The sequence below is a fragment of the Hemiscyllium ocellatum genome, chromosome 18 (genome assembly GCF_020745735.1).
Source record: "Hemiscyllium ocellatum isolate sHemOce1 chromosome 18, sHemOce1.pat.X.cur, whole genome shotgun sequence".
Lineage (NCBI taxonomy): Eukaryota > Metazoa > Chordata > Chondrichthyes > Orectolobiformes > Hemiscylliidae > Hemiscyllium > Hemiscyllium ocellatum.
This window is the reverse complement of record NC_083418.1, coordinates 45,529,570-46,106,285: the sequence shown is the minus strand read 5'-3', so window position 1 is coordinate 46,106,285 and position 576,716 is coordinate 45,529,570. Positions and strand designations below refer to the sequence as shown.

The 576,716-nt window shown below is 40.4% G+C and overlaps 6 protein-coding genes across 12 annotated transcripts; 4 read left to right on the top strand and 2 right to left on the bottom strand.

The window, feature by feature from the left end:
* Positions 1-21,477: 21,477 nt before the first annotated feature.
* calca (calcitonin/calcitonin-related polypeptide, alpha) lies at positions 21,478-28,398 on the bottom strand. 2 transcript variants are annotated; one of them, XM_060838514.1, is made up of 5 exons: positions 28,210-28,398; positions 27,025-27,114; positions 25,513-25,647; positions 22,881-23,056; positions 21,478-21,970 (listed from the first exon to the last, which is right to left on the bottom strand). In XM_060838514.1, the coding sequence occupies exons 2-4, from the start codon at positions 27,108-27,110 to the stop codon at positions 22,897-22,899; spliced, it is 381 nt and encodes a 126-aa protein (XP_060694497.1). In that variant the 5' UTR covers positions 27,111-27,114; positions 28,210-28,398; the 3' UTR covers positions 21,478-21,970; positions 22,881-22,896. The 2 variants fall into 2 exon arrangements, with proteins under 2 accessions (XP_060694497.1, XP_060694496.1); XM_060838513.1 differs by lacking the exons at positions 21,478-21,970; positions 22,881-23,056 and adding an exon at positions 24,280-24,755 and having other exon boundaries at positions 28,210-28,374.
* A 57,567-nt stretch (positions 28,399-85,965) lies between these two features.
* On the top strand, positions 85,966-111,389 carry LOC132824209 (vitamin D 25-hydroxylase). The gene is made up of 5 exons (XM_060838512.1): positions 85,966-86,318; positions 93,523-93,664; positions 105,634-106,266; positions 106,955-107,284; positions 111,214-111,389. Exons 1-5 carry the CDS (start codon positions 86,079-86,081, stop codon positions 111,387-111,389), a joined length of 1,521 nt encoding a protein of 506 aa, XP_060694495.1. The 5' UTR covers positions 85,966-86,078.
* A 16,440-nt stretch (positions 111,390-127,829) lies between these two features.
* Positions 127,830-365,705, bottom strand: pde3b (phosphodiesterase 3B). Of its 6 annotated transcripts, none has more exons than XM_060838936.1 (16): positions 364,549-365,705; positions 224,945-224,998; positions 188,524-188,781; positions 172,561-172,718; positions 164,981-165,099; positions 154,085-154,292; positions 149,642-149,736; positions 148,595-148,737; positions 146,015-146,149; positions 144,269-144,380; positions 138,647-138,760; positions 137,650-137,849; positions 132,571-132,774; positions 130,815-130,979; positions 130,240-130,495; positions 127,830-129,126 (listed from the first exon to the last, which is right to left on the bottom strand). In XM_060838936.1, exons 1-16 carry the CDS (start codon positions 365,425-365,427, stop codon positions 128,882-128,884), a joined length of 3,345 nt encoding a protein of 1,114 aa, XP_060694919.1. In that variant the 5' UTR covers positions 365,428-365,705; the 3' UTR covers positions 127,830-128,881. The 6 variants fall into 6 exon arrangements, with proteins under 6 accessions (XP_060694919.1, XP_060694920.1, XP_060694921.1 ...); XM_060838937.1 differs by having other exon boundaries at positions 130,815-130,976; XM_060838938.1 differs by having other exon boundaries at positions 172,570-172,718.
* A 222-nt stretch (positions 365,706-365,927) lies between these two features.
* On the top strand, positions 365,928-390,285 carry psma1 (proteasome 20S subunit alpha 1). Its single transcript, XM_060838935.1, has 11 exons — positions 365,928-365,986; positions 370,667-370,838; positions 375,097-375,141; positions 381,227-381,328; positions 386,105-386,208; positions 386,881-386,969; positions 387,199-387,269; positions 387,466-387,595; positions 387,714-387,793; positions 389,181-389,285; positions 390,047-390,285. Exons 2-11 carry the CDS (start codon positions 370,836-370,838, stop codon positions 390,104-390,106), a joined length of 789 nt encoding a protein of 262 aa, XP_060694918.1. The 5' UTR covers positions 365,928-365,986; positions 370,667-370,835; the 3' UTR covers positions 390,107-390,285.
* A 19,571-nt stretch (positions 390,286-409,856) lies between these two features.
* Positions 409,857-456,051, top strand: copb1 (COPI coat complex subunit beta 1). Its single transcript, XM_060838933.1, has 22 exons — positions 409,857-410,046; positions 414,897-415,049; positions 417,217-417,446; positions 419,040-419,209; positions 422,795-422,909; positions 423,726-423,818; positions 424,207-424,344; positions 429,134-429,253; positions 430,237-430,344; positions 430,443-430,589; positions 431,208-431,353; positions 432,014-432,110; positions 433,018-433,175; positions 434,444-434,564; positions 441,195-441,422; positions 444,335-444,514; positions 446,810-446,954; positions 449,558-449,677; positions 449,981-450,126; positions 450,232-450,321; positions 455,394-455,549; positions 455,729-456,051. Exons 2-22 carry the CDS (start codon positions 414,959-414,961, stop codon positions 455,786-455,788), a joined length of 2,859 nt encoding a protein of 952 aa, XP_060694916.1. The 5' UTR covers positions 409,857-410,046; positions 414,897-414,958; the 3' UTR covers positions 455,789-456,051.
* A 22,468-nt stretch (positions 456,052-478,519) lies between these two features.
* rras2 (RAS related 2) lies at positions 478,520-576,311 on the top strand. Its single transcript, XM_060838934.1, has 6 exons — positions 478,520-479,023; positions 557,680-557,767; positions 560,344-560,446; positions 561,159-561,267; positions 568,012-568,130; positions 574,765-576,311. Exons 1-6 carry the CDS (start codon positions 478,922-478,924, stop codon positions 574,850-574,852), a joined length of 609 nt encoding a protein of 202 aa, XP_060694917.1. The 5' UTR covers positions 478,520-478,921; the 3' UTR covers positions 574,853-576,311.
* Positions 576,312-576,716: the final 405 nt, after the last annotated feature.

Sequence of the window (576,716 nt, the reverse complement as noted above, 5' to 3'; positions counted from 1 at the left end):
CCAGCAATCCCCACAATTATGTTGCCCAGCCTCCCTCCTACAGCACTAACCCTTCCTAATAACCCTCTGTCCCCATGACATTTAGTGGAGAAACCCCTAGGATTGACCATGGCATAACACCTTCAGTGATTTAGCCAGCAACCGGACCCCTGACTGATACCTGTACATTTCCCAGTTGCCCTCTATGACTTCCGGGGCTGATTGCATTGGATCCACAGGGCTGACTATGACCCACTCCCGAACAGTGCATTGGTGTGAGCTTATTGATCCTGACTGCCATGGATGCATGTGTGCAAGACATTGAATTGATATTGTATCATACGACCACAAATTTTAATCCCAAATTCAGAATCTACTGAAGACCATGAAATCATTGTTGATGGTCAGTAAAACCCATCTGGTTCTCTAATGTCCTTCAGGGCAGGCCATCTAACATCCTCACCTGGTCTAGCATGCATGTGATTCCAGAACTACAGAAATGTGATTAACTCTCAATTGCTCTCTGAAGTGACTTAACAAGCCATTCAGTTGTGCTAATCACTACAAAATGTCTAATAAGTGAAACTGGATGGGATCAGCTGGCATTAACCTGGGCACCGGAAAAGACAACGGTAGAAGTAGCCCTGTCAACGCTGCAAAGTCCTCCTGACTAACAGCTGGGGCTAAAGGTGGGAGAGCTGTATCTCAGTCTAGTCAAGCAACGCCTGATATCGTCATATTCATGGAATCATACCCGACAGACAATGTCTTAGACGCTCCTGTCACCACCCCATCGGCAGGACAGACCTGGCAGAGGTGGCAGTACAGTGGTATACAGCTGGGAGGACACTTCCCTGGGTGTTTTCAACACTGACTCCAGACCCCATGAAGTCTCGTGGCTTTGGTTTAAACGTAGGCAAAGTGATGCAGCTGAGTAGCATGTACCGTGCTCTCCCAGCTGCTGAATCGGTACTCCTTCACGTTGTAGAACATTTGGAGGAAGCACTGAGGATAGCAAGGGCACAAAATGATGCCCAGTTGGGCTTTGCCAGGGCCACTCAGCTCCTGACCTCATGACAGCCTTGGTTCAAATATGGACCAAAGAGCTGAATTCCAGAGAGGAGGTAAGAGTGACAGCCCTTGACATCAAGGCTGCATTCGATCGAATACGACATCAAGGAGCACTTGCAAAATTGGAATCAATATATCATTGCAAACTCTCTGCTGGTTGCAGTCATACCTGATACAGAGGAAGTTGGTTCTGGTTGTTAGAGGTCAGTCATCTCAGCTCCAGGACATGTCTGCAGGAGTTCCGCAGGGTAGTATCCTTGGCCCAACCATCTTCAGCTGCTTCATCAATTACCTTCCTGCCATCATAAGGTCAGAGGTGGGGATGTTCATGATGATTACACAATGTTCAGCACCATTCACAAGTCATCAGACACTGAAGCAGCCAATGCTCAAATGCATAAAGATCTGGTCAGTATCCAGGTTTAGGCTGACAAGTGGCAAATAACATTCATGTCCCAGAAATGCTAGGCTATGACCATCACCAATAAGAGACCATCTAACCACCTCCCCTTGACCTTCAATGGTGTTACCATCAATATATTCCCCAATTATCAACATAATATACCAGAAATTCAACTGGACTTATCACACAAACACAATGGTTACAAGACCAGGTCAGAGGCTAAGAATGCTGCACCTCCTAACTCCCCAAAGCCTGTCCACCATCTACAAGGCACAAGTCAGGAGGGGGATGGAATACTTCCTGGATGAGTGCAGCTCCAGCAACACTCAAAGCAGGCCATTTCATTGGAATTGCATCCACAAGCATCCACTCCCACATCATCGACACTCTGTAGCAGCAGATGTACTATCTACAAGATGTACCTCAGAAATTCACCCAAGATCCTCAAACAGCACTTTCCAAACTCATAACCACTTCCAAATAGAAGGACAGGGTAGCAAATTTATGGGTACACCACTACCTTCAAGTTCCCCACCGAGCCACTCACCATCCTGACTTGGAAATATATTGCCATTCCTTCACTGTCACTGGGTCAAAATCCTGAAATTGCCTCCCTAAAGGTATTGTGGGTCAACTCACAGCAGTTGGATTGCAGCGATTCAAGAAGGCAGCTAACCACTACCTTCTCAAGGACAACTAGGTACAGGCAACAAATATTGACCAGCCACTGATGCCCACATCCCACATATGAGTAAAAAGTTTTAGGAGCAGAATTAGGCGACTCAGCCATTCCATCATGGCTGATATGCTTCTCAGCACCTTTCTACTATTTTCTCCCTGAAAGCTTTGATCCCCTGACGAATCAAGAACCTATCTATCTCCCTCTTCTAGACAGTCAAGGATTTGGCTTCCACAGCCTTCTGCAACCATGAGTTCCATAGATTTTTGCAGATATTGTTAATCAACTTATCAGCACATGCTATGTCACACTTCCAGACCACTGGAACTCAAACATGAGCCTTTTAGCCCAGAGGCTGGGATGTTATCACTGCATTTGTTGTAACTTCCTGTAATGTAACTATCACAAAGAAATAGTCTATCAGCTCCAACTCTGGCTTTCCTTTCAAATAGTTTCATAGAATTGAGTTCCTTCATTGGCCATTTCATGGTGCAACCCGAAACCAAAGATTCCAGAATTAGATGAGACCAGGAGGCAGATTGAGTTCCCTCAAGGACATGAATAAAATGAAATCCAACAATCCAATTGCTTTCTGGACAATTTTATGTGAATGTTCCTAAATCCTTGTTTGCAACCTAAGAAATAGGAGTTGAGGGTACATCATTTAGTTTCTCAAGCCTGCAGTACCATTCAATAAAATAATAGTTGCGATTGTGGCGTCAAATCTATTTTCCTGCTTCAACACCCACATCCTTGATTCCCTTATCAATCAAAAATCTAACTTTGTCTTGAATACTTTCAATGTCCCAGTTCCCTTATTCACTGAGGATCGAATTCTTCAGACTAAATGACTCTCTGAGAGAAGAAATTCTTCCTCATTGCCGTCATAAATATGAGACCTCCTTATTTTGGAATTGTGTTGCGTTAGAGTAAATGGATATGCTCAATAGTCATGGTTTTTCAACTTATGCTTTAAATTTCTGAATTCATATGCTGAATTCAAATTCTCAAATTACTTCCCTGGGCCAATATCACAGCAATTTAATGGCCTGCTTGCAATTCTATGAAAGGTCATCAACTTGCAACAGCACCTGGGTTTCTCTCTCCACACAGTGCTGCCAGACCTCGTGAGTATTTGCATCACTTTCTGTCCCTTACTTAAGTTTTCCATCTGCCACAGAATTTTATTCTGAATATTGTTATTTCATTCCATCATCTATCCTGAAATGTAAGGATAGCATGTATTCCAGTCTGTTTATTCTCATCAAGCTCCTCTCTGCTAAATTTCTATAACAGTTTAATGGATGTGTGTTGGCAGAGCAACACCAAAAGGGCATTTTTATGTGCTATAAAACACTCCTACATACCTGAAGGTTAAAGAAATGCATGCACTGTTTTTCTTGCTTAAGTATTGAAATCCTAGCCTTATAGTGCAATTTGGGGTCAGAGTGACAGGCCTATTCTGTCACACAGATGCATTGAAAATGTTATAGCAGCTTGTAAAATGCTGTGGCGAAATGCACACACTGAAACAGTAATTTATAAAACGACCTGAAACAAAGATGGATACAAATAACACGCATTTATAAAGCACTTTGCATGTGCTCAGAATGCCTCAGAGAGACTCATAGCCAATTATTATTATTGTGAAGTCTTGTCATTAGAAATACTCAAGAAGATTCATGAGATAAATAACTGACCAAACCTAGCTTCCTTTAGACGATGAAAGCTTGTCACGACATCAAGAGTTCTCTCTACGTTTCTTCCCAAATGTACCATGATTTGTTTTTCTGTCAACCTCAAGTGATGTCAATTTAAGATCTCCCCTCACAAATTTCATTTGAAGACTTACTACAGTGACTTAAAGAATGTGCTGACAGTGTAAAGAAACGCTAACATAAAGTATTCTTACAGTAGGGAAGTTATTTGTGCAACTTTCAATATCCACGAAGAAAAACTTGACTTAAAAAATGTGCAGCTAACTCTTTCCAATGACATCTGAGGATTCATAAAATAACCACTTTTTAACAGAAATTCTGAAGTTTCAAGCGAGGTGTGGGTGTGGGGGAGCAGCCAATTACAGGTAGGCATTTATTTTGGTGTTGATTCACAAAGATGACAAAAAACATAAGAACAGTGAGTGAAATATTTTTAGCAGCTAAAGTGGCACGTTAAGAGCTTCTCAGAGTCTGACATCACTTTGCTCATTTAACATTTAGGCTATACTTCAAAGCAGCAAGATGGGTAAACGCCTCTAATGAGATTATACCAGAGGAGAATTATTTCTGAATTATTTACATTGTAAGTAAAGTATCAGTACAAATGGAGTGCTTATCCATAATACCATAGAAGCTCCGGCACACGCATAGATTTTGCACGTGGCATCAGCTGCTCATGACAAAAAATTGTCTCTGTGCACATGTCACTGGCCTGGAGCTGGCAAGTGGGTCGCAGAGGCCGAGGAGGCAGGGCTGAGGGGAGGCAGAAGCTGAAGCTGTCTAAGCAAAGCTCTGTGTGAAAGACGAAGTTTTGTATAAGAGGGTGTATGTGTGTGAGAGTGAATGAATGTGTGTATAAGACAGTGAGTGAGTTCGTGTAAGAGAGTAAATGAGTCTGTGAGAACGTGAGAGCGAGAGAGCAAACATGTGTAAGGGAACGAGTGTTTGAGAAAGAATGTGTGTGCACGTGAGTGCTTGTGTAAAAGAGAGTGAGTGTGATGCACGAGAGAGAGGAAATGTTTATGGGAAAGCACGTTCATGTGAGGTAATGATGATGTTTGTGAGAGACTGTCTACATGGGAATGAGTGCCTGTATGTTTGTGTAAGTGTGTAAGACAGTGACTGAATATGTTTGAATATGTTAGTGTGTGTGAGAGAGTTAATGTGTGTGACAATTTGCATTTGTGTATGTGTGAGAGAGAATTTGTGTGCAAGAAAGTCTGTCCATGCACATGAGAGTGAGTAAATTTGTCTATGAGTGCAAAAGAAATAGTATGTATGTATATGAGGATGATATATATTTGTAAGAGTGTGTGTGTGTAGAGAGAGAATGTATATGTGTGTGCAAGAGAATAAGCGAATGAGAATGTTTGTGTGAGAGAGTGATTTTGGAAGTGTATGCATTTGCAAGAAAATGAATGTGTGTGAGACAGTATGTATTTGTGAGAATGCGTGTATGAAAGTGTAAGAGAGTGTCTGTGAGAGGGAGAGTTTGCATGCATTAGTTAGAGTGTGTGTGAGAAAGTGAGTGTGTAAGAGAATGAATGAGTATGTGTGAGAGTTTGGGGAGAGAGAGGGATTGTATATGTTTGTGAGAGAGATTGTGTGTTTGTGAGAGAGTGAATATGTGTATGTGAAAGAGAGAGAAAAAGAAGTGAGTGTTAGTGTATGGGTGTCGGTGTGATTGTCGATGTGTGTATGTGAGTGTTGGAATGTGTGTATGTGAGTGACAAGGTGTGTGAGTGTCAGTGTGAGTGTCAGGGTTGTGAGTGTTGGGATATGTGAGTGATGGGGTATGTGAGTGTTGGTGTATGTGTGAGAGAGTGTCGGTGTATGTGTGAGTGTCAGTGTGTGAGAGTGTCGGTGTGTGTGTGTGTTGGTGCATGTGCGAGAGAGTGTGGGTGTGTGTGCGTGTTGGGGTGTATGAGTATCGGGGTGTGTGAGTGTCGGTGTTTGGGCAAGTGTTGGGGTGTGTGAGTGTCAGTGTGTGTGAGAGTGTCGGGGTGTGCGAGTGTTGGTGTGTGTGCGAGTGTCAGTGTGTGTTTGTGAGTGTCGGTGTGTGTGCGACCGTTGCTGTGTGCGAGTGTTGGTGTATGTGTATGAGTGTTGGTGTGTGAGTGTCGGTGTGTGTGTGTGAGTGTCATGGTGTGTGGGTGTCAGTGTGTGTGCAAGTGTCAGTGTGTGTTTGTGAGTGTCGGTGTGTGTGCGACCGTCGGTGTGTGCGAGTGTCGGTGTATGTGTATGAGTGTTGGTGTGTGAGTGTCAGTGTGTGTACGCGAGAGTGGGGGGGGTGTGAGTGTCGTTGTGCGCGAGTATCGGGGTGTGTGGGTGTCGGCATGTGTGAGTGTTGGTGTATGTATGAGTGTCGGTGCATGTGTGTGAGTGTCGGTATGTGTGTGAGTGTCGGTGTGTGTGCGAGTGTCAGTATGTGTGTGAGTGTCGGAGTGTGCAAGTGTTGGTGTGTGTGAGAGTGTCAGTGTATGTGTGAGTGTCAGTATGTGCGAGTGTCAGTGTGTACGAGTGTCGGTGTGTACGAGTGCGAGTGTCGGTGTGTGTGAGAGTGTCAGTGTATGTGAGAGTGTCAGTGCGTGTGTGAGTGTCAGTATGTGCGAGTGTCGGTGTGTGCGAGTGTCGGTGTGTGCGTGTGAGTGTCAGTTTGTGTGAGAGTGCCAGTGAGTGAGTGTGAGAATGTCAGTGTGTGTGAGAGTGTTAGTGTGTGCGAGTGTTGATGTATGTGTGTGAGTGTCGGTGTGAGAGTGTCAGTGTGTGTGCAAGTGTCGGTGTGTGTGTGAGTGTCAGTGTGTGTGTGAGAGAGTGTCGATGTGTCGGTGTGGGTGTCAGTGTGTGTGAATGTTGGTATGTGTGCACGAGTGTCGGTATGTGTGAGTGTCGGTGTATGTGTATGGGTGTGGGTGTATGTGTGTGAGTGTCAGTGTGAGAGTGTCAGTGTGTGTGAGTGTTGGTGTGTATGGGTGTGGGTGTATGTGTGTGAGTGTCAGTGTGAGAGTGTCAGTGTGTGTGAGTGTTGGTGTGTGTGGGTGTCGGTGTATGTGTATGAGTGTTGGTGTGTGGGTGTCGGTGCGTGTGCGAGTGTCGTGGTGTGTGGGTGTCGGTGTGTGTGCAAGTGTCGGGGTGTATGGGTGTCGGTGTGTGAGTGTCAGTGCATGTGTGTGAGTGTCAGTGTGAGAGTGTCAATGTGTGTGAGTGTTGGTGTGTGTGGGTGTCGGTGTATGTGTATGAGTGTTGGTGTGTGAGTGTCGGTGCGTGTGTGTGAGTGTCGATGCATGTGTGTGAGTGTCAGTGTGTGCGCACGAGTGTCGGTGTGTGTGTGTGAGAGAGTGTCGATGCGTGGGTGTGAGTGTCAGTGTGTGTGAGTGTCGGTATGTGTGCACGAGTGTCGGTATGTGTGAGTGTCGGTGTATGTGTATGGGTGTCGGTGTATGTGTGTGAGTGTCAGTGTGAGAGTGTCAGTGTGTGAGTTTTGGTGTGTGGGTGTCGGTGCGTGTGCGAGTGTCATGGTGTGTGGGTGTCGGTGTGTGTGTGAGTGTCGGTGTGTGTGAGTGTTGGTGTATATGTGTGAGTGTCGGTGTGTGCAAGTGTCGGTGTGTGTGCGAGTGTCGGTGTGTGTGTGAGTGTCGGTGTGTGTGTGAGTGTCAGTTTGTGTGAGAGTGCCAGTGTGTGAGTGCGAGAATGTCAGTGTGTGTGTGAGTGTCAGTTTGTGTGAGAGTGTCAGTGTGTGTGTGAGTGTCAGTGTGTGTGTGAGAATGTCAGTTTGTGTGAGAATGTCAGTGTGTGTGTGAGTGTCAGTTTGTGTGAGAGTGTCAGTGTGTGTGTGAGTGTCAGTGTGTGTGTGAGTGTCGGAATGTGCGAATGTCAGTGTGTGTGCGAGTGTTGGTGTGTGTGTGTGTCGATGTGTGCGAGTGTCAGTGTGTATGTGAGTGTCAGTTTGTGTGAGAGTGTCAGTGTGTGTGTGAGTGTTGGTGTGTGCGAGTGTCAGTGTGTGTGTGTCGGTGTGTGTGTGTGTCGGTGTGAGAGTGCCAGTGTGTGTGTATGAGTGTCGTTGTCTGTGAGTCTCAGTGTGTGTGCGCGCGGGAGTGTCGGTGTGTGTGGGTGTCGGTGTGTGTGAGTGTCGGTGTATGTGTATGAGTGTCGGTGTATGTGTGTGAAGGTCGGGGTGTGCGAGTGTCAGTGTGTGTGAGAGCGTCAGTATGTGTGTGCGAGTGTCGATGTGTGTGTGCGAGTGTCGGTGTGTGTGTGTGTCAGTTTGGGTGAGAGTGCCAGTGTGTGAGTGTGAGATTGTCAGTGTGTGTGTGAGTGTCAGTTTGTGTGAGAGTGTCAGTGTGTGTGTGAGTGTCAGTGTGAGCGTGAGTGTCGGAATGTGCGAATGTCAGTGTGTGCGCGAGTGTCGGTGTGTTTTTGAGTGTGTGTCAGAGTGTGTGTGTGTGTCAGTTTGGGTGAGAGTGCCAGTGTGTGAGTGCGAGAATGTCAGTGTGTGTGTGAGTGTCAGTTTGTGTGAGAGTGTCAGTGTGTGTGTGAGTGTCGGAATGTGCGAATGTCAGTGTGTGTGCGAGTGTTGGTGTGTGTTTGAGTGTGAGTGTCGGTGTGTGTGAATGTCGGTATGTGCGAGTGTCGATGTGTGTGCGAGTGTCGGTGTGTATGTGAGTGTCAGTTTGTGTGAGAGTGTCAGTGTGTGTGTGAGAGTGTCAGTGTGTGTGTGAGTGTCGGTGTGTGTGTGAGAGAGTGTCGATGTGTCGGTGTGAGTGTCAGTGTGTGTGAGTGTCGGTATGTGTGCACGAGTGTCGGTATGTGTGAGTGTTGGTGTATGTGTATGGGTGTCGGTGTATGTGTGTGAGTGTCGGTGTATGTGTGTGTGGGTGTTGGTGTGTGTGGGTGTTGGTGTGTGTGGGTGTCGGTGTATGTGTATGGGTGTCGGTGTATGTGTGTGAGTGTCGGTGTATGTGTGTGTGGGTGTTGGTGTGTGTGGGTGTGTTGGTGTGTGTGGGTGTCTGTGTATATGTATGAGTGTTGTTGTGTGAGTGTTGGTGCGTGTGCGAGTGTCGTGGTGTGTGGGTGTCGGTGTGTGAGTGTCGGTGCATGTGTGTGAGTGTCGGTGTGTGCGCGCGGGTGTCGGCATGTGTGAGTGTCGGGGTGTGTGGGTGTCGGTGAGTGTGAGTGTCGGTGTATTGTGTGGGTGTGGGTGTATGTGTGTGCAAGTGTCAGTGTGTGTGAGAGTGTCAGTGTGTGTGTGCGAGTGTCGGTGTGTGTGTGAGTGTCAGAGTGTGTGTGAGAGAGTGTCATGTGTGGGTGTGAGTGTCAGTGTGTGTGAGTGTCGGTGTATGTGTATGGGTGTCAGTGTATGTGTGTGAGTGTCGGTGTATGTGTGTGAGTGTCAGTGTGAGAGTGTCAGTGTGTGTGAGTGTTGGTGTGTGTGGCTGTCGGTGTATGTGTATGAGTGTTGGTGTGTGAGTGTCGGTGCGTGTGCGAGTGTCGTGGTGTGTGGGTGTCGGTGTGTGTGAGTGTCGGTGTATGTGTGTGAGTGTTGATGCATGTGTGTGAGTGTCGGTGTGTGCGCGCGAGTGTCGAGGTGTGTGAGTGTCGGGGTGTGTGGGTGTCGGTGTGTGCGAGTGTCGATGTGTGTGCGAGTGTCGGTATGTGTGTGAGTGTCGGAGTGTGAGAGTGTCAGTGTGTGTATGAGTGTCAGTTTGTATGAGAGTGTCAGTGTGTGTGAGTGTCGGTATGTGCGAGTGTCAGTGTGTGCAAGTGTCGGTGTGTATGAGTGAGTGTCGGTGTGTATGTGAGTGTGAGAATGTCAGTGTGTGTGTGAGTATCAGCGTGTGCGAGTGAGGGTGTATGTGTCTGAGTGTCGGTGAGAGAGTGTCAGTGTGTGTGCAAGTGTCGGTGTGTGAGAGAGTGTCGATGTGTGGGTGTGAGTATCAGTGTGTGTGAATGTCGGTATGGGTGCATGAGTGTCAGGGTGTGTGAGTGTCGGTATGTGTGAGGGTCAGTGTATGTGTACGGGTGTTGGTGTATGTGTGTGAGTATCAGTGTGAGAGTGTCAGTGTGTGTGAGTGTTGGTGTGTGTGGGTGTCAGTGTATGTGTATGAGTGTTAGTGTGTGAGTGTCGGTGCGTGTGCGAGTGTCGTGGTGTGTGGGTGTCGGTGTGTATGCAAGTGTCGGGTTGTGTGGGTGTCGGTGTGTGTGAGTGTCGGTGCATGTGTGTGAGTGTCGATGCATGTGTGTGAGTGTCGGTGTGTGCGCGCGAGTGTCGGTGTGTGTGAGTGTCAGGGTGTGTGGGTGTCGGTGTGTGTGTGTCGGTGTATGTGAATGAGTGTCGATGTGCTGTGTGGGTGTCGGTGTGTGCAAGTGTCAGTGTGTGTGAGAGTGTCAGTTGTGTGTGTGCGAGTGTCGGTGTGTGTGTGCGAGTGTCGGTGTGTGTGTGAGTGTTGGTATGTGCGAGTGTCGGTGTGCACGAGTGTCGGTGTGTGTGTGAGTGTCAGTGTGTGTGAGAGTGCCAGTGTGTGAGTGTGAGAATGTCAGTGTGTGTGTGAGTGTCAGTTTGTGTGAGAGTGTCAGTGTGTGTGTGTGAGTGTCGTTGTTTGTGAGTGTCGGGGTGTGTGCGCGAGTGTCGGGTGTGTGAGTGTCGGGGTGTGTGGGTGTCGGGGTATGTGGGTGTCGGTGTGTGTGAGTGTCAGTGTATGTGTAAGAGTGTCGGTGTATGTGTGTGAAGGTCGGGTGTGCGAGTGTCGGTGTGTGCATGAGTGTCAGTTTGTGTGAGAGCGCCAGTGTGTGAGAGTGAGATTGTCAGTGTGTGTGTGAGTGTCAGTGTGTGTGCGAGTGTCGGTGTGTGTTTGAGTGTGTGTGTCGGAGTGTGTGTGAGTGTCAGTTTGTGTGAGAGTGTCAGCGTGTGTGTGACAGTGTCAGCGTGTGTGCGAGTGTCGGTGTGTGTGAGTGTGAGTGTCGGTGTGTGTATGAATGTTGCTACGTGCGAGTGTCGGTGTGTGTGCGAGTATCGGTGTGTATGTGAGTGTCAGTTTGTGTGAGAGTGTCAGCGTGTGTGTGACAGTGTCAGCGTGTGCGAGTGTCGGTATGTGTATGAGTGTCGATATATGTGTGTGAGTGTCGTTCTGTGTGTGAGTGTCAGTTTGTGCGGAGTGTCAATGTGTGTGCGAGTGTCGGTGTGTGTGAATGTGAGTGTCGGTGTGTGTGTGAGTGTGGGTGTGTGTGAGTGTCGGTGTGTGCGAGTGTCGGTGTGTGCGAGTGTTGTGTGTGTGCGTCGGTGTGTGTGCAAGTGTCAGGTGTGTAGGTGTCGGCGTGTTTGAGTGTCGGTGCATGTGTTTGAATGTCGGTGTGTGTGTGTGAGTGTCGGTGTGTATACGCGAGTGTTGGGGTGTGTGAGTGTTGGATTGTGTGGGTGTCGGTGTGTGTGTATGAGTGTCAGTGTATGAGTGTGAGTGTCGGTGTGTGCGAGTGTCGGTGTGTGTGTGAGAGAGTGTCAGTGTGTGTGTGTGCAAGTGTCGGTGTGTGTGTGTGTGAGTGTTGGTATGTGTGTGAGTGTCGGAGTGTTCGGGTGTCGATGTGTGTATAAGTGTCAGTTAGTGTGAAAGTGTCAGTGTGTGTGAGAGAGTGTCAGTATGTGTGTGAGTATGGGAATGTGCGAGTATCAGTGTGTGCGAGTGTCGATGTGTGTGTGAGTGTGAGTGTCAGTGTGTGTGTGGGTGTCGGTGTGTGTGAGTGTCGGTGTGTGTGAGTGCCAGTGTGTGCAAATGTCGATGTGTATGTGAGTGTCAGTTTGTGTGAGTGTCAGTGTGTGTGTGAGAGTGTCAGTGTGCATGTGAGAATGTCGGTGTGTGTGTGAGTGTCAGTGTGTATGTGTGAGTGTTGGTGTGTGCGTGTCGGTGTGTGTGCATGTGTCGGGGTGTGTGTGTGAGTGTCAGTGTGTGTGAGAGTGTCAATGTGTGTGATAATGTCGGGGTGTGTGGGTGTCAGCGTGTGCGAGTGTCAGTGTATGTGTGTGAGTGTCGGTGTGAGAGTGTCAGTGTGTATGAGTGTCAATGTGTGTGAGTGTCGGTGTGAGTGCACGTGTGTCGGGGTGTGTGAGTGTCGGTGTATGTGTGAGTGTCAGTTTGTGTGAGAATGCCAGTGTGTGTGTGTGTGTGAGAATGTCAGTGTGTGTGTGTGTGTGAGAATGTCAGTGTGTGTGTGTGTGTCAGTGTGTGCGAGTGTCGGTGAATGTGTGTGAGTGTCGGTGTGAGAGTTTCAGTCTGTATGTGATTGTAGGTGTGAGTGAGTGTCGGTGTATGTGTATGAGTGTCAGTGTGTGAGTATCGGTGTGTGCAGGTGTTGTGGTGTGCGGGTGTCGGTGTGTGTGCAAGTGTCGGAGTGTGTGGGTGTCAGCGTGTGTGAATGTCAGTGTATGTGTATGAGTGTCGGAGTGTGCGAGTGTCGGTGTGTGTGTGAGAGTCAGTTTGAGTGAGAGTGTCAGTGTGTGTGTGTGAGAATGTCAGTGTGTGTGTGAGTGTCGGAGTGTGTGAGTGTCGGTGGGTGTATGAGTGCCAGTGTGTGTGAGAGAGAGTGTCGGTGTATGTGAGAGTGTCAGTGCATGTGAGTGTCAGTGTGTGTGCGCGAGTGTCGGGTTGTGTGAGTGTCGGGGTTTGTGAGTGTCAGTGTATTGTATGAGTGTCGTATGTGTGTGTGTCGGTGTGAGAGTGTCAGTGTGTGTGTGAGTGTGAGTGTGTGTGAGTGTCAGTGTATGTGTATGCGTGTTGGTGTGCGAGTGTCGTTGTGAGTGCGAGTGTTGGTGTGTGTGAGTGTCAGTATGTGTGAGAGAGTGTCAGTGTGTGTGAGTGTGGGAAAGTGCAAATATCAGTGTGTGTGCGAGTGTCGGTGTGTGTGTGAGTGTTAGTGTCAGTGTGTGTGTGAGTGTCGGTGTGTGTGAGTGTCGGTGTGTGTGCGGGTGTCGGTGTGTATGTGAGTGTCAGTTTGTGTGAGATTGTCAGTGTGTGTGTGAGAATGTCAGTGTGTGTGTGAGTGTCAGTGTGTGCAGGTGTCGGTGTGTGTGTGAGTGTCATTGTCTGTGTGTGAGTGTCTGTGTGAGTGTGTTGGTGTGTGTGTGAGTGTCGGAGTGAGAGTGTCAGTGTGTGTGAGGGTCAGTGTGTGTGAGTGTCAGTGTGTGTGCACGTGTGTCGGGGTGTGCGAGTGTCGGTGTGTGTGCGAGTGTCAGGGTGTGTGTGTGAGTGTCAGTTTGTGTGAGTGTGCCAGTGTGTGTGCGAGTGTCGGTGTGTGTGTGAGTGTCGGTGTGTGTGTGAGTGTCAGTTTGTGTGAGTGTGCCAGTGTGTGTGTGTGAGAATGTCAGTGTGTGTGTGTGTGTCAGTGTGTGCAAGTGTCGCTGGATGTGTGTGAGTGTCGGTGTGAGAGTTTCAGTCTGTATGTGATTGTAGGTGTGAGTGAGTGTCAGTGTATGTGTATGAGTGTCAGTGTGTGAGTATCGGTGTGTGCGGGTGTTGTGGTGTGCAGGTGTCGGTGTGTGTGCAAGTGTCGGAGTGTGTGGGTGTCAACGTGTGCGAATGTCAGTGTATGTGTATGAGTGTCGGAGTGTGCGAGTGTCAGTTTGTGTATGAGTGTCAGTGTGGGTGAGTGTCGTTATGTGCAAGTGTCAGTGTGTGTGTGAGTATCGTTATGTGCGAGTGTCAGTGTGTGCAAGTGTCAGTGTGTGTGTGAGTGTCGGTGTGTGTGTGAGTGTCGGTGTGCGCGAGTGTCGATATGTGTGTGAGTGTCAGTTTGTGTGAGTGTGCCAGTGTGTGTGTGTGAGAATGTCAGTGTGTGTGTGTGTCAGTGTGTGCGAGTGTCGCTGGATGTGTGTGAGTGTCGGTGTGAGAGTTTCAGTCTGTATGTGATTGTAGGTGTGAGTGAGTGTCGGTGTATGTGTATGAGTGTCAGTGTGTGAGTATCGGTGTGTGCGGGTGTTGTGGTGTGCGGGTGTCGGTGTGTGTGCAAGTGTCGGAGTGTGTGGGTGTCAACGTGTGCGAATGTCAGTGCATGTGTATGAGTGTCGGAGTGTGCGAGTATCAGTTTGTGTATGAGTGTCAGTGTGTGCGAGTGTCAGTGTGTGTGTGAGTGTCGGTGTGTGTGTGAGTGTCGGTGTGTGCGAGTGTCGATGTGTGTGTGAGTGTCAGTTTGAGTGAGAGTGTCAGTGTGTGTGTGTGAGAATGTCAGTGTGTGTGTGAGTGTCGGAGTGTGTGAGTGTCGGTGGGTGTATGAATGCCGGTGTGTGTGAGAGAGAGTGTCGGTGTATGTGTGAATGTCAGTGTGTGTGCGCGAGTGTCGGGTTGAGTGAGTGTCGGGGTTTGTGAGTGTCGGTGTATTGTATGAGTGTGGTTGTATGTGTGTGTGTGTCGGTGTGAGAGTGTAAGTGTGTGTGTGAGAATGTCAGTGTGTGTGTGAGTGTCAGTGTGTGCAGGTGTCGGTGTGTGTGTGAGTGTCATTGTCTGTGTGTGAGTGTCTGTGTGTGTGTTGGTGTGTGTGTGAGTGTCGGAGTGAGAGTGTCAGTGTGTGAGTGTCAGTGTGTGTGAGTGTCGGTGTGTGTGCACGTGTGTCGGTGTGTGTGTGAGTGTCAGTTTGTGTGAGAGTGCCAGTGTGTGTGTGTGAGAATGTCAGTGTGTGTGTGTGTGTGTCAGTGTGTGCGAGTGTCGGTGGATGTGTGTGAGTGTCGGTGTGAGAGTTTCAGTCTGTATGTGATTGTAGGTGTGAGTGAATGTCGGTGTATGTGTATGAGTGTCAGTGTGTGAGTATCGGTGTGTGCGGGTGTTGTGGTGTGCGGGTGTCGGTGTGTGTGCAAGTGTCGGAGTGTGTGGGTGTCAGCGTGTGCGAATGTCAGTGTATGTGTATGAGTGTCAGAGTGTGCGAGTGTCGGTTTGTGTATGAGTGTCAGTTTGTGTATGAGTGTCAGTGTGTGTGAGAGAGTGTCAGTATGTGTGTGAGTGTGGGAATGTGCGAGTATCAGTGTGTGCGAGTGTCGATGTGTGTGTGAGTGTGAGTGTCAGTGTGTGTGTGAGTGTCGGTGTGTGTGAGTGTCAGTGTGTGTGCAAATGTCGGTGTGTATGTGAGTGTCAGTTTGTGTGAGTGTCAGTGTGTGTGTGAGAGTGTCAGTGTGCATGTGAGAATGTCGGTGTGTGTGTGAGTGTCAGTGTGTATGTGTGAGTGTTGGTGTGTGCGTGTCGGTGTGTGTGCATGTGTCGGGGTGTGTGTGTGAGTGTCAGTGTGTGTGAGAGTGTCAGTGTGTGTGATAATGTCGGGGTGTGTGGGTGTCAGCGTGTGCGAGTGTCGGTGTATGTGTGTGAGTGTCGGTGTGAGAGTGTCAGTGTGTATGAGTGTCAATGTGTGTGAGTGTCGGTGTGAGTGCACGTGTGTCGGGCTGTGTGAGTGTCGGTCTGTGCGAGTGTCGAGGTGTGTGTGAGTGTCAGTGTGTGTGAGTGTCAGTGCGTATGTGTGAGTGTTGGTGTGTGCGTGTCGGTGTGTGTGCATGTGTCGGGGTGTGTGTGTGAGTGTCGGTGTGTGTGAGAGTGTCAGTGTGTGTGATAATGTCGGGGTGTGTGAGTGTCAGCGTGTGCGAGTGTCGGTGTATGTGTGTGAGTGTCGGTGTGAGAGTGTCAGTGTGTATGAGTGTCAATGTGTGTGAGTGTCGGTGTGAGTGCACATGTGTCGGGCTGTGTGAGTGTCGGTGTGTGCCAGTGTCGGTGTGTGTGAGTGTCGGTGTATGCGAGTGTCGGTGTTTGTGCAAGTATCGGTGTGTTTGCGACTGTCGGTGTGTGCGAGTGTCTGTGTGTTGAGTGCCGTTGCGTGCCAGTGCTGAGGTGCACAAGTGTCGGTGTGTGTGTACGAGTGTCAGTGTGAGTGTGCAAGTGTCGGTGTGTGTGAGCGCGTTGGTGTGGGCGAGTGTCGGTGTGTGTGTGCGAGTGTCGGTGTGGGTGAGTGTCGGTGTGGGTGAGTGTCGGTGTGTGTGTGTGTCAATGCGTGTGCGGGTTTCGGTGTGGGCAAGTGTCGTTGTGTGCTACTGTCGGTGTGTGTGAGTGTTGGTGTGTGTGCAACTGTCGGGGTATGTGAGTATCGGTGTGCGCGTGTGTCAGTGTGTGCGAGTGTTGGTGTTTGTGTGAGTGGCGGTGTGTGTGCGAGTCTCGGTGTGTGCGAATGTCTGTGTGCGCGAGTGTCATTGTGGGCGACTGTCGGTGTGTGTGCGAGTCTCGGTGTGGGCGAGTGTCGTTGTGTGCGAGTGTCAGTGTGCGCAAATGTCGGTGTGTATGAGTGTCAGTGTGCGTGCAAGTCTCGGTGTGGGCAAGTGTCGTTGTGTGCGAGTGTCGGTGTGCGCGAGTGTCGTTGTGTGCGAGTGTCGGTGTGCACGAGTGTCAGTGTGTGTGAGTGTCGGTGTGTGTGCAACTGTCGGGGTGTGTGAGTATCGGTGTGCACGAGTATCGATGTGCGCGAGTGTCGGTGTGTGAGTATCAGTGTGTGCGAGTGTTGGTGTGTGCGAGTATCGGTGTTGGTGTGAGTGTCAGTGTGTGCGAGTGTCAGGGTGTGCAAGTGTCGTTGTGTGTGCGGGTGTCGGTGTGAGTGTGTGAGTGTCAATGTGTGTGCGAGGGTTGGTGTGTGAAAGTGTCAGGGTTTGTGTGAGCGTGTCTGTGTGTGCGAGTGTCGGTGTGTGTGAGCATCAGGGTGTGCGAGTGGCAGTGTGTGTGTGAGCATGTCTGTGTGTGTGAGTGTCGGTGTGTGCGAATGTTGGTATGTGTGAGTGTCAGTGTGTGTGAGTGTCAGTGTGTGTGTCGGTGTGTGCGAATGTTGGTATGTGTGAGTGTCGGTGTGTGCGAGTGTCGGTGTATGTGTAAGAGTGTCGGTGCATGTGCAAATTATGGTATGTGCGAGTGTCGCGTATGTGTGTGTGTCGGTGTGTATGCGAGTGTCGGTGTATATGCGAGTGTCAGTGTGTGTGTCAGTGTCGGTGTATGTGTGAGCGTGTCGGTGTGTGTGTGTCTGTGTGTGTATGAGCGTGTCGGTGTGTGTGTGAATGTCGGTGTGTGTGTGAGTTCGGTGTGTGTGTGTGTCGGTGTGTGTGCGAGTGTCGGTATGAGCGAATGTTGGTGTATGTGTGAGTGTTGGTGTATGTGTGAATGTTGGTGTGTGTGCGACTGTCAGTGTGTACGGCTGTCAGTGTGTGTGCGATTGTCAGTGTGTGGGAGTGTTGGTGTGTGTGCGACTGTCAGTGTGTGGGAGTGTTGGTGTGTGCGAGTGTTGGTGTGTGCGACTGTTGGTGTGTGCGACTGACGTTGTGTGCAACTGTCAGTATGTGCGAGTGTCGGTGTGCACGACTGTCGGTGTGTGCGAGTGTTGGTGTGTGTGCAAGTGTCATTGTGTGCTAGTGTCATTGTGTGCAAGTGTCAGTGTGTGCGAGTGTCGGTATGTGCGAGTGTCGGTCTGTATGTGCGAGTGTCGGTGTGCGCGAATGTCAGCTTGTGTATGAGCGTGTCGGTGTGTGCCAGTGTCGATGTTTGTGTGAGTGTCGGTGTGTGCAACTGTCAGTGTGTGCGAGTGTCAGTGTGTGCGAGTGCCGTATGCGAGTGTCGGTATGCGCGAGTGTCGGTGTGTGTGTGTGAGTGTTGGTGTATATGTGTGAGTGTCTGTGTGTGAGTGTGAGAGTGTGTGTGTGTGTCAGTGTTTGTGTGAGTGTCAGTGTGTGTGTCGGTGTGTGAGTGTCTGTGTTGGTATGTGTGTGAGTGTGTCGGTGTGTGGGTGTGTGTGTGTGTGTGTGTGTGTCAGTGTGTGTGAGAAGTTATGGGTGTGTGGGTGTGTGTGTGTGCGTCGGTGTGTATGTGTGTCAGTATGTGTTTGAGAGGTTGTGTGTGTGTGAGTGTTGGTATGTATGTGAGAAGTTGTGTGTGTCGGTATGTGTGTGCATCAGTGTGTGTGAATGTCGGTATGTGTGTCAGAAGTTGTCTGCGTGTCGGTATGTGTTTGTCTGAGTGTCGGTGTGTGTGTGAGTGTCGGTGGGTGTGAGAGGTTGTGTGAGTGTCAGGGTGTGTGTGTGTGAGTGTCTGTGTCTGTGAGAGATTGTGTGAGTGTTGGTGTGTGTGGGTGTGTGTGTGTGAGATGTTGTATGAGTGTCAGGGTGTGTGTGTCGGGGTGTATGAGTATCAGTGTGTGTGAGAAGTTGTGTGTCAGACATTGTGTGTGTGTTTGTGACTGTGTGTTTGTATGTCTCTGTGTGAGTGAGAGAGAAGTTGTGTGTGAGAGAAATTATGAGTGCATGTTGCCCTTCTAACTGAACTCCAACTGCATCAATCTTTAAGTCATGCATTTAACTCCTTGTATTTATTTTCCCTATGCAGTGGGTCAGGCAGTATTTCAGAGATTATTGACATAGACGTTCCAATTTTTAATTTAGCTCTTAACTCTTCAAATCCTTCAAGCAGAACCTATTTCCTAGTCTTAGTGAGGTTGTTAGGATCACTGTGGATGGTGGCAAATGGGTCTCTCACCTTCCACTCCAATTTCCTCATCAAGCTAAGGAGATGTCCTTAACCTTGGCACTGGGCAGGCAACTGTTTTCAGGACTCACGTTCACAGCTGCAGAAAACAGTATCCAACCCTTAATTATATTGCCCTCTAACATGATTACATTCCTATTTCCTGTCACTGGAATAGTGCTGTTGTCAGTTCAGTCATCCTCCCTGCAGTTCCTGCTCTCATCTGCAATTTGCCTATTATATACTTGCTATTGTATTATTATTATTATAATATATTGTTATATAGTTGCAGGATCCTTTAGGCACAACTCACAGATCTCGATATCTGCCTTGCCTACAGTTACAGTCCCCTGTCCCTGAACAAAGATAAAATTTGAATGACCTGATGACAGAAAATGAAATGATACTGTAGACAGCATTGATGGGTAGCATAAAATAGCAAGGGGACATTGATAGACTAGGTGAACAGGCAAAACTGTGGCAGATGGAGTTCAATGCAAGCAAATATGAGGTTATCCATTTTGGACTGAAAGGGAACAGCCTGGGGTACTTTCTGGAGGGTATGAAGATAAATACAGTGGATCTGAAATTCTTCAACCTGAAAACACTTCTTACAAATGTGTTTGTTCTTGATCTCTTTAGTTTCCACATGCTGTGGCAACAACACATCAACTCTCCTACCATCACTTCGTGATTGTTTTATTAATTAATCATTTTAGATTCCTTGCTCTTTAAACTCTTTTTCAATATTAAAACACACCAGTGTCAATCTTGTACTCAATTAGCAGTTTTTGAAGGAAACAGAGTCCTGACTACAAACTGAAGACCTTTGTTTATACAGTGTAAGTATTCAGTAATCGTATTCGCTGATCAGTTTCTTTCCCTGCACTCATGTCGCACTATCACAGCTTACTCCATTCCTGCTCCCGCTGTGAATCAGTCTCTTGATCCACACCTTTTATTCTCTCCCACTCACCCTTCAATCTAGAAAGTTTTCTTTTTGCAGTAAAAGCACCTCTGTCCACTTTGCAACAAATTCCTGAGCACGGTGGCTCAGTGGTTAGCACTTGCTGCCTCACAGCACCAGGGTCCCAGATTTGATTCCAGCCTCGGGCGACTGTGTGGAGTTTGCACATTCTCCCTGTGTCTGCATGGGTTTCCTCCGGGTGCTCCGGTTTCCTCCCACAGTCTAAAGATGTGCAGGTCAGGTGAATTGGCCATGCTAAATTGCCCATAGTGTTGGGTGCATTAGCCAGAGGGAAATGGGACTGGGTGGGTTACTCTTCGGAGGGTCAGTGAGGACTTGTTGGGCCAAAGGGCCTGTTTCCACACTGTAGGGAATCTAATCTAATCTTCACTCACTTGACCTTTATTTCATGCAGACCAAGTGTCCACTCACACTGACCATGCTCTATGCTGATCATACAGGTGAAAGTATGTTAGTGTGTATATATGTGTTTGTTACAAGAGAGTATGTGAAGGAGTGCATAGCAGAGAGTCAGTGTTTGTGTGTGTGTGAATCCTGATATTGAGAGACAGATGCATACCCACCCTTCCCTCTCTTCTCTTTCCCAAAAAACTATCCAGAAAACAGGCTGAGAGAGGAGAAACAGACAGTCTGAAAGGCAACCCACTTCCAACACCACTTTTGTCTGGTCAGATTAGAGTGTATCTCATCAGAAATGAACACAAAGTCACTTAAGTTAAGCCTATCTTAGCTCAGCCCTCCTTATCCTCTACCCTGTTGATCAAGGCTTGAAGTCGATTCTGTCTCTCTCTTTCTTAATCAATCCCAAGAAAGCCCCTCCCAATCCCACCAAAAAAAACTTTATAACCATTGTAGTACTTTTGAAAAGAGGAATTGGACTGCAGATTGTCATGACCAGCAATGTAGTGTGATGAGATAACCACTTCTCTTAAGAGTTGTGCCACGGGAGTGTCAGCCTAGATTAGCCATGGCTATCACCGGCTTAATAAATATAAACTATCAAGCACCAATGTCCATTTGTGGGATACTGTGAAACATTTCAAACCGAGGTAATCAAACTAATTTCACTGGATCGAGGTGAATGGTATTGAGTGCAGTGCTGGAAAAGGGCAGGCAGCATCTGAGGTGTGGTTCTGGGAAAGCACAGCAGGTCAGGCAGCACACCTCGGACACTACCGGACCTGCTGCGCTTCTCCAGCACCTGCAGGCCTCACTTTCTACAAGGCGGATGGTGTCCTCCACAGTTGTCAAATCCAGGCTGATTTTAGTCTGGCATTTTAAAGGGATAGTTCTGGTCACCCTGCTTTGATAAAGATGTTGTTTAACTATGCACATAAGATTTACAGGGATTTTGCCAGATCTAGAGGATTTGGGTTATAGAAAGGGGTTGAATAGACTGGGGATTTTTTTTATTCCCTGGAGCATTGGAGGCTGAAGAGTGACCTTACAGAGGTTTATAAAATTATGAGGGCCATGGATAAGATGAGTAGCCAAGATTTTTTCCCTAAAGTGAGGAGGGGCGAGCAGAGATTCAAAACTTGAGGGCATAACTTTGAGGTGAGAGGGGAATGATTTAAAAGGGACCTAAGGGGCAACTTTTACATGCAAAAGGGTGATGAGTGTATGGGACCAGCTGCCAGAGGAAGTGGTGGAGGCTGGTACAATTACAACACTTAAAAGGCAGCTGGATGGGTATAGGAATAGGAAGGGGTCAGAGGAATATGGGCCAAGTGCTGGCACATTGGGACAAGGTCAGCTTGGGATATCTGGTTGGCGGGGACGAGTTGGATCCAAGGGTCTGTTTCAGTACTGCACAACCCCATGGCTTTATTAGACTGGACTCATTAACTGCAACTATTTTTGATTATTAGTAAGGCCGTCCTTTGACCTTGTGAATGCATGAACTGGAAGTAAATATTGCCTCGAGGAGAGGAAGGCAAATATTGCTGTTTCTTGCAGAATTGTCCTTTAATGTTTTTTTTTGGGGGGGGGGATTGAATGAGGGGACGCTGCTCGTCATTGCAGGTTAACTCCAAATACAGCTCCTTTCCCTCCAAATAGCTTGGTCCAATAAAAGTATCGCGACGTCAATGTATCGAAAATATTTTTTATCTTGCGGATTTCACAATTGATACAATATTTAAGATGTCATTAATATACTGTACAATCATGTAATTCATAGCGTTTAACATCAAGGCACAACACAAAGTATATTACATACATGCCTTGAGAGGCCACGTTTCCTATATCCCCGAGATACTGAAGAGTGCTGTCGAGACGAAGTTCTAACAGCACAGAGCTGGAAGTCACATTGCACATTGTGCCCAAGCGTCATTAGAATATATATACCATCACTTTATTTCAAATAGAACTGGGTATAAAACTTGATGACATGTAAAAGTTAAGTCTTGCCGCACATTACATTTCGGAAGAGCTTTACATAAATAATAAGGAAGATGTGAAAATGAGGAGAAGACCAGGCGAGTTTGGACTGTAACGTTCAGACGATGTGAAGTAAACATTTCCAATCGGTATTGTTCTCCGTGCTTCTGCTATGAGGGAAGCGTGCCAAGCAACATCTAATCAGGAGAGAACTTTGCCTCGTCAGTTACTGCCGTCTGCCTGCAAACAACAAAAAGTACAGGAGACTCAGGACGTGCAGGATTTGATCAGTCTTTTCTGAACACAACACCCAGTCTCGAGGGTTTTTTTTCGATCTGTACCGCTTTGTTCCCCACCCAACACACACACAAATACAATTAAAGCATAACAATACATAGTCCATTTTCCCACCTCCCTTCTGGTTGGACGCTGTTATTTTCAGGCAGGACTTGTGACTGTAACTCATGTATCCGGTGTCTGAAGGTAACAGTGTGTTATAGTACTTTATCGTCGACATGTCTTTAAATGGGTAGCTAAGGTACTCCGACAGAGTCAACGTGGGGTGGAGATTATTTTACGGGAAAGGAACATATTATCTGTATTCAGTCATTTTTACATATACCAAAAATGCTCCGTTCAGCGAAGTCAAAATGCTATTTCATTTACTCGATTTAAACCTCCGACTGAGAATCACTATCCCAACGATAGGTCATGAATATTTGACCTAAAGTAATGGTCACCTGACAAGGAACATTCTGTTGTGGAAATGCAGCGGGAAAGGATTTGGACTAAATGTGGAATTTCCTGTGTAATCGGTCGAAAACTGATGTGTTAGTCTGAATAAACACTAATAAATGTTAGCACCGCCCTCAAAACATACACTGCAATGGACTTATCATTGGAGTCAATAAATATACTGAATGAACTTTGAAATTAATATAGTTAAACAAAATAGTCCTTGCGCCATGTCTGTAAATGAGTTGATGCATTTAACTAAAGCATCGAACGGGCAAAGTACCACCAACTGCAAGTTTGACTTAAAGATGTGGACTGCTTTTTGTGCGAGGGAATTGTGGCCATGAATGTCGGCTGTTCGCACAGGAAATATGCTCAAAGCACGTTGACTAACAGGTGAGAAGCAGTTCATTACCAGATCCCTGAATATTCTACATCTGAGCGTTTCTTCTTCGCCTTCCGAAGGCATTGGCTCCCACGTCGGTTGGCACGAAGTCACTGTTCCCCATTCCCCCGGTCCGGCTGAGGAAGTCAGCCAGGCGGTGAGTCGCACAAGTGGCTGTCTTGCAGGCTCGCTTCTCCAAAGGAATACTGCTTCACAAGACGGAAACAAAAACACTTCAGGTTAAAACCACACCGCGTAGGCCAAAGCATGAGCCTTTCCCTTCAATCATTCGTCCCTGAAAGACCTGGTGTCTGCATAACGTGTAAAAGATCACGTTACCTCAGTTATAAAGCCCAGGAACAGGCCACTGATCAGCCCATTCTTCCAATCCTTCTGCACCTAGCCCTCTTAGAATATCCTTCTATACTTATCTACGCATGTGCATTTGAGCTTTCCTTAAAAGCCCCCTCTTGACTGGCCTAGATTTATGCACGAATGCATATGTCCAGAAATCACACAACTCCTGGGCTTTGATGCCAGGAATGTTACTCTGGGCTGACGTGATTAGAATGCTTATTGCAGTCTAAGCAGCAAAAAAAAATGCTATTTCCATTTTTGCTAAAGTTGCCAGCTACATTGAATGTGCATCAGACATTGGCTACTGGCCATAGACCTGGGACTTGAAATGAGACCGCAAATGCCACAGAATAGCTATCAGAGTCAAAGGGACACCAGATTGTAGAAACAAATAAGATAATAACAGTGCCCTGGGAAAGAAACAGAAATATCTACCGAGGGAAAATAATGACTACATTGAGTTACAAAATGTAATCTATTCTAATTGAAATGGATGCGCTGCAGCTAATCAAAATGCTTGAAATTGCAAGTTCCATTTCTGTGGTCAAGTATGTCTGGAATCTAATCCATTTGCCAAATTACGGGAAGAACGTACTGGGGCTTGTACCGTTCTGAGAGCTTTCAGATTTTTAATCCCCCCACGCTGGGGTAACTAATTCCGCAGGAGCCTAATGTGTTGCCACAGAGCAGGGTCAACGTGGGATGTCCCAACCTTACAAAGAAAGAATACGGAAGAAAATGGAAGGTATCAAAAATTTAGGGAACCCTGATTTTAAATGTAGATTCATTTAACGTTTTAAAATGCTTAGTGAATCAAGTTGAAGAGAATACTTTTGAAGGTGAAACCCTGCAAAGCATATTGGATCATTTACCTTTTGTTTAAATTACCACCGATACCATTATGTTTAAACATCTAAATGCAATTAAGCATCAAAATGACCCTTGACTAAAAAGAAATGTCAAATCCACCAAAGACACAGGTAGGATTGGATATTTATAATGTTTCTGCATCATTTAAGTCATTGCATCTTGAATCCTTCAGTCTAATACATATAATAGGAAAAAAAAGGTGTTCCAGGTAGAAAAATAAGTTTATTGAAAAAAGACCCATGTAGTGCACGCAGAAGCATTGATTTAATGACACACTCTATAGCCACAGAAGGCAGAAAAAACTCTAGAATGAAAGAATCAGTTTTAAAGCTAAAGTAATTGCTTATTACGGTTAATATACTAAATTTATGTCCATGTCTAGTATTCTTCGTCAAAAAAATAAGACGGAAAAGAAACATAGCACTTAATCAGGCTGTTTATCGTTCAAGCATTGAAGATGCATGCTTCACAACAAACGATTAGTTGTTTTCAAGTGGCTCTCCGTAGTTAGAATAGCGTTCGTTTTCCAGCTCAGTGAGAATGTTCCTTTTCTTGCCAGGGGTTGTCGCTCCTACGTCAGTGCGCTGGATGGTTTGTAATTTGTGCAACTCCTGGGACAACTTTCCCACCACACAAGTGCTCAGACCCGTGCACCGTTTGACAATGGATCTATCCAAGCTGCAGAAAAAGAACATGCAAAAACAATCTCATAATAACGCATGCGGGGTCATGCATGAAGAGCATGTTTCATGTACCAAACAAGCAATTGTTACATGCAAAATTATCCACACTGAGAAATGATTATTCACAGTAGAATGCTAGAAACTCGTTATTATATCAAGGTGTCTTGCAAAAAAGGGTGGCCATGCACTTTTCGTCTGTTCGAAAAATAGAATAACAGCTTTTTTTTTCCAAACGTTTATTCATGCATTTTGAACCAAGTGCTGAAACAAAACCGGCTTTTTTTTTCCCAAATGAACATGCATAACGTTTGCATCCTATCAAGCATGGTTTCATACTGGTTTCTGTGATTTGCATCATTCTTTTCCCATGCAAGGTCAAGACAGAACTATCTTTTATTTAGTAGAGTATGTCGCTTATTAAAACATACCTTTTGATCACAATCTTCCTTTTAAAATAATCTATTGATTTTCCTCAAAATTTCAAAACCATTTTGACGTTTTATATCAGATAATTCTGGGTGATTCACGGGAAAACAAATAAATTGAATATTATTTGCCAAAACTGTTAGATTAGAAAATAATATCTCTGCACTTTTCCAATCAACATCTGTTGATAGAAGACTCTACTCTTAAGCAAATCTCAAAACATGTTCTTTGTATTACATAACAAGTACGGTGTCTCATACAATATCATTGAACCATACCCAAGACCTTTCACTGCAATCCGAATACCTGTGTATTCGTTCCCTTACCTGTTGGCGTCGGGGACTTCTTGTTCCAGCTCCTCTGCCATCATTTGGATGAATTCCTTAACGAGCGCATTCAGTAGTCGTCGAACTTCGTAATCATTGAGCGCCACCCTGTCTGAAGCGGACTCCAGCACAGATCTAAAATCAGAACCTCACAATGAGTAAGGACTGTTTTTCTGCTCAGACCAATAAATGGTCATTAGCCATTCTATTGTCACTAGTGTATAAAAGCCTGGACTTTTGTGCAGTCCTAACTGATGGATGTAGGGCTCAGAGCAAACATCATTACCACCCTGAGCGTTAAATCACTGCAAGACCAGATTGGTTTCTGTTGCATCAGTCATGCTACCAGCAGTGTTTGATTTATTACCACTTGGCTCAATGGGACAGTGTCACGCTGACTCAGCGTTCAAGCTTCATTCCAGAAATTTGAAAGCATACTGGCGGTCACTCCAGTGCAGGAGTCCGCGCTATCTTTACAGTCAAACCAGCAAGTGCTGGAGACACACCGCAGAACTGACGGAAGGGACACTGAATTGGAAGTATTTAATGTTTCTCTTTCTTTCTGCACAGATACTGCCAAATCTGCTGTGTTTCTCCAGAAGTTCCTTTTTTTGGCTTCAGAATCCGCAGTTCTTTGTTTTTATTCCCTTTAGTGAATTTAAGAATCGCTTCGCAATTAACATCCCGAAAATCAAGCTTATCTTTTTTTAAGTCTTATTGCTGCGTCTGAGTTATTACTGCTCCCGAGTTGGTTGCTGTTCTCCCTAAATGATAGTGGTTAGTCTTTAAAAGTACTCACTGGAAGTGAAACTTTGTAAGACACCTCGCCATGGTGCGAAATTTAATCTCCATGCATTTTTTTTATTGCTGCCATAAATCCAAGATAAGTATGCACCATCTATGAAAGTAATCCTAATTATAGGCGAATTATCGGAATTAAGTTCCCTGTCAAAACCAAATGCCATAAACTTCCGTTCCCAAATCGACTGTTTTCTTAACTGGTTTTCGAAATTTCACCTCATATGTGGTCTTCATCAACAAGAACGGAAATTGCTGGAGAAACACAACAGGTCTAACAGCATCTGTGCAAAGAAGACAGTTCACATTTCGAGTCCAGTGAGCCGCCTTCAGAACTGCGAAGCCCCGATTCTGCATTCTCTACACAGATACTGCCAGACCTGCGGAGTTTCTCCAGTAATTTGTTTTTTTATCCCCCCTTCTTTCAGATCTTTGCTTTATTTTAGTGGTTTTCTTCCTTGCGGCTTTGCAAATTGATAAACCATCAATAAAGCAGTGCAATGTTATATACACATTGCGAGCATAAACCCGAACAAACGAACAACTTTAAATTTGATCTCGCTTGTTTCGGATCATGTTGACTGCATTTGAGTCAATACTCCGTGGACAAAGTTATTAAGGATATAATATTGACTGTATGATAAGCCACTGCCCATTGGCAGCCGATTAACACTACGAGAAAAAAATGCAGAATATTGTACTTGTCATGCCTACCTGAGAGGAACTGCATGGGAGCGGTTTATCTGACATACAAAAACAGCACAAACCACAAAGAAAGCGGAGATCTTCAGCAGAACCATGTTTCTGAAGGCAAGACAAAAGCACGATTACCCAAACCGTAGAACCATTGTACAGCAGCTCTCAAAATATCACTCCAGAGCGCCACCCCAAGGCACTTGGGCAAATGACTTTGATTGGTTTCCTCCCCCCTCTGCAGGGAGTGAGAGCTAACATAAACCGTGAATAAGAAAAAAAAGAAAAAATGTACTGGACAGAAAAGATAACGGTTAAAAAAAAACTTAACTTGCTGTTACCCAAACTGGATAAACCAACATTTGGGCAGAAATATGCAAAAATTATTGCTCAATCGATGAAACTTGACAGCACTCGAACTGCCCAGTTAAGTAATGGATTGTGTAGAGTTATCATTCCCGCCGATAGCATTACAGCTCAGTCTCAAGCATCTAAAAGTTCAACCAAATGACACCGCGTCAACTTGGCTTATTAGACTAATGATTTACTCAAAATCGACCACGGCCACCACTTAGCCATGACTGGTCTACTAGGCTCCTCAGCTACTATATTTAGAAGATACAAGAGCAACATGCTCGATATTCCTCTTAGAGGAAAATACCAATTGGCTTTACATGTATCGGCGGGGAAATTAGTACAAAAGATTCTTTCCAAAAGTGTTTTTCAAATCTATACTTAATTAAAGCAATACATTATCTATTAATGCGGTGTTTTGCTAAATCTGACAACACAGATACATAGAGATTTTTAGGCTGGTCTTACATCAAATAAACTCAAGTTATTTCCAAACGACTACTGATAACAAAGCAAATCTTATGCTATATAAAAAGGAAGTAAATATCAAACGTTCCAATCAGTTGCAATCGTAATTCTTGGCAGCATCATCATCTTTGCACAAGAATATATTGGTGAACAAAAGCTAATGTAACTGGCAGTCTGAGGTTTCTCTGGTTATAAGCAGAGATAAATGTGAAGACATTGATTTCCAATCTACCCGTTATTAATTAAAACAGACCAACTTTCAGTGGAATTACAGAGTCAATGAACATGTAGCAAACTAAAGGAGAGCAGACTAAATAACGAGCGTCGTTGACATAGCTTTTTCCGAAACCAATAGAAACATCTAGCCCAGTTGCATCCTCTTACCTTTATGATTCACTTTCGCGAAGAAATCACAAAGCAAGTTTCTTCTTTAACTTGGCTTTTTTAACTGTGCTACTGTTGGCTGCTGAACGCCCATCCTTTTTATATCCAACGTTGCCGGCTCTTTGTTGTTCAGTGAGTGGGTGTACGGTCGTCAACAAGCTGCCAATCACCAATCCAAACTGCAGCAAAGTGCCAATCCGCGGGGGCCTGCCGCCTCGCCCCGCTCATGACGCGGTCATTCCCCGCCGCTTCATTCACAAAGTTACCAATCACGTGGACCAGTCAGGCCAGGTTTTACTTGCATTGAGGTCATTTAACGTAAAGCAAATCAGACGATTAATGGACAGCCTCGAAAATCATCTCGATCAATTAGTGTTTTATGGTTACTAAAAATGTCCCATTACGTGACTCCTAAATGCCAGGAGTCTGCTTGGTCGGCAAAGAAGGCAAAGGCTGCTCACTTTGTACAGAGCGACCCCTGCTGCTGAATGCATCCAGTGCAGCGGCGTCAACCTGCCGCATCGCCTCGCTGTACAGCAAAATCTCATCAGGATTTGACCAAGAAATATTAAACTTTAAGTAAATACTTTTCTCTTTATGGTGTAAATTGTATGCTGAAAATGGTAACTAATGCTGCAGCCCCGGCCAACAGCAACTTATTTTATGGTTGCATTTTGTTCAACCTGCGAAAAAAAAGTGAAGAACGATATAATTCTGATATCACGGCATTTTGATATCCATTCCAAAATTCTTATTTTTTTTGCATCAGTTCAGAAACATAACGACGAGGAAAGCCTGGACGGTGCAATATGGTGTGTACGGTGTGGTTCAGCTCGGTAAAACTAGCCCCCATTGCAGGGAATGGGTTATCAGATTGCCATTTCTAACGTGCACTAACGATCGAAACAGAGCAACACTTCAGCATTCAAAATGCTTTGATATCTTTGGGAGAATTTGAACCTGATTTCGTATTTGGAAGTGTTAGGTCATGTTCATCCTTATTGAACAACTTTAATAACTCACTTCAGTCGTGTGCCTTGGGTACTCTGTTCTCAGTTTTGTCAGAACATCCGTTCAATTGGTCAAAGTATTGCTGTTTGAACGATGCAGTCTACCATTCCTGTCCAACCAAAGTTGCCTAAAACTATTTGCCAGAGTTGCAGAATCAAAAATAAAAGCATTAGGTAAGGCGATGAATCATTAGGTAAAGGGGCTAGACTGATACAAATTGATTACTCCGGAAACACTCACAATTAAATCAAGAAAAAACTTATTTTGCTAGAGCTTACAGTTTTTTTTCATGAATAACAACCATGTCATAATGCGTTTCACAACCAAGTGCGCCTTACGTCATGTTCGTGATCCATTAGGAGGAGCTGAGCTCCCTCGCAGCTGAGCTAAGTCAGACAGAAATAACTGTGCTCGTAAATTACAGCCAGGGAAGGCTAGACTCCAAGCTCTGAGCCTTGTAGGTTCGAACTGAGAGGAGAGGCTGCTGTTAGAGTGGAGTGGCTTCGCGCGATGAGCTCTCTGTGGTGCTGAAAGGTCGAGTTCCATTTCCAGTCTTTCTGAAAACAATAATGATTGCACGAATCAAACCGCTTCCTGGGACAGGGGCTCGGGTTTATAATGAACAAAGGCAGTGTTTATTCATCTGTCCATTAAGTTAATGCGCGGGATTATTTCTGTTTGTTGTTCTTCTTGACCGATGGAAGCGGTACTTAAGATCCGTGCAGCGACAGGATGCAGATGACATTATTTGGGGAACATGTGAGTGGGACATTGAGAAGGAAATAGGATTGATGAGGTAAAGCGGCGGGTAAACTACTTTTAACAGACATCAATCTGTTGGGAAAGCAGGGGCCCATTCATTGAGCGTTGTTAGTCTAAGTGTAGTTAAACATAGAGTGGAAATAGGATTCGGATCATTAAGGCAGCCAAGAGCAGTGTTGTTTTTGGAAACAATATTTCTCTCCACGTGACTATGAATATGTTGCACATCCCTCCGAAGCCGGGCCCAGGTAGGTGCTCATTTGGGGGGAAGGCTCTGTCCAGGTTTTGGGTGCAGCTGGGCAGGATGTCCAGCCCACCAGCGTTTGGAAAGAAGTGTGTTACAGTGGTACAGCCCGTCCGAGAGTTGACTAACTCAGTGCAATCCTTCGCTCGCCCCTTTCCTAAAATCCCAACTAGAAATGGAAGGGAATACAGTTGGACATTAATGTCAATGAGTGAAAGAGGAATTGGTTTCATGGCCGTCTGGGATAGCATTGATTTCATTGTCAGCCCGTGAAATGTTCACATATTGACTTTTGGCAATTTATTAAAAAGCACGAAACTTACATTTTGACCAACGAGAGGGTAAACAGAGAATATTGAAATACTTAAAATAGAACTGCGTAAAGAGCAGTTGCTGGTAAAGTAATTTTGGACGGTTAGATGGAGCCAGAGAGTCAGGCAGCTGGTAAACAAACCCTTCGGCCCAGCGAGTCCAAGCCAACCACGTTCTCAGCTAGACTAGTCAAACTTGCTTGCGTCTGGCCCATATCCCTCCAAATCTTTCCTATTTATGTACTTATCCCGGTCTTTTAAACGTCCGAACAGTACCTCCATTCACCACTTCCTCTGGCGGTTCATTCCTCAAACGAAACACGGTGTAAGAAAGTTGCCCCTCATATCTTTTTGAAAGTCTTCACCTCTCACCTTAAAGATATGTCCCCGAGTTTTGAACTCCACCCCCCTGGAGAACAGACCCTTATCCGTGACCCTCATGTTTTTATAAACCTTTGTAAGGTTACTCCCCACCCCCACCTCCTACGCTCCAGTGACAAATGTCTCAGCCTAAATAATACCGGGAATGTTTTATTACACTTATCTACTGGAGTAGAATCTATAAAAGAAGGGTTTATGTTGGTTGAGTTTGAACAATATTTCGAAGTGGTGCAGTGCTAGACAAACCACTGCTGAGGAGGGAGCTAACCAGGAGGGCATTTGGGGAAACTCATTTCGGTGCTACTGGAACATTGCGACAGGGTTCAGTGTTTAAGGCTTTCACTCAGGGACCAAACGTGTTGTATGATATTTGCTGCACAATAAAATGTTTGTTACAAACTACCTGTGTGGGTAATTCCATGGTAAGTGCGTGTCGTATCTATTCGATGGCCTCTTTCCGTCAAGGCATTTATTATTTCTTGCCTATTCACGGAGACAGTTGATGCCGACACCCCATTTCTGTAAACTTCCTCCGATTTAAGTGTGTAAACGAGATGAGGTGGGGGGTCCCTGGAACAGAATGAGCCCAATGTCTACATTCACCCTGGACGGTGCCTGACCGGGAACATTATAATGTTCTGGATTAGTGGTCCTGGAAAAGCACAGCAGTTCAGGCAGCCTCCGAGGAGCCGGAAACTGGATGTTTCGGGCAAAAGCCCTTCATCAGTAACATTGTAATGTTGGCATTCTGTTCGTTTGATTTGGGATTAGGTTTGGTACCTTTCGGAAGGCAAATCCAGTGCAAGAAAACAACAGTCTTTCATTAGGAATCTGATTACTAATGCTGGAGATCTTTGGGAAATCAAACACTAGTCATTCAGTGAACGAGTCAGATATACTGAGCTGTTGCCGCTCTCTACAAAGGGCGGGTTGTGATTCTCAGGGTCGGATTCCAACGCTTCCCCATCCCCTCCCCCTTAAAAAAAAACAGCTTCAGCATTGAGCTGGCGTTCATCGAGTCCTCTCGTATTCTGGCCCCGGTTCAAGTTACTTATCTCCCCGACTTAAATATTCCATTAGACAAGTCCTTCCTGAGGAAAAGGAAGTAGACGGGAAGGAGAATGGGACCCCAAATAAAACTGTATCAGTCACCTTGTAATATAGTGGAGGAGGTTCAGTCCCGTGCAAAGTGCTGGGGTCTGCACGATTTATCAATAACGTTCCTGCCTCCTGATTAAAACATGTTCATGGCAATTGAGGTCGTTTGGATTTCTCATGCTGCAGTACACTCCTCTTCCAGCAAGCATTAAAACATCAGCAGAACGCGCTCAGTTTCCTTCTCCAACGCCTGGACTTACTGTCCCATTTTCCTGGGTATAGTACATTCACGTCCCCAGACCTCAACCTTCCACCTTGGAAACCTTGCAATGTTCGATCCAGCTCCCATTCCTTTCCCTGAACAATGCAGAGAGCCAGAGATTTACTGACCCTCTCTCCGTCTGTTGACAAATATTCCCTTACGACGTTTGAAGACCACCCTCCAAAACCCAAAGCCAGTGTATGGTCCAGAGCCTCGTCAAAAGTGGACACATTCTCAGCCTCGCATCATCAAGAGAAAGCTCTCCAGAGAGGGACAGCAGAGAAATCGCTCGCCATTATGAGAATTTGCTCACGGGAGTTATCCTGGACCACAACTCCAGATAAAATTAAGCCCTTCATGTTGGGATATTTTGCCATATTTGCTGGAATGCTTTAACTAGAATTAAATTCTTTTTTTCCCAATATCAAGGAAAACGTCAGTTTACCGAGTTTCACAACAGTAACTTTCCTTTAGGATGGAATAAGGCTAGTGCGAGGAACATCAGCATGGAATACCCTCAGTTAGTATGGGATACAGAGTTAAATTATGTCATACCCCGAGCAGACCTTACACATCACACCCGGGCTCGGAAGTGCATGTAACTAAACCCTTCAGTGTTTTCAGTAATACCTTGCTTACTCATAGGTCGTTTCGGGTCCTCAGATGAATGGAGAAGATTGAGGGCACATATGGAAATGGCGGAGTCGCCGTGGCTAAGCTATTGCTCCTGGGGCGTTCTGGGCAGGCTCCCCTTGGAGACGGGATTTCAGCTTCAGGAAGACATGTGGGACTCGGTGAAAGCACAGAATGGAGACCGGAATACCGCACGGACTCCAAAAGATGTTCCTGCACCTGAGCTGAGGAGGGTCAGAAATGTTCCTCCAACAGACCTCCTTATGAGAACCGATCAAACAGATTCACTTTCTCATCGCAAATTGTAGGCTTCCAATTCCACTTGTGGTTACGCCTTGCCATTTCGGTGAAGACCACTCCTTATATATTGGAAACTCTCCAGTTATTCCACAGTTAAGAATGCCTCCCTATCCGATAAAAGCTGGAAAGAGGGACGTACCACACAGTATTTTTTTTAACAAAAGGCCTCCGGTCTATGTACAACCATCAGCAATGTGTATCTAATGTGCATCTTTTGGAATACTAGGTGCTAAGTAAGACCTTTCGCTAATCTTTAAAATACTAACTGAGGACACACGGACAATTACCATTTCTTCCCTGAACCTTCACTGGACAGTCAGTTGATGTGAACTATTATTCTATCAGACCAAAGTAAGGTTTAAAAAAAGTAATCTCATCCTAATGTGATAAATAAAGCAAATCATCAATCTTTCAATAAGAATTTCTTCAATAGCTCATATGAAACCTTGTGAGTATCAAATAGGTGGTGCATTTTATTGCATGTTTCCGATATTGCCAACTGCCACATTACACTTTAAAGTACTTAAATGTTGTAAAACACAACTCAGGCATCCCGAGATCATGAAAAGTGCAAGTTTTTCTTTTATTTTCAAGATTTCAAACAAAAAGCTAGCACACATTCACCAATAGAGATCTACCCCCCATGCAAGCCACTTCAGTGTTCGGCAAACTAAAGGTGCTGTGAACAATGATCAGGCTGAGAAGGTGGCAGCAGCAGAATCTACAGAAATAGTGTAACCTTTAAAATGTTATGACATTCCTTTAAACTCACCCACAATTCTTTTCAAATACAAATGTGCCTTTCTGCTTAATAGAACAATCTCTTCTTCATTTCATGGCAAATAGGATGTCATGACTGAAGACATCGTCTAGGGTGATGACTCCTCTACAACTTTATGAGTCATTGCTTTGCTCCAATCGCATCTCCAGCTTCTGCAGCACCAACTCTGTAAAAGCATCTTAACTGTGAAAGGGCCAAACAAACAACTGCATTGGAGGGACTGGTTAATGTGTGTTATCGACCAGACCAGACCCCCTCAAAATACATTGAAAAGATCATCTAGACCCACCTTTTTCTGATTTGAAAGTAAGTGTAAGGTGTTGCATTCAGATGCAATTCGCTTGGTCAAACAACCAGATTTGAAGCAAAACACACTTTATTTGTAAACTCTAATTAAAATACAACAAAAAGAAAGAACAAAAGAAAGAAAGCTTAGCTGTAACTCTTTTGGAAAACTTAACAGACTAATAGATTAGTTAGCTATTAAATGTTATCTGTTCCAATGTATTAACATCCCATAAACACACCCTTCACAAAAAACAAATCTTAAAAAAACAGATTGTTTCACATACAACTCCAGCAGCCCAGGAGGAAAAACATCAAGAGAACTCTGAGAGAGTGTAGCAGGAGGAGATGTACTGCAGCAACAGGCCCATAAAAAAATTGCTTCCACGAAACTAAGAAAACTAAAATTTCTGATTCTGTGAGAGCTTGGCTATGCCCGTTCAGGCTGCTTCTATTGTTGCAACTTTTTTTAAAAATCCAAGCCCTTACAAGCTGTTTCCTTTCTTTAAGACTGCTTTTCAGCTCCCATTCAATCTCTCTCTTAAAATAAACCAGGACAACATACATCTCTTAACCCCACAGTATCGTCACATGTGGTATTTTACTAGTTTTACAAATTAAAGCACGAGCCATGATTAAGTGAGAAATCTGGGAGTACCATTCCTCTACAAGGGTTGGAGAAACAATCATTCAGATCCAGAAATCAGACCAATCTTTAAAAGGGTTATGATTAGTGTATATCAGTGGTACATGAAATATGCAATTCCATGCATGTAGTAGAAATGGTAGGCAACGGGATAAGCCTACTATCTACACCCAGAACAAATTGCAGAATATTTCCCAAACCATGCAGAACACAAGGAAGTGTGTGGCATCCCAGAGTTTTTGGTAACAATAGATGCCAGGGCAAAGTATGAGGGACAGTTATGACAGTATAAAAGAAGTCAATGGAAATAGAAATTTGGAAATGCAACACAACTCATCCATTTTACATAATCACAAAAAGTCAAGATCGACTAAGCTCATGCTTATGGCTTGTGTTGATGAATTTCCGAAGGACGATATTTGATCAACTTGTGAACTACCTCAACACATTTGGTACAGCTAAGGCCATTATACCAAAGCACTGCCTTCTGAATAATTATGCCCCTCAAACTTTATCAGAGGCAGGATGTACAGTCGGTCTACTGAAATGCTTGAATTCTTAAATTGTCTGAGACTACTTCCAGAAATCTGTTTCTTAGAATTCATTGGTAAATAGCTTAAAAGTTTGATTTTCCTCCACAGATTAAAAAAAAATTAAAAGCAAGTGAAGGCTATATTTACCATCGGGGTAACCATTTCTACACATCTACCAGAGCGAACCTTTGTGTGTTTCTTTTTTTTAACCTGTACTCAACAGGTATGAAATTATAAGCTTGAAGAATACCACATGTTAATAATGCAATTGGCACTATTGGTAAGATTGACATGACAACGTAATGTAGCTGGTCTTCCTTTAATGATGGTATGAGTTGATTGACCCCTTCATTTTCAAATCACTTGTAGTTGCTGGCTTGTAAGTTCAACTGGCAAATATAGCTATCAATATCTCTAAAGTTGGTTATAGATTTATTTTAACAAATGATGGGCCAGAGTTCAGCCACCCCAATTATCAAACCAACTACTCATGCAGTTTCTTTGCCAGTTTGAGAGCATAGTGATACTTGCTCCTTCTTTTCATGCTGACACTAATTTTTGCTCTTATTGGCCTCTGTGCTGCTCTTACTCTTTCTGCAAGTAAGGCTGTTCCTCCCTCAAGTGAACCTTTTGCCATTTAACCTGAAATTCTTTCTCTCTTTCTTTTGCCACTTGTTTTCTATTTCAATTTCTGCCTCCTTTGATCTGGTCAAAGTTGTTGCATACCTCTCCATTTATGTTCAGTTCACTTGAAAAGTTTAAATGTTCTGATTTTCAATCACAATCAAGATAAGTTGGAATTTAATTGATGTCATCAGTTGTTTCAGCAATTCTATCAGAGCATCAAGAGGGTTGGTTAGTTCAGTTGGTCAGATGACTACCTTGCAATGCAAATTAATGCCAACAGCATTGGCTAAGTTCTTTTTTTGGCTGAGGTCACCATTAAGGAGTGTCCTTCTCAACACCTCCCCTCACCTGAGGTTTGGTGACCTTAGGGCTGAACTACCACCAGTCATCTTGCTCTAATGAGAGAACAGAACTATAGCCAGAATGATTATGGCACCTTTACAGGTATAACAATTTTGCTAAAGACCTTCCCCTGGGTACAGCAATTCCAGTCAATTCATTGATTGTATCATGTTTAGATATCTGCCTAAACTAATCAATATCAAACTATACGATAGCAGAACCTAGAAGTGAAACAATAGTACTTATTGACCTAACGTAAATGTTTATTTTTTTTACAGATGTGCTTTTACAATCTTGGACCAAGAAACATTTGTTAAGATTGTTAATGTATATTGACGTATAAGGAAGTGGATAAATAATGAACTTATGAAGTTATGAGTTGATTGACCCCCGTCATCTTCATACCACTTGTAGGTGCTAGCTCATAAGTTCAACTGGCAAAGGCTGATACTAATTTCTGAGTGGGAGATGTCTGTAATTCTCACCATATCACCCATCTATTGTCTCCATGCTCCAGTGGTCTCGCTGTGAAAGAAACGAATGGTGACAGCTTTGGTTAGATGGCCTCATCCCCACCTGATAGTTTGCTGTGTACAGGGCAGAGGTGATCAGAATGGTTCCCACTTTCTCAGCTCTCAACTGACTAAAGACAGTGTATTTTGTAAATGTTACAATGTGTTACAACTCCTCTGTGCTGTGATTGTCAGGAACAAGTAAATAACAGATCTTCTCGTAAGTTTTAAAATAAAGATAACTGCTTATTATTGAATACTTAAACATGTACCCAGCCATACACATTCACTTGTACCAACTCACACACTCAAGAAAAGATTATGTAAAATATAAAAGATAGCATACATTTAGGTCTTTACAGTTTGAGAGTTCTTTGTCGCATTTGCTTTAACCTTGTGTGAAGTGTTGAAAAGATGTCTGCCTATATAGCTTATTTTGTCAACTGAAGAAAAGGTTTTAGGATTATGAATGTATTGATGTTTGTTGTTTGCAGAAGGAGATTCCTCTTGTTTCACTTTAGTCACAGTGCACCATCACAATGCTATGTTAAAACCCGAGTTTGATTCATCAGATGGCAAGGTTTGAATCCAATCAAAACCTTTGCCGATTGATGTTCCTGAGGCAAAGTCTTGCTCTTTTGCTTGTCTAGATGTCTCTCCCCTCTGCCTCAAAAATTTTTCCTTTATTAAATCCCCTTAACAGATATTTTGGGGTTAAATTTCACCAGAAATCAGGTAAATGTCAATTTGACAAGTTTGACAAGGATTTCACTCCTTGACCCTGTTGAGATTTCTCATGTCAGTCTACAAAATTCATCTCATTACCTATTAACAACCAAGGTGGCACATACATCCTATCATCCCCCTCCCAGAGGTAGAAGCACTTGCCACTGCCAGGGACCATTTGGGATTCCCAGCACCAGGAAGCCAGGAACTATCCTTCACTGTGCATGTAGTACCCGGAGAACCAAAAGGAAATACATTTCAGGGCATATAGGTGGCATTCCAAATGTAACTGCACATTCATTATGTGGCTCTGGGCACTGTTGACCCCTTTCCTGCAGTAACTTATGCCCTCCAATGTCATACAGCAACATATCCAACCCCTCCATTGACTGATAACTGATGGCTATTGGCAACCACAACAAGCTGCCTGGTTTTGTGTGCTTTAAACAGCAAGGCAAGACAGAAGCATTGTGTGCCTTCAGTCTCTGACTGAGAAGGCATGTGCAAAAAGGCCAGGCAGCAATTCGAGTAAGTGCAAAGTGAGTGAGCAAGCAAAGAACCCACATCCTTGTCCAATGCATGAGATGGGTGCCTATCCCTGTGGACAACCTGTCATGACTGCAGCATTACAATGATAGGTGCTAGTGCACTCCAAAGTTCAGCATTGTCATGCAGCACCGATTTATAAGTAGGTTGGAAATGTTCAATGAGTTTGTAGAGATGCTTGTACCTATGCAATGGCAATTTCCATGGATGGGGATGTAGGTCATAAGACCATAAGACCATAAGACATAGGAGTGGAAGTAAGGCCATTCGGCCCATCGAGTCCACTCCGCCATTCAATCATGGCTGATGGGCATTTCAACTCCACTTACCCGCATTCTCCCCGTAGTCCTTAATTCCTTGTGACATCAAGAATTTATCAATCTCTGCCTTGAAGACATTTAGCGTCCCGGCCTCCACTGCACTCTGCAGCAATGAATTCCACAGGCCCACCACTCTCTGGCTGAAGAAATGTCTCCGCATTTCTGTTCTGAATTGACCCCCTCTAATTCTAAGGCTGTGTCCACGGGTCCCAGTCTCCTCACCTAACGGAAACAATTTCCTAGCGTCCACCCTTTCCAAGCCATGTATTATCTTGTAAGTTTCTATTAGATCTCCCCTTAATCTTCTAAACTCCAATGAATACAATCCCAGGATCCTCAGCCATTCCTCATATGTTAGACCCACCATTCCAGGGATCATCCGTGTGATCATGACTGTTCATGGACCATACCTGAGATATTGATGCCTGTAGTCCAAGATGGGCAACCAGAGGAGCAAGCAGGGAACAGAAGTCACCACATACTGCACTGACTTGCATATGAGGAATTCTCACTGTTCAGTTTCTATGTAGCAGATAAGAGAATAGAAATTGCACACAAATCTGGTGAGATTACAGATTATTGGCATGCTAATGCTTTAACTGGATTGTGTGTGTGTGTGTGTGTGTGTGTATGTGTATGTATACATGTATGTGTATACAGGCTATCCACTGGAGTGGAGCTAATTTGCAGAACCTGCAGGAAATTATTCAACTTCCACAAACTATAAGCAAAAACAAAAGTCACCATAACCAGTGTCACTGAGTTGCTGTACGCAGATGATGCTCATGTATATGCAATCTCAGAGGATGTACTCCAGACCATCGCCAGCACCTTTACAGAGACATATGAGAGCATGGGTCTCACCCTGAACATCTGCAAAACAAAAGTCTTACATCAACTTGGTTCAGCATTGTGGAATGAACCCCCGATCATCAAGGTCCAAAGGAAGGCCTTAAAGAACGTTGATCATTTCCAATACCACAGAAGTGTCCTGTCAACTAGAGCAATTGTAGATGAAGGAATTTAGCGTCACCTTCGGCTGCCTGCCGAAAACGCTGCTCAAGGACAACAACACTAGATCCCACACCATGATTCATTGCTTACAAAGCTGCTGTGGTTCCCACCTTTCTCTGTGGCTCTGAGACATGGACTGTCTATAGCAGGCACCTCAAGGCACTACCTGATTTCTCAACTCCAATTTGTTTTAATGTGTCCAATTTTTGCTTACGTTTCATCAACCTATATTGCATACATGTGATAAGTTACATCTGATCTTACGAAAGAAGGTAGAAAAGGGGCATATGTTAGCTCAATATGAGAGAAATTGTGTGACACACAAATGTCTCATCAACAGCCACACATTATGTGATTATGTGAGCATAGGGCAAACAGGTTACTGTTACCATCGACTTGCAATATTTCATGGTACACAGGACCAACACATAAAAATGACAAGAACACAGAAATTTCTCTTAAAACATGGGTATTTGGAAATTATAAATGACATGCAGAGTGATTTTATTTTTTTCTGTGATGCTGTAATGTACAATGAGTAAGGGAACATTGTTAAATTAACCCAAATGTGAACACACTCACAAAGTGTGAACACAATTTCACAGAACCCAAGTGATTGATTCCTCAACTGCTTCCAACAAAAAAACATGAAAAGACATAACACCTGATCATTCAGGAAACTCCATCCAAGTTGCTCTTGTGGTATTCTGGATGAACAGGTACCTTTTCCATTACAAAAAGACTTCCTTTGGTTTTGTTGTTGCAAATTCTGCAGAAACGCCTTCAAAGCAGAATTCTGAAATAATGTTATTCGGTCTCTGAATCCTGATCCCAACTTTTAAAAAATGTAGCCATTTCTTTTTCAGAAGAGAACAGATGTCCATTAAAAGCTAATGCTGCTGGATGTTGAGCATAACACATGGTGCACAATATATACTTCAATGAATGGACCTCACACAGCACAAGGTCTGCTCGGGGCAGAGTAGGTGTTTGCAGCAACACAGGAGGATGGCCACTGTATATTTGCATTGGAGCATTGAGTGTGACTTTGAACAAAGTCTTAGTGGTTGTGAGTAACTTAATTGCTCTAAAAATTTAATTCTGTTTGCATTACACATTTTGCATTAACTGAAATCTACTCTTAAAATTGTAAATTTCATCCAGGCTTAAGTATGAGATCCAGGCTGGACAGCAGCTGAAATTAGTAGATTAAGAAAACTATCTTAATTTTTTTTCTTTCTCTCAACCTGGCACTGAGCTAGCCAAGAACATATCAGTACAGGCATCTCATTGTGATGTAGCACTGAGTGCTGTTATGAAGTTGAGATCCCCTTTAACTTTATTATAGGACCTACGTCAATTACAGTTATTGAGCTGAGAAATCCAACTGAAATTTTGATAGTTGTTACAAGTTCTTTTCAGGTACACACGTTTACACAGAATTGATATAATTTATTAATTTAATACTAAAGAGTGCAATGAAACAATAGTTAATCAAAGCAATCATTTTTCAGTCTATTCGCTGTGTGATACCAATTGCAATACTAGTTGACTGGGCACAAAAAAGTCTCCTTTTGACTGAAGCTCTCCTTTCTTCTGCATCAAATCACTAAGAAGTGTTGCTTTTCACACCCTGCTCACCAATATCTCCTGTAAATAAGCAGATACATTCCGAATTCTGATTTGTCTATCAGTGTACAAATAGATTACAGTTAAATTGTGGAACGTCAATTTAAAACAGAAACAAATACAAAAACAAAATATTATCGATGCCGGAAATCTGAAATTAAAACAAAATAAACATCAAGACAGACAAGATCAGTGGAGCAAAGCAAAGTTTCTTTTCTGGGTCTCTTGAAATATTTACTTTTTCTCCACAGATGTTGCCTAGCTGAGTTATCCAGCATTTTTGTTTTGAATATTACAGTGGTGCTACTTAATATTCAAACATAACTGTTTAATTACGAAGTTTTAGAAAAAAAATCAAGGAATTAGAGAAAAAAGAAATGAGTTAACATGGTTAACTAACAAAGTTAAAGATAGTGTTAAACTTAAAGAGAACACATATAATTTTGTAAGAATAATTCTGTAAAGATTGATAAAACAGAAAATTTGACTGAATATAAAAATAAACACGGTATACGAAAACACTAGCTAGAAATGTAGAAAGAGATTGTAAGAGTTTGTATAGATGTTAATGCTTTGATAGATATCAAAACCAGCACAAGATCAGGGAGACTTAAACAATGTAAGAACAGAGGAGCATGCAAAATCTTTCCTTCAAATATCAATATTGGGTTTTGGAAGACATCGGAAATCAGAAGTGTGGCATCCCTGGAAAACAACTTCAAGGAGACCCAGAGTCGAACAGGATGATAAATTTCAAAATAGTCTGGCCCAACATCACAGAGAAAACATCAAGCACGACTGGAAGCCAGTGGGGAATGAGTGGCATCTTCACTAAATAATCGTAGGTGAGTATTTCCATGTCCAGTGTTATAAGTAAAAATGGGTCTTTTGTTGAGGTCAACAGTGTTTAAAGTAGTGTTTAAACAAGGTAAGGTCATTGACACATGCTTATTATTTCTCATACCAGAGGAAATGAACAGAAAGGGAGGAATTTAATGTTATGTCACAGCAAAGCAGCTTGGCCTGGTGGAAGGCTTATGCTGTATGATGTGGGATGACAGGGACATCTTCAGTCCTCATGACTTGTCCTAACTGCCAATCTCCATTCCTACCTATCCACTCCACCCTCCTCTCTGACCTATCACCTCCATCCCCACCCCCATTCACCTATTGTACTCTTTGCTACATTCTCCCCAGCCACTCCCCCCCCCCCCCCCACCCCCTCCCATTTACCTCTCCACTCTGGAGACTTCCTGCCTCTATTCCTGATGAAGAGCTTTTGCCCGAAACGTCGATTTTACTGTTTCTCAGATGCTGCCTGACCTCCTGTGCTTTTCTAGCACCACTCTGATCTAAACTCGGGATGCCTTCAGTGTCAAAAGTGACCATGTCTGCAGGAAGTGTATGCAGCCATAGCTAGCAGAAATCTGCATTTCTAACCTGGAGCAGCAGCTGGAATCACTGCAAAGTATCTTCAAGACTGACATCTTCCTGGATAGGGCCGAGAAGGAGGTGGTCACACCACAAGCATAAAGTGACTGACAGACAGCGCAAATACAATAGATAAGTGCTGCAAGTGTCTCCCTCTCTAACAGTTCATCTGTTTAGGGTGTAACTGGGAGAGATGGTTTAGCAAGGAAATGCAGAAAAATATCCATGTCAGACGCACCAGGAAAGATACAGATAAAGAGTGAGAGTGCACTATCAATAGGATATTATATCATAGGAGAAATAGATAGACGCTTTTGCAGCTCAGATGTGACACCAGAGTGGAATGGCCTCCTTGCTGACAAGGTCAAGAATGTCACTGCTCAGCTACAAGACATTCTAAGGATAGAGGAAGGGCAACAAGAGGTCTTGGTCCAATCAACAATGCAAGATAGTTCGGATTGGTATGACATTACAATCACACAGGTCGCAGGTCAAAAAGGCTGGGAACTGAACATCCAAAGGTATTCATTTTTAAGAGACGATCAGGCAAACTGGAAAAGTAGATGGTGGCATTGTTAGTGAATAATGAAATTAATACAATACTGAGAAAGGATATTGGTGCTGGAAATCTGGCGGAATCAGTTTGGATAGAGCTAAGAAGCAACAAGGGGTAGAAAGCATTAGTGAGAGCTGTCCATAGGCCACAGCATGGTAGGAGATGGCAATAAGCAGGAAATTAGGCCAATGTATTGAGGAACTAAGTCAGGAACTGGCTATCCTAGATATTGGTTTGTGCAATGTGAAGGGATTAATTAAAAAGCTTGCTGTGAGAGCTCTAATCGGGAATTGTGACCATAAAATGATAGAATTCTTCAGCGGGATAGAAAGTGAACTTGTTCAATCTGGCCCTAAATTTAGACCAAAGGAATTACAATGGGATGAGGGGTGAGTTGACTACAATAGACCAAGAGTTGAGAATGCGGTGCTGGAAAAGCACAGCAGGTCAGGTACCATCCGAGTGGCAGGAGAATCGAAGTTTCGGGCAAAAGCCCATCATCAGGAACCAGCAATAGACTAAGTAAAGCCATTAATGGTCACGACAGTGGAAAGGTAATGGTTAATATTTAAGAAATAAAAACATCCATTGCAGCAGTTATGCATTCCTTTCAGATGAAAAAACACAACAGGAAACATGGTTAGCAAAAGAAATTTAGAATATATTAGATTCAACAAGGAGTTATACCTCCCCTATCAGCGTTCCGCAAGGACCACTCCCTTCGTGACTCCCTCGTCAGATCCACACCCCCACCAACCCAACCTCCACCCCCGGCACCTTCCCCTGCAACCGCAGGAAATGTAAAACTTGCGCCCACACCTCCACACTCACTTCCCTCCAAGGCCCCAAGGGATCCTTCCATATCCGCCACAAGTTCACCTGTACCTCCACACACATCATCTATTGCATCCGCTGCACCCGATGTGGCCTCCTCTATATTGGGGAGACAGGCCGCTTACTTGCAGAACGCTTCAGAGAACACCTCAGGGACGCCCGGACCAACCAACCCAACCACCCCGTGGCTCAACACTTTAACTCTCCCTCCCACTCCACCGAGGACATGCAGGTCCTTGGACTCCTCCACCGGCAGAACATAACAACACGACAACTGGAGGAGGAGCGCCTCATCTTCCGCCTGGGAACCCTCCAACCACAAGGTATGAATTCAGATTTCTCCAGTTTCCTCATTTCCCCTCCCCCCACCTTGTCTCAGTCGGTTCCCTCAACTCAGCACCGCCCTCCTAACCTGCAATCTCCTTACTGACCTCTCCGCCCCCACCCCACTCCGGCCTATCACCCTCACCTTGACCTCCTTCCACCTATCCCACCTCCATCGCCCCTCCCCCAAGTCCATCCTCCCTACCTTTTATCTTAGCCTGTTTGGCTACTCTCTCTCATTCCTGATGAAGGGCTTATGCTCGAAACGTCGAATTCCCTATTCCTGAGATGCTGCCTAACCTGCTGTGCTTTAACCAGCAACACATTTTCAGCTGTGATCTCCAGCATCTGCAGACCTCATTTTTTACTAGAAAAAGTAGCAAGCCTGGAGAGTGGGAATAATTTAGAATTCAGCAAAAAGAAGATCAAATGTTTGTAGTGATTGTAACAAGGTCAGCCAGGTGGACCTCACTGAATATAAGTTCCTTGACTGGGGCTGTTACTCTGTTCCAATCAGGGAGCCCTGGCTGACAGATAAAATAGGAGTGTCTTTCACTGTGTCCGATACCTGCACAGATACAACATGGATGCGGGGGTGGGGGGGGTGGAAATAAGCACTACCACTGTCGGGCAGTAGTGTGGGGAAGGAAAGAAAAGAAAACAAGGAGAAAAAGAAAAAAAAGGAGTGTCAGACATCCGGTTCACTCTGAGAGCTGGCTCTGATGGAATTGGATCAGCATCAAGAACCATCCAAGTGTAAAAAAAGGGTGACTTGGTGATGGACTACTAATGTCTGTGGAGTTATTTCAAGGTTAATTAAGAAGGGAAAAATAGATTGAGAGTAAACATGCAATGCAAAGAAGGGTGGGCTGTAAGTGCTTCTGAAAGTCTGTATGAGGAAAACAATTTGTAAACATAACTGTAGATTCATTACAGTCTGACACAAGAGAATTATTAATGGAGAACAAGGAAATAGTTGTGCAATTAAACAGTTGCTTTAGTCTATCTTCACAGCAGAAGTCAAGGGTATTTTAGGAAGGAGGAATTGAAGGAAATTAATATTTGTATTGAAGAAGTGAATTAGTAACTGGAAATGAATGTAACTGATACCCCAAGGAATTGATAATCTATATCCCAGGGTACTAATGGAGATAGCCAAGAAAATAATGGATGGGATGGTTTTCATCTTCCAAAAGTTTAGAGATTCTGGAACAGACTCAGCAGATTTGGGGGTGGGGTGGATAGGGGTGGTGGCAAATATAATCCCATTATTTAAAAAAGGAAGAAGGGAGAAAATCAGGAATTACCAATTTGATGACCAAGCATTATTAATAATAGAGATGGGCATATTACGAAAGATGTGAAAACAGGACACTTAAAAATACCCGTGAGACTACACAAAGTTATGAAAGGGAAATCGTGTTTGACAACTTACTGAAAGTTGTTTGAGGATGGATCTAGTAGAAAAGTTCAGGGAGATCCTGTGAATGTGGCATATTTGGATTTTCAGGAAATGTTTGATACAGTAAAAGCATCAAGGTTATTGTGCAAAAGCAAAGCCCATGTGATAGGTGCCCTGATTAGGTGAGTTAGAAATGATCTAACAAATGGAATGTAATATATAAAACTGTGAAATTTTCCATTTTGGCTGGAAGAATTAGGAAGTAGATTATCTATGTTGTGAGAAATTGCAAAGCTTTGTGAAGCTGAGTGATTTGGGTCTCCTCGTGAAAGAAATGCAAAAGATTAGCATGTAGTCGCAGCAAGTATTTCAGAAAACCAATAGAATATTATTGTAAACTGCAAGTGGAATTGAATACAAAGTAGGGAGATTATCCTTCAGATATTCAGAGCACTGGCACAACCACAACTGCTTATAGTATTGGGCTTTTTAATAAAGAAAGGATGTAAATGCATCAGTTGCAGTTCAGGGACGATTTATCCGATTAATGTCTGGAATGGCTAGTTGTATTATGAGAAAAGGTTGAACAGGGTAGGCCTTTGTATGGTGAATTTGGAAGAGCGAGAGACAACGTGATTGAAATATATTAAATCCTGAGGGATTTTGATAGAATGCATGTAGGAAGGATGTTTCATCATGTGGAAGATTCTAGAGCTAGGGGTAACTGTTTAGAAAAAAGAAATTGACTATTTAAAACAAAGGTAAGGATTTTTTTTATCTTAGATCATTGCAAATCTTTGGAATGCCCTAAAAAGGTGGTGGAAGCAGAAAATTTCAACATTTTTAAGGCAGGGGCACATAGATTCTTCATAAAAAAAGAAGTGAAAGCCTATCAGAGATCATCAAGAATATGACTTTGAGTTCACAATGAAATCAGCCACATTCATATTGAATTGCAAGGCAGGCTCCTGGGTTTGAAGGGCCTACTCTTGCTCCCAAATCAAATATTCATACCTATGCACATATATTGCTTATTCTGTGTTACATGTCAAAGAGTCCTGTCATGATGAAACAATATATCATTCAACTCACCATAAGCAACAGTCTCATAAATCAACTAATGTATTTGCTAAGTTAAGCATATTGACACTTTGTATGTTATTACTGCACTGTGTAATTTCACCCCATTAGTGACTTATGATAGATGATTTTATTTTTATTAAATATTGGCATTAGGAAGGATTTTCAATTCACGATAAAAGATTGTAAATTTAATTTATTAGTATATTCATTACATAACTGGCCTGCTGAGAGATGATTAAGCATAACATTATATTTAGGTAATACATTTTTCAAGGTACATACTTAACCTAAAACACTGAATGAATCAATTGCCCTGCAGTCAGCTTTTCTACAAAGTGTATTTCACATTCATAACACATTCCATTTTCTGCTTTTACTTTTCTTTGCGTCTACCTAAGTTTCTCCATCTTTAGCTTTCAGATTTTGAGCTCCAACAAGTAATTTGAGAACTCTGCAAAAATGAACGTTAAGAACCTTTTCAGTTGGCAAATAGTACAATGGATGGTTGAGTTAATTTATTTATATAATGCCTTTATATTATATGATTACAGCCAATGAGAAGTGCATGAGTCTTCTTCCATTTCACTCTTTAAGCTGAAGCAACTAATTGAAAAGTACATGGATAAATTTATCATGTACTCAGGAAGCCAGTTTCACAAAAAATAATCAAGATGATCTGTTACAGCAGCTAATACTTTACGTTTAGCAATGAGGCCAAGAATCACAAGTAATCAGAAGTCAATGTGAAAATCCACAGCAATCAATGCACCTACCCTGCAAGAAATATTGCAACAAGGCAGAATCGTGCAAAAGCAAGAAAATGCTGCTAAATATTTATTTATCATTGAGTCATACAAATATACAGCATGGAAACAAACTGTTCAGTCCAACTTGTCCACATTGACCAGATATCCCAAATTAACCTTGTCCCATTTGCCAGCATTTGGCCCATATTCCTCTAAACCCTTCCTCTTCATATAACCACCTAGATGCCTTTTAAACAGTGTAATTGTACCAGTCACCACCACTTTCTCTTGCATTCTATACAGGCACTCCCTTAAAACATTGCCCCTTAGGTCCTTTTCAAATATTTCCCCGCTCACCTTAAACCTATGCCCTCTAATTCTGGACTCCCCTACTCCATGGAAAAGATATTGGCTGGTCACCTATCCATGCTCCTCAAGACTTTATAAACTTCTATAAGGTCACCCCTCGATCTCTGCTGCTCCAGGGAAAAATAGTCGTAGTCTGTTCTGCCTCTCCCTGAAGCTCAAACCCTTGAACACTGGCAACATCCTTCGAAATCTTTCTGCTCCCTCTCAAGTTTCACAACATCTTTTCTATAGCAGGGAGATCAGAATTGATTGCAGTAATCCAAAAGTGGCCTAACCAATGTCCTGTACAGCTTCAACATAAACTCCTAAGTCCTATATACAATGCACTGACCATTAAAGGCATCTTAAAATGCATGAAGGTGGTTAAATCCCTGGGACATGATCAGGTGTACCCCAGCACATTATTGGAAGCGAGGGAAGCAACTGTTAGCCCCCTTGCTGAGATATTTGCATCATCGATAGCCACCGGTGAAGTTCCAGAAGACTGGTGGTTGGCTAATGTGGTGCCACTATTTAAGAAAGATGATAAGGAAAAGCCAGGGAACTATAAACCGGTGAGCCTTACATCAGTGGTGGGCAAATTGTTGGAGGGGATTCTGAGGGACAGGATTTACATATATTTGAAAAGACAAGGATTGATTATGGAGAGTCAACCTGGCTTTGTGCGTGGGAAATTGGGTCTCATGACTGCCATAGTGTTAAGGGTTTAGACGGAGAGGAATTTGTTAAGTGTGTACAAAAAAATTTATGATTCAGTATGTGGATGTACCTACTACAGAAGGTGCAAAACTTGACCTACTCTTCGGAAATAAGGCAGGGCAAGTGACTGAGGGGTCCGTAGGGGAGTACTTTGGGGCCAGCGACCGTAATTCTATTAGTTTTAAAACAGTGATGGAAAAGGATAGACCAGATGTAAACTTTGAAGTTCTAAATTGGAGGAAGGCCAATCTTGACAGTATTAGGCAAGAACTTTCAAAAGCTGATTGAATGCAAATGTTCGCAGGTAAAGAGATGGCTGGACAATGGGAAGCCTTCAGAAATGAGACAGAGTCCAGAGGAGGTATATTCCTGTTAGGGTGAAAGGAAAAGCTGGTAGGTGTAGGGAATGCTGGATGACTAAAGAAATTGAAGATTTGGTGAAGAAAAAGAAGGAAGCATATGTCTGGTATAGACAGGATGGATCGAATGAATCTTTCGAAGAGTATAAAGGCAGTAGGAGCATACTTAAGAGGGAAATCAGAAGGGCAAAAAGGGGACATGAGATAACTTTGGCAAATAAAGTTAAGGAGAATCCACAGGGTTTTTATAAATACATTAAGGACAAAAGGATAACTAGGGAGAGAATAGGGCCCCTCAAAGATCAGCAAAGCAGCCTTTGTGTGGAGCCGCAGGAGATGTGGGAGATACTGAACGAGTATTTTGCATCAGTATTTACTGTGGAAAAGGACATGGAAGATATAGAATGTTGGAAAATAGATTGTGGCATCTTGAAAAATGTCCATATTACTGAGGAAGAAGTGCTGGATGTCTTGAAATGCATAAAAGTGGATAAATCCCCAGGATCTGATTAGGTGTAACCTAGAACTCTGTGGGAATCTAGGGAAATGATCATGATCAGATAAGCCAATGGGCTGAGGAGTGGCAGATGGAGTTGAATTCAGATAAATGTGAGGTGCAGCATTTTAGGAAAACAAATCTTTGCAAGACTTATACACTTAATGGTAAGGTCCTTGGGAGTGTTGCTGAACAAAGAGACCTTGAAGTGCAGGTTCATAGCTCCTTGAAAGTGGAGTCGCAGGCAGATAGGTTCGTGAAGAAGGCATTTGGTATGCTTTCCTTTATTGATCAGAGTATTAAGTACAGGAGTTGGGAGGTCATGTTGCAGCTAACATTGGTTAGGCCACTGTTGGAATATTGTGTGCAATTCTGGTCTCCTTCCTATTGGAAAGATGTTGTGAAACTTGAAAGGGTTCAGAAAAGATTTCCAAGGGTGTTGCCAGGGTTGGAGGATTTGAGCTATAGGGAGAGGTTGAATAGGCTAGGGCTGTTTTCCCTGGAACGTTGAAGGCTGAGGGTGAGCCTCAGCCTTATAGAGGTTTACAAAATTATGAGGGGCATGGATAGGATAAATAAACAAAGTCTTTTCCCTGGGGTGGGAGAGTCCAGAACTAGAGGGCATAGGTTTAAGGCGAGAGAGGAAAGATATAAAAGAGAGCGAAGGGGCAACATTTTCAGGCAAAGGGTGGTACGTGTATGGAATGAGCTGCCAGAGGAAGTGATGGAGGCTAATACAGTTGCAAAATTTAAAAGGCATCTGGATGGGTATATGAATAGGAAAGGTTTGGAGGGATATGGGCCGGGTGCTGACAGGTGTGACAAGATTGGGTTGGGATATCTGTCAGCATGGACGATTTGGACCGAAGACCGATGTGGCTGTACATCTCTATGACTCTATGATTGAATTCCTTGAGGAAGTTACAAGGAGGATTGATGAAGACAAATGGTGGACATGGTCTATATGGACTTCAGTAAGGCATTTGACAAGATTGCACATGGCTGACTGATCAACAAGGTTAGATCACATGGAATACAGGGAGAACTAGCTACTTGCATACAGAACTGGCTTGAAGGTAGGAGACAAAGGGTAATAGTGGTGGGTTGCTTTTTGGACTGCAGGCATGTGACCAGCTAGGATCAGTTCTGGGTCCACTGCCTTTTGTTATTTATATAAATGGTTTGGGCGTGAATATAGGAAGTATAGTTAGCAAGTTTGCAAATGACACCAGAATTGTTAGTGTAGTGGACAGCGAAGATGGTTTTCTCAAAGTACAACGGGACCTTGGTTGGATGGGCCAATGGAACAGGCAGTGGCAGATGGAGGTTAATTTAGATAAATGTTTGGTGTTGCATTTTGAAAAGGCAAATCAAGACAGGATGTATACACTTAATGGTAAGGTCCTGGGGAGTGTTGCCAAACAAAGAGACGTTAGAATACACATTCATAGTTCCTTGAAAGTGGAGTCGCAGGCAGACAGGATAGTGAAGAAAGCATTTGGTATGCTTGCTTTTATTGCTCAGTACACTAACTATTGGTTAGGTCTCAATAACTGGGGACAAAACTTTACGAAGGACATCAAAGCTTTGGCAAGGAAACATTAGAATCTTGCGAAAAATGAGATATGTGACTGAAGCTTTCATTAAGACAGATACAAGAATATCAAACTGTAAAGAAAACAACAATTTTTGCTGTTGGAAAACAGGATGTTATTTTGGTGTTAAGGTGGAATTTGGTTAATTGAGGGATTGTCACAGAAATACACAAGGAAGCAGTTAACCCCAAGGCATTTGTTTAAATTTAAAAGAGGCAATTGACTTTGATGAATTCAAGAGACCCAATTCCTTGACAAATTCTTTATGCTGCAGAGGACCAGGCCCTGTGTATGAATATACATAGATTGTAACAGGTGTAAGTAAGCCGCATTCCGAGTCTGACTGATTCCTTTAAATTTGTTATTAGTGTCATTCTTGTCATAACTCCATTTGCACAATTCACAACATTAATTAAAATATTAGATACAAATCTGCATTTAAGCCATACACATTCGAACAATCCTGAGCATACCAAGAATTGCATATATTCATATGCAGGGCTTGGTCACCTTGTTGCAAATTAATTTGTCAGGCAATACCCCTATTCAATTCATGCTTGGGAAAACACTGCTCTGTGGCGCATTATGTAAGTCATATCTCAACAACCAGGATTGAGTTTTCTAATTTAAATAAACGTTATTGAGTATCTGTTCCTTGGGTGAATTTTTTTAATATATTAACTCATGGGTTTCACTGGCTGGCCAGCATTTTATTGGCCATCACTCACTGCCCTGGAGAAGATGGTAGTGAGCTGCCTTCTTGAACTGCTGCAGATTTTGTGCTGGAGGTGGACTTACAATGTCATTAGGAAACAAATACAAGGATTTTGATGCAGTGACAATGAAGGAATGGCCATATATTTCCAGAAGTCAGGATGGTGAGTGACTAGGAGGTGAACGTGCAGGTGGTAGTGTTCACATGTATCTTCTGCCCTTTCCCTTCTAGATAGAAGTTTTTATGAGTTTAGAAAGTGCAGTCTAAGGATCTCTGGGAATTTCTGCTGTCAGAACATGTGGCGCTGGAAAAGCACAGCCGGTCAGGCAGCATCCGAGGAGCAGGACAGTTGACGTTTCAAGTATAAGCTCTTCATCAGGAATGTGAGGTGGGGTGCCCAAAGGGGCTGAGAGATAAATGGAAGGGAAGTGGACTGGGAGGAAGGTAGCTGGGAATGTGATAAACAGAGAAAGATGATTGGTCAGAGAGAGGTGCGAAGGAAGATGGACAGGTAGAACAATTCAAGAAGATGGTGCCGAGTTGGAGGGTTGGATCTGAGATAAGGTGGGGGGGAGAGGTGATCATGAGACTGGTGAAATTGTCATTGGCCCTGTGTAGTTGGAGGTTCCCAAGGTAGAAGATGAGATGTTCTTCCTCCAGTTGTCGGTGGAAGAGGCCCAGGACCTGCATGTCTTTGGTGCAACGGCAGAGGGAGTTGAAGTGTTCGGCCACCAGTTGGTGGGGTTGATTTGTTAGCTTACCTGTCTCCCCATTGTAAAGGAGACCACATCAAGAGCAGCAGACACAGTAGACAAGGTGTTTGGAGGTGCAGGAAAATCTAAACCTGATGTGGAAGGATCCTTTGGGGCCTTGGGTGGAGGTGGAGAGGGGGGTGGGGGAAATGTGGGCACAGGTTTTACACCCCTTGCGGTGGCAAGGAAAGTTCCAGGAGTGGAGGGTGGGTTGGTGGGGACATGGACCTAACGAGGGAGCCTCAGAAGGAATGGTCTCTATGTAATTCTGAAAGGGGTGGGGAGGGAAATATATCTCTGGTGGTAGGCTCTGACTGTAGGTAGCAGCGGAGGATGATGTATTGTATCCAGAGGTTGATGGAGTCAAAGGTGAGGACCAGGGGATTCTGTTCTTGTTGCAGTTGGAAGGGTGGGGTTCAAGGGTGGAGGTGCAGGAATTAGAGGAGATGCACTGGAGGGCCTTGTTGATCATGTGGGAGGGGAAGTTGCATTCCTTAAATTTGGAGGCCTTCTGGGATGTTCTGGAGTGGAATTGGTCCTCCTTGAAGCAGATGCGGTGGAGGCAGAGGAATTGGGAGAAAAAGGATAGTGTTTTTACAGGGGGGGGTGGGAGGGGGGCTAGGAGGAGGTGTTGTCCAGGTAGCTCTGGGAGCCGGTAACTTTGAAGATGTTTATATTGAGTAGGTTGCCTGGAAATGGAGATGGAAATGTCCAGGAAGGAGAGGGAGGTGTCCAGGTGAACTTAAGGTCAAGGTTGAAGGCCACTTGTTGATAGCACACATTCTGATTCAGGGAGTGGATATTTGTGGTGTCAATATAACAGGCCTCTTTTAGTCTTAGCTATTTTTACATATTCCTAGATATTCTTGAAGAAGTGAAAGTACCCCAAGTTGGATCCTTTTAGATTTGGTCTGACATTTTTTGGCTAGGGAAGAAGAATGAGAGGTGACTTGATAGAGGCGTAAAGATTATGCGAGGCTGAGATAGAGTGGATGGCCGGATAGCCAGAGACTTTTCCCCGGGGCAGAAATGGCTATCATGAGGAGGCATAATTTTAAGGATTGGAGGAAGGTTTTGGGGAGATATCAGAGAGTGGTGATTGCGTGGAATGCACTGCCAGCAGTGGTGGTAAAGTCAGATATGTTAGGGACATTTAAGCAACTCTTGGATGATAGTACAATGAAAGGTATGTGGGTTAGTCTGATCTTTGGGTAGGATAAAAGGTAGCTACAACATCAAGGGCCGAATGGCATGTGCTGTACTGTACTGTTCTATGTTCTAACAGCCTGGAATGTACTGCCAGAAGAGGTGGTGGAAATGGATACAATAACAATGTTTAAGATGTATCTTGACAGATACATGAATAGCTGCAAATGTGTTGCTGGTCAAAGCACAGCAGGCCAGGCACATCCAGTCCCTGTACACCTCCATCCCCCATCACGAAGGACTCAAAGCCCTCCGCTTCTTCCTTTCCCGCCGCACCAACCAGTACCCTTCCACTGACACCCTCCTTCGACTGACTGAACTGGTCCTCACCCTGAATAACTTCTCTTTTCAATCCTCCCACTTCCTCCAAACTAAAGGAGTTGCCATGGGCACCCGCATGGGCCCCAGCTATGCCTGCCTCTTCGTAGGATATGTGGAACAGTCCATCTTCCGCAACTACACTGGCACCACCCCCCACCTTTTCCTCCGCTACATCGATGACTGTATCGGCGCTGCCTCGTGCTCCCACGAGGAGGTTGAACAGTTCATCAACTTTACTAACACCTTCCATCCCGACCTGAAATTCACCTGGACTGTCTCAGACTCCTCCCTCCCCTTCCTAGACCTTTCCATCTCTATCTTGGGCGACCGACTCAACACAGACATCTATTATAAACCGACTGACTCCCACGACTACCTGGACTACACCTCCTCCCACCCTGCCCCCTGTAAAAACGCCATTCCACATTCCCAATTCCTTCGTCTCCGCCGCATCTGCTCCCAGGAGGACCAGTTCCAACACCGCACAGCCCAGATGGCCTCCTTCTTCAAGGACCACAGATTCCCCCCAGACGTGATCGACGATGCCCTCCACCGCATCTCCTCCACTTCCCGCTCCTCCGCCCTTGAGCCCCGCTCCTCCAACCGCCACCAAGACAGAACCCCACTGGTTCTCACCTACCACCCCACCAACCTCCGCATACAACGTATCATCCGCCGCCATTTCCGCCACCTCCAAACGGACCCCACCACCAAGGATATATTTCCCTCCCCTCCCCTATCAGCGTTCCGCAAGGACCACTCCCTTCGTGACTCCCTCGTCAGATCCACACCCCCCACCAACCCAACCTCCACCCCCGGCACCTTCCCCTGCAACCGCAGGAAATGTAAAACTTGCGCCCACACCTCCACACTCACTTCCCTCCTAGGCCCCAAGGGATCCTTCATTATCCGCCACAAGTTCACCTGTACCTCCACACACATCATCTATTGCATCCGCTGCACCCGATGTGGCCTCCTCTATATTGGTGAGACAGGCCGCTTACTTGCGGAACGCTTCAGAGAACACCTCCGGGCCGCCCGGACCAACCAACCCAATCACCCCGTGGCTCAACACTTTAACTCTCCCTCCCACTCCACTGAGGACATGCAGGTCCTTGGACTCCTCCACCGGCAGAACATAACAACACGACGGCTGGAGGAGGAGCGCCTCATCTTCCGCCTGGGAACCCTCCAACCACAAGGTATGAATTCAGATTTCTCCAGTTTCCTCATTTCCCCTCCCCCCACCTTGTCTCAGTCGGTTCCCTCAACTCAGCACCGCCCTCCTAACCTGCAATCCTCTTCCTGACCTCTCCGCCCCCACCCCACTCCGGCCCATCACCCTCACCTTGACCTCCTTCCACCTATCCCACCTCCATCGCCCCTTCCCCAAGTCCCTCCTCCCTACCTTTTATCTTAGCCTGCTTGGCTACTCTCTCTCATTCCTGATGAAGGGCTTATGCTCGAAACGTCGAATTCCCTATTCCTGAGATGCTGCCTGGCCTGCTGTGCTTTGACCAGCAACACATTTGCAGCTGTGATCTCCAGCATCTGCAGACCTCATTTTTTACTCGAAGATACATGAATAGGCTGGGAATAGAGGGTTATGGACCATGTAGAAGCAAAAGGTCTTTAGTTTAGAAAGGTGTCATTCGTCAATGCAGTTTTGATGAGCTGAAGGGCCTATTCCTATGCTGTATTGTTCATTACTGTTCTTATTTGTTGTTCTTTTATCTGGAACATCTGGAACATTGTTAAGGCTCATTAAAATCAAACAAGCTTTTTGGAGTTAAGTAACATTATTGGAAAGCTCCTGTGGGACAGTTATTTAAATTCTGCAAATCTATAACTAAGCATTTGTGAAATTGACTATCATGAACTCAACAGTCAGATGTTATTCAGAAAATATTCCTGATCTAAATTAGTGATAAATGGAAGTGAAAAGCTCTAAATCATTTCACGCATTCTCCATGGTAATCCACAAACAATTAGAGTTTCCATTCTGTGTCTAATGTAAGATGTTGTTCCCTTTGAGATTTGCTACTTTTAAATCTGTCCGATTTATCCAAATTTAAAAGCTTCATATCTTTTTTTCAGTCATCAAGAGTGTGGTACTGGAAAAGCACAGCAGGTCAGGCAACATCTGAGGAGCAAGTGAATCGACGGTTTGGGCAAAGCCCTTCATCAGGATCTTAATGAAGGGCTTATGCCCAAAATGTCAATTCTCTTGCTCCTCTGATGCTGCCTGGCCTGCTGTGCTTTTCCAGCACCACTCTAATCTTGACTCTGATCTCCAGCATCTGCAGTCCTCACTTTCTACTACATCTCTTTTTCAGTCATTCTCACATTCTATGCAACTAAGTTGTGACGGTGCTGTTTCTTTAACAAGGTTAAGGTGTCTTTGGCTTTTTTTTCAGAGACGTTATACAGGCACAGACTCCGGACAGTCTAAGTTGAAAGGTTTTAGGGCCAATATGATTATAGCTAACAGATACTGCCTCAGGAAAAAGGTTTTCAAATTTTAAAAATCTTGTAGAATGAAAGGGGAGTGGCCGGTTCTCCCAGCTCAACATTTCTCTGGTTTGGTTTGATCTGGCTATTCACTGAAAGCAGTCAAGCAATTGTCAGAGCTGCTACACCCAAAGAAGGAAGTCCATGCTGATCTCTCTCTGAACGCTTCTGTAAGACCCTGTGTTCAATTTTACATTTTGTGCCAAGGGGTATTCATGAGGATTGTTGCAAGTATTTGGAACAGCATCATTAAGTTCAGATGATTTGTTGGGTTTTCGGAGAGGTTAATTTATTCACTATCCTGTGCTCTTCTGTTAGTGTTTCATTCAATAAACTCAGAAATAAATTCTGTTTTCTTTAAAATACATGGTATTACCAACTGTGTCACTCCTGGGATATGCACTTTACACCTGTTTAAATAACTAGCAAAGTTAGGGTCTGGGCTACTTTCTTGAAATGTTTTGAGGGGGTCTGATCTGGTCCATAGTAGACTGGGGGTTCCTTAGCAGGATTTGTTCTATAGTTACAAATAGGGATTAGGGTTGTTGGACCTGAAGGCCATGAGTAGTAGTTCCAGGTGTTGACTTTAGTTGGTTTGAATAGTGCTTGGGATAGCAATGGCTCTTTCAGTCATTAAGAGTTGTCTGGGGATGGAAGAAGTGACTTTGGGGGTTTTGTAAAAGGTGGTTAAGGCCAAGGTGCTCGAATTAGCAGACAAGCTTGAGTTGGAGCTGTATCCTTCTGTGAGGAAAGGAGAGATAATTACAACAATACCTCAGCATTTAAATTTGCTGGAAACACCATCAGAATCTTTAGAGTTAGCTAAAATTCCACTGAAAATGAAGCAGATTGAGTTCAAGGCAAAAGACAAGAAAAGGGCAACAGAAATGAAACAGTTTGAATTACAAGAAAAGGAGAAAGGGAGGGAGTTTGACCTTCAGAAATTGGTACTTAGGTGTTCAAAAAATTTATTTTCTGAAGTAGTGAGAACTTGTGTGGAAAAGTAGAGAGTTAAAACAGCGAGATTAGCAGCTGAAATGGCTGATGAATGTAAGTTGGTCCAGAAATCAAAGTTTGGCTTCCATAATCAATTTCAATCCATGAGGGATGGAAACTGGGGAAAAGAGAAATCCTCGCGTGGAAAGGGAATGGTAGATCTTGGTGAAGATCATAAGGATAACTTACCACAGGGCAAAAAGGAAATCCTTGAAGGGAAAGAGAAGTTAAAAAGCTCCAGTATTTTCACTGCAATAAGGTAGGCCACATGAAATCACAGTGTTGGTGAGTTTAGGAAAAGCACTGGGAAGCCAGATGTAGGAAAACAGGATAAGCCAATGAATTTTGTTGGAGTGGTAATAGAAAGCACAGTGGAGGCTAGAAAGCTGCACCAGAATGTACAAGCTGGTTAGAGCTTGGTTAAGGAGGAAGAGTCAGATCTTCTTAAACCATATACCCGTGAAGGTAAAGTTTACTCACACGGGCCAGGAGCAGCAGGTAAAGAGGTTCCAATATTTAGAGATATAGGATCCTCTCAATCTGTAATGTTGAAAGATAAGGAGATCTGTACTTCTGATGGACTATTACCAAAAAAGTTGCTAGTAAAGGGAATTCATGGTGAGACAAGAATTGCTCAACTCTGTAAAGTGAGGTTAGAATGTCCAGTGAAGAGTGAAGAAGTTATGGTAGGAGTACTGGACAAACTCAGCTCCAGGAATACAATTTGTCCTTGCGAATAAAATAGCTGGTTCACAGGTAGGAGTGCTGCCTACTGTGGTTGAAAAGCCAGTGGAAACTCAAGCAACAGAACTTTTGCAGGATACATATCCTGGGCTTTTTCCTGATTGTGTGTAATGAGGTGACAAAGTCACCATTTAGATTACTTAGATTAGATTACTTACAGTGTGGAAACAGGCCCTTCAGCCCAACAAGTCCACACCGACCCATCGAAGCTCAACCCACCCATACCCCTACATTTACCCCTTTACCTAACACTATGGGCAATTTAGCATGGTCAATTCACCTGACCTGCACATTTTTGGACTGTGGGAGGAAACCGGAGCACCCAGAGGAAACCCACGCAGACACGGGAAGAATGTGCAAACTCCACACAGTCAGTCACCTGAGTCGGGAATTGAACCCGGGTCTCTGGCGCTTGTGAGGCAGCAGTGCTAACCACTTTGCCACCGTGCCGCCCACAATTTGAAACAGGAGAGATCAAAGAGTCCAGATAAGAAAGATGAAGTGGAATTAGCAGAGACCCTGTTCAATCAGATGGTTGGCACAAACCAGGAGCAGATCAATGACAGTGCAGACATCTTTAGCTCAGATAAATTAACGGAGTTACAGCAGAAAGATGAAAATTTAAAGCAATTGTATAAAAAGGCATACATAGAAAAAGAATCTGAATGTTTTCCTGAATGTTATTATCTTAAAAATGATGGTTTAATGAGGAAATGGAGACCATCACATAGTTCACCAGATGAGAAACGGGCAGAAGTTCATCAAATTGTATTGCCAGTGGATTATAGAAAGGAAGTGTTGTGAGTGGTGCATGAGCTACCTCTAGGGCAGTCATTTAGAAGTGAGAAAAACTCAAGATAAAATACAAAAACAATTTTACTGGCCTGGACTGTACAAGGATGTAATTGAATTTTGCCAGATGTGTCATACATGCCAAGTAATTGGACAACCACAGGGAATCATAAAAACCGTACCTTTAATACCTATTCCTGCATTTGAGGAACCTTTTTACAGGAGTCTTAACTGATTGCGTAGGACCCCTACTTAAAACACAATGTGGGAAGTAGTATTGATTAACAATAATGGATGTATCATCAGATTGCCAGAGGCTCTTCCATTATGCAATATCACAGCTAAAAGGATTGTAGAGGAATTGTTCAAATTTTTCATGAGATACTGACTACCTACAGAGAAAAAAATCAGATCAAGGGTCAAACTTTACTTCAAAACTATTGAAGAAAGTTATGAACAACTTAGAAATAAAACAATTCAAATCTACTGTGTACAACCAGAGTTGCAGAGAGCACTAGAAACGTGGCATCAGACATTAAAGACCATGTGGAGGGCATTTGAATTAGTTTTTGAGCAAGGAGTGAGAGGACCATTAAAATTGGTTAAGGAGAAATTGGTAAGTCAGAATTCAGAGACCACATATTTGGACTATGTGTCAAATTTTCAGGAATGATTAAATAGAGTGGGGGAGTTGGATAGACAGCATTTAAAAGTATTACAGCATACAATGAAACTGGAAGCAGCCAAGAAATCAAAAATTTGCAATTTTTGCTATTGGGGATAAGGTATTAGTGTTACTTCCAGCATTACGTGAGCCTTTAAAAGCAAGGTTTAGTGTACCTTATCAAGTCAAAAGGAAGTTGAGTAAGGCAATCTATTTGACAAGGATTCCAGACAGAAGGAAATCTCGCAGAGTGTGTCATGTGACTATGCTCAAATATATTTTGACAGGGAAGGAAAGCAAAAGGAGAAGATGCTATTGGTTACAACACAGAGAGCCGAACCGAGTTCAGAGGACATTCCTTAAATCAAATTGAACAATGTTGACAAAAGTTGGGATAAATTACTGAGTTTCCTTCCAGAAGAAAATCGAAATGACTTGGAAGAGTTATTACAATCACATCAGGAGGTATGTGGAAATAAGCTACAAAGTACTGACCTAATTATGCATGATGTAGATACAGGAGATGCCGTTCTGATTAAGCAACATCCTTATAGGCATAACCCTTAGAAGTTGACACAGCTTCAAAAGTAGTTTAAACACATGTTCCAAGATGACATAATCCAAGTGAGTTACAGTGACTGGAGCTCATCCATAGTAATGATGCCAAAACCAGATAGTACCCAATGGTTATGTGTGGACTATCGCAAAGTCAATGCAGTTACAAAGACTGATGCATATCCAATCCATTAAACTATATCAGTTTAAAGTCATGCCATTTGGTTTTAAAAATGTGTCAGCAACATTTCACAGATTGACCAATTAAGTCATTGCTGAATTAACCATCTGTGTAGTATATATAGATGACCTGGTAATTTTTAGTCACATGGAAGGAACATTTACAACATTTATTAGAATTGTTCGATCAACTTCGGAAGACAGGCTGGGTGAGAAACCTGGCTAAAAGTGAATTTGCCAAAGCCCAAGTCACCTTCCTGGGCCATGTTATTGCACACGGACAAATGGCCCCATGGAGTGCAAAAACAAAGGTGATTCTGGAGTTTCCCATACCATCGACAAAAAAGAGCAATCCTACAGTTCTCAGGATTCGGTGGATTTTATTAAAAATCCATACTGGATTTTAGAGAGTGGCTGCTCCACTCACTGAATTGCTAACAAAAGACAAGATGTTTCAGTGGACAGTAAAATGTCAGAAGGCATTTGACAGCCTGAAAGCTGTGTTAACCACTGGCCTGGTATTAGCCACACCTAATTACACAAAGCCATTCAAAATGGCTGTCGATGCAAGTGATATGGGTGTCAGTGCTGTGCTCTTATAGGAAGACGATGAGAAGATAGAAAGACCTATCGGGTATTTCTCTAGGAAATTGAACATGCATCAACAGAAATATTCCACAGTTGAGAAGGACACTTTTGAGCTTAGTGATGGCGTTACATTGTCAGTAATGTGTCTGAGACAATTATATACACTGACCATAACCCATTGAAGTTTGTAGAGATATTTAAGGACAAAAATGTCAGACTATTTAGATGGAGCTTGTTGTTACAGCCATTCAATTTGAAAATTGTACATGTGGCAGGACGTGAAAACGTGATTGCTAACGCATTGACGAGACTTGAAGGAGAAACAGAGGCATTCAGTATCAGGAGTAAAGCAGACTGAAATAGACTGTAGTTGTGCATGTTCACATATTTATAGTCAATGTAATGTATGTGTGTGTTATATGGTACTAACAGTTTAAAATCAAGGGGTTTTAAAACGAAGCCATCTTTTGGCATTGATGTTTTCTCTAAAGGGGGAGGTGTGATGATGCTGATCCTTTAACAAGATTATGTTGTCCTTGGCAGGTTTTTTTCAGGGAAGTTGTAAAAGACACGGACTCTGAAAAGTCTAAGTTTGAAGGGTTTTAGGGCCAATTTGATTATAGCTAACAGATGCTGCCTCTGGCAAAAGGCTTTCCGGTTTAAAATAAAATGCTTGCTGAATGAAAGAGGAGTGGCCAATTCTCCCAGCTCAGCTTTTCTCTGGTTAGATTTGGCCTGGCTATTCAGTGAAAGCAGTCAGGCAGCTGTAAAAACTGCTGCACCCAAAGAAGCAGGTCCATGTTAATCCTTCTCTCTTTCTGACATCTCGCCTGTAAGACCCTGCGTTTGATTTTACCTTTTGTGCCAAGGGGTGTCTACAGGGATTGTTGTAAGTATTTGTAATAGCATCATTAAGTTGGGATGATCTGTTGGATTTTTGGATAGATTGAGTTATTCGATATCCTGTTCTCTTTTGACTTGGATGTGCTGTTGTTGGACTGAAATAGACAAAGTTGAAAATCACCAGGTTATAATTGGAAGCACTAGCTTTTGGAACGCCACTTGTGCATTAAGTGGCTGTGGAGAATAAGATCATGATCACCAATTCTGTGAGTGTTTCCAAATAAACCCGTTGGACTATAACCTGGTGTTGTGTGATTTTTAACTCTGTTCTCTTTTGTTTGTGTTTCATTCGGTAATCTTGTAAACAAATTCTGTTTTGTTTAAAACTATGTGGTTTGTCCAGCTGCACCCTTCTGGAATATCCGCATTACAATCTGCTTAAAACAACTAGCAAAGTTAGGTTTGGGCTACATTCTTGAAATGTTTTGAGGGGGCCTGTTCTGGTCCATAACAAAGTGATTTGATTTGCTATAAGGAATCACGAGATGAGGGATTTCAGTAACATGGCAAGACGGGAGAAGTTATGATTGATCTGCTCAGGGCTTGTAAAGTTAAGGGAGGTCAAATAGAGATATTCAAAGTTATAAGGGCTGATGATAGAATAGAATGGTCAAAACTGTTTTTATGTTGGCAACAAGAGGACAAGTATTTAGGAAAATTAAGAAAATAAAACAAACAGGTGACAAGAAGATTTTTTTAACATTGTAATGTGGAATGCACTGTTTTAAACAGGGAATTAAATATATAATTTGAAAATAACAATGTTGCCGCACATGCAAAAACAGCAAGGAAGTGTGGAATTAATTAGGTAGTCTTTGAAAGATGCAACACAGACATAAAGGGTTGATAGGTCACCTATGTTTATGATTTCTGCCACTACTTGTTCTTCCGCAAGTATAATTTTTAATGTCTTAGAGAGAAATGTGGTTGATTCTGAATTGCCCTCTGGGTTAGAGTGCTGGGCAATTAGGGATGGGCAAAAAATGCTGGCCTAGCCAGCAACTCCCGCATCCCATGAATGAATAAACAAAAAGAGTTTTTCTTAGATGAAAATTAGACATATCACAATTTTTTTCACATTGAATTGTCTCACGTGTTTTTAATCCTTCTATTTAATGCTTTCGCTTGAAAGACTCAGCATCCCCACAAAATATGGGCTTTACAGAGAGACTGTTAGCTGTAATCCGAACATGTGCAGTGCACACCACCTACCAGGAAGTCATGGGAAATCACTTTGCTTAATTATTTCAGTTATGAATACCTCAAGTTGGAATAAAGCAGACATTTAATTCTACACTGTGCCATTTAGAATGAGCTACTAGCAGTGATAGCTTCTATCCATTGTTTTAAATAGGTCTAACATATCTGAAAATAGTGCTCAATTACTGCAAACATGGGTTTTTGTTATAATAGTTGGGCACATGAACAAAAAGTGGACAATGCAATTGAAAGACATTAAAGTAAAACTTAAAGGGCTAGACATTGCTGGTGGTTAAATTAGCAGGAAAATTTAGCAGGAAAAATGGAATCAATCTTATATCCCTGCATTGAATGTCAAGGATCAAGGGTCAGAGAGGAGAATGTTACATCATCAAACTTGAAAAACCTGAACCAAAACCTTTGCAAAGACACCTATTTCATTTTGACGAGAACATCCACCTAGTAATCCACTGAGAGAGGCAGACTCTTCATCTGAGTGTTCAAATATATATTCTTTCATGACACATTGACATCAATTTAAAATTAGCACCCAAATATTATAAACAGGTGGGCTTAAAATAATTTAAATTTCCAAATATTGACTGGGTTTGAGTACTTTAGATGGATTAGTGTTTGTCCAATGTGTGCAGGCAGGTTTCCCAACACAGTATGTAGACAGGCCAACAAGAGGCAGGGCTACATTGGATTTGATACTGGGTACTGAACCAGGCCAGGTGTTAGATTTGGAGGTAGGTGAGCACTTTGGTGATAGTGATCACAATTCAGTTATGTTTACTTTAGCAATGGGAAAAGATACATATGTACCACAGAGCGGGAGTTATAGCTGAGGGAAATGCAATAATGATGCAATTAGGCAAGCTTTAGACAAGATGGGGAAGGAAACTGAGGGGAATGGGCACAATTGAAATGTAGAGCTTGTTCAAGGAACAGCTACTGTGTGATCTTGATAATTATGTATCTGTCAGGCAAGGACAAGGTCGTTGAACGAGGGAGCCATGGTTTACAAAAGAAGTTGAATCTCTTGTCAAGAGAAAGAAGGAGGCTTATGGAAGGATGAGATGTGAAGGCTCAGATAGGGCAGTTGAGAGTTACGTGTTAGCCATGAAGGACCTAAAGAAAGAGTTAAGAAGAGCTAGGAGAGGACATGAGACGTTTTTGGCTGATGGGATCAAGGAGAATCACAAAGCTTTCTATAGGCATGTCAAGAATAAAAGAATGACTGAGTATGATTAGGCCCATACAAGGACAGTAGCGGGAAGTTGTACATGTAGCCCAAGGAGATAAGAGAGGCACTAAATGAATGCTTTTTTGTCAGTATTCACAATGGAAAAAGACAATGCTGTCAAGGAGAATACTGAGGTACAGGCTATTAGATTAGAATCATAGAATCATAGAAATGTACAGCATGGAAACAGACCCTTCAGTCCAACCCATCCATGCCGACCAGATATCCCAACCCAATCTAGTCCCACCTGCCAGCACCCGGCCCATATCCCTCAAAACCCTTCCTATTCACATACCCATCCAAAGGCCTCTTAAATGTTGCAATTTTACCAGCCTCCATCACTTCCTCTGGCAGCTCATTCCATACATGTATCACCCTCTACGTGAAAACGTTGCCCCGTAGGTCTCTTTTATATCTATCCAGTCTCCAGTTCTGGACTCCCCTACCCCCAGGGAAAAGACTTTGTCCATTTATCCTATCCATGCCCCGCATAATTTTGTAAACCTCTATAAGGTCACCCCTCAGCCTCCGATGCTCCAGGGAAAACAGCCCCAGCCAGTTCAGCCTGCCCCGATAGCTCAAATCCTCCAACCCTGGCAACATCCTTATAAATCTTTTCTGAATCCTTTCAAGTTTCGCAACATCTTTCTGATAGGAAGGAGACCAGAATTGCTCGCAATATTCCAACAGTGGCCTAACCAATGTCCTGTACAGCCGGAACATGACCTCCCAACTCCTGTACTCAGTACTCTGACCAATAAAAGAAAGCATACCAAACACCTTCTTCATTATCCTATCTACCTGCGACTCCACTTTCAAGGAGCTATGAACCTGCATTTCAAAGTTTCTTTGTTCAGCAACATTCCCTAGGACCTGACCATTAAGTGTATATGTCCTGCTAAAATTTGTTTTTCCAAAATGCAGCACCTCGCATTTATCTGAATTAAACTCCATCTGCCACTTCTCAGCCCATTGGCCCATGTGGTCAAGATCCTGTTGTAACGTGAGGTAACCCTCTTTGCTGTCCACTACACCTCCAATTTTGGTGTCATCTGCAAACTTACTAACTGAACCTCTTATGCTCGCATCCAAATCATTTATGTAAATGATAAAAAGTAGAGGACACAGCACCAATCCTTGTGGCACTCCACTGGTCACAGGCCTCCAATCTGAAAAACAACCCTCCACTACCACCTTCTGTCTTCTACCTTTGAGCAAGTTCTGTATCTAAATGGCTAGTTCTCCCTGTATTCCATGAGAACTAACCTTGCTAATCAGTCTCCCATGGGGAACCTTGTCGCATGCCTTACTGGTCCATATAGATCACATCTACTGCTCTGCCCTCATCAATTCTCTTTGTTACTTCTTCAAAAAACTGCATCAAGTTTGTGAGACATGATTTCCCACGCATGTTGACTATCCCTAATCAGTCCTTGCCTTTCCAAATACATGTACATCCTTTCCCTCAGGATTCCCTCCAACAACTTGCCCACCACTGAGGTCAGGCTCCCTGGTCTATTGTTCCCTGGCTTGTCCTTACAACCCTTCTTAAACAGTGGCAACACGTTTGCGAATCTCCAGTCTTCCGGCACCTCACCTGTGACTATCTATGATACAAATGTCTCAGCAAGAGGCCCAGCAATCACTTCCATAACTTTCCACAGAGTTCTAGGGTACACCTAATCAGGTCCTTGGGATTTATTCACCTTTATGCATTTCAAGACATCCAGCACTTCCTCTTCTGTAACATGGACAGATTAGACAGGATTGAGATTCATTAGGAGGAAATGTTAGCAATTCTGGAGAGAATGAAAATAGAAAAGTCCCTTTGGCCAGATGGGATTTATCCTATGATTCTCTGGAAAGCTAGGGAGGAGATTGCAGAACCTTTGGCTTTGATCTTTATTAGCAAGTTTTGAGAAGATTTGCAGCTCAGGTTGAAGTTCTGGATGTAGGTTAGTTTTTAGATGTTTCGTCACCATACTCGGTAACATCATCAGTCAGCCTCCGAATGAAGCACTGGAGGTATTGCCTACTTTCTATTTCAGTATTTAGATTTCTTTAGGTTGGTGATGCCATCTCCTGTGGTGACATCATTTCCTGTGTGGTGTCATTTCCTGTTCTTTTTCTCCGAGAATGGTAAATGGAATCCAAGTCAGTGTGTTTGTTGATAGAGTTCCAGTTGAAATACCATGCATCTAGGAATTCTCCTGATTGTCTCTGTTTGGCTTGTCCTAGGATGGATGTGTTGGCCCCGTCGAAGTGGTGTCCTTCCTTATCTGTATGTAAGGATATTAGCGAGAGTGGGTCATGTCTTTTTGTGGCTAGTTGATGTTCATGTTTTCTGGTGGCTAGTTTTCTGCCTGTTTGACCACTGTAGTGTTTGTTACAACTCTTGCACGGTATTTTGTAAATGACATTAGTTTTGCTTGTTGTCGGTATTGGGTCTTCCAAGTTCATTAGCTGCTGTTTTAGTGCTTTGGTGGGTTTGTGGGCTACCATGATGCCAAGGGGTCTGAGTAGTCTGGCAGTCATTTCTGAGATGTCTTTGATGTAGGGGAGAGTGGCTTAGGTTTCTGGATATATTTTGTCTGCTTGTTTGGGTTTGTTGCTTAGAAACCGGCAGACTGCATTCATTGGGTACCTGTTCTTTTTGTATACACTCTGTAGGTGATTTTCCTCATCTCTTTGTAGCTCCTCTGTGCTGCATTGTGTGGTGGCTCATTAAAATAATGTTCATTATTAAATTTCATTGTCAATTTGCCACAAAAAGACATGACCCACTCTCACTAGTATCCTAACATACAGATGAGGAAGGACACCACTTCGACTGGGACAACACATCTGTCCTAGCACAAGTCAGAGACATGCATGAGAATGCCAACCTGAATGCTATCAACCAACACATTGACTTGGATCCCATTTACCATACCCTGAGAAAAAGAACAGGAAATGACATCACCAACTCAAAGAAACCTAAACACATAAATAGAAAGCAGCCCATATATCTAGTGCTTCATCTGGAGGCTCACTGATGATGTTGTCGGGTATGGTGATGAAACGTTTGGTCTTTAGGTCGTCATTGTCTACAAGAATAGTGCCAGAAGACTGGAGGATAGCAAATGTTGTCTCCTTGTTCAAGAAGGCAATAAGGGACAAACCTGGTAATTATAGACCTGTGAGCCTTAATTCGATTGTTGGTAAAGTGTTGAAAAGGATTACAAGAGATAGGAATTATAATCATCTAGAAAAGAATGATCTGATTAGAGATCGTCAACCGGTTTTGTGAAGGGTACGCGTGCCTCACAAACCTTACTGAGTTCTTCGAGAAGGTGACCAAAAAAGGTGGATGAGGATAAAGCGGTTAATGTGGTAAATATGGATTTCAGTAAAGCAATTGATAAGGCTCCCCACGGTAGGCTATTGCAGAAAATACGGAGGTATGGGATTTAGGGTGGTTTGGATCAGCAATTGGTTAGCTGAAAGAAGACAGAGGCTGGTGTTTGATGGGAAATGTTCATCCTGGAGTTCATTTACTAGTAGTGTATCACAGGGATCTATTTTAGGTCTACTGCTGTTTGTCATTTTTTTGAATTACCTGGATGAGGGCATAGAAGGATGGGTTAGTAAATTTGCGGATGACACTAAGGTCAGTGGAATTGTGGACAGAGTGGAAAGACATTGCAGGTTACAGAGTGACATAGATAAGCTGAAAAGCTGGGCTGAGAGGTGGCAAATGGAGTTTAATGTGGAAAAGTGTGAGATGATTTACTTTGGAAGGAGTAACACGAGTAAAAGTACTGGGCCAATGGTAAGACTCTCTTGACAGTGTGAATGAGCAGAGAGATCTCCGTGTCCATGAACATAGATCCCTGAATGTCGACACCCAGGCTGATAGGGTTGTTCAGAGTGCATATCGTGTGTTAGCTTTTGTTGGTAGAAGGATTGAGTTTCGGAGCCATGAGGTTTTGTTGCAGCTGCACAAAATTCTGTTGCGTCTGCACTTGGAGTATTGTGTCCAGTTCTGATCGTAACAGGAAGGATGTAGAAGGATTGGAAAGGATGCAGAGGAGATTTACTAGGATGTTGCCTGGGATGGAGGGAAAGTTTTATAAGGAAAGGCTGAGAGACTTTAGGCTGTTTTCATTAGAAAGAAGAAGATGAGAGGTGACTCAATAGAGACATATAAGATGATCAGAGGATTAGATAGAATGCACAGTGAGAGGCTTTTTCCTTGGATGGTGATGGCTAGCATGAGGGGACATAGCTTTAAATTGAGAGGTGATAGATATAGGACAGATGTCAAAGGTTATTTCTTTACTCAGAGAGTAATAGGGGCATGGAACGCCTTTCCTGCAACAGTAGTAGACTTGCCAACTTTAAGGGCATTTAAGTGGTTGTTGGATAAACATATGGATAAAAATGGAATAGTGTAGGATAGATGGGCTTCAGATTGGTTTCACAGGTTGGTGTAACATTGAGGACTGACGGGACTGTATTGTGCTGCTATATTCTATGTTTTACTCTATGGGGCTGGTAAGATCAGGAGTATCCACAAATAATGGATCAGGTGCACAGCGCTGCCTTCAGTTTTGTCTGGCAGACAGATTGATGAGATTACTACAACAGACACTTGCTTGTCCAGTTTGGAAATGTATACACAAAGAATGTAGCACCATGAGTGTTATTGATCAGATTTTAAACCTAAAAGACAATCAACAACCAAAGCAGTAAGTGTGTACTGTGCAAGGAGCTGCAGTTGTACAACAGATTGGGGAGAGACACAGATGGGTTGAGTTTGCAGCAGGCAGGAGGGAATAATAATAGAGGCTCAACTTCCTTGACTTCTCAGTAGGAGAGTTTATGGAAGCTAAGGTTCTGACTGAAGTGGTTGCAGAAAACTCAGTCTCCAAGATCAATATTTGGTGGCTCTTACCAAGAGCTGGGAAAGTCCTAGGATCTGCAAATCCCAACAGGAACATTCATTGTCATGCAATAGTTAAGCATGAATAGTATATGTTTAACTCAGCTTTTGAGAGTTATGAGATGAGTTACTCAGTAAAGAGTTGCTACTCTGTGCCTAGTTAAAAATCACACAACACCAGATTATAGTCCAATAGGTTTAATTGGAAGCACTAGCTTTCAGAGCGCTGCACCTTCATCGTGAAGGAGCGATGCTCCGAAAGCTAGTGCTTCCAATTAAACCTATTGGACTATAACCTGGCGTTGTGCGATTTTTAACTTTGTACACCCCAGTCCAACACCGGCATCTCCAAATCATGACTACTCTGTGCCTGTACTTGTAGCTACATATTTGCATGTCTACTCATTAAGATATTGGTAGTGGGAATTCAGTGATGGTAATTCAATTGAATGACAAGGGAAGAAAGTTAGATCCTCTTTGTTGGAGAAGGTTATTGCTTGACATTTGTGTAAATGTCACTTGCCTCTTCATCTCCCAAGCCTGAATGTTGTTCAGCTCTTCTTACATGTGGGTGCAAACTGTGCAAATGGTACAGAATACCAATCATCCCCACTTCTGAACTGATAACAGAGAGAAAGTGGTTTTTCAACAGCTGAAAATGGTTTCACCTCAGACACTATCCCGAGCAACTCTTACAGCTGTGCCCTGGAGCTGGAATGCTGGACCTCAAATAACCACAACCATCTTTTGTGTTCGGTATGACTCCAGCCAATGGTGAGTTTCCTCATTTGTTCCCATTGATTCCAGTTTTGCTAGGTGTTCTTGAGCCACAGTCACTCATATAGTGCCTTGCTGTCAAGGACAATCTCTCTCTTTCAGCTCAAGAATCCAACGCTTTTGTTCATGCTTCAACAAAGGCAGTAAGGATGTCAGGAGCTGAGTGCCCGTAACAGAAGCTGAAGTGAATATTGCTGAGCAGCATGTTCCTGAGTGACCGCCACTTGATAGCACTGTTACTGATACCTTCAATAAATTGGTAGTAATTTACCAAATTGGACAGCACAAATAATATCCTTCAGGTAGATGCCAGTCCCGTAGTTCTGATCCAGTGTGACAGCAGTAACACTAATTCAAGAGCAGAATCTTTAGTACAACTGCTGGAATATTGTGGGGGCCCCTAACCTTTGCAATATTCAATGCCTTCAACTGTTTCTTGATGTTGAGGGAATCAACCCTCTGTCATAGGCTGATTAATTGTCTAGTACATTCACAACTGAATGTGGCAGGGCTGCAGTTTTAGTTTGACCTTTGATTGGATTAAATTAGATTACTTACAGTGTGGAAACAGGCCCTTCGGCCCAACAAGTCCACACCTACCCACAGAAGCGCAACCCACCCATACCCCTACATTTACCCCTTACCTAACACTAGGGACAATTTAGCATGGCCAATTCACCTGACCCGCACATCTTTGTGACTGTGGGAGGAAACCGGAGCACCCGGAGGAAACCCATGCAATCACGGGAAGAATGTGCAAACTCCACACAGTCAGTCGCCTGAGGTGGGAATTGAACCTAGGTCTCTGGCACTGTGAGGCAGCAGTGTAATCACTGTGCCACCGTGCTGCCCAGCTGTCAGCAGTGGGAACATTTAGCTCTGTTTCGAACATGCAATTTCTGTTGTGCAGCATGCAAGTAGCCTTCTGTTGTGGTCCCACCAGGTTGGCATCTCATTTTTAAGTTTAGCCATTGCTGCTCCTGGCATGAACTCCAACATTGCTAATTGAATGTGTATTTGTTCCTTGGTTTGATAGCAATACTATAGTGAGGGATATGCCCAGCTATAGGGTTACTGATCATAGTTGAACATAATTCTGTTCCTGCAGATAGCCTATAGCACCTCATCAATGTTGAGCCTTGAGCTGCGAACTCTATTCTAAATCAATCTCACCTTGAACAATGATGGTGCCAGACACCATGATGGAGGACATCCTCAGTTTCTACTTTCATCTCTACATTCACCATCATCCCACTACTCATTCCAAATAATTTCTATCTTTCTGCAAGGGACAGCTTGAAACAGATCAATAATATATGGCTAATGACTACAGCTGTCTGTCTAAGAAAAAAGAAATGTTTATATTCACTGTTGTCAGGGCTTGTAGGACCTTACTGGGCGCTGTGAGTCAAGAGGGGTCCACTTTTTTGTGGAAGCCATCCTCGTAACAGCCTTTGATATCAATTCATAAATGCTTGAATTATAGTCCTCCATCTTGTTTGACAATGTACAAAGCTTTGATACACTGAATTCAAGTATCTCACACTTTATTTAAACCCTCTATTATTAAAATCTCTGTACAGCTGACCAAAGCATGGAGGGGTCGGTCTTCAATGCAGACTCTCCACTAATCTTCTTGTCATCTGTCTGTTCATACTCACTTGTAATGCACATCTACCTATGTAAGCAGAGTCCCTAGAGTGTTTATATCTACACACGAGAGGTCAGACTACATCCTGTGATAGTGCACCCACAGAAGGAATCCGTTTCCTCTGAGGAAACACACTCTGCAGAGGGCATACGCCACTGACTTTCCTGTGGTTGTCCTGGAAGAAATAATAGACAGATATGACCCAAATAGAAAAGCTTTAAAGTTCTTATGATAAGTTATAATATTTATTTTGATAGCAGATTTGCAAGGGAGAGTGTTACCAACAGCTGGAGATGTGGTGACCCTCAGGTTAACCAAACACCAGTCATCCCTCCCTAATGAAAGAGCAACCCTCTGGTAGGATTATGACAACTTTGCCATACCTTTTTATGACAAAAATACAATGAACTGGAGTTTTTTTGGGTGCAACCTGGAAATTACAACTGAAATTGCCTAATCCTTTTCCCATTTTGCCATTGTCCAATTACACTTGGATGTCCTTGTAATCTCATTAGAACATACCAGAATTTAAAATGGATCTAAATGGGCAAAATAGCCTGAATCATTAAAGTACAGGGAAACATCAAACCCACACTGGTTAGGTGTATGTTTTGAGTCGAATTCCTCATATTTTACCATCATTCATGCATGTCAGGCATGTTTAAGAACCAAACATCAGGGTAGCTTTTCAATCTCAAAAGAAACAGAAATATAATGAAGACATTTTTCAATAAATGCTCATAAGCAAATAAAAATGAAAAGTTCCTACTGAGCCATAAAATTGGGCTGCAATGTTGAGACTCAAAAATAGGTGCAATTGGGTGATGCTCACGTTTGAGAGTTTGGGACATAGCTGGTTTCTATGCAAGGATTGATTCACATCCAAATTTGATGAACAAATTAATCAAGTTTTTAAAGTTGTGACTGTATAATATTATAAACTTAACTTATTTTTACCAAATTCTGTAATCTTAGAGACCACATAATTGTTTACAATCAAGTTATACTTGTATCTGAACACAAGAATGGAGATGATGTCAATTTTGCATTAGACACTTCACCTGATGCAGCAATGCTTATTATCCATCCCAACATAAGGAGGTAGGCACAAATAATGTGGTATTGAATGTATCAGACATTCATTATAGCTTACTTATACACAAATATTACAGACCCAGACCTAGCAGTATTTGGGCTCATGTTAAGCTATTAAGATACAATGAGTCGCCTGTTTCCATTAGTATATCATGCTTCAAGGGATCCAACTTATGGAGTCTGAGACCTTTATGCCATCAGGTGACACATTATAATAGTGATGATATCATGAGCATGTGTCTTAAAGGCATACTGACATATTATATTTCTGTAGGGAATATGAATGCACTGACCATGAGACATAAAATATATCTCTTTTTCCACAGATAAAAAAGTTATCCCAAGCAGATACATAGGGACATATTGCTAAATCTAGTAATTATTCAAACAATAATCGGATTGTCCTAACTCACTGGAGAGGTACATGATGTTCTCTGTTGCTCTGGGTTGTCTTGCTGCTGATTGCAGTCACTCAAGACCACAGTATGATCAACATCATCAGAGTTTTCTTATTCATTTTCTTCATGTGTGATTGGTGTGAAATATTGGTCTGAGCTGGTGTCTGTTCTGTTGCAATGTAACAGGATCAGTAATGACTTTATATGACATTGGCTGGTTGTATATTTAGATATTTGTGCTGGCATCCAGGTATTTTTATTTCTAGTTCATATACTCTGCCCAGTTTTAATAACTCTTTACCCATTCACTTGTTATGCTCTTCTGTGTCCCAGATGATGAGGCAGTTCTGGACGAGGTCATTCACATTAGCATTCCATGAAAATCCTGCACTGGAGATGGTCATTCACTCTCCCTTAGTGCTGAAAATGGAAATGTGCAATGGAATGTGAAAATGTGGTTTTGCTGCTTGACACTTGATGGTAATTGATATGACAGAGTCTATCTTACATTCTGGTGAACCATATGATCATTTTTCTTATGGAATGAATATATGATGTGTGTCACTCCCCATTTAATAAGCATGCCTTGCAATGGTTTGTATTCTGTTGTCAGACACTATCCATTCTGAGGTATTGACCAAGTTGAAAATAATTCCCATTGTGTTCATGCCAGTTGTGTTTGCTATGCTGCTAAGTCATCGATCAATGAGAAACTGGGAGACCTAATCCATCACAAGGATGTCATCTTCCCTTTAATGTGAATATGTCTGTTACTGCTTTCATTCAGAGAGTGAATGGAAGATCATGTGGTTGTCCCTCTGCAGCTGGGGTTCATACATTTGATAAGCTTCACGTGTATTTATGGATCATTGACATCCGAATTCATCCCTGGACAGTACATTCATACACGCTCACTCTCTTTTACATTCAATACCTGACGTAATATGGGCATGATATCTTGGTGTAATGCTTTTGGCTTGGAACTTGTTTGCCCTTGAAAAAGGCTTGTTATGATCTATAAAGTTCATCGCCATCTGGCAAAAATGAATGAACACTCTCAGGTATCTCCAGTACTGTCAGACCATCCCTTCATAATGGTGTTTTGCAACCTTTATAGTTGCTTATCTTCAGCCATATTCAATTGCAACTGGTCACACTGGCTCTGGCCAAAAGCATAAAAGATTAACTTTCAGAACTTATTCAACTTCAACTGATTTGATTGTGTCACGTGTGGTTTGTTCCACCATTGTGGATGTGGTCTGGCTCTCATGAATTGTGACTACACTGATTTGTGCTAGTCCTGTCACTGCTGGAAATGTTGTCAAATATTTGAATTAATGGGAATCGGAGAAAAAGGATATTCAAAGGAGCAGAAAGTGCAAGAGGAGTAGTGGATCGGCAAAAGAAATGACAACATGAGCCTGTAGAAATCCTTCAGCAACCAACCTTAAATTAGTGGATGATCCTTTATGTCAGGCTGTTAGAAGTGTCCTTCTTGCTGCTGTACATTTGTTTAAATTATATGTTTAATAGATAGTGTTACATGGGATGGTTCGAAAATGCTAGAACTGGAGTTAGATCAACATTGATAATCACGGTGTGTCTATTCTGCCTATTTCCAGCAACTGCTCTCTGTTCTCACCTGTGCTCTCATAAAGTGACATCTGGTATTGCAGCTCGCACCAGAAATTTGTGTCCCTAATAACATTTTGGAGACGAAATGATACTCACAATGTAGAACTACTCAGGCAATTTTAATGCCCTAGGTTCTGCATTTTTCAAAGTATTCAGTAAGAACTGTTTTCTGAAAAAGTATCTGCATCCTTGTCACCACCCCCCAACTCTCCCATACACACAATAAAAGTCTCTAGATATCCAGACTTCAGCTTTCTGATTGGTTCCCATACACAGGGAGTCACTTGGGAAGGTATCGCATACACATGCAAGCTGAAATATGACGGAACTAGAACCTCAGAAGAATACAGTAGGAACTGTTTGGGGTTTAGCACACTTCCCAGCATCACAACCCCCAACATCTTACCCCTCCAAGATCCTACCCCTCCAACACTCAATGTTCTGATCAGCCCAGCACTACCTCATTACATTTCTTTTTAAAATTATGTCATTTGGAAGCTGGTTGAATAATTTTCTGCCAAGTCACTAAACAGGGTCCTGCACAACTGCTGTGTTCAGCTCACAAGAAAACAATTACTTTTTACTGCATCGTTCAAAGTTTTATTGCCTGTACTGCGAAAGAACCTGAATATATTCATTAAGATTGTAAACTGGAAAGCATGATCTTCAGAGGCAGTTAATACCATAATCACTTCTAACGTCCGGGTTAATTGTTGGTAGTTTAAGAAATCATGAGACTGACTAAATTAATCCTGTGTATCTGCAATTGTATAACAGTCTGAAAAGATAGTTTGTACTTCAGAGTTTAAACCACAAGCTGACAACGTATTCAAATTTGTAATGAAAAGTGGCTTCAGCCAGCAAACTGGCCCATGAGAAAGGAAACTCTCTCACAGTCAGAAAGGGGTCCGTCAGTAGGCTGAGCTCTTTTTCTGCTACTTAGAGCCCATCTCCAGGAGCTGAACTGAACTGTTCCTCACCAGGAGCAGAAACCTGGAAACTGACTGGAAAGTCCAAGTCAGCCATGATTAACGTTTTAATCAGCAGGTCCCCACATTTCATCCCACCTCAGGGAAAATGGCCAAACAGCAAGCTAAAGCGAGGAAACCTGCACCCAATCTGACAGATGAAATTCTCAGTCCACCTACCTCCATTCCCATTCCTGCCAGGAGATAAAAATACAGCCCCATGACTCACTCCACTGGCTTTATTCAAATTGAAGAAATATAATGCAGAGAGTGTGCTTTATTTTAGCTGTGTTATGAATTCTTGAAAATAAAGCTGAGCTTTGCACTTCTTGCCTTAACAGGAGACTGATGCATTGCTATCAGCAAAAAGACATTAAAAGCTATTGTCAAGCTCCTCCTCCCACTGCCACGTGGACTGAATATCTATAGAATTGTCTAGTCAGAGTGAGTAATGTCTGACCTCTTTGTAAGTTTGGAAAGATATATCGTAGGTTGGCCCTGTTCCTGGGATAGTACAGGAAGAAACCCCTCACAAACTCACAAAACATTCCACAGGTGAATGCAAATGTAAATGTACAACAGAAAAAGTTTGAAAATTTAGACACTTTGAGATGAACAACCCAGCCCCAATATCATTCATACACAAAGTAGAGAAGCTCTTTTATCCTACAAACTAGCTACTACCTCTCTCCAGGAAATGGAAATTGTTTCTGAATTATATGTAGGACTATTCATTTAAATAGATGACCAAGTAAAGGGAAGTTCTACAATTATGTGATCCAATGGAAACTTACAAGAAAAATACAAATCAGCTCCCTTGTTCCATATGTGTAGGTCACAATTTTTGGAAAACTGTACTGTTTTCATTAATGTTCACTTCCACAGCTCTGGAAAGTATATATCACATCCATTTCTTATCACTTAATATCAATCCTTACAGTTCCATCAATTTCTGGGCTGTTGCAAGTCACAGGATTATAAAAAACGAACATTTGTTCTTGTTAAGATTTTAGATATGTTTTCTGTGAATATCTGATTCAAAGGTTTACCAAAATCAATTTCCTCAAACCACATTATCAGGTTCTCAAACCTATTCCTCTGACAGAGCAATGAAGAGAGCTCTGATGTTTTTCAGTTGGGTTTCAACCTCAACTCCACATTAGAAACTGGAAAGTGGCTGTGGAGAGATAACGTAATTTTCCTGAGGAGAGCAATTAAGAAGACTCTTCCAGTTCCATTAAGGATGACATACAGACTGTGGAAGCGATAGAGACAATGGAAGCGTCTAGAGTACATACTGGTCTGCAATCAGATCAAGAGAGCTGGACACTAGTGAGATAAGCAGGGGACTGAGGACATCTCAAAATGCAAGGGCTTCCCCCAGCAGAGGGAAAATTCAATTGTCCAGTATAATTGTAAAGGTGAATCCTATCCAAATTGGCTAATAGTGGTAGCTATGGTCATCCCATCTATTGGCCTACATTGGGGCGATTTAGTGGAGGCATTAGTGACTCCCTCAAGATGCTGCACCGTGTCTTGCAAAGCTCCAGCTTCAACAGGGCACTTGGCTGCTGTCAAGAAGATTCAAGATTTGTTATCAATATTTCCCCAATTAGGCTAGGCCTCATTAAATGCATCTAATTCCCTATCTACTGTTGCTATGTGGATAGCCCCAGCCAGCTGGACCCCACCTTCAGCAAGATTACTCGATGACACAAATGTCTCAGATGTCAACAGGTTAGCAAGTTAGCACTGACAAGATAACAAGGTGCTTTTATTTCACCAGTTCATTAGTCACTTACTTATCTATTTCATTAAAAGCTTAACACATGAATGAAAAATATCACACAACCTTGGTAAATATTAAGATTATGATATGATCAAATTTCATTGGGAGAGCCTCCACTTTGCCCTTCTAATTGGAGAAATAATGTGAACAGTACTTACAACATTGTCCCAGGATCTACATGATTCCTCAGCTGGAATTAGAGTGAATGGGTAAGAGTGTCCTCTTAGAGACATCTCTGATAAAGTGGGTGGTGTACAACAGTATTAAAGATCGGAGATGTAAAGGTGAGAACATCCTGATAAAGTGGGGGAGTTTTCCGCGTTATCTTTGGGCATTACCAATAAGACTAGGAAGTATTTATACAGAACTTTACATTAAAATAATTAATGGATGGTCTTTCATCCTGGACTAGGGTAGTGGCAGGCTTAACATATGTACACTTTTCTTGTTGTATGATTCTGATGTTAATTTCTGCACTAGAGATATTCAAAAAATAGGAATTTTTAAGTGAATATTTCTGTGGTTTACAGTTAGAGGAAGATATTGCATAACCAATATTAATATAAATGAACAAAACAAAATACCCCTCAATATTGGCATTTGTATATAGTTGCAAGGGATTGAAATCCAAATATTAAGGTCTTCTTGCCCAGTTGTCTCTCTGTTTCAAATTAAATGAGCATTCAATAAGAAATCAATTTGTTTGCATTTCGTTATTAAATGAGTGGGTGGCACAGTGGTTAGGACTGCTGCATCACAGAGTCAGGGACCTGAGTTCGATTCCAGCTTTGGGTGACTGTTTATGTAGAGTTTGCACATTGTCTGCATGGGTTTCCTCCCATAGTCTGAAGATGTGCAGTTTAGGTGAATTGCCTGTGCTAAATTTCCCCTAGTGCCTAGGAATGTGTAAATTAGGTGCCTAGTGCCTAGGAATGTGTAGGTTAGGTGGATTGGCCATGGGAAATGCAGGCTTACAGAGAGAGGGTGATCTTGGTGGGATGCTCTTCAGAGGGCCAGTATGGACTTGATGGGCCAAATGGCCTACTCCCACACTGTAGATTTTCTACTAATATACAATAAAAATCTATATTATAGTTTAGTTTTGGATTCTTCAGTTATTTCTACTCATATAAAGTCTGACTGAGGAAGTGATTTTATACTGGCAGTTCACTGTGAACTTAACTCCATTTCTTTTGAGCCCATTTTACTGAGGGTATTGAATATCATGTCCATATCATTTGTCAACAATTGGCGTCCCTGCTCTTTGTACATAACTTTGTGAATATTCCAACACAACAGCTATTAACTGATAATAAGTACAAGGGTTTTTTTTTGCACAATTACATAACTATAGTTTTGCAATAGTTTGCCAAAGAACAACTATTTGCAACTGGAGAGATGTTGTAATAGTTCATGTTTTTTAAAGTTCCAAAACAAATCTGAACACCCCTTGATGTGCTAATGATTCCTTGGAATCAGGAAGGGCTCAGGTTCAGAATATTGCAATATTAGTAGGGCCACAGTGAGATACTTAACATCAGAATCCCCTCCATATTATTGGAAGTGGCAAAGTGCACAATTTTCTCTCTCCCTCACAATCTGATGTCTATTGGAAACTACATGTTTTACTGTTCAGTGAGGACAGCATCATTTCCAAATTAGCTGATGTCCAAACGTTAACTGCAGTTTTTATTCTTTTATGGTATATGGACAACACTGGCTTGACCAGCATTTGATAACCATTCTTAATTGTCCTTGAGAAGGTAGTGATGAACTACCCTCTTAAACCAAGGTACACGCATAGTTCTGTTAAAAGGATGTTGCATGATTTTGAACCAGTGACCGTGAAGAAATGACAATATACTTCCAAGTTATGAAAGCTCGTGACTTGGTGGGGAACATGCAGATGATGATGCTTCCATGCATCTGCTGCCCTCGTTCTTCTAACTGGTAAAGGCTTCAAGAAGTGCTATTGATGGAATTGATTATAGTATATCTTGTGGATGGTCATTGTTCCTCTATGTTAAAGGTAGATATGAATGTTGAAGATGCAACTAGGTGGGCTGATTAGTTCTGAATGATGTCAAGATTCTTGAGTGTTGTTGGAACTGCACTCATCCAGGTAAGTGGGGAGCAATCCATCACACTCCTGATGACTGGTGGACAGACTTTGAGAACTCAAGAGATGAGTTACTATAACCAAATTTCCTAGCCTCTAATCGGCTCTTGTACCACAGCATATACATAGTTGATCCAGTTCTGTTCAATAGTATTCATTATTTAGAGTAGTGATTGAGTCAGGAATAAAATTGAGGGTGTACAGATCCAAAGCTATTTACATTTTCAAGAAGAGAGAAGAAATCCTGAAGATGCGAAGGAAACCTTCAAATTTGTAACTTCCTTTCTAATAATCTCACTTAAATCTAAAGAAGCTGCCATTGCTGACTACTAGAATAATATTTTATCAGCAGTAAACTCATTAAAAATGGACTTAGGTCTTTGTTCAGTTCCATAATATGGCTACTTTAACATGGATATTTATTTTCTTCACTCCATGCTCTGTTTGAGCATTAAGTTCATATACCACCATTACAAGTTCATCTGGTGTAATGTGATACACCAACCCTAAGGGATACGTACCATTATAGTATTCAATGTTAAACTCTCCTTTAAGTATGCAGGAATGCAGTATAACATAAAATGATAAGAAACAGGTTATCTCACATAATGAGAGCTGTGTGGAACATGTAGGAATGATCTTAGTACAATGCTTTCTCAAGGACAAGAAACTGCAAACTCAAATGGTAATTTATGCTATTCCTATGCATTTTGTAAACAGTACTGCAGAGCAGGTCTGGCATAAGATAGCAGAAGTCACCTGCCATTCAGTCAGAAATCCATGTGCAGCACCAATAGTTTAACTTCCACACGTTAATTTTGTCACAGAATCCCTACAGTGTGGAAACAGGTCAGTTGGCCCAACACACCGACTCTTCGAAGAGTAACCCACCAAGACCCATTCCCTTCCTCTACTTCTCTACATTTCCACTGACTTCTGTTCCTAACCTATACATCCCTGTACATTATGGGCAATTTAGCATGACCAATTCACCTAATCTGCACATATTTGGACTGTGGGAGGAGCACCCAGAGGAAACCCACAGAGACACAGGGAGAATATGCAAACTCCACACAGTCACACAAAGCTGGAATTGAACCCAAGTCCCTGGCACTGTGAGGCAGCAGTGCTAACCATTGAGCCACCGTGCTGTAAATATTGTGTTAGCAATTCTTTGCTGTAATATTTATTTTTTTAACTGTTAAATAGAATTAGTTAATAATATCACAAATTATATCTGTCTATAGTTAAATACAGGGAATCTGTTAATTAGACAGTTATTTATTTAAATTAGAATTAGCTCAAACTAACTGATGTGGATAGCACAACAATTTGCTTTTTTTTCCCCAAAAGGAACAAACGAATAACATAAATTATTTTAATTGTGCTATAAATATGCAAGCGGTATTGATTAACATACTTTACCCTGTAGGCAAGGAACTTAAGACAAATTTCTTTATCCAGCTCTTTTTACAGCCACCTTTTGAATCCTCTGGTCTTGCTTGTTATTATCATTCTGGATCTTTAAAGCCATTTTTCTCTGGTTCATACCCCCCTGTATAACTATTTGGGATTATGCAGTTGGAAAAGGCTGGGGGCATGTAACAACTGTTCTTAACCCCATAGCCCTTCTAGATGCAAACTTCCAGCAAGATCTCTAACATGGACAGATAGAATCACATTCGAAACAAGGTTTGAGGTTTAAATTACAAGCAAAATGGAAGGAAATCCTCCTTCTGTGTCATTTTTCACCTTTATGTTTGCAAATTACTTGCTAATACTAGCTATTCAGACCATGAGTACTCAGTTATTTTTCGCAATTGAGAGTCAAAGTTTTTTTCTCAAATGGATTAGCATCTTGACTCATTTGTATCATGAATCACAAAACTTTGCAACAGTTGAAGAGTTAATACGATAATGTTTCATCGCAGCTACTTGTACTGCATCAAGGCACTTTAATGAGCAACTCAGAAACGAGAGTATTCTGTAGCTATCACTTTCCTTAGCCCTATTTCAAAAGCTATTACATATTTGATACTTAGAGCAAGAGAAAGAAGATGAAAAAACAATTGATTGTTTAGGACCTGCGTCATCTTTGTTGTAGAAGAGTCACAACCTGCTGTCACACTTAAATGGTCTGAGGAGCAATCCCTTCAGAAATTAATGTATTATGGATGCGATGATAGAGCTGTACGCAAAAAGAAACCTGCAGCTGATCTCTTGGGCAAGATGGCACGAGCACTTACTGATGGTGACAATCAGCTTAAACATTTTCTTGTTCATTTTGGTTCAGCTTCTTTCCAGAACCGTTGGGAGTATCGATAACAAAAACAGAAGTTGCTGGAAAAGCTCAGCAGGTCTGGCAGCATCTGCACAGAGAAATCAGAGTTAATGTTTCAGGTCTAGTCACCCTTCCTCAGAACCGGACCCGAAATGTTCACTCTGATTTCTCTTCACAAATACTGCCAGAGCTGCTGAGCTTTTCCAGCAAACTTCTGTTTTTTGTTTCTGATTTACAGCATCCGCAGTTCTATCAGGGAATATCAATAATTCCAGTTTGCAATCAGAAACAGATGAATTGGTGGATTGTTTGAGCAAGCAAGCGGCTATATCACAGATCCCATGGGAAACACAAAATTAAATAAAAGAGCTACCAAAGATTCTTTCAAATGGCAAATTCCCATAAGTACAAGGTGTCATCGATGACATGCTTGTACACAGGAATGTCAAAAAAGGGATTTGGTTCATCACGACTAAGAATATTTTCTCCTAAACACACCACATCATACACTCTTTTCTCCCCCAGTCACATAAATGAAATTCCTTGTGCATTATGGCTACAACTTTGCTTACATTGTTTAGTTATCAAAAGGCAAACTGTCTTTTCGGTCACAGGCTCATTTGAGACCTTAGAATCTGGTCATCCCTGCTCTAATTGCATTACCTGAGATAAGGGTCCTTTATTTGGGTTTGGGGACCATATTAGAGCCAGTGTTTTTTTCTTGGTGGAGATAATGGGAGGGAATAAAAACTCAAGAGACAGCAACTGCATTCAGCAGAGGATCTGCAAGAAAATGACCTGTCTTTCCTTTCAGCACACATGAGGAGATTAATGTATTCTTTTCCCCAATCAAATTGTTAAAATTCATTGAAAATAGGAGGGTCTAACAATTGCTGCTTATCTCAAAGGAATCGTATTGGACCGACGATGTTAATTCATTCTCCACAGATTCAGGCAGACCTGTTGAGCTTCTCTAGCACTTCCTGATTTTATTTCAAATATCCAGCATTCACAGTATTTTGCTTTCATTACTATAGGTTTTGGTTTTTTTTCTCATTTTCTGCCCATCTGTTCTCAATAACTTGTCAGAATCACAAATTCCATTTCCTTTCCCCTCACCTTTCATCTCAGTAGCCTCAACATTCAATGGATCACCTCTTATTGTTTCTGTACCTCCAAAATAATGTCACCACCAAACAAATCTTCCATCCCCCGTCCCTGTGACAATAGTTTCCACTGATCAGACAGCCTCACATTTTTTCCCTTTCCCATGGAATCTCCCCAAACACACAGGATGCACCACCTTTTACCTTCTCATTTAGAACAGTCCTTCCAGAAATGGTAATTTAGTAATGCTTCTGTCAATTCTATGAGGTGTAAAACCTGTGCCCACACCTCCTCCCCCTCACCTCTGAGTAAGGTCCTAAAGGATCATTTCACATCCAGCAGAGATGTTCCTGCAAATCTACCCATCTCATCTACTGTGTCCGTTACTCTCGATGTGGTCTCCTCGACATCGGGGAGACAATACGCCAACTGACAGAGCGGTTCAGGGAACATGTTTGGGACAGATGCACAAACAACTCCACTGCCCTGTGGCCGACCACTTCAATTCTCCCCCCCACTCCACCAAGGACATGCAAATCCTGGGCTTCCTCAGCGCCAAATCCAAGCCACCCAACAACTCAAGGAAGAACGCCTCATCTTTGCCTTGGGACCCTAAACCATACAACATCAACATTGACTTCATCAGTTTCCAAATCTCCCCTTCCTCTGCCTCATTCCAAATCCAACCCTAAAACTCAGCAATACCTTCTTCAACTGACCTACCTGTTCATCTTCCTTTCCAACTATATACTCCACCCTCCCCTCCGATCTTTCACAATTACCCCCAACTGGCATCCACCTATTGTCTTCCCACCTACCTTCCCCCTGCCCCACCCTAATCCCCACCTCCACTGCCCTAATTATCTCTCAGCCCCTTTCACCTTCCACTTTCCTGATGAAGGACTTATGCCCAAAATGCCAACTCTCTAGCTTTACAGCTTGTGCCTTTCTAGCACCACACTTTTCAACCCTGACTCTCCAGTATCTGCAGTCCTCACTTTCCCCTATTTGATGGTCACAATGCAATCTCCCAATGTTGCTAGAGCAATTCTCATTGCAGACCAGCTTGTCTACATTATTGCTCATCATGAGGTAAGTTTGCTACCACAAGGGTAGAGGCCTCCAGGTCTGGTATGGTAGGCCAAGAGGAAGTTCACTTGTCAGTCTAACTAAGACGCTCTTGCATGTAGTAACCATCTACACATTGTGCCAGACAATGTTTCAGAGATTATGAGGAGAGGCTTGACGTGAGGTTTTACTTCTGAAATCCTGCTATGCTCCCATCAAGTCCATATGACATGAACATTTTAGACCCTTACACAACAAGCCACATTGGGTAAAACAAAGAGTCTGTAACTCATTTGTAGAACAGCCCGTACTCTGCAAGCATGACCCTGATCTGGAAGGTTACCTCTGTGTAGTACATGAGCTACTTTTTACAATATGTGCCTGTTGATGTGGAACAGCCTTTCACTTTAGACATATTAGTGCTGGTAAAATTTTTAAAATGGCAATAATTAGCGGGGTGTTTTAGTCTTCCTTCTGGACCCTTTCCATAGCCACCATAATGAAATGGTCAATGAAAGTTTACTCCCATTCCAAATAGCCTTTTACACTTTTCAATCCACAAAGGAATCATGTCTTTTGAAAGGCATCCTCCTGAACTAAACCACTTACAGAATCAGGGCAAGTGTTTGATTCAAAAATCACACAATCTATTTTATGGGGTGAAGTTGTATTTGCAGAATTATATTTACAGATACATTCTATTTTGCACAAGAATCTATAGGCAGTCAATCCATGTGACATTTTATAAATTCCTATTTTGGGAACAGAACCAGTCTGACTCACGGTTGGAATATATACAGACCCTAATCTCCCACCTTTAACCCATTGTCTGAGCTGAGATGTCACCTTTTTTTTTATAAAACTTAAGTTTTCTCGGGAATGCGACTTGGAAGAAGGTTTGGGATCAAAACCTGCAACCATTCTGAAAGATGGAAGACTTAACAGCAATCTAAGTTTGTTCAATATACGGCATCAGTTGTACAACACCATGATCATATGCTGTAAACTTTGTGTCCTGTGATCCTACTGCTCTAGCTACGAGACCAAGGAACACTGCTCCGAAAGCTAGTACTTCTAAATAAACCTAATTTGGAGATGCCAGTGTCGGACTGGGGTGGACAAATTTAAAAATCACACATCAGGTTACACTCCAACAGGTTTATTTGGAAGCACAAGCTTTTTGTGCGCTGCTCCTTTAGTTGGCTGTGGAGAATAAGATTGTAGGACAGAATTTATAGCAAAAGTTTACAGTTTATAACAAAAATTATAGTTTATAGCAAAAGATTACATCACACTGTAAACTTTTGCTATAAATTCTCTGTCTTACGATCTCCACAAACACCTGATGAAAGAGCAGCGCTCCGAAAACTAGTGCCTCCAAATAAACCTGTTGTGTGATTTTTAACTGTAATTTAAACGGGATAATGGTGTTGAACAAGTTAAACCAGAGAAAGAGGGAGCGTGTAACTCTCTGGATGACATTTTTTTTTAATTAAAAAAAATGTTCAAACTTCAAGACGCTCTTCCACTTTGAGATGTGCCCCCGGAATGAGTCGATGCCCTGCCTGGGTTCCTGGACTGATGATGGGACAACAACACGTCCTGAGCACGCCGTCCCCATGAGAGCTGCTGCTGCTGCTGCTGGAATCCGCCTGGCCAGGAGCACAGGGACCGCCACAGAGTCCGGACACACCACTCACAACCGGAGTGACATCGCCGTCAGCCAGTCACTGCCCTGGATCAATCCAATCACCGGGTGGGACTGGCGACAGGCCGGACACATGGAGCTCATTCCAGTGAGCGGCAAGGACCGAGAGTGTGTGAGCAATGTCGGCGCACGCAGCGCGGCCACTCGTTGGGTTGACCTCCTTTTCGAAACTGTGCGCGGCCCTGGGCACTTTGTTGTTTTTTCTGTTGAGTCTCCTGTTGGTCCGGCAGCTCCTGAAACAGAGGAGACCTCGAGGGTTCCCACCGGGTCCCACCGCTCTCCCTCTCATAGGCAACCTCCTGTCACTCATCAATGAGCCACACGTCCTCTTGAAGAAACAGAGTGAAATTCATGGACAGGTACTGACTTAAAACTTATTTATTAAAACAAATCGATATTCGATTACAATCAGGGCCGTATCATCAAAATTAGTTGCAAACACCTGTAATCTTGGATTTGAGTTAATGCTGGTTCTTTAGTGGATCTATCATGGATTTTAGCTGTTGTTGTGAATGGTAAAGTATGGAAAAAGAACACATGGACTTTGTACTGTGTGTGTTCGGCTGGTATTGTGATCACCAAGTGCAGAGCATCTGGATATTTCATTACTGTTCAAGGAAGAGAGAAACTTCGTCAGTTAGTTATAACCTGCATTTCTCTCGTACCTTTCCGAAAAAGGTCAAAATTTGAGCAAAGGAAGAGATATTAGGAAGTTGACCAAGAATTTGAATAAAATTGTAAGTGTTAAGGAGGTTCTAAAAAGAAAGTAAAAGGATGTGGAAAGCAAAGAGGTTGGGACAGGTACTCTGCAGCACAGCGTCTGAAGGCAAAGCTAAAGGAAGAAGATAAAGAGGACTCCAGAACCCAGGAACAGAGTTCCCAGTTTGATCGAAAGGATAATCGGAACTGGAGGGTGAGCACTGGAAATGAGGTGCAATGTAGAATAGAATTCTCTGTGAGCCACTGAACACAAGGATAATGGATGAACCAAAGTTTATGGAGGATTGGCAGTGATCCAGGAGGGAGTTGTAATGAGTTGACAGAGGCCATTGGAAGCCTGACAGTGATGGGAGGGAAGCAGGAAATGACTGTAGCTGAAAACTTCATGCAGCTTAAAGACTTTTACTGGTCCCATTCACGAACTATAAGTTACCTACTGTGGGAGTATTGATTGGTCCCATAATCCATTTAAAATGTCAATTTATATTTTCTCCCATGTTGTGCGTTGCTGAGCTCATCAGACCAAACAGAGCCATTCCGAGCATCTAGTGTTGCTTCGGCATTCATGATGGAGAGTGGAGTGTGACACCATGATTACGATCTCACTTGAAAACATTCCATTTTAAAATCCTTTTGTACAATGTGGGCATCACTGGCAATTGTTTTGCCCATCACTAATTGCCCTTGAACTGAACGGCCTGCCAAACCATTTCAAAGGGTAATAAAGAGACAGGCATATTGTTGTTTGATCTTTATGGGTAGCTTCAGAGTCCAGAATTGTACAAACCCTTCACTCCAACTCGTCCATACTGACCAGACATCCTAAACTAATCTAGTTCCACTTGCCAGCACTTGACCCATATCCCTCTAAACACTTGCTATTCATATACCTATCCAGATGCACTTTAAATGTTGCAATTGTATCAGCCTCTACCACTTCCTCTCTAGCACCTCATTCCATACACGTACCATGCTCTGTTGTGAAAAAGTGCTGTTTAGGTCCCTTTTAATTCTTTCCTGTCTCAGCTTAAACCTATGCCCTCTAGTTTTTGGACTTGTCCTAGCCGGGAAAAGACCTTGCTATTTACCGTTTCCAGGCCCCTTGTGATTTTATAAATCTCAACAAGGTTACCCCTTAGCCTCTGATTGCTCCAGGACAAACAGCCCCAGCCTCTTCAGCCTCTCCCTGTAGCTCAAATCCTCCAACCCTGGCAACACTCTTGTACATCTTTTCTGAACTCTTTCAATGTTCATAACATCCTTCCTACAGGAGGGAGACCACAATATTCCAAAAGTGGCCTAACCAATGTCCTATAACCTCAAGAAATTTCACTCCCTCAATTTCCACCTAGTTTGGGACCACCAGAAGTTGCATATCTGTGCTAGTTATCTAGGGAGATGCCAAGCCTCATTCATTCAGTGACAATCATGTGTCCTGCAGCTGTTTTCTCGTCCATTCAGACTCATACGTCTGGAAGAAGAAGGATAGTCACTGAAGACTGAGCTGCTGATTCCTTTGAAGAAAAATATCGATGAGCTAGTGGAGGGATACAAAAGGTGCCACACAACCACCAGATCATTGAAGAAGTCTTCTGTGTTTGCTCAAGATGCAGTTTAAGGACTTGGACAAATTTGGAGGCATTCTTCACTGTCATTAATCTGCTCGATCTTTCACAATATCACAGTGCAGAGAGGAATGGAGCTACAACAAGAGGGAGCTGCACATAAACTGGCATCCTCCTCATCTGAAGAGAGACCAGATTTCACATGACTTCACATGAATATACATCTAGTACCCAAAGAAGCCCACAACAGGCTCAACCAGGCACACCATTTAATACATGTGTCTGGATCTATCTGAGAGTGCCATGGGAAATGAATGTGCCCAGATTACCTACTAAACTTTGAAATGGATCTGAGCTGTAGAGTCGCTGAACACCTGAACACCTAGGACTGAATCATACAGCTTCTAATGAACAAGTGTGACTGCATTGCCAGAGGCTAAAAGCTCCTCATCTCCCTCTCTTTTATCCTTACAGGAGAAACAGATCTGTAATGTCCATGAGTGGCCCAATGCAAGAAGATAAGTTCCAAAACTGTGTGTCAGCACCAACAAGATGAGAGGAAGCCATGGACCTTGCTAGCATTGCTAACCACGAGGAATATCCATGGTGACATGGAGAGTATGAGCTGGAAGCATACATTACATGGTGCAGTGTGCTCCAAACTGTCCAATAGCACCTTGTCTGATGGTGTGCCAAACAAAATTATATGAGGAAGCCTCAGTTCTGCAGAGCATTCTGCCCTCCAAGGCTAGTTCTCATGTTCTCTTCTTATGTCTTCCACGGTCTCAGCATCCAAGTACGGTGATCAATCCCAGCACCGTTATTGGCCCAAGCACATCCAGAGCAGACATCAGCAGAGGCACCATCACATCTAACATGTGCATCCCATACCAGGGCAGATATAGTCACCTCAGTGTGGTTAGCTAAAATGGCATTTGGTGAAGAGCACAGGAGATCCCTGTAACTGAGGCAGAACCTTTTGAAGATGAAGTATAGACATGACTGTGCTCAGCTGAGTGAAGACAGAGGGTCTCAAGAGTGATGGGAAAGGGGACTCCACTTAGACTAACAACAGCAGATTTACTCTCACATGTGGAATTGCTCTGAGACAGTGCAATTGGAGACATGTTTGGAGAATGGAGGAGATATCCAGCTCATGAGTGTGACCATGCCTCAGGTCATGTTGTTACCAACATGCTAGCTTTTTAATTGCACTATCTGCTGAATTCAAATTTCACCATCTGCCACGGCAGGATTCAAACCTTTATCCCTCGAACACTGGCCTGGTTTCTGGATTACTAGCTGAGTGACAATACCACTATGTTACTACCTCCCAATTGCATGTTACACTTTTTGACATGAACTGGTGGAGGGATGTCTGCAGGGATACCACTTAATCTCCAGCTGGTATACCTTTCTAGCTGTCTTGCGATGCCATCATCAGCAGCAGCTTCCTTAGCCCCTCTGACAAAGGAGCATCTATGGAGCAGGGTATAGTGAAAGAGGCTACCTGCTATGGGCACTTACCAGATGCATTTCAGCATCAGACAGAGACGAGTGAATAGGCTGCCTCCATCCTGAGCAAAGCCACTGGAGGGGCACCATGTAAAAGTGGCCAGCCACAGAGGCCACTGCATTGTAAAGTACCATTGGGATGTCTTCTACTTGTAACTGTGCATTGTTTTGTTTATGAAAACCATGTCAATATTGATGAATGAAGCCAGATCTGTGAATATTGTTTCATCGTGGTGGGGAAACATTGCTGCAAACATTAGTGGTGAGAGCTTCCAATGCAACCCAAAGTGAGTTTCAGATTGTTGTTTCTTCTCCTGCGTCAGACGATCTCACTGAAAAACAGCCTGAATCAGAGGCTCCCTGGCATTAATGACAACCAGACAAGACCCTCAAACTCCATTCTGCGCCCAGCCACCACCTCCTCCACGCACCCCATTCTCCATTTCTTGCTGTGCAGCTGAGGCACCTCCAGAGTCAATATGTGTCCTGAAAAATTTATGAAGCAATGCACTTACTGTAGCTTTTATTTTGACATAAATTCCTGTACAGTACAATATTTAGGAATGCATGTAGATTGCAAACCTCAAATAGTGACAGCAGGGTTACCTGCTGTCATAAAATATTGTTCTATTGCAGGAGGTATTGATCTCAAAGATACCTAGCCCAGTGGACTCCAGACAACTATTGACTCTGTCCCCTTTTATAAGATGCCAAAGAGAGTTAGTATCGTAATTACTCACCCAGAGTGAAGTATATTCTCAGGTCTGTGCCAAGGTGGCTTGGAATCAATACCTCAGCTACCTTGAATGAAAAGAAGTAGATGTTGGATCTTTCATAATTAGATTATACCAAACAGCCATTCATCAATATGTTGGTGATATTAGTAATGACAAAGATACTTTAATTCAATAAATTTATTCATATTGATAAGATACAGCATAAAATTATACTGCACAGAGGGAGATCATTCTGCCCAGGGTTTCTATGTCAGCTGCTACTCCACAGCTCTTTCCCTGCATTCCTTTAAACATTTCCCTTCAAGTATTTATCTCATTCTCTTTTGGATGTAACCATTGGATCTACATCCAACACTCTTTCAGGTAGACATCCCAAATCACAATAACTCGGTCTTAAAATAAATGTCCTCTTGTCACCTCTGGTTCTTTTGCCAGTCATCTTAAGCTTGTATCCTTTGGCTAACAACCTGTCAGCTGCTGGAAATGGTATTTTACTTCTCCTTATTCATTTTCTCAAAACTAGGCATTTTTCGGACTATTTCTATCAAGTCTATTCTTAGCTTTGTTTGTGTTAAGAACAACAAGTCCAGTGTCTTCAGTTTTTCCAAATAACTGACGTTTCTCATCCCCTGGTCAGTGTAATAAATCGCATGTACCTAAGGACTTGGCACCCTTCTTAAAATTTAATGCCCAAAAGCAAACTCATTACTGCTGATAAGATCTAATCTGTTTTATAAAGACTTAGCATAGCCTGTTTGCTTTTGCATTCTATTTCTCTGCTAATGAACTCTAGGATCCTATATGGATTCTTCCAGCAGCCTATAGATATGTTCTGTCACCTAAAAAGATAGATAAATGTAAATGTATCTCTTCATTTATTCCTGCACATACTTTATATTTTTAATCTGTATACAGGTTAATTTAATATGCAATATATTTTATACATATATCATAATTTCTAAATTGCATTAGCTTTTGTACATGTTTTATATATATATATATATTATGCACAATATATACATCAAAAAGTGGTAGTTAGAATAGTGACCACTGAGAAACACCATTTTATATATATATTCCTGCCTTCCAGTCTGAAAAACAACCATCTACCATCACTATTCTCTATCAGTCCTTTAGGCAATTTTGTATCTATGTTCTAAATTTTTCAACAAGTCTAGTCATTGTCAATTCGAGAATGATGGGAACTCAGGGTCATGCATTTCTGTCACGGATCTACATGTGACTCAACAGGTGATGCTCAACTTGCATATCTTTATGTATCCAGTTAAAGTCTGGAACATACGTGTGGTGCCACTGCCATTTGTGGTGCACCCCAGTAAGAACAGCATTCAATGAATGTTGAAGATCTCTGAGATATCAATAATTGTGGGTGGAATTTCAGTTGGAACCTATGTGAAATAAGTTGGAGTTGAAGGCAGTTGCTGAGGAAGAGGATGTGGCTTGCCAAACAAATTTTGGTAGATACAAGAATGAAAACAGGAAGGTATGAGGATGAACAAATGCCCCAGACAATGGTCCATGCAATAGTCTGAAAAATGCCTAGTTTTGAGAAAACAAATAAAGAGAAGTAAAGTACCATTTCCAGTAGCTGACGGGTTGTTAGCCAAAGGATACAAGTTTAAGGTAACAGGCAAAAGAATCCCAATATCAATTTTCTGGATGAAAATGAAGCAAAGGAAGTACATTTCCATAGGGATTCTCTGCCTGTGCTATTTTCAGTAGTTTTTATGGTTTTTCCAACGTCACTGCAGATGAGTGGGTGACATCCTGTTGAAAGTCACCACCAGTCTCCTTAAACTCTGCAATGTTTTCACTGTTGACCATAAGCAAACCTCCTTCACCTTTTAGTGACATTATCCCAATGTTGTCTCTTTGCAGCTAATATGTCAACAGGAACCTTTATATTGCCCTTCATGCCTTCCTCAAAATTCTATTGTAATTTCTTTTAATCACAATTTCTGAAATTTTCCTACACAAATGTTGAATTTGTTTTTTCTTATTAACACTTAAAGCATGTATTTGTTATATTCTCAAATTTGTTTTTACCTTTTTATTCCATGTAATTTCAGATAGACTTTGGGATTCAGCATGTTATAGCTGTTAAAATAAGCTTTTGTTTGCATCTAAATGTACAACTCATGACTTGGAAAAGCTGAGTGCCCCAAATGGTAGTGTATAGTTTTGGACTCTTATTTTATGAGGAAGGATGTTCTGGCAATGGCGAGAGTACAACACAGACATATCAGATTAATTCCTGAATTCCTAAGTATTAAGTGAGATCTGGATTGGTTCAATTGGTTTATATTTACTTGAGTTGAGGAGAATAAGGAGGGATCTCATAGAGTCATATTCTAAGGGGTAGGCCGTTTAGGACTGAGATGAGGAGAAATTTCTTCACCCAGAGAATGGTGAGGCTGTGACAGTCACTGCTAAAGAAAGCAGTTGAGGTCACAACATTGAATGTTTTAAAGAAGGACTAGACATTATTCTTTGGGCTAAAGGGATCAAAGGGTATGGGGAGAAAGTGGAAAGAGGGTACTGAAAAGGATGATCATCCATGATCTGATTGAATGCTGGAGCAGGCTTGAAGGGTCGAATGGCCTACTCCTGGTCCTGTTTTCTATGTTCCTATATTTGTTCGCCAGTTTTGCATTCCCTTGCCTTGATGAGTTATAAATTATGACAAAGTATAAGGTGCAAGCCAGGAAGTTAATAAAATAAGTTGCAAAGTCAAACCTTCATAGATTCTAAGTCTGTTATCTTACTAGTGTGATGTTATTTGGATGTACTGGCCTTCCCACTACTGAGCAAAAGTATAAAATATTTGATATGTTTATGGAATATCTTAGTACCATTATTAACTACTAGTTTATATATGTCAGGTGTGCCCACATGACTCCCATTTAAATTTCAAATTACACCGTTATTTCACATGTACAGGGGATGAAAGTGGAATGGTTTAAACGTTTAATTTACTTTATAAATGTCACTTTCTTATTTACCAGATTTACAGCCTTGATCTTGGTGGCATATCAACTATTATTGTGAATGGGTATGATGCAATCAAAGAATGTCTTGTTCGGCAGAGTGATATTTTTGCGGACAGACCATCGCTACCTCTCTTCAAAAAGCTGACAAACATGGGAGGTAACCTAATATGTTAAATATCATTCATCATAAAGTTATACTTGGCCATATCTTTTGTATCCCAATTTCTTTTCAATTGCTTTTAAATCTGTCGATGGGATCTGTATGTTGAAAATGTATGACAAAAGTAAAGCAGGAAAGAATGCACATGCATAATGTTGCAAATATCAAGTTAATCATCGCAGATTTTAGAATATAACTTTTATTTTAGGAATTAACATTGAACTTTAGAAAATGGGTCTATCTGGTTGTGAACCTAGTAAAAACAATTCTGATGCAAGTGCAATTCAAATACATCTGGAATTATTTCACTTAAATAGTAGCCTGTGTTTGTCTTGAATGGTCAAAGGTGCTGGTGAAATACTTGAACAAGGAATAATTCATTTCTAAACTGACAGTAGAGGAAGAGAATCTGGAGCGAGGGCAATTACATCCATTAGCAATATAGATTATGCATATGAGTTACAGAATCAAAGAGTTGTTAAAAATAGAATGATTTGTTTGCATTTCTGATTGAATCATGTCAAGACACACCATGTCATCGTGGACATGCTATCTGTGCATTTGTTAATATAATTTTGTGATGATCATGCAGCTGGAAGATTTTCTCTAACTTGCAGGCTATGGAAGAAATCTATAGTGATCTTCACAGAGCGTGTGGAATAAAGCAGCTTGCAAACAGCTGAACAGCAGCTGCAGGATCAGGCTGGGGAAAAGCTGTCTATGTATGTCCAAAGGCATGGAGTTGAAGATACCAAGAGTCTTTAAAGAAAATTGGAGGATTGCTTAGCTAGAATTTAGTGGAAGGATCTATGTGAAATGTCTACTTTGAGGAATAGCTAGAATAATCAAGACAATTGAAGCATATTCTGGAGCACTGTAGCGTGCCTTTGGTAGATCTCAGGAGAAATAAAACAATCTTCAATATTTCATAAGACAAGGGAAATTACAGGGGGTGAGTGATGGGTGAAAAATAGCATTCAGTGTGCAGCATGTTTTTATAAGCTCCAGTGTTAAGCTCTTGTGCTGGCTTTAATTTCTATTTGATTTAAATAAAGTTTGCTTTTATTTAAAATGTGAAATATTGTGATATTGTGCTGTCAGGTAATTACTGGATGTTTGGATTTTTTCAAAATTTAATGGTGCCTGACAGGTACAATGGCCAAGAAAATGTTGAGAGAAAATGATTTTGTCAGCTGCAGGTAGTATCGCACTTTATAGTGAAGCCCAGCCGTGAGAAAAATTGAATGCACAGTAATCCCAGTGGAAAATCCATTACAACATTTTATTTAAAAAAGTAAATCAGTCAGCAAATTTTTAAAAAAAGAGTCTGTTATCAGCATTATATGGTGGACATCACAACGTTGATGGGTGGCATCTTCGCAGTTTCTGAATGACGTGGGTAATGGGAGTCAATTGAGAAAAAAAATGTGATCAACAGGAATGAAATTCTCAACATCAAGAAACAAGAAAAAAGTTTCAATCTGCCATGTTTTAAATGAAGAGTACAGACAGGGGAGGGAAGCCTACTTGCAATTACTTGCATGTCAGTAGTATACCCCCCCCGCCCCCGCCCCCACCCCCACCCCAAGACCTTGCCAGATAGAAAATAGACAGTGACAATTTGGGAAAGAATGTCAGAGCAGGCATCTTGTGATAACAGCTTAGTGCTGACTCCTTCGGGCTTCCATCTTGGCCAGCATTCTCAATATCTTAGGGTATACCCATGGGAACCAACTATGCACAGAATATCATCCACAGAGGTTAGCATCGGATCCATATACCAGCCTCACTGCATCATTGAGGCACATCAAACAGACTTACAATATAGTTGTGTGCTTCAGCGCTACACTTTGGAGCACACCAGCATCTTCCATTGTGATGCTGTTACCAGGACGCTGTGTGTGCAGGAAACAGGCAGCTATCTCATACATTTGACCAGGGTGCACCTCAAGGGTTCACACTTGCTCGCTTTGCACTTACTTGGATGTTCACAGCATCTCTTTTTTGCTTTATCTGTATGAGCTTTGTCCCCTCAGCTAGAGCTTACAGCCTCCCAGGACTCCGGACTTGCCTGGTTACTTAGGCCAGGTACAAAGCTAGCCAATTTGTCATGGTTACCAGCTGTGATCAGTCAAGGAGTGCACAGGTTGCTGTTGTGTCAATATCGTAGCTGCAACATGTGCCAGCAGTTTATATGGCAAACACTGAATGTGCTTCAACTAAATGGCCATGTCTCAAGTCTGAAGAGAATAAATCACTGAGTTCAGTGAGACAGTAAGTCAAGAGCAGTCCAGGGGCTTGGACATGGTGAGTCAGCTACCTTTTTTAAAATCATTCACAGGATGTGGGCACTACTGACTGAGTCAGTGTTTCTTGCCCCTCCCTGGTGGCCTTGAGAAGGTTGTGGTGAGCTGCCTCCTTGTTTTAGTAGCTGATGTCAGGGAATTAATGTCTTTTCAGTCTGACGTGTGGGCCATGGTTAGTCCTACCAGTTCTGTGCCATGGGTCCAGGGATTCACAGGAGGTCAGTCGGGAGCCGCAGAGTTCAGGTAGCTGCTAGGTCACCTGCCATTCATGGCTGTCCATCCAGATCACAGGCGATCCCGACCATGTCATAGGCCACTACAGATTGATCATTGTCACCTCTGTGTAGCAGAAATAATTACAGGCGACCAGAAAACTATCACTTTTGGGCCACAGTTTGAAAGACAGTCTGAGATCTTGACTGTGTTAAGACACACTGCTGAATTCCTCTCACCTCGAACTGTAACTATTTGACAAGCTGTATGATGCAATGTCCCCCTTCCCTGGTGATGTAGGTTGAGTTGGTGGGTACAAACTTTCAGTCATCCTACCACACTTACAATTTTCAACAGCAATTGCATGGCATGGCCTGTGCTGCCTACATCAGAATAATAACTTCCTCTATGTCAAAGGTCCATATAGAAGCATTCCATGGCTCTCTTTGTCAGAGTCCTCCATGCCCCACTGTATCAAGGACAATTTTAAACTGTTGTTTGTGTGTAATGTGAATATTGCCTGCTCACATTACTAAGGACCTGTTCTGTTTCTGATGTTCCCCACACAGGTTCATTGGAAATGTGACTAATGGATGGAGTCACAGCAGGGGTTATCGTTGTTGTGCTACAATCATTGTAAATTTGTTCCTGCTCAAAAGGCATGCAGTCCCTGACTGTTCCTAGAAGCAACACTTCAGCCAGTTTTTTTTTCTCTTTGCTTTTGCCGTTGTTGAATAAACGTGAATATTTTCAATTGTTTGAAGGCTTTCCAGTGTGTAATGATCCCACACTAAATGATAAGATGATACTATGCTGCAGTGGGCATTAGGGAAAGAGTAGACAGGCTTCCAAGATGAATTAGGCTAGACACAGTCAACCTGGGTCAAATGGGTCTTGCAAATCAATATATTAATGAACATCCTCTTCTATTGTAAGGAAGTGTCAGCTGTGACACCTACTGCCCTCTGAAGCTTTTCTTTCATTTGCCACCACCTGCACAGGGAAGGACAGCTCCTAGCTGGCAGCACTGAACCGGTGCATGACTGGTCTTTTGAAAATGGTGGAAGTAGTGGGAGCTTTGGAAGATGCCATTAGTAGTGAGCTCTTCCGCCATTGCTGAGATGAAGCTATCATGACTGGGCCACCATATGGTTGTGTTGAATGCAGAGAATAGCATGAGAAAAGTCACTCATGGTTACAGAGAGAAACTTGCTATGGAGCTCCCCAAAATTGCCAATTAGCTGATTTCTCTCAAAATTCAACCTAAACGCCTCTTTGCGCGTTCCCTGGTCCAATATGGGTGTGCTGCAGACTCAGCAGTATAGAAGTTGCATGTAGAAAAACTTATCATTTGATCCAATATGCACACCCCTCAAACACACTTTGTGCTCAAAAAGATTCCTCAATAATATATTATTTTCAAATATAATTTTTCCAGTCTACATTTTGCTTGTTACTGGAAGAATCTTTCAGAAAGTCTTCCTTTGTAAGAATAAATGTAGAGGAAAACTGAGATTAAATACACAGTAAGGGGAAATTCTTTTGAATTTAGTCCCCTCTGCTGGTACATCCTCAGAATTGCCATGGTATGCACCATTTGCAGTGAGGACATTTACATAAACTGATTGGGTGTACAGCATACAATTGTAAAATTTGTAGATGACCCAAAACTGGGAAGAATCAAGTAATATACCGGTGAGGATTGAGAATCAGTTAACAGTGCGAAAGTAAATAAGGCAGATACAAATTAGATGCAATGGGAATCAGTGATTAGATCCCAGCCATTCACGTATGTATCAATGATTTGGACGAGCAAGTTAAATGTAATATTTCCAAGGCTGCTGACAACACAAAACAAGATGATATTGTGAGTTTGAGGAGGATGCAAAGAGTCTTCACAATGATCGAGACAAGTTGAGTGTGTGGGCAAATGCATGATAGATGCACTGTAACATGGGAAAAATGTGAAGTTGTCCATTTTGGTATTTAAATAGAATCTTACAATCATATAGGGTAGACGACGACCTTCAGCCCATTCAGTCTGCACTGGCAAAACTACTCTCAATATACAGCAGACCAACTTTCCCACACTTGGCCTATAACCCTGAACATTGCAACATTTCATGTGCTCATACAGGTGCATATTGTGAGGTTCCCACCTCAACTAACCCCTAAGCAGTACATTCCAGATTTTCATCATCCTGCGAGTGAAAACTGTTTTCCACAAATCCTCTCTGAAACCCCGGTCTTTCACCTTAAAACTATGGTCTCTCCTTAATGTCCTTTCAATGAGCAAAAACAGCTGCTTTCCATCCATCCTGTCCATGCCTCTCATAATCTTACACACTCAATCAGATCCCCTCACAGCCTGCTCTACTGCAAAGAAGGAACTCTGGCCTCTCCAGCCTGTCTTCACAGTTAAACTGCTCCATCCCAGGCAACATGCTGGTGAATCTCCTGTGCACTCCCTCCAGTGCAATTACTTTCTTTCTATAGTGCGGTGACCAGAACTGCACACAATATACCAGCTGTGGCTTTGCCAAAGTCCTGTACAGCTCCAACATAACCTCCCTGTCGTGACTGATAAAGGCAAGTGTCCCGTATGCCTTCCTAAAAACCCTATCAACCTATCTTGCTGCTTCAAGAATCTGCGGACAAACAAGGACTGTCTGTTTCTTTTGAGCTTCTAATACCCTACCATTTATGAAGTACTCTTTGTCTTATTCCTTCTTGCAAAATGCATCACCTCACACATCTGCCAATGATCTGTCCATCTGACCAATCTATATTTTACTGTAATCTAAGACATTGTTCATCACTGTCAACCATCTGGCCAATCTTTGTGTCATCTGCAAACTTACTTATCATTCCCCCACTCCCTATATTTTCTTTTCTATTATTTATAAACTACACAAACAATAAAGGGCACAGCACTAATCCCTGTGGTACATCACTGGACACCAACTCCCAGTCACAAAAGTAGTCTTCTACCACCATACTGTCTTCTGCCATGAAGCCAAATTTGAACTCAACTTGCCAAGTTTCCATGGATCCCAAGTGCTTTAAGATTCTTTATCAGAAAGGCTTTATCAATGACTTTGCTGAAATTCAGATAAACAATATCAGCTGGCGCTAACCTCTTTCTGCACCTGGTCACCTCCTCAAAACTTTCCATCAAATTTGTAGAAATGACCTCTAACAAAGTCATGCTGACTGTCTAAGACCAAACCTTGCCTCTCCAAGTGAAGATTAATTATCTCCTTCCAAACTTTCTTCAACAGTTTCCCTACAACTGATGTGAGACTTTCTGTAATTTCCTGATTTATCTCTAAAGTCCTTCTTGAACAGTGGAACCATATTAGCTGTCCTTCAGTTCTATAGCACCTCCCTATAGCTAGACAGGAATTAAAATTTGGATCAGAGTCCGTGTCATTTCCTCCCTTATTTCCCATAGCAGCCTGGGATACAACTCATCTGGAAATGGGGATTTTCTCACTTCTTAGCCTGACAAAGCCTCCAATAACTTTTCACTCCCTATGTCAATCTGCTCAAGAATCTCAGAATCCTTCTTCCCAAATTCTGAATCAACATCCTCCTTTTCTAAAGTAAACACAGATATTCACAGATACTCAGTTAACACTGAACCAATGACTTCTAGCTCCATGCACAAATTTCCCCTTTTATCCCTAATGAGCCGTTTCCCAGGTTATTCTCTTCCTCTGGATATACTTGGGGATTCTCTCTGATCTTACCGGTCAGTGTTTTGTCCTGCCTCCTCTTTCCTTGCCTAGTTGCTTTCTTATATTCCCTCCTGCACTTTCTAAACGCTACTCTGCTGATTTGCTCCTTTTGTACCTATAAAAAGACGTTCTTTTCCTTTTTATCCAGTATTGAATATTTCTGGATATCAAGGGTTCTCGGGACTAGTTGCTTCTCCATTTCACCATAAAAGGAACATGTTTTTTTTAGATGCTATTGACACATACAGAGAAAATTCACCAGACTGATTCAAAGTATTGTAGGATTGTCATATAAGGAGAGATTGGTTCGACTGGGTCTGTATTCACTAGAGTTTAGAAGATTGAGAGGGGATCTCATTGAAATGTATTAAACTCTGACAGGGTTGGACAAGCTGAATACAGGAGTGGCTTTACCCCTGACCAGGGGTCCTGACAAATGTTCACCTTTCCAGGAAAAGGGTAGGCCATTTCAGACATTCCACTCAGAGGCTAGTGAACCTGTGGAACTCTGCCGCACAGAAGCTTATGGAGATCGAGTCACTGACTATATTTTGAAAATAAATAGATGGATTTCTAAAGGCTAAAGGTGTCAGGTGGTATTGAAGGAAAGCAGGGTTGCATTGAGATAGAGAATCAGCCATGGTCATGTTGAATGGTGAAAAGGCCTCAATTGGTGCTCCCCTGCTCCTACTTTGTATACTTCTATAATTAACCATTGACAGAGAACTAAACATCTTGCTTGTTGGGAAATTAGGTTGCAGCTGTGCCTTTATTCCAAAACCAGCGGATCAGGTCTAACCTCTGCCACATCCAATCATGAATGGTGGTAGACAATTAAACAACTCAATGGAGGAGGAGTTCTCCAAATATCCCCATTCTCAAAATATCAGTGCAAAAGATAAGACTGGAGCATTCACAGCAATCCTCTATCAATATTGCCAGATAGGCCTCCTCCAATTATGCCAATACTGCAGATACCAGTCTCGAGCCAATTGAACATGCTGCACATCAAATAATACATGAAGATATTAGACACAGCAAAGACTACGGACCCTGGCCACATTCAGGCAATAGTACTGAAGACTTTTGCTCCAGAAGTTGCTGCTCCCACGCCAAGCTGTTCCAGTACTGTTATAATACTAGCATTTACACGACGTGAAAAATTGCCCAGGTATGTTCTATACATGAAAACCAGGAGAAATCCAACCAGCCAATTATCATCCCCTCAGCCTACTCTCGATTTCAGTAAAATGATGGAAGGTGTCATTAATAGTGCTAAGCAGCACCTGCTTAGCAATAACCTGCTCTTCAAGGCTGCATCTGACTGATCTGCCCTAACCAAACTGGAATCAATTGAAATTGGTTTGAATTCTCCATTGATTGGAGTCATATCTGGCACACAGGATGATGGTTGTAATTGTTGGATGTCAATCATCTCAGCTCCCTGACATCTCTGGTAGAAGTTCCTCAGGGTAGTATCTTACGCCAAACCATCTTCAGTTGCTTCACCAATGACCTTCCCTTCATCATAAGGTCAGAATGGGGATGTTTGCCAATGATTGCATAAAGCTCAGTACCATTTGAAACTCATCGGATACTGAAGCAGTCCATGTATACAGGTTTGGGCTGACAATTGGCAAGCAACATTCGCATTGCACTAGTGCCAAGCAATGACCATTTCACAAAAAAGAATGTCTAACTATCACCATTTAACATTCAATTGTGTTACTGTTTATTAAACAACATCCTGGGGGATTGACCAAAAACTGAACTGGACCTGCTACATAAGCACAGTCTTCCTCAGGCCTGTGTATAAGTCAGGAGTGCCTTGTAAATAGTGCACAGGCTTCAAGGAGATAGGAGGTATTCCCTACTTGCCTGGATGAATGCAGCCACAACAACACTCAAGAAGCTCAACATATCCAGGGCAAAGCAGCCTGCTTGATTGGTACCATATCTACAAATGACCATTTGCAAGGTGCATTGCAGAAATTCACTGACGCTCCTTAGACAGCACCTTCCAAATCCATGATCACTCTCATCAAGAAGGTTAAGGACAGCAGAGAAATGGGAACACCACTACCTACAAGCCACACACCATTTTGACTTGAAAATATTTTTCTTGGAAATATAGCTCCTCAGTGTCTCCTGGTCAAAAGCTGGAAGTTCCTCCCTAACAGTACTGTGGATCCACCTACACAAAACGGACTGAAGTGCTTCAAAAATGTAGCTCTACACCATTTCTCAAGGGAATCTAGTGATGGGCAATAATTGCCAGCTATACCCAAGACTCGTGAATGAATAAAACAAAATCCCCAGCCTGAAAGATGATCGAACAAAAGCATTATAAATTATTTCAAGGCTCGACAAGGTGGATGTTTCCTCTGGCTGGGGAATTTAGAACCAGTCTCGGAATATGAAAAGTTCATTTAGGCTTGAGATGAGAAGATAGTTTTTCACTCAGAACTTCTCGAATCTTTAGTATTCTCTATACCAGAAAGCAGTGGTGTTCAGTAACTGTTTATATTTAAGGCAGAGATTGATAGATATTTGGTTACTGAGAGAATTAAGGGCTTTTGGAACAGTGAGGAAGGTGAGTTTGGGGTATAAGATTATCCAAGATCTTACTAAATGGTGGAAGGCTCCTCATGTTCTTAATTTCTAGATAATTTATGACTTACTGCAGGTAGGTAACTGAGGCCATTTTACAATCAGGCCACAAATTCAGAACCATCTGGTAACATGTTATAGCATTTTGAGGTGTATATCTTTCTCCATCTTCATTATTTTTAACTCCATAGCCTTTCTTTAAACAATTTCCAAGAAAGCTGTTGCAGAAACTTTTAAAAAATAAATTTGCAGATGTAGTTGATTTTACTATTCAGTTATAAATTGTTCAATTGTGTTAAGTGTTGAGTTCGCTTCAGCAAGTTTTCCAAAGATCATATGAAGATAAATTACTAACAAAGCTTCATCACAAAGAATTTTAACTTTGATTTTTTTTCAGAAATTTTCCTTAATTTCTGTGAATTAGAACTATAGATGTTCTTTCAGAATTATCCTATTTTTGCTGTAAAAAATGTTTTCAAGCACTGAGGTGCCTTAAAGGTGAAGAAATACAGTATTCTAATGTTTTGTACAAATGGAGGGAAATCTGTTTTCTTGTGCTGTTTCCTTCTCCTTTGCTGTGATTTCTCACACAATGAAGGATCCATCCCTTTTTCATTCTTTGGTGACATCTTTTTCCCATTTTATACAGAATAAAATGCTGACTTCTTAAGTAAATATTTTTACTTGAACATTGAAAGAACTTGGTTTTCCCCTTTAAAACAAATTTGAATAAACTCTTCTTCTGTCTTCAATTTTCCATGTGATTGGCCAAGTTAAACTGCTGTTTTCCCAATTTGTACAATGAAGTTACTTTTTTTAGAACAACGAATTTCCTAATTCTTAAAACAATTATAAAAATTCTCATTTGCTTAATGTAGCATGTTAGTCTTCCTTTCAGCTTCTCAGCCTAGAATTTTCCTTTTAAAAATAAAATATTTCACCCTTTCTTTAAGGCACTTAACTCGTACAGGTTGTCTGATATTGACAACTGTCACTGAAACTCTGCTTTGTCATCACAAGATTTTTTCAACATTTTTCAAGAATTCTAATTGATTTGAGCTTTTATAGACAGGCTTACAACATTCTTAATGCTGGCTATTGCTCTGACAGAAGCTGACAGGCTCTGATTGCTATCAGGCTACTGAATATTTAAAGGTACATTCTCAGACTTCTGGCTTAATATTTTTCTTCTTCTTGGATAGCTGTATTTTTGCAAAACTGAAGATTCCTCAGTCTGTCATCGCTAGCTTATTTTACTTGACGGTGGTGCCTGCACTGCTACCATCTCATGTATTTTAACTAAATGAAATCTTAGATGCCCACAACAATCACAATCACCATTGTATATGCGTGGGTTTCTTCTAAAACTATCTGGATTTCTTGGATATAGTCACTGCTACAAAACATCCTTCCTGGTATTAGCCCACTATAAAGATAGCATGTGGGGAGTGTTGCCCACGCAATATCTCCAGCAGAAGATCTCCTCAATCTTATCAAATGATAAAAATGTTTATTACATATTACCTAATAGTTCAGAAAATAGTGTCTAAAGTATATGATGGTCCTTTGTGAGACACAGGCTTTAAATTAAAAGTAAGTTCACATGACAGCTACGGAAACATTCTCACACTGCATTGGTTACAAGCATAGAACTCGAACAATGCTGAAGAGCTCATCACAGGAACGGATTTTTATATCCCGATTTGCAGAACATCTCCCTTTCACCCTTTCAGGTCCAAACTTCCTCACAAAACAAAGGAGAAAGTGAGGTCTGCAGATGCTGGAGATCAGAGCTGAAAATGTGTTGCTGGAAAAGCGCAGCAGGTCAGGCAACATCCAAGGAACAGGAGAATCGACGTTTCGGGCATAAGCCCTTCTCCTGTTGATAAGAAGAAGGGCTTATGCCCGAAACGTTGAATCTCCTGTTCCTTGGATGCTGACTGACTTGCTGCGCTTTTCCAGCAACACATTTTCAGCAAAACAAAGAGAAGGCCAAGATCAATCATTTGCTTGAGATTACTAGCATTGTCAATGTTTCAGACTTGCCTTTTGCTAGTCTACTTCAGTTTTGAGGATCAGATGTTTGTGGAGCCTGCTCCTGTTGCTTGTTTATTGTTCATTACTCTTCATGACTGGGATATGGCAAAACTCCTGAGCTTTGCTCTGATCCACAGGTTGTGGAATAATTTAGTTGTTTGTAACATGCTATTTCTGCTGTTCATCATGTATCTAGCCCTATGTTATTAGTTTTCCCAGGTTAGTACTTCATTTTTAGATACGCTTGGTGTTCCTTCTGACAATTTGCCATACATAATCAATGAAAGAGAGTTGATTCCCTTGCTTTATGGTAATACTAGTGAGGGATATGCTGGGCCATCATAAAAATTCTTCCATTGTTGCTGCCGTACAGTGGCTTATGGATGGCCAATTCTGCGTTGTTAGAACTTGTCTGGATTAATTCCATTTACATATTGGTGGTACCACACAATACAATAGAGAATGTCTCTATGTGAAAATGAAAATTTGTTTCTATAACTATTCCTATTAATGTAGTTATGGACAGATGCAGCTGTGATGGGTAGATGGATGAGGACAAGGTCATTATGACATTATGTGATATTCATCCCACCTTTGGCAAGGTCTCTCTGGCAAATGGGTGAGTGGTGATGCCAGCAAACTACTCTTGGTGATGGATGCTTCAGCCCCTCAGCTAGAGAACACTCTCAGCCCTTCTACCCTTTATACTTCTTCCAATTATATTCAACATGAAGGGATACGGTCTCAGCAGTTGAGGGAGACAGTACATGATAACCAGCAGCATATATCCTTGTTTATGTCTAACCTGAAACTATGAAACCATTTTCGATCCAGAGTCAATTGCAAAGCCACTTAGGGCTACTTTCTCCTGCCTGAATATCATTATGCCACTAGCTGGGGGATTTATCCAACCAGTGGGATTGTTAATTAGAAAATAAGTGGTCCACGATGATCAATTTTGTCACTTGAGACCAATTCTAATCTTCATAACTTAGTCAACTTAATGGCATTGATACGACTACGGTATTGCATTTTTAAAAATGAAAACTTTTGTTCCTAGGGCTGTTGAACTCCAAATATGGTCGTGGTTGGACTGATCATCGTAAGATTGCTGTCAACTGCTTTCGCTGTTTTGGACCAGGTCAAAAGGACTTTGAAAGCAAAATTTCTGAGGAATGTATGTTTTTTTTAGATGCTATTGACACATACAAAGGAAAGCCTTTTGATGCCAAGTGGCTTGTAACTAATGCAGTTTCCAACATCACAAACCTAATCATTTTTGGAGAGCGTTTCACATATGATGATAAAGAGTATCAGCACATGATTGAGATATTTAGTGAAAATATCGAACTGGCAGCCAGTGTATGGGCATTTTTATATAATGCTTTCCCTTGGATTGGGATCCTGCCTTTTGGAAAACATAAGCGTTTATTTAAAAATGCAGCAGAGGTGTATGACTTTCTACAAAAGATTATACAGCGGTTTTCACAAAACAGAACATCACAGAAACCCCGGCATCTGATTGATTCATATTTGGATGAACTGGAAAATAACATGAATGATTCTGGATCTTCCCTATCAACAGAAAACTTAATTTTTACAGTTGGGGAACTTATTATAGCTGGAACTGAGACTACAACTAATGCACTTAGATGGGCCATCTTGTACATGGCACTGTATCCAAATATTCAGGGTGAGTAAACAGCAATAGAATTGGACTGTAATTTCACAGATAGTATGAGAGGATGGAATATTTAATTTACAATTCTTATTGTGAAATTCAACCACCCTCATTCTCACTTGGATCCTTGTGGGAAAACTTTAATCAAATGTAATTTGAAATGATTAAAGATCACTGTTCATTTGAATTCATTGGTAATGTACAGTTATTATTACTAAACAAAACTTGTCATGCAGTTCTACTAAAAAAAAACTATTTTCAGTGCTGATGCCTTGTTATAGATTGAAAGACAAATTATTTTTGCCGATGAATTACAAAAAAACTCATTGTAAATGACTGTAAATGCATATTTATTCATGTGATCAGCGGTGAATTCCTGAGATCCCACACCATTTTTATCATTTCTGATAGTTTTTTAAAAACTAACATGATACCTACAGTTAAAATTCATTTATTTAAAGTAATATTACATAATGGGTGAGTTGGAGAGAGTAGTTCAATGTAAGTTAAACAATGGAGAAAATTCAAGGTTAAACCTTGAAGATTTTATCACTTGAACACCTTAATCAGATTAGTATTTTCTTATCAATTCCCACTTAACCGCAGTAATTTATATAATAGCTCTAAAGTGCTCTCATGATAAGTGTACTTTCTGAAATCAAAGAAAGATATCATAAGAGTGTTATTTCTGCCTTTTCAGAAAAGGTACATCAAGAAATTGACAGTATAATGGGAAAAAATCAAATACCCTCTCTGGAACACAAGCCACAGATGCCATACACAGAGGCAGTTCTTCATGAAATTCTTCGATTTTGCAACATTGCTCCACTTGGTATTTTTCGTGCAACTGCCAAGAACACCATAGTTCGAGGTTATTCCATTCCAAAGGGAACCACAGTTATAACAAATCTTTACTCTGTACATTTTGATGAGAAATATTGGAGCACTCCTCATGTATTTTGCCCCGAGAGATTTCTGGATAGCAACAAACAATTTGTGAAGAAGGAAGCATTTGTTCCGTTTTCTATTGGTAAGTAATGCAAACATGATGCATTTGGATAAGAAACTGATGCAAGCGAATTAGAAAATATTCCTCTGCCTAACAGTTCCAAACAGATCCTAGCAGTTTTTGATTAGTGAAAGTGAGAGAGAGAAACAATCCCACGACCAATGCATCTCAGCTGCAGTCCTGCCATATCCAGTTGTGAATGACAGGGGCAGCACAGTGGCCCAGGGAGCAGCACAGTGCCTCACAGCACCAGGGACCCAGATTAGATTCCACCCTTGGGCAATTGTCTGTGTGGAGTTTGCACATTCGCCCTGTGTCTGCGTGGGTTTCCTCTGGTTTCTTCCCACAGTCCAAAGATGTGCAGGTTAGGTGGATTGGCCATGCTAAATTGCCCATACTGTGCAGGCTAGGTGGATCAGCCATGGGAAATGCAGGGTTGCAGGGATAGGTTAGGGGGTGAGTCTGGGTAAGACGTGCTTCAGAGGGTTGGTGTGGACTCAATGTGCCGAATGGCCTGATTCAACAGTGTAAGGATTATTTTTTTTAAATTGAACATCTCACTGGAGAAGCAGACTCTACAAATATCCCCATCCTCAATGATAAAAGAAGCTGGCACATCAGTACAAACGATCACAGCAATCTTCAGCCAGAAGTTCTGATCGGATGATCCATTCTAATCAGCGTCACAGACACCATTCTTCAGCCAATCTGATTCACTCCACATGATATCAAGAAACCATTGGAGGCACAGGATACTACAAACACTATGGCACCTCACAACATTCCAGTAATAGTACTAAAGACTTGTGTTCCAGAAATTGCTGCTCCCCTAGCCAAATTCTTCTAGTACAATTACAACACAGGTATAAGACCATTCGGCCCATCGAGTCCACTCCGCCATTCAATCATGGCTGATGGGCATTTCAACTCCACTTAACCGCATTCTCCCCGTAGCCCTTAATTCCTTGTAACATCAAGAATTTATCAATCTCTGTCTTGAAGACATTTAGCATCCCAGTCTCCACTGCATTCTGCGGCAATGGATTCCACAAGCCCACCACTCTCTGGATGAAGAAATGTCTCTGCATTTCTGTTCTGAATTTACCCCTCTAATTCTAAGGCTGTGTCCACAGGTCTTAGTCTCCTCGCCTAACGGAAACAATTTCCTAGCGTCCACCCTTTCCAAGCCATGTATTATCTTGTAAGTTTCGGTTAGATCTCCCCTTAATCTTCTAAACTCCAATGAATATAATCTCAGGATCCTCAACCGTTCTTGTATGTTAGACCTACCATTCCAGGGATCATCCGTGTGAATCTCCAGTGAACACACTCCAGTGCAAGTATGTCCTTCCTGAGGTGTGGGGACCAAAACTGGACACAGTACTCCAAATGGGGCCTAACCAGAGCTTTATAAAGTCTTAGTAGCACAATGGTGTTTTTATATTCCAACCCTCTTGAGATAAATGACAACATTGCATTCACTTTCTCAATCACGGACTCAACCTGCATGCTTACCTTTAGAGAATCCTTGACTAGCACTCCCAGATCCCTTTGTACTTTGGCTTTACAAATTTTCTCACCATTTAGAAAGTAGTCCATGCTTGTATTCTTTTTTCCAAAGTGCAAGACCTCGCATTTGCTCACATTGTATCTACTGGACAATGTGGGTACACAAAAATCTACACAAAAAGCAGGACAAGTCTAACCTGGCCAATGAATGCCCCATCAGTCTACTCTCTATCATATAAACACAGAGGATACAAGAGCAGGTCAGAGGCTAGGAATACCGCAGCTTGTTAACTCACCTCTTGACTCTCCAAAATCTACCCACATCGACAAAGTACAAGTCAGGAGTATGATAAATACTCCCCACTTGCCTGGATGGGTGCAGCTCCAACAACACTCAAGAAGCTTGACACCATCCAAGACAAAGCAGTCTCTTGAATGGCACCACATCGACAAGCATCCACTACCTCTTCCACCAATGCTCAGTAGCAGCAGTGTATACTATCTACAAGATGCACTGTAGAAATTCACTAGCGATCCTTCGCACCTTCCAAACCTGTGAACCACTTCTATCTAGAAGGACAAGGGCAGCAAATACATGGAAACACCTCCAACTGTAAGTTTCACTCCAAGCCACTCACCGTCCTGACTTGGAAGTATATCGCAATTCCTTCACTGCCAGTGGATCAAAATCCTGGGGAATTCCCTCCTGAAGGGCATTGTGGTCAAGAGCAAATGGATTGCAGTGATTCAAGAAGGCAATTCACCATCATATTTTCAAGAACCACTAGCACAGGTAAAAAGTGCCGGTGAAAAAGTCCCACTGGTGAAAGAAAGAAAAAGTTAAATATTTTATGAAATGCTTTCAAAAATACAGTGCTGCTTTAATAGTGGTATTGCACTAAGACTGCAGTTGTCATGGAAAAGGACTTGTAAAACTCAGTTGGAAAAAAATTAAAATGTGCTTTTAGGGAACTCTGCAAATGGTTGAATAGAAGAATAAACCCCCATACAGACTAGAATATCTCAGATCAGAAATTAACTGGGGTACAACTGCAACAAAGAGAAAATTCATCCAAAGTTCCTGTTTCTGAAAACTGTATATTGGGTGCTGTAGCAGAGTAGATGAATGAAGATTTCCAGTGAGAACTATAAGAAGCCTGACTTTTACTTTTGAAACAGTTTGCAAGCAGAGATTGTACATTAGAAGTAGAACTATATCACCATTCCGTTACTGCCATTAGGTCAAAATTCCCATCCTCGCAACACTGTGAGGGTCCCAGCACTTCAAGCTTTTCAACAGTTTCAGAAAGCAACTCACTCGCCCTTTTTACAAGGCAGTTCAGGATGAGCAATAAATACTGTCTGACCAATGACACTCACATCCTGCGAACAGATTTAAAAAAAATGTATTTGCACATTTACTAGAGCATTACTTGCTATCGTGGAATCATGTCCCATTTGGAATGAGAGACTTTAAAAACCAAGCAAAGCAATTTAGCTTTTTAAAGAACCTTCAGTTCTTGCAGAATTCCCAGATTTGGACTTGAATGGTATTGTCATGGCATTCCAAAGTCCTAAATCCATAATGAATGTGTCCAAAAGTGGAATTTATAAACACTTGGCCAATGAGCTGTCTGTTAGATTTGTATTTTCCTATTACTGTATATGGAAATTTTTTTTATGGCCAGTTGCTATCAACAAGATATCCAACCAACATTGCTCCACTTGGGGTATATGAAATGTGTAGGTACAGACCAAAAAAAAACTGCACATCTCCTGAACCAAAGTAGCCAGATTGAAGAATTGTCAATGAGCAGTGCATATTTGAATCATGCAATGTAAGTTAGAATAATGAATTCAGTGTCAAAAATCCAATATCAGAAATGGGATACAAATATTAAATTGAGATTGAAAGAAGACAAAAGAGTTTCTTTAATAATCACTAACAATAACTAAAAGCTGTAAGATTGTGAATTCATACCTGTAAAAGCTCTCAGTGCTTTTTTTCGGCATTAATTAAGATTTATCATACCAGTGAAAGGATACTTAGACTGTAATGGCGTAACCTCATCTTTTGTGGCAAATTTTGTGTACAAGTATGGTAAAAAAAAAGGAATTTCATTTCTATTTATTTCATGCACCTTTTTAAGATGCACTTACAGACAGGAACTTGTGGATTTGCACACTTATTGTACAGCTCCGGACGTTGATGTCTAATTTGCACATAATAAATGATGAGCACAGTTAACCTTCCTGTTATTTTTACAAGCCCTATCTCATGCATTGTGTGCAATTTTTTGTAAGCTTGGTAACAGCTTTAGAGTGAACAGTTTAGGACTGATAACATTCAATGCTTTGAGCAGGAAGAAGAGTTATTTTAAAAAAGTACAGTTTTTTTTCATGAATTTTGAGTAACTAGTTAACAATTCTATGTTTCGCAGGACGAAGGAATTGTCTTGGAGAAAAGCTTGCAAGAATGGAGCTATTTCTGTTTTTTACCATGTTATTACAAAGATTTCATCTTCATTTTCCACCAGGAACAATTCCAAATCTGAAACCTAAAATGGGAATGACATTACAGCCTTATCCATATCTTATCTCAGTTGAAAGACGCTAAAATAAAGGGAATGTTACCTCCAATTAAAATAAGAAAAAGCAATCCAGAATTCAAAATGTTTGTTGTAATGAATTCTCTTCCATATTTCTAAATCTCTACTTTAATCTTGTGATCTAAAACATTCTGAATGCAGATAATGTGAAATACCCAAAAGTTTAAAATCACAGAGTGCAAAAGGTCATATGGCAGAGTGTTTCTGGGTCAGCACTTTAAAACCATGATCCATTTTATCCATTCCTCTACTTTTCCCTGTAGTCCTGCTAATTTCTCCTTTTTAGTGTCTATATACAATTCTAGTTTGAAAGTTCCTATTGAATTTCCTACCATCAACTTCTCAGGCAGTACATTCCAGATCTTACTACTTGCTGACCAAAAAATATTTCTCAACACTCTTTTGCCAATTATCATTAATCTCTGGTTACCAGTCATCTTGCTGGTAGAATATTTCTCATTTATTTCATCAAAACCTTTCCCACTCAAAAATCACCTATCTCTAATGAATCCCAGCTTCTGTATTATCTTCCCAGAACTGAAGTCTCTTATCCTTGCTATAATTCTAGTATGTGACCTTTTCACGTTTTGCCAGGCATGACATAAAAAGTGGCACTCCGAATTGGACACAATTCCTTACTTTTATATTCTGTATCACCATAAAGTCAAACATTACATAGTTTTAACAGCCTCACCAATTGTATAGCTCTTTCAGAGAACATTATGTGCCGAATAGTTTTGTATGTGATCTATTCTAACTTATCATTGCACCTCCAAAGAAATGTGTAAACTGCCAGCTGTTATTGCATCTTCTTCGAAATTACATTTTTTTTTGTTTGCATTATTTCTCCTTACTCTTCTTTCTAAATCGCTTCAGTTCATAGTTCTCTGCATCAGACCTGCAAAATTCAATCTTTAAACAAAGTGGTTAATTCCAGTAAGTGTCCTTGTTTTCAATTACAATTGTAACACAGAGAATATGAGACTGTTAAATCATGTGTGCAAATGGCCTTGCACTCAGATTTTAACTTTTTTTTTGTAAATTGCATGTTTCTCTCAAATCTTTACGTTGACTTTAATGGAGGTGATCAATAACCAAGTACCAGAACCAACGACTGGATAATATTCAATTACAATCCTTAACGACCAGGTATCCTTCCTTTCTATAAAGGAGTCCTTTCTTCTATTAACCTCGGAAAGTGGATATGATTCGTATGCCAGCTGCCACTTAATTCTTGAATGACTTCATTCAGTATTGTGTTTCTGGCATGGGTCTATATGTGAATAATCAGGCTAATTCTCAACCCAAAAATCTTGGACAGATGTGACTGCCTGGCAGGTAGTAGGATCAAGATTACAGGATTATCTTCCTTTCCTCTCTAGCTCGATTTGGCCTCCTTGTTAAAGCATGGCACCTCGAGGGATGAGTTATTACTATTCTGAACAATTATGAGCAAGCTCCTCCTAGTCATTAAGCTCAACACCACCTCAATTCTTCAACATCTTGTTCGCATCTTCAAAAGTGTTTTCTTTGTCCTTCCCTGAAATGTTGACCAATTAAGAACTGAGAGAACTCCCCTGGCAAGGCAAAATGAATTTTGGCAATCCAAACAGTCATTGAAGTTTACTCGTAAAAGAGATTTGTATGAAAACTTGTAGATGTTGCTTCAAGAAGGATACTGGGCTGAAAATGTGTTGCTGGTTAAAGCACAGCAGGTTAGGCAGCATCCAAGGAACAGGAAATTCGACGTTTCGGGCCAGAGCCCTTCATCAGGAATGAGGAGAGGGTGCCAGGCAGGCTAAGATCTTAGCCTGCCTGGCACCCTCTCCTCATTCCTGATGAAGGGCTCTGGCCCGAAATGTCGAATTTCCTGTTCCTTGGATGCTGCCTAACCTGCTGTGCTTTAACCAGCAACACATTTTCAGCTCTGATCTCCAGCATCTGCAGACCTCACCTTTTACTCAAGAAGGATACTCCCAGTTAATCAAACATAAATGAATCATATGTTTAAAAAAATAGCAATATACTGAACACAAGCAAATTTCTTAAACTTGAATGGCTTCAAAAGAGATTTACAAGGATGTTGCCAGGATTGGAGGGTTGGAGCATTAAGGAAGGGATGAATAGGCTGGAACTCTTTTCCTTGGAGTGCGTGTCACAGGCTGAGGGATGGCCTTATAGAGATTTATAAAATCATGAGGGACATGGATAGGATGAAGAGCTGAAGTCATTTTTCCCAGAATAGGTGAGTCTAAAACTAGAGGGCATAGGTTTGAGTTGAGAGGGAAAAATTTGAAAGGGACCCAAGGGCTAACTTTTTCATGCAGAGGTGATGTGTGTATGGAATTAGCTACCAAAGGAAGTGGTGGAGGTGGTACAATTACAACATTTAAAAGGCATCTGGATGGGTACGTGAATAGAATGGGTTGAGAGAGATATGGACCAAATGCTGGTAAATAGGACTAGATCAGTTTAGGTTATCTGGTTGGCATGGTTGAATTGATCAAAGGGTCTGTTTTCATGCTGTATACTTCTATGACTTTTAACTCTTGACAATGAGGCAAACTGCTGCAAATTCAAGTCCTACTTTGGAGTCCTGAGTGCAAAATCTAGTCCCATCTGCCCTTTCAGAATTTGATCCTTTGATGATCTTTCAAAGGTGAATAATATTTATCCCTCAACACCCTTAAACCTGATGATGTGGACATTATCATATTGCTGTTACTGGGCATTGCTGTGTACACTTTCAATAATCACAATAGTAGTAACATTTTAAAACATACCCGAGTTGCTGCAAGTGCTTTGGGACATCCTTCAACTATGACAGATGTTATAGGAAGACAGGAAATAGGAACAGGAGTAGCCCATTCAGACATCAAGCCTGCTGTACCATTCAACTAGATCATGCTGAACACTTTTCTAAAACACTGCCTCAATATTCCGTAACATCTTTAATATTACAAATCTATTGATCTTTGTCTTGAGTAGTCAATGACTGAGCCTCCGTGGCTTACAGTAGAAAATTTAACTGATTCACCATCCTCTGATGGAAGAAATTTCTCCTCACCTTTGTCCTAAATCCCTTACTTCTTTTCTTAAACTGTGACCCCTGGTTCTAGATCGCATTGCCAGGGGAAACATTCTTTCTGCACCTACTGTTGTGACTCTAAAAGAGGAATCTAGTGATATTCAAGCCCCACCATTCCCCAAGCTCTCTCAAAAGTTGAAGTGTTTTATTTAATTATCAAAGTGATCAATTTGTCTAGCTTTTATATTACTATGCAGAGTAAAATGAATGACCAGTAGGCTTTTGTAATTAATTCAAAAATGATTCTTTATAGCAAGACAGTTTTTTAAACAAGTTGGAAAAAATGGTTAAAATCTAAACTACTGCTCAGAATTAAACTATTTCCCCAGAATCCGAAACACATGCATTCATGCAGACAACTCTTCCCTGCAGAGATATTATGTTTTTTTTAAAAAAAAGAAAAAGGAACAGAACCCCTGTGGTGAGGGATACAAATTCACTTGCTAGAATGGATTTACTTCTCTCAGTTCTTCTAATTCTCTGTTGACAAGTCAAATTGCTGACAGTCACAGAATAGTGGAAGATCGAGGCTAGAGATTCAGATGGAAAGTGATTAGGAACCCTGATATTTGAAACTTCATCAGGTTTCATTCGTACTTCACAGCGACCTTTCAGATGGTTTACTTTGTCTCTTATTGAGGAAGAGACAGAGCTCTGCTTTTCCTTACAAACTTCTCTAATTCATCCATGTCTCTGAAAACATGCATCATCATCGGTCCAAAGACAGATGCTAGACACTAAACAGCACAGTCCCTGTGTTTTGTTTTTGAAATCTGATTGTATAGCAATTAAGCACCACTTTAAAATTTACCTCTAATCTCTCATAAAAGCTTTACTGAACTCCTCCTAAAAATAAACTTGCTTTTCCAGTAAAAAGCAGATAATCCACAGTTCTGTTTGACCTATTGAGTTCTTGCGGACTTATTGTCTCCAAGAAATCACAGGATAATTCAATGTATAGATTGTATAGATTACTTACAGCGTGGAAACAGGCCCTTCGGCCCAACAAGTCCACACCGAACCCCTAAAGCACACCCACCCAGACCTATTCCCCTACATTTACCCCTTCACCTAACACTACAGGCAATTTAACATAGCCAATTCACCTAACCTGCACATTTTTGGACTGTGGGAGGAACCGGAGCACCTAGAGGAAACCCATGCAGACACAGGGAGAATGTGCAAACTCCACACAGGCAGTTGCCTGATGCGGGAATTGAACCCGGGTCTCTGGCACTATGAGGCAGCAGTGCTAACCACTGTGCCACCGTGCCGCCCATAAAGTCTGTTCAAACCAGAAATATTCAAGCTATTCCATATTCCACTTTCTCACAGATCCTAAGTAGATATATATTTCTAACCCTACCTGTTTAAGGATGTTGTATGCTTCATTTAAGTCACTCCTGTTCTTCTAAAATTGACAGAATACAAGTCCCGTCTTTTAATTTCCTCCTTGCTATTCCTGAAATCAAGTGTGTAAGCTTTGTTACTTCACACACTGTGGCAAGTACATTCTTCCTTAGGTAAGTTGGCCAGAACAGCATACAATACTTCAGACCTTCCTGTAAATAGTCAATCTTTTGATGAATTTAATGACACAAAGCATGAGATCCATTTTGATCTTTCTCTTTCAGCCCTTACATTATTGCAAGCTGAGCAGAGATATTTCCTAAGAACTTAAAAGTCAGAGATATACAGACCCTTCAGTCCATCTCGTCTAGTCTGATCAAATATCCCAAATGAACCTAGTCGTATTTGCCAGCATTTGGCCCATATCCTTCTACTGTCTGTGTGGAGTTGGTACATTCTCCCAGTGTCTGCATGGGTTCCCTTTGGATTTATCCAAATTTGTCGTTCAGACTTTCTCTTTTTAACTTAGACTTTTATCTTGGCCGAGTTTAGCCCCACTGATTCAGAAGAAAGTGGTGTTCCATTTTTCTTTCACATTTAGTTCAGCAAATGTTTTTTGAATTATCTATTGCACATTCTATTATTTCCAATGTTGACTTATTCCATGGATTGTGACTAGTGTAAGGTAAAGGTACAGCAGATGACCCAGCAGTACTTAGGATGCAGAATATTGTGATATCCAGGCAGATTGATCGTACTTGCACTCCAGCACAATTGATCCTTCATATAAAACGGTGAGCCATTGTAAGTTGAAAACTTTACCTTTATCGGATTTGTCGTGGTTACCTATACCTGTGGGCATATTGCTCTTTTAAGAAAATTCATGGGGTGAAATATTGAGATTTGCCCCTGTGTTAATCTTAGTGAACAGTATGATGTCACAAATTTTGAGATTAAACAATTTGAATTTTTGCAAGTATTTCAAATGATATTTATTGATTTCTTCAATGAGATTTGAGTGTGCGGAATATGTGTTCACCACACTTTGTCTCATTATGTACATTAGTTCTGGCTTCACATCTTCCCTACAGTGCAGCAACCAGAATCACACATAATCAAAATTTCCTGATGAAGGGCTTATGCCCGAAATGTCGAATTTCCTGTTCCTTGGATGCTGCCTGACCTGCTGCGCTTTTCCAGCAAGACATTTTCAGATATTACAGCAGTGTCCCAATTTAAACTAGGGAAATCTCCTGAGATTTTGACAACATGCTTTTGATCCTTCCTTGCTTACTATCGATATGGCACACACCCTGATCACTTTTCTCAAGCAAGTTAAACTTCTTGATCGGGACAAATATGCTTAATTGCAAGTTGTGTTCTCAAAACTCTCAATGCTGCAACAAAAGAAACCATCAAAAGCTATTTCACAAACTAGCACAATTTAAAACTATTAAACATGCATTTTACCTATAGAATAACTTGTTAGCTGACAGTTCAAACACAACAGGACTCATCATAGAAGATAACAACACAGGATTAGGCCCTTCGGCCGAACATGTCTGTGCTGACCATGATGCTAGTCTAAACTAATTCCATCTGTCTGCACGTAGTCCGTATCCCTCCAAAGCCTGTTTATGTGTCTGCCTAAATGCCTCTTAAATGTTGCTATCACATTTGCTTCTACCACCTCCCCTGACAGCATATTCCAAGTACCTATCGCTATGTGTAAATAAAACCTATCTCCCTTTCTCCTTTAATCATTCACCTGTAACCTTAAACCTATACCCCCCAGCATTTGACATTTTCACCTCAGGAAAAAGACTCCAACTATCAGTGTCCCTCATACTTTTATATACTTCTATCAAGTCGCTCCTCTTCCTCCAATACTCAAGCAAGAAATATCCAAGTTTGTCCAACTTTTACTCATAGATAAAATACTCCAAACCAGGCACCATCCTGGAAAATCTTTCCAAAGCTTCACATCTTCCCTACAGTGCAGCAACCAGAATCACATATATTAATTGAAATTTGGCCCAACCAAAGTTTTATACAATTGCAACATGACTTACACTCAATGCCCTTACTGATGAAGGCAGACATGCTGTACACCTCCTTTACCACTTTATCCAATTGTATTGCCAGTTTGAGGGAGCTATGCACTTGCACCTCAGCATCCCTCTGTATATCAAATGCTTCTTAAGGTCCTGCCTTTTACTGTATACTTTCCCCTTGCATTTGACCTCCCAAAATGCACTGCCTCACACTTGTCTGGATGAAACTTCATTTGCCATTTTTCCACCACCCTTCCTCACTGTCTACAATTCCAATTTTGATGCTGTATGCAAACTTATTAATCAGACTACCTACATTTTTATCCAAGTTAACATCCAGTAAAGAAGGTTATCCAAAAGTACAACAGGATCTTGATCAACTGCGCCAGTGGGCTGAGGAATGGCAGATGGAGTTTAATGCCGGTAAATGTGAGGTGTTGCATTTTGCTAAGACAAACCAGGACAGGGCTTACACAGGTAATGGTAGGGCCCTGAGGAGTGTTGCTGTACAGAAAATCCTTCAAAGTGGCATCACAGGGTGGTCAAGAAGGCGTTTGGCACATTTGCCTTCATTGCTCAGACTAGTGAGTTGGGATGTCATGTTACATCAGTACAATACATTGATTAGGCCATATTTGAAGTACCGGTACAGTTCTGGTCACCCTGCTACAGTAAAGATATTATTAAATTGTAGACAACGATTTACAGTGATTTATAAGGATGTCACCAAGACTGAAGGGTTTGAGTTAGGAGGAGAGGCTGGATTAGCTCGGAGTTATTTCACTGGAATGTAACAGGCTGAGGGATGATTTTGTGAGGTTCATGAAATCATGTGGGCTTAGATAAGGTGAATAGCCAAAGGATAGGGGAACTAAAGGGCATAGGTTTAAGGTGAGTGTGGAAAGATTTAAAAGGAACCTGACAGGCAATCTTTTCACAGAGGGTGGTTATGTGAAATGAACTGCCAGAGGAAGTGGTAGATGCAGGTAAAGTTGCAACATTTAAGACTTTTGGACAGGTCCATGAACAGGAATGGTTCGGAAGGATATGGGCTAAATGGGACTAGTTCAGTTTGGGAATCATTGTAGGCACGGCAAGTTGTACCAAAGGATCTGTTTTCAAGCTGTATGACCCTACAAGAGCATAGAAAACTGGAGAATAATCGAAAGATCTTGTCATAGCCCCAGCAATCTCCTCCTTTGCCTCCCTCAATCTCCTTGGATAAATGCTATTCTGCCCTGGGTTCTTCGAGGAAAAGTGAGGACTGCAGACACTGGAGATCAGAGCTGAAAATGTGTTGCTGGAAAAGCGCAGCAGGTCAGGCAGCATCCAAGGAACAGGAGGTTCGATGTTTCGGGCATAAGCCCTTCCTCCTGAAGAAGGACTTATGCCCAAAACGTCGAATCTCCTGTTCCTTGGATGCTGCCTGACCTGCTGTGCTTTCCAGCAACACATTTTCTGCCCTGGGTTCTTACCTACCTTACTGTTTTTCAAGACACCCAACACCACCTCCTTCTTAATATCAACACAGAATAGAACATCAACAAAATCATCCCTCAACTTACCATCATCCAAGTCCTTTTCCTTAGTGAATATCAATTTTAAGTACTCATTAAGGACCTCTTGCACTTCTGGTTCCACACAAATTCCCTCCTTTATCATTCAGTGGACTCACCCTTCTACCAGCTGTTCTCTTAATGGACACATCTAACGCCTTGGAATTCTGTTGCTAAGTACATTTAAAGGCCGTCTTTAGCCTCCTAATTTCTTGCTCAAGTTCTTTCCTGCTTCCTTTATATTCCTCAACCTTATCTGATTTCAATTTCCTAAGCCTTACATATGCTTCCATCTTCTTTTTGACTAAAGTTTGAATATCCCTTGTCAACCAAGGTTCCCAAATCTTGCCATACTTATCTTTCATCCTCACGGGCACATGCAGGTTCTTAACTCTGAACAACTGGCCTTTAAAATACTTTACCCTCAAACAGCTGTCCCCAATCTAATTTCTCCATTTCCTGCCTAAGATTGTTGTAATTAGCCTTCCCCAAATTGCATACTTCCCCCTGCAGACCAGTCTCATCTTTATCTGTAACTATTATAAAACTTACCAAATTATGATCACTACCCCCAAAATGCTCTGCCACTGAAATGTTGATCACCTGGCCAAGCACATTCCCCAGTACAAGATCTAGTATGGACCCCTCCTTAGTTGGACTAAATACATAGTGATTGAAGAAACTCTCCAATATGCACCTTGTAAATTCTGCCTCATCTAAGCATTAAGGGAGCCTCAGTCACTATTTGGAAAGTAAAAACCACCTACCACAACAATCCTGCTGTTTTTACATTTTTCCATGATTTGCTTGCTTATCTGATCTTCTATCTCTTGCTGTCGAGAGGTTTATAATAGAATGCAATCATTATGATTGCAAACTTCTTACTTCTGAGACTTATCCACATAGCGTCACTGGACAATTCTTCCAAGGTGTCCTCTCTTAGTGCAGTTGTGCCAGTCTCCTTAATCAGTAATGCAATTCCCCCAGCACTTTTACACTGCTGAGCTGCCAGTCTTGCCCTTCTCTCAACTAAATTTCCATAATAGCTACAATATCTTAGTTCCATGTACTGATCTAGACTCTAAGCACAGCTGCTTTCCTTGTTAAACTCCTTGCATTTAAATAAATTCACTTCAGACCACCTGTCCTACCATGTTCATTAAACTGGTCCTGCCTGTGCTTCCTATTAGACTTACTTCACTTAACCTCTCTACCTTCTCTTCAATCACTCAATATGTTGACTTACTGCTCTGGTTCTCCACCTCCCCCAGTCCCCATCACACTAGTTTAAACCCTCCATGCACCACACTTCTGACCTCAGGATGGTTATGTAATCAACTAATTTATTATCTTCCTATTTCTGGCCTCACAAGCACATGACACAGGGAATAATCCTGAGATTACAAACCTAGAAGTCCTGCTTTTCAACTTTCTACACAACTTCCAAAATTCCCTTTGCAACACATCATCACATCATTTTACTAGCTTAGTATGATATTACCTGTCAACACAAAATGGAAGTATTATTGGATTAACAAAATGCAAAACATTAGAGTAGCTACCATTTTTTCCCAGGTCAGATAGCTATTTGTCACATGTCCCAAGCTTAGCTTATTTAGTTTCTGCTTCAGTGAGCTATTTGCTATTACACAAATTCTTCATACTATAAAATATATTACTAAGTAATGTTTGGAACTGTGCAGGTCGTGTTCAGTTGTGATCCAAATGATGTTGGCAGCATCACCTTGCTCACTCACTTACAATCTTTTTATCTTCTGTTACAAATTATATTTGCCTTTAAAAATGCACACTGCTGTAAATAGCAATTACTGTTTGAACAATCCCTTCATTTTTATTAATACTGTTAATATATTGCTGAAACATCACTGAAATAAGGTAAATTCCAACAGTTTTGCAAGTGGTTTGACATATCTTGCAGCTTAATCCTACATTCTGGATTAAAAATCTTATCAATGCACTTCATTAATTAAAACACTCTAGTAACAAATTACAAAAGGTATGCAGTTATGGCCATAACCCAACAAAAGGACTCTCTTCTTAGCCAATGTGAGAGCACAAGGGGAAATGCCTGTCAGGAATCTAACAGTTTTCAGATTCCTGATATTTTGTGAAAGCTGAAAAAGTCTGGATCTGAAAAAAATACATGCTTAAATTGCATACAATATCCCCTAAAAAAAATCTAATTGTATAATGACAATAACAAGCATTTCAATCATGTACAGTGCAAAAAGTCTGCCTCATTTATATTTATCTGATTTTATCTGGTGAAGGCTGAACAGCTGACAGGTGATTTCTCCCATGTTAATTAATAACCGTCAGAATACCCTTCACAGAATCATCATCTTCACATGTGGAAGTTTCAGAATCTGTGTGTGGATGGGAATGTGTCATTGTTCCATATGGGAGAATAACTGTCTATTGCAAATGTTTGCACTCTGAACAGCCAGGTTGTCTTACACCACTGAGCTGTAAGATAATTAACCCTGGAACACAATCTTTGTTCTCTGGTTGGATGAACCAACACAGAAACCCCAAATAATACCTGGAATCCAAAGAAAAGGACATAGTTACTAAGAAGAGGAAATGAGGGGAAAGCAGAGTAGAAACATTTGTTGAACATCTTTCAAGTAAGTGGCAGTATAGTCCTCCATGTTAAACACACACTTGTCAGAAGCAATAAGGGAAGTAAAGACACAGAATGTATTCTGGGGGGTGGGCTCAAATGTTCATCACCAAGAGTGGCACAGTAAACATTCTGAGAGATGAGGCACAGCCCTGAAAGGCACAGCTGCAAGAATAGGCCTGTGCCAGATTGTGAGAAAACCCACAAGAGCGATCAAACAATCTTGATATTGTTCTCGAGATCTTGCATGTCAAAAAGAACATTTGCCTGCGATATTAATGATAATGGTCATCACACAGTTCTCACAGAGACAAAGCCCACCTTTACATTGCCCACTAAACTGTATGACATTACCACTGTGTGAAATAAAAAACATTCAGAACAGATCTAGCACCTCAAAACAGTGCTGTGGGCCACCAGCAGCAACAATGCATTTCACCAAAATGTATAACCTTAGGGTCCAAACAAAGCCCTCAGTATACCATTACTGTCAAACTTACAGGTGAAATACCAGTCTGACAGAAGCAGCAACACATGATATACTTAAATTAAGATGCCGACCAGTTGAAGCTACGACAGAATTACATGCAATCTGTGACACCAGAAACACGTAGCAGAATTAAACAAACCCAAAACCAATTGATTAGTTCTACGATCCTGCCACATCTGGTTGTGAGTGGAAATGACCAATTAAACAACTAAATGGAGGATTCATTAACATTCCCATTCTCAGTGATGATTAACTCAGTACATCAGTGCAAAAGACAAAGCTGATATGTTTTCAACCTGCAGAGACAGGTCTAAGTCAACCCATTCTGATCTTTGTGCTAAGGTTCCCAACTTTATTGATGTCAGACCAATAAGATTCACTCCATTCAATATCAAAAACAGCTGAATGTACTAAATGTAGCCAAGGCTATGGGGCGCTGGCGAAGATTCACTTGCAGGGTTGGAAAACTTGTGTTCTATAACTACTTCCAGTCAAGTAACAATACTGGTGCCAAGCTAACAAATTGGAAAATGGTCCAGGTACGTCCTATTTAAAAAATGCCAGGATAGATCCAATCCGGCTAATTACTACCCCTTTGTTCTACTACTCAATCAAGGTGATATTAGCAACAATATTAATAAGTGATATTTACTTATGAATAACCTGTTCATCAATGGCTCAGTTCAAGTTCTGCCAGGTACCCATTCCAAATGTGAATACAACCTTCATCCAAACATGGATGGAAGAACAGACATTTATACACAAGTTGAGAATGATAGTACTGGACATCAAAACAGTTTACGACAGAGTGTGCAAGCAAACGTCAAATCCAGCATACGACACACCATTGGTTGAAATCATCGCAGATTCCAAGGAAAGAAGTGCTGGTTTTTGTAAACCAATCATCTCAGCACCAGGACACTGCAGGAGTTCCTCAGGGAAATATCTTTGGCCCAGCAATCCTCAGCAGTTTCACCAATGATCTTCCCTCAATGATAAGGTCAGAAGTAGGATTTTCCGTTTGAACGCAATTCCGCAGATATTGAAGCAGTCTGTGTCCGTATGTAACAAGGCCTGGAACAACACTCGCGCTCAAGTTTATAAGTGGTAAGCAACATTCATGCACTATTAAGGCAATGACTATCTCCAAAAAGAGAGAATAATATACCATTCAATAAAAGTATTATCACTAAATCCTTCACGTTCAACATTTTGGGTACTTACCACTGACCAGGAAATTAACATATAAAACAAAAACCAAAAAGACTGTGGATGCTGCAAATCAGAAACAACAAACAAAAGTTCTGGAAAAGCTTAGAAGGTCTGGCAGCAATTGTGAAGAGAAATCAGAGTTAACATTTTAGGTCCAGTGACCCTTCCTCAGAACTGATCAGTTCTGTTATAAGAGCAGTGCAGACAGCAGGAAATCGCGAGTAACTGATATTTTAACTTCCAAAGTCATCAACAAGGCACAACTCATATGTGATGGAATATACCCACCTGACTCAAGATGTGCATGATAATGCATTCTTCTTGACTGGCAACCAATCACATACTCCCTTCATTCACCTACCACATTCTTCCCTTCACCATTGGCATACCATCACCCCAGAATGAACCATTTACAAAATGACTGACAGCAACTTGTCAACAGCACTTTCTACACTTGCAAACTCGACCACCTAAAAGATTAAGGGCGCTACGTTCACCTCCAAGTAACACACTATCCTGTTTTATAAATATATCACTATTCATTGTTGCTGCAGGGTCACAATCTTGAGAACCCCCACTGAACAGTACTGAAGTCACGCTATATGGACTGCAGCAGCAGCTTATCACCATATTTTCAAGAACAATCACGGATGAAGAATTAGTGCAGGCCTTGCCAAGTACAGCCAAAAACTTGAATGAATTTTCAAACTGATTCAACTTCCACCTGCTGAAAATTTATCAAGATAACAAAAATAAAACAGGTAAAGGTGACCAAGGATTTAGATACATCTTAAGACTAATGTAGAATTACAATCCTGAAGCATTAATCTTCTAAATAATCAACACAGCCAAGTAGATATCTTCAGGGTGTTGTTGGAGTAATATTTGTTTCTTCTCATGCCACAATTCTGGGCATCAGAAGCCTAAACTCAAAAGAATACAAATTTACAAATCATTTAAACATTAATTAACTGAAAATCAAAGTACCTGAAGACCAAATCCAATGTAGAAACTAAAGAATGCAACTTGCAGGTATTTTATACAAGTAGAGAAGCCAATTCAAGTTCACAAACAGCCATTATTGGCAAAGACACTTTGGTAGTTGGGAAAAATATGCAATAACCTAAGAGTATAAATGATCTGGAAATACTTATGGATACATGTACCTGCCATTAAACTTTGATAGGTTGATGTTATCGTGACTTTGATGGATAAACAGATTCTACATACATAATGTGCACTTTCAATATCTAGGGTACCCTCTAAAGGACTATTAAATCTTTGCTCCTCTGAGCCAGTACTCTGAGGAACCGTGTTAGCAGGAAACAACTACATTTCACTATGCCAGATCTGACTGACTTATTGAATCAGTAGGCTTACTTGCATATTGATGCACGTTAATCCGTTTATGCGGAGAGCAGGTTGGTTTGCAAACCAGATTTGTGCCAACTGTTTGAACCCTGGGAATGTTCTATGCTCAGAGAGAAAGTGTGAGACAATGCACAGGAACCCAAACCATCGGTGATTTCCATTTTGCTAGGAAATGTGAAATCATATTCCAGCAACCCTTTTACAGAAATTCCTTTCTTTGGGAGTTGATGATTGCATGTAGTTTTGTCAAGTGTCCATTGGTTCTATTAAGCTCAGGAAAAAAAAGTCCTTTCTTAACGTAGATTAATGTTGTCCTGAATCTGAATCAGGAATAGTTTCTTTACCATGGAGAACATTTGCTAGCAGTGTTTAACTATGTTCTTGAGAATGGAGAACTGGGCTATTCTCTGTAGTATGTTTGTGCATTTTAAAAGATTTGAGTTTTGATATCCTTTGAGTCATCTATATCAATAAAATCTGGATGTTAAGAGCTAATTCTATGTTTCAGAAGTAATGTGACAGATGAAAAGAGGTGCCAGATGAGTTAATCATCAAAAAGATCTTTGACTTTCAAAACTGAAAACTGACTTTGGTTGATGGCTGAGGCAGACTTAATCAAAACTAAGCGGAATAGATGGCTCAAAATAAAAATACACCATTAAATAGCGAAAGCCAACTTGCAAGTCTTGAAGCAATCAATAAAAATTACAGTAACTTGAGGAAAACTTTTTTTGGCATATTTAAGCAACAGAAGGAGATCTTGAACTAAAAACTTTAAAAACTTGAATAACCCCCAATAAAACACAACTGCAAACTTCTCTGCATAGGTCATACATTTGCTGCTGATGAAATTCGAAAAATCAATTATGGCCACCATGAAGTTTGATTAAAAGGTAGGAATCATCGAGAAGATTACGACTACTTTTGAGGAATTCTAGCAATGTGCTTTTTAAAAGAAACTGAAGATTATTTTTAGATAGACAGTGGTAGAATTTATATTTATTATTTAGAATAATTTAGCATTAGAACTGAACTGATTTTTTAAAAAGACAAACAAAACATTCATTAGTTGGTGAGAGCCAATAACTTTGGAAAATAAGACAAATAAAAAATTATCAAAAATGTTGCTTGTTACTATATATTTATGTTCAATGACAATATCTGGTAATGCCAAATGATTTCTATTAGCAAACTGCTAACTAAGTTTACCAAGTAAAAATGAATCTCACAATCAATATAGTCCTCATGACAGGAGGTTGATTACCTCAATTTCTGAACTCCATGAAGTAGTAACTATATTTTTCAAAAGAAAGAAGGGAGGTAAAAACTTAAAGCAAAAGGACACAAAATACTCTCGACAGAGTTAAAAAAAAATATATTTCCAGAGCGAGAACAACTTTAGCAAACACAAGGCAAGAAATTGACGCAAAAAGTACCATATTACTGTTTGTTTAAAAATGCTGTAGGTTAACCACTTGGTAGGCAGTATTTTAAAAATCCAATGAAAACAATTATAAAAATTATATTCTAATTTATAGAGCAAGTAGATTGCCCTAACTACTGATAAATACAAAACAGAAGATGTAGCAGTTTTCTGTACTATTGTCTGAAAAACAAAAGTGTTTGCCGAGTCACATTTTAAAAAAATAAGTATTTAAACACAATCAAGATGCAAAATGTTTAAACACCAAGGTTGTCTGTCAGACAGACAATGCTACCAATATTGGACATGACAAAACAAATGTGTGCTTTTTTTATATATAACACATATATATAAAATGCGTATATATTAACATATATACACATAACACACAAAATAAACAAGGATTTTAATGGAATAAATTACATGCAGTATGTGCTGTTGGGATGTGTTCATATTTTTAACATTTAGTGCACAGCTTATAAAAGATCTGACAACCATAGTTGGAGCATTCAGTTTGCTTAACGTTTCCTTCCTTTATCAATCAAGTATAGTACCTCTATATTTCTGCCTCCCCCTTGTTTTATCAATATTATTAATCCCTGGGGTGGTTTACTGTGATGTGTTATGCATATTACTGGCACACTGATTTCTGATCTATTACAGACAATAGGACAAAGAGCTTGGCATTCACTTTATGACCAATATGACAATTTGAGGTTGAGTGCGTTAATATTCTAAGTGGCTGAGAAAAGGCACACAAACACATTGGTGCAGAAATTAAGGAGTGAGAAAATGCTCCCATGGCTATCAAAAACCTTATTCCTGCTGACAGTGATGAGTTGAAATCTCGTGCTATTTACAGACCCACTACTCGCATCATCCGTAAAGGTATATAAAATGCATTTTGATACAATCCATTATTAATACAAACATTTTCAGATGAATTAATCTTTTTTATAATGTAGGCATCAGTCTGTGCATAACTAAAAACACTTGTTTGGTATTAAAAATGTGCACAACCATTCCAGTAGCTATTTGTACAGTCTGCATAAGAAAATTACATACCTGCAGCCTAAACTAACTTACAAATATTGTGTAAGAGCTGTACATGCATCTTCTTTGCAACCATGTTTACACTGGATGAGTTTGCAGATAAATAGTTCTGAATAGGTACGATGCCCTTGTGGAATGTCTAGAGTTTCTACTGTGAAAAAATAGAACTACATACTATACGATATGACATACTCCAACATATTGAAATCATATTGGCAAGTATTTTACTATTTTCAAGGTATACTGAATGGAATACACAGTAACCTTTCAGTCTCAAGATGTGCAATAACCAATGCATATTATTAGCAACGTGGATACATAAGTGAGGAGGTCTGTGTATGGTACGTGACATGAAGGACCAGTTGAATTTCCCAAACAAAATTAGATTCAAAATAACATGTAAATTATGTCAATTGTTTTTTTCTCTTTCAACCTGCATAACTTCAATGGCATTGTTTCATGTATTTTAGCATGGATCCTGAGTTGCAGTGAGAAAAGAACTATAATATTAAAAATCCCTTCATCATTAACATTACTCTTCTGTTCTATTACAGAACAGTTATGTTCGGGCAAACTGAAATGCTTGGCCACTGTGCATTCCTGGTTACTTCCAGCACAAGAAAGGCAAAATCCAACAAGGCAAATTGTACATTAAAAAGCATCAAAAAAAATGATGCAGCTAGAATTTTTAGTCACTGACATTCTCTTCTGCAGTCAAATAATGAGACAAAGATTCTACAAGAATTTTACCTGCATTAAAGCAGATACTTTCAGAGAAAAAATAATCAGGGGCCCTTACAACAAGGCTCTTTACTGCAGTGCTCCATTCTGAATTGCTACAGACACAATCCACAATTTTCAAGTCCACCTGATATAGATGCTGGACATCTGATACATGCCTAAAGTCCACCTTCCTCCTTACTAACGGAATACAGTAAACTTGTAGTTCACTTTGGTAACAGCAGTTGCTAAGCTGAAGTTTTGCAACATCCTCCAGTACCACATGGAAACTGAGCACTCTTCATTCTGAAAGGCAGCATCAACATGAAAACATTTGGACACCACAGGGGCACAAGGGCTTTGTTCCATGGTATACACGAATCTTTCCATGGGTGAAAGTGCATATAGGAGTGGGATTCTGCTGAGTGCTAGAATCCTCTCACAGTATTAAGGCCTTTTAACAAGGAAGTATATCAGTCTCTGATGTCAGCAGAGTGAGGCTTTAATATGTTGGTTAATTAGCACTGCATCTTCTCTTCTCAGCACTGTCTCTCCTCCCCTTGTGGTCTCTCTTCCTCTTCATCTGCTTCTTCGATTACCTGGATTTCATCTGAAGTTTGAGGTAAAGACGAGTTATCTGTTTGTTGTATATTTAACTCTGACTTGCATTGCTGTTCATGTTCCTCCTCTTCAATGACTTTCTTCCACAGGTTATGATTTTCTGTTAGGTGATGCATAATCGGACAGAAGATTCTCCGCCTTCCTTTTCTTTTCCTTCCCTGCCCTACAAACAAAAAGACATAAATTAAAAATGCTATATATTTTTGCAGTCACTGTTACTGACCAATTTAGAGTATATGTTTCATACATTCATTGTTCTCGATTTATTGGCACTCATAATAGAATCCATATAAATTACTTGGAACAATCACAAACAGTAACAAGCCACCATGCATATCATCCCAGAGTCATAGAGATGTACAGCATGGAAACAGACCCTTCGGTTCAACTTGTTCATGCTGACCAGATAACCTAAATTAATCTAGTCCCATTTGCCAGCATTGGTCCCTGTTCCTCTAAACCTTTTCTATTCATCATATGCCTTTAACATGTTATAATTGTACCAAATGATACAAATTCGACTTACATAACCAAATTGCTAACAAGGTGAAGCCTTATTTGTCACATAGGAAAACATAGCATTGTCTTAAATCAACCTGCGTGGATGTGTTATGCAAAGCTTCCTTCGATCTCACATCTTGATGTGAAGTTTGACCCCAAAGTTCTTAGGAGATTTGACCCCAAAGTTCTTAGGAGATTTGACAGAGTAGATGCGGAGAGGTTGTTTCTACTTGTGGGAGAGTCTAATCTCTAAAGTCTAATGAGCATAATCTTAGGCTAAGGGATCGCCCATTTAAAATAGAGATTAGGAAGAATTTCTGCTTTCAGAGACTAGTGAGTCTGTGGAATTCTTTACTGCAGAGGAGTGTTGAGGATGGGTCATTCAGTATACTCAAGGTTAAGAGAGATTTTTAATTGATAAGGGAATCAAAGATTATTTAGATAAAGTAGGAACGTGTAGCTGAGGACCATCAATTCAGCCACAATCTCACTGAACAGCAGAACTCACTTAATGGGACAAACAGTCTACTTCAGTTCCTATATTTTATGGTTAAAGGTAGGGACACTACCACTGTGCTACTGTATACATTTTGAAATAAAGCCCAATGTAATATATGCATCCCTTCCATCAGAGGAAGATTGTTAGCCAATACTGTGACCGAACCCGCAAATTTTATGTGAAAGCAACATACTGTAACCATCTAAGCTAATTGTCCACTATAAATGCAACATTTATGTTCACCATTGTCGCGAATTTATAAGTTAAAATACTCACTTGTTGAAAGATCAAGGTCCTCATCATCTATTTCATCTTCAGTTTCTAAATCTTCTGCCTCATCATCCTCACCACATTCTGGATCAGTATCATCATCATCTACCCACTGACCTGGTAGTAATCCTGCAGCAGCATAGGAATTACACAGAGGACCTACAATGTGTGTAATGAAAGATTCCTGCAGTTTTGCTAGCTGAGGTGAAGACCGATCCATGAAAGGGCTAATGGGTAACCCAAGACTTGCTTCTTCATCTCCCTGTATAATATAAAATATTATCAGAAATCTTCCAGTATTAAACTGAGTCCCTTTCATTCAACAGCAGAATTTATGATGAACTTAATACTGAGTAGTGATTTGTAAAAGATTATTCCAAATCTATTTACATTCTATTAATTGCTTTTGTACCATACAATAAAGATGCAGACACTAGAAACTACATGGTCAATATTAGTGGAGTGCAAAAATTAAATGCAGTAATCCATTTAGAATGTTAAACCATCAGTAATGAGGAGAGGCCCAATGCTTCATAACATTTAATACACATTTTCTTAAAGGAAAAGAAAGCAACTGAAACCTGTTCATAGAATTCATTGACAATGCCTTCTGTCCACTGCAGATGCAACTCCCTCATCTTTGCGGGGCCATTGATATCAGCCAGTTTAATGCACACCTGGCATACTAATAGACGATCATTCTCATTGGTCCAATCAATTCCTGGATTATTGACTTCATTTACCTGCTTTGAGACAGCAAACAATGTCAGTATAATTTTCCACAGTCACAATTTATCACTGCTCTTTCAAATGTAAAATAGAACAGAAGTTAAGTAGATAGCAAAACATATTTTGGAACAAGGGTTTTTAAAAAAAGATTTTTGTCTTAATGCATTTGTCGCTAATTAGATAAATTAACTGAACACTCTGTCAATGTCCTACAAAGTAACATGAAACCTAGTACGGGTGCAAAGCATTTAGGTGTCCTCAGGTTCAATTTCTGTTCAGTACTGGATTAACTGATTTTTTAACAAAACTTCATAGTTACAGTCTTAGCACTTAGAGAGGGGATATCAACTAGTGGTTCCACTTAGATCACAATCCAGTTCATCTGATCACAACAGCGATGTGGATAATGAACAAGAATAAGATTTGACTCAGCGCCATTTGCTTCTACAGGCAAACTGTGCAACGTACTTCAGCATCCTAAGCCCAAACGTAAAGGGCATCAATTTCTCAAGATAAGAGAAAGCTGATGACTTGCAATGAAGCCCAGCAACAATCATCAACCTTGAAGATTGAAGGGACGAAAAACATAACAGGATTGGCAAAAACACAAAAGATACATAAATATCAATCTTTCCAACAAGGTTCAAAACTCCATGGTCTAGTTCTTCTAAGCAGCAATAATTTTCAAAATTGTGTTTCACTCAAACTTTCCTCTAAGTCAATGCTGCTCTGCAATTCGTGCTGGATCTTTCTGACGCAGCCATCCCAATAACGACTGTTTAAATTCTATCGGAATGCAGCAGTCAGGGAAGTCAAAACAGTTTACAGCAATAACTGCAACATGCTAAGTTTAAATGTGCTGCCTGAATATGAGGAAATGGGTAAGTGGATGAATAAGTGAATGGGTACAGTAGCAGGATGCATGCGTCAGTGGGGAATTGGGTGCTGGGAATATTCCTGAAGAAGGACTCATGCCCAAAGCGTCGATTCTCCTGTTCCTTGGATGCTGCCTGACCTGCTGCGCTTTTCCAGCAACACATTTTCAGCTGCTGGGAATATTGTCAGGTTTGGTCATGAAAGTCATGTGGTTGGAGGATGGTTGGATCCTGCTGTCGATTAGTCAGGGTGTCAAAATGCTAGTTGTGTACTTTTGGGGGTTTTGGGTGCAATCAAAGTTGGTCAAAGGTGGAAAGTGAGGCAGCTCTGTTGTTAACCAGCAGTGCGACTAGATTTATCACTTCTAGCATTTCCTAAGTAACAATTCAGGTATGTCCATTAAGACCATCTGAAGTCTGCAAATCAGAGTCAGAAACAATTGCAGATGATCCAAACGACCAGAAGAATTGCTCATCGTAAGTTGAACTTCTCAAGCAATGATGATGGAGGGATTTCTAATGCGTATGCCCAGTCTAATGTCAAGCCTCTGCTGATCTGGGGACTGAAACATTTGAGGCAATATACATACTTTGTTTTAACATAATCAATAAACTTTCCTTTGTTCTGATCTGCCTTGCAAAAATTAAAGAAATTATGATTGCAATTATGAAATATGTCAAATAAAAGATAGCAAGACTATTTCGTTGATTAGCAAAGCCCTGCCTTACAAACCTTTGCATTAAACTCAGCAAGGAAGTCAAAATGCTTTTTCAAATCAGTAGCAAGGATTGCTTCGATCACCAAGAAACGAAAACGTTTGAACTCAACATGATCCAGATTTGCCAAGAAGTTGAACTCTGAACGGGACATAAACAAGTTCCATGCAGCGGCAGAATGGTGATTCTCTAAGACGGATCTGTCATTATAAAGGACAGCCTAAAAACAATGAAATAATATTATTTTAAAATTAGAGAAAAAAATGTAATATTCAAAAGCATAACTACCACAACCACAAACATTTTTTTAAAGAAAGTGAGTCTTCAAATATCATACCCTTTAAAATATACATAATACCCATAATATATATTTTAAAAATGCATTTACACTACTCTGAATAACAAATCAACATTACAAATATGGAACATAGCATTCAGCATAAGTAGGACACAGACCAAACTAAAATGCAGGCTTATTATGTGGGAAGAACTTTGTCAAAATTAACTATATTTTCAGGTAAAAACACATCCCTATCAATTGTAAAATTGAGTCGGCAGAGGTGGCTCAGAATTGGAAGTCTGACTTAACACAAAAATTATGTCAATAAGAAAATGTTAAAAATACATTTCTTCTAGAATTGACGGAGATGCAAGGAATTAAGTGCACCACTGCTGAAGAGCACACTTTTTTGAGATATAATCATACAACTTAGAATCATGCATAGGCCAATCAGCTTGCTCCACCATTCAATAAGATCATGGCTGATCGGATTATTCCACATTTCTATTTGACAAATATTCATACACAATTAGATAACTAATTAAATCCAGCTCATTACCCATTACCAAATCCAACATTGTTTGTCCCCTTGTTGCATCTAGGACATATTGCTATCGGAAATTATGCTGGATACACTCCAGAAATCTACTACCTTTCTGACAGGTACTTGTTTGCCTCTCCCAATCAACGTTAAATTAAAATCATCCATTGGTACTACCTGGATTTGCTACACACTTGTCTAATTTGGACCTGCTACCAGGATCCCATATACAATATCTATTAAAGTTTTATATCCATACTGTTCTTCAGTTGCACTCAAACAATCTCCACTAAATGCTTTGCCCTCATTACATCCTCCCTTATCATTGAAGCAATTTTGTTTCTAACCAGTAAGGTTTTTCCTGTCCATTCTGTAAACCTCATAACCTGGTATATTTAGTTTCCAATCCCAACCATCCTGGAGCCTGTTCTCAGTAATGGCTACAAAATCCAATTTGACTTGTGCCTGCTCATTTACTTTATTCCTTACACTGCGTGCATTTGTACAATGAACTCTTGTTTCAGCCATAGGCTGTACTCCGTCCCTCAGCAACAATGCTTTATTCAAAGACAGATGCTAGAGATCAGAGTTGAGAGTATATTGCTGGAAAAGCACAGCAGGCCAGGCAGCATCCAAGGAGCAGGAAAATCGATGTTTCAAGCTGAAGCCCTTCATCACGGCTTCCAGCAACTCACTCTCAACAATGCTTTATTCACCTAGTTATTACTTTTCTTTTTTGGTTCAATCAGTGCACTTCTTAACAATTTTGTCATGCTTGCTATATCTGAAGTAGAAGCCCTGACCTTTTCTTTACTCTGTCTTGAATTCTGAAACTGCACTGACTTCCTCCAAGCCGTCAACTCCATTTATTAATTTAATGTTTGTGACAAATCCTTATGACCATTGATGTTTAGCCTTTCTGCTAGGACACTGGTCTCAGATCGGTTCAGGTGGAGTTGGATAAAAGTATTGAAAAGATCAATTGGTTTTTTGAAAATATACCTTATTTAGTGTCATCTGAAACCTGAAATTTGCAAAAATTATAAGATATCAAAAAGTATCCTGACTAAGATCTTGCAGTGCACAATAATGAGACAATGTTTCCTGATGACCTTTAAGAAAGCTAGGCGTTTGGTAAGTTTACCTTTATTGGTCAGTGCATTGAGTTCAGGAGTTGGGAAGTCATGTTGCAGCTGTACAGGACATTGGTTAGGCCACTTTCAGAGTACTGTGTGCAAATCTGGTTTCCCTCCTACAGGAAGGATGTTGTGAAACTAGAAAGAGTTCAGAAAAGATCTACAAGGATGTTGCCTGGGTTAGAGGGTTTGAGCTACAGAGAGCAGCTGAATAGGCTGGAGCTATTTTCCCTGGAGCATCAAAAGCTGAGAGGTGACCTAGAGCTTTATTAAATCATAAGCAGCATGGAAAGAACAAACAGTATTTTTCCTTGAGGGTACAGGTTTAAGGTGAGAAATGAAAGATATAAAAGGGACAAAAGGGAGATCTTTTTCACACAGAGAGTGATGCGTATATGAAATGGGCTTCGGCGAAGTGGTGGAGTCATCTGGATGGTTATACGAAGAGGAAGGGTTCAAAGGGTTATGGGCCAAATTCTGGCAAATGGGTCTAGATTTATATAGGCTATCTGGTCAGCCTGGATGAGTTGGAATGAAGGTTCTGTTTCCGTGTTGTATATCTCTATGACTCTAAAGCTACCCATAAAGATCAAGCAATTTCTGTTCATCTAATGATTAAGAATTTCATCAGCCCCAAAGTTAGTAAAAATTCACAGTATTTTGATTTTCTGTTCAATTAAATGCCGTAACTGTCCTTCAGCTTTTAAGTACTTCATGGGCAGTGAAATAAAGGATTATATACATGGGATTCAGGCAGAAGTTAACATATTATAATAATTTTAAAAATAATTTGACTCCAATGCCAGTATGTCTAATGATAGGTAAGGGGCCAAAACAGTTCACAACATTCCAGGTGTAGCCTAAAGAATGCCTTGCTTTTTTTTTAAAGCAAGAGCCCATATTTTTATAATGATTATCTTTGAAATAAAAGTCTGCAGTCATACGGTCATAGAGATGTACAGCATGGAAACAGACCCTTCGGTCCAACCTGTCCGCGCCGACCAGATAGCACAACGCAATCTAGTCCCACCTGCCAGCACCTGACCCATATCCCTCTCAGCCCTTCCTATTCATATACCCATCCAAATGCCTTTTAAATGTTGCAATTGTACCAGCCTCCACCACTTCCTCTGGCAGCTCATTCCATACACATACCACGGTCTACATGAAAATGTTGCCCCTTAGGTCTCTTTTATATCTTTCCACTCTCACTCTAAACCTATGCCCTCTAGTTCTGCACTCCCCGGCCCCTGGGAAAAGACTTTGTCTATTTATCTTATCCATGCCCCTCATGATTGTGTAAACTTCCGACACTCCAGGGAAAACAGCCCCAGCCTGTTCAGCCTCTCCCTATATCTTTCCGATAGGAAGGAGACCAGAATTGCACACAATATTCTAACGGTGGCCTAACCAATGTCCTGTACAGCCACAACTTGACCTCCCAACTCTAGTACTCAATACTCTGACCAATAAAGGAAAGCATACCAAATGCCTTCTTCACAATCCTATCTACTTGCGACTCCACTTTCAAGGAGCTATGAACCTGTGCTCCAAGGTCTCTTTGTTCAGCAACACTCCCGAGGACCTTACCATTAAGTGTATAAGTCCTGCTAAGATTTGCTTTCCCATAAACGCAGCATCTTGCATTTATCTGAATTGAACTCCATCTGCCACTCCTCTTCATCAGGCAACTTCACTTAGAGTTGCGAGCAAGGAGTCACTAGATAGTAGTCGCGCTTTCCATTACTAGCTCATGGCACGGAGATCAATTGCAATATGAGATTAGTTAATTCAGTATACACCAGGGACTGGATTTGAAAACCTCATGGCTTGAATGGCTCAGTGCCATTCTGGTCGGCAAACTGAAGCAGACCTCATGTTTAAATTGGTTTACCTTGATCTCACCATCTTTATGCTGAGATAACATACCATAAGTACTGGCAATGTCTTATTAATATATGTATCTCTAGGGCTGAGTAGTTCAGTGTGGATGAGGATAGCCACCTTCTGGCCTAACTAGAATAGAGTAGTCTATTATAATAAAACAAGATTTATAGCTTCTCTCCAACTATTTACAGGGTACAAAGTCATGTATACGTTACTAGAGTGTTAGGATGTTTTGATCTTTGGGTCTGACTCTTTCAATATCCCTAATTTCCCCATCAGTCCTCGTGATTTCATCACAATAGGTGGTCCTTGCAACATTCCAAATGTATTAACTCATTCAGAGTCATGTACAACAATCCCTCTCCAAGCTTTTTTTTGATTACTATAATGCATTTAATGTTTAGCAGTACCCCATATCCCCCACAGGAGTCTTTGACTTTACAGACTCAGACAGAAGCTGGAGGTTTTGGCATTCCCTCCCCAACCAAAATGTGCTCTCCTCAGGCTTTGAGTAACGGTAGCTTGTTGGGTAGTACACTTGAACTGCCTTCCTTCCACCGAGGTCTGTAGTTTTCTCGGAATGGGAAGACTCAAAACTATTGGATTTCTTTCAAGGGTGTCATCCCAGTTCAAGCAGGCAATCTGTTCTTCACAGCATCCCAAAGCTTTAGCTATTGCTGGTTTTAGTGGTGGCTTATACAAAGTTGTATGTGTCACATATCTGTCAACAAGTCTTCATTCTTAATCTACCTGTAGATGTGTAGATATTTTATTGCAACCTATTGATCAGACTTTCATCTGCCCTCAGTCATTAACTATTCATAAAAATCAACCTTTTAATTTCCTTAGTTGTGTTCCTTGAAGATTCATTACTGTGGGAGGTCTCCATTGTTGTGGGGGATTCTCCCTTGGGAGATAAAAGATGGTAGATATTTCGCTGCAACCGGTCTCTTCCACGTTAGCTCGGCATTTAATGTCAGTCTTGAATCTGTCATCATTCGTTGTTCACTAAGCTATTCTATATTCTATTTGCCTTCTGAGCTCCACCGTCTACAAGTGTGAAGTATTTAAGTTTGAATTTAATTATTCAGCAGCAAAAATTTTGATTAAAGACTCTGATTAAGTTGTTATCAGCACCCAAGTCATGCACAAAGTTAAAAATTAAGCATTTCTGTGTTTTTAAAATAATAATGACTGCAATATTTAATTAAATAATTAATCATGTAACCATATTTAATTAAACCTACTTACTTGAGGTGCATTTGTTGCTACTAAAAATGCATTAGTACGTCCAGGATGATCATAATCATGCATGGCAGCGGCAACATAAAGTGCCATTAACTCCAGAGCTGGGATGTTTGATGCAAGACAGTTATAGCTATCATCAGAAATGGCACAACTTCTGGAGCACATGTAGGCAATCCGGCCTGGTGATATTCCACTATCAGAATCTAAGAAACATTGAATTTTGAAAAATTTATTTTAATGCCAGTTACTTAGAAAGTTTGCAGGTTTTTTTTCCCCGCTGTGACTTGTAAAGACTAACATTTAGTATACTTTGTAAACCACAAAATGATCATCTATTCTCAAATTAGCTGGCTCCAACATCAAAGAATCACGATATGGGGGGAGGAGGGGTGGGGAAGAGTGAAAATGACATTACTGAATGGTGTCCCACATATCATTTGCTCCTAAGTCTTCTGGCATGTTTTCACTTTTTCTGTCTTCAAGAAATTTCAAAAGAACATTCAATAGAAAGCAATAGGGCACACAGAAGAATGGAAGAAACATATCCTGCTAATTATTAATGAACATTTATTCCTCTCAAAGACAGAGCACACATCAAACAGGGGCTATAGATCGCAGGACACTACCTTATTAGTTTGTTAAATGATCCTATATACAAAATGTTTCCAAACTATACTTTTGATTATACAACAGATCAAACACACATGCTAATACAGTAATCTGAATTTTCACAATTAAGGAAATGGGATATGACAAAATTTGTCTGTTTTAAAAATTTGCTGTCATGTTTTTAAATGCTTAGGTAACCTCAATATTTAAGTCCAAAAGCACTATGTTGAAAAGTGTTCTTCAACTCTTCTTTCATGCAAGATATTACAACAGCAAAGCATTGTACATATTAGTTGAAAAGCATATTAGCATAACAGAACAAAAAGTACAAACTTTTTTTATTTCAGCGTATAAATGATAACAGTTCTACTGAAACAGTGCAAGTTTGTACCTGTATCACTTCCCATGACGTGATCACTGTTTATTTGCTGGAATCCTGGAATAGGTCGAGTAGTTAAGTACCAAACAGCATGAAGCACATCAGTTGCATGGACACGATTGTGGTCTATTCAAAATAGTGAAACATGACAAGACAATGGGTGGAGTCAAAAATATATTCGTGAATTTCCTTTCTCTTTAAAGGAGCATTTGTCCTTATAAAAAGATTGGGGAAAAAAATCTCCTTTGTTGATAAACTCAACTGATCATCAGTTATTGGACATCATGATATATCATTGCAGTCACCATCTACTTTCTCTAATTCCCCACTAGCCCTCAATCCCTGTCCTATCCATCATGCTGCCAATACTTTTTGCTCCCCACCAACACACTCCCAGCTTCACCTCCCCTAAAATCTTCCACTAATGCTTTGCTTTGGACATAAACAACTCTAGCTGAGAAATTATTTCAAACTAAAGGTATGATTATTCTTGTAATGGTTTGCCCAAGCCTTATTATTCTTGTAGAAACTATGGTAGAGGATATCAGCAGAATATCCAATCATTCAGGGCAGGCTGAATTCTGCCTTCAATGTGATTTTCCAAATTATCCCCATTGCCCCTACACCTCAGGCATGCGTAAGTCTTATTAATATGTCTGTAAAATGCACTCCAGTTCAATTAACACAGCTGATCAATAATAATGCAGGTTTTGTCTGTCCAGATTACAAGTTTAAGGGGCACATTTATTGTTCCATTTTATTTGGGTGATGGTACCTTGCACAAATGGAGAAACATGACATGCATGGAGGACTGGATGATGCACAGGCTGCTGCCAAGATTTGATGGCAGCGACAGGATCGGTGGAGAACATAAGCAGAAAATGGTATGGGATGTTCAAAGTTACCGTGTCTGGAGACTCTATTTGGGAGATTTGGAAAGAAATTAATGAAAGAGGTAGACAAAATAGGATACATATAACAAGACAGAGATGGGATGGAAAAAACGATATGGGAATAGGTGGCATGAGATGATGGAACTGGTAAGGTGTGGTAAAATTGAAGATTCTCTTGATTTTAGTATAAAAATTGGAAAAAGTTAATTAAAATAACAAGAATTGATTCTATGGACAAAGGTGACAACAATAGCTTGAATCATCCTGGGCTTCTACGTAGGATAATCTCAATGGGCATGCCACAACCAAATTCATTCGAGGAAGCAGTTATAATGTTGCTGTAATGCCTGTGTCCTAATCAAGAGTTTTGACCAGGATTAAGCTTGATATTTAGAAAGATGCCTTCTCCAAGATTGGATGCCAAACTAATAACATGCGGGTTTCAAGCCTTTCGATGTAACTTTGCAAAGAAAACGTTCTAATTAGACTTTCACATTTTCAAACAACAGAAAAGCTCTAGACAAAACAGATAGTCATATTCTTAAACCAAAAGGAGAAAATGCTGGAATATCTCAGCAGGTCTGGCAGCATCTGTAAGGAGAGAAAAGAGCTGACATTTCGAGTCTAACTGACCCTTTGTCATTTTCTTAGGTCTTTTATATACTTGGATAGCTTTATGCAACTTTTCATAAAGTAAAAGCCCTCAGTCCGTTGTGAAGTTGTTGGTGAAAGATAAGGTAATTTGGAAAATAGCCATGGTGCAACAGGTCCCTCTATCAAAGGAAGTCAATTGGTTGTACATAGTTTGAGGGGCAGCACTCTGCAAACATGAGGTAAGGTGAACAGGCAAGACTTCATGCCCTATAAGTGCCAATGCAGAGCCTGAACCTGCACTGTCGGCGTCATTCTGCTTCACACTCTAGCTATCTAGGCAAGTGAAGCATATCCTCCCAAACTTCTCAAAAAAAAGCCGTGAAAGAGGAACTAGAAATCCTACATTTAAGAAGCACTGCTGCAGCACAGATATTTACTTGACCACGATGGTTTGTTTGTAATATTTCAATACAGATGGAAAGAGAAATACATTACATTTTAATATTGCAATAGTGTTCAGCACAAAGTCTGTAAAAACTGCATTTGCGCTACTCACACGGAGGTAACGGACAATTATACTCATGTATCGAAATATGCATATTTACTTGTGGCAGGTAAGGAGTATATACCCTGTACTGGTAATTGTATGTAGACTGCATTGGCAAATCAAACTTTCTGACAACTTTATGATGATGGTTATAAGGTAAATTTTCTTCTCCTGTTGTAAAAGAGGAATATCTCTATTTTAGGTATGGCATTAGGGTTTTCATCACTCACTAATTTTGAGGTTGGCTCGAGAATACATTTTTCTGTCTAAATAGGGCAACTAATTTTAAATCTTTTGGTCTTGCATCAGAAACAAAAACAGGAAATGACATGATTTTATTCATGTTTTTAAAGTCTGGTTTGCATTGTAGCAGAGTACAACATCTCAATGCTAAGTGGCATACACTGAGCATAAGACGACAGAGTTTGGAGTCTGCACACACAATGTCTGAGAAATTGGACTTCCTGTTATTATGGTCTAGTCATGTATCCAAGTCAGTCTTATTACTCAGTTACATTTTCTAACTATTCTTAAAGTGTCCAAACTAAGGTACTACTTAAAAACAAAGCTATATCTTTCATAATTGTGTGATTAATTTATACGATTACATTTGCCTACTGAATTGTCTTTTATGCATTTGAATTCCTTAATTAATGTTCTTACATAAAGGCCTCAGCCTCTCCGAAAATGAGGTCCAAGACAAGCATTTATTTTTCCAAAGGTGTGTTTTTCTGCTAACAGAATGAAAATACTAGTTTCAATATGTACATTGTACCTAACTTTCCAGGATATATCAGCACCATTAAATCAATTGTACTAATCTAATGTATTCCCTGTAAGTCTCAACAGTCCATGTTCAGTTGTTTTTCAGACTTGAGAAGGATCCTTCAGAAAGAAAAATTTGCACCAAGTGCTTTTATTTTGAAAAGAGAACATAAGTCACATCAAAGCAAGAAAAAAAATCATAGAATGGTTGTGTACTATTTACATCAGCTTTTGTTTTCTGTTTTGTAAACTTTGGCAAGTTTCTAGAACTGTGAATACTTTTTCTTATCTTCAACTTTAAAAGTGTAAAATCTAAAGTCCAAAAATATCACAGTAATTAAAATTTTATTTCATTCAAATTTACACACATTCTATCGACTTAAGTTTGACAAAGTGAGCCACGATATCTTCTCGTTCTAATCACGTTTTTATTTGAAGGAAGAGATGAACAAATGTGAAAGGATGAGAAAAAGGAAGTACACTGAAGCTGAGAAGACCTCTTACTCCAGGGAATAAGTGTGCATGGAGGTGGAAGAGTGTATGGTCAAGGATAAGGCAAATGAACACAGATGAAGGAGGAAGGAGAAGATGAAAAAGGGGAAAGGTCAAATAGGTAGAGGATGTGATGGGAACCTGAGGTGAAAAATGCTAGGAAAAGGATTAAGAAAATAAACCAACAGTAGTAAAATGTTCTTTTCAACTATAACCAAAAAGTGCATCTTGTTACCATCCGTGGTTCCTGCCACAACAATACCAAGCAACTCACTATCTTCTATTTCAAAGGAAACCAAGGACAGATGAGGCAGTGGCTGAAGACAAAAACATCTGAAAGGGTTCAAAAGTTTTTGTGCGCGCAAAGGAATCAAGTACGCATTATAATGCGAAGTGACAAAGTCACCTCAGCATGAAATACTGGAAATTGAAGCACATTTTAAGATCTTCAGTGAAATAAGGCTACTTTAAATGAGTGAAATTATTAGCTATGAAGTGGATAGAAACTTGAGTACTGCTTTCTATTACCATCAAGACTGTAGACAAATGCATTTGTATAAAATCACCAAAGCGGATTTAGCATTTCAATATGTTAGCAATATGTATGCTAACTGCATAAAAAGAAGTATGAAATCCATTCTGAAAACTGACAAACAATTAACATGAGACAAAGAACCACAGAAGCCAAAGATTTTTCAAGTGAACTCAAAATGTTAACTCTGCTTTTTTCTCACAGATGCTGCCAGACCTGCTGAGTTTCTCCAGCAATTTCTGTTTTTGTTGCAAAATGTTCTTGTTGGTTTATATACATCATTGGCAGGAAAGCCTCAATAACAGGGCAAAGTGTTACCACCCACAAGCTAAGATTGTCATCTAAAATGTTTTTGTTCATCACATATAAAGGCAAGGTTGGTCAGTCTCAGTCATTTAAATCAAGTTAACATGAGGAGGCACGGGATACTTCGATTTCTTGGTATCCTCTGTCAGATTTGGATTCTAAACACCACTCCCAATTTATTACAAAGTAAGATTCGTTTCACCTAAAATTTCAACAATTTGACACAATGAAATTGAAATTGGACAGTCATAACTAGTTTCTGTAAGTGGATAACAGACCAAATGAATTTCATCATTTTGATCGTTTTCATCTTATCCTTCCTCTAAAACAGCTTAAGCTTTCTGCAGCACAAGGTAACATATTCAAGTTTCAGTTTCATGAAAAAACTGGGAATTAGGATATATTTCCCAAGTGTACTATTTCTAACTTACATACTTTAAGTAACAATAGGCCTGTCATTGCCCCATGTTCAAAGGAGAAGGTTCCCAATTTGTTGCAATGACAGTCAGCTTGTCATTTCTGAACATGGAAAAGTCTTGAACATCTAGAGCAACAGCAATCCAGCAGAAACGCCCAAAATGGCCTACTATAGACTCCCAAACTAGCCTGAACCCGGTGTAAAATCCACACCTGGACAAACTCCCATCTCCACCCTGCTCTGAGTTTTGTTCTGTCTCTTGCCTCTTTTAAATTTTGTATTCAGCTTTTCATCTTTAATTTAACTGGTCATCGAGCTTCTGGTCAATGTGATGGATGATGATTATCCAGCAAAACTCTCCTAAATATTGAGTGTGGGAATAACTGCTCATTGACTACTGACCAGATGTTTCCTTCCTTCCATCCGTACTACTCCTCCAACCTTAGGAGTAGGAGCAGCAAGATGGATAAAAGAGAGCATGTGATTGGAGGAGCAGGAGCAATCAGTGCAGGAGAGAGAGCATCTGTGACTGTCCTTTCCACACTCTCTCCTCTCAGGTCTGCTCTACAGTCAATTTTTACTCTCAACAACTGTCAATTTAATTGACAGTTTAAGGTTTTTTTGAAATAAAATTGGAGCTGACTGTTGCTGTGAGTAGCAACTGCTGTTTCCCACCTTCAGACAGCTTTGTGACTTTGCAGCAAGCATTAAAAAGAATTGTAACCTTCAAGTCTTCCGTATTGTCGGCAGCACTTTTTTTTTAAAAAGTCAGTCTTTCAGAAGAAATGATAAACATATATCAATGGCAGATTTCCAAAACCTCAATGCTGGAAACCTGCCATTGGGTGAAAATTTCTTATCCCTGAAGAAAAAAAGAGGACACAGTCAAAAAGATTGATAAATAAAGCTAAGGATAAGACAAGTGGAGAAGCAAAAACAGAAGAGGAGATAGAGAAAATGGCACAGAGATACTAAAGCAAAGACAAGTAATTCTCTCCAATTTGGCATTTGCAATGTCACGTATGATAATATATCATTTATAAAGACATGTAGCTGTTAGGTAAACAGGGGTACTATTAATACTTACATGGAATGTCACGGTAACCATTTTCCAGTGCACGAAAGTAGCTTATAAATTCCCGAATAGGGATTTTAAAGAGATCAAATAAGCCAGTATCAAGAAACAGGGAGTAAATGACCTAAAAACATCAAAATGGTTTTGTTGGTTACGAGAGATTACAAAGGGAAAATGATCGGCAAAGTACAATTTCTTACATTTTGACTATTAGCGTGTACAGTTATTGTCGTGCTTGGTATCATTTCACAACAGATTATTCACAACTGGCTTGTGCAGTCATATTCTTATTCATGGATCAGATATTTTAGCACATACATACACTTTAAAATTCATTAGCTAGTTTGCTATGAGTAGTATCAGAAGTTCATAAAAATCAAGTAGACAAATCAGTTAACTTTTTGAAAAAAATTAGGCTATTGAAACAATCTGAAATCTATCAGATGTATATCTATAATTTCTTAGTATTCACATCACAAGAGATTTAAAAAAATCTTTTAAACAATTTTAGAGAAAAATACAAGGTTATCCAAATTCTAATATCTCCATTTTTTTATAAACCAAGATTAAAAAAAAATCAAACCTTTCCTCTTAAAACCCTTTCATTTCCCCTCATTGTTTCCAGTCCGATACACCTGCAGATAGGACATCAGCTGAGGGTTTTCATCACATTGCTCTTCAGACAGTGAGGAAGACATACTGCAGTACATAATAGGATACAATTCCTCTACCTTTCAACTGTCAGATAGTAAAACAGTTTCCACTTGACTGCACTGACACTTGGATCATTGCATGGAATCTAACATTTGCATAGTGTAAAAATAATAATCATATTTTTATTCCTGTTTGAAAAAAAATCAACATCTAGTAACCAAGTATAGTCCCTTTGTAAATACCTTCAGTCATCATAATTTTAACCTCCAGCTATCTTTTTTAAAGTCTCCCTTTTACGATTGCTATCAATCATGAATAGTCAGTCGACATTATGGACATTTCCAATCACAATGCTATTGCTGTGGAAAAGTAAACCTCTGAAAGGCTTAAGGGAAACTAAGTTCATTCATGCTTCTTTTGTTCACACTGCAATGGAAGTGTTGCAACTGGATCAGTGCTTCACTTGGTGACTCAGCTGAGAATAGTCAGCATCTTCAATATCATATACTGGATACTGCTTAAGAGTCTATTGCGTGAGCTGTTGATTCACTCTAAAATTTTAATATATCATAAAAGAAAATTTTGCTGACTCACTGATGCTACTTTTTATTTTTGATTAGTCTTTGAAAGATGAAGTGTTTAAGTTCCCAGATGCCATAAATATTAATTAGGAAATAAAAATTTAAAACAGAAATTTGAAGTTTAGAATCCAAAAGCACTGAAAATTATAACATTTTGGTTCTTGGTTTTTCTGCTTTAATCTTTGAAATAGAAATAAAGATCCTGAAAATTATCACTTATGAAGAAATTGCACAAATGTGTGCTTGGTCGGTCTTTGTAAATCATACATCTAAAAATTAATGATGCAAAACAAAAGTCATAACATATTTTTAAATGTTCAAACTCTGAACTATAATACTTAATGTTCAACTTTTCTAAAACAGAACATTGGAAGGTGAATTTAACCAAATTCTTAAACCATAAATGGGCATTTTGGATTCTTATTCATAATTGAATTAACTAATACAATTGTTCATAAAGTTTTTTGTGAAAGTTAACTGACACTTAATCATAGCAATATAAACCATCAGTCAGAAAACTAACCTGACTAAGAATTCTTCCAGATTGTCCACCTGTCATCTCCACAAGTTCAAAAATGGGAAAATTCCAATTATTTAGCTTTTCCATGCATAGGTCAGTGCCTTGTCCTTCGATCAGCTCAACTGAAAGTTCTGGCAGCTTTGTTGGTTTAAAAAGACATGATATCAAAGCCTATGTCACTGTATCTCATTTTGCAAGACATTTTTTCTTTCAAATACTATCAACTGTTCCAAAAAAAAAATCTGGTATACTATTTGTCCTCTGGCCAGCGGTTATCCATGCAAGTATAGGAACATACCTTTTCACCTCTCTTTCCAAAGTTTCAAGCCTCAAACATTCCTTCTAGGCGAAACAGCAATTTATTTATATTTCATTCATCTTAGCATACTGCTAAAAGTAGATTGTGTGTCTGCTTTGTGGAATACCTCTGTTCAATTCTGATATCTTGACCACAAAAAGGAAGTCAAATCAAATACATCCCATTCGACAAGGTTACTCATGGGAGACTGATTAGCAAGGTTAGATCTCACGGAATATAGGGAGAACTAGTCATTTGGATACAGAACTAGCTCAAAGGTAGAAGACAGAGGGTGGTGGTGGAGGGTTAGTTTTCAGACTGAAGGCCTGTGACCAGTGGAGTGCCACAAGGATCAATGCTGGGTCCTCTACTTTTTGTCATTTACATATATTATTTGGATGTGAGCATAAGAGGTACAGTTAGTAAGTTTGCAGATGACACCAAAATTGGAGGTGTAGTGGACAGCCAAGAAGGTTACCTCACGTTACAACAGGATCTTGACCAGATGGGCCAATGGGTTGAGAAGTGGCAGATGGAGTTTAATTCAGATAAATGCGAGGTGTTGCATTTTGGGAAAGCAAATCTTAGCAGGACTTATACACTTAATGGTAAAGTCCTAGGGAGTGTTGCTGAACAAAGAAACCTTGGAGTGCAGGTGCATAGCTCCTTGAAAGTGGAGTTGCAGGTAGATAGGATAGTGAAGGTGGTGTTTGGTATGCTTTCTTTTATTGGTCAGAGTATTGAGTACAGGAGTTAGGAGGTCATGTTGTGGCTGTACAGGACATTGGTTAGGCCACTGTTGGAATATTGCGTGCAATTCTGGTCTCCTTTCTATCGGAAAATGTTATGAAACTTGAAAGGGTTCAGAAACGATTTACATGTATGTTGCCAGGATTGGAGGATTTGAGCTATAGGGAGAGGCTGAACAGGCTGGGGCTGTTTTCCCTGGAGCATTGGAAGCTGAGGGGTGACCTTATAGAGGTTTACAAAATTATGAGAGGCATGGATAGGATAAATAGACAAAGTCTTTTCCCTGGGGTTGGGGAGTCCAGAACTAGAGGGCATAGGTTTAGGGTGAGATGGGAAAGATATAAAAGAGACCTAACTTTTTCCACACAAAGTGTGGTACGTGTATGAAATGAGCTGGCAGAAGATATGGTGGAGGCTGGTACAATTGCAACATTTAAGAGGCATTTGGATGGTTATATGAATAGGAAGGGTTTGGAGGGATATGGGTCGGGTGCTGGCAGATGGGAATAGATTGGGTTGGGATATCTGGTCGGCATGGACGGGTTGGACCGAAGGGTCTGTTTCCATGCTGTACATCTCTATGGCTCTATCACCACTCATCAGTCTACTCTCCATTTAACAGCAAGGTGATATTGTCTCTGCTATGAACCAGGACTTAATACAGAACAAGTGCTCATTGACACACAATTTGGATGTTGCGAGGTCAAAGCATGTCCTGACCTCATTACAACTTTTGTCCAAATATGTACAAAACAACAGAACTCCACAAGTGACAGGAGGAGAGATAGTGACAGTCCTTAATATCAGAGCAGCATTTGATCTGTGATACTGAGGAGTCCAAAGAAAACTGGTGTCAAAGGGAATCGAGGAAAAAACTGCCCAGTGTCTAAATTCATACCAAATACCAAAGAAAACGGTTGTGGTTTTTGCAGGCTAATCAATTTAACCATAGGACATTATTGCAAGAGGCCACATCATAGCCCCAACTACTTTTAATCGGCTTTTTAAAGGACTTTTTCCCTCCATCATAAGGCCAGAGGTGGGGATGTTTGCTGATGATTGCACAATGTAAACAACATTTATAACTCTTCAAATATTGAAGCAGACATATCCAAGGGAATAAAACCTGGACAACATTCAGGCTTGAGCTAATAAGTGGCATGTAACAATTGTAATACACAATAACCTAGGCAATGGCAATGTCCAAAAAGAGAAAATCCAACCATTGCCCCTCAATGTTCAATGATATTACCATCACTGAATATTTTTACTTCCTGTGGTAGAATATTCAAGAGGGTCAAGAAAATCTCTTGATATTAACTGCAATATTTAACATCAAAAGACATGAAATGTCAAAAATATTTCACTCACTATTTGCTATCAATAATTTCTATCAATTACCACACAAGAATTCAAATATAAATTCTATGGTTATGTTACGTATTCATATAAGTATGACAGATCAAATTCAATGCACATCTGCTGAATCAGTAAACAAAAACAAATGAAGAATCAATCATAGAAATTAGCCTCACCCCAGACTGATTATTTTGCACTTGCATCTGCTGGTCCACATTACCAGTAAATTTCATGGATCCTTCATTTTCTAATTGTCCCCTTTTGTCAGCTCCGGGTATGTGTTCATCCTTAAATCCATTGTCAGGAGCTGTACCTTCATCTTTAAAAAAAAACACATAATTTTTCTTACACTATTCCATCTCATTTGTGAAAATGCTGTTTTATACACCAAGAACTATGAACTTCCTTCTGTCACGAGGATATAAATCTCATTTAAATTATTTTAAACACTGATCTTAAACCCAAAAGTGATGTATACATGGAGAGGGGAAAAATGCCTTTACAGGAAGACAATAAAAAAATTATTACAGTTAAAATACAAGTTATGAAACAACATTTAAAATAATGCTGTTTATTTTTACGCTACTTTTGAATACAGGTAGAAGATCCTTTGTTCGAACATACAAAAACTAAAAAGCTGCGAAATCCGAAGGTTTTTTGTGAAGTTTTTTTTCTCATCAGCAAGGTTGTTTGGCGTGCAGTTAGCTCAAGTCGACACCCATTTGATGTGTGTCACTCAGATGCAACGTGAGGGGACATGGCCAAGCACTGACCATCCTGTTGTTACTTAGAAGTCAGCTCCTCCAGTAAGACTTCTAAAAATTTCACTATTAAACTGTCACTTATTCTGAAAACCGAATAATTCCAAAAATCAGCTGGTCCCAAGCATTTCGAATAAAGGATCATCAAGAGTATATTTTTCTGATCATTGCCTGTGATGCTAATTTTCCAGAAAAAAGTCAATTGCATTGTTTTATTGCAAAAAACCCATTATTAAAAGCAAATGAATGAGTTACTTCAGATTGAGAATTTTTACCTTATCTGAGCGATGTCAAAAATTTAGAATGTCATGATGGTTGTATAAACACACAGCAAGAAAATTAACAATGTCCCTGCAATGTCCAACATTCTGCCAGCTAAACAAAAATAAGCAGATCCCAACTGTGATTTTAACCCATGACACAATATTGTTGCTAAAGAAGGAAACCTCAATTAGCACATACCTTGTGTTTTGGTACAGGGCGATTCTGCAACTGACTGCAAACTGCTGTCTCCTAAATCTATATTTTGTACAGGTCTAAGCATATTTCGTCCACAACTGGAACAAATTCATTTTAAAAGACAGAAATAAGAAGTAATTCTGAAGCAAATTTATTTTCCAACAATCCAGAATGATCAAGTTTTACTCTATATATCATCGTTCTGCATTAAGTTGCAAGATTTGCAAAACTGGCTAAACTCTATTTGCAAATGCATGGTTTTCCAAGATCAAATTCAAAGTTTTTCATCTTGCACTCATTAGGATAAGGTTGTAAGGAGCACACTGGAAAAACAGAAGACCAACTTATATAGCATAAGTGGGTGCAGATATGTTAAAATATCATTGGCATTGCAATATGCAGCAAGAACAGTTAACTGTCAAAATTACTTTGCAGACAAGAAAGGGAGACCGAATAGTCAAGGTGTTGCCGTGGGAATGCAATAGACGCTGGTAGCCTCCATGGCTCCTATAGTTTCACGAAAATAAGCACAAAAGTATATGAATTCCTTTGTCGACACAAAACTGAGTCCTATGTATGTAGCTTCTCGCACATGCAAATTTGTCACACAGCAGGTCTGACTGATTATCTTAATTTAGTTTTCAGTGTAATTCTGAGCACAATCGGATTAACTTCCAACAACAAAATCACATTTAATTTGTGCACATCTTTCCAAGGCTTACAAGAATGACCTGGCTGAGCAAAATCAACACGCTGCCTACAGCGAATGTTTGATAGGATATACTGTTTGATATGGTCTGCGAGCCTACATAACTAATACCATATAAGCACTGAAATTCATATATTACACATTTGTGTTGTAGGAAAAACATCAATGGAGATAATCAATTTTGGATTTACTACAAACTGACAGCATGCTAGCTTTGTCTATTGTTGAAATTAGTTAAACACTTACTTCTTCCAGAGTCATCTGGGAACTTCTAAGAGCTAAATCTGGTGGACAAAGGCCCTTTCATGACTTTGCAGTACATAGTGAGCTATTTGATTAGGTAGCCATTGCCAGGAAGGATTGTTTTAAAATGCCCTATTGTAACATAATATTTTTACAGTGCGTGGATGGTTAGGGCTCAATTCACAAGCTGCTCAATAACACAGATCCCATAGCACATAAAAGTGCAGGAACCCAACACATTGATCACTGACATAGGCTTTTGGTAGATAGTACTAAAGAAACTTTAGCATATTTCTCAACTTGTACAGAGTAAAGGGAGCTTGCTTGATTGCTCCATTTCAATGATGAATTTATATTAAGTTAATATATTACATTTCTGAAAGAAATTCTTTGATGCAACTGAACATTCAAATATCACAAATGTGTCAACTATAGTTTGGAAATATCGAAGGAGTAGAAGGTCAGTGGTCATTCCATCAAAAGACATGCTTCTAATAGCAATCAACGAAGATGCACACAAGAGCTTGGCCTATTGGGGCCTAAAGGTAACACAACAATTTGAACATACATGCTGTCATTGAAATTAAACTCAACTACAAATGTTGTGAAGTTAATGAGTTCGCTGAACAGGTTTAGACACTAGTGACACATGCAGATTGCCATTATTTTGCAACATAGTGCAAATGTCAATGGCTTCTTTGAGTGGGCTGTTAGTAAATAGGCTAGCAATGTCAAAAGACCACATCGATATGCTATTGCTCTCAAGATATAAATCCTGTACAGTCTTTATGAAAGTAGAGTAGCTTTATTTGCCATTTCTACCATATACAACTGGCACAATGAAAATGAAAGAGTGTTCCTCTAGGACCAAGGTTCTATTTGAACACACAGACTACACAAGAGTACATAGGGCAGCATAAAGTGCATGGAAAAGTGCAGAACATGCAAGACAGCACAGTAATTCCTAACAAAACAATAGGCACAGTGGTGGACAAATTACAATGTATCAATGAATGATCATTAATAAAACACTATTTTTGTCGCAATTCAAAAAGTCATCCAAAAATTGCAAATGAAATAAAGTGCGATCATACAGTGTTAAAGAGCCCGATGGATTGGGGGAAGAAACTATTGCAGTCTGACCGTGAGACACCAAATGCTCCGGTATCTTCTGCCAGATGACAGAAGGGAGTAGGATTTGAATGAAGCATGTGTGGGGTTGTCCACAATGCTATTAGCCTTGCAGATGCAGCATGTGGTGTAAATGTCTGCAATGAGGGAAGAAATACCCCTGTGATCTTCTCAGCTGTCCTCACGATCTGTTGTCAGGTCTTACGATTTGAGACAATGCAATTCCTAGACCAGACAGTGATGCAGCTGCTGAGGGTATTCTCAATGAAACCTCTGCAGGATGTGGTGAGGATAAGGGGTGGGAGATGGGTTTTCCTCAACTAGAGATGCTGCTGGGCTTTCTCGGCCATGGAGCTGGTGTTGAGGTACCAGAGGAGATTCTCCACCACGCTGACACCAATAAATTTGGCATCCTTCATGATCTCCATGGGGGAGCAGTTCACGTCCAGTGGAGAGTGATCACTCTGTGATCTCCTGAAGTCAACAACCATCTTTTTCATTTTGCCCACATTCAGAGACAGGTCATTGGCTCTGCACCACCCATTAGCTGCTGCACTTCCTCTCTGTATGCTGACTTGCCGTTCCTGCTAATGAAACCCACTACCCATCGTGTCATCAGCGAACTTAACAATATAATTTGAGTTATGCATCACTGCATAATCGTGCATCAGCAGCATGAACAGCAGTGGACTGAGTTAATATAGATCATAAACAGACCTTGCTTTTGCATGTCTTAGAAGTCAATTTATGTGTGGACACTCAAGAGACACAGGTCCCCCTGCTACATTAAACTGGAAAGGGTGCAGAAAAAATTTACAAGATGTTACCATGACTGGAAGGTTTGAGCTATGAGGATGGGCTGGGACTTTTTGTTCTGGAGCATAGGTGGCTGAGCTGTGACCTTATAGAGGTTTATAAAATAATGAGGGGCAGAGATAAGGTAAATAGTCATGGTCTTTTTCTCTGGGTGGGCGAGTCCAAAACTAGAGGGCACAGGTTTAAGAGTGGGGAAAGATTAAAAAGGGACCAGAGATGTGCTTTTTTTCCCACAGAGGGTGGCTTGTATGTAAAATGAACTACAAAAAAAGAAGTGATAGAGGCAAGTACAATTACATTCAAAGGACATTTGGAGAAGTACATGGATAGGAAAGGTTTAAAGGAATATGTTCCAAATGCAGGCAAATGGGACCAGTTCAGTTTAGGAAACTTGGTAGCATGGATAGGTTGGGCCGAATAGCTTGTTTCTGTGCTTTATGACTCTATGACGAGTTCTCATGCTAATCATGCGAAACCATACCAAGCTTATAAACCTCAGAAGAGTATACTCACCATTCAATGTGATTCTGCAATTGGAAGCCATTTATTAAGTAGTATAGACTATGCTCAGTTATATTAGAAAATAATTTAAAATCATCAGTTAGGCTCACAGTGTAATGCATGTGTGTGTGCTACCTTTTTGTGTAGGCAAAAGGAATACGTTCATATATTGCACAATTTTAATGAAATAAAAGGGGTCATTATGACTTCGATAATCTGCTGCATCCCTGTGGCAACATCCTGACAAAGCATCTATGCAAGCTTTAAGAGAAAACAACACTTGCACTAAAGGTCTGTAAGAAAATCACATCAGTGACTGGAGTCAGAGTTTAAAAACAAAAACTACTGATTAAATGCTTTTTTAAAATTATAACTGCACAAGTAACATGAGTAATGGGAAACATCAAAATCTAAAACTGAACACTAAGTGATCAAACTTATCTTGCAATAGTAATTATCAAGTTGAATGCAGAATAACCTCGGTTATCTAAATGTCAATTATCTGAATTTTGGATTATCCGGATCAGATCTCAAGGTCCCGTAAAAACGTTATCCGTTATCCGAACAAAATACTCCCTGCCTTTGTCATTTGGATAATCGAGGCTGTTCTGTATTGGAATGGAATATTTATCATAGCTGTGACATTAAAGATGGAACATGTACAAATGACCCTTCATGAAATAAACGATTGAAATATTTGTAATTCCCTTCCATGTGATTTGCAACTTTGGAGTAAAATCATGAATATCATCTTTTTACTGTACTGTAAATATCTGCTTCATACTTAGATTTGGGATGTATGCGTGCATAATTTTAAATAAAAACTATGACTTTTAAAGCTAAAATACAACACTTGAAAGATTTGCCATCTCTATTCATTTTAATTGTGACTAAAGGCTTCCAGCCAGCTTTGTTGGTGATAAATGACAAACCACAGCACAGTATGTTATAAGCCTGCTTGTGGAATATTAAAAAAAATGTTTTTCACAAACGTTCAAATCCCAGACATAGCTTTCAATGCACACATTCAGGAATGCATCAAGTACCTGCTGCAGAAAGCACTACTGGACATTCTAAAAGATTGCTGAAAATCTGGAGAACTGAGTGTGTATCCAATTGGTTTATGAAGAGTCACTCTGGGTTTGGTCAGTATGTCAGCTGTATCAGGAAATTCCACCGGTGAGCGGTTGAAACCCGTTATTGACCCAGGACCATGAATTGGGGAATTCACAGGACTGAGGCTAGGAGAAATACCTAAAATGAAGGAGAATTGCGACAGTTTAATCAAAAGATACTATAGATATTTCTCTTTGAAACTTTTCAGTCATGAGAATGAAGCTATATGCATTTAATCCCAAATTAATTTGCTCATTTTTCTTGACTTGCCAACAGTCGTTGAGAGAACAACCTATTTCCAGCAATCTACAATGTTCTTTTGAACTACCAATTAAAAGGAATGATTACGCAACAAGTCCATCTGTCCTTCAACAATGTTCCCTTTACTTCCCTGCATGCCTGTCAGTTTTTGTTTTACAGAACTGACATTAAGGTCAGCAGCTTTGGAGATTGCAGGAGTATATCCACATTCCAACACTGTGTGGCAGCATGTCCTACAACTCAGATTAACAATTACTGTAAAAACTACAATCTTGTGGACTCTCCAATTGCCAATACAGATGGTGTTTAGTGTTACAGCATGACTGAGCAACAACAGCACAGTGTCATTAATGAAGAAGAATTTCCATGATCTATTCATACTTTATAAAATGTCAAATATACACAGCTTCCTTGGTTTTCAGAGTCAGGAATTCTACTTTTCCTTCAAGTTCTAATTCTTTTCGATCATGTACAAGTCAGAATAAACATTTCTAATCATTTCAAAATATTGCTCAGAATTGACAGTCATTAGTAATGAAAAAAGTACTTGCAAGGTAACATTTAGACAACTAGAAACATTCAACAACAGATAGCAAAAAAACGTATTTACAGATGCAAAAACATTAGTTCAACATGCAAGTGGAACTTGTAGCCATGCCTTTAATATGTTTATAACTTTTGTATTAGCTTCTTAAACAGTAGAAATACGAGAAAGAACACTGCTAAGATAGAGAACTTGAAAGAGCTCCATAACAAAACTCTGAGCTTATAACAGCAACAAATAAAATTGAGGTGCACTACAGTCTGAGGTGCAGACAATGTGGTGGTCGGGAAAAAGCAATATTTTGAAAAAGCCTCAGAAAAAAGCTGTCAGAGGGTGGATCATGAGGTAAAATGTGCATTTGTTCACTTTGGCAGGAAGTTTAAAAGAGTATTACTTCAATGGAGAATGCAAAATTATGAGGTGCAAAGGGATATATATTTTCTGATGTCTGAGTCACAAACTTCATACGCAGCACATAATCAAGGCAGCTAACAAGAAGCTCTTAACCCCTTATCCGGCAAAGACAAGTTAACTTGTCCTCACCCAATGTGTCTTTTTCAGAGTGCGACGAGTAAACTCGTCCAAAACATATAAAGTCAAAAACAGCCACAGACAAGTTTCTACATCAATTCTCGGCATTTCTGGGCCCTTCTCAGCTAGAAACGAGTATACCCGGTGACTCATACGTCTGGTAGCTGTGTCGCTTCTGCCTCAGGCATTGCAAGAAGCGTCAATGCACCGCTTTTGGGCACACACTGTCTTTCGGTTTTTTTCTGTTTTTTTTAAACAAATTACGCCCAGATGTCGAGCTCAGAAGATGACAATGAGTATGAACTTTCTATTAGAAGCTTGGATACACCAGATGAGAGTGCAAGCATTAAAAATACTATAAAATAAAGCAATACAAAAATTCGTCTGAAAATGAAATGTTTTCTCCAAAAAAGGTCGCCGGGGAAGGGGTTAATTACAAGAGGAATTGAATGTAGAAGTGAGGGCATTATGCTCCATGTATACAGGGCACTGGTGAGACCACATCTCAAATATTGCAACTTGTATCAGAAGATGTAGATTTTATATGGGTGAGAAATTAAGAGGAAGATGACACTAGTGGGAATAATCTTTGCCCTCTAATAATAGCAGAGAATAAATCAGGAGATAGTGAAGGCATGTAAAAAAGGCAACACAGTAATCATGAGTGGCTTTAATCTTCATGAAGATAAGGATAGCTAGAACAGCAAAGATATAAGGCAGGTTCAATAAATGATGTCAGAGTAAAATATTCCCATGGAATCAGTGACCATAATATGATAGAATTTAGTATTCCATTTGAGGAGGGTGGGGGAGATGGTGGTGGTGGAGGAAACCTGACTCAGACATAACTGTGCCGAGCTTAAGAGCAAATACAAAGAAAGGAGGATACAGCTAGCTGGGTGGACTGGCAAAGGCATTTAGTAGTAAAATCAGTGGAGGAAAAATGGTAGATGATTAAGAAAACAGAACATGACTCAGAAAATATACATCCAGTGAGAAAGAATGATTCTAGGAACGGGTAAGCCAGCCACGGTTAACAAGATAGTTAGGACGAGCATCAAACTGAAAGAAAACCCACACGATGTGGCAAAGATTAAGGCCAAATCAGAGGATTAGAGAAGTTTTATGAAAACCAACAAAAGGCAACCAAAAAACGGACAAAATAAACTCTGAGGATAAACGAGCAACTAACATCAAGATGGGTAGTTTCTTTCAATAAATAAAAAGGAACAGAGGCCAAAGTTAACAGAGGCTCCAGACAGAATGGGACTGGGGAGTTAATAAAGGGGGACTATGAAATGGCAGAAGAGATAAATGAATACTTTCCATCATTCTTCACAGTAGAATATGCTAGCAATCTAAAATTCCTATATAATGCAGATGCAACAGGAAGAGAGGAAATAAAGGTAATAACTATCACTGGAAAGGAAAACTAATGGAGGTAAAGACCAATTGGATCTGATGATATGCATCCAGATATTAAAAGTTGCTACAGACATCGGAGATACACTGCTAGAAATCTTCCGGCATTAGATTCTGGAAAAGTCCAAGAGGGCTGGAAAACAGCCAAGAAATACTGTATGTTTATTTCAAAAGGGAAGACGACAAAAAAAGGTAACTATAGACCAGTTAGCTTAAGGTCTACTCTTGGTAAAATGGCAGAATCGATTATAAAAGACATAACAGCATTGCATTTAGAAATACAGAATATGATCAAGTTGAGTCAACAGGGCTTTATAAAGAGACAATTGTGTTTGCAAGTTTATTTGAATCCGTTGAGGAAGTAACAAGCAGGATAAATAAAGAAGCAGTGCTTGTTTCATAATTGAACTTTCAGAAGACATTTGATAAGGTATAATATGTTCGGGTACTTAATTAGTTAAGAGCCCTTAGGTAGTAGGTAATATATTAGCATGGATAGAAGTTTAGCTAACTAATAGAAGGCAAAGAGTTGGGGCATGTTCAAGATTGAGTAAAAAGTGAGGTCTGCAGATGCTGGAGATCAGAGCTGAAAATGTGTTGCTGGTTAAAGCACAGCAGGTTAGGCAGCATCCAAGGAACAGGAAATTCGACGTTTCGGGCCAGAGCCCTTCATCAGGAATGAGGAGAGGGTGCCAGGCAGGCTAAGATCTTAGCCTGCCTGGCACCCTCTCCTCATTCCTGATGAAGGGCTCTGGCCCGAAACGTCGAATTTCCTGTTCCTTGGATGCTGCCTAACCTGCTGTGCTTTAACCAGCAACACATTTTCAGCCATGTTCAAGATTGTAACATATAATTAATAAAATGCTGCTGGGCTCAGTGTTGAGGCCACAATTAGTTAGAATGTACATCAGTGACATAGAAGAGAAAAGCATAAACACAACAGTTGCATTTATGGCTGACAGAAAAACAGGTGGAAAGGTAATTACTGAGGATGGTGCAAAGAGTCTGTAGAGGGATATAGACAGATTAAGTGATGAGCAAGAAGTTGGCAGATGTATTATAATCTGAGAAAATATGAGGTTTTGCTCTCTGACATGAAGAACAGACGAGCAGATTATTATTCCATTGGAGAAAGATTGCGAAAAGCTGCATTACAGAGGGATTTGGGAGTCCTTCTGCATCAATCTCAAGTAGTTAGCATCCAAGTTCACCAGGTAATAGAGAAGGCAAATGGAATGCTGGTCTTTATTTCAAAAGAAATGGAGGATTAAAAAGAGGTAAGTCTTGCTTAAATAAATCAAGGCATTAATCAGACCACAGCTGGAATATTCTGAACCCCTTATCGAAGGAAAGATATACCAGCATGGGAGGTTATCATGAGAAAGTCCACTCGACCAATCCGGAGTGTTTTTTTACTTCATTTATGGGTTGCGGGCATCGTTAGTTTGCCAACATTTATTGCCTTTGAGAAGGTGGTGGAGAGCTACCTCCTTGAACTACGGCAGTCCACCCGCTATGAACTGACTCACTATGCCATCAGGGAGGGAATTCCAGGACTTTGTCCAAGCGACAGTGAAGAAACGGCCATTTATTTCTAAACCAAGATGGAGAAAGGCTTGAAGGGGAAACTTGAAGGTGGTTGTGGGTTTGGACAGGTTGAGTAGATTAAATCTGCATGCATTGGAATATAGAAGAATACTATGACATAATTGAAACATACAAGATTCTAAAGGAACTTGACAGGGTAGATTCACAAGGTGAAACCTTTCTGAGAGAATCTAGGACCAGAAGGCATGATGTCAGATGGAGGGATTGCCTATTTAACGCACAGATGAGATGGAATTTCTTCTCTGACGGTGTTAGATTTGTGGAGTTCTTCACCAAAGTAAAACAGCCTTGACAGTCTTCTAAGTTCATTCAAAGTCAAGTTAGACAGGTTTTTAATCAGTAAGGGAATCAAGGGTAATAAAACCAAAGTGGATGTTCTCATTGAATGACAGAGCAGATTCAATGGGCTGAACGGCCAGCTTCTGACCTTTCAAACTATGGTATTATGGTGTCAAATTTTAGGCTCCTTATTTAAGGACGCATATAAAAATTATTAAAGGCAGTTCAGGCAATGCTCACTAGGTTGATACTTGGTATGAGTAGGTTGTCTAATAGGGATAAGTTGGATTTGGTTCCATTGGAAAAATGAAGGGCAACTTGATTGAAGTGAATGGCCCAGAATGGTCTTGATGAGGTGGAAGTGTTAAGTATGCTTCCTGATGTGGATCAGTCTGGAACAAAGGGACATTGTTTTAAAAATTAGGATCTTCTGTTCAGGACAGAGATGACGAGAATGTTTTTCCCTATGAGAACTATACAACTTTGAACACACTACCTCAGAAGGCAGTAGGGCAGTGTCACTGAATATTTCAAAGTCAGAGATGAGAGATTTTGTTAGGCAGCATTATCACGTATTATTGCGGATAGGTGGGAATTTAGAATCAGTCACATATACAGATCAGCTGTGATCTAATTGAAGATTCAAGGGCTGAATGGTCTAATTCTGTTCCGATTCTTTACATCTTTAAACACAATGCAAACATCATGAGGATTTCAATATTCAGAGTCAAGATTAGAGCGGTGCTGGAAAAGCACAGCAATTCAGGCAGCATCAGAGGAGCAGGAAAATCAACATTTCAGGCAAAAGCCCTTCATCAGGAAGCTGAAGGGCTTTTGTCCGAAACATCAATTTTCCTGCTCCTCGGATGCTGCTTGACCTGCTGTGCTTTTCCAGCACCACACTAATCTTGACTCTGATTTCCTGCAACTGCAGTCCTCACTTTCATCAACTTCAATGGTCATACAAACTTGAAAGCAAAAATTGGCAAAAGTAGTTTGCACAGTTAAGTGGGAAAGTTTACTAAGATAAATTGGAATATTACATTGAAAAGTATGATGATAGATGAATAATAGCATATATTTCAAAAATATTTCATAATACTCAACAATGCTATTGAAACATAAACACCATCAGAAAAAAAGATTCATCACTAGATCACTAAATAGTTTAAGAGACGAAACTGTTCAGACTGCTATTTGTTGCAAACAAAGTATTCTGAATGGTTCTTTTGTTAAAGCACAAGACAAAATTCACAGGTTTATATCACACCTTCTGCTACCATAACCTTGCAAACGTTAAGTACAAAGTCCCGCTTTCACATTGAGAATAACCTGAATGGCACTGTCACAGTGCTAAATGGTACAGGATTCAAACACATCCAGTACATAAGACTGGGCATCCATGAGGCATTGTGAAACATCAACAGCAGCAGAATTATACTCCAACACAATCTACAACCTCATTGCCTAGCATTTGCCTCACTCAGCCATTACCACCAAGCCAGGAGATGAACCCTAGTTCAGTAGAGAATGTAGGAGGGCATGCCAGAAGCAGCACCAGGCACACCTAAAAATGAGGTGTCAACCTGGTATTGCTACTAAACAGGACTACTTGCATACCAAACAGCATAAGCAACAAGTGATAGATCGAGTTAAGCAATCCTACAACCAAGGGATCAGGTCTAAACTCTGCTGACCTGCCACATTCAATTGTGAATGGTGGTGGACAATTAACTCAATGGAGGAGGTGGCTCCATAAATATCCCCATCCTCAATAACAGAACAGACCAATACATCAGTACAAAGGGTAAGGCTGATGCATTTGCAACAATCTTCAACCAGAAGATAATCAATCTTGGCCTCTACCAATGGTCCCCAGCTTGACAGACACCAGTCCTCAGCCAATTCGATTCACTCTACGGGATATTAAGAAATGATTAGAGGCACTGGATATTGCAAAGGTTATAGGCTCTAACAACATTCTGGCAATAATACTGAAGACTTGTGCTCCACAAACTGCCACTCCTCTAGCCAAGCTGTTCCAGCACAGTTACAACAACCGCATCTACCTGACAATGTGGAAAGATTGCCTGGGTATGTCCTGCACACAAAAAGCAACATAAATCCAATCCGGCCAATGACCGCCCCATCAATCTACACTCCATCATCAGTAAAGTGGTAGAAGGGTGTTATCAATAGCAACTGCACGGCAATAAACCTCAAACTGATGGTCAGTTCGGGGCCTGCCAAAGACACTCAACTCCTGATTTCATTTCAGCCTTAGTACAAACATGGGCAGATGAATTCATTTCCAGAGGTGAGGTGAGTGTGACAGCCCTTGACATCAAGGCTGCATTCAACATCAAAAAGACCAAACAAAACTGGAATCAATGGGAATTAAGGGCAAATTCTCCATTGGTTGGTGTCATACTGGCACAGAGGAAAATGGTTGTCAATGTGGGAGGTCAGTCATTTCAGCTCCAGGATATCTCTGGAGTTCCTTAGGCAATTGTCTTGAGCGCAACAATCTTCAGTTGCTTCATCAATGAGCTTCCCTCCGATGTAAGGTCAGATGTAGGGATGTTCACTGATGATTGCACTTCCAGATACTGAAGCAGTCCATTGAACAAGATCTAGACCATATCCAGGCTTGAGCTGACAAGCAACAAATAACACTCACACCACACAATTGTCAGACAATGACCAATTTGGGACAATCTAATTGTCGCTCCATGAAAGTCAAAGGCATTAACATCACAGAATGCCCCCCACTATCGACATGCGTGGGATTACCATTGACCAGAAAGTCAACTGGATGCACTGTACAAATACAGTGATAACAAATGCAGCTCAGACAGTAGGAAAACCGCAGTGAATAAATCACCTCATGTCTTTTCAAAGCCTGTCCACCATTTACAAGGCACAAGCTTGTATTTATTTATATAATACTGGCACTTGTACCTAATGCAACACACATGCCTGGATAGGAGCAGCTCCAACAATGTCAAGAAGTTTGGCACTATCCAGACAAAGCAACCCATTTTATTAGCACCTCATCCACAAGTATAAACACCTTACATCACCGACACTCAGTAGCACTGCAGAAATTCACAAAAGATCCTGAGACAGCACCTTTCAAACCTACGAACATTTCTATCTAGAAGGACAAGGGCAGCAGATACATGGGAACACCATCATCTGCAAGTTCCTCTCCAAGTATTCATTTTCCTGACATGGAAATACATGGCCGCTCCTTCACTTTGCCTGGTCAAAATCCTGGAATTCCCTCCCAAAGCACACTTTTGGTCACCCTGAAGCATATGGATTGCAGTGGTTCAAGAAGGTAGCTCACAGTCATCTTTTCAAGGGCAATGAGGAATGGGCCAGCCAGCAACATATATACTCTACGAATGAATTAAAAAAACATAATGGAAAATATCACTCTGTGCATTTGCAGCATTCTAAAGTTAAGACTGGGTCAGAAAAGAAAGAGCATTGCATGATCTTGTCAGCCATGCACTACCTGTAGCAGTGTTATGTTCCTTGCTGATGGTAATACTGCAGAAGTTAGATCCCAGAATGAAACCTGGCTTGAAAGATCATACGTTTAATTTTTGCAGCTGACTAATGTGGCAGTTATTCATTGGAACATATTCAAACAAGATTGCAGCTGTCCTTTAAAAACAGACAAGCTTTTCTAAAACAAAAAAGAAATAGAAGCTTAGAAGGGGGTTAGAAAAATCTTAATACAAACAAAGTTTCAATCCATTTTCCAACAACATGTACTGCAGTGTTTCAATTCCAAAGAAATATCACTCCAATCTCAACGTCTTTAAATCTTTACATAACAGACATTGCCTATTTTCATTGATTTGAACTGTAGAGCCAACTTCTTAACTTTCTCAGTTCCAACAACTTGAAGATTTGTAGCCAAACTCTGCTCGCTTGAAGTACCATAGACTGGAACCCACTTCTGCTGAGAGGACCAATTTTCCTGAATTGACTCAATTTCCTTGCTCGGAGAAACTATGCGACTTTCCATGTGAAATCTGTGAACTAAAACCTTGAACGTTAAAAGTTCTGAAAGTCAAAACTCGGCTAACTGCCTGAAAGTATTTACTCTGTCTGCCATAAAAGAACAGCATTTAAAATTTTCAGCATTTATATAAATGATTTTGATGCAAATATAGGAATACGGTCAGTAAACCTGCACCAAAATAGAAGATATGGTGCACAATGAGGAAGATTATCTCAGGCTACAACAGGACCTTGATCAGACCGAGGAGTGGCAAATGGAGTTTAATTTTGGTAAATGTGAGGTGTTGCGTTTTCATAAGGGAAATCAGGGCAGGACTTATGCACTTAATGGTAAGGTCCAGAGGTGTTGCTGAACAAAGACCTAGGTGTATAGGTGCAAAGTTGATTGAAAAAGGAGTTGCAGGTATACAGAGTGGTGAAGATGACATTTAGCATGCTTGTCTTCATTGGTCAGAACACTGAGTATAGCATTTGGGATATCACGTTGTGACTGTACAGGACGTTGGTGAGGCCACTTTTAGATTATGACATATCATTCTGGTCACCTGCTACAGGAAAGATTTTGTTAAACTTGAGAGGGTGCAGAAAAGATTTACAAGGGTGTTGCAGGGTGGGACGGGAGGGTTTGAGTAACAGAGGGAGGCTGAATAGGCTGGGGCTTTTTTCCTGCAGTGTCAGAAGCACGGGGGGGGAACCTTCTGGAGGTTTATAAGATCAGGATGGGCATGTATAGCGTGAAAAGCAAAGGTCTTTTTCCTAGGGTGGTTGAGTTCAAGACTAGACAGCATAGATTTAAAGTGAGAGGGGAAAGATTCAAAAAGGACCTGACTGGTAAGATTTTCATGCAGAGATTAGTGTGCGTATGGAACGAGCTGCCAGAGGAATTGGTGGAGGCAGGTACAATTACAATACTTAAAAGACAGCTGGAGAAAGGGATTAAAGGGATATGGGCCAAATGCTAGCCAATGGGACTAGGTCAAATTGGAATGCCTGGTCAGTGCGAACAAGTTGAACCGAAGGGTCTGTTTCTGTGCTGTATGACTCTATTTTAGCCATTAACACTACAGGGATGTCCCAAGCACTTGACTGTAATTACATACTTTCTTGAAACTAATGCACTTAGGTCACTGCTTCAAATAATTTCCTAACCTGTTTGACAAATAAATTACCTTTTTAGAACTAACCAAAATCCATGCCTCTATTTTGAAATCCAAATATAAATAATGCACCTTTCATCACAACAAAGAGAACTATTTGAAACAAGAGCATTATTTAATTTCTAAATCCTAATCTTAATAAATTTTAAAACACAAAACAGGAACCAGGTTTAATTATACGTCTGCATATCTTCAAATAAATCTGTATTCATATGTCTAAACTAGATACACAAAGTGTTCAAGGTTCTGTGCTGTTGAGGAATATATAATTAAGAGAAAATTGTGAACCAATGAGCTAGCAAGTAGAGAAATGCACATTGAGCCAAAGGAAGTATAAGAATTGAGGCAGCAAGAATTTAAATTGGGCTAAAACATTTTATGATTAAAATTTAGAAAACCAAAAATAGCACCAAATAGAAATCAAAGATAAATTTTCAACTATGGAGCCTATAGAAATGAATGAAAACTCGAAGTGCCAGTCTTTGTTATATTTGTGATATGTATACATTTTTCCTTTGAAAGGCTTGGACTATTTATCTTCAGTTACAACTATTCTTCAAAGAGAAAATGAACACTGCCTGTCATTGTATAAAAATAATGGATTGGTAAAAATAATCAAAATGAAATTGTGTGGTCAAATAATTCTGACAATCTCTCAAATCAGAAGAATACAATTGAAATGATTCATCTTCTGAAATTAAGAAGATCTTTTTTCTTTTTACTCACATGAAAAGTTACCCTTTCATGCCTACATACATGCAGTAATGGAGAACAATAATATAGCAGTGCTGTCTTTCAGATAAGATGATACATATATTCATTTTTGTTTCATGCTTCCATATTGAAGATACAGACCTTGCTTTGGGAGACTACTTCACAACCTTTCACTTTGTTTTTGTTAACTAGAAATCAATTTGTTGGTCAATAATTGTCTCGTCAGCTGCATCAATAGCAAATGCTGTTATCTTAAGACAAAAATTTGTTACCTGCCCGCCTGGGTCCAACATGATGAGATGTTAAAGATAGGGATGCAGACCGAGATTTGGGAATTGTCAACAGGTTTGAACTGGAAGGTCCATTTGCCTGTGAACCTGCATTTAAAGTACTTGAAAAGGGAAAACCGACAAACAAGTCAGTCAAAAATTGCTCTCAAACCACTTTAACACAGATTAAAAAGATGCACCCACAAATATGTTGTGTAAGCACAAATATATAATAAGTTAAGAGATACAATTTAAATAGTTAACCTCTTAAGTTAAACTTCCATCCTTTAGTTGTTTTGTCTCCAAGAAAATATCGAGTCATACAACATGGAAACACACCCTTCCGTTCAACTTGTCCGTGCTGAATAAAGTTTTTCAAACTAAACTAGTCCCATTTGCCTGCACTTAGCACACATCCCTTTAAACCTTTCCTAATCATGCACATGTCCAAATGTCTTCAAGTAGTAGTAACTGTACCTGCACCTACCAATTCCTGGCAGTTCATTCCACGTTTAAGTCACCATCTGTGAAAAAGTTGCCCCTCAGGTCTCTTTTACATCTTTCTCCTCTCAGCTTGAAATTGTGCCCTCTAGTTTTGAACTCCTCTGCCCTCCAAAAAATACCTTCACTATAATCTTATCTATGCCCCTTATGATTTACAAAACCTCTACAATGTCAATCCTCAATTTGCGATGGTCCGGTGAAAACATCCCAGCCTCTCCTTATAATTCAAACCCACCAGTCCTGGCAACATTCTTGTAAATCTTATCTACACCTTCTCCAATTTAATAATATCCTTCACCTAGCAGAGTGACCAGAAATGTACACTGTAATTCAGTGTGGCCTTACCAGTTCTGTACAACTGCACATAACGTTCCAACTCTTATACTCAATGGTCTGAGCAATGAAGGCAAACGTGCTAAATGCCTTCCTTACCACCCTGCCAATCTATGTCACGACTTTCAAAGAACTACGTACCTGAACCCCTAGATCGCTCTCTGTTTGACAACATGCCCAGAGTACTTCCACTAACTGTGTAAATTCTGCCACTATTTGTCTCACCAGAACGTAACATCTTGCATTTATCTAAATTAAACTTAATCCGCCACTTTTTGGCCCACTGACCCAATCGATCAAGATCTCTTTGCAATCTTAGATAACCTTCTTTACTCTCTACTATACCACCAATTTTGGTGTCATCCACAAAATTATGAACCAAGCTACCTGTATTCTCAACCAATTTATATAAATAAACAAACAGCAACAATCCCTGCAGAATATCTCTGGACACAGGCCCCCACCATTACTCTGTCTCCTACCATCAAGCCAATTTTGTATCCAATTGGCAAGCTCTCTGTGAATCTCATGTGATGTAACTTTACTAACCAGTCTACCATGCAGAAACTTGTCAAATGCCTTACTGAAGTCCATTCAGACAACTTCAATCACTCTTCCCTCATTTATCTTCTTGGTCACATCCTTACAAAACTCAGTTGAAGTTTGCAAGACTTGACTTCCCATGCACAAAGGCATGCTGACTGTGCCTAATCAGCCCTTGCCTCTCCAAATCCATGTAAATTCTGTCTCTTAGAATCCCCTCCAACAACTTACTCACTACTGACATCAGGCTGACTAGTCTATAGTTCCCAGGCTTTTCCTTGCAACCTTTCTTAAATAAAGGCACAACATTAGCCACCCTCCAGTCTTCCAGCACTTCACCTTTGGCTGTGTGTAAAACAAATACCTCTGCTAAAGACATGACAATTTCTTCCCTGGTTTCCCACAATATTTTGGCATACACTTGATCAGGTCCTGGAAATTTATCTACCTTTATGCTTTATATGACCTCCAGGACCTCCTCTTCTGAAATGTGGACTATCTCAAGACATGGGTATTTATTTCCTGGAGTTCCCTAGTTTCTTTCTCCACAGTAAGTACTGACATGAAGTTTTCGTTCAGAATCTCGACCATCTCTTGTGGTTCCACAAGTAGATGATTTCGTTGATCTTTAAGTGGGTCTACTCACTCCCCAGTTACTCGTAATGTTCTTGTTGAATCGCTTTGGATTATTCTTAGCGTTATCTGCTAAGGCTATCTCACATTCCCTTACTGCCGTGCTGATCTCCCTCTCTCTTAAGAATGCCCCCTACTTCCCTTATGCTCTTCAAGAATTCACTTAATTCTAGTTGTCTACTCCTGACATATGCCTTTTTGTTTTTCTTTACCAAAGCTTCATTAACTCTATTTATCCATTGTTATCTACTCCTACCAGCCTTACCCTTCACTGAATAGGAACATATTGCCTCTCAACTCTCTTACAACACTGTTGAAAGTCTCCCATTTGCCAATTGTCCCTTTACATGTGATTAGTCTACTCCAATCAACTTTTGAAAGTTCCTGTCTCAAACTGTCAAAATTGGTCTTACTCCAATTTAGAACTTTAACTTTTACAGAAGGCCTATCCTTTACCTTTAGTTTTAAAATATTCTGTTATTAGTTTTAAAATTTTATTTAAAATAGTTATGATCATAAGACACAAAGTGCTCCCTCACTACCACTTCATTCACTTGCCCTGCCTTACTTCTCAAAAGAAGTGTAAGTTTTGCTTCTTTTCTAGTAGGCACATTTACAGATTGAAGAAGAATTTTTTGTGAACATATTTAATAAGTTCCTCCTCATCCAAGCCCTTAACATTATGCCAGTCCCAATCCATGTTTGGAAAGTTAAAATTCCCCACTATTACAACTCTATTACACTTCCAGACATCTGAGGCCTCCTACGTATTTGCTCCTCAGTTTTCCACTGACCTTTGGGGGTCCTATTGTACAATCTCATGAAAGTGATGATCCCTTTCTTATTTCTGAGTTCCACCCATATAGCTTCAGTGAACGATCACCCAGGAATATCCTCTCTAAATACAGCAGTAATATTTTCCCTAATCATTCCCCTCTTATCTTGCCTCCCTTTCTATCTTTCTTAAAGCATCTAAATCCTGCAACACTGACTTGCCAGTCCTGTCCCTCCCTCAGCCATGTATCTGTAACAGCTATGATATCCCAGTCCCATGTTCCTAGACATGCCCTGAGTTCATTCACCTTATTTGTCAGAACTCTTACATTGAAAATAATTCTTCAGTTACCTTGTTTTCTGACATGCTCTTACCTGCCACCTTGTCTAATTAACTTGCTCTCTTCAACTGCGGAACAATCCATAGAATTAGAATTAGGATCCCTACACTGTGGAAATAGGCCCTTTAGACAAACAAGTCCACACTGTCCCTCTGAAAAGTAACCCACTCAGACCCATTCCCCTACCCTATATTTGCCTTAGCACTGCTTCCTCATAGCGCCAGGGACCTAGGTTCAATTCCTGCCTCAGACTACTGTCTGTGTGGAGTTTGCACATTCTCCTCATGTCTGCGTGGGTTTCCTCCAGGTGCTCCAGTTTCCTCCCACAATCCAAAGATGTGCAGGTTAGGTGAATTGGCTATGCTAAATTGCCCATAGTGTTAGTTGCATTAGTCAGGGGTAAAATATAGGGAAATGAGTCTGGGTGGGTTAGTCTTCGGATGGTCAGTGTAGGGAATCTAATCTGAAGCACCTAACCTACACATCCCTGAACACTATGCAATTTAGCATGACCAATTCACCTAACTGCACATCTTTGGACTGTGGGAAGAAACCCACGCAGACAAAGAAGAATGTAATACGCAAACTCCACACAGACAGTCTGATGCTGGAATCGAACCTGGGACCCTGACACTGTGAGGAAACAGTGCTAACCACTGAGCCACCGTGCAGCCCTACTCTCTCTGTAGCTTTCCCTGTATTCTCACTACTGCTTAGGAAACCCCTACCTCCATTCTTGCTTAAAGGATCTTGAGTAGCTCTAGCAATCTCCTTGACAGGATATTGGTCTCCCGTTTGAACCAACCCTTTTTGAGCAGGTCCAGAAGAGATTCCCACAATCCAAAAATCTGAGTCCTTGACCCTTGCACCATCTTCTCAGCCATTCATTTATGTGCCTGATCCTTCTCTTCCTCCTCTCACCAGCACATGGCATTGAAGTAATCCAGAGATTACGACCTTTGACATCTTGCTTTTTAACCTCCTACGTAATGTCCTATATTGCCTCTGCACAACCCCATCCCCTTTTCTACTTATGTCATTTGTACCAATGTATACAATGACCTCTGGCTGTTCAGGGGCAGCATGGTGGCTCAATGGTTAGCACTGCAGACTCACAACGGCAGGAACCAGGGTTTGATTCCAGCCTTGGGCGATTGTCTGTGTGGATTTGCGGATGACACTAAGGTCGGTGGTGTTGTGGATAGTAATGAACGATGTTGTAGATTACAGACAGACATAGATAAGCTGCAGAGCTGGGCTGACAAGTGGCAAATGGAGTTTAATGCAGAAAAGTGTGAGGTGATTCACTTTGGAAGGGGTAACAGGAATGAGATTACTGGGCTAATGATAAAATTCTTGGTAGTGTAGATGAGTAGAGAGATCTCAGAGTCCAGGCACACAAATCCTTGAATGTTGCCACCCAGGTTAATTGGGTTGTTAAGAAGGCATATGGTGTGTTAGCTTTTATAGGTAGAGGGAGAGAGTTTCAGAACCATGAGACCATTCTATAGCTCTGATACAGCCAAATATGGAATATTACATACAGTTCTGGTCACCGCATTTTCGGAAGGATATGGAAGTTTTGGAAAAGGTTCAGAGGAGATATACTAGGATGTTGCCTGGTATAGAGGTAAGGACTTATGAGGAAAGGTAAGGGACTTGAGGCTGTTTTCATTAGAGAGAAGGTTGAATGGTGACTTAATTGAGACATTTAACATAACCAGAGGGTTAGATAGGGTGGACAGTGAGAGCATTTTTCATCGGATGGGGATGGCAATGGCTAGCATGAGGGGACATAGCTTTAAATTGAGGGGTGATAGATATAGGACAAATGTCAGAGGTAGGACTCAGGGGGTAGTAGGGGCATGGAACGCACTGCCTGCAACAGTAGTAGACTCGCCAATTTTAAGGAAATTTAAATGGTTATTGGATAGGCATATGGATAAGAATGGAAAATTGTACGTTAGATGGGCTTCAGGTTGTTGCATTGACCTGTGCAACCATTGAGGACTGAAGGGCCCATAGTGCGCTGTATTGTTCTATGTTCTATTTCTCTCTCCTTTGACAAGTTGCTGCAACTGCTCCAAGAAGTCTTTGACTTTGGCACCAGGGAGGCAATACACCTTCCTGAATTCTGGCTCACAACTGCAGAATCACCTGTCTATGCCCCTGACTGGAGAGTCCGTTATAACAATTATTTGTTTGAACCTTGACAAACCCTGCTTAACAGAAGATTTAAGGTGCCCAATCGATCAGGCCTTGCTCTTCAGTAAAAATTGAAGCTTGCTAGAAAGGCATAACATTATATGATATCTAACATGGCCTCAGAACCAAAGGACTTTATAGTCAAAGAAGTACTACAAGGTATAGTCACTGTTCTACTGTAGCAACTAATTTTGCAAAGCAAGGAACTACAAAGAGAAAGAAGATTATTATCAACGAGTCTGCTTTGAAGGTGGACTGGAGAAATACACATGGGCAAGACACCCCTGTTGTCTGTCAATCACACTATGTGATTCTCTACCTCAACCAGAGAAGGTGAAAGGGATATCAGTATAATATGCTCTCTGAAAGACAGCAAGTCCAACAATGCAGCACTTCCCAAGTGCTAACCCATTCTACATACTGACATCTCTGTAGTGGAATTTTAACCTGCAACACTCTGACTCAGAGATACACAGTTCTACAAACTGTCAGAAGAAAGCAACACAATGTACTTTGATTTGATATTCAAGATTAATCAGTCTTTAAACAATTGTGCCCACAATTTGTTCCACAGGAAAAGGAGATTAGATAGGCAAAGACAACATAATTTAATAGATTCAAAATTTCAACATTAACTAAACTTTAAAAAGTCATTAGAAATAAATAACAAAAGGAGATGGGACTGGTCAGATATAGTTCACTTGACAGAGAAAGATGATACTTAAATTCTAGTATATCAACATAAAGAGTAGGCGATTTGAAGATAGACAAGGGGACAGGTAGTTATGATTTTGCATTTGAGTGAGCTTTCTCCATGCCACCATAAAGCATTTTGAACCACATATTGTAATGCCACTAGTGCTCCAAAGTCCAAAGGTAAACATTTATTTTAGTCATTGAACCTGTAAACATTAGACAATCTCAAGTGCATATGGTCTTTTAAAAAAGAATCTCTGCCTTTACAAATGATTATCACAAAATAGGAATTTATTCTAGAAATACACATTAGCAGTTCGCTTTGCCAAATTTATTTAGTATTTACTTGTGGAATGGAAAACTCTTCCTAAATATATGAAACTATTCTTGGCTGAAGTTAATACTTTTGAAATAAAAGCAAAACATGCTGGAAATACACAACAGGCCAGACCGCATCTGTGGAGAGAGAAACAGAAGTTTAACCAGGCCTCTCTCAATGTTGGGAGCACTCACTGCATCTTTTAATTTAGCTCTGGAGTTTGTGAAGAGATTTAAGATAGGTGAAAATTACTGATGGTTAACGACTGGATTAACCGCTCAGATTATATCATTCATATTCAGCTTCCCAAACTACCATCCATTATAAGGAAGGTGGATGGGCATAATTCTCAACATGGTGGTCAAAGCAAATACCTGGCTGTGAAGAGCTTCTCTGTTGTTTATCTGTCATCACCACCTCAGGGCACAATCCATGGGCACTGGCCACATAGATCCCTCAACAAAGGACGATGGCATCAAATGGTTGCCAATGCCTCAGGTACCTCTCGGGTTCACCTCCGGGATGCCTAGGAGGGGCACTTAGCGCTGAACAATTACATATTTCATCAGAATATGCAGTGTGCCCAGTTTACCTGCCAAATCGACCCCAGATTACCAGAAGATACAAATCGGGTTTCTGTACCGAACAAGAACTAATACCTATTACAGTAAATTCCTTCTAATTAAAGGTAAACAACTACAAATTGTCAACACATAATCTTACTGGATCGAAGTACACACACAAACACACCTGTGGCCGCGCATGCGCGCGCACGCCAGTGGCCTCATAGCAGCTGTTCAGTGCTGAGTGCCTCTCCTAGGCATCCCGGAGGTGAACCCGAGAGGTGCCTGACATGATTTACAGTGCATTATTCCAGTCAGAGGCTAACTTCTGGTGCAGAGTTTAATTTTATTTTAAATAGTGCAAAAGTAGCAATTTCTTTGAACGCAAAGGGTAACTTTTGCATGGTTAATGGCAAAACTATTCAAATTGCTGAGCAATTGGAGTCAATTCACATTTCACGGGCTACCTTTTGCTCAACAGAAATTTCAGAGTTATTTGCATGCTAAACATAGCATGCATATTAAATTTACCATGACTTTTGCAGCTAGTTTCAGGACATAACTATTACAAAAATAAACCAATTGTTGTGACTAGAATTTTGGTATTTTATTAAATGTTTCCTTTTGTTTTATTAAATGATTTCAACTGAACTAGTAAAAAGTATAATTTACCTCACTGACCCACTCTCTGGATGGGGTTTCATTCCATTGCTTCGGTCCCATCTAAGAGGAGCAGGTTCCATTGTTGGCAAACCAGTAGCTGATGTGGTGGTTGTCCATGATCCTGTGTTTCTTCTAAGCTGTCCAGTCGGTAAACTTCGTCTTAAACGCTAAATTTGGAATATACACAAAGTTAGCAAACTAACTGAACAAATAACTTAACTACTGCCTTAAACTTTATTAGTCATAAAAATATTACAACACAGGAGATAACTTAGCCTATTGAGTCCCTGCCAGTTTTATATGGGAAATCTAATCAAATCCACTCCTCCCAATCAACCTTGTAGTCCTATCATTTACCTCCCTTGAAAACCCATCCAATTTCCTTTTTAAATCACTCATTGTTCCTGCATTGGGGAACAAGTTCTTGTTATTGAGTTAAAACCATTCCTCCTTCTATTCCGTTACATCTCGTGCTGTAAACCTAAATATATGGATCTCTAGGAGGTCAGCTCATAGGAACAGATTTTCATTTGCTCCTTTATCTAAACCTGTTATGATCTTATACAACTCATTCAAAAATATCCTATAATTTCCTTTGTTACAAGGAGAACAATCCCAGCTTTTCAATCTAATTTTGGAGCTAAAATACTTAATCCCTGGAACCACCTGATAAATCTCCTCTGTACCTTTTTAAGAACCCTCATATTCTTCTTAAAGTGTAGAACAAAAAACAAAGATAAGTACAGCAGAGCAACAGGCCCTGTGGCCCGATAAAACCTCACTGATACATGACACCTTCCTAAACTAAAAACCATATGCCTCTTTGGGGATCACATCCCTGTATTCTCTGCCTATTCACATGTCTGCCAAGATGCCTCTCAAAAGTTGCCATTATGTCTGCTTTGACCACCTCCTCTGGCACCTTCTTTTACCTTAAACCCTATGTCCCCTAGTACTAGCACTTCTACCTTTAGAAAAACTGCTACAATCTATTCAATCCCTGGTTCACATAATTTTGTGAACTTCTATCAGGTTGCCAGTCAGCATCTGATGCTCAAATGAAAACAAATCATGTTGATTAATCTCTCCTCATAGCCAACAAAACCAGACAACATCCTGGTAAACCTGTTTCCCAGCCTCTTCAAAACCTTCGCATAATTTTGGGAGTGTGGTGATCAGAACTGCACACAATATTCCAAATGTGGCCTAACTAAAGTTCTACACAGCCATAATGTGAGTTGCCAATTTTTTATACTCTATGCCCAACTGACAAAGGCAAGCATGCCATATGCCTTCTTCACCACCGTTTCCATTGGTGTTACCACTTCCAGGGATCTTAGGACCCATCACCTAAATCCCTCTGTATGTTAATGCTTTGCATGGTCAGCAAGGAAAGATTATATCCAGAGTGAGACACACACTGAGTGTACATTTATTTTGAAGAATTTGGAGGCAGCATAGGTATTTGTTATAGAGGAGAACAGGTGTTTGTTTTGGCTTATATTTGTTAGGTTTATTTAACAGGATAATTTGGAGCCCATGATCAGGGACCCAGAACAAAAGAAAGAGTGACATCATAGATAAACCATAAGGTGGTGATAGCTATTAATTTCACAATTAATTTCAGATTACTTCCAGACTGAAGGTAAACAGGAAAATCTTTTCAAATTGCAAACTGAAAGACCAGTGTTTCTTAAATGTCAAATTAAACAGAGTGCATAGCCAGGTGATGTGTTGTGCTTGCATGATGCAAGAGCTCGTGGATCCCATTGTGCCATCATAATGACCACATTTGCAGCAGGGGTTGGTTCCTTAAGCAACTCCAGCTCAGAGTTGATGAGCTCGAGTCTGAGCTTTGAACATTGCAACACATTAGGGAGGGAGAGAGTTATCTGGATGCTGTGTTTTAGGAGGCAGTCACACCTATAAAGTTAACTACCTCAAATTCAGTCAGTGATCAGGGACAGGAGAGTGTGACTATGAGCAAGGCAGTTAAGGGGATCCAGGGGGTAGTGCTGAAGTACCCCCATCCCTTGAGCTTGTCTCGCATGTTGGAGATTCTTGTTCCCTGTATGGACGAGAGCAGGAGCTGCAGGGAGGATGAGTAAACAAGGTAAAGGACTTTTTGGAGCTGTTGCAGCAACTTGTCAAAGGATAGAGTAGACAGAGTGAATATCAACGTTTTGGACCGGAGTACTTCATCAGGAATTTCTGATGAAGGACTTTGGCCTGAAATGTCACTTTTCCTGCTCCTCGGATGCTGCCTGACCTGCTGTGCTTTTCCAGCAACACACTCTCAACTCTGATCTCCAGCATCTGCATACCTCAATGTCTCCAAGATGTTAAAAAGCAAGACTTCAAAGGTAATAATCTCTGGATTACTTCAGTGCCATGTACTAGTGAGAGGAGGAATAGCAGGATAGGGCAGATAAATGAGGTGGTGAGAAAATGGTACTGGGGCTAGAACTCATTTTTGGATTGTTGGAATCTCTTCTGGGCAGAAGAGACCTATTCAAAAGGGGGACCAATATCCTGGCGGGAAGATTGCTAGAGATACTCGGGAGCCTGTAAACTAGAACGTAGGCGGGGTGGAGGGATCCTAAGCAGTAGTGAGAATAGAGAAGTGAAGTTCTTTAGTCAGGAATAGCATAGTCAGGGCAATAGACTCTGTTCTAGTCAGGATCAAGAGTCTCAAATACTACGATGACTGTCAGGCATCCAGGTTCAGGATATCTCATCTGGTCTGCAGAGGAACTTAGAGTGGGAGGAAAAAGCTTCAGCTGTCATGGTCCACGTAGGTACCAACAACATAGGTAAAAACAGGAAAGAGGTTTTGCTGAGGGAATATGAGCAGTTAGGGGCCAAATTAAACAGCAGAACCAAAAAGTAGTAATTTCTAGATTACTACACATGCCAAGAGCAAACTGGCAAAAGGTCAACAAGATTAAAGACAAACACATAGCTCAAAGCTTGGTGTGGGAGAAATAGGTTTGACTTCATGGGACATTGGCACCAGTATTAGGGAAGGAAGGAGCTATTCCAATGGATTCCACCTGAATTACGTTGGGACCAGAGTCTTGGCAAATTGCATAACTAGGTCTTTAGACTAAATTGTGGGGGGATGGGTTCGGTTGCATGGAAAATTATGGAAAAGTTGGGGGAGGGCTCAGCAGAAGTTATTAAAGTTTCGAGAACAGTAGGACAGAGAGTGTGGAAAAGGTCAGAAACTTAACTTCAGACTGTAAATAAATGGAGAGGATGGGCAGTCAATGTAGGACTGAGGGTGTTGTACTTAAATGCATACATTATATGAAACAAGGTAAATAAGCTTGCAGTACAGATTAAAATTGGTGTTACGATATTGATATCACAGAGACATGGCTGCAAGGGAGATCAGGAATGGTCATTAAATATCCAAGGATATATGTCCCATTGAAAGTACCGGCAGATGGGCAAAGGGTACGGAGTTGCCTTGTTAATAAGAAATGAAAATAAATTGATAGCATGAAGTGATATCAAGTCAGAAGGTGTAGAATCTATATAGGTAGAGCTGAGCAACCGCAAAGGATAAAAAGATTCTGATGGGAGTTTAGAACAAGATAAATCAAGGAATGAAAAATACATATAAGAAAGGCACTTTTCAGTGGGCGGCACGGTGGCACAGTGGTTAGCACTGCTGCCTCACAGCGCCTGAGACTCGGGTTCAATTCCCGACTCAGGCGACTGACTGTGTGGAGTTTGCACGTTCTCCCCGTGTCTGCGTGGGTTTCCTCCGGGTGCTCCGGTTTCCTCCCACAGTCCAAAGATGTGCGGGTCAGGTAAATTGGCCATGCTAAATTGCCCGTAGTGTTAGGTAAGGGGTAAATATAGGGGTATGGGTGGGTTGCGCTTCGGCGGGTCGGTGTGGACTTGTTGGGCCGAAGGGCCTGTTTCCACACTGTAAGTAATCTAATCTAATCTAATCTTAATTATAATAATCATGGGGTCTGTGATATGCAGGTGGACTGGGAAGATCAGGTTGGTAGAGGATCTGAAGAAAAGAAATTTGTGAAATGTTTACGAGATGGTTTTTTATCTGAGCAGTTAGCTGTAGAGCCCACTAGTGAACAGGCAGCTGTGGATATGGAGAAGTTTCGATTAGATTCCCTACAGTGTGGAAACAGGCCCCTCGGCCCAACAGGTCAACACCAACCTTCTGAAGACTAACCCACCTAGACCCATTCCCTTACCCCATATTTACTCCTGACTAACACTATGGGCAATTCACCTAACACTATGGGCAATTTAGCATGGCCAATTCACCTGACCAGCACATCCTTGGGACTGCGGGAGGAAACCGGAGCATCTGGAGGCAAACATGGGGAGAATGTCCCAACTCTACACAGACAGTCGCTCAAGGCTGGAATCGAACCCGGGTCCCTGGTGCTGTGAAGGCAGCAGTGCTAACCACTGAGCCACTGTGCCATGGCATGTGTTATGAGGCAAACCTGATTAGGGACCTTCAGGTGAAGGAACCCCTCAAAGGCAGTGACCACAATATGACAGAATTCACCTTGTGGCTTGAGGGGGAGAAGCTGGAATCAGGTGGAATAGTATTGCAATTGAGTAAAATGTAACTACAAAGACATGCGGGAGGAGCTGACCAGCATTGATTGGAAAGGGAGCTTAGCAGTGAAGATGATGGACAAGCAATGGCAGGAGTTTCTGGGGTTAATGCAGGACATACAACAGAAATTCATCCCAAAGAAGAAGAAACAAACTAAGGAGAGGATGAGGCAAACATGGCTGACAAGGGAAAGCAAAGAACAATATAAAAGCAAAATAAAAAGAGCAAAACATTTAAAGTCAAAAGCAGAAGAAAACTAATTTGATGTTGTGAAGATTAGTAAGAAGCTAGAGAATTGGGAAGCTTTTAAAAACCAGCAGAGGGTAACTAAAACAACAATAAGGTGGTGGAAGATGATTAATAGGAGGATAATCTAACTAGTAAAATAAAAGAAGACTGCGAGAGGTTTTATTTACATATATAAAAGGTGGTCATTGGACTGCTGGAACATGAATCTGTAGTAGTAGTAATGTGGAACAAAGAAATGGAAGAGGAATTGAACTGGTACTTAGCATCAATTTTCATCATGGAAGATACCAGCAGCATACCGTACTTCAAGGCAGATAGGAGGCAGAATGAGTGGAGTGGCCATCAATAAGGAAAAGGGACTAGGGAAGGTGAAAGGTCTGAAGATGAATATATCACCCAGATGGAATGAACTGCACCCTCGAGTTATGAAAGCGATGGCTGAGGCAATTGAGATATATTGGTGGTGTTCTTTTAGGAATCACTGGAGCAAGGGAGGGTGCCAGGAAACACAAACGTGGCTAACACCCCTGTTTGAGAAGGAAGGGAGCAGAAGAGGAAATCATAGGCCAGTTAGCTTGGCCTTGATTGTTGCTAAGAATTTGCAGTCCATTTTCAAGGATGAGATTACAGAGTATTTGGTATTGCATAGTAAAACAGATCTGAGGGAGCACAGCTTATTTATCAAGGGGAGGTCATGCATGACAAATCATAGAGTCATAGAGATGTACAGCATGGAAACAGACCCTTCGGTCAAACCCATCCGTGCCGACCAGATAGCCCAACCCAATCTAGTCCCACCTGCCAGCACCCAGCCCATATCCCTCCAAACCTTTCCTATTTATATACCCAACCAAATGGAATTAGGGGCAAGGAACTAACATACATAGAGAATGACTGACTGGCAGAAAACAGTACGGGGATAAAGGGGTCTTTTTCAGGATGGCAGTCAATGATGAAAGTCCCGCGGGGGCAATGTTGAGACCATAACTATTCATGTCATACACTACTGATCTGGATGAAGGAAGTGAAGGCGTTGCCCCTAAGTTTGCAGATGACAAAGTGGAGTGAGATATAGTGTTGAGGAAGTGGGAAGACTGCAGAAGGACTTGGTCAGGCTTGAACAAAGGGCACATGGCTTGAAATGTGGGAAAAGCATGAGGTTACACACTTTGGTTGGTAGAATAAAGGTGTAGACTATTTTTGAAATGGGGAAAAGCTTCCGAAATCTGAAGCTCAAGTGGTCTAAGGAGTCTTACTTCAGGTTGCGTTTAAGATTACAAGAGCAGAGATGCACTGCTGGTGCTGTACAGGGCTCTGGTCAGACCACATTTAGAATATTGTGAGCAGTTTTGGGGTGGGGTGTGAGATCTAACTGAAATGTATAAACTACCAAAAGGCCTGGATACAGTGGTCATGGAGAAGATGTTTCTACTATTGAGACATGAGGACCCAAGGATCCAGCCTCAGAGTGAAAGGACAACCCCCTTTAGAATTAAGATGAGTGAGAATTTCATCATCTGGAGCGTGGTTTATCTGTGAAATTCATTGTGTCAAAAGGCTGTGGAGGCTGAGTTACTGAGTGTAATGCAGACAGAGACAGACAAGTTCTTGATTGGTAAGGGAAGCAAAAATTAAAGGGAAATGGCAGAATAATTGGGTTGAAAAACATATCAGCCATGATCAAATGAAGGAGCAGAATCAAATGGGTTGGATGGCCTAATTCTGCTCCTATATCTTGTGGTCTTCTTAGGGTTCTGCCATTTGCTCTATACTTCTGTGCTGCATTAGACCTTACAAAATGCATTACCTTGTGTTTGTCCAGATTAATTCCATTTGCAATTTCTCCACCCAAGTCTCCAGCCTATATATCCACCTGTACCCTCAGGCAATCTGCTCACTATGCACAGCTCCCCCAATCTTTGTGCCATTTACAAACTTAGTAATCAGACCTCCAAATTTCTAAAACCACCCTTCCACCATCTTTCTCTGTCTTATATGACTAAGCTCGTTCTGTATCCATCATACCACTTCTTAAACAAAAGGAAAAGCATTGGCTATTCAGCAGTCTTCTGCGACTTCTCCTGTAACTAAAGACCAAAACAAATATTTTGTTCAAGGTCCTAGCAATTTCCGTCAGCACCTTTCTCAGTATTCTGGGTTAGATCCTGAGGACTTGTCTATACCAATGCTTTACAAGACACCCAACACAGTTTTTATATCAATATGCCCTAGAATATCAACATACTCCTCTCTAGACTCACCATCAACCATGCCACTCTCCTTTATGAATACCAATGCAAGTATTCATTAAGGATCTCAACTTAAGGCTCTCAGTCCACAACTTTACCTCATCTTCAATTTGACAGAACTGGCACTTCATAAAGATTTAGTATAAGTTAGCTGAATTTGTACTGAACACCACTATTTATGAAGTCAAATTTTGCCAATTACTTTCTCAAGATGTCCTGCCACCTTCAAAAATGCCACAAATGAACCTCCAGGTCACTGGCCTGCACACAGTTTAGAGCTGTAACACGTTGTCTATAATCCTTCTCCTTACCGTTTCTGCTAACATGCATCATCTCACACTTCTGTGTTAAAATCTGTCATCAACCAGGTCTGCCAATTCCACTAGCTGATGTTGCAAGCCTGTGTCCTGTTACAGTCGATCAGCATTACCTTCAATCAGCCACTTCCTCTTAAGTTGTCTCTCGGATTAAGTATGACTTTCTTCCACTCTGGTATTGCGGATCCTTTGTTGACTAAATAGTTTAATACTGAATCAGCAAATCTTATTACATGTGGAGCAGGAGGCATTTGCTAAAGTAGGTCGGTGAGTGGAATGCATGATTTTTATGCTTTTCTGCCATATGGGCCTGTTAGAGACTCTTGAAATAGTTGTCCCTTTCTCCAAACTAGGTCTTGGGCTTGGGTTTCACACAAGTTAATGGGTGTATAGTACTTCTTCAGCGAAGCTTTGAGGACATGGGCTGGGTGCTGGCAGGTGGGACTAAATTGGGTTAGGATATCTGGTCAGCATGGACAAGTTGGAGTGAAGGGTCTATTTGCTGGCTGTACATCTCTATGGCTCTATGACATCCTTAAAGCATTTCCTTCCCCTCCTGCTTACCACTTATACCCAAATGTGAAGTGAAGAGATTGTTTTCGAAGCCTTGAGTCAGGCATGTAAATGATGTGGTCTACCTCATGCAGCTGACTCTCCATGACCAGTGCCTCAACATTGCCTGAGAGGAAAATGTATTGGAGTGGCAGTAATTTGCATGTTTTTTGCAACGGTATCACTGATGTTATTTCTCAAGGGATTTAAGGCATCTGCTATACATTTTCCATGTCTAACAAGCACACAAGAGGGCTGGTAAAACTGCATTACTTTGTCGACGATGATCTTGGTGTCAAGTTTGAGGTCTTTGTGATCAAGCAGTCTTTACCTCAGATGAGCAAAAGCTGCAGTCGCATAGCGGAGGCAGTTGAGTTTTGCCGATGTCTGCTTTCCTGGGAGGAGATCCTCCTGGAAGGAATGGATTGACATCATCGAGGACTTGCCATGGATCTTGATAAATGGGGACAGTGCTGTTTGATGGGAGCAGGCTGGTAGAGGACACTTGAACATGCCCCATCAGAGACAAGCTGATTTGCCCGTGATTTCTATGCCAGAATTGGGAGGGATACAAACTTCTGGAATGATGTGATAGGCATGTAAGATGTGTGGAAATCAGACAGCACCAAAGCCCTCCTCCTGATGAAAAGTCGAGAATATGGTCTGGTCATAAACACCCTATTTCATCAGAGAGGCAAATACAAGACTTTCTGGCTACACACTTAGTCCAGACATTGACAGCTGCTTGACTATGCCATCATTGGAGCAAGGGACTGTAAGACATCCACATCACCTCCGCTGTGACAGAAGCTGACAAATTCTGGACCAACCATTGCATAAGCTGGCCTTTTTATATCACCATCAGGCTGGCCTAAAAATAGCAGAAGCAGAAACAGGAGCAGCAACAGATGCATTGCAACAGGAAACTGAGTGATTCTATAATCACAGACCTACTTGATCAGCCTGACAATGCTCAGTGAACAGAAACTAAAGAACATCCAAAGTGCTTGGTCTGACCTTACTGCCATCATAAACATAAGAGGAGACTTTGGGTTTTTCTCCCAGGAAATATCGACTGATTTAATGAGAACCATCACCAAATCCAGAGCTACAAAGTTACAAGTGTAAGGCATTCATGAATTGGAAACATGATCAATACTTAAGAAACAAAAGCAGTTCCAGAGGTAAATGAATGTTGGAAGCACAACAATAAACCTGGGACTTCAACAACAATGGTGGATGGAAAAAAAGCAAAACGTGCAGCAACACATGGACAGCCATGGTATGTGTGGATTCTTTAGTACAGCGATGATATTTATGGCCAAAGGACCTTCTCCATCAGGAGCTGTGAATGGAGTGGTGGTCACCAAGGACAAAGGCAGTTTGTACTTGAAGGAAGGAACGTTCTAAGGATGTCCTTTTCAGAGACTCATTCTCGACATTAATGCCCTCGACTGCATCCCACAGCACTCCCTATCAATCACCATCTCAGCGCACCCCAAGCTAGACAAGTCGAAAGATCATTCGACAGCTAAGAACCAACAAATTCATAGCACAGATGGAATCCCTGCTGAACTACTGAAATATGGAGCAAAGCATCTTCACATAATTGAGGAGCGTATGTCAGGCTGATTGCAGAAACTATAGACAGGTATTCTCAATAAAGGGAAGTTTATTGTGAAAACCCTCCTCCCAGTGGCTGAAGTGTTCCTCAAAAATCCACAAACTGGATTCTGCCATCGAAATGCACAAAAGACATGATCTTCGCAGCAAGCCAAGTCCATGTGCAGAGAGAATCAGCAAACTCTATACATGGCTTTTTTTGATTTCACTTTTTGTGTCTTTGATTCTGCCATTTTGGAGTGACAATGAAAGATCCTCCTCAATTTTGCTTGGCTGCACAAATCCACCACTATCCTCTTCCTGCTGCATGATAGCAATGCAAATCATATTCCTCATTAACAGATGCACACAAATGTGTGCACAGAGGTCAAGTGAGACTGTATCATTCCTCTTTCCATCTTCTTCACTGTAACACTTCTCATCACATTGACAATGTTTTTCGCTAATGTGGACCTAATCTATGGGATGAGTCAGAAACTATTCACTGATGTTCCCTCTAACTGGCACAATTGCACATGCACAACGATCCTCCAATGTTTTATGCACGGCAATAAAAAGCTGATGTCATTCTCAGCACTGACATCCAGTTCCAGAAATCACTGTCATGTATAGACATGGGAGGTCAATTAGAAAAAATAAAAATTAGCAGGAACATGGCTGCTCACATGTGGTTGGCCTCCAATCCAAAACCAAGGCCATCTCAGTCTTTGACAAAAGAAACAGGATTCAGATGATGTCAGGCAGGTACACAGGTTGAGCTCCAAGCATTTGTCAATACATTTATGAAGGCACATGAGAGAATGACCCTTAAGCTTAACATGTCTGTCACAGTTTCAAGTTTGACATTATAGGCAAATTTTGAAATTATATACCCCATATTCAATTATCTAAGTCGCCTATGTGTAATCCTACGACTGAAATTTGGGGGATAGCACTTTATCAACCTTGAGTCTCAAAAATAATGGTTTATTATGACTTGCTGTTGTCTATCCTCAAGCTTATTTTTTTAAACCGAATGATGATGGCAGTCCTCTTCTACAAGCCTCAGTTTTGTTAAGCCGCCTTGGTCATAACACTCGATTAAAAGCTTTCTTAAAAGCTACGTAAACAGCATCCATCATCGTTTCTATTACTTCAACCAGCAATAAATTAAATTATGTATCTGCCTTTCACAATCTGTGATAGCTTATAGTTCTGTTTGGCACATTGGAAAGTTGGTTTGCAGACGTTTTATCCCCTTGCTGGGTGACATCCTCAGTGCTGTGTAGCCTCCTGTGAAACTCTGCTATACTGAGTTGGTGGAATTTATTTGGTTTCGTTCCCACTACTTCTGGTTACCAGTTCCACTGTATTTCATTGCAGTGGTCAGTATATTGTGTATGGGTCAATGTATTTATTGATGGAGTCTGTGGATGAGTGCCATGCTTCTAGAAATTCTCTGGTTGTCCCCTGTTTGGCTTGTCCTATTATTGTTGTGTTGTCACAGCCAAATTTGTGATCCGACTGTGCAATGAACAACCACAACTCTGACACAGTACAGGAGCGCTTCACAGGAGGCTCCACAGCACTGAGTACATTACCTAGAAAGGGGACAAAACATCTGCAAACCAACTTCCCACCTTGGCAAACACACCCACAACAACTGCAACCAGTATCCAAGCTACAAATCTTGACACAAACCTTGAACTGTGCAAGCTCTGTTGGACTAATCGAAATGTTTTGAATTACCTGACCTTTTTTCTTAATTCTGGATTAGTGGTGCTGGAAGAGCACAGCAGTTCAGGCAGCATTCAAGGAGCAGCAAAATCGACGTTTCGGGCAAAGGCCCTTCATCAGGAGGGCTTTTGCCCGAAACGTCAATTCCGCTGCTCCTAGGATGCTGCCTGAACTCCTGTGCTCTTCCAGCACCACTAATCCAGAATCTGGTTTCCAGCATCTGCAGTCATTGTTTTTACCTCCTTTTTTCTTAATTGCTGTGCCTAAAAACCTTACCCGCCACTCATGGTAAAATGACCAGCCTAGTCACCAGCAATATCCTCATGCCCTTTTTTGAATCAAGGTGTGTCACGTTTGGCATTCTCCAATCCTCTGAACCATCATTATCTAGGGAAGACTGAAATATTAAGAGAAACCCTTCTGCCAATCTCCATACCCACTCCCTTTAGCAATCCAGGATGCAAACCACTTGGATTATCCACATGAATCATCGTCTGTCTTTCCATTATATCCTTACCTGTTTTTACTGCACCCATTTCCTTGAACATCTTATCTCCTGTTATTTGACTGGCATCCTCTTCCTCAGTAAAACTTCCATAAAGTACTCATCAAGTATTCAGGGCTTGTTCTCTAGGTTTATCACTCTCTTTAGTTCTAATAGGGTCACAAAGCTCTGAACATCTACTTACTGTTCCAATACCAGTAAAAGATTTTTTGGTTCCTTGTATGATAACAACCATTATATTCTCCTTTCCTTGTATTCTCATTTTGACACTCATTGCCCCCCACACCTTCCTTCTTAAACTTACTAAAGCCCACAAAACTGCAGGATGCAATCTCACATACTATTTCGGTCACACTTCTGGGCAAACTTGAGCAAAATCCATTTACAGACCTAACAGGTCAGGAAAGTAAGCAAGTTATTCCCAGGCAGATGTCTCAGATGGAGGATGACCAAAGGTGTTACGAACACAGCAGAGAAAGAAACCTTATTTAAAATCTGATCTTCCAGTTTAAATTTTCTTGTTATGCATGCAAATGTTATTTTCACTGCAACAAAACTCAAAGCATTACTGACTAAACGCTGCTTTCAGTACACAGCTTGAACTTTCAACTATAGCTCTGAAACTCTCCCTTTGTACATTTCGCATAATTTATTCCCATAATCACTTCAATATGATTCTTCCCTCCCTAGGGTTTATTTTTGTCCTTTTTCTCTCTGTCTGGTAACTATTAACCCCAGAACTGTCTTTGATGGTGAACTTCCCTGAAAATTCTTCTCTCGAGCCCAACTCTTTGAGAATCCTTTTAAATGTTTACAAATTTGGTCTTTTCCATCCAAGTGCGATCTACCAGCCACAATTGCTCATTCATTCTCTCTCTTACACCTTAGCAGGCTGTTGCATCTGAGTATTTTAGGGAGATCTGAAATGTTTCCCTTCTGAAATCACATTCCATGGCAACATGAATCATACATATGCAGGTAGCTTTCATACTTGAACTTCATTAAACCTGGAATTGAGTGACCAGCTTAAAGTATAAGCATTTACAAATTGATGTTTTACACAGCTCCCTGGAATTCAGGACTAATAGTTAGTTGCTGTTAGCACAGAAGCTTTTGCTACTATGTACAAGTGGGATCACCTTCTTCCCATTAGAAGTTCCTTTGTCCCGCTTAAATCATTAATAATCAAACCACTCAAATTACTGTTAAAAGAATTCAGGAGATGTTATACGACCATCTTCCAATCTTCATTCTATCTGAAATATAACCATAGTCCCAAAATATTATCCCTAATTAAGGAGAATATCACAACTGTATTGAGGGAGGATACCTTGGAGGGCTAATTCAGCGAGGCCATATGGGTTGAGCTTCAGGAAGGAAGGGATTGTACTACAGGCCTTCACTTTGAAGGGATTGTACTACAGGTCTTCCAACAGCCAGTGGGTGAGAGGGGAACAGATAGGTGCACAGATTATGGAAAAACATAAAAACAACAGAGTTGCTATGGTAAAAACCAAAAGAACTACAGATGATGTAAATCAGAAACAAAAACAGAAGTTGCTGGAAAAGCTCAGTAGCTCTGGCAGCATCTATGAAGAGAAATCAAAGTTAACATTTTGGGTCTGGTTACCCTTCCTCTGACCTGCTGGCTGTTTTAGAAAGCATTAAGGTAGACAAGTTCCCAGCATTAGATGATGGTGATTTTAACTTCCCCTATATTGGCTGGAACTCGTTTAGTGCCGGGGCCTGGATTGAGGAGAATTTGTTACATATAAAACAGTATGTAAACAATCCAACTAGGGAAGGAGGCCATACTACACCTGATGTTGGGGAATGAGCCCAGCCAGGTGATCAAAGTTTCAGGGGAGTATTTTGGTAAAAGTGACCATAATAAGTTATAAGCTACTTATGGATAATGATAACAGCAGTCTTCAGGTGAAAGCATTAAATTAGAGGAAAGCTAACTACTATGATATTAGGCAGTAACTGGGGAACATAAACTGGGGGCAGCTGTTTGAGGGCAAATCTAGCATGTGGGAATCTTCTAAAGGCCAGTTGATTAGAGTTCAGGACCAGCAGGTTCCTGTGAAAATGAAGGATAAGTGCGGCAAGAGAAATGAAATGTCATTAAAGTGAAAAGGGAGGCATATTTAAGGTCTAGGAAACTGAATACAGACAGGGCCCTCAAAGAATACAAAGACAGCAGGATAGAACTCAAAACAAGGAATTAGGAAGGCTGAAAGGGGCCATGAAACATCTTTGGCAAACAGGATAGAGGAAAATTTCAAGGGGTTCTATACATAAATAAGGAGCAAGAGGGAAAGTTAGGGAAAGGGTAGGTCTACTCAAGGACAAAGGGAATTTATGCATTGAGCAGGAGGAGTAAGTGACATGTTTAAAAAAACGTTACGTTGGTATTCACAAAGGAGAAAGATATGCTGGATGGTGAGTCTCAGAATGGGTATATTGATATTTGGGGCATGTCAAGAGAAAAAAATGTGGTATTTGCTGTTTTAAAAATTATTAAGATAGACAAGTTCCCAACGTCAGATGGTATCTATCCTAAAATGCTGGAGGACGGAGGTGAGGAAAGTGCTCCAGCCTTGTATGAAACCTTGGTATCCTCTTTAGAAACAGGAGAGGTTCCATAGGACTGGAGAATAGCCAATGATGTTCCTTTGTTTAAGGAGGACAACAGGGATAATTTGGGAAATTATAGGCCGATGAGCCTTACAACAGTGGCAGGGAAATTATTGGAAACAACCTTTACCTAAAGGGTTTACTCACATTTGGAAAATTATAGACTTATTAGTGATAGGCAATGCTGCTTTGTGAGGGGAAAGTCATGTCTCACAAACTTGGTTGAGATTTCTGAGGAAGTGACAAAGACTATTGATGAGGAAGGGTGTCAGATGTTATCTAAATGGCTTTTGACATGGGTGTTTTTCTGACTGGATATCTGTTCTGTGACACCTATTTACAATATTTATATATAAATGATTTGGAAGAGAATATAGGTGGCCTGACTGGTATGATTGTAGATGACACAAAGATTGGGGGAGCTGCAGATAATGAGGAGGATTGTTGGAGGATTCGTAGGATATAGGTAGGATGAAGACTTGGGTGGAGAAGTGGCAGATGGAATTCACTCTGGACAAATGCCAGGTAATCCATTTTGGAAGACCTAACAGAGGATGGAAGTAAATGGCAGAACTCTTCGTAACATCTCAATATGGAGAGAACTAGGCACACAAGTGCACAGTACCCTGTAAGTGGCGACAGCTGACAGTTTAGTTCCAGTTTTGTACACTTAAATCCACATTTAGTAAAACCTAAGGTTAAGGTTTTCAAAATTAAGAGCGACTTTCGAAAATATGCAAACCTCATCCATTCATACTTTAAATAAAATTTGAGGTAAAATTAGTGTTGGGTTTCAAAGCAAAGCAAAACATGTGAGCTCTAGGAATATGCAAGATTAAATTAGACAATTTAATGAACTTGTTTTGCACTACGTTTAATTTATATTTCTTGCCATTAACTTTGCCAAAATAAAAATCAGGAACCGTTAAAACAAATAGTTGATTTATTATCAGCCTATTTTATGCTTCTAGCATTGACCAATTTCACCCCACTGTTTATTCCAACAACGTAACCTGGTCCGATCTGTAAAAGCAGCATACAAGAAAAAGAACGCACAGGTACATGCTTATGATTACGATTATCACAAATTACTTAGTACTGTTTGGTGGAAATGGAAAATTAGCCTTTCTGAAGTTATGGCCATAAATTTAATGCAGAACAAGAGATCTTTTAAGTGCAATAAGCCCACTCTGAATATTGAGTAAAATATTGCCTTTATATTCTGTTACGCTAACAATTATATTCTGCTTTATCACCTTTTTAACCATTTGATCAAATTAAAATTTCATTAAAAACGACTGTAAAACTCATGAAATTGCTTACCACTAGAAACTTTGGAGACTGGGTACACCAGCTGTTTTAAGAAAAATGTCTCTGACAAAAACAATCAATTTGACTGAAAAGCAGCATCTCACATTCTGCTGCACTTATAGCATATTCGCACAAACAACTAAATTTCTGCAGGAAAATATTTTACAAATATTTGTCAAATCTTTTGCATCAAAGGCATCTAACCTTTGGAAATATTTTTTCCCCTTTATCTGATAAATCCTCCATTTCTGAACAGGAGTAAGACTCAGAAAATGATGTAAGTGGATTCACTCTTGGTCTATGTGTATTAGAGAATGTGAGTTGGGATGCAATCAGGCTGTTGATGGTTCGCAGGGATGTGGTGATGTTCGAAGGGAGGGATGGGTCAGCGAGAAGATCTGTAACCAGACTTTGCGCCTCACCCATAACAGCAGGATCCAATCCATAACCACTACTCAAATTCTGCAAGAAAACACAAGAACATGGCTTTGAAAATTTCCACAGTATATATTCAATTATATTTACTTTCTCGACTTGCACACTTTCAAATACAAATTGCTATGTCATGGTCATTCAAATCTTTTGAAAGAAACTTTTAAAAAATCCTTACAGCTAAAATTCAGCACATGATACTCCTGTAGAGAGAAAACTATTCAAATGTACACCTCACACTTATGAAACATCTTTAATAAAATTCTCCTGTGAAGATCTTAACATTAGGAATAATTTTGATAAATGTGCCCGATAAATTTTTGTTGCAATGAAGCTTCCCAAGTATAAATCAAAATATGAGTAATAAGGTGAAATGATATAACAAGTGGTCAAATAAGTAAATAGGAGTCCCTTAAAGAAACAAGAGGTAGAGGTGGGAAGCAAGGGGAGAGAAATCCAGAGCTAAGAGCCTAGACAACTGACAACACTGGTACAAATAGTAGACCAATCATAATAGGGAATGCACAGAAACTAAAACTTAAAATGTGCAGACACTTGACGGTTGTGGGACTGGAGAGTTAAGACAAGGTAAGGCCATGGAAGGATTTGAAAATAAGGATAAGATAAAATATTTGAAGTCAAGATAAGTCTGGGGGAGGCAATGGCCTAGTGGTATTATCACTAGACTATTAAATCCAGAAACATAGCAGACGTTCTAGGGACACCCAGTCCAAAACCCACCACAGCAGATGGTGGAATTTGAATTCTATAAAAAGTATTTGGAATTAAAAATGGACTGATGACCATGAAATCATTGTCCACTGTCAGAAAATTCTATTTTGCTCAGTAATGTCCTTCAGTTCTTCTCACTTGCCATTCTCACTTGGTCTGGCCTACACGTAACTCCAAATCCACAGGAATGTGGTTGACTTTCAACTGCTTTCTGAAATAGCCATGCAAGCCACTCAGTTCTGTCAACTGCTATGAAGTCTCAACAACAAAATGAAACCAGATGGACTTTCTGGCGTCCACCTAGGCACCAGAAAAGATAATGGCAGAAACAGCCCCACTGACCTTGCCAAGTCCTCCTTACTAACATCTGGGAGCTAGCACCAACTTAGGGACAGCTGTCTCACAGACTAGTCAAGAAGCAGCCTGACATAGTCACACTCACAGGACAATACCTGACAGACAATGTTCCAGACCATCACGTTCGCCGTTCCTGGACATGTCCAGTCCTACTGGCAGGACAAACCCAGCAGAATTGGCAGCACAATGGTATATAGTTGGAAAAGAGTTGCCTTGAGAGTCTTCAACATGGACTCTGGGCAATCACCAAGAATTGCTCAGCAGCAGTACTACTAATCAAACTGGTCAGGTCGTAAAGGACATAGCTGCTACAGTGTGTCTGCGGCAGGTAATGAAGGAACCAGTAAAAAGGAAGAACGTACTTGACCTCATCCTTACCAATTTGCCAGCTGCAGATGCATCTGTCCATAACAGTATGGATAAGAGTGACCATCACATAGGTCTTATCATGGCAGAGTCCTGCCTTCATAATGAGACGACCCTCCACCATACTGTGTGGCACTATCACCATGCTAAATGGGACAGATTTTGAACAGACCTACCGACGCAAGACTGGGTACCCATGAGGTGCTATGGGCCATCAACAGGAGCAGAATTACAACACAATCTACAGCCTCATTGTCCAGCATATCACTCAACAATCTCACTCAACCATTACCAACAAGCCAGGAAAACAACCCTGCTCAATGGAGAAAGCAGGAGCGCATGCCAGATGCATACCAAGCATACCGAAAAATGAGATTTCAACCAAACAGGGCTGTTGTGGTTCTGTTCGCCGAGCTGCAAGTTTTTGCTGCAAACGTTTCGTTCCCTGGCTAGGGAACATCATCAGTGCTATTGGAGCCTCCTGCGAAGCGCTGCTTTGATGTTTCTTCCGGTATTTATAGTGGTTTGTTCTTGCCGCTTCCGGGTGTCAGTTTCAGCTGTAGTAGTTTGTATGTGGGGTCCAGGTCGATGTGTCTGTTGATGGATGTTCTTGCCGCTTCCGTGTGTCAGTTTCAGCTGTAGTGGTTTGTATATGGGGTCCAGGTCTATGTGTCTGTTAATGGAGTTTGTGGATGAATGCCATGCCTTTAGGAATTCCCTGGCTGTTCTCTGTCTGGCTTGTCCTATGATGGTAGTGTTTTCCCAGTCAAATTCATGTTCCTGGTTGTCTGAGTGTATGGCTACTAGGGATAGCTGGTCGTGTCGTTTTGTGGCTAGCTGATGTTCATGGATGCGGATTGTTAGCTGTCTTCCTGTTTGTCCTATATAGTGTTTTGTGCAGTCCTTGCATGGTATTTTGTAAACTACGTTAGTTTGGCTCGTGCTGGCTATTGGGTCCTTTGTTCTAGTGAGTTGTTGTCTGAGTGTGGAAGTTGGCTTGTGTGCTGTTATGAGTCCTAAGGGTCGCAGTAGTCTGGCTGTCAGTTCTGAGACGCTCCTGACGTATGGTAGTGTGGCTAGTCCTTTTGGTTGTGGCATGTCCTCGTTCCGTGGTCTATCTCTTAGGCATCTGGTGATAAAGTTGCGTGGGTATCCGTTTTTGGCGAATACCTTGTATAGGTGTTCCTCTTCCTCTTTTCGCAGTTCTGGTGTACTGCAGTGTGTTGTGGCTCTTTTGAATAGTGTCCTGATGCAGCTTCGTTTGTGTGTGTTGGGGTGGTTACTTTCATAGTTTAGGACTTGGTCCGTGTGTGTTGGTTTCCTGTGTACCCTTGTGGTGAATTCTCCGTTGGGTGTTCTCTCTACTAACACGTCTAGGAATGGGAGTTGGCTATCCTTTTCCTCTTCTCTCGTGAATCGTATTCCTGTGAGTGTGGCGTTGATGATTCGGTGTGTTTTTTCTATTTCTGTGTTTTTGATGATTACAAAGGTGTCATCGACGTATCTGATCCAGAGTTTGGGTTGGATTTGTGGTAGGGCTGTTTGTTCTAACCTTTGCGTAACTGCCTCTGCTATGAGTCCCGAGATTGGTGATCCCATGGGTGTTCCGTTGATTTGTTCGTATATCTGATTGTTGAATGTAAAATGTGTGGTGAGGCACAGGTCCAGTAGTTTAAGTATGCCGTCCTTGTTGAACAAATCAACGGAACACCCATGGGATCACCAATCTCGGGACTCATAGCAGAGGCAGTTACGCAAAGGTTAGAACAAACAGCCCTACCACAAATCCAACCCAAACTCTGGATCAGATACGTCGATGACACCTTTGTAATCATCAAAAACACAGAAATAGAAAAAACACACCGAATCATCAACGCCACACTCACAGGAATACGATTCACGAGAGAAGAGGAAAAGGATAGCCAACTCCCATTCCTAGACGTGTTAGTAGAGAGAACACCCAACGGAGAATTCACCACAAGGGTACACAGAAAACCAACACACACGGACCAAGTCCTAAACTATGAAAGTAACCACCCCAACACACACAAACGAAGCTGCATCAGGACACTATTCAAAAGAGCCACAACACACTGCAGTACACCAGAACTGCGAAAAGAGGAAGAGGAACACCTATACAAGGTATTCGCCAAAAACGGATACCCACGCAACTTTATCACCAGATGCCTAAGAGATAGACCACGGAACGAGGACATGCCACAACCAAAAGGACTAGCCACACTACCATACGTCAGGAGCGTCTCAGAACTGACAGCCAGACTACTGCGACCCTTAGGACTCATAACAGCACACAAGCCAACTTCCACACTCAGACAACAACTCACTAGAACAAAGGACCCAATAGCCAGCACGAGCCAAACTAACGTAGTTTACAAAATACCATGCAAGGACTGCACAAAACACTATATAGGACAAACAGGAAGACAGCTAACAATCCGCATCCATGAACATCAGCTAGCCACAAAACGACACGACCAGCTATCCCTAGTAGCCATACACTCAGACAACCAGGAACATGAATTTGACTGGGAAAACACTACCATCATGGGACAAGCCAGACAGAGAACAGCCAGGGAATTCCTAAAGGCATGGCATTCATCCACAAACTCCATTAACAGACACATAGACCTGGACCCCATATACAAACCACTACAGCTGAAACTGACACACGGAAGCGGCAAGAACATCCATCAACAGACACATCGACCTGGACCCCACATACAAACTACTACAGCTGAAACTGACACCCGGAAGCGGCAAGAACAAACCACTATAAATACCGGAAGAAACATCAAAGCAGCGCTTCACAGGAGGCTCCAATAGCACTGATGTTGTTCCCTAGCCAGGGAACGAAACGTTTGCAGCAAAAACTTGCAGCTCGGCGAACAGAACCACAACAACGGACACCCGAGCTACAAATCTTCAACCAGACTTCAAACAGGACTACTCGTATGCCAAAGTGTAAGCAGCATGTGACAGAACTAAACAATCCCATAATCAATGGATCTGATCTAAACTCTGTATTTCTGCCACTTTCAGTTCTGAATGGTAGAGACAATTAAACATCAAAATGAAATGGTAGAGGCGGAGGATATGCCCTGCCTGCAACAGTTGTGGACTCGTCAATTTTAAGGGCATTTAAATGGTCATTGGATAAACATATCGATGATAATGGAATAGTATAGGATGGATGAGCTTCAGATTGGTTCCACAGGTCAGCCTAACATTGAGGGCCAAAGGGCCTTTACTGTGCTAAGATGTTCTATGCAAGATATTACTTGACAGGAACTCCAACTATCAACATCTTAGGGGTTACTCTTGACCAGAAACATAAACACACACAAGTAACTCCCCAAAGTTTAAATACCAACTGCAAGGCACTGCCAACCAGCAATACCCATGTCCCACAAATGAACAAAAAAATAAGATTGTGAACAAAAATAAATAGGGTTGTTAAGAAGGTATATGGTGTGTTAGCTTTTATTGGTAGAGGATTGAGTTTCGGAGCCACAAGGTCATGTTGCAGCTGTACAATACTCTGGTGCAGCCGCACCTGGAGTACTGCGTACAGTTCTGGTCACCATATTATAGGGAGGAAGTGGAAGCTTTGGAAAGGGTTCAGAGATAATTTACTAGGGTGTTGCCTGGCATGGAGGGTAGGTCTTACAAGGAAAGGCTGAGGGACTTGATGTTGTTTTCATTGGAAAGAAGGCGGCTGAGAGATGACTTATTGAGACATAAGATAATCAGAGGGTTCAAAAGTGTGGACAATGAGATCCTTTTTCCTCGGATGGCGGAGGCTAGCACAAGGGGACATAGCTTTAAATTTAGGGATAATAGATATGGGACAGATGTGGGACGTGGAACGCCCTGCCTGCAGTAGTAGTGGGCTCATCAATTTTAAGGGCATTTAAATGGTCATTGGATAAGCATATGGATGATAATGGAATAGTATAGGAGGGATGGGCTTCAGATTGGTTCTACAGGTCGACCTGACATTGAGGGCCAAAGGGCCTTTATTGTGCTATAATATTCTATGTTCTATGTAAGATATCACTTGACAGGGACTCAATCAAGTCAATCAAAATTGAAAATTTTACAAAAATATTTAAATAAAAGACTGGCAGAGATCACCATTCTAATCAATCAGATGTTTAATTCAATTATTATTAAAAAGTTAGTTTTCTATCGGACTATAGACATGGAAGCATAATTAGGCCATTCAATCCATTGAGTCTGTTCTGCCATTTCATCATGGCTGATATGTTTCTCAATCCCATTCTCCTGCCGTCTCCCCATAATCCTTGATCCCTTTACCAACTGAGAACCTGTCTGTCTCTGTCTTAAATACACTCAATGAGTTGGTCTCCATAGCCCTCCACAGCAATGGGTTCAACAATTTAGCCACCTTCCGGCTGAAGAAATTCCACCCGATCTCAGTTCTAAAGGGTCATCCCTTCACTTTGAAGCTGCGTCCTCAGGCCCGAGTATCTCCTACTCGATGCCCACTCGCAGGCCTCTCAGTATTATCTAAGATTTAATCAGATTTCCCCTCATCTTTCTAAACTCCACGAAGAACAGAGCCAGAATTCTCAACCGCTCCTCATATGACAAGCCCAAGATCTTCCCCAAGATCACTGCTGTAAATCTCCTCTGGACTCTCTCCAAACCATCACATTCTTCCTTTGATACACAGCCCAAAACTGCTCACATATTTCAAATGTGATCTGGCCAGGGCTTTAACACAGCTTTGACAGTGCCTTTCTGCTCTTGCATTCTCGCTCTCTTGAAATGGTTGCTAACATTGCATTTTAGAGAGTCCCTAATTAATTAATTAATTAATTAAGAGAATCCTGAATTAAGCCACACAAGTCCCTTTGTGATTCAGATTTCCAAAGGCTTTCCTCATTTAGAAAATAGTCTAATTAGATTAGATTAGATTCCCTATAGTGTGGAAACATGCCCTTCCGCCCAACAAGTCCAGGCTGACCCTCCGAGGAGTAACCCACCCAGTCCCACTTCCCTCTGACTAATGCACCTAACACTCTCCTGTTTCTATTTTTATATTACTTTTAACAACTAGCATATATTATTCCATTTAATCAGACATCTCTCTGATACCACAGGGCACTCTCTGTACCATGTCCAAGAGGAATCAAGTATTTTGTAAAAAATACACATTTTGTTTTTAATTGTTTTCTTAATGTTTATAAGTTCATTACATCAGACAAAAATCAGAAGTGACCATTTTGGTTAGTCTAAAACTGAATTGAGATAAAGAAGATTGCTTATCCCCCAACTAACGTGGATCATATCCAAGCATGAGTGAAAGAAATTACAACAGCTGAAAATGTGTTGCTGGTTAAAGTGCAGCAGGTCAGGCAGCATCCAAGGAACAAGAAATTTGACGTTTCGGGCACAAGCCCTTCATCAGGAAGGAATGCTGAAGAGCTTCTGTGCAGAGGAGATGACCTGGGGGGTGCAGTGAGAGAGAGACTCACTGAAATCCTTGCAGAGGGAGGAAGAGAGTTTCTTCAAGGAAGGCATTCTTGCAAGAGGATTCGTAGTAGGTTAAAATCTTCGAGTAAAAAGTGAGGTCTGCAGATGCTGGAGATCAGAGCTGAAAATGTGTTGCTGGTTAAAGCGCAGCAGGTCAGGCAGCATCCAAGGAACAGGAAATTCGACGTTTCGGGCACAAGCCCTTCATCAGGAAGGGCTTGTGCCCGAAACGTCGAATTTCCTGTTCCTTGGATGCTGCCTGACCTGCTGAGCTTTAACCAGCAACACACTTTCAGCTCTGATCTCCAGCATCTGCAGACCTCACTTTTTACTCAAAGAAATTACAACAGACCATTTCATGAGATTTTTCATTTGTACTGAAACAACAGAAAAAAAAAATGCATGAAGCTCTGATCAGAAACAGTCAGGGATATTAAATTGACATGCGAATAGCTTTCAGTGAGAAAAGTGGAAACCAAGTGCAGGGCATATTATTATTGGTACCAAACAAAACAAATAAGCAATGCCCTGAGCTCCAAGTAAACTTAAGTTATTTCTTCTCACAGCAAGACAGCAGACATTTAGGTTCTTCATTTGACAGCACCAATCCGATTAGATTAATTCTTTAAATATCCGTACAAGTTCAATGAATAAGACTTTTCATTTATATGTTGTTTCATGTTCTCAGAACATTTCAAAGTGTTTCACAGCTCATTAAATACCATGTAAATACAGTCACTGTTGTAAAATGAGAAAACATAATGGCAAAATTTGCAAAGGAAGGTCCTGCAAACAGCAAGTACGTAAGTGACCAAATAATGGGTGATAGTGACATTGGTTAAGGAATAAAACTGCTCAGAGCACAGGAAGAACTCTTTGCATCTATCAGAGAAGCCAGTCAGATCCTTAATTTAAAAAGTCATTTGAAAGGTGGCAGCTTTCACAGTGAACAAAGAAAACACATATAAGAAAATGGATGCTAATATGAATGCTCTTCATTCAATTCAACACTGAACAAGTTATCAAGACACCACAATACCTAAATGTTTCCCAAATTTCTCTTTGCTGAAGATGCAGAGGTCAGACAAAACATTGTTTTTGAACACTGTTCTTGGGATTTTTCACAGGTATGATTTCTTGATTTGCAGTGGCTTTTTTTTTGGTTTTCAGAAGCTCCTTTTTCATTCTCACTCACTCTTTTATTAAGTAACACAGTCATTTTATAACGTTTCCTTCTTTATTTGAACTGTCCGAAGACACATTTAGACTTTCACAGAACTAGAATTAGAATGATTCACCAGTATCCTCAATATTTTTTTCTGCTGGATGAAAGTTAAAGGCACAATACACAAAGAAAGTATTCATTTTTTAGGACTCATTCATTTTTTAGACACCATTATGGAAAAGTGACAGAGGACGCATAATATAGCAAGATGGATCTTTTCAAAATAAAAGTGACACACATTTTTGTATGCAAAAAGCCACCACCGTAAACACATCTTCCATTCACAGATCTGTCACAGCTGAACAATTATGTGCTGGTCTTGAACTTTCTCCAATTGGTGGCCCAAGATCGAATTTTCATAAGAAAAAAGACAAATTTGTCTGACCCTCCCTGTGTGTTTTGAGCACACAGTCTATTGAAGTCTACTGAAGTAGTAAAAACTGATTGTATATCTTCATATTCAGTTGATATTGATTTGTCTGTAGAAATGCCAAAACTTTTATACATTTCTTTACCAAAATATATGACAAGACAATCATGTGAAATAGAAATAATCTTGCATTCTAACTAAATCAAGAACTGTAATTAAACAAAAGTGTTTCTGCCATTCAGACGAGTGCCCATTTGTCTTTTTGGCTTGATGTGCTTTTTAAGAATAATATATTGATGCAGACCTACCCAACATAAAACTCACCTGGTTCTAATACAATAATATCCTTTTAGGAAAGACATTTGCCATCTTGAACTGGTCAAGCCTACATGAGACTCTAGACACAAGGCAACATGATTGACTCTTAATTGCCCTCTGAAATGGTTTAGCTAGTTATCTGTTGTACCAAACCACTATAAAGTCCAAAACAAAAGAATGAAACCCGAGGAATTATTTGACAGTGAACTACAACAGCAGTGAAGGTACAACAGCAAACCCAGACTCATTGATTTCAGAATACTCTCATTAACACCTGGAGGCTTGTGCCAAAATTGGGACAGCTGTACTCCAGACCATTTAAGCTACAGTCAGATGTAGTCATGATCACAGAATCATATCTCACAGACTATATCCCAGACATGACCATCCTCATCCCTGGGTATGTCCTGTTACACTAATAGAACACTTCCACTATAAGTGGTGACATAGGTAACAAAGTATATAGTCTGAAAGACACTGCCTTGAGAGCACTCAATATGGACTACAAAGCCCGTGAAATCTCATAGCATAAGATGAAACATGGGCAAGGAGCCAACCTTCTGCTGATGACTATGCAATCTCCTTCATCCCCATAAGAATCAATACTTCTCTATGTTGAGCAACACTTGAAGAAAACACTAATGTGCTCTTTGTGGAAGACTTCAATATCCATTTTCATGTTCCACATACCCAGTCTAGCAGATTGTATTATCTAAGTGACTTCGTCAGTTGTCAGTTAAACAAACAAGAGGTAAAAATCTACTGAACTTCATCCTCACAAATCTACCTATGCAGATACCTCCGACCATGACAATGTTGAAAATATAGACCTAGTTAATTTTAACCTTATTGTGAATTCTCTTGCAAGGATGCCTACCTTCAAGAAGTGCTCCTCCTCTCTGTACAAAAATCTCAATGAGTGTCTCTCTCTCACTGCAGCCCCCAGGTCATCTCCTCTGCCCTGAGGCTCTTCCAGCTCAGCACCATCCTCATGACCTGTCCTACCTGCCAATTTTTCTTTCCACCTATCCGCTCCACTCTCCTCTCTGACCTATCACATTCATCCCCACCTCCATCCACCTGTTGTACTCTTGGCGACCTCCTCCCCAGTCTCACGCCCCCGCCATTTATCTCTCCACCCCTGAGGCTCCCTGCCTTCATTCCTGATGAAGGGCTTTTGCCCAAAACATCAATTTTCCTGCTCCTTAGATGCTGCCTGATCTGCTGTGCTTTTCCAGCACCACTCTAATATAATGTTGAAAATATGACTACCTCACTAAGTTCTGAGAGAGACCAGGTCCCATCTTCACATTAAGGATACCCTCCAATGTGTTAACAACCACCATGCTTAATCCTGATGAAGGGCTCTGGCCCAAAACGTCGAATTTCCTGTTCCTTGGATGCTGCCTGACCTGCTGGGCTTTAACCAGCAACACACTTTCAACCATGCTTAATGGGACAAACAATATGCTTCGAAACTCAAAGCTGGACATCCATGATGTATTGGAGACCATCAGTAGTAGGAGAATTATCTTCAACCACAATCTATAACCTCATGATCCCATTACCATCAAGCTGGAAGATCAACATTGGTTGAATAAAGGTACAGGAGGGTATGCCAGGAACAGTATCAGGCACACCTAAAAGTGAAATGTCTAGTTGGTGAGACTATAACAATGAAAAAAAGCATGCAACTAGTTAAATGTTTCCATAATCATTTGATCAATTCTAAGCTCTGCAGTCCTAACACATACAGTTATGAATATGAATTAACGGGGTTGGAGGCTTCACAAACAGAATCCCTACAGAGCAGACTGAGGCAATTTAGCCCATCAAGTTTGCACCACCCCTCCAAAGAGCATTCCACTCAGACACAACTCCCCACCCCCTCCCCATAACCCCTGTAACTAACCCACCTGGATGCATATCCTTGAACACTACGAGGCAATTTAGCATGGCCAAACTACCTACAAAACTTTGGACTGTGGGATAAAACTGGAACACTCAGCGGAAATCCATGCAGACACAGGCAGAACGTGGAAACTCCACAGAGTCACCCAAGGCTGGAATCAAACTGTGAGGCAGCAGTGCTAACTACTGCACCACCATTAATATCCCCATATCGCATAGTGCAAACGTTAAGGCTGAAGTATTTACATCCGTGTACAGCCAGAAGTACCAACAACATGATCCAACTTGGCCTCCTCCTGCGATTGCAGCATCACAGATGCCAGTCTACAACCAACTTCAAATCATTCCATATCATATCAAGAAACAGTTAAAGATATTTGCTACTATAAAGGCTACTGGCCCGAACAATATTTGGACAAAAATAGTGTTCCATAAATAGCCACACATCTCACCAGCTGTTCCAGTACAGCTACCACACTGTTATCCACCTGACATATGTCGAAAAGTGCCCAGTCATACCCTGTGTACACAAGTCAAGTTCACCCAAGTCAACAACCACCCTATCGATTCAATACTCCATCATTCAGAAAATAATAGAAAGCACACGTCCAAGGGAATAACCTGTTCACTGGTTCCCATTTTAGGTTTGACAGGGACACTCAAATCCTAACTCATTAGATCCTTAGTCCAACTCTTTCCTGATTAGAGTCATATTGAACACAAATATAGCTGTGGCGAATGGAGGTCAATTATCTTAGCACAAAGATATGCCTGCAATAGTTCTTCAGGGTCATGTTCTTGACCTATCCTCAGCTGCTTCCCTCTATTATAAAGTCAAAAGTAGGATGTGCATTGATGATTACCTTATGATGAAAGCCATTTGTGACTCTCAGGTACTGAAGCTTCCCATGCCTATATGGAAAGAGCTCTGGACAACATCCAAACCTGAGCTAATAAGCAGCAAGAAACATTCGCATCACACAATTGCCAAGCAATATCCATCTCCAACAAGAGAGAATCCAACTATGAACCCTTGATGTTCAATGACATTACCATAGTTGAATCCCTCATTATCGATATCCTGTACTTACCACTTACGAGTGGTCCAGTAAAACAAGAACTTCAGTTACAACAGTAGGTAGAGGCTCAGAACTCTGCACTGATTAACTCACCTCCTATCTCCAAAATGATTGTTCACAGGACTCAAGTCAGGATTGTGATGAAATATTCACTACTGGCCTGGATAAGTGCAGCTCCAACAATTCAAGACAAAGAAGCCCACTTGACTGGCATCCCATTCACCACTTTCAACATTCACTCTTTTCACAATGACAATAAATGTACACCATCTACAAGATGCACTGTGTTATGGACCAAATCATACCCCCTCACAATATATCAAGGGGATAGCATAGATCCTAATTTTTACATTATTTACAGACAGATGTGATTTGATTGGTCACACTAGTAAGTTTTAAGCAAAACAATTTATTCTTACACCACAGTTAAACACAAACAAAAAAAAGATTTGCCACAACTTTAACTCCATCAAAACAGAGTTTCACAAGATAATATATTATTTACCTACGACATTAACTTCTTCCAAAATAACAGAAAAATACCCTCGGCAAAGACAAATTCAATAAAACAACTTCCCTCCTTTGCAATCTACTTCACTCCAGGAGAAAGGAACACCAATAGAATGAATCTAGCAACACAAAGAGAACTCAAGCTTTTTGCAGCAGCAAAAAGACAGGTTTTATCTACTGAAAGCAAAAACTAAAGCCCTGGGGCTGTGAGAACCTGACTCCATCCACTCTTGCTTCTTTTGTCTAACTTTTATAAAACGCAAAGCTATTTACTCTACTTTCCATATAGCAGACACATTGGCATCAGGTTGACAACAACCCACTTTGAGAGAAACAGGACAGAACAAATCCCTCTTAAAGGCACATATTGTCACAACTCACTAAAGTTCTTCCAACAGCATCTTTCAAACTCACTTCCTCTACCATCTAAAATGACAAGGGCACCAGATACATGGAACCATCACCCCCAAGTTCCCCTTCAAGCCCCACACCATTCTGACATCACTGTAGCTACACTATCACAAGGTCAAAATCCTGGAAGCCCGTTTCTAATAGTATAGTACGTGTACTTTATTTGTTCAAGAGGCTACTCACCAACACCACCTTCTCTAGGCCAATCACTTAGACCGCAACACCCACATCCCATAAATAAAGATGAAAAAATACATCATTTAAAAATCTTTCTTCAGTTTTGTTGCGAAGTAACCTAATATCAATCTGTATGGCTACATATTATTCAGCTCTATAATAAGTTACTGATATACTGAAGATAACTGTCAATTTAATCAAATATATTACTGAAAGATCAATTGGTTTAAATTGAAGACTCTTTCTTTCTTACACTTTTTTTTGATAAGTATCACCCCAACATGAGAAGATTTATGATGTCAGCTTTCGATATCTGTAAGAGCAGATTTAAACAACTGAATCTCTAGTTCCTTTTTTCCTATTTGTCCAATCAACTGCTCAGAGATGTTATTACATAAAATTACTATGGATTTACAGAATTGTTGAACACAGAATACAGTTGACAAACTTGAATGAATTTTTTTTTGGAGGTAACAAAAATGTTTGGCAAAGGTAACATGTTTGAAATAGTCTATACTGATCACATCAAAACGATTGAAAAGGTCCCAGACTGAAAATTCTAAGTTCATGCGACATAGATCAATGAATTTGATTTAAAAGTGGGTATTATTACAACATTCAAAATGTATGTGGAGGGGATATGAATAGAAGGATGTGAGCCAAATGCTGACAAATAAGACTAGGTCAGATTGGGATGTCTGGTTGACACAGATGAGTTGGACCGAAGGATCTGTTTCTGTGTTGTATGATTCTATGACCTCAGGTGCAAGTGTGACTTGAACCCAGGCTTACTGGGCCAGGGATAGAGACACTACCACTGTACTGCAAGAGGGCCATGAAAGCAATCTCTACTCCAATTTTCCAAAGGTAAGATACATATGGCATCCTTTTACTGTTTGTTCAAAGCACAGATGATCAATGCTGCAGACACATATTTTACAAAATGGCGACATACAGGACATGGACTGCAAAATACTAATGAACACCGGTTTAAAAAATGGATATGACTTTTCTCATAACATGACGAAATGTTCAATCGGAGTCCTGTGCATGGCATCCTTAGCATGGAAGTATTTTTGAAAAACTTTACAGAATGTTAAACTTAATTTCTTTCCATAATTAAGAATCAAAATAATTGATGATTTTTACGCACAATGCTTTATGGATGTGGAATGCACTTCTAGAAAAATCTGAAGTCCAAATTCAAAGTAGCTTTCAAAACAGAAGTGGATACATATTTTCTTTATTTGTTTGTGGCATGTATTTGTACCTAGCTTTATTGTTCATCCTTAATTGTCCTGGAAGTGAGTTGCTTGCTAGGCTATTTTAGGTAACAGTTAAGAGTCAACCACATTATAATGTGGGTCTTGAGTTATATGGTGCCACTGGGCTAGTTTTTAATTCCAGAATTTTTATTGAATTCAAATTTGCCACTGTCTGCCAGTGCAACTCATGCCTCCATAACATTAAAATAAAAGCAAAATACTGCACTTGCTGGAAATCTGAAATAAAAACACAAAGTGATGGAGAAACTCAGCTGTTCTGGCAGCATCTGTGTGCAGAGAAACAGAATTAACATTTCAAGTCCAATATGACTCTTGTTCAAGACTGAAGAGGGGGCATAAGATTCAAAATAGCAACTCTATTTTTTGTTCACAGATGGCTAGACCTAATGAATTTCTCCAGCATTTTGTGTTTTGATTTCCCAGGACATTGTAATCTGGAGTTAAGGATTACGAGGCCAAGGACATTACCACTCAGCCCCGACCATATCATGAGGAAAAGGCACAGGTGAAACTAAGAGTCACACACAGAGAACACTAGATTCTGAGAAACTTTCATTGACAACCTCCAAAAGACTTTAAACAGAAGTCACTCAAAACTCTGCTGTCTTATAGCCTATCCTGCAACAAGGCCCACTCACCTATTATTTATTTCCTCACTGACATACATTGTTTTCTCGAACCCAAATGGAGGAGGTGAAGGAGGAGAAAGTACAGGAGGGGGAGAAGGCAGGAGGTGGAGGAACAACAGCAGTAGGTGGAGGAGTAATGGCCACAAGCAGAGATCTAAAGGCAGGCGGAGATATGAAGAAACGTGGAGATATGAGCAGAGGCAGAGACATGGAAGAAGCAGAGCCATGCCAGGGCAAAACAATGTGAGTAGGCAGTCAATGACAGCTGGAGCAACGGCAGCAGAAAGGGATGAGGAAGATAATATAAATAGGTTAGAACCTGTTTTCAAGGTTTTAGTACAACATTAGCAGATGCATTTATGTACTGTTGCACATGGTGACTGCATTTACCAAAATTTGTTATCAAGCAATTGTCTCAGAAAATGGTGCAATGTAAAACCAAATGAACTAAACCTGCACGCAGCAATGGTTGCTTATTCAACAGTCATCAAAACTAACTCCACTTTGGTGCAAATGTTCTATTAAAGTACTGAAACCTGAAATTATTACAAACAAATGCAATTCCTGCTGGAAACATGATCCTAAATTGCCAACTGCTTCAGCTTTTAACCAGAATGCAATATGCTATATTTAATTTTTCACACAATTTTCATAAACACTTTTTAAATGATCCTATGCTAAAATAATGAAAGGCTGAATCCACTGCATCAACTATAAAAACAGGAAACAGACTGTGCAGTCATGCAGTGCTACATCAAAGGGTTGAGTATAACTCGCAGAAAGATGAAGTTCTTACAAAAGGGCAGAATTTAATTCAACGGGTCACAAAAGTTTATGCAATTTTGACGTCAATACCATACACAAAGCAGCTTGTCTGGATATGGCACAAAGGTCATTCCACACCCTCATCTCTCATTTCCACTGTTTCAATTTCTTAAAGAATTAAATTAATTCAGCTTTGGGTATACTGTGCAATACATAACGATAAACACAGTGGAGGAAGCAAAATGCTTCTCCAATGAAAATTTTTAAATGTTCAGTCTTGTAAAACTATTCTGGTTAACAATAACAAAACTTCAAATATTCTACTATCAGGATATTCAGTGGAAGACTGAGCCCTTTTTCTTGCACATGACGTAAGTACAAATTGCACCAGGTAACAAACAACTGCAAATGATCTGGCCTTAAAAGTATTTTCTGAAATTTGTTAAGAAACAGAAAATGAGGATACTGTTCTGTTCTTTTTGAGGCATACAGGAAATGCTACTGACTTGTACATTCATAAAGTAAAGCTATACCATTAAGGCATTCAGGGCAAAAAATATCAGTACTACAGTCACTCTTGTGGTAGCATTCTGGAATTTCTATGCTCCAAGATCTGTGACTATTTCTCTCAGTTGCTAACAGCCTAACTGTTTCATGACTTTGAAATGCATAATTCCACACCACAAATGGAATTACAGTGGATCAGGCAGTGAAACAATATTTAAAAATCAGAGAATCAGCTAAACAGGGTGGCAGAGGCTCAGTGGCTCACACTGCTTCACAGCACCAGGGACCCCGATTCGATTCCACCCTCAGGTGGAATCAGTCTTTGTGGAGTTTGCATATTGTCACCAGGAGTTTGCGTGGGTTTCCTCCGGTTTCCTTTCACAGTCCAAAGATGTGCAGGCTAGGTGGATTGGCTATGCTAAACTGTCCATAGTAACCATGGATGTGTAGACTAGATGGATTAATCAAGGGAAATGCAGGGTTACAGGGATTCGGCAAGCGGGTTGGTTTGGGTGGGCTGCTCTTCAAAGGGTCACACGGTAGGCCAAATGGCCTGCTTCCAGAATGTAGGATTCGACAATTCTATGAAAGGTCAGGGTTGAAACAAATTAAAGTATTCCAGCCATTCCAGTTCAGCAGAAACTTTAACTTTCTAGAGTTCAGTCTTATGGACCAGATAGGTACTTACTTTCAATGGTTTTCTTTTAAATCTCAGCAAACAAACAACTATTCAATCAATGGGCAAATACAGTCATACCAGTTCATTTAATTGAACAACCAGCATATACTTTAATATACAGAGACAACACTCATCAGGGATTCATACTTCTCAGGTTCTGTAAGTATCACCTCATGGGTTGCTCGGGCCCATCGATTGCACTCTCCCTTCCAATTACTTTGTGTAGTGTTGATCTCTCAATTCTTTCACTGACCAAATCCTCAGAACAAATCAGCACATAGGAACCACAAGTGGCAGATAAACAGAAATAGAGTATAAGACGGAGGAGGTTTAAAAGTATGACAGCATGAATCTCAGAAGGACAGATGTGCTATGCTCATTTGCTTGGACAAAGCAATGGAACTGTTAAAGGAAGTGGGTGGGTGTAAAGAGTACCTTGACTTTGTTGGGACACGTGCACAAAATAAACTTGTTAAAATTCAGATTTAGTAATAGACCATACAATTAATTATATAGTCTGAAAATGATAAAGAGAACATGTTAGCAAATCAGGAACATCTGGAATTTTTGTTCATTTGCTCCTGGGATGTTGTCATTGTTGGACCAGCCAGCCAGACTTATTGTTCACATTTAGTTGCTCTCAAGAAGGTGCCAGTGAATTGCCTTTCTCAATGGCTTGCAGTCTTTGTGGTGTGGGGACACCCAGAGTGCAGTTCGGAAAGAAAGTTCAAGAAACTGCAACAATGGAGGAACAACTATATAGTTCCAAATGAGTAGAGTTTGTGTCTTGGAAAGGAACTTGTAGATGATGGTATTCTCATGGTCTGCTGCGCTAGTTCTTTAAGGTGGTAGGGGTCGCAGGCTTGAAAAGGTGTTGTTGAAGGAACTTAGTGAGTTACCGAAGTACATATTTTAGATAGTACACACTGCAATCATTGTCTCAGGAGTGAGAGCAGTCAATTTTAAAAGTGGTAAATGGGGTGTTCGTCAAGCAGCCTACTTATTCTAGATGATAACGAGATTCTTGAATATTGAAATGCATCAGTTCAGGAAAACAGAGGATATTCTATCAAACTACTGACTTGCGCCTTGTAATTTAGCAGAAAAGACGAGAGATGAACTGCATTTACTGCATCCGCTGCACCTGATGTGGCCTCCTCTATATTGGGGAGACAGGCCGCCTACTTGCGGAATGTTTCAGAGAACACCTCTGGGACACCCGGACCAACCAACCCAACCACCCCGTGGCTCAACACTTCAACTCCCCCTCCCACTCCACCAAGGACACGCAGGTCCTTGGACTCCTCCATCGCCAGACCATAGCAACGCGACAGCTGGAGGAAGAGCGCCTCATCTTCCGCCTAGGAACCCTCCAACCACAAGGGGTGAACTCATATTTCTCCAGTTTCCTCACTTCCCCTCCCCCCACCTTGTCTCAGTCAAATCCCTCGAACTCAGCACCGCCCTCCTAACCTGCAATCTTTTTCCTGACCTCTCTGCCCCACCCCCACTCCGGTCTATCACCCTCACCTTGACCTCCTTTCACCTATCGCATTTCCAACGCCCCTCCCCCAAGTCTCTCCTCCCTACCTTTTATCTTAGCCTGCTGGACACACTTTCCTCATTCCTGAAGAAGGGTTCATGCCCGAAACGTCGATTCTCCTGCTCCTTGGATGCTGCCTGACCTGATGCGCTTTTCCAGCAACACATTTTCAGCTCTGATCTCCAGCATGTGCAGTCCTCACTTTCTCCTAGAGATGAACTATGGCAAACTTTTAAGAAAATAGTTCAGGGCCTGTAACAAACATAACCCAGTTCAAAAACTGAATCCTGGTAAGTGTGAGTTATGCATTTTGGGAGGATTAATAAGGGAAGGATATACAGAATGAATGGTGGTTTCCTTAGGACAATGGAGGAACAAAGGGTCCTTGGTGCCTAAGTCCATAGATTCATGAGGTATCATAATAACAGGTAGGCAAAATGGTGAAGAAGGCATATGCATCTTACCTTCATTGCTCAGGACACAACATAGAGAAGCAACAGACTCTTGTTAAAACTTTATGAAACGCTGGTTAGGCCACAGATGAAATAATGTGTACAGTTCTATACACTGTACGGTCACCATATTGTTGGAAGGACGTGACTACACTTGAGAGGGTGCACAGGAGATGCGTTAGGATGTTACCTGGGATGAAAACTTTCAGTTGAGGAGAGATTGGATAGGCCGGGTTTGTTTTCCATGGAAGAGAATGCGGAGGTGTGATCTGATTAAGATATACAAAATTATGAGAAGCATAGACAGGATAGATCATGAGAATCTCTTCCCAAAGCAGGTGTGTATAAGACCAGAGGGCCTAAGTGTAAGGTGAGGAACAAGTAGTTCAAAGGAGATTTCAGAATTTTTTTTTGTCCAGAGGGTGGCAGAAATATGAACTGTGCTGCTAAGAGGATTGTGGACACAGGTACTCTTGTAACATTTAAGAAGCATCTGAAATGAGTACTTAAAATGCCAGGGCATAGTAGGCCATGGGCTAAATGCAAGTAAATGGGATTAGCGTAGTTGGTATTTGGGTTGGCATAGACATGGTGGACTGAAGATCTGTTTCTACGCTGAATGACTCTATGGCTCTAAAAAGGAAGATTCCTTCAAACAAAAATGGAGAAACTAATCATGGTTAACTGAAGTAGTTAAGGATAGTATCAAAACTTTAAAATAAACATATGACGTGGCAAAGTATAGGATTGGGAAAGTTTTAAAAAACACAAGATTATTAAAAATAATAAATAGAAAATAAACTTTGAGGGTAAATTACTAATATAAAATAGTATATTAAGAGTTTCTTAAAATATATCAAATGGAAGAGAAAGTCCTCAGCGCTACAGCAGGCGCACAGAGAGGGGAGCCGGAAGGGAAGCGGAGACCAGTTTAAATTAACGCTTTTCTTTTCGCAGTCTGTGTTTTTTTTTTCACCTAGGAGCAGGAACCCTGAAGTTGTCAACAGAGGCTTCTGGGAGGGTAAGACGTTTGAGTGAAGAAGGAACCAGAGACACTACACGTGCAGTGTCTCCCACCCTCCCTTCTCCTCTAACCTAAAAAAAAGGACGCAGTTGGCTGAACAGGTATGCTACTTAGTGTTCTTGTTTTGGAGTCTAAGTGTAGAGTTATGGCAGCGCAGGCAGTGGAATGTTCGTCCTGCAGGATGTTTGAGGTAGGGGTGACCACCGATGCTCCTGCCCACTTTACCTGCAGGAAGTGCAGCCTGCTCCAGCGCCTCACAGACCGCGTTAGGGAACTGGAGCTGGAGTTGGATGAACTGAGGATTATTCGAGAGGCTGAGAGGGTGATAGATAGAAGCTACAGGGACATAGTTATGCCAGAGAACAGAGGCAGCTGGGTAACAGTTAGAGGTGGGAAGGGGAGGAAGCAGGCAGTGCAGGGATCCCCTGTGGTCGTTCCCCTCAATAATAAGTATACCGCTTTGGATACTGTTGGGGGGGGAATGGCCTAGCAGGGGTAAGCTGCAGTGACCAGGTCTCTGGCACGAGGTCCGGCTCTGAGGCTCAGAAGGGAAAGGGGGAGAGGAGGAGAACGCTAGTTATAGGAGACTCTATAGTTAGAGGGACAGACAAGCGGTTCTGTGGACGTTGGTGAGACTCTCAGATGGTTTGTTGCCTCCCGGGTCCCAGAATCCTTCAGGGGGGAGGGTGTGCAGCCAGAAGTCATGGTGCACATCGGCACCAACGACATAGGTAGGAATTGGGGTGGGGAGGTCATTCAGGAGCTCAGGGAGTTAGGCTGGAAGCTAAAAGCTATGACGGACAGAGTTGTCGTCTGTGGATTGTTGCCGGTGCCACGTGACAGTGAGGCAAGGAATAGGGAGAGAGTGCAGTTGAACACGTGGCTGCAAGGATGGTGTAAGGAGGTAGGGCTTCAGGTATTTGGACAACTGGAGTGCATTCTGGGGAAGGTGGGACCTGTACAAGTAGGACAGGTTACACCTGAACCAGAAGGACACCAATATCCTGGGAGGTAGTTTGCTAGCACTCTTCGGGGGGATTTAAACTCATTTGGCAGGGGGATGGGATCCGAACTTGTAGTTCAGCAAATAGGTAAGCTGTTTTTCAGGATGTCCAAGAATGTAGGGAGGCTGTGGAGAAGGTAGCACTGACAGGGATTACTTGCGGACACAGAGATGGGCTCAAGTGTGTATACTTCAACGCAAGGAGTATCAGAAATAAGGTGGGTGAACTTAAGGCGTGGATCAGTACTTGGGACTACAATGTTGTGGCCATCACGGAAACGTGGATAGGAGGGGGACAGGAATGGTTGTTGGAGGTTCCTGGTTACAGATGTTTCAGATTGGGGGGGGGGGGGGGGGGGGGGGGGGGAGGAGAGAGATGGGCTTAAGTCAGAAATAGGAAAGGAGCAGTCACCTTGTTGGGTGTTTACTATAGGCCCCCAATAGCAGCAGAGATGTGGAGAAACAGATTTTGGAAAGATGCAGAAGCCACAGGGTAGTAGTCATGGGCGATTTCAACTTCCCAAATATTGACTGGAAGCTCTTTAGATCAAGTAGATTGGACAGAGTGGTGTTTGTGCAGTGTGTCCAGGAAGCTTTTCTAACTCAGTATGTAGATTGTCCGACCAGAGGGGAGGCCATAGTGGATTTGGTAATGAACCAGGACAAGTGATGGGCTTGTTAGTGGGTGAGCATTTTGGTGACGGTGACCACAATTCTGTGACTTTCACCTTGGTTATGGAGAGAGATAGGTGCGTGCAACAGGGCAGGTTTTACAATTGGGGGAAAGGTAAATACAATGCTGCAAGACAGGAGCTGAGGAGCATAAATTGGGAGCATAGGCTGTCAGGGAAGGATGTCGTTGAAATGTGGAACTTTTTCAAGGAACAGATACGACATGTCCTTGATATGTACGTACCTGTCAGGCAGGAAAGAGATGGTATTGTGAGGGAACCTTGGTTGACGAGGGAGGTTGAATGCCTTGTAAGGAGGAAGAAGGAGACTTACATAAGGTTGAGGAAACAAGGTTCAGACAGTGTTGGAGGAATACAGGATAGCCAGGAGAGAGCTGAAGAAAGGGATTAGGAGAGCTAAGAGAGGGCATGAAAAATCTTTGGCGGGTAGGATCAAGGATAACCCCAAGGCCTTTTATGCGTATGTGAGAAACATGAGAATGACGAGAACGAGGGTAGGTCCGATCAAGGACAGCAGTGGGAGACTGTGTATTGAGTCGGAAGAGATAGGAGAGGTCTTGAATGAGTACTTTTCTTCAGTATTTACAAATGAGAGGGACCGTATTGTTGAAGAGGAGAGTATGAAACGGACTGATAAGCTAGAGGAGATACTTGTTAGGAGGGAAGATGTGTTGGGCATTTTGAAAAACTTGAGGATAGACAAGTCCCCGGGCCTGACGGGATATATCTTAGGGTTATGCGGAAAGCAAGGGAGGAAATTGCAGAACCGTTGGCAATGATCTTTTCGTCCTCACTGTCAATGGGGGTGGTGCCAGGGGACTGGAGAGTGGCGAAAGTTGTGCCCCTGTTCAAAAAAGGGAACAGGGATAACCTCAGGAATTACAGGCCAGTTAGTCTTACTTCGGTGGTAGGCAAAGTAATGGAAAGGGTACTGAAGGATAAGATTTATGAGTATCTGGAAAGACACTGCTTGATTAGGGACAGCCAGCACGGATTTGTGAGGGGTAGGTCTTGCCTTACAAGTCTTATTGAATTCTTTGAGGAGGTGACCAAGCATGTGGATGAGGGTAGAGCAGTGGATGTAGTGTACATGGATTTTAGTAAAAAATGAGGTCTGCAGATGCTGGAGATCACAGCTGCAAATGTGTTGCTGGTCAAAGCACAGCAGGTTAGGCAGCATCTCAGGAATAGAGAATTCGACGTTTCGAGCATAAGCCCTTCATCAGGAATAAGAGAGAGAGAGCCAAGCAGGCTGAGATAAAAGGTAGGGAGGAGGGACTAGGGGGAGGGGCGATGGAGGTGGGATAGGTGGAAGGAGGTCAAGGTGAGGGTGATAGGCCGGAGTGGGGTGGGGGCGGAGAGGTCAGGAAGAGGATTGCAGGTTAGGAGGGCGGTGCTGAGTTGAGGGAACCGACTGAGACAAGGTGGGGGGAGGGGAAATGAGGAAGCTGGAGAAATCTGAATTCATACCTTGTGGTTGGAGGGTTCCCAGGCGGAAGATGAGGCGCTCCTCCTCCAGCCGTCGTGTAGTTGTGTTCTGCCGGTGGAGGAGTCCAAGGACCTGCATGTCCTCGGTGGAGTGGGAGGGGGAGTTAAAGTGTTGAGCCACGGGGTGATTGGGTTGGTTGGTTCGGGCGGCCCAGAGGTGTTCTCTGAAGCGTTCCGCAAGTAAGCGGCCTGTCTCACCAATATAGAGGAGGCCACATCGGGTGCAGCGGATGCAATAGATGATGTGTGTGGAGGTACAGGTGAACTTGTGGCGGATATGGAAGGATCCCTTGGGGCCTTGGAGGGAAGTGAGTGTGGAGGTGTGGGCGCAAGTTTTACATTTCCTGCGGTTGCAGGGGAAGGTGCCGGGGGTGGAGGTTGGGTTGGTGGGGGGTGTGGATCTGACAAGGGAGTCACGAAGGGAGTGGTCCTTGCGGAACGCTGATAGGGGAGGGGAGGGAAATATATCCTTGGTGGTGGGGTCCGTTTGGAGGTGGCGGAAATGGCGGCGGATAATACGTTGTATGCGCAGGTTGGTGGGGTGGTAGGTGAGAACCAGTGGGGTTCTGTCTTGATTTTAGTAAGGCATTTGATAAGGTTCCCCATGGTAGGCTTATGTGGAAAGTCAAGAGGCATGCGATAGTGGGAAGTTTGGCCAGTTGGATAGAGAACAGGCTAACCGGTCGAAGTCAGAGAGTGGTGGTAGATGGTAAATATTCAGCCTGGAGCCCAGTTACAAGTGGAGTTCCGCAGGGATCAGTTCTGGGTCCTCTGCTGTTTGTAATTTTTATTAATGACTTGGAAGAGGGAGTCGAAGGGTGGGTCAGTAAATTTGCAGACGATACGAAGATTGGTGGAGCTGTGGATAGTGAGGAAGGCTGTTGTCGGCTGCAAAGGGACTTAGATATGATGTAGAACTGGGCTGAGGAGTGGCAGATGGAGTTCAACCCTGTCAAGTGTGAGGTTGTCCATTTTAGAAGGACAAATAAGAATGCAGAATACAGGGTTAACAGTATGGTTCTTAGTAAGGTGGAGGAGCTGAGGGATCTTGGGGTTTATGTTCATAGGTCTTTAAAAGTTGCCACTCAGGTGGATAGAGCTTGTAAGAAGGCCTATGGTGTATTCGTGCTCATTAACAGAAGCATGAGGTAATGTTGCAGCTGTATAGGACCTTGGTAAGGCCACATTTGGAGTACTGTGTGCAGTTCTGGTCGCCTCATTTTAGGAAAGATGTAGAAGCTTTGGAGAGGGTACAGAGGAGATTTACCAGGATGTTGCCTGGAATGGAGAATAGGTCATACGAGGATAGTAGAGTGCTAGGCCTTTTCTCATTGGAACGGAGAAGGATGAGGGGTGACTTGATAGAGGTTTATAAGATGATCAGGGGAATAGATAGAGTAGACAGTCAGAGACTTTTTCCCCGGGTACAACAGAGTGTTACAAAGGGACATAAATTTAAGGTGAAGGGTGGAAGGTATAGGGGGGATGTCAGGGGTAGTTTCTTTACCCAGAGAGTGGTGGGGGCATGGAATGCGCTGCCTGTGGGAGTGGCAGAGTCAGAATTATTGGTGACCTTTAAGCGGCAATTGGATAGGTACATGGATAGGTGCTTAAACTAGGACAAATGTTCGGCACAACATTGTGGGCCGAAGGGCCTGTTCTGTGCTGTATTGTTCTATGTTCGATGTTCTAAAGGATAAAATTAACTGTTTTTTCAAGACAAAGGGTGGGGAAATAACAACAGGGAACCAGGAAATGGAAAAGTAGTTAAATAAATATTTTCTGTTAGTCTTCATGATCGATAGCATTCCAAAAAATACTAAATAATCAAGGGGGGAAATGGGAAGAGAATGAATCAAATACAATACCGAACACTCGAGAAAAAGCACAACGATAACTAATGGTGCTAAAGGATGACAAGTCCCCTCAATCTGACAAGTTGCCTGTTAGGATAATAAAGGTAGTGGCAACAGAGATAGTAATCTTAATGTTCAAAAAGAAATAAAAAACAGTTAACTTTATTATATTAACATTTGTTACTGGAAATATATATGTGTCCTAAAGAGTGTAACAGCACATCATATCAAATATATATTGAATTCAAGCAGTCAATACAACCTTATGAAGAAGTAATCCTGCCTGACAGTTTGATCACAATAGTTTTTTTTAACAGGAAGTAGCATGGATAAAGGAGAACCGATAGATGAAATCTATTTAGATTTTCAAATGGCATTCAATTGGACACCACATGCGAGGATATTTAATAAGCATACAGCCATTTTGCTGGGAGTAGTACATGAGCATGACGAGAGAATTGGCAACTACAGTCAGTTCTGCTATAACACACATTTCTTCAATCCAAATTGGCTATAATGGGATTGAAGAATTTAGACTATTATTTGTAGAACACTAACTTTCCTTACCTGTATAGGTTATAATGAGATTCCGACCCCATTAGTTTAAATGGTGCTGTTATTATGCCATTTTCTTATAACAATGGATTGCACGGGTTACTTTATATCAAAATAGACTGTCCTGGAAAACTATGTTGGGATAAGGAGGGCATTTTCAGGATGTTGATGAGTTGCCAGCAGAATGTCACAGACATCTGTGCTGGGGCCACAATTAGTTACAGTATATTTCAACAACTTGGAACGGAGAAGTGAACGTACTAGCGCCAAGTTTGCAGATGACACAAAAACAGGTGGGAAGGTAAGGATGACACAGCGGATATAAACAGGTTAAGTGAGTGGGCAAAATCTTGGCAGATGGAACATGATGTGGGAAAATGTGAAGTTATGTACTTTGTCAGGAAGAACTGAGAAGGTGAATATTATTTAATTAGAGAAAAAGACTGCAGCATAGAAGTTGTTGGCAGGGGTGGGGGGGGGGGGGGGGGGGGGGGGGAGTCCTCATCCATAAATCATTTTAAACTAATATTCAAGCTCAGCAGGTAAAAGAGAAGGGAAATGGAACGCTGGTCTTTATTTCAAAGGGAATGAAGGCAAAAACAGGAAGTCTTGCTAAAAATATACAAATTATGAGTTAAACCACACGAACAGTAATGGGAAGAATTTTGGTCTCCTTATTGATACAGAGATATACTGGTGTTGGACACAGTCCAGAGGAGGTTAACTCATATGAATGGAGGTATTTTTGAGTAGATTGGGCTTGTACTCACTGGAGCTTTGAGGAATGAGAAGCGACATTATTGAAACGCATTAGGTTCTTAGGGGGATTGACATAGTAGATGCAGAGAGGTGTTTTACTTTGTGGGAGAGTCTGGGAGGAGAAGGCAGAATATCAGAGTAAGAGGTCACCCAATTAAGACAGAGATGAGGAAGAATTTCTTCTCTTGGTGGGTAGTGACTCAATGGAATTCTTTACTGCAGACGGCTATAGAGACAGCATTGTCAAATATGTCCAAGGCTAAGAAAGACAGATATACAATCAGTAAGGACTTAAATGGTTATGCAGACCAGTCAGGAAAGTTGAGTTGAGGATTATCAGACGAATTGTGACCTCACTGAAAGGCAAAGCAGAGTTGATGGGCCAAATAGTCTACTCGTGTCTCTACATCTCTTGGTTACTTCTTAACCTGCAGCATTTACAGAATATAATTAGATTGTCACATCCTGCCTGCAAGTCAGAAAAACACATCTCCCTGGGACATCCAATTTCTTACATGTCAGCAAAACAAATTAACTCTTCAACATCCCATATCGAATCTCTCAACTTTGCAAAGCCTGTTGCTCATCAACAGGGCTCACATCGGATGTCATAACCACCACAGAGGTCAATTGTGTTTAAAAACAATTTTAAACTTCCAGCTGTTATTTCCAGGTTTCAGAATTCTGGATTTCAGACAAAAGTGTACTGTAATCATTTTCAGTTAACTTCAATATCTTGCAGGTCATGTTTCTACCAGTTGTTCTAAATCAGATGATTGGTTACAGCAAAACGCAACTGAAAATTTTGAAAATGTTCTCAATGCACAGTTTGGGATATTGCTTTTACCCTGTCTACAAGACATCGAATAAACACATAAGCCAAGCAGAACGTATTACTCAAAGCACATTTTTAAAATACTCCAACAAGCAGTACTTATTGAGCAAACTCAGTAATTATGGAACTAGATTCTGTCATTGGTTTGCACTCAAGCTAAGAGCTAATGAATCAAACAATCTCTCATTATTTAGTTAACATTTTTTCATTCCTCCTGCAAAAATGGGCAACTTCATATTTTCCAATATTATTCAGAAATAGCCAGTTCATTGCCCACTCACCAAACGTGTCCATATCCTTTATTACCTCTTGCTCTCTTCACATCTTACTTTTCTACATACCTTTGTGTCATCAGTAAATTTAACAACCATAGTGTTGGTCCTTTCATCCAAGTTGTTTATACAAGTTGCAGCACTGAGGCCCCTGCACTGATCCTTGTGGCACACCACCTAAGTGTTTCATCTCGTCAACCAAAAAATGGCCCAGTTATGCTGTCACACTGCTCCCTGTTCACAAGCCAATTTCCCATCCATGTAAAATAACCAAAACAGAACGAGCTTTCATTTTTCACAATAGCTTTTGAAATGGCTCCTTATCAAATGCCTTCTAATAATCTAAATACAGAACGTCCACTCGATCTCCTTTATTGACATGACATGTTATTTATTAAACTCCAATCAGTTGATTTTAATGATTTCCCTTTCACAAAACCATGTTAACTGTGCTTGATGTCTTGAATTTATTGAAATGCCCTGTTATGAGTGACATCCTAAATAATAGTTTCCAACATTTTCCCGTGACAGATGTTAAACTAACCAGTCTATAGTTCTGTGCTTTTGCGTCTCCTCCCCTTTCTGAATAAACTAGTCACACAATTTACTTTCTAATCTAATAGAAACTTTTTGAATCCAGTGACCTTAAAAAAAATTAAAATCAAAGCATCAGTTATCTCTCCAGCGACCTCTTTTAACACCCTAAAATCATCAGGACCCACTGACTTGTCGAGCCACAGTTCCAATAATTTGCAAAGTGCAACTTCCCTGGTCATAGAATCAGAGCTATATAGCACAGACACAGACCCTTTGGTCCAACTCGCCCATGTTGACCGCATATCCTGAATTAATTTAGTCCCATTTGTCAGTATTTTGCCCATATCCCTCTAAACCCTTACTTTTCAAATCTCCGTGCAGGTGCCTTTTAAATGTTGTTATTGTACCAACCTCCACCACTTCTTCTGGCAACTGAGTTCATACGCTCACCACCCTCTGCGTGAAAAAGCAGCGCCCAAGGTTCTTTTTTAAACCTTTCCCCTCTCCCCCTAAACCTATGCCCTCAGTTCTGGACTCACCCATCTTGTCTATTTACCCTATCCATGCTCATGACTTTATATACTTCTATAAAGTCACCCCTCATCCTCTGATGCTCCAGGAAAATAGCCCCAGCCTATTCAGCCTCTTTCTAGAGCTCAAACTCTCCTACCCTGGTAACATTCTTGTAAATCTTTTCTAAACATTTTCACGTTTCGCAACAGCATTCCTACAGTAAGGAGACAAAAACTGAATGCAGTATTCCAAAAGTAGCTTAACTAATGTTCTGTACAGCCGCAACATGACCTCCTAGCTCTTATACTCAATGCACTGACCAATAAAAGCAAGCATACCAAATACCTTTTCACTATCCTGTCTACCTGTGACTCAATTTTCAAGGAACTATGAACCTGTACTCCAAGGTGTCTTTGTTCCGCAATACTCCCTAGGACCTGAGTATCAATCGTAAAGTCCTGCCCTGACTTGCCTTTCGAAAAGGCAGCACTTCGTAATTATCTTAGTGAAACTTCATTCTCCACTCTTCAGCCCACTGGCCCATCTGATCAAGGTCCCATTATATTTGGAGGTAACCTTCTTCACTATCCACCAAACCTCCAATTTTGGAGTCATCTGCAAACATACTAACTATACCTCCTGTGTTCACATCATTTATACAAATGACAAAAAGCAGTGGACCCAGCATCAATCCTTGTGGCACACCATTGATTCCAGGCTTCAGTCTGAAAAGCAACCCTCCACCACCTCCCTCTGTTTTCTCCATTCAAGCCAGTTCTGCATCCAAGGCCAATTCTCCCTGTAATCCATGTGATCTAACCTTACTAACCAGTCTATCATGAGGAACCATGTTGAACGCCTTACTGAAGTCCACATTGATCACATTCACCTCCGTGCCCTCATCAATCCTCTTTGTCACTTTTCAAAAAACTGTAGTTGCAATTTTCATGAGCTTCTTCCAATTCTTTATTTACAGCTGTTTCCAAGATTTTATTTGTAAAATAAAAATATTTTTTATTTTTATTCCTCGAAAGTGAAGAATGACTAAAAATATTAGTTCCATCTATCTGCTATCTCCTTGCTTCCCAATATTAATTTGGTCAACTCATTTTCTCAGCTGCAATACTCACTTTGTAAACTCTTTTAAATAGCTGTAGAAACGCTTATTATGTCATTAAGCTAACTTCACCCTCCTTATTGTTCTTGCAATCTTTTTTCTAAATATTCTATCCGATATTCTAATTTGCTACACATCTTTTGCCATTATATCCTTATTTCTTAAGTTTGATCCTCTTCTTTACTATTTAGGTAAGTGTGGATAGTGAGTCATCAGACAATGTTTCTCCTTCATTGTAATGCATTGATACAGTTAAATCTTAAAACGGAGATGTCCGACTAAATATTCACTACAATCTCTTGACCTATCCCTTAACTGAAATAATTCATTCAGTTCAGCTGGATCTGCTTTCATGCTCTCAATTTAAGTTTAAAATATTAGTTTACATCTACACTTTCGTCCTCAAACTGTATGTAAATTCAACCATATCATGATCACTGCTACCAAGGAACATCTTCACTTTGGAGTCATTAATAAATCCTATTTCAATGGTCAAAACCAAATCAGGGCGAGAACAGGCTGTGCTCAGAAACTGATCTGAAAACATGCGATGAATTCCTCATTTGGCCCATATCCTCCTGACCTTTCCTATTCATGCACCTGTCCAAATGTCCAAGTTATTTTTCAATTTAAAAAAAAGTTCAAGTCTTCCATTTTGAAAAAATGCCATTCAAACAAGTCTGTCCCTCAATTAAAGGAATGCTTAATTTCCTAATCCTGAAGGGCTGCCACTCCAAATTAATTTGTTGGCGTATAATGAGTTTGTTGCAGAACATTTCCAAAGTTCTTCGACTGCTCAATTCTAAAAGCCACATGATGTTCCCTGTTGGGATCAAGGTAAATTAATTTTATTTGTGGCTGCATCTCTAATAGAAAGTGACTTGAGAGTAGTGACGCTGATTCTACCTTTGGCCATGATTTGATATAATCTATGTAGCTGCATTCCATGGTCACTTTTTTAATGTGGTCTCCACACAGTCAAATTTTCCTCACCATTTTGAAGGTTCTCTGAAATGCTTGTAGCCCCAGAAACATGGGTCTGATGAGAATCTCTCAATGGAGGTTTGCAACCTGTTTTCCCTGGTTTATATTGCTTCAAAAGATCATTACTTTGAAAAATAAAAATCATAGGTGCTTTTTGCATGTTGCTTATGAGCAGTAGATGTATTGTCTCTGTTGTCACTGTGCAGTCACAAAATTAATGAGCATATCGGTTTGAAATGACAATTCTCTAACAGGACATGACCAAACAGGTGAAAGCTCTCAGAGGTAGCCTAGTTCAGGCTTCATATCCAGTAATTTGAGGTTGTATGCACCTCTGATAAAACAAGTGATCAGTGAATGTAAACTCCAAGTGTGTCTGATGGGCAATGCAACCAACTTGGTTGTATTCAGTACACTGTAGTCTGTCTATGAAATAAGGAGGTTAAAAATCCCAAAACAATTTTCACAGATGTTTCCAATGGATTAATTTGCTGTCTACTGCAAAATAAACCCATCCATCGTTTGACATTATTATGCACAGCTTCCTGGTGGATGGCCGCCAGGCAGATAAAGTGATGTCAGCAGTTTTAGTTGAAAGACCCTGGCCATGTGGATTTCTCCTTAAAAAATCACTGCAGGACATAAAGTTAAGTTTCTTATAAAGGTGATAATTTTTGCATCCTACTTGAAGACCGAAGTGCTTCATTGCTGAAACTATCACTGAAAATTGCATGAGTAAATTCAACAACTTTGCAAATCATGGCGGTGTTGACTATTTCAAATCTACCACAAAGTCATAAGTTTCCTCCTTTTCCATTTCCCATTGGCATATCCTTATCCGTCAAAATAGGGTCTGTGCATATAAAAAACAGCTTTGCCAAATGACCGAAAAAGCACTAACTGCCTTGGCACCCAAGTCAGCCAAGAAACATGCATGTTAAATGCACAAACCTGTGCATTTAACAGAATGCAACAAGTTCTACATCTGGTTTCCCTTATAACTTGCATAACTGAAGAATAACAATCTCATCCGATTTCCATTCTAGCAAGTGATTAAGCTGCCTTCCTTTATCACAAGCTATTGAATTCAAGACATCAGGCAAATATCTTATAACAACCTAGATACTCTTGATATTCACCATTTCCAGAAAATAAAAACTTAGCTAGTTTCATTACAAGTCTTTATTCCTTCCATATTGTTTATGCAAGCCACTTCAATTGCGTTGTCCACGTACATATGAATACTTTTCTTGTAAACACGTTTGTATGCGAAAGAAAGAAATCTTCAATTCCAGGTAATTTATTTCATTTCTTTCTCCTTCTACCATGTCTTCAGCATACTATCTTCCTCCAATGTTGAGGTACCATATGATGCACCCCATAAATAATCTTGAGGCATCACTGGCGATGGCAATGTTGGTATCCTATTCGTCTTAATTGCTCAGACCACTGAGAATAGAAGTTGGGACATTTTGCTTTGATTGTACAGGGCTTTGGTGAGGCTAGCTTTAGAGTACTGTTTAAGTTCCGGTTGCCCTGCTATATGAAGGATATTACTAAATTGGAGAGGGTGCAGAAAAGATTTACAAGGATGTTACTGGGACTGAAGGGTTTGAGTTATAATGAGAGGCTGGACAGGCTGAGACATTTCTCACTGGAGCATAGGAGGTTGAGGGGTTATGGAGGTTTATAAAATCATGAGGGGATTGGATAAGATGAATAGCAGAAGTCTTTTCCCTCGGGTAGAGGAGTTCAAAACTAGAGGGCATAATTTTAAGGTGAAAGGATAAAGATTTAAAAGGGAACTGAGGGACAACGTTTTCACACAGAGAATAGTTCATATATGAAATTAATTGTCAGAGGAAGTAGTAGATGCAGATACAATTACAACATTTAAAGGACACTAAGACATGGACACAAATAAGAAAGGTTTAGATGGATACAGGCCAAATGCAAGCAGATGGGAGTTATTTAGTTTGGGAAAATTGGTCAGCATGGATGAGTTAGACCTAAGGGTCTTTTTCTGTGCTATATAACTCTATGACTCCATAACCAACTGTATTTCAACTAAATTTACAGATGATTAAAAAGATAAATGGAAAAGCAAGTTGTGAAGAGGATACAAGGAGTGTGTGGAGATAGATTAAGAGAATGAGCAATATTTAGCAGATGGAGGATAATGTGAAAAACAGTGTCCATTTTTCCTGAATTCAAAGGAAATCACGTAACTGGGACAAAGTATTTTATTTGTGTCTCTCATCTGTTGTAAATTAAAGAAATTAAAGAAAGATAAAAACAGTAAAACAGAGAGAAAGGGAAGTTATAGATGCAGGATGCATAACAAAAACGAAATCAATAAATGTGCAAACTCAATGTTTACAGAGAACCCTGTGAAATTTAAACATCAATAGTGCTAGAATGGAGATCCCCAAACTAATCATTCCCATCCACTCACCCTTCCTTCATGACAGACACCAGCAACCCAGGAGGAAGCCAAACAATATATTCTACCTCAGATTTGCAAAATCTCACAGCCCCAATGCAGTGTGTTCTAACAACATATCTTCTACTCCAGTTACAATACCAAAGCCCAGGACTAATTCCATACATCCCTAAACTTGCATCCCTACTCTAAATTCCAAGTAGCTACTTTTAATGACCCACCCTTCCAGCATTGTTACTTCTAAAAAAAAGGATGATGATTATTTGACCTGTCAATGTAACAAAGATGGTAACAGACCTCAGTGGGGTTAAAACCATAAGTTTGAGGGGCAGAATTCGGCCATTTACCCATCCAGTCTGCTCTGCCATTTGATAATGGCTCTGCTTCTCAAACCAATTAGCCTACATTCTCCCCATAACCTTTGATCCCTTACTAATCAAAAACCTATCTTTCTCTCAATGACTTGGCCTCCACAGCCTTCTGCAGGAATGAGTTCCACAGATTCACCACTCCCTGGCTGAAGAAATTCCTCTTTATCCCAGTTCTAAAGCGTTATCTCTTAACCCTGAGGCTGTGTCCTTAGGTCCTCGTCTCTCCTACTAGCAAAAAAATTTTCTCCACATCCACTCTATCAAGCCTCTCAGTATTCTGTAAGTTTCAATCAGATCCCCCATCATCCTTTGAAACTCCATCAAGGGTAGACCCAGAATCCTCATATGATAAGCCTTTCATCCCCGGGATCATTCTTGTAAACTTCCTCTGGGCTCCCTCCAATGCCAGATCATTATTCTGAAGATACAGGGCCCAAAACCACTCTCAATATTTCAAATGTGTGACCAGAGTATTTTACAACCTCATCAGTACATCCCTGCTCTTGCATTCTAACCCTCTTGAAATGAATGTGAACATTGCATTTGCCTTCTTGCCAACTGAATCAGCAAATTAGCCTTAAAACAATCTTGAACTCAGACTCCCAAGTCCTTTTGTGCTCAGACAAATTATTTGCAGCAGCACAGTAACATGGGCAGTGAAGATTGTGGCATTGGAATAAGTGGAGACTATGATCTCATCAGTGCACAACTAACTAAATGAATGATTGCAGATCATTTTTGTGCATTTTGTACACTGGAATCCTCAGAGACTGTGCTGTTTTATCAGTCTCTCCAAGTCTGGGGAAGAGGGAAGGGTACAGTGGACAGAGTTCTCAGTACAATCTGTTGATGAGTCAGCTGATTGTATTCAAAACAAAACGGGACGGGAATGAGGTTGCCTCAAGGAGGGAATGAGGTCAAACCAAACAGCAGAAGTTTGGCATCCAGACATTGGCAACTAAGCTACTTTTTGACCTTGAAATCACTGCTCAGGATTCTCAGCATTAACAGTCTTCCAAGTTAACATAGATACCATAACTTATCACAAGATTGCCACAACCTCCTTTCCACTTATCTGAAGACCCCCCCACCCCCCACCGCAATGAATGTAAGTTTATGAGAAAGTAATAATAAACAAAGTGCAGTGAAAAAGCAAGATACTGGAACTCAATGCATAACTTTCAGAGAGCTACCAAAGGTAAGATGGAATGAATAGTCATTTGTGTTATAAAATTCCAAAACAAAAGTGATGGAAGGGGTACAAGGTAACCTAAGTAATTGTATGCCTTCTCTCATATAATATGCAAGTATCATTAATGATACTAAGAAATCTTTTTTAAATTGTTTGTAGGTTCTCTATTTTTGTATTATTTCTTTATTTTCTGGAACTTTTTGTATAGCTCTGGACGACAGTTTCTATATTTTCTGACTTACGTTAAAATGAGCTACAAAAAAAAAATTGCAGCCGATTGCATTGGACCTGAGAAAGAAGGACAACAGCAGAAAATTGCAAACATTAAATCGCAACAAGTCTAATGTCAGAAGTAGAATACAGAAAACAAAGATAAACAGCTGGAGGGACAAAGAATATACAGAAATAAAATTACAAAAACATCGGCTAAAAGAATGAAAAGACACAGAGAAAATCTTATTAAAACTAACAGTCAGAGAGCAATAGTGAAAAATGAGGAAGCAAGATAATATTCCAAAAAAAAGTAGAGGTAAAAGTCAAACTGGAGATAGTGAGAAAATATAAGCAGTAAACAGAAATGTGAATAACATATTACAAGAACAAGCATGGGGAAAATGAAAAATGCCAATTAGTTGTAGTCATTTGAAAAAAAAAGTTGAAGTTTTTTTTGGAAACAAAGGGCACGAGTTTAATTTGATCAAATTATATTACATCTTTAGGAAGGACAGACACACACAGGCCCGAGTCTTGTTTAGTACGGAGAGCAAAGAAACAGCACGAAAAAACATGCAGTCGGAAGACAGAAAGAGGGCCAAATAATGAATCTGACGACTGAGAACTGGAGACAGAGTAGCTTCATGAGTTCGAAGCTGTATTATAACATGATGCACCTTCTAACTCAGTATGTGAATCACCATGGTACATATACCCACTTAAGTTAGAATTGCAATCATTGTCTAATTCTGACAGGAATTAGTACCTTAATACAAAGTGTTTTTAAGTAGTATACAATAGAATTCTACAACAATGTTCACATGCAGCATACAGATGAGAGGAATAAAAATATGATTTACAGCATTTTCTGATGTAATTTCTAAACATAAAAAGACTATTCTAGTTTCAAAACAAACAATTAAAAGAAAAATGTCAGGATTTTCAGATTAGGTTATCTATGATACAAACTTTTCACCGCTTCCAAATAACTTCTTTGTGAAGTGTTTTCCAGAAGTATTGGAGGTGGTAACTGTTTCACATTAAACCAAAAGTAAAATAATAGAAATATATCCCATGAAACACACATCTTTCTGTCAGCCAATCACACAGAGTAGTCTTAATTAACTGAAACAAAAATAATAATTTGCTGCAGAAACTCAGCAAGTCTGGCATCATCTGTGGAGAGAAAGCAGAGTTAATGTTTCAAGTCCACTGACCCTTTTCGAATTCAGGCTGAATTTCTTCAAAAATTTCTGTTTCTCTATTAGATCATCCATACCTGCAGTTCTTCATTTGACTTTAGCCTCAATTTACTGTTTGTTCCTGCTGGATGGCAATTACCAATAGAGTACTTTGTACTAGACATTAGTCAGAACATTAATAGCAAGTGTAAAATTTACAAGGTCATGAATAGAGCACACACTTGTTCAAATATAAAGCTATTCTGAAAGTACTACATGATCATATGGCAGGGTACATATTATTTCAAATTTGGTACTCACCTGAAATTGATAATTTCTGAACCATTGTTTCAAGTCCCAGTCCCATAGGATCATCTGCAATATAGAAAATGAAGTACAATTAACATAATATAGTTGGAAAATATTTTTGGACTATTCGTAGCAACTCAGTTAGACTCACTACAGAGCAACCAATACCATGTTCCCACCAGATAAAGTATTTTAAAATTATATTGGGAAAAGATTAGGATGCAGAGGGACAGAATAAGGACAGAGTTGGATGAAAGGAATAATGAATAAATACTTTGTTAATGCCAATAACAGCTGAGGTGGCGGGGAGGGGTCAGATGTAGCAAACTGTCATAAGAAAAAATTCAATTCAGCTGGTATTTATCTTATACCGACTCATGTCCCATGTTACACCACATCTAGGTGGAACGGTTTCCACTCCATGCCTTCCTTGGTGTTTAAAAATAATAATTTTTTGTCTTTTTACTGCTATGCTGAAAGGACCTCCCAAATGCTGCCTTGTTCCACAACTGTGAAACCAGACCTACTTATGGTTTTCTCTCATTCAAACAGCTGAAAAACGTCTATATTTCTTAAATTATCAAGTGCAGGCAAAAAGATTTGAATCGAACTTCAAATGCTTAAAAATGACAAGATTCCCCCAAACAGGTCAACTGGTTCCAACAGGGTAAGAAGTGACACAAAAAGTCATGTGCATAGCATAAAAAATCTTCCTTTAATAACTTGCTAATCTTACTTCCTCTAAGACCTGGTCATCAAAATTTCTTGGCAATGTTTCACTTGTTATGAAATTTCCTTCCATTGTCCGGTAGCAATAATAATAACAAATCTCTCTCCAGTGACAAGGCAGCATCAACTTATGTCATCTTTAATATTGTAAAACATCTCCAGGTATTAAACAGGAGCATCAGTAAACAAAGTTTGACACTGAGTTACAAAAACATATTTGGGCCAGAATGCAAAACTGGAATCTAAGAGATAGGTTTTCAGGAATTATATGAACATACAAACAAAGACACTAAGCCTTTTAGACCTGCTCAACCATTCTACATGAATCATGGTTGAACTGATTTAAACTTCAACTTTACATTCCTGCATTCCCCAATAATCTTTCATTCCCTCAGTAATTAAGATTCTATCTACCTTTGCCTTAAAAAATTCAAAAGATTCTGCATTCACTGCTTTTCAGAGGAAGGGAATTCAAAAGACTCTCAACCCCAAATGCCAAAGTTTTTCCTTATTTCTATCTTAAGTGGGCATCCCCTTACTTTTAATCTATGATCCCATTTTTAGATTCTCCTACAAGAAGAAACATTCTTTCCACGTTCACCTGGTCAAGTCCCCTCGAGAAATTGAATGCTTTAATTAAGTTGCCTCTGACTCTTCTGAACTCCAGTGGATACAGGTAGAGTCACTGTTTCCTTTTCTAATAAAACAATCACTTATTTAGCAATTGCTCCAGCAAACCTTCATTGACCTACTTCCAATGCACTAACATCCTTCCTTAAGTAGTGATCAGTACTGTACACAGTACTCCAGATACAGTCTCACCAATGCCTTGCGTAATTCGAGTGTAACTCTTGCATTCAATTCCCCTCACAATAAAACATTACATTCTATTAGCTTTCCTAATTACTTGCTGCAGCTGCATACTAACCTTATACAATTTATGCATTCAGACACCCAACCATTCTGCATTCTCTCACCATTGAGATAATATGTTTTTTTCATTCTTCCTGCCAAAATGGACAATTTCACAGGTTCCTATTTTATACTTGTTTGCCTGATTTTTGCCCATTCATTTAACCAATCAATATCCATTTGTAGTCTCCTTATATCCTCTTACAACTCACTTTCCTGTCTACCTTTGCATCGTCAGCAAATTCAGTCACTTCATTCAAATTATTTACATAAATTGTAGTGTTGAGATGCCAGCACCAAACCACTTGTGACATTCCACTAGCCTGAAAATGACCCACTTATTCCTACACTCTGCTTCCTGTTAGCTAACCGATATTTTATCCAAGCCAATGCTACCCCAACACCATGAGGTTTTATTTTCTGCAATATTGTTTGATACAACACCTTATCAAATACTTCAAAATCGAAGGAAAAGACATTCACTGGTTCCTCTTATCCATAGCACAAGTTACTTCTTCAAGAACTCCAATAAATTAACCATGCTTTCCTTTGACAAAACTATGTTAGCTCTGCCTGACGACCTTAACCTCATCCAGGTGCCCTGCTTAAACATATTTAATCATAGCTTCTGACATTTTCCACGTTATGGATGTGAAGCCAGCTGCGATGTAGTTTCCTGTTTTTTGACTGGAGAAGTTACTTTCGTGATTTTCCAGTTTAATGTACTCTTTTCCAAAGCTAATGAAAGTTGGAAAATGAAGCCAATGCATCAAATCGTTCAAAAGCTACTTCTACTAAAACCCTAGGATGAAATCTAACAGGATCCAGGGATTGTCTTTACTGGAAGGAAGAGATAAGAATACAAGAAATAGGAGGAATAAGCCAATCAGCCCTCCAGGCCCACTCCAGCTTCAGTGACATCATGGCTGATCTTCTACTTCAACATTACTTCCCGACATGAGCCCTGTAACTTTTGATGAACACACTTAATAACTGAACCCCAAGCCTACTGAGGAAGAACTGAAATTTGGAAGGATTATTTTTAAATTCTGAAATACCGAATTGAGGCACTACTCAGAATGTAGAAAATACACCAAGCCATCAATCTCACATCCATATATGCTTTAAAACATCTGTGAAATAAAAGCTACATTGCTATATTAGTGGATTTGATGGCTCCAAATATGACGCCTAATCTTCCTTCTCTACCTGGGTATAATTACACTCTGCATTAGCCAAAGTCCTGGATTCATGCACTCCTGAGCATTCATCTCCATTGGGCCACCTATGAGCTAATACTACTACTGCATAGCATGTCAATACCAGATATTGCTTGGGATCATTGTATGCTAACATCTTAGTAGATGATAGCTATTTCTTCACTTCCCTGAAAGCCATGGCTTAGCTACATGACCATTTCCAAGGCTGACCCTTTTTTAAGACGCAAAGGTGCCAAGATGGAGGTCAGGTTGAGTATGAACTTTTTGTAATAATTCACCAGCCTTAGGAAAGACCTAAGCTCTGGTGCAGGCGTAGGAGACAGGACACCTTAGATTGCCTGCACTTTATCTTCCAACGGGTGCAATCTGGTCTTGTCAATCTGTAGCCTAAGTAGGTCACGTGGAGTGCCTGGAACACTGTTTATCCTTCTAAGGCATACACCTGGCTAGAAAAACTGTCTCCGGACTATATCCAAGTTCTGTAAATGCTCTTTATTGGTCTTCCTGGTTATCTTGCCTGGACATCAGAGATAAATGGAGACCTGGACATGAAATGTTCTCTATTGTTTGCTGGAAAATTGCACAGGCTGTCAATACCCCAAAGGACAGTGTCATATATTGGTATAAACCCTAATGGGTATTAATTGCAGCATACTTCCGACAATCCTTATCTAACCACAATTGCAGTACTCATAACTGTATCTAATGAGTACTTCAATAGATCAAATGGAATCTTACGTTGTTGAATAAATGCCAGCAGAAAATAAAATCCTCACTTGTATTCTGGTAATATCGCTAAGATGCTATTGATTTTACTTGGCAATTTGAGAACCGGGGAAAGTGTATCGGGATTTTTGACTAGATTAAGATGATAGGCAGAGGAATGTGACTTTGAATTAACACTTAACCCTTAATGAAATGCTCAGAGTTCTTTTGATGTTTGAGATTAATGACATAACCATGCAAAAACGCGGACTAGCAGAGCCCAACTGGATTTCAAACAGGTATTGCAGCCAGCTTTATTATTGGAAAATGCAACAAGTGGAGCATAAAGGTTGCAGGCCATTCTGACGGAAGTGGACACCCTCCTCAGTCTGACTGAGTTTGGGGAATGCCACTTAATTGAAGGCAATTGCATAGCTTCACTCAGGATATATCCTGAACAGGGGGATTCTAGATCAGCCCAAAGCATAGCCAAACCTCAGACAAACTGTTAAAATTTTCTTCAGGATCCAGGCTTCGCAATGTTTGAATCAGAACCAATCAAAATAAACTTCTGGGTGAATGGTCACCCAATTCTAATGGCGATCAATACCTGCTCGGCCATTTCAGTGATCACAGAGCCATTCTTAAACAAAATTCACTCTGGACTGCAGACCTTAAGCTTGTGCAAAACCTCATCTAGTCTGAAAACCTATAGCAGGAAACCTTCACAGATTGAAGGTATAACTTTGGTTCCAGTCTCTTATGAGAAGCAGCTGGTTCAGTTACCACCAATTGTTGTAAAAAGGTACAGGCCCAAGATCAATGGGGCAAAATTGGTTTAGAAAAACTCACCAAGATTGGTTCAATATTTTCAAATAGAAAATGGCTGCCTGAGTGAAGTCCGAATTAAATATCCGAAAGCTTGTCAGGAAGGTCGAGGAACTATCAAAAGAGCTTTGCATGTTGACCAGGAAGCAATTCCATGATTCTGCAAGGCCAACCCAATGCCATTTGCCTTATGGGCAAAGATACAGGCAGATATCAGTAGGATGGAAAGTGAAGGAATCATCAAACCAGTCCAGTCTGCGGAATGGACAGTGCTGGTCATACCAATTGTGAAGCCTGACAGGTCACTTTGCAGGATTTTAAACAAATTGGACTCAGACGGGAATGTTGTGAGATAAGGTCTTAAATGAAAGAGTTGATTGGGAAATGTGTAGAAGCTCAGCATTAATTGGGTTGAGAGGGAGTACAAGGAAGAAAAGAACATGAAGGTTTGGGAGAGTTACATTGAATAATGTGTTGAGCCCGTGACTCACTTCACGAAGCCCAACCTATGCAACCTTTCATTCTGGAAAGCAAATGCACAATGGAAATGAACAATGGCTGCCACAATACCAGAAATGATTAAAGTGCTTTTTTTTAAAATATGTCTGAGGACTTGGGCTGTTGAGTGATACAAAACACGACAAGGGACAATTGTGTTTATCAAGCAATGACAGTACAGTTTCAAGTTATCGTAATCATAATATATGAAAAGCACACAGTGAACAATGGTGCAGATTACAAATCCCTGCTACAAGCAATCTTGACCATGTCATTAGATATTGATCATAGTCATGCCTGTGAGCATAAGAGATCACAGGTGTCCTTGAAAAGACTACTCGCAAGCCACACATCAAAACAAAAACTGTCATGGACCAGGCCAGAGTGCCCCCCACCACAAAACATTTCAAGAAACTAGCCCAGACCCGAACTTTGCTAGCTGTTTTAAGCAGGTGTAACACAGATATCTGAGGAATGATGCAGTTGGTCAAACCAATTTGCTTTAAACAAAACAGAATTTATTTACAAGATTACTGAATGAAACACAAACAAAAGAGAACAAAATACCCAATAACCTATCCGAAAACCCAACAGACCATCCCAACTTAATTGTTCCAAATACTAGCTACAATTCCCATAAACAACCCTTGGCACAAAAGGTAAAATCAATCACAGGTTCTTACAGGATAGAAGTCAGAGAGAGATCAGCGTGGACCTGATTTTTTGGGGTCCAGCAGCTTCTACAACACTACTGCTAAAATCCAAACCAAACCAGAAAAAAGCTCAGCTGGGAGAAATGGCCACTTCTCTTCCGTTATTCAACAGTTTTTCCCCAAAACCTTGAAAGTCTAAGGTCGGATTCTGCATTGTAGACTAATTAATAAAGTTACATCACACGGGACTCAAGGTGATCTTGCCAATTAGACACAAACTTTCCCAGCAGCTCATTTTGATGGACTCACATGTCACCCATTCATAAGTAAATAGAATGAACAGCATTAAAATAAATTATCCCTCACATACTCGTCAGCAATGCCCTCATCCTGTGAATGAATTTTTTAAAAAGGCCATATTCATCTTCATTTGTGCTAGCTGTGACTCCAAATCAGTGAAGTGTTCCCTTTGGCCTTAATTTTATTAACGCTGCTTGATGCCACTTGGCCAAATACTGCTTTGATTTGAAATTATTTTTATCTCACTTCTAGTTTGGACTAAGACTTCAGAGACCAGAAGCCAAGTGGTCATGGCAGATCTGTGCATTTGTAAACAGATTTAGCAATAACACTGTCAATAACACCTTCAACCATTCTGTTCACAATCAAAGGAAGGTTGATGACGCAGTAATTAACCAGATTAAATGCATTCTGTTTCTACATAGAGGATACACCTAGATATTTTTCAACATTGCCAAGTAGTTGACAGTATTGTTGCTGCACTAGTGCACTTTTGCTAGTTGCTAGGTAGTTGCTAGTTCTGCAGCACAAAGCTTTAGTAATATCACTGGGTGTCGTCAGAGACAATAGGCTTTACAATATCTGTTTTTCTTAATTAACTTTCCTAGATATTTTGTGGAGTGAATCGAATTGGCTCAAAATTGGTTTTTGTAGTACTGGGGACATCAGGAGAAGGCCAAGATAAATCATCCACTCAGTTTTTCTGGTTGAAGATGGTTGCAAATGTTTCAGCCTTGGTTTTTGCACTGATGTGATGGGCTTGCTAATCATTGAGGATGGGATGACTAGTGGAATCTCCTTCTGCTGTTACTTGCTTAAGTGTCGCTGCTTAGCTCTGAGCATTGTACTCTGCTTCTGCTGTTTGGTATGCAAGTAATCCTTTGTTGTAACTTCACCAGACTGACATCTTATTTTTAGTTGTGTGTGATGTTGCACTCTTCATTCGATGTGGCATGATACTTTAATTTGATGTTAATCGCCAAGTGAGAAGTATGTTGCTCCACAAAGTTACAGATTGTAGCCCATATAACTTTTCCAGTGCTGATGCCCGACAGCATTTCATGGATGTCCAGTTTTTAAACTTTAGACCTGTCCTGACTATCCCATTCAGCACATGCTAAATATCACTCAGCACAATGCAGTGTGCTCACTGTGTAAAGACAGAATTTTGTCTTTACAGGGACTCTGCAGCAATCACTCCTAGCAGTTCTGTTCATAGATATATCTGCAACAAGTGAGTTGGCGAGGACCAAGGTAAGGTGGTGATCAGGTTTCTGGAGTAAGACCTAAACCAGCCATCTCCTGACTTGGAGGGAGTGTTGTTAGTCCAGGACAACATGACTCCAGAATATATCAAGAAATGAACTAAAAAAACACCTTGTCACCTCAGCACTCAGCTGGTATCAAATAGTAAATATTTGTAGAGAATATACAGTCTGCAATATTAGCATACAATGTTGAATTTGACTCCCAACCTTTCACCACATATGGTGGTATTCTTACTTCATACAATTTCCTCTTCTCCTTTTCTGAACATTTCTGTTGATCCTCAGATAACCTTCAAGCTTTCTGTCCCATCTAAGAAAGATACAAGGTAGCAACAAAAGGTACCATCCCCAAACTTTCCTAGCAGCTCATTTTGATGGACTCACATGTCACCCATTCATAAGTAAATAGAGTGAACAGCATTAAAATAACTGAACTCATTTATATTAGTACCGATGTTCCACGCTAGCCTCATTCAAATCCATGATTTAGCAATCCTTCATTTTAATTTCTTTATCCCTCACATACTTAGTCAGTTTTCCCTGCCTATACTATTTACCTCAACCATTAATTTGTGGCAACATTTCCATATTCTAACCACAATAGGGTAAAGAGGTTTCTCTTATCACAACATTCAGAACTGAAATCTTATCAGCCTACGCCACACTACAACTAACTCATGAATAATGTTCTCCTATATTAAATTTCTGACATCTCCACCTTTACCTGCAGACAAAGTTTGCCAATGTTGAGGCAGTATGACACCTCACTATCTTGTGCTTGTGTCTGCCTCATGCCCATCCTCTTAATTACTCAACCCACTCACATTTACCTCTTAACCCCTAAGCCCTGTCTCTTTCAGCTCCCCTGATTTCACTAACTTTCTTCTTTCCTTTCCCATAATCCATCTAGTTTGTTGACAATGTAACAAGGAAGTAATTCAGTTTATAAAGCCAAGTTGTTTTAATGAAAAAACATTTTTGGCTTTATCATTCAGACTGTGTTCAAATGGCTACAAAATGGCTACCATATATTTGAAAGCAAGGTATCCTTTCTTAGTTTGCCCATGGCTCACCTTAAAGAGATAAAGCACCATTCAACCAGGTCTGATTTTGTTCCCGAAAAATTATACAGAATATATATACAAAAATATATATTCTGGTCAAAAACCACACCAAGGGCATTTTAATACAGGATGCTTTTTTATTCTTACAATCTTCAGAGAAACTATGTTATTCTACATATAAATCTTGATTTTTTATCAATTTGGCAGTACTAATTTACAAGTTTGGGCTTCGGTGTGAAAAGGAGAAACACTTCTATGATCTAAAATTCTACACATCACTTAAAAACCACAAAAGCCACAATGCAACACCAAATGATGAATTCAAAGATGTCAATTACGTCAATGACGGTTGTTTGCATGTTATCTCTGCTAGCAGATAAATATCTTTATTTCTGGAGTCTTTTATTTTACATTATTTAATACTGCACTGCACTGTAGTAACATTTAAAAACTTTAAGCAACCCTTCCATCAAATCAAACTTTTAAAACAAATTGTATTGTAACTACCTTGGTAATCAAATACATCAAAAAGTATTAGTATTTATTTAAAATACAAACTATGCACAAATAACATTTAGCAATCTCTCCTTTTTCTTTTGGTGCCAAAGTGACCATTCTTTGGTAAGGGCCAAAAGGGCCTCTGCATACCAATATGATCTTGGCAAAACATTACAGAATCACAGAAGTGTTACAGTTGAAGAGGCCATTCAGCCTACCATGCCTGCACCAGCTTGTAAATGAGCATTACTACCTGATGCCAATCTCCTCCTTTTTCCCTATACCCTTGCACATTATCCAAATATTAACTAATGCCATCTTGAATGCTTCAACTGAACCTATCTCCAACATTCTTCCAGATAATGGATTTCATACCCTAACTCACTGAATGACAATGTTTTTCCTCACTTCACCTTTGCTTCTTTTGCAGATCATTAGAGCCAAATCAAATGCTATTTTCAGCATCCCATCAGAGAGGAGTTGTAATCCTCATCACGATCCATCAGCTTCTACAGAAATGCACTTTTAACATAGCAAAACAATCCAAGGCACATCAAAGGAGCATTACCAAAAAGAAACTGACACCAACCCATGGAAATATTAAGACAAGTGATTGAGGAGTTAGGGTTTATAAGTACTTTCGCAGAAGTAGAGAGACAGAAGGGTTCAGGGAAGAAATTTTAGTACTCAGTTTCATTGAGACTGAATACACTGTCTCCAATAGCAGAACAAAGGAGGCTACAAACTAGAATTGGCAGCATGCAAGATATGTCAGAAGGTTTCAGGTTGCAGGAGGCAGCAGAGGTGGTCAAGGCGGCAAGGTCATGAAAGGATTTGAGAACAAGCATGAGAATTTTGAAGTTGAAGCATTAGGAAGCTGGGGTGCAATGTAGGTTGGCAAGCACTATGGTGCTTGATGAATGAAATTAGTACAAATTAGCAACCAGAAAGTTGCCTTTTAGGTGTTTTCAAGTTTATGAAGGGTGGAAAATGAGAAGCAGTTAGGAGTGCATTCAAACAGTCAAATCAAACCACAAAATGTATGAATGGTGGAATTAAAGCTGGTGACAGCACAGAACGCGGCCATTCAGCCTGCCTCTCTACAACAGCAACTCACCTCCTCTCACAGCCCATCTTTTCCCTATAACCCAAAGCTGTGACAATGTTTTTCTCCACAGATAATTGTCAATTCTCTTCTGAAAATCACGACTGAATCTGCTATCATCACACTTTTAAGCAATGCATTTCAGATTTAACCACTCATTACACAGGAAATAAATTCTCATATCACCATTGATTCTTTTGCCACTGTGTACTCAAGATCTTGGTCTTGCCTCTAATGGGAAGGTCTTCTCTCTATATCCAAACATATCATGGACATCTCTATCAAATCTCCTATCGAAGAATAGCAGTCCCAACTTGTCCAATATAACTACAAAACTGAAGTTTCTCAATTCTGAAGCCATTCTTGTCAATATTTTTGGCATCCTTTCTAAAACCTTCACATCCTTACTGAAACGCAGTGTGCAGCACTTGACACAATATTCCAGTTGAGACTGAACAAATGCACTTTACAAGTTTATCACAAGTTTGTATTTTTTGTACTTTATGTACCAATTTGTAAACCCAGGATTCCACATACTTAACTAACCACTTTCTCAACATGCCCTGATACAATGATTTGTACATTTATGTTTCCAAAGGAACAAGGCAATAAATTACATTTACCAAATTTCACTTCTAAAATTTGAGTCTTCCAGAAAACAGTCCCAGCAACATAATGACCCCAATAAACCATTCCGCTAGAATTTTAACCATCTGTTTATATAGTAACTGCTGTTTGCAAAAGATTTATTCACTAAGAGGAGGTACAGATCAATAAGACAAGGTAACAGCAATGACCACCATTAAACTTTACATTTAGAAGAAAAAGCAAAAACACAATTTGCAAAGACAGGAAATGATCAAACAACCTGAAAACTACAAAGTTTCAATTTGCTTCACTTCATTACATTATTCCTCCTATGACTCTTTCCCATAACGTTTAACTTTCAGTTATGTACACATTCTTTTAATTACTTTTCATTGAATTATCCTATTATTTTTATTTCCTTTTCTATTAAGCGATTTGCCAGACATTCCAGCAGTTACTTTCCTCATTGTCATGGTAGTCCGTACGTTATTTTTCTACATCTCACCTATCCACCATCTCATTATGTTTCTTCAAGGCCTGATGGCAAAGTTTTCCCAAGCTCCATAATCGTTACAGCTTAAGAACAAGAAGCTGGGAGCAATCTGTTAATTTAAAAACTTTTAAGAGTGAAGTTTCACTAAAATTGACTAACAGCGAAAGGATACTGTAAAGGTGCAGTTTGAAACTTGGCGTATTATTTGTTTTCAGAGATTTTTTCTCTGTTTGTTTAAAAAATATGTTCAGATGTTAAAGAATATCTGCAGACTCATGGTGAATCTGTTTCAGTGACCAGTCACAATGGTAGGACAACATGAGCACTCTAGATGCTGGCGAAGTCAGAAAACAAGGGCGCTGGAATTGCACAGCAGGTCAGGCACAGCATCCAAGGAGCAGGAGAGTTGACATTTCAGGCATAAGCCCTTCATGAGGAGTGTGGAGGAGGACGGGGCATAGATAAAAAGGTGGATCAGGAGATGCAGGTGAGTGGGGATATGTTGATGGGAAGGATGGAGCGGATTTGCCGGAAAGAAGATGGCCAGGTAGGACAGGTCGAGAGGGCAGTGCAGAGTTGACGGTTGGATCTGCGATGAGGTGAGGGGAGGGAAGATTTGGAAACTAGAAGTCGATGTTGATGCCATGTCGTTGAAGGAACCCAAGGCAGATGACTGAGGCGTTCTTCCTCCTATTGGCATGTGGCTTTGATTTGGCGGTGGAAGCGGGAGGGGGAATTAAAGTGGTCGGCTACAAGGCGGTGGGGTTGTTTGGTGCATTTGTCCCAGGGTTGTTCCCTGAAATGTTCTACAAGTTGGTATCATGTCTCCCTGATGTAAAGGAGACCATATCGAGAGCAACAGTGACAGTAGATGAGGTGGCTGGATGTGCAGGAAAATCTCTGCTGGATTTGAAAACATCCTTTGGAGCTTTGGACTGAGGTGAGGGGTGAGGTGCGGGCCAACCACTTCAACTCCCCCTCCTCCTCCCATCTCCCCAATGACAGGCAAGCACTGGGCCACTTCCACCACCAAATCAAAGCCATCTGCCAACTGGAGGAAGAACCCCTCATCTTCCACCTTGGGGCCCTTCAACCACACGATATCAACATCGACTTCACTAGTTTCCAAATCTGCCCTCCCCTCATCTCATCGCAGAGATGACCATCAATTCAGCACTGCCCTCTCAACCTGTCCTACCTGTCCATCTTCCTTCCCACCTACCTGATCCAGCTTCTCCACTGATCTATCAAAATTGTCCCCACCTGCATCCACTTATCGCCTTTTTCCCAGCCTAATGCCACAACTCCCCCACCACCCCCAATCTCTCTCTCATCCTCCTTCGCCCTCCACATTTCTAATGAAGTGCTTATGTCTGAAACGTCAACTCCCTTACTCCTCGGATGCTGCCTGACCTGCTCTGCTTTTCCAGCACAATCCTTTTCCAACTCCAATTACGATGGTAACCAATTGCAAAAATAAAACCAGTACAGGGGCTTGGTAGTCAGTCAGCTGCTCAGGGTTGTCAGTCAGGAAACTTTGCACATAGTGGGTGAGGGAGAGAAAGGTGGGTGGCACACTGTTACATTTTGTGCATGTGTGGGAGTGAATAGGCTATGCAGAAGAGGTTCAGGGTTAATTAGGGTCAGATGTAAGCGAGGTTTAGAATGCGTGGGGAAGATGTTGCAGGAAATAGTGGGTATAGTAGCAGAGACAGAGTGAGTGTAAGGTATGAACGAGAAGGTAGTGGTACTTTCAACGGCACAGTGGAAAAGGTTATATATCTTCTTCCAACATTCAGTGCATTTCTTCAGATTGAGACTGCACTAGCCTGGATGATAACACTGATCCAGTTTGTTGTGGTTCCTGTAGAATGGTGTTTTCTTGCTGGCCTAGGAGAAAAGGACATTCTGCCTTTGCAACATTCCATCCCTACCATGTCCCTGTCCATAAAGAGAGGCACCAATTTTCCATTGTCTGCCATGTCAAGGGCCAATGTCAGGAACCATGCAGGACAGCTCTGGAGTGACAGCTCTTGTCTAGATGCATGATATCTTTTTAAAGTTGGTGCCGTACCATGGATGTTGGTCAATTCAGGGGTATCGAGGAAGTGGTGAGTTGTTTTGGATATGGCATGTGGTATAATCATGCTAGAATGTGTGAGGGGACAACAAATGGTAGGGTAGGTAATGAATCAGGTAGACTTTGTAAAATAAGGTGATAGATGCCCCCAAGCATCACAATGTGAAACCATCTGAAAAACTTGACAAAACTGATACTTAGCAAAAGAAATTAAGATTCAGCCCTTTATCTATCAAAGCAGATTTCATTCTGGATTTCAACTTGTGCAGTGTTACCATTGGATGGGATAAGAAGACTGGCTAGAATGTAATGCAGCCAGAAGGTATAGTTGAAGATTCTGATAAATTGCACTATACAGTACCATACAATAGCCAATTACAACAGGTCAAAATTTACTTTGACTGTGCTGTCATTTGTTAGGCTAGCTACTACTTTTGTGTTGATTTTTCTGATATTTTTGGTGGTTCACCCCAACCCATCGGCCCCATTCTTCCTATTGCATGATTTTCAATAACACAGCATCGTATGGGAACAAAACTACAGCATTATAGAACTACATGTACCCTGCCTTTTTATACACCATTTATTATGTACATACAAGTTAGATAATGTATATAGAATGTATTAGAGTGTGTATACTTTTATTATTTGTTTGTATTGCTATCTGGTGATATTTGTAAGTGTTATTATAGGGTTACAGTTACAAACAAGTTTTCCAGTATATCCTGTTTAAAAGTGAAGAACCTCGCTCCATTGTACACCCACAGGGAGAAAAGCATCACCTGACAAACAGCATTCAGGAAAACAAACATTCACTAATAAGGAGTTTATCTCAATGGTAAGGTATAAAATTTGATGAAATGACAGATAAAGCTCTAATGAGCTGGAACAATCACACCACTTGAATGACATCTTGAAAGATCAACCAACAGATAATGGGAAATGACGTCAGAAGATTTCAATACTTTTAAAGTGACCAATCACAAATTGGGCATACATGACCAAACCAATCCAAAACCAATCATGAACTGTTAATGCACTGTGCTTGGATAAACCTAATCATGCAAAACCTAAAGTCAAGACTGTCTTTCTATTTTTCAGATTTTGTTGTAGACTGAAATGAGAGAAGAACTACTTAAAAATCAAGGATTGTTGAAAGATAACTGCAGGTTTTTGAAAGCAAATAACCTGTAACTATGGTTTTGCACAGCTGCTGGTCCAAGCAGAAGGAGAACTTGCAGATGAATTGAAGCCAATGGGATTGGTCTTGAACAAATAACCAGTTATCAATGTTACAAGCCTTCTGCCTGCCAACAACTATATGATTGGTTCTCAAGCTGAACAACTCGGAGCTGTGTATAGATTGGGAAAAAATCATCAGATCTCCATAAACCAAGAGTTGCCCTCTTCTCTGCAGTTAAAATAAGAAAACTTCAGACGGTGGCACAGTGGTTAGCACTGCTGCCTCACAGCGCCTGAGACCCGGGTTCAATTCCCGACTCAGGCGACTGACTGTGTGGAGTTTGCACATTCTCCCCGTGTCTGCGTGGGTTTCCTCCGGGTGCTCCGGTTTCCTCCCACAGTCCAAAGATGTGCGGGGTCAGGTGAATTGGCCATGCTAAATTGCTCGTAGTGTTAGGTGAATTGCCCATAGTGTTAGTCAGGAGTAAAATCGGATTTCAGAATCCAATGTTAATTCCGGTTCATTACGGTAAAGAATCCAAGAACGTAGCTCTCAATATGATACATCTTCTGCACTTCACGTCACTGTTCAACATGCAAGAAAATTTGACCACCTTCCTTTCATAAATCTTTTCATCATCCACCAATTAGTGTCTCACTTCCCAAGTATAGACAGAACATTGACTGTACTCTAGGAATCTCAGCAGCATGTCTTTTGGAAACAACACTGTAGGATTCAAAATAACCAGGATCAATAGGTAAATTTACCACCAAATGTCTAAACTGATCTATATAAGAGCAAGGACAGGATAGAATAATAGAGTCCCTACAGTGTAGAAACAGGTCATTCGGCCACACTGACTCTGAGTATCCCACCCAGATCCATTTCCTACCCTACTGCTCTACACTTCCCCTGACTAATACACCTAACCTATACACTCCTGAACGCTATAGCAATTTAGTTTGGCCAATTCACCTAACCTTTGGACTGTGGGAGGAAACCAGAGCAGCCAGAGGAAACCCACACAGACATGGGAGAATGTACAAACTCTACACAGACAGATGCTGAGGCTGGAATCAAACCCAGGTTCCTGGCGCTGGGAAGCAGCAGTGCTAACCACTGAGCCACCGCTTCGACAGGAGTATAAATTCAAGAAAAGATATCCTCATACAATGTCACTTTACATCATAGCATCTCCATAGTTGACAGCTGAACAATTATATGCACAAAATTCCTAGAAGCGTTATTAAAACAGTTTTATTGGAGCAACTCAGTGTGGAAGAGCACTGAAAGTCGTGGTTCATCCAATCACAGATCTCCTATTCTGCTGCTCCTCCAGAAACAGAATTTATGATTGAAGCCGCAGCAAAGTCAGGAGGAAAGAAACATGAGATTGTAGGAGCTGTAGCATCAGCACTGGTAAGATAGAAGCATGAATAAATATATTTTCTAGAGTTGAAGACAGAAGAATGACATGGAAACAATTCTATTCAGAGCAGAAAGGGCAAGCATGAGAACAAAAGGGTGAGCAGATAAGATGAATCAAGAGTGGACAAGAACCAACATGCAGGTGCAGGAAACAAGAAAGGTTACCTAAGAGGCAAGGAGTGCATACACATAAAAGAGACATGGATGGTATGCACACATGATAAAGGGTGCACTTGTATATCAGATAGAACACCCCCGAGAGATCATGCACATCATAGAGACAGTATGAATGACAATGAATGCACAAGCAAGAGAACATGGCAAAAGGGATTGCGCATATGTGCGAAAACGAAAATGCACTGGCGAGAGATGGAGTAAATGGGTGCATAAGAGCACGTGCAATTATGTTTGTCTGTGAAGAAAGAGTAGCACATTCCCAGAACTGTCAGCTCTCTGAGCGAGCCTTATTACAGTGCCATTGTCCAGCCATTTCCCAATGACCGTCAGTATGACTTTTATTTAATGTTACAACATGGAGTCAGAGAGCCAAATCAAATCAGCCTCTTTGTTTCTGTATTCACAGCAAAGTAACATTAAAACACTCAACCTTCACATTGAATTCAATGGTTCCTAACCAGATTTTCTGAATAACCAGTACCAGATTTTGTAAATTATCAATACTAGACCCCAGGCTCAAACAAAAGACTTAAAATATTAATAATACAATAACTTAAACTTTAAAAGTCAAACAAAGTAATCTAATTAATGCTGAAGATTCAAATGCAATCCTCTAATTAAAGATCCCAAACTCTCATGAAGTTAGACCTACAATCAGATACAGTTAAGGAATAAATCAAAAGGAAAAAATAAATAAGATATAACTGGCGAGATCACTTAAACCGTCCTGACAGTCCATAATATCACTGGCATATGAGATGATATCTTGCTTGGTTTCTGACATCACCGGTGCATACAAATAACTTGCAGTAGGCTCTGAGGAATATTAATTTAATTGTTGTAACTGTGATTCTATTCTCCAAACCATCAATATGTTGATAATGAGGGAGCAATTAAACCTGTCCCAGAGTTTTTGCAAGCATAATTCCTTACATAAAAACAACCCAGAAACCAGTTCAAATTGTGGCTTCTTCCTGCCAGATTGAAGTACCAGTTAATATTCAACATCTGCTATATGCTTGAGCTGAGAAAGGACACAAAGGCAAATTATAGAAGTAAAGAAACCAAATGAATGTTATAAATAGAGCAATCGGAAAAAATATCAAGTAAGATAGCTTAAATAAAGGTTTCAAGCTTTGGTGGGAAAAGCAGGAAGTCCAGCTCTGTATAAGAACAAGTTCAGGCAGCTACAAAACTTAAAAATTAGTCATTAAGGAGGAACAAAAGCCTTTGAAAGATCACTTCAAACTTAAAGTACCTACGAGGAAAGACAACAGGGATTTGAATTAGGAGTCTACTGGCCAAGCATGTGAGGTTGAAAACAATGAGGAATGGGTTTAAAACATAAAAGGCAGTCAGTAAACAGGTTTAAATAAGGACATGAGGTGATGAGTATGTGACCAAACCTTTGAGGATATCAACATCTAATGTCACACCCAAGTCAGTACAAGGGCAGTTTTGTTATCGCTATTCTAGTAATGTGATCGGTCAACAAAATACGAATGGGTTCATCACAAACACAGCAGGAATGTGGAGAGGACATCATGTTCATCAGCAGGTGTCTGACTGACATGTTCAGTGGGCAAAATCTGTAAAGATTGTGAGTAGCCATTTTTGGAGTAGCCTGAGAGAGCACAAGGTTGATAAGTGCTGATCCTACTACTCTGCTGAAGTTTTAGAACCTCAGCTTAGACTAGGGCTTGGTGTCTTGTTACTCTGTAACTGTGACATTGTAGTGAATGTTTAAATAAATGTGCTAAACCTTTAATGGACTGCCTGCAAGAATTTTATTCCAGGCAACTGAACAATCTCAGGCAAAGACCAGGGAAGATCAAGTAAACTCCAGGAGGGATTCCTCCCTTACGCACTGAAGTTCTCAAGGAGGCTTCACCAGAGCATTAAACATCTCTGGAGTCAACGTATCTGCAGAGATCTTTTTAACAAGATTCAAATGCAATTAACTTTCAAGCTTGGCCTCATAAGCAGTTTGCTTTGTTATAGAGTTGTACAGCACAGAAAAGGGCACTTCAGCCCATTGCGGCTGTGCTGGTCAGAAATAGCCACCTTATTATAATCTATTTTTAAAACGTGCTGCTGCTTACAATCCAATCTTCATTCAGAGCCCCAAACCAAAAATAATATAAATAATGAAATAAAACAATATAAAATAATGAAAAATTGAGGGTTCTAACACTAGTTGTCTAATGCCCTCTTGAATGTTTCAATTGAACCTGCTTCCACCACACTCGCAGACAGTGTGCTACAGCTGTTAGCTAGTCGCTGAGTGAAAAAAATCTCTCACATCCCATTTGGTTTATTTTCAAATTATTTATACCTCTGCCCCATCATACTTGATTTTGTTATGAGAGCTAATAGTTTCTCCCAATTGTCTTTGTACAGACACCATATCATCTGAAACCTGCTATCAAATTCCCTCTTAACCTTCGTCTCTCCAAGGGAAAAAAACTCTTTTCCACATATCTTCATAACTTAAGCTGATCATTCTTGAAACCATGCTTATAAACATCTTCTGATTCTATTGATTGTGTTTGCATCCTTCTGTGATACCAAGAAATGCAGGCAGAACTCCAGCTGAGGTCCAATTGGAGTCTCAAACAAATTACTCATACTTGTACACTATGACCTTAGCTGTAAAGCCTGGAATACAACATGCTTCATTAAGTTCACTTCCTGACACGCTACCTTTTCTGATTTATAGACATATAGGTTGTTCTGCTATAATGCATGTTTCATTAATGCGAATTCACAATAACATGACTGACAAATTGGGGACACTGTTTCTAAAGTGCAAACTTTTAAAGCGTGTATTGGTTACAACACAATTCTGGTCCCAATAGTTTAAATGGTGCTGCTATTATGTGATTTTCTTGTAACACGGTGTTGCACAAGAACAGAGCTACCATGTTATAGCAGAACCGACTGCATACATTCAGGTGACTGTTCATCCACACACTTGAATCATGGATAGGAACAGAACTAGGCCATTTAACCTTTCAGCATGCCTGTCAGTGTGATCATGGCTGACTGAAGACTTCAATGACTTTTACTAACTTCAGCCTCATAACCCTACACATCATTGGTAATCAGAAATATATCAACCTCTCCCTAAAAGGTACACAGACTGATCATTCGCAAGCCTCTGGAGTAGCAAATTCTAAAGGGTCACAACCCTCTGAGCCAAAAAACAAAGAAAATTTGCAGACCAGGAACAGGCCCTTTGGTCCTCCAAGCCTGAACCAATCCAAATCCACTGTCTAAACCTATCCCTCTATTCCCACCTGCTCATGCATCTGTCCAGACACACCTTAAATGAATCTACCTCTTCTACCTCTGCTGGCAACACATTCCAGGCACCTAACACCCTCTGTGTAAAGTATTTTCCACATGTATCCCCCTTAAACTTTTCACTTCTCAACTTGAACGTGTGGCCTCTCATTACTGAATCCCTCACCCTAGGAAAAGGCTTTTCTCTATCTACCCTGTCTATACCCTTCATGATTTTGCAAACCTCAATCAGGTCCCCCCCTCAATCTCCTGTTTTCTAATGAAAACAAACCTAACCTACTCAACCTCTCTCCATAGCTAGCACCTTACAAACCAGGCAACATCCTTGTAAACCTTCTCTGCACCCTCTCCAAAGCGTCCACATCCTTTTGGTACTTTGGCGACCAGAACTGTACACCGTACTCTAAATGTAGCCAAATCAAAGTCTTCTACAATTTTAACATGACCAGCCAGCTCTTCTGCTCAATATCCTATCCAATGAAGGCAAGCATACCATATGCCTTCTTGACCACTCTATCCACCTATGCAGCCACCTTCAAGATACAACGGACCTGAACTCCCGGATCTCTGTTCATCAAATTTTCCCACGGCTCTTCCATTTACAGTACAGTTGGCTCTAGAATTAGACTTTCCAAAATGCATCACCTTACATTTGCGTGGAATGAACACCATCTGCCACTTCTCCACCCAACTCTCCAGTCTATCCATATTCTCCTGTATTCTTTGACAGTCCCCTATGCTTTCTGCTACTCCACCAATCTTTGTGTCATCTGCAAAGAATTTCTCCTCATAGACTTAAGTGGCATTCCTTTTATTTTTAAATTGTGCCCACTGGTTCAAGTCTCTCAAACCAGGGAAAACATCATATCCACATCAATCCTGTCTATCTCTTTAAATATGTTTTAATGTCGAGATCACTTCTCATGCTTCAAAACTAAATGTTACAGGCCCAGATTGCCCTCTCTCTCTTTCAAGGACAATTCTTGCTAAAGCTGCAAAAAGTCTGGTTTTCCCAGAACCTTCACTACACCTCTCAATGACAATAATAGATTTCCTGAGATAGAGACCAAAAAAATCCATATAGGACGCCAAGTGCAGTTTAACCAAACTCCTCTACAATTGAAACAAGAGTTCACTACTGTAGTCAAGTCCACTTGCTATCAAGGCTAAAATATCATGAACAGTCTTAATAGCTGACTGCACCCACATGCTCATCATCAGAGGCTTATCAACAAGGACATCTTAATCCCTTTATACATCTACACTTTCCAAACTCTTACTTTTAAGAAATACACTGCACATCTATTCCTCATACACAAGTAGATAATCACACATTTTTCCACATTATATTCCATTCTGCACATTTAATAAGCATGGCCAAATCTTCATGAAGGCATATTATAACCTCCTTATGACACTTTTTCCCACTTAGGTTTGTATCATTCACAAATTCAGAAATAAACTATTTGCTCCACACTTCCAAATTATTTGTTATTTTCCTTCAGTCAATTGAAAGAATTAAAGATCGTGAGATACACTGCAATTCTGGATATTTTCTAATAAATCTGTTCACAGATGCTTACATAGCTCCACAGCAGATGGGACTTGAAATCAGTACAACAATTAAAGTTTGGCATGGAAGCCAGCAAGGCTGCCCAGTACATAGATTGAACCCATGACCTTGACATTATTACCAATACGTACAAACCATCTGAGCTAACCAATAAACATAATGGACCCCACTTTTATACATTTACTTATCAACCTGTTCAGAGATGCTATGTGTCACCTCTGGAGTAGGTGGAACTTGAATCCAGATCTCTTTGCTCAAAAGGTAGGGGACACTACCACTGCAACACAAGAATCCTCTGGTCTCCACTTTCAAGTCATTGACATATAGTGTGAATAGTGATGATTAGAGTTGTGCTAGAAAAGCACAGCAGGTCAGGCAGCATCCAAGAAACAGGAAAATTGACGTTTTGGGAGAAGCCCTTCATCAGGAATGTACCTACCTTTGCCTATATAGTGTGAACAGCTGAGTTCCAAATCACCATTCATAGCCTACCAACATGAGAATCACCTATTTCTTACCACTGTCTGTTTTCAAACTACTAGCCATTCATTAAATCCATGTCAGTATATAACCTCCGAACCCCTGTGTTTTAATTTTTCTAACCAGCCTCTGTGCAGGACATCAACAAAAACCTTTTGAAAACCCAAATATGGTTCATTCATCTGCTATCCTTTACCTGCTTTGTTCATTACATCTTCAAAAACTCTAACAACTTTTTATTAAGCGCAAGCTCCCATTTGCAGATTGTTGAAGGAAATCCTGAGGGAAATTACTTAAAAACATTTGGAAAGTCAAGGACTGATTAGGGATAGTCAACATGGCTTTGCGTGTGGGAAATCATGTCTCATGAACTTGATTGGGTTTTTTGAAGTAACAGAGAATTGATGAGGGCAGAGCAGTAGACGTAGTCTATATGGACTTCAGTAAGGCATTCGACAAGGTTCGTCTTGGGACAATGGTTAGCAAGGCTAGATCTCATGGAAAACAGGGGGGACTACCCATTTGGATGCAGAACTGGCTCGAAGGTAGAAGACCGAGGGTGGTAATGGAGGCCTGTGATCAGTGGTGTGCCACAAAGATCTGTGCTGGGTTCACTACTTTTCATCATCTATATAAATGATTTGGGTGTGAACATAGGACATATAGTTAGCAAGTTTGGAGATGACACCAAAATTGGAGATGTTGAGGACAGCAAAGAAGTTTACCTCAGAGGACAATGGGATCTTGATCAGATGAGTGAATGGGCTGAGTGGCAGATGGAGTTTAATTTAGACAAATACTAGGTGCTGCATTTTGGAAAAGCAAATCACAGCAGGATTTATACACTTAATGGTAAGGTCCTGGGGAGTATTGCTGAACAAAGAGACCTTGGAGTGCAGATTCATTGTTCTGTGAGAGTAGATTCGCAGGTAGATAGGAGAGTGAAGGCAGCATTTGGTATGGTTTCCTTTATTAGTCAGAGCATTCAGTATTGGAGTTGGAAGGTCGTGTTGTGGCTGTACAGGATGTTGGTTTTTAGAACACTGGAATACTGCATGCAACGTTGGTCTCCTTCCTACTGGAAGGATGTTGTGAAACTCAAAAGGGTTCAGAAAATATTTACAAGGATGTTGCCAGGACTGGAAGATTTGAGCTGTAGGGTGAGGCTGAAGAGGCTGGGAATGTTTTCCCTAGAAAATCAGAGGCGGAGGGGTGACCTTATAGAGGTTTATAGAATCATGATGGGCATGGATAGTATAAATAGACGAGGTCTTTTCCCTGGGGTGGGGAAGTCATAGACAGCATAGATTTATGGTGAAAGGAGAAAGTATAAAAGTGACCTAAGGGGCAACTTCTTCACACAGAGAGTGGTGTGTGTGTATGGAGTGGACTGCAGGGGAAGACGTAGAGGCTGGTAAAATTACAGCATTTAAAAGGCATCTGGATGGGTGTATGAATAGGAAGGGTTCAGATGGATATGGGGCACATGCTGGCAAATGGGACGAGATTAGGTTAGGATATCTGATTGGCATGGATGAGTTGGACCGAAGGGGCTGTTTCCATACTGTACATCTCTGTGAATGTATGACTTTGGAGAGCAGGAGGAAACTGGACCACCTGGTGGAAGCAAACATGGAGAAAATGTGCAAACTTCACACAGACAGTTACCCGAGGCTGGAGTCGAAACTGGCTCCCTGGCACTGTGAGGCAGCAGTGCTAACCACTGAGCCACCATGCTGCCTCTTTTCATAAGAGGGTCACTCCAGATCCTGGATCAGCCTTTTGAACATTCTCTTGATTGCCTCCAAAGTATATATTGCCTAAGATAAGGAACCCAAAACTGTTCACAGCATTCCAGCATTCATCTGCCTTGTGCCTTGTATAATTCTAGCAAGACCTCTTTATTTTTATACCCTACCCCTTTTAAAATAAAGGCCAACATTCCATTTGCCTTCCCCATTACCTGCTGAACCTGCATGCAAGATTTTGACTTATGCATGAAGATTCCTAAATTCCTCTGTGCGACAGTTATTCTCCATTTAAATAACAATCAGCTCCTTTATTCTTTCCACCAAAGTGCAGAACCTCACCATTCCCAACAGGACAATCCACCAGTCAAGTTTTTACCCATTCTGAACCTCGAAACAGGGGTACTTTGACTATCTAAACGAGATGGGTGGGCACTATTTCGCTCGAATAATTGATTATTCGGTTAATCGATTTAATGCCTTTCCTCTCGGGCTTGGAGTTTTCTGTTAAGTCTGCTCCCCGTTCAGGAAACTAGCAGCAGCAGCACGTTGTGCGTATGCCCTCGCTCGCCCCCAACACCGCTCGCTCCCAAACCCCGTCCAAAGTCGTCCCCTCACCCGCGCCCCCAAACCCCGTCCAACATCGTACCCCTGCCCACGCCCCCAAACGCCACCCGGCCCCCACCGCCCGCGCCAGCAAACCCCGCTCGGCCACCCCCAATCCTGCCCAACATCGTTCCCCCCAAACCCCACCCATTATCCCCCCCGCCCGCCCCACCAAACCCCGTCCAACTTGACCCCCCCCCCGCCCAGACCCCCCGCTCATGCCCATGCCCCCAAGCCCCGCACGGCCCCCCCAAACACCGCCCAACATCGTCCCCCTGCCCGCCCCACAAACCCCGTCCAACATCGTCCTCCCCGCCCGCTCCACCAAACCCCCTCCAACATCGTCCTCCTCGCCCGCTCCACCAAACCCCCTCCAACATCGTCCCCCCGCCTGCCCCACCAAACCCCGCCCAACATCGTCCCCTCTGCCAGCGCCCTCAAACCCCATCTGGCCCCCTCCGCCGCGCCACCAAACCCCGCCCGCCCCGTCAAACAACGCCCAACATCATCCCCCCACCCACCCCACCTAACCCTGCCCAACATCGTCTCCCCAAACCCCACCCAACACCATCCCCCTGCCTGCCCCCCAAACCCCGCCCAACACGGTCCTCCCCCGCCCAACCCCGTCCAACATCGCCTCCCCAAACCCCGCCCAACATCGTACGCCTGCCTGCTCCCCAAACCCCGCCCAACATGGTCCTCCCCCACCCGCCCCGCCAAACCCCGTCCAACATGGTTTCCCCACCCCCCCCCCCAACCACCCATGCCCCCAAACCCCACCTGGCCCCCCCAAACGCCGTCCAACATCGTCCTCCCCGCCCGCTCCCCCAAACCCCGTCCAACATCGTCCCCCCCTGCCCGCCCCACCAAACCCCGCCCAACACCTTCTCTGTATCTAAAGAAATCACCAATCCCTGTATTGACTGCTGTTGTCATGTTTGAATTACATTAAGCAGCCACCTAACGTTATTGGAGGATCTGCAACCCTTTATGAAGCCCGTTTGATCCTCTTTAATAATAGAGGGTAACACAGTCTCCAGCCTTAACGCAAGAGCCTTAGAGAGGATCTTAAAGTCACATTTCAGAGCAAGATGGACCTGTATGAAGCACAATCTTCCGGATCCTTCCCTTTTTTAAGGATAAGTGAAATATTGGCCTCTTTCAGAGATGGTGGGAGACAAACGTGACTGTATGAATTATTAAACATATTCAGCATCGGGCCTGACAGTATACTTATAAATTCTTATAAATTCTTTATAGAATTCACTGGGAAGTCCATCAGAACCGGGCGTCTTTCCACTCTGAAGCTGCCTCACAGCTTCCTGCACTTCTTGCTCTGATAATGGGGCAGTGAGTAAGGACTGTTTTTCGGGAGTCACACCCGGGAGGTTCAGATCTCTAAAAAAGGATTCCATTTTGGCCTGCCCCTCCTCACAATTCTCAGACTGATATAACTTAGAGTAGAATCTCTGGAACGCCACACTAATCTTTTCAGAATCACATGTTAGGTTCCCAGACCCATCCCTAATTGTAATGGTTTGTGTGGCACTTCTCTTTCTGGCAAGGTATGCTAAGTATCTGCCTGGCTTGTCGCCATTCTCGTATAACCTTTGCTTTGCAAAACCCAGCTCCTTCTTTGCCGTGGGCATGAGCACGGAGTTTAGTGCAGACTGCCGTGCTGTAATCCTCTGTAGTTTGACCAACGAGGGTCTGTCAAAATAGACCTTCTCGGCTGCCTTCAAGGGTGCTTCAAGGAGACGTTGCTGCTCACCCTTCTGCCGCTTCCTACTTGTGGAATGTGAAATAACTAACCCTCTGGCATAAGCTTTGGCAGTTTCCCAGAGAACAGATGAGCGATCAACCAAGCCAATGTTGATGTCTAGGAATGCCCGAAATTTCCTAGAGAAATATTCCACAAACCTGCTGTCCATGAGAATACAGAGGTCCATTTGCCAGTAGCTTCAATCCACTGTAACATCCTTAATTTTAACCATGAGGTACACTGGAGCATGATCAGAGATGGCAATATTACCAATCGTACAGGATGCCACCAGATCCAGGGTTACCGCAGGAGTCAGAAAAAAATCAATCCTCGTCTGACATCTGTGCGGATTGAAGAAAAACGTGAAATCCCTACCTGTAGGGTGGAGGCACCTCCACACTTCCACCAATCCTAATTCCCCACACAAACCCAATAACTGTTTAGTTTGTGCAGAGGGTATCGAGGGACCTTTAGGGAACCTGTCTACTGTGGGGTCCATGAAGCAGTTAAAATCTCCCCCCAATAATGATGTGCTGAGACTTGAGACTTATCAGTTTAGAAAAAGCATCGACCAAACATTTAAGAGAATGAGCTGGGGGACAATAAACATTTAAAATGCCATATTCTCCCCCATTTAGCAAGGCTTTAAGAATTACAAACATCCCGTATGTGTCTTTAACACACACCAACAATTTAAATGAGAGATATTTCCTTACCAATATAGTCACTTCCCTACTCCTGGTATTAAATTATGAAAAATAAACTCGATCAAAGCCATTCTGCTGTAATTTCAGATGCTCCTTGTCATCCAAATGTGTCTCCTGTAACAAAGCAATATCCTGTAACAAAGCAACCTTCTCCGTTCTAAGACTCAAGAGTACCTTCTTCCTCTTAATTGGGTGAGTGACTTCCCTTGATATTCCGGGTACATCATTTAATCAAATCATTAGCCATAATCTTCTGTAATTATATTTAAATTCCAGAGAGAAGGAACACGAACCACAAATTGCTGAGCCTTAGTGTCGCATAGTCCACCAAATATAAAAACTACATAAACAAAAACCACGACATTTAACAAACATACAAAATTATTAAAAATAAAAAACAACAAAAACCAGAAAACAAACCAACATATAAAGCGCCAATACAGCAGAGTAGGGGAACTCACCTCCTGCCCGGAGGGGGCAACTACCCATCCCGAACTGCCCATAAATAGGCATCTAACCATCTCAACCACTTTCACTTCTCCCAGCTAGAGCCGCATCGCAAGTACAAGCTAAAAAGAATAAACACCCCATAGAATATCAAAATGAATTTTTAAAAATTCTTTTATTTTAAAAAAAGAGAATACCCCACCTATCCTTTGGTAATTCATAACTTAGAAATTTAAAATGTACATCTTAACCACCGCCAGACATAGTTTGAACCAAATCATCATCAATAGAAGAAAAAAAAAGGGGAAAAACAAAGCTCCAACCGAATTTCCTCCATTTCTTTTGCAGAATGATAAATGCATACCCAAGCAACAGGATTTATACACACTACAATTGTTTAAATTAGGTTAGTTTGTCCACAAAGTCTCTTGCCTTCTCCGATGTGTCAAAGAGATGCATGGATCCATCTAAGTGCTAAGCCGAAGCACTGCCAGACATCTCAAGGAGTACTGAAGCCCAAGCTCCTTCAATCTTCTCTTGACACCATCATACAATTTTCGTTTCTGGATCACCACCACTGAAAAGTCCTGAAAAACATGATCTTAGACCTCTCGTTAATTAGGGCCTTTGGATCCTTCCCCTGGAGTCTGGAAGCCTCCATGACTCTCTCCTTTTCCCGGTAATGATGGAAACACACCAGGAAAGGACGAGGGCATTGACCCAGACCCGACCTCCGTGCTGCGACCCGGTGAGCCCTCTCTGTCTTCAATCCTCTCATGTCAGTCTCCAAGTCAAGGAATTTCGGAAGCCAATCTTCAACAAATTCCGCAGGCTGCTCACCTTCCTTACCCTCAGGCAGACCGATGATCCGAATATTTTTTCTCCTGCCCCTGTTTTCAAGATCATCCACTTGGTCACTCAAATTACGAACCTGCGTCTTCAGGGCTTGGATCTCTTCCTTGAATGAACTGGCATCAGCTTCCACCACTGTGACCCTGTGCACCACCTCACCCATCCTCTTCTCCAGGTCTCCAAGCTGCTGCTCATGTTCTGCAGCATGAGAGACTGGAGCCAGCTTCTTTTCAATCTGTTTTACCAACATCTCGCGAGATTTCGAGAGCTGGTTCACCAGGTCCTGGAGAGTAATCGGCTCCGAGGCTGCTGTAGGCTGAGCTGCAGGCCCGGCCTCAGATGCTCCTCCTCCCTTTTTAGGCATTTCTGGACAGCTGAAAATACAGGTAAGTCAATTTTTAAATGTTTCACGGGGCTCCACAATCTTTCCAACTCCCCAAGAAATCCTGATGAACCGGATCGGGAGGGTTAAAGGACCGTCCTGCTCCTGCTGCGATGCAAAGCTCTGCAGTGTGATCTTCTCAGATCACCGCCATCTTAGATCCCACAAATAGAATAATTAATTGTCATCAGCTTTTTAAAAAAAAATCATTGAGTGATATTGAATGTCATTAAGTTTGATCCCAATCACCATTTGCATTGCAGAATCAAAAAAATAATTTACTGAGAAGTTATTTTCACCAAAGGTTCCATCTTTACTTTTGAGAAAAGAGAAGACTTAGGTGAAGATTTTTTAAATCAGAGCAACAACACCACCAGCAACACCCAACAAATAAGGAGAGTCAAGGGGCAGAGTTCAGTATGGTAGCTATTACAAAAGAGAAAGTACTTGAAAAGCTAAAAGGTCTAAAAATTGATAAAACTCCTGGCCTGTATGGGCTACAGCCTAGAGTTCTGAGGGAGGTGGCTGAAGAAATAGCGGAGGCATTGGTTGTAATCTTTCAAGAATCATTGAAGTCAGAGGAAGTCCCAGATGATTGGAAAATCACTGTTATAACCCCCTTGTTTAAGAAAGACAAGTTATAGGCCGATTAGCCTAACTTCGATTGTAGGTAAAATTCTAGAATCCATTGTTAAGGATGAAATTTCTAAATTCTTGGAAGTGCAGGGTCAGATTTCAACAAGCCAGCATAGATTTAGTAAGGGGAGATCGTGCCTGACAAACGTGTTAGAATTCTTTGAAGAGGTAACGACTTCGTTAGACCAGGGATACTCAGTGGATGTTATCTACCAAGACTTTCAAAGGTCTATGATAAGGCGCCTCATGGGAGGCTGCTTAATAAAATGAGGGCCCATGGTGTTCAAGGTGACCTACTGGCATGGATTGAGGATTGGCTGTCTGACAGAAGACAGAGTTGGAATAAAAGGTGCTTTTTCAGAATGGCAGCTAATGACAAGTGGTATCCCACAGAGTTCAGTGTCAGGGCCGCAGTTGTTCACTTTATATATTAATAATCTGGACGAAGGGACTGGCAGCATTCTGGTGAAGTTCACCAATGATACGAAGCTAGGTGGACAGGCAGATAGTACTGACGGGGTGGGGAGGCTACAGAAAGCTTTAGACAGTTTAGGAGAGTGGTCCAAGAAATGGTTGATGAAATTCAATGTGAGCAAATGCGAAGGTTCGCACTTTGAAAAAAAGAACACATGCATAGACTATTTTCTAAATGGTGAGAAAATTCAAAAAGTACAAAGGGAACTGGGAGTGCTCGTACAGGATTCCCTAATGGTTGATTTGCAGGTTGAGTCTGTGGTCAAGAAGGAAAACATAATGTTGTCATTTATCTCAAGAGGGTTGGAATGTAAAAGCAGTGATGTGCTCCTGAGACTTTATAAAGCTCTGGTTAGGCCCCATTTAGAATATTGTGTCCAGTTTTGGGCCCAACACCTCAGGAAGGATACATTAGCACTGGAGAGTGTCCAGCGGAGAGTCACGTGAATGATTACTGGAATAGTAGGCCTAACATACAATAAATGGCTGAGGATCCTGGATTGAATTCATTAGAGTTTAGAAGATTGAGGGGAGATCTAATAGAAACTTACAACATAATTCATGGCTTAGAAAGGGTGGACGCTGGGAAATTGTTTCCGTCAGGGCACAGCCTTCGAATTAGAAAGGGTCAATTTAGAACAGAAATGAGGAGACATTTTTCAGCGAGAGAGTAATGGGCCTCTGCCACGAGCGCAGTGTAGGCCACAACATTACATGTCTTCAAGGCAGAGATTGATAAATTCTTAATCTCTTGAGGAATTAAGGGATATGGGAAGAGTGCTCGATGGGCCGAATGGCCTCACTTCCACTCCTATTTCTTATGGTCTTATCACTATCTACATACTTCAATCAGGTCTCATAGCGAAGAAGAAATGGCATAAAGCAACAAGAGTGGAATCTATAGGTTCAGATTAACATGAGAGTAGTCATTATTACTACAAAACAACAAAGATCTGACATTTTGTCACATATTCCCATTTCTTCGTTTTTTTTCCAAGATTCAGTTTTCCTGATCACCTTCCAGTATTCCATTCTTAAGAAGGATAAGTCTTAACCAGACGATACAAGCTTATAATTTCATTTCAGCAAACCTAACTGACAAGTTGCGCATTTCCAATATTTCCTGCAATAGTTTAAAAGTCAGCACTACCTTCATGTTAAGCATATTCAATACAAACTGCATCTGCAAACTTGTGTCTGAATTAATGATATCCCATTGTCCATGAAGGAACAACTAAAGGAAATAATTAACTCTTCAGCTTTTTTGAATCATTCACCCACCTCGCCAAAATAGAAGGCTTCTTCTTAAACAGTACCAAATATCACTTGAGCAGAAAAAGTAACAAGAGGCCTCAAAATACAGCAAACATATATTAACTAATGGACAGTTCTTAACAGAAGATTACCGGAAGGGTTCAAGAGGACCCTTTCACATCCAGATTATTTTCTTTAAAATAGGATTGGTCTCATGTCTTGGAAACTCCAGGACATTACTGAAGATCAATCTCTTGGGCACTGCTGCAAGCAACCCCGAAGAAAAATAAGAAGGCCATTTAAAAATTATACACCTTTTTGATTTTCTTCAAACACATTCATTTAATAGTTAGAAAAAGATTATTCTTTCTACAATTCATTTTTTTTTCTGCAATAGGTCACAAGCTTGTCATGAGAGGTCATAGACTGAAGAGCACCAATTCACAAGCATGGCTGATGGGAACATTCATCCTTTTTACTGTTTGCCAACAACATATGATGAGCATACCTTTCCCAGCCCATCAAGTTCTGAAGCTGGATTGAAACCCTGAGTTTCTGGTTCAGAGGCAGAGATGCTACCACTGGATCATGGGATCTCAGAGGAAAAGGTTAGAAATGGGGTAGAAGGACTGTTTGTATGGGTCAGATAGATGAAGACCAAAGTACATTCAATGAAATCTCCAAGATATATGTACAACCTAACCTGGCAGCCTACTGCTAAGAATGAAGACCACTAAACCTATTGTTATTAATTAAATATTAATTTAGTCAATCTTCACACAAAATTAGGCTGCCACTAAAGTAATACAAACAGTTGTGACAGTACCAATTTTTAATACTTTCGAACTCAAGTCAGTTCTTTCTTCTTATCAAAATGTATTTTGTTGGTTTCACTCACATTAGGAAAGGGGGAATGTTAGGCTTTTAACCCAGTGACAATGAAAGTGGTGATAAAGTTTCAAGGCTCATTATGTATGGTTCAGAGTGGAACTTAAAATGGTAGTGTTCCAATGCAGCTACCGTCTTTGTTCTTCTACATGGTGTAGGTCATAGGTTTGAAATGTGCGCGCAAGGAGCCTTGGCGAGTTGCTGCATTGGATCAGGTAAAATGGTACACAAATTTGCCACTGTGCATCAGTCCTGCAGCAAGTAAGTGTTTAAGTGTAGTCCCATTCAAACAGGTGGTTCATCCAGAATGGGATCAAGCTTCTCATGTGTGTTGAAGCTGTAGTCAACGAGGCAAGTTGAGAGCATTTATTATGCATTTGGCTTGCACACTGAAGATGGTGAAGAGTCTTTGGGGAGTCACTTGCTGCAGAACTTGTGGGGTCTGTAATATTGTTGTATCCACTGTATTTATATGGCCAATCAGTTTCTGGTCAATGATAACCTTAGGATGTTACTGGTTAGAGATTCAGTAGTGGTAACGCTGTTTAATGTCAAGGGACATAGTTAAGATTTTCTATGAATCCTCAATGGCTGGCATTTCTGTAGCCCCATCGTTCCTTGCCGCTGGTCTGAATGCTATCTGGGCCTTTTGCATATGGACATATAGTGCTTCAGGTTCTGAGGATTCATCAATGATATTAAATACTATGCAATCATCATGCAGCATCCCTACTTCTCATTTGATCATACTTTAAAGACTGAAAATGAAACAGTTGTGCATGAGTCACGCTTGCATCATAGAAACACAGAAAATAGCAGCGAATTCTACTGTGCTGATTACCCAACTCGGTACTATGTTCCTGGTTTCTCCTCACATAAACCATCTCGACAGAGCGGCGAGGAGAGGAGGTGAGGTGGAGCGAGGGCTGCTGGGAAGGTGAGGGCTTAATTTATATTTGGGCAGTGGTTAAATCCGAGATACTGCACATGTAGTATTTCCCACCCATGCCGCCACTCCTCTAAAACGACTCTGTAAGGTAAGGCTTTTATTTCCTTTTTATCTTTCTTTTTCATATATTTAAGTTAGTTCGTATAAAGCTATGCTTACAACGGCAGGGGACCTCAGACTCGTGGCATGTGGCTCTTGCTTGATGTGGAAGCTTAGGAGCGTGTCTGATGTTCCTGACTCTTACACTTGCAAAACGTGCGTCCAGCTGCAGCTCTTGTTTGACCGCATGACTGTTCTGAAGCTGTGGACGGACTCACTGTGGAGCAAAGCTGAGGTGGTCATGGATAGCACGTTTAGTGAACTGGTCACACCACAGGTTAGAATTGCTGAGGGAGACAGTGAATGGGTGACCAAAAGACAGAAAAAGAGTAGGAAGGCAGTGCAGGTGTCCCCTGTGGTCATCTCCCTCCAAAACAGGTATACGGTTGGGGGAGATGGCTCACCAGGAGAGGGCAGCAGTTGTCAAGATCATGGCACCATGGCAGGCACTGCAGTTCAGAAGGGCAAGAAAAAGACACGTAGGGCCATAGTCATAGGGGATTCTATTGTGCGGGGAGTAGATAGGCGGTTCTGTGGCCGAAAACAGGACTCCCGGATTGTATGTTGCCTCCCAGGTGCTTGGGTCAGGGATGTGACCAACCGGCTGCAGAGCATTCTAAAAGGGGAGGTTGAACAGCCAATTGTCTTGGTGCATATAGCCACCAACGATATAAGTAGAAAACGAGATGAGGTCCTGAAAGAAGAATTCAGGGAGCTAGGAGAAAAGTTAAAGAGGAGGACCTCAAAGGTAGTGATCTCGGGATTACTACCAGTGCCACGTGCTAGCCAGCATAGAAATGAAAAAAAATAGGCAGAATGAACATGTGGCTTGAGAGATAATGTAGGAGGGTGGGGTTCAGAGTTGATGGGCATTGGGATTGGTTCTGGGGAAGGTAGGACTATTACAAAATGGGCAGTCCACATCTGAACCAGACCAGAACCAATGTCCTTAGGGGAGGTTTTGCTACTGCTGTTGGTGAGGTTTTAAACTAATGTGGCAGAATCATTAAGATAGCAAAAGAACTAGTGGCTTGAAATGCATCTATTTTAATGCAAGGAGTATAGTGTGGAAGGCAGATGAACTGAGGGCTTGGATTGGTGCCTGGGAGTATGATGTTATTGCAATCACAGACTTGGTTGAAGGAAGGGCATGATGATTGGCAACTAAATGTTCCAGGATATAGATGCTTCAGACAGGAGAGGAAGAGAAGTAAGAGGGGCGGGGGGGAGTTCCATTGCTGGTCAGAGATGATATCACAGCTGTGCTAAAGGAGGACACTATGATAGTGAGGCATTATGGGTGGAGCTGAGAAATAAAAAGGGTGCCAATACATTGTTGGGGTTGTATTACAGACTTCCCAACAGTGAGCTTGAGGTAGAAGAACAAATTGGTAAACAGATTATAGAAAGATGGAGAGGCAATAGGGTAGTGGTAATGGGAGATTTTAATTTTCCAAACAATGACTGAGATACACTTCGCGTCAGAGGTCTGGATGAGTTAGAATTTGTAAGGAGCGTCCAGGGAAGTTTTCGAGAGCAGTATGTCAATAGTCCAACGAGGGAAGGGGCCATATTAGGCCTGGTACTGGGGAACGAACCAGGACAGGTGGTAGAAATCGCAGCGGGGGAGTTTCTATGGGAACAGTGACCACAATTGTGTAAATTTTAGAATACTTGGAGATAAAGAAGAGAGTGGTCCTAAGGGAAGAGTATTAAACTGGGCCAAGGCCAATTATATCAAAGTTAGGCACGAGCTCGGAAATGTGGACTGGACACAGCTATTTGAAGGGAAGTTCACATTTGATATGTGGGAGGCTTTCAAAGATAGGTTAAAGGTAGTGAAGGATAGGCATGTCCCATTGAAGGCAAAGGATAGGAAGGGCAAGATTCGTGAACAGGCAACTAAGAACAGAATGGGCCCTGGAGGAATATCGAAAAAATAAAAGTAGGACAAGTCTTAAACAAGGAATCAAGCAGGCTAAAAGGGGTCATGAAATAGTTTTAGCAAGCAGAGTTAAGAAGCAAGAGGGTAACTAGAGCAAGGATTGGTCCATTAAAGGATAATGAAGGAAGACTGTGTGCCGAACTTGAGAGAATGGGTGAGATTCTGAATGATTACTTTGCATCAGTGTTCATGAGGAGGGGAACATGATGAATCTTGAGATTAGAGATATAAATTTGATTAGTCTGGATCATGTTGACATAAGTAGGGAAGATGTGTTGGGTAGGCTAGAGATTATTAAAGTGGACAAATCCCCAGGACCAGATGGGATCTATCCCAGGTTGCTGAGGGAAGCGAGAGAAGAAATAGCTGGGCCCTGACAGATATCTTTGTAGCATCAGAGGTGAGGTGCGAGAGGACTGGAAGGTTGCTCATGTTGTCCCCCTGTACAAGAGTAGTAGGGATATTCCGGTAACTACAGACCAGTGAGCCTGATGTCGGTGATGGGAAAGTTGCTGGAGAGTGTACTGAGGGATAAATTCTATTTATATTTAGAAAAGAATGGCTTAGCAGTGATAGGCAACATGGTTTTGTGCAGAGGAGTTAATAGAGTTCTTCGAAGAAGTGACCAAGTTGATAGGTGAAGGGAGGGCTGTTGATGTCATATACATGGACTTTAGTAAGGCATTTGATAAGATTCCCCATGATAGACTAATGGAGAAAGTGAAGCCATATGGTGTTCTAGCTCGGTGGATAAAGAACTGATTGAGCAACAGGAGACAGAGGGTAGTAGTTGAAGGGAGTTTCTCAAAATGGAGAAAGGTGACCAGTGGTGCTCCATAGGGGTCAGTGTTGGGGCCACTGTTGTTTGTGACATACCAACAGTGCCCTGGTCCATTTTTGTATGATCAGCAAGTTTGCAGATGACATGAAGGATGGTGGAATAACAGAAAACATAAGGGACCGTCAAAGAATAAAGGAGGATATAGATAGACTGGAGAGTTGGGCGGAAAAGTGGCAGATGGATTTCAATCCAGACAAATGTGAGGTGATGCATTTAGGCAAGGCTAATTCTAGAGCGAATTATACAATGAATGGAAGAGCTTTGGGAAAAGTTGATGAGCAGAGAGATCTGGGAGTGCAGGTCTATTGTACCCTGAATGGTGCTGCACAGGTGGACAGAGTATTGAAGTCAGGAGGTTTTGTTGAAACGATGCAACAATTCGTCAGACCACAAATGGAATACTGTGAACAGCTGTAAGCCTCTTATCTCAAGCAAATTATGATTCTAAGACATAATGTCATTGAAGGCAGTCCATAGAACATCCGCAAGGCTGAAAACAGATATGGAGGGACTGTCTTATGAGAAAAGGTCAAATAGATTGGATCTGTACTCAGGAATATAAAGGAATGACGGGTGATCTTACTGAAACACATCAGAGTTTTTATGGAAATTGACAGTTGACATGGTAGGTTGTGGAAAATTGTTTCCCCTTATGGGACAGTCTGAGACCACATGGCATAATCTCAGAATAAGGAGTCACACATTTGAGAGAGAGACGTGGAGGAATTTCTTCCCTCAGAGGGTAGTGAATCTGTGGAATTCTTTACTTCAGAGGGCTGTTGAGGCTAGGTCATTAGGTATATTCACGGCTGTAACAGATTGTTAATCAATAAGGAAATCAAGGATTATGGGGAAAAATGCAACAAAGAGGGTTCAGGATCATCAGATCAGCCATGATCTCACTGAATAGCACAGCAGATTTTATTGGCTGAAAGGCCAACTTCAGTTCACACTTCCTATAATCACCACCACCAACTTCTGGGGCTGAGAGTTACAAAGTCGCACAATCATCTCCGAGAAAATTCATTTCTCTATATTTCTGTTCTGAAACCACAAATCCTAATTTTAATTCAGTGCTCCCTCGATTTGGGCTGATCTACAACAGGAAACATCATTTTGAAATTCATCTAATATACATCAAACAAATCACCCATCACCAGTGGAAATAAGCCCAGTCTGTCTAATCTAACTTCATAAGACAATCTGCTCATTTCAAGTATCAAGCTTGTAAGGCTCCTCTGAACTACCTCCAATGAATTTACGTCTTTCTTCAAATAAGGAGTGTAAAACTGCATACATTGTTCAACATGTGGTCTCTGATGACAGATATGGAGGGACTATATTATGAGGAGAGGTCGAGTAGATTGGGTCACTACTCATTGGAATATACAGGAATGACAGGTAATCTTATTGAAACGTATCAGATTTTTTAATGGGACTTGACAGATGACATGGTAGGTTGTGGAAAGATTATGCAAAAACTGAAGCATAACTTCCTTACTTTATGTTCAATTCCTCTCATAATAAAGATAAGCATCCCATTTGCAATCTTGTTTACAAACTATACCTGCACATTAACATTTGTGATTCAAGAAGAAACTATATACAGAAATCTAAATCCCTCCATATGTCCAAATTCTGAAGTATTCTCAGTTTGAGTAAAACTTGGCTTTTTCATTCTCACTGCAAATGTATATTTTATTTTTTCCCACATTTTACTCCGTCTGCTATATTCTTGACCACTCAATGCACTTATCTACAATTGGTTAGCAAATTCCTTCTGTTTTCTTTACAAAAGGTTTCTGAACAATCTTGGTGACGTCTGCAAATTTAGCTACCCTGCCTTCACTCATGCACATTACGGATGTAAACTAAAGTGCTCAGGCAAAACACAGACCTCAGCAGGAGTGTGTTTGTCATGTTCTGACAATCAAAGACCAATTTATGCAAGTCTGTTTTCTGCTCGCCAATCAATTTTGGATCTATGCTATATGCTACCCTTGCATCATCTAACCTCTGATGATGCAACTTATCAAATACCTTCTGGAAATCCAAGTGTAGTACAGTTATTCACAGCACATAATACTCTTTGAAAGACTTGCAATAAATTTGTAAAATACAAACTTATTTGAGAAAACTATGTTGACTTTCATCAAGAGAGAGGGTGCAAAACTTGACCTACTTTTAGGAAATAACGCAGGGCAGGTGACTGAGGTGTCAGTGAGGGAGCACTTTGGGGCCAGCAACCATAATTCTATTAGTTTTAAAATAGTGATGGAAAAGAATAGACCAGATCTAAAAGTTAAAGTTCTAAATTGGAGAAGACAGAGGGTGGTGATGAAGGATTGCTTTTCAGACTGGAAGCCTGTGACTAGTGGAGTGCCATAAGGATCGGTGCTGGGTCGATTACTTTTCATTACTTATACAAATGATTTCAATGTGAGCATACGAGGTATAGTTAGTAAGTTTGCAGATGACACCAAAATTGGAAGTGCAGTGGACAGCGAAGAAGGTTACCTTAGATTATAATAGGATCTTGATCAGGTGGGTCAATGGGCTGAGGAGTGGCAGATGGAGTTTAAATGTAGATAAATGTGAGGTGCTGCATTCTGGGAAAGCAAATCTTAGCAGGACTTATACACTTAATAGTAAGGTCATCGGGGGTGTTGCTGAACAAAGAGACCTTGAAGTGCAGGTTCATAGCTCCTTGAAAGTGGAGTCGCAGGTAGATAGGATAGTGAAGGTGGCGTTTGGTATGCTTTCCTTTATTGGTCAGATATTGAGTGCAGGGGTTGGGAGGTCATGTTGTGGCTGTACAGGACATTGGTTAGCCCACTGTTGGAATATTGTGTGCAATTCTGGTGTCCCTCCTATCAGAAAAATGTTGTGAAACTTGAAAGGGTTCAGAAAATATTTACAAAGATGTTGCCAGGGTTGGAGGATTTGAGCTATAGGGAGAGGTTGAATAGGTTGGGGATGTTTTTCTCGGAGCATTGGAGACTGAGGGGTGACCTTATAGAGGTTTATAAAATCATGAGAGGCATGGATAGGGTAAATAGACAAGATCTTTTCCCTGAGGTGGGGGAGTCCAGAACTAGAGGGCATAGGTTTAGCGTGAACGAGAAAAGATATAAAAGAAACCTAAGGAGCAACGTTTTCATGCAGACGGTGGTACGTGTATGAAATGAGATGCCAGAGGAAGTGGTGGAGGTTGGTACAATTGCAACATTCAAAAGGAATCTCGATGGGTATATGAATAGGAAGGGTTTGGAGGGATATGGGCCACATGTTGGCAGGTGGGACTAGATTGGGTTGGGATATCTGGTCGGCACAGACAAGTTAGACCGCAGGGTCTCTTTCCATGCTCTACATCTCTGTGACTCTAATTGCCTTAAGTTTTTCCTAAAAGTGTTTTGGTATAATTTCCTTTCCATTCAATTCCAACGCCTTCCCCTTGACAGAAATCAAGGCCTACAGTTTCCTCATGATTAATCTAATCAGCCTTAATTTACAATGTCACTGTGGATCAATGGATAATGAAGAATTTTGCTGAAAAAAAAACAAACAGATTTTTTTTCTTGATTGAAGCTGGATTCACAGAGTTGCTGTTTCTTTCCATAAGCATTTTCCTTAAAAATGTATTTTTTATTCAACCTTAAAAATTAAATTATTTATTTTTTAAATGCCTAGGGTTAAAGTGAGGGGAGAAAGACTTAAAAGGGACCGAAGAGGCAACCTTTTCACACAGAGTGTGCTGTATGTATGGAAAGAGGGGTCAGAGGAAATGGTGAAGGCTGCTACAATTACAACATTTAAAAAGTATCTGGATGGGTGTATGAATAGGAAGGCTTTCACAGGATGTGGGTCAAATGCTGGCAAATGGGACTAAATTAATTTAGGATGTCTGGTCGACATGGATGAGTTGACTGAAGACTCTGTTGCCATGCTGTTCCATTTTATAATTCTATTTCCCATTTTGTTTGTTTTGTAAGACTTTCTTTTTAACACTTTTTTCCAAAACAAAACAAAATTCAAGTATTCCATTTTGTACGCAATAACACTTGGCTATTCGCCACTGTTTCAAGTCCAACATCAGAACTAACCCAGTAGTCCCACCATCCCTTTCTTCCTCTTCTCTGCTGTAATTATCCTCTCAAATTCCAAATATTCTTCTTTATTCTTAAATGGGACGTGGACATTGCTGGCATTTCTGGACCATCATTAATTTTCCTTGAACTGATTGGATGTCTAGATCACTTCAGAGGACAATTAAGAGTCAAATACTGTATATGCTCGTGTAAAAATCGATTTCATGTAAAAGTCGACACCTTATTTTTAGCCAAAAAGTCTTACATTTTTCGTGTAGCTTGTGTAAAAGTCAACCCTACTATATCGCACCATAAACTTTTTACAAAGGATGGGTACGTTCCGTAACCTACTTAAACAAATCGCACTCATTCAATCATGCCGGTAACGCTACTCATCACCCTTTGTTTACTATACTATGACTCCATTCATTCATTACTCTACTGAGGTAGATTTATCTACCTTTATGCTTAAAAGATCTCCAGCACCTCCTCTTCTGAAATGTAGACTGTTTCAAGACATGAGTTTCAATACATTCAAAAGTTAATTTTGTTAAAAAGTTAATTACTTTAATTGTGCCATTATAATCTGCATAAAAGTGAGATACATTAGCTACATGTATCTTTAATTCTTGGACAAATTCATGAATGTTGCTGAGGTTCATTACACACAGGAGTAAGTGGGAGGGAAACAGAAGAATTTGCTGGGAAAGTCCAAGATGCTGACATGTTGTGAATTTAATAAACGTTTCATTTTAAGTGTGCCAGCATACCTGGTCATGACCATGTTGAACAGTGTAATTTTGCTGGATTTCAATAAATCATTGACATGTTAAATTTTCGTACCGGTATATATGAATAAACTATCAGTAATTCATTCTTGTTTCTTTTGCTTTTATCCTGCAATTACCTTTACTGTAACTCATTGCATTTTTCTTCTTTATCTGGGAATAGATGAGCCATCAAATAGATTTCTGCCAATAATATGGTATTTCAAACTGAGGCATGAATTTCAGCCCCTCAAAACTAGTGCACGTGTAATAGTTGACTCTATAAATTGAATCTTTAAAAACTGTCTAAAAAATTAGACTTTTATACAAGTACACACTTGTATAAAATATTTACCTGGGGCTCTGCAGCCACATGTAGGCCACAACAGGCAAGGAAGTGCAGCAGATTTCCTTCTCTAAATTATATCAGTAAACCAGATGAGTTTTTACAACAATGAACAGCACAGTGGCTCAGTGGTAAGCTCTGCTGCCTCACAATGACAGGGACCCGGGTTCAATTCCTGCCTCATGCAACTGTCTATGTGGAGTTTGCACATTCTTCCTATGTCTGCGTGGGTTTCCTCCCACAATCACAAAGATGTACAGGTCAGGTGAATTGGCCATGCTAAATTGCCCACAGTTCTGGTGCATTAGTGAAGGTAAATATAGGGTAGTGGGATGGGCTTAGGTGGGTTATTCTTCGGAGGGTCGGTGTGGACTCATTGGGCTGAATGGCCTATTTCCATACTGTGGGAAATCTAATCTAATCAACAGTGATTCCATGGCTATCATTAGACCAGCAATTTTCAATACTCTAGATTTTGTTGAATTCAAATTTCATCATCTGCCATATAGGATTTGAATCTATGACGCCCTGGATTACCACAATCCATGGCACTATTATTATGTCATTATCTCTTCCAAATCAACATTTGATTGTTTAACCTTGTTTAACACAGTTAAACCCTGATCATTTAGTTACTGTCATACCCTTTTCTAAATCCTTTCAAATTAGATGACTTACTTCCACAAACCTCATCATCCCAGCTTCGAGAACAAATGCCATAACAAATGTACTTTCTTATAAAAGATATACGTCCTCTGACACCCAAAGAGTTATAAATAGGAAATCAAATTATGCTATTTTGGTAGAGGTCTACTGAATGGGGACAAGAGTTTTGCTTCTCTGTCATTGTTAAAATCAAAATGTAGTACAAATTAGCTAACATTATAACATAAAGATACAAGTCGCTTGTGTGTTTGATCCAAAATAAATTACATTAACATTATTAAAGAGATCAAAAATAATCAAGTTAGATAAAACTGTAAAATGCAAATACAGTAATTCAACAAAATTGTTCTTGATAAAGATATCTAACACAAGTTGCATTTGTTCAATAGTTCAGGGCAACTGGCAGTTATGGATAAAGGATGCAAAGGCTGCAGCATGATGAAAAGTGGCCATGAGGTTCTTTGCAGCCATATTACAAAAGGTATAATGAGAGATTTTGCTCCAAAGAACGGGACATCCTGATTGTATTTAAGAATACAAAGGAATAATATGTTTCAGAACAGAAAAAAAATCTCAAACAACAGACTGACAAACAGAATTAAGAGAATATTTCCAAAGGTAACATTGCTTGAACCAATCAAGATAACACTTATTGTTAGATTATGTGTACGTAATTCTTAAACTGACAAACACATATCTTTTTTTTTGTAATCAAAAAAAAGTTATCAATGCATAGACACTAATTTTAATTTATGAAGAACTCACCACCAGTGTGCTCCAAAGCAAAGTTTATTTACAATCTGCAACAACTGTGATTCAACATAACAAACAGTCCAAAAGTTAGCTTACTGAAAGAAAACATTGTGAAAATAGTTAAATGAGCGTGAAGACCAGATCGAAATCATCAGCTAAGATATTTGAAAGCATGCTTAAAAGATTAAACTTTACATGATCATTCAGAATCATACATTGGAGTCTCACATCCTAAGAGGAAGCTATTTGGCCTGGTATGCCTCCACTGGCTTGTTAGTATAAATGTCTAATTGGTCCTTCCTTAAAGGCCTGTTCTTTTTAAAACTTGGTTCTTCATCAAATTCTCCTTCAAATGTTACTTTTGAATTTATTTGCACCACCTTTTCCCAATGCATTCCTGATCAGAACAAACTGCCATATAAAATTGCACACAAGTCTCGATAGTTTGAATATGTCTTATAAAATTAAAGTAACAGAAGAGAGACTATGAATGAATCAGAGAGTTAGCTGTACAACCTGCATTAAAAACCTGGAACAAAATTCAAGCCAACCATATGGATATGGCAAAAGCACACAGGTTGAAACTAATAAAAAGCAAATTTACAATTCGTATTCGTCACACTAAGAATTTTCAATACGTGAAATAAACATTAGGGTAAGTTTGTAGAAGAGAAAACATAAAATTCTTTGAGAACAGTTGGAAGATAAGAACGATCAGCCATTTTTGAATTGATGGACTAAGAAACCAGAGCAGTCTTCTCTGTCAGTATTTATTCAACAAATAGATGGCAAATCAGTTACCAGTTAGAAATTCACAATCATTGGCAGAAGACAAACTGGAGCCCAGACAAGCTGCCTAATAACAAGCACAAGTGCTTTGGACAGAAAATGTACCTCTAACCAGTGAAGCAATATCTCAGTTCTCCACTTTATGAGGAGAAAGAATATAAGTTAACAAAGAAAGAACTTGAATAAAACCCCACCTGCAGGAGACAAACCAAAAAAAAATCACACAACACCAGGTTATAGTCCCACAGGCTTATTTGGAAGCACTAGCTTTCGATGTGCTGCTCCTTCATCACGTTGTTGTGGAGTATAAGATCATAAGACACAGAATTTACAGCAAACGTTTACAGTGTAGCAACTGAAATTATATATTGAAAAAGACCTGGATTGTTTGTTAAGTCTCTCATCTTTTAGAATGGCCATGTTGGTTTCATGTTAAGATGAGAGACTTAACAAATAACCCAGGTCTTTTCCAATAAATAATTTCAGTTACATGACATTATAAACTTCTGGTATAAATTCTGTGTCTTATGATCTTATACTCCACAACCACATGATGAAGGAGCAGTGCTCCGAAAGCTAGAGTTTCCAAATAAACCTTCTGAACTATAACCTGGTGTTGTGTGATTTTTAACTTTGTATACCCCAGTCCAACACTGGCATCTCCAAATCAAAAAACAAATTGTACCCCTTCTGCTTTTGGATTAATCACTCAAAATAAATCCAGTTTCTTCCTTCATTGCAGATTTAATCTATCCGATTACTCAATTTTATTTTTCAGGCCACAACAGCATGAATAATATTATAAGTCATCTTCAGTCCCTAGTGTCAAAATAAATTGACAGTAGTTTTCTTCCCTGCTCCAAATAGATCTAGATTTCTTTCTAACTCAGAGGTTATTTTCCTGGACTGTTGCCCATACTTGAGGCAAGAAATGCTGCATAATGACAAACACGTGTTTGCAGCAAAAACAAAAATGCCACAGCTGAGGAAGGTCAACAGTATTACGTCAAAGATGAACTTTATCCCACAATGGCATACTTCAAGCAGGAGTGCCCCATTTGAGCAGAAAGCATAGCACTGCTGTGTATCTGTGTTTATATAAAAGATAGAAAAAAATGTGGGTGGGAGAGCAGTGAAGCAACTAAGAGAATTATGCTACACGGTGCATATAGGAATTCCATTTTTTTATACTGATCTGTAATAGGAAACAACTGAGAAGAAAAAGGTGTGCTCTGTGTACAAAACTTTATAGTAAAGAACACATAAAAAGAATATTATCTAATCAAAACCTTGAAAAGACTGTCGGAACAGTGTCCTGTTGTTTCAGCACAAACATTTTATCTGATCGACAGACAGGATCAAAACAATTAGCTCTCAAAAGATTTTTCTGTCACCACCACATACAAAAACATCAGTGTCTTTAGAATGGGTGACAGTTTCAAAACTGTTGTTTTAAAACTCAATGATTTCCATTCAATCTTTTTAGTTTCCAAACACAGCATGAGCCCAGTTATCACAGAAATGTGAAACAAATTCCAAAGGATCACAGAATGGTTGTAGCACAGAGAGAAACCATGTGGCCCACGGAGCCTGTATCAGCTCTCTGTAAGAACAATTTATCCACGGCCACTTGCCAGCAGTTCTGGAACATCTTCCCTCTTCAGACAACGATCCAGTTCTTTTTTTTTAAAAAGCCGAACAGACCCTGCCTGCAGTTTATCATACAGGAAGCGCATTCCAAATTCTAAAAACTGCATCAAAAAAATGATGCTGGCATTGTTTTATCCTACAAATTTCCCTAAATCCATGTCTTCTCGTTCTCAATTCTTCCACCAAAGGGAACGACTGCACCTTTTCTAGACTTATGATTTTCAACATCCCTCTCAACTCCCCTCTCAATCTTCAAGTAGTAGAGTCCCAACTTCTCCAACTATCTTCAGAATTAATGTTCATTATCCTAGGAACTATTCACATGCATCTTTTCTACGCTCTGAAAAGCCTGCATACCATTCTTAAAATCTGGTGGCCAAAACTGGACATGGTATTCCGGTTGAGGCCAAATTAATATTTTATATAGGTTTAACTTACTTTTGTACTCTATGGCTCTATTTTGAATGCCTTTTAATGGACATTGAGCCTACCCTGCCACCTTTGCTTCTGCACCTACGTTTGCCATGCACTCTTAATTTTGTACTTTCTGTTCTTCCAGCATAAAATAATCACTTCTATGTTTCCTCTTAGTTTTCTCTGCTTATTCCATCAGGCAAAGCCTCATTTTAAATTTTATTCTTAGATTTATCACAGTTCACAATACTTCTGAATTTCGTGTCAGCCAAATATTTGGAATTGGTGGCCTGTTCAGTAGAGTCTACTGCATTAACATACATCAAGTGGAGCAGGGATCCCAAAATCAATCCCAGTAAAGCCAACTCTAAACCTTTGTTCATTCTGAAAAAAACAATTCACGCCAACTGTTTCCTGTTACTTAGTCAATTTTACTCCATCCATCTTGAAGTGATCCTTTTCTTTATCTCTTGTTTTTTTCAAAGTTGGTATACCTCTTAGTTACCTCATCAAGACCTCCAGCATGTCAGTTAAACACATTTTGCCCTTAAAATTCAGTTCTGGTTTTTCTTCACTATACCCATAATCCCAAATGACTATTAACTTGGCCACCATTGAGGTTAAACTGTATTAAACTACCTTCATTTGTTGGGTTTATCCTTGCATCCTCTTCTAGAAAAGGGTGCAACAACTCTATTTCTTCGGCACTCTGGCAAAACCATATCCACAGTTTTAACTCATTTCCCACAAGATATCTTCTGATGCAACTCATCTGATCCTCGTGACTTATTAACTTTAGGCACACCCAACCTGTCTCCTACCTCCTCCTTATGAAATTTTAACTTCATCTAGTGTTTCAACTGCCTCTTCTTTAGCAAGACTTGGCCAGCCCCTTCTTACTCAGTGAAGATAGGGGTTCAACTACGGCTGCTTCCAATAAATAAATTCCTTCCAGGGTCAAAAATGGCCTATTCTTCCCTTTAATACCCTTTTGCTATTAATGTATCTGCAAACAATATTTGGATTCTCTTTTATAGTAGCCACCAGACTCTTCTCATAAGCCATTTGCTTTGGCCCCCAAATCCTGTCCCCAATCTTCAATATGGGGCCCAATTTTCAACTGTATTCATCACAGACTTTTGTCGTATAAACCTATTTTTGCTTCAACAAATTACGAATCTCATACTCCTGAAGAAAGCAAATTTCTGAATACAAAACGTACAGAATAATAAGTTCTTAATTTCAGTTGACACTTTTTACTTTGGACAAACAACATTGTTTATAGTCAACTTATCTTCGTGTCATTAAGGTTCAACACATCAGTTTGGTCGCTTCCTCTGTCTGAACAGAAACTCATATGTTCAAGCCACATTCTGAGGCTTGTGCACACGACATTGGTAGTCATTTTGTTGCATACGTCACAATTCGAGTGTATCAAACTTGCCTCCTTGGATGAATGTAAGGCATACCTTTCAACAACCAAGGACATATGGATTTATTTGTTTTACCTTTCCACTTTCTGGAAATGGACCTTGACTATATGCACAACAGTTCCTTTTTAAAGGGAGCCAATTGTTTATTTTATAGCTGGGTTTACCAATCTTGGATTCCAGTTCATCTGAGCCAGATCTGTCTGTACCGCATTAGTAATTGGCTCTCCATAATTAAATACTCTTCCTCTGGATTCCTTCTTGCTCTTTTCTATAGCCAATCTAAAGTTTTGGGATACAAAGATCATTGTTCTCTAATTCCCCCACAATGACATTGAGTTTAACTCGCTCCCAAGAATCAAGTACAATGTCTCCTTTTTATTGGATCGAAAATTCTTCTGAACACAATTGAGGAATTCTAAGCCACAACTGCTGCCACCTCCAGCAGAAGGCTACTACCACACACATAATTCCATGCCTCCCACTGGCCTTGTCAGCATTCCACAGGGACCGTTCCCTCTATGTTCACTGTCCACCCCCAAACCCCAGACCCTGTTCTGTATGGTGTACTTTCAGCATAGCCAACCTATTTTCAACTATTTACACTTGCCATTATCACCTATTCAACATTTACTTCTTCCTTGGCTTACTATCAACAATCCCTTTGTCTGCTTCCCCTTCTTTTTCCCTGCTCTCTGAGCACCATCTACATGTCTCATTCTCTTCCCCAAAGCCCCCTTCACAAATGTTGCCAAACCTGCTGAGTTTCTCCAGGACTTTCCGTTTTTGCTTCAGATCTTGAGCATCCATAGCTTTTAGTTTTATAAAAGGAGTTCTTACATGTCTCCTCCCATTACACTGTGGTCACATTTACAGTTGAAGAAAGTGTTTGGACCAGTAGCATATTTTAAATTTTAATCAATTCTAACTGAACAGTCAAATTTAACTGAATTGCTACTTTGATGAGTTGCTGGTTAGCAAACAAAATTACTAATCTGTAAGTACATGAAGGCGAAAGTGAGGACTGCAGATGCTGCAGATTAGAGTTGAGAGTGTGGTGCTGGAAAAGCACAGCAGTTCAGGCAACATCCGAGGAGCAGGAGAATCGACGTTTCGGGCAAAAAGCTGTTCATCAGGAATAAGGCTAGGAGCCGAGGGGGATGGGCTCAGAACCACCCCCTCGGCTCAAAGCCTCATTCCCGATGAAGGGCTTTTGCCCAAAACGTCGATTCTCCTGCTCCTGGGATGCTGCCTGACCTGCTGTGCTTTTCCAGCACCACAATCTCGACTGTAAGTATATGAAATCAATTTTTCTGGCAGACTTTCTTCCCACTGTAGGTCAGACTTCAGGTAGAACTGTTTTCAACTAAATACAATTTTTAAAAGATATAGTTGATAACAGCAGATTTTTGACAAAAACACTATTCCCTCCATGTTCAACGTAAGTTGTTCAACAATAATTCCACACTTGAAATAAAATAGCTTATGTGGGAATAATTTATTTCTTTGTCATTTTTCAAGGAGAATGATTATTAATCCAGCTTCAAACTGGATGCTTCTTAAGTGCCAGCAGTCTACCTGAAACTATTAAATAGTAGCAGCTCGATCATTTTTTTTAAATGAAACACAAGTGTTCGGAAGAATAAGTTGTTAATTTCAGATGACACTTTTGATTTCGGACAAACAGCATTGTTTATAGTCAATTTTTCTTTGTACCATCAAGAGAGTCAACTATCAGATTAGTTGAAGTCTTGCATGGCTCACAGTTTGCTTATTGTCTTTGACCAGAAGCCTATGTGTTCAAGTCACATGCTGAGACTTGTGCACATGACATTGGTGGACATGTTGTTGTACATGTCACAATTCAATTGATATCAAACTTGCCTCTTTAGATGAATGTAAAACATGCAATGATACTGAGAATCATAGCGAGGTACAGCACGGAAACAGCCCCTTTGGTCCAACTCGTCCATGCTGACCAGATATCCAAACTTAAACTAGTCCCCATTTCCCAGCACTTGGCCCATATCCCTCTAAACCCTTTCTATTCATTTACCCATCTTGATGTCTTTTAAATGCTGTAGTTGTACCAGCCTCCACTATTTCCTCTGGCAGCTCATTCCATACACACACCACCCTCTGCATGAAAAGGTTGCCCCTTAGGTCTCTTTTATATCTTTCCTCCCTCACCATAAAGCTATGCCCTCGATTAATGGACACTCCGACTCCACGGAAAAGACCTTGTCTATTTATCTTATCCACGCCTCTCATGATTTTATAAACCTCGATAAGATTACCCCTCAGCCTCAGAAGCTCCAGAGAAAACAGCGCTAGCCTATTCAGCCTTTCCCTATAGCTCAAAACCTGGCAACATTCTTGTAAACCTTTTCAAGTTTCACAACATCCTTCCAATATGTTGTGATGCAATATTCCAAAAGTGGCTGAACCAATGTTCTGTCCAGCCGCAACATAACCTTCCAACTCCTGTACTCAATGCTCTGTCCAATAAAGGAAAGCATACCAAACGTCTTTTTCACTATCCTACCTACCTGTGACTCTACTTTTACAGAATAATGAACTTGCACTCCAAGGTCTCTTTGATCAGCAACACTCCCCAGGACCTTACCATTAAGTGTTTAAGTACTGTTATGATTTGCTTTTCCAAAATGCAGCACCTCACATTTGTCTAAATTAATGTCTACCTGCCACTCCTCAGCCCATTAACCCATCTGATCAAGATCCCATTGTACACTTCACTGTCCACTTTTAAACTTACTAACTGTGTCTCCTATGCTCACATCCAAATCATTTATATAAATGATGAAAAGTAATGGACCCAGCACCGAATCTTGAGACACTCCACTGGTCATAGGCCTCCAGTCTGAAAAGCAACGCTCCACCTCCAAGGAGAAATTCTTCTGGTTCTCAGCAAACCATAAAGCATGTTAACTCATGATTTGCTTCACTGCTGTTTTATTGGAAATTGACCATCATATTAGCCTGCAGTGAATTCCAGAGGTGAAGTAAGATCGATTGCCCGAGACAGCAAAGCATCACTTGACTAAGTATAGCATCCAGGAGTTCTGGTGAACTTGAAATCAATGGGAATCAAGGGGTAAAGAACCTCTATTGGTTGCACTCACAAAAGAAGATGGTTGTGTTTGTTGAACCCCAATCATTTCAGTCGGAAGGAACTATTGCAGGAGTTCCTTAGGATAGTGTCCTCAGCTCAAGCATCTTCAGCTGCTTCAGCAATAGTCTTCCATTCATCATAAGCCTAAATGTGGGCATATTCGTTACTGTTGTACAATGTTCAGTACCATTTACAACAACACACATATTGATGTGGCCAGTGTCCAAAAACAACAAAACCTGGAAAACATTCAGCCTTTACACCATACAAATTCCAAGCAATAACCATCTTCATTAAGACAGAGCCAAGTCATTTCCCCTTCACATTCAATGACCAGCACCAAGTCACCAAACTCCAAATCGTGGGTCTTAACACTGGCCAAAAGCTGTTAGATGAGCAATACCACTGCAATGCCAGTCGTGCTATACTGGGAGCTGTGGGCCTAGGATCTTTATAACATGCATTTATTTTCGTGTTTTTCACAGCCAGTAGATGCTTCAGATACTTGAAAGCTTGTAAAATATCATTATGATGCTGGAGACACAGTAGTCATCTTAGCCATAGCAAACTCTCAAAAACAGCCTTGTACAAATGACGAGGTAAGCTTTTGTTCTGCAATGTTGATTGAGGGATAAACATTAAACAGGTAACCGAGATATGCTCTTTGCTCTTTCTCAGAATAGTGCCTGGAGATCTTTTAAATCCACCCACATGTATGTGGGGTCTCAGTTATTCATTTTCTTCAAAATTGGCTACTCAAGAGTAATAGTTTTCCAATACTGAGTATCAGCCTTGATATTTACACTCAGGCCCTGGAGTGGAAACTTGCACCGATAACATTACAACTCAGAGGCTCCAGCGCCACCACTGAGCCAGATCTAACACTGTAGGCTGCCCCTTGGCAACATCTTCTGAAAACACAACATGAATTTTCACATAAATGTTCAAGACAGCCAGCTTTAACCTCATGGCCACCTCTCCCAACTGCTTCATTGTTTATAAATTATTCACTTATTTGACATCAAGAATTGGACCATTCTGGAGTGTCACAACATATTAACTGTTTTCTCTCCACAGATGCAGCTAGAACTGCTGAGTTTCTCCAGCAATTTCTGTTTTTGTTATAAAATTAATTTGTTGAAAGAAACAGTGAACAGCAGATAAGCACATCACACAACCTGGATGAAGAAACTGAGGGTACGGTTGCTAAGGGATGAGTGGGCAAAAAAGTGGCAAATTGAATACAATGTGGGAAAGTGTAAGGTTATGCACTTTGGTAGGAAGAATAAAACTGTATACCATTTTCTAAATGGAGAAAGGTGTCAAGACATCTGAAGCACAAAGGAACTTAGGAGTCCCAAATCAGGATTTTCTTAAAATTAATTTGTAGGTTCAATAGGCAGTTACAAAGACAAATGCAATGTTAACACTCATTTCAAAAGGGCTGAAATACAACAGCAAAGATGTACTGCTGATGCTGTATAAGACGCTAGTCACACATTTGGAATATTGAGAGCAATTTTGGGCCCCGTATCTGAGAAAGGATGCGCTAACGTTGGAGGAGGAGAAAGTGAGGACCGCAGATGTTAGAGATCAGAGTCAAGAGTACGGTGCTGGTCAAGCACAGCAGGTCAGGTAGCATCAGTGGAGCAGGAGAATCGACATTTCGGGCAAGAGCTCTTCATCTTCAACATTGAAGAAGGTCTAGAGGAGGTTTATAAGAAGGATCTCAGGATGAAGGGCTTGCCATATAAAGAAAGTTAAGGACTCTGGGGCTCTAATCTGTGGAGTTTAGCAGGATGAGGGGGATCTCACTGAACTGACAGCATACTGAGAGGATTGAGTGGACACGGAGAAGATATTGCCACTAACAGGACAGACAAGGACCCAGAGTGAAGGCTTGATCCTTTAGAACTAAGAGGAGGAGGAATTTCTTCAATAAGAGGGTGACAAATTTGTGGAATTCTTTGCCCCAGAAGGCTGTGGAGGTCAAGTCATTGAGTGAATTTAAGACAGAGATAGGTTCTTGATTAGTCAGCGAATCAATTGTTACAGGGAGAAAAGGCTGGAGAATAGGTTTGAGAAATATATCAGCCATAATCAAATCATGGAGCACGTGCAATGGGCCAAATGGTGTCATTCTGCTGTTTTGTCTTCTATTCTTCTACAACATAGGGATGGGCAACGGAACTCATAGCTCAAGTCAAGATCAAAATAAGTGAGAGAGAAATTTTGCAGAATAAACTTTGAGTGAAATTCTTCAAGAGGCATTTCAAATTGAATTTGGTTACATGATGACCAGAGCAAGAACCTTACCAAATTCTCCTGGAACTAAAGAACCTAAGCATCAAAGAATTATTTAACATAAATCTGTTTACTGTTTTCTCTCCACAAATGTTGCTAGACCTGATCAGTTTCTCTAGCAAGTTCTATTTTTGTTATAAAATTCATTGGTTCAAAGAAATACTGAACAGCAGATAAGCATATCATTCGATCTGGATGGAGGTACAGAGGGCATTGTTGTTAAAGATTTACATTAATAATTATTTAACTTAAAGTACAGATAAAGAGTCATGGAGTCATAGAGATGCACAACATGGAAGCAGACCCTTTGGTCCAACCTGTCCACACCGACCAGATATCCCAACCCAATCTAGTCTCACCTGCCAGCACCCTGCCCATAGCCCTCCAAATCCTTCCTATTCATATACCCATCCAAATGCCTCTTAAATGTTGCAACTGTACCACCCTTCCTCTGGCAGCTCATTCCATACATGTACCACCAGCTGCGTGAAAAAGTTGCCCCTTAGGTCTCTTTTATATCTTTCCCCTCTCACCCTAAACCTATGCCCTCGAGTTCTGGACTCCCTGACCCCAGGGAAAAGACTTTGTCTATTTATCCTATCCATGCCTCTCATAGTTTTGTAAACCTCTATAGAGGTCACCCCTCAGCCTCTGATGCTGCAGGGAAAACAGCCCCAGTCTGTTCAGCCTCTCCCTGTAGCTCAAATCCTCCAACCCTGGCAACATCTTTGTAAATCTTTTCTGAACCCTTTCAAGTTTCACAACATCTTTCTGATAGGAAGGAGACCAGAATTGCACGCAATATTCCAACAGTGGCCTAACTAATGTCCTGTACAGCTGCAACATGACCTCCCAACTCCTGTACTCAATACTCTGACCAATAAAGGAAAGCATACCAAACTCCGCCTTCACAATCCTATCTACCTGCGACTCCACTTTCAAGGAGCTGTGAACCTGCACTCCAAAGTCTTTTTGTTCAGCCCAACACTGCCTAGGACCTTATACACGTAATGGTAAGCCCTGCTAAGATTTGCTTTCCCAAAATGCAGCACCTCGCATTTATCTGAATTAAACTCCATCTGCCACTTCTCAGCCCATTGGCCCATCTGATCCAGATCCTGTTGTAATCTGAGGTAACCCTCTTCGCTGTCCACTACACCTCCAACTTTGGTGTCATCTGCAAACTTACTAACTGTACCTCTTATGCTCGCATCCAAATCATTTATGTAAATGACAAAAAGTAGAGGACCCAGCACCGATCCTTGTGGCACTCCACTGGTCACAGGTCTCCAGTCTGAAAAACAACCCTCCACCACCACCCTCTGTCTTCTACCTTTGAGCCAGTTCCGTATCCAAATGGCTAGTTCTCCCTGTATTCCATGAGATCTAACCTTGCTCATCAGTCTCCCATGGGGAACCTTGTCAAACGCCTTAATACAGTCCATGAAGATCACATCTACTGCTCTGCCCTCATCAATCATCATTTTCACTTCTTCAAAAAACTCAATCAAGTTTGTGAGACATGATTTCCCATGCACAAAGCGATGTTGACTATCCCTAATCAGTCCTTGCCTTTCCAAATAAAGGTACATCCTGTCCCTCAGGATTCCCTCCAACAACTTGCCCACCACTGAGGTCAGGCTCACCACTCTATAGTTCCCTGGCTTGTCTTTACCGCCCTTCTTAAACAGTGGCACCATGTTAGCCAACCTCCAGTCTTCCGGCACCTCACCTGTGATTATTGATGATACAAATATCTCAGTAAGAGGCCCAGCAATCACTTCCCGAGTTTCCACAGAGTTCTAGAGTACACCTGATCAGGTCCTGGGGATTTATCCACCTTTAACCTTTTTAAGACATCCAGCACTTCCTCCTCTGTAATCTGGACATTTTATAAGATGTCACATCTATTTCCCTACAGTCTATATCTTCCATATCCTTTTCCACAGTAAATACCAATGCAAAATATTCATTTAGTATCTCCCCCCTTTTCTGTGACTCCACACAAAGGCCGCCTGCTGATCTTTGAGGGGCCCTACTCTCTCCCTAGTTACCCTTTTGTCCTTAATATATTTGTAAAAACTCTTTGGATTCTCCTTAATTTTATTTGCCAAAGCTATCTCATGTCTCCTTTTTGCCTCCTGATTTCCCTCTTAAGTATACTCCCACTGCCTTTATACTCTTCTAAGGATTCACTCAATCTATCCTGTCTGTACTTGACATATGCTTCCTTCTTTTTCTTCACCAAACCCTCAATTTCTTTAGTCATCCAGCATTCCCTATACCTACCAGCCTTCCCTTTCACCCTGACAGGAAAATACTCTCTGGATTCTTGTTATCTCATTTCTGAAGGTTTCCCCATTTTCCAACTGTCCCTTTAACCTGCAAACGTCTGCCTCCAATCAGCTTTTGAAAGTTCTTGTCTAATACTGTCAAAATTGGCCTTTCTCCAATTTAGAACCTCAACTTTTAGATCTGATCTATCCTTTTCCATCACGATTTTAAAATAGAATTTTGGTCGCTGGCCCCAAAGTGCTCCCCCACTGACACCTCAGTCACCAGCCCTACCTTATTTCCCAACAGTAGGTCAAGTTTTGCACTCTCTCTGGTAGGTACATTCACATACTGAATCAGAAAATTGTCTTGTACGCACTTAAGAAATTCCTTTCCATCTAAACCTTTAACATTATGGCAATCCCAGTCGATGTTGGAAAGTTAAAATCCCCAATCATAACTACCCTATTATTCTTACAGAAAGCTGAGATCTCCTTACAAATTTGGTTCTGAATTTCCCTCTGACTATTAGGGGGTCTATAATACAATCCCAATGAAGTGATCATCCCTTTCTTATTTCTCAGTTCCACCCAAATAACTTCCCTGGATGTATTTCCAGGTATACCCTCCCTCAGTACAGCTGTAATGCTATCCCTGATCAAAAATGCCACTCCCCCTCCTCACTTGCCTCCCTTTCTATCCTTCCTTTAGCATTTGTATCCTGGAACATTAAGTTGCCAGTCCTACCCATCCCTGAGCCATGTTTCTGTAATTGCTATGATATCCCAGTCCCATGTTCCTAATCATGCCCTGAGTTCGTCGGTCTTCCCTGTTAGGCCCCTTGCACTGAAATAAATGCAGTTTACTTTATTAGTCCTACCTTGTCCCTGCCTGCCCTGACTGTTTGATTCACTTCTGTTCTCAACTGCACCAGTCTCAGAATGATCTCTTTCCTCACTATCTCCCTGGGTCCCAGCCCCCACCTTACTGGTTTAAATCCTCCCAAACAGTTCGAGCAAATTTCCCTGCCAGTATATTAGTCCCCTTCCAATTTACGTCCTTCTTGTACAGGTCACTTCTACCCCAAGAGATTCCACCGATCCAAAAATGCGAATCCTTCTTCCATACCACCAGCTCCTCAGCCATGCATTAATCAGCTCTATCCTCCTATTCCTGCCCTCACTAGCTGTAGCACCGGGAGTAATCTAGACATTACTATCCTAGAGGGTGTCCTTTTTAAATATCTGCCTAACTCTCTGTTATCTCCCTTCAGAATCTCAACCTTTTCCCTTCCTATATCATTGGTTCCAATGTGGATAATGACCTCTTGATGGCCCCTCCCCCCGTGAGAACATTCTGCACCCTCTCTGAGACATCCTTGATCCTGACACCAGGGAAACAATACACCATTCTACTTTTTCTCTGTTGGCCACAGCAACGTCTGTTAGTACCTCAGTCTACAGAATCCACGAACACAATTGATCTCTTGGAAGCCAACATACCCCTCATTGCATTACAGCCAGTCTCAATACCAGAAACTTGACTGTTCGTGCTAAGTTCCCCTAAGAATCCATCACCCCCTACATTTTCCAAAACAGCATAACTGTTTGAAATGGGTATATCCACAAAAGACTCCTGACCTAGGTGCCAAACTCTCTCATCCTTCCTGGAGTTCACCCATCTATGTGACTGTATCTGAGACTTTCCCCCCCTTCCTATAACTGCTATCCATCACATACTGTTGCTGTTGCAAATTCCTCATCGCTTCTATCTGTCTCTCCAACTGATCCACTCGATCTGATCAGATTCGCATCCAACAGCATTTATGGCAGACATAATCCGCAGTAATCCTTAAACTCTCATTAAACTCCCACATCTGACAAGAACATATCACTGCAAAGGCCATTTTTGTTCCTTCACAATCTACAGACCCAGAAAATAACACCGTCCTATTCCTCCACAAAACCCTGCACCAGGTTAAATTAAGAGCTATGGCTTATATTTTAAGTTTAATCAAGAGACTTATCTCCAAAAATATACTCACTATTGCAGCCTCTCTCGGACAGACTTAAAACAACAATTAACTTATCTGATTCTATGTTGTGAACTTCACCCAAACCGGATCCGCCAAGATTAGTTATGAAATTCACTGTTTGTTAATTTTCCCAGATGCACTCCGATGTCCAGCGACACGTGAATTCAAAAACAGCAAAGGCAGTAACTGTGCAGGTTCGTTCTCTCTCTCTCTCCTACATTGTCCTCACCATGTGCTTCCTTTGTCTGCTCTTCTCCCTTTTAAAACTGCTGTTGTTTTGACTTTTTTTTTCTCCAAAGTTCCAAAACAATACAACAGCATATAAAACAGTAATTGCTACTCCTGGAATTTGAGGAAATCATCTCCAGCTCCTAAAATACCTCAAAAAAGGAGCAGCTCTTACAGCCAGAAATTTTTCCCATTCTTCAGGTTGGATTACCCAGAGGATTGGTTCAGGGTATGAAAGAAACTTAGTTTTCAATATTTGATGGCTTATCACAATTTGAGAAGTAACATTTCACATTGTAGAAAACTGATCCGTCTCCCTTAGGAAGGGATGTTGTAAACAGACTAGTTCGAATACTTCCGACACTACAATATAAATGTCGTAAAGCTGTTCCTCATCTTTCTTTCCATGTAAAAGAGGCAAAAATAACTTGCAATTAATGTGTTTTTCATATACTTAATGAAGCACTGCAAACTAAGGTATTGCTTGTGAAGTGCCTGCAGGCAATTACTACACTGCACAGTCTCTCATTAGCAAATGACCAGATTGTAACTTTAAGTACTGTATGCTGAAGAACAAATATTGACCAGGATTCAAAAATGACTTACTGCTCTTTGATGAATAGTTCTTGAAACCACTGACATCCATATGAAAATGTGTGCAATATTTGACTTAGCTACTCATCCAATTGTCCAAGACAGAATGCCCGACACATTACCTTTGCAGTACTAGATTGGATTGTTAACCTTGATTGTACAGGAGTATACAGTCTAGAATGAATGTAACAAAATTACAAAGAAATTGGAAAAACGTCAAGACAAGTGTGTCATCAGGCCCTTGGGCTTGCTCTGGCAATAAATTAGTTCTTACACATTAACTTTACTCTATCCCCAAATTCTGTGACTTAAAAAAACAGTGGATGCTGGAAATCTGAAATAAAAATATGACATCCATAAAGAGTTCACTTTCACATAGCTGATTTTTTTCTACCCTTCACAAAGATTTTGCTTTTCCATTTTTTCCATTAAAAGTGAATGAATTTTTTCATCCCCCCCCAGCATACTTTGTCACCACCTTTCCCACTCTTAATCTACCTTTGTACCTTTGCCGTTTCTCTGCATCCTCCTCACAGTTCACTTTGTCAAAAAGCTTTACACTGTCACCAAACTTGGATACCTTACTTTTGGTCACCACATCTATGTAACTGACAAAGTCTTAACAGCTGAGGTCAGGCATCAAACTTTGTACCACCCTACAACTTCAAATCTGCCATCCCAAACATAATCCCTTCATTTCCACTCACTGCTTTCTTTCCCTGAACCAATCTAATTTTCTGACTTGAAAACCAATGAGCTACCCATTGAGATTGGTGACTTAGAAGAATATCTTTTCCTTCTCTTTACTTTAGAGACACTATCCACCTCAGACAGATCTAACCAAGGATTTGGAAACATCTAATTTCCATGGATTTTAAGAAGGTCCGGCTTTCTTTCTTCAGTCTAAAGTGAATGTTTAAAAGAAGATTCAGATTACACAGAGAAATTTCAACCCGATTTACACTTCCCCAAAAGTTTTCAATTTCAAACCTGGATCATGTTCCCCAAGACATTTAACCAAGAAATCATCAAGAGTTTTCATAACTAGGACCCACTTTGTTTCTTAAATTCAGACATGAGATGGGACCATCACTGGAAAGATCAACACTGCTCATTCTTAATTATCCTTCAGAAGGTTTGGGGTTGAAAGTATAATCCATGTGGGATAGGTACACCCACAACACTGTTAACGAAGGCAGTCCATGGCCTTGACCAAATGACAATCAAGAAATAACAATAAAATTATGTCCAAATTTTAAACCTGAACTTTTAGTTTAAATTTTTGAAGTTTTCAGAAAATAAAACAATACAACTTCAGAGGAATCTCACAGCTATTACTCAATGGCAAAAGTGCAGTATTACTGTCACCTCAGAATACAAGAAAGAAATAAACAGGATGCATTATAAGTTGGAAAATTTGGCACTTTGCACACGACCATCCGTACAGGGAATGGCTGAGAAGCCCCAAAAAGCATGGGTGTCTGAAAGATGGTAGAGTTGATAGTCTAAGAATCTTTGTGATTGATGACTCATCTAATAACCTATGGTTACATTTTAGTCATTTCATGTAATGAATTGCCGACTTATGATACATGTTACATGCCATGACAAAAGTCATAAGATCTGAAGGAATGGGAATATGTTATTCCAGTTGAACCTTCTCCACCATTCAGTAAATCTAGGGCTAACTCTACTTCCCTGCCTAGCTCCCAAAACTTTGACTCTCTTGTCAATCAAAAACCAACCTTGACCAGCCTGGAAATACTAAATGACCCAGCCTTTCCTGCTCTCTGAGAAAGAATGCTGCACACAGACTAATAACCTTCAGAGAATAAATTCCTCCTCATCTGTCTACAATGAGAAACACCTTATATACCAAGCTCTATTTCTCGATTCCACTTTGAGAGGAAACATTCTCTCAGAATCTTATTCCCCTCAGAATCTTATAGGTTTCATTAAGACCATACCTTATTCTTCTAAATTCCAGTGAATGTGTACCCAAACTGCTCAATTTGTCCTCGAAAATAGGCCCATTATCTTCGGTAGCAACCAAGTGCATCTTCTCTGAACTGTTTCCACTGCAAGTAAATCTCTGAAGAAACAGACCAAACCTTCACACAATATCTAGGTGTGGACTAATCAACAGACTGTGCAATACAGCAAAATTTCACTACTTTTATCACTCCAACCACTCAAAATAAACGTCAACATTCCACTTGTCTTTCTAGTTGCTTGTTGTGCTGAATGCTAACTATTTGTAATTCATGTGCAAGAACACTCGATTTTTTGCAGTCTCTCTCCCAGTTAACTGTCCGCCTTCTCCTGCAAAATTTGATCTCACATTTTCTTCCTTAATACTACATCTGCTAAATGTTGCCCACTCACTTAACCTCTCTATACTCCTTTGCAGATATTTTAAATCCTCTTCATAACTTCTGAACTATCGGTATTTTATCATCAAATTTGGGGGCAATTGAAAGACTCCCTTAATTCAACTTCACACAGATTATGAATAATTGAGGCCTGCGCACTCATCAGTGTTATACTCCACTGGTTATGGTTTGCCATCTGAAAAAATAAACATTTCTCCTGATTCTCTGTCTACTACTAGAGTTAGCGAATCCAGACAGATTAGGGATAGTCAACCTGGCTCTATGTATGGGAAATCATATCTCACGAACTTAACTGAGTTGTTTGAATAAGCAACAAAGAGAGATGATGAAGGCAGAATGATGGATGTGAAGTATATGGACTTTAGAAATGCATTTGACAAGGTTTCACATGAGAAGACACGTTAGAAAGGTTAGAAATAGCCATGTGGATGCAGAACTGGCTCGAAGGAAGGAGACAGTGGGTGGTGAGGGTGAAGGGTTTTTTTTCCAGACAGGAGGATTGTGACCAGCAGTGTGCCACAAGGATTGGTGCTGGGTCCTCTACTTTTGTCACTTATATAAATGATTTGGATGTGAACATAGGAAGTATAGTCAGTAAGTTTGCAGATGACACCAAAATTGGAAGCGCAGTGGACAGCGAAGGCGGCTACCTCAGCATGCAATGGGATCTTGATCGGATAGGCCGATGGGCTGAGGAGTGGCAGATGGAGTTTAATTTCGATAAATGTGAGGTGCTGTATTTTGGGAAAGCAATCTTAGCAGGACTTAATACACTTACTGGTAAGGTACAAGGGAGTGTTGCTGAACAAGGGACCTTGGTGTGCAGGTTCACAGCTCCTTGAAAGTGGAATTGCAGGTAGATAGGATAGTGAAGGCTGCGTTTGGTATGCTTTCCTTTATTGGTCAGAGTATTGAGTGCAGGAGTCGGGAGGTCATGTTGCAGCTGTACAGGACATTGGTTAGGATGCTTTTGGAATATTGTGTGCAATTCCAATCTCCCTCCTAGCAGGAGGATGTTGTGAAACTTGAAAGAGCTCAGAAATGATTTACAAGGATGTTGCCAGAGTTAGAGGGTTTGAGCTATAGACAGGCGTTGGATAGACTAGAGCATCGGAGGCTGAGGGTGACCTTATAGAGGTTTATAAAATAATGATGGGTATGGATAAGGTGAATAGGCAAGGTCTTTTCCCTACAGTAGGGGAGTCCAATACTTGAGGGCATAATTTTAAGGTGTGAAGAAAAAGATTTATAAGGGTCTCAAGGAGCAACTTTCTCACACAAAGAGTGGTGCATGCATGGAATGAGCTGCCAGAGGAAGTATCGAAGCTGGAACAATTATAACATTTAAAAGGCATCTGGAAGGATACATGAATGGGAAGGGTTTAGAAGGATATGGGCCAAATGCTGACAAACGAGACTCAATTAGTTTAGGATAGTTGGTCAACATAGACAAGGTTGGATCAAAGGGTTAGTTTTCATGCTGTACGACTCTATGACTCTATAACTCATTGGACAGGTTGCTTTGCCACCAATCCACTTAATATTTCTAAAATTTGCAAAACAAGTAAAATGCAAAAATCTATCCAATGTTCTAGACGATGAAAAGACTTTTGTCCTGTGTATTTCAATTTTCACTGCATCCAAAACGAGATTTTTGCTTCTTTCCCAATATGTGCAACTTGCAAATGTGTTGTTTTAGTCTCTCCTCCTCTGCAATTTACGCACTTCCTAGCTTTTTCTGTGTACTAAAATAATAAGTTTACAACTTTTTTTTAAAACGTAAATGCCCTGAACAAGCCATTCAGAAATAACAATCAGGTCTCCATCCTATCCAGGTTTTAGGTCTGCCTTTTCCTCTTCACCATGGATCTATGTCGCTGTCTGCACCAGCGTTTTGTTTTTAGTTTCTTCTTGAATTATTTTCATCAGGGATCTTCATATTTTCATCCAGTGAATGACAACATGATGAGCTAGGTAATGCATTCTTCCTTTTTTACACAATTGACTGGGCTTAAAATATTCCTGATGAAATAGGCATCTTTCAACACATACCTCTGTTTCCAATCCCAAAACAGAACTACAGGAAAGAAGGACAAACAGGCATTCAAACACAATATAAAGACTGGAGTTTGGGGAGGTTTACAAAATCACGCTATATCTGTTCTATATCTATACACAGGCTTGTGTGCTTTTGCAAACAAAAGGTCTCCAATCAATTATGACTATTCCCAAAAATATTCAAACATCCATTATTTAAAGTTAATCTAATCGATAACTGGACCGCTTTAAAAATAAAAGGCTGAACATTTGAAACTCATATCTTAAAGATGTAATTGATGCACAGTCATTGAACATTTTTTAACGCAGAAGTTATTATGCTCTTGGTAAGCAAGGAGGTGAAAGAGTTTTTGGAGAATGAGGGTATGTGGGAATGTGTATTTGAGATGTAATCAGCTCAGCCATGATCATAGCAAATCGCAGGGCAAGCTGCGCACATTCATATGTTCATATATCTTAAGATGGAGGCAATGAATACTGCAAAAGCTGTAGGGATTTACAATACCTCATCAACAATTTGAAGACTTGTGCTCCAGAACTTACCAATCCCCTAGCCAAGCTGTTTCAGTTTGATTACAACATTGGCATCTACCTAACACTACAGAATATGGCCCAGGTATGCCCTGTACACAAAAATCAGGACAAATACAATCAGGCCAATTACCACCTCTTCAGCCTTCTCTTAATCATTGGTAAAATGATGGAAGCTTTCATCTAGAGTACTATCAAGCAGTATCTGCTCCACCATATCCTACTCAATGATACTCAGTTTGGGTTCTGTTTGGGCCACTCTGCTCCTAACCTCATTACAGCCTTGATACAAACATCCATAAAAAAATTGAATTGGGGAAGTGAGGCACCCTGCCTCTATTCCTGATGAAGGGCTTTTGCCTGAAATGTCAATTTTCCTGCTCCTTGGATGCTGCCTGACCTGCTGTGCTTTTCCAGCACCACTCTAATCTAGAGTCTGGTTTCTAGCATCTGCAGTCTTTGTTTTTATCTCAAGGAAGAGATTAATCCACACTAGTGACCCAAACCAGAAAGTAGGTTCCCACATGTGCTGTTTACAGAACATAATGGTCTTGCTCAGGGCTTTCAAGCAGCCAGGTTTATAATCCAAATCTTTCCTGCCCCTGGTATTCAAACTAGGCACAACTATTTCACATTGCACAATTCCATAAGCATCTCGGTCATATGTACTGACAGTACCAATGGAGATATCCAACAGAAAAACAATTGAATCCTCAAAATGTATTCCACATGCTGATATCCAATTAATACAGCCTCAGCACCAATTTTGACAGACACAAACTAATTAATCAGACAAATTAATTACAACTGCAGTGTTGGAGCTGCCTGTCCAGAACAAGAGATGCAGCACTAGTCAAATAGAGGTACTTATAATATGTGTTGGTCAAGATTAAAAATCCTACATTAAAGAAGTTTTAAACTAGTCAGTAGTTGGTCTTGAAAACAAATCCAAAGAACAATATTGCATGTTTTGCCCGAATGCACTTCAACTCAAGCTACTCACAATGTTATTGGCTTGTCTGTTTTTAAATACTGAAGTCAGGTGACTTATATCTGCCTCAGCATCTCTCACAGTTTGAATTTGGATTTAATGTTTTGATTTGAGTTGGCCCTCTCTAAATTGCAGGCAAAAACTGACATCTGAGGACATGCAGTGTGCATGTTTTTCTTAAGTAGCATTTCATTAAGCAATTGGAGAAAGTGTTCTCTACAATCATGATCAGTATCTGAGAACAAGATCGAGAATCCATATTTCAAAAGCTCCATAGGTGAAACACACATTTGATAGAAGACTGATTGCAGCCAGATATGTATATGTGCATGAGTATGACAGCAGAGACAGAAGCCAAGTGCTGTCAATGCTGGACAACTAAAATAAAAACAAAGCGCTGAAGAAATTTAACAGCAGTATCTGTGAAGAGACAGAAAAAGAGTTAATGTTTCTGGTCCAGTATTGCTCTTGGGTTCTGAAGCAAGTCAAATTGGACCAGAAACATTAACTATTTTTCTTTCCACAGATGCCACAAAATCTGCTGAGCTTCTCCAGCACTTTCTGTCTTTCGAGTAAAACACGCAGACCCGATTCGATAATACTAAAACTGTGATTGCACCAATTGCAAGTATTTATTATATTGTCATGAGATATAATTAACATGAGCGACAATTTGTGCTCTATCTCCAAATGACTTGAACATATGATGGCAAGTTGCCTTTTTGAATCTTCACAGTCAATGTGGTGTAAACTCATCCGGGAGATTCAAACAAGTCAAAATTTTTTTTATTAGAAAATAGAACGTAATCTTTAAACTCGGTTTCTGAAAATGATCTTTTAAAAATTAGAACATGAAACTATCAATTAAACTTTTCAAGGGCCATGTGCGTGCAGTTGAGAAAGCATGCGAGCAAGCAATGAAATAGAACAGAGAAAAGAGAGAGAGCTTTCTGATAAATGACTCTTGAATATTACAAATCAACATTTGTCTTTGGCGGCAGCAGAAACCAGTTATTCCACACATTGCATGAATCTATCAGTTAGGTGTATAGGGACAAGCAGCAAGGGACAATTCCACCGAAGTCATACGCCTTCACTGTGGCATTATGAGCTAAAGACACCCATTGATGTATGCCCGATAACAATCAAGTATTTGAAAAGATTCTGAAAAGTATCTCCAAAAAAAATGTTAAGAGCCACCATCAGAACCACCACTTCCAACAACTCCCCCACAATCTTCTCCAAGAACAATCGCGGAGTTTAAGGACATGTGATTAAATTTATTTCATTCAATTTGGTCAGGAAAAAGATGGAGCAATATCTATGAAATATAGTTATCAATGTTTTTAACTTACGTCGTTTCTGTATAATGTTTTACATCTCCTGGTAAAGTTGTAATGGGGGCTGGAATTATTGTTTCAAATATGCGACTGCTGATATTGACCCTTCAGTGGTAGCCTCCAGCATCTAGTTTTTTTTATTAGATTACTTACAGTATGAAAACAGGCCCTTCGGCCCAACAAGTCCACACCAACCCTCTGAAGAGCAACCCACCCAGACTCATTCCCCTATATTTACCCTTTCACCTAACACTAGGTGTGTGTTACTAGGGGCAATTTAGCATGGACAATCCACCTAACCTGCACATTTTTGGACTGTGGGAGGAAACCAGACCACCCGGAGGAAACCCACGCTAACATGGGGAGAACGTGCAAACTCCACACAGACAGTTGCCTGAGGCGGGAATTGAACCCGGGTCTCTGGCACTGTGAGACAACCGTGCTAACCATTGTGCCACCTTGCTGCCCATATTGGACAAAGCATTTATAATTGAAATTATGAAGAGAATGTGTAGTGTCTGTGCAGGTGTGCATATCCATGGTGCAGAAACTTGAAAACGTACTTGCAGGTGTTTAGTTCCCTACCATCTGCTTTGTGCCCATGTATCTGCTGTCAGAGAGTAAAAGAGATGTACAGCATGGAAACAGACCTTTTGGTCTAACTCAATCTTGCTGACCAAGTACCCTAAATTAATCTAGTCCCATTTGCCAGCATTTGGCCCATATCCCTCTAAACACTCCCTATTCAAATACCAATCCAAATGCCTATCAAATGCTGCAATTGAACCAGTCTTCACCAGTTCCTCTGGCAGCTCATCCCATACATGCACAACCCTCAGGGTGAAAACGTTGCCCCTTGCATCCCTTTTAAATCTTGCCCCTCTCACCCTAAACGTATGACTTCCAATTCTGTACTCCCCCAAACCAGGGAAAAGACCTTGTCCATTTACCTTATTCATGCCTCTCAAAATTTTATAAACCTCTAAGGACACCTCTCTGACGGTCCCAAGGAAAAGAGCCCCAGCCTATTAACCTCTTCCTCGAGTTTAAATCCTCCAACCGTGGCAATATCCTTGCAAATCTTTTCTGAACTCTTTCAAGTTGGACAACATCCTTCTGATAGGAGGAAGACCAGAACTGCACACAATATTCCAAAAGTAGCCTAACCAATGTCCTGTAAAGTCGCAACATGACTTCCCAACTCTTCTATTCAATGCTCTGACCAAAAAAAAGGAAACATACTAACATCTTCTTCACTATCCCATCTATCTGAGACTCCACTTTCAAGGAACTAGGAACCTGCACTCCAAGGTCTCTTTGCACCAATCCTTGTGACACACCACTGGTCACAAGCCTCCAAATCCTTACGACTTCTAACTTCTAAAGGAATGTGTTTGGAAGGTACTGTCAGAGGAACCTTGGTGAGTTACTGCAGTGCATCTTGTAGATTGTACACAATGCAGCCATTTTACATCAGTGGTGAATGTTGACTATGTTGCCTGAAGTGAAAATCAAACAGGTTGTTTTGTTCTGGAGTCAACAATATTGAGTGCTGTTGCAGCTAATTTCATCCACAGAATTGGAAACTATTCCAACACATTCCTGATTTATCCCTTTCCAGATTGTGTACAGTAATGGGAAGACACTCGGTGAATTAGTGAGCTGCAGTATTCTGATCTGCTTTTGCACAGGTGAACTGGTACAGTTCAGTTACTGGTCACTGGTAACTGAGAATATGGTTAGTGGGGGATTCAGTGATGGCCTTGCCATTGAATGTGAAAGTACAATGGTTAGATTGTTTCTTGTTCAAGATGGCCACTGCCTAGAATGTGTGTCGTGCAAATGTTACTTGCCACTTGTGATTCCAAATGTAGATGTTGTTCGTAACATAGCAAGACCTGGACAAGAGCTGCTTCGAGACCTGCAATCAGCGATAATCCCTACTTCTGACCTTATTTTGGAGGTAAGGTCATCAATGAAGCAGCTATAGATGGTGGGACTAACTACATTTCTGTCATAGAATAGAACTGATTGATCGCCAACAACCGCAGCAATTGTACTTTATGCTAACTATGACTCCAAGAAACAGAGAGCTTTCTCTTTTTACCATAGGCTTCTGTTTTGCACTACAGTCAAATGCTGCCTTCGTGTCAAGTGCAATCATTCTCACCTCATCTCTGTTCAGATTTTGTGTTTATATTTGGACCAAGGCTGCAATAAGATCATGAGCCAAGTGGCCCTGATGGAACTCAAACTGAGTAGGTTATTTATTTGCAAGAGCCGCCTGATAGCACGGTCAATGACCCCTTCCATCAGTTTGCTGATGATTGAGAGTGGGCTGACAGGGCAGTAATTGACTGAGATGGACGAGTTGTGCTTTTTGTGCACAAGGACATACCTGAACAATATTCCATGATGTCAAGTAGATATTTGTGCAATAGTTACACTAGCATAGCATGGCTAGAGAGTGCAGTTAGTGCTGGAGCACAATTCTTCAGCATTATTACAGAATATTGTCAGGGTCCATAGCTTGCATTGTCTAATAGCTTCAGCCAACTCTTGAAATCACAGTCAAGTCAATCAAGTTGGTTGAAAACAGCCAGGTATAATGCTGGATACTTCAGAAGGAGGTCAAGATGGATCATCCAGTTGGCACGCCTGAATGAAGATGGATGAATACTTCAGTCTTGCTTTTTGCACAGATATGCTGGGTTCCCCTAATTGCTATTTGTGGAGCCTCCTTCTCCTGTTGTTTAACTGTCCACCACGACTGGGTGTGATTGCACATACAAATACAAGTACGCAAACATACTGATAGATCCTGGCAAGACAATCAGCATGGGTCTTGAGGTCTTTCAATACACCATGACTTCTAGATTTGAGCCAAGTATACTCACCAAAGGCTGCAATGCCATTACTATTCTTGATAATGACCAACAGCTCAGCATTTGTTACTTTTGAAACTACAAGATATGGGTTGATTTGTTCAAGTTATTGAAAGATAGACATGGTCATTCGCACTGGCTCTGCATGTTTTTGCACAATCACTACTGCAAGCCAAGATGTCATGCTCATACACATAGTGTAATTTTGAGTTCAAAATTAATTTTGGTATTCTCTTATTACTTCTCCAATAGCCTAATCATACTGATTCCATTCTTTTACACATCCAGCCAATTGCCCTCATCTCACTACTATCAATGCACATTTGATTGCTTTGTCCGACATTACAGGATTGCCAAGCAAAAATTCTCTTATTATCTCCCTTCAAAATCATTATCAAAATCAAAATACATGCTCAGACAAAAACTGTGGTAAAAACAATGCATCCAACTAGTCTGCTTCACACAAGTGTTTTGCCTTATGCTGTAGCATTGTTGGATTACAACTCTCAGTGGACTCAGCTGACAAAATTTGAGTGTCACGGCTCCCAAACCTGTAAAGGCGACCATGCTAAATGCTAAAGAGTGGACCTGGCTTGTTGGCCAAGAAATCTGCCAATCTGAATGGACAATACTTAAAACAGCCAATTCGTTGCAGATCATCCCCACTGACAGTCTAATCAGCCAATAACTGCTGTCAGTCTGAACGTCCACCTTGCTTTATTGCATGCCGGGAAAGATTCCATCACAGACTGCCAGCAGTTACTCTGTTCATGAGTTTAGCATGGCTGCAAATTAACACGTCTTCCCTCCCCACAGCCCTGCTCCCCAAGCAAGCTGCCTGCAAGTGGTTCCTTCCTGAGTCCGCAATGGCCAAAGTCTTTTCCCCAGTGCATCCGAGCAACAAACAGCTTCTTCCTCACTCTATCAATTTGCCAATGCAGCCTTGTATTTTTGAAAAAAAATGCACTGTACAAAAGAATATGTTCTATATTAACCCAGCAATATATTATTTTGTGCATGTTATCCCACATCCCCAAAATAATCAAATTCATTTTTTATCTATCCATTTCTAAGTTGCAGAATAAACAGAGAACAACCAATATTACACATCTCAGAAATGTGTCACAAACTACAGATGAACAATGAGTTCATCTAAACAGGTCATGTCAAGTAACTATGGGACAAGCTAAAACTTTACCTTTGTAAATACCTTCAGTATTTATTTTAAAATTGAGACATTTATTCAACTACAGGTCTGAAAAGGTAAACTATTTTAGAAAGGACCAGTGTAATTAGAGGGGACATCACCACACATCAGTTCAGTTTTATTTAGTTCTGTACAAGTCACAGAATCCAAATATTTTGTAAGATATTAGAATTCTTAAGTTTGATAAATTGCTTTGAGCCAAAAAACTACCATTTAGACAGTCACCAAATACACTGTTCCGTAATTCATTATAAAGTGCAAATAAAATTCATTCCACACAGGGAGGGCAGATGAACTCAGGGAAAGAGACTGGGATACCATCGCAATTAGAGGAACATGGCTCAAGGATGGGCAAAATTGGCAGCTTAATGTTCCAAGATACAAATACTACAGGAAGGACAGAAAGGAAGGCAAGAGAGGAGGGGGAGATGTGTTTTTGAAAAGGGATACATTACAGCTGCATTGAGAAAGGATATTCTCGGAAATAGATCCAAGGATGTTATTTGGGTCGAACTGAGAAATAAGAAAGGGATTATCACCTCATTGGGATTGTAGACCCCTTAATAGTCAGAGCGAAATTCAGAAACAAATTTGTAAGGAGATCTCAGCTATCTGTAAGAATAATAGGGTGATTGCGGTAGGGGATTTTAACTTTCCAAACATAGACTGGGACTGCCATAGTTTTAAGAATTCAGATGAAGAGGAATTTGTTAAGTATGTACAAGACAATTTTCTGATTCAGGGGTTCAAAACATTCTGATTCGTATGTGTATGTACTTACTAGAGAAGGTGCAAAACTCGACTTACTTTTGGGAAATAAGACAGGGCAGGTGACTGAGGTGTCAGTGAGGGAGCACTTTGGGGCAGCGACCATAATTCTATTAGATTTAAAATAGTGATGGAAAAGGATAGACCAGACCTAAAAGTTGAAGTTCTAAACAGGAGAAAGGCCAACTTTGATGGTATTAGACAAGAACTGATTGGGGGCAGATGTTCGCAGGTAAAGGGACAGCTGGAAAATGGGAAGCCTTCGGAAATGAGATAACGAGAGTCCAGACAAAGTATATTCCTGTTATGGTGAAAGGAAAGCTGAAAATGTGTTGCTGGAAAAGCGTAGCAGGTCAGGCAGCTTCCAGGGAGCAGAAGAATCTACGTTTCAGGCATGAGCCCTTCTTCAGGAATGAGGAAACTGTGCCAAGCAGGCTAAGATAAAAGGTAGGGAGGAGCGTTGGAAATGCGAAAGATGGAAGGAGGTTAAGGTGAGGGTGATAAGGTGAGGGTGATAGGCCGGAGTGGGGGTGGGGGCGGAGAGGTCAGGAAGAAGATTGCAGGTTAGAAAGGTGGTGCTGAGTTCGAGGGTTGGGACTGAGACAAGGTGGGGGGGGGAAGGGAAATTAGGAAACTGGAGAAATCTGCATTCATCCCTTGTGGTTGGAGGGTTCATAGGCGAAAGATGAGGTGCTCTTCCTCCAGCCGTCGTATTGCTATGGCCTGGCAATGGAGGAGTCCAAAGACCTGCATGCCCTTGGTGGAGTGGGAGGGGGAGTTGAAGTGTTGAGCCACGGGATGGTTGGGTTGGTTGGTCCGGGTGTCCCAGCGGTGTTCTCTGAAACGTTCCGCAAGTAGGCTGCCTGTCTCCCCATATAGAGGAGGCCACATCGGGTGCAGCGGATGTAGTAAATGACGTGTGTAGAAGTGCAGGTGAATTTGTGGCGGATATGGAAGGATCCCTTGGGGCCTTGGAGGGAAGTAAGGGGGGAGGTGTGGGCGCAAGCTTTGCATTTCTTGCGGTTGCAGGGGAAGGTGCCGGGAGTGGAGGTTGGGTTGGTGGGGGGGGGGTGTGGACCTGACGAGGGAGTCACGGAGGGAGTGGTATTTTTGGAAAGCTGTTAGGGGAGGGGAGGGAAATATATCCCTGGTGATGGGGTTCATTTGGAGGTGGCGGAAATGACAACGAATGAAATGATGTATATGGAGGGTGGTGGGGTGGTAGGTGAGGACCAGTGGGGTTCTGTCCTGGTGGCGATTGGAGAGGCGGGGTTCAAGGGCGGAGGAGCGGGAAGTGGAAGAGATGCGGTGGACAGCATCATCGATCACGTCAGGGGGGACATTGTGGTCTTTGAAGAAGGAGGCTATCTGGGTTGTTTGGTATTGGAACTGGTCCTCCTGGGAGCAGATGCGGCGGAGACGAAGGAATTGGGAATATTGGTGGAGACGAAGGAATTGGCAATGTGGCAGACCAACCAACCCAACCACCCCGTGGCTCAACACTTCAACACCCCCTCCCACTCCACTTCGGACATGCAGGTGGCTGGAGGAAGAGCACCTCATCTTCCGCCTAGAAACCCTCCAACCACGAGGGATGAACTCAGATTTCTCCAGTTTCCTCATTTCCCCTCCCCAACCTTGTCTCAGTCCCAACCCTCGAACTCAGCACCACCTTCCTAACCTGCAATCTTCTTCCTCACCTCTCCGCCTCCACCCCCACTCCGGCCTATCACCCTCACCTTAACCTTTTCCACCTATCGCATTTCCAATGCTCTTCCCCCAAGTCCCTCCTCCCTACCTTTTATCTTAGCCTGCTTGGCACACTTTGCTCATTCCTGAAGAAGGGCTCATGCCCAAAACGTCGATTCTCCTGCTCCCTGGATGCTGCCTGACCTGCTGCGCTTTTCCAGCAACACATTTTCAGCTCTGATCTCCAGCATGTGCAGTCCTCACTTTCTCCTAGGGTGAAAGGAAAGGCAGGTAGTTATCCTGGATGACTAAAGAAATTGAGGGTTTGATTAGATTAGATTAGTGTGGAAACAGGCCCTTTAGCCCAACAAGTCCACAATGACCCTCCGAACAGCAACCCACCCAGACCCATTCCCCTACATTTACTTCTTCACCTATCACTAAGGGCAATTCAACACGGCCAATTCACCTAACCTGCACATCTTTGGACTGTGGGAGGAAACCGGAGCACAAGGAGAAACCCATGCAGACACGGGGAGAATGTGCAAACTTCACGCAGACAGTTGCCCGAGGTGGGAATTGAACCCAGGTCTCTGGCGCTGCGAGGAAGTAGTGCTAATCACTGTGCCACCGTGCCGCCATGTGGTTTAGAAAAAGAAGGAAGCATGTATCAGGTATAGACAGGATGGATCAAGTGAATCTTTAGAAGAGTATAAAGTTAGCAGGAATACACATAAGAGAGAAATCAGGAGGGTATGAGATAGCTTTGGCAAATACAGTTAAGGAGAATCCAAAGGATTTTTACAAATATATTAAGGACAAAAGGTTGACAAGGGAGAGAATAGGGCCCTTCAAAGATCAGCAAGACGGCCTTTGTGTGGAGCCACAGAAAATGGGGGAGATACTAAATGAATATTTTGCATCAGTATTTACTGTGGAAAAAGACATGGACAATATAGAATGTAGGGAAATAGATGGTTACATCATGGAAAATGTCCACATTACAGAGGAGGAAGTGTTGGATGTCTTGAAACACATAAGAGTGGATAAATCCCCAGGACCTAACGAGGTGTACCCGAAAACTCTGTGGGAAGCTCGGGAAGTGATTGCTGGGCCTCTTACTGAGATATTTGTATCATCAATAATCACAGGTGAGGTTCCGGAAAGCTGGAGGTTGGCTAACGTGGCGACACTGTTTAAGAAAAGTGGTAAGGTCAAGCCAAGGAACTATAGTCCAGTGAGCCTGACGTCGGTGGTGGGCAAGTTGTTGGAAGGAGCCCTGAGGGACAGAGTGTACATGTATTTGGAAAGCAAGGACTGATTAGGGATAGTCAACATGGCTTTGTGCGTGAGAAATCAGGTCTCACAAACTTGGAGGGTTTTGAAAAAGTAACAAACAGGATTGATGAGGGAAGAGCGGAAGACATGATCGATATGGACTTCAGTAAGGCATTCGACAAGGTTCCCCATGGGAGACTGGTTAGCAAGGTTAGATCTCATGGAATACAGGGAGAACTAGCCATTTGTATACAGAACTGGCTCAAACGTAAAAGAGAGAGGATGGTGGAGGACAGTCAAAATAACACCTTTGTTTCAAGGGAGTGTTGCTGAACAAAGAAACCTTTGGAGTGCAGGTTCATAGGTCCTTGAAAGTGGAGTCGCAGATAGATAGGGTAGCGAAGGCGGCTTTGGTATGCTTTCCTTCATTAGTCAGAGCATTGAGTACAAGAGTTGGGAGGTCATGTTGTGGCTGTACAGGACATTGGTTAGGCCACTTTTGGAATTAATGTGTGCAATTCTGGTCTATCCACTATCGAAAAGATGTTGTAAAACTTGAAACGGTTCAGAAAAGATTCACGAGGATGTTGCCAGGGTTGGAGGATTTGAGCTATGGGGATGAGGTTGAATAGGCTGGGGCTGTTTTCCCTGGAGAGTCAAAGGCTGAGAGGTGACCTTATAGAGGTTTGTAAAATTATGAAAGGCATTGTTAGAATAAATAGACAAAGTCTTTTCCCTGGGGTCAGGGAGCCCAGAACTAGAAGGCATGAATTTAGTATGAGAGGGGAAAGATATAAAAGAGATCTAAGGGGTAACTTTTTCACCTAGAGGGTGGTACATGTATGGAATGAGCTGCCGGAGAAAGTGGTGGAGGCTGGTACAATCGCAACAATTAAAAGGCATCTGGATGAGTATATGAACAGGAAGGGTTTAGAGGGATATGGAGCAGGTGCTGGCAGGTGGGACGAAATTGGGTTGGGATATCTGGTCAGCATGGACAAACTGGACCGAATGGTCTGTTTCTGTGCTGTTCATCCCTATGACAGAGACATATTTAACAAAGTAATTACAATTACAGCAAGAAATGAGTGTCTGTGCAAGGTGATTACAATTTCTCAGTAACAGTTGAAAGTAATTTTTGCAACACAAGATCTTTGATGGATGACTAAACAAGGAAGATATTCCTTATTGCAAAAGCAGCACTAACATAACATAAAGCAGTTTATCTGAAGCATATCTCACCTCTAAGCATGACTATCATTCTAAGAGTAAATGTTTTTAAACTTTAAATTTTCTGTTGGGTACTTTCCGTTTATCAGTCAAATTTGCCATTGAGAAGCAAACAAACCACATATACTGAGCCTCAATGAATCTGAGTGATTAACCTTGCTGACATTGTTATGGAGTGGACATGGTACAAAAGCAGCAATACAATTCCATTACTCTCGCACATCAAAAATGGATGAATAAGTGACTTGGATTATTTGAATGACTGAACAGAGAAAGAAGAAAGCATAAGTAGTTACACATCATCAGCCTAATTCACAATGTCCTCTGAACCATTGTTCTCTTTCAATCATAACCAAATCTTTCCCATAGCCTTCCTAACTTACAAACACAGAAGTTACCTTTCCATTACTCACTTGCCAATTTGCCCAAACTAGTTATTTCCATTTAAAACATAAGCCTCATTTCAAATCTTGTGCACAAAATCTGTTGTTCTTTGCTGCGTGCTGATCCCAGTTGATGTTAACACTGGTCAAATCAAATCCCAGAGTGAAATCTGACTAGATCCTTTGTTTTGTGTAAACTGTGAACACCAGTTACTGAAAACACAGAAGGTTGCAAATGTACTATTAAACAAAGAATAAAACAAGCAAGGGAAGAAACATGAATTATATTACACTTAACAAATAAAAGTTAACAAAGACCTTTATTCAAATCACCAGAAACAAATTCAAATTCACACTCCTACTTTTATCAGTCACATCCTTAAAAACATAGCAAGTCGTCACCACTTTCAGGCTGACGCAGCTGTAACCTGTTTCCTTTGGGTTAATTTCTGTGCATTCTTCACTAGTTATTTCCCACTGGGACATCAAAAATAAACTGTCAACTAAACTCTCATACCTTAATTTCAGAGCAAACACTTCATTTCCAGCATTTTCATAAATTTCTTATGACAGCGCTTAACACTTCAACCTCTACTGTCGTGCACATTGACAAATAGTTTGACTGCTTTTAACATTGTTCTCTGTGTCACTGCATCCCTTTCACGAGGCAACAACATATTTTTCAAACTTCTACCTTTGCATTTTAAAGTGCAGTGAAACTTCAAAGTTAAAAAATCTCATTCAACTACTTGTGAACAAAACAGGACTGCAGATTCTCCAGCACTAAGTTCATGAAACACTTTCACAAAATAGGATCTAAAACCATGTCTCTGCCGTTTCAACAGACAAAATACAAAATTTAAATTAAATTTAGTGCGATTTCAATTTACACCTGTGCTGTAAAATGCACAATATGTAAGTTGGTGTTCCTTCTGGAGTTAGTAATCCCACATTTTCTGTGCATCTCAAGTTAAAAATTAGCTTGCAAGTTTTCTGTCGCTGTGGTGATTTTTAAAACTTAGTTTTCAATTTACCCAGCAAGGTGAATTATGGAGCCTCACGGTTTAGAGTCTTAGAGTCATAGATGTACTTCCACAGTACTTTGGTCCAACTCGTTCATGCCGACCAGCTATCCAAACCCAATCTCATCCCACTTGCCAGCACCCGGTCCATATCCCTCCAAAACCTTCCTCTATCCATATACTTCTCAGATGCTTTTTAAATGTTGCAATTGTACTTGCCTCCACCGCTTCCTCTGGCAGCTCATTTCATACACATACTACCCTCTGCTTGAAAAAATTGCCCCTTAGGTCTCTTTTATATCTTTCCCCTCTCACCTTCAACCTGTGCCCTCTAGTTCTGGACTCCCCCACCCCAGGGAACAGACTTTATCTATTTATCCTATCCAAGCCCCTTATGATTTTATAAGCCTCTGTAAGGTCACCCCTCAGCACCACATAGCAATCAAGACAGGAGAAAGGTATTAGGTTCCTCTTGTTTATTGATGAAGTGGTGAGCGGTCGGTGTCCTGATTCTGAATGCCCTTGCCTAACAGAATAAAAAAAAACTCAACCTTAAATTTAAACTGATCAAATCGAATCTTCTGAGGCAGCTACGAGGCCACTGAGAATGAAGAGAGGGCTCTCCTGACCCCTCTCTAGGCACGTCGACCAGCAGAAAACCTCTTTCTCTCTCTCTCTACAAATTCCAATAATTCCTTCCAAACTTCTGAACACATAGAATTCTTACAGTGTGGAAGCAGGTCATTCAGTTGTTAGAAAATTCTGGATCATTTTTTAAGTTTGGGGAAACAGCTGCAACTTAGAGAGGAATATTTTTGAGTTTCAATTTTGACTTGCAAGCTTTAAGCAGACCTGAAATCCTTGAACTAGGATGGTTGTGGATACCAATGCTTCTGAGAAGGGAACACTTGCAGAGTTTGTGTTAGTCCCAGACAAGTACTGAGATAAGCTGAGGTATTTCAAAGTTCCAGAAAGTAGCTATCTGCAGTTCCAGTCTAAAAGTTGAAATCACAAGTGAATGAAATCTACCAAGGTGTTATACACAGGGACTCTGGTGTGAGTATCATGAGTGGTGCTTTGATTATAAGACCACAAGACATAGGAGTAGAAATTAGGCCAGTCAATTGAGTCTGCTCTGCCATTCAATCATGGCTGATGAGTTTCTCATCCCTATTCTCCTGCTTTCTCCCTATAACCCTTGATCCCTTTGATGCTCAAGAATCCATCTACCTCAGTTTTAAATATATGCAATGACCGAGCCTCCACATCCTTGTGTGGCCATGAATTCCATAGATTTACTTCTGGCAGAAGTTTCTCCTTATTTCTATTCTCAAAGGCCATCGCTTTACTCGAAGGCTATGCACTCTGATCCTCATCTCTCCTGCTAGTGGAAACATCTTCTCAACATCCACTCTGCCCAGGCCATTCAGTATTCTGTACGTTTCAATTAGATCCCCCCGATCCTTCTAAATTCTGTCGAGTATAAACCTAGGGTCGTCAAATGTTCCTCATATGTTCCTCATATGTTAAGCTGTTCATTCCTGAGATCATTCTTCTGAACCTCCTCTGAACACACCCAGGCCCTTGTTGAAATCCTTCTATATCCTTCCTGAGATGAAGGATGCCTAAAACTGACACAAATCTCCAAATGTGATCTGACCAGAGCCTTATAGAGCCTCAGAAGTTCATCCCTGTTTTTTATATTCGTCCTCTCAAAGTAAACACCATCATTGCATTTGCCTTCCTTGCTGCTGACTCAACCTGCAAGAGACAATCCTGCACTAGAACTCCCAAGTCTTTTTGCACTTCAGACTTCTGAATTTTCTCCCCATTTAGAATAATCCATGCTTTTCTTCTTCCTACCAAAGTGCATGACCTCACATTTTCCCACGTTGCACTCCACCTGCTACTTCTTTGCCCACTCTCCTAATCTGTCCAAATCCTTCTACAGCCTCCTCAATGCTTCCTGTTCCTCTACCTACCTTTGTATCATCTGCAAACTTAGTCAGAATGCCCTCAGTTCCTTCATCAAGACAGTTAATGTATGAAGTGAAAAGTTGTGGCCCCAAAACTGAGCCTTGCAGGACACCATCTGTCACCCTGAGCAATATGACACAAAACGTGTTATTTTATTTTCAATTTATACAGGAGGGTTTTGGGATGAATGGGATTTTACATTTGCAGTGTTTTTAAGAATCTTTGATTTTGTATTACCTCATCCTATTTTATTTTTGTTCCTTTTATTAATAAACTTGTTTTATTATTAAAGCAAAATCTGCAGCATTGCATGCTTATGATTCAGCAAGAGACCACTGCATTACAACCAAAACAAATCAAAATATTATCCATCAGGCCAGGTTCCTGTCTGGGAACTGACCTGCCCAGGAATGACATGAAGTGAGTTCTTAACTGCCTTATTTATAAACTGATCTATCACTACATCAGTATTATGGCAAGTGGAAGGTCAAAAGTTAAACAATTTGGGTCTTAAAGTTCATTTTTAAGTATTTGCAGGGTAGAGACTTTCCTCCCATGGGTGCAGACACATTTGCAAGTGAATTTAGAACAGGGTAGGAGGTTCATGGTAGTGAAACATACAAGCAAACAGTCTGATATTAACTTGTCAGTTGTTGAGTTGTGTGCGCAGAGAGAAGCTGTGATGGCAAGCAAATGGGGATGACTGAATCTTGGGTGGATAGCTTAAACTGATAGAAGATTAACAAAGGACAGAATCAGATGAGAGGTGGGTCGCTCAACTTAAATTGAAATCACCAAAAATAAGATACGTGGAAACTCCAATGATGGAAAGAGGGCATGTTTAAAGGATGGGTTGTAAAATGACTGACAATTTTCAAAGTAGAAATGTTGTACAATCCATATAGGAAACAATCCAGGTTGCTGAGTGAAGTAAATGTAAAAATAGCACAAGTCCTAGCCACTATATTTCAATGCTTGGAGTGATGTCAAAGGACTGCAAGATTACACATGTTGCGCCATTGATTTTTAAAAACAAATAAACCAGATGACTGCAACATATTGTCAAGTGTGAAAAAGTTTCTAGAGTATATATGCAGGGCAAATTAATGGTCACTTGGAAGAACATGGGTTCTTTAACAACATGCAACATGAATTAAGGCAAATCTCGTAATTGTCTGATTAATATCCAGCTCTTCAATGAAATCATAAGCCATTCAATGAAGGCATTTCAGTTAATGTTAGGTATATGAACTTCGAAAAGGCATCAGTAATGGACTATTTCATGAAATCAAAGCCTGTAGAAATAAAGAAATATTGCAGATACAAAAATGGCTTAGAAACAGAAAGAAAACCGTAATGGGGAACCAGTTGTGTCTCCTAACGGAGGGAAATATTTAGTAGAGCCCTCTTCTGCTGCAATGGTAGTGTCCCTATCTTGGAAGCAAGATGCCCGAGTTCAGGCCCAATTTGCTCCACAAGGTGTTTCATAACAACTCAAAGTGCATTCATTAGAAAATATCGGGTTCCCTCCCAACTTGCCATGATTTGGTATGAGAACTCTCAGTTTTTGATACATATTGGTTGACTTGAATTTTGTATATGGGAAGAGCTTCGAAGTTAGCAGATAACACAAAGCTTGGCAATGTGAGTAAGATTAGAACAGACCTCAGAGGGACATGGATTGCTGGTTAAAAAGGCAGACATTGCAAATTAAATCTTATGCATGGAAACTTGAAGTATTGCATTTTCAGTGGGAAAAGAATGAGAAGTGATATGGAGCAAATGTGAAATGGTTACAGGATTCACAAGCACATACTCTTGAAGATGGATGACCAGTTGATGAAGCTATTTAAAAAAAACACATACAGGATAACGCGAGAAAATAGAAGTAGCGTGTTCAAAAGCAAGGAAGTCATGTGTGACATTTCTAAATTCCTGGTTAAATCTCTGTTCGCAAGAATTCCATGCCAAAAATGTCCTTTATTGACTTGGAGAGAATTCAGAGGATATTCCTAGAATGGAATAAAGAATCAATTAATTATTTCAGTTCCCCCGAAAGACAAAAGAAGCTGGAATTCATAGCCTTAGAAAACAGGCAAGTCAGTGGAGATTCAAGAAAGGGGTTAAAAATTATGAGTTTTTGATGAGGTAGATAAGAAATATAGGCTATGAACAAAAAGCATGAATTTTAAATATTTGACAAAATTGTCAGGAAAAATAATGAGATTGTTTCTGTACTCACTGCATTCTGATAATCTGGAATGCAATGTCTGAAATGATTCATGGAAGTAAATTCCATAACCATTTTCAAATGAGAATTGGATCCCTACTTAGAAAGGTAAAAATGTCGGACAATGAGTCACAAAGCAGAAGGAAAAAAAGCAAATTGATTGCAGTTTCAGGGTCAACACAGAGGCAATAAGTCAAAAGGCATCCTTCAGTGGTGTATGATTGTACCTCACGTAGAAATTTGGAATGAAATTTTGGAAGGGGTAAAACAGAATAAGGTTTTTAAAGAGGAAAGCTAACAGAAGTAAACTGCTTGAAGATGCCAGAAGGACAGTTCAAAACGAGTCAAGTGTCATAATCTTTTGATAAAGACCACAGGATTACAAAAGCAGTTTGGGGGCTGAGTGGGTAATGTTAAGTATAGCAATATATGGGAGCAAGCTGTCACTATCTAGTAGACAAGTTTCGATCAAAGCCTGAAAGCTATTTCAAAACATATATACAATGGATGATATGGAGCATGTTTGCAAATGGTTGAACAATCTGCAGGGAATGTGCAAAAGATGGCAATTGTTCATTTACTGGCAGAGTATAAAAGAACATTGAGCAATTTTAACAAGACAGACAAAAACACTATCGTTGAAATTTATCTCAGCAGATGGAGTGGTTGAGGAGGTCAGCAAGAGAGAAAGTATGTGGAGATATATTTATAAAGACAAATATTAACCAAAAATAACGTACTGGTCACATCTCAATTATTGTGTAGTAGCTTTCCATGAATCATATTGTTGTAGGTTCAAAAAGCATATTGAGAACAAAATCATAAACACAAGACAAGCTAACTTTAACAAATGATATCAGATTTCAAGAGCACTGTATAACACTTTTGCAGTGAAGTACTTTAACGTGAGGCACTTTTTAGAAAATTAGGCCTTTAAAACATTGCTATAAAAATCTGATGCACTAAAGAATAATTGAAATTGATCAGTTCAAAAAATTTCTTTTATTAATATATCATAATTTCATCAATTGTTTTGCTATATTATACACTCAGTTTTTAAAGGCCTATTTGCATAAACTATCACTACAGAGACCTGGAATAGATGCAAGACAGACTTGTTTCCAATCTGAAGCATACTGCGTCACTGGCGGGTGAATAATTATTTTGAGGTTAGTCCTAACAAGCCCAAATTTGGTGTCAGTGAACAAAATTTGGCATGGTAACAGCACAGTGTTTGTTGCATGCTTATTTAAAGTACTATCCTTAGAAGCAAAGTTTAAGATTTTGTGGCAATGACAAATAGCACCTCATACTTTTGTCCTTTTTGAATCGGTTTGCCCTTAGCAGCTAAACACACAAACCTCATCTCCAATGAATTTACGTCAGCAGTCGCCTAGTAACGGCCTTTGGTGTAAAAGTGGTGTTTCTGTAGCAATCCCTGCAGCTGACATACAAGTTAGGTTGGGCCAACTTTTTTTTTAGAAACAAAAAGAAATACAAAAAAAATCAACTCCTGAAACCACAAGTTAAATTTCATAGATATTCTGTGAGAAGTTAAGTTTTTTTTTTAAAAAACTTAGTTATTGAGCATATCTTGTATTTACTTGTTAGGTTCACTAAACCTTTACATTTGTGTCAATCATGATATTGTTTTACTTTTATCTGCATTTTAGGTCATGCTTTCACAAAAGGTTTGTGAACGTGAATATTAACTGCTTGATTTTGAACAGTTTGGTGCAAACTCTGAGCTTCCTGATATCAGAATTAAGGTTTTACAAAGAATCTTAAAGAGCATTTTTGTGACTCAAAATTTCCTGTAGAACTCAAAGCATAAGATCAAGAGGAGCAAATTACACTTACATTGTGTCATTTATATCCTCAAGATGTTCCAAAGCTGCTTGCAACCAAAGTAGTTTTAAAGTGAAATCATTACTCTAGGAAATGTAACAGTAATCTGCACACAGCGGCAATGAGTTATGCGGCCAGATAACCTGCTTTAGTGATGTTGGTTAAGGAATAAATATTAGTTAAAGAATAAAACTTTGTCACAATACAGAACTCCCATTCTCTTGTTCGAATAATGTTACATGATCTTTGACGTGCAACAGAGTGCAAGATCTAACTTATATTTTGTCTAAATGATCAGATTTTCAACAATGCTTTGTCTTTCAGTAATATACTGGCGTCAGTCTTCAGGGATTTTGAAGAGGAAGCTGAACATAGGACTACTGACTCACAGACCAGTGAAAACTCAGATCAGGTCATCGGAGACCAGGCTGAAAGTCAGTGGTATTTATACGTAAAACATAAATTCCAATGATGTTTTCCCTGCTCTTAAATTTTGGGTATCAAAGGACATATGAAACCCACTGAATGGTTCAGTTAAAGAGCACACAGAATTGTTATTGACATCCAAACAGAGGGCGAGAGTTAAATGCCATCTCCAAGTAGTTTCATAGGGCATTTTAGAGGGCAGTTAAAAATTTAGTCCAGTGCTCTGGATCTGAAATTATACATAGGCCAGACCAAGAAAGTTTTTTTATATTGTTGTACCTCTATTGATAACAATATATTTTCTCATTCCAGATTTATCTATCAGCTAAATTTAAAATTTAGGATGTGAATTCATGACTCCTGGATATTAGTTCAGACCTCTGAATTACTAATTCAGTGACATCACCTATATGCTTCAGTCCCCTCTTGGAGGGTTATGTTTTCACAACTCAAAAGAGGCAAGCCATTTGTCAATATTCCAAAACATCGCATGGAGCCATACAGCAATTAAAAGAGAATAAAAATAGGTGACGTCGATCTGAAAAGTATGCAATTTATATTTCAATTCATATTTTTTAATGCTGCACAAAATGCCTTGATTGGATCATACAATATTCTCAAAGATTGCTTTGTAACACATTCATTCAATAAAATTGCAAATTAGGATTGTTGGTGACTTCGAGTTCAAAAAACATATTGTTCTCATTATGAACAAAAATACTTATTTTCAACCTGGGGACAATTATTAAAACTAGAATACAAATTCTAGTTGTGAAAGGATTATATGTATATGTATGCGTGTGTGTGTATATATATATATATATAGATAGATAGACAAAATTATGTCATGTGTTGCCTGACATAAGTCGACATGAATAAGTTTCATCGTAGCAAGATTTTTAAAACCCATACTTCCTTGTGTTAATTCTATTACCACATTTTTAGGATTAACTCCTTTGATAAAGATCGAATGGACATAAAATTTCACTAATTCAACCTAAGAAACAGAAAATAAGCCAAGCTGCTTGCAAAGACAGCGCACTAGATTCACAGAGTAACCCCCAAATGGAAACCAATCTTGAGTCTTGGTCAACCTGACTCCAGAATGAAGCTGTGAGAACGCTGGGTGACAACTTGGAAAAACTGGATAAAAGTGTGATATGGAAGCAGTTTGGAATCAAAACCAGTTTATAAAAAGCATAATTGCACTTGTTAAAACAAATCTTTTGATTAGCAAGGATTCTAACCTCCCCACTTACAAAACATTTTTTTTAAATCTTCTGGAACATGTGCTGTTCTCTTCTGAACAACACAATTAATTCAAAAGCAAATACTGCAAGTGCTGAAAATCTAAACGAGAAACAAAAATGCTTGATATACTCATCATGTCAGGCAGGATTGTGGAGACAAAGACAGCTGACAGTTATGGTCAAAGACATTACTCAGTATTTCCAACTCTTTAGTTTTAATTCCAAAGACAGTTAATGCTCCAGACAGATAGAAGTCAAGCACTTCAGAGAACATCTCTGGGACACCGCACCAATCAACCCCACCCACCCCTTGGCTGAACATTTCAACTCCCCTCCCACTCTGCTGAGGACATGCAGGTCCTGGGCCTCCTTCATCACCACTCCCTTACCACCCGACGCCTGGAACAAGAATGCCTCATTTCCACCTTGGGACCTTTCAACCCAATGGCGTCAATGTTGACTTCACCAGTTTCCTCATTTCCATTTCCATTTCCATCCCCCCTCCCCCCCCACCCCCTCCCCCAACCTCCTAACCCAGTTCCAACCTTCCAGCTCAGCACCGTCCTCATTACTTGTCCCATCTGTCAATCTTCCTTTCCACTTATCCGCTCCACTCTCCTCTCCAACCTAGCACTTTCACCCTCCCCCACCTCCATCCACCTATTAAACACTCAGCTACCTTCCCGCCAGGTCCACCCCACTCCCCTTTATCTCTCCACCCCCAATCCTGTTGAAGGGCTTTTGCCTGAAACATCGATTTTCCTGCTCCTCAGATGCTGCCTGACCACCTGTGCTTTTCCAGCACCACTCGAAACTTGACTTTGATCTCCAGCATCTGCACTATTCTATTTTGCTGAGAAGTCAAGTATGTCAACTGCTTCTTCCCAACTGAAACCAATTTCAGACTTGTTACTCACATCAAAAATACTTGGCAAACATGATCATAAAAATTGAATCAGACAGAAAAATAAATTTTTTCAGAAAGTGGACCAAAGAAAATCTATTCATAATCGTATGATTAAAGAAGACAACTTTTTCTTTCTTTCACATTCTTGAAAATCATAGCTGAGTCAAGCACAGACCTACAAGCCCAATTCACTGACTTGCACTCTGAACCCCAGACTGTCTCAATTTGTAACATTTATTCCCCTTAAATAATGAAAGGAGTATACATTTTTAACAACTTTACAACTGTATAATGCAGATAAGTTGAGTATCTAAGATAATAGTAAACAAGGGTTTCCAGATTTACTAACTGTGAAGTTTTGCTAACAAGGTGTTGGTTGAGAGAGACTTCACAACGCTCATGTATGCAGAGTAAAACTGTGGAATGGTCATATGCTCACTTGTGGCAATAAATTCCTCAAACACGATCTTTTTGTCTTGCAATATCCAAGTTTTCCAAGTATTGAATACAACATTGCTGCATCATAGTCCATGACACAACATTGTTTTTAAAATGCATAATCACATAACATCTTTTATAGAATAAAACATCACATTCACATATAAAGCAAAATTTGACACTGAGTCATAACTCTACTGGGGCAAGTGATCAAAAGCTTGGCCAAAAAGATACATTTTAATGAGCATTTTAAATGAAGACAGCACGAGAGGTTTATCAATCATTTCCAGAGTTACTTAGGAGGCCAGAATTAAATGAAGATAAGTCAGAAGATTTTGGGCTGAAGGCTGTGTTTAACTAGGAACTAATGCACGTCAGCAATTACAAGGGTGAATGGCAGTTGGTGCAAGTCAGGTCATAAGAAGTAAAATTTCAGATGACCTTAAGTTTATGAAAGATAAACTGGGGGAGATCAGTCAACAATGCAGTGGAATAGTTAAATCCGGAGGTAACAAAGGCATGACTGGCAGTTTTAGCAGCGAATTCGGGTAATGTTACAGAGATGGAAATATACTGCCATAATTATGTGTTCAGGAGTCAATTTCAGGGTTAAATGTGGTCAATAACGTTACAAAGTGTCTCAAATAAAAGAAAAAACTGTGGACGCTGGAAATCTGAAACAAAGTCAAAGTGCCAGTGAAAATCAGCAGGTGTGGCAACATCTGCAGAGAGAAATTTCTGATGAAGTGTCACTGGACTCAAAATGTTAACTCTGTTTTCCTCTCTGAAAGATACTGCAGGACTTGCTGAGTTTCTCCAGCACTTACATTTTTTGTTGCAAAGAATCTGATTGTGTCTAAGACTCAATTGCTCGGCCACAGAGTTTGAAGTAGGAACTAAAGAAAATGGCTGGAGTCTTCCGAACATTGAGCTGACCAAAATGTATACTCATTCACCAAACGTGCTTTAGCAGAGTTCACAGTTTATCTGTCGGACAGTGTCCTCATCACAGAACACATCAGAAACTCTCCATCTGGGTAAATCGAGAGCACCTAATAGCTGGAAGTAAAAGTATAGTCGCCACATGAGAACATCAAAAAGTTAATCTTCAAGTCATTCACTGTTCTGAGTAGGAACAATCTCGCAGATTTGCGCTGGATCAAAACCCTGGGATTTCCTCCATAACATTCTATAGATATAGCTACATGTGGACTCCAGCAATCCGAGAATGCAGTTCTCATCATGTTCAAGCGCAGTTAGGGTCCGATGATAAATACTGGCCTTGCCGTTGATGTTCTTTCCCCAACCGCAAAATTGAAAATGGTGTAAATACCTGAAGAGACTAGAATGCCAAAAGTCTTCAGTCAATGAAGCAAAATAAAAAGATACTGCCCCACACTCTTAACACAGATTTGGAGAAACAGATAAAACAATTATTTCAATTGTTCTTTCCCCATCATAAAACCTTGAATGAATCTGAAAATGAATATGAATGATACTTTTACTTTGGATGAGTGGAATTTTTCAAGATTAGTACAAAACACAAGTTCAGTAAATATTCGGCGAATCCAAAACAAAATCAATGCCCAATAACACAGGTCTTATTTGGTATCACAAATCTTTCCCAAATAATGTTTATATGAACCAAAAAAAAGAGGAACCTCGATTATCGAACATCAGTTACACGAATTTCACATTATCCAAAGAACAACTCAAGGTCCTGATACAAATGTTACATCACAGGCGTGTTTCCAACACTGATCGCATCTTTTGTTTACAGTGATTAAAAATGAACTCGGCTTGCTGAAATGCTGCCGAGAACAGTCCTGGACATCAATGGGAGCCCTGGCACCCATCTCCAATGACTGACCGCCCACCCTCTTTCTCTCTACACACACCCCCACCCTGGAGTTCTTGTACAGGGCACGGATGAAACCTGTCAAAATGTTGTGTGTGTGTGTGTGTGTGTGTGTGTGTGTGTGTGTGTGTGTGTGTGTGTGTGTGTGTGTGTGTGTGTGAGAGAGAGAGAGAGATTGCGCGTGTGCACGCATGTTATTTAGAGACTCACCCACAAGGTAGCAGCAGAGTTAGTGTTGGTGTCCGGTCCAGCTGTCCGGAGGTGGGTGTTGGGGGGGGCTCATGCGCAGTGTGCAGCTGCCTGGTCTCCTGAACAGGGAGCAGACTTAACAGAAAACGCCAAGCCCCAGAGGGACGGCACTGAATCAATTAACCGAATAATCAATTATCAGAACTAATTAGTGCCACCCATCTCACTCAGATAATCGAGATTCCTCTGCATCATGCAATGCTAAAGTTAAACTGAGTTCACCTGATGCCTTTGGAAAGGTGAAATGCAGTTTCTTATTCAACTATTTACCAGAGAATAGAGCCAAGTTACACAGCAGTACAGACATGTCCAAAAATGCATCAATACTTACATAAGAAAGGAGCTGCTGAAATTGGATCACAATTGAAATAGACTATTTTTCTGTCAGATCACAGAAAAAATTTAATGGCAGCAAATATCTTTGGCTCATGTACAAATTAAAGTCTAAGATCTGAACATCGAAAAGATTTGAGATTTAATTTTTAATTCAAAAATCACTATTTAAAATGTAAATTAGTCATCAACCACAACAACTTTTCAGTAGGTTCATATATTTGTGGCACAGAAGATAATTATTCAGACCATGATGCCCAGTCAATCAACAAACATCTCACTATACAAGTGTCATTTGTTAGCCCTCTGCCCATTGCTCTGGGCTATGGTAGTGCAAGTCAATTCAAAACAGTGAGATCTGGACTCCCATCACCCTCAGGCGTGAAAACATTTTTCCTCAACTCTCCGTTTGATCTTCCACCTCTGACCTTAAATCTATGCACCGTGGATCTATTCCCTCTGCCAATGGGAAAAATGCCTTCTTCCTCATCCCATTTCTAGTCCGCACTTTTATAACCTCTCATGTCCACTCACAACCTATCCTTCTCCAAAGAAAACAATTCCAACTATCCAATATTGCCCCATAGTTCAGACCCTCCAGACCAGGCAAACTTTTAGCAAATCTACACTGCACCCCTCTAGAGCAATCAAATCCTTTTATAATGTGGTTACTAGAACTGCATGCAGTACACAATACAAATCCAGCAAAACCTCCATCTCGCAAGGTATTCTCTGCATTGGCTAATTAATGTACGTATCCCATATGCTTTCTTAACCACCCAACTCCCTGCCCTGCTTTCAGGAATCAATGGAGCAGCACACCAAGGTCCCTCTGCTCTCCAGTACTTTTCAGGGTTCTACCATACATTTTAACCTCACCTCTTGCCTGAGGGATGGACATCCTCATGTTAAACACACCACCAGTTATGCCCCCCCTCTCTCTCTCTATTTCTTCAAATACTACAGCTCCGACAACACTCAAAAGGTGAAAGGGAAGGCTGGTAGGTATAGGGAATGCTGGATAACTATAGAAATTGGGGGTTTGGTTAAGAAAAAGATGGAAGCATATATCAGGTGTAGACAGGATAGATCAAGTCAATCCTTAGAAGAGTATAAAGAAAGTAGGAGTATACTTAAGACAGAAATCAGGAGGGCCAAAAGGGGACATGAAATAGCTTTGGCAAATAGAATTAAGGATAATCCAACGGTTTACAAATATATTAAGGACAAAAGGGGAACCAGGGAGAGAATAGGGCTCCTCAAAGATTAGCAAGGCGGCCTTTGTGTGGAGTCACAGAAAATGGGGGAGATACTAAACGAATATTTTGCAACAGTATTTACTGTGGAAAAGGATATGGAAGATATAGACTGTAGGGAAATCGATGGTGACATCTTACAAAATGTCCAGATTGCAGAGGAGGAAGTGCTGGATGTCTTGAAATGGATAAAAGTGGATAAATCCCCAGGATCTGATCAGGTGCACCTGAGAACTCTGTGGGAAGCTCAGGAAGTGATTGCTGGGCCTCTTGCTGAGATAGTTGTATCATCGATAGTCACAGGTGAAGTGGCAGAAGACTGGAGGTTGGCTAACGTGGTGCCACTGTTTAAGAAGGACGGTAAAGACAAGCCAGGGAACTATAGACCGGTGAGCCTGACCTCAGTGGTGGGCAGGTTTTGGAGGGAATCCTGAGGGACAGGATGTACAATTATTTGGAAAGGCAAGGACTGATTCGGAGTAGTCAACATGGCATTGTGTGTGGAAAATCATGTCTCACAAAACTTGATTGAGTTTTTTGAAGTAACAAAGAAGATTGATGAGGGCAGAGTAGTAGATGTGATCTATGTTGACTTCAGTAAGGCGTTCAACAAGGTTCCCCATGGGATACTAATTAGCAAGGTTAGATCTCATGGAATACAGGGAGAACTAGCCATTTGGATACAGAACTGGCTCAAAGGTAGAAGACAGAGGGTGGTGGTGGATGGTTGTTTTTCAGACTGGAGGCCTGTGACCAGTGGAGTGTCACAAGGATCGGTGCTGGGTCCTCTACTTTTTGTCATTTACATAAATGATTTGGATGCGAGCATAAGAGGTACAGTTAGTAAGTTTGCAGATGATGCTAAAATTGGAGGTGGAGCGGACAGCAAAGAGGGTTACCTCAGATTACAACAGGATCTAGACCAGATGGGCCAATGGGTTGAGAAGTGGCAGATGGAGTTTAATTCAGATAAATGCGAGTTGCTGCATTTTGGGAAAGTAAATCTTAGCAGAACTTATACACTTAATGGTAAGGTCCGAGGGAGTGTTGCTGAACAAAGAGACCTTGGAGTGCTGGTTCATAGCTCCTTGAAAGTGGAGTCGCAGGTAGATAGGATAGTGAAGGCGGCGTTTGGTATGCTTTCCTTTATTGGTCAAGAGTATTGAGTACAGGAGTTGGGAGGTCATGTTGCGGCTGTACAGGACATTGATTAGGCCACTGTTGGAATATTGCGTGAAATTCTGGTCTCCTTCCTATCAGAAAGATGTTGTGAAATTTGAAAGGGTTCAGAAAAGATTTACAAGGATGCTGCCAGGGTTGGAGGATTTAAGCTACAGGGAGAGGCTGAACAGGCTGGGGCTGTTTCCTCTGGAGCATCAGAGGCAGAGGGGTGACCTTATAGAGGTTCATAAAGTTATGAGGGGCATGGATAGGATAAATAGACAAAGTCTATTCCTTGGGGTCAGGGAGTCCAGAACTCGAGGGCATAGGTTGAGGGTGAGAAGGGAAAGAAATAAAAGAGACCTAAGGGGTAACTTTTTCACGTAGAGGGCGGTACATGTATGGAATGAGCTGCCAGAGGATATGGTGGAGGCTGGTACAATTTCAACATTTAAGAGGCATTTGGTTGGGTATATGAATAGGAAGGGTTTGGAGGGATATGGGCCGGGTGCTGGCAGGTGGGGCTAGATTGGGTTGGGATATCTGGTCGGCATGGACGAGTTGGACCAAAGGATCTGTTTCCATGCTGTACAATCTATGACTCTAAGAAGCTTGACACCATCCAAAACAAAACAGCCTACTTGATCGGCAGTACATCCACAAACATCAGTCCCTCCACCACCAACCAGCGTTAGCTGGGTGCAACAGTTACAAAATGCACCGCAAAAATTCACCAAGGCTCATCAGACGGCACCTTCCAAACAAACGACCTTGAAGAAAAATAAGGACACTATACAAATGGAAACACCTCCATTTGCAAGTTCTGTGTCCAAGCTACTCACCATCCTGACTTGGAAATATGTTCACATGTGCAGAGTCTAACCATGTGTTAGATGAAATATTAGAATGTATTATTATAGCGTAGTTCTAGAAGTTTCATTATATAAGACAATATTCCCATTCAGATGCACGTCATGAAGGGACGATTGTATTTTAACTCACATCAGACAACCAAACTCCACAGACCAACCATCATTGTTCCATTTATTTCACGTACTTTACAATTTTTTAATGAACATTTCAAAGCCATTAATTTAATTTGGAAAGTTACAGAGTGTTCAAATTCTGCACTAGATCATGTCTCAGTGAATCCCTCTAAGACCACGATCAGGGCATTCCACCTCCTGAATGCCAGTGCCAGTAAAAAACTGTATATATAAATGGATGGGCAGAGTAAAGTATGATCCCAACCTAACAGGCTTGACAATGGGTCCAGACAAGAACTTCATTCTTTCAGGAACACCTGCAGAAAACAGTCACAAATATTAAAAACCAAAGCAATCTATTAAATGAACAATCTAGGTCTGCATGTGATGCTGCTGTCACAATAATACAGACGTCGGAATTACCTGACCAAATGACAGCATAGACCATCATACACATATCTTGCTGACGCTCAATTAAAAGTGATAATATACAGTCAGAGCCACAGAGATGTACAGCATGGAAACAGACCCTTCGGTCCAACCCATCCATGCCGACCAGATATCCCAACCCAACCTAGCCCCACCTGCCAGCACCTGGCCCAATTCCCTCCAAACCCTTGCTATTCATACACCATCCAAATGCCTTTTAAATGTTGCAATTGAACCAGCATCCATCATTTCCTCTGGCAGCTCATTCCATACACGTGCCACCCTCTGCGTGAAAAAATTGACCCTTAGGTCTCTTTTATTTCTTTCCCCTCTCACCCTAAACCTATGCCCTCTAGTTCTGGACTCCCCCACCCCAGGGAAAAGACTTTGCCTATTTACCCGATCCATGCCCCTCATAATTTTGCAAACCACGAGAAGGTCACCCCTCAGCCTCCAACGCTCCAGGGAAAACAGCCCCAGCCTGTTCAGCCATAGCTTAAATCCTCCAACCCTCAACATATTTTATAACTGGAGCCTAAATGTAGTTTTCAGTCCTTGTACATATCACTCCCCCAAAGTCGACTTAGGATTTAATTCTTCAAGAAGGGGCCAGTAGTTGGTCAGGCAATATCTTTCTTCTGTAGGTTATATTTGCTGTTCTTTTAATCATAATTTGAAATGCTGGAATAAATTGGAGTTTATTATTGAAGAAAAATGTATTTTGTCATGTTGTAGATAAAGTATGTTGTAGATAAAATCTGAACTCCTTCCTAACTCATGAGCAATTGGACATAGCAAAGTCTTCCCGTCAGACCCTTTTAACTCCTTAAGATGTAATGTCTAATGATTAGCTACAGCCTATATTATAAGAATGCAATAGTTATAACTGGTTGCAAAAGATGTTGGAGAGGTAGGATAAGTTCATCATTTCTTCCCTTCGTGCTAGCAGGTGGGACTAGATTGGGTTGTGATATCTGGTCGGCATGGACGGGTTGGACCAAAGGGTGTGTTTCCCTGCAGTACATCTCTATGACTTTATGACTGTAAGTGAATTGTTTTAAATGTGGCCGACAGAAAGTCTGCAAGAGTGAAAAGAGTTGGTTCTTTCTTGATTATACATTTTTTGAGATATATCTCTTGATTAAACTTAAAATATAAGCCATAACTATTAACTTAACCTGGGGTGGTGTTTTGTAGCGGAATAAGACGGTGATATTTTCTGGGTCTGTAGATTGTGAAGGAGCAAAAATGGCCTTTAGTAGAGCGAAACGCGCTTCTTGTCAGGCATGGGAGTTTAAGGAGAGTTTACGGGTTATTGCGTGTTATATCTGCAATGAATGCTGTTGGTTGCAAATCCTATGAGATTGAATCGATCAGTTGGAGAGACAGTTAGAGTCAACTCGGAATTTACAACAGCAACAGTATGTGATGGATGCCAGTTACAGGAAGTGAGGAAAGTATCCTGATACAGTCACATAAATGGGTTAACTCCAGGAAAGGTAAGAGTGAGGTAGGCAGGTCGTGGAGGAGTCTTCTGCGGCTATCCCCATTTCTTTTTTTTGATAGATATTTTTATTAGGAATCTAACATATTTTTACAAGTTTACAAAATAAACAAAGCAAACAATAACAAACATTGATATACAATTAAATCTTAAATAAATAATAACCAAAATTTAACAAAAGAAAAATACCTAAAAAAAAAACAAAACTCAACTAACTACTAATCTAACCTACAACTAACCAGAGTATACAATTAAAGTCCCTAACATCATTCAAATAAGACAGAGAAAAGAAAAAAAAACGGATAACACAGAAACTGGGTAGTGAGATACATGCTCGGAATGTGTTAACATCAAATGTAACAAAACCCGTATACGTGCAGGATTCCTCTCCCAAGGGGCCCCGGACCAGCCAGGTTTGTAATCTCAATTAAATAAAAGCCCTTGTTAGGATAGCCAAAATATCTGGATTTATATAATTCAAGAAGGGCTGCCAGATTTTATGTGATAATTCGGTCTTTAGGTGCACCATATTTGGATGGAAATCAAGGGGAATATATTCCATAATTAATCTGTGCCAATTTGAAAGTCCAGGGGGGCCCGCAGCCACCCAGTTTACCAAAATATTTTTCCTTGCACAGAAAGAGAGAATAGAAAATACTCTCTTCCTGTGCATATCCAGGGAGGGTATGTTCGAAAAGCCCAAAAGGAGAGATACAGGGTCCACTTTAATTTCTGTTCTTAAAATTTCTGTTAGGGTACTTGCTACTTTAGTCCAGTATCTACGGATCTTATAACTCGCCCATAAGCAATGTACAAGAGTGCCCACCTCTATTTTACATTTGGGACACATGAGAGATGCTCCTGCCTTAAATTTTGCCAATCGATCCGGTGCTATATGGGCCCTATGAAGTATCTTCAGCTGGGTAGCCTGAGTTCTGTTGCAGATGATGATTCTTCTGGCATTTTCCCAAATGTCATTCCACGTTTCTACAGAGATTTCTAGTCCCAAATCCTGATCCCACTTTTTAAGCAGATTGTCCCTATCTCCCGATACTTCATCATGTAGTAAACGATAAATAGTACTGACGGAAGATACCCTCATTGGTCGTGGCACTCTACACTCTCTATCTGATTTATAAAGACTATCTAATAACGTAGTCTTCTTCTGTATATAATCTCAAATTTTGAAGTATCGAAAGAGGTCTCCATTAGGTAATCCAAATTTCTGACACAGCTGTTCAAAGACATCAGGACCCCTTCTTTAAATTGGTCCCCTAGACATTAGATATCCCTGAATACCCCTGTAAACCCTGGTTGGAATCCCCATGCTCCCACTATCGGGGCATAGGGGGATGTTTTATGTGAGTTGCCCTCATTTTGCCGCATTATATTCCAAGCTTTAATTGTGTTTAGTATTATAGGGTTTTTACACTGATCTGTAATGATTTTCCTCTTGTCTGAAAATAAAAGGTTAATAAGTGGGCATTTTACTTGAGAAGCCTCGATGTCCAGCCAGATTGATTGCAGATCAGACAAGACCCAATCAGCTATGTAACATATTAGGGAACTTAACTGATATTTCCTAAAATCTGAGAAATCCAATCCTCCCCTTGCCTGTGGAAGCTGTAGCTTCTTTAGCTTAATGAGGGGCTGTTTATGATTCCAGATAAAGGAACCCAACCAGCCATATAATTTACATAGTGCCAGCCTCGGCAGCATCACCGGAAGCATTCTCATAAGGTATAGGAGACGGGGCAGGACATTCATTTTAATTAGTGCTATTCTACCCAGCCAGGAAATTGGAAGGTCTCCCCATCGCTAGAGGTCCTGCCTTATCCTTTCCAGTAAATGCACAAAGTTAGCCTTGTATAGCTGACCAAATACTGGGGTAATAAAAATGCCTAAGTATAAGAAACCCTCCAGGAACCACCGAAAGGTAAATTGGGATCCGTCCACTAAGTGGGGTATCACAGCAAGGCCACCCATTGGCATAGCCTCCGATTTTGAACAATTAATTTTATAGCCTGAGAATGCACTAAATGTATTCTTTGATTAAGTGAGGTATGGACCTCAGAGGACTACTGAGGAATAAAAGAACATCATCTGCATAAAGGGTAATTTTATGTTTAGCTGCACCAATCCTCGAGGCCGTTATATTAGGATCAGCCCATATAGCTTCTGCTAGTGGTTCAATTATTAGCGTAAATAACAATGGCGAGAGAGGACATCCCTGACGGCATCCCCTATCCACACTGAAGCTATCCGAACCTAATCCGTTGGTAACCGCAACTGCTTTGGGATCACTATACAATGTTGAGACCCATTTGGTAAACACCTTTCCAACACCAAACCTTTCCAATGTGTAAAACAAATATGACCATTCAACCCTACCAAATGCCTTTTCCACGTCTAATGAGACTACTACTCCTGGTATCTTTCCCTGATGGCAGGCTTGAATCATATTCAAAACCGTTCTAATATTATTGGATGATCTACGGCCTTTAATAAACCCAGTCTGATCCTCCTTTATGATATGTGGCAATACCCTTTCTAGTCTCAATGCTAACGTTTTAGAAAGGATTTTAAAATCTACATTTAGCAAGGATATTGGTCTGTATGACGCACAATCTTCTGAATCCTTTCCTTTTTTAAGGATAAGAGAGATATTTGCCTCTTTCAACGAAGGCGGGAGACAGCCCTGACTGTATGTGTAGTTATACATGTCCTTAAGTGGACCAGCCAATATTCCTGTAAATTCTTTATAGAATTCAGCTTGAAAGCCATCTATACATATATATATTATATACAAAGAATAAAAAAAACAAGGGGGGAGAAAATCGTTCAGTAGAGAACAAATAAATAAATCCCTCTCCCCACCCCCCAAGATAATATTAAACAGTAAGGTTAAAAAAAAAGAGGGGGATATAAACCGGAGTGGGGGAAAGGCAAACCAACATCCATTATCTCTTACAATTTATCTAAGAGAGTCCAAAACTTCCTTAGTCTTTTCCGGCGATCCGAAGTTATACACAGATCCTTCATGGTTAAAGCGTAGCGTCGCTGGGTAGCATAAGGAGTACTGAATATTTAAGTCCCTTAAACACTTCTTTGCCTCATCAAAAGCCTTCCTCTTTCCGACCATAGCTGGGGAAAAGTCCTGGAATAACATGATCTTGGATCCTTTATAGATCACGGCTTGGGAATCTTTTCCAAGATTTCTAGAGGCTTCTAGGAGTATCTGCCGCTCCTTATAGCTCTGCAGTCGGAACAGGACCGGGCGAGGGCACTTGTCCGAGCCGGGCTTGCGTACTGCAACCCGGTAGGCCCATTCCACCCTTACCTTTTTTACGACGATCTTGATTATCAATGTGATTCTTTCAGGTCCGGACTCACTGTTCGAGAGTCTGGACCTGATCCATGGCCAATTGCGCAGTAGTTTCGGAGGTTGCGGCCTTTAGCTCCGCCTCTCCAACTCGGCGCTCGATTTCCTTAATGTCTCGGTTGTGCTTTTGCAGCGCGGCCGAGAGTGAGCCCCATCGGCTTCGGGACTCTTCAATAAAAGCATCAATCTTCGCATCCAGTTTGGAGATGATTTCCACGAGGCTCTCCACCGTCGCTAAGTCCCCCCAGGCGGCTGCGGATGCCTCTGCTGCAACTGGAGAGGGTGGGGGAGGGGGTTCCTGCTTGCTGAGAGCTGCGGGCTCCATTACCTTTAGTCATTTTTACTGAAGATTAGATTGTTTAAATTTAATACTAAGCAATGATTTGGTGAGTGTGGTGGGGGTGGGTGACCCACTTTGCCCAAGTCCTGGGAGGAGCACTGTAGACTCAGACTTGCTGGGTCGCCGCCATCTTGGATCCCCCGGCTATCTCCATTTCAAACATGTAGGTTGTTTTGGAAAATGTAGAGGATGATCGATTCACGGTGAAACATAGCACAAACAGCCAAGTTTCTGGTATTGAGACTGGCTCTAATGTAACGAGGGGTACGTCAGGTTCCAGGAGATCAATTGTGTTCGGGTACTTTCTAGTCTGAGGTACAGACAGACGTTTCTGTGGCCAGCAGTGAAAAAGCAGAATGGTGTGTTGCTTTCCTAGGGCCAGGTTCAAGGATGTCTCAGAAAGGGTATTCTGAAAGGGGAGAGGGACCAGCAGGAGGTCAATGTCCACATTGCAACCAATGACATAGGAAGGGAAAAGGTTGAGATTCTGAAGGGAGATTAGAGAGAGTTAGGCAGGAATTTAAAAAGGACATCCTCGAGAATAGTAATACCTAGATTACTCCGAGTGCTATGAGCTAGTGAGGACAGAAATAGGAGGATAGAGCAGATGAATGAATGGCTGAGGAGCTGGTGCATGGGAGAAGGATTCACATTTTTAGAACATTGGAATCTCTTTTGGAGTAGAAGTGACCGTACAAGAAGGATGGATTGCACCTAAATCGGAAGGGGACTAATATATTGGTAGGGAATTTTGCTCAAGCTGCTCAGGAGGATTTAAACTAGTAAGGTGGGAGGGGGTGGGACCCAGGGAGATAGTGACAAAAGAGATCAATCTGAGACTCGTACAGTTCAGTAAAGAAGCAAGTCAAACAGTCAGGGCAGGCAGAGACAAGGTAGGACTAAAAATTAAACTGCATTTATTTCAATGCAAGGGGCCTAACAGGGAACTCAGAGCACGGGACTGGGATATCCTAGCAATTACAGAAACATGGCTCAGAGATGGGCAGGACTGGCAGCTTTATGTTCCAGAATCCAAATGCTAAAGGAAGGATAGAAAGGGAGGCAAGAGAGGAGGGGGAGTGGCATTTTTGATAAGGGATAGCATTACAGCTGTGCTGAGGGAGGATATTCTCAGAAATACATCCAGAGAAATTATTTGGGTGGAACTGAGAAATAAGAAAAAGATGATCACCTCATTGGGATTGTATTACAGACCCCCTAATAGTCAGAGCGAAATTCAGAAACAAACTTGCAAGGAGATCTCAACCATCTGTAAGAATAATAGGGTGGTTGTGGTAGGGAGTGCCATAGTGTTCAGGGCTTAGATGGAGAGGAATTTGTTAAGTGTGTACAAGAAATGTTTCTGATTCAGTATGTAGATATACCTACCAGAGAAGGTGCAAAACCTGGCCTACTCTTGGGAAGTAAGGCAGGGCAGGTGACTGAGGTGTCAGTGGGGGAGCACTTTGGAGCCAGCAACCATAATTCTATTAGATTTAAAATAGTGATGGGAAAGGATAGACCAGATGTAAACATTGAAGTTCTAAATTGGAGAAAGGACAATTTTGATGATTTTAGGCAAGAACTTTCGAAAGCAGATTGGAGGCAGATGTTTGCAGGTAAAGGGACGGCTGGAAAATGGGAAGCCTTCAGAAATGAGGTAACAAGAATCCAGAGAATGTATACTCCTGTTAGGGTGAAAGGGAAGGCTGGTAGTTATAGGGAATGCTGGATGAGTAAAGAGATTGAGGATTTGGTTAAGAAAACGAAGAAGCATATGTCAGGTGTAGACAGGATAGATCAAGTGAATCCTTACAAGAGTATAAAGGCAGTAGGAGTATACTTAAGAGGGAAATCAGGAGGCCAAAAAGGAACATAAGATAAGATATCTTTGGCAAATAGAGTTAAGGAAAATCCAAAGGATTTTTACAAATATGTTAAGGACAAAAGGTTAACTAGGGAGAGAATAGGGCCCCTCAAAGATCAGCAAAGCGGCCTTTGTGTGGAGCCGCAGAAAATGGGGGAGATACTAAATGAATATTTTGCATCAGTATTTACTGTGGAAACGGATATGGAGGATACAGAATGTAGGGAAATAGATGGTGACATCTTGGAAAATGCCCATATGACAGTGGAGGAAGTGCTGGATGTCTTGAAACACATAACAGTGGATAAATTCCCAGGACCTGATCAGATGTACCCTAGAACTCTGCGGAAAGCTAGGGACGTGATTGCTGGACCTCTTACTGAGATATTTGTATAATCAATAATTACAGGTGAGGTGCCAGAAGGTTGGAGGTTGGCTATCTTGGCACCACTGTTTAAGAAAGGTGGCATGGACAAGCCAGGGAGCTATAGACCAGTAAGCCTGACCTCAGCGGTGGGCAAGTTGTAGGATGGAATCCTGAGGGACAGGATGTACATGTATTTGGAAAGCAAGAACTAATTTGGGATCGTCAAGTTACCTCAGATCAGATCTTGATCAGATGGGCCAATGGGCTAAGAAGTGGCAGATGGAGTTTAATTCAGATAAATGCGAGGTGCTGCATTTTGGGAAAGCAAATCTTCGCAGGACTTATGTACTTAATGGTAAGGTCCGAGGGAGTGTTGCTGAACAAAGAGACTTTGGAGTGCAGGTTCATAGCTCCTTGAGAGCAGAGTCGCAGGTAGATAGGAGAGTGAAGAAAGCGTTTGGTATGCTTTCCTTTATTGGTCAGAGTATTGAGTACAGGAGTTGGGAGGTCATGTTGTGGCTATACAGGACATTGGTTAGGCTACTGTTGGAATATTGCATGCAATTCTGGTCTCCTTCCTATCGGAAAGATGTTGTGAAACTTGAAAGGGTTCAGAAAAGATTTACAAGGAGGTTGCCAGGGTTGGAGGATTTGAGCTATAGGGAGAGGTTGAATAGGCAAGGGTGGTTTCCCTGAGCTTCGGAGGCTGAGGGGTGACCTTACAGATGTTTACAATAATTAGACAAGGTCCTTTCCCTGGGGTCGGGAAGTCCAGAACTAGAGGGCATTGTTTTAGAGTGAGAGGGGAAAGATATAAAAGAGGCCTAAGGGCAACTTTTTCACGCAGAGGGTGGTACATGTATGATGGAGGCTGGTAGAATTGCACCATTTAAAAGGCATTTGGATGGGTATATGAATAGGAAGGGTTTGGAGGGATACGAGTCAGATGCTGGCAGGTGGGACTAGATTGGGTTGGGATAACTGGTTGGACCGAAGGGTCTGTTTCCATGCTGTACATCTCTACGACTCTAAGTAAAAAAAACCCTTCATGCTGTCTGCTGGATGAATGTCATAAATCCACCAATTAATTTTCATTTATTTTTCAGGCAACTTCTGGCATAATCTAATTTAGTTTATTTCACAAATGCAAATCCCCAGATCCAGAAGATCACGCCCTCATTTGATATATTTAAGATAATTATTTGGCCACGTAGTCTGTTGAGGGGTTCAGTCCTCGATAACACACAAGCACTGAGATTTGGAGTTTGTACTACCAGCAATGGTTGACCTTACTCTGTTCTGCAAGGCCAACTTTGGCTATGGTAGTTCAAAGTTAAAAATCACACAACACCAGGTTATAGTCCAACATGTTTACTTGGAAGTACTTGTTTTCAGAGCACTGCTCCTTGATGAGGTAGCTGTGGAGAAGGATACAGAATTTATCGCTAAAGATTTGTGTCATGTAACTGAAACAATATATTGTTCAATATATAGCTTCAGTTGCATGACACTGTAATCTTTTGTGGAGCTGGTTAATGACTTCCTGCATTTCCCATTGCTTGATGCAAAGCTGACTGCTGATAGACATTGCTCAGGAAGGTTGCTCCATATAGGCACCTAAATCGGCAGCAAGTGGATTTAATCAGTCCTGACAGTGTGGGAATGAGGAGTCAGCAGTGAATTGCCAAAAGCTTAAACTTCAATTTCTAAAAAGAAATGGAATTCAAAGGGAAAGCTAACATTTGTTCAAGTTGCAAAGCAGACTATGCTTCTGGTGTTTGAGTTAAAGCTGAGGTGCCAGAATCAATGGGGTCAATATATTTTCTAATTTTGCTTAGAAACATAGCAAGTTAGCAATGGTGATACAGGAACAGGCCATTCAGCATGATCATTGCTAATCAAACATTTCAATACCTTTGACCCACCCATCTCTTGAACTTGGTATGCCACTGGTCATCAAAATCTGTCAACCTCTGCCTTTAACATACTCAACTGAGTTAAAAAAAATCACACAATACCAGATTATAATCCAACGTGTTTATTTGCAAGTACAAGCTTTCAGAGCGATACTCCTTCATCAGGTAGCTGTGAAACAGGATCATAGGACACAGACTTTATAGCAAAATATCACAGCGTCATGCAATTAAGACAATATATTGAACAAACCTAGATTGCTGTTAAAGTCTTTCATCTTCCAAAATGGGTTGCAGGTTTCGGTTCATTAATATGTATATCCGAGAACTTCTTTCAAGTCACATTCTCAAGATAACTTAAGATTTTGTAAAAAAAGGTGATATTTCAGATCAGATGATGGATTGAAGATGTGAGATTAGAGTCTGTCTGTATCCCAGTCTTGAGTCAGACTTGTTCTATTTCCAAAGTAGGAATTATAAAATGTTATATGGATTAACTCCCTGCAGGGCATGTGTTTTTTGATCAAAAAATATAATGTATCTGCTAATATAAACTCAACCCATAAACGTGTGTGTATGTGTGTGAGAGAGAGAGAAAGAGAGAGAGAGAGAGAGAGAGAGAAAACAAGCGTGAGAGTGTGTGTATTTGCATGTGTGCACAAGTGTGATGGAGTATTAGCCTGTGAGAGTGTGTGTGTGTGGATGCAAGTTTGGATGGTGGCTGAGCAGAGGCTGATAGCCAGTTGACACCCATGAGGATGGCCTCAACCAAGCTGGGTTCATGTCATACGACATGTGACTCCACTACAATATACACTCACACACAAGCACACACTCTTACATACCCTCTCTCATGCACATGCTCTCTCTAAGAGAGACAGACAGACACACACACACACACACACACACACACACACACACACACACACACACACACAAACACACACAGGTTTATTGGGGTGAAATTGTATGTGTAGATACATTCCACTTTTACTCAAAAAGCACGGAACCTGCAGGCAGGCAACCCATAAAACATTTTATAAATTTATATTTTGGAAGCAGAATCAGTCTGATTCAAGACTGGGATACAGATCTAACCTCACATCGTCAATACATTGTCTGAGCTGTTACTTTGTTTAACAAAACCTTATGTTATCTCGAGAATGCGACTTGAATGAAGTTCTGGGACCTACATATTAATGAACTGAAACCTGCAACCCATTCTAAAAGATGGAAGACTTAACAGCAATCTAGGCTTATTCAATGTATCATTTTAATTGCACAATACTGTGATCTGTTGCTACAAATTCTGTGCCTTAAGATCTTGCCCCACTAGTTACCTGATGAAGGAGCAGCGCTCTGAAAGCTAGTGTTTCCAAATAAACCTCTTGGACGATAACCTGGCGTTGTGCGATTTTTAATTTTGTCACCCCAGACCAACATCAGCACCTCCACATCATAGTCAACTGAGGTAGCACAGCCATCAGTATGAGATAATGTCAAAGTTTAGAACCCTCAGAGTGAAAGAAAGTCTTCTCATGTTGGATATCCCCCTTATTTTTACATTGAGAGGTCTCAAACCAGTGGGCACAATGAGGGGAAACATCATAGCTCATCAATCCTGTCTATTCCTTGAAGTATTTTGTAAGTTTAAAAAGATTACCTCTCATTCATCAAAACTCTTAGAGAATACTGACCCAATTTGCTCATCTTTAGATTAGATTAGATTACTTACAGTGTGGAAACAGGCCCTTCAGCCCAATAAGTCCACACCAACCCGCCGAAGTGCAACCCATCCATCCCCCTACATTTACCCTTTTACCTAACGCTACAGGCAATTTAGTATGGCCAATTCACCTGACCTGCACATCTTTGGACTGTGGGAGGAAACCGGAGCACCCGGAGGAAACCCACGCAGACACAGGGAAAATGTGCAAACTCCACACAGTCAGTTGCCTGAGTCAGGAATTGAACCTGTGTCTCTGGCGCTGGGAGGCAGCAGTGCTAACCACTGTGCCACTGTGCTGCCCACTGCCACCGTGCCGCCCATATAATAGGCCACCATTCTCTCTGCATATAATAGGTCCACCATTCCAGGAATAAATCTGGTAAAACTTCTTTGTATTCCTTCAAATGTCAATAATATTTTCCTGTGATAAGGAGACCAAAACTGCACACAGTACTCCAAGTGTGGTCTAACAAAGTTGCAACACAATTGAAGCAAGACTTCACGATTCCGATACTCAAATTGTCTAGCAAGAATGGTTTTGGAGAAATTAACACATTCCATTTGCCTTCCTCATAGCTTGCTACACCTGCACAGCAGCTTTCAATGGCTTAAAATAACGATACCTAGGTCACTTTGTACATCTGTACTATTCAACCTCTTACCATTTAACAAATAGTTTGCACATTTGTTCCTCCAATCAAAATGGATGTCACATTTTTCAACATTACACTACATCTGCTATGTTCTAGGCCACTCTAAATCCTCCCGAGGCCAATTTATATCTTCCTCACAACACACATTCCCACTTACATCATACAAAAATTTAGAAACACTACATTAGTTCTCCACTTCTAAAACATCCATATATATATATTATATAGGTAGTTTTCCTATCATGCTTTAGTTGCATTCCAGCAAAACTTGCTTAATAGAAAATCACAATATAAATAATGGGGCCAATGGGAAAAGTCAAGTTTGGGGCAGACCAGCAAAAAATATCACTCATGATCACTCAAAAATCACCCAAAGGCGTGACAGAAATTATAGCATGGCATGAATAAAAGGTATAAATCATATTTATCAAAGATACAAAAGTAAATTTAACACAGTACATTAAAAAATATTGATAATGCAGGGACAGAGGGTCATCATGGTGCAGAAGGTAGACTCCCTCATTCCTGTTAAGCGAGCTGTGTCACATGTTCTCTCCTTACGCTCAAAACACTTCACAATATCAAGCTTCTCTTCCACAGTTATAGACTTTATTTTGTGGCCACTATCTGCAATTTTGTCACCAGGACACTTCTTGGTAACATTTTTTTCATTCTGCCCCTCCATTGTTTTCAAAAAGAAGAGAGATAATCTAGGAGTATCGTCCACAGGAAGCTGCTCAACTTATCTATCTCAGAAAGCTGCTCACATGCAGCTCACATAGAAAGTCTCTCTCTCAGCAACTGACATCAGCGCATGCTCAGAACAGCACAAAGACCAGCATGGACATCAGCACACGTGCAGAACAAAGCACACAAAACAATCACTGCTGGAATCACGCTATTGCGAACTGAGGTAAGCATTCTTGAAAATACCGTTCCTTAATATCTCAGTGACATGAGAAGAAAAATCGCACGGCCGAAACACGTATTATCCGAGAACTACCTGTATTGTGAACAAAAGTTGCCCAAGTTTTGGTCTGTGCTGCAGCCTAATCACAGCTGCCAATATAATAATGTTCCAATTACTCCGACTCTGGCTGACAGAGGAAACAATCATTAATCCATATTTTTTTAAATAAGATTCCCTACAGTGTGGAAACAAGCCCTTTGGTCCAACAAGTCCACACCGACCCTCCGAAGAGCAATCCATCCAGTCTCACTCCTCTACATTTACCCCTGACTAATGCACCTAGTGCTACGGGCAATTTTAGCATGGCCAATTCACCCGACATGCACATCTTTGGACTGCGGCAGGAAACCGGAGCACCCGGAGGAAACCCGCGCAGACACAGGGAGAATGTGCAAACTCCACACAGTTGTCCAAGGCGGGAATTGAACCCGGGTCCCTGGTGCTGAGGGGCAGCAGTGCTAACTACTGAGCTACTATGCCACCCCTATTATTGTATTACCCCAATCTCACTTTAATTTTTCTAACCAGTCTCCAGTGGGAAACATTATCAAAGACATTTTGGAAATCTAAGTATATTCAATCCACCAGCTATCCTTCAAATTTGTTATTAACATCGTTAACTAACTTACACGTTTGTCAAATATGGTTTCCCATTCACAAACTCATTCTGACGAGACCTAATCAGATCATTACCAACCAGGTGTCCCTTCTCCTATCCTTTATAATACTTTCTATCATTTTTCCATAGTACTGATACAAGATTAGCAAGTCTGTACTTCTCTATTTGTCTCTCATTTCCTTCTTAAACAATCGGGCAAAATTTGTTACCTTCAAGAATCATTTCAAATCTAGAGGATTCGGGGGGATAATCATGAATGCATTGAGTATCTTAATAGTCATCTCCTTCAATGCTCTGGGAGGAGACCATTAGACCTGGCAATTTATCAATTTTCAAGTCCATTAACTTCTACAATACAATCCTCTTATTGATGCTAATTTCCTCCAACATCTCATTCGCCCTAGTTTCTTGGATCACTAGTTTTAAGAAATTTCTGATGTGTTCCTCAATGAAAACAGAAAGTAATCATTTAGCTTCTCTGCCATTTCTCTATTCACCATTATAAGTTCTCCTGACACTGCCTGAAATGGACACACATTTGTTTCTGTGAAACTTGGACTGTGTACGTAACTACAGAAGATTTTGAAGCCTTTTTGTTTTATGTTCTGTAGCTAGATTGCATATGCTGCCTTTCATGATCCTCCTTTGTTCTATCTGATATCAGAATTACTGCTATTTCTCATAACTTTACAGACCTTTTCTTTTGACCTTATACAATCCTGAACTTCCTTTGTTAACTGTGGCTGATTTTGTTTTTATGCACCATAAAAGAACGTATAGTTCCTGTAAGCCACATACTAATTTTTTAAGGACGGTCCTTGTACAATCATACCTTTTATGTATGTTCCCATTCCACCTCAGTCCATTTATGCCTCATGCCTTCAAAATTTCCCCTATTCAAATTTGCTTCAGAATGAACTACCTCACTTTCAGACATGAAACAAATTTCTGTCAAATTCTGGTCACTCATCCCTTAAGGTTCTTTTACAATAAGACTGAGAATTAGCACATTTTCAGTACATGATATGAGATCTAAAACACAAGTCTATACGGAAAACAGGAGCATGAATAGGTCTTTGAAATTTGATCAAGGCTGATTATCCAACTCAATACCCTATTCCCACTTTCTCCCTATGTCCTTTGATCCCTGTAGCACGTAGAACTATATCTAACTGCTTCGTAAAAACAGACCAGTTGGTTCCTCAAATACTGGTCTCGAAAACCATCCCTGACATACTCCAGAAAATGCGTTCTCCAATGCTTTAGCCCTCAATTCACTTGCCCAATCTATCGAGAGAATCAAGGCAAATCTGATAACATTTTATCTATGCTACATTATCACTACCCTTAACATTTGATGGCCTATTAATAATTCCAACCAATGTCTGCTGGCCTTAAATGTTATTTATACCTAAACAAATTTCAGACATTCTTCTTTTAGATTGAGATTCTCCCTACTAATGTACTGATCCCATCCCTTATTACCAGTGCAACTCCAGCTCCTTTTTTCCTCATCGGTCCATCCTCAATGTTGAATATCCTTGAACGTTCAATTCCCAGTGTTGATCACCATGCAGCAGTGTGTCTGTAATGACAATCTGATCATGCCCATGTGCTTTTAGCTGTGTCTTTAGACTGTCTACTTGTTTGCAAATGCTGCATACATTTAGGTAGAAAGCCCTTAACTGTGACTTATTGACAACATTGTGCTTTTTGAAGCATAATCGATGCTCAGCTTTGTTTCTCCTTCCAGTCTCCCTGTCATCTTTTCAACTTCCTGTCATAAATTTTATAGTCTTCCAATTTAGGCTACCATTCAGATTCCCGTACCCCTCGCAAGCTAATTTAAGTCCACTCACTAGCACAAGCAAATTTAATTATATGCGATTCAAACAATAAACTGATAAATAATATCAAAGTAGGAGAGTCAAGGGAATCTAAGAAAGCAGTCTAGAACAAAACACATGTACATGGATAGTAGATGTAAAAATATCGTAAATATTGCAGACAGTAAAAGGAGGATGAGTGTGTCCATGCTATTGAAGTCGCTCAGAGTAATAGTCACAGGGATGTACAGCACGGGAACAGACCCTTCAGTCAAACTCATTCATGCCGACCAGATATCCTAACCTAATCTAGACTCATTTGCCAGTATCTCTAAACCCATATGATTCATATACCCATCCAGATACCTTTTAAACGTTGCAATTGTACCAGCCTCCACTACTTCATCTGGCAGCTCATTCCATACATGCACCACCCTCTGTGTGAAAAGTTGCCCCTTAGGTCTCTTTTATATCTTTCCCCTCTCACCCTAAACCTATGCCCTCTAGTTCTGGACCCCTCCACCCCAGGGAAAAGACCTTATCTATTTATCATATCCATGCCCCTCATGACATCATAAACCTCGATATAAGGTCATCCCTCAGCCTCCGATGCTCCAGGGAAAAGAGACCTAGCCTATTCAGCCTCTCCCTGTAGCTCAAATATTCCAACTTAATTTGATTTCTAGGCTACAAATCAATTCAGTTCAACATTTCCCACAATCTGCAGAACAGTAATTAGCAATAAACTGAAAGAAGTGGTTCTAACAAGAAAACAAAAGTTAGAAAGTATGTACCTAAAAAATAGTTTTATTGCACATCCCTAGGTAGCCTTAGTAAAGTCACAACCATAAATTTTTTTTGATCGAAGACTGACAACTAACAATGAGATAAAGAGCTTAATAATTGAAATTGTTTTGAGGGCAGAAAGTCAACCAAAATGAAACAAGACCCCGGGAGACATATATTCACATGATCAATTGGAAAGATGCTGGAACATAACCTCTAAAAGAATGCATTATTCCCTTAGTATCTTTACTCGGCTGCTACCTGGGCTGAAAGGTTTGAATTATAAAGGAGAGCTTGATGGTTGAGACTTTTCTCCTAGAGCACAGGAGACTGAGGGGTGACCTTATCAAGGGAGATAAAATCATGAGGGGCACACCTAAAATAGCTGACTGATTTCCCCATGGAAGGAAAGTCTAAAACTAGACAGCATAGGTTTAAGTTGCAAGGGGAGAGACACAAAAAAGAGTCCAGAGGGACAGATTTTTCACAAAGAGGATGTGAGTATGTGGTACAGGTTGCCAGAGGTAGTGGCGATAGCGAATACAACTTCATCATTTAGGAAAAATTTGGACAAGTACATGGATGGGATAGATATGGAAGGATATGGACCAAACATGGACAAATGGGACTAGCTTAAATTGTGAAAACTGGCAGCATGGGCAAGTTGGACCTCGATGACTCTAACTGCACTGAGTTGTGAACATTCTGTCGGTGTAATGTCTGGCATTCAGGCTTGAATCTATAATGCTTAAGTTAGCATGATATACTACTTGAACATTGGACCTAGACAAAAAGAACTATTGAGGTCCATTATGTCCATAAATGTTATGAACAAAAAAGAACAATGACACTTGACTATGACCATTATAGAAAATAAAAGACAACTTACATTTGAGGAAAACTAATCAGAATTTCTGGCACTGAAAATTAATTACGAAGAAGGCTGCAAGAAAGTAGAGTGCATAGGAAATGCAAAATTCCAAAATACTGCTCTAAATTAGGCAATCTTCGAGTAAAAAATGAGGTCTGCAGATGCTGGAGATCACAGCTGCAAAAGTGTTGCTGGTCAAAGCACAGCAGGTTAGGCAGCATCTCAGGAATAGAGAATTCGACGTTTCGAGCATAAGCCCTTCATCAGGAATAAGAGAGAGAGAGCCAAGCCGGCTGAGATAAAAGGTAGGGAGGAGGGACTAGGGGGAGGGGCGATGGAGGTGGGATAGGTGGAAGGAGGTCAAGGTGAGGGTGATAGGCCGGAGTGGGGTGGGGGCGGAGAGGTCAGGAAGAGGATTGCAGGTTAGGAGGGCGGTGCTGAGTTGAGGGAACCGACTGAGACAAGGTGGGGGGAGGGGAAATGAGGAAGCTGGAGAAATCTGAATTCATACCTTGTGGTTGGAGGGTTCCCAGGCGGAAGATGAGGCGCTCCTCCTCCAGCCGTCGTGTAGTTGTGTTCTGCCGGTGGAGGAGTCCAAGGACCTGCATGTCCTCGGTGGAGTGGGAGGGGGAGTTAAAGTGTTGAGCCACGGGGTGATTGGGTTGGTTGGTTCGGGCGGCCCAGAGGTGTTCTCTGAAGCGTTCCGCAAGTAAGCGGCCTGTCTCACCAATATAGAGGAGGCCACATCGGGTGCAGCGGATGCAATAGATGATGTGTGTGGAGGTACAGGTGAACTTGTGGCGGATATGGAAGGATCCCTTGGGGCCTTGGAGGGAAGTGAGTGTGGAGGTGTGGGCGCAAGTTTTACATTTCCTGCGGTTGCAGGGGAAGGTGCCGGGGGTGGAGGTTGGGTTGGTGGGGGGTGTGGATCTGACAAGGGAGTCACGAAGGGAGTGGTCCTTGCGGAACGCTGATAGGGGAGGGGAGGGAAATATATCCTTGGTGGTGGGGTCCGTTTGGAGGTGGCGGAAATGGCGGCGGATAATACGTTGTATGCGCAGGTTGGTGGGGTGGTAGGTGAGAACCAGTGGGGTTCTGTCTTGGACAGAACCCCACTGGTTCTCACCTACCACCCCACCAACCTGCGCATACAACGTATTATCCGCCGCCATTTCCGCCACCTCCAAACGGACCCCACCACCAAGGATATATTTCCCTCCCCTCCCCTATCAGCGTTCCGCAAGGACCACTCCCTTCGTGACTCCCTTGTCAGATCCACACCCCCCACCAACCCAACCTCCACCCCCGGCACCTTCCCCTGCAACCGCAGGAAATGTAAAACTTGCGCCCACACCTCCACACTCACTTCCCTCCAAGGCCCCAAGGGATCCTTCCATATCCGCCACAAGTTCACCTGTACCTCCACACACATCATCTATTGCATCCGCTGCACCCGATGTGGCCTCCTCTATATTGGTGAGACAGGCCGCTTACTTGCGGAACGCTTCAGAGAACACCTCTGGGCCGCCCGAACCAACCAACCCAATCACCCCGTGGCTCAACACTTTAACTCCCCCTCCCACTCCACCGAGGACATGCAGGTCCTTGGACTCCTCCACCGGCAGAACACAACTACACGACGGCTGGAGGAGGAGCGCCTCATCTTCCGCCTGGGAACCCTCCAACCACAAGGTATGAATTCAGATTTCTCCAGCTTCCTCATTTCCCCTCCCCCCACCTTGTCTCAGTCGGTTCCCTCAACTCAGCACCGCCCTCCTAACCTGCAATCCTCTTCCTGACCTCTCCGCCCCCACCCCACTCCGGCCTATCACCCTCACCTTGACCTCCTTCCACCTATCCCACCTCCATCGCCCCTCCCCCTAGTCCCTCCTCCCTACCTTTTATCTCAGCCGGCTTGGCTCTCTCTCTCTTATTCCTGATGAAGGGCTTATGCTCGAAACGTCGAATTCTCTATTCCTGAGATGCTGCCTAACCTGCTGTGCTTTGACCAGCAACACTTTTGCAGCTAAATTAGGCAATGCCAGTTCACTACAATAACAGAGGGATTGTAGATTCTACCTGGCTAAATAAATTGAAATAGATAAAATGTCTTTCTCCTGTCACACCTACCTTATGATCATATCAACAAGGACACTAGGATTGAGACTGCATTAATAGCATAGATCGTATTGAGAAGTCTCAAAACAAGACTTTGACAACCTCCTTCTGATGCAAAGGTCAGTGTCACCATTAAGCCAAGGCTGACAAACATGCCAGTGAATCCTAGATAAAAACTTTCATAAAAAATAGCATCTAACAGAACCTCAGGACTCTCGTAACACTTCAGCCATTAAACATTTCAAAAGGTTTAGTCTCTACTGTAATTAAGAAAAATCTTGAACTTTTGATACGTACCAAGACTAGCAATGGAACTCATTTCACAATATTTCAAGGAAGTTGAATTCAGGAAATTACACAGCAAAGCAGAGGTTACAATGATATGAAAGAAAACTTATGCACATCCAAGTATTGCACATGTATCAGGCTGCGGAACTGGACTAGGATTTTTTTTAAATTAGACACTCATAGAATCATAGGGACATAGAGATGTACAGCATGGAAACAGAACCTTCGGTCCAACTCGTCCATGCCAACCTGATATCCCAACCCAATCTCGTCCCACCTGCCAGCACCCTGCCCATATCCCTCCAAACCCTTCCTATTCGTATATTCATCCAATGCCTCTTAAATGTTGCAATTGTATTAGTCTCCACCACTTCCTCTGGCAGCTCATTCCATACATGTACCACCCTCTGCATGAAATGTTGCCCCTTAGGTCTCTTTTATATCTTTCCCCTCTCACCCTTAACCTGTGCCCTCTAGTTCTGGGCTCCCTCACACCAGGAAAGAGACTTTGCCTATTTATCCTATCCATGCCCGTCATGATTTCGTAAACCTCTATAAGGTCACCCCTCAGCCTCCGATGGTCCAGGGAAAACAGCCCCAGCCTATTCAACCATTCCCTGTAGCTCAAATCCTCCAACCCTGGCAAACTCCTTGTAAATCTTTTTTGAACACTTTCAAGTTTCATAACATCTTTCTGATAGGAAGGAGACCAGAATTGCACACAACATTCCAACAGCGGCCTAACCAATGTCCTGGAAAGCCGCAACATGACTTTCCAACTCCTGTACTCAATACTCTGACCGATAAAGAAAGCATACCAAATGCCTTCTTCACTATCCTATCTACCTGCGACTCCACTTTCAAGGAGCTATGAACCTGCACTCCAAAGGTTTCTTTGTTCAGCAACACTCCCTGGAAACAAGGGTGTTATTTTAACTGTACAGGAGTTATTATTAGCTTTCTGATACTTGCTCCGGGTCCTATGTCAATAAACACACGCTATATATTAAGTTCCTCCATGTTAACCTGCTACAATCATGATTCTACATCCATCTACCCAGGAGTCAGATGAGAACAGCTGAAGTAAATGATTTTAAGATACATAAAATCAATGACAAATGAAGGCAGAATTAAATAATTTTAACTATGGATTGTTCAAATTACTGAAAAATTCAGATACATTCACCTTCATTGGAAAGGCAGCCAGTGCTGTCTGCTTCGATGAGATCTTCAGAAACCGCCAAGAGGCACAGAGGGAATCAGAATGTCGAATAAGCATGATTCTCATTTCTTTATTTCCTACAGTTGTCCTCCATGTAACTGTCTACTCGCCATGATATTGCAGTTGCAAAGTCATTTGGTGAATAATAGTTAGTAGCATACTAGCACTTTCAGACATTATGAATTTACTATAATACACTAATAAGATGATTTTTGAGAATAAAACAAAAATTGTGGCACAACACAAATGGCTTATAATTCTGGTATCAAAGCACCTTTACATTGAAAAGGACTCACAGTCAGTAAGGCTGACTTCAGGTAAAAACAAAACATTTGTAGAAACTGTTGAATATTGCAAGTTAAATGCTATTATCAGCAACACAAAAAATACTCTCCATGCAAGTCACAGGAATTTAGGTTCTCAGGAAAGCAACTCCTAATTCTCCACCTCTTAAGTCTGCTGACTTGAAACCTAATCAACCTGCAAGGATGTTACTTTAATTCCACACAAAGGGAATTCCCAATCACAGAACACCAAAATGTATTGCTATTAGACACAAGCCTCTTCATGTGCCTCACCTTAATGCATCTTATTTTTTCTCACTATGCCAACTTTATTTTTTAACTATTCACAGGATGTGTATGTCAAAGGCCAGGCCTGCATTTATTGCCAATCTCCAATTGACCAGTTGGCAGTTGAGACTCAACTTGCGGGTTTCTGTGGATCTGGAGTCACACGAAAGGTTAGTGGTTTCCTTCATAAAAGACATTAGTAAACAAGAAGGGGTTTTCAACAATCAGCAATGGTTTTCATGGGCACTACACAAAGTGGGTCCTCTTCAATCATTTGTTTGAAAAGACAGTCATACATCACCAGTTCTGGACACAAACTGCGAAATAATCATGACTGATACTCAGAACGACTTGTTTGGTTTAATGTTTGAGTGTCAAAAAGAATTAGAAACAAAGTCTGGCCTTTAGTCTCCATAATATAGAAGGAATAAACAGTACCATTACTTTTTTCTTGCAAATTAAAAATAATAGCAAATTGTACTTTAAATCACAAAATGCTGGCATGCAGCCACAATACTCAAATGAGCTTCCGGTAAGAGGATTTAATTACACAAGTAAAGAAGGCTTTTATTGCAGAAATCCTTGGGGAGATCACACCAAGTTTTAGTCTCCTCATCTAAGGAATAACATACATACCCAAGAGGGGATACAACAGGAATTCATCAGACTGATCTTCAGGATGACAGGCTTATATATTGAGTCGTTACTGAAAGCTAGGGTCTAAATTCTCTGGGATTTCCAAGAACCCCAAACAAGACATGACAAGGTGGATGTCAGTGAGATGCTTCCTCTCGCTGGTGAAATTATAATGGGAAACAAAGAAATGGCTTACAAGAAAAACTCATACTCCAGTTCTGTCTTCACAAAGGGGGACATGAATAACATACCAGAAATGATGGAGAACACAAAGTTTAATGAGAGGGAGGAATTTAAGCAAACCTACATTAGTAGAGAAATGGTGTTACAGAAATTGATGGGCTCGAAGGCTGATAAATCCCCAGGGCCTGATAATCTACATTCAAGTGTACTCATGGAAATTGCCCTAAAAACAGTGGATATAATCCAAGATTCTCTCAACTGTGAAACATTTCCCACAGATTGGAAGGTAGTTAATGTAACCCCACTGTTTAAAAAAGTGAGGTCGAGAGAAAACAGGGAATTATAGACCAGTGAATAGACCTAACTAATTCAAACTTTCTTCATCTGTTGGTCCTGTCATCGCAGGAATCAATTTCGTAAACTTTGTTGCATTCCCTCTTAAGCAAGAACATCCTATTGTAACATCACAAATAGAAAAGACACTCAAGTCCACTATCAAGGATTTTATAGCAGAGCTCTTAGAAAATAATTGTAGAATCAAACACAGCAAAGATGGATTTAGAAAAGGGCAATTATGCTCAACAAATCTACTGGAACTCTGAGGCTGTAACTAGAAGGGGGATCCAGTGCATATGGTTTATTTGAACTTTCAGAAGACTTTTGACAAAATTGCACATAAAAGAGTGATTCTGTAAAATCAAAATACATGGGATTGGGACTAGTATATTAAAACAGATAGAAAATTGGTTGACAGTCAGGTAACAAAGTAGGAATAAATAGGACTTCTTCTGAAGGGCAGGCAGTGACTAGTAAAGGATCAAAGGGATTGGTCCGCCAACTCCAGATATTCACAATATTTGTTAATGATTTAGATGAGGGAACTAAATCGAAAATCTCAAAATTTGCAGATGAAACAAAATTGTGAGGAGGGTGCAGAGAAGTTGCAGTGTGATTTGGATAGGCTGAGAAAGTGAGCAAATGCTTGATAAATGCAGTATAATAATAGATACATGTAATGTTATCCAACTTGGTAGCAAAAATAAGGCAGCTGATTATTATTTGAATGGCTGTAAATTGATCGACGGACATGTTCAAGATTGTCTTTCCTAGGGCACCAGTCATTGAAAGTAAGCAAGCAGGTGCAGCAAACAGGAAAGAAAGAAGACTGTATATGGGCCTTCATAGCAAGAGGATTCAATTACAGGAAAAAAGGTATCTTGCTGCAATTATACAGTGCATTGATGAGGCCACACCTTATTTTTTATGTAGTCTTGGTCTCATCTGAGGAAGAATGTTCTTGCTACAGAGGAAGTGCAGCAAAGTGTACCATATTGATTCATGGGATGGTAAGACTGACATATGGAGAGAAATTTCGTCAGTTAGGTTTGTGTTCACTGTAGTTTAGAAGAATTAGGGGGAAACCCATATAAACCTATAAAATTCCAACAGGATAGATGCAGGAAGGACGCCCCCCAATTGTGGGGAACTTCAGAACCATGTGCCATAGTTTAAGGGTAAAGGGCAAATCTTTTAGGATGGATGTAGGGAAAAATTTCTTTACCCAAAGAGTAGTGAACCTGTGCAATTCCCTGCTCCAGAAAGTGGCTGAGACCAAAATATTGTGGTTTGAAGGGGGACAAAGAAATAGCTCTTGTGCTAAAGAGGTGAATGGATATGGGGGAGAGCTGGATGTGGGTACTAAGCCCATTGATCAGCCATGGTCATATTGTACAATGAAGCAGGTTTGAAGGGTCAAATTAACCCTGCTCCTATGTTTCTATGAGCCTAGAACCAGAGAATACAATCTCAATGATTGTTCGACGATTTAAGACAAAAAGAAGGACGACTTTCTTCACTCGGAAGGCGTTGAATTGTTCAAATTCTGCACTACACCAAAAGAATGTGGACGATTAATTTAGCATGTTCAAGACAGGGATGGATAGATTTCTAGAGACTAATGACATCAAGGTTAACTATGTACACATACATATGTGTTGAGATAGATGATTTGCCAGGACCTAAAAAATGATCAGCCTCGAGATAGTGAATGGTCTATTTCCGTGCCTTCGTTCCAATATCAAACATCAACTCGTACTTCCTTTCCAGAACAACAAATGGGTTCACTTCCACAACTTTGCAGCATGACCTTTATTTACCCACATTCCAAACTTCCAACATGATCACATATTATTGACTTTGCTTGCAGCAAAGCAGACTCATTTTCTCTTTTTCACATCTTCATTTACTTCCATTTTACATCACTAACCCTTTTTCACCATGGGAACCCACCCCTCTGCCTTTTGCACTGAACACTCCACCATCTTTTCCACTCTCACTTCCTGCTCCTTCATCAATAGCAAAAGAACCACTTTCCAGCCCCTTTTGGTTCTGAAGAAGTCAAATCCAACTCGAAATGTTAACTCTGTTTCTCTCTCCACAAATTCTGTCAGAGCTGCACACTGTCTCCAGCACTTCCTATATTTATTTCAGATTTCCATTATCTGGAATATTTTCTTTTTACCTGCCTGTACTTGTACTGTACAAATGGTGCATATGCAACTCAAATGCTCTGAAGTCTGATAAAATAGAGAATGAAGAATGTAGTAAAAATGAAGTTTTGAAGGGCAAACGTAACAATTTCTGTTACAACACCTATAAAATTAGGTTCAGAATAACATATGTGTCTAAGATCACTTGTTTTCATTATCAGAAACTGCAGTCCAACTCAGCTCTGCAGTGCTTTTAAAAAAACAGGCCTGCAAACTAATTGCTGGTAATCATGACGCAAACAGTTTCCAAGCCATCAGCCAGATTCTGGAGTGCTTGTTCTCGCAATCCCTCATCTGTTTATACTCACATAAGCAGTTTGACAATGCAATCACTGCATCCCATTTCTCTCTTGTAGCTGCTAAATTATATCAGGTCTATTCTTGCAACTAACTAGATACCTTGTGGCTTGATTTTAATTAAATTGACATAAAGGTTACATTTCATCTTTGTTGTACCTGTAGAGTTTCAGTTACACTAGAAATATCTTTTCAGACAGATTTTCAGAAACTATGAACAATGTAGTGTCTGGTTATATTCCTACACTGTTCCTGCTTTCCTTCAGTGCTTCCACCATATTTTCATTGATCAGAGTCAGCATTCCTAACTCGAGTTGACAGGAAGTACCAAGTCAATGAAGAAAATATTGCTAATACTCTATAACAACTATTTTGGACAGATGAGCTTCATTATGAAAAAACTTGCAACCTATCTGAACAGGAAAGTAAGAACTTGGCCTTTTTGGTTCTTGTTATTTTGCTTCTGTTCCTTATTTCTGAAAGATTATTTATCCTAAACAAATCCTGGAAAGTACATGACAGTTACAATGCCATTTACTTCATTGTCACAGAATGTATAAAGTGTGCTGCCAATGGGAAATAGGGAATTTCACTACTGGAAAGAAGAGCAATGTGAAGATTAGGTCATCACATGTCATTTTACTGAATATTCCAGACACCCACTATCTGCCCGTCTGTGCTGCCTAGGACTGCCAAGCCACACAGGGCCATCTTTCCTAAAAGCAAACATAAATTAAGTGGATTACAATTTACAACAAAATATCCTGTAGAAATTGCAACTGCTTCCTATCTTCACTGTGGAATACTCCAGCTCTAACTGCAAACTGGAATCTCCTTTGTTCTCAATATCACCCACCAGAGCGAACAGCTTGCTCGTATCTACTTAATCATTCCTTTATTATTTTCAATACTTCGATTAATCAGTCCTCAAGATTACAGAATGTAAATTAATAAGCTAATTCATGCAGCCTTTCCACATAAAACATAATTCTTGAAGCCCAAATATACAGTCATGAATCTGTGTTCCACTCACCCCAAAGTTAAAATATCCTTCTGATGTACACTGCCTTTATCAAAATACTTCAGGTGAAATCTGATCAAGGGTTTGTACAAACAAAACATAACTTTCTCTTTTGTATTCCAATCTTAAGGAATATAAAGAGCTTACCAATACATTTTGACTGCTTATGAGACTGATGTACTAGCATTTAGGAATTCTGACATGAATCAAAGTGGGATGTTTTTGCGGATTGAACCTGAATGCAAAAATGGGAGGAAAATGACCACAACAAGAGTGAGTAAAAAAAAATACTTTACCAGGGGAATTATGAAATAGCTGACAAAAATATCAAGGAGAATGAAAAAATAAGCATATTAATTGGCTGTCAGTGGCATCATAATAACTTGTAGTCTATCAAAAGACAGGTCCTTTGTACACTCCAGATTTCTGGACCCTGGTCTTTCCAGATCTCTGCATCCTGTGCCAGCCTTTTTATTTGCTAAAAAACTACTTTAGAACATAGAACAATACAGCGCAGAACAGGCCCTTCGGCCCTCAATGTTGTGCCGACCTGTGAACTAATCTAAGCCCATCCTACAACACTATCCCATCATCATCCATTTGCTTATCCAAGGATTGTTTAAATGTCTCTTATGTGGCTGAGTTAACTACATTGGCAGGCAGGGCATTCCACGCCCTTACCACTCTCTGCCTCTGACATCTGTCTTACATCAATCACCCCTCAATTTGCAGCTATGACCACTTGTACAAGCCAACATCATCATTCTAGGCAAAAGACTTTCACTATCTACCTTAGCTAATCCTCTGATCACCTTGTCTGTCTCTATCAAATCCCCTCTTAGCCTACTTCTTTGCAATAAAAATAGACCCAAGCCTTTCAAGATCTTCACTCCAGACCAGGCAATGTTCTGCTAAATCTCCTCTGCACCTTTTCCAATGCTTCCACATCCTTCATATAATGGGGCAACCAGAACTGTACACAATATTCCAAGTGCGGCTGCACTTGTGTTTTGTACAGTTGCAGCATGACCTGACAGTTCCGGAGCTCAATTTTTCTACCAATAAAACCTAACACACTGTATGCTTTCTTAACAGCACTATCAACCTGGGTGGCAACTTTCAGGGATCTATGTAGATGGACACCAAGATCCCTCTGCACATCCACACGACCAAGAATCTTTCTACTGACCCAGTATTCTGCCGTCCTGTTATCCTTCCTAAAATGAATCACCTCACATTTATCTGCATTGAACTTCAGAGAAGGTTTACGACAATGTTACCTGGTATGGAAGGTGATAGCTATGAAGAGAGGTTGAATAGGTTAGGTTTGTTTTCATTAGAAAAAAGGAGATTGAGGGGGTACCTGTTCGAGGTTTACAAAATCATGAAGACTATAGACAGGGTGGAGAGAGACAAGCTTTTTCCCAGGATGAAGGATTCCATAACGAGAGGTCACGCTTTCAAGGTGAGAGGTGGGAAAGCTAAAGCCCCCAGAATGACCACCCTGTTCCTTTCAATCCTACCCAGAATCGTTCTGCTGAACCTCTCCTCGACTTTCCTGGAACTCTGCGGAGGCCTACAAAAAACTCCCAGCACTGTGACCTCTCCTCTCCTGTTTCTAACCTCGGCCCATAACACCTCAGTGGACGAGTCCTCACCAAAAGTTCTTTCAGCCACCGTTATACTGCCCTTCACTAACAAGGCCACACCTCCCCCTCTTTGACCACCTTCCCTGTTCTTAATGAAAGAGCTAAATGCTGGAACCTACAACATCAGTTCCTAACCCTGATCTATCCAGGTCTCTGAAATGGCCACAACAAAGTCCCAGGTACCTCTCCGTGCTCTAACCACACCTTCCTTATTTCAGATACTTCTGATGTTGAAGTAGGCACACTTCAAACCAGCTTGCTGTCTGCTAGCACATTCCTGTGACTATGAAATCTTGTCCATGCCCTCCCTATCCTCATTCACTTGTGCACTGGAACTACATCTCAGGTTCCCAACCCTCTGCTGAGTTAGGTTTGAAACCAACTGGTATTAACATTTTCTTCCTTCCTCGTTCCCAGTGAGACCTTCCCTCTACAATGTATTTTAGGGATCTGCTTCCTCTTAATATGCCCAACCCAGACACAACCTGCCCTGAATTATTCAAGAGAAGTCTTGGTTCAGATACATTCCACAGTACTTCAAAGAATCCCTGCAATGCAGATAGAGGCCAATCGGCAAATCAAGATTGCAGCAACCCTTCGAAGCACATCTCACCCAGACCCACCACGCCCCAACGTATCCCCATAACCAAGCATTTTACCGTGGCTAAACCACGTAGCTTATATATTCCTGGACACTATACGGTAACTTAACATGGTCAATCCACCTTGACTGCACATCTTCAGATTGTCGGAGGAAACTGGAGCACTCGGCGTAAACTCACATAGATATGAGTAGGATGCTCTTCAGAGGGTTTGTGCAGCCTCGATGGGCCAAATGGCCTCTTTATACATTATAGGGATTCTATGATTCAATGACATAGGTATCGTTGGCTGGTCAGCATTTATTGCCTGTCCCTGCTAGCCCTCGAGAATGTGAAAGTAAGCTGTTTTCTTGAACCACGGCAGTCCATTTGATGTAGGAAGACCATCAATGCCCTTAGAAAGGGAATTCCAGGATTTCAACCCAACAACAATAAAGCAACAGTGATATATTTCTGAATTAAGATGGTGAGTGACTGAGAGGGAACTTGCAGCTGGGTGGTATTCCCATATATCTGCTGCCCTTGTCTTTCCTGATGGAAATGGTCACATGGTTGCAAGACACGGTCTAAAAATCTTTGACAAATTTCTGGGTTGCATCTCGCAGATAGTACACACTACTGTCACTGAGCATCGGTGGTGAACGAAGTAGATGCTTGCGTATGTGGTACAAACAAGAAGGTATGAATTGTACTGGATGGTGGCAAACTTATTAAGTGATCTTGGAGCTGTACCCAACCAGGTCATTCTTGGTTTGTGCTTTGGAGATGACGACAGGCTTTGGGGAATCAGGTGATGAGTTATTTACTGCGGCCTTCCTAGCCTCTGGCCTGCTTTGATAGTCACTGAACTTATATGGTGAGTCCAGTTGTGTTTCTGGTCAATGGTAACCCCAGGGATGCTGATTGTGGAGATTCAGTGATGGGAACACAACTGAATGTCAAGGTGATATGGTTAGATTGTCTCTTCTTGGAGATGGTTATTGCCTGACATTTGTGTGCCACAAACATGAATTGCCACTTTCAGCCCCAACCCAGATTCTGTCCAGGCCTTGCTGCATTTGTACATGGTTTGCTTCAGTATTTGAGGAGTCATGAATAGTGCTGAACATTGTGTAATCATCAGAAAATAACAACCCCCCCCCACCCACTTCTGACTTATGATGGAGAGAAAGTAAATGATAAAGCAATTTGAAGAACGGTTGGGCAAGGACATGACTCTCAAGAATTCCTGCAGAAATGTCCTGGTCCAGGATCCAGTAATTGGAGTCTAGTAGTGAAGGGAAAACAAATCTATATACACCTATATATATGTATGAAAGCTGGACAACTAAAATATGGCAGTGGACGGATCTAGCAATTAAAAGGAAAAGGCAGATGACAGAATGGATTATGAAGCAATTTGAAAAGTTGGGACATGACACTTGCAAAAAATTCATAACAAGGGGATACAAATCGAAGATTTCACTAATAGGCCAATAGTAGATAATACTTCAAAAAACTGATAAGAATATAAAACGTACTGAATGCAAGGGGAGTTTTGGTGCACATATGAATAAGCTAATAGAGGGGCAGAAGTAATTAAAGATGGGAGGAGGCATGTCTGCACTAGCTGAAAATGTGTTGCTGGAAAAGCGCAGCAGGTCAGGCAGCATCCAAGGAACAGGAGATTCGACGTTTCGGGCAAAAGCCCTTCTTCAGGAAGGGCTTATGCCCGAAACGTCGAATCTCCTGTTCCTTGGATGCTGCCTGACCTGCTGCGCTTTTCCAGCAACACATTTTCAGCTCTGATCTCCAGCATCTGCAGACCTCACTTTCTCCATGTCTGCACTAGACCAATTAGATTCAATTGTCCACTTCTGTTATTGAAGTCTATGAAATTTTACATTGATGTAATATAAATCTATGTAATTCCCAGGAAAATAACAAATATTTTCCATACTGAGGCAGGTGCGCAAGTACATGTTCCCACATGAACTGTCAGAAATAATTATAAGAGAACATAGATACTTTTATTATCCTCTTTGCATAGTAAGGCACATCTGATCCATTGTTTATAAGTAAATCCAAGGATGTATTACTACAGAAAGAAGCATTATGATTTGAAAAGTTTAGCTTTAAATCAATAAATTTTAAAAGACCACTATTCTTCCAGTCGCTATCCACTCAAATTGAAGGCAACTGCAATTCAAATTATGACTACAACTGTTGCTCACATAACACTCATATTAAAAAGTTACGAATAAAAAATGTTCTTTTGATTCAGTTAACACAAGCTTGATTATATCATATCTCTCAGGTTTACGTGTATGCCTTTCATTACAGAAATGCTGTACACTTCTAGGATGCTTTTGTAACATTAAACCAGTCTCTCGCTCATACACTTACACACAGATTCCCATAAGCAGCCGTAATCTTATATGCCTCACTCTCAGTGCCCGAAGATCTGTACTTCCGTTTTGTACTGCTGGCAAAACAAAGCTTTTCACTGTACTTGGGTACATGTGACCATAATAAATCAGACCAAACCATTGCCAACAGGTGTTCTCACCCATATCCACACATTCATCCATGTATCCATATCATACTAGTAGTGTTCACAAATCCTCTTATTAACTCTATTTTGAAACACGGGAAGATATACACAAACTCTTCCACTCTTTCCCTTCGCACCATCTCTCACGTTTCCAATAGACAACGGTACTCATTCATAATTTTTCATTTCAAAAACCACTGAATTGTTGGTCAACACATCTTTTCTCCACCCGACTTAACACAGTTTCTCATGCTGAAATCTTATTACCCTCACCGGCATTCTTTTACAAACCAACCCACACGACTTATTGCATCTTACTGTCCTCTCACATATTCATTCACAAATCCACATTAAAACTCAAATATAGCTCTCCTCCACTTACACAAACTTTCTCTTCTATTCTCTTGCTCCAAACTGACAGTATACACATCCATTCTCTATGTCCAACATGCAAAGGACGTTGTTCATTCTCTGACACACATAATCTTACTGTTTGTAATGTGTGCCAAAAGCATTCTCTTTCCTTGTCTCTGTACTTCACAGGCACAGTAACAATTTTGTACATCAATTTCAACATCAGGAAGTATTTACTGTAACTTCCTTTTTTCATTGGGGTGGGGTGGGGCGGGAAGAGAGAGTAAAGAAAAACTTCAACATGTACTTAATTGGCGTGATGAGAAGAACAGTTCTTGTTGTTAATTTGCTCTTTGGAGGTTGTGCAAACAAGGAAGAAATTACCTTTCTGCCTCAGATTGTTCTGACAGCAATAAGAATTAACTACATAGTCAGGGATTGGAGTTAATGTCAGCCAGGATCTTTTTCACTGGAGTTCCTCCAAAAGTTCAACAGCTTCCATGATGCTAGCTTATAAATAATTAGATTTACTTAATTACATGAATTGCCAAAGTGAATTTAAACTCAAGACTGTTAAATTGTTGTCCAGTGTCATATCAAACATCATACTTTTTTAAAAGAACAAATTGCTACTTTAAGGAATGTCGACTGCTTCAACAAAGAACCTTGTGGAGTTCTGGCAAAACATCTAAACTGGAGACATTCCTCCACAGATGGTGACTCTGAAATATGGTGTGTCTTGATTTCAGCTTGCCAAAGTCTTCACTTTTTTTTAATTTTGTAAATAAACAATAATTTTCATCATTTGCTTATTTTCGGCCCAAACCTGGCTTCTGGAGAGAGAAGGAAAAAATGTTCATCATTAAGTAACATGAACCAGAGTCAATCACAAGGAATCAGAATGTTTCAGACTTCTACTTGGATTATGCCTTTCATACCCAGAGAGATGTTCCAAACGCATTTTTTTATAATTTCATGGTATGGGTGTGCTCTGACATCAGCCGCCTCTATTGCCACATCAAGGCGGTGGTGAACTGCCTTTAACAACCATTGCATTAGGTCTGCAGGTGTACCCACAGTTAGGAAAGGAATTCCAAGTTTTTGAACCACCAACAAATGTAAGATGATCTCATATCAGGATCATGTGGGATTTGGAAGATAACTTACCAATGCTGGTGGTGATCCCAACTTCATCTATCTAAATGACAAGGTTGTCGATTTGGAAGATACTGTTAAAAGGAGGCTACAATATTGTCTTCAGTGTACAACAAAATTGAAAGTGTATATCAGAAAAAAAATTTAAAATGGCCAAATAATGCTAAAACAATGCAACAAGAAAATACTGGATGCATAAAGTCATAGAGCTGTACAGCATGGAAACAGATCCTTTGGTCCAACTCATCCATGCCAATTCACAATAGACAATAGATGCAGGAGTAGGCCATTCAGCCCTTCAAGCCTGCACCGCCATTCAATATGATCATGGCTGATCATTTCTAATCAGTATCCGCTTCCTGCCTTATCTCCATAACCCTTGATTCCACTATCTTTGAGACCTCTATCCAACTCTTTCTTAAATGAATCCAGAGACTGGGCCTCCACTGCCCTCTGGGGCAGAGCATTTCACACAGCCACCACTCTCTGGGTGAAGAAGTTTCTCCTCATCTGTCCTAAATGGTCTACCCCGTATTTTTAAGCTGTGTCCTCTGGTTCGGCACTCACCAGAGTGCTGACTAGATATCCTCGTCCCATTTGCCAGCGTTTCACCCATATCCCTCTAAACCCTTCCTATTCAAATACACATCCAGATGCTTTTTAAATGTTACAATTGTACCAGCCTCCACCACTTCCTCTAGCAGCTCATTCCATACACGCACCACCCTCTGCATGAAAAGATTGCCACTTAGGTCAGTTTTAAATCATTACACTACCTACGCCCTCAAGTTTTAGACTGCCCTGCCCTCAGGCAAAGACCTTGGCTATTCACCCTATCCTTGCCCCACAAGATTGTATATACCTGTATAAGATAACTCCTAAGCCATCTAGCTCCAGGGAAAACAGCCCCAATCTGTTCAGTCTCTCCTTGTAGCTCAAACCCTCCAACCCTAGCGACATCCTTGTAAATCTTTTCCGAGCCCTTTCAAGTTTCACAACATCCTTCCAAAGCAGGGAGACCAAAGGTGAACGCAGTATTCCAAAAGTAGCCTAATCAATGTCCTGCATAGCTGCAACATGACCTCCCAATTCCTTTACTCCATGTACTGACCAGTAAAGGAAAGCATATCAAATGCTTTCTTCACTATCCAGTCAACCTGCGACTCCACTTTCAAGGAACTATCAACCTGCATTTCAAGATCTCATTGTTCAGCAACACTGCCCACGAGGTGTGTAATTCCTGCCCTGATTTGCTTTTCCAAAATGCAGCAACTCACATTTATCTAAATTAAACTCCATCTGCCACTCATCAACCCAGTGGCCCATCTGATCAAGATCCCATTGTATTCAGAGATAATCTTCTTCGCTGTTCCATCACACTTTCAATTTTGGCATCATCTACTAATTTACTAACCATACTTTTTATGTTCACAACCGAATCACTTATATAAATGACAAAAAGCGGTGGATCCACAGTGATTCTTGTGGCACACTGCTGGTCACAAGCCTCCAATCTGAAAAGCCACCCTCCACCTTCACGCTCTGCCTTCTACCTTGGAGCCAGTTCTGTATCCATATGGTTATTTCTCCCTGTATTCCATGTGATTTAACCTGCTAATCAGTATACCAGGAGAAACATTGTCAATCACCTTATTAAAGTCCAGAAATCATATCCACCGCTCTGCCTTCTTCAATCCTCTTTGTTACCTCTTCAAAAAAAACTCAATCAACTTAGTAAGTCACGATTTCCCATACACATAGCCATGTTGACTATCTCTAATTCAGCCGTACCTTTGTAAATACAGGTATAAAATCCTTTATCTGAAAACCCAAAATCCAAGTTTATTCGTGAAATTTATTTTCTCCATAACAAGGTTGTTTGGCATGTAAATAGTTAACCCAACTCCACACTCACTTGACCCACATCACTCAGATGTGACGTGGTGGCGTGGCCCAGCACTAGCAAGCCTCAATTCTGTCTCAGCACTTGTAGTACTCACAGGTGCAACTGCTGTTCTGAAAGAGATTTTTTAAGTTTCACCAGGAAACTGCCACTTATTCCAAAATCTGAAAAATTCCGAATTCTGAAAATCAGCTGGCCCAAAGGGTTTTGGATAAAGGATTGTGTACCTGTACATGTAAACCCTGTCCCTCAGGATTTCTTCCAACAACTTGCCCACCACTGACATTAGGCTCATCAGTCTATAGTTATTTGGCTTTTGCTTCCCACCTTTCTTAAATAGTGGGAAGAACATGTATCGGGTATAAGCAGGCAGAGAAAGAGTCAAGTTCTGAGTTTTGTGAAACAAGAGGCTCAGCTGAGCATGACTCAGATCAGATAAAAACTTAGTTAACAATGGGGTGCTGCAGGCAAGGATAATGGGTTAGCAAGGTGGAAAAGCATTCATGGGGTGAGCCATTTAACAAAATGAAGTAGCATTCAGTATGTGAGGTCAGTTTAACAAGGTGATAAATATTCATCATGTGAAGCCAGTTATTCATTGTGTAACAGCAGATGATTTAATCTTTACTATTGATACTCACTGACTGTAACAGTCACTCAATCAATATTTATGTCGCCTCATCTGGATGCTCCTCTCTGTAAAATGACTATATAATTCATTGAGAAACAGCTGTTCCAGAGAAGACCGTGAACTCATGTCCCTGTGCACATGGGCGATCATTCTCTCTCCCTCCAGGGCCCAGAATAAAGACGAAGGAGGTAAAACTACTGTGTCTCTGAGCATTTGGCTTCGTTTGTGGAGGAGGAATAGGATGACTGTGGCATATGAGCCAACCTTGCTGAGGAGAATGACAAACTGTGAGGGTTGCTCTGATGAATCAGATAAAGAGAAAATAAAGAAATAATACCATAGAAATTCTTCTAATACAGAAGTCAGTCATTTGGTCCATATTACTTATCCCAGTTCTTTGAAAGAACAACTTAGTTCATCCCTGTTTTTGCATTCTACATCTAACTCAGTGTACAAACTCATTATTTTCTGCACTTTCTTTATGAATTCAATCACACAGCTTTTTCATTTTACGTGCAAATTTTCAGCTTGCGCAAAATTCATTATAGTGGCAAAGATAATTATACTTGGGACAATTTAATTGGTTCACTTTCTGTTCCATGTATAGTTTGTTTAATGTTCAAATATAAATTTTTGTTTCCATTTGCACTTGCTAGTTCCTGCCTATTATAGTTTTCTCCTTTTAATCAATATCAAATTTGAGACAACAAAATAAAGGCAAAGAAAGATTTACACGACATGTTTAATGTAACACAACATGTATAATATCACACAGCTTTCATTGCATTGGTTGATGTACACATATTCCAAAAACCAAATGCTTCGTAAAAAATGAAAACTATCCAAACCAATGATATTAAAAACCTTATTGCCTAACAAAACACTGTGACGTATATAAAAATATGCAAATTAGAAGTCTTTTACTGCTAGTTCTCAACTCAGACGTTTTAACTGCACTTTACTATAGTATTATAAATTATGGTTTGATCTCACAACACATGTTGGTTTCAAATAAACTACCACCTAACTGTACAAGAGGTATGAATTGTCAAAATGTTTTCTCAACCACTGACTATGAATGTTGCATAATACTGTTACTCTGATCTTCACAATACCTGACAAACTTCAGATAATCTTTCAATACCACAATTCATATGGCATTAATAAAATCTTTCACAATTGTTGATAGTCCAAGTGATAAAGTTTGTCCATAATTAAAAATGAAAGGTACAATATTACATTAAACCAACTTAAAAGATGATGCATCATTCTTCTCATTTTGTTTTAATTTGAAGTGCTCTGTCAGTTTGCATTTTTCACAATAGTGGAGAGGAGGTGAGGTAAAGCAATGCTGAAAATTGGCAGAGACAAATGTAGAAGCCCTTCAGTGAGATCCTCGGCAGACCTACGTCAACTCGATTTACTAAGCTTTTATGCATCGGCCTCTATGACTTGAACCATTAGAAATCTGTCAATCTCAATTTGAAAATTCAACTGAGCATTTTTGGGAAAAAGAATGCCAGGTTTCTACCAACATTCTACCTAAGTTTACATGAAACAGTATATGTCCAAATTTAAAACTGTGTTTCGAGCTTGCACAATTGATAATCCTTGTAGTGCGGTTTCAACTTGAAGACCATCCTTGAGTACCACTTCGCTCACTTTCGTTGATGTCACACCTTCAGAACAACTTGATCCCAATGCAATTCCAAATCTGCAAAGTCCACCCACTTTCTCCCAAACCACATGATCCTCACTTCTAAAGCACAGAACTAGCCTCTTAACACTAATTCCTAAATCCATAAGCCCCACTAATTCAATGCTACTGCTATATATGCCCTTCCTAGAAACTATGTCCAACAAGGAATTCCTTCCCTCATGTCTTCCATTACATCACATACTTTAAAAAACTAAAATAACAAACAGAAAATGGTGAAAATCCATAGCAGGTCACCAAGTTCGGTTTCAGGTTGATGACATGTCATTAGTTTTGCCTGCCCTGCTGAGTATTCCCAGCATGTGATGTTTCTATTTCACATTTTCAGCATCGGCGGTATTTTACTTGGTTATTAGTGTTTAAAAAGGCTAACATTAATCATACAGTTTAAATGAGCATTCAGTAGCAATTAGATTGCTGATTTATAAATTTGTGAGCATGTACACAATCATATTTAAAGCCAAAAGTATAATCATCACTTCTATACACTTTGTACGATATATTTATTTTATTCATATATGTCACACATATATAATATATTATTAGATTTACTTGACCACCATATATCAGTAACTCTGCTGTACTGCTATATTACATACATAACATATCCTTTGATTTATTTTGGGCAGAACCACAGGACCGAAGAAGGGCTCATGCCCGAAATGTCGATTCTCCTGCTCCTTGGATGCTGCCTGACCTGCTGCGCTTTTCCAGCAACACATTTTCAGCAAAACCACAGGAAGTCTACCTGTTTCCAAGAATTTTAGCACTATCTTTTCAATTAGGGGTGCTCAATAAAATGTGGGTCTCAGTAACAAAGTCAACACTTGAATAACTAACATGAAAATGACCAGGGAGAAAACTATCAAACTCTGAAATGTAAATTTCCAAAACAGATAGGCTAATAAATATGCAGTCCACTGGATTTTCCTGTCATGTTAAGCAAGTAACCAGTTGCTGAAACCAGTTCTGGCATTTACCAAGTCTGGTTAGCACCAGGAGATGCAGCTCCAGTTGCAAAATTCAATATCCTTACTTTAAACTGCAATAAAAACAATGTTAAAACACCAAGAAAGATTGAAGTTTGCAGAGGTGGATATTTGCCGATTACTTTAATGTTGGTTTTAGACGCTGTGGTTTCAATCAGTGAACCAGGTCAGCTTCCTTGCTGAATGGCCATCCGGTCAGGTGACTGTCATTGCAGTTTAGACAATAGAAAAAAGTTCACTGAACAATGCTATTATGCTCATGTGGCAGTTTCAGCAAAACTGGTAAACCTTAGAAAACAAGGCAGGAATGTCAACGAAAATAACTTTATTGATGGGAAAATAACTGCTAGAAAGGAATGTTCTGAAGGGAGAAGCAAAAAGGAAAATGTTAATCTTGAGCCACGTAATTTAATTGTTGAAAGTAAAGCAAATTGAAAATCGTCATAATATTAGCAATAGAAAATTAGAATCCTTATCAAGATGACAGAAAACTTCTGTTACTGAAATAATATTTTATTTTCAAAATGCACTATGTTTGACTGTAAAGGAAGAATCAGATGTGTTCTTGAAGACAGCAATTCACAGAAAAAAAATTCAGACTTTAGTGAATATGTTTCTTTATTTTCTCTAGAAATCTCACGTACAAAATTTAAAATCCTTTATTAACAGACAGTTCAAGAGTCAGTACACTGCTCCAGGATACTAGGCAAGATACAAAACATTTGTGTTGACATACTATCAGGATCGCAGAAACTTTATTTTCCACAATCAAAATTACTTCACTTATGTTACTGATTTGTTTTAAAAAAAATGTCACCTAGCTAACTGATGTAATTTTCAACTTAATACGTTTTCCAAGAATTTTAACGATGGTAGAGTATCACGAACAATGAGAATAATGGAAATAGTTACCTCTCTCAAATGCAAGACAAATTGGATCCTGATCTCATTTGTCTTCTTCACCATACAAATGTTTAGCAGATGACTGATGAGGATACGAGTTGGGGTGGAAATCACTGACTGACTTAAAGAAATAGAGAGAAAGTAGATCTGTGACAGTATCATTCTCTTTTATTTATTTAAATGCAGATTATTTTGATTATAGAAAATAAAGTTAAATTTCATTGAACTGATACAGTATCTTTTGAAATTCCAGGCAATTAAGTCTGGTTTACATAATCTTCAGGAACAACAAATGGACTGTAATTCTTTTTGTTATAGCGGACTTGTAAATAATGCAGTAATAATAAAGGTTTATACATTTCAGCATCACTAATACTCAAAATTAATTAATCAAATAATTGATCAATATGAATTTATAGTCTTATAACACAATATACATTTTTACAGCAAGTACCAAAGACACAAAGGCTCAGATAATGTTTGCCATAGAAAGAGATCTTTACTGAAGAAAAACAAGTCCAACAACTTAATAATACTTGTTTGATTCTCCAATGTTTATTAATTGTACATTCAAAAATCTGCTGCAAGTGGTTTAGCTATTAGAATCAAAGTTATGTACCTGTGCTTTGCAGCTCAATAAGGTAACATATTAACATATTAACTAAGAGCTGATGTAAATCATCAGCCCTTTGCAGCTGTTCTGTCATTCAACAAGATCGTGCCTGACCTGACTGTGGCCTCAACTCCATATACTTGCTCAACAATAACCTTGGAATCCTCTGATAGACAAGGGACCTTATGGAAATTTATAAAGTCATGAGGGGCATGGATAGGATAGAGAGACAAGGTATTTTCCCTGGGTAGGGGAGTCCAGAACTAGAGGGCATAGAAAGGATGGACACTGCGAATTTGTTTCCATCAGGCGGGGATACTAGGACCTGTGGGCACAGCCTTAGAATTAGAGGGGGTCAATTTAAAATGAAAATAAAAGGGACATTTCTTCAGCCAGAGAGTGGTGAGCCTGTAGAATTCATTGCCATGGAGCACAGTGGAGGCCAGGATGCTAAATGTCTTCAAGGCGGAGATTGATAAATTCTTAATCTCTCAAAGAATTGAGGGATACGGGAGAGTGTGGGCAAGTGGCATTGAAATGCCCATCAGCCATGATTGAATGGCTGAGTGGACTCGATGGGCCGAATTGCCTTACTTCCACTCCTATGTCTTATGGTCTTATTTACAGCGAGTGGGGAAACATTGAAAAGGGACCTAATGGGGCAACATTTTCACGCAGAGGGTGGTGCTAGGATGGAATGAGCTGATAGATGAAGTGGTGGAGGCTGGTACAATTCCAACATTTAAAAGGCATCTGGATGGGTATATGAATAGTAAGGGTTGAGAGGGATACGGGCCAAGTGCTGGCACATGGGACTAGATTAGGTTAAGATATCTGGTCAGCATGGACAAGTTGGACCAAAGGGTCTGTTTACATGCTATACATTTCTATGAATCTATATATTTATCTTCTGCTTTCACTGCTCTTTGGGGAAGAGAGTTCCAAAAACTCATAATTCTTAAGGAAAATAACTCTTCTATTTCCATCTTAAATTGAAGATTCTGGTTTTTAAACTACATACCCTAACTATAACAATAGGTAACAGCTGTTCAGCATTCACCTTGTCTAGTCCTTGGAGGATCTTTTATGTCTTAATAAAGTCAATTAACATGTTAAAACTCTCCATTTCTTTAAAATAATCAGAGTTCCATCCCATTTCATATCTTCAAACTTCTGATAAATCTTTCTACATCGAAAGACAGAAATGAGATCAGAATCCAACTTGTCCTGCATTTGACATGTGGCAACCATTTCAGTTCTCATTGTTCACGAGACTCTACCTTCAATAAATTTCTTGGAAAACAGATCAAGATGAAAATTACATTAGCTAGCTAGGTGACATCACTAGTCTACTTATGTTTTTAAACTTTCTTTTTTGTAATCCTGGTCCTATGTACTATCACAATGGGAAAGCTCCTATTTTCCCTAGTACTAATGCCAGTGTCCCAAGAATCAAAGCCATTCTTTTCTTGACCAACCTTTGAGTCATACACCTAATTGTCTAATTTTATTTACCCTACACCCAACTTGCTCATGGCTCAGACAACAGTGCCTAGATTACTACATTTGAGGTTCCGGCTTTAAATTTAGTTCCTAGCTGCTTGTGTTCTCCCTGGCAACATCCTTGGAAGTCTTTTCTGAACCCTTTCAAGTTTCACAACATTCTTTTGATTGGAGGGAGACCAGAATTGCACACAATATTCCAAAAGTGGTCTAACCAATGTCCTGTACAGCCACAACATGACCTCCCAACTCCTGAACTCAATACTCTATCCGATAAAGGAAAGCAGACCAAATGTCTTCTCCCCATCCGATCTACCTGCAACTCCACTTTCAAGGAGCTATAAACCTCCATTCCAAACTCTTTTTGTTCAGCAACACTCCCTGGGACCTTACCATTAAGTGTATACATCCTGCTTGGATTTCATTTTCCAAAATAAATCACCTCGTTTTTATCCGAATTAAATTCCATCTGCCACTCCTCAGCCCACTGGCCTATCTGATCAAGATCCTGCTGTCATCTGAGGTAACCTTCTTTGCTGTCCAATACACCTCCAATTTTGTTATCACCTGCAGATTTACGTCGAATTCTCTATTCCTGAGATGCTGCCTGGCCTGCTGTGCTTTGACCAGCAACACATTTGCAGCTGTGATCTCCAGCATCTGCAGACCTCATTTTTTACTTGCAGATTTACTAACTCTATCTCCTTTGCTCACATCCAAATAATTAAATATAAATGATGAAAAGCAGTGGTCCCAGCAGTGATCCTTGTGGCACATCACTGGTCACAGGCCCCCAGTCTGAAAAGCAACCCTCCACCACCACCCCAAGTCTTCTACCTTCAAGCCAGTTCTGTATCCATGTGGCTATATCTCCCTACATGCGACATGATCTAACCTTGCTAACCAGTATACCATGAGGTGCCTTGTCAAACACTGATGCAAAATACTCATTTAGTATCTCCCCAATCTACTGTGGTTCCAAACATAGGCTGCCTTGATGATCTTTGAGCGGCCCTATTCTCTCCCTAGTTACCCTTTTGTCTTTAATAGATCTACAAAATCTCTTTGGATTTTCCTTAACTCTACTTCCAAAGCTATCTCATGCCCCCTTTTTGCTATTCTGATTTCCCTCTTAATTATACTTCTACTGCCTTTATACTCTTTGAAAGGTTCACTCAATCTCTCCTATCTATATCTGACATATGCTTCCTTCTTTTTCTTACCAAACCTCAATTTCTCAAGTCATCCAGCATTCCCTACATCCACCAGCATTTCCTTTCACCCTAACAGTAATACGCTGTCTCTGGACTCTCGTTATCTCATTTCTGAAGGCTTCCCATTTTCTAGCTGTCCCTTCACCTGCGAACATCTGCCCCCAGTCAGCTTATGAAAGTTCTTCCCTAGTACTTCCACAACTAGCCTTCCTCCAAGTGTGAGCTTCAACGTTTAGATCTGGTCTACTTCGCTCCATCACAATTTAAAGCTAATAGAATTAGGGTCGCTGGCCCTAAAGTGCTCCCCTACTGACACCTCAGTCGCCTGCCCTGCCTTATTCCCCAAGAGTAGGTCATTTTAGCACCTTCTCTTCTCAGAACATCCACATACTGAATCACAAAATTTTCTTAGACACACTTAAGTTCCTCTCATCTAAACCTTAACACTATGACAGTCCCAGTCAATGTTTGCAAAGTTAAAAATTCCTACCGTAAGCACCCTATTATTCTTACAGATAACTGAGGTCTCCTTACAAATTTGTTTTTTGATTTCTTGCTGACTATTGGCGGGGCGGGGGGTACTACAATACAGTCCCAATAAGGTGATCTTCCTTTTCCTATTTCTCAGTTCCACCAAATACCTTCCCTGGATGTCGTCCCAGGAATGTCTTCCCTAAGTATAGCTGTAATGCTATCCCTTATCAAAAATGCTACACCCCATCTCTTGCCCCCCTTTCTATCCTTCATATAGCATTTGTGTCCTAAGCAACATCTCTGGAATTGCTATCATACCCGAGTTCCATATTTCTAACCATGCCCGGAGTTCATCTGCCTTACTGGTTAGGCTTCTTACATTGAAACAAATGCAGTTTAATTTGTCAGTCCTGCAAGGTTCTTGGCTTTGTCCCTGCCAACTAATTATTTGACTTGAAAAAAAACAAAATAATACAGAAAGCAAAAAACTACAGATCTGGAAATGTGCACAAACAGCTTTGAAATCTGAAATAAAATCACAAAGTGTTGAAAATATTCCGCATCTATGGATAGAGAAATGCAGCTATGTTTCAGTTCTGACAAACGCTCATCAACCTGGAACATGAACTTTGTTTCTCTCTCTACAGATTTTGCATAGCTGTTGAGTGTTTCCAGCATTTTCTGTTAGAATTAATAAAATTTGGAATGTCACCATCATACTTCAAGTACTGTTAGATGATCTGGAAATTGTATTTACCAAGACACACGTAGCAGAAAATTCTCAGACACAATCCCTCATGGATCTGTTAGCTAAATCTAGCAAGGGTATTCTGAATGCTCTTAACTGCCTGCTATCCAGAAATAGCAACATTTGTTGAGGAAAGGATCGAAGTATTCTGTAACACTGTCCAAGTTCAAATAACCTTCTGAAAATGCACAGTTCACACTTAAAGAGATGGCTTAGATGTTCATTACCCTCAAGAGCCATAAAATTTAGCAGGATAAAAATCAAAATAATTGTATTGAAGAGTGGTTAATATTTTCATTCATGTTAGACATTCAATATAGCTGAAGAGTAACATATATATTGGAGATAGGCACATTTGTAAGATGAACCTAGATTCTATTGACGAATACACAGTCTGAAGCCAATGAAATGCTGTATATTTTTAAACAAAGGTCACAATTCATCTTTTGGTCTTGCCGAAATATTTAACAATTTCAAATTAAAATAATGAACTTATGGCCGTCTTTGCCAGAAGTTTGCTGCAGTGTGGTATTTCATCTGATAGAATTTAGAAACAATGATGAGGAAAACTTATTTTTGGTAGTAAGTGAAGGATGAATAGTATCCAGGACACTGAAGTCTCACAATTCCTGTCTAATAATTTATAAATAAAAGCAAAATACTGTGGATACTGGAAATCTTATAAAATTACTAAGTGCTGGAAAACACAGATCTGACAACACCTGACAGGTCAAGAGCTCATGTGCCAATTCAAATAGATTATTCATCAAAATTTTTCCAGCGCTGTTTTCATCATTCATTAATAATGTTTTGGAACATTTAACTTCCCTCTAAATTTGCTGACACATTTCTCACAAGGTGTCATCTGAAGAACATTATCTCCAGTCATACAACATACTTTCAGTACTATGTTGATCTATCTGCCAAGAGACGACATCCAAATCCTACAACAAAGCTTGAACTGACCACCACCTTATACAGTAGTGAATGTGCTACCAAATGTAGGATAAAGATGGAGAAGGGGAACAAACTGACAACAATAATTAAAATTGGAATGGTTATGTATCGATCATATCTTTTTATTTTTCTGTTTTTATTTATTGTGGACTGAAATGGGACTTCTGAAAACCAAGGATTGTCGAGGGACTGCTGCACTTTTTAAAACCAAACTACCAGCACTTATCCAAAGTTACTTTTGCTTTTAGTAGAGGTTTAGTTGCAGACAAACTAGCATCAAGGAGTGTGTTGAAGATGAGATGCAGTCGGGGGTAAGTAGGTGTCAGTGACGAAGGCCTTCTGCCTGCCAACAACTATGAGACTGATTTCCAGGTAGCTGAACAGCTTGTGTGTATAAACAAATTGCCAAAAGCCTTCAGAACTTTGGAAGGGTGGAGAGGTCTTCTCTTTCCAGTTAAAAAAACTAAAGTCTGAAGAAAGTCTGTTGATCTTTCCTCACCAGTAACCGTAAGCTGTGACTTTTAAACAATGTCAGAAACTTTCAATTGTGAAATAGTCACTCAGTGCCTCTTGCAAGCAAGAGAGAGCGCGGCAAACCTGTGGACAGAGACCACTTAACTGTCTTCTCCCTTTCTCTCTGAACCCATAATATCAACTTTGCTTTGTCTGTCTCTGTCTATCCATATATGTTTGTAGGATAAAGAGCTAGATGTTGACAATTCACAATTGTTTACCTGTAGCTGGTGTCAACTCATGCTTCAGACGTTCTATTAACTTGGCTCTAAACAAAGTCAGCTGAACTGCAGAATTCTGCATACGTTTATAAAATCTTTCACTTTTGTGACCACTCCAAAACAGCAGGGCTGGATTTCCAATGCAAACTGCCCCAGTGGGACATGAAAGTTAATTTTCCAATACAGTTTGTTTTATCCATTAACGAAAATACAACATGCAGGTGAAGAGGAATAGTACATTGCACAACTGATTTGTGAAATTCTAATGTTATAAACAAAATTAATACTTGACCCAGTTCAACATTAGAAGACTAAAACTAAACAATAAAACATTAAGGGCAAAAAGCAAGAAAAAGACTCGCAAACCAGATATCATAACCTAAACTCGTCTCATTTACTAGGACCTGGCTCATATCCCTCCAAACTCTTCCCATTAATATACCCATCCAGATACCTTTTAAATGTTGGAATTGTACCAGTCTCCACCACTTCCTTTGGTAGCTCATCCATACATGCACCACTCTCTGCATGAAAAGGTTGACCTATTATGTTCCTTTTAAATTTCTCCACACTCACTGTAAATTTATGCCCTGTAGTTCTGGAGTCCCTCATCCCAGGGAAAAGACCTTGTGTACTTACCCTATCATGCCCCTCATGATTTTATAAATCACTGTAAGGTCACGCCTCAGCTTCCAACACAGCATGGACAAGTTGGACCAATGGGTCTGTTTCCATCCTGTACATCTCCATTAACTTATGACTCTGTGACAATCACACTAAGCATTTTAGCGCAGTTTATTTTTCTTGAAGTGCAAGATTTTGATTAGGAGAACAAATGCACTCTTTCACTTTGTGATGCATTGCATTGCAACTCTTACACTAAAGAATTTTCAAGTAACAATGTTCTTTTCATTCAACTGTTGAATTTAATCTGAAAAAGGCTGATGACTGTCGACTTCAACTCAATATATTGTTGCGTTGATAATTTAACAGAAGAGAATACAATCATTTTATAGTGATGTGACCTGAGTTTGTGCAACTACGACCTGATGTGACCTGCAATTCAATTTGTAAGAGCAAAAAGCAACTACCTAGTATTAATAACAAGTGCCAATTCCAATCTAACCATTCTGTTCATAAATACACAGACTTTGTCAGACAGAAATCCAAAGTCTCAGAACCTCAGATCAAACCAGAGATATAATTATTTCTCTTAAACGTAATAACAGCCTTCCAAAAAATGTTGTTAATTATGCCTGGAAATGCATTTTGATCATTTCTGCAACATTGCTGACTAGAACAGTAACAAAAGCATTATTTCACTAAGTTTAAATGTATCAAAACCCTCACAAAAAGCACAGATTTCAGGTGAATCAATTTTTCACCCATATTCAGGAAAACTAGTGTTTTCCAGCTCAAACTACATACAGCTCATTCCAGTTGACACATTTTCATCCCTTACAAGTCAGAACATTCAAAGACACATGCAGGCAACCCAAACTGGCTGTTCAGTACTGTAAAGGAGGAAATACTGCATCGATGGGTGTCATATTTTGTATCATTGACAAGTAAAGCAGATAATTAGTGTGCACTCAGTTTACTTGAAAATCCCATACACATTAAACAGCTAAGATTGCACAGACAACAATTCATACTCCTGCTGCTTCTAGCTTGTTCTCAAACTGCACACACCAGTTGATCATGTGATTTCATCTGGTTCTTGGCTTATTAGTATAGCCGCAAATGTGTTGCTGGTCAAAGCACAGCAGGCCAGGCAGCATCTCAGGAACAGAGAATTCGACGTTTCGAGCATAAGCCCTTCATCAGGAATAAGAGAGAGTAGCCAAGCAGGCTAAGATAAAAGGTAGGGAGGAGGGACTAGGGGGAGGGGCGATGGAGGTGGGATAGGTGGAAGGAGGTCAAGGTGAGGGTGATAGGCCGGAGTGGGGTGGTATAGCCATCTCTTCAAGCAGCAGAGCTCTTAAAGCAATAACAATCGTCCCCTTCCCCAACCATAAAAGGTTACATCCTGTCCAAGTGAAATACATAAATAAGTGCAACAGCAAAACTACTTACAACCATAACTGACATATTTGTAAGTTTAAAAGTCTGCATTAGGTTTGAGTGGTTTCACGGTTCTTTCAGTTCCTATGTTGGTAGAACCTTCCTGAGATTGAGACGTCATAGGGATGTTCAACTTATGGCTGTGTTGGAATCTTGCATGTTATTAGTGCTGCCCTGCAGTTTTCCACTCTTATTGTGCCCAAAGTTGATTTCTGTTTCTCCTCAAAGTTGCTCCATTGTGTAACTTTTGAGTAACCAAGTTCCCTTTGTAGGATCTATGATTCTAACATTTTGTCCAATAAGTAGACTAAGCAGTTCTGCACCTGTTGATCATGTATCTTTTCTTTGAGAAGACTGCTCCTGAGATTTTGATCAATTAATGGCTAGGCAAGGTTGTCTTAATTGGCCTTACAAACATGATGCCAAGTCCATATCCAGGAGGTGCAGCCATTTTAGTATGAGGTTTTCACAGGTGTCAAAGTCATATTCCTGTACTTTTACATCAAGTTGCCGTCAACTGGTGGTGGTATTTAAGTCACCAAATCATTTCCACCTCCCAGCATCTGTCCAAACCCTTCCTATTCATATACCCATCCAGATGCCTTTTAAATGGTGCAATTGTACTAGCCTCCGCCAATTCCTCTGGCAGCTAATTCCATACATGTACCACCCTTGAAGTGCCCTAAACCTATGCCCTCTAGTTCTGAACTCCCCCCATCCAAGGAAAAGACCTTGTTTATTTACCCTATCCATTCCCCTCATGATTTAATAAACCTCTGTAAGGTCACCCCTCAGCCTCTGACACTCCAGGGAAAACAGCCCCAGCCTATTCAACCTCTTCCTATAGTTCAAATCCCCAACACCAGCAACATCCTCGTAAATCTTTTCTGAACCCTTTCAAGCTTCACAACATCTTTCCGATAGGAAGGAAACCAGAACTGCATGCAATATTCCGACAGTGGACTGACCCATGTCCTATACAGCCGCAACATGATCTCCCAACTCTTGTACTCAATACTGACCATGAATTGTGAGCCACACAAAATATCAAATTCTTCAGCAAAATGAAGCCTCGTTTATCCTGTTGTTGTAAAATTTATTCAATCGCTGCAAAAAAATCAAGAACATTCTGATTATCTTTTACATTCTGACTTGGAGTACACAAAGTGAAAATTGGACTAGAATTTACCAGAAATTTGATCACATTTATTTGAAATCATAGGAGCTGTTGATTGCTTGTTGAAGAAGAAACTTTTGATTCACTTCCACCAAGTTAAAAGAAACAAAAAAAATGGAAAAACAACATAAGATTATCAGCTACACCGGCCTTTTACATCAGATACCTCAGCTGGAAACAAAACCAAAAACTTCATTTCAGCTAATTTGTTACGAAAGCACAGAAATTCACGCTACAACTTGCCATTCAACTTACAGAATTTCTTAAAATAATTTAATCAGTTAATGTAACAGCGTTGTTACAGAACATTTTAGAAATGTTACTGTACTGTTACTTTCATGTTCCAAAAATATTTAATATATTCAAAGGATATCATCAATCTTCAGTAAGATGATGTTAGTATTCACATTTGATCAAGTAATCCTCACTGTATCTATACTACATAATATATTTATGGCCATTCAGGATTATTTGAAGTCAAACAATAAGAATCTCAGTCGTCAATATTGATAGGTTTATCCTGAAAATGTGACTCAGGTTGGCTGGTCAGCAATTATTAGGGTTTTCATTAGACTGCTTGCAGCTGCCACCTCAAGCAGCTATTTGCACATTTCCACTCTTCTAATACATAATTCCCAAATGTGTCTTACTTCACAAGAATATATGTGAAAAAAAATGTTCCATGCTATGTTATTTGCTTTAATTTCTAAATTAAGGCAATGCCAAGTGGAAGCTGTATGTCCACAATAAATAAAAACAGGAATTCACCAGTCAGACTGCTTGTGTATCTTCAAACAGCTAAGCACAAACTATTCACATTGACAGCAACTTGGAGAGGTTTACGGGTCCACTAATTTCGGATGATCAACAACTTCCATATGTTATACCACCTTTACAAAGAAAGATGAAAAGGTTCTTCACAAGTATGACATGATTAATGCATGCCACCAAGAAAAGCAGAGTGCAAATTTGGCCAATGATGGATCATCAAACTTATAAAAGGTGAAGGTACTTTAAGAAACAGCTTTGAAACAATGAAAGCTCGCTCATAATAATGGTGAAAATGAATACAGGATACACAAGAGGGAGGAAACCAAAAGGGACGTAATATTTAAAGTTAAGTTGGGAATAAAGATTAAATAGAAAACAATGGCCAATAAGTGAAAATGTCAACAAGTGCCCAGGAATGCGTCCACGACCACACAATCTTGTAAACGGAGATAAATAATACAATTTTAACCGCTTGCTATCCAATCAATACTCATGTTGGTAAGCCTCCAGTATTATATTGCTGAGCAAGTTCTCATGAAATAATACAGTTTAAAAGATATACAAAGGTTAAATTCCATTGTGAAAAAAATCTGCACTGAAATCTTGATTTCCCCAAATTCCTCAAAACTACTTGATATAACCCAGCTCTAATGCTAATCTTTTTCCAGAATTGAGCAGAAGGCAAAATATTCTAAGACTGATTCCATACCCAACAAATATACATCAATACTAACTGAGTTTTTGCATAACAAAATTAGAAAAAAAAATCTGATCCAAACATTTTTTTCCTTTACAAAAGAATTATCATACCTTCACAATTTAAAAACATTGCAAATAACCTGTTGTTGGTATACATTTTATCAACAACAAAATCTCTACAGAGTATTCATCTGCTCAATATCTATCAATACATATTGATTCAAAAAGCTTTTATTATTACCAGTTAAAAAAGTGTCCCACATTTTGACAAACCAGTACTGTATATGCTTTCTGTGCATTTAGCAAAATACAACCTATAAACGTTGTTCACCTACCTGGCTTTTAAGTGATGAATCAAGACTTTACATGTGGCTTTGACATTACCACCTGCTCTAATCTTGAAAATTCATTTAAATTATTTTAACATATTTAGAAAGTGATAGCAATTACACATCACAAAATTAGAGCAATCCATAAGCATACTAGTTTTAAATTCAATTCAAATTGAGAAACTTTGGCAGCTTCATAAACTAACAACCAGAGATCAGGTTTTTCTTTTTAATTCTGCATATCAATCATACTTGCTACGAACATTAGGCTTCCACCTAGAATTTAGGAATGGAACTAAGAACTGCTCTGTGGAGTTTGTGTGGGTCGCTTGGAGTTATGATCTAAAAATTTAAATTGTTAACAGAAATTCTTTCCAACAGTAAACTAACAAAATATATTATACATTGGACAACACTGCACTGCTTTGTTTCATAATATATTTTGTTATTGTATCTTGTACGTAAAGGAAGGCAATGTCAAGTGCTTTGCCAACTAGAGTCAGAACTTGAGTGTTATTTAAGAATGTTGAGTTTTATTTGAGCGTATACTGTATATAACTGTGTTCTTCCAATAAATTTCATGTACCATGCAAAAAAGTTTTCATTTGGCTCTCTACTAAATGAACTGCAATTATAAGCACAATGAATCTCATCATAAACATGTTAGTATGACACTTCTTTAAAGGACATAACGTTCTACAAAAGCATAAAGATTTCGCGAACGTTACAGTCTGGTTTGGGAAATTATTACAGAACTTGCACCTGTATCATTTAAAATTTTTCAAAGCACGGTGGAGAAACGCATGCCAGTTTCGAAGCGGTTTACAAACATTACGCATGTGTTTTTTTAAAATATCATGCGGATACATTAAGGAATTTCAAAAATAACATGTCAAGTTAAACAAATCGTACCTGCTCTCTCGATATGCAAGGCAACGATGTCCTCCTGGGCATCTTGCACCCACCATAATAGTTGGTTGATGTTTCTCCCAACGAAACACAACTCGATCTCCTTCGCGGTTTGATCACTGGGATTTTTTCTTCAGTGGTTATCCTGCGACGAGCTTCTTTCGGAAATAGGTAATCAAAATATACAGCAATGGTAGCCCCCACCATCCCGACCCCACAGGCCAAGAGGGGTCTTAGAGCTGTTGGGAGGGCGATCAAACTGGTGATGGAAGCCAACCTAAGAACGCCGGCGAACAGCAAGATCAGGACGCTTTGTTTCACTTTCAAAGTGGAGAGCAATGTCAGCAAGCCCACACAACCCAGCACCACGGTCGGAGCCAGCAACCTGCAAAGATACAGCTGGTCCTCACCGAGCAAAACTTGCACCACCAAGAAATCTCCGAGGTAGCAACATGGAGGCAGTGACAGAAGCCAAGCCGTGCTGCTTTCTCGTTTGCTCTTCCTCAGATAAAATGTCAACCAAAAGAAGGCACAGCAGATGCTAAAGAGAGGGCTGACAGACTGGAATGCGATTGCCCATGCCGTCTGGAAAGTCTGCAGCAAGGATGAAAGAAACTGCGCGTCCAGGCATCTCCTGGCCAGGATGGATAGCGCGACGATTGCAAAGGCACTGCAGCCGCCCCCGAGGTAAAAGGCTGCAAGTTTCGGACGCACCAAGCCGAGTCTCTCCAAGTTACACCACCTGCAGATTGAAAACCCGCCGTCCTGTTTCAGAGGGGTGACGCAGCTCTTCACATAACCGTTGCGACTGTTCTCCTCCTGACACTTGGCGTTGCTGGTGTTGTTGTGCGCCGCCGAATCCCCCTCCTCCCTCAACGCCATGTTTAAGTTTTCTTCCCGTCCTCTTTCGTGTGTTATTCCGCACACGCACTCGGCAATCTGTACCCGCTGCCGGGCTCTGCGCGCCGATATCACTCGCTCACTCCACTAGGGCGAGGGCAGACACCGAGCGTTTTGCCCGAAGAGTGATCGGACAGACAGAGGCCACATACTGCGCTCTCCCATAGGCACCAGCACACGCACATAAACACATTGAAAGCGACCTGAGCTCGCGACCCCCTCCCCCCACCACTCCCTGGGCTCCGCGAAGCCTCTGTTGCTACAGCACCGCACGAGCTCTCGCGTGCGCGTCAGCAGCTCCCTCCCCTCTTGCTTCCAACGGCCCGGCCTCGGCGCGCGCGTCACCACCTTCCCGCTCCGACCCGCCTCGCGCTCAACCGTCTGTGGACAGGGCGAGCCGTGCGCGTAACCACCCCCCCCCCCCCCTACCCCGCGTGCGCGAGCCTCGACAGCGCCAGTTGTCTTCTCTCTCGGTCCGCAGGAGCCGAAGAGGCGACGGGCTCCCCACTGACTGTATTGGTTTGATTTTCTCTTTTGCAGTGTGAGTTGAGCGTGTTGTTTGTTTCATCCCCGCGCCCTGTGGCAATGCTTCCCAGCTCCGTCCGTTTAAAATTGCAGCCATGCTCCGCCCGCTGCGTGTTGACATCCGAGATTTTCATCCGTCTTTGTCTGACGTTTCAAGATGCTCACCTCCGACCGAACTCCAACTGGAAAGTTTCAGATGGAAAGAATCCATTGTTTTGCTTCGAGGACATCAGTTTCAAAGAAAACCCCGTTCCTTTTTTTTTAAGAGCACGGAACAACGGGTTGACTTCCATTGATATAGCGCCCTTCGAGCGGTCATATCATAACAGTGAATGGAGTATGTATGAAAGATAGTCACGGAATTTTCCAAGTTATAAATCACACAACACCTGACTATAGTCCAACAGGTTTAAATGTTCCCACAGCGAGGTCTCGCAAACAGCAATTTAGAAACACGAACTGGTCGCATTAGCAAGATAAGGAGCAGGACGGCAGTTTACTGGGAGGCCTGGCTTAAAGTGCCACCTCCTCTTGATATGTTTTATGTAGGTACAGCTTTTAGGGCAGGCGGACTTCCAGTCATAGTTTATCCCTGAAACAATGCTGAGCTTCCCCCGGCATTAGACACAAACGTCATCCTGCATTTTGTATTCAACTTATTAAGATTGCACAGAAGGGTACAAGTCAGGGGGTGCGGTTGATTCTTTTTTTAACCACACTGTTTTTTTAATATCTTATTTGCAATCAGAAAGTTGCAAAGGGAAACTGGCTTTCAATGTGTTCACGCACAATGCACTGTGGCGAACATGTACACTGTGGTTTGTAGAAAGTACCCGCTGCAGACGTTGTCGTTGAGAGTGAAATAAATTTTATCAAGAGAAATTTAGATATATTTCAAAGAGTACATCAGATGTTAGCTCATTGATCATAATTTTGAACTGGTGCCGCAATTTTTGTAAAACCTTTAAGGTAAATCCTGCACATGTACGTCATCAGCAATAAAAGTAGTGCAATAAGAAAGCAACGAAAAAAATCATTTTTTTAAAAAAAGCTAAAGGACATTTTGTTGTTTACAAGCTTGAAAACTATGTTTCCAAGGAACTACTAATCATTTTCGTCAATTATTTCATCAGTTGGGTTTCTGATTCAGAGAAATATCGTTTTTAAAAATGGTCAAGTCACCTCTAATATACTTACTATAAGATGTCTGCAATCAAATTGTTGTCTTAAAACATTTTGTAATCTGTCCAAGAAAGTCCCACAGTAGCAGACACTAATATTGTCATTTCCAAAGTAACATATATTAATTTTACAGATATTATAATCTTTTCCAATCTTGGTCAATTTTAGATTACAGCAAGAGAATGAGTATGGGTCTGGAGTCACAAGTCGCCACTCCAGAATAAGGAGGGTAGGTTTCTTCCGTTGTGAACCTAGACATTTCAAAGTTAAAAATCACACAACAGCAGGTTATAATTCCATAGGTTTATTTGGACGCACTAGCTTTCGGACCACTGCTCCTTCGTCAGGTGGTTTTGACAATAATCTACTGTTGTGTGATTTTTAACTTTGTACACCCCAGCTCAACACCAGCATCTCCAAATCTAGACATTTCAGATTTCTTGAATTGAATTTACCGTCTGCCATGGTGGGATTTAAACCTAGGTTCACAGAACATTACCTTAATCTCTAGATTCATGCTCCAGCGATAATACCACTAGAACAATGATTCTCATCTCCTGATGAAGGGCTCCGGCCCGAAACATCGATTTTCCTGCTCCTTGGATGCTGCATGACCTGCTATTCATTTCCAGCAACAACTCTCAACAATGATTCTCTCATCCCACCAAAGGTAATCAGCTGCTGGAATTCAAGGTAATAACTGTACCGTCTACTACAGGACTGTGATTGACTTTCTCTTTCGCGTACAAATCGCCCTAAAGCAGAGAACAGCGTTCAGTATCGTGAGAGGCTGAGGTCGGCCTAAATTAATAGTTGTTTCAAAGAGCTGCCATAAACTGAATGCTATGGGTTCGATTGTTGAGTTCCAAATTCCACTTGATTGCCCAGATCGTATGGTAGGAGGAAACGCTGCACATGTCCAGCTTTCTCGAGCTATGAATTTGAGTCACCAAATATTATCAATGTTGAAAAAAAGTTGTCATGAGCTTCTGAAGAATACAATATGTACAGAATGATGATCGCTGGAGAAAATCTACTCCAGTGGATGATAGGCAAATCTCCAAATTCAATAGTAACATTTTAATGTTTACGCGAAACACAACCGAATGGATCCCAGCCGAAAACGAAAGCAACATCTTCAGAAAAACGAACTTGAAACTTAGACTTTTTGCAATAAATTGAAATTAAAAGTGTGTCTGGAAGTATATTTTTATACAAAATTGGTGGTGGAGGGCGAGAAGTTCTGTAATCAAACGTTACCAGGTTGAGGAACGCTCAGTAAACGACTTTGGACTACTGTTTATACATAGCACAAGTTTATTGAACAATTTGGCGCCACCATAAGAGCTATCAAGTGCGCATCGACAAATTGATCCCAAAACGAAACCGACAGTTAATTTGTCCAATGTCTTTCCACTAAAATATTTTAACCAGCAGATTTGCTTGCACTGCATTTACTTTATGGAGATTTTTCCTCCACATTAAGAGGGTCTCGTAATTTTACTTCCTATGCGGCCTGATCTCGCTTTACCTCGACTACGATAATGTATTTTACGAGTTGCCAGTCCAAGGGATGGGATGTCACTACTTATTTGTATTTTTCCGCATACTTGTTGTACTTAACATTTTGATTTAAACTTTTGACAAAACCTGAACATTTTGACCAAGGAAGGAGTGCCTTTTATCAGTTGCTGTATTTATTGATAATTTACAAATGGATCACTGTAACGTTTCTCCTTATTACCAAAATAGTTACAAGGTAATGCGAAAAAAAGTGAGTGTCAGCAAATGTTTGCTAACTTTGAAGACCAGAGCGGTTAAATGCTGTACCGATCTCTGCAGATTTTAACCCATTTTTACCGAAGACGTCGTTGTCAATTTCATTTTTAGAAGTTTCCAGTCCTTCTAAATTACCGCTAATGACCTCAAAAAGACTGTCACACCAAATTGTTCGAGGCCACCGCCTTTTTTTGCTGACACCACTTTGTTTAACATTTCCGCGACCTTTCTGAGTTCTGAAGGAAGGTCACTGTCCTGAAATATTAAATGCTGCCTGATTTGATGAGTATTTTCTGCATTTTCTGTTTTTATTGCCTAAACATTTCCTAAATTCGCCACTTACTGTTATAAATCCTGCACCATTAATAGTTTATGGCCCCAACATTTTGTTGGGTACGTCGCTAATGTTACCGGAGTGATGTCAAGAGACTGAGAACGTCCATTACGATGAGGGGAGGTATGGGTGACTGGTCCTGAATTAGCATCGCGACAGCCCCTCAGTTGGTTGCGACAGATTTATTTTGTGGAGCATCCACCATTTCGCTACCCTCATGCTAAACTGTCTAGAAATCCTCCAGAGACTACAGAATTTTTGCTAAGTTTGCGACGATGCAACGCATTTAGCCTTCATGCAGGTTGCAAATATGCAAAAAATATATTTAAAGCTAAATCGGTAGGCTAAATATCAATATCACTATCAGAAAATGAGGACCACAGATGCTAGAGATTAGACTCGAAAGTGTGGTGATCCATAGCTCCTCCTCTGCCTTTGCTTGCCATTCTTCCCCTTCCCCTATCCACCAAGCCAAACTTCCCTCAAATTTCCCAATGCTGGAGCCTGAAACTAGTTTTTGACCAGTTTTTCCCCAATATTCTGTCACGACCTATGAACATCTTATGAATCAGATCCACTTCCGACTTTCTGAACACTAAACTGTAAATCATCCAACGACTGTACTCTGCTTGGGCTTCAGGAACGCTGTAGTTCCCTGTCTTTAGGTACTCTCTTCCAAAACTGCTGTATCTCACCCGTGTCCTTTCTGGACCCTCTTGATACCTTATAGTGTGGAACCAGCGAAACAGCACACAATGTGGGATTCACGTTTGCAGTTACTGAAACGTCAGTCTATCCTACTGAGTAATGAATCTTTTGTGGGCACCGTTTTTTGACAATGAGCTAAGTTCCCGCGCAGTCATTTACTTAGTTGTGCTTTCGGCTGCCCGACTCTGAGGCGTCCTCAGCTTTACCATATTCTCAGAGGACTCTTACGTGAACCGCGGCTTCTTCCCTGTACGATTCCACCCCCTTAGGATACTTCTGAATTCGTCTAGGCTGGATCTTACACTCAAGAGAAAGCTCAGAATCTTTGGGCTTAATGTTCCGCCATGAAGACACCAAGTGCCAGCACACTTATCAAGGATACATGAAATATCCACACAACACAACAGTTTGAGGCAAAGGAGTACGCAACTATCGCATTATTTTAATTAAAAGTTCAGTATGCGAAACTGTTATCAATTATTTACGTATATATTAAATATTAAACTCGATATTAAATACGTTTCGTATCCTTTGAATACTGGTATCACCAAGTTAGTTTGATTTTAAACCATTTAAGCTAATTAATTATTCCTTTTTTTTGCTAACATTTACTGATTTACTCTTGCCCTTTCGTTTAAAATATTCGTTTACTTCTTTCCCCACTGCATCTAATTCCCTTTGCCTCATTGGCAGGAAGCCATCAGGAGCAGAAAGTTGCCAGAGGCAGTTCTCAAAAGGTTAAATCTGCTGCGCTCGATGATTCGATGGTTTGTTTTCATGCCTGGAAGGTATCCAGAGGTGATTCATCAAACCAAGGTACTATCGATCACTAGCTGGACGGAAACGGCGCGGTCGCAGCAAAATGGTAGGTTTAATAGAGAAGTTGTCGGTATACCTATATGAAGCACAACGTGGCCAGTTCACGGCTTTGCTTATAATCTCATGTGCGATTCGGCCAGTGGGCTGCGACTTTCATTTTGTGCTTGTTCCTCCTCCCGGGGCTGCATGTTTAGTGCCGAGTCATGTTGTTACAAATGGATTTTAGGCCCTACTCCAGGCCCCGGTTCGATCCCTTCCGCGTTGCGGCTTTCCCGTAGCTGAGGATGAGCAGCTGCTTCACTCCGCACTGGGGACTGGGGTGGAAGAAAGGGGCGCCTTGACTTTTATTGACTTAGCAGAAGTTGCCGGATCGAATCCGGCCTGGTCTCTGGGAGTTGATTGACACAGGGCCTGGGAGATGGACAATCCCTTAGATGTTTTATTTAGTTTATAATTCTACACAGTTTGATTTCATTACAGTTTAAACGGCTTGACCTTATTTAATAAGATATGCTGTATCAAGGAAGTGAACGTAAGGAGGAAGAGAATTGTTAATACTTGAAGGACTCTGTTGAGACAGGATTGCTGCCTGATTCATTTTCGATTTGAGAGTTGTTCTGTTCTTGTTCAGCACATTTTGATTCGTTTCGTAGAATATATCATAGAAGTTGTAATTACATAGTTTTCATCACACTTTCACTATTTAATGGTAAATGAAGTACTTTTGGAGTGCAGAGGTTTTTTTTGTAATTGGATGTCAATTATTTTTGCCGAACGTGCCACAATGCACTCAATGGGAATGCAAAACATTACAACTGCCGGAAATCTGAAATATATTAAAAAATGCTGGAAGTAGTCAGGTCAGACAGTATTTGTGAAGGGAGAAAGTTATACTTCATAAAATTTATAAAGGTAGGTAATAGTTCAAATTTGACACGACATAAAGTGCAAACCTGATCAGCTTCTTTCCCTATATATGACATTTTGAGGTATCTCAGTATACTTATAGTTAGTTACAAGTTATAGATTCAGAATTTTTACAGCAAGGATGGAGGCTCTTCAGCCCATTATCTACACAGGGGTCATCAGACATGCATCTTTTTAATCCCATCTTCCACCACTTGACCCATAGCATTTCAAGTGCTCACCTAAGTAGTTCTGAAATGTCTTGAAGGTTTCCATGTTTCCCATAAGAGGAAACCTCCTCTTCAGACCCTCTTCAGGATCTTCAATGTTGCAGTCACCTCCCTCTTACCTTTCTAAACTCCATCAGATTCAAGCCTAGTCTGGTCAATTTTTCTGTATCAGATAACCCACTCATTCTCACTATCAGTTTAGTGAACTTTCTCTGAACTGCTTCCCACACAGTTATATCCTTTCAAAGTAAGATGACCAGCACTGTGCACAGTATTCCACTTGAGACCTCACCCAAAGAGCCATAATAACTTGAGGAAAAAAGTAACTTTTTAAAATTGTGAAGCTATTGAATTTTCTGCCCAAAAAATCCAGTTTATGCAAGGTTGCTTTGTTGATATTATGATTGAAATGCTTTTTAAAAATGAGGGACTATAAGGTGATACAGCTGTATCTGACTTCTCCTTCCACGACTATCTTCATGCCATATGTAGTTTTTTTTTGAGAGTAAATAAATTCATGCAAAGGAAACTAGCACTGTAATCAATAGAGATGACTGCCTGTTTACCTGTAGATATTTGTCAGAGACAGTTCTTCACACTAAAGTTCATAGTTTTATTGAAAATATTTTGTCCAATACATTCAGAAATTTGAAGTCAGCACAGCAAAAAAACATTGAGTTGAAAAAGTTTTGGTTTGCAGCATGTGCTAATGCTCATGGGATTAGTTCCCTGTCCCTTTTTCCTCCTCACACTAATTGAGTAAATGGATTCTTAGGACATAATTGCTCAGATTTTGTGGTCAGAGGTGGAGAAATGATATGTCCCATTTGTTGCACAGTGCTCCTTAAAACATTTTTTGAGGAATAATTTCTATTTAATTGAGAGGATTTCCAGTTGAGCACCCTCTAGAGGGGATCTGTGATGTGGGTGAACTGGGCAAGCAACAGCAGGTTGTCTTTACTCAATTATATAGAAGGATCCTCACTCAGAAATGCATTCTAAACTAGTAGGTAAAACTTTAGAATATTAAATCATTGTAAAATCATTAACAAAGTGCAAGTGAGGAAACAGAAATAAAATGTCAAGAAAGATCACTTAAATCCCCAATAATTAAACTCTTAATGAGACTTCACCATTGTTAAATTGTACTTTCAGTGCTAGAGAGGACATTTTATAGTAAATAAAACTTGCCACATTATTAAAAATCGTTTGCACCTGAATCCACCAGCTCAATATTTTTCTAGTATTTAATGAGCAACTAGTGGATATGAACCTGTGGGTATATGGTGGCCTCATACCTCTTTTGTGAATTTCCTCAATAAATCACTTGGTGAGGTATCAAGTGTAGTGCAGCTTGTGGAAGAGCAGGCAAGTTGGACAGCAACTTCTAAAATTTTCTGTTTAACCACACCTGTAGCTCCAGAAGTTGCTGACTACTCTAAAATACATGCAAACTCTGGTTTACTGTTTTACTGAGCTAATAAAGTTGCTAATATTTACATTGAAGGACTGAATTAGGTGCACACTTAAATATGTTTTTGGCTACAAAGTCAGGACTGTATTATTCTCACAAGTGATTTGTTTGGGATGTGTATTTAAGTGTGTAAATTTTGAGTTTGGACTCAATCTTACTCTGGAGAAAAGAGGAGTAAACTAATCATTTGGATTTTCATGTGTGTTGCTGTAGACTCAGGTTAGACAGTGATCTTATTGTTAAGTTCCACGAAAATGAAAAACACTAGCACTGCTTTTGATTTGTGTTAATCCAATCATTATCTAGATTGCTTTGGATTCTATAAGACAAGTCATTCTCTTTCAGACCTTTAGTGTTTGGGATTACATAGTTACTCTTGGAAACTGTACTTTCATATTGCCAAAAGAAGTAAAAGCACATTTTCTTTATAACTTTTAGAATATGAACAATACTCTGTGGAATATACTGGAACTCGCTTATTTTAAAAATGAAAACTAGTGTTTCAAATGATGGCTGCTGAGGCTAATCTGCTGTGCAGATTCAAAACTAACACCATCTCTCAAGCTGGCATTTTCCAACAATGTCACTACCCATCTCATGAGATGATCCAAAAGACATTTCCTGACTTAAATAGGTCTTTCTTTTGTCTATCAATGCAACAGTGAACTACACTCTTTTTCCTTCAGTGTGTTTGTGTGTGCAATGGATGAGTGAGTCAGTGTTTTATTTTCAGGATTAGCCTGTGAATAAATAATCCTGTTTTATTTAAAACTATACAAATCTTCTTGCTAGTTATTCAAATTGTCCATACTCTCACATCTTCCTCTTCAAAACATTGTTAACAATCACTCACTCGGTTATAGTCCAACAGGAGCAGCGCTCTGAAACCTAGAGCTTCCAAATAAACCTGTTGGACTATAACCTGGTGTTGTGATTTTTAACTTTGTCCACCCCGTCCAGTACTAGCTCCCCCACTTCAAAAATATACTAATTACATAGATGGCAGGGAAGAGGGGTTTCAGAAGTTATTTCTCACCTTGTCTGTCACAAGATATATTAACAGTTCTGATTGTTACTGGGCTAAACGGAATTAATAATACCATGTAAAATGCAAGCAGACTGAGGCTCTTTGGCCCCTTCGATCTCCTCCTCCTCCTCCATTAGGTATCATTGCTGATCTTTTATATTAATTCCACTTTCCCCACTCCCCATATCTCTTGATTTGCTGAGAGATTAACAATATATTGATATTTGCCTGGGATATATACAATAGTAGAGCACTACAGCCCTCTGTTGTAAACAATTCTAGATATTCCTATTCACTGAGAAGAAATTTCACTTCCTGTTGGTCCTACGTAAATGCTGCGTTACTGTGAGACTGATGTTCTAAATTCCCAAGCTGGTGAACTAAGGTGTACCCTGTCAAGCTCCTTCTGATCCTGTAAACATCAAGAAAATTACCTCTTTTTCTTATAAATTTCAAAAGATAATAGGCCCAAACTGGACTAATTATTCCGTTCCTGATTGGTGGGTTTGGGCTGGGATCGTTAGTTAATCATTGTGAAATGTTGAAAGAAAATCAGTTTCAGTATCTACCACCTACTTCAATGGTCTGAGTAATATGCTGTGTTCATTTAAAAATCTTTATTTCTCTTTATTAAATATGTATGTTTTCTGTTTGCTTCTTCATATAGTTCCGTAATCAATATGACAACGATGTCACGGTTTGGAGCCCACAGGTAAGAAAAGTTTTCTTTTGCCAAAATTTAAGTCTCAAAGGTATCAATTAGACCACACCCACCAAAACACAGACAATTACCCAAGCATTTAAGACAGCCCTGCAGCTGTAAGCAACCTCTCTGAACTTCATGGCTGCAATTTCTTCCTCTGAGCTTGCAACTTCGTTCAGGCTCATGAACCATAATTGGGAAACCTTGTTTTAGGGACATGTCCCAGACCATTTCACAGATGCATAACCTAAAAAAAAATTTACCCTGAGCTAACTAACAATTTGAATGAGTGTCTCAGAGTTTAGTTGAAAGAGATTTTGAGAAGGAGCGAGGGGATAAAGATGTGAATTCCACAGTTTAGGACTTGGATGGTTGAAGTGATATCCACTATTATTGGATCAGAGATTGGGGAAATCAGAAAGGCAAGCATAGGAAAAAATAAATCCATAGAGGATTTTAGCCATGTACTGTAACTATTTTGAGTGTACACAATTATGTTCAAATGTGCAAATCCTTTTTAATTATTTTTTGCATAGCCTGTTTGGCAATTTTTCAAATAAAAACATAAAATGCTGGAGAAATACAGCGGGTCTGACACCAACTGAGGAGAAAAATCAGAGTTAATGTTTCAAGTCCAGTGACATTTCATCAGAAGTGAAAGCAGCTGGGACGTAATGGTGTTTATGTTGATGACAGGCATTGGAGGGTGAAAAAGAGTGTGTTGAACAGGTGAAGATGGTGCTCAGATTTGGGTAGGAAGTATTGAGAGGAGGGGAGAAAAGAAGCAGACACAGAAACTGTTGATAAGCTAGGAGAGAGAGAAATGCTGAATGGTTGAAAATAGATTTCTGTAGGGGTTGCTCCACCACAGTCACAGGACCTGGGGTGTGGAAATGGGTTGCAAACTTGCAGGAAGGTGTTCATACTCTGAATTTGTTACATTCAATGTTGAGTCTGAGGGCGGTAAGGTAAGTGAAGTGGATGATATGTTCCTTTTCTAGCTTGCCTTGAGCTTTGCCTGTGCACTGTAGCAGTGCTGAGACAGAAATGTTGATATGAGAAGTTTGTGGTGTGTTGAAGTGGCAGGCCACTGGAAGCTTGCGGGTCATTTTAATGGACTGTCTGGAGGGGTTCCATAAAGTGGTCACTCTACTCTACATGTCGCATTCCTAATACAAAGGAGATCACATTGTTAGCAGTGAATATAGCAGACGAGATTCAATGAACTGCAGGTAAATCGGTGCTTTGTCTGGAAGATGTGTCTGGGTCTTCGATATTTAAGTGAGAGAAGGAAAATTGGCAAATGTTGCATCTTCTCCTGTTGCATGGGAACATGCCAAGGGATTGTGAGGAGATTTTGAGAACTGGGGAGAAGTGGACCACTGTGTCCCAAAGGGAACAATTTCTGCAGAATGCCAACAAAGGAGGAGGCGGTAGCAGAAATGGTGGCTTATGATTCTTGGATGTGAAGGCTGGTGGAGTAGAAAGTGAGTATACAGGGAAACCTGTTGTTGTGGCAGGGAAGAGATAAGGGAAGAAGGTGTGGGAAATGGTGCTGAGGACCTGTCAGCCATGGTAGTGGGGAATTCTTGGTTGAGGAAAACAGTGGACATGTCTGGTATCATGTGATAGAGAAACTGGGAGAATGGAATGGAGTCCTTGTTGCACTGTTTTCTATAATGTGAAAATTGGGAAATTTTTGGCTTTGAGGCAGGAAGTTGCAGGACTAGAAGGGATTTGAGGTTGGAAAGGGCAAACTGACATTGGAACATGGGGGTGAGAATTGAGAGCTGTATTCCTGATGACGAAACGTCAGTTTTACTGCTCCTCGGATGCTGCCTGAACTGCTGTGCTTTTCCAGCACCACTAATCCAGAATCTGGTTTCCAGCATCTGCAGTCATTGTTTTTACCCCGTGAGAATTGAGAGACCAATATAATTCGGGAACCAATGTAATTCAGTGAGTGCAGATGATGGAAATAGTGTAGATTAGGATGCACGGAGCAATGTTTGCCATGAGCTTCAGAAGATTTATCGAGAATGGAAGATATGAGACTGACCAAGAAAAGATTGGAACAGTGCTGATAAAAGGTAACAAAAACATTGAGACCAGCAGATAAGAGGTAGAAGCTAAGGTCAATCATGTGGGGAAGGAAGGTAGCAGTTGATATGATCTGAAGGTTATTGGATTAAAAGATCTATTCAGTTAAACAGGTTTATAACATTCTGAATGATTTGGTTCAGCCTGCAAAGTTAATACAGAAATTATGGTTTGGGTTACTGTTTTTAGTTCAATTGGTGTTTTATTTGAGAGAAATGTGCAATCCTGAATGGATGCCTGACAAAACAGACAGTAGAAAGGTTGAAACAAATGGTGAGGTAGTGTTATGTCTCCTAAACTAACGATCTGTATTTAAGTGATTTTAGCTTTGGGTATAACAATAAGAAATCAGAGGGAACTGAAATATAGATCCTCAATGGATGGAAAAAAAGCCATTGTGTTTTGGGTCAGAAAGGTCATTGGAGACATGCAGTAGCAGTCCCCAGCCAGCTTAGCATTAGAGGAGAAGTTTTGAAGGCTAATTGTGTCACAGCTTTAATACTATAAGAGTTAAGAAGAAAATGGTGCACTAAATTACAGAACCAGAGCATGTAATTTAAACTTTACTGGAAGTTGTTTTATGCTGTGACTGGATAGAGGCCTGATTGTAATCTTTCAGACATGAACTTTCGTGAAACAAACACACAGATTTGTGTGATGACAACTTCTTGTAGGTACGTTTGCTTTGAAATATTCATAGCAAGTGTTGACCCAAAATTTCTGGACTTGTAAATTCAGTCTTCAATGATTCCAATCCAAGATGTGCATTAGCATCCTGCTGGACTCCTGATGCACTGATGTTTTTGGAATTTCACAAAACATTTAAAATGCTCACGGGCAATTCCCCTGCTCCCTGGAACCTTCCGAGAACTACTTCTGACTGAGGTAGCCAGGGAATGTTAGAAATTACTGAAAAATCATAATGTTTATCTGTATGTGTGCAAGATGGACACTCACCAACCTCATTTTCCTCAGACCATCCCGCTCCCAGACACACACTGATCTGATCTCCAAGTTATTTATGGCTTTTACTCTTTTTAGAGTGAAATTAGATCAGGGGTATTTCCTTGATAATTTCTGTCTGCTGAGTTCAAATTAGTCAATTCTACAGTTTTGAGTTTGTCAGACATTGTTAACCTTCCCACAGATGAAGAAGCTGCAATGAACATTGCCATCCTCCGAGTAACCTGTTTAATTTTAATAAGCCTTAGCTCTGCTATGAATGACCCCAATAATTTAAGACTCCAGGATTTTTATGTTCAGAAAATACACTTTTCCATTCAGGTTCATTTCAGTTGTAACAGAATAAAACTTAATTGAGCTCATGTATTAAATTTACAACTTTATTAATGGACATTAACAATGTAACTTTGAGTATATGGCAGTCCAAAAGATATAATACCAAGTCTAATAAAATCCATTTTGATGTTATTTATAACCATTCAAAAATATCTTAGATCATCTAGCAATGTTTAACAATAAAATCTCTCTCTTTAGGAATCTGGGATGCAAGACATCAGGGCTGGGGCCATTGTTATCTGCCTTCAGCCCCAATAGTTTGTCTAAAACTATTGCAGTAATGGTGATAATACTTAATTCCTCCTCTGCATTCTTTAGTATTAATGGAGTGTTTGAAGTATCTTCCACGCAAAGACTGATGGAAAATATCTGTTTAACTCCTCATTTTCTACGGGGTCTATGTCCACTTTGACTCTCGCTGTCTTTTTTTATTTCACCCTTATTCTTTTAATCTGAAACTTTTAATGAAGGATTATTTTATGAGGAAAATTCTTTTAATGTTTTGGGTCTGAATGTTTCTTTCTCCACTCCCTTTTAATGTTCCAATCTTAAATTTTTAACGAACAATTCTTTTATCAGTAAAATGTTTCATTTTCTTAGATGGATATATCTTTGACATTTTCCTTATTCTTTTACAGCTTAGAAGAATCTTTTGTTAAATCTTTTAACAGTAAAAGTCTCTCCTCATCTTTGAACGTTGTATTACCCTGGTTTCTAGTGGAACTCCCAGGCTGGTTAATGAACTTTGCCATTCTACTCAGTTGGATGGTTGTTGTATTTGTTCTGTAATGAATATTTTACTTTCACACCCAGATGTGATGTTTTCTTCTGCCTTTCCAGTGATTAAACTGTTTACAAGTTTTTCCACACAGAGCACTAATTTAATTAATAGCACTTTTGTGAAGTCTACCATTCTTCTTTCAGATGTATCCTTTCCTCCTATCTCTGATACTTATTTATGGTTAATTATTACATGGATTTCAGTTCGGCATTTGATCAGGTTTCCCACTATAGGCTATAGCACAAAATACTGAGGCATGGGAGTGAGGGTGATTTTGTGGTTTGGATCAGAAGTTGGCTCACTGAAAGAAGACCGAGGGTGGTGGTTGATGGGAAATGTTCATCCTGGAGTTCAGTTAATAGTGGTGTACCACAAAGATCTGTTTTGGGGCCACTGCTGTTTGTTATTTTTTTTTATAAATGACCTAGATGAGGGTGTAGAAGGATGGGTTAGTAAATTTGCGGGTGATACCTAAGGTTGGTGGAGTTGTGGATTGTGCTGAAGGCTATTGCAGGTTACAGACGGACTTAGATAAGCTGCAGAGCTGGGCTGACAGATGGCAAATGGAGTTTAATGCAGAAAAGTGTGAAGTGATTCTCTTTAGAAGGGGCAACAGGATAAAGAGTACTGGGTTAATGGTAAGATACTAGGTGGTGTGGATGAGCAGAGAGATCTGTGTCCACGTGTATAGATTCCTGAAAGTTGTCACCCAGGTTAATAGGGTTGTTAAGAAGGGGAACGGTGTGTTAGCTTTTATTGGTGGAAGGATCGAGTTTTGGAGCCACAAGGTCGTTCTGCAGCTGAAGAAATCTGTGGTGTGACTGCACTTGGAGTATTGCGTACAGTTCTGGTCACTGCATTATAGGAACAATGTGTAAGCTTTGGAAAGGGTTCAGAGGAGATTTACTGAAATGTTGCCTGATATGGAGGGAAGGTCTTATGAGGAAAGGCTGAGGGACTTGAGGCTGTTTCGTTAGAGAGAAGAACGTTGAGAGGTGACTTAATTGAGACATACAAGATAATCAGAGGGTTAGATAGGGTGGACAGTGAGTGCCTTTTTCCTCCGATGGTGATGGCTAGCACGGGGGGATACAACTTTAAATTGAGAGGTGATAGATATAGGACAGATGTCAGAAGTAACTTCTTTACTCAGAAGTAGGGGCGTGGAACACGCTGCCTGCAATAGTAGTAGACAGGCCAACATTAAGGTCATTTAAATCGTCATTGGATAAACATATGGATGAAAATGGAATAGTATTGGACAGATGGGCTTCAGATTGGTTCCACATGTCGGCGCAAGATTGAGGGCCAAAGGGACTGTACTGTGCTGTTATGTTCTATGAATCTTTAATTGGTTTTACTATCCAAGTGTCCAACATAATCAGTTATACTTATTCTGAATTGACTCAATTAACCCCCATTACAGTTTGACTCTCCTTCCTGATTCCTACTTGTCACCTTGCCCAGCTGGTACTCGTATTCTGCTTATCTTACCAGCCAACATATTAACTTATCCACTTATTCATGAAAGCACTGAAAGCTGTTTAAATGTCTCAAAGCCTTTCTGTGCATTAGTGACTGCTTAAAAGAATATAGCAGCTAGTGTCTTGAAAATAGGGTGTGGCTTCTGCGATATCCTTTCATTGATAACTCCCACATTTCTTGCACTGCCTGAGTTCTGACGAATCCTCCACAAGATTGATTAAAAAATCATAAGATGATAAATGGATAGTTTTTTTGTGTCTGATCACATTTGGAAAAAAGGGTTTCCAATATTGATCAAGACTTTGGGCTAATAAAGTATTCAGTTGAGTGGAATTTTATGTTTTGGATACTGAAATCCTAATTTTGGTTGCACTTGTCTTAATTTCAAAATTATTAGTACTGGAATTAATTGATGTTTTGCTCTTACAGGGTCGTATACATCAGATTGAATATGCAATGGAGGCAGTGAAACAAGGTTCAGCCACTGTGGGGCTCAAGTCAAAAACCCATGCTGTCCTGGTAGCTTTAAAGGTAAAAATGCGGACTATATAATCATATTAAATAATTGTACTTTTCTGCCAGCATGCAAGTATAGATAATAGTTCCTTAAAAATGGAATTGCAGGTAGGTAGGAGAGTGAAGAAAGTGTTTGGTATGCTTTCCTTTATTGATCAAAGCATTAAGTACAGTAGTTGGGAGGTCATGTTGCAGCTGTACAGGACATTGCGTGCAAATGTGGTCTCCTTCCTATTGGAAAGATGTTGTGAAACTTGAAAGGTTTCAGAAAAGATTTACAAGGATATTGCCAGGGTTGGAGTATTTGAGCTATAGGGAGAGGCTGAACAGGCTGGGGCTTTCTTCCCTGGACCGTTGGAGGCTGTGGCGTGAAACCTTATACAGGTTTAGAAAGTCATTCAGGGCATGGATAAGGTGAATAGACAAGATCTTTTCCCTGGAGTGGGGGAGTTCAGAACTAGGCAGGATAGGTTTAGGGTGAGAGGAGAAAAATATAACGGGGACCTAAGCGGCGACCTTTTCGCACAGAAAGTGTTGTATGTATGGAATGAGCTGTCACAGGACGTGGTGGAGGCTGGTACAATTACAACATTTAAAATGCATCTGAATGGGTAGATGAATAGGAAGGGTTTAGAGGGACATGGGCCAAGTACTGGCAACTGGGACTAGATTAGGTTACTATACCTGGTTGGCATGGACGAGTTGGACCAAAGGGTCTGTTTTCCATGCTGTACATCTCTATAACTCTAACAATGTGTACTGTTCAGGCAATTGTTTACTTATACTGAAAAAGCACCCTGTACCTTCGTCACCTTTAAGGAGATGGTGGTGTGATATTTTGAACTGCTATAATCCATTTGATACAGATACACCCACAATGCTATGAGAGTGAGAGTTCTTGGGTTTTGACCCAGCATCACTGACAGAACGGTGATTTATTTCCAAGTCAGTATGGTGAGTGGCTATGAAGGAAACTTCAGATGATGATGTTTTGCATCTGTTCTGCCCACTCCTAAGTCGTAGTGGTCGTAGGTTTTAAGGTACTGACTAAGGCATCTTTCAAATTCTATAGTATATCTGAGATTGTATAAACTGTTGGTGCTATGTGTCTAGAACTGGAGGGAGTGAATGGGTGTGGATGTGGTGCCAATTAAGTAGGCTGATTTGTCCTGTATAGTGTCACGTTTGAGTGGTGTTGGAGCTGCACTCATCGAGGCTTGTGAGAAGTTTTTCATCACATTGCTGATTTATGCCTTATAGATGGTGGACAGGGTGTGGGGAATCAGAAATACATGACAGGATTCCTCACCTCTGACCTGCTTTTGTAGCCACTGTATTTATATAACAAGTCCATATGAGTTTATGGTCATTGGTAACCCCCAGAATGTTGATATTAGGATTCCCTGGTATGAAAGCCATTGAATGTTACAACGTAATGGTGAGGTTCTCTCTTGATAGAGATAGTCATTGCCTGAAATTTGTATGGTATAAATGTTACTTGAAACCTATCCAGTTGCAGGTTTTTCTGAATTTGGACACAAATTGCTTCAATATCCGAATCATCACAAATTGTGCTGAACATTATGAAGTCATCAGCAACCACCATACTAGTTACCTTATGATAGAGGAAAAGTCAGTGATGAAATAGCTAAAGATATTTAGGCCCAGATCATCAACGCCAGGAACCCCTTGAGAGATGAGCACTGGAAATCTCACAGCATACAGTGCTATGGGCTAAGTGTTGGGAATAATTAAAAAACATGCATGGTTGCAATTTTTATGAAGATTTGGAGCTCAGGTTGTGTTCAGGTTGTAGGCTTGTTCACTGAGCTGGAAGGTTTGTTCTCAGACATTTTGTCCCCATGCTTGGTAACATCATCAGTGAGCCTCTTGAAATGCTGGTACACCGTCTCACTTTCTATTTATGTTTCTTGGTCTGTTGTGGCAGGTGATATCACTTCTGGTTCTTTTTTCTACGAGGTTGGTAAATCGACTCTGCACCCTGGATGCTGCCTGACTAGCTGTGCTTTTCCAGCACCACACTTTTTGACAGCAATAACACAGACAGTTCAAGCTTGGATAAGCAACCTGTCGGACCGACCACACTTAGATACTGAAAAGGCCGTTCTAGTACAAGGGCTGAACTACAACCATAGGAACGTGGACAAAAACGACTTCTAGCAGCACTGGAATCAACCCCAAAAGCCAACGGGCTGAAGAAATCTAGCAGGCCATCAGATAAACAAGAGCACCAACACCAAGCTGAAAGAAGGGAACACCCTGAACAGAAAAGCCCTGGAAGTATTTAGGAAAGACAGAAATACCTTCATCCTACCTGCAGACTAAGGGTGCATGACCCGTCATCCAGAACAGAACACAATACATTGAAAAAGCAGACACTCACAGATACCAGCATCTACCAACAAGTAGCAATGAACCCAACTCCACAGCTGGCAAACCATATTACAGCAACACTGAAGAAACTCCACAAGACAGGTGAAATTAATAAAAATAGACCTCCAAAGAATGAAACCTAAAGGATCCGACATACCTCGTTTCTGCGGATTACCAAAGGGACACAAACCGGGATCCCCCCCCACCTCAGACCCACAGTCCTGCTTCCTGGCACACTGACGTACAGACTTGGTATTTCAGTTTGTGTTGAAGACTCACGCCACCCCATCGACTCCACCCAGGAATTCCTGAACATCAAAGATAGAAGATGACGAGGTAATGGTTTCCTTTGACGTGACTGCTGTATTCACATCATTAAACATCACCCTGGCCTAGGAAACCCTGGCCACACTACTAGACAAGCCAAGGACACAAACACCAGACAGCACCAATTCCATTAGCTAGGACAGCATCCTCAAACTAGTAGACCTGAGTTTCAACTCCCCTTTAACGACAAGACCATGCGGTCATCAATATCAGGATTCTTAACAGAAGCAGTGATGCAGAGGTTGGAACGAGCAGCCTTCTCCACAATTCAGCCCAAGCTTTGCATTCACTATGTGGATGATACCTTTGTCATCACGAAACTGAACAAGTTAGAAGAAACCCACAAAACACAAACAACATCCTTACTGGTATAAAGTTCACCAAAGAGGAAAAGAACAACCACCGATTCCCCTTCCTAGATTCTGGATTAGTGGTGCTGGAAGAGCACAGCAGTTCACAACACACTGCAGCACCCAGGAACTACGAGATGCTGAAGAAAAACACCTCTACGATGTATTCAAGAACAACAGATACCCAAAAAGCACAGTCCACCAATTCGTGCCAAAACAAGAAGACACAACATGCCCAGAGACTCAAGCCATGCTACCATACATGAAAGAGATCTCTGAGATGACAACCAGACTATTCCGGCTCCTTGGCATCGTGGTTGCCCACAAAACTGCCAACACACTGAAATAGTTCTTGATGAAGGTAAAGGACCCGGTAACAACAACCAGCAGAATGAATGCTATATACAAAATACTCTGCACGGACTGCAACAAAAAAGATTGGCAGGAAACTAGCCACCAAAAGACACAACCAACTATCACTAGTATCCTTACACACTGGCAACGAGGGACACCAGTTCGACTGAGACAATACATCATCCTGGGACAGACTAAACAAAGACATGCACAGGAATTCCCAGAGGCATGGCATTCAAATCGGAACTCCATTAACAAACACATCAATTTGGACTCCATTTAGCAATCTCTCAAAAAAAGAACTGGAAGTGATATCACCCACTACAACAGACCAAGGCCCATAAATAGAAAGTGGGACATTCCACCAGTGCTTCAACGGAGACTCACTGATGATGTTACCTAGCATGGTGACAAAATGTCTGAGAACAAACCTTCCACCTCCATGAGCAAATTTACAACCTGAACATGGATGTTTGACTGGCAAGGACACAATAGGTTAAAGGGCCTCTTTCTGCATTCAAAAACTCGATGATCCTTTTTCCTGGAGCTGAGGTGACATCTCCAATGACCACAGTAATCTTTCTTTGTGTCATGTATGAATCCAACCAGCAGAGAGTTTTCCCTGATTCCCATTGATTCTAGATTTACTTTCTTCTTGATGGTACACTCCATTAAATGGAGCCTTGACATCAAGGGCCATTGTCAACTCATCTCTCATGTTTGGCTGTTTTGTGCATGTTTGAACCAAGGCTGTGATGAGGTCAGAAGCTGGGTGATTCTACACAACCTAAATTAAGTGCAACCTTGATTGCCCTGTTGATGACCCTTTTCATCACTTCACTGATGATCAGGTGTATACTGATAAGATGATTTGCCGGGAGCAAAGATGAAGAGGTGACCTTTTTGAGGTGTTCAAGATTATGAACAATCTTGACAGGATAAAGGACAATATTCCATCACTGGGAGTCGCAATTTCAAGATTGTCAGCAAGAGAGTGAGGAGTGAGATGAGAAGAAACTTCTTTACTCAGAGGATTGTTAGGACTTGGAATGTGCTGCCTGGGGGAGTGGATTTCATAGGAGGTTTACAAAGAGAGCTGGATGTGTGTTTGAAAGTGAGGCATTGAGGGCTCTGGTGATAGAGTTAGAGAATGGGGTTCACAGAGCCAGTATAGATACAATAGACCAAATGGCCTCCTCTCCTGTAAAATTGTCTGTAATTATGCTGACTCTATGTTTCATGCATCTGTTTGTTTATTTCTTTCTTCTTTCCTTTTCCCATTTTGTTTCCTGTTTACAACCTTTCAAGTTGTTACAATTTAGCATAATCTTTTATTGTGTTCATCTTTTGAACATTTGTTTTGTAGAGAGCGCAATCAGAATTAGCCGCTCATCAAAAAAAGGTTCTCCATGTTGACAATCATATTGGTATCTCCATTGCTGGTCTTACTGCTGATGCCAGGCTGTTGTGGTGAGTATTTGTGCAGTTGGTTAGTCATTTCCTAAACTATTTAGTTGCAATTACTCGACCATAGAGACATGCTATTGATCACAAGTTGTCTGGAAAGAAGAGTTTGACTTCTGAAATGGTACACTCAGCAGTTACTTGGTTTGACTGAATAAATTGATTCCTGAAACTGAAGTCTAAATAGTGGATTCATATCTTTTGATTGATAATAAAGGGAATGTTGGAATACTTGGAGAGAGTTGGTATACAGGACAATCATGATATTTGATGTCTGGTCCCATTACATTTTTGTATAAAGTAGTTAGATATGAATAAAAGCAAAATGCTTAGGATGCTGGAGATTTGAAATGAAAACAGGAAATGATGAAGAAACTCCTCTGGTCTAGAAATATATGTGGAGAGAGAAACTGAATTTATGTTTTCAGTTCAGTGACTTCTCTTATTGCTTCCAGAATTCCTAAGAAGAGTCATTGGCCTTGAAACATAATCTCTGTTTCACTCTTCCTAGGTGTTGCCAGACCTTGAATTCATCCTCCACTTTGTGTTTTTATGTAAGCAGTTAAATCTGTTTGGTGATTAGTAGCATCAGTAGTGTGTTACTGAGTCATTCACACTCCATACTTTTGATTTCTCATGCCTTCTCCGCCCCTCCGGCTCCCGCCACCTTTACAACAGCAACTTCATGCGACAGGAGTGTTTGGACTCGAGGTTTGTGTTTGACAGGCCACTGCCAGTATCGCGTCTTGTGAGCCTGATTGGGAGTAGTATCCTTTAAAGAAAAAGCCTAACATTTCTGCCTAATAAATCAGTTCAAACTGTTTTATGTGCATAGCTATTATGAAATTTACTTTAAAAAATTCACAAATTTTGATGTTTAAAACATTAGTTCAGACTTGCTATAAATTATTGTCATTATATGTAAAGTAAATTAACAGTCAAATTTAATATTAGTTGGTTGAAAAGCATCATGTTTCTTTAACCACGTTTATCCAGAAACTCAAATTCCAACACAGCGGTATGGAAGGCGGCCATATGGTGTGGGTTTGCTTATTGCTGGTTATGATGTAAGTCCTCAGTTTAACTTCATTTCAGAAGGCAAATGGTTTATTTGATTCAAGCTGGATTAATTCTGGTCCAGAATGAGGCTGATCTTGCAAGAGGGCCAATATAATTGCAGTTGGAAAATGTAGATCAGAGTCTAAGGATGATTCTTCTGTGTCAGCTGTTAGATTAAACCAAATATTCCTTTTTGATCCAAAGGATATTGGCCCTCACATTTTCCAGACCTGCCCATCTGCGAACTACTTTGACTGCAAAGCCATGTCAATTGGTGCCCGTTCACAATCTGCTCGAACCTACTTGGAGAGGCACATGGATGAATTCCAGGATTGTAAGTGACCAGTATTGTGTTGTGCCGGTCAACTATGTCAAATCATTATTTTATGTGTTCCCTGACTCATTTTCCCCCTTGTCACTTGCATCCAAACCCACTGTGGCTTTCTCACCAGGTAATCTCAATGAATTGGTCAAACATGGTTTGCGTGCATTGAGGGAAACACTTCCTGCTGAACAGGATCTTACCACAAAGGTATAAATCTTCCTTATGCTGTCGTGTTGTCTCCAGTGATGTCCTATTTCACACCAGTATATTTTGGTTTGCACCCAGCTGAAGGCTGAATTATGCAATTTGACAGTCAGTCCAAAATAAAACGAGTCAAAAGATCATTTGAAAACTATGGTGAAGCAAAAATCAAATGTCATGAAATGTGAGACCAACAGTTGGAGTTAGCACACTATATTTTCATTGTCACATCTGTTCTGAAACAACTCCTTAGATTGTGTTGTGATTCATGGTAGTCTGCTGCACAAACTTGACTGGTACAGCTATTGCACTCACTACGTAGTGACTAATTTAAAGAAAGGAGGTGGCAACTAACGTATATCCCTTTGTGCCCAGGCTGTCTTTGATCGACTCATCCAATAGCGATGCCAGCAAATGAAAAGACTACCCAAATTTCCCCATACAGCAACAATCTTATGTCTACAGTCAGATATCATAGTTTACAAGTAACAGACTATATAGAGACAAATGACCACAAAATGAATTTTACAAATCAAATTTATATGTCAAATCCTGCCAAATTCCATACAACTATCAACTAATCACCCTATTCTGTTCCTTTGTGCTTATTTTCTGTGCACCTTGACCCATGTATATTATCAGCATTCACTGCAGCAACAAGTTTATGCCATCTTGCAATCATTGAAGTCACACCTCCTTCCATGTGCTAGCTGCAGGCCAGCAATGTCAAATGCATCGCCAAGTGCAGAATCCCACCTCTAAGTTAACTTCTAAAAAAGGAAAGTGTTAGTATCTGATCAGGTGTTCATTGATGTGAGATGAGGTAACATGGACAGCACAGTACGTCAGTGGTTAGCACTGCTTCCTCACAGTGCCAGCAGGGTTCGATTCCATCCCAGGGTGACCATCTGTGTGGAGTTTGTGTTCTCCTCGTCTGCACCAGTTTCCACCAGTTGTTCTGGTTTCCTCCTACATCTGAGGATGTGCAAGTTAAGTGGATTAGCTGTGCTGAATTAGCCCATAGTAGCGAGGGACATACAGGCTATTAGCCATGGCAGAGTTAAGCCTTGGTAAATGCAGGATTATGGAGATAGGGACTGGGTCTAGGTGAGATGGTCTTCAGTGGTTGATGCAGACTTGTTGGGCCAAATAGACTCTGTGTGTTATAGCGATTCTATGATTTTATGAACATTGCTCTTCATTATTGCCACCTTATTCTTGACCCTACTGGCTTAGTGACCAAAATATTTATACATATAACATAAACATACAAATTATATTCTGGACCTTCTATTGACTCTAGGTTGTGGACCTGTTGATATATGTTTCCATTCTTGAGATTCATGTGCAACTGATCCTAAATCTTGATGCATTATTTTCCTTTACCTGGCAGAATGTCTCAATTGGAATTGTGGGTAAAGATATTGATTTCACCATTTATGATGACAATGATGTTGCACCATTTTTGGAAGGTTTAGAAGAAAGACCTCAAAGAAAGGTATATGTACAAGATGTTATTCTTGATGCAAATACACACATTTGTTTGTTGCCATTTTTTAACCTGCTGTGTTTCATACTATCAGTTCTGGTCAGCCAGTTGTTTGACACTTGCAGAAATCTGTTTTGAATTCTAAATCAAACTGTTCAGTATGTCTACTTTTATTTCTCTTTACCTGATGCAGCATGGGTTTTTTCCCTGAAGGGATATTTGTATTACTTTTCTGAGCTGCAAACGATTTAGACACAAGTAGCCAAGAGTTTCGGGCACTCGTAATTATCATAATATAGTATTTCTGGACTTTAGTTAGCTGAAAGTCACACTGCCAACAACCATAGAAAACTTGCAAGTTTCTTACCCAACGTGGACCATTTTGTCATCAATGACATTTGCATACAGGATTGTCTTGAAGGTAAGATGGACTACTTTTTGCCCTGCCAGTAGAATCAGTGTGTCCAACCAAAGAAATGTCCCACTGGATATGAGGAATCTGTCTGTTCCATCTTATTTCAGTTTTCCATAGAAGCTTTGCTGTTCTAATCTGTTGGAACCTTTTTGAAATTGAAGAGATTCCATTTGTTTTGAAACTTAATGGTAAATTTAAACATTTGCGGATGTGTCTTATCAGGATTGTGTTTCCAGCTGAAGTTTGTAATCGCAATTTAATTTTAGTTTTATTTTCTACTACACAGGATATAAATTGAAGATGAAATGCAGATTTTTTTTTGTAACTTTCTTAATACAATGCAAATGTTTTACAGGCACCTCCAGCTGATGATGCAGCTTCATGTGAAAAACCAGAAGAACCAATGGAGCACTAACTTGTTCTATCATTTTGCGGTTTGTAACTACGTTTGTAGTACATCAGAACAGGACATTTGAGACAACTTATATTTCAGTAAAACATATGAAAAATATTGCAATTGATTATTTTTCTTTTAAGGTTTTGTTACTTATCAGAATAAACTTACTGTAACACCAATAAACCCTTCATGTATTACTAACGTTTAGAAGCTTGTTATTTATTAAGAAGAAATGCCTAACACTTTGCAAGGCATTTTATATGATTATGGTCAAATTTCTTTTAAGTTTAGTTATAAGACCGTAAGATGTACGTACATTAATAAGCCATTCAGCCCAATGAGTCTGCTCTGCCATTTAGTGCAAACATGGTTGATTGATAATACTCAATTCCACTTTTCCTCATTATTCTCCATAATCTTTGATTTCTTCACTGACTAATAATCTGTCTATCTCAGCCTTGAATATATTTAATTACCCAACCTCAACAGCCCCCTCTGGTAAAGAATTCCATTGATTCCCAAACCTCTGGGAGAAGGAATTCCTCCTGATCTAGCTCTGAACTATGCAACCCTTTATTCTCAGATTATGATCTCTAGATCTAGATTAATCCATAAGGTGAGACAACCTTTCCTTACCTTCACTGTCAAGTCCTTGTAAGATTCTTGAATGTTTCAGAATGGTTACTTCTATTCTAATCATTGGAAACACAATCTACTCAATCCCCCCACCAGACATGGTTTCAACCTAGTAAACCTTCTTTGGATGTTCTCCATTGCCTATATGTATTTAGTTAGAAAAGGGACTCAAAATGGTTTTCCATATTCTACTTTTGTTTGGATTAATCCTTTTACAGTTTTACCAAAACCTCCTTTTATATTCCATTCCCTTTGAAATAAAATCCAACATTCCATTTGCCTTACCTTTGATCTACTGAATCTGGATGCTAGCTCTTTATGATACATAGATGTGGAGTCCCAAATCCCCCTGTTTTGTAGCTTATTGTAGTTTATCTCCACTTAAGTAATATTCACCCCTCTGTCATTCTTCCTCCCAAGATGCATAATCTCACATTTCCCCACATTATATTCCATATGCTGTGTTTTTGCTCCTTAGTTAACCAAGTACCTAAATATGATTCTGGTTTAAATTTTGGTTCTTACGAAAGATCATTTGCCAGCAGAGTTAAAAGGTGGCAGAACTACCTGACAGCACCAAGTGTTCTGAATAAGATACAATGTAAAATGTGGTCCAGCAGCTTGGGTAGCTGGTTGCCCAGACACAAAAACAAATTTGAATTTGGCCAATCAGTTTAAATGATACCCCAAATAAAGTACCAAACTACAATCAACTTTGAATTTAATATATTGACAATATTAAAACCAGTGATACAATCCAATGTTTTCAGGGTATAAGACCGGGAAAAATTGAACAATTGAAAAAGAACAGGCAAAAGACCAACACATGTAGGCTGCTAGTCAGAACTTGGAGAGATCTGGAGAAGGTGTTTGGACAGAGAAAACATCAATACCAACCTGGAGAGCAAATCTACAGAGGAAGATATAAAGATTATGTAAAGCTAGGATTTGAATGGTTTGGGGACCTTTAGTCCGCGATTTGAACAGTTTGGGACTTGGATTTGGGCAGATTTGAACAGATTTGGTGGTACTAAAAGTCCCAGCAGCTTGAAACACAAGTTAGTGTCTTAGATCTTCAAATAAAATGTAGATGAGGCAATTTATTTAATTTTGGTGATGTGTTCATTCAATTAAAAATGAGAGAAATGGCTCTTAAAATTGCAGAAGAGGTTCTGGGATTTGAAGATGATTCTCAAATTTGCCAAGAAAGTTTAGAAGTAAAGAAAAAGGTCAATGCCAAATAAGTCAGATTTGGGTTTAACCAAGGACAAAAGTAAAGCTGAAATTGTAAGGGAATTACTCAAACACTTAGGTGTATCAGAGAAACCGACAAGTGCAGTAGAGGTAGAAAAACTTAAATTACAATTAAGGAAAATGGAGTTAGAAAATAAGGGGAGAGAGGAAGTGATCACGAGAGGAAAAAGAGAAGGTTCTTAGCTGAACAAAGAGAGAGAATTTGAACTTAAAGTTATGACTTAGTCAGAAAAGTCGTGATGGCGATTAAAAGAGAAGGTTGTAAGGCTTGAAGACATGCCACATTTTGCTGAGAAAGGTGTTGAAGCCTCCTTTATTTCATTTGAAAAATTGGCTAGGCAGCTGGAGTGGTCTGAGGATGTGTAGGTAATGCTAGTTCAGATGAAACTGGTAGGCAGAGCTAGTGAGGTATTTGCTATGTTGTCAGAGATTATGAAGAGGTTAAACAAGCTATTTTAAGTGCTTATGAATTGGTACCAGAAACATATAGACAGCGGTTCAGAAATACAAAGAAGGAACCAGATCAGAGTTTGAAAGAATTAAGCAGTCATTTTGGTAAAGGGGTGTGTGCTTTAAAAATAGATAAGACCTATGAAACTCACTCTGCTGAAGGAGTTTTAAAAACTCCATTCCAAAGATGGTAAGAATTCATGTGGGGGAACATACAGTTCAGGAAGTCAGAAAGCCAGCAGGATTAGCAGATAAGTACATGCTGGTGCATAAGACAAGTTTCCAGCCAGGATTTCATCCTATGAGGGATAGAAATTGGGAGAAAGGGAGATCCTATACTACAAAACCAAGAGTCAAGATTTTACCACAGGTTAAATAAGCCCAAGAGGGTGGATAGAAGGTGAAAGGCCTCATGTGTTTTCACTGTAATGATGTAGGACACAGAAAATTACCGTGCCAGTGGTTTCAGAAGGGCACCGGCCAAAGGTGTTTTCGGTACCGGAATATGGGACACAAAGTCTCAGTGCTGGTCATTAAAGAAAGGTGCTGTCGTGAAAGATGTGGTAAAAGAAGCTAAGCCGGTGGCATTAGTGAAGGTAATAAATAGACCCCAAGAAGAGCTGAGGAGTTGCAGGAGAATGCACAGCCTAGGCAAGAGCTGCACGTGGAGTTAGTACATGATCTCTACAAAGAATTCACCTCTCTGGTTGAAGTTTACTCAAAGAAGAGGGGTAGAAATTCAAGAAGTTATAATTTTGAGATACAGCATCAAATCAGTCGCTGAGAGTAAGGGATGAGTGAATAGGCACTCTTTCTGATCTGTTTCCTGAGTGTGGTAATTTGTGGGATAGATGGACAGAAATTTAGCATTCCCCTATGTAAGATCAGGTTGAAGTGCCAACTCAAGACTGGGGAAGTTACAGTGAGAATGATTGACAGAGTGTCAGTTCCACGAGTTCAGTTTGTTCTTGGGAAGGATTTGGCAGGATCCAAGATGGGAGTGTCTCTCCTTGTTGTGGAGAAGTCCAAGAAACTGAAGAGTTAAAGCAGAAATATCCTGGTATTTTCCCAGACTGTGTGGTAATCAGATCCCACTACCATAAGTGACAGCATGAAACAAAAAGTAAAGAGAAAGATGAAGGAGTTGAGTTTCAGTTAGCGGACACCCCGTTTGATGTAATGGTGTAGAAAAACCTGAACAGACAGAGGGTCAGACAGAAGTATTTACTCCTGAAAGGTAAAGGGACTTGCAACAGCAAGACAAGACGATACAAGGTATATATGTGGATGCGTACTCCAAAAAGGAGGCAGAGAATATTTCTGAAAGTTATTATCTGAAAGAATCCAAAGGCTGAAATGGAGACCACAGCAAGTTAGTGCAGAGGAGAAGTGGGCCGAAGTGCACCAGTCTGTGTTGCTGGTAGGATATAGACAGCAAGTGTTACAGGTAGCTCTACCTGTAGGAGGTCACCTAGGGATACGAAAAACTCAGGCTAAGGTACAAAAACATTTTTATTGGCCTGGAATGCCCAAAGATGTGGTTAACATTTGCTGTTCGTGTCATACATGCCAAATGGTAGGGAAGCCACAAGCGATAATAAAACCAGCACCTTTGTTGCCAATTCTTGCATTTGAAGAACCTTTCACACAGGTTATAATTGATTGTATGGGTCCCCTCTCGAGAGCTAGTACTTGTTAACCATAACGGATATGTCACACATTTCTGGAGGCAATTCCATTATGGAGTATCAAGGCAAAAAGGGTCATAGAGGGGTTTGTAGCTTTCTTCACACAGAATGGGCTACCCAGAGACATTCAGTAAGACCAAGGGTCAAATTTTATTGCTAGGCCATTTAAGCAGAATATGGATAGCTTCGGTATATAGTGCTTTGAATCCAGTGTGTATTATACTGAATCCCAGGGAGCTTTAGAAAGATGGCATCAGACCTTGAAGACCATGTTGAGAATACACTGTCAGGATTACCCAAATGATTGAGATAAAAGTATCCCATTCATATTGTTTGCCATTAGAGATGCCCCAGATGAATCTCCTCAATTGACTCCCTTTGAGTTAATATTCGGATATGAAGTGAGAGGCCCTTTGAAAGTAATTAAAGAAAAATTGACGGGACCAAGATTGGAGATCTCACACTTAGATTGGGTATCAGAGGTGAAGGAGAGATTAAATAGAGTAGATGAGTTTGCTAAACAGCACCTGAAGAGGGCACAGTGTAGCAGGTGGCAGATAAAATGTCTGGCTGTCAGAGCTTTTACGGAGGGGAAGACATGTTAGTACTGTCGCCAGTGATAGGAGATCCCTTCAAAGCCAGGTTTAGTAGTCTCTATCAAATTGACAAAAAGTTGAGTCAGTTGAACTACCTAGTGAAGATGCCACGTAGAAAAGTAAAGGCATCAGGTATGTCATGTATGTGAACATGTTGAAACCATATCATACTAGAGAGAAATAACTGGTGATCTGGATTTTGATGTGCCACAAAATAGATTAAAAAATGAAGAAGTCCTTGAGGTGTGGACTAGGTTAGTAAGCTGTCTGTCTCAGGAGCATAGACCACAGTTGAAAGTTGTGGGCGGCACGGTGGCACAGTGGTTAGCACTGCTGCCTCACAGCGCCTGAGACCCGGGTTCAATTCCCGACTCAAGCGACTGACTGTGTGTGGAGTTTGCACGTTCTCCCCGTGTCTGCGTGGGTTTCCTCCGGGTGCTCCAGTTTCCTCCCACTGTCCAAAGATGTGCGGGTCAGGTGAATTGGCCATGCTAAATTGCCCGTAGTGTTAGGTAAGGGGTAAATGTAGGGGTATGGGTGGGTTGCGCTTCGGCGGGTCGGTGTGGACTTGTTGGGCCGAAGGGCCTGTTTCCACACTGTAAGTCTAATCTAATCTAAGTCTAATCTAATCTAAAAAATTTGTTGAGCAGTATAAGAACATATGTAAGAATCAGATGGGAGGACTAATACTATTGGACATGAAGTAGACATAGGGAATACTGCTCTGATAAAACAGCACCACTGTTGCCTTAATCCTTTCAAAGCCAGATAGGTCCACATGGAGGTGAGGCCGTGCTTGACAAGGATATCATCAAACTAAGCCAGAACGAGTGGAGTTCGCCAATTGTTTTAGTTCCCAAACTGAACAGGACTCAACAATTTGAATGGATTTGGATGTAGGTTTGCTCGCTGAGCTGGAAGGTTAATTTTCAGATGTTTTGTCACCCTAGTAGGTAACATCTTCAGTGGACCTCCGGGCGAAGCACTGCTGATGATTCCTGCTTTCTATTTATATGTTTGGGGTTCTTGCAAGAACTGTAACAAGCACTACATTGGACAAACAGTTGGAAAACTAGCCACCAGGATACATGAACACCAACTAGTCACAAAAAGACATGACCCTCTCTCACTAGTATCCTTACATACAGTTAAGGAAGGACACCACTTCAACGGGGACAACACATCCATCCTAGGACAAGCCAAACAGAGACACGCACGATATACCTAGAAGCATAGCATTCCAACTGGAACTCTATCAACAAACACATCGGGTTAGACCCCATCTCCCACCACCTGAGAAAAAGAATAGGAAATGACATCACCAACCCAAAGAAACTCAAATATAGTGAATAGAAAGCAGGATCATCAGCAGTGCTTTGCCGGGAAGCGCGCTGAAGATGGTACTTAGTAAGGTGATGAAACGTCTGGAAATGAACCTTTCAGCTCAGCAACAAACCTTCTCAAAACTTGCTCTGCATGGATTATCGGAAGGTCGATGCCATTACAAAATCGGACGGCTATCCAATTCCTAGATTGGAGTACTGTATCAAGAAAGTCGGACGAGTCACTTACATCACCAAGTTGGACTTCATGCATGGTCTTTGGCGGTACCCTTATCAGAGTTGGCGAAAGAAATTTCTGCATTTGTAACCCCAAATGGGCTATAACAGTTTAAAGTGATGCCTTTTGGAATGAAGAACACACCCACCACATTCCAAAGATTCCTAAACAGAGTTATGGTTGAGTTAACAAATTGCGCAGTCTGTTTGGATGACGTAGCAACCTTACTAAGTCTTAGAAAGATCACATGGTACCCTTGGCAGAGCTCTTTGAATGACTGAGAAGGAAAACTGGTGATAAGCTTAAATAGAGCTGAATTCACGAAAGCAGAGGTGATGTTCTTGGGACATAACGTCGCTCATGGAAGGTTGATCCCATGGAAGGTAATGATGAAGGCCATCGAGGAATTTCCACAACCAGCCTATTCATTAATGTACTACTTAAAAAAACCTTATACATTTATAATACATAATTATATAATGACTATTTAGACCCATCACCATTGTGTGAATTACTATTTTTTGAACTTTTGAATTTAGCAGCTTGTGTCTTGAGGTTGATTTTCACAATAGTGTGTATGTTCAAATAGAATAAATGTCCTGGACCTTAATGTGCAAGGCACAATTTCAAACTTTGTGTGATGTGAGGAGAATAGTACAGAGCTTAAAAGGATATTGAGAAGTTTTTAGAATGTGTGAACAGGTGGCAAATTAAGTTTAATGAAGAGAAATGTGTTGTGATTCATTTTGTGGTGTGGTGATGGTGTCCTGAACTTGGACGCCCGTGTTCAAGTCCCACCTGTTCTAGTGATGTGTAATGACATCTCTGGACAGGTTGATTAGAAAAATGGTAAAAACATGGGGAAGGTGGTGTTGCAGGAGCAGAATCATTACAATCTGAAAATAGTACACTGACAATTTAGTCCACTGTTGAAACACCATCCCAAATGTGCAGGTGTGGCAGAATCTGTGGAGAGAAAACAGAACTAATATTTCAGGTCCAGTGACCCTTCTTGAGAACTTCTTGAAAAGAAAATGTGCACAACTCGATTTTCCAAGTTCCAAATCTCTTCTGGTATTGCACCACATTGCAGTATCTGACTTCTCTTCCAGTCGATATCCAATTGAACCACCAAGATGACCAATTTGCCTGACTAACCACAGGTTTGAGTGTTAACAGAAAATAAATTATTTATTGTGAACTAACTGATTTTTGTGCCAATGGCAGAAAGGATCACTAATTCCCTGTGATATAACTTTAATTATATCCCTTTACAATCCCAAATAAACACACACTTATTTACGAATAAGGTATACAGACGCTTTGAGATGAATATTATAGGTGAAAAAACTTAGAAGAGAAAAACAAAATTCTGAATATCAAAACAGCAGATCACAAGGACAGGTTAGGTTGTCTCTCAGTTATTTTGGTTTTAACCATAATGATATGGTGTGGGAGAGTAGAATGATAGAAACTCTTCAGTTTAAGGTGAACATAAGCATTGTGTTATAGTTCTTTCTTTTAAAGTTTCTTGTTTTGTTTTCTCGCTCACATAAAGAAGGAAGAAATATGTTTTGTGCTTGCTGGCTCTAAATACAGCTATTCTGCCCCAATCAATCTGTAACAAACTGCACTTCAACCAATCTGAGAACCATCATCAGGCAATTTTTTTTCTTAACTCAGAAAACCCTGGTGCCACTCCGACTTCATAATGTAACAATCTCACTGTTCCATTGCAAGAGCACACAGAAGATAATGTGCACCAAACACAGAAAACTAAGTGTGGATGCTGGAAATCAAAAACAAAACAGAAATTGCTGGAAAAACCCAGGAGTGGCAGCATCTCTGGAGAGAAAACAGAATGAATGTTTCAGGTCCAGTGACCCTTTTTTAGAACTTGGTCAGAGAAATGTGCACAGCTTAATTTTCCAAGTATCAAATCTGTCCTGATATTAGCTGAAAATGTGTTGCTGGTTAAAGCACAGCAGGTCAGGCAGCATCCAAGGAACAGGAAATTCGACGTTTCGGGCCAGAGCCCTTCATCAGGAATGAGGAGAGGGTGCCAGGCAGGCTAAGATAAAAGGTAGGGAGGAGGGACTTGGGGGAGGGGCGATGGAGATGTAATAGATGGAAGGAGGTCAAGGTGAGGGTGATAGGCCGGAGTGGGGTGGGGGCTGAGAGGTCAGGAAGAAGATTGCAGGTTAGGAGGGCGGTGCTGAGTTCGAGGGAAACGACTGAGACAAGATGGGGGGGAGGGGAAATGAGGAAACTGGAGAAATCTGAGTTCATCCCTTGTGGTTGGAGGGTTCCCAGGCGGAAGATGAGGCGCTCTTCCTCCAACCGTCGTGTTGTTATGTTCTGGCGATGGAGGAGTCCAAGGACCTGCATGTCCTCGGTGGAGTGGGAGGGAGAGTTAAAGTGTTGAGCCACGGGGTGGTTGGGTTGGTTGGTCCGGGCGTCCCAGAGGTGTTCCCTGAAGCATTCCGCAAGTAGGCGGACCGTCTCCCCAATATAGAGGAGGCCACATATTACACTATATTGTAATATCTGACTTTGCTCGAGGTCATAGTTCATAGAACAATACAGCATAGAATAGGCCCTTCGGCCCTGGATGTTACACAGACTTGTGAACTGATCTAAGCCCATCCCCCTACATTATCCCATCATCATCCATATGCTTATCCAAGGACTGTTTAAATGCCCCTAATGTGACTGAGTTAACTACATCCAGTATCCAAAAAGGAAAAATATATGGTTCCTTACAGAAGGTAACTAAAATTAGAAGTTAGGTGCATGGCTGAAAGACAACTGGCCTTTCATTCTTGGGGTATTGGCACTAATAATGGGGAAAATGAGAACTGGACCTTATGATGATCTTCATTTGAACCATGCTAGACCACGATCTTGATAACTCCTCTAACTAAGGCAGAAAACTAAATAGTGAGCAATGCATGACCAACAAGGGATCAAATTTGGAAAGATTTGATAAATTGAAAGGTAAGAGAGCAAGGTATTGATAAGGAAATGAACAATCTGAGTGCAGCAGAAAGAGACAGAAAACAGCAGATATGGACAGAGTTTACAAAAATCGTAAAAAGACGAACTAAAGGCTCAGTATCTAAATAACACACAACATTTATTGAGAAAGGCTGAATTGACAGCAGAAGCAGGAATAAATATGAATCATCTGATAGCTATTAGATATAGAACTAGGAAAATGCAACGGGTGGCGATATTAATTAAGTATGACATTAGTGTGAGGTAGAAAGATGTCTTAGTCCTAAAGATCAAAATATCAAATCAATTTCGGAAGAGAGAAGAAATGTTAAAGTTACGTTACCTGTGTGGCCAGTTTATAGCTCGCTAACTAACTACACTGAGGACAGGAAGGGGCTTATGTAAAAGATACAACTGTAATCATGAATAATTTTAATTTATTTATAGATTGGGTGTATCAAATTGGTAAATGTAGCCTAGGTTTGTTTTCAGGACAGTTTTTTTAGAACAGCATGTCCTGGTGCCAAACCGGAGCCTGAATGCACTACACGTGGTATTGTGCAATGAGACAGCATTAGTTAATGACTTCATACTGAAAGAGCCCTGGGTAGCAGTGATCATAATATGAATAAATTTCAAATTAAGTTTGAGGGACAGATCTGAAAGCTGTGTTTTAAATTTAAATAAGTGCAACCTTGAGGACATCGAAGCAGACCTGGCTAAAGTGAACTAGGAAATTAGGTGAATAGCAGCAGACATTTCAGAAGGTATTCAAAATACCCAGTTAAGATGTAGTCCAGTAAGAAAGATTCCAAAGGAAGCAGACAGCATCTGTAGTATCAATGAGTTAAGGTAATGACTGTAAGGTTGTTTCTGAAATTTAGGAACTCTGGGAATAACTGTTTTGTGAATGGCCACAGCTGACCCGCATGTGAGGCAGGGGTCTTTGGTGATTATCAGTGTTTCCCAAGTGCTACCTGTGAAACTAGTAATAGTTCTGAATTGCAGGATATTCTTTTGTTCTCTGTTTGGATGTTCTAGTGAGGGTGGCAAACAGGTTACTGAATATGGTAAGTTATAAAACTTTCTGTTCTTTTTCCCTTCGTCCAAATTACAGACAGTAGTCATTTCATGTTAAAAGTCATTTCATGTTACTCCTTGGAAATACCCATATGGGTCCTCCCCAAATTTAGGAGGCTTTTCACCTTATAAATGATCAGGGATATATGATACCAAGTACTCATGTTCTATTTTCCCATCCTGCTTATTCATACCTGGCTTACGTCAGCTCTGTATCATGGGGCCATTGTTGGACGTTCACAGCAATTCTGGGGTATTCTGTCCACTTAACTGTCCGTTTATCCTGAATATCCCCTTCCTAATCCTTTGACTAGAGATCACAAATATCCATCTCACCCCCCACATTTTGCATGCTACCTCTCTTGATCGCTTTAGAACCTCACATAGCCTGTCCATTTTATCCTGACGTGTGTCATGATTCTCCTCCTGATACTGTCTTTGCAACAATTTGACCAAACACTAAGAAGGTATTTTCAGGTCTGCACAGTGTTCAGCTACCTCAACTCTTCAGGGCTGTTTAAATTTCTTCTTCTGTAAGAGTGTTATACATTTTTTGATTATTGACACACTGATTTCCAACACACTGCAGTCAGCTGCACTACTTCTGTCTTTCTAACTTACACTTTCCCTGTTCCTCTTCTCAGTCTTGCTTCTCCTCAAATTGTTTCAGCAATCTCTCCACAAGAATAAATGTTGACCTCAGCATTGGCCCATTCGTGCTGTTGCCATCTTTATGTCATCCAATCAACTGTATGATATTTACAAAGCAAAATTCTGAGATCAAGCTCTCTCTGCTTAGATGATAAATAGTTCACATTATCGTCTAATTCAGTGTTTCTATTTTAACTGGACTCCAGCCTTTCAAATGTATTCTGACATTTAGTCCATTACTGTTGATTTACATCACTTAAGTCAAACACACTTTCTCTCAAACACAAAATGCATTAAGACTGATAGCCTTTCCAGTCATTAAGTCCTCATCTGACCATTTATCCAAACACACATTCTCTCAAAGACAAAACACATTAAGACTGGTGAACTTTCCAATCTTTTGGTTCTCATCTGACCATTAAGTTTTCAAGAGAACAAATTTAATATTTTTGTTGCTCCATTTCATTTTGTTTAATTTTTGTTAACTCAGCAAATTTTAGGTTAATATTTACACGAGTATGAGAGAAAGTTGGCAAGAATTATAACACTGAGAGTTTTGGCAGTTAACATTGGTCCTCTAAAGACAGTTTGGAGAATTAATAATGGAAAATAAAGATATGGCAGGTGAACTGAGCAAATATTTTGTATGATATTGGATGTTTTCTGTTTGAAAATCCAGCAGATCCTAGATTTTAATTATCTAAATTCCTTAAATTCTGAAAATGTTCAATCAGATTGAAAATAGTTAATGTGACTCTGCTACTCAAGAGAGAAACAGAAAGCAAGAAACTATAGGCCAGTTAGTTTATTATCTGTCATTGTCAAAATACTGGAATGTATTTTATTTTAGATATATTTTATTGAAAAAAAGATTTTTTTAATATTACAAGTCCAAATCAAAACTAATCAAAACAATACAAAGAAACCCACTAATTACATAAATAAATAATAACTAACAACTAACTAATAAATTATGATAATAAAAATAAATGGAAATATAATCCGGCTCAGCAAAACAATATTAACCTTCAACTTGTCACAAAGCTAGTCATTTTTTTTCCCCTAAAAGCTGTTCCTTGTCTCAAGGATACTCTCTCCTTGATTTTTCTCAGAAGGGTATTAAACCGGGCTGGGCTCTGATCAGTCTGGTTTGGTGCAGCGACCAAAAGGATTTTGAGGGACCTTTTGTTTGTATTTAAACAGATGAGACTTCAGGCCAAAGTGGTCATGTTTTAGAAGTGATCTGTATAATGGAAGGGGAGTGGTCAGCTCTCCAGCTGAGTAGTTTAGTTCAGTTTTGAACTGGTGAGGAGTTCAACAGTGATTGAAACTCTCTCTCTCTCTTTCTGCCCTTCAACTTCAACCTGTTAGCATGTGTTCCATTTATATTGATTTATAAAGGGAGTTTGCTTATTGGGATTGTTGTGTATATTCGGAACAGCATAATTAAGTCTAGTTTGGATAGACCTAAGTTCTGTGGCGGTTCTTTATTCTGTTCTTTGTGTTTCATTGTATAATTTTGTAAATAAATTATTGTCTGTTTTAAAATCTAATAGTCAACCTAGCTAACTTAATCCAGGTAATTTTCACTGTACACTTACTGAGACAAATTGCAAAGTTATGGTCTGAGCTGCCCGTTTAAGAGTGTTTTGAGTGGTCTGGCCTAGTCCATAACAAATAATTGAGAGCATAAATTTATACATATTCATGTGTTCGTAATTCTTCCTTTATGAATTCCAAATTCATTAAACAGAATCGTCATGGCTATATAAAGGCCCTTATTAGAATGGCAGACAAATCTGTACCCAATTTGTCCAAAAAGGGCCACCTCATCTCATAAAAATTCTCAGTTTTATGGTGCATCATACTTGTAAGAAAATCCAGGGATGTGTTTCGTGACTAGCTTATGCCAGCCCAACAATCCCGGGGAGTTTTCAGACACCCACCCCATCTGAATGTTCTTTCCTGCACAAAAAATTGAGGATACTGAAAGCTTTTTTTGTGTGTATCTGAAAGAAGTCGATTAACTAGGCCAAGAAAAAGAGATTCCAGTCCATCTCCATCTCTGTCCCCAAGATACTCTCTATTTTGCCTACCACAGCGCTCCAGTATGTCTGGAGCCTGTGAGAGGACCAGAGACAATGAGTGAGCATACCTGTACTCATTTTGCACTTGTGACATATTGAGGATACTCCCACTTTAAATTTTGAGAGATGATCTGGAGCCAAGTGGACTCTGTGGATTGCAATTGCAAGGCATGGGCCCTACTGCAAATCAAGATCCTTCTTGCATTTCCCCAGATATCCTCCCACATTTCAGAGGAGAACTCAATGTCCAGCTTCCTCTCCCATAACTTGCAGAGCCACTCAGACTCATCTGAGGGGCACTCTCTGAATAGGTGATAGAGATCGCTGACAGAGGGTGTGTTCTCAGCACTCAGCACCCTCTTCTCTGTGTCAGATCTATTGGAATCAGTTAGAAGTGTAGTCTCTTTTTGAATGAAATCTCTAATTTGAAGAAAATGAAGAGGTCCCTACTAGCCAATGTGTATTCCCCCTCAAATAAGTTACCCAGGCAAGACACACCCCTCGCTGCCCACAGTTTAAACCCTGAGTCCATCATCCCCAGGTGAAAATCCAGCATACCAACTATGGGAATAAAAAAATGATGTTTTGGCAATATTGCTCTCACTGCCGCATTGCCCTCCATGCTTTAACAGTATTAATAACTATGGGGCTATGACAATACACCTTGTCTGCCCTCAGTTTGTCCAAGAACAGTAAGCTAGTAAAGGGTCAACTTGCCTGAGAAGCCTTGACATCTCACCATCGTGAGGGAGGGACTCCCTCGACCTAGTCATTCATGTGATATAACAATGAGTTTAATTGATAGTTTTAATATCCGGGAGGTCCACTCCTCCCAGTCAGTGGGACAGCTGTAATTTAGTTAGTTTAATAAGGAGTTACTTGTGATGCCAGATGAAAGAACTATAACCAGCCATTAGTCTCCTAAATGTTTGCTTCATAAAGATCAAAGGAAGCATTCGCATAAGGTACAGCATATGGGGAGAGTGTTCATTTTAATGAGGGCAATCCAACCTAACCAGGAGATCAGAAGCGCCTCCCATCTTCGATGGTCTTGTTTGATTCTGTCGAATAACTGCAAAATTAGTTTTCATTAGCCGATCAAAGACTGGAGTAATGAATATACCTAAGTGAAGAAAACCCTCCTGTGACCATTTAAAGGGAAATTGAGATTCATCCTCAGGACCAGGCATTTTTGGGAGACTACCCATGGAAATGGCTTTGAATTTGTAAAGTTGATCTTGTAACCCGAAGAGCCGCAAATGATTGTGTCAGGTGAGGTACTGAAACTGGTGGGTTTGATAAAATGACAAGAATGTCATCTGCATACAATGAAATCTTTATGGACTCGGCCAGACCCCTCAAAACCACTTTAAGCAGGTAGCCCAGACTGTAACTTTGCTATTTGTTTAGCTTGGAGTATACAGAGGAACCTTGATTATCTGAATATCAGATTATACGAAGGAGATCCCGAGGTCCCAATAGAAACATTACGTCAAAGAGCTGTTTCAACTCTGATCGTGTCTTTTATTTACAGGTACAATGATTAAAAAGGAACTCGGCTGCCGAGAACAGTTCTGGACAGTCCAGGCACCGTCTCCAAATTACTGATCTCTCGCTGTCTCTCTCTCTCTCTCTCTCTCACACACTGTTAGTATACAGTCAGGCTGCCCGGGGCGGGGGGGGGTGGGGTTAGTCGGGACAAGCTACTCTCAGTTTGAAGTTGGAAGGGCAGCAGTAGAGAGAGAGTACCCAGCCTTTCTTAACACACACAACTGCTGAACTGAACCAAAAAACTTCAGCTGCCAGGACTGGCCACTCCCCTTTCATTATACAGGTTCTTTCTAAAACATGAAAGCTTTTGGCCTGAGGTATCAGCTATTGAGGTGTAAACAAAAGGGCCCCATTAAACCATTCATCTCTACACCAACTCAGCTGTTTCAGAGCCTGGACTGTTTGATAAGCCTTCTGAAAAAATCAAGAATGCAGTACCTTTGAGAAAAAGTATCAGCTTTGAAAAAAAGACCAGCTTTGTGACAAATCTTATGTGACTTTGTCCCCACATCTGATTCAGGTATATTAAGATCCCTACATATTGCTTCCATTAGCAGTTCAATCACCAATGTGAAAAGCAGCAGCGATAGGGGACAGTCCTGTCAACTGCCCCAAGAATATTAAAATTGCTTGACCACACACCATTGGTGAGAACTGCGGCAAGAGGGTCACTATAAAGAATCTTTACGCACCTGATAAAGACCGCTTTCAAGTATAAAAAAAGATATGGCCGTCAATCCAATCAAATGCTTTCTCTGCATCTAGAGAGATAACCACTCCCTGTACCGATCATTGTTGACATACCTAGATCATATTAAGCAACCTCCTGACATTATTAGACGATCTGTGACCTTTTATAAAACCCATCTGATCCTCCTTAATGATGGAGGGCACTGCAGTTTCTCGTCTTAGTGCAAGGGTCTGAGATAGAATTTTGAAATGTACATTCAGGAGTGAGATGGGCCTGTAGGAAACACAATCCTCTGGGGCCTTCCCTTTTTTATGGTTGAGAGAGATGTTTGCCTCCCTTAAAGATTTCAGGAGGAGACCACGCCTGTGTGAATCATTGAATATACAAAACATCAGTCCTGACAGTGTATTTATAAATTCCTTATAAAATTCAGTGGAAAGTCCGTCAGGACCAGGCACCTTTCCATTTTGGATCTGACTCACAGCCTCCTGCACTTCTTGCATTGACAATAAGGCATTAAGGAGAGACTGTTGTTTGAGGATCACACCGGGGAGATCCAAACTCTTGAAAACGACTCCAACCTTGCCAAGGTCATCCTCAAAACTTTCACATTGTTATAGTTCAGAATAAATTTTCCAAAATTTTTTTAGAATCACTGGTTAAGTTTCCAGTATCTTCCCTTTTCCGAGCAAGAAATGCCAAGTAGTTGCCCAGTTTGTCTCCATGCTCAAACAGCCTTTGTTCTGCAAATGTAAGTTCCCTTTTAGTTGTCTGTGTGAGCATAAAGTTCAGTGTGGACTGAAGCGCTATGATCCTCTGTAACATGGATATTGATAGACCAAGTGAGTGGATAAAAACTTGGTAGATGGAATATCTGAAGAAAAATTTGAACTTGTCCACTTTGGCAGGAAGAGTTGAAAAAGCACATATTATCTGAACGGAGAGAGACTGCGAACCCTGAGGTTCAGAGAGTTCTGGTTGCCCTGGTACATGAGTCACAGAAAGGTAATTTGCAGGTGTAGCAAGTGATATTAAGAAGGTAAATACTTGTTTTTTTATCTGGAAGAGATTTGAACTTGAAAAGAGAAATGGTGCAGGGCATTAGTATGACCATATCTGGAGTCCTCTGCACAGTTTTGCTTTTCTTATTTAAGAATATAAATGTGAGGAGTGATTTGAGATTCAATCAACACGTACCTGTGATGGACGGATTATTTTATCAGGAAAGCTGGACAGTCTAAGCTGTGTCCAATGGAGGTCACAAGAATGAGAGGCAACCTTATTAGCAAGACATTGAGGGAATTTAACAGGATGCATGTTAAATGCTTCCCCTTGTGTGAAAGATTAGAACTGGGAGGACATAGGTTAAAAATAAGGTATCTTCTATTTAAGGTTAAACTGAGGACTATTTCTTTCTCTCAGGAAGTTGATAGTTTTTGAAACTCTCTTCCTTTGAGAGCTATGGAGAGAAGGTCATTTAATATTCTTAAGGTAGTGGTAAAAATAATCTTGACTATGAAGCAAGTCAAAAATTATCAGAGGTAGGCAGGAGTATGGAGTTGAGGCCATAATCCTATCAAGAATGATCTTATTGAATGGTGAGGCAAGCACAAGAGGCCAATGGTCTACTCCTAATCTTAAATTGATATGCAGGTATGTATTTTTCGGTGCAAAAGTGATTGAAGGGGAATAGAGATTGACACAGCAGTTAATGAAGCATCAGAGTCCCTTTTGTGACACAGTAGTAGTGTCCCTGCCACTGGATTGGGAGACCCCAGTTCTCATCCCATCTTTTCCAAAGATGTGTAATAACATCTCTGAATAGCTGGATTAGAAAAAAATCCAGTCCACTCCTGCTCTCACCACTACTCCCCCAACTTTGATGGTTCCATTTCTCTTAACAAGCTTTGCAAGTAAATTATTGAATTGGAAACGTGGGTGGAGGTTAATAGATGAAAATAAATACCAGGAGTGATTTGGTGACAAACAAAAAAACACTCAATTCAATGTTGCATAAGAATATTCTGGAGAAAAAAATGCATCCAGTATCCCAAGCTTTATTCATAAAGGCACAGAGTACTAGAGCAATGACTTTATGTTGGACTTGTGTAGGATACCAGTTGATCTCAGATGGAGAATTATGTCTAGTTTTGGCAGCACACTTTACAGCAAAGATATGAAGGCAATGGAGAGAGTTTGGAAACATTTGCAACAATGGTTCCAGAGAAGAGGAACTTCAATTATGAAGAAAGATTGATGAGTTTATGATTTGAATTGATTTGAGTTACTTTTGTCACATGTATCAAGATACAGTATTGTTTTGCATACCATCCAGGTAAATCATACCTTACGTAAGTACTTCAGGGTAATAGAACAGAATGTAGAATATAATGTTAAAGCTACAGAGAAAGACCAGTTTTAATATATGAGAGTCCATTCATATGTCTGATTACAGCAGGGAAGAAGCTGTTATTGAATCTGTTAGTATGAGTTTTCAAACTTTTGTATCTTCTACCCGATGAAAGAAGGTGGAAGAGAGTATAACAGGAGTGGGAGGGGTCTTTGATTACATTGGCTACTTTGCCAAGGCAGTGGAAAATATAGATAGAGTCAATAGAAGAATAGAATCAAAGAATCCCTACGGGGTGGAAACAGGCCCTTTGGCCCAGCAAGTCCACAATGACCCTCCGAAGAGAATCCCATCCAGCCCGACATGGATTTGCACTCTTCCCAAATTAAAGCACTCCCCATGGATGGAAATCGCTGAAACTCAGCCAGAACCTGGAGGACACTCCACCCCAGAAGGGCATACCGTTGGCAGATCCTCTAGACTGAATCCAGCAGTGCTACCCGGCCTGGATTGTCAACATTTACCCCTGACTAATGCACCTAACCTGCACATTTTTGGATTGTGGGAGGAAACCATAGCACCCAGAAGAAACCCACGCAGACATGGGGAGAATGTGCAAACTTCACACAGACAGTCGCCCAGGACTGGAATCAAACCTTAGTCCCTGGTGCTGTGACGCAGCAGTGCTAACCACTGAGCCATTGTGAAAGGTGGTTTGTGTAATGGACGAGGCTGCATTCACAACTCCCTGTAATTTCTTGTTGGCTTGGACACAGCAGGTGCCATACCAAGCTGTGATGCATCCAAACAGAATGCTTTCTATGGTACATCTCCAAAACGTTGAGAGTCATTGTGGACATGCCAAATTTTCTTAGCCTTCTGAGGAAGTCGAGGTGTTTGTATGCTTTCTTGACTGTAGCATCAACATGGGTGGACAAAGACAGATTGTTCGTGACATTTACTCTTAGAAACTTGAAGCGCTCAATCATCTCCACCTCAATACCATTGATACAGATGGGGTGTTCCTTCCACTCCGCTTCCTGAAATTGATGACTAGCTCCTTTGTTTTGCAAGCATTGAGGGAGAGATTGTTCTCTTTGAAGAATGCCACTGAGCTCTGTATCTCTTTCCTGTACACTGTCTTGTTGTTAGAGAAGTGCAGCAGGTCAGGCAGCATCCAAGGAGCAGGAGAATCGTTGTTTCGGGCATGAGCCCTTCTTCAGGAATGAGGAAAGTGTGAAGAAGGGTTTATGCCCGAAATGTCAAATCCTCTGCTCCTTGGATGCTGCCTGACCTGCTGCGCTTTTCCAGCAACACATTTTCAGCTCTGATCTCCAGCATCTGCAGTCTTCACTTTTTCCTTGTTGTTAGAGATCCAACCCACTACAGTGGTGTCATCAAATTTGTAAGTGGAGTTAAAGCTGAATTTGGTCACAGAGTCATGAGTGTATAATGAGTAAAGTAAGGGGCAGAGTGTGCAGACTTGTTGGGCACTAGTGTTGAGGATTATCATGGAAGATTGTCCTTAACGATTGCAGTCTGTGGATTAGAAAGTTGGGGATCCAGTCACGGATTGGGGAGCAGTGTCCTAGGTCTGAGAGTTAGGAACCGTGTTTGATTGAGATTATGGTGTTGAAGGCCAAGCTAAAGTCAATAAATGGAAATCTGATGCAGGTGTCCTTGTTATTCCAGATGTTCCAGAGATGATTATAGAGCCAGAGAGATGGTGTCTGCTGTGGGCCTATTGCGAAGATGAGTGAATCAGACATTTGGGCAGAGCAAAGATGGAGGAACGGTTCCCACTTGTGAAAGGATAGAAAAAGGGACACCAAGTTAAAACAATAATTGGCAAAAGAAGAGACTGCAACACAAGGAAATAAACTATGTTTCCAAGCAGCCAGCACTCAAGATCAGGAATGCACTGTCCGAGACTGAGGTGGAGGCAGGTTCAATCGATATCTTTGAAAGGGAAGTGGACTATGATATGCAAAGTTTAGAAAATGCATGGAAAAAGACAATGTGAAGGTTCGGTATGGGCTAAGAAAGGTAGGAAGTACGTCCTTGTGCAGCACTGCCTGATTGCGGTGCTGTTCTGGATGAGGAGGTCTGCCTGGGATTGAGGATTGTGACGTGGCTCCTTGGAGCGCGCCTGCGTGTGTATTGGTGCCGCTCGGCCGCCGTCGCTCGGTGCCGCGGTCGTAGTTCCACGTCAGCTGGAGGGCAGCGGTCGGGAGATCGAGGGAGAGGGAGAGATCGGACTCCTCCACATCACCATCTCCCTCCTCCCCCCACCCACCCACCCACCCCTTCCCCCCGCTGCAGCCGATACCGCGACACGGCCTTCTCTTCTCGTCTCCGGACACCAAGGTGTAGTAAAGCCGTCGCCTGGCAGCAGAGGTTGCCAGGTCCCGGCCGCGGCCTAAGGCCCGGGTTTTGTTGTCGTCTCGGCCTCACTCATGCTTCCCGGAGCAGATTTACCTTCACGTCACCACAAGGAGCGGTCCTGTCCCTCCTCACATGGACCGGACTGACTCTTTTGGCTTTAGATTGAAGCTGAATCAAATAAGATTAGGAATACTCCTTGACAGGTCGATGCCTAAAAGTAGAAGCCTTCTGTCTAAACATACAGCTTAATATTTCCGCAACCGAAAGTTCTCTCTCTCCGCTTTCTTTGGGCTTCACTTTAACATTTGAAATACGCCTTTGTGCAAATCTAGTGGCTTTTCGTCAGGTAAAGTTTTCCTGGAAAGTGCCAAGTGGTCAAAATGACCAGGTCGACAGTTAAGAGTATCTGTGGGGACGCGCAGCACTGAGCGAGTGGAAACTGCTGCTTCAGAAATATTTAAGAGGGAAAAATTGAAAGGTCGAATTTCTGCGAGTTGTTTTGTGAAGTTTATCAGAAGGTAGTGCATAAGGTAGTCATTTCCCAGAAACGTCAGTCAATCCATCTTTCTTTCTTTTCGAAAAGCTTCAGCTTCTGTTCTGGCTTGCATTTTTAAATAGAATCATAATTTTCTCCACTATATTCGGGATTTCATTACTTTTTTTTAATAATAAGACCGACTTTCGGGGTTGAATCCCTGTTTGTCATGTTGCCGAACTTTGCAGTTTTTAAAAAAATGTAAACTGCCATTTACCATTTTCAAATTTGTTGCCTTTTAGACCTCATTGGATGCTTTCTTTCAAATCTGAAATCTTGGTGGTACTTCATAGTCCTCACATGATTAATATCACTACCATGGATTAATATCACTTTCATTTGAATATTCCCTTTGTGATTTAGTGGTGAGAACTGGAAACAATGTTCTTGAGTTTTGAACTAATCAGATATCTGTAAGCTGGATCATGACTTTCTCTGATTTGTGCCCACAGTATTCAACATTTTATTCACTTTATGGTTTGGATTCTGTGTTTAGTTGTACATCTTGTGTCAGCACCTGTGTAAACACTTTGGTCTCCACCTTTCCTGATATGCATAGTGAATGTACATCTGATTTTTGCTTCACACATTGAACATCGTCAACCATTTGTTTTGTTCATTTGGATATTTTAGGCCCCTGTCTCAAATTCGGAGTTTCTTCTTTGCCCTTCATAATTTAGCATTTACAATTTTGGACAAGTTGCATTGAAGTATTGAATTTAAATATTGTTTCAGTCTATAATCAAATTCCTTTCTTACATTGGCTTCAAATTATGTGATGCACTTAAGTGTGCTATAAAATTTGTCAGTGTGAGAAAATGCTTAATTATTGCTGCAATGACAGAATGTTATCTGAAATAACTATATTTCATAACTAGCTAAGTAATACAATGTGCTCTGAGGGCTTGATTTATTTACACTTGTCATCTCAGCTTCTTTTAATGTGAGATATCCTCTTGAAATTAGATGATAGATTGATGTGTAATACAAATTGTTTCCACCATTGTTGCCTATTGTATGGAAAAATGGTTTGTTACTCTCATTTTATAATGTTTTCAGTAAATGCAGGGTTTTCAGGAAGGAAAACGTGACCTGCTACTGAATTCTGCTTTAGTCTTTCCAGTTCCATCTATTCATGAATAAATGGCAGAAGTGTTAAAAGTCACGATGTAAAGTACAGGGTTATGATACTTCTCTGCCATGGCTAATAGCTAAAATGCTATTGTCCCAGGTAACATACTACATCACCTCCAATCTGCTATTCCTTTCCAAAATCTTTGTTTGTGTATCGCCTCCTAAAATTCTTGCCCATGTTTCCTACAATTCATGTTTGAAACCCACTGATCAGCCTTCTGCTTCTGCTATTGTGTAGGAACAGCTCTTATTAAATATACAACTGGCAGCTTATATGATTGTGACCATTGTAAACAATCATTCCATATCTATTTTTAATCTGTCTTCAGCCTTTTGACAAGGTTGACCATGCCAACTTCCTTCAACATATCCGCTGCATCATCCAGCTGATTGGAACTGCTCTTGGCTAGTTCCGTTCTGATTGATACAGTCATAGCCAAATAATTGCCTGCAGTGACGTCTGTTTATTTGCTCCTATGTCATGTCAGAATTTGCTAAGGATCTGCACTTGGCCATGTCCTATTTCTCATCTAGTCTGCTCCTCATTGATATTATGCAAAATCACAGTCTCAGCAACTATATGTACGTTCATGCCATCCAGTTCTATTCCAGTTCAACTTTACATCCACTGTTTCTGATTTATCTCGCTGCTTTGCTGAATGTTGGAAGGTCAGAAATTTTCTCCAACTAAATGTTGTCTTAGGTAACTCGCAGAAGCTTTTTTACTTTTGCTATTTTGCAGAAGAGTTATCCCTGATGACTTGGTAAATACTTTTCAATTAGTTAATGTCACAGCATAGATTGTTTAGTTGCATTGATGTTTGTGAAAGTTTCCCATGTGCAGTTTTACTGTTGGTTGCCTACATAACCACAGTAGCTGCTCTTCAAATGCATATCATTGCTGTACACTGTTTTGGAGTGTCTTGACATGAAAGAGAATTCAGGGAAACAAATTTTTTTTGGTTTTCACTGACTATAGCCATCTCCATGAAAATGGAGGCCAAACTAGATTGTGCATGCCCTTGGTGTCATCTAGGGTGCAGTTCTCGAACAGAGTGTTTTCTTTCACTTGTGTATAGAAATTTGGCAATAATGTAACTTATAAGGCTGTGTCGAATTTATCGTGGGTGAGACATAAACTTGTACATTGTACACAAATCTGCACTCTATTCTTGTAGTTCATTTGTCAAGTGTGTCACAATCATGTATACATGTGATATAACTTGTAAAATATAACTTATTAAAATAAAATTTGAGAAAAAACGTTTAAACATGATGGAAGATGTACTTTTCAAGTAAAAGTGAAAATAAGTACATGTACAAGCCAAGTACCTTTTGCAGTTGATATTGAAAAGCAACTAAAATTAGTTTTTTTTATTTTAATCTCACATGAGTAAGATATTATTTTTAAAGATTCAATTATTCTCCAAATGTTTCTGTCTGGTTGCTTGTCTGATATCCAGTCTGAATGATACTATGTTTTCTTCAGTTAACCATTGAGCAGAGCAAGCCATCATCTGGGCCTACTACCATTTTAGTACTTTTAATATCATTTCCCTCCTTTTCCCAACTCGTTGATATGGGTTGAGACCAATTTGATCACAAGTCAAACTGCTGACCTAGAATACTCTCTGTAAAACTATTATTTCTATCTCAGTAATGCAGCCCAGCTACATCTACATCTGCTGAAGTACTCATCAATTCCTTTTTCTCTTCCATGCTTAACTATGTGAATGCTGTCCTGACTGACCTCTCGTCCTTCACTGTGCAAACTTCACCACAAGTAAAACTCCTACATGTATTTTTTTACATCAGACTCAGCTTGTCAAAGTTTCCAGTCACTACTGAGCTGTAACAGTTCCCTGTTGCCCAAAGCTCTGAATTTTAAATTTTCATTTATTTGTTTAAATTTGTCCATCACTTAAGTCTCTTTAACTTTGTCAGTGCTGTTTGTTAACCTTCTACTGAACTTTCTCCTTCTTTTGCAACTCAGAGCTACTGTAGCGTGTTTGAACTTTGTAGCCTCAGTCTTTTGCTCTGCAGTGCTCTTGCTGACCATTTCTACTCTCCACTGTCTCACTACCTTAAAATGCCTTTGAAACCGTTTTGTTCCATCAAGCTTTTGGTCTTTGATATCTTCGTCCTTGACTCAGTTCAGTTTTCAGAGTATGCTTACTGAAGTGCTTTGATATTTGTAAGCTGTCTGTTCATTGAGAGGGTAGGGGGTGATGTGACAGTTTTGACAGCCTCATAGTAATTTGCATAAGAAAAAAATCAAACCAGCAAGTATTCCTTTTTTGGTTGAGTATTCACTGGTATGTACTAGACAGATTTGGCATTCATATAAAATGGCCCAGTTTTTGCAGATGTAGCAATGACAAAACTGTCAGACTTCATTGTGATTTCTCTGCGAGACTAACTCCAATTCTGGCATCTGTATATTCTTGGTTAAATACAGAAATCCACAAGTAACTGTCACCAGTTTTTACTCTGTCTCTGGAAATCTTTATGAATTTCTTACTAATGAAAATCTTTTAAATTACAACATTATGTGAGCATACACTTTTTATGCGGTTAATCTTGTATAAAACATTTAAAGGTAACACTTCCTTGAAAAAGGTGGTGCTGAGATTTTACCTTTATGCAAAGTTATAATTACTATGGGACAACCTCCCTGCCTCTGAAAACCTCATTTAATATTTGTGAAATGTCAGATCCCTCCATTGTGATAGAAGAAATTCCATAAAATTTTAGAATCAAGATTACAGTTTTTTGTAAAAGTCTATTGTCTCATCCACCTTAATCTTATGTATTTTGTTATCTTTGCTGTCTGTAAAATGATTAAGTCGTGAAGGATACTTGGATTCTTAAGGTTTTCCACTTATGAGGAATTTTCAGTGTTATTAACTACTTAGTTTGCATGGTTGCCTCACTATTTCTGGATACAAGATAGCTGCAGGAGAATAAAATTTGTTATTGGGTAAGGTTGAATCCCCACCATAGAGATTACTTGACCTTGTGGTAGCATAGCTTGGGATCAATGGTGAGCAGGTCACTTTAGCTTGCGTCAGTGCTTGCTTTGATGATGTAACATATATTAAGTTTTGTTTGAAACACGTAGAGAACTTAGAAAATTTTACATAATTATTTATTCAATCCACAGATTCCCTGAACTCTTAGATTACCTGGTTTCTTGCTTTCGATTTACCTGGGAAAACTGGCATCATGACAGCTGCAGAAAACATATGCTATACGCTCATAAATGTTTCCTTGGACTCTGAACCACCAAATGAAATTAGCCTGAAAATTGATTTGGGTAATTAACTCCTATTTATTCATACCTCAGCATACTTTGTGTTTTACATTTTGTGTCTAAGCAGCACTAGGAGCCCAGTGTGTCCCTTTATAGGGATGCTAATTCTGTACCTGGCAATCCCGACTTCTCATTTTATTTTTATGTCCGCAATGGTAGAAATATTGCTCCTCTAGTAAGTAACGTGGTAGAGCTCTGTTGTCACTGGAGAGCCTTTGCCATGTGCCATCTAGTAGGGAGGTGAAAAATAAGAAATGACAGGCTATTCTTTGGACCACAAGTGACCCTTGACATGAAAACTATGTAATAGATATAAGTAAATGCTCATTATTACCTCAAACTAAAAGGAAACATTATTATCAGGATGTGCAGGCAATTTTGAAATTCTGTAGAGCTGAAGGATTTCATCAGAGTTAGGCAGGTATTAGTGTAAACAAAAATGTTTCGTGAAATCTGAAATAAAATCACAAAATGTCAGAAACTCTCAGCAGTTCAGGTAACTTCTCCGGCCACAACAAAAAAAATGTGTCAGGTGTGGACCCTTTTTATTAGAGTTGGAAAATATTACACGTGAGCAAAACGTTGAAGGGAGTTAACGTAAGCAAGAGGCGAAATCTTGACTTTCGTACACAAGATAACACTTTCAAGGTAATTTTGTTTTGTTTTGTCTTTCCCTCTGCCCTATATTTTACTTCTGGCATGGTCTAAATAGTCACTGTCACAATAACTGATTTAAGTACTGTTCTCTTTTCAATATCTTTATGCTTAAAAGTTCACATCTGAACCATTATATTTGGATCCAACATTCGATTTCACCTGCTCAGGGGTCCCAGGATTTTGTTTTTTTTTGGTGCAAACTTTGCCAGCAATGAGTTCCTTCATTAGGATAAATTATCTTCAATATTGCAATACAATTTCATTCAACAAATTCCTTTATTTCATATCTAAGGAAATTGGATTTACATCCCACAGCTAAATAAAATATAATTGTGATCCAAAGTAAAAATAGAAAAAATATAGTTGGCATATTTGAGTAAAATAATCACCATTTCAGGTGCTTTCAGATATATGTATCCTGCTGGAAAATGTGGCCATGTTTAAGATGAGGATTTGAAGCAGTTTTAGGATAGAGTCAGAAATGAAATATGTGGTTGTATTTATTGCTTTTAATTAATAAGACAGAATAGTGAAGTCAGAATATTTCAACAATGACAAAATATTCATGGTGTTTATTATCACGAGCAACACTTTATAAGGTAGATCTTTGTGATCATTTTTAATTGTTTATATCTGCAACTAAATGCCAAGCAATGCTAAGCTCATGTGGACCAATATTTTAAGATTTTGCATGACCCCATCTTTTTACTATTTATCTCTAATAACTTAGCAAAGACATTACTCAAGTTAACTGTTACATTTGTCTCTCAATGATTCCATTTCCTGACAGGGGTTTAATATTGAAATTAAGATTGAAGCCTAGTACATGTAAATGTAATATAGTTCATCTGTAACTTTTTGAATTAAATGTTTTAAAATTTATGTAACTATTTTCATTAAGTGGACTGATGCGCACAAAATTTGGATAATGCATAAAATGTACATTTCTGTGTAGTTTATGCCTCAATCTGAAATATGATTTATGAAAAATGCAGAAGTGCTGTGTACAGTGCCAATTTCATTGTTACCATGTGGATATTTTTGCCACTACCTCTGAAAAAGGTAGGACATGCTCTCAGTCAGTCCAGTTGAGTTGAGATCTTGGTTGTGGGAACAGAATCTCTTTGTCTTCTTTGATGCACAGGAACAGTTGTGCCTATGCTAACCTGTGAAGCTCTCAACTTATTAAAAACATTTAGGGCTTTGAAAGAATGAGGTGTGACAAGGAAAACATCTTTTCGAAAAAAATACACTTTTTTTATGATCTGGAATGCAGTGCTGAAACAGCGGTGGAAGCAGATTGATTTTTTTTGTCAAAAGGGAATTTGATACATGTTTGAAGGGAGAAGAATTCACTACTCAATGGAGAAAGAACAGAAGAGCGGGACTAAATGTCAAGCTTTTTCAGAGACCTGGCACAATCACAATGAACCACACTGTGGTTCTGTTCAGTGTCATTGTCATTCAGAATAATGTAATCTTATTTTGTTCTTTACACCCCACCCCGCTTCAGAAAAGGGAGATGTGAAGACCAAGACTGATGCTTTAAAGAAGGTGATTATCATGATTCTAAATGGAGAGAAGCTCCCAGGGCTCCTAATGACGATCATTCGGTTTGTGTTACCACTGCAAGATCACACAATTAAAAAGCTGCTGCTTGTCTTTTGGGAGATTGTCCCTAAAACAACCCCAGATGGGAAGTTGCTGCAAGAGATGATTCTTGTCTGTGATGCCTACAGAAAGGTAAATGAAGTTGTGTGATTCGAATATTTAGCAATTGAGAGATGTTGTCAGTACATGATGAATTTAAGCTGTAAACTCTTGAATGCATAATTATGTATCTATTGTATGATCCCAGTCTTCTCAAACATATTGTTTCACTGCAACCTCTGGTGAATGTTTTCTCAAGCAAATAACAAATAATAGTTAAAAATCACACAACACCAGGTTATAGTCCAACAGGTTTAATTGGAAGCACACTAACTTTCGGAGCGCTGCTCCTTCAGAGCGGCGTTCCGAAAGCTAGTGCTTCCAATTCAACCTATTGGACTATAACTTGGTGTTGTGTGATTTTTAACTTTGTACACCCCAGTCCAAAACCGGCATCTCCAAATCATAATAAATAATAGAATTTCATATCCTTTGCCTGACTTTTGTACAAGACATCTTCAAAAAGGAACAGTCGTGGTTCATCTTTCAAAAGCAAGTTTGAGGATGGAAAAGTTGTGGTACACAACGCAGTTTATTCTTAACTTTGAAATATTTGCTAAAATTAATTTCACCATCCAATAATATAATTTGAATGAAGTGATTGAATTTGAATAAGAAAAGACTAAATGTTAAATAACTATTGAATGGTCAGTGGATTACAAATGGTGATTCACCAAAGTGGCTTTGTAATTTTAGACTAAAACCAATATACAGTAGGGAATGTTTTTAAAATGTTGCCCTTTCATCTCAAGAAATAAATTACTTTTCACCAGATGGAGAGATTGCAGTCTGCTTTCTCGGCCGCTAGGAGAATGTATTCCTAAACCAATATTATTTTTCTTATAAAAATGTTTTATTTCTTTGGTAAAGAAAATGTTGTGTTTCATGTTAAACTGTGCTATTGTAGAAAACCTGACACTGGTCACATAAATGAGAAAAAGTGCTAGACTCAGAGGCTTTGTTTTCTGTGCATTCTGGGAGGCAGTTTTGGTAATGTGAAAAACTAAGTTTGTTTTTTAAAAGCTTTGCATATAGTTAAACTTAAAACCTCCAATGACCAGTACAATCATCAAAGTTTTGAGAACATTGAAAATTTTTTTTTAAAATTCTGAGATGTGTTCAAGTTTGGCAACAGAGTAGTAACCAGGTGAAATTTTAGTAATCCAGCTGAAAATAGATTTACCACCAAGCATTTTCAATCAATGTTTTGTGATTCTGAATGAGTCATTTACAAGTTACGTTGATGTACAGTATTTCATTTCTTTGTATATTGCAACAAATTTAAAAGTTGACTATTGCTGAAACAAAAGCATGGCACAACTTTATAAGGAGCTCTTGCAAGGTCTGCAAGCAGGTGTAATTTTTAGCATAAACTGATGAATTTTGTCTGAAGTTTTATGGGCAGGCCAAATTTCAGCGCACGTTTAATGTAAGTTCCTACAGACTGTAGGAACTTGATTTATGCTAGACATATTTCACAATTAGGATTCCTCAATCCTTTTATGCCTGTTTCGTGAATTTTCAGTGAATGGATGCAAATACAACCAGGATGTTTCAAGAAATGGTGAATATGTATGCTGTCTGAAGCATAAAAGGACTAACAGCATCTTATTTGAATTCTCTCAGGATCTGCAACATCCAAATGAGTTTATTCGAGGATCCACTCTTCGTTTCTTGTGCAAACTAAAGGAGCCAGAACTTTTAGAACCACTGATGCCAGCCATACGTGCCTGTCTGGAGCATCGGCATAGTTATGTACGCAGAAATGCTGTGCTAGCTATCTACACCATCTACAGGTAGAGTATTAGACTAATATTGCAGAGGAGGAAATAATTTGACCAAACTGGTCTGTGCCCAACTCTTTCTTTTGTAGCTTTCCAAAAAGTTCTATTGACACTGTCCCCCACCCTGCCACATTTTATTTTCATAGCCCTAATCTGTTCAGCAGTTTTCAAAATGTACTTTGACTATTGAATCTTAATTCCGTAGAAATAGCTTTCTTTCTTTTTAGAAAGGATTCCATATGTTACCTCTGGCTCTCTGTCAATCACCTTAAATTTCTGTCCTCTGATTAATAATTCTTTTCCCATGAAAACAGCTGCTTATTATCCAACTACCAAATATTCTCTAATCCTTCTGTGTTCCGAGAAGACTGTCCCAGTATTTCTCATCTTTTCATGTATCTGAAATCCCTTGTATGTGATTTGATTCAAATTAATTGTGTATGTATGACTATGACATCTTTGCTAAAGAGTGGTATCCCACAATTTAACCAGACACTGAAGCGGTGTTGTATGTAAGTTTAGCATAGCTTCATTGCTTTTATAATTAAGGCCTTGACATTAAATCCACAGATTCCATTTGCATTTCCACCCACAATAACAGTGAATGCTAGAGAAATTCAAATCTGACAGCCTCTGAAGAGAGTTAATGTATTAAGTCTGGTATGAGTGTTCAGAGCTGAAGAGTTTTTTTTTCCAACAAACCTGGTTAACTTGTCCTGCCACCTTAAACGATTAGTGTCTGCACAATTGAATGTGCTTGCCTCTACACCTTTAAATTCAATGATTGATGTATTTAATTTTGTCTCTCATCATGCTTCCTGGAATAATGTATTACTTCACACTTTATTCTGTTTCATTTGCCATGTTTCTGTCAATTGTACCAATCTATGACCTTTTGAAATAGTTTACTTTATTTCCATGTTTTGTGCCATTTGCATATTTTTAAATTAAACCCTATTGTATTAAAGGTCAAGGGATTAATATATTTATGAATGTTTCTAATGCTGACTCTGAGGGCATGAGTTGTAGAATTTTTCTAGCAAGAAGAAAAGCCATTGTATCTGCACCAGTCTTCAAGCATCTAATTTCATTCTAATCTAATTTTTTAACACTTGGACCATATCCTTGCATGCTGTCACATTTCAAGTGCTCATCTAAATACATCCTGTATGTCTTAAGGATTCCTGCCTCTTCCACCATTTTTGGCAGAGAGTTTCAGACACCTAACACCTCAAATCCCTTAAATTCCTCATCCTGTCTCAATCTGCTCCTGACCTTAAATCTGTACTGCCAGGTACTTGATCCCTCTACTAAAGAGAAATATATCTCCCGATCTACTCTGTCTCTGCCTCTCATAACTTTGTACAATACGATCTGTGCTCCAAGCAAGTCAACCCAAGCCTATCCAGAGTTTCTTTGTAGCTGAATGACTCCATTCCAGACAACATCCTGGTGAATCTCCTCTGCACTCCCACAAGTGGTGTCACATCTTTCCTCTGATGTGACAGTCAGAACTGCACACAGTACTCCCGCTGTGGCCTAAACAAAGTTCTGTACTGCTCCAGTAAAACCTCCCTGCTCTGCTGTTCGTTGCCTTACTAATAAAGGCAAGTTCCCATATGCCTTTTTAAACTTTTATTTCACTGTCCTATTGCTGTCAAGATTCTTTGGACATGGATTTCAGGGTCAGAGATGTACAGCATGGAAATAGACCCTTCTTCGGTCCAACCCGTCCATGCCGACTAGATATCCCAACCCAATCTAGTCCCACCTGCCAGCACCGGCCCATATCCCTCCAAACCCTTCCTTTTCATATACCCATCCAAATGCCTCTTAAATGTTGCAATTGTACCAGCTTCCACCACATCCTCTGGCAGCTCATTCCATACACGTACCACCCACTGCGTGAAAAAGTTGCCCCTTAGGTCTCTTTTATATCTTTCCCCTCTCACCCTAAACCTATGCCCTCTCGTCCTGGACTCCCCGACCCCAGGGAAAATACTTGGCCTATTTACCCTATCCATAATTTTGTAGACCTCTATAAGGTCACCCCTCAGCCTCCGACGCTCCAGGGAAAACATCCACAGCCTGTTCAGCCTCTCCATGTAGCTCAAATCCTCCAACCCTGGCAACATCCTTGTAAATCTTTTCTGAACCTTTTCAAGTTTCACAACTTCTTTCCGATAGGAAGGAGACCAGAATTGCACGCAATATCCCAACAGTGGCCTAACCAATGTCCTGTACAGCCGCAACATGACCTCCCAACTCCTGTACTCAATACTCTGACCAATAAAGGAAAGCATACCAAGCCCCTCCTTCACTATCCTATCTACCTGCGACTCCACTTTCAGGGAGCTATGAACCTGCACTCCAAAGTCTCTTTGTTCAGCAACACTCCCTAGGACCTTACCATTAAGTGTATAATTCCTGCCAAGATTTGATTTCCCAAAATGCAGCACCTCGCATTTATCTGAATTAAACTCCAGCTGCCACTTCTTAGCCTGTTGGTCCATCTCATCAAGATCCTGTTGTAATCTGAGGTAACCCTCTTCGCTGTCCACTACATCTCCAATTTTGGTGTCATCTGCAAACTTACTTGCTGTACTTCTTATGCTCGCATCCAAATCATGGTCACTTGCAAGGTCTCTATTTTCTGGGGTCCTACCATTCAAAATATGCTCTTTTGCTTTGTTAGACCTTATTACTTATTACTTCCTTCCAGGAACCATTCATATAATTCTTCACTTGATGTCCTTTAGCCACATTTGCATCCACATTGGCACCCTTTTCTTTTCATCCCACGAACTACAGATTTTCTACCAGGGCTTTTTTTGTGTTACTTCATCTGTGTTATTCTTCAAAAAACATTTGAAAAGCTGCCCTCAAAACTGTTACCTCATCAAAGAATCAAGTTAGCAAAACATCATTTATCATCATTTGCTGGCTTTTGTATTTCTACTTCTTGAATGTTGGTTATGTTTATCCTATTTAACCCTTGCAAATCTCCAAGCCTCAGGATGTCCCTGAGCAGTTTAGGATGCATCCCATCTGACCAGCTGACCTATTTGAGAATTGGTGAGCCATCAAGTGCCTCCCATTATTATTCTATCCATCATACCATTACATCCTCACTTTAATGTACTTTCTGTCATGAAGTGAGTTACAAGGTGTTCAGTTAGTACCACAGCTATGCATGTGCTTCTCCAAAAGTATTGACTTTTTGGTCCCTAATAGGAACCACCCTTACTTTGACAAAACGTGAAATGGAACTAAATGCATTAACAATATGCCTGTCCAGTTAATCCATCATTTAAATTAAATATGAGCATTTGTTGAAGTTTAGTTCATTGAGAACCAGAAACCAAAATTTTAACTTGAATATTTCTATCAAGGCATTGCTTGTAAAGCGTTTCAATTATTTTGCTCTTTTAATGAAAATGTTTGACTTAAATGTTTGATCTGATTCTAAAAGACAATTGTATAAAATTCTAAGCATGAACAGCTGTGATAGTTTTTCTTTTAAATTTTAAAAAGCAGACTTTTGTTTGTGTTTTGAGGTTACTGATTTTGCAAGTCATTTACTGTGTTTACTTGTAGGAACTTTGAGAACCTTATTCCTGATGCTCCTGAGTTGATCCATGATTTCCTGGTGAATGAAAAAGATGCGAGTTGTAAGCGGAATGCTTTCATGATGCTGATTCATGCAGATCAGGTAAAGCGCTTGTATTCTTTACAAGAAATGCAGCTACAGTTATAGTCCAGATGCTGCAGTATATTTTTCAATTATTTTGGAAATAATTGCAAACAAAATAAATAACAAAGCATAAAAGGCTTGCACCTACTCCTCACTGGTTTCTTCATAGCATTGCTTCAGCTGATCCAAGTCAACTTGCCAACCTGTCCTATTTGTCAGTTGTATAAATTGTGATAGTTCAATATTTGATATTCTTGCATTTGTTCTGATGAGTGCAAGACAAAAAGCGTTGACGAAATGTCTCGCTTTGAGTTTCACAAATCTCAAAACTATATTTATTGGGAAAAAACAGAAGTAGAAGCCTATGAAGATGTCGCATGTACAGTCAAAACATGACTAACTCTGAAAGATTTTATTCAGTTATTAGGGATTAGTAAGTTAATGCATAAGTGGAGTTGAAATATAGAATTGAGGTATATGAGATATATGAATGGTGGTGGATCAGGCTTGAAGGGATAGACTGCGTACTCCTGTTCTAATGTACTTAAAATTTCCAAGGACTGTTGGAATTAATTAACCAATTCAGAATTATGAATCTTGGAAAGTTTATTTTGCTATGAAAAGTACAGGAGTTATCGATTTAAAGACACTCAAATAAAATTGTGTAATGTTTATGAAGGAATCGCTATCTTTTTAATCTATCAAAGTTCAGTTTTCAAAAATGAACTGTTAGTGGTTAGTATATTTGCAGGACTGACAAATAGATCCCAGATTCAAAATTACAATTTTACAATGAGCAAGTGTTTTTAACACTGTTTCTTAATGTTCCTCTAGGACCGAGCACTTGATTATCTGAGTACTTGTATTGATCAGGTTCATACTTTTGGAGACATTCTCCAGCTGGTTATCGTTGAGCTGATTTATAAGGTGAGGTGACAAAAATGCAGCATCATTCATTGTGTGTGTGTATTTGTGTAATATAAGGGGATTCTGAAATGAGCAATGGACTTGGGTATAATAAAGATTTTTGATCAACTTCTCATGGAAGTTTGTAAGTATAGTAGCCTGCTTGGAAATTGCTTGGTGTCATCAGTATTTAATCTTTCATTCAAGCCAATCTCAATCTCTAGATTGATATTATCCTTATTGAGCAATATTTGTCTCTGTGCCCTAAAATATTGCCAAAACTCTTTTAAAAATTGTCACTTGTAAACAACATTTTTCCCAATTCAAAATATAATAAATGAGATGAAATTAACATTTACTTCCACATTCTTTGAATTAAGTGTATATGTGTATATATATATTGTTTTAGGTTTGCCATGCTAATCCAACAGAAAGAGCACGATTTATCCGTTGTATTTACAACTTACTCCAGTCCTCAAGTCCTGCAGTAAAATATGAAGCAGCTGGAACTTTAGTTACACTGTCAAGTGCTCCAACAGCTATCAAGGTACTGATTTTATGGAATGTTGACACAAAACTTATGGTAGAAAATGAAGGCCCATTTCCAAGGCTGAAATTTGGCACTTGTGCAAAGTAAAATGCAATCATTTTGTTTTCGTGGAATATCATTTTATTCTCACATAGCAATTGTGTGATATTTTCAATTTGAGAGATGTACATGAAAACAAATGCTTGTCCGAGAGAATAACCAAAACCATTCTGGAAATGCTTTTATTTCTGTCTAAATATGTCAGAGTTTCACTGTAAGTTTAGCCATGGCCAGCATCTTTGCCAATGGGACAGTGACTCAGGGTTAGCATTGCTGCCTCGGTGTTGGGGACCTGGGTTCGAATCCACCTTTGGGCAACTAACTATGTGGAGTTTATATATTCTCCCTATACCTTTCTGGGTTTCATCCAGGTGCTCTGGTTTCCTCCCACAGTCTAAAGATGTACAGGCTAGGTGGATTGGCGATGCTAAATTGCCATAGTGTTCAGGAATGTAGAGGTGAGGCAGATTAGCTGTGGGTAACAGGAGGATGGATCTGGGTTGGATGCTCTTTCGAGAGACAGTGTGGACTCGATGGGTGGAATGGCCTGCTTGCACATTGTAGGGCTGCTATGATTTTTGATCTTTTTTTAAAAAAAACGCATTCATGGTTTATGAACATTGTTCGGCAAGCTGTTGTTTTGTATGCATCCCGAATTGCCCTTGAGATGGTAGTGATATATGGAGGAACCTCGATTATCCAAATGAGATGGGCGGGCACTATTTCGTTTGGATAATTGATCATTCAGTTAATTGATTCAATACCTCTCCTCTGGGGCTCAGAGGTTTTCTGTTAAGTCTCCTCCCTGTTCAGGAGAGGAGACTGCACACACCGCATCTGAGCTCAGCTCTGCCCTGCCCCGTGCATCCAACACTGCTGGCCACCCCCAACCCCATCCAAACCCCGCCTCCCCCGCCCGCTCCAACACTGCCCCCCAACCCCATCTGACGCTGCCCCCTGCCCGCCCCCCCAACACTGGCCAGCACCACCAGCCCCTCCTGCCCATACACCTCTATCCCCGTTAACCCTCCTTCCCCGGTCTGACGGACTGCTATCAACAGTAGGAATGCTGCTACCTTTGTGGGAATAAGTGTCCAAACAGCGTGCACGCACAGACAGATACAATGTTTTAACAAGTTCCATCTCTGCCCTGTACAGGGCAATGTTAGAGAGAATATTTGGGGAAGAGGGGTTTAGGATTCACCACTATGTAGAACTCCAGGGAAAGTGTTGGGGGAGAGAGATCAGGAGGGACGTCAGTCATTTGGAGACAGTGCCTGGGCTCCCATCGATGTCCAGGACTGTTCTCTGCAGCACTTCAGTAAATCCATTGTGAACAAAAGATGCGGTCAGGGTTGAAACAGCTCTTTGATGTAATGTTTCTATCAGGACCTTCGAATAATCTGATATTTGGATAATTGATATTCGGATAATAGAGGTTCCTCTGTATTGTCTTTTTGTACTGCTGCAACCATTGGGGTGTGGTACACTCTCAGTGCTGTTAGAAAATTGCGCTTGCTGTACCTGGGAGCATACGTGGTCATCACAAAATCATTGAAACACATTGAAGTAAAGAATAATAAAAATTGAACAATCCTTTAAAATGGAGAAAACAATGAAAAAGTACATAGATGAAGAGAAAAATATTTAATTAGAATTTCAAATTTTATTTTTACATTGCACATGCATCTGCCCAATTTTAAATAAACATACACAGTCGAAATTTATCCTTAATGGTTGGTGTCAGCAAATCATCTTCTGTTAGAAAGAGGTTTTGATTGAATGATACTGGGGGAACGGCAATGTAGTTCCAAGTCTGAATGATGAGTGGCTTGGAAGGGAACTTGCAGGTGATGGTGTTCCCACATGTTGGCTGCCCTTTACCACCTACATGATAAATAATGCAAGTTCAGCAGGTGTTGTTGAAGGAAAGTGGGTGAGTTCTGGCAATGCATCTTGTAAATGATACACACTGTTGTAACTGTGTGTAGGTGTTGAAGATGGTGGATGAAGTACCAAATAAGTGAGTTGCTTTGTCTTAGATGGTGTTGAAACTGCATCCATTCAGGCAAGTGGAAACTATTCGATCATGCTCCTGACCTGTGTCTTCTGCCTGGTCAACAGGCATTGGGAAGATGGGAGGATTTCTAGCCTCTGTTCTGTTCTTATTACTACAGTATTTATTTGGCAGGTCCAGTTTAATTGTTGGCCAGTGGTAACCCCATGGTGTTGGTAATAGAGTCATAGAGATGTACAACACAGAAACAGACCCTTCAGTCCAACCCATCCACGTTGACCAGATATCCCAACCCAATCTAGTTCCACCTGACAGCATCCATCCCATATCCCTCCAAGCCCTTCCTATTCATATAACCATCCAAATGCCTTTTAAATGTTGCAATTGTACTAGCCTCCATCACTTCCTCTGGCAGCTCATTCCATTCACGTACCACCATCTGCGTGAAAAAGTTGCCCCTTTGGTCTCTTTTATATCTTTCGATGCATGAATTGAAACAGCAAAGATAGTAACTGTGCAGGTTCACTGCTCTGTCGCTCTCTCTCTTCCCCCTGTCCCCCCCACTGCACTGACCTTGCCATGTGCTTCCTTTGTCCGAACCCCTCACTTTGAAAACTGCTGTTGTTTTGACTTTTTTTCTGAAATGTTCCAAAACAATGCAACAGCATATAAAACTGTAATTGCTGCTCCTAGAATTCGAGAAAATCTCCTCCAACACCTAAAATACCTCAAAGGAGCAGCTGTTACAGCCAGAAATGATTCCCGGCTCCATCTTGGATTACCCAGAATCCTGGATTCGGTGATGGTAATACCATCGAATGTCAAAAAAGATTTAGCTTATTTCTTGGAGCATGTCCTTTCCTGGCACTTGTGTGACACAAATGTTAGTTGTCACTTATCACCCAAGCTGGGATGTTGTCCAGGTCACGCTCCATTTGAATATGGACTGTTTCAGTATCTGAAGAATTGTAAATGATATTGAACTTATATGGTTGTAAGTGAATATCTCCACTTCTGCTTCATGGTGAAGAGAAGGCTATTGAAGCAGTTGGATTTAGAATGCTATTTTGTGATGACCTGGGGCTGAGATCATTGACCAATGACCACAACCAGTATACTCAGTATAACTACAAACACTGGAGAGGTTTCCCTCAATTCCCACTGACACGAGTTTTGTCAGGAATCTATGCTCAATAAATCCTGCCTTAATGACAAGGGTTGTCACTCACCTTCTCTCACCATGTCTCTAGAGTTCAACGCTTTTGTCTGTTTGAATTCCAAGGCTATAACGAGGTTAGAAACTAAATCGCTGTGGCAAAACCCAAGTTAATTGTCAGTCAGCAGTTTATTGCTAAAGTGTAATAACTATACAGTTCTGAAACATGTGTATAAAAATGTCCACATTTCCCATGTAGGAATAAGTTATTTGTTCTGATGTATATTGTTAGCGAGCAAAATTAGGGCGCATGGTATTGGGAGCAAAGTACTGACTTAGATTGAAAATTGGTTGGCTGATAGGAAACAAAGAGTAGTGATAAATGATTCCCTTTTGGAATGGCAGGCAGTGACCAGTGGGGTACCGCAGGGATCAGTGCTGGCACCACAGCTTTTTACAATATATATTAATGATGGTATTAATAGTAACATTAGCAAATTTGCTGATGATCCAAAGCTAGGTGGCAGGGTGAAATGTTAGGAGGATGTTAGGAGATTACAGGGTGATCTGGACAGGTTCGGTGAGTGGACATATGCATGGCAGATGCAGTTTAATGTGGATAAGTGTATGGTTATCCACTTTGGTGGCAAGAACAGGAAGGCAGATTACTACCTAAGTGGAGTCAAGGGAGGTAAAGGAGCAGGACAAAGAGATCTGGGTGTTCTTGTACACCAGTCAATGAAGGCAAGCATGCAGGCATCAGGTAGTGAAGAAAGCTAATAGCATGCTAGCCTTCATAACAAGAGAGATTGAGTATAGAAACAAAGAGGTTCTTCTGCAGCTGCACAGGGCCCTGGTGAGACCGCACCTGGAATATTGTGTGCAGGTCTGGTCTCCAAATTTGAGGAAAGACATTCTGGCTATTGAGGGAGTGCAGCATAGGTTCATGAGGTCAATTCCTGGAATTGCAGGATTATCTTATGTTGGAAGATTGGAGCGACTGGGCTTGTATACCCTTGAGTTTAGAAGACTGAGAGGGGATCAGATTGAGACGTATAAGATTATTAAAGGATTGGACACTCTGGCGGCAGGAAACATATTTCCGCTGATGGGTGAGTGCCGAACCAGAGGACACAGCTTAAAAATATGGGGTAGACCATTAGGACAGAGATGAGGAGAAACTTCTTCACCCAGAGAGTAGTGGCTGTGTGGAATGCTCTGCCCCAGAGGCAGTGGAGACCCAGTCTCTGGATTCATTTAAGAAAGAGTTGGATAGAGCTCTCAAGGATAGTGGAATCAAGGGTTATGGAGATAAGGCATGAACAGGATACTGATTGAAGATGATCTGCCATGATCATAATGAATGGTGGTGCAGGCTCGAAGGGCAGAATGGCCTATTCGTGCACCTGTTGTCTATTGTTTGATCTGACCACTTCTGGTCTAGGGAACCACTTTCAAAGCAATATGTGCATAAACTAATTTCCAGAAATGTGATCTATGTATGTGACAGAAGAATGTCAAAAGTCATATTAAGAAATGAAAAATTAATAGATGTTTCATTTGTCTTTCTCTAGGCTGCTGCACAGTGCTATATTGATTTGATTATTAAAGAGAGTGATAACAATGTCAAGCTAATTGTTCTTGATCGCCTGATCGATCTCAGGGAGCATCCTACGCATGAGAGGGTGCTGCAGGTAATAAACCTAGGACTGGTAACTTGAAGTTGTGATGTGTTTTTTGTTTACTTGAGCATCCTGAAGGTCATTTTGTTTGCAGCCACTTGATGTTCATTATTTTTTGCTCGTGTACAGTCTGTTATGCCCATTCTTTTTCTTGCACCAACTGTCTTGCTTTGCTATTGTTTTTCCAGAAGCATGAAGTGATGCATTTTATTTGAGCAAATTATGAGTGAAATACATGATGTGTTCAAAAACCTTAAAAGGAGTAGAGAAGCTGAGGGTATAACTTGAAATGTTAAAATCTGAGATTTTAGATAGGTATGCATTCAAAACCTGAAATTTTAGATGAAAACATTTATATAAAGTATAATGTTCCAGCAAAGTTTTTTTGGTTTTGTGAAGGAAGTAGTAAACCAAACAAGCAGTGCCACCTTAGGCATCTTCTTTGGGAAGAAGGCCAAGGTCATAAAGTAGAGATTTACTGGGATGACATTATGTGTCGAGGTTACAGCAGAAAAGCAACAATGCATTTGTAAAGTAGAATCCAAAACATTTGCGAAAAAAAACATGAGAGGAATGAACAGGACAACAGGTAAGAAAAATAAATAAGTAATATCCCACTTAAAACAATTAGTTTTGGAGTTGCAGTATGACATTGTTAATGATAGAATATTAAGTTTCCCGTGTGAAACTTGTGTTCTTAGTTATCAAGAAGGCAGAAAAATTCCTAATAGAAAGATTTAAATAGTGTATTTTGCATTTGAATTTGACTGTCTGATTTGTGTCAAACTGTTAGTGATCACATATGCAGGACATGGTTCATTTTGGGTCATGGAATTAGTCCCAATCTTTTTGGAAACAAAGCTTAAAGCTTACTGTCAGGTGACCATAAGGTTGGGTGGTTGACTCACCTTCTTTCAGAGGTGAGAGTTTTTGAAATTTAAAAATAATGTTTTTTTTTCCCCTGCATTAATTGAGTTTAAAAATGTGCCTTTCAGGATTTGGTGATGGATGTCCTCCGAGTTTTGAGCACTCCAGATTTGGAGGTACGCAAAAAGACGTTGCACTTAGCATTGGATCTTGTTTCATCACGTAACGTTGAAGAGGTATGACCACCTACTATCTCAGTAGTTTTATTTAATATGAGCTTCTCATGTCAAATCTGTATTTGACAGCAAGCTTGCTGTTTAATGTTGTCCCACAGCTTGTCATAGTTCTCAAGAAGGAAGTAATTAAAACAAATGATGTATCAGAACATGAAGACACAGACAAGTACCGGCAACTTCTGGTCAGAACACTCCATTCGTGCAGTGTCCGTTTTCCAGACATGGCTGAAAATGTTATCCCTGTGGTAAGTGAGCATAATTCATTCATGTTCTTCCCTTCCTGCCTTTACTGCTTTGACTTATAATGAAGTATAGTTTTGAGACACATTGCATTGTCCAGTACCTCATGCAAATGAGGTACATTTCACGTGCAAGCCTCATCAGAGTTGATGAACTATCTTGGGTGTGAAATAAGTTACAAGTGAGAGTATGTGTAGTTGAACCTGATCTCATTCTCATCAGTGCTGCACAGTCAGCTCAATTGCTGAGGAGCCAGGAGCTTGACTGATTGTGTTTTTCCTCTGCTCTCCTGAAATCCACACAAGGCTGTACTGTCACCCTGTTGAGATGTGCCAACTCAATGCAATGCTAACTATTTCTTAAATCCTTTGGTTTTATGTCTCATCTGTTTTAAACAGTGCTTCACAACTCAGCTAGTATGAATGAACTCTTAGTTTGATTTCATTATTGGTTCTTGAAGAGGTATGTGGCAATTTCCAACAATACAACAGTTATTCTTAAATACAGTTGAAAACAACAATGGATTTCCAGCTATGTTTGTTGTAAGATTGGACTTGAAACATGTATCGCTTGTATTTTTTGATACTTACTGTTTTAATAATACCTGTACCATGTCTCCGTAGCTGATGGAATTCCTCAGTGACAGTAATGAGGCGGCTGCTGCTGATGTTCTCGAGTTTGTGCGAGAAGCGATTCAGAGTTTTGATAAACTTCGACCAATCATCATTGAGAAGATGCTGGAGGTGTTCCATGCCATCAAATCTGTGAAGTAAGAACGCACAATGTCCCAGAAAGTAGATCTTGACTGCGAGAAAAAAAAATTGGCACTCTTGTATATTTGATTTTCATCTTTTGTTAAAGTTTAGTTATATTCTAAGGTTACAAGCTATTGATTTATGTACACTGTATTAGCAGGTTGTGAAAGTTACGGTTGAACCGAAGTATAATCTTGGGTTTACTGCATTCAATCAGCAAAACTGAATCTAAATACGACCTCTATAATCCCTAACTTTGTATGATTAGGGGAATAAGTTGTCCTGGAATTTTCAGGACTGTCTCATGATTTGCCATCTATCCTGCATCTCAGGTCGAGCCTTTCTAAGAATGCAGTTTGCCATCTCTCTCTGAAATTGTCTTGTCTGGTCACGTGTCAGTAGCAGGTTGCTGACATCTGGTTGTCTAGCAGGATTGCTGTTATTTTGAGTTTTGATTTAAGTTTATCTTCTGATTGAAGGTACCAAGTTTAGTTTTGTTCACTCATGAAATTGGCTTCAATTTATTCTATTTGTAAAATTAATATGCAGAATATTTTGCTGAAGAGAAGTAGAATTATTAAATAGAAAGCCCATGAATTTGATCAGACTTTAACTACTTCAGATTAATGTTACAGTCCTCAATGTTTTATGTATTTATTTCTTGTTTGTCACAGGATATACCGGGGAGCTCTCTGGATTTTGGGCGAGTACTGTAGCTCCAAGGAGGATATTCAGAGTGTAATGACTGAGGTTCGTCGATCCTTGGGTGAGGTACGTCTCGAATATATGAATTTCTTTTCCTCCTCCCTTTGGTTGCTTTTCCCAATACCATAGACAAAATAGTAAATAGGTTATGCACAACCTCAACTCTGCTCAAAATGCCCTCATCGCTCTGTGTCCCAGCATTCTCAAAATAAATTGCAAAACATGCCCTCTGTAGAAGGGTTGAGAGAATCTGTCAGATGAACATGGCTTTCCTTACCAAAACCTGATTTTGAATAATTAAGTAATATCTGTATGCAGCAATTTAAAAACCAAACTAATAGCATCTATTGAAACATTTTAGGTTATGCATTGATGTTTACGTTAGCATGTGCAGGTATGGTATCCATTATTAGTATGTTCAAATATCAAAAAGACCTAAAATCTGCAGGTCTCTTTGGAAGTAGACCTGTCAACATGCTGAGTTCGGGTTCTTTGGGGGTAAGAAAAGCTTTGTTTTTAGGTCTGTTTGGGTTAAGTGAAGTTTTTTTGCAAAGGATCTGAATGGACTGTGGTGAACGCAAAGACTGAAAAATTCCTTTCTTCAAATTCTAGATGACCCTGAGATTTTAAATATAGGATTCCTGACCTGTACAGATTATTTTAAATGTCAGTTCTGTGAAAAATACCATTCTTTCATTCTCCGCAATGGAACTGCTTTAAGAAATTCAGTCAATGATAAATAAAAATGATTCTAGTGTTGCACAGAAGTGGCCCTGATGTTGAAGAAAGTAATCTGAAGAATGTCAATAAAGGATTATTTTCTCATTCACATGAAATTCATGTGGCAGCCCCAAGAACACTTAAATATCCAAAATTGCTAAATTGATTTAATTGAACTGTCTTGCAAGATGTATATTGACACTTTGAAACCATAGATGTTGTACTTATTTTTCATTGCCTCCCATATTAATAGATTCCAATAGTTGAGTCTGAGATAAAGAAAGAAACTGGTGAGCTGAAGATTGATGGTGATGTTCAGGTGATTTCAACACAAAAACTTGTGACAGAAATGGGGACATATGCAACACAGAGTGCCCTTAGCACAAGGCCTTCTAAAAAGGAAGAAGATAGGTAATGTTTGAATTTTTTCAACTGGTGTTAAAAACTGGCAGTTGGCTAAAGAGGGACAAATACTTGTTTTGGGACTGAAACTGACAATTGCCTCTCTCTCTCATTTGCATATTAAGACAAAAGTACCTTCATAAATGAACCTGTCTATATATAGTTTTCCTTGCCCAGCATGTGATTAATTTCCTTTTGTGGCAATGGATAGTATCAGCATAGTTTTTCCAATACATTCATGGGTTGTGCATGTCACAAGGCCAACGTTTATTATCATCCATCTTGAATTGCCCTTAAGTCGGCTGCTGAACTGCCACCTTGAGCTGCTGCAGTAAATTGATAACGTGGTAATGGACCAGCTTGGTTTTGTTGTAGTTCTTGTGTATAGGATCAACCTAGACTATTTTCCATATTGCTGGGTAGGCACCAATGTTGTAACTTGATTGAAACAGCTTAGCTAGGGTCACAGCTAGTTCTGGAGCAAAGGCTTCAGTATTTTTGCCGGAATGTTGTCAGGGGCCATAGCCTTTGCATTTCCAGTGCCTTCGGTTTCTTGATATCACATGGAATGAATTAAATTGCCTGAAAACTGGCATCTGTGATTCTGGAGACTTCAGAAGGAGGCCAAGGTGGAACTCTGCACTTCTGGCTGATGATTCAGCCCTTGTTTTTTATACTGCTGTGCTGGGCTCTCCATCTGTAAGATGAGGATGATTGTGGTATCTCCTCTTGCTGTTAGTTGTTTAATTGTTTATCACCATTCAGAACTTAATGTGACAAGACTGCAAAGCTTGGATCTGATCCATTGATTCTGTTTATCACATGCAGCTTCTATTAAGTATGCAAGAAGTCCTGTGTTACAGCTTCACCAAGTTGACAACTAATTTTTAGGCATGCCTACTGCTACTCAGAGCTTGACCTCCTGCATCTTTAATTGGGTTGGTCGTCCAGCTGTTGATTGTGGTGAAGTGGACAACATGTTAGGCCACATTGAATTCAACCACAGTTCTGCTGCTGCTGATGGCTCATAGTACATCATGCATACCCAGTTATGAATTATTAGACCTGCCCTGCTGGCACAGTAGTAGTCCCACACAAAACAATTGGGGGAGGTGCAGTAGTAAGTCTGTAAGAATTTTATGTTGAATGAAAATAGGATTGTAAAAATCAAAGTTACAATGTATGGCTCATAAATATACCATTGAACATGTTGCAATTCTAGATTTTATCATAAAGTTACCTGAATTTTAAAAAAAGGTTTTCCTGCTTTCTTAAAGACCACCCTTGCGAGGGTTCCTACTAGATGGGGACTTCTTTGTGGCTGGTGCTCTTGCAACTACGCTAACCAAAATAGCGTTGCGTTACGTGGCACTTCAACAAGACAAGAAGAAACAGAATGTAAGTCATAATTGAGATTATGTTTGAAAATATAACTTGAAAGTGAGAAATCTACTTCTGTTGTGTATGTATTAAGTGAAACCGTAAACGGAAACAAGCTTAAAAATGGATTTCAGAGTTGTATTGTTGAGTGAATATTGATTCATGTCTGAATTATTACAAAATGCATCAGTTAACTTCGGAATTTTAATGGTCTTGAGAAGCTAGAAATTGATCACATTGATTCATGTTCAAGGAATATGCAAGGAGCATTCAAGTTGTTAATGCAGACACAGCCAGTAGCTTCCTATTATAGAGTATGGAAATTCAAAAAAACGAGGTGCGGCAGATCCAGGGAAGCGTTATTAAATGAATAAGCCAACAGCAATTTGATTTGGTCAGACGGAATTACACTGGTGACAACGTAAATTTAGTGGAACACTTGTGCTCGACAGGGCTTGATGCTGAGACCATTATTGTTGACTAATTTGTATTAGCAATCTGAACTCTGGACTCAGAAGTACAACTTAAGAATTTCTGAATAACATGAAATTGGATGACTGTTGGTTACTAAAGACGGAATATAGTAAATTGTGACAACGTCGTAATGTGGGCAAATTTATGTCAATATAGAAAAGTCTGAGCTAATGCTTTTGAGAGGAAGTTCACGGAAGCCATATCCTGTTTGGGAAATAAGAGTCTAATTGGGAGTCTGAGTACAGACACAAAAATCACCAAAAGTAAGGGTGCAAGTTAATGTCATTACATTAGCAAACCCAGCGCTAGATTTCATTTCTGGAACAATAGAATTGAAGAGCAGAGTTATTTTGAACCGGTGTGGAATCTTGATTATCCATAATTAGAGCACTGAGTTCTTTTGATCATCAACCTAATTCCTGAGACCGAGGGATTTGACCTGTGAGGTAAGATTAAAGAGACTGAGTTTATATTCTCTGAAATTTAGAAGAATGTGAGGTAATCTCATGAAAATGTAGATATTTCTTAATAACATTCCTGCTAAACTGCTCACACTGAGGCCTCACTCATGCCAACACATTCACTATCAAATTCTCCAACTGTAGTTGCGCAGAAACCAGAGAATTAGAGAGAACACACCTCAGAAAGATCAACTGGTGGATGCATGAAAAGTATTTTCCCCTAGATGGGCACTCTAGAACCAGGGAACAGTCACAGAATAAGGGCAAACCATTTTAGGATTGAGATAAAGAAGAATTCCTTCAGGTGCAGAGTGGTGAGTCTTTGGAATTCTCTCTCCCAGAAATCTCTGAAGGCTCAGCCACAGGTATGTTCAAGATTGTGTTTGGTACGTTTTTAAACATGAAAGACATCCATGGATGTGGGGATAGTACAGGAAATAGATGTTGAAGTAGAAGACCAATTGTGATCTGATTGAATGGTGCAGCAAACTTGAAGGTTTAAATAGACTACTTCTCTTAGAACATAGAACATTACAGCGCAGTACAGGCCTTTCGGCCATTAATGTTGTGCCAACCTGTGAAATCAATCTGAAGGCCATCTAACCTTCACTATTCTGTTCTTGTCCATATACCTATCCAATGAGTATTTAAATGCCCGTAAAGTTGGTGAGTCTACTACTGTTGCAGGCAGTACATTCCACAACCACCTACTGTTTGACTAAAAAAAACCTCTGGCACCTGACCTATATCTATCACCCCTCAATTTAAAGCAATGCCCCATTGTGCTAGCCATCACCATCTGAGCAAAGATGCTCTCAATGTCCACCTGATCGAACCTTCTGATGATCTTATATGTCTCAGTTAAGTCACCTCGCAATCTTCTCTCATGAAAACAGCCTCACGTCCCTCAATCTTTCTTCGTAAGTCCATCCCTCCATACCAGGCAACATGCTGATAAACTTCCTCTGAACCCTTTCCAAAGCTTCCACGTTCTTCCTATAATGCTGTGATCAGTATTGTACGCAATACTCCAAGTGCAGCCGCACCAGAGTTTTGTATAGCTGCAGCATGACTTCATGGTTCCGAAACACACACTCTACCAATAAAAGAGAACATACCCAGATGCCTTCTTAACAACACTATCAACCTGGATGGCAACTTTAAGGGGTCTATGTATACACAGAGGTCTACCTGCTCATCTACAATATCAAGAATCTACCATTCGCCCAGTCCTCTGCATTCCTGTTACTTCTTCCAAAGTGAATCACCTCACACCTTTCCACATTAAACTCCATGTGCAACCTCTCAGCCCAGCTGTGCAGCTTATTTATGTCCCTCTGTAACTACAATGCCCTTCTGCACTATCCATAACTGTACCAACCTTAGGTGTCATCCGCAAATTTATTAATCCCATCCTTCTATGTCCTCATCCAGGTCTTATATAAAAATTACAAACAGCAGTGGACCCAAAACAGATCTTTGTGGTACACCACTAGTAATTGAACTCCAGGATGAACATTTCCCATCAGCCACCACCCTCATTCTACTTTCAGCTTGCCAATGTCTGATCCAAACCTCTAAATCACCCTCAATCCCATCCCTCCATATTTTGTGCAACAGCCTATCATGGGAAACCTTATCAAACATTTTACTGAAATCCATATTCACCACATCAATGGCTTTACCCCCATCCACCTGTTTGGTCACCTTCTCTAAGAACTCAAGGTTTGTGAGGCACGACCTACCCTTCACAAAGCCATGCTGACTATCCCTAATCAATTTATTCCTTTCAAGATGATTATAAATCCTATCTCTTATAACATTTTCCAACACTTTACCAACACCGAAGTAAGGCTCACTGGTCTATATTTACCAGATTTGTCTCTACTCCCCTTCTTGAACAAGAGAACAACATTTGCTATCCTCCAGTCTTCTGGCACTATTCCTGTAGACAATGACAACATAAAGATCAAGACCAAAGGCTCAGTAATCTTCTCCCTGGCTTCTCGGAGAATTCTAGGATAAATCCCATCTGGCTCAGGGGATTTATCTATTTTCACACTTTCCAGAATTTCTAACACCTCTTCCTTGTGAACCTCAATTCCATCTGGGCTGGTAACCTGTTTCTCAATATTCTCCTTGACAACATTTGTCTCTTTCCAAATAGCACTTCCCCTACCTCCTTGGACTCCATGCATAACTTCCCACTCATGTCCTTGATTGGCCCTAATCTTACTCAAGTCATTCTTATATCCGTTATATACCTAGAAAAAGCTTCAGGGTTTTCCCTGATCCTATCCGCCAACAACTTCTCATGTCCCCTCCTCGCTCGTCTTAGCTCTCTCTTTAGGTCTTTCCTGGCTACCTTAAATTCTCAATCACCCTAACTGAGCCTTCACATCTCATCTGAACACACTACTTAATTTTATATGAGCATTTCTTGTCTCCACCTTTATAAAAAGACATGAAGGTATGAGCAATGTACAAAAAAAGGATATGGACAGCATCAAACTGAGGCGTTACCACTATCAGGAAGGACTGAACAAGCTGGGATTCTTTCTCCTGAAAAGCAGAACAGAGAGGTGATCTGATAGGGCCCTTTGAAATCATGACAGAGTTTTATCGGGTAGAACTAGATTTCCACTTCTGGCGAAGACCATAATGAAGGGCTATGAATCTATCGTAGTCACTTAGAAATTCAGTAGAGAATACAGGAATAAGTTATTTATTTCATAATGGGAAAAGGTAGAACAAACAAAACCAGAGATCCTGGATGCCTGATGCAATTGTGAAAGAGATGAAGCGGAATGAGAGGGTATATGATAGGTGACTAGGGTCAATTAGAGACCAGCAAAGGGATTTAAATATTGAGGCACAGCATGGCTGAGGTATTACATGAGTACTTTGCATTGGATCAGAAACATCCTAGATTACTGATGGAAGTAATAGTGTAAGTTTGACAGGTGTTGGCATAATCTTTGACCTTCCTTATATGCAGGATGTTTAGGCAAACCAACTTCGATGTATTAAAGGTGAATTGTATCTAATTAACTTGATTGAGTTAATGACACAAAATCTGGAAGTAAGTAGTAGAATGATAGACTTCAAGAGAATGTAGACATGCTGCTGAAATGAATGGACACTTGGCAGATGAAATTTGAAGCAGATCACTGTGGAAAAATATGCTTTATTAGGAAGAGTACATACTGGCAATCTGAAGTAAAGGATTTGATTCCACAGAGGATGTCAGAAATGAGGGGCTTGTGTGTGCAAACTTTTGAAGGTGACTGAATAGTTTGAGAAAGTGATTAATCAGGCATGTGGGATTCTGGACTTTATAAATAGAGGCATAGAGTACTAAAGGAAGGACATAGAATGAATCTTTATGGAAAACTGTTTTAGCCTTAACAGGAGCATTACACCCAGTTCTCAGCACCACATTTTAGGAAGGATGTAAAGGTGTTCCAGCAGCTGCAGATAAGCTTACAGGAATTGTTCCAGGAACAGGAAACATCCATTGCATAAACAGATTTCATAAACTCAATGTTCACATAAGAAAAGATTGAAAGCAAATTTGACAGAGGCACAGAAAAGTCACGAGGGGTCTGTAGAGGGTAGACCGGGAGAAATCATTACTATTGGTAGACAAGGTGAGACTCCGAGGGCACTGGTTTAACATGCATGACAATGAAACAAAGGATGAAATATATTTTAGAGCTTTGGGAAAAGGATAGAAAAAAGAAATTTAGCTGAGTTGTGCCTGCAGAAAGTTACCATGGATGTAATGAGTTGAATGACTTCCTGTACTGTAACCATTCTGTGTTTCTATCTGAAGAGTGATTAAAATATTGAACTCATCAGGAGCAATTCAGGCAAATAACATTGAATAATTTAAAGGAATCCAGATAGGCAGGGTGACAAGAAACTTGTGGCATAAATGTTGTATTATGATCTACTTGAGAAAATGCACTGATCTGGAAGCCATGCGACACCTGAGTTGCCACAAATATTAATGATATAATAAAAGTATGCAGAGTGCCCAACTGTTGGAATCACGTTTGCAGAGAACACTGGCAAATTTCCTGTACTTAAATTCTGTTTACTACAAATAAATACATTCCAACCACAAACAGGTGCAGGCTTTAAAATATTGCTGCATTAGTTATATTTTAACCCCTTTATACCCTTATATAAGCATACTTGAACAACAAACAAATTATCGGTTTTATGGGTGGAAAGAGAAAATCTGCGAAATGCAGTTCAACACCCTAAGGGTTTGTTAAAGTTTCCTTTGGCTTGCCAAGAGTTTTTGTTCTTTAATTTCTTTTCTCTAGGTTTTTCACTTCTTCGCAGGAGGTAAGAGTGATCGGTAGAGTAATAGAGATCTACAGCATAGAAAATGCCCTTTTGTGCACACAGTCCAGATTGGATGAGCTGGACCATTACAATGCAATGCAAGGTTGATTAGGAACTAATCACATCTGTCTTCGACATTGAGTTTCAATATTCTTTTTAGTCCAAGGAGAAATAGAGAGGCTGGCTGGAATTCTATCATTGTTTTGTGTCGATTTATCTTTAAACAAAGGGATGTAGAATTCCTTGGATGGCTGCAAATATCCACATTTAACCAGGTATTCACTTGAAACTTTGGACTGTCTGAAACTCAGATTAAAAGATCATATGATTTGCGGTGGCCATTTTAGTAATCTTTGTGTCCTGTTTTAAAATATGAAAGTCTTGACTGAAAGTTCATAATATACCGAGGCATGACACAATGCTGTAGGCATGATGTAATGTATTAAGTGAAGGCAGTTATTTAATTTAAAATGGACCAATGGCATTAATTTGGTGTTTACACTGCTAACAGTGGGACTCTTCAATTCTTGATTTAAATAATTTCACTTATTTTTTACAAGATTGTAAATAGAGTTTGGAAATTTGTAGGTTTTTGAGAATATAGCTAGCAGAGTAGATGAGAGGTATCAGTTTATAGGTATCTGAAGAAGTTGAATGCCAGAAATTTGGTTGATGCACACATTTAAGGTCAGTGAGGTTGGGGTAATTGTTTAACTTGGCTGAAGGGTTGGTGAGCAGTCAGCAAATGGAACATCTAAACAGGTAGTAGTTTGTAATACTATGATCAACGTTTGATCTTTAGCACTTGCATTCCATAACATAACCTGGGTGAGGATTACTGAATATAATATAACCAAGTTTTCTGATGATTGAGTTAGATAGCAACATTAGAATATGAGCAGGAGACACAAATCTCAAAAAGATAACAGAACGGATAAGTGTTAAGGCAAGAAGTTGGTGGATGGAGTATAATATTGGGAATAACATTCTCTCTGGTACTTGTATGTGTGTGTGTGACCTAATAATTGATATGCTTCAAATCCTTTCTTGGGTGTCAGTTACACATGCAATAATTTATCAGGGCATTGTCTACACAAGCAACTCCTGGATAGAGAGCAAAAATGTTTGACGAAGTGCTTTGAATCTTTGATATCCTGTAGCCAGGAAGGCTGTGATACTCAGTTCCTAAGTATGTAAGATATAAATTGTTTGATTTTTCATCATGGGGCATTAAGAAAAATGAGAAGAGGATGAAAAAGTGAAATTAACATAGAAGAACTTACTGAATGGCCATGCAGTTCCATGGGCAGTCTGATCTACACCTCCTATTTCTGACATTTTTCTGTATTGTTTTTAGAGTTTTGCTGCAGAGGCCATGCTGATCATGGCCAGCATTTTACACCTTGGTAAATCATCACTCCCAAAGAAATCAATCACAGACGATGACGTGGACCGTATCTCACTGTGTCTTAAAGTCCTTTCAGAATGTTCCCCACTGATGAACAACATCTTCAACAAAGAATGCAGAAAATCTCTCTCTCAAATGCTATCAGCAAAACTGGAAGAGGAAAAGCAAACTCAAAAGGTAACTTACATAAAAGTCTACCATATGTTACATTAATAGTTATGCTGAGTAATTGTTTTTGCTACAAAATATCCTGTGAATATATTTTATGAAGAAGTACACACAACTTCAGTGGAAGTTAAGATTTGACAATACCAAGTATGCATGCCAGTGAAATACTGCTGATTTTTAAAAACTCAAAACATGAGGAATGAACAGTAAGCATATCAAGTTTCTTATTCAGACTACTGTAACAGAATGTAATGACACTGGCAGCCCATAGTGAAAAGGGCATGCCGGTTTGGAGAAATGCAGAAATAAGCAGTGTCAGACTATTTTCCCTTGTTCCAAATAGGACTGCTCCTCCCAACTTGGACTAGTATTATAGAAGGGAAGTTAAAAGCTAGGTTAAAAAAATAAGTTATAAATAGTGGTTCATTAATTATTCTGGTATATTTTAAGAAATAAAGTTGTTAATTTTTTACTTGAAATAGTTCTTAGCCACTCGATTTTTACAGATTATTGCATGGGCTAAATCTTTTCAATGTTGCTGGTTTTAAACTAGGCAGGAGCGTTTACCCCATATGATAACAGTTTTGGGGCTCTGGTCCTTGATTTAAACTGGTTGAGATAGATTTGAATAGAATGGGGGTGCATAAAAATCCCAGCAGATTGAAACATTTGCAGATTAGTGGCCTAGATCTTTAAATAAAACATAGGTAAGATCATTTGTTTCATTTCGGTGACTTTTGGTTGATTAAATTAAAAATGAGAGAAACGGCTCTTAAAATTGCAGAAGAGGTTCTGGGGTGTGAAGATGATTCTCAAATTTGCCAAGGAAGTTTAGAAGGAAAGAAAAAGGCCATACTTTTAGAAATAGTAAATAAGTTGAATTTGGGTTTAACCAAGGACACAAGGAAAGCTGAAATTGTAAGGGAATTACTCAAACATTTAAGTGTGTCAGAGGAACTGGCAAGTGCAATAGAGGTAGCAAAACTTAAATTACAATTGAGGAAAGTGGAGTTGGAAGACAAACAAAGAGAGAGAAGAACAAAGAGAGAGAGAGATGAGAGAGAGATAAATGTCTTGGCTGAGCAAAGAGAGGGGAGAAAGAGAGAGCGAATTTGAACTTGAAGTTGCAACTTAGTCAGCAAAGTCAAGTTAACAGGATGGAGATTAAAAGCGAAGGTAGTGATTGATATAAATATGTTGAAATTCTGCCATATTTTGATGGAAAAATGTTGAAGTTTTCTTTATTTCATATGAAAAGTTGGTTGATGGAATGGTCCGAGGATTTATGGGTAATTCCAGTTCAGACTAAATTGGTCGGCAGAACTAGTGAGATATTTGCCACATTGTCGGATGAGGTGTCAAGAGATTATGAAGAGGTTCAACAGGTTATTTTAAGTGCTTATGAATCGGTACCAGAAGCATATAGGTAGCGGTTCAGAAGTTCAAAGAAGGAACCAGGTCAGACTTATATTTAGTTCGAAAGAATTAAACATAGTCAATTTGATCGATAGGTGCATGATTTGAAAATAGCTAGGACACTTGAGGCTCTAAGAGAGATTATTCTGTTGGAGGAGTTTAAAAACTCACTTCCAGAGATGGTAAAAATTCATGTGGAGGGACAAAGAATTCAGAAACTGAGAAGAGCAGCAGAATTAGCAGGTGAATACACGCTGGTGCATAAGACAACTTTCCGGCCAGAATTTCATCTTATGAGGAATAGAAATTGGGAGAAAGGGAGATACTACACTACGAAACTAAGGGTCATGCGTTAAAATTTTACCACGTGTTAAAGAAGCCCAAGGAGGTGAAAGGCCTCCGGTGTTTTCACTGTTATGATGTGGGACACAGAAAATTACAGTGCCGGTGGTTTCAGAAGGGCACTGGGAAAAGTTGTTTTCACTGCTAGAAAGTGGGACACATAAAGTCACAATGCTGGTCATTAAAGAAAGACACTGGAAAAAGATGTGGTAAAAGAAGCCAAGCCAGTGGCATTAATGAAGTTAGTAAAGGAGACCCCAAGAAGAGCTGCAGAGCTGAGGAGCTGCAGGAGAGCGCACAGCCGAGGCAGGGGCTGTGTATGGAGTTCGTGCCAAATCTCTGCAAAGACTTGGCCTCTGTGGGTGAAGTTTACTCCGAGAACAGGGGGAGAAGGACAAGAAGTCATGATTTTAAGAGATACAGGATCTAACTGGTCGCTGATATCATTTTGCACTCCCCATTGCCAAATGAGCAAACAGCAGGTTTCTGACTGGAAGAACTTCTGGAGTCAGCCAGGTTAAATACTATTGCCAGTGAGAAATGTAACCCACCCTTATGATGGGTCACCTTATGGTAATTTTTATTTATCGTTTATTGTGCCATTTTCACGGAGCAAATATTTCACATGCTAAACAAAGGGTTAGTGCAGTCTACTCTGAATTTTCTCAAATCTCTTCCCCTTTTGAAATGCTTCATAAACCACCTCCTGTCCTAAAGTCTCCTTATATAGTTATGTTTCAGATTTTATTTGAGAAGTGTGTTGGGATGTTTTGCTACATTAAAATTACTGTAAATGTGTTACTTGTTACTAGCTTGTATATGCTTGTTATAACGTGTGATCAATGTAAAATTACTTCTGGAAAGTTTTGGAAATAATTTCTTCTCCATTCTTCAACCTTTGCGTTTCCATTGCATACCAAAGGAACTGGTAAAGTGTGGCCCTTCACTCTCAGGGAAAATTGATTGGACTGGGTTAGAACTGTTATTTTCACAGGGAGTCTAGTGAACTATGATTCGTATTTTAGGATTGTGTGTGTTGGTCGTTAACTTCTGAAAGAAATGGGGATCCTCTCAGTCACTTTACTGGTGTAAAAATGCCTGTTTGCTGTTTAAATTTATTTTGAGTACTTACCACTTTAAATTCTTTCCTCTTTGCCATTTAGAAACAATCTGAAAAAAGGAATGTATTGGTACAGGCCGATGATCCCATTTCCTTTATGCAGCTGATGGCCAAGAATGAGATGACCTCTAAGGAGGACCAGTTTCAGCTGAGCTTATTGGCTGCAATGGGTAACACACAACGGAAAGAAACTTCTGATCCCTTAACATCCAAGCTCAGCAAGGTACTGTGAAAATGCACATCTTTTTGTGATCATTAAGCAAACATTTGTATGAACCTATTATTACAATCCAGGCTTGATGCCTAATGTTTCCCCTGGTGCTGAGATCTATTTTGTGAGTGTGCATAAACAGAGATTGTATTCTGTTGATAGTTTTTGTAATAATGACCAAGCAGTTTTACCAGTTCTTTGCCCTGACCTTTTTTGAATATTTGAAACTGTAACAGATCTGAGTTGAAACTGCCTTAACTTGTCAATTGAAGTTCAACATTGATGTATTTGTGTGCTGTAACACAGATTTTGTGTGGCATTCCACCAGTGATTATTCATATAATGACTTGCTTAATATAGCACAAACATCTGAAAAAAGCTTTCTTCTTTACCGAGCGGCATTGTGCAATTGATCAAAATATGGCTACCCTTATTAAAGTTCTTTAGTTTATCTTGATGGTCAAGTGTGCCAAAGGGCTCAGATTTGCTGAGCAATAGTGTTCATCTAAAATGGTTTCACTTGAGGAACCATAATTTATAGTTTCAGGGCAAACTGATGGTGTCCAGCAACACACAATGTGTTGATATGTATTATCTTCTGGAAACTAACAATGTCTACCTTTGCTTTGGCCTTGCATGTTTTCTTTTTTGCTGAAAGTATGAGTTAACAACAGTTCAGTGAGGGAAATCAGGCATCAGGGATGGAAGTGGACATGGTGTGTATCTGTTAACTCCCAAAGCAGTCAGATGGATAGGTACAGCACCAGTTCTGAGAAGGAAGTGTAGAGTTAGTGTATTCAATGCCAAATATAGGTAGTGACTTTTAAGATCAGATTAAGAGAGAGATAAAAATGGAAAGAAAATGGAATATTAAACCAAATACATTTTTAAAATATTCCAATAATTAGAATCTGAAGGATTGAGGGTCTTGTTTTGTCATAGTTCATTTTCAGTTCCAGAGGGATTGACTGATATTACTAAAAGTGTACTTTAACAGAAATGACTTGATTAAGTTTGGTGTGGCTCGTCAATTCATGTCTAACACACACCTTCATGCTGCTCATTGCATTTCAATAACAAAACAGTATGCTTGATGCTTTTTTTCACAAAGTTAACAGTGGAACACCACATCTGGGGCAATATCTTTTATTGTATGTTGAGATGACATCTGCCCTTGTTTGATATTCCTGCAACAATTAGTATAAATAACAATGAGCACTATTAATCTTGCCATTGTTATGGCAGTAAGTTGTAGTTTCATATATAACCAGCCAAAATCAGCTTTGAAAAAATTTGAGCATATTATTCTTTTTAGTTGGGTAGTTATTGGGACTCTGCAATGTCTTTTCTTACTGAAAGTGTATGTACCACATTGCAGAATGTAATTTGACCTTTGGAATCCTCGAAATCATCCCAAAACTGTGGGTCAGCTTCAGTATAGAATATAGATTGATTTGCTGGTGTGGGAGTAGATGGTCATCATTTTGAATTGTAAGTAAGCAATCCCCAATAATTCAAATTACATTGTGATTTGTTTTACTGAATTAATTGATTCTACAGGATGCCTTTCTATTCACATTCATTGTCTGCTGCATCTGACATTGTTCCTACTATATGATGAATTGCTGGAATTTGATAATTTTGACATGAAGACTTTTGTAGCTGAGTGATCTTAGTCTTCTCCTGCAACATTAGACATCTTCATTTTATAAAGTGCTACACCAACCATCTGTTCTGAAGACGACTGGACTGATTGTTTGATTTGGCTCGCTTCAATTGGCTTTGTTCCTTTTTTGGAGGACCCATTTCTGTTCATTATTTGCAAGACATGACCTGCTCAGTATCGATAGGTCTTATACTCCCACCCATCACCCTATCTGAAAAGTCAAATTGACTCTTTGATCCAATGTGTCAACATATAAAGGGAATAAAATATAAAATTAAGGCCAACTCCTTATGTGACAAGAGTTGGTTACTGTCAAGTTGTAGCCTAAATATGATTTTTGGCTCGACAAAGCCTGATTATTTTATACACCAGGTTTTCTTATGTGCCATGATCTATGGTGTCTGATAGAATTGTGCAATATTTCCAAGTTTGTTAACAATGAACAATGAACAAAAATTAGGAAATAATGGTTCATTCTTTGTACATGCAATCCTGTTTTATGCAAGTCTGATCCTTTTTTACTTTGATCCTAATATATTCCACATAACCACTTTTGACCAAAAGTTCTATTTTAGCAAGGTTTAATGTTGGCTCTCTTCTGGAAAGAAATATTGAATTAATTATATTTTCCTCTCTTTTAGGTCACACAACTGACTGGTTTCTCTGATCCAGTATACGCAGAAGCCTATGTACATGTTAATCAATATGATATTGTACTAGATGTACTTGTGGTCAATCAAACCAGTGACACACTTCAGAATTGCACTCTGGAATTAGCCACATTGGGTATGTTTTCGTTGTTAATTCAAAAATTCTGGGTGTGGTTTTCCAGATGGTCAGATTTTCCACCCTCTCACCCAAGGAATCCACGAGGATTGTCTCATTATCAGTTACAGCAGACTCAAAGCTATATAATGTTGTGTAAACTATTAATTGGCTGAAGGCAGGACATCCACTTCTTAGTTGGGATGAAGTTCTACCTCAGTGAGTCAGATTAGCTAGCACAGGACTAGGTAGTAGAGGACTATTGAAGGAAGCATCTAGGAGAGCTAGGTTGCTTGACATTGGAAAGCACATCATTGATGGACCCTCTCCATGCCCAATCAGGATAATCTCCTGGATTTTCTCTTTATTGCCATTTCCATATTGAACTCCTCCGTGGGTCTGGAAAATTGTGGCAGAGTGGGAAGTGGCCCTTAAGTGATCTCATTCTCCCCTGCCAGCAGGGGACCATACAAGTATGGCTTTTACCCACTTACTTTCTTTAAGAATGAAGAGGAAGAAGACTGAGAGTTGTGATGCATCTTCCATAGAATCCCTGCAATGTGTACACAGGCCATTTGACCCAATGAGTGCACACCAACCATCTGAAGAGCATCCCACCTAGACCTATTCCCCCCCCACCCTATCCCTGTAACCCCACACAGTTAAAGCACCTATATATCCCTGAACATTCTGGGTAATTTAGCATGGCCAATCCATCTAACTTGCATGTCTTTGGACGGTAGGAGGAAACTGGAGCACCTGGCAGAAACCCATGCAGACACGGGGAGAACGTGCAGATTCCACACAGACAATTGCTTGAAGGTGGAATCGAACCCAGGTGGATGTGTTGTGAGGCAGCAATGCTAACCACTGAGTCACCGTGCTGACCAAACCTTATTTTCTCACCCTCACAAATCATTCGGTGAATGTACTAAGCATGCTGTGAATATAGAGCATCTCAAATTAAGATCTTTATGTTTAGTTATAGTCACAGATGTTTAAATGAGAGATCCTTAACCAAAGGTTGCTTTTAGAATAGCAGGAATACCAGCTGGAAAAGGCAGGTTTTCAGCATTGCCAAAGAAGCCAATAAAGAGGCCTTGAGACAATGCTAGAACTGGAATGCACATATCCTCAAGGAAAATACTGCTTTTAAAAGAGGAAAGAATATCACCAAAGCTTTAACACTTAGAATTTGGATGTTGGCACGGAATACAGGGAGAACTAACCATTTGGATGCAGAACTGGCTCAAAGTTAGTGGTCAGAGGGTGGTGGTGGAGGGTTGTCTTTCAGACTGGCTTATGCCCGAAACATCGAATTTCCTGTTCCTTGGATGCTGCCTGACCTGCTGCGCTTTTTCAGCAACACATTTCCAGCTCTGATCTCCAGCATCTGCAGACCTCACTTTCTCCTTCAGCAAAGAAGGTTATCTCAGATTACGACAGGATCTTGATCAGATGGGCCAATGGGCTGAGAAGTGACAGCTGGAGTTTAATTTAGATAAATGGGAGGTGCTGCATTTTGGGAAAGGAAATCTTAGCAGGACGCATACACTTAATGGTAAGGTCCTAGGGAGTGTTGCTGAACAAAGAGACCTTGGAGTGCAGGTTCATACCTCCTTGAAAGTGGAGTGGCAGGTCGATAGGATAGTGAAGGTGGCGTTTGGTATGCTTTCCTTTATTGGTCAGAGTACTGAGTACAGGAATTGGGAGGTCATGTTGCGGCTGTACAGGACATTGGTTAGGCCACTGTTGGAATATTGCGTGCAATTCTGGTCTCCTTCCTATCGGAAAGATGTTGTGAAACTTGAAAGGGTTCAGAAAAGATTTACAAGGATGTTGTCAGGGCTGGAGGATTTAAGCTATCGGGAGAGGCTGAACAGGCTGGGGCTGTTTTCCCTGGAGTGTCGGAGGTGGAGGGATGACCTTATAGAGGTTTACAAAATTATGAGGGGCTTGGATAGCGTAAATAGACAAAGGATTTTCCCTGGGATCGGGAGTCCAGAACTAGAGGGCATTGGTTTAGGGTGAGAGGGGAAAGATATGAAAGAGACCTAAAGGACAATTTTTTCTCGCAGAGGGTGGTACATGTATGGAATGAGCTGCTAGAGGAAATGGTGAAGGCTGATACAATTGCAACATTTAAAAGGCAGCTGGATGGGTATATGAATAGGAAGGGTTTGGATTGATATGGGCAGGGTGCTGGCAGGTGGGACTAGATTGGGTTGGTATATCTGGTCGGCTTGGACGGGTTGAAAAAGTTCCTAATTTTTAAATATACCTTTTCTGACTTAAAATGTTTTACAACCAACTACTTTTCTACAGTGTTATTCACATACATCATACCAATATGTGATTCCTGTCTGAAAGAAAGCAGCTGTTTCAATGCAGAAATCCTTCGAAATGCACTGCAGTGTCAGTTAACTTTCTGTATTGGAGTGTTCAAATGGGCTTTCAAGTTTGAATCTTTTGACTCAAAATTATTGACTGCACTGCTAAAAGCCATCAATTTAAAAAATATGTATTCTACTTTGATCACATTAATCACTTTGTAAGGTTGCTTCAATAAAGAAATGAGATCACCAGGTGTTAAATGTGAATCGTGTTTGCTTTGTTTTTAATAGGTGATCTAAAACTGGTTGAGAAACCTTCACCTCTAACTTTGGCTCCACATGATTTTGCTAACATTAAGGCCAATGTCAAAGTAGCATCAACAGAAAATGGCATTATCTTTGGTAATATAGGTGAGTAGGAATTTCATATTTAGCCAAAAACACTTTTTTCTGGTATTGCTAAATATATGCTGTTCTTAGAGTTTTTGCTGTTTTCCTTATTAAAGATTTTTTTGGTGCATTTTATTAAACTAGCAACATGCCTTTTCTTTCAGCAATTGTAAGCAATAGTGTTATGCAAAGCTTAAACCAATGTGTCTTTGATGTTCTCGGCAATGGGAAATTGAAATTTGAACTTTTTACATGTTTGAACTTATGAAATGAATTTTTCCACTGGAAAATTAGCTGATCATTGTATCTCATTTGCGCTTGCAGTGTATGACATATCTGGGGCTGCTAGTGATCGAAACTGTGTGGTACTGAGTGACATTCACATTGATATCATGGACTATATACAGCCTGCCGTGTGCACTGATGCAGAATTTCGTCAGATGTGGGCTGAGTTTGAGTGGGAGAACAAGGTAGAGAAATAACCTGCCAAAATAATGTTTCTCTTTTAAGGATTAAGCTAAGTTTTTGTAAATGAGGATTCGCTTCTCCTAATTTGTTTTATTTTTCTGCTGAAGGTTACAGTTAACACAAATATTACTGACCTCAATGAATACTTGCAGCACATTCTTAAGTCTACCAACATGAAGTGTTTGACTCCAGAGAAGGTGTGTACTGCTTTGATATTTGTTTTAATACCCATGTTTTTATGAAAAAGCCCAAACACATGATTCTTTATTTTTACGCATTGTCGATTTCTTCTATAAGTCCACTCTCTGTACTTGATCTTAGTTAGTTTTTGCAACCCTGATTCTTAACCTGAACAAAATTAGTTATTTCTTTAAAATCTTTTGAGTACATGTGTCCCTATATGTAGAGTTTCTAGAAGGTACTTAAAAAAAAAACCTCATTGCACACCTTAACAATACAAAGTTCATGGGATTGTAGGGACATTGACACCCATTCTAGAAAATTGTCTAAGAGAAAAAAAGCCAAGTGTAACACATCTGTTCATTCTGAAAGAATTCTACATTGATGTCCTCGAGGACCACTGCTGTTTTTGATGCTGAATGATGAACTGGACTTGGGGTATATTTTCCAAGTTTAGACATGTCAAAAAAGCATGGCAATGTACTAAACCACAAGGATGAAGCCAATTTTCAGAGCACTTGGATAGATGAGTGAAATGAGCAGATGCATGCAGATGCGATTGAATGCAGTGAAGTTTGGAACGAGACATTTTGAAGAGAAAAATATGGGTAATATTAAGTAAATAGTCATCTGTAAAGTGCATGCAAAACCAAGAACTGTGGATTCACAAACGCAGGTCTTTGATTAGTTAAGTTCAAAAACCTGTTGAAAAATAGGTAGAGGAACTTCACTTTATGAGTACAGGCAAAGTGTTCAAAAACTATTTTTTGGTTGTGCTCAATAAGTAATTAGTTAGAGGTCCATTCTGGGCACTACATATTAGGAAGGATGTCAGGGCTTTGGAGAGAGTGCAGAGGAGATTTGCCAGAGTTGTACTCTGAGCAAGGGATTTGTGTAATGTTGCAAGACTTGAGAAATTGGGATTGCTCTCCTTAAGACAGAGAAGTTCAAAGAGAGATTTAACAGTCGTGTCCACAATTGAGGGGTTTTGATTGTGTACATCAGTAGAAGTTGATAGCTAGCAGAAGGGTTGGTAACCTAACACACAGGCACAGATAATTAGCAAACAAATATTGTTTAACCTTGCAATTGATTCTCAACTTTTTGACTGACCACTTGAATCTTCATGAAAAGCCAGTAGAACATTTTCTCATTGTACATCAAAAAATGTAAACTGATTTTTAAAAAAAATCAATTTTGAGTGATAAAGTATTTCTGTTTAAATTTATTGCTGAATATTCAGGGTAGCTTTGAATTTATCACTTGATTTTAAGAAAGTGGGCTCAAACTGGAGCACTTCAAACTTTAATATATTATTATGAAACATACAAATATGTGTTTTTTTTTAGTAGAATGTATTTATTCCTGAATTCTATTCTTGGACGACTGTTTTTAATTAGAATATGTGAATGAAAGTGTTTGTAGACTGTTGTACTACATTCAGGAAGAGAAAAGCACAGTAAATGCTTCACGACAAATAGTGTTAAAGTAATTGTGAATAAAGCAAAACTCTAAATAAACTCAGTGCACTATATATTCACCAAACGCAGAGTAGAAAACAACAAGGCCAGTAAATGTGAATTATGTTTGGACAACAGTAGATCATAGGGTGAAGAAAATTCATAATTGAATTAGAGATGGTGATTAGGCTGCAGGGAACCTTTAATGCAATGTTCATTTTGTTTGCTGAAACACAAGGATGATACTCACACTAAGGAGTTAATGCTATGTCCTGGGATAATACTGAATGGAAAAAGGTTGAGTTATTACGAGTAAATTCAGAAGACATTTGAAATGGTACTATTCGTGGCAAATCAGAGCATATGATCCTTTCTAAGAACAAGAACATTTTGCACTGGATAATGCAACACATTCTGTTTAAATTTCACGATAAATTGCACTGTCTCTTTTTTTAAAGTTTAGGATCATTTAAGATGAGAACCTGAGCTACGCTATGAAGAGTTCAAATGGTCTGGTTCTGATATCAATCACGCTCCAGCAGGTTGTACTAGATATGGATTTGGAGTGTGGCTTTTTTTAAAAAAATAACTCAAGTAATTTTCACTTGGTATTGCATCTGCAATAATAATTTCGAGTAGAACCAGCTGAAGGGTTGGTTACTTTGGAGTTCGCAAGAGCTATCCTGGGGATTTTGACAATATTGGATGGACTGAAGAAGATGTGGAGCACATGGATAGATGCTTCAAGGGGATGAGAAGAGAAACTTCAGTTAGATAGCAAAAACCTCCCTTTTGCGCAATAGATATCTTATTCAGCTACAAAGTTATTTTTGTCACTGTGCACACAATGGAACAATGTAGTATGACTGTTGACAGGTGAGGTGCGGCGGAGAACCTCTGTTTAAGGTTAGATAACAAAGTCTGGACAATCCAAATTAACACTAATCTTATATTTAACTGCAGTTTTTGAGGGTTAAAAACAGAAGTTGCTGGAAAAGCTCAGCAGGTCTGGCAGCATCTGAAACGCTAATTCTTATTTCTCTCCATGGATATTGCCAGACCTGCTGAGCTTTTCCAGCAACTTCTGTTTTGGTTTCTGATTTACAGCATCCATAGTTCTTTCAGTTGTTATGGGTTGTTGGATTAAAATGACAATGCTGAAATGTGCAGTCTATATAAGTCTATCTAGAATCCTAAGAGTCATTGTAAAGAAACCAAATAACTGAATATATTTTAGATAATTGTTTCTTGCTGTGCTCTGCCACCTAATGGAATTGTTACAAAGGTGCATGGTAGCAGATGGTGAATAAGAATGTAATGGTTTGGGTTTGAGTTAGTGTTACATGACAGACCTTTGATTTTTATATTAGTAAATCATAGTGCAATTTAGAGGCAGAACAAGAGCTAAGTAAGCCATGTCACTGCAGGATTTTATAGTCATGTAATTCAATCTCCAAAACATGACTCATCAACTTTCTCTGAAAATCATGATTCATATGTGACCCTTGTTACGTTCAATTTGTTTTTTCTTGTATCTACAGTCGACAAAAATGGTGAGTAAACTACAGTACGTAGAAGGTGGGTGCAGATATTTGGTGGCAGTGGCAGGATAGATCGAGTGAATCCTTAGAGTATAAAGAAATCAGGAGGGCAAAAAGGGGACATGAGATAGCTTTGGCAAATAGAATTAAGGGGAATCCGAAGAGTTTTTACAGATACATTAAGGACAAAAGGGTAACTGGGAAGAGAATAGGACCCCTCAAAGATCAGCAAGGCAGCCTTTGTGTGGAGCTGCAGAAAATGGGGGAGATACTAAATGAATATTCTGCATCAGTATTTACTGTGGAAAAGGATAAGAAAGATATAGTCTATAGGGAAATAGATGGTGACATCTTGCACAATGTCCATAATACAGAGGAGGAAGTGCTGGATGTCTTGAAATGCATAAAAGTGGATAAATCCCCAGGACCTGATCGGGTGTGCCTGAGAACTCTGTGGGAAGCTATAGAAGTGTTTGCTGGGCCTCTTGCTGAGATATTTGTATCAATGATTAGTCAAAGGTGAGGTGCCAGAAAACTGGAGGTTGGCTAACATGGTGCCACTGTTTTAAGAAGGGTGGTAAGGACAAGCCAGGGAACTATAGACCGGTGAGCCTGACCTCAGTGGTTGCCAAGTTGTTGGAGGGAATCCTGAAGGACCAGATGTACCAGATTAGGGATAGTCAACATGGCTTTGCGTGGGAAATCATGTCTCACAAACTTGATTTGAGCTTTTTGAGTAAGTGACAAAGGATTGATGAGGGCAAAGCAGTAGATGTGATCTATATGGACTTCAGTAAGGCGTTCGTCAAGGTTCACCATGTGAGACTTGATTAGCAAGGTTAGATCTCATGGAATACAGGGAGAACTAGCCATTTGGATACAGAACTGGCTCAAAGTTGGAAGACAGAGGATGATGGTGGAGGGTTATTTTTCAGACTGGAGGCCTGTGACAAGTGGAGTGCAATAGGATCAGTGCTGGGTCCTTAACTTTGTCATTTACATAACTGATTTGGATGCGAGCATAAGAGGTACAGTTACTAAGTTTGCAGATGACACCAAAATTGGAGGTATAGTGGACAGCGAAGAGGGTTACTTCAGATTACAACAGGATCTTGACCAGATGGGCCAATGGGCTGAAAAGTGGCAGAAGGACTTTAATTAAGATAAATGCAAGGTGCTGAATTTTGGATAAAGGAAATCTTAGCAGGACTTATGCACAGTGAAAAATGAACTGTTCAGAATAATAGCTTTGCTCAACTCAGGATTGCAGATTGGCAACTGGAAGTCCAACTGAATCATGTTTGATGAAATAACCAAAAGAAGTTGGTACATTTAAAATTATTGTGGCATGAAGCATATTAATGCATTTTGTGAGTCAAAAACCTTTCAAAATAATACAGAGATCATTGAGACAACAAATGATGAGTCAAGGGAGACTTCGGCTATCAAAAAAACTTAAATATTGTTTACAATTAGGATGTAAAGCAGTGCATTAATCCTGTGTGATGCATACATTATTCATTTGCTTTTATGTGTATATGAGGCAATCCCATTCTGATTACAGTAAAATCTGTAATGGAGATTTACTATGAGGATGATCAGCCATGATCATAATGAATGGTGGTGCAGGCTCGAAGGGCAGAATGGCCTACTCCTGCACCTATTATCTATTGTCTATGAGGATCTGTTGAGAGGTGAAGTGCTCCTTTATGCACGAACTCTCAAACTTGAGCTTTTTACTACAAAATTGCAGAAGTGTGAATTGCAATTTTTAAAAGATTTTCTCAAAACAAAAATAATCTCTTTTGAGGAACTTTATAAAAAAGTTTGCAAATTCACTTTTTGAATTTAGCATCTCAATTTTTGCTTTCCTATTTAAATTTCAGAAAATTATTTTTAATTTTCTGTTTCTTATACGTTTGATGAGACCACAACAAGTGTGTGCTTCAAATTATTTATTTAAGGGAGTTTCCCTGTCTAAATTTGTTTCAGGAAAGACTTTTGGGTAGCCAGGAAATAAATCAATTAGAAAACAGCTTGGTTTGTGTATAATCTGGCAGCCTAATGTGAATGCTTTTTATATTTTAGGCTCTTTCTGGTTATTGTGGTTTTATGGCAGCGAATCTTTATGCTCGGTCCATTTTTGGAGAAGATGCACTTGCAAATGTCAGCATAGAGAAACCGGTACATCTTGGACCAGATGCTCCTGTGACTGGTCACATACGCATTAGAGCAAAGAGTCAGGTCAGTGGTAATATATATTAGAATAATTGGCAATTAACTGTAATCTGTTCATGTCAGACTATGCTTGTTATTACCAGCACAAAATCTAAAATTGCAAAATGAGGCTTTGAATACTTTAGCATCTAGCAAATGTTCTATATTTCATTTCCTCTTCACTGTGTATCTCCATTTTCTTACAGGGAATGGCTCTCAGTTTGGGTGACAAGATCAACCTGTCCCAGAAGAAAGTAAAAGCATAGTGGCTTTTTCAAACATCCATATTGGCTTAAAGTTATGTTCGTTTAATCCAACAATATCCTATGTTTATCTATAAACAAAGATCATAGATGTTGAGTATTTTGAAGAGAACTGGTAATTTTGTTGAGCTGTCCACGAAATTAAGCTTCTATTATGCATTTCAGAAGATTGTAGAGTTCTTTCCTTTTGTCTTTGTCTTGCTCCAGAGATTCCCTGTTTTACACTAAAGTTTATCAATTATAATAAAGATACAAAATTCTCCAAGTGTTCCGTGTTCATCTGCTTAATTATTGGGAATATGTGAAGCTATGTATATAGATTAATTTTAGACTAGATTAAATTATTTCTTTTGAGTAGGACCATATATTTACCAAAACTGGTTAAAAGAAAGGGATTACCTATGGAAACTCATATCTTGATTATAGATAGGAAAATGTGACTGGAAGAGAAAAAGAGATGTTGGGATGTCATTAGAGAATTTTGTGTGATAAAGGCATATCTATAATTATGTGAATAGATTGAGCAATTCAAATTAGCAACCATACTGTAGAGGAGAATTTCTTGGAGTGTACATGGGTTGATTTTCCTGGACCAGTCCATTCAAAACCAACCAGAGAACAGGCCATCCTGGACTGGGTAGTGTGCAATGAGAAAAGAATAATTTGCAGTCTAGTTGCATGATGTCCCGTGGGGATGAATGACCGTAATGTGGTAAATTATTCTTCCAGCTAAAGAGTGATTGAAGTTGATTCTGAGTCCAGGGTCCTGAATCTAAATTTACAATGGTGTGAAGCATGAGTTGGCTGTAATGGATTGGCGGACATTACTTTAAAGGAGTGATGGTGGATAGGCAATAGCAAGCATTTAAAGAGTGCATTGATAAACTGCAACAATTGTTCATTCCTGTCTGTGTAAAAGTAAGATGAGAAATGTGACCAAATCATAGCTTACAAGGGATATTTGAGATAGCATTAGATCCAAAGATGAGGCACATTAGCCAGAATAAGTACATTCTTACCACAAAGAAAAACTTTAAGCCACACTCTTTGGTTAACTAAAGCTGATAGGAGAAATGTCAAAACATATGTAAAAGCCTATAACTGCACAGAGGTGAATGACAGGCCAGATAATTGGTCAGAATGTAAAGGACTGCATAGAATGGCTAAAAGTTTAATCAAGAATACACTCTTCCATGAGAGGAAGCAAGCTGGGAATGTACAAATGATTAGAGTTTCCACAGGGATTTAGAAAAGAAAAGTGTAAATAAAGTGAGTGTTATTACTTTAATGAATGAGAATGGGGAGTTTTTATGCTATTAATGAGTAAATGGCAGAAGACACTTAGATCTGTCTTCACTGTAGGGTAGGGAAAGCATTTAAGTAATATTGGTAAATCGGAGGATGCAAGAGAGAGTAACATACAAAATTATAATCACAAAGGAAGTGATACTGAGCAAACTGAAGGAGCAGTCATGTCTCCAGATTGATATCATCCTAGGGTTTAAAAGAGATGGCTGTGTAGCTTGTAAGCATGTTAGTGTTAATTTTCCAAAATTCTCTGGATTCAAGAACCGTTCCATCAGACTTGAAAGTAATAAATTCAAAAAGGAAGGAAGGCGGGAAGCAGGAACCTATAAGCCTTGTTAGCTCGATGTCTGTCGTGAGGAAGATATTAAAATGGATTGTTCAAAGATTATAGTTATGCACATGGAAAAACGCAAGGTAATCATCAAGAGTCAGTATGGTTTTGTGAAGTGAAAATCCTGTTTTATCAATTTAATAAACTACTTTGAAGGAAGCTGTGGCTAAAGGGAACTGGTTGGATTTCTGAAGGCATTTTTGATAAAGTGCCAAATCAAAGGCTATTATGGGCAATTAAAGCTCGTGGTGGAGAGGGCAGCATACTGGCTTGGATAGATTGGTTCCTGGCAGAAAACAGTATATATAAATGGTATTTGTTTAATTGACAGTATCCTACAAGAATCTAAGCTTCAACCTATTACAATTTATATCAATCACTTATTTACAGACAACATCAAAATAGGTAGGAAAGTATTATTGTGAAGAAAATGGAGTGTCGAAGGCTGAGGGGTGACCTCATAGAGGTTTATAAAATCATGAGTAGCATGGATAGGATATATAGACAAAATCTTTTCACTGGGGTGAGGTAGTCCAGAGCTGTAGGGCGGCACAGTGGTTAGCAGTGCTGCCTCACAGCACCAGGGACCCGAGTTCGATTCCAGCCCCGGGTGTCTTTCTGCGTGAAGTTTGCAAATTCTCCCCGTGTCTGCGTGGGTTTCCTCCCACAGTCAGAAGAATTGACCATTCTAATTTCCCATAGTGTTAGGTGCATTAGTCAGAGGGAAATGGGTCTGGGTGGGTTACTCTTCAGAAGGTTGATGTGGACCAGTTGGGCTGAAGGGTGCCTGTTTCCACACTGTAGGGAATCTAATCTAATCTAGAGGGTATAGGTTTAAGGTAAGAGGGGAAAGATATAAAGGGACTGATGTAGAGGGTGGTGCGTGTATGGAATGAGCTGCCAGAGGAAATGGTGGAGGCTGGCACAATTGCAACATTTAAAAGGCATCTGGATGGGTATATGAATAGGAAGGGTTTGGAGGGATATGGGCCAAGTGCTGGCAAATGGGACTCTAGTGGGTTGGGATATCTGGTTAGCATGGATGAGTCAGATCAAAAGGTCTGTTTCTGTGCTGTTCATCTCTATGATTATGACATCAGGAGATTGCAAACTGATGTTAATAGGTTGAGTGAGCAAAAATCTGGCAGATGGAGTGTAATGTGAGGAAATATGAAATTGCTCATTTTGACAGGAAGAATGAAAAAGCAGAATATTACATAAACAAAAATATCCTAGAAATCATCGATTCAAGGGGATTTAGGTGATCTAGTGCATGAGTCACAAAAGGTTAGTATGCAGGTGCAGCAGCACATTATCATAAAGCCTAATGGGATGTTATCTCATACGAGAGCAATTGAACATAAAGGTGAGGATGTTATGCTTCAGTTACACAGGGCATTAGTGAGACCACATCTTGAAGCCTGTGCAGTTTTGGTCTCCTTATTTAAAGAAGGGTGTCAGTGTGTTGAATAGGTTTACAAGACTTATGAGGATTAATTGACTTGTTTCCAGCAGAGTTTGTGGTTTGGGGTAACTTTCTTGAAGTGTATAAGATCCTAAATGGTTTTTACATTGTGAACCTGTTTGGATAAAGGTGAGATTTTGTTTTCTCAGAGGGTGGTGCAACTTTGCAACACTGCCTCAGAAGGTGGTAGAAGTGGGGTCATTGAACGTTTTGTAAGACATAGATGGATAGGTTCTTGTAAGACAGGGGAATTAACGGTGATCTGAGGTAGATGAGAATGTGAAATTTGAGCTACAAACAGATCAGCTATGATATTATTGAATGATTCAAGAGGTTAAATGTTCTGTCTCTGCTCCTATTTCATGGTTGTTTGTTTGTTAGTTTTCCAACTGTCGCCATTATACTCTAAGCCTTGCACTACCTGAACTAAAATAAGCAGCATCTTCTCAATCCATCACACTGATGGGTAATCCTCAGCAAATTGGGCAGTCAGTTTAAATTGCATTGTTATATAATTATCTGTATCATTTCTTGGCAGACTGCAATACATAAACACAGTGGTAAGATCGTTGTTTGGCCATTGCTGGAGAGGGAAATCATGTTTTAGTATCTACAGATGGATACATGTGGAATTGTATTTTGTGTTTACAACCCGAGCAGTAATCTAGCCGAGAGGATTGTCAACCCTTTCAGAAAGCATATGGACGTACATGGAATAGTGTAGGTTAGATGAGCTTTAGATTGGTATGACAGGTTGGCACAACATCGAGGGCCAAGGGGCCTATACTGCACTGTAATGTTCTGTATATACCATATAACTAGAATAAAATATGTTGCCCCAAATGATTCAGATCAAACTCCCATTTGATCTCAGACAAGAATTCTTGTTTGGCCAAACCAGATTAAATTAACGTTAATCTAAGTGAAAGGGAGTGGGAAAGATGAATTTGGTTTCTTCCATTCACATAAACATATTGGAATTCTTCTGTTCAATGCTGTGCTTTTCAAACATTGATGTATTGTGCAAGACTTGAGATCAATCTTTCCTGCTTGATATTGATGTCAAATCGAAAAGTGTGACACTGTGTGTGAAATTGTGTGCATGAATTTGTGTAAACAAATGAATGGTGGGTGTGTGATGGCTGTGAGTGTGAGTCTGTGTGTGTAAGACTATGAATGATTGTGTGAGAATATGTGAATACGTGTCTGCATGAGGGAGATTGTGTGCATATGAGCCAGTGAGTTTGTGGGCAGTGTGGGAGTGAGATTCTATGCATGAGTATGAATTTGTAGCTGTGTGAAGTTGTGTGTGTGTGTGTGTGTGTGTGTGTGTATATATAAAATATGAGTGCACATATTTGTGTGTTTCCACACTGTAGGGAATCTAATCTAAAAATGTGATGCATAAGAGGTATGTGTATGAGTGAGTGTGTCATATCAGTGAACTCAGATGATGTGGAGGAAAACCTAAGCTAGAAGGCAAACTGCTTCAGGCTCTCACTTTTGCTTGAATCCTGGTGAGGCTGACTTGATGTGTGCCCTACCAAATGTGACCACAAAGTTAGTGTTCGATCACTATCATGGTGATCAGGGCCCACAGCCTATTCAACTCCCTCAAACTCTGTTTACTCAAGTGAAAAATCAAAAATTTTTAATAAGTTAGCTCACTCCTTGCCATCTTTTTAATTGACATTTTTTATTCATTACTCACTTTTTAAATGACTTATAGCTTTGATGTGTTTTTTTTTTGCAGTTAAGTTATTTCTAATTTTTTTTTCAAACCTCAACATTTCTTTTGAAATTCTTGTTTAATGTTGTGCAAAGGCTTATCAATGAAACATTCATTCTTTGGTCCCTCAAGTGAGAAAAATATGGTTTCTCACATGTAAAGGTTGAACAAATCCTGATTCAAGGGAAAGCTTCAGGGGAGAAGGAAATGGAAGAATGTATTGAAGGAGTTAGATGATGAACAGAGAAAATTGGTGTAGAGCATAGGCATTAACATGAACATTATTGGGGTTGAATGCCTGTTGGGTGCTGTAAATATGATGTGGTATTTTGTATTAGTCTCACCCTAATTTTAGATAATAGTAGTGGATGAAGCTCTAACATCCCATGATTTAGTGAAACTCATTGTAATTTTGGTTATGTGGACACATTCTGATTTTATTTTCTGTTTATATTGATTGCACATGCGCTGCTTTGAGAGTGTTCTATTATCAACCTACAGAACTTAATGACTAAAATGGCTTCCAAGACATCGATGTCCTGCTCACCTGGGACCACTCAAGATTTGGGAGATGTGTGACGGATATCCCAGGAGCTGCTATGCTGCATACATATTGGAGAACTCTCAGTTTCCAGCCACCTTCCAAAGTTTCCTTCCACCAGAGATGGCTGCTGGAATTCAAGGACTATCCCCAGTGTGGCTGATGACACGTTCATGAAACCCTCAATCTGAATGACGATATAAAGCTGCCTGTGCTCTCAGTCAACTGATCGTGAAACAAATACACAGGCCTCTTTCAAATGAAGTTTTGATATTGGTTTGATCTGGCAGGCATTTTAAACCAGATACTGTAAGCAATGGACTGGCCCTTACAATGTGGTTCTGCACCATTCGAACTCAAGGCAAGGTGCAGAAAATGAACTTGGAGTGGAGTGAATGGTCTTAGGTGAGCAGGACATTATTGGCATAGGAATTTAATCCTCTTACTAAGATGGCTTTTTCAGTGTCTGTTAAGGGTCAGTCAGCTAAGTTTTGTTATTTTGTGTAAGTTTGTCTAGTTTTTTCTGCAGGTCTAGCTTTTTCCATTTTCTGTTTTTTTTGCTGTTGAATATCTATGGCTTGTTGTACTGTGTCCATTCATGGTCTGTTGCATTAGTAAGGATTTTTGACGCAAAATTTCCCTGTCATATTTATGGAGTCTGTTGTGGGCATCATTAATCATTTCTCTAAGCAATCTATGGCCGTGTTGCCCTGCTGTTCTTTTCGCTAGTGGGGTATTAAGGGGAGGTTTGTATTTAAGACATTTAGGTAGTGCCTGTTTCCTGAGGCATTTGTGCAGGAAGTACAGCTGTTCGCGGGTGGTGCTTTGTCGGATGGCAATGGTTTCCCACTTTCGGGCCAGTTTTAGCGTGTTGCGCCCATAGGTGTTAGTGAGTTTTGAGAAGATTTGAGCTCAGTTTGAGGTTCTGGATGTAGGTTTGCTCGCTGAGCAAATACTGAACAGACACTGAAAAAGCCGTCTTAGTAAGAGGATTAAATTCCTACTTTCAGGGTGCGGACAAGAAAGATTTCTTAGCAGCATGAGAATGAAAGACAACCAACTCACAGAAGAAACCCGGCAAACCATCAGAGAGGCAGTCGCACCGCCATTAAGCAGGAAAAAGGAAGGAAACATACTCAATACACAAAAAAGGAAAGCACTAAAAAAAATTGTTGATGTAAGATGACTGTTGAGCCATCCTTTGTCTGCAGGTAGGATAACAAAGACTCTACATAGAGAAAGCAAATGCACTACTTGCCAACGAGTGGTGATGGACCCAACACCACCACTAGAAAACTGAATCACATCCCTACTCAAAAATCTTCAGAAATCTGGAGAAATAAATAAGGCCAACATCCAAAAAATGAAACCAGATGGATCCAACACATCATGCTTCTACGGATTACCCAATATTCACAAACCAGGAGCCCCCCTCAGACCCATCGTCTCACTACCTGGAACACCGACTTACAGAATGGCCAAGGAGCTCCACCAAAGACTAAAACACTCAGTAGAAGATTCACACCACTCCATTTACTTCAAACAAGAATTCCTGAAGAACATCAAAGACACCAAGATAGAAGAGGATGAAATAATGGTCTCCTTTGATGTAACAGATCTGTTCACATCCAAAAATGTCAACCTGGCCAAGGAAACACTGACTACATTATTAGAAGAACCAAAGACATATACACCAAACACCACTGACTTCAGCAAGGACAGTATCGTTAAGCTAGTGGACCTATGCCTTACCACCCACTTCACCTTCAACAACAAAATCTACAAACAAACCAACTGAACACCCATGGGATCTCCGATGTCAGGGTTCTTAGCAAAGGCAGTAATGCAGAGAATCAAACAAACAGCTCTGCCAACCTTCCAACCCAAACTTTGGGTACGCTACGTCATCTTTGTCATCACTAAATGAAACAAATTAGAGGAAACCTTCAAGGCCATCTATAATACCCTTACTGGCATAAAATTCACTAAAGAGGAAGAAAACAACAACAAACTGCCATTCCTAGATGTCACAGTAGAACGAAGAGCCAATGGGCATCTTCAAACCAGTGTCTACAGGAAAACAACACATCCAGACCAAATATTGAACTGCAATCATCCCAACATCCACAAACCAAACTGCATTAGAACATTATTTCAACGAGCCACTCACTGCAGCACAGATGAACTATGCAGAGCAGAGGAAAATCACCTATACGTTGTATTTAAAAAGAACGGGTACTGTGTAATATCCTTGCCTGTTGCACAAGGAAGAACATTCTACTAAACTGAATGTCAGGAAAAACCACCAGGTCTTATGGGGTGGCGTAAGCTGGTGATGGAGCATCTCCCCCACGCTTACCTCACAAATATGATGCACCACAAAACAGAAGCGTTTTATAGGACGTGGTGGCCTTTTTTAAAGTATATTGAAACTGACTTGTCAGCAATATTAGTCAGGGCCGTGGTATAGCCGTGGGAAATTTTATGGGTGCCCATTGTGCCTTGGGAGGAGGAGACTGGAAGGAAAGAAAATGGGTACTGTCGGGGGTACTCCCAGGGATGGGAGCTTCAGTGAAGGTGTGATGAGTAAGATAGGATGAATTATTTAATTTAAGTAATTTGAATGTAATTTAAGCTAGTATTTGTTCAATATGTTTGTCGTTTAGTTTTTGTTAAGTAGATAGGTTTGTTTTTGTCAAATAGTTACGTTATGGCCTTGTTCTTTGTACTGTTTTTGTTTTGATGGGTTTTTTTTCTTTGTATAAAAATGTTTTGTAAAAGATTTTTAAAAGCTTCTCAATAAAAATATTTATAAAATAAAGAACGGATACCCAATAAATATTGTCTACTGATTTCTGAGCAACAAACCCAAACAAGCAGACAAAATGCGTCCAGAAATCTTAGCCACTCTCCCCTACATCAAAGACATCTTGGAAATGACTGCCAGACTACTCGGACCCCTTGACATCATGGTAGCTCACCAACACACTCAAACAGCAGCTAATGAACTTGAAAGACCTTATACAGACAACATGCAAAACTAATGTAATCTACACAATATCTTGCAAGAACTGTAACTAACACTACATTGGACAAACAGGCAGAAAATTAGCCACCAGGATGCATGAATATCAACTAGTCACAAAACAACATGACCTACTCTGATTAGTATCCTTACATACGGATGAGGAAGGACACAACTTCAACGGGACAACACATCCATTCTAGGACAAGCCAAACAGAGATGTGCATGAGAATCCCTACATGTATGGCATTCCAACCAGAACTCTATCAACAAACACATTGACTTGGATCCCATTTACCACCACCCCCCCCTGAGAAAAAGAACAGGAAATGATATCACCACAGGAAATGATGTCACCAACTCAAAGATATAAATAGAAAGCAGGCTACATCGCCAGTGCTTCATTTGGAAGCTCACTGAAGATGCTACCTAGTATGGTGACGAAATGTCTGAAAACAAACCTTCCAGCTCAGTGTGCAAACCTACACTCAGGACCTCAACCTGAGCTACAAATCTTCTCAAAGCTCACTATCAATTAAATATGTTACCTGACAAGCACTTTTTATTATTTTGTGAGAACCACTGAATTTTGCTTTTAATGGCTCATGTTGTAAAGGCAACAATACCAATACTTCATCATCTTTAAAATTTCTGGTTGTTGCATGTTTATTTGTATGTTTTGGGAGGTTTTCAGATGTTCATTTGCAACTCCACATGCTCCTGTTTACCTTTTGAGAAATGGGAACGCTTATTCAAACATTGAAGATGCATTTTTCTTACTTGACAATTTACCTCTTATCAGTTTTAATGGTCCTCTTATTTCATGGCCATAAACTAATCTAAGTGGGCTGAAAACAGCTAACTCATCTGGAGATTCTCTGGTTGAAAATAAAAGAAAGTTTGATACTCATAACCCATATTTTGAGAGTTTTGTGACAGCTCTTCACAGCATCTTGTGTCTGCAGATAGTACCCAGTTGACTTTCATTGTTTAATTTCCAAACTACTAATGGCATTTTGAAAGAGCTTTGAAGTAAAGTTTGATCCTTGATCAAATTGTGCTTTGTAGACCATAATGAGTGAAAAAATGTGAGTTTTTCCACAACCACTTAAGCTTTGATTGTTCTTAAGGGAGTAGCCTCTGAAATTGAGTAGCCAATAATTTCTGGCTATCATTTTAGGCAACGTCCTGCACAGTCCACAAGTGTACGACTGAATGGTTCCTCCAAACCTGGTAGCAGAATCGCGCTGCTATTTTAGTCACGTGTTGCCTGGTTTTTCGACAGCTCGTGGGAACTTGCAATTGGTTAGTTTTCTTTTAAATACAAGCTGTTTCCCACAGTCCAAAAGTCAGATTTAACTCACAGCTCCTGGTTCGCAGCTTCAAACCAAAATTTATGAAAGAATAAAATGAAAATAATGAAAAATCAATGAGGCCTTAGCAGTAACTTTGTTAAACTTGCAGCATTACACTAATGCTTGCATCTGAGAGGTCCCCATGAAATTATGTAGAACATGGTTGTTTCAGAAAGATGATCAGTTACAGCCCATGGTACTCACTTTTGCCCACTACCTGAGTGAAGTGAAGTGCATCAAGAGATGTGGTCAGCAGACAGGGGAACAATAACTTAGGCAGCCAGAAAGTTACTTTTCTCTGTGTATTAAATGATGTTCTTTCATTATTAATACATTGGCAGCCTCTTGTGAATGTGTTCAGTGACTGACCACTATCAAATAGCATAGAAAACATATGGTCTATCAAACTTGTCCAATATTTCCATCAGCTGTGATCAAAACAAGATCAACGGAATAATATTGACTAAAGATAATGTAATGTGCACGGAAGTTTATTTTATCACCCATGTGTAACTATCACTTGTTTATAACTAGAACCTAGAACATTACGTGCAGTACAGGCCCTTTGGCCCTCAATGTTGTGCCGACCTGTGGAACTAATCTGAAGCCCATTTAACCAACACTGTTCCATTCTCGTCCGTATGCCTATCCAATGACCATTTAAATGCCCTTAAAGTTGGTGAGTCTACTACTGTTGCAGGCAATGCATTCCACAGCCCTGCTACTCTCTGAGTAAAGAAACTACTTCTGACGTCTGTCCTATATCTATCACAAAACTGTAGTCCATTGTCATGTTTTTTCAATATGTGCACTGTGCCAAACTTTGCTTCAATATCGCTTTATTGTACTATCACAATGTGGTCGAGTGGTGGAGCTATCAGGCCCGAGAGGGAGAGACGCTCTTTCAGTTGGTGTAAAAAATCTGTCACCATGCGTCGATCGTAAACAAACGGACGTTTAATCTCGCTGATATTCATAAAACGAGTGAATTTTTTTCAAAGAAACTGATGGTAATTAGAAATCCTAAAATATTTAACATGCCAAGCTTAAAAGTGCAAATTCTGAGTTTGTATTCCACACACTGACAGTAATGGTCAGATAGAAACGCTTCAGCAAACATTACTACATTGTTCACTGCCTCTTCAGGATGAGTGCGTCATCTGCATGAGGATTTTATCCTTTGTATGGAGAGGCTCAAGTCCATATCACTTAAAACTGCCATGAATGTACATAAGTGATAACTCCCACACAGCTAGAGAATACCAGACAAAATATTTAGTTTGGAAATGTTTAGTTGTTTCTTAATGACGCTTTAAAAATTGCGTATATTTAAATCTGATCTTTTTCAAGCCTTTACTTAAAAAGTAAAACTAGCGAAACTACTTCATTTTTTCTTGAGTTTTCTGCCGTTCTACGTTAAACTCGTAATTGTTTCATGTTGTTTATTTCGGTGCGGATTTTCAGTTTTTATCACCACTTTTGACCCGTGAAATGTCATAATATAATAAATATTTATATAAATGCAGGTTTGACTCATGGTTTACAATGTATATGAAACGGATCAAAAATCTACGAACTTTCTTTCAAACTGACTGAATAATTCCGGTAAAAGTATGGACTGCCTGACAGATCTTTCAACAATCAGCCTTGATAGAGAGGGACAGTTAAATTCCTCGTGTTGTTGGCCGGCCAAAGTGTACTAAGCCATTAATAATCACTTCAGTCTGGTATTAGCGGAAAGGTTGAATCATCCCATTCCTCAGTGCTGAGACCTGATTACTGTGCATGTTTCATTAATATAACGAACCTATCAGACAACTCGATCCAATGAACACAGAGGACCGTGACTGTAATAATTCAAATAAAAGATCTCCACACGTGTGCGTAACGAGAGAATTGAACGGGCCTCTTGCTGTAAACTTAACAATTTCTCATTTTTAAAAAAACTGTGTTCTACAATTAAATTCATTTCGAGTTCGAACAAGTAAAAGATCGTTAGTTTGCAGCTAAAGATAGGACCAAATTCAGCCCTTTGAGCCAGCTCGACTATTCAAGGTTTGCTATGATTGGTATAAATGTTACGTGTGGGCGGTTCAAGGGAAAGCCAGTTATTACAAGCAAAAGAAAGCGGCAAACTGTCACAAATATGGCATTGCAGGAAGAGAAGTTCTGCAGGTTTTAGATGAAAAGAAATGCACTGAATGAACGAATGGAGTCTGGCTCCCCGAGTCCAGCTCCCTGCTCTTTCCCCCAGCTCCAGTATTGATACAGACCCTTGTCCCTTCTCCTGCCAATGTCCCAATCTTCATCTCACCACCCTGACCCCCTTGGCGGTGGCAAATGCACTGATGATGAAGCCACTGTGTGTGGTACTCAGTGACATTGTTGGTGCATGCGGAGACCTTCCTATGGCCTCTCCAGTTCCAGCAGCGAAAGTCATGGTTGATGCCTGCACTTGTTCACCCAGATACAAGTTTAACCCTAATCCATTCTAGACCATGACTGATCATCTACCCCAACATCATTTTCCCATGGTATAAAAATTAAAACACATGAGCTTGGAGGTAATCGACTGGATTGGATTGAGGATTGGTTAATAGAAAGAAGACAGTGAGTTGGAATAACTGGGTCAGTCACAGTTGGCAGACTGTGCTGAAAGGCAGAGTGAGAAATCACAGACCCTGGCATTGTTCTTGGCTCAGTCCCTGACCCTCCAAACTGAACACAGTGGCCCTGACCCCAACCCAAGCACTGCAGATCCTCTGACTTCCTGAATTTCACTTACTGGGCCCTTATGCACACACCCTACCTGCCAGCCCATCCTGACCTGTACCATGACTGTGACTACTAGGATACCATGGGGATCAGTGCTTGGGCCCCAAATGTTCACAACCTGTATCAATGATTTGGCCATGGGAGCTACATGTCATATTTGAATGTTTGCAAATATCACAAAACTATTTGGCAAAGTGTATTGTGAGAGATTAAAGAGGCTTCATAGGGATTTAGATAGACTGAGTGAGTGGACAAGAACATAGCAAATGGAATGTAGTAAAGACAAGTGTGAATAAGTAGTTTATTTGCTTTGGTAGGAAGGACAGAGGTTCAGAATATTTCCTAAATGGTGAGAGATTTAGAAGTGTTGATGTTCTGGAGGACCTGGATTTCCTTGTTTGTAAGTGATTGTAAACTAATATATGGGTGCAGTAAGCAATTGGGAAGGCAAGTGATATATTGTTTTTTTCTTGGAAATGATTCACAAATACATTGGCAGATTGTAATGTCTAAAGTCTTAACCAGATTGTGACAAGTTCATACTTTTGTAAATCTAATGCTGAGCTGCTCTGCAACCATTATGAATTTATATTCAAGGTACTTAATTTCTTTCTGTGAATATAATCAAGTCAGCTACCGTAAACAAGCTTCTAAACAAATCTAATGGATAACCGCTGTACACTAACATGATGTGGATCCCAGAGCTGATCGATTCTCACTCTTGATTTTTAAACCGGATATTTTCCTTTTCAGCTGATGTAACTCTTCTCTAAATTAATTTTCTAAATTAAACTGATATCTGTTTTTCTGGAATTATAGTTTTCTTTTTGTAGATCAGGCAGAAATTCCTGTTTTTTAAACGTGGATTGATAATCAGCAACAAAGTGTCATTTGGATTTTTTATTTTTACCAATTGCTTTTTAGTTATTGTCATTTCAAGTTTATAAACATAAAAATAATGGCCCGAATGGCCTCTTAGAGATGTACAGCATGGAAACAGACCCTTTGGTCTAACTTGTCCATGCCAACTAGATATCCCAACCCAATCTAGACCAACCTGCAAGCACCCAGCATATATCCCTCCAAGCCCTTCCTATTAATTTATCCATCCAGATGACTTTTAAATGTTGCAATTGTACCAGCTTCCACCACTTCCTCTGGCAGCCCATTCCACACATGTACCACCCTCTGAGTGAAAACGTTGCCCCTTAAGTCTCTTTTATATCCTTCCCCTCTCACCCTAAACCTATGCCCTCTAGTTCTGAACTCCCCCACCCCAGGGAAAAGACCTATTTACCCTATCCATGCCCCTTATGATTTTATAAATCTCTGTAAGGTCACCCCTAAGCCTCTGACACTCCAGGGAAAACAGCCCTGCCCTATTCAATCTCTCCCTATAGCTCAAATCCTCCAACCCTGGAAACATCCTTGTAAATCTTTCTGAACCCTTTCAAGTTTCACAACATCCTTCCAATCTGAAGGAGACCAGAATAAATTAAATTGAGCACATTCTGCAAAGTGTACGCAATAAGATCAATCAGATTACAACTGAGGTGTTGAAGTAAGAATGAACTCATTGAACAGGCAAATCGTGTTACACTAACTTTGATACCAGGTTTATATTTTACAGAAAAGTAAACAGTAAAAGTTAATAATGGAAATTAAGTTTGTCAAGCACATGTGTTGCATCTTCTGGTTCTCATAGTTGTGAAACCACAGTGTAGGCAGGAGAGAAAAGGCTGAATTTCATGAATTGCTTGGATCTGGGTGAAGATGACAACAGAATCCCAAACAGAATTCTTAAAAAATTCAGTACCTATTTCCAGCCAATGTCAAAACATTGAATGTACTGATTTGTATTTCAACGCCTGAGACAGGAATCAGGTGAACCTGGTTGCCAATTTCTTCAAACTGTTCCCAGAAAGCATAAACTTCAGGGTATGGATGAAAGGCTGCTAGGTAAGTTCATTTGGAGTTCTACACATTTAGATGTATAAAAAGAATTAATTAGAAAGGACAAGCACACAATATCGCAGGCTGTAACCACTGCCAGGGCACAAGAAATGACAAGTAGACAGAGAATATGCTGACCACTCAAATGATTACCTTTCAATTAAATCAAGAGAAAAGCAACAGAGTTGGTACAGTAAAAGAAAGCATGTATATCAGACAGAAAGAGATGCAAGAGATGTAGACAACGACATGAACTCACAGACATAAGGAACTCTTACATATGTGGATGAAACTACAGAGTTTGTGGAAAGCCTTATCACTGGAAAAAGACGTTATAATATAGAAAGAACATGTTAATGACCTTTTAGAGTCAGAGCAACAGGACAAATGGTAAGAAAAATACTCAAAGCATCTCTACCCTGGAAGATGACAAAAATTTGAGAACTCAATAAAGAGAGGAAACATACAATTCCCATAGAAAAGAAATTCAGACATTTAGATCAGTAAGAATAAGAGGAATATGTCTAAACCATAAATCTAAAGCCGCAGATTGATACTGAGCAAAGAGCAATCTATTTTGATGAAGATTAGACCCAGAAGACCTTTTCTAAAAATTTGAAAATAATTGGATAATCAAGGAAAAGCTCTCTGAAGCCAAACAAATAAATGCAACAGCTAGGAACAATTCAAAGTCCAGTAATGGAAGATGTTAGCTGTGTGGTCCACATCATGAAACAGATGGTTCTGCTATGCTGGAATTGAACAGTTGAGAAAAGCTACATCTTTTTCCAGGAAACTATGAGATAGAAGGTTTGGGTATAAAGATTTATTATCTAGTGAATGCAATACCACAACATTGAGTCAAATTAGAGAGGATACCAATAAAAACAAAAAGTTCTGATGCTATTTCAGAAAGTAATCTCAGGATAGCCTGAAATAATATAACAGTCAGTCCACAAAAAGCAGTACTAGTCTATCAAAAGTGAAATCTCACGAGATGATGGTGTTCTGCTATCCAGATACAGAATAACCTTAGATCCAAAATGATGCAGGAATAATTTCTCCCGAAAGAAAACGAAGGCCACATGGAATCGGAGAAGTGTAAACTGAGAGCCAGGTCAGCTGTGTATTGGATAGGCATCTGTAAAGTTATTGGAAGAATGGAACCCTACAGTAATGTATGCCAGAAATGCACAGAAACTCAGCTGAAGTTGTTGATGTAGCTGAAATGCTAAGGTGACACATCTTTGAAACTGAAACTGGTACTACAAATCACACTCTAAGTCAACATTTGAAGACTTCAAAAATTATTGCAAAAACAGGGGTTAACTTAAATGCAGAGTTTAAAATTTGAACTGTCAGTTTGGGTTGAATGTTTCTCATTTTGAAATGTGAAAAGAAATATTGATAATTTATATTAAATTGATGTGTCACAGTTTGTTACACAAATTAATTGTACAAAAATACTTCTAACACAAGCAAAATATTTTAAAATTGTCAAATTCATTGTCTTCACTACTTAATGGAAACATTTCATCTAATTGATTGTGAATCACTTGGTAATGGCATCTTCAAATGGACCTCACTCTGGATGAGATGTCATTATGTTGCTTGTAGAATTATTCATCCACAACAAATCATCTTTCTCTCCATCTATTGAATAACAGAATCATAGGTTTGCTTTGTTTTATTCTCTCATGGGACATAGAAAAAAATAAATAAGAAGGGAGAAGATTAAATATGAGGGTGAGCTAGTCGGTAATATAAAGGAAGATGGTGAGAGTTTCTTTAGAAATGTAAAGGGGAAAAGATAGGCAAAAATGGACATTGGGCTGTTAGAAAATGACACAAGAGAGATAGAAGTGGGGAACAAAGAAATGGCTGAGGAATTGAATAATTACTTTGCCTCATTCTTCACAGTGGAAGTCACGAGTAATTTCCCAAACATTCAAGAGAATGAGGGGGCAGAGCAGAGTATATTAGCCATCAGCAGGAGAAGGTGCTAGAAAAGCTGAAAGGCCTAAAGGTGGATAAATCACTTGGACCAGGTGGATTACACCCCAGAGTTCTAAGGGAGATAGCTGAAGAGATAGTGGAGGCATTAGTGGTAACCTTTCAGGAATCACTAGAATCAGCAAGGGTCCCAGAGGACTGAAAATCACTAATATAATACCCCTGTTTAAAAAGGGATTAAGGCAGAAGATGGAAAATTACAGACCAATTAGCTTAACCTTGGTCATGGATAAGATCCTGGAATCCATTGTGAAGGATGAGACTTCTGAATACTTGAAAGCGTATGGTAAAATAGGGCAGTCAGTATGGGGGAGATCATGCCTAACAAATCTGCTGGAATTCCTTGAAGAAGTAAAGAGCAAATTAGACCAAGAAGAATCAATGGATGTTATCCACCTGGACTTCAGAAAGGCCTTTGACAAGATGCCACACAGGAGGCTACTGAGTAAGATAAGCGACCATGCTGTTAGAGGCAAGGTGCTAGCATGGATAGAAGATTGGCTGTCTGGTAAAAAGCAGAGAGTGGGAATAAAAGGGTCCTTCTCAGGATGGCAGCTGGTGACGAGTGGTGTTCTGCAAGGTTCAGTGTTGGGCCCACAACTTTTCACTTTTTACATTAACGATTTAGATTAAGGAATTGAGATCATTCTGGCTACGTTTGCAGATGATACAAAGAAAGGAAGAGGGACAGGTGGCATTGAGGAAGCAGGGAGGCTGCAGAGGGATTTGGAAAAGTTAGGAGAGTTGGCAAAGAAGTGGCAGATAGAGTAAAACGGGAGAAATTGTGAGGCCATGCACCTAGGTAAGGAATAGAGACAGGGACTATTTTCTAAATTGGGAGAAAATTCAGAATTCTGAAGTGCAAAGGGATTCAGAAGTTCTAATCCAGGATTCTCTCAAGGTAAAACTTTCCGGTTGAGTCAGTAGTTAGGAAGGCAAATACAATGGCGGTATTTATTTTGAGAGGACTTGAATATAAAAGCAGTGATGTACTTCTGAAGCTCTACAAGGCTCTGGTCAAGGCCACATTTGGAAGTATTGTGCGCAGTTTTGGGCCCCATATCTCAGGAAGAATTGAGTAGCCTTGGAGCGGGTTCAGAGGAGATTCACGAGAATGGTCCCAGGAATGAACAGCTTAATATATGAGGAACGTTTGAGGACTCTGGATCTGTACTCAATGGAGTTTAGAAGATGGAGATAGAAATGTTCTTGATTGTAAATGGGAATCAAGGGTTATGGGGAGAAAGCGGAAGAATCGGTTGAGAAACTTCTCAGCCATAATTGAATGCAGAAGCAGACTCAATGGGACTGAATAGCCTAATTTTTGTTCTTATGTCTTATGGTCTTATGCGCAATGCTAGCATTTATTGCCTGTCCCTAGTTCCCTTTGAGAAGTTGGTGGTGAGCTGCCTTCTTGAACCACTGTAGTCCATGTTCTGGACATAAACCCACACTGCCCTTAGGGAGGGATTTCCAAGAATTTGACCCAGCAACAGCAAAGGCACAGTAATATATTTCTGAGTTGAGATGGTGAGTGGCAGAGGGGGAACTTGCAACTGAAGGTCTTCTCATGTATCTGCTGCCCTTGTCCTTCCAGGTTGAAGTGGTCATGAGTTTGGATCTAAGGATCTTGGATGAATTTCTGCAGTGCATCTTATAGATAATATATGCTGCTGCTACTGAGCATTGGTGTGGAGGGAGTGAATAGTTGTGGATGTGGTGCTAATTCACTGGGCTGCACTGTTCGAGATGGTGTCAAGCTTCTTGAGTGTCATTGGAGCTGCACTTATCCACTCAAGTAGGGAAGTATTCCATCATACGCCTCACTTGTGCCTTGTCGATGGTGGATGAGGTTTGGGGAGTCAGGGGGTAAGTTACTCATTGCAGTATTCCTACGTCAAGATCTATTCTTGTACCCACTATATTTATGTGGTGAGTCTCACTGTGCTTCTTATCAAAGGTAACCCCCAAGCTGTTGACAGTGGGGGATTCAGTGATGGTAATGCAATTGAATGTCAAGGAGTGTGGTCACATTGTCTTATTAGAAATGGTTATTGTCTGGCATTTGTGTGGTATGAATGTAACTTACCATGTTTCAACCTATCTCTGATTATTGACCAGATCTTGCTGCATTTGACCATGGAGAATTACAAAGGGTGCTGAACATTATACAATCATCAGTGAGCATTCCCACTTCTGACCTTAAGATGGAGGGACCTTAAGATGAAATACCTGAAGATGGTCAGGCTTAGGACAGTGCAGAAGGAGGCTATTCAACTCATTATGTTGTTGAGCTTGCTGAGCTTTTAATTCAGCACTAATTTCCAACCTGTTCCCCGTAACCCACATATTAGAACTTCAGAACATAAGAAGTAGGAACAGCAGTAGGCCATCTGGCCCTTCAAGCCTGCTCTCCCAATCAATAAGATAATGGCTGATCTTTGGTGGCCTCAGCTCCACTTATCTGCTCTCTCACCATAACCCTTAATTCCTTTACTGTTCAATAAATGATCTATCTTAGTTGTAAAAACATGTAATGAGAAAGCCACAATTACTTCACTGGGCAGGGAATTCCATAGATTCACAACCCTCTGGGTGAAGAAATTCCTTCTTAATTCAGTCCTAAATCTGCTCCCCCTAATTTTGAGGCTATGCCTCTTGTCCTAGTTTCACCCACTAGTGGAAACATCCTCTTATACCTTATTTCTAAATAATCACTGAATGTTCTCTTGAATATGTGATGATGCTCTGGCTTCAAGATGTGCATTTTCTCCTTTTTTTTGAGGAGGGGTTTCGAAACAGGTGTCTGTTCCAAGCCAATAAAGTAAACAGGTTCTGAGGCCCCTTTTGAAAAATATTTAGAATATTATAAGCAGCATGAATGGGTGGAGTCAGCCTTCCACAGAACCAGGGTTTTAGCTTAATTTGCAATCATTGGGGTTTTGAAGTTGGTAGTGGAAACTGATATATATCACTCTGACACAGACAAAGCTGGAGTTCTCTCTCTCTCTCTCCCTGAATTTTCTCTTGGTATTCTTTTTTCTTGGAATTGAGAAACGTTGCATGCAAGACAATTTTACTGAATTTCTCTTTGCCAAGGGCATACTTATGGGATATTACTGTTATTGAAACAGTTGCTGTATAGTAATTAATTTATCTATAATTCTAGTGAGTTTTGAGAAGATTTATAGCTCAGGTTGAGGTTCTGGGTGTAGGTTTGCTCGCTGAGCTGGAGGGTTCGTTTTCAGATGTTTTGTCACCATCAAGGAACATCTTCAGTGAGCCTCCAAATGAAACGGAATAAAGTCCGTCGATTTCTGACCAACAAACCCAAACAAGCAGACAAAACACATCCAGAAACCCTAGCCACTCTCCCCTACATCAAAGACATCTTGGAAATGACTGCCAGACTACTCAGACCCCTTGGCATCATGGTAGCCCACCAACACACTCAAACAGCAGCTAATGAACTTCAAAGACCTTATACAGACAACAAGCAAAACTAATGTCATCTACAAAATACCTTGCAAGAACTGTAACAAACACTATATTGGACAAACAGGCAGAAAGCTAGCCACCAGGATACATGAACATAAACTCGCAACAAAATGACATGACCCACTCTCACTAATATCCTTACGAACAGATGAGAAAGGAAACCACTTCTACTGGGACAAAACATCCATCCTAGGACAAACCAAACAGAGACTTGCACGAGAATTCCCAGAAGCATGGCATTCCAACCGGAACTCTATCAACAAACACATTGACTTGGATCTCATTTACCACGCCATGAGAAAAAGAACAGGAAATGACATCACCATAGTAAATGATGTCACCACAGGAAATGACATCACCAACCCAAGGAAACTCAAATATATAAATAGAAAGCGGGCTACACCACCAGTGCTTCATTTGGAGGCTCACTGAAGATGTTACCTAGTATGGTGATGAAACGTCTGAAAGTGAACCTTCCAGCTCAGCGAGCAAACCTATATCCAATCTGTAATTCTGTTAAGTTGTCCAGTACAGTTAAAATTATACCAATTCTTCTTTCTTTTGTTTGTACTGTATTTTAACTCTAGGGTAAGAATAAAGTGTGTTTTGCTTAAACCCGAAAAGCATGACCAAATGAATTACATCTGTGATACAGCACCTTACCTGCCTTTAAATAAAAGTTAGGGTGTAGATTATTTCCTTGATATATTTAAAGGGGCTTTGGTCTGGGAGATAACAAATGCCTCAATTAAACCTGCCTTCACCACACTCCCAGGCAGTGCATATCATAACTATTCAGCATGTGAAGAATTTTTTTCGCCTCTCACTGTCGTTTTTAAAAATTCTGATGACACTTATTGCTCTGATAGCCTCCTATAATTTGATAGCAAACTGCCAAAACCATGAAGTATGGCAACAAGTATATACCCATTCTTTCTGAAGAAATATTTCTCTGTCCACTCTCCATCTATTCCGTTTGCTGCAAACATAATCCCTGAATGGCTTGTGAGAGCACACATCCAGAAGTTGAACAAAGGACATCAGACTCCCTCAAATAACTGCAATATAGGTGTTATATTTTTCAGATGCATCTCTTGATCTTATTTGTGAAATGTGACCTGAACATGACCCACACTAAACAGCTGCATTTCTAAAGTTGACCTCCAGTATGTCTGTTGCACACATTATTGGTCCATACCTTCACTTCCTCCTAATCCATTCAACAGTTATCATGAACATGCATTAAACCTCTGGTAGCCAATTTTATATTTGATGTGATTTTATTGGGAAAATTACTATCGGCAATAATTTTGTGTGGTCAGCATAGGGGAATCTTGTCTTTTCATAAAGTGTTGTTTTCATTAGAAATTTCTATTTTTGAAGCTTTCCACTAAAATGTTTGGCTACTGGGCAGATTGAAATTCATGGGTGGAATCTTGTTTTTTTTCCCCAAATCTCATGCTGCATTACTGGAAACTGTTAATTTTTTGGCAGTGAAGTCTTTTGGTAGTCTCTGAGCAACTGTGCCAGGGTGCTAGACTGTTTCAGTATGTCAAGTGGAATTTCAATTTAGACTCAAAATGCTCGAGTTTCACTGAGTGTATTTCATGGTGCTCTGTAAAGGGCTGGGAGATGAATACATTGTTACATGGAACATCACTGTGGTGTAACATTGAGTACAGTAACTCAGGTTATACATACTCAACACAGTGTAACAATATAACATTCAAAACAAAAAGTAGTTTTTTCACACATGATCCTGAGATTGAAGATTGGAAAGCAAATACAAGTTAATGTAACTGAGCGGACCAAACAAAAATGTATAAGGAAAAGTAATGGATTGTCTGTGAAAACAGTCTTGTTGAAAAACTGGATTAATGTGATTAATGAGTAAAAGACGCAAAAGAACAAAAGAATGGTATCAACTAAATGTCTGTCCGCTGACAGACAGGATAGGTGCCGAGGCACCTGCAGTGCTTTATTATTCTGTCTACTATGTGATTAATTTAGATCTGGATTTACTGAGGGGAATAGACTACAATAATTGACAGTGATTGCTCTGCAACCACCCCTTATTGAATTGGATGGAAAATGGGATTGAAACTAAAAATGCTGGGAAATACTCTGAAGTTTCAGTCAAGATCTTTGGAAAGGAAAGAATTCATGACTCATACTCTTTACAGATGCTACCTGACCTGCCGCGTATTTCTGGTATTTTCGGATTTTGATTCCAGATTTCCAGAATCTACGTTTTTTGTTTTTGCATTCGTTGTGTGAAGGAAGATTTATGCTCCGCAGGTTGGTTTATTTCCCTAATTCAGTCAAGGTTACGTTTATTTGTGCTGCAACATGAGGGGGGAGCACTTTATGAACGTGTACGGCAGCCTCGGTCAACATGCTGCCTGAAAACAAGTGGGTTTGACATAGACCAACAATACGGCGCGGACCTTAATCAACTGCAAGTTCTTGGGAGGCACTGTGCCCGTCATTTATCAACTTACTCCCTTTGTGAAGTGTCAGTCAAAGCTGAGGCGATGAGATCCCCGATTGCTCATGGACTCAGACTGAGGAGAGAACTTGAGTGCAATTTTTGAACGAAACGGATTAAGGAGTGGGAGATAAATAGTGGAGGCTGGGGTTGGGTTAGATACTGGGGTGGTCGCCGGATTGAGTCTGACGCGGCTGTGGGTTGGGTTGGGTTGTGTTATGGGGCGGGGCGGGGAGTGACTGTGTGTGAATATTGAGCAGCCGATTTATTTACATCTGATTACAGTTTCTGACCAGCTCCGGCGGCGCCTTCCATCTGCAGCGGCGGCTGCTGCCCGGCCTGGCCTCCCCCATTTGCTCCCTCTCTCTGTGTGTGGCGGTGGCGGCTCCGAGTGTTGCCGCTTCCTGCTGCCGGCGGCGCGCCCACTTCCATGAGTCACACTCTGACAGACCGTCCGCTCCTTTGTGTCGCCCGGAGAACTTTCTCGAGCCCTCCGTGTTGCTGCTGAAGTTTGACTGCTCAGTACCTCACTGCTCCCCGGGCGTGGGGGCGGGGGTCTCTCTGTCGGTCGCTGCGGGAAGGAAGAGCAGAGAGTTGGGAGAGAGGAGAGGAGACAGAGTGCCAGGCTCCGGCCCCAGGCCCAGGCCCGGTTACCATGGCAGCCGCCAAGGACGGAGTGGCCCAGGAGAAGTACAAGCTGGTGGTGGTGGGCGGCGGCGGCGTGGGCAAAAGCGCCCTCACCATCCAGTTCATCCAGGTCAGTGCGGGGCTGCGGGTGGGCCTCTCCTCTCCCCTCCGAAACTAATCCAGACCGCGGCTTCGGCCTACTCCCCCCTCCTCCTGCATTGGGGATGAATTGGGAGCTGAGATTGCGACTCGGCCCCGGGCGGCCTTCCCCCTCATTCGTGTGCGGTCTTACTTAATCGAGGGCGAGCTGTCTGTTAGAGTTTTAAAAATTTAAATCTCGCGAGCGACCTTCGGGCTCAGTGCTGACCCTGCAGCCGTCCCCCTCGCCCCCGGGTAAACTCCTCGGCCCCATGTTAGGGGTTTGGCCGCTGCACTGTTTCAGCTTCTCTCAATCCGCGTCTCTCTCAACCCCCAGTGTTTTATCAGTTAAAATGCATCGGTTTATATAAAATACCCCCACCACCACCACCTTCTCGCTCCCCAGCCCCCCACCCCGGAATCAGGGCAGATGTCGTCTAACACGGTAGACTTGCCTGAGCCTTTTGAATGGAAGCCTTGAAATTTTTGTTTTGTATTAAACCATGGTCTTATTAGGTGGACGTGAGCCTCCTTGAACCGGTTGTTTATTTTTAAGTTCACATTTTAACAGTGAACCTAAGGTTTGAATTTGGAGCAATAGCCTGTTTACCCCGAACAGAAACTTTACAAATTGAGAAACCTGTACAGATAATTTCTGTATTGATTTTATTTCGGGGGAAGGGGGTGAAAGGCGCTAGAAGTTGTAATCTATATCGTCGCCGTTCCATTTCGTTTCTGCACAAATGGTTACAACTGTATACTCTTCGGGATTTTAGTTTGAGTCTAATGTACCATTGCAGTGATCCTTTCGTACGGGTCAATTGAAGTACTGTTTCCGTGTTTGCAGAAGGAACGTACCTAGCTTTAAAAAGCTACAGGTGCCAAAAGGCTTAGATTTCTTCCTTGGGTTTAAGATGCATTATTTGTTAGCAGTGGCGAGCAAAACCTATGTACGGCTTATAATTTTGTACTTTTGTATCGAAAACTTGCGACGTATTGTATAACTTGGGCAGCTGCTACATTTAAACCACTATCTGCTTACAACTGTCAGCACTCTTCAGCTGTCGTATTAAACCTGTCACTGACTGTAGCCAGCATTCCAATTCCCTCGCAGCTTCTGAGTCAATATTTAACACTTAATTTATAAGTTGCACAATTTCCATACTCCAGTGAATAATTTGATACGTGCTTGTTGATCTCCCATAGGTTGCTGTTGAGTGAAAAGATTACACAGAAGGGTGAACTTGTGAAGTGTTTCACAAAAGTGCTACATAAATAAAGGCAGTCATTTGACACAGTAGCCAGAATGTCTGCACTGTAACCTCTAAGTCACCTTTCAAAACGTAAAAGACAATCAGCAGTTTAACTTGTGGGCATTCAACAGCCATCGTGAAATCCTGGCACTACAAGCAATCTGAAATTCAATTGATAGGCACTTTAGTAGAGTAACCCCCAACTGGATGTTCTGTGGACAGTGACTCAGCTGCTGACTCACCAAAGCCTCTCTTCCAAGTCAGCTATGTAATATCATCCTCTCCAGTTGCCTGGATGGGTACAGCTGCACCAGCACTTGAGAAACTTTATATGATTCAGGACAAGAACCCTCCTCTGGATTGGCAGCCAGTTCATTACCTTAAAGTAAAACAAAGAACTACAGATGCTGGAAATCTGAAACAAAAACAAATTTCTGCAGAAACTCCACAGATCTGGTGTCATCCATGTAGAGAAAGCAGAGTCCAATCTTTTGGGTCCACTGACCTTTCATCAGAAATATTGACTCAACTTTCTCTCTACAGCTACTACCAGATCTGCTAAATTTCTCAATTTTTTTTGTTTCATCACCTTTTAAATGTGTATGTTCATTACACTGTGTAGATAGGTGCTATGAGTAATACTGCAGAAACTTGCCAGTGCTGCTTTGGGAGCATCTCCTAATCTATAACCTCTGCTGCCAAGAAGAACAAGAGTAGGGGTGGATGGGAACATCAACACTGGCAAGTTCCTTGCTATGGCTGATACCATGCTGGCTTTCATTTATCTTGTCTGTTCTCCCTTGCTGATTTCCTGGAATGCTCTACTCGACCACATTGTGTGAGTATCTATACCACAGAGACCTGTTGTGTTACAAGAATTCGATTCCACATTACCACCTCAAGGCAGAGCATGAGCAATACCTGCTGGCTTTGTTATTGACACCTCGAACCTCTAATTTTGGAAGATAAAATTGGCTAGTATCAGAAAATGATATGCATAAATGGGTCATTTTCTACTGGCAATATAGTCAGTGGAGTCCTGCAGGGTCTGTGCAGAGGCCTCAGCTTTTTACAATTTATATTTATGACTTAAATGAAGGTAGTGATGTTATGATAACTGGTTTGCAGAAGACAACCTTCCTTCTGGTGTATAAGGACATAAAGAAATTGCGGCCTAATAAACACAGGTTGAGTCATGGGAGAAAACAGACAGATGAATGATAACGTGGGAAGATATGCAATTGTTCACTTTTGGCAGTAACCTGTCTAAGCAATTAGAGAGAATGCCCTTATACTGCTGTACTTGTATGTGCATAACAAGAAGTTAATGTCCTGGTACAACAAATAATTAAGAAGGCTAATGGAATGCTATCCTTTCATATGACAGGAATTGAACGTATAAGTCAGGGTATTAATGGTTGGCACAGTGGTTAGCACTGCTGCCTCACAGTGCCAGAGACCCGGGTTTAGTTCCCGCCTCAGGCAACTGTCTGTGTGGAGTTTGCACATTCTCCCTGTGGCTGCATGGATTTCTTCCCATAGTCCAAAAATATGCAGGTTAGGTGAATTGGCCACGCTAAATTGCCCGTAGTGCTAGGTATAGGGGAACGGGTCTGGGTGGGTTGCTCTTGAGGGGGTCAGTGTGGGCTTGTTGGGCCAAACGGCCAGTTTCCACACTAAGTAATCTAATCTAATCCACTCTGAATTATGCAGAAATTATTGCGACTACCTTGACTACTCTGCAGTTTTGCTTTCTTTACTTAGGGGAGGACGAAAATGCATTACAAGCAACTTAGAAGAGATTTTTACTTGTTTGACACCTGGAAAGGATGGATTGTCTTATGAGCAAATGTTGGATGCATTGGGTTTGTTGCCACTGAATTTAGACGAGTTTAAGGTGACTTGAAGTATCCAAAATCCTGAATTGCCTTGACAAGATGAATGTGGAAATGATGTTACCACTTGTGGCTGTGTCCGTATATAGCAGCATTGTTTAAAATTGGAGATTTGACCTTTTTGGACAGATATGAATTTTTTTTTTCTGGTATTTTTTGGCAATTTGGAACACTCTGCCTCGGAATCATCAACAGGAGAACCAAGATTATCAGGAGTAGATGGTATTGTAAAATTGCTGCAAATAATTGAAAACACAAACAGATGAAGGGAGTGCAAGAAAGGTTCATTTGACTTGTTCCGAGGATGACAGGATTGATCTTTTTTTTATTTTTGGAATCCTTTACCTCTTAGGCTGTGATAGCCTACTTTCTAAGTAGATTTAAAGTAGGACATGATAAACTATTATCTATCATTGGTATTATGGATTCTGAGAACAATGCAGTTAATAGACATTTCAAGTGTTCAAACAGTTATGACTGGGATTGTCCTTTTTGTAAAGCAACATATCATTTGGTGAGTAGAATTACAAGAAGTCCTCTATCTATGATGTAATAAATATTCTGATCGTGTGTAGAAGGCAAGCAACACTTTCTTAAACCTGTCTGATTTGAAGAATTTTCACTAAGATGAGCAGAGTCCAAACAAAGGTGTAGAAATTAGAATGTGTAATTCAATGTAAATTCACATACAGGAGTCCATGGGGAGAAATTGAGTGAACAAAAAGCAAATCAAAAATTTTTAAACACTAGTTACGTTCTGATATTGAGATTCCAAAATTGTGAAGGTAAATTTTTTTTAAAAAGTGTAGTTTGTGCTTTACCAGTTTGGGAGGAGTGGGGAGTGTGGTTTCATTGGTAAATTCTCTTATGTGGAATCACAAACTTAACCTTTTGTCATCCTTCACCTACGTTATGTGAAAATTTCTGAGGAATGGGCATAATGAAGCTCGTAGGCTGGCTAGGCGAATTGGAAAGCATCTTTTAAATTTGTTTAATTGCCATTGAGACACTGTTGTAAGTTTTATGCAACAGCATGGTGAACGTTATTCTTATTACAGCATTCGGGCCATGTTGACTGTTTTTTCTTGTGAGTGAATTATGATTTTTGTTGAAAACAGTAAAAGTTGCCTAGTTTCAGTCTGACAGTTGAGATTGATTCATTGAGAGCAAGTCATTGGAAGTCATAATCTTATTCTTGGAAATAAGCTGACAGCTGGCTAGCACTGAAAGCTGCTTTAAAAATCTGATATGAGAGGTAGGTAGATACAGATGAATTATGCAAGGACTAGTTGCGTAAGTCCGCCAAGGGCTTGTCTGCTGTTTCGATGCTGATGGATAGGAAGCACTTCAGGGATACCCTCGAGGCCTCACTGTTGAAATGCAACATTCTCTCTGACACCCGGGAAACACTGGCTCGAGATCATCCAAAGTGGAGGAGGAGCATTTGGGAAGACCTTGAGCACCTGACAACTCAGCGTGGGGAAACAATGGAAGCCAGGTGAAAACAGTGAAAGGAATGTGCTGCCACACCAATGCCCCACCCACCCCTTCCCATGATCACCATCTGCCTCAAGTGTAACAGCCTGTGATAGCTGTACCACTCTATACAGCCACCTACGGGCTCACCCTGAGAGTGGGAGAGAGTCATCCTCATCTGTGAGGTGTTGTCCTGTTCTTCCCCTTCCTCTTTTCCCCCCCCCCCCCATTTCCCATGCCTCCAGCACCCCATTGTTAACTAAGTTCTTACCTGATCTGAGTCAGGCTGAGCTGAACCTCTTGTTTCACAAAACTCAGATTTTAACTCTTTCCCCATCTGCTTATACCCTATAACACATTCTCAGAGAAGTGGGAAGGTTGGCATGAGATGATTTATACATGGTTCAAATTTTAAATGGATTATAGGAGATCATATGCTTTCTTAACAACTCTGTCCACTTGGGTGGCCATTTTTAAGGGATCTGTGTACCTGCACACCAAGGTCCCGCTGCTCCTCCACACTGCCAAGAATCCTGTCTTTAATCCTGTATTCAACTTTCAAGTTCGACCTTCCAAAATGCATCACTTTGCATTTATCCAGGTTGAACTCCATCTGCCACCTCTCAGCCCATCTCAGCATCCTGTCAATGTCATGCTGCAGCCTACAACAGTCCTCTATACTCTCAACGACACCTCCAACCTTTGTGTTGTCTGCAAACTTGCTAACCCATCCTTCAATCTCCTCATCCAAGTCATTAGTAAAAATTACAAAGAGTAGAGGCCCAACAACAGAGCCCTGTGGAACACCACTCACCACTGACTTCCAGGCAGAATACTTTCCTTCCACTACCACTCGCTGTCTTCTGTCGACCAGCCAATTCTGTATCCAGACAGCTAAATTTCCCTGTATCCCATTCCTCCTGACCTTCTGAACGAGCCTACCATGTTAGTTGTCTCAAAAATCTGACTGGTTCGCTCATGTCCTTTTTTGGGAAGGAAATTTTACCGTCTTTCTGTAGTCTAGCTTCCCTGTGACTCCAGACCTACAACCTTGCGGTTAATGGTTAACTACCCAGTTGAAGAGCATTCGAGGATGGGCAATAAATACTGGCCCAGCTACTGATGTCTACATCCTATGGCCTGATAAAGAACAATTAACTGTTCCCTATTTCCAATTAATAACCTGATTCTACTTCCAAGCTTTAACTGTGTTATTTTGTTTTGGGGAAAGTTTAAATGGCCCTTACTGTTACAGATTGGAGCTTGGAAAGGAAAAAGTCACTCAGAATATGGGAAGAATACTTAGCTGTCCTCTGCCAGGTTGTGTTCTTCCTCTTTTTCAGAACCCCTCCAGATTGCCAGTTACCAACATTGATTGTCAGTGCTCATATCCACAGTTTGATGTTTGATTTGTAGGTGTACATGTGGAGGAGAAAGGGGTATTAGGCCAGTTATGACCAAATGGCCAGTGGACTGTACAAAAGGTCTTTTGGGTGTATGGCTGTCATTAATTGGATGAATGTGGCAAGCTATGTTGTCTTTGTAGTGTGGATGTTGATAAAATTTAGTGAACTTCAGGTCCTGAATTATTGACCTTTATTCTGCCAATCATATTCAGGTTAAGTTTGAGCAAGTAAAGGTGGAAGCTTTTACTCATGTCTTGCATGTTGTCTCAGTCTTGCTACTGTGGAAAAATGCACTACAGGATGTCTGTTTAGTAGAATTAAAGTTTGGTATTCTTGGTCATTTCGTTGTTGTACATATTCTTATTCTGCATGTATTTAACGGCTGCAGCTTTTCTGATGTATAGTTTGATTGTCGCATTAAATGGCTGATTGTGGAGCTCACATACATGAAGCTGTCAACAACCTCCTGCTTGATAGCTTGGTATTTTCATCTATTAACATTGATAATGTTTTAGACCATGAGATTTGTTTTCTGTTTCTGATGATTGCGATCTTGAACACGCTCATTGACTAAGCATCCATTTGAGTGATAACTTCCAATCTAGAAGCAGCACAGTCAAGAAAACTTGTAATTCCTAGATCTTTTCCATTGAACCTGTAACTTTGCTTTGTCATGGAATGAATTAGTTAGTTGAGTGCTTAGAAATCCCCTGAATTTAACCATTATTGACCAAGTTGATGAGCACATGTTGTTTAATATTTCAAGTACAGAATCTGTGCATAACACTAATACTTCATTCATTTCATCCACCACAAACTCACAGTAGCAGCCATGTATACCATATGTATGACACACTGTAGAAATTCACCAGGCTTTTTGCATAGTAGCTTCCAAACCTAAGATCACTCATCCAGAGGGACAAGGGCAACAGGTACATGGCAACACCATCAAAAGCAAATTGCCCTTCAAGGTTTTCTTCATTTTCGCTTTGGAAGCATATTTTGTGTTTCTTTGTAGCTGGCTCAAAATCTGAACGCTCTCTTGGAGTATTTTGGGTGCAGTAACACTAAATGGTCTGCAACAGTTAAAGAAGGTGGCTCATTACCATATTCTCAGGTAATTAGGGATGGCAATAAATGCTGGCTCATGTAACTCTAAATCCTTGTTTTAATTCCGTTTCTGAAAATTGCCCAATGAATAATATGAATGAAGATTTACTTATGAATTTTCAAACCCTTTGGATTTCCTAATATAATTTTAAAGTTCTGCCATTGACATATTGGAGTAAAGAATGCAGCTAATGTATACACAGAAAAGTACCGCAAGCAATAATGCTCTGAGACACATTATACAGTTTTACCACCTCCATCTTTATTCCGGGCCCTGGAGGGAGAGAGAAAATGATTGCCCATGTGCACAGCGTTCTCTGGAACAGCAGTTTCTCAATGAACTAAAACTTATTTTACAGGGAGGAGCATCCACATAAGGCAACATACATATTAATCGGGTGACTGTTACAATTGACGAGTGTCAAGATTAAAAACCAAGCCACCTGCTATTATGCAATAAATAACTGGCTTCACATAATGAAGATTTTTCACCTTGTTAACGATACTACATATTGAATGCCAACTGATCTTTTTAAATGGCTCTCCATAATGAATGCTTTTCCGTCTTGTTCACCCCTTACCCTTGCCTGCAGCACCCCACTGTTAACAGTAAGTTCTTATTTCAGCTGAACTTCTTGTTTCACAAAACTGTAAACTTTATTTTTTTCCCTGCCTGCTTGTACCCTATACACATTCTCAGCTGGGTCTTATATTGGTTATGTATCCAAGATTCTCTTATCCCCATTCTAACTGCACAATTATGACTTTTTAGAAATACACACATTTGAACCAAATGTAGGATAAGATGTTCAACCAAATAAACGGTGTTCTTGTTTTCAACAGTCTTGCTTGGTTTTCCTGGACTTAATACATTGATGCCATAATTATTATTGCAAGTCCCCTTTAATATCTGTAAAAGGTTTCAGAATGTAATCTGTTGAGCAAAGAAAGCATTAAAAGACTAACTCTGAAGTTGCATCTTAAATCACAATAAAATCATACTTTGTTAGATTGCCTTGTGCAGATACCTAGATACATGAACATGTAACAAGAATACTTCTGATCCCACAAACATAATGACTTGTGCTTTCATGTTCAAGACAGTGATGTCAGTGAAGTAGCATAGAATGCAAATCTTCCGGTTGTGCAATTTGTATTTTAGGTTTCAAATTTTAAGATTTGATGATGTAACTTTGTGTTTACTTGCTGGAACCTGCAGACCTCGCCCAGGAAGGCCTGGGTGATGTATGGGAACACAGCAGCATATGTATGGGAAAACCACCCCTCCAGTTCCTCTTCACACTATGCTGACTTGGAATATTCTGTTCTTTCACTGTTGCTGGAAAGCATCAGATTCCTCCTTCCCAAATCACTCTGGATGTAACCCCATCACATACTCTTTAATAGTATGAGAGGATGACTCCTACCTCCCTTTTTTTTTCCCCCCACAGAATATTTGGAGATCAACAAATGCTGGCTGTGCCAGCAGCATTGATATACCTTAAAAGAATAAAGACAAGTCTTTTATGTAACGTTTTTGGTGCTAAAAAACCTGATTGTTTTGCAATTAACTTTCCATGGATTGCTGTAATATATCAGATTTACACTTGGCTTGTTGTTTTGGCTGAACTGTTTACCTGAATTTTAAATCTCTTAAAAGTATACCAGGTTTTCTGGTTTATTACCTCTGAAAGTTTTGTATTGCCACAGCACTGAAGTAGTCTTAAAAATGTTGTAAATGTCATTCAATATGGTTTGATTGTTGTGCACTATTCCTCCTCAATCTGTGTGCAGCTTTTGGACAGTATCAACCTCATCCAGCGTCTCTGCATTGCCTTGTTTGGTATTCCAGTGTTTTGATCTGTTAAAGTAATTGTGAAGGTCACTTTTACACACATAAAGAATTTTAACATACCTGTTAAGCAAAGAAAATACTGAGCTGAAGAGGAAAATCGCTCAACAGGACTGTCCCTGCCTGTATGTTCACTAATTAATACACAAATAATAGTTAGTATTATTAATGCCTGCATTTTTTTGTGTTGAGAATTATAGCCCTAAGTTGCATCTTTTTTTCTCTTTGTCAACATATGATGTTGCTTAAGATCTACCTCTGATCAATTTTTAATTACTTCAGAGATTTGTCTTTAGGTTGAACTTAATGCTTTTGTTAAGTGACTTCACAATATTCATATTAAGGTTAATTCTTAAACTTAAGAGTGCAGGTTTGTTAATTAATGTGAAACATTGTTATAGGGAGTATGATGTAAGATGACAAATATTTCATATTACATCAGCTGTTGAAGCTGTGTCCTGCTGCTTCTGAAATGTCAAGCAGTAATTGACCATTGTTTTATGTGTTGACAATTTTATAGTCAAAACTTTCATCTTTTAACTCATTTGTGCTTTACCTTTTTATATGGGATTATTAAGGTAGGGTTAGTTGTGTTCAGATAAAACAATCTTGTGAAGACTAGAAAGTGCCATTTTATTAACTGTATGGATCTTGCACAGCTGGCTCCAACCTGAAAATAAGCTTGCTGGGACTTGTTGCAGCTGGTGGCGGGGAAGACTGGATGGAAAACATTTCCCTAACACCTGGTATTGATGGATCTTAACAAGTTAGGTTTTGTTTGCAGTTGAATATTAAAAATAACTTTCTTGTAGAAACTGATGCAATGAACATGGCTTTCACACAAAACAACTGCATCTTTTAGTTTTATAGTAGAATGCCACCCAGTTGCCTCCACAAAATGTCAGCGTAGTCTTAATTCGAGAAATTTTGAAGGAAGAACTGTTTTACGTAATTTAAATTATCTGATGGTAAACAAATAACAAACTTTTACAATAAATACCAATTTGGTATAATATGGGACTTTATTTTTGGAACAACAACAAATTAAGGTTCTTAGTTTCAAAAGTTGTTGATTCTGACCTAAGTGCAATTAAGTTTGATGCTCCCCATAATTATGATGAGGGATTAGTGACTCATGCATGTCTGCACAGTATGTCTGTAGTGTCAAAACTAAGTAATTGCAGAATTGGTTTTGAAATCTTAAAGTTCTCAACACATTTATTTCAGTTACTTACTTAATTTACAACATGGAAGGTTTGTTAAGTGCTTCTGGTTTTGATCCATAACACAAATAATAGTTACTATTATTAATGCCTGCATTTTGTTTTTGTTGAGAAATTCAGGATCATGCACCAGAGAAGTGTACTTGTTAAGAAGTTGAATAAAAATCTCAGATTAAATTTGTGATCATAGCCAACATGCACAATGATGACAATGGTAGAAATTAATTCTCTGAAATTGCTGTTTTTCTCTGAAAGTGTGACAAGAAAAGGTTTTAAAAACGGCCAATAGTGATTTCAATTTTAATTTATCACTGGATATACTAAGCAAGTACTACTGAAGAAGTGTGCCTTCTCAAAATCAACATTCTCAAAAATAGATCAAAACTTAAAAGTAATGACTGTAATTTGAGAAGGGGTGTGTTTAAATTCAACTGTGTCGGGAACAGTACTCAGTTTATTATGTGACAGTCATAGCTAGGGCTAGGAATCCAATAACGGGTATTAGCGCAAAATGTATTACTTAAAAGCACGAGTACTCTTTTAAGTGTTCTTTGTGTTTTCATCAAACCATTTTTCAGTTTTTTAAAGTCATACCGTTAGATGTAATTTTGCACTTTTCTGCCTAATAGTACTGCTTTAAAAAGACCATGATCTTTTCTAGTTCTACTGCATCTGTTGTCCTGGTGTGGTCTCCTCAAATCATAGAGACGGGACGCCGCCTTGTGGATTATTCCCAGACAACATCTCTGGGACACCGGCACCCACCAACCCCACCGCCCCGCGCCTGAACACTTCTTCTCCCCCTCCCACTCCGTCAAGGGCTGCCTCCCATTGCCAAACCATTACCACCTGACATCTGGCGAAGGAACGTCTTGTATTCCGCCTTGGGATCCTGAAACCGCATGGGTTAAATGTGTATTTTAACAGCTTCCTCATTTCCCCATCCCTCACATTATCCCAGTCCCAAGCCTCCAACTTGAGACTGCCGCCTCTGACCTATCACCTTCTCCCTCGCCTTCATCCACCTATCGCTTTCCCAGCTACCTCCCCGCCCACCCCCCTCCCATTTATCTCTCAGCCCCGACCCACAAGCCCCATTCCTGACAAAGGATTTATGCCCAAAACTTTGATTCTCCTGCTCATTGGATGGTGCCTGACCTGCTGCTTTTCCAGCACCACACTCTTGACTCTTTTCTAGTTCTGTGATTTTATCTACTTTTTAAAAATGTATTGGTATTGTCAGATATTGGTGTCAGTCTGTTACCTGGGATGTGTTTGCAAATCTGAATGGAAAAGCCATTTGTCAAATTTGACTAATAATCTTGCCTTCGAAAATTTGAAATGAATATGGTAATTTTTCTCCTTCGCTGCACCTCCCATGTTCTTTTCGAAAGAGTTCCATGGTGGTTGGGTAATTTCTGGTATCTTGCTCACCTACACATTGTCCACATGTGTGCATGGAAGAAAAAAAAAACTCTTCTCTGACTATTTCCTTATGAAGAAGGGTGTCCTTGCAAGTCAGCCCAGTTATCTTTGTGTTTCACGCATATGCAGCTTTTCATCTCAGTCATGTGAGCAATCTGTATGTTTGATGGAAGGAAATAGTTTTTCTTGGCTGAAATGCAGAAATTTTTATGCTTGCCTGTTCTTTCTTTTATATTATAATCAATGACCTGATTAGCAACCTCACGCTTAAATTACATTACCCCCATTCAATGTAACCCAATTCCCATTTTGAGCCAAGTAGCTGGGTTTTTGTAGATTTGATGGGTGCTTCGAGGTTTATAAGATGGATGTTTGAGTTGATAACATATTTTGATTAGGTTAACAAGGCCCAAGGAATTTTTACGTTGAGGGGTCAAATTTAAGACAGATATCAGAGGATGATCATTTTCCAGGGTGCTGCTAGTTTGGCAAATGTTGGTTCCTGACTGCTTTCAAGTGAGAGCAGAGCTAATTTTACTTGTCTTCAAGATAATTTCCTGTAACAGATGACGTGTGACATTATCATGGTGGGGTGGTCTCATAGGCAAGTTGATCTAGGAGAAACTTCCCCTATTTCTTTCCTAACCCAGACTAGGCTTTTCTTTATTCTTTCAAGAGAATACAAGCAATTAGGCAGGTTTGGCGATGATATATTCCAAAAGACAAGGTACAGAAGCCATGTTGTAAAGGCTAGATTCACCAGAGGGTCTTTTCATGGTTCTACATTGAAGCCTCTAAATGAAGCTATGTTCACTAATAAGAATGTGCCTTGTCAGAATCCATTTGCATCAAAATACTGTTTGTCTGTAGTTCTAAATTTTCACTTTTTTTGATGTAATCTACTTAATCTTTTGCACAACTTCTAATTGTGTAATGAATGCAAAATCACAATGGACTGCACTCCTCGTTCGTTACTCAGTCTTCACCTATTCTTTTTAGTGTGCATTCTACATTATGGAGAGCAGTCAAATGATTTTCTGCTTCTGTCAAAAGTCATCACATTTGATTGTGACTTAAATGAGTCAGTCAACGTATTGGAAATAAATTTTAGACCTTTGAAATTATGATATATTTTCTATAAGCATTTCTGGAAAGGTTAAAGAATTAAGATCTGGTAATGCTTAGTTTGATTAATGGTCCCACTAGAATGCTTCCTTTGCTCATTGAGAAACATGTTAATATTGAGTCAAAGAATGTTTTAGAGCCCAGGTATGCTTTAAAAATTTATTTGCTCCTGGTGTGATCAAAATACTGTTTGGAATGTGTACTTGTAATACACATTGAAAATGCTGAGAGCACTCAACTGGCTTGGTAGCATTTGTGGAGAGATCAGAGTGGGCTCCATTAAATAACAGGATGTTAAACATCAACAACATGTGAAAAAAGTAGTTGAGCATGATATGATCCTCTCCAACATTTGGGGACACCAGCCATTGATTGAGTTCAAGGTTTTTCTTCTTTCTATTCTGAAAAATGCATCATCCACTTGTCTGTTTTAATTTTTTTTTATCCCACTGTGACTCCCATTTTTGACCTCCTTCACTGTTCCTATGGCCAGCATGTTTGGAGATCCCTACATTATCGTTTTAGTAGGCACTATGTAACCATTTGACTTTGATATTGACTTCAGCTGCAGTTCTTCAAAACTCTCTTGTTTTCATTTTGGCAAAATGTATTCACTACCCTGTCTTGATGGGAGAGTGCTCACCCCTGTTCGTATGTCTCTTTTTGCCGCCTTCCTGGAGGCTCATGGAGTTCTGCAACCTTTTTGGAGTTGCCAGGTTTCTGTGCTTCCATGTCTGTCTGCCTTATTCCTCACCAACTCCAAAATTCACATTGTTTAAAAGCTTTGAGTTTCTTTTTATCTGTTGCATTATCATTTCAGTAATTTAACAATCTCTTATTTTCAGCTTAAACACCTAGCAGTTAATGTTGGTTTCTTACATGTTCATGTTGACATTCCTGTGTTCGGATGTTATATTTCTCCAGTTCTTGTTGGGGTTCAGACCTAAAGTATGAATAGCTCTTTTTGGCATTTGCATGTTTAATGACCTGCTGGTAGAATAAAATATATGATTGATTGATTGATTGTATGAATTTTCAATCTGGTGAATGGAAACAGTGTAGAGACGTATTGGTGCGTAAAATTTATTTTGTTTTCTATTTGTGCTGAAATGAATTTGTCATGAATATTGGAGAAATTACTTCAAATTTTGTGAATTAAAGACTGAAAACAAGTGTGGAAGAATGCGAAAATTGTCAGAAAGACCTTGGGTTAGTGAGGTGGGCAGATGTGAATATCCTTGGACAATTTTTAAAAAAATTTCATTCTTTTGTTGACAGATTCAACTAAGAAACTTTTAACATGTGCTGTTGAAGAAGCTTTTGAGAATTTGGAGTACATTATGTAAATAGCATGAAATACAACCTGTAATGGCATATCACTCAAAAGCAGTACAACAAAGAAAAGTTGACTTTTCCTTCTTGTCTGTGGGATCTGCAGTTATTTTAAAGCATATGCTTGAAGAGGACTTTGAGGTATGCATTAATTATAAAGGAATCAGTTGTAGTTTCATTTTCAGATGATGAATTACTTATCTTTTGACCTGGTGATCTTTGCTCTAGAAGTCATTCTTCTAATTAACAATCAAACCGTGGGGTTGGGAGGCATAAAAAACGGTCGCCAACAGTGGAGCAGCAAGACAAATGTGTTGACCCAATGAGAAATCAGTCAAAGAAAAAACATGCCACTTCCATAAGGAGGAGGAGATTGCTACTCAGAAGAGGTCATATTTTCTGTGAGCCTCCGAGTTGGGTCTCTTCTTGTAATTGTGTGGGCTGGTTAAATAAGGTTTGAAACCTGGAAAGGTGCATAAATTTGGAAACTCTGAAGTGCTGGGTGTTTTTTCCCCAGAAGTGGCAAAACCATGAATTATAGCGCATATTTTGTGGAACTGTGTAACTGCATCATGCCATGTCGCTGATGTTGAATATTTGGTTAATTTAAGGCATATGAAACTTGTATAGGCTGAAGTAAAGTTCACTTTTTTTTTTGCTTGAAATATTATTGTCTGCTTTTCCTTATTTACTCCTGAGATGTGGATATCCCTAGTTGGCCAGCATTTATTGACCATCCCTAGTTGCTTTTGAAGGTGGTGGTGTGCTGGCACCTTGAACTTTGCTCTATGTTGACTCACAGTGCTCGTCTGGGAGGGAATTACAGGATTTTGATCCAGTGATACTGAAGGAACCATGAGTATATTTCTAAAGTTGGATGTTATGCAGCTTGGAAGAGAGCTTACAGGTGGAGGTGTTCCCACGAATCTGCTGCCGTGGTCTTGCGTTTGGAAGTTACAATCTAAAGGTTCTTGGAATTTCTGCAGTGAATCTTGTGTTGTGCTGATCAAGTGGGGTGCTTTGTCCTGGATGGTTTCAAGCTTTGTTGGAGCTGCATTCATCCAGGCAAGTTGGAAAACTTCCATCACACATCTGACTTATGCCTTGTAGACAGTGGACAGGCTTTGGGGAGTCAGGAGGTAACTAACTCATTGTAGTATTGCCAGCTTCTGATCTGCTACTGTAGCCACTATATTTATATGGCCAGTCCAGTTGACTTTCTGGTCAATGGTAACCCCGAGGATGTTAACCGTGGGGCATTCAGTGATGGTGACACCTTTTGAATGTCAAGGGTCGATGGTTAATTGTCGCTTAATGGAGGAGGTTGCTGCTTGGCATTTGCATGAAGTGAGTGTTACTAATCACCTTTTTTAATCCAAGCCTGGATCTTGTCCAGATGTTGTCACATTGGACCAGAGTTGTCTTCAGAATCTGAGTCATGGATGGTGCTGAACACTCTGCAATCTTCAGCAAATATCCCTATTTCTGTCCTTTTTGCGATGGATAGGTCACTGTTGAAGTAGTTAGGAGAGCGCTGAGGCTCAACTATCCCTGAGGAACTCCTGGAACTGTGGTGACTGACCTCCAGCAACAGCTACCATCTTCTTATGTGCCAGGTATGACTTCAACCACCAAACAGTTCTCCCCTGATTTGCTATTGATTCCAGTTTTTCATGGACTGCTTGATGCTTCATGCTATCAAATGTGGACTTTATGTCGAGCACTATCATTCTTTGTTCACCTCTGGAATTCAGTGCTTTTGTCCATGTTTTGAACCAATGCAATAATGAGGCCAGGAGCTGAGTGGCTTTTGCAGAATCCAAGCTGGGTGTCATTGAACAGGTTATTGATGAGCTGGTGCTACTTGATTGCACTGATGACCCCTTCTGTCTCTTTGAGAGTTGGCTTATGGGTCAATAATTGTCTGGGTTGGATTTGTCATCTTCTTTGTGTAGAAGATATACCTGGGCAGTTGTTGGACGTACTAGTGCTGTAGCTGTACTGGAATAACTTTAGCCATGGGTGTAGTTCAATCTGGAGTATGAATTTTCAGTGCGTTAGTTGGAATATTGTCCAAGCCTGTGTCCTTTGCAGTACCTAGCGCCTCCAACTGAGTCTTGATATCATACAGTGTGAATCAAATTGGCTGAAGACTGCCATCTATGATGCTGGGAGCCACTGGGGAGGTGGTCAGCTTAATTGCTCAATACTTTTCACGACTGAATAATGTAGGCCTGCAGAGCTTAGATTTGATCAGTTGTGGGATTAATTAGCTCTGCCTATCACCTTGCTTGTGATATTTAGCATGCAAGTAGCCCTGTTTGGTAGTTTCTCCAGGTTGACACCTCGTTTTTAAGCCTGGTGCTGCCTCTGACATGCCCTCCTGCCCTCTCCCATTGAACCAGGGTTTTTCCCCTGGCTTGAAAGTACTGGTAGAGAAGGTATGTGCTGGGCTACGAAATTTCAGGTTGTGCGGAGTATGATTCTGCTGCAGTTGATGGGCATCCATGAGATGCTATAGACCAGTCTTGAGTTGCCAGATCTGTTCCAGGTCTGCCCCATTTAGCATGGTGATAATGCCACACAACATGATGTCAAGTATTCAGTGTGAAGTTGGAACTTCATTTTCACAAAGACTGTGCTGGTCAATCTTTAATGATGGTTTTGTGAACAGATACATCTCTAGCCTGCAAATTGGTGAGAATGAGGTCAAGTATGTTTCTTCCCACCACCTACCAAAGTTGCTACACTGTGTCTGTGTCCTTCAGGACCTGACCAACTTGATCAGTAATGCTGCTGTCTTGGTGGATAATGAAATCCCCCACTTAGAGTAGATTCTGCTCCCTTGCTGCACTGAGTGCTTTTTCCCCAAGTGTTGTTCAGCATGGAGTACTGATCATTTAGCTAAAGGCATCAGGTGTGTGGTAATTAGGAGGTTTCCTTGCTCATGTTCGACCTGATGGGGCTTCATGGGGCCCCAGAGCAGGTGTAGAAGACTTCTAGGGCAATTCTCTCCTGACTGTGTATACCAATGTGTCACCACCTCAGCTGGGGTCTGTCTTTGCCAGTAGAACAGGATATATACAAAGATGGTGATTGTATGCGGACCTTAGTCTGAAAGCCATGATTCTGAGAGTACGATAGTGTCAGGCTGTTGCTTGATTAGTCTGAGACAGCTCTCCCAATTTTGGCACTAGCCCCAGATCTTAGTAAGAAAGCCTTTGCGGAGTGGATAGGGCTTTTTTTTTTGCCGTTGTTATTTTGTATCCATTGCTACACAGTCTCAAAATTGGCTTCTAAAACCAAATTAGAGTCAGTTGAGTCAACCGCTTTGCAGTGCATCTGGAGTCAGATGTAGGCTAGACCAAGTGTAGATGTCCAATTCATAATCATTATTAGATCCTTAATTCCAGATACTCATTGAATTCAAATTCCATATCTGCCACAGCAGATTTGAAGTTTTTGTCCCCATACAATTACCTAGTTTTTTGTCAATACAACAAAACCATTGCCACCCCCTTCATGTTTTAATTTATCTTGATTCTAATTCATCTTGAAGTACAAGTTACAAAAATGGCTTATCTTCAGTTATCCAATAAAGTTAACTGTTTTGCTTTATGGTTTTCCTATGGGAACTTTTAAGAAATTTAAGTTTGCCATCGTGAAGGAATTCCTGTTGAAGGCGAAAAGCAATTTCTTCTCCTCCTCCTCTGATGCTGCCTGACCTGCTGTGCTTTTCCAGCACCATGCACTCTACTCTGACCTCCAGCATCTGCAGTCCTCATGTCCCCTCCACAATGGAGGAAAAAGCATGTTTTTGCTGACAGGGTTGCTTTGTCCAAGATGGTATCAGACCAGTTGAGTATGATGGATGTGCAATCCTCAAGTATTCCTTGTCTACGCCTTGAACAAAGAAGTAAGATTGGCAAATTTGGATATGTGAATTGTCAAATGGAGTGCAATTTGTAAGATTCATGCTAAAATGGAAAGCTTATGATGGTCTAGGTTTAATAAAGTTAGATGTACAATTATTTTACAATTATAAGTACAATTTTGTGCAAATTATAAGGTATCTTATGATATTACAAATTGCTTACATACAGTGTATTTAGTTGTTCAGACTTTATTTGTATTGAACAGATTGGTATTGGGATAGATATGTTAGATGAGGTGAACTTGGTCTGTTGTAAAATACTAATTTCCACAAGATTTGTTTGAAAAATTTTAAAAATTCTTGAAAAATCTATTCATGGTGAATATATTTTCAGTGAACCATGATGGATGTAATCTAAGTTTTTAAAATATCAGCATGTATAGGGATGTGGAAAGGAAAAAATAGCACAGTCATAGGTTATTTATATTTTGGCTTCTAAAATGAAAAGTTTGATCAAGGAATCTGTACAGATTTCAGATAGCTGAAAATAGTATCAACAGTTTGCTGGTCGATCTTTCTGGAACCTCAGGACATGATGCTGGAATAGCAGAAAAAAGGGCTATAGTTTTATAAACACCAGTTTATTTTGACCTTGTTGAATGCCACGTTATTTTAATCTCATCCTTCAAAGAGAACAGTTAAGAATTTTCCATCCATTGCACAATTCACTGCCATAGGGGTTAATAAGAGAAACGTTCTCGGGATCTCCCCTTGTGTTTTTTTTGCACGTCCTGTTCTTTGTTCTATTAGGTTTGTGCAAAACACTGATTCTCTTATATTGTTTTGCAGTGTAGTTGATCTTGGGAGTTTACCTCGATTCCTGCAGTAGAGGGTGGGTGTTGGAAGTGGCGAGATTAAATGCTTTATTGCAAAATCACCTGCAGTACTTATAGCAAAGTATCTCTGTTTGTTTATTTGTCCTTATAAGGAATAATCTAATTATCAGCTGTAACATTCCTTTTTTAATACATTAATGTTCCATTATCATTGAATTGGGTCAAATCTTTAACCTGATACCAACTAACCTTGTGATAAGCCTGAGTGGAAGTACAGGGTCAGTGTGCCATGAGGCCTGAAGCATTGATGTATGTTTGATGAAGTAACTGGTTCGAGGAACTAGTTTAACTAAAAACCGTCAGTATGATTCATTTTGTGAAATTTGAGTACTGCATTATTGTATATTTTAAGGTTGCCATTGCCGCCTTTTGCTCGATCTCTAAAGAAGCTGATGTCATAACAATGACAGTGAATGAGGGGTGCAAGAAAACTTGTGTTCTTCTGGTTATAACTATTTATTAACAGTCAGAATGGAAGAAGAGATGCATAATTCTGGTTTTGTTTCTAATTAACTTTGTATCTTGAATTCAAGTATGGAAATTTATTGGTAATTAAGCTAAGATGTTTAGTAATGATAAAATAACTTGAGACTACAGAAGAGTGTGGCAATCAGGGTTGACTTAGTTGTTCTGTCCTGTGTTCTGTCATACATCAGTTACTTTTGAGTTGAAATAATAGGAATGAAACACTTCCCTTAATGACTTGATTGCTACAGGTTGCTGCCTGAGCAGTGACTAGACAGCAAATTATTATTGAATTTGGTTTGTTATTAACTGCCAGACTTTTGATTCCCTCTACTTGATAAACATGAATGCTTCATAGGAAATTTAATTTTGGGATATCTTGAAACTAGTAACTGGCAAACCTTTTGTTTTTCTTTTGTTGATTTTAACTTTGCATGTGTAATAAAGGCCATGATACCATTTGTTATGACTTGGATGACATGCCCCACAGAGCACTATCAATCTTGTAGAATTGATGTATGGAATGGTTAGTGAATTGAATTTGCATTTTCTAAAATTCTGAATGGAATGTGATACTTAGAACAAATATATTAGAATATGTTTTTGGGGAGGAGTGAGGAACCACGAACCAAGGTGTGGTTAAAGATTTAATATGCAAGTTAGGGTGTATGTTGGTTAAGTACTGCTTTGGGAAATAGTGTGTTGAAGTGCAAAGGTGCAGCAGCAGCTTGCACACTTGGATGTGGTGGTATTGGCAGTTTATTACTAACTGCACAAGTTACTGATGCCAGATGTTAAAATGGTTAACATTTATAATGCTCTACTATCCAATTTTGTTCTGAAATGCAAATTCAGCAGCTGGGGCTTGTAGACCGTACTAATTATGTCGTAAAGTTTCTTGTTTTTGAGTTGAAATTTTGGATGAAAAATTCTACATAGCTGATTTTTCCCAATTATTCACTTATACATTTTTATCATTGGGAAATGTTTTGAAATGAAGAAGTGCAGATCCTAATTTCAGTAGACTGGCATTTGCTAAGGGTATTATAAAGTCACTGTGTGGCAAGGGGACAAGTTGTGTTTTTAATGATTTAACAAACAGGTCATGCCTAATTAACGTGAAATGACATGGATGCCAAAATTGCTCTTCTAGGTGTACATAGTTTGAGAATTTGTTTCTCAAAATATGCTTAAATATTTCATTTGAAGTAAATCTTGCTGAGCTGATGACTGACTGCTGACTGTCAATTGTACTTGCAAGTAGTTCGCAATTCTAATATTTATTGCGAGAGGATTGAATACAAGTAGGGAGGTTGTGCTTCGATTATACAGGTCAATGGTGCAACTACATCTAGAGTACAATTGTCTCTTTTAAGGAAAGATTAAAATCATCGGTATCAGTTCAGAGGTTTACAAGATGAATAACTGCCTATCTTCTAAGAAAAGGTTGGACCAGCTAGATATGTCTGCTGGAATTGGGAAGCGTAACAGGTGACTTTCTGATGCTGTAGATGTAGAGAGATGATACCTCATGGGAGCATTTAAACATAGGATTCACTCATTTAGAAACAAGGCACTCATTTAAAATGGAGGTGAAATCTTTCAAGAAGGGTTTTTAGAGACTTTGGAGTTCTGAATCATCCTGAAAAGCTAAGTCGATAGACTTTAAGACAGTGAAACGAGACAATGAACATCAAGGGTTCACTTGACCTGGGCAAGTAGTTTGTGGTTGGGATTGAAGACCACAACTCCTGTGCAGTGTTATTAAGTGAAAAGTTTGGTGCTGTTAGATTATATTCCTGAGGTTTCAGACACCAGATCCAATTTGCATACACTTACTTCTGCCAACAGTTAGTTTATTAAAGCTTGTACACACTAGGTGACCCCCTTTTTGACCCTTATTGCAGGCATGCGAAGTCGAGTCAGTGAGGCCCCGAACAAAGAAAACACAACTCCTTTTATACAAGTCAGTTGGCAATGCTTTACAGATGCTCTGCCACTCCCCCATAGTCACATGCCACTTGAGACAACAACCCCCAGTCATACTCAGTCACGTGTTATCACAGGTACAATGGTAGGATGAGATCATCCTTTGATATAATGCTAATGCCCTAATACTGAGGATTCATTACACAGACGTTTTCCTGACTCAGTGATTCCCCAAGACAATGTAGTTGTGACATAGCTAGCTTCAGGGGATGGCTAGAAAGTATTTCTGAATTCAAGAGATTGAATAATAATTTAATTTGATAATAGTAGGAGAGTAGTAATACATGTCTCTGTCTGTCTGTCTGTCTGTCTGAATGAAAGTGAATTCCAATGGATGGTCATCGACGTTCCTGCATCAATGTCGCCCCCACCCAAAGACCGTGGAGTTTAACCCTTTAATATTACATTAATGTCCAAAGAGAGAGTCCCATTTAATCTTGTAACATTACCGTGCAATCACAACTAGGTCTTGGGTTGGGAAACACAGATCATTGAACGTTGGTGAAGTAGAGCTGGGTGTTGTCAGTGTATGTGTAGAACCTGACTTTGCATCTTTAATTTTGATATGTTGATGAGAAGTTGGTGGAGACCAAGTATAGATGCTTGGGGACGTAATGTTCTTTTTGATGTAAATACACGAATCATACACACATCGGTGAAATAATAGTGACTTCATATTTGAGTGCAAGGTTAACCTTGGCGGCAGCTGCTGCTGCTGCTTGTAGACTACAGGAAAAAGGCTAAGACATCACATCCTTTTCAAGGTGGTAGTGATAACAGGTAAGATTCACCTTCAGATACGTCATATCTCAATATTTGATGGGGCCTCCGATGGTAATAATGCAGAGTTGGACATAATGCCCTGCACTCTTTGGCAGTAGTATCATGTTAAGTGAAGTCAGGTGATGCAGACTTTCTCAGCTGGGTAAAACTATGCTGACTTTGCAGCCAGGGTGAGAAGGTGAGGAGCAATGATGTATTGTGGCCTTAGTGACTTGGATTTGGGCTATTTGGACAGGGGAAGAAATCTGATCTGGAGAGTTTCATCTGTCAAATTGTGTGTAAGACAGATATGAAACTGAGGCATGTCAAGTTCAGAAACTTAACAGAAGAATTGGAGATGAGGTGATAATTGGCAAGCAGAGAGGGACCAAGATTTTTTGGGCATACTGGCAGTGACCCATTTGAATGGAAAGCCGATGTTAGCTCATATTGTAAGTAGCTTCCATGGGGGTGTGAAGGGAAATTGGGTTTTAAAAAAAATGCAGGAAATACTTGGTTTGTCAGGCAGCATCTTTAAGAAGATAATATATTTCAAGTCTGACCTGAAATTGGGTGGTTAGCTGTTGAGTTATAAGTATGACCAGTTAGGTCTTGACTACAGTTACAAAGTGTAAAGCTACTGGATCCCTTCCAAATGATTGAATGCCTGAGTCCAAGAGCAATAAGGCTTTGGAAATTATCTTCCTCTAGTAGGTTTATTGGTTGTGCTTTTCAGAGCAAGTTTAGATGCTTCTCTCGAGCAGTGTTTTTAACATGCAGTATGATACTGTAGGTTCTATTTGTAACAATGTATTTGTTAACCAACTTCCTTAATCTTAATGACAATATTTGCAAAAAAATGCTTGTTCTGGATTTCAAACACAGGGTGGGTTATATAGCCTTTTGACACTTAAAATCCACACACCTCTTGCCTCCAAGTCAACGTTGATCAATAGTGCACTGTTTTCAGCACGTTTGTGGTTTTGACATAGTTCGGCACATTTTTCAAATCGACTTGTTTTGTTTAAATTGTGGTATCCTGCTTTTGGCAGCACAAGAGAAAAACACCAGCATTCATTTAACTGTGCAATCTGCAAAAGATGTCTTGTGCATTAAGGTGATGGAATGCTGCATGTCAACAGTTAAATGTTGAAGTTGTTTTTACTCTGCATCATTCATTAGAACACTCATGCAAACCAGAATAATTTCAGGCCGATTTGCTTTTGTTACTCTGGAATTTTTTGCTGATGAGGTTTAGAAAATTTATTCAAATCTTTTTTACTTGCCATCAGCCTTATCTGCATGGTAAATACTCACAGAATTCACAAATATTTAAGTGTTCATGTTAATTATCATGGGACAGTTAGCTTGGTGGTTGTGAAAAGATTTTAAATTAGGAAGCTGTAATTTGTCATCAGGGCAAAATAAATATTTATTGTGGTGTATTTGGACTATGATTATATTACTACTAGAATTGTTACTTCAGGATGTTGAGCTATTTTGTTGGTATCTGTGGAGGTTGTCTTAAAGTACAGAAGTCTGTTCTCTCAATACAAAAGGAAACTGAGATAATGGTGGGGACTCTGATGGCTGATTTTCAAGATGTGATTTTCTAACAACTTTATTTGCTTAACTTGAAATTGGAAAAAAATTAAACCAGTTTGTTCAATTGTTAGTAGTTTTTAAAGTAGTCTAACATATATTGGTGGTGCTCATAACAGCAGGCAGCCTTTTATCCACTTATTTTGAGTCAGTTAATCTCAAAGTCGAATCTAAACCCCAGGTCAAGTATCCGTTGCTCCCGATGCGGTCTCTTCTACATTGCTAGGAGGCGCTCAGTCTCCCCAGAGCGCTTTTAGGGAACATCTCCGAGACACACGTACCAATCAACCACACCGCCCGTGGCCCAACATTTCAACTCCCCCTCCCACTCTGCTGAGGACATGGAGGTCCTGGGCCTCCTTCACCGCCGCTCCCTCACCACCAGACGCCTGGAGGAAGAATGCCTCATCTTCCACCTCAGAACACTTCAACCCCAGGGCATCAATGTGGACTTCAACAGCTTCCTCATTTCCCCTTCCCCCACCTCACCCGAGTTCCAAACTTCTAGCTCAGCACCATCCCCATTATTTGTCCGGACTTGTCTGACCTGCCTAGCTCCTTTTCCACCTATCCAGTCCACCCTCTCCTCCCTGACCTATCACCTTCATCCCCTTCCCCACTCACCCATTGTACTCGATGCTACTTTCTCCCTACCCCCACCCTCCTCTAGCTTATCTCTCCACGCTTCAGGCTCACTGCCTTTATTCCTGAAGAAGGGCTTTTGCCCGAACGTCGATTTCGCTGCTTGTTGGATGCTGCCTGAACTGCTGAGCTCTTCCAGCACCACTGATCCAGAACATGGTGTGGGAATGTTCATTTAGAATTGTTGAGATGAATGCCCTTCTTGAAACAGACTATTGTTTTATTATGCTACATCTTTCCATCACTGCAATATCTATTTTGACAAGGGAAAGATCTTGTGAAATCTTTAAACCTGGAGTTGGTTGCTGGGGTACTCATCCCCTTTTTCCTATGTTAGAGGTACTGCTGTTTATGTTGAAAATTTTATTATTAGAAGACCCAAAGACACACACCAAACACCACTAACTTCATCAGCAAGGGCAGGATCAAGCTAGTGGACCTATGCCTTACCACACACTTCACCTTCAACAACAAAACCTACAGACAAACCAACGGAACACCATGGGATCTCCGATATCAGGGTTCTTAGCAGAGGCAGTAATGCAGAGACTCTGACCACTCTGACAACCTTCCAACCCAAACTTTGGGTACGCTGCATGGATAACACCTTTATCATCACGAAATGGAACAAATTGGAGGAAACCTTCAAGACCATCAATAATACCCTTTACAGGCATAAAATCCACTAAAGAGGAGGAAAACAACAACAAGCTGCCATTCCTAGATGTCACAATAGTTCGAACAGCCAATGAGGAACTTCACACCAGTGTCTACGGGAAAACAATGCATGTGGACCAAATATTGAACTACAGAAGCAATCATCCCAGCATCCACAAATGAAGCTGCATCAGAACATTTATTCCAACAGGCCAACACACTGCAGTACAGAGGAACTTCACAGACCAGAGGAAAATCACCTGTACTGTGTATTCAAAAAGAATGGGTATCCAGTGAACACAGTCCACTGATTTCTCAGCAACAAACCCAAACAAGCAACCAAAACGCATCCAGAAACCCCAGCCACTCTCCCCTATAACAAAGGCATCTCGGAAATGACTGCCGGTCTACTCTCTGATCCCTTGGCATCATGGTAGCCCACACAATGGAGCACGTTGCAAGTTATTTCAAATGAGGAAGCCAAGATTTTTAAACATCACTAATTTACCAACAAATTACCACAAACCCACCAACGCCCTAAAACATCAGCTAATGAATTTGAAAGACCCTATACAAACAACAAGCAAATCTAATGTCATTTACAAAATACTGTGCAAGGACAGTAACAAACACTACATTGGACAAACAGGCAGAAAAATAGCTACCAGGATACATGAACACCAACTAGCCACAATATGACATGACCCTCCCTCAGTTGTATCCTTACATACAGATAAGGAAGGACACCACTTTGACTGGAACAACACATCCATCCTAGGACAAATCAGACGGAGACATTTGAGAATTCCTAGAAGCATGGCATTCCAATCAAAACTGAACAAACACATCGAGTTAGACCCTATCTACCACCCCCTGAGAAAAGGAACAGTAAGTGATTTCACCACAGGAAATGATATCACCAACCCAAAGAAACCCAAACATGTAAATAGAAAGCAGGAATTTTGAGCATTGCTTCGCTTGAGGCCTTCTGAAGATGTTACCTGGTAGGGTAACGAAACATCTGGAAATGAACCTTCCAGCTCAGCGAACAAACCTATCTCTGAAACCTCAACCTGAGCTACAAATCTTCTCAAAATTTGCTATTTTATTTTACGTGGAGTAAATTAATGATGTTTAAAAATCTTGGCTTCCTCATTTGAAATAACTTGCAATGTGCTCCATGATAAGCTTTGAGATGGCCCTCCCAGTTACTCAATAGTTTAAGCTCTGTTGTACAGATGAAGAAAACTCCTATGTTCAATTGCTGCCCTGGTCTGAGTGAACTAATCTTGGTCAGAAGCAGCAAGGTTCTGAAGCACTTAATGCGACACCTCTTGGCAAGAGAACAAAGTAATTCCAGTCAGTGCTCACATGTGAAGACTCTTATCACTCTGTTCTTGTTAAAGTGTACATGCAGGTAGAATTGTGTATTGTGTGATAGCATGGTTATTTACATTTATGAAATTGCCTATATATGCCCATTTGGAAAGACTAGGATCCAGACCATGCAGTCAAGTTTGTTGTGCTGTAGTACCTGGATTTTTTTCAAAAGTAGACAAAGTTTGACAGCCCAGGTACAAACAACAATCAAGTTTATTATACAAAAGTAGAGCAGTAACCACAACACGTATCTACCTGAAGATAATTTTGACTGAGTAGGTGTCTCATAGACTGTGTTTGTTTTTTAAAAAAAACTTCCATGAGTAATGTGTAGTCAAGGCATGTGTTGCGGATTTCTCAATAATCCCTCAGACAGTCATGAGAGTGGGTCATAAAATCTAATTAAAACTTTACAAAGTTTTTCTTTCAGTTTTTTTGTTTGAAAATTGAGCTTTGGAACTCTTCCTAATATCATTCCATCATGATGTGCCTCAGTGACTGATGTTCTAATACCCTCCTTTTCTGGAAATAATACTTCTGAAGATATAACTGAAATTAGGCCAGTCGGCCCATTGAGTCTGCTCATGGCCGATGGGTTTTTCTGCTGCCTTGCCATAACCTTTTGATCACCTTGACAATCAAGGACTTATCTATCTGTTTTAAATATACTCGATGACTTGGCTTCCACAGCCTTCTGTGGCAATGAATTCCATAAATTGACTACTCTCTCTCTTGTTAAAGACATTTCCCCTTATCTCTATTCAAAAAGGTTTTCCCTTTACTCTAAGGCTGTGCCCTCTGATCCTCATCTCGCCTGCCAATGAAAACCTCTTCCCAACATCCACTCTGTATAGGCCATTCAATATTCTGTATGTTTCAATTTGATCCCCTGTCATCCTTCTAAACTCCCATTTGAGTATAGTCAGAGTCCTTAAACATTCCTCAATGTTTCAATGATCCCAGCCTTTCATTCCTGGGATCATTCTCATGAACCTCCATGGCCTGTACATCTTTCCTGCGGTATGGGCCCCAAAAGTTCTCTCTGTACTCTGAAGTGCTCTCACCAGAGCCTTTTTAAAGCCTCAAGCACATCCTGATTTTACATTCTCATCCTCTTGGAATGCATGACAACATTGTATTTGCCTTCTTAACTACTGACTCAACCTGCAAGTTTACCTTAAACAAAAGCTAGACTGGGACTTCCAAGTCCCTTTCCGCTTCATATTTCTGAATTTTCTCCCCATTAAGAAAATAGTCCATGCCTCTATTCTTCGTATCAAAGTGCATGACCTCACATTTTCCCACATTTGTATTTCATCTGCCACTTCTTTACCCAGTCTCCTAACCTGTCTAAATTTTTCTGCAACCTCCCTGCCTCCTCAATACTACATGCTCCTCCACCTATCTTTTGTATCATCTGCAAACTTAGCCAGAATGCCCTCAGTTCCTTCATCCAGATCATTAATGTATAATCCCTTGAATTTATGAAACTGCACTCCAGCACCTACTCTGGCAGATTGTTTTCAACTGCCGGAAGCAAATACTGCTCTTGGGCTTTTCAAGTCCTGTCTTGCAGCTGCATTGAAATATTAATTGCTTGCCTCTCACTGGTTTATGAAGGGTAATGTTAGAGGGGCTTATCAAGTCACGAGGGGCATGAATAGGCTGTATAGCCAAGGTCTTTTTCCAAAGGTAGGGGTGTCCAAAATTAGAAAGCATAGGTTTAAGTCAGAGGGAAAAGATTTGATAAGGACCTGAGGGGTATTTTTTTTCAGGTAGTGGGTGGTGCATGTATGGAGCGAGCATCCGGTGGACGTGGGTGCAGTTACAATTTTCCTTGAGTCCACAGAGTAGTCCAACTGCTATTGAGACTCCTCCCTAAGTCTCCTTAGAGCTCGAACACATTATAATAGCAGAACTTATGTACGATGTACAGAGCTTGCTGCTAGCATTTTTGTTGGGTGCTCAGTTTTTAAGTGACTGTGACCCTTGAACAGTTTTGAGTGACCTATTGTAAAGCTTATAAAAATCTCTGCCCTTATGACTAGGCAGCTCTGAATGTAACAATCCGCACACAGTGTTGCTAATACTGGAACACCAAACTCCCTAGTATTAACATGTTTGCAGGTTGCTTGCACAACATAAGTGGTTGCAACTGGCAACTTGGATGAGGGGCAGGAAGGCTCCTGACATGCATATATTTTTACCCATTGATGAGCTATTGCAATTGGGGGAAAGGGTGGAAAAAATGAAAGGTTGCTGATGTGATCATGTATGTTTGCAGATTCAATCAAATTGCATGTGTAGTTTAAATCTTACTACAGTGTTTGGTGTTTTGGTGTTTGTAACTTAATATTTTGTATGTACTATGCAGTTGTGCAAAACTTGCATAATTCTCATTTCTTAAAAAGAAACCTTGCTTTGTAGCCAAATAATAACAAATTTGGCCATTTGATCTGGATTGCAAGTATCATTACCTAACCAGGCCCATTTGTAATGTTATTCTTTTCAAGTTACTGTTGGAATCTCCTTGCACCATCTTTTCAGAAATAACATTCCAGATTATCATACTTCAGTAAATTGTTTTGGATCTGCACATCTCTGGTTCTTACCAAAGATCATACTAATGTTAAGTAGCTGCTTATTTACTCTATTAGGACCTCTTCTAATTTTTGAGTGTTATCACTGCTCCAGAGAAATTGCAGCTGTTTTTATTCTCCATGTAAATATAGCTTCCCCCATTACGAGACTCCTTTTAAAGTAAAAGTACTACTTTCACTTTCTTTGTAGCATTGTCCAGAATTTTGATTCAGTTCTCTTATTAAGGTCAGACTTGTGGTTTTTAAATGATCATAAATGTCTTCTTTTACACCCTGTCTCTATTTGCAAAAACCTAGTACAAGTACACAATCCTTTATCCAAAATCCTTGGGACCAGTTGTTTTTCGGAATTCAGAATTTTTTGGGTTTCAGAATAAAAGACGTTTTCACAGTGAAATAAAAAAAAACTACCTAACAGCAGACACACGTGTGAATAGAATGAGCGCTGAGACACCATTGATGCCTGCCAGTGCTGGGCCACACTGCCACTTCACAACAGAGTGACTTGGTTCAAGTGGGTGTGGATTTGGTCACCTGTTTGCACACCGAAATGACATTCCACACAAGATCTTTCTGATTTCGGATAAAGGATTGTGTACCTATATCTTTTATCATTGTTGTACATGTGGTTTGCTTGCTGCAAGGCTGTAGAAAATAAGAGCAAATGGCAGAACTTGGGAAGTGGGATTTCCCCAAGAATCCCTGTTGGAACAACTTCTTAAACTATTTGGAATTGTGTATCGAGAGCGAATTTGTGTGTAAATGACATTGAAGAGAGGGTGAAATCGGAGGGTAGAGATTGATACTGCACAAAATAGCCATAAGAAAAATGGTGAACTTGCAGAATGGTATATAACTTGATGTACCAATTAATCATAGGTAATGAGGTATTCGATTTTTGCTGAGAAAATGAGGTTGTGGAGGAGCAGTATGCTGCAGTGGTACTGATATACAAATCACCAAGTCACAACATGGTTTAACCATTTTTTTCCAATGTTGGTTTGTTGAGGGAAAGAAAATTGAAAGTGATTTTGTTAAACTTGTATCAAGTTTTGGTCGGTTGATACTAGTACTGTGCTCCGTGCTTGTTATTGTATGATATTGAAGGTACAGAGGCATTGAAGAGGTTGCAAAAATGATTTATAAAGGTGATCCTGAAGTATGAAGTTTTACCTCCAGAGAATGAACAGACTGACTCTGTCAATCTTCCCTTTCCTAGAGGAAAAGAGAAGGAATTTATCTCTCGTACTTGACAGATTAAGTAATTGCTCTGCCTGCAGGGTAGTGGTATTGGACTCAGCAAGTTCCATCAGAGGTTGAATTTTCAATGATGTTTTATAGGAGCCTTGTCAAAGATGAGTTTTCAGGCATTTTCTATCTCTCAACCATCTCTCTCAACTGTTTTCACTCTCTCTTCAGCATGTTGTTTCCCCCCGACTCTATGCCTATGTCTTCAGATGTTCCTTTCTTGAAAGGTTTGACTTCAGCTTCTCTTATTGGGTCAAAGATGCATTAATTCAAGTCTCAGAAATGCATCCTGCATGATGGCGATCCAGTGTACCATTGCTCTTTATTTCTACATAAATGATGTAATTTTCCTTTGTTGTTTGAACTGCAGCATTGTCTTGTTTTCTACTGTTCCAAATAAAGAGTAACACTCCTTATTCCGTGAAGCTACCTGTAGACGTTTTGGAAAAGACCTGTTCTTGGATCCCTACTTTTCCTCATGTACAAGCTGCCCATTAACAGTTGATCCTTACCTTCTCTGTACCACAATCTACATTGGACTGATTGTATCATGTCAAACTATATGTCTGTTTCCCCAGCTAGGTCTCTGCACAAATGCTTCAACTGATTTCTGCAAATCTATGAAACAATAATGAAATAAATGATCAGTTGATTACTGTTTTTGCAAGCATTGATTACAGAAGGAATGTTGCCCAGGAAACTAGGGGACCCTTCTGCCTCATTTGAATAATGCTTTGTGATCTTGACTGCCAAACAGATTCACAAATGGGGCAAGTTAGTGTCACATTCAACAATGGCACCCTTCAAGGATGGAGAACTTGCTTCACACTGCACTGATATTCTAATATGGACCATAAATGGCCAATGTTTTATACAATTAGCTTTTCTGTCATAAAATAAGTTGCTTTTACATTGCTTTTCAGTCACCTGGTTTCGAGTGCCAAATCAAGGTATAACTGCGGAGCTATTTTTCGAGTGAAACAAAGTGCATCCTAGCCTTTTCTGGATTTGTCGGTTGTCAGCTTCTATACCACAGCATTATCATGCACAAACTTTCCCTTTTATCTCTCTAATAACATTGTGATTCAGTGTCAGTACTCTGTGCATAGTATGCTGGTAGAAATGTTATGGCTAGTCTTGCAAATAGATGAAATGTTGATCCTGCAATGGTGGGAGAAATCGTGACTGCATAGTAAGAGACATAATAGGAGGGTGGATCACTTATGAAATTATGCTGAGTGCAGACTGTAATGTGAAAGATTTTAGCAATCCTTGAGTTTCATTATGTTGGACTATTATGACTGCTTTTATTCATACACCTGAATAAGTTTTTCTTCCATGTATAAATGTCTGGAATATTTTCCAGATAAGAATCCTGAAAGTTACTGTGGCTAATACTGGCAGTGATAACTGCAATTATTGGCTCTTTTGCTCAATTCTGCACATTTTGTTGTGACCTATTCCGAATCCTTGGGGTTGGCAGGCAGATGAAATAAAATGAATCAAAATGATTCTAAAAATTATATGAACTAGTCGGTTGTTTATCGCACTTCTGAATTTTCTGAGGAAACCGGAGCACCTGGAGGAAACCCACCCAGACACAGGGAGACTGTGCAAACTCCACACAGACAGGCAGGAATTGAGCCCAGGACCCTGGTGCTGTGAGGCAGCAGTGCTAGCCACTGTACCACCCTTAATCTCCATGTGCTGGTTTCCAAACAGTCATGCTCTGCAGCAAATGGCACTTTTTATTTCTAATTTCGTCAAGAGTTTATTACATGGCACTTGGATTGATTCAGAACTTGGGTAGAAACCTTTCCTAATCTCTCTCCAGTTTTTTTTTCTCTGTTCCTAATTTGAAAATGTTAGGTGGCTTTATTAAAATCTGGTAAAATGAAATCTGACGCCAAACATCAGTGTAGAAATTTAGTACTTATTCAGCAAACGTTATAAGAGAAAGTCAAGGTGATGCTTGCTCTGGAGAGAGGAAAGAAAAATCCTCAGTCAAGTTTGCTTCTTTGCCTTGGTAAAAACAGCTTGTGCAATTTGCTGGAATTTGATTAAATTAAAGTATTGAAAGTAACACATTTTTAAATTGTAATGCCTTGTGGGTGGAGGTGTGGGCAGAATGAAGTTATAACCGTTTTAATTTGGAAAAAAAAGTTATCAGTTGGCTTCTAAAAATTAAATTTGAAGTCTAAATTTGGATCGCAGTTTTCAGTTGTGTTGTATCTTGGCAGTGAATACCACAAATTATTCCTGAGCAACTTTGTAGTAAATAGCATTTCCCAAGTAATTATTTGTACTTTAACTAGGTCAAAAGAACAACTGTTCTGGTATGGTTTGTTGATGTTTTGTTTTTTCCATTCTCGCAGGAGTGTGTGCACTATATCTGAAAAAATAATTCAAAGACTTGTGCTTCAGCCTTAAAAGAGCTGCATGCGGTTCATGAATGTGTTTTATTTACCCTAGTTGAGATTGTATATTTAAGTCCTGGGGTTGAACTTCGGATATATGGCCTGTAGATTCAAAGGCAAGTGTATTGAGAGCCAAGCTAAAACAATTTGATTACCAGCCATGCGACTTGTCCTTCATTATTTCATAACTAATCTTGTGTTCACATCCTGACATTGTAATGAAACTAATGTCACCTGATTAGAGATTGGACTTATTTGTTAAAAATGGTTGTGATCAGGAATTAATGCAAAACAAAATTGCCGAACTGCAAACAGTATGCAGGCACTTTTTCGTGTTTTCATTATGAATGTGGATAGTATGTGCTGTGAAATTGTAGAAACCTGTTTTGAACTTGATACACTCAAACATGTTCATGGTAACTTGTGCTGATTGCCTGGAATAGTTACGTTGTGATATCCAAGACATTCTAGACAAAATATTTATTTTACATAAACACTTGATTATTTTGCATTACTTGCTATTTAGTCTGTACCATGGATTTCCAGGCAAGCTTAGAGTATGTGGTTGATGTACCACAGTTGTGTGTGATTTCTAACCGTGGAATAGCTACCTCCTTTTGCCATTCAACCTTTTTGAAATTTTTTTAAACTGTACTTGACTCTAGAAAACTGGCTTGAGTTTGTATATGTGACTGACTTAGATGAAGCTGTTTCACTTACAGTTCAAATTGCTTTTTTAGGGATTTAACTATCCAGTACATTAATGTCATGGCTGACATGAATGTTAGTTTTTTTTTTACATTTTAAGTTGCCTACTCCGAAGACTTGGCTTGGTCTTTTGCAACAAAACAAGTTGCCTGTCTGGGAGTTGTAAATGATTTTAAAACTACAGTAGGGCATAAAACCTGCATTTCAATTGGAGAAACAAACTTAAATTCTGGTAATTTAGGTCATATTAAGTCCATCCTGTGGATAAATTGCATTATACAAGATTAGACTGTGTGCTTGCAAACAGAAAACAGCTTGCTTTTTGCAGACTAGAAAAAAATACTGTAGTCATAAATAGCTCACTTTCAAATGCATAGTTGGCTTTCATTTATTTTGCTGTTAGCTTTTGATCGTTTAACTGCATTTCTTTTTTGTCTTTTTAATCTCTTTTTGACTTTTAGGAAATTTTCTTGCTTAGTTCAGACAAGAAAGGAAATTAGATCAACCATTTTCCAGAACCGCTTCAATGTCCCTTGGCATAAGTGCTTAAATTGGTCAATTTGTGAATAACTCTTTTCAGCTCCTTTGGTAATGAAATAGCTCAAGGCAACCAGTAACTGGACTGCACTAACATATATAACTTTTGCTGAGAAGTCAGAAGTCACCTTTTATATCCAGGTACCTGGTAATGAACATCTTCAAGAAAGGAGAGCCCTTTGTGCCTTCAGTTATTAAGCCATTAGTGAGTTTAATTTTCCCCAAACTTAAAATATTTGGGAGATGATAGTGTAGTGCGAATGCCACTGAATTAGTAATTCTCAGGCCCAGGCTAGTACTTGGGTGACACATATTCAAGGTCGTGGTGAAATTTTTAAAATTAAATTTGTAAAGAAAGCATGTAATTAGAAGCTATACATTGAATGCTATCAAGTCATAGAGATGTACAGCATGGAAACAGACCCTTTGGTCTAACCCGTCCATGCCAACCAGATATCCCAACCCAATCTAGTCCCACCTGCCAGCACCCGGCCCATATCCCTCCAAACCCTTCCTATTCATATACCCATCCAAATGCCTCTTAAATGGTGCAATTGTATCAGCCGCCGCCTCTTCCTCTGGCAGCTCATTCCATATATGTACTACCCTCTGCATGAAAAAGTTGCCCCTTAGGTCTCTTTTATATCTTTCCCCTCTCACCCTAAAACTATGCCCTCTAATTCTGGACTCCCTAACCCCAGGAAAAAGACTTTGCCTATTTATCCTATCTATGCCCCTCATAATTTTGTAAACCTCTAAGGTCACCCCTCAACCTCCGACACTCCAGGGAAAACAGCCCCAGCCTGTTCAGCCTCTCCCCATAGCTCAGATCCTCCAACCCTGGCAACATCCTTGTAAATCTTTTCTGAACCCTTTCAAGTTTCACAACATCTTTCCGATAGGAAGGAGACAGGCATTGCACGCAATATTCCAACAGTGGCCTAACCGATGTCCTGTACAACCGCAACATGACCTCCCAATTCCTGTACTTAGTACTCTGACCAATAAAGGAAAGCATACCAAACACCTTCACTATCCTATCGACCTGCGACTCCACTTTCAAGGAGCTATGCACCTGCACTCTTTGTTCAGCAACACTCCCTAGGACCTTACCATTAAGTACATAAGTCCTGCTAAGATTTCCTTTCCCAAAATGCGGCACCTCGCATTTATCTGAATTAAACTCCACCTGCCCCTTCTCAGCCCATTGGCCCATCTGGTCAAGATCCTGTTGTAATGTGAGGTAACCCTCTTGGCTGTCCACTACACCTCCAATTTTGGTGTCATCTGCAAACTTACTAATGGTATCTCTTTTATGCTTTATGTAATGGTAGCCACATATTCTAAGCACCCATTTGGTTGTTTACTAATGTCATTTAGGGAAGAAAATGTGCTATCCATATAAATGAATCTGGATCCACTACATGTGTTTTGACTCTGACTCTTCAACTGCTGTCAAATGGCTGAGCAAGTTACTTAGAGTGGTGGAGTTGGTCAAGATGGCCTATGTTCCATCCAAGAACAAAAAGAAAATAATTGACCAGTTTAATTTCAATTTTCATAGCCTCCTCTAAACGAAGTATTGCTAAAACAAAGAGAATTCCACAATGAGTAGCTCACTCATTTGGCTCCTCACTGCTTGGCTACTGAGCGCACTCTCACAGTGGCAACATTATTGGACAAATATTCCAAACGATGGCACGAGTACCTGGAGATGTGTTCAATTTCCATGCGAGCTGGGAGATCTAAGTACTAGTGTTTTTTTTTAAAAAAACACTACCTGATCTTGTTCACAAATGTATTTCAGGAATAAAATCTGGCCTGTATGTGATTCTGGACACAATGTATGGTTTATTCTTAATTGTGTTCTCAAATGATTGAGCAAATCAATTATATTAACCAAATTCTCTGGGCAATTAGGGATGGGCAATAAATGCTATCCTAGCCAGTGATGTCCACAGACTCTGAAGGAATATAGAAAAAAAACCTATAATAATGAAATTAACTTCATTCAACGTTAACCTGAGCACTGAATGTGACAAAAGCTACATGTAGTCTGGTCAATTTTGTAAATTTCTCTCTCATATTTGTGGAGTTTTGTAAAAATTAGGAGACCAGTCCCCACAGGAGTTAAACAATGGCTTGACAGCCATACTTGCAGAATCATAGTTTTAAACCATTGTCCCAGATTCCTCCATCACTATCCTTGACTCTGTCCTGTCATACTGAGGGATAGAGCCAGCAAATGTGACAGCATTACAGAAACTAGAAGCAGGAGTAGACCATTCAGTCTTTTGATCGTACTATGCTATTTAATGTAATTATGGCTGATTTATCCGAGTCAATACTCTGTTCCTGCTTTCTCCCCATATCCGTTGATACCTTTAGCCTGAAGAACTATATTCAACTCCTCCTTTTGAAAATTTTCAGTGCTTTGACTTCCATAGCTTTCTGTGGTAGAAATTCTACAAGCTCATCACTTTTTGATGTTAAGGAGAGCGAAATCAAGTCCAGGAATACGGATGTCATACTGCAAAAGGTACAAAACTACAGTGAAAACTGGATAAATGCAAGTGAATGCTAGTCTGATGCTATCTCCGGATAAAGTAGCCCACTTGATACCCACTTTCAAAATTAATTGCTTTCTCTGACTTTTTGCAATATACATTGTAGCAACAAGTCTGTAAAGTATGCTGCACAGAGTCCCAAATGTTGTTTTGACAGTAATTACCAGACCAAGGATCTCTGCCATCTAGAACAAGGGCACCAGGTGCAAGAGACCACCTGCACATTTCGTTCTGACACATACAATCTGACTTGAAAATATACTGCTGTTTCCCTTGTTGGGTCAAACCTTGGAGCATTGAACGAACTCTGTTGCCCTTTGAGCATGGTCACTGAATATTTTATGCCACCGAGAGCAGGTTTCATCTGAAAGACAGTATCTTTTGTTGGTGCTGCACCTCCAGCACTCGTAGTGTGTTGGCCTTGATTTTTGTACCAGTCCTGGAGATTTTGAAGCCAGCACTACCTGATGTAAAAGTCACAGTTGGCGCATCTGTTCTATAAATGGAAATTAACTGTGCAGATTATTCCGTTAGATGCATAACTTTCTATTTTGTCTCCATTTTATTTGTTTCTGCGTGCTGCTTATCAAAGTATGTCATGCTACGACTTGCAATAAAATGTTTGAGCTTTTTTTATATTGCATGATGTGTAGTTCTGATCGCAAATATTTTTCAATTTGTGAAAATTTACTGTTTTAAAAAGTTTTGTGTTAATTGGACACTTGATTGAGATTTTCTTTAGGACTGGTTGTATATTTTTTATCACTTGTGGGATGTTGGTGCAGCTGGCTAGGGAGCTGGGTGGTGATAAGCTGCCCTTTTGAACCACTGCACTCCATGTGCTGTAGGTAGACTCACAATGCCATTGGACAGGCATTTCCAGGATATTGAGCCAATGACTCTGAAGGGACATATTTGCCTTGGGAGAGACCTCCAGGTGATGTTTTTCCCATATACCTACTGACCTGGTCTGTCTTGATCGGCATGATTGTGGGTTTGGATGGTACTGCCTAAAGATCTTTTGAATTTCCGAGATTGCTTATGTTATAGGTTGTAAGTTTGCTCGCTGAGCTGGCAGGTTTGTTTTCAGATGTTTTGTCACCATGTTAGGTGACATTATACATGAGCCTTCAGTGAAGCACTGGTGTTCTGTCCCACTTCCTGTTTGAGTCTTGGTCTGTTGTGGTAGGTGATATCCTTTCTGGTTATTTTTCTTGGAGATTGGTAAATGGGGCCCAAATTGATGTGTTTATTGATGGAGTTCCAGTTTGAATGCCAGGCCTAGAGTTCCTGTGCATGCCTCTGTTTAGCCTATCCTATGATGGATATGTTGTTGATGGGTGTGTTGTCCCAGTCTAAGTAGTGTACTACTTCATCTATATGTAAGGATACCCGTGACAGTGGGTCATGTTTTTTGGTAGCTAGTTAGTGTTCTTGCATCTAGGTGGCTAGTTTTCTGCATGTCTGTCTGATGTCGTGAGGATGACGACAAAATAATGGTCTCCTTTGATGTAACAGCCCTATTCACGTCAATTAATATCAGCTTGGCCAAAGAAGCACTGACCAAACAATGAGACGAACCAAGGACACAAACGCCAGACAGCCTCAATTTTGTCAGCAAGTACAACATCCTCAAACTAGTAGACCTGTGCCTTACAATCCACTTCACTTGCAAACAAATCAAAGAGAACACCCATGGGCCCACCATATCGGGCGTTTTAGCAGAAGCAGTAATGCAGAGACTGGAACAAACAGCCCACCCTATGATCCAGCCCAAACTTTGGGTCCAAGATGTGGATGACACCTTTGCCATCACGACACGGACAAAATTAGAGGAAGCTTACAACATCAACACTATCCTTACTGGCATAAATTTCACATGAGAGGAGGTGAACAACAACAAACTCCCCTTCCTAGATGCCACAGTGGAACGAATACTTAATGAACAACTGTAGACCAGCTGCCTACAGGAAAGCAACACACAGACCATATAACTACAGAAGCAATCATCCCAACACCCACAAATGGAGCTGCATCAGGACATGATTTAAACAGGCCATGCAGCACCCAGGAAATACAAGCAGCAGAAGGAAAATATTCAAGAAGAACGGGATAAACCTAGTCCATCGATTCTTAAGTAACCAACCCAAACAAGTAGACACAATGTGCTTAGAAATTCTTGCCACACTAACAATGTCTTTGACGTATGATAGGGATGGCTACCAGATTACTCCGACCCCTTGGCATCATGGTAGCCCACAAACTTAACAACACACTGAAACAACTAATGAGCCTAAAGGACCCTATACCAACAACCAGCAAAATGCAGGGACTGTAGCAAACATTACATTGGACAGAAAGGCAGAAAACTAGCCACCCAGATACAGGAACACCACCTAGCTACCAAAACACATGACCCAAGATCACTCGTATCCTTTCATAGACTTAGAAGGACACCACTTTGACTGGGACAACACATCCATCCTTGGAAAGGCTAAACAGAGACATGCTTGGGAATTACGAGAGGCGTGGCATTCAAACCAGAACTCTATCAATAAACACATCGATTTGGAACCCATTTACTAACCTCTGAGAAAAAGAACCAGAAATGATTATCCCCCACCTTTAACAGACCAAGACGCGTAAATAGAAAGCAGGGCACAAGACCAGTGCTTCACTGGAGGCTTACTTATGATTGTCACCTTGCTAGGTAACAATGTTTGAAAACAAACCTGCCAGCTCAGCAAGTAAACCTACAACCTGAACTCAACCTGACCTACAAATCTTCACAAAAATCGCAATTGTATACATTTCCACTCCTGACCAGCAGAGGAAGGAGTTAAAGCTTATGGATGTCATGTTGGTCAAGCAGGCTGCTTTCTCTTGGATAGTGTCGAGTTTTCTTGAAAGGCAATGGAGCTGTACTCATCCAGGCAAGTGGAGAGTATTCTATCATATTCCTGACTAGTGTCGCCTAGATGGCAGGCAGGTTCTGTATATTCGGGAGGTGAATTAATCATTCTTTTCCTGAATTCTGACTTATGTTGTAGCCACTTTTACTTAGATGAGTCCAATGGTAAGCCCCTAATTGTTGATAGTGGGGGATTCGGTAATAGTAGCCTAATCCAGAGGCACTGGTTAGATTGTGTGCTTTTTATTGGAGGTGGTCATTACCTGGCATTTTTGTTGCACAAATGTTTCTTGCCACTTGATATCCCATGCCTGGATATTGTCCAGATCGTGTTGCATTTGACCATTGATTCCTTCAGTATGTGAGGACTTGTAAATGGTGCTGAATATTGCCAATGTCAACAAGCATTGTTGTGACCTTTTACAGAGGAGAGGTCATTGAAGGAGCTAAAGATAGCTCTACTTAAACTACCCTGATGAACTCCTGCAGAGATGACTGATCTCTTGACCAACTATAACCATCTTCCTTTGTGCCAGGTATGATTCCAATCGGCAAGAGAATTCCACACCACTGTATCATCATCATCATCACCACCTAAGTTTCCTGTTGACTCTAGTTTTGCTTGGACTCCATGAGCCCACGCATGGTCAAATGTGGAGTTGATGTCAAGGTCAACCACTCTCATCTCTCACTGGGAATTCAACTCTTCTGCCCATGTTTGAACCTTGACTATGTTGAGTCAAGAGCTGAGTGGACCTAGCAGAACCTAAGCTGGGCATTGTTGTGTATTACTCGATGTTGATGACCCCTTCCATCATTTCGCTGATCAAGAGAAGACTTGCATGGTAATTGGCTAGTTTTCCACATTGTCAGGTACGTACCAGAGTTGTAGCTCTACTGAAACACCTTGGTTAGTGTGGTACAAGCCTTTAGTACTATTGCTAGAATGTTGTCAGGGCTGATAGTCTTTGCAGTATCCAGTGTCTTCAACCATTTCATAATATTACATAGAATGAGCCAATCTTAAGATGTTTTCCCATGTTCACCTGGTCCTATAGCATTGATCTACCCCAGTATGTGTTTCTGGTATCTAGAATGCAATTGGCCAGCAAGTGTGATTTGCACATTTCTCAAGGATGTTTTTTTTCCCCAAAAAGCAGTTTTCTGTTTGTCTGAAAGTCTATCATTTTAAACATGACCTATTGTCTTAAAGTTTTTAGATGTGGTTCACAATTCTCAAATTAATCTTAGTTGGATATATTTTCCTCTGAATATCCTTTGGAAGTTTTATGTCACTGGCTCTGGTCTGTCTTGATTGTTCAACTGTCTTTCTGTTTTGTTAAATTTTTACCATAAGCCTGCAGGATTGTAATTCAAGATCATTAACATTCACTCAGTGTTTTGGTTAATTTTAATTGACAAAGGATTCTTCTATAGAATCTGCTTCATATGACTCTGAAATTTTTTCCATATTTTTCAAAAATATCAGCTTATCTGATGGGACTTTGCAGTACAAAGCAGTGTTCAACCTGGCCATGATTATTTGTAGGATATCTGAGAAGTCTCAAGGGATCATGTGATAAACTGGTCCTTCTTATCTTTGATCAGTTTTGTTTTGATTGAAACTTGTTGTCTTTTAATCCATGGTCGGAACCCTTAATTTGTGGTATAGTCTGTGCCTCAGGAGTGGTAGTATGACTGTATGGACTCTCCAAATGTAGTGCATTAAGTTGTGTAGCCTTTATCATCATCTGTAAAGTTAATGTGGTTTCAGTCAGTGCACATGAACATGACTGTTTTCACAAATTAAGCAAAACTATTTTCTGCTATTATTGTGACATTATCCATATACATGTTTTAGGAAAGCGAGTTAACCTCAAATATTAAGAGTTTGAAAATGGTTGCTTTTGTACAGAAGCTAGCTTCAGAGAAAATTGTATGCTTTAAAAATGAAGTTATTTTGCATGTTATCCTCCAGTTTTATTTACAGATGCATTATTATAGATACCTATAACTTGTAAAATGCTTCTCCATTCCTTAATCCAACTTCCAAACTGAAGTGGCCATTTAAAAAAAAAACCTTCTTGAAGGTAAAGGCAAGATTGCAACAATTGTCAAAGCTTTTAATGTATTTGCCAGTTTAAGAATATAGGTTAATTATTCAAACCTGGACGTTCTGAATAACAGACAATTGGAAAATTGAAACTTTGGTTTGCAGGCTTATGCTCTTATTTGATCAAGCTGTTAAAAATCTGAGAGTTGAAAGTTGGAGTCGGGGGTGAGGCAGGTTGGTGGAGGAGGAATGTGTATTGTTTATGCACATAATTGATTGGCACTTATCTGCGACCATAAACGCTCTCTTTTTAACACTGGTGCATCATGGTAACTGTAAGTAAAAAGTGAGGTCTGCAGATGCTGGAGATCAGAGCTGAAAATGTGTTGCTGGTTAAAGCACAGCAGGTTAGGCAGCATCCAAGGAACAGGAAATTCGATGTTTCGGGCCAGAGCCCTTCAATTTCAATATAGTTGGCTATAAATAGATTGATGGCGGGTAAGAGGCCAGCACGGGGTGTCCAGGTGGATGGGGTGTGTTGGAGGCGGTAGAAGGGGTCGTCAGAGGGTGGGCGGGAGTCTTGGTTGTAAAAGTAGGCACGGAGGCGAAGGCGGCGTAAGAATTGTTCAATATCTCGCCGCGTGTTGAACTCATTAATCAGAGGGCGTAGGGGAATGACGGTGAGGCCTCTGCTGAGGACTGATCTTTCATCCTCAGAGGGGGAGGTCTGGAGGGATGGTGAAGATCCAGCAAGTTTGGGAGCTAGGACCTGGTGTGGGACTGGAGCTGGGTGTGGGACTGGAGCTGGGAGTGGGGGCGTGGTTAGGGGAGGGGGCAGAGATCAGCGTAGGGGCAGGGTGTGGGGGGCGGGGTTACGCGTGGTGACGAAACTCAGCTTGGGGGCGGAAGTGGGGGTGGGGTTACGCGTGATGACGTAAGTCGGCGTGAGGGCGGGGTTACGCGTGATGACGAAAGTCGGCGTGGGGGCGGAGAAACCTGAGGCGTTGCGGTCATGCAGGTTAGTGATGTCAGTGGGGGGCGGAAGTGGCTGCGGCGACGGCAGCTGAAGGGGTGGAAATGGTTGTGGCGACGAAAGAGCCGTTGTCATTCCCGGTAGCTGCAGGGGTTGCGAGTCCGTCGGCGATCTTCCTGGCGATTGTGGAAGCGGTTGTCTGTGCGGTGATCGTCAGGGCGGTTGTTTGGGCGGCGATCGCGGAGGCTGCGAGGTCGGTTGGGGGCAGAAGTGACGTCACGGTCGTCGTCGGCCGTTGGTGCCACGGGTGCTGTAGCGGCCACGTGTAATGGCGTCCGACAGGCCGATAGAAGATTCTGGAACAGTTGAGGAACCACGAGTGTGGGGGTAAGTACATGAAAGTTTTCGGTACTTACTGTCTTTAATTTTTGATATGGCTAGGAAGAACTGTTTGTTTAGTGTGTGGATTCTTCTGTAGATGAAGAACAGTAGAGGTCCTTTGCAGGTCTGTGAGAGTGTTGTCCTGAGCTGGGGTAGGGCTGATTGCAGGGAATGTAGGTAGCGACGCATGGCTGCAAGGGTGGAGCGGAGGATCCGGAAGGAGGTCTGTTGCTGGAGGCTTCGGATTTGTTGCAGGTACAGGTTGTCCTGGTTGGGTCCAAATTTTGTTGGTTGGAATGTGGTCTGGAGTCCGTGTGGGATCAGTCGATTCCGTAGGCGCTGAGGAAGGAGATGTGGCTGTGGTAGCGGGTCTGTTTGAGAACGTGGCTGAAGAGCTTCTGTGCAGAGGTGATGACCTGGGGGGTGCAGTGAGAGAGAGACTCACTGGAATCCTTGTCGAGGGAGGAAGAGAGCTTCTTCAAGGAAGGCATCCTTGCAAGAGGATTCGCAGTAGGTTAAAATCTTCGAGTCCCACACCAGGTCCTAGCTCCCAACCTTGCCGGATCTTCACCATCCCTCCAGACCTCCCCCTCTGAGGATGAAAGATCAGTCCTCAGCAGGGGCCTCACCGTCATTCCCCTACGCCCTCTGATTAATGAGTTCAACACGCGGCGAGATATTGAATAATTCTTCCGCCGCCTTCGCCTCCGTGCCTACTTTTACAACCAAGACTCCCGCCCACCCTCTGATGACCCCTTCTCCCGCCTCCAACATACCCCATCCACCTGGACACCCCGTGCTGGCCTCTTACCCGCCATCAATCTATTTATAGCCAACTGTATTAAAATGAAGGGCTCTGGCCCGAAACGTTGAATTTCCTGTTCCTTGGATGCTGCCTAACCTGCTGTGCTTTAACCAGCAACACATTTTCACATCATGGTAACTGTATTTGTTTTTTACAAGATACATGCAGCCACTGGCCGAGGCTCGTTTTGGTGCTTTTGAAACGCATAATTCTACCATTTAGAAGAACTAGGGCAGCAGGTGTATGTGAAAATCTCTTGCATCCTAACTAAGTCCCTCACTGCAAAGACTTGGAGTTGTATCATTGCTCCTTCATTGTATCATTGTTACTGCGTCAAAATCATAAAAGTCTCTGATAGCACTCTGCCGACATGATGTGGATGAACACCGCTTGCTGTCATCTTGACAGTAATTGAGCTGGGCAGCAGATGCTGGTCTTAATAGAAATGTCCACATTGTTTGAATGACTTTTGTTTTTTAAAAAGTGTTGAAACTGCTTTATTTAGAACATTTCACAAATTTGCAATGTGAGGATGAAGGAATAGAGTTTCAGAAGAGCAAAACCATTGAATCATTATTGTGAGAATCGTTAAAGCTTTTGGCTTGTGCAGTAGAAACCAGTTATAAAGTACACATGTGGCTCTACGTCTTGACCAGTAATAACTGTGGTGTAGCCTCAAATCCTGTTGAGGTTAATCTAAGTTGCTCAAGTTAACTTGAACAGTTTCAAAACAAAATGCATTAACAACTTAAATAAGCCAAGAGGTTTCTTCTTTGCAATTTTTGCTTTTTAATAAAGTCACTACTTTAAAAAAATGCATATTGAACTTGTATCCAGTAAGACTTTTAATGAAAAACAAATTTTAATCAAATGTTTCATAGCATCAACAAATGTAGACTGTTGTTTGCTTAAGTTGTGACTTAGCTGCTGTCATCCTGATGTATTAACTAATGTGTTACATTTTGTGATTGACCAATTGTGAACCTATTGACTTTACCTGTAAGTTTAATTTTAACAACAAATTTTATCTTTTTGTTATCTTGTCTTGGATCATTTCATTTCTTTTTCCCCCAGCAGTGACAAGTTTTTGTAAACAAAACAAGTTACGATCTGCAACTCAGTTTGTGAACTGTGATAATTAACTGTCCTTCCTGTGACTAAATTGTTACTGGCTACACTAGAGTAGCTTGAGTGGTTGATAATGTGGTTGATACCACATTTAGAAAAAGAAATACTTGAATTTGTCTTGTGGAAGTCAAGATTTATACAACGGTTCAGCATTCTTTGAAACATACTACTTGTATGTGTTTGAATTATAAATTGCTGTATTATCCAGCATTTTTGGGAAAAGTCAAAGGCATCGTTCATGACATTGCTGCATTTTAACAGCAAGATTTAATGTGAGCAATGTCTGGGGATCGGCAAAATGGCGGCAATTCTATAGAACTGCCAAGGGCGGCTCTGCCTAACAGCCAAGGCACGATGGTGTTTTTTGTCATCCCTGGCCAACTTAAGTGGAGGAATTATTAGTTTAAAATCTTATAGCACACATTTGTTAATATTTGGGAGTGGGAAGGATGCCAAAGGGAAAAGGAGCAAGCAAACAGCAGCAGGGAAGAATGCTCCACTGCACCACCGGGCACACCAGAGACCGCAACAGCTTCTCCAGAACCCCGCTGGGGACCTGGCCGACACTCAGGAATTAGCAGTGGCAATGAAGAGACTTGCCTCGAAGGTTGGGGCTGCAATTGAGGACATTCGTGTCCAGATCTAATCCATCATGTACATGCTGCATAAGCATGATCGGGAGATTCAGTGCCTCTGAGTGGCTGGAGGAGGTGGAGGGTTGAGCCAAGGCCTTGGAAGCGGCGATGGAGTCCTCATCTGGTCGGATCCAGGTGCTGGAACGAGAGATGCGGGCATTACGAGACCAGGTCAACAAATTCGAAAATAGAGGTTGGGGGATGAATCTTCGGATTGTCGGGCTTCCAGAGGGTGAAGAAGGTAGGCAACCAGTCAGCTCCTTTGAGCACTGGCTGCCACAGTTCCTGGACCTTTTAAATCAAGTCCAACCGGCTGTAGATTGTAAGGGCCTATCTGATCTCAGTGCACAGATCTGGGCCAGGACAGCTCCCCCCCCCCCCCCCCCCCCCAAACCCGGTCCTCACGCACTTCCACTCAAACAAGGACAAGCAAAACATAATAGAAGCCTCCAGATTACTGGGAAAAGACCCACAGGCACTGCTGCAGAAGGAGTCAAAAATCATGTATTTCCAGAATTGGCAGCTTTAATTTAAAACAGGAAGTCCTTTGAAGTTAAAAAGAGACTGAAGAACTTGAGTATCCAGTACTCCATGCGGTACCCTGCAGTGCTCTGTTTCAGCCACAAGAGCTCAGTTTATGATTGGATTTGGTTGATAAAGCTAAAACCTTTGTAGATACTGTAAAATAGACTGGTCTGAAGAATGTGGTGAATGTTGATTCTCTCTTCCTTCTTTCCCTGTGTTTTCCCTTTTCTCTCTCCTAATAATTAAAAAAACTTGGATATGTTCCTTTTTTTTATATAACTGGATTATATTATAGGAAATTCTGTGGATGTCCTCTGTTTCCTTTTTGTTGGTTCTCTCTCTCTCTCTCTCTTTTATTTTAGTAACCAGTAAGGGTGACATGAAGCCAGGGATGAGTTCTGAGAGAGGTGGCTGAGGAAATAGAGGAGGCATTGGTTGAGGGGCAGGTTATGATGTCTTTCGAGCAACTGAGCTGCAGATATGGGTTGCCCAGCAGAGATCTTTTTTGTTTTTTTTTCAAGTTGGGGATTTCAACCAGAAGAAGACTATGCCTCTCACTAAATCCTATAAGCCCGATACAGAGAGGTTGTTGCTACATTCCACAAGCATCCTTTCAGTTAGTGCCCTCTATCACCTGCTGGGTGGCAGGGCCTGGCAGGTTATTAGCTGGTTGAGAGGTCTGGGAGCAAGAGCTCGGAGTGGAGCTCTCTTCTGAAACGAGAGAATGCACGAAAAGTCTCCATCTGTAATAGGAAATGTGCTATGCAGTTAGAAGTTCTATACAGGGTTTATCTGGCAGCGGACCATCTGGCGAAGTTCTTAAAAAAAAAGGGGCATCTTCAATGTGCCCCAAATGTAAAATAAGTGTAGGTACTCTTACCTGTTGCTTCTGGACATGCCACAGGCTCAGTGTTTATTGGAGTGCTGTGGCAGGAGAGATAGGGAAGGTATTGAAGACTGAAACTGAAAAATGTGTTGCTGGAAAAGCGCAGCAGATCAGGCAGCATCCAAGGAGCAGGAGAATCGACGTTTCGGGCATAAGCCCTTCAGGACTTAAGTTCAATTATATCCGATATCTCTCCTCTTGGGTCTACCTAACTTACCATCTTTAGACTGGCATGGGAAGAAACCATTTAATCCTCGTGTATCGTGCATGGAAGAATATTCTGATGAGTTGGGTGTCTGAGAACCTTCTGGGCTTGCTGGCATGGTGGAAATTAATTATCAAGCACGATCAATAACTTTATATTTTAAAGTCAAAAAACTTTTTTGCTAATACACCAAAAAAAGCAGCAATGTCTAACCTCTTTGGGCATCAGTATTTCAATTATCATATGTAAACACATTCCGAGGTTCTCACTTCCCAATCTAGCAGTTGAGTTGTGTTTTGAGGCAAAATATCCTTTTGTCTTTTCATGAAAGCTTCTTGTGATGGACAACTTTCCCTCCCACTTGGATGTGTGGGCTTTGATACTTTTGCCTGGTTTTTGAATGAGTTATTTTCATCCATTCTTTATTTATTAGATGCAATAATCATTTTATTTGTAGGTCCACACCTGTTTTCAGCAAATCGATGAAGTGTAACATTATTGAACATATGATAAACAAAAGGTCACTTTTTGTACTTTTAGTACTTCAATTTAATCTCTCCTGCCCTTGCTGACTGTTAACCAGAGAAAATTGTATTGCTTTTTGTTGTAACTTGCCTGAATGGGAGACCTGGATTGTTTATGCTTTTGAGTAACTAGTATTTGGAGGGCTTCAAAGTGAGTTGCCATTACCATTGGTTAAAAGTAAATAAGTGGGTGTTGGGGTTACATTTTAAATCTTGCCAAAATGTCTAAATACGATTTTGCTTGCACCTTTGTGATTGTTAGATGGAGTTGCAGCTGATTTTGAAGTATCATGTCAATTTTAAATTTGATTTTGTTTAAATAAGATTTTATCCTATCAAATTAAATCTGTTAAGCCCAACTATTATGAAGATCGTTATCTGGTACTGAAGTTGAGGTGAATAAGATGATGGCCTTTTTTTTTATTTACGTATAAGCTGTTATGCATACAGTTATGCTTTTTGCATATTTCCTTACAATCTCTTTTGTATAGAGACTATTTTGGTATTGCACATCTTAGCTGCATTATTTTTGTAAGCTCTCATTTGTTGATTTTATGAAGTCATTGAAGCAAAAGTCTGCTGAATGGACAACCCTCTTTTTTGGCGGGGAGGGGGGGGGCTTGGTTTACTGCAAACACAGAGACATGACTTCGATAAGCAGTTGTACATATTTTCATGTCCCTTTTATATTGTGGATAGGACATGTAAGCCTCCGCTAAGTAATGTTTCCCTATTCTGATTGAATGTTGTAATGTGCTGGAGGGAATATATTGATTGATTGCAACTAATAGCAATCAGAGTGAACCTATTTATCTGTCCCAAGTACAGAATGTCAGTGTATGTTGTCATTATATAGAATTGATTATCTAAATTTAGCTGTGTGCTCACTGGATTTAATTATGTAGTATCAAGAATATATGATGATGCCATTCCTTGTTACAGTGTTCATCATTTTGGTGGTAATTATCTGGGGCTAAGCTTTCTGATATATTTTTGGGTTCTGGCCATGGAGGTTTTATTACAGTTGACAGACCTTTTTTTTAAAAAAAAATAAAACAAATCATGAGTCATGGGCATCTCCCATGCCTAATATTTGGTGCCCATCCCTGATTGCTGTTGAGAAGGTGAGGTTGAGCCTCTTCCTTGAACTGCTGCAGTCCAAGACCTTGAAAACATAATGCCTATTATCACTTGAAAACATAGCTATGTTGTGAAAGCTGTACATTATCACATCAGGCTTATATTTATTTTGCCTCTTTTTAAAAAACACTTCATGGAGGAAATGTTGTGTTTCATTGGTCCACTCACCTGAATGAAAGAGGTTATATTTGTCTGAATTGTCATAATGCTATAATAATACTGTGAATAAGTAAATGTGACCGTCATTGTATATGTATCAACTGGTAAAATAAATGGACAATTTAGCTGAAAATGGTAGAAAACGTCTGCTTGGGAACTTGAAGAACTTTGTCCTGTTGAAATTGTCTCTCAATCTTCAACTTTCTTCTCATTCACTCAATAATTTATAACTCACCTAGAAGTTTTGACAATGTCACATTGTCTCCGTAGTGCACCTGACACACAGTTTTGTCTACTTTGTCTAGAAATGTTGATTTGACTGCTGCATATTTCCAGGTTTTTGTATTTTGCCTTTGTAGGATGGTGCCGTTCAGAGTTTAGGTTTGTTGCTGCAATTATAGATTAGACTCATTGAGCACTGTTCGGAATGGCATGTACTGTCACTTGAAGGGCAACCTGAGATTGGATCCAATTTTGGCAGGTATTTTGCTATTAGAGGGCAAAGACAAATCTTAACAAGCATTTTCCTCCAGTGAACTGGGTACAGCTCATAATGGAGCTTACTATATGTACTCTTCAAAAGGACACATTTTAATAGGGTCATGCGTCTATTCTAAATCTGTACTTTATTTGCAGTGTATTATATCTGACCAAAATATTAATGAATTTACTAAGGTCTGAGTGTATGATGATTGTGAAATGCTGTAGTTCAAACTGCGATGGTTTCACAAACCAGCATTTTAAGGTGGTAAATCTGTTAGGCCAAACTGAAATTGCTTGAAAAACAGCTACTAATTTAAGTTTTTTCATAGCTCATTTTAGCTTCAGAAGAAGTGGTGCTTGACATTAATTCAGAATGTTGCTGCTGTGTGGAAATCTGAGGCAACTGTAATTTGAACTGTAGGTCCTCCTAGTTTTTGGCTATGCATCTTTATTCAATGTGACCTTTGTTTGGATTTAATTTGAACTTGTCAGTTGTTTGTTTTTGTTTGGTATGTTTTTTGGTTTTATTGAATTGATGGCCACTGTTTTACAGTGACTAAATGAATCTAATTTTGTTTTAATTTCATGAAGTTCTGTTATTTTATCAAGATGCCATACTCTCTTCATGATTGTTCTCCTTTTGTAAAAACAGCAAACTTGCAGTTTGGTGTTGGATGAGAATGACGACTGCTACAATAACTGATACCGTTGTTATGAAATGTCTGTTCCACCCTTTCTTCATCTTTGCTGCCAGCTTTCTTTCCTATAGTGTGTTACTTTGCAAATATAGAAAATGCAATCTTCACCAATGCATTACTTCCAAAATTGCAGTTGATGGGCACAAACTATTCTTCTGGGAGCAAGAGTGCTTCTCATGCAGTAATGTAATATTATATGTACTATCAAGTATTTGCTCTTAAGATAATGGTCCAAAAACAGATTTGATGCCTTGTTGTAATGGTAGTACTGATGCTTTGTAACCAGAGACTTTTTAGTTTATACTCCATTGCATAATATGAGCCATGTTATTTAGCCTGACATGATTGTTGCAATGAGAAAATATCATGTAATGCCTGAGCTGATATGGATTTGTTTTTAACTGGGGTCTCATCGTTCTTATGTTATCAAAAATCTGGCAATATTCAAAGAAATGCAAGGGAGTTCTTGTAATGTCTCAACTAACTTTTGCCACTGAGGCTATGTTAAAATATATAACGAACAGTTCCCCTGAATTGATATTTATGGTTGACAGAAGTTAACCAGGATACCAGAGGGTACAGTTTAACTCTGTTTTAAAACAAAAACTCATGAAACTGTTTAAACATCTGTTTTCATTTACAGTTCCGGAGAATGCATTGAACTTAGTGTTGAAAAGCAAGATGCTGAACTAAATACCAAGGTAAAAGTATTTAAATTACCAGAGGGCCATAAGTTTTCTGTCTCAATTGAGAGAGGTGACTGGTGGTAGTTTAGCCACAGGGTCGTCATCATTTGGGCAAGGGTGAGGTTGAGGAGGAGAGCTGGTTATAGTAACTTGAGCAGGTGCAGGAATCTTTTTGACTGCCATTGCTTTTGGAGTCAACGTGGGCCACTAGTCAGTGGGACTGCTTCTCTTGTTGAGCTGCGTGGCCTTGGCTTACTTCTCCTTCCTGCAAGCTGGCAAGGTGTTCAGTCATGGCTGGTCTATCTGGCCTCATTCAGGTGTGTGTGTGTGCGCGTGTGTGTGTGTCTTTTTCTCTCTCGGATACTTCACTATTGTCAGTTAATCCTAAACCTCCCTCCATAACTTTGCTGTTGCAGTAATTCAAGAAGGTGGTGAACCACTACATTTAAGAGTGATTATAATTGTGCAACAAATACTGGACTTGATAGTTGTGATTGCAACTGATAAATTAATATTCAAGTTAGTTCAATAAATGGGCATAATTATGCCAAAATTCTGAATCATCAGAATACATTGAACATAACTTCCCAAAAATTGACCCAGATTTTGTGGATGAATACTAGTGATGTTGTTTTGTACAAACAGAGTACCACATTCTAGATGGCACTAGTTTGCACTTAAATGCAGCCACCAGGAGGAAGAGTTCTTTTATAAATTTTGTTAAACTGATATATTCCTGAGAGACATGGTAACAAGAAACAGTATAAAATTGCAGTTTTTAATCATTTAGGTACCCATACATGGCAGGAAGTTTGGGCAGTTCAGTTGAAACCTTAATGGTCTGAGTCTTAATGCTAAATAAAGCATTAAATTAATCTTTCATCTATGTAAATTCTCATTTCTTCAGAATTTAGATTCACGTTCCAGCAAAATTTTAATCTTGTTTTTTTTCAGTTTTTTTTGTCTGCTTTTCAACTCTCATTTATCCTTCTCTTTCCTTATTTATCTTTACATACATAGTTTATCATTGTGAATTAGAATAGGTTATACAACGTCTGGTTTAAACTCTTCAATTTGATTTGGTTAAGGAGATGTGGAACTGTCTAGTTCGTGTCGATCCCATATCCTTTGAGAATTAAACTGCTGTTTTGACAATTTGAGAATTGCAAGTTTCATGTAAAAGCCACCAATATTCTTTTGCTGTGATCATAAGGTCTGTGAAATTATAGACCCTGATGGAAGATAATTAATGTAATAATGTGTATCTCCAACTTGCCACGAACATGAGCAAAGCGATCTAATTTTCATTGGGTGGAGTTGGGGCTACAGTTAAAACAATATCTTTTACCATCTCGCAATATCTTTATATTACATGGATATTTTAGTGTTAGTTATAGGGCTATGGAAAAATGGAATTAGTGTAGTCAGGTCTTTGGGCTGAATAGCCTCCTCCATGCTGTAGATATTAGATTACGTAGCCAATATTCTCCAGGATCTCCTCTGAAAATAGTGATCCGGGTTCTAATTTGATTTTTAAATATTCGTGTTGTTTCTGGTCTGCTTGATGTAACTGACCACAATGGTGTATGGTCAGATCTACAAAGGATATGGTGAAACTCTGATTTTGATTATTTCATTCATGATAATAGCCTTTTAACTTTGAAGTTCAATATTACAAGAATAATTCACAATGAGCAACACGGGAAATAATTTAGAAATATTATCTTAATAGACGCTAAGCATAATTTTATTTAAGGTGAGTCATGCCTATTGAACGTATTTGATTTTCTTTGTTTGGAGCACGAACACAGCAGCTATATGGGTGCTAGTCAAATGCACTTTCAGAGGCATTTACAAGGTTGAGCATGAGGGTATTAATGCAAATTGCTGTGAGAACTTGAATGTAGGTTGGGATATAGGAAGAAGAGAGGAGTGTTAGGTGGTATGTTTTCTGAGTGATCCGAGGTAACTAGTGATGTTCACGAGGGATTTGTACTGGGGCTTCAGCTGTTCACTATATCAATTGATAAATTTGATGAAGAAATACACTATTCACATTTTCAAATGAAAATTTACATGGCACTTTTTAAAAAAATACAAGGTAACAAGGTATGAGCAAGACAAGACCTTACATCCACTCAGTCTACTTTACCATTCAACATGACCATGACTGAACCTTTGGCTTCACCTTCATGCTGTCCTTCCTGCTACCAACATACTTTTGATCCTGTAGAAGAACAGTACTTCTCAAAACTTAAATAGTCAGTAATGAAGCATCCATAAGCCTCGAGGCTAAAAAATATGCAACACTTTCAGTGAAGAAATTTGTTTTCATCTCTGTTCTAAATTATCAATCTCCTGAATTGTGCCTTTGTTTTGAAACTCAACAGTAGCCAATAGAGGCACCACCTGTCTATCCTGTTAACCACCCTCTGAATCTAAAGTAATTCATTTGAGACCAGTCCAGCAAGAGGGCAAGTGAGGACTGCTGAAGCTGGCCTAGCCCCCAAAACCTAATTTTCACCATCCCCCGTGGTGAATGCCAACAAGCGCTCAGTTTCTTCCACAGCTGCTGACCTAACCAGTCTCCCTCCACTAACATACTCACTCATTTAATTGGTGGAACTGGTCCTCACCCTCCACTTCTCCTTTAAATTGTCCTACTTCCATCAGACCAGAAGGGTAGCCATGGGCTCCAGCATGGGCCCAAGCTATGCCTGTCTCTTCGGGGAACGTGGCACAGTCCATCTTCCGTAGTACTACCCCCACCTTTTTCCTCCACCAAATCAATGACTGTACCGGCACCACCTTGTGCTCCCCCGAGGAATTTGAATGTTTCATCAACTTCAACACTTTCCAGTCTGACCTCAAGTTCATGTCGACCATCTCTGATACCACCTTCCCTTTTCCAGACATCTCCATCTCCAGCGACAGACTCGACATGGACATTTATTTCAAACCCACTGACTCCTACAGCTACCTTGACTACACCTACTCCCACCCCCATCCTGTACAAAGGCGATCCTGTACTTCCAGGTGACCTCCTATTTCAGGAACTGCCATTTCCCCTCACACATGATCAATCCCCTCCAGCCCATCCTCCACTTTCCACACCTCGAAACTCGAACCCCCAACTTAAAACGGCAACAATGATAGGATTCCCCAATCCTCACCTTCCACCTCACTGATCTCCGGATACAGCGCATTATCCTCCGTTGTTTCCGCCACCTACTGTGTTTCGCAAAGACCATTGCCTCCTCAACTCTCTTGTTAGGTCCGTGTCCACTCTCCGTTCTCAGCGTCCCATGCTGCCACACAAGGTGTAAGACCTGTGCCCACACACTCCCCTTCACTTCCATCCAAGGCCCCAAAGGGTCTTTTCGCATCCGGCAGAAGTTTTCCTGCACATCACCCACCTCGTCTGTTCTATTGCTCTTTTATGTGGTCTCCTGTAGATCAGGGAGACTGGATGCCAACTTGCAGAGCATTTCAGGCAACATCTCTGGAGCGCACGCACCAAACAACCTCGCCGTCCTGTGGCTGACCATTTCAACTCCAGAAATGACTTGCAAGTCCTGGGCTGTTGCCTCCGCCAAATCCAAGCCCCACGATAACTGAATGCCTCCTCTCTTCAGCCTTGGTACCCTTCAACTACATGGCATCAACATCAACTTGACTTGTTTCAAAAACCCCTTTTTCCTCTTTCTCCCAATCTCCACTTAAACCTAGATCCAACCCTCCAACTCGGCACTGCCCTCTTGACATGTCTTACCTGTCCATTTTCCTTCTCACCTATCCGCTCCACTCTCCTGACTGAGCTATTACAATTACCCCCATCTGCATCCACCTATTGCCTCCCCACCTACCTTGCTTCACTCCCATTGATCTCTCATCCCTTTTGCCCCCTTCACATTCCTGATTGAAGGCCATATGCCACTAAACATAGACTCTCCTGCTCCTTGGATGCTGCCTAACCTGCTGTTTTTCCAGTGCCACATGTTTTGACTCCAGCACCAAGACGACCACAGCAGATCTTGTGGGCTGCTTCAGTTTGCCTGGGGACCAGTTCTGTTCCCTGAGCCCATGACGGGTGACTCCTGTTGGGCTGTTGCATTATGACTCACTGGGGTAATGCACTGTAAATTAAGCCTCATTGGTTGCAAATATCAAAGTTCAAATGCAGCAGGATCTGGATAGTTTTCAGGCTTGGGTGGACAAGTGGCACGTATATAAATGCCAAGCTATGACCATCACCAACAAGAGATGACCTAACCATTGCCCTTTGACATTCAGTGGTGTTACCATAATTGAAAATCCACTATCAGTATCCTGGGAGTTGTCATTGATGAGAAACTTAACTGGACTTACCACATAAACGCAGTGGCTATTAGAGCAGGTCAGAGGCTAGGAGTACTGTGATGAGTAACTCACCACCTGACTCCCAAAAGTCTATCCACCATATATAAGCACAAGTCAGGAGTGTGGTTTAATACGCCCCACTTGCCTGGCTGAGTGCAGCCTCAACAATACTCGAGCTTGACATCATCCAGGATAAAGCAGGCCACTTGATTCACACTGTATTCACAAGCATCCACTTCCTCCACACTGATGCTCAGCAGCAGTAGTGTGTACTATCAGCATGATGCACTTCAGAAATTCACCAAAGATCCTCAGATAGCACCTTCCAAGCCCATGACCACTTCCATCATGGAGGACAAGGGCAGCAGGCACATGGGAACACCACCATCTTTGTATGTTCTTCCAGGCTACTCACCGTCCTGATTAGGAAATATATCATCATTCCTTCACTGTCACTGGGTCAAAATCCTGGAATTCTCCCCCTAATGGCATTGCGGGCCAACCCACGGCAGGTGGACTACAGTGGCTTCAAGAAGGCAGCTCACCACCACCTTCTCAAGGGCAGTTGGAGATGGGCAATAAAAGAGGCCAGTAAGCGACACCCACATCCCACTTTTTAAAAAACAGATACACAAGGAGATAAGGTACATGACAGGTGTGGAGGAATAGAAAAAGTCAGTGAAGCGTAGTTCTGGCACGATCTGAATTAGAGGCATCTGAGTTGCTTTCCTTCATAACCTTATCTCCAGTCAAAAGGAAATGATGTACCGATTCTCTAACCTTGTATTCACTGGTTGAAGATGTGCCCTTTCAGTGTCTTTGAAGGTGGTTTTCTCTTGTCCTTTTTACAAGGGAATTTGCAGAAAGAGAGTAGCTAGCTGCTTGGAACATTCTTTTAATTCTCCACTTACTGAGAAGTAGATGCTTTCCCCTTCACCCAGTTGAATGTTTATCCTATATTGTTCAAAATACAAAGCTGCAGCCTTTTGCCCAGCAATGAAGCAAGAGTTTGTTACTATGTTGAGCTACTTCATAACTTGTCCTCACCCACAGTGCTGAGGTATCTCTCCCCACTGCTTGAATAAGGCAATGCTGACTCCACAGTTCTCAATGAGTTTTGGTAACACTTTTTTTAAAATCACGAATGATCTCTTCTGGAACTTGCTTGGTTTAAAGTAGATTCTTTTCAGATTTTAGTCTGCAGTTCAAAAACTAAGTGTTTACAATTGACACATACTAACCAAAGCTTTAGCATTTCTGGAAGCTCATTTAAGTTGTCCACTAATTTGAGGACGACATTTGCTTAGTTTCAAATTCCTTCCATGGGTCTTCAATGTAGTCTAAAGCACTATAGCTGTCAACTGGGATTGGTGTCTAATAAGTGAACCTTGTAAAAATGACAAACTTTGGAATTGAAGTACCAGGAAGAAGTTTTAAAAGTGCTTATGCTGAATGTGAAGATCTGCCACTTTTGCGCTAAGTCCTTTTGCCTGCCTTTGGCACTCAGTTAATTGTGTTTTTGCTGCTATAAAGTTCAGCTGAGTCACTATAATCAATGTAAAATGCTAAAACTTCCAGTGAGGTCTCGTGAAATAATTGTGGTGGTCGGACTTAAATAGTTCTGGTTGTAGTGGACATAGCAGCAGACTACAATATAGCTGATAGTCAGAAGTGAGAAATTCAGCCAACTGATGCTTAGCAAGAAAAAGTTTTTTGAGTGTGGTAGCATAGTTGACATGTCAGTCTGAGGGGGAAGCATTTCTCCCATGGAACCAGCCCAACTTCAGTGGCTGTTTCATGGCACACCTACCCGCACTTTTCACACAGGGCAGAAGTGGTGATGATGAACTACAAAGCCTCTTAAACGTGTTTTTAATTCCTTGCAAGCAAAAAGACGAGCAGAATCACAGACCCAAGGGGGCACTTGTCTGAGTTTGAGTCACAGCTCTCCAGTTGCCACTAGAAGCTGCATTCTTCATAAAATTGCTTGACTCTTAGTTGCGTGGTCTGGATGTTAAACAAGGTAGCTCTACAGTATTTGGATTTGGTGGGTCCCAAACACTCTGCTATGTGGGGAAGTTGATGGACTGCTCTGTACTTTTAAAGTAGGAGTTCTCTTGTGTAGCCTGGGCCAGAAGGTCTTAATGTTTCCCCCCCCCCCATTTGCAGCAGGGCGAAGATGCAAGATTTTCTGCATTACCACTCCCTGGGGTATGCTATCAATTTTGCAAATCTGTTTGTTGAATTTCCCAGTCGCCACAAAGCTATGTAAGTTGCTAATGTCTGAACTCTTGCTTGCTTAGAGTGACAATGGATGTGCTGGATTCATGCATCCTGCTCATTCTGGTTCCATTGCACCCAAAGTTCTTCAATATCTGAGAAGGGTAAAGAGACCACATCAATTCCTGGTAATAGTAAATAGAGACTTTGAATAGCTATTAAGCACTTTGTCATTAGTCAGGAGTGAAAATAAGATTCAGTGAGATATCTCGACCTCCTGGACTGGCAGTCTTCCCACTTTGTGACAGGACTGATTTGTGATTTCTCCAGATGAACCGAAAGATGGCAACCATTCTATCTTTTGCTCCATTTTTTTTTGAGTAATATAAATTTAAACTTGTGTTCCTTAATTATTCAGACCTCCTTGGAGATGGCATACTGTTCAATAGTCTCTATTTGAAGGTTAATTGTTGAAGAAAAATGTGTACATGACATAAAGTCTTGTGCTCACTTTTGAAATGCTTTTTCAGGGCCACCTAGATTGGAACCTAATATTGAAGGTTATGTGCCATTTAGAAAGAACTGGAAGCTTTGAAAGGCTGAAGGAGTGACGCTGTTAACTAAAGATAAATTCTGGAAACCTGGACATAGAAACAATCTGGAAACTTCTACATGATGAAGGCAAGAGGTCACCTGTGGGAGTCATATTCAGTAACCATTTAGTAAGGAAGGTATAATGGGAGTTTCTCAAGAGGGTACATTGATTATCCTGGGGTTTTTAACTTGCGTATAGATGAAAAAAGTTAAATGGGTAGGGAGGTAGTCTCCCATGAGGAATTCGTTGGATGTTTTCACTAACACTGCACTAGTATGTTATGGCACCAACCAGAGAGCAGGATGTGCTAGCCCTGGTTTTGACCTATGAGAGAGGATTAATGACCTCCTAGAGAAAGCACCCCTGGGTAGTAGTGATCACAATGATTAAATTTTACATACTGTTTAAGGGAGAGAAGTGTGAATCCAAAACTGCTATTTTTTTGAGGGCACTCTGAGGCCATGAAAACAGTGCACATTTGCCAGCTCTCAGTTTAGGTTAAGGATTGATCAACAGGGATGTAGTGGCAAATATTTTAAGGGATATTCCAGAAAGTGCAATAGATACATTCCAATAAATATAGTTTTTAAGGATGAACTCAGTGGACTGAAAAAAAAAAGGCACATACAGTTGTGCAAATATAGGTGGTGGGTCACAAGATTGCTATTTTTATATTATATGCAAAGAGTTGTGAAAAGGTTAATGAGGGAAAATTTAAGGGTATGAAAGGTTAGTCAAAACCCAAAAGTTTCTTCAGATGTTTTAAAACAAAATATTTAACACAATCAATGTTGGTCCTACAGAAAAGGAGTATGGGGAATTAGTAATGGAAGATGAAGAGTTAGCTGATGAATTGAATAGACATTTTGTATCAGCTTTCACTGAAGATAATGAAATAGCAGCTTGGAAATAATTGTAAATCTGGAATTGAAGGGGAGGGAGGAACTGAAAAGTTACAAATACCAGTGGAGTAGTATTGAGTAAGTAGTTGGAAATGTGAGTTGACAAATCCCTTGGTCCTGATGGATTTCATCCTAGGATCGTGGAGTTACTAATGAGGTAATTGCATTTAATTTTCATTTTCCAAAACATTTTTAGATTGGAGAATAGCGGCACTGCTGCCTCACAACACCAGGGTCCCAGGTTTGATTTCACCCTTGGGTGACTGTGTGGAGTTTGCACATTCTCCCTGTGTCTGCGTGGGTTTCCTCTGGATGCTTCGGTTTCCTCCCACAGTCCAACGATTTGCAGGTCAGGTGAATTGGCCATGCTAAATTGCCCACAGTGTTAGCTGCATTAGTCGGAGGGGTGATATGGACTTGTTGGGCTGAAGGGCCTGTCTCCACACTGTAGGGAATCTAATCTAACTCCTTTCATTCAAAAAAGAGATTGAGGCAGAAGGCAAAAGCTTCAGACTAAAGAGTTTAATATGTCATAGGGAAAATCTTAACACAGCATGTGGGTAAATTCAAGGTAATCGGGCTGAGCAGACATGGTTTTGACAAAGGGAAATGATGTCTAACTAATTTATTGGAATTCTTTGAAGAAATAACTTGTGGGTAAGTTGATGTATTGTACTCCGATTTCTGGAAGGCCTTTGATAAGGTACCACATCAAAGGTTATGACAGAAAGTAATATTTTGTGGTGATGGGTTTACATTTTGGCATGAATGGAAGATTGGTTAGCTAACCAGAACATGAAAGTAGGAATGAAAGACTTTTTCAGGCTGCTAGAATGTCACAAATGGTGTGTCACAGGGTCAGTGCTGAGACTCCACTCTTTATAATTAAATGATTTGGGCAAAGGGCCAGAAAGTGTAGTAAGTTATGTTTTCTGATGACGCAAAGATCAGTAGGCAGCTGAGTTATGAAGATGACATGAGTATTCAAAGAGATATAGGTTGTGAGTAAGTAAACATCTGGGTGGGCGGCACGGTGGCACAGCAGTTAGCACTGCTGCCTCATAGCGCCAGAGACCCGGGTTCACTTCCCACCTCAGGTAACTGTCTGTGTGGAGTTTGCACATTCTCCCCATGTCTACGTGGGTTTCCTCCGGGTGCTCCGGTTTCCTCCCACAGCCCAAAAATGTGCAGGTTAGGTGAATTGGCCATGCTAAATTGCCCCTTGTGTTGGGGGAAGGGTAAATGTAGGGGAATGGGTCTGGGTGGGTTGCTCTTCAGAGGGTCAGTGTGGACTTGTTGGGCCGAAGGACCTATTTCCATACTGTAAGTAATCTAACCTAATCTAATAATGTGGAGGAATTTTGGTAGAAAGCATTAAAAAAAACTAAATGGCGAGAGATTGCAGACATCTGAGATGCAGAAAGATCTGGATGTTCTAGTATATCAATTGCAGGAAGTTAGTACATAGGTTTAGCAAGTCATCAGGAAAGCTGATTTATTGCGAGGGATTTAAATGTAAGAATAGTGAGGTTATGCTTCAGTTATACAGGGCATTGGTGGGAGTATCACCGTACTGGCAAAAGGATGTTAATGCATTGGAATGCCAGAAATGTTTGATTGCCTTTTTATGAATGACTAGACAGGCTTGGCTGGTATCCTTTGGAGTTTAGAAGAGTCAGAGGTAATTTATTTGAAACAAGATCCTGACGGGACTTGACCGGGTAGATGTGGAAAGGATTTTGGGAGAATCCAGAAATGGGGTCATAGTTTAAAAATAAGGGGTCACCCATTTAGGACACAGATGAGGAAAAGTGTTTTCTTTGGAGATTGAATCTTGGAATTCCCTTCCTCAAAACACAATGGAAGAATCTTTAAATATTTTTAAAACCGGAGTTGGATCGATTATTGATTACCAAGGGAATAAAAGTTATTGGGGTATGCAGGAGTGTCAAGTTAAGGTTAAAAATCAGAACAGCCGTGATCGTTATTGAATGGCAGAGCAGGCTTTAAGGTTCAAGTGGCCTACTCCTGTTCCTTCCTTGATCGAATGCTCGTAAGAATTGCCTGTACTTCAAGTAGCATGTGTTGATTGATTGGATGTTGCTGAAGCGAGGCTTCCTAATTCAAAGTGACAGTGTTGTGTGACATTAACAATACTTTAAAATGTTTTTCTATTTACATGAGACTTGAAGCAATCGCTTTAATCCCATTTTATCAATTTGTTTCTGTACATTTTGTTCATAAATATATTGTGATTCTGTAGTGTCTTTCATTATTTTGTCTTTGGTTTTGATAAATTATTATACAGTTTTAAATTAACTATTTTCTATCTGGGCGAAAGCATTTGGAGAGTTTTATAGGGAAAAGCTACATCAGTGAGTCATATAAAAGGATGTTGCCATCAGTTACATATTGAAATTTGTTAGTTGCTCATCAGTCTGGACTGTTTCCTCCATTTTCTTGATGTTGATGCAATACAGAAAATATGCCAGTGTTGTGCTGCAAGGATGTGGTTACTGTAGCTATGAGCCTTCGTCCTACAGTCTTGTAATGTAGCATCTTGCCTTGGAGCTGCAGTTCAATAACTTGAATCTAATTGAATTTACCACCATAGTAAACCTATTCTGGTCTTGTGTTTTGGATTATGCAGCAATTTTGATGTGGGGTGAAGTGGAAAATATATACCGCAACAGTGTAGTGGGTTATTTTAATATCTAAAGTAGCCCATTTAAATCAGTGTTTCAAATTTTTCTTAAATTTATATTTATATTTATCTATAGTCATGTGTATAGACAGGTAAGCTGGACGTTATTGACACCTCATTGTATTCTGATGACAAGAGGGTAAGAATTAGGAGAACAAGTGCTTTTATTTTGGGTAGTTGGTGAGGATTCTTCCACTTCTCATCGTTTTAACTGGTAGCTATATCACCAAAGATGTTAAAAATACTTGCTGGTATTAATTTTGTGGCATGAGAACTAAATGTGTTATAGTCTGATCAAAAATTTACAAGTTGCTCTGTTGTAGGTGGGAAGTTGATGTTTCTCATACTGACCAATTTTGAAATGCTGTGATAAGCCAACTGTGTTCACAATAGTGATAACTTGTCTGAAAAAGTGTTGCTGGAAAAGCGCAGCAGGTCAGGCAGCATCCAAGGAGCAGGAGAATCGACGTTTCAGGCATGAGCCCTTCTTCAGGAACCGGCGATAACTTGTCACCTTGTAGGCCAGCTTTGCAATTCCACCATGCCAATTATTATTTTAATTGTTCTGTCTAAGGATGTTTTCCATTGTAGCTATCATTCTAGAATTACTCCACTGCCTGGGTTAATAGAAAATTTAGGACATTCTTATTCTATTGGTGATGTTTAATGGTCTCCGCTGTGTGATTCTGTTTTTTGTGGAAAAGTGTTCTCATTTAAATCAATGTCTTGATACTATTGTAGGTTTTAACATTTTTATTAAAAATTCATAGAAATTGAACTTTTATAAAAATCTCCTAAGCTGATTTGCTTGCTTCCAAACTTGAAAACAACACTGCTAAGCACTATTTTCTTTTGAAAGCAAGCGTTTAGATTGATCTTTGTGCTTTGACTTAAAATCCATTCCTGAGTTCAGGATCCACTGGTAGATGTTTGTACTATTGAGTTTGAGACTGTTAACTTGGGAAGTAAAATCTGTACACTCTGTTATTGACATAGCTATGTAGCAATGTTTCACATTTTTATGATGCATTATTACATAAAATTCACCAAGCCAATATTATTAACTTAACTTTATGCAAAGAAATGTGATAATTCAGCTCGACTCTTTCCTTAATGAGTTCCCTCTGTGTTGCAGGAAACTTGAAGGTTCTTTTACTACTCGGGCCAATCCAAAGGTATTAAGATTAGATTAGGTTCCCTATAGTGTGGAAACAGGCCCTTCAGTCCAACAAGTCCACACCAACCCTCCGAAGAGTAACCCGCCCAAACCTTATTCCCTCTGACTAATGCACTTAACACTGTGGGCAATTTAACACGGCCAATTTACCTGACCTGCACGTCTTTGGACTGAGAGGAAACTGGAGCACCCGGAGGAAACCCACACTGACACAGGGAGAATGTGCAAACTCCACACTGACAGTGGCCCGAGGTTGGAATCGAACCTGGGTCCCTGGTGCTGTGAGGCAGCAGTGCTAACCACTGAGCCACCGTGCCGTCCCACGGATTCTTCTCTGTTTTATAAGCGATTTTCCAGAAGCACTTCGCATCTGGGAGGCATTTTGAACTCATTACCAGACTGACTGACTACTTTCACCTGTTTGTTTGTGTGGCCATTGTTGTGATTTATGGGGATGACTTGATGGAACAGCAGTTAGCAACAGACCAGATGCTCCTTCATTTCAGCATATGAGTGGGGAAATTGTTTTAAGGAAGGCACGGAACCTTTTGTACCAATTTTGTCTCTTGCTGCAGCCCCTTTGAATGGGATAGCTTAATGTTGCTGTATTGCAACAAAGTTTTTAGCAGATGCGCTAAAATAATTTCATTATTTTAGGTTTCTCCAGGGTACAAGATTTATGGGTACCCTTCGATCAGCTTTCACAATACAATCCTCCAAATTCTCAGCTTTTTGTCTTTTTGCTGGCAGATAGTCAACTAATTACTCAAAACTTCCAAGGTATTATCTTTGAGGAATGTAGATTTCTTGCTCAAGTTTCAAACTAAACAAATCTTCCAATCTTTGAATTTATTTCCTCAAAAGGTGGTGGTAGAATTCTGAAATATTTTTTAAGGCAGGGGTAGATTGATTCTTGATTACCAAAGGGTGAAAGTTATTCTGTTGATTTTCCCCCTTGAGACTTCAAAACTGAGCTCGATCCCTCACCCACATTGTGTGATGAACGCTAATATTAGTACTTTCTCTGCTTAAGGTGCAGACTTTATGTACATTGATTTTTTTTTTGCTCCTGACTTAATGATATATGTGGCAGCTAACCTTCTGGTCCCCATCTCTGTCAAGATGGCATGTGTTTTGTAGGGGGGTTCAAGTGGAACTGCAACTGAGCTATGCTTTTTCTTAAAAGCAAGCACATTGGGTCTATGACTCAAAGGAATAATTTATATCTGTGCTGGCTTTGTTTCCTTCTCTGTTGGGTAGAAGTTCCTGATTCTGTATCAAATTCATATGTTTGTCTCTGATCTTTGCTTTTAAAAAAAATCTTTTTAATTGTAATTAGCTCCAAGCTTTTGGAATTATTTTCACCAAAGATTCGAACCAATTTCTGAACCAAATCTTTCCACTTAACACATTAGTACCTAAAGGCAAATTGTTAAAAAAGCTAAACTTTCATCCAGAACATTTGAATTATGATTTACATTTCTCCAGCACTGGTGAATAGCAACTTTATTTCTCAAATGTAAATTTTTTAAAAGTTGGTTATGGATGGTCTGTACTATAGCATTGCTATTGTGGGTTTACATGTTTTTAATTTTAAATATATCTAGATATTGGGAATGTGTGTTGAGAGGTCTTGCAATAAATAGAAATCATCTTTTATAGATGTTTGCTAAACTCTGTGATACAACAATGTTAAGTTATCCCAGCAGTTTTAAAACTTACACAATGAATTAAAACTTATTCAGTGCACATAAGCTTGCTTTGTGTATAGCGAGCTAGTTATCTGTTCCTTCCTTGTTCAGACACAGATCCTGGATTGATTTTGAATTAACTGCAGGAAGGGTGCTCAGCATCATTGTTAAAATGAGGACATTTTTCTTATGAAAATTCAATCAGTGTATTTGGGCAGAGAAAGCATATAGTTCTCATTAGACAACAAGGCTTTGTACTGTCATCCTGGCTAAGTGTATGCATTTGGAGAGATATAATATCCGGTTTGTTTTATTCTGGACTTCTCCTTTCAGGTTTATTTTGAGAGCTCTGAAATGAGTCATAGTCATACAAATGTACAGCATAGAAACAGACCCTTCGGTCCAACCTGCCCATGCGGACCAGATATCCCAACCCAATCTAGTACTCCTTGCCAGCACCCGGCCCATATCCCTCCAAACCCTTCCTATTCATATACCCATCCAAATGTTGCAATTGTACCAGTCTACCACATCCCGTGGCAGCTCATTCCATGCACATACCACGCTCTGTGTGGAAAAAGTTGCCCCTTAGATCTCTTTTATATCTTTTTCCCCCTTCACCCCAAACCTATGCCCTCTAGTTCTGGACTCCCCGACCCCAGGGAAAAGACTCAATCTATTTATCCTATCTATGCCCCTCATAATTTTGTAAACCTCTATAAGGTCACCCCTCAACCTCTGACGCTCCAGGGAAAACAGCCCCAGCCTGTTCAGCCTCTCCCTATAGCTCAAATCTTCCAACCCTGGCAACATAATGCTGTTACAAATGCATTGCTTAAAACCTAACAAACATGAATATGTGTACAAGTTAATATGGTGTAATGAATGCGGTTTTAATTAATACATACATGTCTGTGGGGCTTTGGCATTTCAGTCCTTCAATTTTGGTAGTATTGTATTTTAAGTTTGGTATTTACAGGTGTTGGAATGACCTAGCTTTACTTCAAAATTGCGTCATCTTATTAATGTTTCTCACAAAGAGTAGATTGAACAATGGAGTTCATTCTGGATGTAGATTTGCACAGTGAGCTGGAAGGTTTGTTTTCAGATATTTCATTGCCATACTAGGTAACCTCTTCAGTGAGCCTCCGAATGAAGCACTGGTGGTGTAGCCCGCTTTCTATTTATGTTTTGGGTTTCTTTGGGTTGGTGATGTCATTTTCTGTGGTGACATCATTTCTTTTTCTTGGGGTGGTAAATGGGATCCAAGTCAATGTGTTTGTTGAGACTTCCATTTGGAATGCAATGTTTCGAGGAATTCTCATGCATCTCTGTTTGGCTTGTCCTCAGATGGATGTGTTGTCCCAGTTGAAATGGTGTCCTTGCTCACCCGTCTATAAGGATACAAGTGAGAGAGGGTCATGTCATTTTGTGGCTGGTTGATGTTCATGTATCCTGGTGGCTAGTTTTCTGCCTGTCTGTCCAATGTAGTGTTTGTTACAATCCTTGCAAAAGTACCCTTACTGGCGTAAAATTCACTAAAGAAGGGGAAAACAACAACAAATTGCCATTCCTAGATCTTGCAGTGGAGCGAACAGCCAATGGGAAACTTCAAACCAGCGCCTACGGGAAAACAACACATACGGACCAAATATTGACAGAACACATCCAGAAATCTGAACCATTCTTCCCTACATCCGATATCTCAGAAATGATGCCACACTAAGATTCCTTGGCATCCTGGTAGCCCACAAACCCACCAAAACACTCAAACAGCAGCTAATGAACTCGAAAGACATTATACAGACAAGCAAAACTGATGTCATTAACAAAATACCTTGCAAGAGTTGTAACAAACACTACATTGGACAAACAGGCAGAGAGCTAGCCACCAGGTTACATGAACATCAACCAGCCACAAAATGGCATGACCTTCTCACTAGTATCCTTATAGATGGATGAGCAAGGACACCGCTTCTTCAGCTGGGACAACACATCCATCCTAGGCCAAGCCAGACCGAGACACTCGTGAGAATTCTTAGAAGCACGGCATTCCAACAGGAACTCCATCAAGAAACACATTGACTTGGATCTCACTTACCACCAGCATCTCTTCCTCCTCCTCTTCCCCTCCCCGAGAAAAAGAACAGGAAATGACATAGCCATGTGAAATGATGTCAGCACAGGAAATAGCATCACCAACCCAAGGAAACCCAAACACACAAATAGAAAGGGGGCTACACCACCAGTGCTTCATCTGGAGGCACACTGAAGATGTGACCTAGTATGTTGACAAAACATCTGAAAATGAACCTTCTAGCTCAGCAAGCAAACCTGTATCCCCAGAACCTCAATCTGATTACAAATCTTCTCAAAGCTCGCTAATGGAGTTCATTGCATGAACTGAAAATGTTTTGCAAATATCTGAAGCATGCTTCAACAATTACAAATAGTTATTTTTGTTTCATGGAATGTGTGTCACAGACAAGGTCAAAATTTGTTTTTAGTGCAACAAATAGATTTTTGACAAGTCTTTGATAATTTAATGAAACCATTACTTGGGATTAGCTTTTATATTTCAGATTTATTTACTTGGACTTTAAATCTTACCAGGGCAATGATGGAATTTAAACCCTGGCTTTGGGAGTGTTAGTCTGACCAGTATCATTGTCATTGTCTCTATTGTAGGCATTAACCAAATATTAATCTTAACTTGGTAAAATTGTTCTGTTCCCGGTAAATCGGTTTAATCTGTTCTAATTTTATGATCCTTCTGTATAGTAAAAATGTGTTGAGATTTCACAGTTTTATGTATTACAACAGTAAGCTCAAAAGACCTGGCAATTTCTATTCTGTTGAAGGGGACCAATAAGTGAAAATGTCAGAACCAGCATTTGCGAAAAAAAAGCACAAGGAAACTTTTCTTAACCAGGAGCTTTGATCTCAAATGCTCTATCTGATGTTGAAGTCAGTTGTGACCTTCAAAAAAAAAACCTTTTTGAATAAGCACCTGAAAGGAAGGTTTGGGGGCAATTGCAATCCATGGAAAAAGGGAACTGAAGTTTGTTTGCATTCCTTTTGCAGAGTGTTTTATCAACCGTATCATTCTATGCTGTCACCATATAATTTTTTTAAGTGACCTAGCAAGCATTGCTTTTGTTAGTTTGGGCTTGGCCTTTTCATCCATGATAAAAGTTGATGAATATTTGTTTTGAACAACATTTCACATGACAATAAGTTAACTAGTTTTATAATGATGCCATTATTAAATGAATCAGTAGTTTTCATTCATGTTGTCATGATTTTCTTGATTCCCTTATCCCAGGAAAGCTCCAAATTGATGGACAACTGAGATTGGCTTCAATTTTTCTTTGTAATTTGTGTAAAAGTGCATGCTTCCATTCACTGAATTAAACTCTGCACTTGGCCTTGAATACAGGAAATAATTAATAGCTACTGGTGTATTGAAGTATTGAAGAGTATGGTTTTGAACTAAAAGTTTATTCAGAAGTAACTAAAGCTCTCCTACGTTGTTCACAGAAGGGCCCCAGGTTCAGTTCCAGCCTCGGGAGACTGTCTGGAGTTTGCACATTCTCCCTGTGTCTGCGTGCGTTTCCTCCAGGTACTCTGGTTTCTTCCCACAGTCCAAAGATGTGCAGGTCAGGTGAATTGGCCATGCTAAATTGCCCATAGTGTTCGGTACATTAGTCAGAGGGAAATGGGTCTGGGTTGGTTACTCTTCAGAGGGTCGGTCTGGGCTGGTTGGGCCAAAGGGCCTGTTTCACACTGTAGGTAATCTAATCTAAGCTGTTTGTCATAAGTCTCAGAATTTGACCTGTGCCATAAGATGTTGCATTCATTTTTAAACTAAGTTGAGAAATAGCCTTTGACTTTTACCTCAAAGATTACAAGTAAGAGTGTACATATGTTTTTCCCTTTTTTGGATTTACATGATTTATAAATCATTATTAGATTTTACACAGCCTTGAAACTTGTGATTGTGCTGTTTCCAAAGTGAGAACATTACTTTCAGTTTTGAAAATCATCTTTTTGAGAAATGATGGGCAATAGAGAACATGGCTTAATTTTTATGATTTGATAACTCAATTCCTGATCCACTTCAAGTAATTTCCAAATCTATTTGCACTAAGTTATGTTTTCTAGTAAATATTACTGTGATAAATCATGTGTAATGGACTTTGGTGGAGGGGTCAGCTGAGCGTGAGGCTTATTTCTTTGATTAATTTGAGCTTTGCTCAAATTGGACTCTGGAAGGAGCAACTGTGCTCTGTTATGAAATATTAGTCATTGCTGTTATTAGGTTTTGAGTAGTGATTTTTATATATTTTTTTGAGGCAATCTTTTGATATTCAAGTATTTATAAATTAATCAGAATAATTCCAGTTGTTAGAAAACTCCCTTTGACCATGGTAAGTAGTGACCATATTGAACATCTAAGTGAGTTGTGAGAATGACCAGAACTGTCACTTTATTGTGAGCAGTTTTGAGTAGAAGGATTCAACTGTGATACATTTGTAAACTTTTGATTCATCTGAATAATCAGGAGCATGGGTATGTTTTTACGTATTAAGACTGTCATACTGCAAATGTGACTTTTGGTGTATAGGATTCAAGTTTTTTGATAAAACAGATTGCAGTGATTGCATTTAAGATTCAAAATGCATTTTGGAATTTTGAGAGGCTTTGGGAACACCTAGTAGTTTTACCAGCATGCTTCTATTTGGATCAAACACTTTTTTTACTTTTGGCAAATTTAATCTATTGTAAATAGACTATAATAATTTTATTCTCAAGACTTTTGAATATTTTAAGGATTTTTAAGTATTGTATGTTAACTGATTTGATGTAAACTGTATCATGCTTCAGATTAGATTAGATTACATTACAGTGTGGAAACAGGCCCTTCGGCCCAACAAGTCCACACCGAAGCGCAACCCACCCATACCCCTACATTTACCCCTTACCTAACACTACGGGTAATTTATCATGGCCAATTCACCTGACCTGCACATCTTTGGATGGTGGGAGGAAACCGGAGCACCTGGAGGAAACCCACGCAGACACGGAAAGAACGTGCAAACTCCACACAGTCACCTGAGTCGGGGAATTGAACCTGGGTCTCTGGTGCTGTGAGGCAGCAGTGCTAACCACTGTGCCACCGTGCAGATTCATTATTTAATGGGAAACCTATTTATTTAATCACTCAAGTTTTTTTACAGTATTGACGAGAAACCTTGGTTTATTTTGTTCCTGCTTTTTCTTTATTCAATTATCTATAGCTATCTTAATAGTCTGTCAAGTATAGAAGAGAGATTAGTGTTACTAATTTACAGGTTACTTTATTTCAAACATTTAGACTATAAATCAGTGGCAAGGTACATGGTGGGAGGCTACCAACACACACTTTTTTGAAAATCGTTCCCTCAATACAGTGATCATTTAGTCATGTGAGAACTTCCCTTGTGGAGTTAAAATTTTATGGTGGGCTACCTGAAATGTTCCACAAGTCTGATGTTAAATAACATTTGTCTTGGCTTATGATAGCTACTAAATTGTGACTTCTGGATGTCTATTGGCATCAACAGGTTTCCATTTCTCAGTCACATGGACCACCTTGAGACACAAGTTTGTGACACACAAATTGCACCTGGTCCCGAAAGAGCATTCTTTTCCAAGTGACTTGTTGGTCAAGTAGGGAAACTCTAATATTAATTGTGAGCAGCAAACTACTGTTCATCAATCTTCTGGCAGGGTTGTCAATAATATGGTATTCTAATTTATTGAAGATATTTCAAATGATTTGAAACTGACAGTATAATTTATGGTAGCTATTTTGCTGTTAATACGCAATAGAGCATTTAAAAGTTAGCATTTAAGTCGTGATTTACAGAGTAGTGCAAGCATTAATGCTATACATTGTTTGGGTCTCGCTGACTGTTACCACCTCCTGCTTTGGTTAGAGCACTAATGTAAAGATTTGGACTTGATGTCAATTCTGAAGTAACCATGATTGGCAAAAATCAAGATAAGTCATTTGGTGTTTCACTCATTTGAGGTATGATAAGTAGCAAAGGTTCAATGCATGCTGATCTGTCTTTCCCACTAATCCTGAGACTTGTGGGCCCTTCCTTGATTTCTACGTTCTGGTCTTTGGGCTCAACATCTCTTGAGATTTTTGCTTGGCTAACTTCAGTCCAGCATATGTGCATGTCTTTTACAGTTTTAAGATTTCAACTTCAGTGGATCCCTTTTCAACCCACAAATCACTCATTCACAAAGCTGCAGAAGCTTCCTTGTGCACAAAGTTATAGAAAGTTGTTTCCACCAAAGCCTGTAAGCTTTCCAAATGGCTGTGTATCATGCAGATTGTCATATGCTTGGTTTTAGCAGACTGAATCACTAATACTGGATATTATGGCATTCCTCAATTTGAGACATTTTAAAAGTCATATTGTATTGTTATGACAGTCTGTTAACTGGCAATGTTTATGCACATCTTGGCTTCCGACCAAGTGCACCACTTCTAGCACGCTATCCCCCAGCGAGTGTCCGATCAAAAATAATTATTCTGGGCAAGTTTAAGATTGAGTTATTTTCATACCTTTATTTGCACATAGCTTTTACAACATTGAGCTTTAGCACCCGAAATCCACAAACTTTTTATCCAGTATTTAAAGATTTTGTGCAATATGCAGAGCATCCCTACCTTCCCTGCAACAGTTTAACTTTAACTTTCAGCTGATGACCAGAGACCCTGTTATGTTCTGTGATTGATATCCAGTTTGATTTGGATTGTAGTTGATGCAGGTTGCAGGAGTGCTTGTTGTCCATAAAGATTACTGTTGAAATGTTGTACTGATTATGTGCAGGATGCACATCTTCTATATAGAGCCATTAGAGCTGTACAGCATGGAAACCGATCCTTTGGTCCAACTCGTCCATGCTGACTGGATATCCTACTCCCATTTGCCAGCATTTCACCCATATCCCTCTAAACCCTTCCTATTCATATACACATCCAGATGCCTTTTAAATGCTCTAATTGTACCAGCCTCCACCACTTCCTGTAGCAGCACCACCCTCTGCATGAAAAGGTTGTCCCTTAGGTCAGTTTTAAATCATTCCCCTCTCGCCCTAAACCTATACCCTTTAGTTTTGGACTGCCCCCCCCCCCCCCCCCCCCCCCCACAAATCATGTCTCACAAATTTGATTTGAGTTTTTTGAAGAAGTAACAAATAGGATTGATGGACTTCAGTAAGGCATTTGACAAGGTTCCCCATGGGACACTGATTAGCAAGGTTAGATCTCACTGAATACATTTGGGGACACAACTGGCTCAAAGGCAGAAGACAGAGGTTGGTGGTGGAGGCTTGTTTTTCAGACTGGAGACCTGTGACCAGTGGAGTGCCACAAGGATCGGTGCTGGATCTTCTACTTTTCGTCACTTATATAATTGATTTGGATACGAACATAAGAGGTACAGTTAGTAAGTTTGCATGTAACATCAAAGTTGGAGGTGTAGTAGACAGTGAAGAGGGTTACCTCAGATTACAACAGGATCTGGACCAGATGGGCCAATGGGCTGAGAAGTGGCAGATGGAGTTTAATTCAGATAAATGTGAGGTGCTGTATTTTGGGAAAGCAGATCTTTGCAGGACTTATACACTTAATGGTAAGGTCTGAGGGAGTATTGCTGAACGAAGAGACCTTGGAGTGCAGGTTCATAGCTCCTTGAAAGTGGAGTCGCAGGTCGATAGGATAGTGAAGAAGGCATTTGGTATGCTTTCCTTTATTGGTCAGGATTTGGAGATGCCGGTGTTGGACTGGGGTGTACCAAGTTTAACAATCACAACACCAGGTTATAGTGCAACAGGTTTAATTGGAAGCACACTAGCTTTCGGAGCAATGCTCCTTCATCAGGTGATTAGTGGAGGGCGTGATCATAACACAGAATCTATAGCAAAAATTTGCATTGTGATGTAACTGAAATTATACGTTGAAAAATTGATTGTCTGTTAAGCCTTTCATCTTTTAGAATACAGTGATAGTTTCACTTCTTTCATGTGTAAATCACAAAACCTTTTTTTTAAAGTTGCATTCTCAGGTTAACTGTTAACAATGGTAAAAATCACTCAACACCAGGTTATAGTCCAACAGGCTTAATTGGAAGCACACTAGATTTCAGAGCGACGCTCCTTCATTAGGTGAAGTGTTGCTCCGAAAGCTAGTGTGCTTCCAATTAAACCTATTGGACTATAACCTTGTGTTGTGTGATTTTTAACTTTATTGGTCAGAGTATTGAGTATAGGAGTAAAAAGTGAGGTCTGCAGATGCTGGAGATCAGAGCTGAAAATATGTTGCTGGTTAAAGCACAGCAGGTCAGGCAGCATCCAAGGAACAGGAAATTCGGCGTTTCGGGCCAGAGCCCTTCATCAGTACAGGAGTTGGGAGGTCATGTTGTGGCTGTACAGGACATTGGTTAGGCCACTGTTGTAATATTGCATGCAATTCTGGTCTCCTTCCTATCAGAAAGATGTTGTGAAACTTGAAAGGATTCAGAAAAGATTTACAAGAATGTTGCCAGGGTTGGAGGATTTGAGCTATGGGGAGAGGCTGCACAGGCTGGGGCTGCTTTCCCTGGAGTGTCAGGAAGTTGAGGGGTGACCTTTATAGAGGTTGACAAAATTGAGAGCCATGGACAGGATAAATAGACAAAGTCTTTTCTCTGGGGTCGGGGAGCCTAGAACCAGAGGGCATAGGTTTAGAGTAAGAGAGGAAAGATATAAAAGAGACTGGTGCAGCTGGTGGTACATGTATGGAACGAGCTGCCGGAGGAAGTGGTGGAGGCTAGTACAATTGCAACATTTAAGAGGCATTTGGGTGGGTATGTGAATAGGAAGGGTTTGGAGGGATATGGGCTGGGTGCTGGCAGATGGGATCTACCAGCAGTTCTGGTCATCCTGAGATTTTCCATCACGAAGGTCGATAATCCTATTTGCATATTACCATTAACCTTTTACAACCCTCTGGCCATTCTTCAGCCAATCAGTGTTGCATCCTTGTCTTCAGTGCATTGCCAGTGCTGGACTCAGTGATCTCAAATGTGTTTCAACTACCATCTCCATTCACTCCTGTTCTTTCTTAAAACTACATCATGGCATGTCAACTTATTAAAAAAATAATTATTATCAATAACAATTTAGATGTGTTTTGAGACCCTTGTGTGACTATCACAACCTGCAGTGGAACTTGACCTCTGAGCTTTCTGCCTGTGGTGGGGTTTCTGCTATTGTGTCACACAATCCTTTTTAAATTAAAGATTTCTTAACAATGTCCCAACAGTATTTGAAAATTGAGGATTTTCATCACTAAGTTTATGTACATATTTAACTAAAAATTTAACCTTTATTAGTCACACAGATGAGGTGAAATCTGACACCTATGTCCTTTATCATTTTAAGATGTGCCTATTTCTAATGCTCCCTCACTCCTTCAACATAACATGGAGTGTTATGATACCACCAGAGCTGTAAATTTCCCTCTTATTTTAAATCTGAAAATGAGCAGACTGCATTATCAGTTTCTGGATAGCTGTATCTGTCTCATGTCATAGAGTGGATGTTGAGAATGTTTCTACTGTTAGGAGAGACTAGGATCTGAGGTTACAGCCTCTGAGTGAAAGGACAACCCTTCAGAGGTGGTGCATCTGTGGATCTCATTGCTTCATAGCCTTCTGTAGTAAAGTTATTGACTGTATTTAAGACAGTGATAGTTGTTTGATTAGTCGGGCAATCGAGGGTTATGGGAAGAAGGAAGAAGATTGAAGTTGAGAAAGCTATCAACCATGATTGAATGATGGAGCAGACTTGTAGAGCCAGAACTACTATATCTTCTGGTCTTATAAACCATTAAGATGAGTTAGTTGCTTCTGTTTGACACACACAATGGTTGTCCCTCTGTATAGCGTAATGACTAATTTTGTACTGTTGTTTCAGAGTTGACACTTCAAAGGGATAGAAGGTCAAGGTAGTTGATGTGACTCTTCATTCTTTGTTCAGAATAACAGACACCAAATTGGCGTAATCTAATATCATCAGCTCATTTGGGATTCCTTCTACAGTCTGGATTGTTGGATCATCTGTCTCCTTGCTTCCCCATTGTTCTAAGTAATTTCCACCATTTGATTACTGTCACAATTAGGTCATATCACTTGCTGTGGTCAACTTGCTGCGTATTATTCATTAACCTATTTTCTCGTCAAGTTGTCAGAGATGTTATTACACACGCCTGGAGTAGGTAGGATTTGAATCAGAGTCTCTTGATCTTTGGTGGGGATACTCAGGCTTTACTAACTAAGTTTAAAACTAGTTTAATATGATGTGTACCATCTGCACTTTGAGGTGGTACACATGATTTGTTAACATCAATAACTAATATCAAAGACCCTCCTTTTTGCTTGGCATGTCCAATATTTCTGAATTTAAGAAATTTTATAGATTTGCTACTACTGAGAAAATAGGGTCAACATGTCATTAATTTTGGAAGTATTTCAGCAAGCATTTGGAATGACCTTAAATTCTTAAATGTGGGTAATAAAGCATGAAATTGCTTTCATTATGTTGCAAGCGTAGAGTTGTTTGAAGTACATGTCTTGTGCTTGCTCTAAGAAAGATATTGCTGGAGAATGGGACTCTTAACAGCTTAAGGAACCTGTATTTGCAACAAGCAATATCAGCAACTCTGGTATGACTCAACAAATGTCTGAAGTTAAAGCTGCCTCTGCATTCCCAAAAATGTGCAGACACCATGCACCAGCATAACGTTCATTTTCTGTCTATCAAAAATGCTGTCATTCCTTCACTTCAGTTCAAACTAGGAATGCTTTGTGCACAGAGACCAGTATCCACCCCCGTTGAAACTAGAGTGGATTAAGACTGTTTTCAGTGTTTGTTCATAGGCACTTACAGTGAGGCAAGTATGATCATTTCGGTTTGGGCTGATTTTTTTCTATTCATTCATGGGATGTAGGCATCAATGACTGACTAGATTTATTACCAACAATCAAGTTAAGAGCCAACAGTATTGCTGTAGGTCTGGAGTCATGTGTAGTGTAGAATCCTAGAATTCCTACAGTGTGGAACCAGGCCATTCAGCCCTTCAAGTCCACACTGACCCTCCCAAAGCGCATCCACCCTCCCTCTTATTAGGGTAGCTGTTTCCTTTGCTAACTTTGGTGGGTTTTTCCTTGACAACGGCAATGATTTCATCATTGAACTGTTATTTCTAGATTATTACTGAATTCCTATCTCACGATCTGCTCTCATGGGATTTGAACCCTGGTCTCCAGAACACTATCTGGTTCCATGGGTTAGAACCCGAGCGATGATAACACTATGCCATCGTCTACCCCTAATTTGAGTCCATATCTCAATAGTACCAGTTTATAGGCACTGTACTGTTTAATTCTCTGTTCATTCCAGATTTGTCAAAGGATATTAGTCCATGAGAATGTGTATAGGCTGCACACTGGTTGTTGGGGGAGCATGGCATTTCCCAGCACATGATAACTGTCGTTCAGTTGATAGCTCACCTGTCTGAGTGAACAGAGTTGTGGGTTAAAGATGTTTGGGTATCTCTGATTCTGAATGAAAACCCAAGAATTTTCATTGGCTCATAATTCCTCTTCATAAATGAACTACAACCAGAAATGTTTTTCTAAGTTATTAGTGATTTAGTTTAAATACGTTTTCTTGAAAGTGTAGGTTGGCTTATTACATTTTCTTTGCATAGAATTGCTATTGACTGTGTATAATTATGTAGCCAATAGACATTCCAGTTATTATGTAGCTATGTTAAAATGGGGTCTATCAGGAGAAGATCCATAGCAAGTGTGGAGAGAGGGGTAAGAATGTTCGCCCTCTGTATTCTAAATTAATTATATGGTGTAATTCACTTGCCTTTTTCAATTTCATTTATGGAATGTGGGTGCTACTGGCAAGGGCAGCATTTGTTGACCATCCCTAATTGCCCTTGAAGATGATGGTGAGCTGCTGCTTTTTACCGCTGCACCCACTGTGCCATTATGCAGTAAGTTCCAGAATTTTGACCAAGTGACACTGGAGGAATAGCAATACATCTCCCAGTTAGGATGGTGTGCTCCTTGGGGAGGAACTTTGCAGGTTGTGCTGTTTCCAAATATCTGTTGTCCTGTCCTTCTAGATGGTCGAGGTTGCATGTTTGGAAGGTGCTGACCTTATAATGAGATTGATAATATTTTAATGTGTGCTTTGCTGACTTGGATCTTTTTTAGATTAGATTAGATTACTTACAGTGTGGAAACAGGACCTTCGGCCCAACAAGTCCACACCGACCCGCCGAAGCGCAACCCACCCATACCCCTACATTTACCCCTTACCTAACACTACGGGCAATTTAGCGTGGCCAATTCACCAGACCCGCACATCTTTGGACTGTGGGAGGAAACCGGAGCACCCGGAGGAAACCCACGCAGACACTGGGAGAACGTGCAAACTCCACACAGACAGTCGCATGAGTCGGGAATTGAACCCGGGTCTCAGGCACTGTGAGGCAGCAGTGCTAACCACTGTGCCACCCCTATCACTTAAAAGCCAATTTAATTTTTATTTGTTCATACTGTATCTAAACTGCCGAAAATTTGTGAAGCCTGAATGTAAATTACATTCTAAGTTAGAATGTGACTAAATGGTAAAACAATGTATGGCGTAAGAAAAAAAATTTAAGAGAGCTGATGGCTGATTGTTGCAAAGAGTCATGTTTTTTGCTCATGTTGAGGAAAGGTTGGTGCTGGTGTCCCACAAATGTGAGTGATGCCTCTATTTTTGAGTTAAGGGTCTAAGATACATCTTAAGCTTGTGTCTAAGGAATATGATACTGGAGCTTCCTTAAAGATACAAAGTGAGAAGCTTAATAATCTGTAACGATTTTTGTGACTTTTCGGACTCATCAGGTAACAAACAGAATTTGATGTGAACAGTTGTGATCTGCACTTCGAGAAAGATTTTGCGTTTATATGGTGCTTACAACAACCATTGAACATTTCGAAGGATTTCGCGACTACTTAAATAAGTGAAGTCACTGTTGTAAAATAAAAAATTTGGAAATAGTTGGCACACTGCAGCTCAAATGATAGCAACATAGTAATGTCTAGATAATGTTTATGTTGAAATGAAGGATAAACATTGACCAGGACACTCAAGAATAACCCTTTTTTTAAATTGGAAAAAAACTTGGGTCATCACCGGAGAGAGCAAATCTCTGTTTAATACTCCATCTGAAAGATGGCAGCTCTGATGGTGCAGCACCCACCCAGGTACTGGGAGTACAAAGTCGGAGCCTTGACTTTTTTGTGTGTAATCCTTGAAATGGAATAAACCAAAATAAATTAAAGCTGAAACTCCACTGAAGAAACGAAAGGAGTGTTGCACTGTTGGGAGCCTAATCTTTCAGATGAACATGTAAATGGAAGCCCTGTCTACCTTCTCTGGTGGTAGTAAGAGATCTCCATAGCTCTATTTCAAAAAGCAGGGAGGTTATCCCCAATGTTCTGGACAATGTCACAAAAACCAATTACTTGACTGTTGTCATATGGTACTTTGTGGGAGTTTATGGATATAACTGCCTGCTGCATTTCCTACATTCTGATCGAAATGAATATTTCAAACATGCTTTGGTTGTCAAGTACTTTGGGACACCCTATGGTCACAAAAGGCACTGCAATGTAGAAATGAGAAGTCTCTTTTTGAGGTAGGGAAAGCCAAGAAGATTTCATTTCCTATCCATAAATTATGGTTTATTGTTTGGAATTTGGCATTTTGTTCTAAAAAGCCCAAAAAGAAAAGCTCTAGCAACTTGATTTTTTCAACAGTATTTAAGAATTAATATAAATCAAGTGTTCCGAGTAGTTTTGACATAAAAATTTTTGATTTTAAAATTTCCATTGATAGGAAAAGCAGGTTGAGAGAAATTTGATTTACATGGAGTTGGTCTATTTAATGGGGATTTGGTTAAGATGAGCACTTGAATTTTTGATTGCTGTTGGAAAACAATTACGTGGTAAGTAGAAGGGACAGATTTTGTGGAATTGACAAAAGAATGCGAGTGGAAATGAGAGAATGGCAGCTGTTGGAAAGGTAGTATACTTCCGTGCTGTATCATTCTGCAATGCATTTAGCTTAATAGCTGCCTCGAATTGTCAGTATGTACGCTTCTCTACAAGTGAACATAAAATTGTACTAAAACGTGTGGGGGTGGGGTCAATGGACTTTTGAAGGAAACATTTTTCTCATCTTATTACTGTTTTACAGTCTTACTTTGTAACAGATTATGACCCAACAATTGAAGATTCCTATACCAAGCAATGTGTTATTGATGACAGAGCAGCAAGATTGGACAGTAAGTAATCTGAAATTCCTTTGACTGTGTGCTTTCATGTTTTTGGGCAGACTATGACATGGGTATCCTTGTACAAGATTGGGGTGATCCCTGAATGTAAACCATGCTTGAATAATTATTTGGAAACCATAGGCTGGATTTTCCAAGCGGTTATTCCTGTCCCTTTGGTATACAAAAGGAGAGAGCTCCGTGTTTCTGAGAAGAGTTTCTGATTGTGGCTCTTTAAGAAATGTGGAGTAGAGTTACATTCTGACAGACTTTTCATAGTGCTGGACTGTTCAGGAAAACAACCTATGCTCTGAAGCGATCAGTTGTCACATTCTTGAATTTCAAGGTCCAGAATTGCAGGCAATCATTTTGCTTGCTGCTGGCACATGACATATTTTTTAAAAAAAGTGGGCATGTGGAGGATTGCAAAGTTTCAAGGGAGCCTGGTGCATCATGCAGTATTTAGGGTAGGGGCAGGTTCAGGGGGATGTTGGGTTTGGGGTGGACTAGTGATGGGAGAGTGTGGAGTGAGTTGAGGGGGTGGATGAAGAGGGTTTGGTCAGGTCAAGTCTGGGCAGGTGTAAATAGTCCTGGGTAGGGGTGTAATTGGGCAATGCAGATAAATATTGGGTAATTTGAATAGTTGTCAGGAGTTGGACCATGTATTTAAGTGCAACTTCTCCTAACAAACTACTTATTCTATTTCGTCAGAACTCACTGAATTCCCCAATTTAAATTGAGACTTTTGGAGGGTTTCGGGCATAGGGTTATTGCCCAGTGGAATCTTCAATTTCCCTGAGTCTGCTAGATTGCAATCCCACAGAGTCCCTGTGCAACTTCCATCTATACTGGAATGAATTGTCTGGCCATTCAAAAATCCAGGCACTACACTGTATGTAGTTTTGGCCCTTTTTAGATTAGAGAATCTGGTTTCGAATGAAAAATAGACTTGACTCCAACTTCAGAGCCAACTATGAAGTTTTACTAACTGTAACACATGGCTAGTTTTATATTGTTCAGAGGTGCAATCTGCTTATTTATATTAGAATTTTCATAATTATGCTGGAATGAGATAATTGAGACTAATTACATTTCAATAAAATAGTATTGATTTATGATCTGCATTAAAGGCAAACTTGATGATCTTAGTCATAAGAGGTCTACAGCACTGGGAAAAAATACCCTTTGGTCTATCATGTCCTTGTTGGTCCAAAATAGCCACCTAACTATTGTGAGCCCATTCTTCAGTACTTTGCTAATAGCCTTGTGTGACTTGGAATTGTAGTGTACATTTAAACATTTCTTAAATGTTATGAGGGTTCTTGTCTCTCCCTCCCTTACAGGCAGAGAATCCCAGATTCCCACGTGAAAACATTTTTTCTCACATCTCCACTAAACCTTCAACCCTTCGGCTTAAATCTATTCCCCCTTCCTCAAACAGAAAAGTTTGTTCCTATCTGTTGTCTTTTGACCTTCATACATTTTATGCATGTCAATCATATTCCCTCTCAATTTCCTCTGCTCTAAAGAAAACAAGCCTAACCTGTCCAATCTCTCTTCATCACTCAAGCAGCCCAAGTAACGTGCAGCTAAATCTCCAGTGCTATCACAATCTTCCTATAATATGAATTCCAGAACTCTAACGGCAACCTAAATAATGTTTCATACCGTTCCCAGCATAACCTCCTTAGTTTCAAACTTTATGCCTCAACTAATAAAGGTAGATATCCCATATACCACCTTGACCACTTTATCCACCTTTAAATTGACCAGTGTACATGCATGCAAGCACCTCTCTGACCCCTTGGTGCTTTCCAGAGTCGTCCTGTTGATCATGTATTTCTTTGCCTTGTTTGTTCTGCCTAAGTGAATCACCTAATTTATCAGGATTGAATTCCATTTGCCACTGACCAACCTCTTACCAAAAGTTGCTGTGGTGGTAAACTGTATTACGTATGAACTTACTGTTTAACCTTCAAGTCTAAGTCATTTATATAAACCACAAATAGCAACAATGATACTAATCTTGTGATAACAATTTAATTAACTCGTGTGCTGTTGGTTTCGATTAGTGGCCAAAACAAAAGAACATTTTGACTTTCAATTAATTTTGCCAGCATTTATTTTAATAATAAATAGTTGATGACTTAAAAAGCAAAAGTTATTTAGTATATCAAGCTAAAAGTTGGTCCAATTTCTGCTGATCTTAGAAATCCAAAAGAATCTGGTTTGCCAACATTTGATTAGTTCAAACTGCAGGACTGCTTTTTGAAAAAAAAAATGTGAAATTTGCCTGTGAAGATGGTTGTGCAATTATATTTTTAAAAAAAATCTGCCATTTCCCTAACACATTTCTGCTCTTTTGCATGGCACTTAAAGTCTGAATGCTTATGATTTTGCAAATTGACATTTGCATTCTGACATCTGACATAATGTCTGACGTAAGTTCCGTTAACTAATTCTTTTCGCGAAAATGCAGTAGTTAATCATTTTTTTTTGTGCAATGCAACTCTGTTACTTAGTCAATATTTTCTGTAACCTGCTTTGTTGAATCATTCATAATGTGGAATTTTTATTTTGCCATCTAGTTTTAGATACAGCAGGACAAGAGGAGTTTGGAGCCATGCGTGAGCAATATATGAGAACAGGGGAGGGTTTTCTGCTCGTCTTCTCTGTCACTGATAGAGGAAGGTATGTTTAAAAACAAGACCAAGGAGAAAGTTTGCAATGCTGTGTTTTCTGTGGAGTGAAAAGTCTCATTTTCACTTCGTAAGTGACAGTGCGTTTGCTTTTTGTGGTTATTTAGCGAATGATTGACTTTTTGAGCTGTTAGGTTAATATAAGGATGGGTGTGAAGATCATGTTGCCTGCTTAATGTGTTGGTTGAAGATATCATCTCATTGTCTGTAAACAAATTGGGAAACAGAGGAGGAGAATCAAGTTGTCATATTTGACCAAAGAACAAACAACTTGGGTAGACAGAAACCAGGTGCTGCTGAGAGAGTTGGAGGAGTTGGGGTTCAAATTAAAATTGGGATGTATTACTATATTCAAATGGTGATCAGTGATTTCTAAGAGGATTTAAGAGTGAAATGTTATAAATAATTTGTTGTACATCGATATTGCATTGGATGTGATAGCTACATTTGCTCATTTATATGGATCAAATGTGAAGTGTGCAATTTTTTAAAATAAATGCTTGGTAACTGATGAGCATTCTTAACTGTTCATTTTTACTTGATTTGTTACATTTTTAATTGGATTTTACTTGAACCCAAATAATGGTTATGAAGCGAAACATAATTCTTCAATTTATGTGCAGTGTTTCACTATTCAGTTCAGTGAAATGAGACTTTGATTAGGGGGCACTGCACAAGTTATGCAAACTTCTTTTCATTTACAGCTTTGAAGAAATTTACAAGTTCCAAAGACAGATCCTTCGAGTAAAAGATCGTGATGAATTCCCTATGATCCTAGTGGGCAACAAAGCTGACCTGGAACATCAAAGGCAGGTGAGCGCTCTGAAGTGACATTTTTGAACTTTACTGTCTCTGTTCACATGAAAGAATCCTGGATAAAATGAAAGTTCTGCAAATCCTGGGGTTTTTGATTTTAATGGTTCATTCATGTGTGGCCTCCTGATGTGTCCTGAAATGTCAGAATGAATATAGCCTGTTTTGTTTAAAATAGCAAATCCTTTTGGCAACAAGCATTATAAATGCACCTTTTTATGATCGTTATCTTAAATTTTGAACTTTGGTCAAAGTAACTAAAATTCTTTTTTGAGAATGCTGAAGTTTTTTAATGTTAACTTTCCCTGACTCCATATAGAACTCTTGCATTAAAAATTTAGTTCTGATCATAAATATGGGATTGCGGCCTTCATAAATTAAAGGGTGGAGTACAAAATCAGCAAAGTTTTATGCTCAACCTTTAGATTAGGCTACGATTAGATTTTTGTGTCCAACTCTGGTTGCATAATTGCTGAAGAATGTAAGCATGCTGGAGAGGATGAAGAGTTATTTCCAGACATTTCCAGGAGTGAGGGATTGTAGCCGCAAGGAAAAACTGGAGAAGCTCTGGTTGGTGTCCTTGGACCAAAAGAAGTTTTAAGAGATTTGGTAGAGTTGTACTAAATTGAGAGGCTGGGCAAGATGCACAAGTAAAAAGATGTTTCCATTATCTGATGATGGTACAATGCCCTGGGATGGATAGTCTTTAAAGTTTTGTGCAAGTGACACAGTGGGAGAATAAGTGCCTAAACCCCAATGCTATCAGTGCCACTGACATGAAACATTGTGCCTACAATGATGGTTAAACTAGAGGTGATTTCAAAAGAAATTGGATTGCTTGGAATCTCTATTCTGTTTTCAGTCCTCAGCAGTTTAAATGACTTCCTTTGATGCTATTTGTTGTTTTCTAATTTGTGGGGGAGTTCTATGATAGTTTATTAAAAAACCACTTGGAAAACATCAATGAACTTTTAGCAAAAACCGAAAGAATTGCAATTGCTGTAAATCCAAAACACAAACAAGTTGCTGGAAGAGCTCAGCAGGTCTGTCAAACTCTGTGAAGAGAAATCAGAGTGAATCTTTTGGGTCCAGTGACACTTTGTCCAAACCTCCTTTGAACATCTTGTGTTGTCAAGAGCTGAAAATAACTTTGTGCAGAAAATAACTTTGTTCTGGAGAGCTAATTGAAAGCTTTAGTTGGTGTTTGTTCGTCTAAATCATAGTTCTGGAGTTTCTGTCTCTGTCAACAATGAGGAAAATTTAAAATAGTAAAGTTATAAATGTGTGTTTCTGAACAAATGTGAAGCTTTATAAATATATATGCTTTGCCACTTTGTATATTTTGAGGAATATGTATTTATGGATTTGAAATATTCATTGTACAACTTGTAATAGTGTTTTGATTATTTTTTTTGTAACCCCTGCATATCTCTTGTTGTGCTATATTTCCCAATGTTTAATTTTAAATCTATAATTATTGTTGTAAAATGTCTTGGTAATTTCATGTAATTGAGCAGTGTAAGCGATTTAAAAATACAATGGATAAAAAAATTACTTTCAAAAGCAGGAAATGGTGCTACCTTAGATGGAAAAACACAATGCTCTAGGTGCATGACGTTTCATAACTACTAGTATGTTTATTTTGATGTAATTTGGTTTCATGAGGACATCTCTTATGTTGATTCCTTTTGTGACCAACATCAATCAAAATGATGCAACTGGTGAAATCGCTATCAACTTAAATGAAAGTATTCAACAGGGTAAAACTCCTTATGAAAGCAAATGACTTGTGTATATTCCTAACAATCTAAATTGTTGGATGAAGTAATTGACTTGTTTTTAGATAACCTGAATTGATCAACTCATGAGGAAGCCTGTGTGAAGACAATTTCTGTCAAGACTTTGTGATAATTTAAACCTGCAGTCTGAAATATTAATTGCTTTTCTTTGTTCATTTAGTTTGTGCTGCAAACTATGCTTTTAGCTTACTGCACAAAGGAGAAAAGTATGACGCCACAATTGAAATCACTGTCAAAAATAAAATTGAAGTCCTAGTGTGCTTCTGAAGTTAATTGGAGCTAAAGTAATTCTGTTCAAAATTACATGATGTTTAGTTTAAAAGCCTTGGCAGTTGCAGTAATTTGCTCCTACCGGAACTAGCTCCACAATCTCACCACCATGGTTAAGTGATTTCATCAGAATTCCTGTTTCTATTTATTGATTATCTCATTGGCAACCTCTTGTTTTGTTGTTCCCCCAGAAGGAACACTTTTTTCTGTCTGTTTGGTCAATCAAAGTAGTTCAGAAATTTAAAGGCTGTGTTTGATCATTCTTCATTCTTTGCATTTCAAAAGACAGAGACCCATCCTCTTTAATCACTGCTAATTGATAAACTCCAAGTTTTGGTTTAATTGTCAATCTTTTGGATCCTTCTCAAAGCTTCTCTATTGTGTAGAGTAACTCCATGCCTGTTCTAACCTAAGTACCATAATTTATTTACTTCTCCGTTCTATCTCTCTAAATATAGATCATTGTTTTCTTTTTATGGCCTTGCTCACCTGTCTGACTACTTTTTAATATTTTAGGTATTTGTAAGCCCAAGTGCCTTTGTTCCATTACACTATTTAAATTAATTATATTCAATGGAAATATGCACCCTGATTTTTCATGTCTCCCATTTACTTGTTTCTTGTAAAGAAAACAAAATGTTGGAGGTGAACATGGCTGGGTAGGGCAAGATGTATAACTCATTCTCTGATTCTCCAGAGAAGATGTCAAGTTGCCTCCTTGGTGTCCAAGAACACTACTTCGACTTGGACAACACATCTATCCTCAGATAGGCTAAACAGAGACACGGACGGAATTCCTATAGACCTGGCATTCAAACTGGAACTCCATCAATAAACATGTTGATTTTGGACCCCATTTACCGACCTGTGAGAATAAGAACTAGAAATGATATCACCCACCTGAACAGACCAAGACACACACAAAGCGGGACAGCACACCAGCACTTCATTGGAGGCTCACTGATGTTACCTAGCATGATGATACAATGTCTGAAAACAAACTTACCAGCTCAGTGAGGAAACTTACAATCTGAACTACAAACCTTCTCCAAAATTGTGAAGAGTTCCAGGATTTTGACCCAATGACAGTGAAGGACTGGTGATTTATAGATCTAAGTCAGGATGTTATGTTCCCTGTTAGTTGGTGATGGTGTTCCCATGGATCTGCTGCCCTTGTCTTGCAAGATGGTTGAGATTATGGGTATAGAAGTTGTTGAAGGAGCTTGGGCGAGTTACTGCAATACATCTTATTGCTGGTACACACTGCTGTAGATGTGTGTTGGTGATAAAGACAGTCAGTCTTAAACACAGTGGATGGGATGTCAGTTGAGCAGGCTGTTTTGTCCTGGATAGTGCTAAGTTGCTTGAGTGTTTTTGGAGATGCGAGGGGGTAATATTCTATCATAGTTCTAACGTGTGCCTTGTAGGTGGTACACAGGCATCTGTGATGAAGTGAGTTAATTGTCGCAGAATTCCATGTCCCTGACCTGCTTTAGTAGTTGCAGTGTTTATAAACCAATTAGATTTCTGGTCAACTGTAATCTGTGTTGGTGTAAGATTCAGCAATAGCAATACCATTAAATGTCCAGGGCAGTAGTTGGATTTAGTCATTGCTTGGCACTGTATGGCATTAATGTTGCTGCTTGTCAGCCCAAGTCTGGATATTGTCCAAATTTTGATGGGCATAACACAGCCTCATTATCTGAGGAGTTAACATGGTGCTAAACAATTGTCAGTGGGCTTTTTAAGTCTGAGCTTGTGAAGAGTGAAAGAATATAGCTATATCTCCTGTCATTGTTCTGAACTGTAGTGTGCATAGGCTTAATATGCTCGCTGTTTCCTCATAAGACAAACCTTTCCCCTCGAATTAATTTTGTGAACTTTCCCAAATGCATTTATATTCTTAAAGCAAGAAGACCAAAACTGTATGCAATACTTGAGATGTAGTCTCACCAGTAGAGACTGTCGTCACTTCTGCACCCAGGTTGATGGTTGAGGTCAAGTAGTTTCGACCCTGTTTTTGGTTCTTTCACCACATGCCACAACAGCTAGGAACTGTAGGTCTTGGTGAGCTTGATCAATAGTAGTACCACCCATCTAGAGTGCATTCTAGATTCTTGTTGTTTCGAGGAATTAAGGGCTACAGGGAGAACGCTGGTAAGTGGAGTTGAAATGCCCATCAGCCATGATTGAATGGCGGAGTGGACTCAATGGGCCGAATGGCCTTACTTCCATTCCTATGTCTTATGGTCTTATGGGTCTTTATTGCTTCTTCACAGTTGTTGACCAGCATGGTGAGAATTGATTCATCAGCTGAAGAGTTTGGAGGGTGGTTAATGTGGTCATCATTAAATTGTCAATTTTTGATCTAATTCCATGAGCCTTCCTGAAGTACAGAGTCGATGTGAAGGATTCCGACTGCAACTTCATCTCAGCTGTATACCACTTAGAATCAACCTATTATTGATGATTGCAGTCAGTGGGACAGACATACCCAGGAATGGTGATAGTGGTACCTGGGACATAGTTAGTCATTCTCACAGTATCATACCTTACAGACAGACAAAGTCAGACTTGATTTAGTCTGAGAGTTGTTTTGCAGTTTTAGCACAAGCCCCAGGTGTTGATAACGAGAACTTAACTGGGTTGACAGGGCATGGTATACCACTTGCAGATTTTCTTCTGTAAAGAATGTGAATAATATTAGCATTGAATATTAATCCCACTTGCCTTTCTTATGGCCATTCTGCAAGTTTGTAAATGTCTCCTTGTAATTTATTGTACTCCTCAGTTTTGATTCTTTCCATCGATTTTTGTCATGTACAAACTTTAAATTGTTGATTCTAAAATTATCAGCACTGATGCTTAAAGACAGCTGGTTATCTGTTCTGTCTTTTATCCCCCGACCTTATGCATTTGTCTGTTATATTGCAACTTATTGAGATTTTCACAAAGTCTTCAATAAATTACATTTACTGCATTACTCTTTTCTGTCTGTCTTACCTCTTTGAAACAAACTTACTATATTAGTCATGTTAAATTTATTTTTGAAATCTATGCTAACCACTCATTAATTTTTTTGGGTTTCTCAATGTTCTAATCTCTCTGCTTTCAGTAGGATTTCATTAATTTTTCAGCAAAGTGTTAAGTTATCTGTCTATAATTTCCTGCTTATGGTTTGTCTTCCTTTTTATCATGTTTCTATAATGGTATAATGTTTGCCATCTGCCAGTCTTGCATAACATCTCTCTACAATAAATAATTTTGAGCCATGATTTGGTGCCAATGCTATCTCCTCCCTAGATTGTGATAGATGAGACTAGAGGTTACTGGTTCTGGATAAGACAAGCATGGAGTTGTGTTCCAACCCAAAGACAGTAGCTCAAGTCTTCCTATTGTTTAATTGGAAGAGATTAAGACTCATCCAAGCATTTTGGGCAAGTATTCTGACAGCAGAGAGATATGTGTTATTCTGGAAAAAGACCTTCGATGTTTCGATAATACAACCACGGGACAACTTGTAAATAAAGAAACAGGAACATCATACATCTTTTCTTAACATTAGAGATCATGTTGTGGATGCAAAAAGTTACATGTGGAGATGCTTGAATGCATAGGAGTGAAATCAAGTAATGACTTGCACTCGAACAGCAAGTAAGAAAATTGAAGATGGATGATGCAGTTAACCATCAGAGGAGATGGAGAGGCCCAGATAGAAGAGGGAACTTTTGATTATAACAACAGGACTGGATTTTTGAAGCAGTGGCAATTGCATAGATTGTTTAGAAAAAGAAGCGAAATGACATTAAGAAAGAGCTCCATCTTTGTGAGGAGATACCAATCTATACCTGGCATGAAACTTGATCTTTAGAGTCTCGCCATTCCTGAATATTTACTTAACTGCAGCAGAAGGCCCTGTTTTAAATGGATACTTTCGGAGGGTTCCAGGTGTCAGGGAATTGCCCAGCAGAACCTTCAATTGCTAGGCAGTTCCTGTGCAATCAGCTGCATCGAAGATTCTGCAGTGCCCATGTTCAACTCCCAACTATGTTGCAGAAATGACTATCTAACTATTGGAAAATCTAAATCATCGAAGGCGCTGTTTATAACTATTGAAGCTTGTATCGTGCTGCAGTGCAAATCTGATGGGAAGGAAATTGTTCTGAGTTGTAATTAGCTTTTTACTTGTATGCTGCTGACTTGTTGTAATCCCTCAACTGAGGAAAAGGTTTTTCTTTGAAGTAGGATTATCTTGTGGGGAAGCTCATAGATTTGGAACAACTTAGATTTCCAAGGTCAATGCTTGGAATAATTTGTTCACCATACTGCATATCACATTATTATTCCATATAAGAGCACCCTCTTCTCAAAGCTTAAATCTATGTTTTCTCAATTTGATCTTTTTAAACAAGCGTTAATGGAACAAATGTTTCCAATCTCTCTAATGTGGGACCTGAGTTATTGAAATTTTAACAGCTTTTTACATGGGAAAGGCTGGCAAAGCAGTATTGTTCACCATGACTGGCTTGATTGAATTTTATTCCAGGACTTGGATCCAAACATTCTCAAATGGCTTCTTGTACCACCCTTCTCCAGTGTATTTTCTTAATGCAACTTGTGCAAAATGCTTTAATGCAGAATACATGTAATGCTTTTTTTTATTTTCATTCTACAGGTGACATCAGAAGAAGGGCAGCAACTTGCAAGGCAGCTCAAAGTAACATACATGGAGGCTTCAGCCAAAATTCGATTGAATGTAGACCAAGCTTTTCATGAACTAGTCCGAGTTATAAGGTGGGAATAGTTAGCTCCTAATAGTTTAATATCTTGCTTCAGAAGTGACTGCAGTCAAGTTTGCAGATTTGCACTGGAAATTGAATGTCAGATTCGACTTAGAATTCTCCTTCAAATTTCTGCGACTATAGGACTGAAGTTATATTTTAAAAACCTTGGATATAAAACTGAGTGCCTCCAGTTATTTCCTTGAATGGGAGGGATTTGTTAGAAGGTGCAAGTGCAGCAACAATGCAATTCAAAATTTTACTTAATGAGGATTTTAAAAATTTTGTCTAATGAAAAATAGTGGTAGAAAAGAATGGGGGAACAAAGATTGATCGGTGAAGGGTGAAAAATAATCAGCTTATTCAAACATTATCAGTTATTAACTCTTGTCCTTTTGTGTCGAACTTATCAACTTCTTCACTGTTTAAAATTTGAGTGTACGGAGAAGAATTAACAGACAAGCTGTGAATTTTAATGAATGACTTTGTTAACATGCTATGTTTCAATATATTTGACATCAGAAATTACACTGGCTGTCAAAACTAGAAAGTGTTGGAGAAATCATGTTTAAGGCAGAACTACCTAATTTTAGCAAATGGCCTTGTGGAGAGCACATCCGTGTTATCAGGAGGCTTGAGCATAATTGACTTATTGATAAGGTCATTATAGTTTTGCATAATCTGTAGGGGATCACTGTGGATCAATCACAGCACAGGTTGTACCAAGGTTGGATCTGTAATAAAGAGTGAAGAGAATGTATTGCAAGTTTGGGAGGAATGTGATGGTAAATTTAATCCTATTCTGTACTGTATCAAAAATGTAAATGTTTTATTAATCACACAAGTTGTCATTTTTTTTCTATTTTGTACTATTTTCCAGAATAAAGGAAATGTGCAGGATTTTTTAAAAAAAAAATAATTTGGTTATTGGAAGTAAAGATTTTTTCCATAGTAAAACTGGTTAACGACTAAGTCGCTTGCAGAATTAATCCCAAATTTATGCAATGACACACAGTAGGATAAAATAAATCTGTTGAGATGATAAGGGTTTAAAAAAATAAACAAAAGGAGTTTTTTTTAAAAAAAAAGGCTGAAGAGTCAGTCACCGGTTTATAGAAAGGACTGTAACTCCGGTATTTTGTTAGGCAGTCTGCAGCACAGGGCCTCCTCCAAACTACTTTGTTCAGCAATTAAAGCCACACAGCCCATAATCTTATTTCCAAAGTCATTGACATTTTGTAAACAGTAGATGAACTGCAAATAACTTTTAACTCTTAGAGTCACACAGATGTACTGCAGAAACAGACCCTTCGTCCAACTTGTCTATGCTGACTCGTTATCCTAGATTATTTTAGTACCATTATTCTAGCACTTGGCCCATATCCCTCTCAACCCTTATTTGTATATCCATCTAAATGTCTTTTTAACTGTTGTAACTGTACCAGCATCCACCACTTCCTGTGGCAGCTCATTCCATACACACCATGCATGAAAAAGTTGCTCCTGAGGTCCCTTGTAAATCTTTCCCTTCTCACCCTAAACTTGTGACCTCTTGTTCTGGACTCCCTCTAACGCAGGGAAAAGATCTTGTCTATTTACCCTATCTATGCCCCTTTATGATATTATATACCTGTATAAGGTCGCCTCTCCCAGTAGCTTAAACCTCCTAACCCTGGCAACGTCCTTGTAAATCTTTTCTGAACCCTTTCAAGTACCATATCATTCTTCTTATAGGAGGGAGACCAGGATTGCACGCAGTATTCCAAAAGTGGCTCAACAAACGTCCTGTACAGCCACAACATGACCTCCTAACTTCTATATTCAATGTACTAACTAATAAAGGATCCAATCTACCTGAGACCACTTTCAAGGAGCTGTGAACTTGCACTCCGAGGTGTCTTCGTTCAGCAACATTCCCCAGGGCCTTACCAGTAAGTGTATAAGTCTTGCCCTGATTAGCCTTTCCAAAATGCAGCACCCTCACATTTATCTAATTTATAGTTCATCTGCAATTCCTCAGCCCCTTGGCCCATCTGATCAAGATCCTGTTGTACTCTGAGGTAACTTTCTGGGCTGTCCACTACACCTCTAATTTTGGTGTCTCTGCAAATTTACTAACTATACCTTTTTCTGTTCATATCTAAATCATTTATATAAATGACGAAAAGCAGTGGACCCAGCACCGATCCTTGTGGCAAACCACTGGTCACAGGCCTCCAATCTGAAAGGCAGCCCTCCACCACACCTTGTCTTCCGAATGCAAATGGCTAGTTCTCTCTGTATCCCATGTAATCTAACCTTGCCAATCATTGTCCTTTGAGGAACCTTGTTGAATGCCTTACTGAAATCCATGAAGATCACGTCACTGCTCTGCCCTCATCAATCCTCTGTTCTTCAAAAAACCTAATCAAGTTGGGTAACTTTTTCAGAGTATGGTTAATGTATGGAATGAGCTGCCAGAGGAAGTGGTGGAAGCTGGTACAATTGCAGCATTTAAGAGGCATTTGGATAGGTAAATGAATAGGAAGGCAAAAGCAATGACTGCAGATGCTGGAAACCAGATTCTGGATTAGAGGTGCTGGAAAAGCACAGCAGTTCCAGGCAGGGTTTTCCAGCACCTCTAATCCAGAATATGAATAGGAAGGGTTTGGAGGGATATGGGCAGGGTGCTTGCAGGTGGGACTAGATTGGGTTGGGATATCTGGTTAGAATGGACAAGTTGGACCAAAGGGTCTGTTTCCATGCTGTACATCTCTATAAGTTCATGAGGTGTGATTTCACCCACACAAAGCCGTGTTGACTATCCCTAATCAGTCCTTGCCTTTCCAAATACATGTAAATCCTATACCTCAGGATTCCGTCCAACAACTTGCCCACCCCAGATGTCAATCTCACTAGTTTATAGTTCCCTGGCTTGTCCTTGCGACATTTTTTAAAATAATGGCACCACGTTAGCCAACCTCCAGTCTTCCAGCACCTCTCCTGTAACTATTGATGATACCAATCTCTCAGTAAGAGCCCAGCAATCACTTCAGTGCCTTCCCACCGAGTTCTAGGTTACACCTGATCAGGTGCTGGGGATTTGTTCACATTTTTATGCTTTTTAAAACATCCAGCACCACCACCTCTGTAATATGGACCTTTTTTTCAAGATGTCACCATGTATTTTCCCACATTCTGTATCTTCCATGTCCTTCTCCACAGTAAACACTGATGCAAAATACTCATTTAGTATCTTTCTCCTTTCTCCTTTCTCCCCCCCCCCCCCCCCCCCCCCCACCCCCCCCACACACACACACACACACACACACACACTCTTCCTGTGGCTCCTCACAAAGGCTGTCTTGCTGATCTTTGAGGAGCCCTATTCTCTCTCTAGTTACCCTTTTGTCCTTAATGCATTTGTAAAAACCCTTTGGATTCTCCTTAACTCTATTTGCCAAAGCTATTTCATGTCCCCTGTTGGCCCTCTTGATTTCCCTCTTCAGCATAGTGGCTCAGTGGTTAGTACTGGTACCTGCAGCATTAGGGAGCCGGGTTCAATTTCAGCCTCGGGCGATTTTTTTTGTGTGTGTGGAGTTTGCACATTCTTCCTGTGTCTGTGTTGGTTTCCACCGGGTGCCAACAAGCCAATGATGCGCAGGTTAGGTAAATTGGCCACACTAAATTGCCCATAGTGCTCAGGGGTGAGAGGTTTAGTGCAGATAATGGGGAAGGGGAATGTGTCGGTTGGGGGGATGGGGTTACTCTCTGAAGGGCCATGTGGGCTTGTTGGGTCAAGGGTCTGTTTCCACACTCTGTAAGGATTCTGATTCTACTGCCTTTTATACTCTTCTAAGGATTCATTTAATCTCTGCTGTCTATACCTGACATATGCTTCCTTTTTTTTCTTGAACAAAACCTCAATTTTTTGAGTCATCCAGCATTCCCTGTACCTACCAGCCTTGCCTTTCACCCTAACCGAAATGTACTGTCTCTGGACTCTTGTCATCACATTTTTGAAGGCTTCCCATTTTCCAGCTGTCCTTTTCCCTGCGAAAGTCTGCACCCAATCAACTTTTGAAAGTTCTTGCCTAATACCATCAAAATTGGCCTTCTTCCAATGTAGAACTTGAACTTTTTTAGTTCCGGTCTATTCTTTCTCATCACTATTTTGAAACCAATAGAATTATGGTCGCTGGCCCCAAAGTACTCCCCCACTGACACGTCAGTCACCTGCCCTGCCTTGCGAGTACATCGAGTTTTGCACCTTCTCTATTAGGTGCATCCACATACTGAATCAGAAAGTTTTCTTTTAAACACCTAACACATTCCTCTCCATCTAAATCTTTAAATCTGTGGCAGTCCCAGTCTGTTTTGAAAGTTAAAATCCCCTATCTTGTCACCCTATTATTCTTAAAGGTAACTTAGATCTCATAGAGCCGTAGATATATACGGCACGGAAACAGACCCTTCAGTCCAACTCGTCCATGCCAGCCAGTTATCCTAACCTAATTTCATCCCAGATGCCTTTTTAAATGCTGCAATTGTACCAGCCTCCCTCCACTTGCCATACAGGCATCACCCTTTGCGTGAAAAAGTTCCCTTCGGTCACTTTTATGTCTTTTTTCCTTCTCATCCCAAATCTATAGGTCTGGACTCCCCTGCCCCAGGGAAAAGACCTTGTGTATTTATTCTATCCATGCCCCTCATGATTTTATAAATCTCTATAAGGTCAGCCCTATTTGTTTCTCAATGTCTGCTGATAACTGGGGGGGTGGGGGGTGGGGCTGTAGCCCAATCCAAATAAGGTAATCATCCCTTTCTTCTCTGTGTTCCACCCAAATAACCTCCCTGCATACATATTCCCAGGAATATCCTCAAATACAGCCATAATGTTATCCCTTATCAAAAACACACTCCCCCCCCCCCCGGAGCCATTCTCTGTAGTTGCTATGATATCCCAGTCCTACGTCCCTAATCATGCCCTGTGTTCATCTGCGTTCACCGTTAGGCCTCTTGCATTGAAATAAATGCAGTTTAATTTACCTTGCTCTCTGCTTTGCTTTGTTCCTGCCTGCTCAGACTGTTCGAATTGCTCCTCTTCCCACCTGTAATCATCTCCCACTGATCTCTTTCCTCGCAATCACTGAGCTCCCATCACCTCCAACTTATTAGTTTAAATCCTCCCAAGCAGCTCGAGCAAATCTCCCTACCAATATATTAGTACCCTTCCAATTCGGGTACAATCCATCCATCTTATACAAGTCACAACTGGCCCAGAAGAGAATCCAATAATACAACAATGTGAACCCTTCTACCCTCCTAGCTCCTCAACCACAAACTCTTCTGCTGTGTTCCTACCCTCACTAGCTTGTAGCACCAGCAGTAATCCATATATTACTATTCTTGAGGACCTCCTTTTTAAATTCTTGCCTAACTTCCTATATTCTTCCTTCTGAATCTCCTCCTTTTCCCTTCCTATATCATTACTTCCAGTGTGTATAACGGTCTCCCGGTCCCACTTAAATTTTCAGAATATTCTGCACACTCTGAGATATCATTGATCCTGGCACCAGGGAAGCAACACTGTTTGCTGTTGGCCACAAAAATGTCTGTTCTGTGACTAGAGTTCTCTATCACAATTAATCACTTGGAACCTGACGTACCCTTTGTTATATTGGAGCCAGTCTCGGTACCAGAAACTTGGCTGTCTGTGTTGTGTTCTCCTGAGAGTCCATCACCCCCTACGTTTTCTAAAGCAGCGTACTTGTTTGAGAGAGTTCCAAAATGTCACATGGTGCATCCTCTTCAGCCCAGAAATTATTTAAACTCCTGCATCCCTTCCAGCTTCCTTCACACAGCTGTTTTAAGGACTACATATTCATAACAAACTTTACTGTTGAAATTTAGTGAACAGAAGTTGGAAGTGATACTTCCAAAGTACACAGAGGCAATGTATGCAAAATGGTACAATCTTGAAGGTAGTGTAGGAGCAGAGATATTTAGGGGTTCACTTAAACACATCTTTGACGATGTCAAAACAAGTAAGAGTCTTTTTAAAGCTTCGAGGATTCTAGGCTTTACAAGTAGAATCCAAAAGTAGGGAGATAATGTTGAACAGTTAGAAATTGCAACTTAGGCCTCAGCTGGTGTATTTTTCTCAGTTCGGGGCATCACCCTTCACTGAAGGCCTTTTAAGAGAGTGCAAAGGAACAGCAATAGGATGGTCCCAGAGTTGATGAGATTCACTTAGAGGCGAAACTGGAGAAGTTAGGGCTGGAGTAGAATGGGTTAAGGCAAGATTGCATTTGTTTGAGTTAGTTAGAGAAAATAAGGATATACTATTTACATTGGCAGAATGGTTATTATCCAGAAAGCGAACTGGTCAAAGAGCCAGATGGGGGAATCAGAATCTCTTTGTGATGTTCTGGATTGCAAAATCTCATGGGCTATTGACAACTGGTCGAACAGCAATTTTGAAAATGCAGTTTGTGTTGGCAAAAAAGTAAATCTGCAAGGCTGTGAAAAAAGTGAGGGATTAGAACTAATTGTTCGTTCTGTGTGATTGGCCAAATGATGATCCTTTATGCTCTACAATACTATAAAACTGTTTTCAGGCAAAAAGAGAATAATTGACTTGTCTTTTTCTCTCGTCCTCCTTGCAGAAGATTTCAAGAGCAAGAATGTCCTCCTTCTCCAGAACCTTCTCGGAATGAGAAAGATAGTAGTGGCTGTCACTGTGTCCTATTTTGAGATGTTGTTCCTGTACTCACCCAGATCTGCCAAACCACATGTTCCTATTTCTGCCTTCAGAATCCTTTTGTGTGTCTATCAGTATTGCCTCTTTACCTGCATGCTTACTGTTTGGCCGCAGAGAGCCTTAGACTGATGAAGAAATTTGCTGTGTAATGCTCTTGAGGAGCAGGGAATTTTGCCACTCTTTCCTCAAGATTGCAGGTTAAATTTTAAGGAAACAAACACTAAGGCTGCTACTGAGTATGTTGCAGTTCTATTTGTGTCTCACAGTTCTCTTTGTTTCAGGAATGATATTTCTACTAATTATGGAAAAAAATTTGGAATGTAAGTTGATTTGAGCTAATTTGCCTTGTGAAGTGTTTAAAATCCATGCTTACATGTCTTGTCCCAAGTGCCATTTAACTTCTAGTGCTATGGTTACATGCTAATCAGCTATTGTACATAAGGATCCTTTATTTCCAAGAAAAAAAGTTGATAATGAGGAAAGGGCAGCAAGTAAGTGTGAGCTGACTTTTATTTTTGCCCTGGATAACACACACAGAAATAAGCCTTAAACAGCACTTCATTGTTGGTAAGAGTCTGAGTTTCATGTAATGCTGCAGTTTGTTCCAGTGGCCAAATCCAGTCAGTCTACTGTATTTATTTTAACAGTCCAGAGAGATTTTCAAGAAACAATGTGGCTAAGAATCTGTGATCTCACTGGATATGAACATTCTTGATTTTCTTTTTTATTATTTTAAAACAATTTCACATCATTGTTGAGGAGTTCCAAGTCTTTCTATTTGTCTTCCTTTGATGTGAGTGTATTTTGGGATAAGGGATTCAAAGTGCTAAATTGTAGTTGATTTTTCCTCATGTAATATAAAGAGATGGAATTGATCCTTCCATTGAAGATGATTAAATGTTTTGCTATATACTTTTATACATTATTTTCTTATCAAACTAGTTAACAAGTATTTTTATATGTTTGTAAACAAATATGCTTCCACAGCATAACGTGTGTATATGTAAAGATGAGTATTTAATTCTCACATTTCACTTTTAACTGACAATTATACGTATAATTTACAAAACTGTGGTAGTCCTTTCCTGATGTCCTCATAGCAGCTGAATGTGTCCAGCTATATGTGGTCATGTGCCTGCAACGTGTACCTACAGAGTTTTACAAGATTTTCCAGAATACTCTGACCAGGTATTACAAAGATGGATCTACTTCATCAAAGTGTGGAATTTGAGAAACTCCTGCTGATATTTTTTAGATTTGACTGTGAATGGTCTCTGAGTACAAGTTCAGCAGATTTGTAACTTGGTTTGAGATTTGCTCTTTGAGCTGGATCACTGAAAGGTTGTACACAACTATTCTGATACTGACCATAAATCAACTCCTTGAAGTTTGATCTTACTATACCCTTGTATAGCTTCTGGTGCTAGAATAAAAGATGATTAATTTGAAGAAGACCTAATTATTTTATCTCTGTCTCTCGCTTGCTGTGACACTTTCTCCCTTCTGCTTATGTATGTATTACACTCGATGTATTTCTGGTCACTGTCTTGGCCTTTGACCATCAACCAGAAGGTAGGTTGGTGATTTTGTTTCCTCTTGAAATGGTTTATTCCAGTTATCATGCAATTCACGGTCTAGAAGTCTGTTCTCGGAATGTTGACTCTGAAATTTGCATCGGCCACATGACAGTTTTTGCAAAATCCATGTGTGTTGAGTATTTAACCGAAAGAGATGATGCGGCAGTATAAGTATTGCAGGTGTTGCCTTTTTTGTAAAGAACAACTGTATGATACTTAAAGTCAGCATTTTTCAGGAATATTACAAAGCTCCACATTTTGTTGGTAAGGAGGGCATTTC

Coding starts and splice junctions, on each gene's coding strand:
- calca (XM_060838513.1), bottom strand. CDS start 27,110: ATGGTTCTGCTGAAGATCTCCGCTTTCTTTGTGGTTTGTGCTGTTTTT. Junction 25,648..27,024: donor TCCCATGCAGTTCCTCTCAG/GTAGGCATGACA, acceptor TTCTGATTTTAG/ATCTGTGCTGGAGTCCGCTT. Junction 24,756..25,512: donor GAAGTCCCCGACGCCAACAG/GTAAGGGAACGA, acceptor CTTTTTCTGCAG/CTTGGATAGATCCATTGTCA.
- LOC132824209 (XM_060838512.1), top strand. CDS start 86,079: ATGTCGGCGCACGCAGCGCGGCCACTCGTTGGGTTGACCTCCTTTTCG. Junction 93,665..105,633: donor AAAGCTGACAAACATGGGAG/GTAACCTAATAT, acceptor TTTTGTTCCTAG/GGCTGTTGAACTCCAAATAT. Junction 106,267..106,954: donor ACTGTATCCAAATATTCAGG/GTGAGTAAACAG, acceptor CTGCCTTTTCAG/AAAAGGTACATCAAGAAATT.
- pde3b (XM_060838936.1), bottom strand. CDS start 365,427: ATGGCGTTGAGGGAGGAGGGGGATTCGGCGGCGCACAACAACACCAGC. Junction 224,999..364,548: donor CTTGCATATCGAGAGAGCAG/GTACGATTTGTT, acceptor TCTATATTGCAG/ATGATCCTATGGGACTGGGA. Junction 148,738..149,641: donor GCCCTGTACCAAAACACAAG/GTATGTGCTAAT, acceptor TTTTTTTTAAAG/ATGAAGGTACAGCTCCTGAC.
- psma1 (XM_060838935.1), top strand. Junction 386,209..386,880: donor GCTGATGCCAGGCTGTTGTG/GTGAGTATTTGT, acceptor CCTTTACAACAG/CAACTTCATGCGACAGGAGT. Junction 386,970..387,198: donor TGTGAGCCTGATTGGGAGTA/GTATCCTTTAAA, acceptor ACGTTTATCCAG/AAACTCAAATTCCAACACAG.
- copb1 (XM_060838933.1), top strand. CDS start 414,959: ATGACAGCTGCAGAAAACATATGCTATACGCTCATAAATGTTTCCTTG. Junction 433,176..434,443: donor TCTAAAAAGGAAGAAGATAG/GTAATGTTTGAA, acceptor GCTTTCTTAAAG/ACCACCCTTGCGAGGGTTCC. Junction 441,423..444,334: donor AGGAAAAGCAAACTCAAAAG/GTAACTTACATA, acceptor TTTGCCATTTAG/AAACAATCTGAAAAAAGGAA.
- rras2 (XM_060838934.1), top strand. CDS start 478,922: ATGGCAGCCGCCAAGGACGGAGTGGCCCAGGAGAAGTACAAGCTGGTG. Junction 479,024..557,679: donor TCACCATCCAGTTCATCCAG/GTCAGTGCGGGG, acceptor ACTGTTTTACAG/TCTTACTTTGTAACAGATTA. Junction 568,131..574,764: donor GAACTAGTCCGAGTTATAAG/GTGGGAATAGTT, acceptor TCCTCCTTGCAG/AAGATTTCAAGAGCAAGAAT.